The following is a 576,716-nucleotide window of genomic DNA, read 5'->3' on the forward strand; positions in this document are numbered from 1 at the left end:
CATGTCTTCTTGACTCGCACGCCAGTACCCCATTCATTGTGCCACCTAGCTTCCTTAATAGACTTTACCATTTCTTTTGGATTCCAGGTCTTCCTCCCCCTAGGTCCATTGCTCTCTCCATTGTATCCTGCCCCCTCTACCCCTCAGCTGTTTGATGCTTGAATAAGGGAGGAGTCTTGTCAAGCTTGGGAAGTCATTGGGTATTTCCTGAAGGGTATAAAGCCATACCTGACCAACTAGATAGAGCTATAATAATTATTGGTCCTGGCTACATATTTTGTCCCTGGAATGCTTAGTTAGAGCAAATTCAATGCCAAGAAGAAAGAGTTATATAACAAATATCACCTAGAGTGCCCTTTACCTACTTTAAGCACATATTCATTTGACCCTATTCACCATAAAGGTTTCCAAGACTTTTTTCAGTTATGCAGAGAACTCTGAAATATGCATAAAATTTGCATATACTTTCACACCTTTCTTCTTGAAATTATCTTTTGGCTTAATTTCTGAGATGCTGCCATTTCAAAGAGGTTTCCTTGCAGTTTTCCAATAATTTCTCCCTATCATTTGATTTAATTCCTTCCACAAAAGCTTCCCTAAAGTTGTATATAGCACATATAATAGGTACTCTCTCTCTCTCTCCCTCTCTCTCTCATGTGTGTGTATGTGTTTCTGTGTGTGTAATCTGCTGATTAATTAAAACTATGGTCAAGAGTACATTTCCAGAGATTAACTGGAATCATCAACAAAAGAAAGCAGTAATAACACTTTGCATTTTCAAGACCTCTTAAACTTTGTAAAGCATTTCTTATAACTACATAACTTATAACTGTAACTAATAACATAACCATTTCAAAAACTTTTACAAAACAGGAAACTAAGGCTCAAAAAGTGAAATGACTTGCCTAGAGCCCGTCAGTAAGACTCAAACACAAGTGCTTCCTGGCTTCAGATCTAGCAGTTTTTTCCATCACACCATTCTGTCTTTTTTTAGGAAATTTTGCCAGTCTTCATCTATTGCATTAAATATTCTGAGTAGAATCAGAAAAAAATTTGTTCATACTTTAAGCCTTGTTTGCATATTCATGAAGATTTTCTAATAGACTCATCCCCTTGCATGCTACTGGTAATGAAAGCCCCGCAGCATTTCATTATAAGGGTATTTATTTCCTCTTCCACAAATCTACAGCAAATTTAAAATACTCCCTAAGACTGAGATAATGATTAAAGAAAGCTTCTAATCTTTCCTGAGGCTAAGCCATCTGGGTCCTTTCTCTCCTTAGGATTTTCGGTTTAGGACTTTACAGCATGAGTTTTCTTCTTGATTAGAGGGACAGTCTTCCCAAATGTGAACTATCCATCCTGGCTCATACGAGCCTCCTGTTTACTTCATGTAAACAGCTGTGACAAACAACAAAAACATGTTGGCTGGTGAGACAAACCAGTGATTCCCTGCACTCAATTGGGATTTAGAGTTGGGAGGTACCTTAGAGACCATCCAGCTCAGTTTCCTCTGTTTACAAATGAGGTAAATGAAGACTAAAGAGGTTGGTGGCTCTCTTGCCATCTTACAGGTTTTCTAAGTGGCAGATCTAAGATTTCATCCCAGATCTTTTGGTTCCAAATTTATTCTCCAGTGACTTGAAGGGGATATCAGGTAATTGAATTCCACATTCAGAAATTACCTACAGTGTTAAAAGTATTCTGATAAGGTTATGTGGTTATAAGTTACATCATCCACAGTCTCTGAGGAATTAAAATTGCTAGTCATGAAAATATTATTTACTCACATTTTACAGAAAAGTGACTTTCTTATAATTAAGTGATTGGTACACATTAGCTAGGCAGCTAGGTGGTGCCGTAGATAGAGTGTTGGTCCTGAAGTTACAAAGACTTATCTTTCTGAGTTCAAATCTGGCCTCAGGCACTTAGTAGCCATGTGACCCTGGCAACTCACTTAACCCCATTCGTCTCACTTTGCTCATCTGTCAAATGAGCTGGAGAAGGAAATGGCAAACCACTCCAGTATCTTTGCCAAGAAAACCCCAAGTGGGGTCACAGAGTCAAATGTGACTGAACAACAGCTGAACCACATTAGGTTATGTTTCTTAAACAAATGAATACTGAAGAAATAATTTATTATAATCAATATTGAGCATCATTACAACCAATCAAACTTTTAAAAAACTGTTTATTCTATTACTTCAACATTGGAGTAGTTAGATACAAAGCAATTAGATGAAATAATGTTCAGTATTAAATGTAACTCAAGTATTTACTTTTAATTAATTTCACTACATTAAGTATCATAACTTCTCAGGAATTTCTTCTAAGTCTCCATCAGAATTTTTTGTTGATGTTAACTATATATGAGCTCTATCAATTAACTTCAAGTTATTTAACAATTTCTCTATTATCATACATTTAAGTTATACTCATTGTGAAAAATTATTTCTAGACTCAGAGTTCCACCCCTTCAGCCTTCTGTTCAAAGTTCTTCCAAAGGATATTACTGATAATGGGATTGCACTGAATCTTCTTATTCTGGTCAAACTCCAACCCAGGTCTGAACTGATCTAATCTGCTCAGGTTTGGGTGGAGACAGATTCCTGAGACTGGGGATGGTATTTCTTCTGCGCAGTGGTGGGTGATGCCAGCCCCTGTCAACCAATATGAAGTGATCTAAGTCACATGCTCAAGACCTCATTTTAATGTAGCCCACCTCCCAGTATGTTGACCTATCAGAGTTGATTGATTGGGAACACCTACTCTTTGAAGAGTATGTAATATGTACCCCCAAATCCCAAACAGAACCATTTCTGAACTGGCCCCCTTAGTGAGGTCCAGTTTTGGACTGAACTCCCATCTGAAGCCAGCTTGAGAGAAACTAAGCCATGGATACATGCACGCTAATTTCATTTGTCTTTTCCCAAGAGACTGTTTCAAATTGGGATTTGAACATATGCTTGCGATTTTGAATAATGTTGCTATCACAATCTATGAAAAAATGGATCTTTTTTTCTTTTTGATTATGCATTCAGGTATATACCCAACAATAGACCTGTTGGCTTAAAAAAGGTATGGTTCTTTCTCTAAGAGTCATATAACCTTACAAAGTATTCTGCAAGTTCTCAGTTTCTCCAGCAATTAATGAGTGTATCTTTTTCTCTACCACCCCACAAAGACTGAGTTTTATAGCCTTTGGTTCTTTCTATCAGTTTGATGTATTTTAGATAACTCATTACTCTTTCAATTTCCATTTTTCAATCAATAAATAATTTTTGTTTTGTCTTTTGCCATGCTTTGGCAATTTGTTGTTTACCAGGAGTTACCTTTGCAAATTTTTAACAGTTCCTTATATATTGTAGATCTTAAGATTTTTAGATTATATTGGTAAAGGTATTTTCCTAGTTTATTTTTATTTTGATTATAATTTTGTTGTGCAGTTGTTTACTTTTAATGTAGTTACACGGATTTCTCGTCTGAATTGTTCTTTCTATATATTGTATATTAAAAAAGTCATTTCTCCTCTATAATTAAGATAAATGAATGATTCCATTTCCTTCCTTTATATGGTTCTTTTTAATGAAATATTTCAACATTTGAAACTGATATGCTTTTATCAATGGAGATGACATTAAAGAGCAAGCATTACCATCTCCTTTGCTGCTGCACCTTCAGGGAACTAGGGGATCTTCTATCTGACTCCCAGCTGAAACCTTGTATATGTTTTGATTCCCCTACTAGGATGTGAGCTCCTTGAGAGCAGACTCTGTCTTACTTTTCTATTTGGATGTCCAGTGCTTAGCACAGTACTTTGTACATAGTAAGCACTTAATAAATGCTTTCTTCTACAAAACAGGCAGAATTCAAAGAAGTACATTATGTGTGACATGGGGTAAATCCATTTCCACCCAAAAGACCAATTTTCCTAAGTATATTTGGTAGAGCATCCTTTCCTCTGTTTTAGTTTTGTCAGACATTAGATTTTTTTATACAATTAATTTTTATGAATGCATTCTACTTCATTGTTTCATTGTCCCTCTCTCATCCCCTTCTCCTCCCCCACCCTCTCTCTTTCTTCCTCTCTCCTCCTCTCCCACTTTTCCTCCTCCTCCTCCTTCTCCTTCTCCTCCTTCCCCTCTTCGTGCTTCTCCTTCTTCTCCTTCTTCTCCTTCTCCTTCTTCTTCTTCTTCTTCTTCTTCTTCTCCTTCTCCTTCTTCTCCTTCTCCTTCTTCTTCTCCTTCTTCTTCTTCTCCTTCTTCTTCTCCTCCTCCTCCTTCTCCTCCTTCTTCTTCTCCTCCTCCTCCTTCTCCTCCTTCTTCTCCTTCTCCTCCTTCTTCTTCTTCTCCTTCTCCTTCTTCGTCTCTTTCTTCTTCTTCTTCTTCTTCTTCTCCTTCTTCTCCTCCTCTTTCCTCCTCCTCCTTCCCACTCTACCTTCACCCTTCCACCATTACCAGATTGCTTTGATGATAACTACTCTGTAATATATTCTAAGATCTGATAGTGTAAAATATATCCTTCACCAAATCTTTTTTTTTTTTTAGCATCACCTTTGGTATTTTCGCTCATTTGTTTTTACACATAAATATCATTATACTTTTATCTTGTATGATAAAGCAATTTTTTGCTACTACTAGTGTGTCAAATACATAAATTAATTTGAAAAGCCTTTAAAATTTTCGTGTATTAATTTGATTCATAGAAACTTGAAGTATTATTTTGATTACTTAAGTCTCTCTATATTTCAATCATTACTGTTTCATTTTTTCCCTTTTGTAGAGCTTGTATATTTTGGAGTATGTTAATTCCCATTTTGTGGTTGGTAGTATTGTGAATTATATTTCTTTTTCATCATGCTTTTCTAATATCTATTTCTAATAAATGTATATCAATTATTTTGTTGGTTAACCTTTTAAAAAAGATATTATTTTATTTTTTCATAATTACATATAAAAACCTTTTTTAACATTCTTTTTTAAAATTTTAAGTTTCAAATTTTCTGTTTTCCTCCCTCCTCCTTAAGACAGTAAGCAATTTGATATAGGTTATATATCTTCAATCATGTAAAATATATCTCCATCTTAGTCATGTCGTCAAAGAAGAAACAAATCAAAAGAAAAAAATGTGAGTTAATCATATATCCTGTGATCTTGCAGAACTCACTGTCTCCATTCATTTTATGATTAAGGTCATTGGATTTTCTTGATATACCATAGTATGTAACATGCAAATATTTTTGTCCCTTCACTTCATGTTCTCTAATATATTTCTATCTTATTGCAATTGTTAGAATTTTCCCTGAAAAATAGAAGTGGCAGAATTGGGTATCTTTTATTTTAGTAAGGATAATTCAAATATTTTTTATTGCATGTAATGTTAAATGTTGGCTCAAGATGGATAAATTTTTTTCTGTTAAGGAGAAAAATCCCTCTACATTTATTTTTTAGTTCTTAAAAAATTATTGAGTGTTGAATTTTATTAATTACTTTCCCAGTATCTTATGGACCCTGAAATAGTATATCTTGGTGTATAGATAGCTACCCTTAGAGTCAGAAACACCTGGGGTTCATCATGCTTCTGATACATTCTGGATCTCTGACCCTGGACAAGTCACTTAACTTCTCAAGTATTCTAGGAAATTCTTTAAAATTGTCCCTTGTAGAAATCTGTGTTGTTAGTGGAAGTTCCTTATGGGAGCTCTCTACTCTAATGAAATAACAGTTGCAGAGTCTTCCTATTCCTCCTCCCAAAAGTTTTATTATGTGAATAGCCTTTCTGATGCTGAACCACTCATTATTATATTGGTTGCCTGAGGAAAGATATACAGTGAGTCAGGGATATGGATAATTGCATCCAGTTATCAGGAGTGAGAAGTTTGTATGAATTGTTCATATTGGCCAACAATATAACTCAGGCTTTATGTATAAGCCTCCCCTCTGTGGTAAACTGGCTTCAGTTTCTAGAAGATAAGCATATTTATATAAATTTTATCATTTTTTTAATTAAAAAACAGCTCCAGTCCTGAAGGAACTTAGAAAGCTTTATGTAAGAAGAATATTATGTGAAGCTTTCCAAGCTCCTTCAAGACTAAGACTTTGTTTTAAAAAAAAATGTAATTAGCCACAGGGCAAGTAGATAGTGATTTAATTTCAGTATATTGATATAGGTTCCCTCTGGCCTTACCATCAAGTATAGCTTCTCAAGCTAAAGGCCAAGAAAAAGACAAAGCCAGTCTACACATGGGAAGAAATGAGAAATATCAAGCTGGTCCCACAGTCATGGATCAGGTATCAGACATGAAAGATGCTAAGCTGGTGGGCCAGAGGCAGGAGGTGGCCTTCAGATTTAAGCATGTAAGTACTAGAGGATCTATGTAGGTTTTTTTCTGATTTCTTGAACTAGGAAGGTTTATTTTTTGGTCTTGGCACAGGTATTCCATTGATTCTTAAATTATCTCTCCTTGCTCTATTTTCTGTATCATTTGTTTTTATGGGAAAGCTAACTTAGTTTTTCCTTAGTTTTTCCCCTATAATTCTAGTTTTGTGCTGAAGCTGCTTCTTTGAGGCTTTGTTTATTGATGTGGAGTCATTATCTTCTTCTGGGCTTGTGTCTTGGGTATCCATTATGGTAGGATTATCAGTTTGTTTGTTTACTCATTCTTCTAGCCTGTTTTTGTAATTTCAGATTTTCTGTTACAGCTAGGCTCGTCACACTTCTGCAGATGTCTGGATTCAGCTTGTGTCCAGCTTGTGTCCTCTAGGGTCCTGCTACAACTGAGGTCAGCTAAATGGCACAGTGGATAAAGTGCCAGGTCTCCTGGAGTCAGGAATACCTGAACTCAAATCTGGCCTCACACTGTTACTAGCTGTGTGACTCTGGGCAAGTCATTTTCCCCGTTTTCCTCAGTATCTTCATCTGTAAAATGAGCTAGAGAAGGAAACGTTAAACCACTTCAGTATCTTTGCCAAGAAAACCCTAAATAGGGTCATGAAGAGTTGGACATGATTGAAAAGCAACATGTCATGAGTACATTGCCCCCATCCAAAGAGTTGATAAACATTTACTAGCATACCTCTACCTTGTGCACAGTCTTTCCCTATGCTACAATGTTCCATATAGCAATTCCTAGCTAGATCCCATTTCCAGAGTCCTTAGTCTTCTCTGTCTATCTTTCTTTATAGACCTGGGCTGGAAAGAAATTTTTCTCTTCTCCGTTATAATAGTGCTAGAATGTCTTCTAAATTCTTGCATTTAAAAATTGTCTTTGTCATGCCAGATCTCAAACTATATTACAAAGAAGTAATTTTCTAAACATTCTGGTACTAAAAATGGTGGATCAGTGGGATAGTTTAGGTATATAATACACTGTAGTAATAGTATCTAGTGTTTGTAGTAATCTAGTGTTTGATAAATCCAAAGATCCAAGCTTTTGGATCAAAAATTCAGTATTTGTCAAAAATTGCTGGGAAAACTTGAGAACTGTATGGCAGAAACTAGGTAGAGACGTACATCTCACATTGTCTACCAAGATAAGACCAAATGGGTACTTAATTTAGACATAAATGATGATATCACAAGCAAATTGGGAAAGTATGGAATAGCTTACCTCAGATCTAGGAAGAAGGGAAGGATTTAGCACTGCAGGATATAAAATGGATCATTTTGGTTATATAAAATTTAAAAAGTTTTGTACAAACAAAATGAATCCAATCAAACTTAGAAGGAAAGCTGAAAACTGAGGAAAAGCTCTGATAAGGGCCCCCTTTCTCAAATATATAGAGAACTGAGTCAAATTTATGAGAATACAAGTCATCCCCCAATTGATAAATGGTCAAAGGATATGAACAGGCAGTTTTCAAAGATATCAAAACTGTGGTCATATAAAAAATTGCTATTGACTAGAAAAAAGCAAATTAAAAAATCGGAGGTACCAACTCATACCTATCATATTGACTAATATGACAAAAAAGGGAAGTGATAAATGTTGGAGGGGATGTGGGAAAACTGAGAAACTAAGGCACCATTTGTAGAGTTGTGAGCTGATGCAACTATTCTGGAGAACAATTTGAAACTATGCCCAAAAGGCTATAAAACTGCATGCCCTTTTGATCCAGCAATACCACTGCTAGGTCTGTATCCCAAAGAGACTTAAAAAAGGAGAAGAGAACCTACTTGTACAAAAATATTTATAGTAACTCTTTTTGTGGTGGCTAAGAATTGGCCATTGAGGAGATGCCCATCAATTGGGGAATGACTAAACAGGTTGTGATATATGATTGTAATAAAATATTATTGTGCCATAAGAAATTACAAGCAGAATTATTTCATAAAAACCTGGACAAAATGAAGTGAGCAGAATCAGTAGAACACTGTACACAGTAACAGCAATATTGTATGATGACCAAGATCAACTTAACTATTCTTAGCAATACAATGATCAAAGGCAATTCCAAAGGACTCAGGATGAATGTTGCTATCTGCCTTCAGAGAAAGAACTGATATTGTCTGAACACAGACTGAAGCATACTATTTCTCTTTCCTTCCTTCCTTCCTCCCTTCCTTCTTTTTTCCTTTATTTTTTGTTTTGAGTCTTCTTGCACAAAATGACTAATATGAAAATATCTTTTACATGATTGTAGATGTATAACCTTTATTAGCTTGCTTACCAACTCAAGAATGGGGGAGTGAGTGGAGAAAGGAATAGAATTTGGAACTCAAAATTTAAAAACAAAACAAATATTAAAATTGTTTTTACATATAATTGGGGAAAAATAAAATATTATTTTAAAAAATTTGCATGCCCATTGACCTGACAATACCACTACTAGGTCTGTATCCCAAAAAGATCAAAGAAAAAGGAAAAAGACCAATATGTACAAAATTATTTGTAGCAGTTCTTTTTGTTGTGGCAAAGAATTAGTAATTGAGGGGATGCTTATAAAGTGTGGAATGGCTGAACAAGTTATGACATACAATTGTGATAGAGTGCTATTGTGCTGTGGGAAATGATGACGGGGGTGATTTCAGAAAAAATACATGAAAAGATCTATAAGAACTGATACAAAATGAAGTGATAAGAACAAGGAGACTGTTATGCACAGTAACAGTAACATTGTAATGATGATTAACTATGAAAGACTTGGCTACTCTGATCAGTACAGTGATCCATGACAGCTTCAAAAGACTCATGAAAAAATGCTATCCACTTCCAGAGAGAGAACTTATGAGCTCTGAATGCAAATTGAAGTATACCTTTTCATTTTCTTCATTTTTCCTGCTTTTTAAGAAATATGGCTAATATGAAAATATGTTGTGGATGATTTCACATGTACAATTGATGTCCTATCACCTGCCTCCTCAGTGAGGGGGGAAGAGAGTGGAAAGGAAGGAGAGAATTTGAAACTCAAAATTTAAAAAGAAAAAATGTTGAAATAAGTGATACATTTTGAAAAAAAAGATTCAGTCTGTTGAGTTTTCTAGATATGTGTGGAAGAATTTTGAGGTAAAACTCAAATGTACTTTTGCCATCTTGGCTCAATCTCCTTTCCTTGCTAATGCTCTTTCCCTTTATACCATGCTGTCTGCTTGGGATCAAACAATCAATATATCAGCTGTGCACCTACTACGTGGAAAGCAACTTAATATAGTCCTCCTTTTTTTTCACTCTTTCTTTGGCTGACTCCAACACAAAGCTGACTACATTACGTTTCCTCTTCTTTCACTTCTCAACTCAAGCTGCTCTCTCCAAAATTACCAAAGATACCTTAATTGACAAATCTTATATTCTCATCCTTCTTGCCCTCTCTGAAGCCTTTTTGACACTGTCAACAACTCTCTCTTTCTGGATATTCTCTCCTCCCTAGGTTGTTAATGATGCTCCTCAATCTACCTTGAAGTCTTGTAATCTATACTATATCCTCTAATTCTGTATATTCCTCAAGGCACTCTATTGGACCCGATTTTCTTGCATCTCTATGCTGTCTCACTTGTTGACCTCATCAGTTTCTCATGGATTTAATTATCCTCTCTATGCAGATGACTTCCTGATCCATTTATCCAGACTAAATCTCTCCCCTTAATTCTAGTCCCACATCACTAGCTACCCAGTGGATATTACAAAATGAATTTGCCATAGACATCTCAATCTCAATATGGCCAAAACAGTATTCAATACATTTTCTTCTAACCCTCACTCTCTTCAGTGAAAAATCTCCTTTTCTGTCAAAGACTCCCCTACTTCTAGGCTTCTAGGCTCTTATCATTACTTTCAAGGGAAAGATGATGTTTGATTTTAGCATTTGAGTAATTGGCATACTTTTCAAATTGAAGCCATTTGGAAATGTGAGATTGGAGCAAAGGAAGGAGGTTTGGGTTTGGGATTCAGAACTGGAAGCTATTTACATAAAAGGGATAATTGAAAAGATGAGTGATCAAGTCTTACAACAGTGAGAGCTTTCAGAAAGGAGACAAGAGAGGTAGGTTCTGAATCTCCAAGAATGAAGAAGGAAGAGGAACCAGTAAAATGTATAAAGAAAAACAAAGGGAAATCTAATGTCATCGCCCCTAAACGAATGGACATTGATCATTACTGACTAAAGGATTAAACACATTTTCAAATGTGTGTTATACCTTAACATTTATATGAACAGGTTTGTAGTGTAAAGGTAGAAATATGTACTTTCAAAAAGGCCTAAGCTTTCTTAAATGGTTTTTGGACACAATCTGATTGCCTGACTAAAAAATCAAAGCTTTTAACATCAGTGGCTTTTAATAACTTCAAAAGCCTTTCCCCAAATCATACATCAAATGAATGGGGAATCTATATAAACCAAGGAATCTAGGAACTGAGTGTGGCATTTGACATTTCAATTGTGTGACCTTTTCTCAAAAGCAGTAAAAGTAATTTCCCATCTCATCTGTACAATTGATTCACATAAACCCAAGTCAACATAGCACAATGCAAGCACGTAACAATTTTATAAATGCTTTTGTAAAATATACTTTTATATGAATATTTAAATGGTCATCTGATTGCTATGCAGAAGGTTTTATATAGAGCACTTTAAGTCTGGCCTATAAAGTCATGTTAATGGTTCATCACAATGCAACCAGGAGATCGAGATATATTTGCTAATGCAAATCTGAAAAGACACTAGGGAGGTAATGAAGAGTAAAATTGTATCTTGAATTGGAGAGATAAAAACTTAAGAATAAAATAAAAAAGAAAGGGTTATCCCATCATGAGAAGCTATTTATACAGCACTAGGGCACAGGTTGTCTTGTCAAGTCATATCATTTTGGTGCTATTTAATTGGATTTCTGTTTTTGTATGTGTCCATATATTTAATCTCCCAAAACAGGTAGTCAGGTCCTTGAAAGCAGGAATCCTATGGTATGGTTCTTTGGGTCTCCTGTAGCTCTTCTCATGACACTTATAAGGTATACAATCAAAGTCTATTGAAGAAATGGGTTTCTTCCATGTAGCTTAGTTCTGAAGCTGTTACCAATTATCTTGTACTGGTAATGTTACATTTCCATCAAAGTTGTGGTGATTAAGAAAGCTCTCCAAAGATCAATCACCATCAATCCCAACCACCTGCAGATTCCTACTTCACCCTGAGGAGAAGGAACACATCTGCAAAAACTAGTTCATCAATAGAAACTTTGAAAAAAACCATGGTAGACAGTGGATAGTTCTTTGAAATCAAGAACTGGGAGAGATCTTAGAGGTCACTTAGTCTTAACTTGGTCCTTAACTTGGTGTCCATGAACTTGTTTAAAATACATGTATATATTTTATATGATCATGTATGTAATAAATGTGTCACATTTATATAAATTAATATATTTATAAAATACATATAATATTTATAATGAATATAAATATAAAATATATTTATAAAATAAATGTGTTTATATATGTACACACATATCAACATGCATACATTTTACACACACACACACACACACACACACACACACATTGCAATTCAACAGGTACCACATACTACCCTGGCCCTCATTTTCTGGAAGCCAGGTGTGTTATATATATCTCATCTATCCTGTAGTGTTTTCCAGGGCCCTTAATGGAGGTTGGGATATTTAGGCTCTCTGCCACGGACATAGCTCTCATTGATGATATTCCTATCAGTGTAGAGGAGTCTTCCTACCCTAGTTCCATTTAGCCACTAACAGTCAAATTAGCTTTTACAAGGAACTATTTACTCAAAGACATAATCACAAATATACAAACTTACTCTTCCAATATGTGGGAGGCAAATCTCCTCCCCCCAATCACCACCTTGTACCACCTCTGTCTTTGGGGTTGGAATTAGGTTCTTAATTTGATTCCTATAGGTCCTGTCTCAGTTTCAAGACCATTCTTCTTCCCCTTCAGTCTCAGGCACCATGGCTTCACAGGACTTCCCTGCCATTCTGGCTGAATGCACCATATCACCTATTGGTTCCATTGGCTTGAACTTCCAGGTTGGATGGAAGCTAGGGATCACCCCTAGTTCCTGCAACTGGGGAAAACAAACAAAACAGAAGAGAGACAAACACACCACTCATTTCTTGAAGTGGGGATAAAAGAGAAAGCAGGGGAAAGAAATTCTTTCTCTCTCAGTTGTTTATGCCTAACTGTAGTTATTTCAAGGCAAAGTCAACCTGCTGAGAAGTAGAATGGGATCATTCAGTGTTGATGTATTGGGCCTAGCCCCTGTTGCATCAGCTGGCCAATACTGCTGAAAGCATACACTCAACTGCTTCCTCCAATGTCCTGCTCTTTGTTGGAAATGTCCCTTCCTTTTTCTGGATTGTCTCACACCTGTCTTGCCAGGCCAAATCCCCTTTCTGGTCCATCCCCAGTATCTCCCTATCAGAGATGAGAAACCAGTCTTATGGAAAAGATAAAGATATGACTTAAACAATAGGATAATTAAATATATTTGAAACAGGCTATATGGCCTGACCTAAAGAGTAGTTATTAATGACCCCATGTCAAGTTGGATGAATATCTCCAGGAGAGTGCTCCAGGGATCAATGCTTGGGTCTGTGTTGAATATTTTTATTAATGATTTGAAAAAGGGGACAAATACTATCCCTCTCAAATTTGTAGGTGATGCAAAGCTAAGAGGGATTGCTAACACACTGCATGAGTAGATCCAAATAGAATCTGACAGGTAAGAAAAGTGGACTGACCTTAATATGATGATCTTTAATAGAATTAAAAAAATCTTAAATTTGAGTTCAAGAAATTTATATTACCCTACAAGGTGAGGGAGAGAGGAAGAATGACTGGTAAGCAGTTCATCGTTTTAAAAATATCTGGGAATTTTAGTCAGTGAGAAATTCAGTATGAGTCAATAATGTGATTTGTTGTTGTTTAGTCATTTCAGTTGTGTCTGACTCTTCATGACTCCATTTGGGTTTTTTCTTGGCAAAGATACTGGAGTGGTTTGCCACTTTCTTTTCCAGTTCCTTTCACAGATGAGAAAACTAAGGCAAATAGGGTTAAGAGACTTGCTCCGGGTCACACAGCTAGTAAGTGTCTGAGAACAGATTCAAACACAAATCTGAGCCTTCCTGCCTCTAGACCTGGAATACTTTGTCCACTGCACCACCTAGATTCCCTTCAATAATGTGAAAGAGCAGCCAAAAATAGCCAATACATTTTTGGGTTGCATTGAGAGGCATTGTTTCTGAGAATGAAGAGGTGATGGTCTTTCCCTTCCCTGTCCTGGCCAGACCACCTCTGGAATGTTGTGTTCAATTCTGGCCGCTACATTTTAGAAAGGATAGTGATAAATGGGAGGATAAGCAGAATGGTAAATGACTGGGAGCCCAGCCATATCACCGTTAGCTGGAGAAAGTGAGGGTATTTACTATGGAGAAAAGGCTTTTAGAAACAGAATAGCTGTCTTCAAACACTTGAAAGGCTATCAGAGGAAACAGAGATTTGATTTGCTTGTGTGCAATTCCACCTGATTTTCTAGTCTGTCAAAATCTTTATGCATTGCAAGTGGGTTAGTGATCCCTCTCAGCCGTCATCTGCAAATTGGATAAGGATGCCATTTATTTATTTCTTTTCTCTACTTCACAAACAAATGTTTGGCCCCAGAGGATAGAAACAGGATCAATGAATGGAAGTTTTCAAGAGGTAGATTTAAGTTTAATGTAAGGGGAAGCTTCCTAATGATTAGAGCTATCTCAAAGTAGAATGGGCTATCCATAGAGAAAGTAGATTCTCCTCTTCAAGCAAAGGCTAGATGACCACTTTTGAAGTGTCAGAGTAGTTATTCTTTTTTCAGGAGTGGGTCAGATTAGAGGTACCTGCAGACTCTGAAATTCTGTGATTCTATACATCTGGCTTAAACAAGAACTCACTATAAATCCCAATGTTGTAGCAATTCTTTTCTAGATCCAAAGATTGTTCTGTTTCAGTGAATTCAAAATTAAATCATAATAACTGGTGGCTCAGTTATGCAATGAAGACAAGAAAATTTACTTTCCTAACTGACTCATGTTCTGTAGAGCAAGCCATGGGTACTGTAAAATGAAGAACTTCTAGACAAAGTCAGGAGATCTATGTTCCAGACTAGATTTTGATATATATGCCACTAAAATGAACTTCATTCAAAATATGTTTATTACATAGCTACTATATGCCTTGAATTGTTCTAGGTGCTGGACATATAAAGACAAAACCACCCCTTGTAGTCCAGAAACTCAAATTCTGTTGGTGGGGGCAAGTGGGGAAAGACAACAGGAACACATAAGTGAATATAAAATAAATACAAATTAATTTATGGAAGATGGGACACTAATAAATAGTGGGAATCAAGCTCAGCCTTATATAAGACTTGGCCCTTGAGTCTTACAAGATAATAGGAATTCTGGAAGGCAGAGATGAAGACAGAATGTGTAACAAACATGGAAGAGAGCCTGGGCAAAGACACATGGACAGGAGACGGAATGTTGTGAACAAACAAGGAACAGCATGTTGGCTAGTTTGGCTAAAACACAGAGAGCATGGAGAGTGCTGTGTAATAAAACTGATTACGTTGACTAATGTGATGTTGTAAAGAGTTTTAAATACCAAATAGAAAAGTTTTATGAGATTGTGAAAAAAGCTAATGTGAGTCATCTTGGAATCAATGAACTCAAATTAAGATAAACACCTCTGAGAGGCAGAGGAAAAATTTAGGAAAGGAAGGATGAGAAAGGGATTTTACTGAGACTTAGAAGTCACAATAGATCTTCTATCTCCGCAAGCATCAACCAAATGAAGGGGTGTAGATTTGACTGGAGGGGGAAAAAGTGCGGCTTATGACACCATGTGTGACAACAAACAAGGGGGAGAAAGGGGATTTCCTTTTCTTTCCCAAAACTAAATTAAAAAAAACAAACAAAAAAAAAGGGTCATGCCAAGATTGGGACCAGAGGGAGAGCAGATTGACTCCTAATGCTATTTCACTCAAGGCTAGGAATTGTCATTGTCTTCTGAAATAAAATGCCAGTGCCTTCCAAAGTAAAAGTCCAGATGAAAATCCATCAAAATGAAGGTGAATTGATATTTGTAATCCCATTTTCAAATTCAAATTTCAAAGAAGAGTTTGGGAAGGACAGTTACAAACGAATTAATAATTTACTGTGAAAGATAGCTTGCACATAAGCACTCAATAATGTTTTGGGGATGAATGAGTGAGTAGATTATCTCAGATTAATAAATAGACCATATGCAGTTTTGTTTGAATGTATGCATCCAGAAAATAGCCCATGTATTCTGTCAGATCACCATGGAAACAAAATGCCAGTAGTTAATGTTACTGTGGGCAGAGAAGACAGCCATGTAGAAGGAAAAGGAAAGTAAACCTAAAATAGCCCTGTCCTCAAGCCCACTTGTCTTCCTTATTCGATGATTGAGGAATCCAAGTGTGAAAGACTGAATCCTGCCCTGAGGGATGGGGACAGAGGAAAGTTCATCAAGGCAAGCTTTGGGTACTTGTCTCAGGGAACACAAGTTAAAGTGGCAGGCATTTAAAAGAAACCTAATTTTTTGGAGCCTGTGAATCCTGTCAAATTCCTTTAACAATTTATCAAGCAAAGACTTATTTTTAGAAGGCAGCATTTTGTATCTTAAATGAAGCACATCCGCTTGTTAGGCCTGCCATGACAATTTTTGCCCATCTCTCATGAACTGTCAGAGTGGATAAACAAATCTGAGTTGTTTTCCTGGCCCCACTGCTCTAAAGGCTGAAAGAATTCCCAGAACCCTGTGGGAGATAAACACTTCTGTCATAGGGAGAATCATCTTCCTACTTCTTTATCCTTTTTGCTTATTGCTAGGGAAACAAGTCTAACTGCTTATAATTATGCATGATGGCTAAGAAGGAAAATTCAAAATAATGTTGAATTTTGTATCATTTCTTTATGGACAATATAGTGTACACTTGGGTATTTTTTTAAAAAGGCATTCAAGAAGAGGGGAAAAGGTAGGAATTGTAAATAAGATCTGTGGATTAGAACATCTAATCTACTGATTAAATGTGTAAGAGATGATTTCAGAAATCTGGCATTGAGGAAAAGGCTGCATGCATTTTTTGGTGCCATACTGAATCTATTAATTTTTAAAATTAAATTCTTACTTATAAATGCACTATAGCAGATAATGGAAAAAGCAAATGATTATTATCCATAATAATAGATAGCATTTATATAGTGCTTCAAGGTTTAAAAAATGCTTCACCAATTCCAGTTCATTTGATCCTTACAACCGTTAGAGCTGTTATTACGTCCATTTCCACAGATGAGGAAACAAGTTGAGAGAGGTTACGTAACCTATTCAGGGTCATATAAATACCTGGGGCAAGATTTGTACTCAAGTCTTCCTAACCCTAAACCCAGAACTTTATCTGCTGTGCCATCTAACTCCTACTCATTATTAAAATAGCACTAAGAGCTAAAAAGAAAACAAGCCAGAATTATTACACCTATAACATTTAAAAAAGTAATTATTTGCTTAAATTTTTTTTAACATGAGTGCTCCATTATAAAAATAAAGACAGGAAAAACTTATTCAATTTCAATTACCAAATTAAAATGTCAATTTGTAAAACAAACAAAACAACTTTATAAAAACTAAGATATAATGATTCTCCAGTGTGGGATCAAAATGATTCATCCCTCCACTCTCAGACTTCATATTTCTTTGACTTTTGTTTGGTCTCTGCTTTTATAAGTCCAGTGGATGGTTATGTGCTTCAATAGCCACAAAATGAATGAAATTTAAAGTAATAATCCAGATAGTTCAAGAAAAAGAAACTAAAAATATTTTGGTCTAAATCATTTAGTGTATCTGAGGGAATTAATTTCAAGGACCTAAATTTACCTCAATTCCCTATTTATCTTTTTATAGATACCCTTGAAAAGCTAAACTGAATTTATGAGATTCTGTGACAACAGGAGTTACATCTTTTTCTTCCTGTATCCTTACTTGCAAAATTGTTAATAGAGTTGTGTATACTGTGTACATTCAATAAAAATTACTATTAATTCAAGGATCTAATAGACCACAAGTTAGAACTTGTGGAACTGATAGTGATCAGAACCATAGAGCTTAGAAAGGACCTTAGCAATCTACTCAAACCTCATCATGTCAGAGATGAGAAACTGAGGCACATAGTAGTGAAGTGCCTTGTCTAGAATTATATTGTTAAAGGATGTATCTGTCCAGCAGCCATTATGAAGTGCATCTAGGATTACTAGAGGTGACAATACCTTACTCAATTATTCTGAGCCAGAAGTACTGGTACATGATTATAATTCCAGCTACCTGCGACGGTGAACTTAGCAGATTTCTTAAGCCTGGGAGTTCTGGACTAGAGTGGGCTAAGTTGTTTGGGTGTCTATATTAAATTCATCACTAATATGGTAAGCCACTGGGAAAGAGTGGTAGCCAAGTTGCCTAAGGAGTGGCAAACCAGCCCAAGTTGAAAATGGATCAGTCCCAGAGTAACTCCTGAACTTCTAACGCAAGCAAGATAGGGAGAACCAATTTCTCTCATATCTATATATCTCTGTCCATCTATCTATCTATCTATCTATCATCTATCTATCTATCTATCTATCTATCTATCTATCTATCTATCTATCTATCTATCTATCCATCTATCTATCTATCTGTCTGTCCATCCGTCTATCCATTCATCTTCCCTTCTTTCTTTCTTTCTTCCTTCCTTCCTTCCTTTTTTCTTTATGTATGCATATGTTCCAAGATGCCACACTGAACACTTTCTCATTTCTACTTAACTAAACTGTTTGTTTAATATTACAATGTTAATATCACCTTTATATTTGTTTAATTTTACCTTTACTATCACAAAAATAATGACCCATTATTCTATAAGGAATTTAAAGTTACTTGAGTTCAAATGGTAGATAAAATGGAAGCAAAAGAGATAGAAGCAAAAGCAAAATTAGCAAAAAGCCAAAGACAGTCTAGTCTCTGCAATAAACTAGAAAAAAGGGAAAAGGAGTCAAGAGAATAAGCATTTATATAGCATCTACTATGAGCTGGATATAAAGCTAAACACTTTTTACAAATTTCTCATTTGACACTGGTTAAGAAATTTGAGGCAGCATATTGCTGAGATTGAGAAAAGGCTATATACTATACATACTATATAGGGAAGGACATATTATTTCTTAGACCTTTAGAATGAGAAAGGACTTTAGAGATATGAAGGTCCAGAAAAGGAGAGGAGAGAATATATATTTACTATCTTCCAAATATTGTTGCTTAATGTTTTACAAATATTTCATTTGAAATTTTACTTTCATTCACAACCCTGGGAAGTAGGTGCTTTTATGATCCTCATTTTACAGTTGAGGAAACTGAAGCATGGGGAGGTTAAGTGAGTTGCCTGGGGGTCACACAACTAGTATCTCAGGCCAGATTTCAATGCAGGTCTTTCTAACTCTAAGCCCAGGACTCTGAGCCACTGGAGTAAGATAAAACCCTTAAGCTTTGAAAGAACCCATATTATTTCACAATATATACCAAGATCAAATCAAAATGGGTACGTAATTTAAACATAAATACCATAAGCAAATTTGGGAAGCATAGAATAGTTTGCCAGTCATATCTACGGAAAAAAGATGAATTTATGACCAAATAAGAGATAGAGAGCATTATAGAAAGTAAAATAGATAATTTTGATTACATTAAATTAAAAAGGTTTAGCATAAACAAAACCAATGCAGCTAAGATTAAAAAGAAAGCAGAAAACTGGGGGGAAATGTTATAGCAAATTTATTTGATGAAGTCCTCATATCTCAAATAAATAAAGAATTGAGTAAAATTTATAAGAATATAAGTGATTCTCCAGTTGACAAATGGTCCAAGGATATGAAGAGACAGTTTTCAGACAAAGAAATCAAATGTATCTTTAGTCATATGAAAAAATGCTCTAAATAACTATTGATTGGAGAAAAGCAAATTAAAACAACTCTGAGATACCATTTCACACTCAACAGATTGGGTAATAGAATGAAAAAGGAAAATGATAGATGTTGTAAGGAATGTGGGTATATCGAGAGACTAATGCATTATTGATGGAGTTGTAAACTCATCCAATCATTCTGGAGAGCAATTTTGGAATTGTGCCCATAGAGCTATAAAACCGTGCAAACCCTTTGGACCCAGAAGTACCACTCCTAGGTCTATAATTCCAATTTAAAAAAAAAAAAAGAAAGAAAAAGAGAAAAGGACCTACTTGTATAACAATACTTATAGCAATTATTTTTGTTGCAGCAAAGAATTGGAAATTGAGGTGATGCTCATCAATGGAAGAATGACTAAACAAGTTGTGGTATGTTATTATGATGGAATACTATTGTGCCATAATAAATGATAATCAGGATAATTTCATAAAAATCTGGGAAGACTTACATGAATTGATGCAAAGTGAAGTGAGCAGAACCAGGAGAACTGTAAACAGCAACAACAATATTGTATGGTGGTTAAGTGTGAATGACTTAGCTATTCTCAACAATACAAAGATACAAGACAATTCTGAAGGACTTATGATTAAAAATGTTGTCTACCTTCAGAGGAAGAAATGATGGAGTCTGAATGTAGATGAAAACATGGTATTTTTTACTTTATTTTTTCATGATTTTTGTGTTTTCTTTTACAATGTGGCTAATAAAGAAATATGTTTTGCATGACTGATTATGTATAACCTATATCAAATTGTCCACCTTTCCAAAAAAGGGAGAAAGAAGGGACAGAGTAAAGGAGAAAATTAGAACTCAAAATTATGGTTCTGGTCTCATCACTGAAGCTTTTCTCTGGATTTTATGGCATATACTCAGTGGTGATCTGGTAAATATTTAATAACCAGCTCTCCAGAATATTAAATATATATATTTAAACATATGTGCATATATTATGATATCCTTTTAAGTTTAATCAGTTGCTAATATTTCTCCATTACCTTCCTAAGACTAGAACCTCAACAAAACAAGCCCCAAATGTTAGTATTTGCTTATTTCCAAAATGTAAATGTTTACATCAAAAATTTAACACTATGAATTGGCTCTCCATACTTCCCCCAGAATCTTCTGTTCTAAGTTTCTCAATACTCACTCTAACTATATCCACTGAGTTTATTGCCTGTTGCAAGCTCTTTTCATATCTCTGCCTTTGTTATTTATCAACACAGCATTATGTATGGCTCAGGCATTGATATTGTTCCCTTTGCCTCCTAGTAGGCATCTCTCATCTTCTCACACTTTGTGACTTACTGAAATTATTTTCTGTTGAGAGATATTTACTGATTTTTTTTCACTTTTCCTCAAGAAGTGTGAGGTAATGGCAAGGGTGATACTTTTCAGTAATAGCTTGAAGGCTCTTTAAAGGCTCAAAAATACAAACACTGGTTAATCTCTGTAAACATTTCTCCCCAAGGTAAAAAATTTTGCATTCACTTGCAAAATCAGGTTCAGTACACTTGACATATTTAATTGCACAAAATAACATCAAATAAACACTTTGTCAACCCCCCCCAAAAAACTCAAAATTGTAAAAATAAAATGAATGTTAAAAATTATTTTACATATAATTGGAAAATAAAATATTTTTTAAAAGAAAGAAGATATGTTGGGGAAAATATTTGATTGAGTCTGGGCAATAGCTCAAAAGTAAATTCTAGGTCCTAGTTTAGCAATCTCTTTCAATTGAATGTTAAGGATTTGTGGTTTGATGAAAAGAGGGTTGGATTTGTAGTAAGAAGAGGACTGTAGCTACACAATTCCATTTTTTTCCAGTAGGACCTGCTAGTTCCTTAGTAATCAGGAATCTTTAGTTCAGGGTGATGCATTGCCATTTGAGTTCCTGTTTCACATTATATCAATACTGCTCTATTCCATATTTGCAAATGTCTTGTGTTGTCCCTTCCCACACATCTTAATTTAAACTAGAGCATCAATTGACTTGGCTATTTAGGTGCCTCTCTTTCAATATAGTCCAATATTTACAAAGTATTTTAGAAACACTTCATTTTTCTATTTACAACAACCCTGTGAGAAAGATAATAAAGGAGGGAGGAACCAAGATGGCGGAGAAGAAAGACACACATATGCTAGCTCCAAACCCACAGCCCATAAAATATCTGTGAAGAAGAACTCCCAACAAATTCAGGAGCAGCAGAAGCCACACAACAACGGAGCGGATGAGATTTCTGTTCCAGAGAGACTTGAAAACCTGATGCGAAAGGTCTATTGCGCCTGGACCCGGAGCAGAGCCCAGCCCTGCCTTGGCCATGCAGCACTGAGAGGAGCAGATCTGAGCAGGCTTCAGGGACAGAATCTCCAGCAGCCACACAGGTTCCTCCACCCACAGGTGACAAGGGTTGGTGAGAGGGTCTCTTTGGCTGGTCGAGAGGGGAGTGGGGTGTCCCCATAACTCAGGCCCCCTCATGGCAGCAGACAAGGGCTCCCTAAGCAAGCAGGAGCCCAGATCCACTGTTGAAGGTCTCTGCACAAACCCCCTGAGGGAAATGAGTCTCCTGTGGTGGCCCTGCCCCACCTGAGCACCTGAACTTAATCTCACACTAAATAGCAGCCCAACTCCTGCCCAAAGCCCTGAGGCTTGGAAGCAGCATTTGAATCTCAGACCCCAAGCGCTGGCTGGGCAGATCTGGAGGCGTGGTGGGGGTGGAAAGAAAACTCAGAAGTCAAGTCACTGGATGGGAAAATGCCCAGAAAAGGGGAAAAAAATAAGACTATAGAAGGTTACCTTCTCGGTGAACAGATATTTCCTCCCTTCCTTTCTGATGAGGAAGAGCAATGCTTACCATCAGGGAAAGCTACAGAAGTCAAGGCTTCTGTATCCCACACATCCAAAATAAATATACCATGGGCTCAGGCCATGGAAGAGCTCAAAAAGGATTTTGAAAATCAAGTAAGAGAGGTGGAGGAAAAACTGGGAAGAGAAATGAGAGAGATGCAAGAAAAGCATGAAAAGCAGGTCAACACCTTGCTAAAGGAGACCCAAAAAAATGCTGAAGAAAATAACACCTTGAAAAATAGGCTAACTCAATTGGCAAAAGAGGTTCAAAAAGCCAATGAGGAGAAGAATGCTTTAAAAAGCAGAATTAACCAAATGGAAAAAGAGGTTCAAAAGCTCACTGAAGAAAATAGTTCTTTCAAAATTAGAATGGAACAGATGGAGGCTAATGACTTCATGAGAAACCAAGAAATCACAAAACAAAACCAAAAGAATGAAAAAAATGGAAGATAATGTGAAATATCTCGTTGGAAAAACAACTGACCTGGAAAATAGATCCAGGAGAGACAATTTAAAAATTATGGGATTACCTGAAAGCCATGATCAAAAAAAGAGACTAGACATCATCTTCCATGAAATTATCAAGGAAAACTGCCCTGACATTGTAGAACCAGAGGGCAAAATAAGTATTCAAGGAATCCACCGATCACCTCCTGAAAGAGATACAAAAAGAGAAACTCCTAGGAACATTGTGGCCAAATTCCAGAGTTTCCTGGTCAAGGAGAAAATATTGCAAGCAGCTAGAAAGAAACAATTCAAGTATTGTGGAAATACAATCAGGATAACACAAGATCTAGCAGCTTCTACATTAAGGGATCGAAGGGCATGGAATATGATATTCCAGAAGTCAAAGGAAGTAGGACTAAAACCAAGAATCACTTACCCAGCAAAACTGAGTATAATACTTCAGGGGAAAAAATGGTCTTTCAATGAAATTGGAGACTTTCAAGCATTCTTGATGAAAAGACCAGAGCTGAAAAGAAAATTTGACTTTCAAACACAAGAATGAAGAGAAGCATGAAAAGGTAAACAGCAAAGAGAAGTCATAAGGGACTTACTAAAGTTGAACTATTTACATTCCTACATGGAAAGAAAACATTTCTAACTCTTGAAACTTTTCAGTATCTGGGTACTGGGTGGGATTACACACACACACACGCATACACACACAGAGACAGAGAGCACAGAGTGGATTGAATAGGATGGGATCATATCTTAACAAAATGAAATTAAGTGGTGAGAGAGAAATATATCGGGAGGAGAAAGGGAGAAATGGAATAGGGCAAATTATCTCTCATAAAAGAGGCAAGCAAAAGACTTTTTAGTGGAGGGAAAAAGAAGGGAGGTGAGAGAAAAACATGAAGTTTACTCTCATCACATACCACTAAAGGAAGGAATAAAATGCACACTCATTTTGGTATGAAAACCTATCTTACAATACAAGAGAAAGATAATAAAGGTATTATTATCTATATTTTATAGATGAGGAAAATAAGACCATAGAATGTTTAAAAGACTCCCCAAAGTCACAAAACTCACAAGTATCAACTGGATTTGACCCACGTCTTCTTATTGTAGTGTTCCTCCAGGATATTCCAATAGAAAAAGAAATTTACATTCACTTCCTGAACTTCCTCATAATATATTCATTCCTCAGTGGCCTGCAATCTACCTTCTGTCCCTAGTACCCTACTAAAACTGGCCTTCCAAGACTACCAATGACCTCTTAATTGACACCCATGATGACTATGGCTTCCTGTTTGCCTCCATTTTCCTTGACTTTTCCTTTCTAACATTTATTTTAAAATTTTAAGTTTCAAATTTCTCCCTCTTTCAGACCTTCCCCCATCCATTGAGAAAGCAATCGCTATGCATGTAAAGTCATGCAAAACACGTTTCCATACTAATCATGTTACCACCCCCCGCCATGCAAAAAAAATAAAGTGAAAAAAATATCCTTCAGTCTATATACAAGAGTTCATCAGTTATCTCTCTAGAGGCAGAGAACATTTTTCATGATGATTCCTTTGAAACTGTCATGGATCATTTTATTGATCACAGTAGCTAAGTCTTTCACAGTAGACAATTTCTTACAATGTTGTTGTTATTGTGCACAATGTTTTTCTGGTTCTTCTCTCTTTATTTTGTACCAGCTCATATAAATCTTCCAGGTTTTTCTGAAACCATGTCCCTCATCATTTCTTAAAGTATAATTGTATTGTATCACAATCATATGCCTTAAACTGTTTAGCTATTCCCCGATTGATGGGCATCCCTTCAATTTCTAATCCTTTGATGCTACAGAAAGAGCTGCTATCAACGCTTTTGTATACATGAACCCTTTTTCTTTTGCTTTGATAACTTTAAGGTACAGGCCTAATAGAAGTATTGTTGGGTCAAATGGTACGCATTGTTAAATAGCTCTTTGGGCATAATTCCAAATTGTTCTCCAGAATGGTTGGACCACTTTTCCCCCAACTCTAACAAAGGTGCATTATATTATTATAATTGCATTAATCAAATTCTTCCATATTCCTTCTAGCATTTGTAATTTTCATTTTCTGTCATGTTAGCCAATCTGATAAGTGTGAAGTAGTATATTAGAGTTGTTTTAATTTGCATTTCTTTAATTATTAGTGTTTTAGAGCTTTTTTCATATGAGTATTGATAGCTTTGAGTTCTGAAAACTGTTCATATCTTTTGACTATCAATTGGGAGATGTCTCTCATTTTTATGAATTTAAATTATATAAGAGAATTGAAACCTTTACTAAAGAAATTTGCTGTAAATTTTTTCTCCCAGTTTCCTACTTTCCTTCTAATTTTGGCTACATGGGTTTTGTTTGTGTAAAATTTTTAAATTTAATACAATCAAAATTATCTATTTTACATCCCATCATTTTTCTATCTCTTATTTGGTCATATTCTCTTCCCCTATCCATAGATCTGAGAAATAAAACTTTCCACACTCCCATAATTTGCTTATGATATAGATCTTTATTTCTAAATCATGTGCTGATTTTCATATTATCTTGGTATGAGATATTGGTCTATACCCTCTCTCTGCTAAACTGCTTCCCAGTTTTCCTAGCAGTTTTTTAAACTTGCCCCCCCAAACCTTAGATCTTTGGGTTTATCAAACTTTAGATTAGAATGGTCATTTGCTACTGTGCATTGCATACCTATTCTATTACATTGAGCCACCATTCTATTTCTTAGCCGTTACCAGATTATTTTGATGATTATCACTCTGTAGTATAGTTTGAGATCTGATACTACCAGGGCACCTTCCATCACTTTTCCCCTCACTGATTCCCTTAATACCCGACCTTTTCTTGTTCCAGAAGAATTTTCTTTTCTTTTCTAGCTCTACTAAACAATTCCTTGGTAATTTCATTGTAATGGCATTTAATGAGTAACATTTGCGGAATATAATCATTTTTATTATATTGGCTTGTCCTATCTATAAGCAGTCAATATTTTTCCAGTTATGTAGATATGCCTTTATTTGTGTGAATAATATTTTGCAATTGCATTCACATAGTTCTAGTGGGTGTTTTCACAGGCAGACTTGCAAGTATTTTATACTGTCTGCAATTATTTTAAAAGAAATTTCTCTTTCTATCTCTTCCTGCTGAATTTTGTATCCTTTACCTTTACAGAGATGGACAATGGAGGTATTCTTGAACTCCTGGATGATAATCTCCTTTTGCCACATAACCTGGAAAATTTCAGTCAGCTTCTGTATGAGCATTGGTCCCTCTACTTGGCAAATCTCAGCAGTAATAGAATCAGTACCAGGTACTGAAAGGAGTCTAACAGACCTCAAAACCTCTTCTTCAGTTGGAAGTTCAGATAAGGAGGGATTGACTTCAACCTGAGGTAAATGGTCAATGGCCTCATTGTTGGTTGATGATGGTCTGTTGAGAACACTATGGAAGTGTTTAGCCCATCTCTCTAGGATCATGTCCTTATCACTAATCAATGTGCTTCATCAGCACTGAGTAGCTGTGATGCACCATAGGTTTTTGGTCCATAAAAAGCTTTCAGAGAATCATAAAAATGCTTTGATTTGTTACTATCAGCATAAAGTTCAATTTCATCAGCTTTCTGCATCTCTCTAAGCTTTGCTTGTAGTTTACTTTTGAAACTAAATCACTTCCATTTGAACTGTCTGAGGAAGATTCTGAAGATCATCTGGCAGGATAAGGTACTAGATACTGCCATTCTTACTGGAATTAAACTGCCAAGCATTCAAACTATGTTTCAGAGATTACAACTCTGATACTGGCCACATTGTTCAAATGCAAAATGTATGCTTGCCAAAAAGACTATTTTATGGAGAACTCTCATGGTGGTCAGAAGAAGTGACAGAAGGTCACTCTCAAGGTCTCTCTCATGAGCTTTGGATTTGACCGTGCAACATGAAGACACTGGCACAGGACCACTCAGCATGGTCTCTGAGCAAAGCAGAATTGAGACAGCAAAAGGGAAACCTAGGATGTGCAAATTTGGAGTAGTCACCCCAAATGTTCACACAGACTATCTGTGCCCAACCTGTGGTAGAGCATTCCAAGCTCGTATTGGTCTGATCAGCCACAGTCAGATACATTGAAACTTGACTTTATCAGAGTGATGCAAGTGATGCAAGTGATCCTCTTAGAGAATGGACAACAACCAACACCGGCATTTCTAGTACAATGTTGAATAATAATGGTGATAATAGGCATCCTTGATTCCTACCTATTTTATTAGGAAGAATGCTAGTTTATCCTCACTACAGATAATGCTTGCTCTTGATTTTACATAGATACTACTTATTTTAAGAAAAGCTCCATATGTTGCTATGCTTTCTGATGATTTTAATATGGATGGGTACTGTATTTTTTTCCAAAAGCTTTTTCTATATCAATTGATATAATTATATGATTTTTGTTGTTTTTGTTATTTATCAAGGGTCAATTATCCTTAGTTTTCCTAATATTGATCTAGCCCTAGATAAATCTTACCTGGTTATTGTGATCTTTGTGATACACTGCTGTCATCTTACTAGCATTAATTTAAAATTTTGCATTAATATTCATTAGAGAAATTGGTTTATAGGTTTCTTTCTCTCATTTTGCTGTCTCTTGTCAAGGTACCAAACCAGATTTGTGTCATAGAAGAAATTTGGTAGAATTCTTTATATTTATTTTTTAAGTAGCTTAAATGGTATTTGGATTACTTGTTTTATAAGTGTTTAGTAGAATTCACTTATAAATTCATCTATACTTGGAAATTTTTCCCCTAAGGGAGTTGATTTATGCCTTATTTAATACCATTTTCTAAGATAAAATTAAGGCTTCTATTTTCCTTCCCGTTAATGTGGACAATTAATATTTTTCTAAAGATTCTTATACTTTCTTTAGATATGAGTTTTACTGGCATTTGAGTGAAATAAATTCTGATAACTGCATTATTTCATCTTCTTTAGTGGTGCATTCATCCTTTTTCAATTTTGATGCTTGTAATGTGGTATTCTTTCTTTTTAAAAAGATCAAATTAACCAGTAATTTATCTTTATTTTTTCATAAAATTTACTCCTTGCTTTGTTAATTTCAATGGGATTTTTTTTGCTTTCAATTCATTGCTCTCTCTTTTGATTATCAGGATTTCTATGTTGCTGTTTAATTGGTGATTTTTAATTTGTACTCATTTTACCTTTTTTGGATGCTCAGTTCAGGGACTTTTTCCTTCTTTCTTCTCTTTTATTTAGAATTACAGAATTTCCCTTAAGTACTTCTTTGTCTGCATCCCACAAATTGCTGTGATTAGTCCTTTGACCCACTCATTCTTTAGGATTAGATTACTTGGTTTCCAGTTAATTTTTCCTATGCTTCCCCTGCCCTTTATGGGATGTAAATTTGAATACATTATGGTCCAACAAGGGTGCATTTGATATCTCTGCATTTCTGCATTTTTGTGCCCTTCTACATGGTCATGTACTTTTCAATTCCGTTCAGTTATTTCCAGAGCTTTATAGTATTGATCTTTTTCAAAATTCTATTCATTTTAATTTCTTTCTTTTTTATTTTCTGATAAAATTTATGTAATTCTGACAGCAATACATTAAGGTCTCCTACTAGTATAGTTTACTTTCTATTTTCTCTATGATTCACTTAACTTTTCCAATAAGAATAGTGAATTCTATGCCAATTAGTCTATACAGTATATGTTTAGTATTGCTATTCCTTCATTGTTTATGGAACTTTTTAAGCAAAATGCAGTTTCTTTCATTACCACTTTTAATGAAGTGTATTTTTTTCTTTTGCTTTGTTTGAGATCATGATTGCTACCCCTGACATTTCTGCTTCAGAAAAAACATAATATATTCTCCTATAGTCTTTTATTTTAACTCTATGTATTTGTTTCAAGTGTTTTTGTTTGTTTTGTAGACAACACATTGTTGAACTCTGGTTTGAATCCATTTTGCTATCCAGTTCCATTTCATAGTTGAGTTCATCCCGCTCAAATTTATGATTTCTAACAACATCCCAGTTAGATGAAGTTTATTTCCTTCCATCCCAGTTTCTTGTGTTTATCCTTCTTTTTTAATGCTTTCCCCTCATTAAATGTCTGTTTTGCTACTGATTACTGTCTCCTGTAATCTGCTTTCCTTCTTATCACACCCACCTCCCTTCTCTTAACCCTTCCCCTCCTACTTTTCTATTGGTTAAGATAAATTTTTCAGCAATTATCAAAACCACTTGGTATTGGCTACGAAACAGAGAGGTAGACAAGTGGAATAGACTTGGCACTCAAGACACAGTAGGCACGGAATATAGCAACCTTCTGTTTGATAAACCCAAGGACCCCAGCTTCTGGGATAAGAATTCACTGTTTGACAAAAATTGCTGGGAAAACTGGATAACAGTGTGGCGGAAATTAGGCATAGACCCATACCTGACACCGTACACAAGAATAAAGTCCAAATGGGTACATGATTTAGGTATAAAGATTGATACCATGAATAAACTGGAGAAGCAAGGAATGGTGTATTTATCAGATTTATGGAGAAGGGAAGAATTTTTTACTAAAGAAGAGATAGAAAGCATTATGAAATGCAAAATGGATCATTTTGATTATATTAAACTGAGAAGTTTTTGCACAACCAAACCCAATGCAACCAAAATCCAAGGGATGTAGTAAATTGGGAAAGAATTTTTACAGCTAAGCTCGGGGATAAAGGTCTCATTTCTAGAATATACAGAGAACTGACTCAAATGTATAATCATACAAGTCATTCCCCAATTGATAAATGGTCAAAGGATATGAACAGGCAATTTTCAGAGGAAGAAATTAAAGATATCTATAATCATATGAAAAAATGCTCTAAATCACTGTTGATTAGAGAGATGCAAATCAAAACAACTCTGAGGTACCACGTCACACCTATAAGATTGGCAAACATGACAGAACAAGAAAATGATAAATGCTGGAGAGGATGTGGGAGAGTTGGAACACTAATTCATTGTTGGTGGAGCTGTGAGCGCATCCAACCATTCTGGAGAGCAATTTGGAACTATGCCCAAAGGGCTACAAAAATGTGCATACCCTTTGACCCAGCAATATCGCTACTAGGACTGTATCCCCAAGAGATCATAAAAATGGGAAAGGGTCCCACATGTACAAAAATATTTATAGCAGCACTCTATGTAGTTGCCAAAAACTGGAAGTCAAGGGGATTTCCATCAATTGGGGAATGGCTGAATAAATTATGGTATATGAATGTAATGGAGTACTATTGTGCCATAAGAAATGATGAACAAGAAGACTTCAGAGAGGCCTGGAAGAATTTATATGACCTGATGCTGAGTGAAAGGAGCAGAACCAGGAGAACCTTGTGCACAGCAACGACCACAGTGTGTGAGAGTTTTTTCTGGTAGACTTGGAATTTTGTAATAACGCAAGAACTTCTTAAAAAAAAAATCCCTATGGTGGTTCTCTAAGGCAAAATGCCTTCCACACTCAGAGAAAGAAATATGGAAGTCATTCGCAGAATGTAGCAGATCATGTTTGTGTATGTGTATGTTTTTGTGTATCATGTTTTGATTTGTTATATGATTTCTTCCATTTATTTTAGTCCGACTACATAGTATGACTATAGTGAAAATGTACTCAATAGGAAAGTATATGTGGAACCTATACAGAACTGTATGCAGTCATGGGGAGGGAGGGGGGTAGTGGGGAGTAGGTGGGGGGGGATAAAATCTCAATTGTATGGCAGTGATTGTTAAACATTAAAAAAAAAATTTAAAAAAAAGATAAATTTTTATCCTGAACTGAATTTGTCTGTGTATTCTTTCCTCTTTTAACCCATTCAGACAAGAATGAGGTTCATGTGTTGTCTGCTCCCCGCCCCCACACACATTTCCCCCCTGTAAAAACTCTTCCTTGTATGCCTCCTTTATGTGAACTAATTTTTCCCATTCTTCCTCTCCCTTTTCCTTCTCCTAGGGCATCCCTCTTTCTCACCTTTTCATTTTTCTTTTGAGATCAACCCAACATAATATGCTCATATCCATGCCCTCAAAGTAGACTCTTTCTAACTTTTGATGTTTATTTAAACCTAGGATACTAGTGGTTTTAATAAATAAGTAGTCATTTATGAGAAAAAAGTATCTCTACTTTATTAAATAAATACTGTTTAATGAAGGAGCATACATTTTTATTAATTAGTGAGAAAATATCTAGAATTACCCCCTGGATCTTCCTAGAGGCTGACAGATGAGGTTAAAGTAAATGTGACCAATCCCACAACCTTTAAACTTGCTATATTGATGCATATCAAATCTTCTGGATAGTTCTCCTTAAAGATAATATTGGTCTGACTTTTCTAGGCCTTGGGATGGTGGGGGATATTACAACACCTTCTCTATTAGATTGATGATTACGCAAAAGATTGATATAACAACCTATCCAGAAAAAAATTAAAGAATTAAAAATGTCTATTGTCTAGACTATGCCAAGAAATTAGATGGTCTAATTACATTAAGTTAATACTCTGGTACATACAAGGACAGGAACTACAGATGATGATTTGGGCCCAGAACTAAACAGGATGTGGAGAAAGGGTTGCATTGCATTTGGAAGATTGGGTTGTACTTTTGATGATGTACTTTCAAGATCCAAATCTTTTATACAAAATTCTTCTCATCTAAGCTGTATAGTTTTGAATCTCTGAACACCACAATCTTCCAAGAATCAAAACTGAAAAGGTGGATCAAAGTGGGCTAAAGCCTCTTTCCAATAGTGACCCACATGTAAGAAATAAAAATATATGATAAGAAAAGGAAGTGGGCCAGTCAAATAGCAAGAGGAAGGGATAATAGATTGATATCCCTAGTATTACATTATTATGTACCCTCCCCCCAATATAGAAAAGATCCAGAGGAATGTTTCCAGAATATTGCACAAATTCCCTGTGGAAGATCTATGGGAGAGTATGGACAAGAATTACACAGGAATAAAAGACCTGGATGGTTGTGATCTGTAGCAATGGAGAGAGAGAATACTCACATTCAGGAGATCACAGATACCTTGAAGTATTGTGACCAATGATGAAACTGTTCTAAGAAAACAATTTAATACATTGGTGCTTCTACAGAGAAAACCAGTCTGATGCCTTCTTATTGTATCTCCTCAAGTACTTTGCCATTTTTACATCTTTGTTTGAATTTCTGTTTCTTCTACTTGATTATCCTTTTTTTGGACAACTGTCTCAGGTGGCTTTCCATATTCCAAGTACTCAACAGCGCCATAGGTCACCATTGACAAAATCAGTACCCCAAGTACTATATATAGCTTGATGTTGACACACAAAAATGTGCTGTATCCAAAAGCAATGACAAATCCGAGAGACTCCCAAAGGCGATAATTGGCAAAAGCAGCTTCCTTGTTCTTCACAAATAAAACTCCATAGATGGCTGTAAGGAAAAAGGAAAGGAATGGTAAATATGTCCTGAAACCATGCTTTTTTATTATTATTTCTGAGACTATGGACCCATATATCACTGTTTCCCAAATATTCTCAACAATTTTTAAAAAGTAAATCTTCCAGTATGGTACTAGAGCTAAAACAAATTACTGTTATATGTTCAGCTATTTTTTCTATTTTTCTGGAAGTGAAAAATAATAGCATGCTCTTATTAACTCATTATTATATGGACCAAACATAATATTTCAAAAGCAGGGGTGAACAGAAAAAGCAATAATGGCGCTTAGCAGCATCCATTCATTCATTCACAGAAGTAAATTCAAGAATTACCTATTCCAATTCCATGTTAAGGAACTCGGAATTTCCTTTATCTAATCATAATCTTTATATCTTTCTCTATGTTTTATGACCCAGCATCCTTTGTGCCCAGTAACGGTTTTAATTGTCGTACTATACTATGCTACCCTTCTAAAAAAGTTATATTCTTAAAATAATGTCTCATTTCCCTTAGAAGATTGCTAGCAGTGCTAACTGCTACTCTAGGATAAAGGAGGCAAACATATGTTCTTACTTGTAAGAAATCAAGAAGAAAGTTTTCTCTGGGATGGTAAAGGGTATCTATTACAACTTAGAGCACTTACAGCTTTGTCAAATTGAGTCCTTGTTTTGAAAGTAAAAACTAAACCAACATCTAACTCAGACAGAAACAGGTTAGTTGATGCTAAAGACAAGTGTTAGTAGAATTAGGAGATCAGTTCCATGAAAAGAGAGGCTCTAAGAACATTATTTAGTGTCTTATATGTATCCTAAGACCACCAGAATTAAGACCTTTGTAATTCTTTTAAACTTTCCTCTTTAATTTATTGTGATGATTCCCACTTCATACCCACACCATGATTTATCCAGGAAAACCCTTAAAAGACCCAAAAGAAAGTTTTTATTATTTTTATGGAATAGGACAACAGATAAAAGAAAGAACTGTGTTCTCTCTGCAAGGTTACGGTGGTTTAAGGAGATCCAGGTTCAGAAGAATTAAATTGACCATGAAGAGCCAGAAGAGGACATCAAGTTCTTTTGTGAAAGTCATTTTAAGTTCTAAAACAGAAGAAAATGGCTGGGAGAGGTAGGTCTTCACCTTTTTAATAATAATAATAAGTTAGCATTTTAATGCTTTGAAATTTGCAAAGTGCTTATTTCATATAATTTCATTTGATCCTCACAATAACCCTATGAAGTAGTTGCTATTATCAGCCCCATCCTAATCATCCTCATTATCCTAACCCCAAACTATCTTTCTAGGTTCATTGGATATTATTACACACACACACACACACACACACACACACACACACACACACACACACACACACACACACACACACTGTGATCTAAGCAAAATGAGTTTCCCTCTGTTCCTCACACATGGCATTTTATCTCCCTTCTCACCTGCTCCTTATAGACTCATTCTCTTCCTCCTCACCACAGCTCAATCATCACACTCTACATGAAACCTTTCTTTGATCATCCCAGATTCTAGTGCCTTCCTTGTTTAATTACTTTGTTTTAACTGTCTTGTATTTTTTAGTATTTATTTTGCTTACATATTTTCTCTATGTACGTATATATGCAACTCTTGTTTCCAGTTACAACCTAAGCTAGGCTAGGGATCATTTCATTCTATATATTTGTGTCTCCAAGGTCTAGCACAGTGCCTGGCATGCAGTAAACATGTAATAAATGATCACTGATGGAGCCATTGCTGGGTTTCTTAGCTGTACCCTCCCTCTTGGAACGCTCCACAGACTTTATGGTCTGAAGGTGAAGAAGCTAGAGAATGATACTTACCATTGGTCTGTGTCTGCAAAATAGCATCTGCTATGCCCCAGAGGCCAGGAAATATGAAGAATACAGCCATCTGACTGGAGTGAGGTTTCCACAGCAAAAGGGAGATAATACAGGAAAGGTGTATTATTGCACCTATGAATTTGAAGAGGGAGGGAAAATATAAAAGGAAAACAAATGATTGCTGAGCATCAGTTAAAGAACAAGATGTGGAATTTAGATATGCAGAAGGAACTCATTTTTTGATCTTAAAATGTCTTTCCATGTTTTCTTTGTCCAATTTTCCTTCAATAAATGAGTAGGTTAGAGTGTACCCACTTCACTGAGTCTAAACTAGTACTTGGCCTTTTAGAAGTCTCCTTTTTGTACTAAGACAAAGCACAGGTGTTACTGGCATGCAGAATTTCAGCTCAATACAAACCTACTATAGAGTTTCCAGGTCAACTTTAACACTTGTAGATTTTTTTTGGTTTTTGTCTTTCATTTTTACCACTTAGAACAGGGACTAATACATGGAAATCGATTAGTAAGTGCTTGTTGACCAACTGGTTAATTGATTGCTTCACTGGCTTTGAAGACTAAACTTAAAATGTGAAAATAGAGAAACTTTGGAACTGAGACAGCCAATGGGTTAATAAGTATCTGACCCAATAAGAGAGCCCATCATCATCAGTAGTAGTCTGCAATTTTAGGACCTAGGACAGTTGCAAATATTCTAAGTAAAGGAAGAAAAGAAAGGTAAGTTAACTATCCTCTGGGACCCAGAAAAGCTTTCTAAATTAAGAATTCTTACTACTATATCATGCTGCCTCAAAATATTTCTGACAATTATGACTTCTGCATGATATCTATCATGACTTCCAGATCCTAAGGCACTTTCTGTATTTCTACAAAATGCTTATCTTTGGGATGGGAAAGTATCTATCTACAAGTCTTAATGCTGAATTCCTCCATCCTCCCATTCTTTCAGGCATCTGGGCATCTGTTTCCAACTTGATAGTTCAAAACCCTTGTTTATTCTCATTCATACTGAGCTCTGTTTTCTTCCCCCTTGCTAATTAAAATGATAAAATCTATGAAATTTAAAGCCTTATATGATCAGTAAAGGAAGCAGGCTAGAGCATAGCAAGTTGGGAAGGAAACCTACATTTCTAGGCACAGTGGCAGCAGTGAATGGACTTTGTTGTTGTTGTGTTCGTCCTTCATTGCCATAGAAGACCATGCCATCAGAGAAATAATGACATGGAATCAACTTATAATAATCTAACTAACAATGTCTCATTATTTCAATAAACGAGTCTTCTTCCATGTTAGTCTTCCGATTTCCATATTGACATGCAAGCCAGCAAGAAAGCAGGAAAAGGTCCTAGATTTAGAGCAAGAAAACTACCTTTGTTGAAATCCTAGCTCTACTACTTACTGTCTATGACTTCTGATGTCACTTCACCTCTCAGGCCTCAGTTTCTTTATCTCTAAAATAAGAGGATTTGACCAGGAAGTTTTTAAGGTCCTTCCTTGCTAAATGTTTCTTAACTTCACCTCTAGGTTTCTCCTGAGCTTTATTGGGGTCCTATACCATATCCCTATAATTATACATCATCAGCATTATTTGAATAATATTTCTTTTTTTTTCTCGGTGTTCTGAGATAATATTTGTAAAAAGCACTTAGTATGGTACCAGGGAAATAGTAAGTGCTATATAAATGACAATTGTCATTCTCTTCCCTTTCCTTTTCCCTTCCCTTCCTTCTTCCTTTCCTTTCCACTCTCTCTTCTCTTCCCTTTCTTTTCCCCTTCCTTCCTTCTTCCTTTCCTTTTGACTTTCTCTCTCCCCTTCCCTTTCTTTCCCCCTTCCTTCCCTTCTGTTTCCATAGGTTATTCTCCCAGCCCTCATCCACCATCTGATAAATGCATTCTATTGATCATAAAGTGAATCTGGTGAAAGAGCATGAGGAGATCTAAGTGCTTCTCTAAGAAACTAATGAGCTAATAATATATTTAAAGTATAACTTTATATACAACAACACAATACAAATTCTGATATGATAATCATAATATAATAAATCAAATATTCATGTGTATATGTTTATATACGTATATATAAATATGTATACATATTGTGCTTTCTAAACAACATTCCTATAAGATAGTCTCCAAGAATTTAGACTTGGATGGGACCTTGGAGGTCAGATAGTTTAGAGAGTCAAACACAAAAGTCATAAGCCATGTGGCCCATAAGTTGGAGGAATCAGATTAAAATGTAATTGGAAAGCATTTAGTGTGTGAATGTGTGTACATGTCTATATATATGCATATATACACACATACATCCTCACATACATATGTGCACATATGTATATACATGTGTATATACACACATATACATACATATATACATATTATAACAGCAAGCAAAGCAGGATCTTTGCCATTTTTTTGGATTGAGTTTTAACCAATCAGATAGATGCATATGGGTTCTAGCCAATCAGATGCCGAGTAGAACTGTATGTAAAGAGAGAGCCAGTGTTGAGAAAGGAGACATGAAGAGAGCCAGCATTGAAGGGTCGAGCCATTGCTGAGAAGAAGAGAGCTGAGAGGAGATCTGAAAGCGAGGAGGAGACCTCTGGTCTGAGAGAGGAGACCTCCAATGGCAGAGACTTTGTTGAAGGAGCTTCTGAACTTTGAAAACAAATAGAGCTGTAGGGCAGAAACACACCTAGGAGACTAAGCCCCTTTTGAGAGCTATTAAAGTGAACTGGGCTGTTTACACAGAACCTCTGGACTTCGGAGGTGAATTGAGATGAAGATGCTGGTGGTGTGTGTCTGTGTTGTTGCTGTCCTGTTGAGCTTTGTTTTCCCAGAGGAGGAAGCTATGGAGTGGAGCAGTCCCCCTGAGCTGAGACATGGAACAGGAGCGGAGAACTGTGTGAATCCAGGTGAAAGTCAGAAGTGGTCAGCCCACAGAGGAAGAGCCATGGAACTTGGAAGTCAACCTCGAGTTAAGATGAAAGAGGGCTTTACTTGGACACTTGGCATTGATTAAGACGATTGTTCTTACTGTGACCTAGGGGTGAATGGTGTGGACTTTACTTGAACACTTGGCATTGATGAAGGATGTTTCTATGAATATTATGCTTTACTTTATTGAACAATGTTTAGTTTATGGCTGAATAGAGAATTCATTATACTATGCTATTAGACCCTTGAAGTTGTTCACAGCAGCAGTCCTCAGGTGTGCTGCCATGACTGATGCTATACATATATACGCATATATACATACACACGTATATATGCACATATATGTCTAAATGTGTGTATATATACACATACATGTCTGTCTGAATGTGTATATATGTATACACACAAATATATATATACATACATAGACATACAGAGATAATATTAATGTGTGGTTTTCTAAATCAATATGCTGCTACTAGGATTCTCATGTAAAGTAAGGCCCACAGAAAAGAGAAGGGAAGTAACTTCTTGCCACTTGCATTAATAATAAAAGGTTCAGCAAGAAGTTAAATATAGGACTCCAAACTCCAAGACCATCTTTCTCCTACTATGGTGCTTCATGGGTTGAAGAATCATCTCCAGATATAACCATTTCTTATTACTTACAAAGAATAAAAATTATTACATACCTAGTACAAACAGAGCTATTCTGCCCGTGTACTGGGAGAGCTTTCCAAACAGCAAAGAACAAATGGAATTGATGGCCGAAAAGCAGATCATCACATAGCCAACATATTGTATGCCCAGGGCACAGGTGACATATGACTGAGGAGAGAAGAGCCAAACATTAAAATGATGTTAGCACTCGTGACTGTTCTTCCTCATGGACAGAGACTCAACCTGTGATTTCATGACTACAAGAAACTTCCAGATGCAAACTCAACCAATTGTAGCTTAGCCCTTTGTCCATAACTTCAGTCCTAGAGAGCTATGTAGGGCCATGTTGTTATCTGTCCTTTTTCTCAGAGAGGACCATGACATCAGGAAGGTGAGGCCATGACTTGGAAGGGATTTGGATTCAAGTGAGGGAGGCCTGTGCAAAGCCACCAGCCTTACTTTCTCCTCCAGAGCTATCTGGTTCCTGTGTCAAGATATAGATCAGGACAACTGGAGATGGATGACACCTAGAGCTCTGAGGGATTAAGTGATTTATCCAGGGTCACACAGTCAGGATGTGTTAGAGATAGGATCTGAATACTGAATACAGATCTTCTTGGTTACAAGGCCAGCTCAGACTATTTCATTGCTTCTTCATTGTCACAGTTTGGGGAATTAAGCTTTTTCAGGAGGGATTCTAATTCATGCTCTAACTCATTACACCATTTGATTGATGATGTGTTAATTTAGCCTGAAACCTTGTTTCACCATTTAGCTCCTTGTGTTCCAAGAACAATGCTAATTTTTACATATGAGATCTGGATGCAAAGAAAAGTGAACTGAATTTAGGGCTCACTGACAAAATTTAACCCAGTCCTCCTATGAATATATCCATGTTATTTTCTTCAGGAACTATGTTACAAGATTACCATCATTCTTAACCTTGTTTACTGGGGAAGGGAAGAAAGGGTGCCTCCTATGTTTCAGGCACTGTGACAAGCACGTTTAGAAATATTTTCTCATTTGATCCCCACATACAACCCTATGAGATAGGTGTTATAATTGTTTCCATTTTAGAGTTGAGGAAACTGAGGCAGGCAGAGGTTAAGTGACTTGCCCAAGAGCACACAGCTAAAGAAGTATCTAAGACAGAAATGAAATCAATTTTTCTGTCCCTGCACCTACCACTTTGTCCACTGTGCCACCTAGCTGCCTCCCATAGGGACAATGAAGGAAGATGATAAAATGATAAAAATCTCAATGGGAAATGAGAGGGAGAAAAATGTTTCCTGTTTGAATAGATTGTAAAACATCTTGAGAAACTATTCTTATGAATTGGTGGTTACCCACATTAATCATCAGCATTTCCATGTACTACCAACAAAATGCAGCACCAAGAGATAGAAAGAGAAATTCCATTTAAAATAACAGTAGACAATATAAAATACTTGGGAATCTACCTGATGAGACAACCAAAGAACTATATGAACACAATTATAAAACATTTTTCAGAGAAATTAAGTCACATCTAAATAGCTGGAGAAATATTAATTGCTCATGGATAGGCTGAGCCAATATAATAAAGATGTTTCCACTTAAAATAATTTATGTATTACAGTATGATACCAAAAAATTACTTTATAGTGCTAGAACAGGGGTGGGGAACCTGCAGCCTCGAGGCCACAGATTCTTCACCCCTAAGCTAGAATGACACAATAACAAAATTCATCTGGAAAAAAAGGACAAGAACAGTGAAAGAATGTGGCCTAGCCAGGCCAGATCTCAAAATGTATAACAGCAATAACCATCAAAACATTCTGGTCCTGATTACGAAATAGCATGGTGGATTAGTGGAATAGTTGAGGTACACAATACACAATATTACAGCAAATTTAGCATTTTACAAACTCAGAGATGCAAGATTTTGGTACAAGAAATCATTTATTTGACAAAAACTGCTAGGAAAACTGGAAAGCAGTTTGGCAGAAACTAGGTATAGAACAATATCTCACACAGTTTACTGATGTAGTGAAAATGGGTATATTATTTAGACATAAGGGATGATATGAGCAAATTAGAGGACCATGAAATATTTTGCCTGTCAAATTTATACAGAAGGGAAGAATTTATGACTAAGCAAGAAACAGAGAGCATTATAATAGAAAATGGATAATTTTGACTACATAAAATTAAAAAGGTTGTGTACAAAACAAAACCAAGGCAGCCAAGATTAGAAGGGAAAAAGGAAATTAGAGAAAATTTTTTTTTACAGCAAATCTCCCTGATAAAGGCCTTATTTCTCAAATACATGGAAAACTGAGTCAAATTTATACGAATACAAGTCATTCTGCAATTGACAAATGGTCAAAAGATATGAAGAGGCAGTTTTCAGACAGAGAAATCAAAGCTATTTATATAGACATACGAAAAAATGCTCCAAATCACTATTGATGAGAACAATGCAAATTAATACAACTGAGGTACCACCTCTTACCAATTATATTGGCTAAAATGATGGGGAAAACATGGCAAATATTGGAGGAGATATAGAAAAATAGGGACATTAATGCATTGTTGGTGGAGTTGTGAACTGATTCAACCATTTTGAAGAGCAATTTGGAACTATGGCCAAAGGGTTATAAAACTGTGCATGCTTTTTGACTTAGCAATATCACTACTAGTCCGATACTCCAAAGATATCAAAGAAAAAAGGAAAAGGACTTATATGTACAAAAATATTTACAGCAGCTCCTTTTGTGGTGGCAAAGAATTGGAAATTGAGGGGATGTCCATCAATTGGGGAATGGCTGAACATGTTATAGTACAAGATTGTGATAAAAATATGATTGTGATAATGTGTATAAGAAATGATAAGTAGGATGCTTTCAGAAAAACCTGCAAAAATTTGCATAAACTGATGCAAAATGAAATGATCAGAACCAGAAGAACATTGCACACAGTAAAAGCAATATCCTATGATGATCAACTGTGAATAACTTAGCTATTCTCAGCAATACGGTGATCCAAGACAATTTCAAAGGACCCATGATGGAAAATGCTATCCACCTCCAGTGAGAGAGAACTGATGAACTCTGAATGCTGATTGAAGCATATCTCCCCCCTCCCTTTTTTTGGTCTGTGTTTTCTTATGCAATATGACTAATGTAGAAATACTTTGCTTGACTGCACATATATAATCTGTACCAAACTGCTTGCCTTTTCAAGGAGAGGGAAAGGGAAGGAAAGAATTTGGAACTAAAAATTTTAAAAAACAGATGTTAAAAATCTTTGTTCACATGTAATTGGGAAAATAAAAATAAATAACAGAAAATAAAATAATTGGTGGTTGTTCCAATTCCTTGGTATATGTTCCAACCCACCTCATCCTCGGACTCTACTTTTCAGCCAAGGGAATAAAGTCATAGCAGTCTTTGAAGAGTGGATCTGAGGTAATGATAAACAGTGATAGCCCAACAGGCCATAGCTAAATTTAGGTTTGCTTGGTATGGACTACAATAGTCTAGTGTTCTAGGTAGTCTTGACTTGTCCTAGGTAGTCCTAGGATAGTTCCTGACTATGAACAGTAACCTAAAACAAGATGAAATTGGTGATCCTTCTCGTTTCCTCAAAACTGCCTTCTAAAATTTAATTGCAGGGTTAGTGTTTTTTGATGCTGATGTTTGCAAGTAGGCAGTAATATTTTATTATTGACCATAACTCTCAAACCTAACAGGGAGCTGACATGAGGAATGTAAGTTATTTTTAATGTGGATAAGGATTAAAATTCAAGATCTATATCAAAAATTGGCACACACACAAAACTTAGTTATCATTGATTTTAGGATTTGGATTTGGAATTAGGAGACCCTTGGGTTGATTTCCTGTTTTGTATATTTATTCACCGTCTAGATAAGTCACTTAAGCACTGTCAAACCTGATAATAGGATATATGGCAGGGACAGTAATACTACCAATAGAGTCTAAACTACATAGTTATGAGAATTAGATGGATTCCAAAATCACACAATTTGAGTTGGAAGAGTCCAAATCTTCCCCAAAAAATAATCCAAGACCTTCAAGCAGGGGACTCCTCATTTCCACTTTGAGATAGTGCTCTCAGGATCACAGGAAACATAAACTTAGCTCTTTGCAATTTTAATTTGCTAATCCTACTTCAGTCCTTTGAGGGCAAATAGAACAAAACTAATCCTGCTAATAGGCCTTTTGATACTTGAATACACTATCTTGCCCCTTTAAGTCTTTTCTAAGCGACTAGTCCTTCCATGATATGAACTTATTGATTCCCATAAACAATGAATTTAGGCCATAGCCTTTCTCCATCTTGGTGTTCCTCCTCTGAATATTCTCCTATCAATATTCTTCCCTAAATTTGTTTACGCAGAACTAAGTGTAATGCCCCAAATGTGGTCTTGTCATAAGAGCTTCATGATGATACATTTCCTCTTCCTTGACTGACTGTCTACTATATTCCCTGGGCAGCTAGGTGCTGCAGTGCATAGAGCACCAGTGCAGGAGCCAAGAGGACCTGAGTTCAAATCTCACCTCAGACACTTGACACTCACTGGCTGTGTGACCTTGGGCAAGTCACTTAACTCCAATTGTCTTATCTTGGGTTATCTCCAGTCATCCTGATGAATATCTGGTCACTGGATTCAGATGGTTCTGGAGGGGAAGTGAGACTGGTGACCTGCACAGCCCTCCCTCACTCAAAACAAAGTCAAGTGCAAGTCATGTCATTATTTCTCTGATGGCATGGTCTTCTTTAGCAACGAAGGATGAACACACACATGTACACACACACACACACACACACACACACACACACACACACACACACTATATTCCCCACTGAATCTCTTCCAAATCATTTTTCTTCTCAAACCACCTACTCCCTTCAGTCCTTTCTCCACAGGCTTGGCAGGGAATCTCACCTCATACTTTACTAAGAAAATGGTGGCCTTTCATCAGACATTCCCTGTTTTTCCTTTGCCCTTCAAATATCAACATTTTCTCCTAATCTATTCTTCTTTGGTCCAACATCAGGGGAAGAGGTGACCCACCTTCCTGAAGCCAATGTCTCCTGCCTATGTCTTGGATCTTTATCCCCTCCCATCTCCTCTGTGACTCTCCTGTTCATTCCTCCTTGTTCATTCTCCCTTTTTGTAATATAAAGATTTTATCTTTCCTTTTTATCCTTCCCTGTTTTCAAAAGTACATCGAGATCTCCCCATCCTCAAAACTAACTTCCATCTAACTCCTCCAGCTACTGCCCTATATCTCTCTCCTTTTACCACTAAACTCATAACAAAAAGCTATCTATACTCTTTTCTTCTACTTCCTTACTTCCTTCTCACTTTTATGCCTCTTTAGAGTCATTTTTAAAAGGCATTTGGAAGAGTTTGAGGGAGAGCTTAGGCAAGTCCCTGCCTTTACTCTGCCATCTTGGCTCTGCCTCTTTTTATTCCCTTTTAATATGATATCCCACTTTATTGATCAACTGAAACCTCTGTCTAAGGTTATTAATAATTTCCTAATGGCTAAATCTAGCAGATTTTTCTCAGTTCTCATTCTTCTTTTCTGCTTAATAAATGCTAATTGAATTGACCGGAGATGAGTAGAGTGGGGCTACTGAATCCCTGTTTCTCTCAATTTAGGTCAAGACTCAATTAGCTTCCTCGGCTAACACTTTTGACTTTGTTGAGCTTACAGTAACTTGAAACTCCTTTATTTCTTTTAGACTAACTGCCTTATAACCATACCTTCCTAATTTTGTGCTTGTAAAATTGATTTTAAAAGTAGAAATGTAAGAGTTTACATTTACAGTTTAATAATAATAATAGTGCATACACAAAAAAATAATAATTAATAATAAATATTAATATTTAATATTAATTTAATAATATTTAATATTATTTAATTAAATATTTAATACTGTGTAAATATTACCTCATTTCATCCTCACAGTAATCCTAGGAGGTAAGTGTTATTATTATCCTCATTTTACAGACAAGGAAACGGGCAAATAAGTTAAGTTACTCTCCTAGAGACACACAGCTAGTAAAGGTTTCAGGCTGGTGAACTTAGGTCTTCCTGACTATGTGCCCATCGCTATATCTCCTGTGCCACCTAACTGCCCAAGTAGATATTCATATTAAATTTCACCTCATTTAATTCAGTCCATTGTTTTAGTCTGTCAAGATCTTTTTGAATCCTCAGTCCATTAGTTATCCAGTGTGTCAAGTGTCCCTCTCAATTGTAGGTTATCTGCAATTTTATAAGCATGGCCTTTTTCTAAGTCATTGATAAAAATGCTGAACAACTTAAGACATGCATAGTTGAAGCTGCCTGGTAAAGAATGTCCTTTAAGTAAAGCCATTAAACCACTTCCAAGTTCACTCAGTTTTATTCTTTATAGCCCATATCCTTCCATCCTTTGCATTAGAGATGAGAGACTTTGTCAAATGTTTTTCTAAAATCTGGTTAAGTTATATCTAAAACATCCCTCTGGTCTCTCAATAATGTGTATAAAGTACTTTACAAACCTTAGTAAAACTCTCTAGGAATGTCGACTATTCTTTGTCAGTTCTTCTCTTGAGTGGGAAGGAGATGGGATATTGCTTTTATGTGAATAAGGGGAACATTGGATTAACCTCCATAGAGGGTCAGATAACAATCTCCAGAATCCATGCCTCACTCTTCATTTTTCCCAAACACATCTGTCTTATCCCTACTGGCTCAGGATCCCTGATGTTGGGAGAGGAGAGAAGTATAAACCAAACCCATCTTTCATGTAATGTTAGCTCTTTAATTTTATTTTTGTGAGAGCCATCTTGGTTTTTTAAAAGCTCTTAATTAAAAATTTTAAAAGCCTAAAAATTCTCATCTCTAACTCCTTATGAGTTAACTAACAGGAATGGGACACAAGATAGGTCTAGGGACAGGAGAGAGAAAAGACTTATTAAGAGGAAAGGTGAGAAGGGCCAAATTCCACATGTTTAGAAACAACTCATAGTTTTACTATGCCCTTTATTTACCTCACATTGGAAATTCTCCAATTCAAATAATCCTAATTTTACCTTTAGGAAGGCGGGCAGGCTATTAGGAACAAATGAGTCTAACCTGAAAGGATCAGACTAGCTCTTATCTTGAAGCAGATGCCCTGAGATCCTGGGTACATTCCAGGTTAGTTGCCAGCACCAAAAGCACACTGCCTATTTAAAGGACTCTGTGAGGTAAGCAGGCTTTTAGGCTTTACATCTGCTGTGGAAGGTCACTTCAGCCTGCATAATAGGTTAGGTATTGGCTGTTTTAGTCCAGCCTCTCCATAAACTGTGGTATTCCTCAAGAAAGGGAACCAGGTTGGCCAAATGCATCTGTGAGTATATGGCCTTCTTTGCTACAAATTGTGTGTGTGTGTGTGTATGTGTGTGTTGTTGCCATAACATCTGGTAATAACCTTCTGCTATGATTGGTTGTGGGATGAAAATCCAAGGATGAACCTCCCATTTAACTACCTGTGTCTAGGATATCTATCTTCTGAAATAAATAGACGCTCTATATCTGTGGCTTTGAGATATTGTGTTCAAACTTCATTCCATTTGTATACATTGATTGACTGATTCTTCCATGGTTATTGATGAGATTCAATAAAAGATGCAACAAAATCAGATCCCCTAAATTTTACGCTTCATCTCCAAAACACAAAGTGACCTCCATATTCCTCCACTTAGTGAAATATTTCTTCAAGCTCAGATAAACTGTCTCCTCTTTCATGAAGTGTAATCTCAACTCTCCCCAGATGAAAATATCTCCTTTCTGAAATTTTGTCACAGTACTTTGTCTAGATGGGGGAGTGAGAGGGTAGTGGTAAGATATGGCAAATTATGACCTGTTGCTTGTCTTTGTATAGCAGGTAAATAAAGAATGGTTTGTACATTTTAAAATAAAATTTTATTTTATATAAAAATGCAAAAACCAATCAGTTCATATCCATACAAAAACAAGGAGGAAGGCTGGATTTGGCCCTCTGGCTATAGTTTTCAGAATTCTGGTCTAGATCTCTCTTTTTCACTTAGTGTCTGAATTACTTATGTAAAAGGATAATCCCCCCTCCCCCACAGATTGTCAAATTTCATCTTTGTAACCCCCGTGCCTAACATACAGCAATCACTTCCTAAAATGTTTGCTTAATTTAAGTTGAATTTAATTCACTTTTCTCTAACTTAGTTGAGTGAGTCACTCTGATGGAAATAGTTATTCAAACTCAGATCTATGGTTGCAAATAAAAGAAATCCAAGAGATTTTATCTATGTTACTGAAGGTGTTAGGAAGCTAATCCAGCCAATGGAAGTAGGCCCTTCCCAATACTGTATTTATTAAAGCCATTATGACATTTTTATCAGTCTCAAATGATTGTACCCTGCTGATCATCAAATGCAAAAAAGAAAATTGAAGTTACAGGAGTAGTTATAGAAGGAATGGCAATGCCAGAGAGGCAAATTAGCATTTTCAAGGGTCAAAGCTCTGAATTTAAAACTAGACTGATTTACACTGATTCTACTGCTACATGTACAATAACTATTGTTATGCATAATTTAACAGAAGGCACAGGTTCTTTATACTTTTCTTTGCAACTTTAAGGCATATCACAGTAGCCCATAACAAACACAATAAATGCTTTTTGACTGAGAATAATGAAAAGGTCTTATACTCTTTAAATATTAAAATTTCCATTTTATCTAGTATTGTGCAATAGGGGTATGACCATTAATTGAGGGCAACCAATACAGAAGTAATCAGAGTACTAAATAAGTTGATGGCCTACTAATAATCTTTTTAATGTTTCTTAACACCTTTTTTTCTAAAGACAAATCATACATAAACTATTCCCTTTCAGTCAGAGTAGAAATCTATTTAATTCAAGTGAACAATTACAAAGTATCTACTCTTTTCAAGGCATCATATTATATCCTAAGGATCAAAAGATGAAAAAATGATATATTCATTATCCTAAAATAGCCTATAATTAAAGAAGTCCATGTTTGTTGGAAAGTAGTGATTTCTTAGTTTTTAAACCTAAGTCTCTCAAAATCACAAACTATATGAGCTAGAAGGGATCTTAGAGGCTTTTTAGTCTAACTTTTACTTCAGACAGAATTTTTTTCACAATGTTCCTCCAAAAATAATGATTTATACTTTGCTTAAAAACTTCTGGCAAGAGGGAATCTACAACCTGCCAAGTCAGTCCATTCTGCTTTTGTACAGCTTTATTTATTCAGAGACTTTTCCTTACATCTAGCCTAAATCTGTCTCTCTACAGGTTTCTCTCACTAGTCTTCAGTTTGATCACTTCACTGAAACAGAACAAGGCTAAAGCTTCTTCCTTCCAAATGTCATTTAAATACTTTGATGGATCATGGTCTTATGACTTTCATATACCCTCTAAATGTGGATTACAACCCATCTACTCCTTCTTATCTTGTACAACTTTTGTCCATGTCTTCCCATAAATGCATAAAATGGCAGTCAACCAAAATGCCAGAGGATGGGAGAGGAGGGAAGACAGGGAGGTATGTTTTTTTTAGACTCTTGATATCGCATGGATGCCAAAGGAACCTGTGGAATACTCATTTCTCATTTTCTTTTTTTTGTGATTAAGTAATTTATTTTTGGTTTTCACATTCAATTCCATAACATTTTGAGTTTTGATTTTTCTCCTCCACCCTTCCTTCACCCCTCCCCAAGATGACATGCATTATGAAATAGGTTTTACTTATACATTCACATTAAACTTATTTTCACATTAGTCATGATGTAAAGAAGAATTAGAACTAATGGGAGGAACCAGGAGAAAGAAGAACTAAAATAAAACCTCAAAAAAAAGGAGAGTAAATAGTATGCTTCCATCTGCATTCAGACTCTGAAGTTCTTTCTCTGGATGTGGATAGCATTTTCCATTGTGAGTCTTTTGGAGTTGTCTTAGATCCTTGCATTGCTGAGAGAAGCCAAGTCTATCTAGGTCATCATCACACAATGTGGTTTTTACTGTGTACAATGTTTTCCTGGTTCTGCTCACTTCACTCAGCATCAGTTCATATAAGTCTTCTCAGGCTTTTCTGAAGTCTGCCTGATCATCATTTCTTATAGCACAGTAGCATTATATTACATTCATATATCACAACTTGTTCAGCCATTCCCTAATTGATGGGCATCCACTCAATTTCCAATTCTTTGGAACCAAAAAGGAACTACTATAAATATTTTTGTACATGTGTATCCTTTTCCTGTTTTTATGATCTCTTCTGGATACAGACCTAGAAGTGGTATTGCTGGATCAAAGGGTATGCACAATTACATAGCCCTTTGGGCATAGTTCCAAACTGCCCTCCAGAATGGTTGAATCAGGTTGCAACTCCACCAACAATGAATTGGTGTTCCAGTTTTCCCACATCTTCTCTAACATTTATCATTTTCCTCTTTGATCATGTTAGCCAATCTGATAAGCATGATAACATGGTACCTCAGAGTTCATTTGATTTGCATTTCCCTAACCAGTAGTGATTAAGAACATTTTTTTCATATGATTAAAGAGAGCTTTAATTTCTTCCTCTGAAAACTGCCAGTTTATATCCTTTGACCATTTATCAGTTGAGAAATGACTTGTAGTCTTATAAATTCAACTCAGTTCTCTCTATATTTTAGAAAGGAGGTCTTTATCAGAAAAACTAGCAGTAAAAATTGTTTCCCAGCTTTCTACTTCCCTTCTAACTTTGGTTGCATTGGCTTTATTTGTACAAAAAACTTTTCAATTTAATGTAATCAAAATCATCCATTTTGCATTTTATAATGTTCTCTGACTCCTGCTTGATCATAAATTCTTCCCTTCTATATATATCTGACAGGTAAACTAATCCTTGCTCTCCTAGTTTGCTTATAGTGTCAGCCTTTATATTTAAATTATGAACCAATTTTGACTTTATCTTGGTAGATGATATAAGATATTGGTCTCTGCCTAGTTTCTGTCATACTGTTTTCCAGTTTTCCCAGTATTTTTTGTTTAATAGTGAGGTCTTATCCCAGAAGCTGGAGTCTTTGGATTTATCAAATAGTAGTCACTATAATCTATAGTCGCTATAGCCACCTATAGTCACTGACTACCTAATGTATTCCACTGATCCACCTATTTCTTAGCTAGTACCAAGTAGTTTTGATGATTGCTGCTTTATAGTACATGGTGCATATATGTTTAGTAATGATATTACTTCCTTGTCTATGGTACCTTTTAGCAGGATGTAGTTTCCTCCCTTATCTCTTTTAATTACATCTATTTTTGCTTTTGCTTTGTCTGAGATCAGGATTGTTATCCCTGCTTTTTTTGTTTCAGCTGAAGCATAATATATTCTTCTCCAACCTTTACTCTGTGTGTATCCCTCAGGTTCAAACATGTTTCTTGTAAACAACATATTGTAGGATTACAGTTCTTAATTCACTCTTCTATCTGCTTATGTTTCATGGGAGAATTCATCCCATTCACATTCAAGGTTATGATTTCTGTGTCTTTCTCTCCATCCTATTTCCCCCTGTTTATGCTTTTCTCTCTCCTTTCTCCCTTTTCCTCCTCACTAGAGTTTTGCTTTTGGCCACCACCATCCTCAGTCTCTCCTCCCTTCTATGAGCCCAATCTCTTTTCTTCCCTTTTACCCTTACTACTTCTTTCCTCCTTTCCATTGACCCCCTCCTTTTTTTCCCCCTTTCTGCTCCTACTTCCCATAGGGTAAGTTAGATTCTATAGCTAACTGATTATGTTATTCCCTCTTTGAGCCAAATCTGATGAGAGTAAGGTTCGAATAATGCTCATCTCACTCCCTTCTTTCCCTCTACTGTAGTATATTTTTGTGCCTTTTCATATGATTTACTCTTTTATGCCTCCTCCTTTTATCTTCTCCCATTACAATCCTTTCTCACCCTTTAATTAGTATTTTTTTATCATCACATCAAAGTCAACATATACCCATAAGCTTTATCTATGTATACCTCTTTCAAATGTTGTAATAATAATACAGTTCTCAAGAGTTATGTGTCATCTTCCCTTGTAGGGATGTAAACAGTTTTCCCTTATTAATAACATGTTTTTTTTTCTTTTCTGTTTACCTTTTTGTGCCTCTCTTGAGTCTTATATTTGAAGATCAAATTTTCTGTTGAGTTCTGGTCTTTTCATAAGGAAGGTTTGGAAGTCCCCTATTTAGTGGAATGTCCCTCTACTCCTATGAAAGATTATGCTCCATTTTGCTGGATAGTTGATGCTTGATTATAATCTAAGCTCCTTTGCCTTATGGAATATTATATTCCACACCTTCTGATCTTTTAATGTAGAAGCTACAAGGTCCTGTGTGATCCTGACTGTGGTTCCATGCTATTTAAATTGTTTCTTTCTGGCTGCTTGCAGTATTTTCTCTTTCACTTGGTAATTTTGGAATTTGGCTGCAATATTCCTTTGTGTTTTCAATTTGGGATCTCTTTCAAGAGATGATAGTGGATTCTTTCGATGACTATTTTGTCTTCTAGGACCGCAGGGCAGTTTTCCTTGATGATTTCCTGAAAGATGCTGTTCAGGTTCTTTTTTTTCATCCTGGTTTTCAGGTAGACCAATAATTTTTAAATTGTCTCTCCTGGATGTATTTTCCAGGTCAGCTGTTTTACCAATGAGATATTTTAAATTTTCTTCTATTTTTTCATTCTTGATATCACATAGTCATTAGCTTCCAGTTAAACCAATTCTAATTTTTAACAAATTGTTTTCTTCCATTAGATTTTGTACCTCCTTTTCCATCCGGCCCATTTTATTTTTTTAAGGACTTGTTTTCTACAGTTGATTTTTGTTCTTCCTTTTCCAAGCTATTGGCTCTCTCTTGCATTGCTCTCATTTCTTTTACCAATTTTTCTTCTACCTCTCTTGACTTTTAAAATACTTCCTGAGCTTTTCCAAGAAGGCTTTTTGGGCTTCAGACCAGTTCATATTTCCCTTTGATATTTTGGATATGGGTATATTGACAATGTTATCCTCTTTTGAATCTGTACCTTGACTTTCCCTGTTCCCATAATAAGAATCTGTGGTCATTATCCATTTCTGTTTTGTCCTCGTGGTGTTTACCTAATTTCTGCATACTGACCTAAGCTTCTTGTGGTAGGCACCAGGGACCTGGTGATTGGCTTTGTGTGCTGGGGCCTCAGGTGCTGGCAGCAGGAGGCTGTAAGGGCTTAGCAGCTTATCTGATGCTGAGCTGGGGTCGGCAACACTGAAGCTCTTGGGGTTAGAATGGGGAATCTGGCCCTTGGGGGATGCCTGCTCACCTGGGTCTTACACTTGAATGTTTAGCTCTTGCTCACCTGGGCTTTGCAGTTGAATGTTTGGCTGCTGGAGGATGTCTGTCATCCTGGAGCTGTGCCTTTTGGAGTTGTTTTCTGGAGTTGTGCTGAAGCACCAGGAGATCTGGCTTCTGGAGAATGCCAGCATACCTGGTGGCTTCTGAGCTGGTGTCTACTGACTCCCCTTTCTGTGGTGAGGCACTTGGGGTTCTTGGTTTTGGTGCTTGTCTGCTCCACCACCGTGGGCTTCGTATTTTCCTCTGGTTTGCTGAGGTGGAGTTTGCTGCTAGCTTTCTGGGACACCTCCCACCCTGCACTGCTCCCAGAGTGAGAGGGGTCTTTCTCATTAATCCTCCAAGCTTCCTGGGCTACTAGACTGCTGTATCCCACTTTTTGGCAGGCTCAGCTGTTCCACGGTTTCCTGGGGTGATGTTTTCTGGGCTTTCCATGGTCAATTATGGGAACTGAGGATGATTTACTTCTTATTCTACCATCTTGACTCCCAGAAGTGGAACTCCTCATCCTTCGTTTTCAGTAAATAAATAATAAAACACTCTTCCATGTGGAAATTGCATTGAATATTCTTCATGACCATGTCAAATTCCTTGGCAAACCTCTGTACCCCTATTTAATTCCTCATCTAATATTAATTATTAGAGGGAAATATGGCAAGGACTCACAGTTGCCCATGCATCTGCCCTGCCTCTCAGCAGAATCCACTTAAGTCATTGGTAGAAATAGTATACACCCATCATCATTAGTTATACAGATGGTTTTCATTTTCTCCCATACCTTTGTATAGTCACCAGAAAGGAATCCTTGCTCAAACCCACTATACATTGTCAGTGGAATGAGAAGACATTGCCGTTTATCTTTAAGATGCTGGAAAGTTGCCAGGAATTTGGACCCCAAAGATTCTTTTTTCTTTTCTTCTTCATTTTCCAGTTGATCATTTGGGATCTGTTCAAGAAATACAGCTGCCAGTAACACTGCCAAAACACCACTTCCTATGGAGACAAAAGAAACCTAAGATGACACCTGTGATCTAAGTGTGGCTTTTTGTCAAATGCTTTGGACATCACAGAATATTGAACTCATGCTTTTTGGAACAATGACTCTTTCTAGAGTCCAATAGCAATATGAGCAACCTGGAAGTATGGGAATTAGCTAATAATGCACAAAAAATATAATGCATAGTAACCTGAATAGCACTTTGCAAGGGAACTTCCAATAGGTTCTCTAATACCAGCGGTCTTTGAGTGAAGGCCTGGACGTGAACTCCTTGGGGAGACTATAGAGGCAGTTTATGCTTGAGGGAGAAATTGGGCTATGTAATCTCTAATAACTCTTCCATCTCTAACATTCTAGGAATTCATGGGATTATATTCTTTTACCTTATACTAACTCATATTGAAATGTATTTACTTTTTCTTTTTTGGTGTTACAATTTTAATATAATCTTCTTCCAATTTGCCCCAATATGTTTTACATTTCACTACTTGGAAAAGCCAGAGCATGAAAGTTTTCAGATAATTGAAATCTAGATTTTAACGATTATGGCCTTTTCTAGAACATTTACAAAGTTCAATATGCCCAGTCTCAGCACTGATCTCTGATGATCCACATTTTTAAGCACTGCTTCATTTAGAGCAGTTTCATTCATTCCTACTCTTTGTTTCTTATGAGTGCACCAGTCAGTGAGTTTTCTGTGACCAAAAATATCTTTACCACCTGCCCCTAACCCCATGTCTTTTCTAAAATCATGTTAATTCAATGGTGCTAATGAATTAGAATGGATTAGTAGGATTATGGAGGACTATTTGGAAGTTTTAAGAGGTTATATTCACCCTCACTTCAATGATCTCTCATCTTTATAATACAAAAGTGTTATATTTTACTAGTTGTGGTATCAAAAGTTGTCATTTAAGCCATATCCCTGAGTCATTCACACTGTTTTCTCTCATAGATTTCTAATTATTATAGTATATTTTTAAGTCAGCTATATATTAGCTGATTTCTCCTTATATAAACATTATTGAGATAAAGATATCTTCACCTATTGTTCCGTCATGTCATTAGGATCTTTAGTTTCAAAATTGCTTTATAGGATGTAGAAACATTCTCCTGGAAAGGAGAGGAAGTGAGAAAGAGATAAAGCTGCCAGTGATGTTACATATAAATATGTGGAGTCCCAGACCTATCTTACTTCTAGGAAAAGTTTAGTTTCCAGAGCAACTCAGGAGAGGTAACAATTAGAACATGGTCAAAAGAGAAAAAATTTATTGTATGCCTAAAAAAAAAAAAAAAAAAAAAAGAATGGCTCCTTCAAAGATACTCTCAAAGGAATACAAGGTTTTAGGAGCCTGAATTTTTTTTTTTCACATGATAGCATACTCTTTATTTTTCTCTTTCCAAGTACATTGTGTTATTCTTTAAGTATGACTTTTTATCATAAATACGTGTATCTTCAGGGAAGTTGATGGCTCAAATTAATATAATAATAGTTTCTTTATATTTATGTGTATTATTTTTATTTTCCATTTTTAGACTTGAAAAGTCAAATAGATCACTAGATTTTTCTAATCTAAGCCAATTGGTGGTCTAGGGTTGCCCAAGATTTTTTTGTTGCTTATAAAGTAAACCAGAAGAAGCCATCAGAAATGGTGTTAAAATTGACTTGGGGATATGCTCATCAAGCAAAAGTGAAGTCACAGTGATTCATTTATGTAAAGATAAAAAGGAAACATTTGGATGGCTATCTGTCAATAATTAGGAAGGCTAAAAATGAACTCATTGTAATGGAACAAAGGAGGAAAACATGAAAACACTAAAAACAAGTATGCACAAAGGGTTGGAAGAGACTTTAAAGATCACAGAATCATAGCCCTAGAAGTGGAAGATATTGTTGAGGTTATCAAACCTAGTCCACTCATTTTACAGATGAGAAACTGAAGTCTTAAAGAATTTGGGATTTCCCTAACTTCTACTAACTAGCTCAGAAAAGAAACAAGATTGAAATTGAATACTGCAATGCAGCCCCATCTCCTGTTTTCACTCTTGTCCAACATTACCTCTTGGATACTGAGAAGAATCTTTGGCAGAAAACATTTGAGAAGTACTGGTATGTAATCTCTTCTTTTATAATCTCTTATATGGTTGATAGAACTAGCCTAGAACACAAAGGGATGGTATAAAGGCTACAATCTTTAGGCAGAGAGATCAGGTAAATATGACCTTAGTTTTTTGTTCACATCATTTGTTCTTGACTGTGTATCTAGAGATTTTAGAGTTTATTGGAATTAGAACTGGATCATAGGATGAGTGGTGAATTATTGTCTTATATGTTTGAATTATGCAACCATAGAAATGAAACATGGCTACTGGTTCCTGATTGTGAGGGTAATTTATCATCTCTTGTTGCACCTTGTAATCTCAGACACAAGTGGGACCTCGGAAATACTGTCTCACAAAAGTCTATGTAAGTACTTCCTGCATCTTGACTTATCAGCAATTCCCAATCTCTCATCATTTGAATTGCTTAGAATAATTCTCTGCATCCTGTGAACACCAGTTGGCAAACAGGGATCTACAGAGTAATTTTCTGAAGACACAAAAGATAAAATACCTTCTAGGAACAAGAACCCAAGGTTCTGGCCTGAAAGGAAAGCTACTTCAGAACACAGAAGGGAATGGGCATAATCACCAAATGCTACAGGGCTGAGATTTCATGAAAGCTTGGCTTTGTACTTGAGCTCCTTCTGGGGCTACAGGGAGAATGCCATCAAATGTGACAATTTTGGTTCACTGAACCTTTCACCCCTATTTAGTTTACCAATAAATCATTAGGCATAGCTTTGACAGTGGGATAAGTGTTTACAATGGAGTAGGAGTAGGTCTGATATATCTAACTTCACATGAGAAAGACCTGCCAAAGCAAACCAACCCTTCACAAACTTATCAGACATCTTCCAAAAGAGAAATTCTTTCATTTTGAGAGGTGGCCTTTTTTGGGTAAACATAAGAAAAAGGAAGAGAATTTCAGTTGCCCATAGTTTCCTTATTATTATTAATAACTAATTGGTATTTACTCTAGACACATACCAGTATAGATGCCCAACAGGGTGTTGATCAACTCTTTTGTTGGGCCCTGAGTATTGTTTGCAGGTGTGCTGGCTGTAAAACAATCACTTGCTCCACAATGTATCAGTTGGTCTTCTGGGTTTTCTCCTGTAAAATAAGATTATAAATACATTAGATTACTAGGTACTCTCCCACTGATTTCAAATAACAAATTGGAGTAAATCTCTTGAGTCTAGCAATGATAGGTTATGACCCTGTGTGGCCCCTTGACACCAAGACTTTGAAAATCTTCTCACATCATTTATACTTAAAAACCAATTACCAGGTTGTCACTGGAGCTCTTATCATAGTTTGGAAATGACTCTGGGTCCTCAAAGGCTATGTCAGACAACTGTAAACTCTGGCACCTCCTCCAAACTGGAAATACGTTATATATGGAGCATCTGATAAACTACGTTATCTTTTTTCTGAGAACCAGCTTAGCTATGTTCGGAGAGCCTCATCACCATAAAACTCTCTAGAGTTTATCCCTAAAGCACAGCTTCTGTGCTGTGTCATGACTGAGAAGAAGGGCTCCATTGCTGTGATTAAAGAATGATTGGTAGAGATGGATGTGGACATGACCAGCATGTAAATAAACGGTTTGAAAATGGTACCATATAGCAGGACATCTCTGAATAATTGCTAATATGACTTCTGTTTTCTCCTTCATTTCTCCTGACTTTGAAAGTTTCTTGACATGTACCTAGTACGTCTACCGAGTAATCCAGCACTTGAAACAAAACATTGTAAGAAGTACTGGAATTGGAGTCAGAGCATCTGGATTTGAATCATGGCCCTGGTATTTGTTATGTTAAACCCTCAAGAAATTTATTTAACTTCTTCAAGACTCAGTGTACTTGTCTGTTTTTTAAGGGGGTGAGGGAACTTGTAAGGTCCCTTCTGATTTTCAATCTATAATTACTTTCAAAAATGTTGAGAAATTTATTTTGCTAAGTAATTCAAGCTATAATTTTCTCCATATGATTTTAAAAGACAGAATTTAAAAAATGTTTTGGGATGTTTTCTGGGCAGGTATGTGTCACAATGGATAAAGTACTGGGTCTGGAATCAGGAAGAGCTAGTTCAAATCTGGCCTTAAACATTAATAGCCATGTGACTTTAGGCAGGTCATTTAACCTCTTACTGTCTCAGTTTCCTCATCAATAAAAACAAGGGTAATAATAGCAACCTATCACCCAGGGTTGTCATAGTAATAAAATGAATAACATTTGCAAAGAACTTTAGAAGCCTTAAAGCAGTGTGTGTGTGTGTGTGTGTGTGTGTGTGTGTGTGTGTGTGTGTGTGTGTGTGTTCAAGAGAGGTTACTTGATGAGTAGAAGGTCTAGGGTAGAGTGTTAGGGGTTACACATGCTTATTAGTTGGGAAAAACATATAGTACAGGTAGTCAAGAGGATTTTCTCTCCATGGTAAGATTTCCTTCTATCTACTAAAGTGAACTCTTAATGCCTCTACTATTTTTTTAACCACTCAGTTCTCAACCATTTAGAATCTAGCTTGCAATGCCATAGCTCCACTGAACTACTCCCTCCGAAGTTAACAACAGTTCTTTAACTATTCCAATCTTTTAAATTTTTCAGTCCTCATCTATCCTCCACTTCTGCAACTTTGAGTAGTTGATTATCCCTTTCTCCTCGCTTTCTGTCTTAGGTCTTGTAGTACTGTTCTCTCCTGCTTATCCTTTATCTGACTGCTCTTTCTTAGTCTTCTTTGCTGATGTTGTACACTTTCCAACCCCCAAGCATGTGTGTCCCCTGACAGTCTGCCCTGGACTTTTTACTCTTTAAGTAACCTCTCTTGCTGCTCTTAATTCCTACTAGTTTAATTATCATCTTCATGGAAATAGCTCCCAAATAAATACATCTAAATTCCATCTCATTTCTGAACCCAAGTTCCTCATCATTCATTGTAGTGGATGGAATATCAGGCCTGGATTCAGGAAGATTCATCTTCCCGAGTTCAAATCTTACTTGCTAGCTATACTAACTAGCTTGTGACCTTGGCAAGTCACTTGACCTTAGTTGTCTCATCTGCAAATTGAGCTGTAGAAGGAAAAAGCAAACCACTTCTGTATCTTAACTAAGAAAACCCCAAATGGGATTATGAAGAGTTGGACATGACTGAAAAACCACTAAATAACAAAAACTTTATTCTCTCTTTTGAAACTGTGTCCCTCATTATTCATTGTCTAGTGGACATATTCACCTGAACATGTCTCATCAGCAGCTCAAATCCGACATTTTCAAAACTGAAATCATTCTTTTCCTTTAAACCTACCCTTCTTTCAAACTCCCTTATTTTTTTGTTGAGGGCACTATCATTCTTCCTATGAAAAATACATCATTACTTTATTTTGAACCATTAGCTTTCCTGAAGTTACTTAAATTTATGTTAACATAATTTGCTTAGGCTAGGATGAGTAATATAATAAAATATAAAGTAATATATTGGAGAAATGTGAAAGTGAAAAATAATGAGAATACAAGCATGATAATTTTTAGGGCTTCTAGAACCTTTTAACTGCATTGAGGCCTCTTAAAGTGACATTCTTTTTTAGCATACGATGCATCTTAGTCCATCATCAACTATGTTTTTATTGTCACCCCCATGGATGCATACCTGACTTTTGCCTCACTACCCATAACCAAGCCAAATCCACTTTTGCTAAGCCATAGCTATAACATCCCTACAATCGCTCCTCATCACCATGAATAATAATAATAGCAAATTCAACTGACAGAGACAGAAAGTAACTTGCAAGAGTTGTGCAGCTAGGAAGTGTCAGAGACAGATTCCAAAGTCAACCCTTCCTGACTCTAAGTCTACCACTCTATCCACCATATTGCTATAAGGCCTTACGCATTCTTCCCCTGAAATAATAGTCTAATGGCTTTCTGATTGGTCTCTATTTTGAGGTGCTCCTTTCCTCAATCAACTTGACAGAGTGGCTAAAATAATTTTCTCCAAGTACAGGTCTGATGTGGTCATTTTCTTGCTCAAAAAGAAATACAGAACTTCTCAGCCTTGAATGGTTAGTTCTTGCATAATCTGATTTCTACCTGTCTTACTACACATTGTTCACCTTTATGGGCTCTGTGTACCAACTAGACTAACAGTGATTCCCCTTACTTCCTCCTCCTGCTTCTCTATCTTTTCATCATTGTCCTGCAATACTAAAATGCTCTCCTTGGCTTCCTCTACACTTTTTGGAATCTTCTCTTTCCTTCAATATTCAGTGTAGGTTTGCAGTTCTCTGAGAAACCTTCATGGGCTAATATTCCCTCTTCAAAAGTATTTTATATGTACTCAGAGGCTTACATGTTGTGTCTCACCCCAACAGAATGTAAGCTTCTTGAGGACAGATTATGTTTTATTCATGTCTTTGTATTTCAGTGCCTAGCGTGGTATCTTACACATAAAAGGCACTTAATAAATGTGTGTTGCAAGTAGGTCTGTATTCCAAAATACATGATAACAAAAAGGAAAAGGACCTATTTATACAAAAAATATTTATAACAGCTCTTTTCTGGGGGCAATGAATTGGAAATTGAGGGGATGCCCATTAATTGGGGAATGGCTGAACAAGTTGTGGTATGTGATTGTGATGGAATACTCTTGTGCTATGGGAAACGATGAGTGGTTTTTCTCTCAGAAAAACCTGGAGAGACTTTCATGAGCTGATGCAAAGTGAAATGTACCATGTCCAAAGTAGCAACAATGTTGTAGGATGATCAGCTGTAAATGATTTATCTATTCTCAGGAATACAATGATCCAAGAGAACTTGGAAATACTTATGATGAAAAATGCTGTCCGTCCCCAGAGAAAGAATTGATGGTGTTTGAATGCAGTTTGACGCTTTTTTTTTTTACTTTATTTTTCTTGAGAGTTTTTTTGGTCTATGTTTTCTTTCACAACATGGCTATTATGGAAATGTTTTGTATGACTACACAGGTATAACCTATGCTGAATTGTTAGCTTTCTCAGTGAGTATGGGGTAGGGGGTGGGGAGGGAGAAAGGGAGAGAATTTGGAGTTCAAAGTTTTAAAAATTATTTCTACATGTAACTGGGGGAAAATAAAATACCAAATAAAAAATTAATGTGAGTTGAAGGAGGGAAATGGTCTTTTTTCCTGGTTTAGCATTTGTGTTTTTAAATGGAAAGGAATATAGACAAAAGTATCTTCCCCAAAAATATTCAACTGTAGTTGGAAGGGAAGGTTTGAGAGACTGCATATAGAAGGAGCCTAGACTGGGGATAAGAAGACTTGGATTGTATGACTTACTGCCAGTAACTAGCTATCTGACTTCAAGCAAGTCATCCTGCCTTTATGTGCTTCCGTTTTATAGACCTATAGAATTTAGATCTAGAAAGGATTTCTATGATCATCTAGTATGACACCTTAATTTGACAAATAAAGAAAGTGAGGCCTATACAGTTCAAGTAATTTTTCCAAGACTATATTAGTAGTCTCAGATTTTCTGATTCCAAATCCTATTTATAGAGTTAGTTGTTATCTAAGACTTCTTTACACTCTAAAATATTGTGGTGACTGGAAACCATTTGGTATTGGAAAGAAGGAAATAATTCAAAGCAATTAATATTTATTGGGCATCTACTGTGTGCAGAGTTGAAAAGATGAAAAATGACATAATCCCTGCTCTCAGGGACACTATAATCTAACAACAAATATTCAACATGTACAAAAAGGGATGATATAAGATAAAATGAGATAAAAGCAAGACAATAACCTAGAGATGTGTTCTAGAAAAACATGTATATTATATGATCACATTAAGCAGAGAATATTTAATGAAGGAAAGACTTCATAGCAATAATAATAGCTAACATTTCTACAGTGCTTCAAGGTTTGCAAAGTGCCTTGAAAGTGTTGTCTGTTTATCCTCACAACCCTAGGAAGATGGTAATATAATTATTCCCCTTTTATGGATGAGAAAACTGAGGCAGATAAAGGTTAAGTGACTTGTCCAGGGTCACATAGCTAGTAAGCATCAGTGACTAAATTTGAACTCAAGTAGGTCTTCCTGAGATTTGTAGAGCAGAGAGAAGGACAGGGTTTTGCAACAGGCACCACACATATATGTGCACACACACAACACATACACATGCACATGCACAGTTTGAGTGGAAGCAAAGGAATCACAAAATCATAGAACTTCAGAGTTGGGAAAGATTACAATTCCCGTCTAGTCTAACTCATAGTAGAAACCATTTATCATACAACATATCCCGGAACTGATCATCTAGCTCTACTTGAAGACCTCCAATGAAGTTAAACACATTACTTCACAGGCAGCCTATCAACATTTTGGATACCTCTAATTGTTAAGAAATTTTTCCTTATATTAAGCCTAAATTTGCCATTTGCCAACTTTTGTCCATTCCTCTCAATTCTTCCCTCTATTGCCAATCAAAAAAACCCCCCTAATCCTTCTTCTATGTGCCAACCCCTCAATAACTTGAAGAAGACAGCTACACTTCTCTTCCCTATGAAGAAATATGCCTAGTTCCTTCACCTTATACTCATATGACTTTAACTCAAAGTCCTTCTCCATTCTTCTTGCCCACTTGTGGATACATTCTCCAGCTAATAATATCCTTCCTAAAACATTGTACCCCAAAATAAACTCAGTGCCCTATATGTGATCTGACCAGAGTAGAAAATCCTTCACATCCTTAATCCTGAATGCTATGCCTTTCTCAGTCAATCAATCTATTAAACCTGGACAATATACCAAGCATTGGGTTGGTGATTAGAGATACAAACACCTTTGAAATGAATGAAATTATCTCGTCTCAAGGAACTTACACTCTGAAGAAAGAGACAAGAACATTGATAGGTATATAGACAATAAACACAAGGTAAATGAACAGATGATAGTTTGTGAAAGAGGGCCCTAGACATTGAAAAATTAGGAAAGGCTTCATTCTGAAAGTTTTCTTTTAACACACAATTCTGTGACACAGAGATAATGAGGGAAGGAATTCCCAGCATGGGATGTGCAAAGTCATGGAGACAGAAGTTATATATGAGATACAGGAAGAAAATCAATTAGGCTAGATTATAGAATGTGGAAGAGAAAATCAATATACATTTAGGCTGCAAGGTTGAGGCCAAGATGTAAAAGACTTTAAGAAGATAAACAAAAAAGTTATTTTTTTATTTTATAAGTTATTTATAAGTTTTTATTTTATATTTTTTTAATTTTTTAATATTTTTTTTATATTTTGTCATAGACTGCATAGGGAGCCAGTGTGAATAATGGACTGGAATCAATCTCTGCAACCATACCACTAATTTGTGTCAATTTTGAAATCCACTAAAATTCACTGATTTTCTTCTAACAACATTCTGTACAGCCATGCCTTGTACTTGTGAAGTTGATTATTTTAAACCTAAATATGAGGTTTCACATATATTCTTTACCGTATTTCATTTCTTTTTGGCCCAATTTTCCTACAGTCCAGATTTTCCTGAATCCAATTTATCCAGTGAATTAGTTATCCATACCAAATTTGTGCCAGCTGCACCAAGAAAATGATACTATTTAACCTTTTTCCTAAGTCATGGATAAAATATCAAATGTCATAATACTAAGTTCAGATCTCTGAGGTGACCTCAAGACCTTCATAATTAACATAGACCCACTAATGACTACTCTCTGGTTCTGACCATTCAACCATTGACCAGATACACATATTTGTACTGTCATCTGTATCACATCTATTCACTTTTCCCACAGACATATTATGACAAAGTTTGTCAAAGTTAGTGTTAAAATTTAAACCAACATTGTCTATAGTAATTTAATTAATCTAAATTAAAATTTGAAACAACATGGTCAAACACACAGTCAGTGGGTCACAGTGCAACCCTCCCAAGAGCAGCACAAACTGGATTAAAATGTAATTTGGAAATATTTTTAAAAATACAATAAACCTAGATAATCATTGTTGTTAATGCTTTATTTTTAAATTTGACCAATAATATCAGAAGAGTGATATCATGACTTGTACGTGAATTGAAGTGAGGCAGATATGTAATTTTCTAAGTCAATGTGCTGCCTGTAAGAATCTTCATATATATATATATATATATATATATATATATATATATATATATATATATATATATATATATATATATATATATATATATATATATATATATATATGTCAGTGGCCCTGTTTCTATTTGAGTTTGACAGCAATGATCTACAGTATTTCCCTGATCATACACTTTAGTATACATATTGGAAAAGGAAACAAGCAGAATATGGCATGATCACGTTCTTTATGAAGCCATGCTGGATCACTGTAAATTACTTTTCAACATGTACACTAATCATGCTTTTAATAATAACACAGAATTTTGCCAGGAATCAAACCGAAACTCACTAGCATATTGGTATACATTCTCTCTCTTTTGATAAAAATGGAGGCAAATTCTGTCCTCTAATCCCTTAAGCATTGCTCCCTTTTTTCCTTATCTTTCAAAGATCACCAGCAGTGGGTCATCTGCCATCACTTTTACCAACATTTTTGTTAACCTAGGATGGAGTTCAGCTGGTCCAGGGAACTTGAACTCCTCAAAGAAAGCTTACTCTCTTACCTTTCCAACAAAGCCAACCAAGAAAGACAAATTTGAAATCTTTTTCAAAATTATAGAATTTTCAAATTCATAGCAGAGAATGAGAGGAGCATAGCATGGCAGAAGTAAGGAGAATAGAGAGGATTAAGAATTAAGAAGTTGTAAAGTTAATGGGATTTATATTAATGAGAGTTAGGTGGATCTCATTAAGGGAAGCTTGATTAGTGGAGGCTTGTTTTGTAAGAAGGACCACACCATTTGTTAATTACTAATGAGGCACTGGGTCATGATGCCCTTGGGCTCTGAAAAGTGTGTATGTGTGTGTGTGTGTGTGTGTGTGTGTAATATATAAGTGTATATACATGTATTTATATGTGTGTATGCGTCTGTATGTGCACATATATATGTGTATGTGTGTTCATATGTGTGTGTATATATATATACACACATATGTACTCTGAGGTGAAGTTTTGCTTTGGGGCTTACTTTTTGCCAAATGAGACTCTGGGTAGCTGTTAAGAAGCCTCTCTGGCTTTGAAAACCCAGATGTTGGTGCTTCTCTCTCTGGTAACTATGTATGTACGTATGCAACAGTCAGACAGTTGTATCTGTCCATTGATCTGTGATATATAGATATAGATATAGATAGATAGATAGATGATAGATAGATAGATAGACAGACAGACAGACAGACAGACAGACAGACAGACAGACAGATAGATAGATAGATAGATAGATAGATAGATAGATAGATATGTTGCCTATGACCAGAGAGTTAGAAGCCCTGTCTGTTGGTCTTTATTTCTCTGCTTATATGTTCTCTGTTGGTGTATGTGATGAAAGAAGATTGTTGGCCCCTCAAAAGTTGCTTTCCATTTAGAAAAGCAGATCTAAGAACCTGTGCTAACAGATCATCCTGGATGTGTCAGGGTGCTCACTGCTACAGAGGTGCCAAATGCTATAGAAAAATCAGAGGATGAGACTCCTGAAAAAAAAGTAACTGGATTGTACAATGCTGAGTTCATGAGAAAGTTTGGAGAGAAGAGTTTTAGTACAGTGCAGGGTCCAGCAGTCAACCTAAAGAGTGTTGACAATGAGAACCAGGAGATTTGGATTCATCTTCTACCTATGTCATTTATAAGTTTGGTGGCTATGAGCAAGTCATTAAACTCTTTGAGATTCAGTCTCCTCATTTATCAAGTGGGAAAAGTAATACCTGGATGACCATTCTGGCAAATGCACTAGTCTACAATTCAGCTATACTGGTCTGCTTGCTCTTCCTCAAATATGACACTCCGTCTCCCAATTGTACACTTGCACTGGAATCCTGTAGCTTTGCAATGTTCCTCTTCCATGTCTTCCCCCTAATTTCCCTGGCTTCCTTCAAACCTCAACTTAAACCTCATCTTCTGCAGGAGGGTTTTACCATTCCTCCTTTCTCCCCAATTGTGGTTTTGGTCCTTCATTCTTGAAAAGGACCAATGACATCGGGAGGGTAATGTCTTGACTTGCAAGTGAACTGGATTTAAGTAAGGCAGGGCTATGAAAAGTCCTCAGCCTCACTCTGTCCTCCAGAGTCATTAGAGTCCAGCAGAAAGACATAGGTCAGGACTGCTGGCAATGTCTCCAGATGCAATGGGAGACCATGGTCTTTATAAGCTGAAATCTTTCCCATGTCTCAGTTTGTCTGAGGCAACACCCATTCAATAAGTAAAGGCTAGGTAAATATTGAAGCAGTGCCTATTACTTGGAGGTTCCCTTCCATTTACATGCTCTTTTACATGCATGTTTATTTGTATGTTGTCTCTGCCACTAGATGAGCTTCATTGAAAGAGGGACCATGTTTTTACTCTTATTGGTATTCAGTGTCTGACGCATAGTAAGCACTTCTTCATACTTGTTGGATTATTGATTTTGAAATTGGGATGAATGAGAATGAGGAATCAAAGGTGACACTGAAGTTTTGAGCCTGGTTGAGGGTGATAGTGTTATTGTCAATCATGAGGAATAGATGCTGGAACTGTTGAATTGAATAGTGAGGCATTTACTGTTAGATTATGAAAGGACATGTCCTTTAAATACTTTTTCCAACGGTAAGGGAAGGGTGGTTGTAGAAATGGGGAACAGAGCAAGGTGTCCTTCTGCCTTGCTTTAATGATTAATTCTACAAATGGTAAAGTTTTGTATAAATTTGAGCTATTATTAATCAAAGAACTTTCATTTGATCTTTGAATTTTCAGTGTATACTCTTTACTAAAAGTAAATGAGTATGAAAAACATCATGCAATCCAATTTTATAGCTACTTGTGCCCAAAGGCACTTATAAACAGATGGGTAGTAAAAGAATATGTTCAAGGAGAAACTTTGTTCCTGGATGACTCAGTGTGTTAGTCACCAAGGTAGTTGGTAGTTGCTGATTGCCAGAACATCTGATAAAATACGCAGCTGACTTGAAAGATTATGACTATGTGGCCCTTAAACCTAGCAGAGAACTAGCATGATTGAGTTTGGGGGAGGAGGGGGAAGAAAATCAAGCTAATTTTGTATTATGTAGAAAGTCTGAAAGGTCAAACAATAACTAAATAATCCTGCAAAGTCGATGACTTGTTTTATCGTGCTCTGTCAACATAGACTGTGAAAGGAATAAAGAAATGTCCTCAGGCTGAATCAGCAATTCTCCAATAGCTAAATGATCAAAGGATATGAATAAACACTTTTCGAAGAAGAAACCCAAGCTATCAACAACCATATGGAGATGCTCCCAAATCACTAGTAATCAGACAAATGAGAAGTAAAACACCTCTTACAGCCATCAGATGGGCAAAAGTAACACCAATGGAAATGACAAATGTTGGAGGGACCGAAGGAAAACAGATATACTAATCCACGGTTGACAGTGTTGAGAATTGGCCCAGGCATACTGAAAAGGTATTGGAACCATGCCCCCAAAGTCCATAAACTATAAATACTCTTGGACCCAGCAAGGACGCTACTATGTCTGTATGAAGACAAGATGAAGCATATTATACAGCTTCTGATAGAGAGCAAATGGATTCAAAATTGAGATTAAACAGCACATTTTTTGGACATGGCCAGTGATGGAATTTGCTTTGCTTGACTATGAATATTTATTATAAGGGTTTTAATATTTTTCTTGTTTTTTTTTAGCTGGGAGGGGGGAGTGGGAAAGGGAGAGAAAATGAGCATTTAATAATTAATAAATAACATTATTTTTAAAGTCCGAATCAACATATTTCTCTTGCTTACCACCACAGAAATTACATCCCTCTTTTAGCAGTGTTTCAGCCAGCTCCATTTACCTTGGGTAGACTCCTGCTGAAGCACCAGAGATGAAATCAAATTCCCCCAGACACCAGAGGACTGAAATATGAGAAAGAAGATGCCAAAATACTGGTTGATGATATCTTTCCCAAGTTTTCCTGTCTTCTGTGCATATATATTTCCACTAATTGTAAGGTAAGTGCATTGGGCTGACCACAGTGGGGCTCCTCCTAGACCCAGGATTATAGAGGTGGGGATCAAAGTGTACCTACAAAAAGAGAATCTCAGTTGGTCAGCATAAAATGACATGTTCTTCCTTTTTGATTGCTTTTTGGAGAAAAATGATGGAGAAAGACACACCATTCACCATCACACTTAAAGAAACAGGTGAGCATCATACTTTTTAGCTAACATACATAGGTAGAGAAGGCATTAAGTGCCAAGGAATTCTGGTGCTGAAAAGTTCAGTAGATGGTTGCCAGGTGTTTCTAATAGTTTCAAGGTGCTGAAATGATAAGAAAACCTGTACCTCCTCAGCTGGAATGTTGTGTGATACTTCTAGAGTACAAGGATACTATTGGCCAACTGATCTTTTCTGGCATCTTCCATTACTGACTTCTCTCTCTATACCTCTCCTTCTTTGTCCTATACTTAGTGTGTAATAGGATGTGGTTGGCTAGAGATTGGGGCTTTTACTAGAAGAGAGAAGAGGAAGTATACCAGCTGGCATAGAAGTTTCCCAGAGAGAAAGCGACATAGCAGCACATGGAGGCTGTAATGGTCCACTTGCAACCAAATTTCTTAATGATAATTGGAGGAAGGAACATGGAAGACAGGATCAGGGATCCATAGACAACACTGAGTGTAGCCACCCCTAGTCCATCCTGATAATTAAGGCTGCTCTGTGAAAACAAACAAATAAAAAAAAACAGTTAGTTACATGAATTCAAGAGAGGTACAAAGGAAAAGATCATTCAGTTATTCTGGGTTTTTTTTTCTGGAAAACTTTTGAGTACTCAAACACAAACCATCTCTTTTTTCTCTTTGTAGTCATAAAATTATTCATTTATTTTAAATTCATTTTGAATCCATTCTTCCCACAGCATCCACAAACATCATCTGAGCAAAAACAAAAGAAAGAAAGAAAAGAAAAAGAAAACCCTGAGCATAAACATAGTTCAACAAAACAAATTCCCACTTTGGTTGTGACCAAAAATAAATGTATATATCTCTCTGTATTTCAACTTCATCAGCTCTCTGACAGGAAGTGAGTGGTATGACAAGATTCTTTTAAATGTAGGACATGGAGGATACCAAGAGGAATATGACCTGGCCTCAAACCTTGAGAGTCAACCTTAATGTTTCATATGAAGTAACTCATCCTTGAGTGACATGAGGAAGAAATCTGTGAAGACAATGGCAGAATTGTTCAACAACACCACCCAGATCTCTTCCACCCTTAATTTGCTCCTAGTGAATATCATTTCGGAGAGCTGCAAAATTAATATAAACATCAGAATTTCAGCACCCACAAAAAATTAATGTGCCAAAGGGCAAAGGGAGAATTCTCTACTGTGCACTAACCATCAGCCAAGCTCTAGTGAAGATGCTGAATACATCCAAACAAAAGGTATTCTTTCTCCCCAATCCTGTTACCAGAATTTATCACTAACTCAACCTATACATTAAAAGGTCTTCCAAGTCCTTTAAAAAATTCACGGGGGCGGAGCCAAGATGGCGGAGTAGAAAGACACACATACACATAGCTCCGAACCCACAACCCATAGAACATCTGTATAAAGTAACTCATGGTGAATTCCGGAGCAGTGAGGCCACAGAACAGTGGAGCAAAGGAGATTTCTGTTCCAGAGGGACCTGCAAACCTCTCACAAAAGGTCCATCGTGCTACGGACGCGGAGCCCAGCCCAGTCCTGCCGCAGCCGCGGCACGGAGAGGAGCAGATCCAAGCGGGCTTCAGGGACGGGATCTCCAGCGGCCGCGCAGGTCCCTCCACCCACAGGTGACGGAGGTCAGTGAGAGGGTCTCTTTGGCGGGTCAAGAAGGGAGTGGGGTGCCCCCATAACTCAGGCCCCCTCGGGAGGCAGAAGCTGAGGCAGTGGCAGACCAGGGCTCCCCAAGCAGGCAGGAGCCTGGATCCATTGTTGAAGGTCTGTGCATAAACCCCCTGAGGGAACTGAGCCTGAGAGGCGGCCCTGCCTCGACCTGAGCACCTGAACTTAATCTCACACTGAATAGCAGCCCTGCCCCCGCCAAAGCCCCAAGGCTGGGGAGCAGCATTTGAATCTCAGACCCCAAGTGCTGGCTGGGAGGATCAGGAGGCGAGGTGGGGGTGGAGAGGACACTTAGAAGTCAAGTCACTGGCTGGGAAAATGCCCAGAAAAGGGAAAAGAAATAAGACTATAGAAGGTTACTTTCTTGGTGAACAGGCATTTCCTCCCTTCCTTTCTGATGAGGAAGAACAATGCTTACCATCAGGCAAAGACACAGAAGTCAAGGCTTCTGTGTCCCAGCCCACCCAATGGGCTCAGGCCATGGAAGAGCTCAAAAAGAATTTTGAAAATCAAGTTAGAGAGGTGGAGGAAAAGCTGGGAAGAGAAATGAGAGACATGAAGTCAAAGCATGAAGAGCAGGTCAGCACCTTGCTAAAAGAGACCCAAAAAAATGCTGAAGAAAATAACATCTTGAAAAATAGACTAACTCAATTGGCAAAAGAGGTTCAAAAAGCCAATGAGGAGAAGAATGCTTTCAAAAGCAGAATTAGCCAAATGGAAAAGGAGATTCAAAAGCTCACCGAAGAAAATAGTTCTTTCAAAATTAGAATGGAACAGATGGAGGCTAATGACTTTATGAGAAACCAAGAAATCACAAAACAAAACCGAAAAAATGGAAGATAATGTGAAATATCTCACTGGAAAAACAACTGACCTGGAAAATAGATCCAGGAGAGACAATTTAAAAATTATGGGACTACCTGAAAGCCATGATCAAAAAAAGAGCCTAGACATCATCTTTCATGAAATTATCAAGGAAAACTGCCCTGAGATTCTAGAACCAGAGGGCAAAATAAATATTCAAGGAATCCACAGAACACCGCCTGAAAGAGATCCAAAAAGAGAAACTCCTAGGAACATTGTGGCCAAATTCCAGAGTTCCCAGGTCAAGGAGAAAATATTGCAAGCAGCTAGAAAGAAACAATTCAAGTATTGTGGAAATACAATCAGGATAACACAAGATCTAGCAGCTTCTACATTAAGGGATCGAAGGGCATGGAATAGGATATTCCAGAAGTCAAAGGAACTAGGACTAAAACCAAGAATCACCCACCCAGCAAAACTGAGTATAATACTTCAGGGGAAAAATTGGTCTTTCAATGAAATAGAGGACTTTCAAGCATTCTTGATGAAAAGACCAGAGCTGAAAAGAAAATTTGACTTTCAAACACAAGAATGAAGAGAAGCATGAAAAGGTGAACAGCAAAGAGAAGTCACAAGGGACTTACTAAAGTTGAACTGTTTACATTCCTACATGGAAAGACAATATTTGTAACTCTTGAAACTTTTCAGTATCTGGGTACTGGGTGGGATTACACACACACACATTCACACACACATGCACACACACATAGAGACAGAGTGCACAGAGAGAATTGAATAGGATGGGATCATATCTTAAAAAAATGAAATCAAGCAGTGAGAGAGAAATATATTGGGAGGAGAAAGGGAGAAATGGAATGGGGCAAATTATCTCTCATAAAAGAGGCAAGCAAAAGACTTATTAGAGGAGGGATAAAGAGGGGAGGTGAGAGAAAAACATGAAGTTTACTCTCATCACATTCCACTAAAGGAAAGAATAAAATGCACACTCATTTTGGTATGAAAACCTATCTTACAATACAGGAAAGTGGGGGATAAGGGGATAAGCAGGGTGGGGGGGATGATGGAAGGGAGGGCATGGGGAGGAGGGAGCAATTTGAGGTCGACACTCATGGGGAGGGACAGGATCAAAAGAGAATAGAAGTAATGGGGGACAGGATAGGATGGAGGGAAATATAGTTAGTCTTATACAACACAACTATTATGGAAGTCATTTGCAAAACTACACAGATTTGGCCTATATTGAATTGCTTGCCTTCCAAAGGGAAGGGGTGGGGAGGGAGGGAAGTAAAGAAGTTGAAACTCAAAGTGTTACGATCAACTGTCGAGTAATGTTCTTGCCAGTAGGAAATAAGAAATACAGGTAAAGGGGTATAGAAAGTTATCTGGCCCTACAGGACAAAAGAGAAAACGGAGACAAGGGCAGAGAGGGATGATAGAAGAGAGAGCAGATCGGTGATAGGGGCAATCAGAATGCTTGGTGTTTGGGGGGGGAGGGGAGAAAAGGGGAGAAAATTTGTAACCCAAAATTTTGTTAAAATGAACGTTAAAAGTTAAATAAATAAATTAAAACAGAAAAAAAATAAAATAAAATGAAAAAAAATTCATGTAAAATTACTACAGATGTATATCTTATGTCAAACTGCTTGCTTTTTCAATGATGGGGGGTGAGAAGAGAATTTGGAACTCATATTTGGGAAAAAATATTAAAATTATTCATTCATTTAGTTGGGGAATATATATTAAAATTTTTTAAAAATTTAAAAAATTCATACAAGAATATATGACTTGTACTGAATTTGCATAGAATATTCTCTCTCTCTTTTTTTAATCTGCCCCTGGCTTCTTGAAACTCTCTCCTAGTTTAGTTTCTGAGACACCACAATCTCTTAAGTTTTCCTTGTGCCTTTGCAAATTTTCCTTTTTCATTTATCCTTCCTTCTCTTTATTTGGACTACTTACTCCACCTGCCCCTTTTATAGCCAACCTTCTCTATGATGCTGCCCTTGACCTTCAGTTCTTCTCCCTTTATCCACAATTCTTCTGAGACCTCAAGCACACGTATGACTTGCTTCTACTCTATGTGGCTCATAACTCCACAAGGACACTTCTGTATTTCTTCTTCCTATATCACTTCAGTTTATGCCCTTTCCTCAAATGTTCAAGACTGATGTCATCCCTTCCCCACTTTCACTTTTCCATCATTATCCCAATCAGTCATCTGTGTCTCCTTCCTTTTGCTCTCCCTCAACACTCAGTCACTAAGTTCTGTCAATTATCCCTTCATGTTATCTCTAATCTGGGTCAGCTAGGTGGTGCAATGGATAGACCACAAGGCCTAGAGGGAAGAAGACCTGAATTTAAATTTGGCCTCAGTCACTTTTTAGCTATGAGACCCTGGGTAAGTCATTTTATCCTTTTTGTCCCAGTTTTTTCATCTATAAAATGAACTGGAGAAGGAAATAGCAAACCACTCTAGTATCCTTGCCAAGAAAACCCCAGATGGAATCATGAAGAGTCAGTCATGACTGAAACAAATGAATAACATAATCTCTCTCTTCCTTTTCAATACCACTGCCTTCATTCTGAATTAAGCCTTTATAAACTCAAAACAAAGCTATTACAAAAGAATTCTTTTATTCTTGTCACCAGCCTCTCCCCACTCCAATTTTCCTGGAAAACCATTGTCTCATTAATCATTGTAAACATGGAGAAGCAGTTTTTGGTATAGAAGAAAGCATATGGAACTTGGAGTCCAAAGACTTCAGGTGGAATCTCAACTCTACTGCTTATTACCTGTGTGACCTTAACCTATTCAGGTCTTTGTTTTGTCACCTATGAAATGATGGGATTAGACTAAATGATTTACAAGGTCCCTTTCTACTCTAAAGCCACCAATCTCTTTTCTATCTATTCTCCATTTGGTAATCTTAAATGGTTTCCTATTGAATGAGTGATAAAATTCAATCTCTATAAACTGTTGTTTAGTGCCGTTTGCAACCTGGTTCTAACCTATGTTCTGTGTTCTTATTAAACTATAAAATTTTGCGAATAGAATTTATCTTTTAGGTTAGTGCTGCCCTTGGCTTCCATGTATCTGTGTTTAGGGTGAATATAAAGTGTCTGCTGGTCAAGGCAGGTTCTGGGCTCTTTTAGCTGCTTGCTTATAAGAAAGCTACTTAGCTTGGCTAAACCTACTTTTGTAGAAAATGGTCCATTCCAGATTGGGCTGTTACATTTACCGTGTCTGTTATCATTAGGGATTTTTCATGCATATATATGTCTTCTCTCTCCAACTAGGTTGTAAACTCTTTGAAGGCTATTACATCTGTATTTTCCACAGTGTCTCATGCATAGTAGGTACTTAGTGAACATCGTTGTTTTATGGATTGGTTAAAATCCTGGGCAAGAGAGAACAATTTCTCAGAATATCAGGGAGAAAGAGAAAAGGTCAAGAATAACTCATGTTGGCATAACACTTCAAGTCTTCTCAGAGCAATACAAAAGAAATAAATGGAGGGAAACAAGGCTCACAATCATATTTAGACTAGTCACAGCCTAAAACTGTGGACAGAAAGGAACATTTCCATAGGATATCAGAAACAGAAAAAAGAAATCAGGGATAAATCATGTTGACCGGAGTGCTCTAAATTTTACTAAGTATCTGCTCATAACTCACTGAAGTCGGTAACATAGATAGAATTATCTCCATTTTACCAATGAGGAAATAAATTAAAGCTCATAGTGAAGGAATTTGCTTAGGGTCAAACAAATCTCAACGTCTTGATTTGAACACAGGCCTTACTAGCTCCATTTCCCAAACTCTTCTCATTCTGCCATACTGCTTCTTCTGGGGAGGAAATATGTGAAATTTCATTTGTTATAGCACCTACGAGGCAGAGTGGATAGAGTCCCAGGTCTAGTGTCAAGAAGACCTGAGTTCAAATCCAGCCTTAGACACTTATTAGCTATGTGACTCTAGGCAAATCACTTAACCATATTTGCCTCTATTTACTCCTCTATAAAATGAGCTGGAGAAGGAAATGGCAAACCATCCCAGTATTTTTAACCCCAAAAGGGGTGACAGGCAGATGCCACTGAACAACAGCAAAATTTTATTATAGAAGGAGTTGGGAGCAGAGCCAGACCTGAAACTGTTTTCTTATTCTTGAGCATTAGCTTTTGAGCTTATCCGACTGTATGCTACTAAAAACCCTGCAGCTTTTCATTAAATTCGTATTTCTTTACCACTCACAGATTTACTACAAATCAAAAAGGTGTGCTTTGGTCATTTGAACCTTACTACAAGTGAGTAAGAAGAGAGATTTAAGTTAATAAAAGCAAAACTTAAAATGCCAAGTCTGTTTTCTGTGTGAAGGAGTCCACTGACACTGAAAAATATTAATATATGTAAGTGGAGTTTCCCCTCTATGCATATATCCAATCTGCTAAGACTTGAAAATACAATTGTAGAACCTTCTTTCCAGATTGTGTTGTATAAACGGACCTAGGACCCTGAGCATGTAGAACTCCATCTTCTTTCTTTTGGGCTCTTCCTCTTGTCTTTTTTTTTTTCATATTCCATTGATAGTTTCAGTTAGTGTTGTAGGCTGTTCAATCAACACGCATTTATTAAGTGCTTGCAATGTGCCATGTACTGTGCTGAGCCCTGGCAAAACAGGTAAAGGAAAAACAGACCTTGTCCTCAACAAGCTCACATTCCAAAGAAAGAGTCAACATGTAAAGAAATAGGTACACAGAAGATACGTAGAAATTATGTATGGTAACTTACATGGGATGTATGCTAACCTCTAGCAGCTGTTGATTTAAAACACCTACTATTTAATTAAAACTTCCTGTCGTTACAAAAATCCTTTCTCTACTTTGTACTTTATGTTTGGGACATCACACCATTAACTTCTGTTTATTTAGTGGTGATAAGGCTTTCTGAACTTAGGTATTCATGCTGGCCCATCCAAGGTTCCTGTTCACTGCATACAATGCCAAGAAGGAAGGAAGGAGGATGGAAAGAAAGAAAGAAAGGAAGGAAGGAAGGAGGTAGGAAGGAAGGAAGGAAGGAAAGAAGGAAGGAAGGAAGGAAGGAAGGAAGGAAGGAAGGAAGGAAGGAAGGAAGGAAGGAAGGAAGGAAGGAAGAAGGGAAGAAATAAAGAAGGAAGGAAGGAAGATGGAAAGAAAGGAAGGAAGAGAAGGGAGAAAGAAAGGAAGAAATGAAGGAAGGAAGGAAGGAGGAAGGAAGGAAGGAAGAAGAAGGTAGGAAGGAAGATGAAAGAAAGAAAGAAATAAAGAAAAACAAACAAATAAACAAAGAAAAAGGAAGGAAGGAAGGAAGAAAGAAAGAGAAAAAGCTGACTGCTGATTAGTGCAGCCTAGTGATTGTTGACCCTAAATTGGGTCTTTGAGCTGGAAGGGCCCTTGGAGATCATCTAGTGACATCCAACCCTCTCATTTCACAGAGTAGAAAAATGAAGCCAAGATAAATGAGTCAGGCAGGGGTTCATTTTCAGAGCAAAGATACAAACATGTCTCCCAAACCCGTTGACTTTGTTGGTCTGAAAGTGTTGGTGGTTTCAGCGAAAACATATTAGCTGCCTAATACATTTAGAGCCTTAAAATTCCTTTGGTTGAACCGCATGACTAGGGATTTCTGAATAATTAAAGTCATGGGCTACTTAGAAGGCAACAAATAGAGAGACACTTGACTACACTCCAAAAAGTTCATAAAAACTGTCATCTAAGAGCTGTGAAACTTGAGAAGCCCTTAGGCTCCTTACATAGCAAGAAAAAAGAGATTAAAGAGAAGTAGCCCTCATGCAGCTAGGTGTCACATTGGATAGAGTGCCGGGCCTGTAGTCAGGAAGATCTGAGTTCAAACATGATACTAACTTGCTGCATGATCTTGGGTAAGACATATGTCCTCAGTTTGGCTCAATTTTCACAACTGTAAAATGGGAATAATAATAGGACATACCTTACAGTGTTGCTGTGAGGATCATGAGATGATATTTGTAAAGTGCTTAGCACCAGGTATGGCACATAGTATGTGCTAGGTAAATGTTAGCTATTATTAACACATATAATGTCAAGAGATCTCAATGGAGGTCCCCCTTCAAATGAACCTCCTGTGGAAGATTTAAATTAGATTTTACTGAGAGTCCCACAGGATGAGTGATGGAGAGTGATGGGGGGATAAAATCTGCATCAAAGTATAGGCAAGGGATTTTTCTAGGCCTGGGCTGCAAAGATAAAAAGGATATAATCCTTGATTCAAGGAGTTTCCAGTCTAGTAGAAGACATGATGCTGCATATAATAATTTATAAGATTTGGTTGCTATATGTGTAGCAGAGGTCAAAGAGAGTGAATCCCTCTAAAATTCATGGAGAGAATACCACCTCTAGCTGGGGAAATGGGAAAGGCAGACTCTGTGGGGTACAGAGGGGCCCTATACCTTAAGTCAGAGCAGCTCCATAAAGGCCCAGATGTCACAGTATGTGCAGTGAAAAGCTCAAGGCTGGTTGTAGTTAAGACAGTCTTCTCTTTTGGAATCTCTATCCAAGAGTCAATTTGCAAATCTTCCTCTTGGCAACTCCTAACTCCAGAAGCCTATTGTCTCTGGAAGCTCAACATTTAGGGGAGCTAAATTTTCAGCATCATTGAACTAATAATGCCCAGGCCTGAACCACAGTCTCAATGCCAGTCATCATCCCCTACTTGGGAAAAAGCTTTGTTATTTGAATAGTGAAAAGGGAATCCAAAATCTCCCATATTCCATCAGTTCCTCCATAAGCATTGCTTCCTATTGAGCACAGGCTCCTGCAACATTAGATTGAGTATAAAAAAGAATATGAAACACTTTAGACATGGTTATTAAAAAGAAATATCAATAAACCAGTTTTATGTTGTTAAGTCTTAAATAGGACAGTAACTTCAAAAACTGAAACAGAAAGGCATTTCAAGGAAACAGGAGCATGATTTTTTTTATAACTCAACATTATCTGTAGTTTTAATCCTTAAATTTAAATGAGCCACAGCCCTAGAACCAAAGTAGAAAATGTGTGATGACAAATTCAAAACTGGATGTGAGCTTTTTGACAAATTGATTTCCTTTGTGTGGGGGAAGTAGTGGTGGTGGCTTGTTTGTTTTGTTTTACATAATAGGAGAGACAGCAGCCAGTTTTTTGCCTCCCCAGTTTTTTGTCACTGAATTCCAGATTCTGAACAAGGTCCTTGGCTCAGTGATTGTGTCTTCTAAATAGTTGTTTAGATTTCCCTTCAGAGCCCAATAAAGTGCTTACATGTTGTGGTCTAAGATGGGGGATGTACATCCCTTGTGGGGGCAAATGATGATCTAATAGAGTGTGTGAAGAAAATATTAGAATAGCAGAAAGCAATGTAGTTGTTCTAGCTTCTAATAGCTACCACCTGCCTCTGCCATTCTCATTCTTCTACATGTATCTAGGGAGCGTTGCAATCAGCTGTCAGCTATGTGAGCTCCTCCACAGGCCCACCTGGTCCCATGAATAGAATGGAATGGGATAGATTTCAATGGAATATATGATCACTTTTCCCCAAGATCTCCTAAAATGAGATTTATTTTTTGCTTATGAAACTATTTTCTCCTAATTACATTCTTGCTGGGTCTTGCCAACAAAATAAATCATATTGTACTCTTGGACAGGATTTACCAAGGTCTGGGATTAAATATTTGGAATGTGATTTTCTGTCTTCTTGAGTGTAGTTAAGACAGGTAGAACAAATCATTATGTCATCCTGTTTTGAACTACTTGACTTCAAGGTTAGATTCTACTATGGAATCCATAAAAATCTCATAAAATCTGGATACTTTGCCTTTGGGATAGGCCCCAGGCAAGCTTCTAGAAAGTAAACAAAGTTCTGCTTTTATGGGAAGTGCTAGGATCATAGTTTTAGAGCAGAAAGAAAACTTAGAGACAGGTCATTGAGACCAACATTCTTCTTTTACATATGGGGGAACTGAGGTACAGAAAGTTTAAAAGACTTGCTCAGCCTCATTTAGCTAGTAAGTATCTGAGCCATGGGTGGACTCTGGTCTTCCCAACTCCAAGTCTGGTCTCCTATCCACTATACCTTGTTGCCTCCCAAAGTATGAACTTTAGTCCTCTCACTAGGAAAATGGCAATGATTCTTGTAGTTCCTGCTTCAAAAATTTGTGAAGCACAAATGAAATGATGTATGCTTTAAAGCACCATGTAAATGTTGGTTATTGTACTACCCACTTGTTTATGATGTTAGAAAGCTCAAAAACGTCACCAGAAATGCCAATGAATGGTGCACATAACAGTGCTAACCATTGAAAAGCACAGATGGCACCATATTGTCAATGGATACACCCAGGGTCAGCTAAAATGATAGCTGGATCACAAATGGATTTTGATTTCAGGGAAACCACAAAGAGTTGGTACTCAAAGTAACACCTTTTCCGATCTCTTTTCTTTTTCTTTTTTTCCAATCTCTTTTCAATGAAAGAATTTGAAATGCCCTTAACATTAAAAGCATACAAATACTTTTATTTAGAAGCCCTTTAAAAATTTTCCAAGAAAGGCAAACCTCATCTCCCCACCCGTCATAAGTGCTTTTTATTTTACATTAAGATATAGACGACTCATAGATCTTTTTGTCCCAGGAGCTCTTGCTAGGAAAGGGCACTGGGGCTGGAAGAAGAGGGAATAATGTGGAAGGGGAGGGGTAAACAAAATGTCATGGAAGCAGAATTTCCTGGACTTCACAAGTCTGCCTAGGACCTAATCTGAAGTCAGCATACAGCTTTTATGAGATTTTTATGGATTCATATAAGAGAATTTGACCTCAAAGTCATGGTTCAAAGCAGAGGATGATTCATAATGATTTGTTCTACCTGTCTTAGCTACCCTTAAGAAGAGAGAAAAGCACACTCCAAATAATTAATCCCAAGTCTTGACAAACACTATCCAAGAGTACAACAATGATTTATTTTGTTGGCAAGACTCAATGAGAATGTACTTGAGAAAAATCATCTTATAAGCAAAAAAGATCTTGAAAAAATGAATGCAGATTTCATTGAAATCTATCCCATTTCATTCCATTTGTGGAATTCTCTTCTCATGTTGAGATGAGTCCTAGTTCCATCTAATGCTATCTCTACAACCATGGGGGCGCCACTTTGTCTGGCTGGTTCTCAGTGTCTACTCACCTGTAAAATGGGAATAGTATTATTACTATACCTACCTTGGGCAGTGGTAGTAAAGAAAGGTTTTTCTAGACCTGTTGATTCCATGGAACCCCAGGTTATATTTATTATAATTATATGTCTCATCATCATGCAACTTTGGGAGCTGAGGGAGACCAAAAAAAAGGAAATAACATACCCTTTGAAAACCTGAAGATTCCCAGGTGAAATACACACACCTACCTGTAGATTCTGAAGACCTCCATATGCTGTAAATAGAAGCAGAAATCCAAAGGAAACCACAAGAACATTCTTCAAGTTTCTTTCCATTTTGTTTATTGCAAACCTTCAGTCATCAGCTGAGGGTGTAAAATCTGTAGTTCTTAAGTAACTAAGGAGAACTTCAGGGGGAAAAAGAAGTCTGGGCTTTGAAGTGACAGCCTTCCTTCTTCATCTAAAGAGAAAGAACTCATATTAGCCATTAGAGCTAGTTAATGAACTTTGTTATCACTGATAGGTAACACTCCCACGAAGTATTGTTAATTATTCACTTTCTTTACAATATCAACCACAATTTCCCCAACAGGACAAAAGATTAGGACTTTTGACAAATGGAGTGTGTTTTTCTTTTCTTTCCAAGTAGACAAGACCCCACAATCAAATGATGATTCTCTACTATGATTATGGTGGTCTGACATCTATGTAGTGTGCAGAAATTGGTGTGGTGATACAAAAAAAAAGAGACTATTTCATTCCCAAATAACTAACAGAAAACTGCTCCTGAGAAAGGTCAGCATGATTATAAGACACTGTTGATAATCAAAGACTTCTTTATTACAACACACAAGATTATGTAACATAGCCAACACAAGAACAATTTTTCCCACATGGAAACTTCAAATCTGACCTCAGAAGGTTAATTTTTAAAAGCCTGTGATTTATGCCATTTAAAAATAGATTTGAATTTGCGTGATGATCCTTATGAGCTGTGGAAAATGTAACCAATGTGTATTAACGATGGAAATCTATTTAAGATAGTGTAGACTTTATGCCTTTGGGGGGGTTAACCATCTCCCTGTGTTCCTCTTCCCTTCACAGCCCCATACCAGTTTAGAAGGTGAGAAGGGAATCATCCAGCTTGGGACAAAAGACTTAAGTACCATTCTTCATTCTAAAGACCCAAGATCCTAATCAATAAGTAATCCTAGGGGTAAAAAGTTGTAGGTTCCCAAGGGTAATAGATCCAGAAGACATAGCAAAATACAGAATTGTAGATTTTGGAGCTGGGAAGGACCTCAGAGATCTAGCCCACTCCTCTCATCTTATTGATTGGAAATCTGGGGCTCAGCAAGGTGACATGAACCAACAAAAGACACACAGGTACTAAATGGCAGTCATCATTTGATCTGAGATCTTTTGACTCAAGAGCTAAGCCCTCTTTATACTGATTTCATCTAATCTAAGTTTGGTAGCAATAGATCAAAAGCCAGGGAGATTTTGTAAAGAAAAAGGTCAGGAAAACACTACAGAGAGAAAAGTAAAGCCAAGGTAACATTGTTCTAAAGTTGTGAGATGCTATCTATAAACTCTCCCCAGTACACAGAAGGTAATGAAATTGTTGACTTGGCATACTTTCTCCTTTCAAGAGGTCAATAAACCTAAAACTTTGTATCTGCTCTATCGTAGGATAACTAGTTGGTGCGGTGGATAGACCACAGAGTCTAGAGTCAAGAAGTGTTGAGTTCAAATCTGACCTCAGACACATACTAACTGTGTGACCCTGGGTGAGTCATCTATCCCTGTTTGCCTCAGTTTCCTCATCTATAAAATGAGCTGGAGAAGGAAATAGCAAACCAGTCCAGTATCTATGCCAAGAGTAGGCTATTATTGAACAACAAGTATCTTTTCTGGAAATCTTGACATAATGTTTTGTGCACAGTAAAGGCTTATTAAATACTGTTGCTTATAGGATCAATCAATAAGAATCTATCAACCACTGACTATATGACAGGCACTGTGCTAGACACTGGCCATACAAATATAAAGCCCCTGCCCTCAAGGAACTTATATTCTAAGATCATATAATTAGACCTAGAAGGGACCTAAAAGATCATTTTGTCCAAGCCCCTCATTTCATAGATGAGGAAAATGAGACTCACAGAAGTTAAATGACTTGTTTCTGTTTATACCATTTGTAAATGGCAGATTCAAGCATCGCTAGGTCATTTGATTCCAAACATACTATGTTTTGTTGTTTTAGAATGCGTCAAGAGGCCATGGTTTGTTGGCTTATCATTGGTGGAATGTTTTAATCTATCCTGAGGCATGGACATTATACATGAATTCCTTTTTTATTATTATTCTTTGGTTTTTGAGGCAAAGAGGATTAAATGACTTACATAAGGCTGGTTCCCCCTCTACCGCATCACGTAGCTTCCCCTCCTCCCTTTTTAATACTGTAAAACATTTCAATTTATGTTTTCGTGGAAATAATCAACAGCATACCATTTGACTAATATTCACTTATTCATTAGTTGCAGAACTCAATGTGAGCAGGAAATGATTATGTATTTCCCAGAGATCTATTCATTTAAACTGTCTTGGGAATATTGCTTATTCTGTTGAAGCCCAAAATAAATAAAGTAAAAGACCTTATAGCAACAAAAAACCTTAACCTTTGTTGAACTGACTTCTGAGATTAGATGCAGGCCAATGGCCCTTACCTATCTTTTAACCACTCAATTCTTGGAAGCAAAATTACCAACACTGTCATCAAAATAATCTGTTTGTATGATACTTAAGAAGAGTATAACCATTACACAGATTAAAGGAGAAGAAATCAGATCTTTTCTGTCTGTGGATCCCAGTCTGTACCTCTTACTAATCCCTCTTTTAATAAAATAAACAGATGAATCCAAGATTAAAATCCTCCTTTGGCAAGTAGCTCCTTATTGGATACTGTCTTTCCTTGAAGGTGCTTAACCATAATTTGATTTCTGGATAATGGACCAAGAGTTCATTAATGTGATTGCTCTTCAGAAAATCCCTGCTCAAGTTTTCTTAGACAGCAGAGCCCCAATTCCTGATGTCACTGGCACATTGTACAACAAAGAGTTGGCAGGCCAGTCACTTTCACTTGCAGTAGGAGAACACAGGAGTCTTCTTTTTGTCTTCAGTCACATGATTTGTTAAGTAGCCTCATTCTCCCTATATGGAAATAACTGTTGCTGAAAGAACTGACATTCTCAAATTTTGCCACACTTTTTATAAACCAGGGGTTCTTAACCTGGCCTACATGAACGTATTTTTAAAATATATTTTGATGACTGTGTTTTAATTTAAATGGTTTCCTTAATAATCCTAGGAATTTTATTTTGTGCACTTAAAAATATTATTCTGAAAAAGGATTCTGAGAAAGAACTTCCTTCACAGTGAAGTCTGGATTCAGTCAAAGGGTTGCCCTTGAGAACCTAGAGGGCCACATATGGCCTTGAGGCTGCAGGTTCCCCACCCCTGGATAGGTATCACCAGACTGCCAAAGGTGTACGTAACACCAAAAAGGTTAAGGAATCTATACTGAAGACCTCATTCAGACTATTTGCTTTGAATAGGCTGCTTCTTTGGAACACTGATTGTTATCACATCTCTCTGTTCATATTAACTTACTTTGCCAACTTTTTTCTAGCTTCTGCCTATTCAGGAGACCCTAATATTGATATTTAGTATTTATTTGCTGTTGAGAAAATTTAAAGAGAAAAGAAAATTTGGCCCCCAACAACTGTCTGGAAGATTTCTAATAGCATGATGATCTTCCAGGTTTCCACAAAATGTAAGCTCCTTGAAGGCAGGCACTATTTTTTGTTTGTTTGTTTTCTATTTCCAGCACAGTGCCTGGAAATTAGCAGGTGCTATTGATTAGAGAGATACACATCAAAACAACTCTGAGATACCACATCATACCTATCAGGTTGACTAACATGACAAAACAGGAAGATGAAAAATGTTGGAGAAAATGTGGGAGAGTTGAAACACTAGTTCATTGTAGGTGGGGCTGTGAGTTGATCCAATCATTCTGGAGAACAATTTGGAACTATGCCCAAAGGGCTACAGGAATGTGCATACGCTTTGACTCAGCAATATCACTTCTGGGACTGTATCCCCAAGAGATCATAAAAATGGGAAAGGGTCCCACATGTACAAAAATGTTTATAGCAGCTCTCTTTGTGGTGGTCAAAAACTAGAAATCGAGGGGATGCCCATCAATTGGGGAATGGCTGAACAAGTTGTGGTATATGAATGTAATGGAATACTATTGTGCTATAAGAAATGATGAACAGGAAGACTTCAGAGAGGCCTGGAAAGACTTATATGAACTGATGCTGAGGGAAAGGAGCAGAACCAGGAGAACTCTGTACAAAGCAACAGCCACAGTGTGCAAGGAATTTTTCTGGTAGACTTGGTACTTCATTGCAATGCAAGGACTTAAGTAATTCCCAATGGTCTCTTAAGGCAAAATGCCTTCCACATCCAGGGAAAGAACTATGGAATTCAATCACAGAATGAAGCAGATCATTATCTTTTGTATTAGATTTTGGTCTGTTTTATGATTTTTCCCATTCATTTTAATTCTTCTATACAACAATGACTAAGGTGAAAATGTATTTAATAGGACTGTATGTGTAAAACCTATATAAAACTGTATGCCTTCTCAGGGAGGAAGTGGGGAGGTAAAGTGGAAGGAGGGAAGGGAGGGGAAAAATCTAAGATATATGGAGGTGATTGTAGAACACTGAAAACAGGTAAAATAATAATAATTTAAAAAAAAGAAAAAGAAATTAGCAGGTGCTTAATGAATATTCTTAGGATCATAGATTTAGAGAGTAATCTTAAAAGTCATCTTTCTCTTCCAATTTCCTCATTTTGTAGATGCCAAAGGTCAGAGAAGTGTTTGAACTAATATTCAAACCAAAGGTCTCTGTTTTCCAATCCAATGCTCTTTCCATTGTACTAGACTTTTTCCTGTTGAACTGGATTGATGTTTCAAAATTCATAAGTCACTCATAACTATTAATTGTAGTTATTTAAGGTTTTCCTCTTATTCTAACCACACTGAAGAATCAGGCTGGGAGTGATCTAGATACAAGTTTGCAGAGTACTCTCTGCCAGTTGGGGTGGGCTGTAGCCCGGCATGTTCCCTCCTTCCTCCAGTCACATACAAGAAAGATGAAGCTAATACTCTATATGCCATGGTCCTTGCTCAGAAATAATACTCCTTTGAACCTGTAATGTTATTATTTATCTGTACCCCATGGCTAATAATCTCCCTCCACCAAGTGTTCATCTCCCTGTATTACTTAAATTTTGGTCGCATGTGGGCAAACTGTTCCTACCCTTCCCACTCTTTTTCCCTGCCTCACCCATGTTTTACTCCAAACCTCTCCACCCTTTCTATTGTACCATGGAATCGCTCTTCCATGTGAACAAAGATCCATCAGTCTAGACCTCCTTCTTTCACCATCAAGTCTCAATGACTAGCTTCCCCCTGATAACACTGTATCTCTTTTATCATCCTCTCTAGAGCTGGATGGAGAAGATTTCCTTCCCACTCCTCCCCACCCAACCCACACCCCACACACATACAAACTATCCTGTTTCTTCTGTTTCTAGGAGGACATTGGGATACTCTTGGCTTTCCACTGCCCTTTCAAGACTCACATTCCTATCCCTACTCAGCAATCTCTCTTCCTGTGAGGTTTACTCCAACAAAAAATTCCACCTAATTCACCTAATAAAAGATCTAATAAAAAATGGGTGACTTTTTCTTTCCATTTCCACTACTTAATTCACACCTAGCATATAGTAAGTACTTAATAAATCCCTGTTGACTGACATGACCACTTTCCAGGTCATTCTCTCTCCTTTCTCAAGTTCATCAAATGATTCACAATCTTTCTTTCCTGCCCTACTTTATACTAGGGAGCTTCAACATCCATAGTGACTCCCTCAGATTCCCTTGCTTCCTAATTTCTCAGGTTCCTGGAGTCTTATAACCTGTTCCATTATTCCATCCACCTGAACAAAGAGAAGATTGCTACACCATTACCTACACTTCTTTAATTAACATTTCATGATATGATCATAACTTGTTATTCCATCTTGTCCAACCACTCCTAGACCAGTTCTTTGTTCTCATTATGTTCTCCAGTTCTTCCACCCCTCAGGATTTTCTCAGGCCTTTACTCCTGCTCTAACTTCATTTTTCTCCCTTACCAATCTAGATTCTATGGTTGGTCAATTAACTCCATACTGTCCCGCTCTCTTCATTCTCTTGGTTCCTCATCTTATTGCTGCCCCTCCCTTGTCAAATCTCAGTACAGAATTACTCTACCATCTGTCTCTTTCTTTCCTACTCATGGACCATTGAACAGAGCTAGAAGACATGCAACTCTGTTGACTGGGAACACTTGAAATTTATTTCTCACCTCACCTGAGCCTTCATTTCATAAAGGAAGACTTTTCATGTCTCTCTCTGATTGCCTTTTTCCTCATGGATGCTATTTGATGCCTTATCAAGTCTCCTATATCCCCCTTTATTTTTTCCCTCTCAGCTGAGGATGCTGCTTCTCATTTTACTGAGGAAACTGAGACCATTTAATGGAAACTCCCTTTTCTCCCCTTCTTTCCATCTTACAAATCCTTAAGCTGCTTTCTTGTCCTTCTCCCTAGTCTTTGACAATGGTGTGACCTTTTTTTGGTCAAGGTCAAACCTCTCTATATTTTATCTCACAATTTTTTTCCTGCAGATTATAACCTCAATAATATCTCATCTATCTAGTCTTCAACCTCTCTTTATCTAGTTGTTTCTTCTCTACTGCCTTCAAACATGCCCCTCTCCCCTATCCTTGAAAAACCTACTAGACTCGTATTTCCTTAAACTCTCATTCTATATCTCTCCTCTCTTTTTCAGCCAAACTCCTAGAAAAAGCTGTCTGAGATTTTTGTCCCTTATTTACCCTTTACCATATAGCGTCCCACTTGATCATTCACCTGAAACTGCTCACTCCAAAGTAATCGACAATTTTTAATGACCACATCTGATGGTCTTTCTTCAACCTTCATCATTCTCAACCTATCTTAGTCAACAGGGATTTATTAAGGGATTTACTTATTATATACTAAAATGGACTAAGTATTGTGGAAAGGAATCATAGGGGATATAAAAGCCTACATTTGGAAACAAAAAAAATTGAGTTAATGTCTTTCTCCTAGCATATACTATCTGTGTGACTACAGGTAAGTCATATAACCTCTCAGTGATCTAAGCAACTTTCCAAGACTCTAAGTGGAAAGTGAACTGTTAATCTTTGGTGAAGGGAACATTCAAACCAGAAGTTTCCTAAATTAATTAAATCACATTTCCCAATGCCTCAAAAAATGCAAAAAAAAATGTGCAGGGGTGTGCCAATTGGCTGATCGAGAAAGGAAGGTGATGCAGGTATAACATCCCATTCTAAAATATCATTTGGTTAGCAGTTCCCAGGCTACAAGTCAGAAATCCTTAGCAAAATTATGACTGAGGTGGCTTGACAAGAAGGATATGGACTACTCAGAGTAGAAATAAACTATTCAAATCCAGGGTACTTGGAGCACAAGGAGTAAGATTTTTAAAAAAAGCAGTATAAAAATTCCTTCTGCCTGCTACTGATGGATTTCCTCCCACCAAAGAATCATCCTTAGGTAATATGCTAGGCAATCTACACTCAGCTGAAATTAGCTATAGACTCAGACTATGTAATGAAATGTAATTATACTAATAAACAAGTCTTTAGCAGACCTTTTTCTATTATAAAAGAGGGAAAACACTTCCACAAAATCACATACACTTTGATTAAATGCTAATCACCTAGGTTTATATGTCAACTATAAGTACAAATATATACTACCTATAAGTACAAATACTATTTGAAGCAAAATTTGATTAGCTGTGATCATAGAATCCTAGTTTTAAAAAGATCTTAAAAGTCATATAGTTAAACAACTTACCCTGTTTAGGAATTTTCTCTACCATATCCCTGATAAGAGGTCATCTGGTGGTCATCACCACAAGATTTTCAGTGATAGGACCCTCACAAGTCAGGCAATTACATGCGACAGTTTTGTTTCAACTGTTTCCTTATATTTCCTTATAATATAGTTTTTAAATTATTCCTTGTTTTGACCTAGAACTGGTCCCCATTTCCCGTCAACTAAACTGCTTTTGAACATCTTTGGGCCTCTCCATCATACCTTCCTTCCTCAGGAAACACATTGGGAAATATGATTATCCTACAAGATTGAACTTCTTCAGTAAGCATATTTCATCAATGCTCCCCTAATTGTTTGATGGCAGAACCATGAGCTCCCAGGGCCTTTCTTTAAGTAAGGGGTTTGGCACAGTCTTCTCTCCATTTCACACCAGCAGCACTGCTTTTTGACTTCTTTGGTCTTCATCATGGTCTCAGAAGATATATACATACACACACACACACACACACACACACACATATACATATATATAGGATAACAGAGGGAACCATAGCTATATATAGATATAGAGATATCTTAAATTAGGACACAGATTTTCAGATTAAGAACTATTGAGGGGCTCATCTCATCCTTAGCTCCAGGAATTTAAATAAAAATTAATTACTCTGAATTGAGAGTGTGAGAAGAGGAGGAGAGAATATGATTAGGGAGGGAAGAATGGCCTGGTCAGTTTTAAATTCCTAGTGGATTTTAGAAGTAGCTTGTTTTGTTAAAACAAATACTTAATGGACCCAAGACCAGAGATAATATTGAAATGCTTAAGATCTTGACAAATGTGCTCTCAAAATATGTCAGCAATATTCTGGTTCCTTAAGATTAGTAGCTATGCAATATTATTACCTTGGGCAGAGTAAGGTTTTGGCTATATCTGTTCGAATTCTGATCATCGCTTTCAATAGTCTAGTACATGCCATGATCAGGAAATCCAGTTTGATTAACTAATCATTGTTCTGGCCACTAGATGGCACTGTTTTGCTGCTCGTCAATAGCTCCATGTTTGTCACAACCCCCAAAGATTTGACTGATATGAGTTCATTTAATCAGATTTTAAATAATTAAACTTCCTGCTAAAAAATCAGAGATTGCTCTTAATTTTAAGGGAAGTGCAATCAGTGCTTTGGTCTTTTTATAAAAAAGGTGTTCACGTAAGCAGATTAACATCATCCTTCTTGACATTTTAAAATGATGTTTCTGCTTTTTAAAAACAGCAACAAAGACATAATCCTTCCCGTTAACAAATATTGCAAGGTGTTTGGGTCAGCACAGACAATGGAAAAAATTAATTGCTTTTATTAAGGATTCCAAGTGTTGAAATATACAGCATGCGAGGGTGTGTGTGTGTGTGTGTGTGTGTGTGTGTGTGTGTGTGTGTGTGTGTGTGTGTGTGAGAGAGAGAGAGAGAGAGAGAGAGAGAGAGAGAGAGAGAGAGAGAGAGAGAGAGAGAGAGAGAGAGAGAGAGAGAGAGAGACTTGAATATAGCTTCCTTGTGTGCTTTGCTTGAGGATAGACTGCCTTTGGCTGATTGTGCCAAACCATCTAGCATTTTGAAAAGAGCATTCAAGTCCACCAGGCTTTCAACTGAAGCTATTGAACTAGGTGATTTCTCCGGTACCTACCAGCCCTAACACTCTGTGATCCTTTAAAGGAGATGAGCAGCTTTGGTCTTTGCCTCACAGAATTCTTCAGGCTGACTCTGGAGGGAACACCTCTAAGAATTAGACGTAGGTTCAATCAGCATTTGCCATTCTGTCCTTCACTGCTCAGCCAAGAAGAGACTAAGGGCCCAATTAGGGAAATGACTTTTGTGATAAGACTCCCGTTGGTTAGGTGCTCATCTGAGACATCCCGCCCCCCCATGTCCATTATCTCCAGGAGAGATTGACCTTCACTACCAGCTGTCTCAGTCAGAAGAGACCCTAAAGGAGAATTGGAATATTTTGCAGAGACTCAGCTGCCTATCCTTTTCATCTTAACAGTATATATATATAGAAAGAGAGAGATCCTGTGAGCCCTCCAGGTAATTCCTCTTTGAAAGTGCTTTTGACTGTCCTCTGAGGTATGTCTTTTTTTTAATCTCCTTTGCCAAGGTTAGCCTTAATTCATATCCCATATGGGAAATTTGTGCTGCCTGAAAACCTAGAAATAATGCCTAGAAGTCTGTCATTTCTGAGGAATTTGTGGAATCTTTGCCAATGACCTATGTGTGATAAGGCTAGGGCTTTCCTCATTTTGTACCACAGTGTGGAAGTCTCTGGTAGGTCTGTGGTACATCACATTTGACACTGCTTTCAGTCTTCCTGTCAGCTTAGCTAAGATTAAATGAATCATGAGTTCAGACAATGTTTCACTAGCTTCTGCATTTGCCCTAGATCCTGGGCACTTCTGACTTCATCAAAGAAAACCATTTCACCTTTTCCTTCTCACCTAGACTTACTTCGGGTCCCTTGGACAATGAATTGTATATGTAAATACATACACACTCACAACACATACATCAAACCTATTTTTTAAAGAAACATAGCAGAAGAGGTCCAAAGATTCAATTGTTCAGTTTAAACATGGCCCACAACATAGACCTGGAAATACCTGTCTTACTATTGGTGGGAACCTTTTGAGCAGACTCTGAAAAGTGGAAATGACATTTTTTAGCAATATCAAATTCAACCAAATGGGTATAATCATGGCTTTATTGAACTGTGAAATACAACCAGACATATCTCTCTGGAAAATTGAGACAAGTGAGGGACAAAGAGTATTCCTGCTTGAAGTAACCAAATAATAGTCTCAATGTCACACTGACATTAAACTGAGTTGGCAAATACTCTAAAGATAGCTCTGTGCTTGTTAAGGCAACCCACACATTTGCAAGTTTTATACTTAGTCCCCCAGAAAATATCTATATCATCTATATAAATCATACCTGATTAATGTTGCCCTCTTCTGTCCAGGATATGAGGAAGTTTGTAGTTGCTCCAGTCGTTTGCAAACTTCAGAACGAATTTCCCTGATCTTGTTTTAGTTTAAAAGATAATGCTGACTCATGGTCTTTTTGCAAGTATGTTGTGACACTATTGGGTAATATTTATTTTTACTATAGCAAGAAACAAAAGTCTTTGGAGAATAGTAGGTCACTCATAAACAGTTTGCCCCCAAATCTATTTACAGTTGCCTGACTCTTTGGGTACTCTCTGCTCAGTAATAGTGCTAAGATGTACCAGAAAAAGCTGTTTGACATAATTTAGAGGCAGAACATCTCAAATTTCAACTGAATATGCACTGTTCAGTAAAAACTCCAAAATTTTGTAAATTCTAAACATCTTCATTTATGTAGATGTCTGATTCTATTTCTAAAATGTTTATTTAAACCAAGGGATCTTAGCATGGGGTCCTTGAACTTGGTTTTTAAAATATATATATTTTAGAATTCCATCAGTAGTGGGAGCTACCAGGAAGTGGGAGTGGGAAGGTGATGAAGACAGACAACCAAGGAGATGAGACCTAGAGTCAACAGTCACCCCAATGTTGGTACTGCTGTATCTTCAATTACTGATGCAGATACCCAGGGAACCCTAAAACACAAGATGGCAGAGAGATAAAAGCAGCCAAACAACCAGGTGAGCATATGTTTGGTCTGGAGGCTGAGCAGGGTGGGGCTGAGTAAATGCCAGCTTACCATTTCTACCATCATCCGATTTAGTCATCGTACAAGAAGAAAGGACACGAAATTCCAGAAGGAATAAGAAATGAGCTAAAGATTTGCAACAGAAGACCTAAGTGCTTGTTTTTCCAACTACCCAGATAGCTAGAACTCTCTCCATTATCTACTCAGCATAGGGTTTTTATTATTTTTACCTAAAGAAGTCTCTTTTAGGGAATGACAAACTTTTTTTTTAAACCTGGTTTTCTCAATATACCTTCAAAGGTTTTTAAATTATTTCATATCTAGTCAAGCTGAGATTTTTAAGAAGCTCATTTTGAATTTGTATAAAAGTACACCTGATTTTTTCAAAAATTGACAAACTGCAAGCACCTGTTAATAGAGGTCTTTAAATTTAAAAATAAATATTTTAATATGTGCATTTCAATATAAATGGTTTTCTTTATAATCCCACATGTTTTATTTTATGCATTTAAAATATTTTTCTGATGAGAGATCCAAAGGCTTTAGACTGTAGCCCTTAGGACTATGTCTGGCACTTGGTAGGCACTTAATACATGTTTGTTGAATGAATGGAAGATTTCTGAAAATAGAATTACTTATTTATAACAAGTTGTGCCAAGTTCCACCCTTCCAGGAAGTGAATGCTTGGCCAGAACCACCCTTCCCCAACCTCTTCTATCTCTTTCCTTACTTACCTATGTTCTGAGCTCTTACTTTTTTGATTCACACAGTTCAGCGTGGAAATTGAGCAGAAGGCAGGGCTCCTGGACTAGAATCAACTGTGGATATATACTAGGAATCCTCTAAGGTAGTGCTCTTGATCTGCCGTTTTTCTTTGGCATTTTTGTATTGTAGATAAATGTAATCATTTATTTATGACTAGATTTGTGCTTGAACTTAGTTCTTGGGAGGAAGGAGAAGAATGGAGGAGATACCATTCCCTCACCTGAAGAGTTCAGCTGAGTATATATTTTTGAGGGAGCAGCTGGGTGACACAGTAGATAGAGTGTGGGCCCTGCAGTCAGGAGAACTTGAGTTCAGAACTGACCTTAGACACTTCCTACCTGTGTCACCCTGGGCAAATCACTTAATCCTGTTTGCCTCAGTCTCCTCATCTGTAAAATAAGCTGGAAAAGGAAATGGCAAACTACCCTAGCATTATGAGAGTCAGACATGAGTAATTGACTAAACAAAACACCCTGTGTTTTGAGAACTGGATAGTCCCTGTGATTCATAATGAGTGATTAAAAACTTACAGTCTTGGGTCCTAAATATTTAAGAAGACCATTTGATTTCATGGGGAAAATGGTACATTTTGCTGAAAGTTGCAAATGCAGCAATCACAAGGCTAATATTTTACATCAGGTCTAAACTAGGCCAGTCTAATGATTGAAGCTGATGGATTAAAACACATTTGTGGAACATTAAAAAATCTAGTAAAAGCCATTTTACTAATTAGAAAATAAAAGACTGATACTTCTCTCTCTAGTCACCAAGTTGTGTGGTATAAAAGAGGACCTGTTAGAGATGAGGAATAACTTCTAAAGAAATTCTTAACTATTTCTTGTAGTGGATTCTTTTGGCAGTCTGGAACCCTTCTCCAAATGTCTTTAAATGCATAATATAACATACATAAGATTACAAAAAAAATCAATTTTATTGAAATGTTGTTATCAAAATATTGTTTAAAACAAGTTCATAGACTCTAGATTAAGAACCTCTGCTCTAAACTAATTTCCTTCTGAGCTAAGCCACTTATACTTTATTTACCCAAACAGCAAAATGGCCTTTACCCTCTTGCTTTTCAAAGGACCACTCCAGTCTATGGAGTACTGGGAGGGCAGGGACTATCAAAGCAACAGGTGAAAAGATTCAAGAGGTAGAAAGAGGGAAAGTAGGAATCTCTGGTCAGCTGCGATAGGCCAGTGGGAAAGTATTCATGATCTGCACTCAACAGCAACAAAGCAGGCATAGCATCCCACTAGTCCTCTTTATCAACAGCCCCCACCACAAAACAAGGATAGTTGCTACCACAGCTGGCCCCCATTTCTTTCCGTGGAAAGAGAGAGCTACTATTGTGAACTGAAAGATCAACACAGCCATGTCTGCTAAGTACTCCCAAATATCGAGACTTTGGCCATGAGCGGAGATCTCTTGGCTGACTGAAATGGTCATCTGGACCTCAGATGCACTGTATTTAGTCCCTGAGTACCAGGCTGGCACTCTCTATAGAAAGTACATTCCAATGTCAACATTGCATGAAGAAACTGCTTTTTCTCTGCCAGCTCAAATATTCTCCCTCTCTTTTACCCCATACTAATGATTGAGAACATGGTAGGCAACTAATTACCTGTTTCCAAAAGCAGACAGAGGTTTGTTCTACTGTGATCACAAAATGAGTTCATGACAATAAGGGTCAGGAGTCGTAGGTATGAATTGTCAAGTCCCCCGCACATACACCCACACATACGCCATAATTCTTTCTTCCTCCTCCTCCTCCTCCTCCTCCTCCTCCTTCTTCTTCTTCTTCTTCTTCTTCTTCTTCTTCTTCTTCTTCTTCTTCTTCTTCCTCTTCCTCTTCCTCTTCTTCTTCTTCTTCTTCTTCTTCTTCCTTCTTCTTCTTTTCTCTCTCTCTCTCTCTCTCTTTCTCTCTCTGTCACACACACACACACACACACACACACACACACACACACACTAATAGAAGGTTAAAAAAAAATACACGCAAGACTTCAGTGCTGGTTGCCATGCATTAGAAGGAAAGCATGCTATTGGCCTCAGTCAGTAAATGTCCAGAGCAATATGACAATACAGTATTTTGCAAAGGGTCTAGGTTCCATTTTGCATGTTTGCCTGAGGCAAATCTTGAAGACAAAATAAAACTCAACCAACATCTGCAGAGCCTCATGCTAAGTAATATCAGTCATGGGCTACAACTACCTGAGAAGCTGATTGCTGGTACCAAAACTGGTCCTATCACCTCACAGTTTATGGACCCTGCCTCTTAGAGACCCAAAATGTACTTTGGAAAGTTTGCAATTTATTCCCTTTTAGGTCAATTATGATTTTCATTGCTACTCTTCTGTTTTTCCCTCTGTTTATTTTAAAAGTACTCTTCCATCAATTAGTCACGATTTCTGTTTCAAAGTTTTAAATGGTTCCCTAGTGGCCAATTTACTTCTCATCATACCATTCGAGCTTCACTTTTTAAAAAATGAAAACTCAGAATTTTTAAATTTTTCAAAATGTATTTGGCAAAGACTCTACTCACAGGAGAGAAACATTTGCATCTAAGCACACTGCTATATGGTTTGGGGCACCATTAATTTAGAGAGCCTTTCTCAGAATCGGGAAGACTTACCCCTGACATTTACTGATTGTTGTCACCTTGGGCAAATCACTTAATGTCTCCATCCATTAAGCAATTCTTTAAGACAAAGTTTCAGAGTAACTGTTGTTCAGTCATTTCAGTTGGGTTTCTGACTCTCTGTGACCTTAATTTTGAAGTTTTCTTTAAAAGGATGCTGGAGTGGTTTGCCATTTCCTTCTCCTTCCAATTCATTTCACAGATGAGGAAACTAAGGCAAATGGGCTAAGTGACTTACCCAGAGTCACACAGCTAGTGTTACTGGCCTCTGTCTGAGGCCAGATTTTTAACTCAGGAAGATGTCTTCCTGATGCCAGGTGTAATGCTTTGTTAACTGTGCCACTTAACAGCCTCTTTCAGAGAAAGTACCAACCTACTTTAGTGGAGGGGATTTCTTCTATGCCAAGAAATCACAGGTCCTATCCCTAATAGCTGCCTATATGATCTGATAAGTATTTGAATTAGAGTAAGTTCATATACTCCAGGTTAAAAACCTTTGTGCTAAAATAATTTCCTTCCAAGTGAAGCCATTTATACTTTATTTACCTAAACAGCAAAATGGCCTTTACCATCTTCCTTTTCAAAGGACCTGTCTAATCTATGGGGTACTGGGAGGGCAGGGATTATAGCTGTTCTTATAGGATTGCTGCCTCAATGTAGCATTTTCTGGTTTGCCTACTTTCTATGCTCTGTTTTTAATACACCATTTAATAAGACTCAACATAAATGAAGTGTCTATTATTTTTAACACAAATCAGCTAGGTGGTTCAGTGATTAGAGTGCCAGACCTGGAGTCAAGAAGACTCATCTTCCTGAGTTCAACTTTGACCTCAGACACTTAGTAGCTATGTGACCTTGGGCAAGTCACTTTACCCAGCTTGCCTCAGTTTCTTCATCTGTCAAATGAGCTGGAGAAAGAAATGGCAAACCACTCCAGTTTCTTTGTCAAGAAAACCTCAAACAGGGCCACAAAGAATTGGACATGACTGAAAACGATTTAACAAAATGTTCAACACAGTGAACTAGATGCTAAAGTGATATTGACAGAACCAAAAACTACTGGAATGATGCTAGCAAATCTATTTTGCAGTCTGTGCTGATGCAGGATTCTGGGACCATAATCACTAACTGAATTTGAAAAGAGGATTCTCAAGAGCCACAATTAATCTTTTTATGCCTTGATTCTCAAAAACTTCTGTGATCCTTCTAGTCAAAAATATCATAAGGAAAAATTCCATGACAGACACTACATGGAACCAGTGACCCTAGGCGTTGCCCTCACTCCCCTTTTTTTGCCACTCCTCCCTCCCTGTCATCTGTCTTTCTTCCTCCTTTCATATTCCCAATGTTCTTTTCCTCTCCTTACTAAACCTGGCCCCTCTCTCTCTGCCTCTGTCTCTCTCTGTGTCTGTCTCTCTGTGTCTGTGTGTGTCTCTCTTTCTTTGTGTTTCTGTCTCTTTTTCTGTATGTCTCTGTCTCTCTTTCCCTCTCTCTCTCTCTCACATATATGCACACACAAAAGGAAGAAAGGCTATGATACCAATAATTTATACTTTGAGGTCAATTTAAGCTAAATCTTACTTCTTTCTGCCTGGGCTATTCTCATCTCTAAGTATTAAATGGGAAGATTTTTCACTCTTAGGGAATTTTAAGCTGAGGGCATTTAAAGGGTATGTACTTTTTAGTGGTGGAAGGACTTTTCAAAATCCCTCACAGAATTTCACTGCATGGCCCTGCTTAAAAGTGAGAAATTTGGTCAAAAATCTGAAGATTCTGCATAATTACTCATAAGACTCCAGGCCCTCTTCACAATAAGCAACTACTGCTTAGGTAAAACTCACAAAAGAGTCATTTGCCAGTCATGACTCACACACAAATGGGGACAACCATCCTACTATCTCAGTTAGCCACTGGATAGAATCACAGGGTCATAGAATGTCAGCACTGGAGGGTTAGAGCTCATCCAGCAGAGAATACTGAAAAAAGTACTGTATTTGACTTCAGAGAACCTGAGTTTAAATCCTGATTTTCCTATTTCCTACCATGTGACCTTGGTGGGAGGAGGGTCACACATACATTTTCTCTAAGCCTTTGTTTTCTTATTTGTGAGGGGGATGAACCAGATGATATCTGAAGCCCCTTCTATTCTAAATCTCTGATCCTGTATTTTTGTCTGATCTCTTCATATTTTAGATGAAGAGAACAGAGCCTGGAATCTCAAGGTAACTCCTGGGTAGTATCCTGAGGCATTTAAGAATTTGAACCCAGATTTCCTGATTACAAATCCATTGTCATTTGCTCTACATTGCATTGCTTTCTCACTGGAAACCAATTGTTAATTACCAAAAATAAAGTTGTTCAGACTATATGTTTTGTGGATGTCATCCTTCACAAACTAGACTGATTTTTCTGTTGAGAAACTATAGTTTGCTAGTGACTGGCAATAGTCAGGGCATCCCAAAATGTTTTTCTTTTTCCACCTTCATAACATCTCTTTTTTCTGCTTTTGACACTGCTACCAACCTGGTTTAGATCCTCATTACCTGGTACCTAGATTATTACAGTAGATTTCTTGTTGGGCTCTCTGCCACAAGTCTCTTCTTCTTTTAATTCATTCTCCACTCAGATGCCAAGATGACCTTTTCTGATAAAAAGAAAAATGAACTGAGGTACAATTATTTCCTATTTGGCAAATAGATGTAACTGCTTTATATCTCAACTTATCATTGATGTTGTCATTTCTACCATGACCTCCTGGGCTTATAGAGGGCTCAGATTGACTATGAACATCTGCAAACATGCTAGCATATAGTCTCAATCCTGATGTTGTGAATGGTCAAGCTGATTATCATTGTTTCTAGGTTTTATAAATCCTTTCTGTTTCCTAGATGTTTCCATGGGTGAAATAAAAAACTTGAAAATTGTTACCCAGGGTCAGTTTTGCCCCCATGTCTGACTTAGGTTAACCTGGGGAAGAGTTATTTCACTACTCTAACCCTACTCATCTGAGTCAGTCATCTGAACTATCATCAGTCTTAAAGAAAATGGCAAGGGGACTCTTCATCTAGTACATGATTGCTGTTTTTCTTCTGTTCATCAAAGAGCTTGACAAACTTTCCAAGAGTCTGTAGGTTATTTTGATTCATTGTTTTTATGGGGCCTTGGCCATTCTCTATTGGCAAGTTGCCTAGTCTTTCATGCACTTGATTTGGAATTACTTTTCTTTGGTCTACTTTATTGTGTATTCCCTGCTTAGCAAGATTTCTGAGCATAGGGGGCAGAGCCAAGATAGTGGAGTAGAAAGATACACATGCTCTAGCTCTTCCCTGTAAAAAATTACTCTAAACAAATTCTGTAGCAGCAGAAGCCACAAAACAACTGAGTGAATGAGATTTCCAGCCCAAGGTAGCCTGGAAGGCCAATAGGAAAGGTCTATCGCACGGAGCTCAGATTAGAGTGTAGCCTACGGAGCCCAGACCAACCTTGGCTGCATGGCACAGCAGGGACAGGACTGCAACAGACCTCTGAGGTGGAATCCTCAGCAGTGGGGGTTCTCAGATCTCTCTACCCAAAAATGCCAAAGATACTTCAAAGGTCAGTGAAAAAGCTTTTCCTCTTAGGTGAGAAGAAGGCAGCATTCTCCCCTAGCCCAAGCCCCAAGCTGTGGTGGTGGCTGCAGCAGCCACAGCAGCAGCACCCATTTTTGGAGCCCTTGGTCTAAAGCCCCTGGGGGAATTGAGCCACGGATCTGCCTCTCAGTCCTGAGTGGTGGTCTGGGGGTGAGGAAGAGTGCTGGCTGGTATGATGGAGCTGGTGGAGGCTCTGGAAATGGAATTCTACTTGCAGATCCTAGGCAGAAAAGCTTTGGTAGCTCCCAGACCAGAGTGCAGGCCAGGAGAAGAGTAAACTTCCCTCCCTTGATTGAACCACCTTGGAGGAACTGAGAACTTACAGGTCCCTAGAGTATACCTCCCTCTTAATGAAGGACTCAAAAGTCAAGTAACTGGCTGGGAAAGTGCCCAAGAAAGGGAAAAAAATAAGACTATAGAAGGTCACTTTCTTGGTGAACAGGTATCTTCTCCCATCCTTTCAGATGAGGAAGAACAATACTTACCATCAGAGACCTCCAAAATAAATATGCAATGGTCTCAGGCCATGGAAGAGCTCAAAAAGGATTTTGAAAATCAAGTAAGAGAGGTGGAGGAAAAATTGGGAAGAGAAATGAGAGCAATGCAAGAAAATCATGAAAAGCAAGTCAGCTTGCTAAAGGAAACCCCCCAAAATAGGCTAGCTTATTTGGCAAAAGAGGTCCAAAAAGCCAATGAGGAGAAGAATGCTTTAAAAAGCAGAATTAGCCAAATGGAAAAAGAGGTTCAAAAGCTCACTGAAGAAAATAGTTCTTTAAAAATTAGAATGGAGCAGATGAAAGCTAATGGTTTTATGAGAAACCAAGAAATTACAAAACAAAACCAAAAGAATGAAAAAAATGGAAGATAATGTGAAATATTTCATTGACAAAACAACTGACCTGAAAAATAGATCCAGGAGAGACAATTTAAAAATTATGCGACTACCTGAAAACCATGATCAAAAAAAGAGCCTAGACATTATCTTTAATGATATCAAGGAAAACTTCCCTGATATTCTAGAACCAGAGGGCAAAATAAATATTGAAAGAATCCACCAATCACCTCCTGAAAGAGACCTGAAAAGAGAAACTCCTAGGAATATTGTAAGCAAATTTCAGACTTCCCAAGTCAAGGAGAAAATATTGCAAGCAGTCAGAAAGAAACAATTGGAGTATTGTGGAAATACAATCAGGATAACACAGGATCTGGAAGCTTATACATTAAGAGATCAAAGGGCTTGGAATATGATATTCCAGAAGTCAAAGGAACTGGGATTAAAACCAAGAATCACCTACCCAGCAAAACTGAATATAATACTTCAGGGGGAAAAATGGTCATTCAATGATATAGAGGACTTTCAAGTGTTCTTGATGAAAAGACCAGAACTGAACAGAAAATTTGACTTTCTAACACAAGAATCAAGAGAAGCATGAAAAGGTAAACAGGAAAGAGAAATCATAAAGGACTTTCTAAAGTTGAACTGTTTACATTCCTACCTGGAAAGATAATATTTGTAACTCGTGAGACTTCTCAGTATTTGGATAGTTGGAGAGATTACACACACACACATATGCATATATATATATATATATATATGTATATGTATATATATATATATATATATATATATAGAGAGAGAGAGAGAGAGAGAGAGAGACAGAGACAGAGACAGAGACAGAGAGATGGAGAGACAGAGGGCACAGGGTGAGTTGAATAAGAAGGGATGATATCTAAAAAATAAAATTAAATGGTGAGCGAGGAATATATTGGGAGGAGAAAGGGAGAAATGGAATGGAGCAAATTATTACTCACAAAAGAGGCAAGAAAAAGTTTTTTCAATGGAGGAGGAAGGGAAGGAGGTGAGAGGGAAAAGAAGCTTACTCTCTTCACATTTGGTTTAAGGAGGGAAGAATATGCTCACTCAATTTGGTATGAAAATCTATCTTACACTACTGGAAAGTACAGTAGAAGGAGACAAGTGGGGTGAGGGGGATGATAGAAGAGAGGGCAAATGGGAGAAGGGAGTAATTATAAGTAAACACTTTTGGGGAGGGACAAGGTCAAAAGATAGAACAGAATAAAGGGGGGACAGGATAGGATGGAGGGAAATATAGTTAGTCTTACACAACATGACTATTATGAAAGTCTTTTGCAAAACTACACATATATAGCCTACATTGAATTGCTTGCCTTCTCAGTGGGGATGGGTGGGGAGGAAGGAAGGGAGAGAAGTTGGGATTCAAAGTATTTGAAATGGATGTTGAGAATTGTTTTTACATACAGCTAGGAAATAAGAAATACAGGTAATAGGGTATAGAAATCTATCTTGCCCTACAGGAAAAGAGAGAAGATGGGGATAAGGGAAGGGAGGGTGTGACAGAAGGGAGAGCATATTGAGGGAAAGGGTAATCAGAATGCAAGGCATTATGGGCTGGGGGGAGAGAAGAGATGGGGAGAAAATTTGGAACTCAAAATTTTGTGGAAATGAATGTTGAAAACTAAAAATAAATAAATAAACAGATGCAAAAAAAAAAAAAAAGATTTCTGAGCATACCTCTATTACTCTGCATAGGACTTGATAGTAAACTTGGGTGTCATTCTATCATTTGTTGCTACCAGAAGTTTTCTGAACTTAGGTCATAGCTAGTCAGTATGGCTTCTCTGTTAACCTGATCTCTCAGCCAAAGGATATATTGGATTTACTTGACACAGAGAATTAAATACTCTTTTGATTCTTTCTGCCACCACCTGCTTCTAGTTCCTTGGATTCTTTCCCACAAAAGGTGTGGATGGTCATAGAATCCAGGTGCTGAATCCTATTTCAATGCCTTCATTATTCTTTCTTAAGTAGATTGGAGTTGGTTCTAATCAACTTTGTCACACCAGAAATTGTTCATTAGACTATTTCTTGGCATAGCCCAACCAAGGTACCATGCTCATATTCATGTAGGCCACATATGGGCAGCCTTTTTCACTCACTTCACAGGGTCCTAACTCCGTATAGGCTATAAGAGTATCTTTTGTAAATGCCTCTTCTGCAGTAAATAGAACATAATATTCATGAGATCCACTGTCCAGCTCAGCAAAATAATGCATCTTTAATCCACACCATTACTTCTGTATAAGGCACCATGGGTCCAGGTATATAGATAACATGCATGGTTAGTTTAGGTTTCTTTTATTACTTAAATTTTATTTTATTTTTATTTGAAAAGGATGATCCTTCCCACAGATTCCATTGAAAAGGAGAAAAAAAGAAGCTTTAAACAAATGTGATTACGTAAAGCAAAACAAATTCCTAGTTTGGGTGAATAGATAATAAGATCAGGCCTAGGGGATTCAGGGTTGGCAGTGACTTCTGTCTCTGATCCCATCACCCAGAATTGGGCTTCTGCACAGCAGCTTCTGCCAAAGGAAATATGTATGTCCCTCTCAAGGACATCCAGCATGCAATTGTCAATTTAGGACATGGCTATCACAGAAGATGACTTTTGCCTCTTGGGCTGTACTCTGATAGTGTTTTAGCATCAGCCTGATAAGTTCCAGAATCCTTTGTTCTTATGAGAGTAGAACTTCTGTCCATTGTTGTACTGGTTTTTCAGCAGATTTTCCTTGCGTTCTCACCTACAGGTCTAGACAACTAGAGGAAGTATTGAGCTCATACAAATGAAGATATTCTAGATTTCATTTTTTTGGGCTCTTTCTCTGAGAAACTAGCATTTTTGTTCAAATAATCATGCATTCAGTAGGCCATTGTCTCTAATCTGTTGTTTCACCAATCCAAATACATAGTACCTTCATAATAACATATAACTGCCTTCTACCTACCAAATCAGTGCTCACCTGGGGACAACTTCATATCGTCTTTCTTCTGGTTTCACAGTTCCCTTGACTATTATTAACTTCCAAAGCTTTCTCAGAGGGATAGAACTTCACCTTGATACTGATGTGTTTGGGGGATTTAGCATAAACTGGCAGTGAATTCTCTGTAGTGCTAATTCACTTCTCGAGCCTTTTCAAGCATTCTAATACTGTAGCATTGAGGGTCTACTTTTTTTTTCAGACCACATACCATATCCCAAACTGGACCTTTAAAACTGTTCAGTGGGCTCTTCTGTTTTTTCACTTTAATCACCTGAAACTGATGTAATAACCTCTTGAGGACTTGAATGGTTCCCCACCAGTGAGATGGAGCAAATTTTCCTGAAAAGGATCATTATTAGCCCAAGTGAAGTCCTTCCCCTAGCTTGTCCTGAGCTAGTAAACTTTCTTTTTTCTTCTTTGTACTTGTATTAGATGGCATATTCCATGAATCTTTCCCTCAGCAAGAGAGTCTTAGCTTTTATTTCTATTTTTTCTCTTTAGTGTGGGATTTAGCAACTGGTTTCTAAGTATTCTTCCCAACTTGTATTCCTGGTCATATCCGATCAGAAGTTCTGAAACTTATTTGGCCCACCTCCTCCTTTTAAAAGAAATTGCTCAATGTCCCCCTTGGAAATATACTTCTTTAACCCTTTAATTTTTAAAAAAATTTGTGTCATTTCAAAAAAAAATATTTATTTTTTAGATGCATCTTAAATTCAATAATTTATTGTAAATTTGTGGGTTTTTCCTGCATTGAAATTTTGATGCTGCAATATTATGTCATATAAGCATATAGTATCCTATTCTAAACGAGTTATCACACACAAATATTCCTGCTGATGCTTGCTGGATTTCCCAACAATGTGCGACCCGCTCACCTGCCAACACTTGCTTGTTAAGACCTGACAGAGGACTGGACCTCTGAACAGTTGAAACTTGCATTTTGTATGTTTATTTGGAAAATAACTTTAACTTTGTTACATAACAGATGAAATATGTATGAATGGTTTTTCAAAATTTTCTTCTCTTCTTCCTTATGCTTCCACTACACCCTTACTTTTATTTAATGCTCCCCAATTGTGCCTAAGGCTACTATTACCCCTCTAGGTCATTCTGGCACCCACTTATGGAGTAGTATTGCCTACTTTGGGAACCTCTGTAATAGACCATGCCACTGATTCAAAGAGCTTAAAGACTATAAAAGTGGATCTCTCTTTGTCTTTGTAATATTTAACAGGTATTTAACACCTCCCCAAATCATCCAATACTACTTTTAATGTTTCTATTATTAATTTGTCTCCAGTGCTTACAAACATCCCTAATATTAAAAGTCACTGGTAGGATTTCAATTTTCAAACTTCACACCAGTGTTGTAAAGTTTTAATATCCATACTATTAATTTTTTAAAGATCAAAATGATCAGTCACTTGCATTATATTTGTGGGATTGGTCACAAATTATCATTATCTTTAGGTATGGGTATTCCCTTTTAGAATACTTTACTATGATACATTTTAAATCAAACATAGTCAACTCATTTCTGAACTCGATTTTCTCCTTGGAAAACAAATGACCTCTGAGGTTGTAGAGGGGAAAGGAGTATCTTTCTGCCCTATTCATGGACTCTCTGAAGTATCTGTGTAGTCAGCATCACATAAAATGCCATTTAAACATTCTGCACCCTTACTTCCTGAGGAATTGTAGCTGGAAAGAGTTCTTACTCACTGCATATCTTCAGAGGGTTTGAAAGGCCAAATGTAGGGTATCAAATAAAAAGAAGCAGAAGGTGTAAATTCTGATACCAATGTAACTGTGTAATTATTAGCTTTGTGGTCTCTTAGAATCATAAGATTTAGATCTCGAAAGGACCTAAAAGATCATTTAGCCTGACACTTTTATTTTACTGATGAGAGAATAAAACCCAGAGATGTTACACAACTCACTCAAGATTACTTGGGTGTTAATGAGCAGAGCCAGGATTGAAACTAAATCCACTGATTTCAAATCCTGTATTTGTTTTTCTATACCATACAGTCTTCATCTTCCTTACCCAAGATGTGTGTGTGTGTGTGTGTGTGTGTGTGTGTGTGTGTGTGTGTGTGTGTGTACACACACACACACACTATATACGTATATAAAGATATAAATAGCGGTATCAGTTATTTATATCTTTCTGCAGGGGAAATGATGCTTCTTTTGGAAAGGTGTAGATAATAATGTCAGCATTTTCAACCCAAATGGATTTCCACATCCTTTATGAGTCCTCATGGTAGAAAGAATTTGGGTTCAATGGTCTTTGGATAGGTAGTTTTCCATGGTAGCTAAGGACGTGTATAGACTGTTCAACTCTTCCAATCAGTAAAATATTTACTAACAAACAAAGTTCCGTAGCATCTCTGAGCTATAAGATTAATCTGTAACTTAATAAAAATCTCCTCTACAACATACTTTTGCTTGAAGACCTCTTGTGATGAGGACTCCCTTACCTCCTATGGCAGACTTTTTCTCTTTGGGATAGCTCCAGGCAGACTCCATAACCTCCTTAGACTGTCTCCCTAAACACTATTTCAGGAATGCCTTAGCCATACTTTGGTATTTCTTCTCTGGCTACCTCTCCACCAACTGACCCACTTAATCAGGCACATCCTTCCATCTCCCTTCTCTTTATACCCACTCTAGTTCTGGAACCATGAACCATGTTCACATCAACACTGTGTTCCTGGATGAAGTATGTCATCTATTCCCCTATAGCCACACTCATCATCCCTGTAGTCTTCAAAATCAAAGTGCTCTTTCCTAAATGACACTCACTTATCTGAGTGGTTTTGCCCAATAAAATGCATGCTCTTTGAGAGGAGAAACTAAATTTGTTTTTTATTTATATTCCATGAACTTAAAGTAGTTCTTGGAATATAATAAATGCTTAATAAATTGCTGGGGGGTTTTTTTGGTCATTTATTCAATTGTTCATTAAAGAGTTTTTCTTTACACCAACCCTACCTTTGCTCATTGTTCTGACATCTAAGATGAAACGGCTCAAGTTGAATCCCTCTTCCATGTGAAAATAGTTTTTTTAGGTACTTGAAATTAGATGTCATAGTTCCCCTTATGTCCTTTCTTCTCCACGTTAATTGTACCCACTTTCTTCAAATGATTCTTACATGACATGGACTTAAGATCCCTCACCATCCTGATTGTTCCCCTCTAGATGTTCTCCAGATGTCAGTGACCATCAAAGACTGTCATATCCCTAGTGCTAGACACAGTGCTGCTTTTGTTTCAGACCAAGCTGACAGTTTTTTAATTTGCTATGTCACTTTTGACTCATATTTGAACTTGCAATCCCTAAGTTTATAAACTCCCTTGTAACCCCAAAGTTACTTTGATAGTCATGGGCAGAGTTACGATTCCAACATAAGCGCTTTGATTCTAAATCCAAAGCCCTATGCATAGTTCCAAGCTTTATAATCTATAGATCTTAATCAGATGAGTTGATGTCCAGCCACACCACCCCCATTTTGAACTTGAAAAATTAGAGTGGAGTTTGAACCTAAGTATATGAGTTTATCTTTATCCTACCAAATTTAATCTTATTTAATTCACTCCAGTGCTCTAGTCTGTCAGGCTCTCTCTTAATCCTGACTCTGTCATCTAGGGGGGTTAGCTCTCCCTTTTAGCTTTGTGTCTTCTGTAAATTTGATAAGGTTGTCAACTTTGCAATTATCCAAGTCACCTATAAAAATATTAAACAGGACAAGATCAAGCAGAAATCCCTGGGGCAGCCCATCGAAGACCTTACTAATTGACACCCAACCATTAATGACTGCTATGTGGCTCTGGTCATTTAACCAGTTCTTAATTATATCCATCTAGCCCTCATTTCTACATCTGAACCATAGTAATCTGTCATACGCTTTGCTGACATTTTAGTAAATTATATATACTACATTCCCCTGATAAATCAGTCTAGTAATCCTATCTGAAAAGGAAATATGGTTAGTCTGGAGTGATCAATTCTTGATGAAGCCATGCTGGCTCTTTCTCATCTCTACTTCATTTTCTGAATGTTCACTAAAATCTCATTCTAGAATTTTTCCAGGAATCAAAGTGAAGTTCACTGGACTATAATGTTTATATTTATTTTCTTCCTTTAAAAAAAATCAGAATACTGTTTGCCTTTCTCTAATTTTATGGAATCTTTCTTGTTGTTCCAAGTCTTTTAAAGATCGTTGAGTATGTTTCAGTAATCTTAAATTCCTGTTCTATCAGTTCTCTAAGGAGGAGTTCATCTGTCTTTATTGACTAAAATTCATCAAGAGCAGCTAGATTCTCTTATTCTCTTTCTATTTACCTTCCTTATTTTGAAAACTTCTATGTTTCACTTTCTCCTACTTATGTCTATCTCAGTTCCCTTACACGAAATTCTAGGTCTTTCATCCTAAACTGCCAAAAGTGGCTTCTCTGGGGCTATACATGGCAGAGAGATTATATGTGAATAATTAGATGTTTTATACATTATTCCCTTCCCTATAAGCTAATGTCCAGCTAAATTCACCCTTTCTTCATTCCTCAACCATGATATGTACGATCTCTGTGTCTCTGTTCTGGCTTTTTTCACCTCCATCTCTTAGAATCCCTCACTTCCTAAAGGATTGAGCTCAATCCCTTTTACAAAAATCTTTCCTGATCTTTCTAAATAGTAGTGTCCTTCCTCCCTACCTTACTTCTCTTTCCTTACCTACCTTACCTCCCTTTCCTTACCTTGTATTTATTTGATATTCATTCAATATATGGTATAGTATGCTGGGTGGTACAGTGGATAGATCATTGGACCTGGAGTCAAGATCTGAATTCAAACCCAGCCTTAAATACTTACTAGTTGTGTGACCCTGGGCAAATCATTTAATTTTTCTGCCTCATTTTCCTCATCTATAAAAATGGGACTTATAGTAGCACCTGCCTCTCAGGGTCACTGTGAGGATCAAATGAAATATTTGTAAAGTACTTTACAAACATTTAAGTATATTATTATTGTTGTTAAAATACATGTTTTCTACCTCAGTTGGATGTGTACTCCTTGAAAGCGGAAGTGGTGTTTTTTTTTTTTTATGTCTTTATATCCCTAGTCCCTAGTAGGGTGTTTTGCATATGGTTGGTGCTTAATAAATGGTTTTTGATTAGTTGATTGACTGATCAGTCCACTGTATAGGATGGACAGGGAAATGCTAGCCTAGAAAATATGTTTAGGAAATAACTTCATTTTTCCCTTAAGATTTCTCTCATATTGACTCTATGTAGGTCTTACAGAAAATGCAATCTTGAACATTTATTTGATTCAATCTCTTATGACCGTTATAGATGTTGGTACACACTACATTTCAATACGTTCTTTATAAGAGGTTAAAGACGATGCAGAATGTTAGAAACTGGTGAACAAAGCCACTGGATCGTTAAAGCTGCTGGAGCCTTATTCTTTGATTTTGCCCCCAGATGCTTTGCCATTGAGCAGGGAGAATCCAGGGAGTTTCTTGTTGGTAGACAGTTTTTCTAGGCATTCCCCCACACTTACATGGACTTGAACTTGACCTGGAATCAGAGTACCCAGAATGTCACTGGTATATCTAGAAAGGAGGAGAAGGAAGACATTGCAATCATGTAGAGCAAGGAAAACAAAAAATCCCTGTCCCAAGCAAGTGGCATGCATATAGAGTTAGTTCCTCTTAAAGTCTAGAAAGTGGGTCACTCATCCTGGTTCAAGAGGCAATCTTCTTAGTCATAGCCCCATCACAGGAGCATATAGGAATAAACCAGAAGCCTCTGATAGCAACTGTCCTGTAGCCAAGCTGGAGTCTAATTTACTCCCCATGCATTTCTATGGGATGACCCCAGTTCAATAGATTGGGTCTAGATGGACCTACACCATCAGGGGCTCCTGATTGGTCCCCATGTATCCTAGGATCTAAAGGCTTCATGAAAAAGAGAATTGACAGGGAGTGAAGTGAAGTTAGCAGAGAGGTGAGGTAGTAGGACAAAGTCATCACCATACAATTCTTTTAAACAGACCTAGATAATGCACCCTTTCTACCCTTGACCTATCTTTAATAACAATATATATTTCAGGAATAAGTTGGTGATGTGTATAAATGTCAGATGGCATGGTCCTTCCTACCTTTGGATATAATCATGGTGTATTTATAAGAGGGGTTCTTACCCTGAGGAGTATGAACTTTTATTTTTAAAAAATATTTTTAATTTTTGGATAACTGTAATTTGATATAATTGGTTTCCTTGGTAATCCTATGTAATTTACTTTATGCATCTAAAAACATGATTCTGATTGCAAAAGGGGTCCATGACACACACACACAAATAAAGAATACCTTATCCCAAAGAAAAATTCTTACATATTATCCCCTCCTCCCAATGTGCCTCCATTCCACCCAAGAGAATTTAAACCTCCTTAGACCCAGGTTTGTTCTATTTTTGTTATGGCTCACAGTGTTTTGAGAAGCAGCATAGTGTAGAGGGCTGGCCTCAGAGCCAGAGCAAGAAGGACTTACTTCAAATCCTACCTCTGACAAAGACCCATGATCCCAGACAAATCATGACTTCTCAGTGTTTTGGACTCCTCGCTATAACAGGTGCAGAGAAATTGTTAGTCTGCCTTGTTAGAGGGAGACTCCTCATCTGGGAGTTTTCTATTTCAATAAAATCACAGGTATAATTCCTATCCCTCTCCCTATGTCTCCCCCACCCTCCTCCCCTGCCCAATTATCCTGTGAGTTCCTTGAAACTAGGAACTGTTTGGGTTTTTGTGAGGGGGAAGGAAGGGGAGGTGGAGTGGGGTGGACCTTTCTTTGTATCCTTAGCACTTACTACAGTGCTTGGCATATAGTAGGTTCTTAGTAAATGCTAGTTGACTGGCTGTATTACTGTAGAACTTTTAATAGTAACAACATAATAACTAACATTTATGTACTACCTACTATGTGCCAAGAACTATGTTAAGTGCTTTATAATGATTATTTATTTGATCTTCACAAACCTGGAAGGTTATTATTATCTGCATTTTTTAGAAAAAAACTGAGAAAACAGAGGATAAGTGACTTACCTAAGGTTACACAACTAGTAGGTTTCTGAGGACAGATTTGAATTCAAGTCTTCCTGAATCCATGCCTGGCACTTTATATATACTCTGCACCACCTAACTGCCCCTGTAGAAACAATATTAGATTTAGAGTCACAGGACATGATTTGATGACTTTGTGGATAGAGCTCGGGGTCTTGAGTCAGGAATATCTGAGTTCAAATGTGGCCTCAGACACTTACTAGCTGTGTGACCCTAGGCAAGTCACTTAACCTCTGTTTGCTTTAATAAACTGGAGAAAGAAATGGCAAACCACTCTAGTATCTTTGCCAAGAAAACCCCATGGACAGTGTGGTCCACAGGGTCATGAGGAGTTGGACACACCTAAACAACAGCAATCTACTACTTTTGAATGATAACAGGAGTTGCCAGAGCCACTAGGATGTGGGGAATATCATCCATTGTTTCTCAGTGCCTTCTACCATGGAATCTGCTAAGAGAAAGTTTCTTTGATGACATCTGAGATCATTCTCTTCCTGTTTAAGCTGAGTGTTTATCTTGTTCCCTTGTTACTCTTGTATATTCTTTTGTGTACCCCAATCTTCATTGCATCTCCAATTTCTGTTTTGCAGCTTGCTTGGATAAAAGCCTACTTGCTATCTCTTTTGTGTAATAAACCTAGCACATAGTAGGCTCTAAATACATGTTGCAAACGTTGGGTGGGAGAGAAACAAGCTGACCAAGAATAAGTGGCTACTCTTCTGATCTGGGGGAAGGCTACACCATCATCATCATCATCATCATCATCATCATCATCATCATCATCATCATCATGTAATAATTATATATAATATCATACAACATATAGTTATATAATAGTTAATATTAATATAGCTACTATGTATACACTGCTTTGAAGTTTATAAAACATTTTATACCAATACCTGATCTTTGATCCTTTCTTTTCCATTAGCTCCTAGAATGATGATCTCTCTTGGTTTTCTTCCTTCTTCAATCCTTGATCTTTCTTAATTTACTTTACTAACTCATCTTCTTTCTCCTCCCTCACCCAAGTATTGCTGTCTCCCAGTGTTGTTACTGACCTTCCCTTTTACACATTCTTCTGTTAATATCATCCGCTTCCATGATTTTAATGATTATCTGTATTTAGATGGCCCCCAAATGTGTATCTCTAGAATTGACATTTCTTTTGAGCACCAGACTTAAATTTCTAGTTGTCTGATTGATATCATCTGGATGCCCCACTGATACTTCAATGTGTTCATTTTTTTCTCTAACATTTTCCCATCTTTGTTTCCATTTGAATTGTCTTAGAGAGATTCTTCAGATCACCTGGCAAGATAAGGTGCTGGTCACTAAGGTCCTTTTTCTAGCTAAACTGCCAATCATTCAAACTGCTAAAGAAAATGCAACTCCAGTGCTCAAATGCCAAATGTACATTTATCTAAATGACTTTTGCAAAGAACTCACACAAGGAAGGTGCTCACAGGGTGGTCAGAAGAAGTGATACGAGGATCTTTCAAGGTCTCTCTGAAGAACTTTGGAATTGATTGCATGACATGGGAGACATTGGCAAAGGACCACCTAAAATGGCATGCCCACATCAAAGAAGACCTTGTGCTTTGTGAGTGAAGCAGAACTGTAGTAGCTCAAAAGAAATGTGAAGTGTGCAAAGTTAGAGACATCTCCCCTCTAAATGCTCATATGGACTATTTGTATCCAACTTATTGTAGAGTTTCCTGAGCTTGTATTAGTCTGATCAGTCACAGTCAGAAACACTGTGCCTTGACTCCAACATAATGGTGTCATTTTGGTCCTCCTTGACAATGAAGGGAAACAACCAATCTTCCTCAACCAATTTATTTCCAAAGCCTGACATCTTGGAAAGAGACTGAAAAATTGAGTAAAACTTCTTCTGGCTCATTTGGAGTTCAGTGTTCAAGTGTTTCATCAGGTTTAGAACTAGGGAAAATTCTGATGGGACTCTAATTTTCAATGCAAGAGCTGTCAAAGGGAGAACACAGGCAAGCAGTGGGAGAATAGTGGCAACTAGGTGGTGCAGTAGATAAAATGCTACAGCCAGGAAGTCCTGGGTTCAAACAGCCTCAGACATTGGCTGACTATGTGACCCTGAGCAAGTCTCTTCACTTCTCAGTTTTCTCACCTGTAAAGTGGGGATAACAATAATACCTACTTCCCAGGGTGCTTGAGGGTAGAAAATGAGTCAACGTGTGAAAAGTGCATATAAATGCTAAATGTTATTAATATGTTTGATGAAAGAGTTTATGAATCTTTTTGCATGATGAAAGGGTAATTGTATAAGCCAAATGCCTTACCTCAATTATTATATAGGCCATACCAGTCTATAATACTATTCTCCACTAACTACCTTTCTACATCGAGATCATATCATATACCATCCATGTACCAATTTGGTAAATCTCACTACTTTAGTCTGATAGTCAAGTAGTTTGCATGTCAGGGGCAGCAATAACTGGTCTTAAATGATTATGGCTTCCAAAGCTCCAAATTATGACTAAATCTCCACTCCCTACTCTCTACTTTTCTTGTTTTGACTTTTTATATGTATAATGCAAGCAATATGGGGTAATATAATCATGGTAGGAAAAAAAAATCTGCTTTTAGGCTTCCTTAAGCCTTCTGAAAGACAACATGTAGATGCATTAATTATTCAGAAAGGGAGTGTGATAGCTGATTAAATAGTTAGAGCTAGGATTTATATGTGTCTATGTGCCAAGAAATGTGCTAAGGACCACATATGGATGATTTCATTTGAGCCTCACAACAACCCTGAAAAGTAGACACTATTATTATCCCCATTTTACAGATGAGAAAACTGAGGCAAACAGCAGTTAAATGTCACAGAGCTAATAAGTATCTGAGGTTGGATTTGAATTCCATCCACTGTGCCACCTCGCTACCTAGATTTGCCCACTTTGTATCACTCTCCTTGAGTAGCCACCAACCCAGTAACCATCTTAGTTCCTCTTTGGTACATGTGTGGTATCTCTTTAAAAAGAGCTGCTATATGCTGAATAACCCCTGGAAGACAGCTTATAAATTCTCAGCCTACTCTTTGACCTCCATGGTCAAAGCTTTAAGCAGCAATGCTGAACAGTTGAAACACAATACTGATTGGTTTTGATTTTTAGCTAGTGGATAGCCAGTCAGTCAATCAACATTTAAAAAACCTACTATGCGTCAGACACTATGCTAAGTACAAAGAAAGGTAAAATATAGTCCCTGCTTCCAAGGAGTTCAAAGTCTAATGGAAAAGAAAATAGGCAAACAACTATGTACAAACTAGGTACAGGACAAACTGGGATAATCAAGGGAGGGCAGGCACTAGAACAACAGGGGATAAAGAAAGGCTTGCCGTAGAATGTGAAATTTTAGCTGGGAGCTTGGAGCTAGGAAGGCCAGGAGGCATAGATATGGAGAGAGAGGATTCCATGCATGGGGAACAGCCAGTGACAAGGCCCAGGATTGGGAAACAATGTAACACATGTGAGAAACAGAAAGACTAGTAGTGTTACTAGATCCCAGAGTTGGTGGAGAAGGTGGCAGGAAAGCATGGTGGAATAAAGTGTAGTAAGCCTGGAAGGGTAGGGCGTAGCCAAGTTATGAATCCTGGAGGTGATAGAGAGCTTTAATAGACTGAAAGTTCTTAAGTAGTGTAATGACGTGGTCAGACCTGTGATCTAAGAAACTCCTTTTGGAAGCTGAGTAAAAGATGAACTGGAATGGGGAGAAATGAGATGGGGACATTAGTCAGCAGGCTATTACAGTAGTCCAAGAATGAGGTGATAAGGACCTGTACCAGAGCGGTGGTAGTGTTATAGAAGAGAAAGGGAAATTAGACAGGTAATATTACAAAGGTAAAACAGACTAGTTATGGGGTGAAGTGAGAAAGTGAGTGAGAAGTCAAAGTGGACCCTAGTTTAGAAGCCTGGATGACTGAGAGGATGGTGGTACCACCCCAGTTGAAATGGTACCTCAACAGTAATAGGAGAAAAAGGGGAAAGTTACAGGGAACTGTTAGTGAATTTAATTTTGTACATGTTGACATGTATAAAGGAGATCAAAAGGAAACTTATTGTGGATTGTTTTCTCAAGAAGTTTACACACAAAAGAGAGGGGAGATGTGAGATGATGGTGATGGATCAAGTCAGGGTTTTGGGTGGGGATGGGGATAGGAAAGACATGAGAAAGTTTGTCAGTAGTAAGGAAGCAGCCTAATAGACAAGGAGGGATTGAAGATAAGTGCTAATGTGAGGGTAATTGAAGAGGCATTCTGCTAGAGAAAAGGGATGTGGATGGCATCACTTGTGCATGTAGAGACCCTTGCCTTGGCAAAGAAAAGAACTACCTCATCATGTAAGACCAAGATAAAAGAGAAGATGATGGCAGAAGGCATCTGAGAGAAATTAGGTGAAGATGAGTAGGGATAAAAAGGAACAAACATCATATGCAGTATAGCTCAAAATTTTGTGAACCTAAAATCTGACTCTGGAATCCTTACCCCACATGTGGAAACTTCTCTATTCTTAATCTCCCACATTTATAGGACACGGGGACTCAAAATATTTGGGTCATAGAACTTATTGAACACTACAACAATGAAAGGAAAATGGTTGAGTGTCTCCATGTGGAGTAGTCTACCTCCAATCATCTCCCCAAATATGGTCCTGCTTTCCCTCCTACTTCCTTGTAGGGAGAATGTTCAGAACCACTGTGTATAGGTAGATGATTTTTTAAAAAGGAATAATAGAATGGGAGGAGATGAGTCTAGGACCCAAGTGTTGGATCTTGGATTATACCCAAGGCAAGCCCAGTAAGAGAGAAGCAGTCTTCAACTCACCAGACTTGCAGAAATCACAATAGTGGGCAGACTAGCTCATTCTGGTCTCATCTCTGCTATGGGATCTGACTAAACTCTGCAATGTCATTCTCTGGTGTCTCAATCCCTGACCCAGAAAGTCTGATCCCACAGCAGTTTGTAGCCACCAGAGCTCACAGTTCAGTTCCTGCTTATTTCACAAGAGTTTCACCACCTTATTCCAACTGCAATAGCAACAGCTGGCTCCTCATACCCGTATGGCAACCAGATGTTTACATCTTAAAACAAACAAAAGAGGAACAGAGGCAACTGGTTCTGGATGCCAGCTTCCTGATGCTTCACCACTGGTCCTTTCCAAAGTATTATTTCCCAGAGAAGTAAGTAGCATCAAAGGGTCTCTTTCTTCCCAATCATCATAACTCATGCCCAGAGATAAATAATAATTCTAAAGAGATAAGACCACATGGTATAGACACTGTAGCAAAATATTGGTACAGGTAGAGGGCCAGATAAATCCCCAGTGGTAATTCTCCAGATATAATTACACAGCCACAGTTGTAAGCTGAGTCAGCAAATAGACATATCCAGCCATGATTGGTACTCTGGGACAGAGCTGATGTCACAATGATAAGGCCAGGGTGGTGGTAACAACTTTGCCTTGACCTTTCTGAGTATATCTCTTAATTCTTGGTATTGAGAAAGGAGTTCCCCTAAAGATCTGGCAGTGTGCCTTGGTTGTGAAAAGAATAGGTCTGTTCCTAGTAACATTTCTGGCCTTACAGGGATCTGACCATGACTCCACTCTCAGTCTCATTTGACATCCATAATTTGTGAAACCACTTCTTTCCTTCTTTGTTCTTGTAGGATTTTGTTTTTCCTATTCCTTTTTCTCATAAAATAGAATACCATGGAGCGGAACCAAGATGGCAGAGTAGAAAGATGCATATGCTCTAGCACTTCCCCCACAGCCCACAATATAAAATGACTCTCAACAAATTCTAGAGCAGTAGAAGCCACAGAACAACAGAGTGTAAGAGGTGTCCAGACAAGGGTAACCTGGAAGGCCGACAAGAAAGGTCTATCTCACAGGCCGTTGAGCAGAGAGGAGCCCAGCCCTGACTGCATGGCACTGGGAGGGACAGAACTTGAATAGACCTCCAGGGCAGAATTTCCAGCAGGAAGAGTCCCAGATCCTTCAACCCACAAGCAACAAAGAAAGTTCCAAAGGTCAATGTGGGAAGGTTTTCCCAGCTGAGTGAGAGGGGAACACTGTTCCTCCAGCACTAGCCCCAGGTGGCTGCAGCGGGAGGCTGGCAGCTACTGTGGCTGAGGAAGTAACCCAGGTTTATTGTCCAGGCAGCTCAGCTTAAAGTCTCTGGCAGAAATGAGCAGTTGATCTGAATCTAAGCCCTCAGTGTTAGCCCTGCCCCCACTTAAAGCCTCGGGGGTAATTGAGCAGCTGATTTGAATCTCAGCCTTGTACTGGGGAGAGGAGAAGCAGTAGGACCCTCCCCTTGACAAAGGATTTAGAAGTCAAGTAACTGGCTGGGAAAATGCTCAAAAAAGGGAAAAAAAAATAAGACCATAGAAGGTTACTTTCTTGGTGAACAGGTGTCTCCTTCCATCCTGTCAGATGAGGAAAAACAAGGCATACTGTCAGAGGAAATCAAAGCCTCTGCATCCAGTACCCCCAAAATGAATATGAAAAGGGCTTAGACTATAGAAGAGCTTGAAAACTGTGTCAGCAGCCTGCTAAAAGAGAACCCAAAAAATGCTGAAGAAAATAACACCTTTAACAAGAGGCTAACTCAATTGGAAAAAGAGGTCAAAAAAATCAATGAGGAGAAGGAGGCTTCAAAAAGCAGAATTAGCCAAATGGAAAACAAGGTTCAAAAGCTCACTGAACAAAATAGTTCTTTAAAAGAGAGAATCGAGTTCAGGGAAGCTAATGACTATGAGATAAACCAAGCAGGTAGAAAACAAAACCAAAAGTTTGAAAAAATAGAAGATAATGTGAAACATCTCATAGGAAAAACAACTGACTTGGAAAATAGATCCAGAAGAGACAATTTTAAAATTATGGGACTACCTGAAAGCCATGATCAAAAAAAGAGCCTAAACATTATCTTCCATGAAATTATCAAGGAAAACTGCCCTGATGTTCTAGAACCAGAGGACAAAATAAATATTGAAAGAATCCACCAATCACCTCCTGAAAGAGACCTGAAAAGAGAAATTCCTAGGAATATTGTGGGCAAATTTCAGAGTTCTCAGGTCAAGGAGAAAATACTGCAAGCAGCTAGAAAGAAACAATTTGAGTATTTTGGAAATATATTCAAGATAACACAAGATCTAGCAGCTCCTACATAAAGGGATCAAAGGACTTGGAATAGGATATTCTGGAAGTCAAAGGTACTGGGATTAAAACCAAGAATCACCTACCCAGCAAAATTGAGTATAATACTTCAAGGGAATAAATGGTCATTCAATGATATAGAGGACTTTCAAGCATTCATGGTGAAAAGACCAGAACTGAATAGAAAATTTGACTTTCAAACACAGGAACCAAGAGAAACATGAAAAGGTAAACAGGAAAGAGAAATCATAAAGGACTTTCTAAAGCTGAACTGTTTATATTCCTACCTGGAAAGATAATATTTATAACTCTTGAGACTTTTCTCAGTATTTGGGTAGATGGAGGGATTATACACACACACACACACACACACACACACACACACACACACACACACACACACACACACATAGACACAGAGTATAGGTTGAGTTGAATCAGGAGGGATGATATCCATAAAAAATAATAAAATAAAAATTAAGGGGTGAAGAAGGAAAATACTGGGAGAAAGGGAGAAATGGAATGGGGTAGGCTATAACTCATAAAAGAGATAAGAAAAATCCTATTCAATGGAGGAGAAAAGGGAGGAGGTAAGGGGAAAAGTGAAGCTTACTCTCTTCCCATATGGCTTAAGGACGGAATAACATGCTCACTAAATTTGGTATGAAAATCTATCTTACGCTATAAGAATGTAGGGGAGGAGGGGACAAGTGGGGTGAGAGGAATGATAGAAGGGAAGGAAAATGGTAGAAGGGAGTAACTAGAAGTAAACACTTTTGGGAAGGAACAAGGTCAAATGAGAGAATAAAAAAAGGGGGGAACAGGGTAGGATAGAAGACAATATATGTAGTATTACACAACATGATTATTATGGAAGTCCTTTGCAAAACAACACATATATAGTCAGTATTGAATTGCTTACCTTCTCAGTGGGGATTGGTCGGGAGGGAGAGAAGTTGGAATTCAATGTATTAGAAGCAAATGTTGAGAATTATTATTGCATATAACTAGGAAATAAAAAAACATAGGTAATGGGGTATAGAAATTTATCTTGCCCCACAAGAAAAGAGAAAAAAATGGAGATAAGGGAAGGGTAGGGTGTGATAGAAGGGAGGGTACACTGAGGGAAGGCGCAATCAGAATGCAAGGTATTATGGAGAGGGGGGAGGGTAGAGATGGTGAGAAAAATTGGAACTCAAAATTTTGCAGAAATGAATGTCAGCATCTAAAAATGAATAAATAAATTTTAAAAAATAAAATAAAATAGAATGCTATATTTTATTATAGAATGAAATATTCTCTTTTAGAGTAAGATATTCTATTTTAGAGTTTTCTTGAGTATTTCTGAGGAAAGATGCAATGACTGCAAAGTTGAAGGAATAATCCTAAAACTTCCATCATGGTTGTGATAAACCAGAAGGAAAGCATCTACCTCATTTTTGAATTAAGAAAGTTCCCCAAGAACCTACGGAAAGTCCACATTTTGCAAAAAAAAAAAAAAAAAAAATATTGCAGATTAATTAAAATTCGGTAAACATTTATTGAGAACCTAATATGTGCAGAACATATATCATGAATCCATAGTGCCCATCTGATCAGTTGCCTCCTCATCTCAATGACTGGTCCTAGAGCATGTTTCAGTTTCAGTTTGTGAATTTATGAATGGAGCTTCCAGACTTTATATAGCTAGGTCCCAGTTAGTACAAATAATGACTCCACTGCAGTGGTTGCACGCATTTATATTCAGACTATTTGAAGTTATACTTATGTACACTATGGAAATCTTTTTCAGCCCAATGGAAATACGTGGTGCAAGTTTGAAGAATTGACCACTTCAGGGAATTCATTATTTGCACTAATTGAGAATGAGCTATACTTGCACAATTATAGTCCAATATTAAAAAATTGAGCTTGGTATGTGGAAGAAACTTGAACTTTAAAGTATACCAGATAAAATAAGTTATTTGGTGGTTTCTGGAGTCCTTAAGGAATTTATTTGAAAAATTTGCAATTTATTTGCTTTTAGGTCATGTGTGATTTCTGTTATTACTCTTCTGTTAAATTTCTTTGATTTAGAAGTATTCTCTTACCAATTAATCATGATTTCTATTTCAGAGTTTTAAATAGTTTCTACGTGGCCTATTTCCTTATCATCATCGCTGTTTGGATTTCACTTTTTAAAAGTCTTAGAGGTGAATTTGATTAAGACTTCATTTGCATGAAAGAATACTCATCTAAGCGTGCTTCTTCACAGTGTGGACCTATAACCATTTCTATGTTCCATATTACAAAATGTGCTTTGGAACTGGAATAAGAGATTGAACAGAAGATTTGCATGACTATACCTGTAATTCTGAGTTGTTTTCATTTTGGTCTGGTCCTTTGATTTTATTGGTGTAGATTATTCTCGTGAGGAAACACCCTTTGCAATTTATAATCTTAAAGTTCCCTAGGACACTAAGAAGTTAAATGACTTACCCAAGGTCAATCAATCAGCATGTGTCTGAGGTCAAACTTGAATTGAACCTAGATCTTCCTGACTCCCTTGTCCTCTTTCTACATACCACTATGCCTAAGATAATAGTCATGGACAGCTACATGGCACAGTGGATACTGTAATGGCCTGCAGTCAGGAAGACTTGTCTTTGTGAGTTCATATCTAGTCTGAGATATTTACTAGCTATGTTACCCTGGACAGGTCACTTAATCCTGTTTGTCTCAGTTTCCTCATTTGTAAAATGAACTGGAGGAGGAAATGACAAACTGCTCCAGTATTTTTGCCAAGAAAACCCAAAGTGGGGTCATTAGACACAACTGAAAAATGAATGATCAACAAAATAATAGTATTGCTGCCCAAATATAGCATTTCCTAACATGCTCACTACATACTCCTTAGTTCTTTCTGTAGTATTCAACTAAACAAGTTAAATAAGTTTTAACTATATGTGAAGCAGTGTATTAGGGGTTGGGGTTAAAAAGATAAGGGAGAAAAATCCTTGTCCTGTAGAAGTCTATATTCTGCTGGAAGGTAGCATTTATTAAGTGTACTTAGTCAATAAGATCATGGCGTCATTGCCATGGTACTAATTGCAGGACCTAGAAAACAATTTAAATATGAATTGAGAATTCTCAACAGTCCTACCTAGTCCTCCTTTGACATCATGTTTCTCAAAAAAAAAAAATGATTTATGAGGTTTTTAACCAAAACTAACCTAAAGAAAATTTTGAAGTAGATATTTGCCTTAGTGCTTCTTGTCATCCCTCTCCTCCCTCCTCTCCCCTCCTTTAAAAAACAGACAAAAAACTTCGCTATACTTTCCTTCTTCATTTCAGCTGCCTAGCATTCATGTTCTTTTACCTTTACCATCAAAATCACAAAAAAGGTGATAATTATTTATACTTTACCGTGATATCAATGACTTTTTCTTTGGTGTGAATTTAAGTCAGATCTTACCCTAAAGTATCTATATTTGTAATGTGAACCTAATCAATGGAAGCCACTTGCTCAGAGCATGTACAGGTATGGTTTCTGTTGATTTCCAGTCTCCTTACTCTGTGGTTAAGAGGCATCTTTTTTAACTTGGCTGCTGAAACTGGACTGGAAGGCAGATAAAAGATTCAATAACTTGACCTCTTTCCACCCTGGCTGTGATGAAGGGAAGCCTTTGGGTAGAAAAACACACCTAGGGCCTTAATATCTTCACTCAGGTCCACACATGACTGTGAATATGAACTTCCTTCTTTGAGTATGTTCTTACCACATCTTAAGTGAAGCAACATTGACTAAGCTGTGATTTTTATGAGCTTTGAAAGGTCAAGACAGTAAGCCACCTGGAGGTCAAGGAGCCAGAATCCGTGACAGATGTCCAAGTCTCGTGAAGAATGAAATTCTAAGTAACCTGCTTATCTTAGTATAGAAATAGATAGAAGACAGCCAAAAGAGAGTGACAGCAACTCATCCATCAACTATGTCACAATGAGAAAAGAACTCAGTAGGGAGGGTGAATGTTATGTAGAAACTGCTTTAATGTTGAGTTCATTCTTTCCACAGATTAAGATGGCACAAGAAAGATTATGTCTCTGGTTTGGGGGAATAGTTGTATTTCTGTTCCTGCTATATTTTCTCAGTCATCTGCCTTTGTAAAATTTTGATCTCCCCTTTGTAAAAATTAATGTTAATTGGTTAAAGATATTGAGGATGCTAGTCAATGGTATTGATCATGTTAGGAAGACACTAAATGTAACTGGCAATTGACAATGGGGGAAAATACACTGGAATAGGGGCTCAAGTCAATAGTATTAAAGAACAGCCTTATAACTCCTCATGGGTAACCTCAGATCTTTGATGTAGTCTTGCTCTGGGAACTCAACTTATTAGTCAAGTAGGTATTGGGATAAGGATTCTCAGAGCTTACGTGAACTAAATTTTAAAGCCTTATCACTGATATGGAATAGAATGTTTTGACACTTTTTCAGAAATTTGAAGCACAGAATACCTGTGGGGCAAATATTTTTTTTAATTGGACTTCCCAAAGCCTGGGATTTCAAAGCAGTCTATAGAATGACCCTGCTTCTAGATGAAGAATTTGTCCAGGCTTCTAAGAATTTCCCCTATTGCCTATAATAACTCTTAATACTCAAAGACCCTCTCCTCTGGCAGCTAATCATGAGGCAAGATCCACAGAGGAGTCATTTGCCACTTGTGAATCATATACAAAAATGGGGACAAGCAGCCTATGTATGACTGTTATCTCAACCACTGAACAGTTTCATGGGATCATAGAATATCAGAGGTGGATTATTAAAGATCATCTAACGTAGTGTGGTGGGAAGAACAATGAATTTCACATCAGAGGACTTCAATTCAATTTCTGACTATAGTGATGAGAGCTGGAGTGGAGGCAGCATGATATGGAAGTTGCCCAGAATCATTCTGATTACCCCTTTTATTACCCCTGCAGCTTATCAATTTCTTTCCTAAAATGTGTTGCCCAGAATGGAACTCATTAACCTAGGTATGCTCTGACCAGGACAGAGTATATTGAGGACTATCACATCACTAATCTTCCATACTGTGCTTCTCTTAATGAAACCTAAGAGGATCTTAGATTTCTTGACTCTCAGATTACACTGTTAACTTGTATTGACCTTTCAAACTGCTAAGACAAAGCTTAACAGACTAAATCCCAGGGCCAAATCCTGCATGATGATTGTTTTGTACAGCCTACAAGCTAAGAATGGTTTTCATTTTTTAAAATAAAGTTGTATTGTATTTTAAAAATGTAAAGGCCATTCTTAGCTCAAAGGTTTTAAAGGACAGTGCTGGATTTAGTTCTAATGCCATAGTGCACTAGCCCTTGTTCTAAAAGCAAAAGATTTTTTTCCCAATAAAATATTGTTTTGCCATACCTCCCCCAACTACATTTGCAAAGTTGATTCTCTTGAACTCATGGAAGATGTTATATTTATCTGTTAAAATCCACATTAATCATGTTTGATATTCCTTCCCTCTTTTTGCCATTTATAACTATGATAAATATACCATCACTGCCAAGTTAGTGCCAAGTTATTGATAAAAATACCAGCTTTCTGCTCTTTCCCCAAAAGTCCTAGTAGTTCAAGCCTATGTTTCTCAGAGAGGGATGTAACATCAAATCTGTATGCTCTCGTTCTCCCTAAATGATGACAAACCCATGCCCAGAGATAAATAATAATTCTAAAAAGATAAGAGGGAATGATGGGGACACAGAAGGGAAGGATCGGGAAGCTGACACTCAGAATTGGTTTCTTTAGTTTACCTTTCATTGCCTCTAAGATGTAAATATTCTAGCTATTACAATGGCAAAATACTGGTAAAGGTCAGAGAGCCAGATAAATCCCTCCTGACAATTCTCCCCAGCCCCAAGTACAGATTTTGGGGGCATTCCACCAAAGACTTTTTTTTTTACATTGATATTGACCCCTTGATGTCTAAGGACTACTCTTTGAATCTGGTTATTTAACTAATTCCCAAATCCCTCTGACTACTCTTTTGTCATCTGCATCTCTCCATCTTTATACAAATATAGTACGAGAGACTTCGTCAGATGTGGTGTAAAATATATGTCAATTGTATTTACAGCATTTGCCTGAGTAGCCAGTATAATAACCCTGTGCAAAAAAAAAAAAGGAGATCAGGTTAGTATGGCATAATCTATTCCTGATAAAACCATACTGGCTCTTTGTCATGCTTCCTTTTCTGGATCATTTATTCAACAGCATTTATGCAGCACATCCTCTGTGCCAAGAATGGTGCTAAGTGTAGGAAATACAAATAGAAAGAATGAAACTTGTAGGAACTTGTGTTCTATTAATATCTCTTTAAAAATACTGTTCATATATAACCAGGAATCCAAGTCCAGCATCGTAGGCCACAGTTGTAGACTCTGTTCTCTTCATATTTCTTGAAAATAAAGACAATGTTTGACCTTCCTTAATCCTGTAAAACCTCTTTCATTATCTTCAGTCTTTTCAATATCACCGCCAGTGGTTTAGCAACCACATCTGTCTGTTCTTTCAGTACTACAGAATATCATTCATTTGACCCCATTAACTAGAGTTCTTTGGGGCCAACTAAGTGTTCTCTTGAAAGTTTCTTATGTGTCTTCCTTACCCTTAACTCAGCCAACCAGGATGTATTGATTAAGCCTTTACTATGTGGCTGAGGATAGAAAAGCAAATGTGAAATAGTCCTCTTTATCCTCCAAGAGCACAAAGAAGGTTGAGGGTAGAGATAAAAAAAGAGCAATGTTAAGTACCCTTTGAATGGGTTGTCAATCTATCATGCAAATGAAAAATTTCTCCTAAATGTTTTTCCACGTTAGTATTCCATGACTTCCAACTCTTTATGACCCAATTTGGGGTTTTCTGTGCAAAAATACTAGAGTGGTTTGCCATTTCCTTCTCCAGGTCATTTTACAGATGAGGAAACTGAGGCAAACAATGTGAAGTGACTTGCATAGGGTTACCCAACTATTTAGTGTTTGAGGCTAGATTTGAACACAGGTCCTCCAGGTTCCAGGCCCAGTGCTCTATCCACTGTGCCATCTAGCTTCCCCTTTATCTATCTGTCTTTGTTATTTAAAACTGCAAGTAAGCAAGAGTTATTTTCTAGAAGATGGGTCCAAGTTCTTGAATGCAAAGTTTGAAAGAGTGGCACTTATCCTTTAGACTTTTTTCCCTTAAGCAAAAGGTTGGGATAGAGTCTAGAGCTGAGACTATAAAAATCAATTGTCCTCTTGAGTACAAATGAAGAATTTGTGTATACTGTTTTCCTGTCATTGCTAGAGAGAACATGGAGAAAACAAGAAGGAAATGATATCTTTCTTCTGAAGTTGTTATCACTTCCACTAGCAATTTAAGGCTTGGAAAATTTATATATGTGTGTGGGTGTACATACATGTATGTATATATGTACATGTGTATGTGTGTGTATGTGTATAAAATTTGATCCTCATACCAATCCTGAGAGGCTAAAATTATTCTGAGAAAACAATTTAATATTTTGGAGCTTCTATAGAGAAAACCATTCCAGATGAAGAAATTGGGGCAGACAAAGGTTAAGTGACTTCCCTAGGATCACACGATTAGGACCTGAGGTCATCTTTGAACTCAGGTCTTCCTGATGTTAAGTCCAGAGTTCTTTCCCACTGTTGTGTTCACCCTTCATTTTCAAAGAGGACATTGACATCAGAGAAATGATGACATGACTTGCAGTTGACTTTGTTTTGAGTGAGGGAGGGCTGTGCAAGGTCACCAGCCTCACTTTCTCCTCCTGAGCCATCGGATCCAGTGATCACATATTCAACAGGATGACTAGAGATGACCCAAGATGCAATGGGAGACCTTGGTGTTCTTAGGCTAGTCCTTTTCAAGGTACTGACTTAGAGGGAGATAACACTCATTGAATGAAAGGACATCTTGAAGAAGCAGTCAGGGAATGGCTTTTTTAATGAGCCAAAGGAAAAAATAGCTAAATCAAGCTGGGAGGGAAAGAGAAGCTGTTACTATTGATAATCACTCTAAGCAAGCCGTGAAGTGGAACTTGGGCAGGGACCTATTGTTGTCCAACCTATGGGCTTCAGAGTGCATTGTGTGTAAGGTTTTGGGAAGGAAGGAAAGAAGGAAGGAAGGTTTTAGTACACTTAATACAATATTTAATGAATACTTTTCAGATCTTACTTCTTTCCCTTCTTTTCCCTCTTCTACTCTTCTTTCCTCAAACCAAATGGCAAAGGAGAACCTTATGATACAGACCACAGAGTATTGGTTTCAGCATGGAGCTGTTTTCTCTTTGAGGAGCCCTAGGATTTTCTTCTCATGCAATTCCACAAATATTTAACTACCTCCCATGTAGGAGGTAAATTCTGTGTTGGATATAGGGATTATACAGAGACTTACCTTCAAAGTGCTTACCATCTAACAATCTAAAACTCTAGATTTATAGAGATTTCCCACTGTACCTAGAGGCCTCATGAAGTTGATTATTGGGAGAAGCTGAATGATGTGGGACTGTTTTCAGAGATTAAGAGAAGATAATTGTAGTTACAGCTATGGTCTAATATGACTTGGGGTGATATTTCTCACAGAAAAAAACTGTAAATGATTGTTGATGTCTTCATGTTATCATTGCTTACATTGTTATCTGTATGGCTAGTACTTTTAATATTTGAATACAGGTGATTAGTGATTTTTATATATACACAATCATTTAAGAGAAAAGAAATTTCTCCAGTGTATTAAATAAAAAATATTTAATAAATTATGGGGAGGTTCAAACTAATAAGTAACTAATTACTGACATAATTTATTAATTTTTAAGAAAATATTAAAAAAACACAGCTAGATCATTTTAGAGATCAGGCAAGACTCAAATACAAGAGTGAGAGGTGGGAGTGTGGCCAGTAACCTTAAACTTGCTACACACACACACACACACACACACACACACACACACACTCACACACACGTACATACACATTCTCTGGATATTTCTCTTTGCAGATGATATTGGTCTAATTTATTAAGCTTCCTCATTTAGATATGTGATTATGCAAAAGATTGGTATCACAAACCTATCCAGTAGAAAAAAATCAAAGGGATAAAAAAAATGACTATTTTACAGCCTGTAATAAGAAATTAGATAGTTATTCCATTAAGTTAATCCTCTGGTACATACCACTATAGTACTACATGTAGATCATGAGTTGGGCCCAGAAATGAACAGGAGAAAGAGAAAGTACTCTCTTGTATTTGGAAGCTTGTGCAGCACTTTCAGTGATGCCAAGTGATTCCCTGGCATCAAGACTCAACTCTTTTACACAAAATTTCTTTCAGAGAAGTTGTGTGGTTTTGAATTTCTAAATGCTATAATCTCTAAAAGAATCAAAACTGATGTGGGTTGTCCAAAGTGGGCTTAAGCATATTTTAACAATGACCCACCAGCAAGAAGTGGAATATAAAATACTACTGAAGAATTACATGATAAGAAAGGAAGTGGGTCAGTCAAAGAGCAAAGGGAAAGGATAATAGATGGATAGCGCTCGTACTACACCCGTCTTCCCCCTAGGATAAAAGGTCCAGAGGAATGTTTCCAGAATATTACACAGATTTCCTGTGGAAGATCTATAGTAAAGTACAGACAAGAATTACACAGGATGGAATGGTCTGAATGGTTTGTTTTCTATATCAATGGAGGGAGAGAATACTCACATCCATGAGATCACAGATACATTAAAGTATTGTGACCAATGCTAAAATTATTCTGAGAAAACAATTTAATACTTTGGCACTTCTATAGAGAAAACCATTCTGAGGCTTTCTTCTTGTGTGTCCTCAAGGACCTTATAATTTTTGCATCTCTAGCTGAGTATCTGTCTCTTCTGCTTGAATGTCCTTTTTTTCAGCATCTGAAATCTCAGGTGACTTCTTATATTCCAGGACCTCAACAATCCCATAGAACACCATTGATAAAATCAGTACCCCAATGACTATATATAACTTGATGCTGACACACAAAAGTGTGCTGTAACCAAAAGCAATGACAAATCCAAGGGACTCCCAAAGGCGGTAATTGGCAAAAGCAGCTTCCTTGTTCTTCACAAATAAAACTCCATAGATGGCTGTAAGGGAAAAGAAAGAAATGATCAATTTGTCTTGACCATGCTATTGTTTAAAAAATTTCTAAGACTAAGAACCTGTACATCACTATTCCCCAAATATTCCCCTCAAAATGTGCGTGTGTTTTTAAGTAAATCTTCCATTTTGGTTCTAGAGCAAAACATATTACTGTTATATGTTCAAGTTACTTTTTCTATGTTTCTCTAGAAGTGACAAATAATAGCATGCTTTTATTGATTCATTATTATCTGAGCCAGATATATTATTTCATAAACAAGGGCAAGCAAAAAAAGTGCAAACAATTGGCAGCATCCATCCATTCATTCACAGAAGTAAGTTCAAGAATCAATCACCCACACGTGTTCTAATTCCACATTTAAGAACTCTGAATTTCCTTTATCTGATTGTAATCTTTATCTTTGCATCTTTCCTTATGCTTTACATCCCAGAATCCTGGCCCTTTGTGCCTAGTTGCTGTTTTAATGGTTAGGCATATATATTATATTATTCTACCCTTCAAAAAAAGTCATATTCTAAAATAGTGTCTCATCTCCTTTAGAAGATTTTTAGCTGTACTAGCTGCTAATTTAGGATAAAGGGAGTAAATATATTTTCCTTGCTTGTGAAAAACCATGAAGAAGGTCTTCTCTGAGAGGGTATGGGGTGCTTATTAAGGCTTGGGATTCCTATTACTTTGCCAAAATGAGTCTTTGTTTTGAAAGCAAAAATTAATCCACCATTTAACCCAGACAGAAACAGGTTGGTTGACACTATAGACAAGAACTAGTAGAACTGAGAACTCACTTCCATGAAAAAGGAAGCACTAAGAACATGACATTTCTTCTATGAGACCTCCCTAAGACCACCAAAATAGGGTAAGAACAATTCTCTCAAGCTTTCCTCCTTGTTATAGTGATCTTTACTCCATCCTTACACCATGACTTACTCTAGGAAAACTCTTTAATACATCAGAAGTTCTTATATTATTTTTAAGGGATAGGATAAGGGATAAGAGAAAAAAAAATTATGTTCTCTCTGAAAGGTTACAGTGATTTAAGGGGAAACAGGTATAGAAGGAAAGAGGCTGATAGTTAGAAACCAGAAGGAAGCACCAGGTTCTCTTGTGAATCTTATTTTAAATTTCTATTCCAGTGAAAATGACAGAGAGGTAGGTAACATCTATAAACTGCTTATCTTGGGGCAACTAGGTGGTGTAGTGAGTAGAGCACTGGTCCTGGAGTCAGGAAGACCTAAATTCAAATCGAGCCTCAGACACTCAACACTCACTGACTGTGTGACCTTGGGCAAGTCACTTAACATTCATTGCCTTGCATTGTTCCCTCCAAAAATATAAAATGAAGTGCTTATCTTATAGGAATTTTCTTTTCATCCTCACAACAACCCTGTGAAGTAGGTGTTATTATTATCCCCACTATCCTAGCCCCAAACCATATTTCTTGCCTCATATGTTATTACTCTATATATGTATTACTCTGTATGCCACACTGTATGATAGAAGCAAACCCTCTTCCATCTCTGTGCTGCTGCTCTGGCCCCACTCCATTCCTGAAACACTGTCCCACTTCACCTACTCCTTATAGACTCACTCTTTTTATATGCCTTTGAGGTTTGCAAAGTGCTTATCTTCTATGTGATTTCACTTGATTTTCACAGCAACCCTGTTAAGGAGGTGCTATTATTATCCCCATTTGAGAGAGGAGGAAATGAAAATTGTGGAAGTTTAAAGCACTTGTCCAGGGTCACATAACTAGTAAGTATCTGAGGGAGGATTTGAACTCAGGTCCGAACTTGAAGGGGATGAAGAGGAAGACCTCATCTCATCAATTATTGACTAGCTTCTGTTTGAATGAACATACAGTAAGTGAACTTTTTCCCTTTTGCTTTCATCAATACTTCTGAAATAGTGGAAATGAGCCCTCTCTTTCACACCTCTCAGACGCACCTTCCTGAACAGAAGGTCGTTTTTCCTCTCCTTGCCCTAGGGCACCTGCCAACAGACTACTTAGCAGCTGTGAATCTGGCAGCTGGGCAGTCTCTTGTCTTAAATGCCAAAATCTTTTGAGAATTATCTAAAAATAATCAAATAGTGCAAAATACTTGGATTAGTATACTCCTGGGAACATTTTAAAACCCTCTCATTTCTTTTTTTTTTTTACAGAAGTCTTTAAAATTCTGTCCAAAAACAGAAGCAAAGAGAGGGAAATTTTAATTGAGTTGAAAGTCTTTGTTTAGTATTGTATTGGTAATGCTTTTTAATGCCACTTCCTTCTTCATAGTTTATAGGAGCTCAAACCAAATACAATAATTATTTGGTTTCTTACCCAATCTAATGTTGTGGGAAACTTCATTTTTCATCTAAGATGCTGCTACTTTTAAGTCCAATGACTGATGTCCTCCAGTGATTTCACAATTAAACCAAAATTAAAATTGTATGAACAAGTCATGCAATTAAGACAAGATAAGGCACTTCCTTGACTCTCCTGTTCTGGTCACCAAAGCAAAGATTCTATAAGTTGAAGAGATGGGTTATGAGTCTAGAGACCTGAATGATAGTCAAGACTCTACCATGCACAGTTACCGAAATCAGCCATATCAGTTAGTCAATAATAAATAACAACGAGCTCTTACTAGATATACCAAAAATTGGACTGAGTGCACCATATTTAATCTCTATGAAAGTTCATTTTCCTAATGTGTCAGATGGCTGTTAGACTTGACTTCTCAGATTCCTTATACCCTAAAATGCTGTGATTCTTTAATTCTAGAAATTAGTATTCTATAAAAAAAGACCTCAGGAAAGGGAAGAACAAAAATGTCCATTATTGTGGGATCTCTGAATTCAAATTCAGACAAATATTTCGGAAAGAGGGAAAAATTGGAAAGTAATAGTATTATTGTCCCATGTGTCCCATGACTTGGAGATAGTATACCCCTTGAATGGCAGTTAGTTAAAAGAATGGGGTATAGAGTTGATGAAATAGAATTGATTGGTGTGACTGGTTGGAAAATGTGTGACCAAAAAAAAAAGCAAAGAATAAGAAGACCCTTCTTCTCCTCCCTCCCACAAACTGAAAAGGCAAATCTGTTTGGCCATGGTTTTGACCAGAAAGAATCTTCTGATGAGATAGAGAAATTCTTCCATCTGAGGCAGGAAATTGCCATTGGTTTCTACGAAAATGTAGAAGAGGAAAGCTATGGAGATTATATTCACCCACTGCTAGGAAAGTATAGCTAGGAAAGTAGCAGATGTAGTATAAAAGACATTTGTGGGGCTGATAACAAGTGAAATAATTGAATATTATCTAGTAGAAATATCTCATACACAGTAGGCACTCAATTAGGTTTGTAGAATGAATAAGTAGATTTCCTCAGATTCATAAACCAGTCAATCTTGGTTCAATAAATACCGAGAAAGAAAAAAAAAAACATTTTGTCAAGTTGCTGTGGAAAGAAAATTCCACTGAGTTGTGTTATGGTCGCAAAAGAAATAGACAAATAGGAGAAGAAAAGGAAGCTTAAAATAACATAGCTCTACAGTCAATTTGTATTTCTCATTTTCCTGAATGGGCAAGGAATTGAAATGTGAAAGACATCAAATCCTGCCCTAAATAATGGGGACAACAAAAAATTGCATCATCAGGGAAACTTTGGAGATTTGTCCTGGAAATTCAGACACTCAAAAGAATTTGTGATCTCCTTGATTTGAATGTGTCCTGAAAAAAACACATGTTTAATATAGTAAACAGAGAGCCCAGATTTTTCAAATATAACATGGTAGATGTTGGAAAGAATAAAGTGAACAAAGTTTAATTGAGTTACTAAGACATTATGTAGAACTAAGACAAAATATAAGCTGAACTAATATTATAGCTAGAATCTTATTGATAATGATTCTTTTTTAAACATGTTATTACTGTTTCCCAAAACAGAATACTCTACTACTGTATTCAAATTAACATCGATTAAGTTTGCATTCATTAGGAGCCCTCAATTAATGCCCAATTGGTCAGCTAGTATTTATCAAGCACCTGCCATGTTCCAAGCATTGTGCTAAGCCTTAAGGATAAAAAAAGACAAATGTGAAGCAGTTCTTGTCCTCAAGAAGCTTATATCATGTTGGTGGAGATGAAATTCATGCATAAATATATACAAATACATACCCAATTAATGCCAGTTATTGGAGGTGGGGTATACTAGTAGCTGAGGGAATCAGGAAATCATGTTTGAGTTGAGTTTTGAAGCAAGTCATCTTCTAAGAGTTGGAGGTGAAGGGTACAGTGAAATAGAATGTTGGGTCTGGAGTCAAGAAGACCAAAGTTCAAATCCAGCCTCAGAAAATCAGTAACCATGTGACTTCAGAAAAGTCATTTAACTTCTGCTTGTCTCAGTTTCTCAACTATAAAATGGGGATGATGATATAGCACCTACCTATAAGGGTTGTTGGGAAGATCAAATGAGATAATATTTGTAAAGTGCTTAGCATAATGCTCAGCACATAGTAGGTACAATATAAGTGGTAGCTGTTATTATTATCATCATTATTATTCTGGGCAGAGGAAGATGGTAGTGGAGGCAGCTGCCCATTGGAGAAGGGAGATACCTGAGTCAAACAGACCAATTTGGATGCTACTGCAACCATCCAGGAGAAGGGTGAAGAGGTCCTCAGCAAGATCAATAACTATGTGAAAGGAGGTGACAAATACCAAGAGCTATCGTGGAGCTAGAATTGACAAGATTTAGCAACTATTTCTGTAGTTGGGGTGAGAGATAGTGAGGAATCAGAGATGATGCTTAGGTTGTGACGACACAGTGACTATCCCATGTCAAGTCAAAATGATTCTTCTCTTTGTAACCATGCTTTGACCTTTGATGTCTCTCTCTCTCTCTTTTTTTTTTTTTATAAATCTAATGTTGAAGACTTTGACACAAAATTAATACCATAACCCAGATAATTCAAGGAAAAGAAAATCAAAATACTCTAGTCTCATGCACTGAATGTGCATGTGAGTGAAATATTTTGGTCTAAACTATATGTGCATTTACTTTTACTTTTAATGTTCCTGAAAAGGAACAGCGACTTGACCTGTGATTTCATTGATATGGTGAAACCTACACAAGCACTGATGATAGGTTGTGTAGATTGCTCCCTCTTTGTTTCCTTTGCAAGTTTAATAAATTTTGAGCTGCTGGAGGGGAAGTGAGGTTGGTGACCTGCACAGCCCTCCCTCACTCAAAACGAAGTCAAGTGCAAGTCATGTCATCATTTCTCTGATGGCATGGTCTTCTTTGGCAATGAAGGACGAACACAATGGTGAAACCATAGATGAAGAAATTCCATTTACCAATGCAAGTCAGCACCTTCTCTGAAACTAACAGACTCAGAGAATTGCCTTAAGAGATTAGGTGACTTGTCCAAGATCACATAACAGTATGTGTCTGAAAAGGACCTTTAATCAAGACCTTCCTGGCTTCTAGACCAGCACTCCATCCACTAAATCACATTGCCCCTCTAGTCTTTGCTTAATGAAAGTAAGTTGAGAGGAGTCAGTGAAGACCAAAGCCATATCTATCCTTCTCCAACACACATATGACACCTACATACGTGCATACACACAGACACACGCACACAGACACACACACACAAAGAATCTAGTATAGACCTATATACCTTGTGAGTGTTCAATAGAAGCTAAGGCTACTCCAGAAAGTTAACAGGCTACTTAGGAAAGAGTGGAGTAAGTGGTGGCTAGAATGAAAAGAGCTGAAACAGACTTCAGAGATCATCCCTCATGTCACAGAAAAAGTGAGTTCTGCAATGGTTAAATGTCTTGCTCTGGGTCATATAGCTAGTTAGTGAAAAGAAAAAGGTCAGCCCAACAGCCTTTTTGAAATATATCTAGGATTACAATACATAAGACCCCTAGCATATAATCCTGGATGCCATGAATAGATAGCATTTTCACATCATTTTTCTTCTCAACTGAAGCAATACTTTTCCAGTACTGTGAAAACTCTTGCAAGAAGAGTTTTACTCTTGAGCCAGATGATGGCATCTAGCCATATCTGTATCTGACCTACTGTTCTGTGTAAGAAACTTGGTTTAAAAGTTCAGTCCAGATTTATGACTAAACCAAAAACACTGATATCTAAGGGTATATAATAAATTTATTGGCATCAATTGTGTTTAGTCTAGGGAAGTCAAAGGCTCTTTCTTATCTGATTTGTCACTAGTTAAAGAACAATGAAGATAGCATGTTCAAATCTTGAGAAAAGGGAAAAACCAGAGAGCAATAGATAATTCACGGAACTTTTGAGTTGGAAAAGATCGAAATAACCATTTGGTTTATCATTTAATCTAAATCCCTGCTCTATTAGACTGAGGAAACTGCAGCCCATGGAGATTAAGCACCCAGAATCACACAGTCAGTAAGTATTATAGCTAGTATTTAGGCTTCTGATTTTAAGTGTTATATTTTTCTCCGTGGAATACATTGCAGTTTTGCACCCTTTCAGGTGGTGTAAGAAAAGTAGCAGTTTATCCCCTCTAATGACAGCACTTTTTCAGCAACCCAAAAGGTGACTCTACATAAGGACATCACCAGATGGACAATATCAAAATCAGATTGATTATATATTTTGCATCTCAAGGTGGAGAAGCTCTATACAAAAAATTTAAAAAAAAAGCTGGAGCCAACTGTGGCTCACATCATGAGCTTCTTATTGCAAAATTCAGACTTAAATTGAAGAAAGTAGAGAAAATTATCAGATCATACAGATATAACCTAAATAACATCCCATATGAATATGAAGTGTAAGTGATAAATAGATTTAAGGGATAAGATCTGGTATATCAAATGCCTGAAGAACTATGGATAGAGAGATTTGTAACCCAGTACAGGAAGCAATAACAAAAACATTCCAAAGACAAAAAAAGAGCAGGAAAGAGAAATGCCTGTTGCATGAGGCTTTACAAATATCTAAGGAAAGGGAAAGAGAAAGGGAAAGATATATCCAACTGAATGCAGAATTCAAGAGAATGTAAGAAGGTTTTCTTTAATAAGCAATGTAAAGAAATAGAAGAAAATAGCAAAATGGGTAAAACAAGAGATCTCTTGAAAAAATTAGAGATGTCAAGGGAATATTTCATGCAAAAAAGGGCATGACAAAAGACAAAAATGGTACAGACTTAACAGAAGCTGAAGAAATGGCAAGAATACACAAAAGAACTATGCAAGAAAGAGCTTAATGTCACCAATAACCATCCTGGTGTGGTTACCAGTATGGAGCTAGACATCCAGGACAATGAAGTTAGGTAGGTCTTAGGAAGTATTACTAACAGTAAAGGAAGTGGAGATGGTGTATTCCACCTGAGCTATTTAAAATTCTAAAAGATGATGTTAAAGTGCTTCATTCAATGACCTTGCAAATTTGGAAAACTCAACAGTGGCCTCTGGATTGGAAAAGATCAATTTACGTCCCAGGCCTAAAGAAGAGTAATGCCAAGGAAAGTTCAAATTAATGGACAATTGGGCTCATTTCACATGCCATCAAGGTTATGCTGAAGATTCTGCAAGTTAGTCTTCAGCAACATGTGAATCAAGAATTATCAGAGGAGTAGGGTAGTTTTTTGAGAGGCAGAGGAACTAAATACCAAATTGTCAACATTCACTAGATTATGGAGAAAGCTAGAAAGTTCCAGAAAGAGAAAAAAAGAGTAGATTTACTGCTTCATTGACTACACTAAAGCCTTTGACTGTATAGGTCACAACGAAGTGTGGCAAGTCCACAAAGAGATGGGAGTATCAGATCATCTTACTTGTTTCCTGAGGAACCTGTATGTGGGCCAAGAAGCAACAGTTAGAACCAAACATGGAACAAGTGATTGGTAAAGGAGTATGGCAAAGTTGCGTATTGTCATGTTACTTATTTAACTTATATACAAAACACATCATGAGATATGCTAGACTTGATGAATCAAAAGCTGGAATTAAGATTTCCAGGGAAAATATCAACAATTGCTGATATGCAGATGATGCCACAGAATCTACTCTTTCAAACTGTAGTGATAGAGAAGACTTTTGAGAGTTCGTTGGATAACAAGGAGATCAAATCAGTCAAATACTGAAGGAAATTAATTTCAACTATTCAGTGGATGGTCAAATTCTGAAACTGAAGCTTAAAATATGTATGATGAGAAGATAGGGCTCATTAGAAAAGACCCTGATATTGGGAAAAATTGAAGGCAAAATGGAAAGGGGTGAGCAGAGAATGAGACAGAGAGATAGATAGATGGACAGACTTTGGGAGATAGTAGAGGAGAGAAGTACCTGGCATGGGGTCACAAAGAGTTGGACACAACTGAACAATAACAATGGACCCTAATAACTTTAAGCTGTTTTGCTAGATCTCTTTTTCTCTCAGTCCAACTGAAAAAAAAGCTGTATAAACTCATAGCCTCTCCTTTCTCTCCTCTCATTTACTACTGAACTTTTTGCAATGTGTCTTCTGATTGCATTACTTAACTGAAGCTTCTGAGTCTTTTCTGATTCTCATCCTTCTTGACTTAGTTACTGCATTTGACCCTGTTTGCTACCCTCTCCTACTGGATACTATCTCCTCTCTGGGATTTCACAACCTCAGTCTCTCTAGGATCTGCTCCAATCTGTTTGTTCCTTCTCAGTTTCCTTTGCTGGCTTACCATATCCTCTATGCTCTTTAATGATGGATATTCTTCAGACTCTATCCTGGGTCTTATTATCCTTTCTCTATACATATTCTCTTAGTGACCTTATCAATTTTCATGGATTTAATGTTCATTTCCATGAAAATAACTCCCTGATCTACATATCCAGCCTTTTTTCTCCCCTGAGCTTCAATCTGACATCACCAAATGCCTATTGAATATTTCAAACTAGATGCCCCAGGGACCTCTCAAATTCAACATGTTCAAGCTTACCTTCCCTCCCCCCAATTATTTTTCTTTCAAATGTCCCGGTTTCTATAGAAAAACCACCATTCTTCCCATCTCTCAGGTTTATATATTTGACATCATGATTGAATTCTTGCCTTTTCTCATGCCATATACCCAATCATTTGCCAAATCTTTCAGATCTGATCATATCATTCCCTTCCTTAATAAACCCCAATGGCTCCCTTGACTTTGAAAGTCTTTCTGATCCCAAGGTATTTTTCCAGCTTCATTGGATATCACTCTGCCTCCTACACTCTGTGATCCAAATAAACTGACTTTCTCTCTGTCCCTCACACCTGGCATTCCATCTCCATTCTTCTTCTAGAAGCACTCTTTTTCTTCTAGTCAACCACCACTCAACCGCCATTTTGCACATAAAGTCTTTCCTGATCATCCCAGCCGTTAGTGTCCTTTCTTTCTAAATAATTTGTTTTTAACCACTTTGTATTTATTTATATTTATTCTATAAATATTTATTCTGTATGTATTTAAATATGTATTTCTTGTGTCCCACTTAGAACCTAAGTTAGAAAAGGGATTCTTTGTATTTGTATCTTGAAGGCCTAGCAGAATACCTGGCACATAGTAGGCGCTTCATAAATGATCACTAATGGAGCCATTGTTTGATTACTCAGCTTTGTTTTCCCTCCTAGAAGCCTCCACAGTCTTCCTGGTCTGAAGGAGCACATATTGAAGGATGGTACTTACCATTGTTCTGTGTCTGAAAAATAGCATCTCCCATGCCCCAGAAGGCAGCAAATAAAAAGAAGAGAATCTTCTGAGAGGGATGAGGTTTCCATTGCAAAAGGAAAATCATGCAGGCCAAGTGTATCAATGAACCTACGAGTTTGAAAGGAGAAAGAAAAGGAAGCAAATGACTGCTCTAAAGGAAAGAATAGGAAGTAGAATCTAGATACACAGAAGGAACTCTTGCTGATCTTTTGGCTTCCTTGATTTGAATAGTTTCCTTAAAATACCCTGAAGTGTTTTATTTGTCCAGGTTTATTTGCATATTAGGGTGTACCCATTTCCCTGAGTCTAAACTGCTACTTGGACTTTTTTAAGTCTCCTTTTTGTGTAAACCACAGATGCTACTGAGATGAAGAATTTCTTATCAATACAAACCAACCCTAGAGTTTCTAGACCTTCAGAGATCAATGGATTTTTCTTTCTTTCTTTTATTTATGCTTTTCTTTGTACTTCAAGCACTTAACGGGTCTGGCACATAGTAATCGTAGTGATCGGTTGGCTAATTGATGGAGATCTTGGCTCTGAAGGCTAAACTGAAAATGTCCAAACAGTGGAACTTTGGGCCTGAAACAGCCAGTGGGTTGCTAGGGAACATACCCATCAGAAGCAGCATATTCTACAATTTTAGGACCTAGATCAGTTGCCAGTACGAGAAGTATGAAGGAAGAAAATAAAGGTAAGTTAACTATTAGGGACACAGAAAAACTTTCTAAATTGAGTGTTCTTTCCACTATTATCATGCTATCTCACAATGTTTCTGATAATTGTGAATTCCACACTATGTCAACATCATGGCTTCCTGTTCATAAAACACTTTCTGTTTCTCTTTAAAATGTAATAACCATATCTTTGGAACAGGAAAGTACCTGCCCACATGCCTTACTAATGAATTTCTCCATCCAATTCTTTCAGGCCTTGATTGGATATTTGTTTCCAACATCATAGTTTAAAATTCTCATTTTTTATCATTTATATTGAATCCTGATCTCTTCCCTCTTAATGCTCAAGACAAAAGACTATTAAAATAATGGATAGGATAAAATCTGGGAAGGAAGGCTACCAACAACTGCAGGCATGGTAGCAGCAGTAAATGGGCTGGTAATAATCCTAATAGTGATGTCTTAATAAATAAGCCTTTTCCCTTGTTGGTCTTCCAACTTCCACATGGATATGCAAAGAAAAGTCAGAAAATGGGAAAAGATTCTAAATTTAGAGCAAGAAGACTGCTTTTGGTGAAATCTTTGCTCTACTATTAACTCTGTGACTTTTAGATAAGTCAATATCACTTCACCTCTTGGGCCTCAGTTTCTTTATCTGTAAAATAAATGGATTCAGGTAGATAGTCTTTAAGGCTCCTCCCTGCTAGACATTCCCCAAATTCACTTCCAGGTTGCTCATCAATGTTATTGGGGTTTTATAGCATAATCCCATAGTCATATATCATCACTGTTATTTGAGTTAATTTTGATTTTTTTCTGTTCTTTGCTTACAGGCTGTTCCCTCAGCCCTGGTCCACCATCTGGCTATTGACCAGGAAGTAGGTCAGGTGAAAATGAATATGAATACCTCTTAGTGCTTCTGTAAGGATCAAATGAGCTGGTTGAGATATGTAAAGTGTTTTGAGTAATTTCATATAGAATAATGAAGTATATGTTCTGTTGATAGACTAATCATTATATAATAAGTGATATATACAGGTGAATAAGTATATATGTGTGTATATGTGTATGTCTATATCTATCTATCTTTATCTATATAAAGTCAACCACATCTCTGAATGATAGTCTGCTAAGATTTAGAGTTGTATGGGACCTTCTCTGTGATTTAGTCCAGAGATGTCAAACACAGGGCCCATGGGCCCTCAATACTCCCAAGTTCTGGGGAATCAGATTAAAATGTAATTGAGAAATTCTTATCAAAATATATAAAAATACAATAGAACACAGATGATGTTAATATGTGGTTTTCTAAGTCAATATGATACTACAGGAGTCCTTATATATGGTTTAATGATCCCCATTTGTATTTGAGTTTGACATTATTGGCCTTGTCTAAAGACCCCATTTTACAGCTGAGAAAATCAAGGCCCAGAGAAAAGAGAATAAACTTCTTCCCAGGTACATGAATAGTGAAGGACCTAACAAGAAGCTCGATCCAGGTCTTCTAACTTTTGGAACCTAAGTGCTTTCCCTACCATGCTGCCCAATGAATGAGAAACATCATCTCCAGATAGAAAGGAGGGCAACAAATAGAGAAGATATACAGACAGACAGATGGACAGACAGACAGATAGATAAATAGATAGATAGATGATAGATAAATAGATTATAGACAGATAGATAGATGATAGATAGATGATAGATAGACAGACAGACAGATAGATAGACAGATAGATAGATAGATATTACAAACCCATTATATACAAAACTTTTCTGCCCGTGTACTGGGAGAGCTTTCCAAACAGCAAAGAACAAATGGAATTGGTGGCCGAAAAGCAGATCATCACGATGCCCACGTGTTGCATGCCCATGGCACAAGTGACAAATGACTGAGGAGAAAAAAGCAAATGTTAAAACGATGTTTGCAGTAATGACTGCTCTTCCTCTTGGGTAGGGCCTGAACCTGTGGTTTTATGGCTACAAAGAAGATCCAGATGGAAACTTGGCCAATGCAGCTTAGCTCTTTCTCCATGACTGATGATCTGAGAGAATAACCTAGAGCCCTGAGAGCTTAAATGGTTTGCCCAGGGTCACATGGTCAGGATGTATCAGAAGTGAGATTTGAATCCAGACCTTCCTGGTTCCAAGGCCAGGTCCAGCCACTTTATTGCTTCTGAATTGTCACCGTTTGAAAAGTAAGCCTTTTCAAGAAAAATTCTAAATCATGCTCCAAATTATTTCACTGTTTGATGGATGACCTATTAATTTAGCATAAAATTTTGTTTCACCATTTAGATCCTTAAAAGAAAATGCTCATCTTTGCATGTGAAATCTTTTTGGATTCAAAGGAAATGAACTGAATTTGGGGTTTATTGACAAAATTCAACCCAATCATCCCTCTATGAATAAATCCACTTTATTTTCTTCAAGAATTATGCTACTAAAGATGAGTGATCAAGCTGATCTTTACTTACTCCTTGATTACGAAGGAAAGGAGGGAAGGCAGTAACTATTTAAGTACCTACTATGTGTCAGGCACTGTGATAAACATTTTACAAATATTACTTCATTTGATCTTCACAACAACCCTATTAGAAAGGTACTATAATTATCGCCATTTTTCAGTTGAGGACACCGAGGCAGGAAGAGGTTCCATGAGTTAAGAAGTACCTGAAGCTAGATTTGAACTCAGGTTTTTCTGTCTCCAGGCCTAGCCTTCTACTGTGTCACCTAGCTGCCTCCCATAGAGATGAAAAAGAAAGTTGATAAATGTGCAAAAAGGCTCAAAGAAAATGGGAGACAGAAAAATGTTTCTTATTTGAGTAAATGTAAAAGATTTTGCTCAAGTTTCTTGGTACATGTTCCAACTTGCCTCTTCCTCAGTCTCCAAACTACATCCTATAACCAAAGAAAGAAAATCAAGGAAGACACTGAAGAATGGATCTTGGGGAATGGGAAACAGTGTTAGTCTGTTAGTCCATCGCTAAGTTCATCCTTGCACAGTATGCACTCCCATAGCTTGATATGCTAGGATCATCCTGACCACAAACATGATAAAATTAATCTCGATGAGATTGGTTGTCCTAGTTTCCTCAATAATTCCTTTCTAAAATTTAATTCCAAAGTGGATTTCATTGGTGTTGTTTACAACTGGGCAATAACATTTTATTACTGACTATTATGCTCAAGTCTTACAAGGAGCCATATTGGGGAAAGAATATATCTTAAGAGGAGTAAGGACTCAACTGTAAGATCTAGCTCAGAGGTTGACATATACACAGAAGCTGGTTATCCTTGATTATAAGAAAAGCAGCATGCTTGGGCTGAGTGAAAAGAAGTTCAGATTTAGAGTCAGGAACCACCTTGGTTTATATCCTGTTTCATACGCCTATTCATTATCTGGGTCAATCATTTAGCCAATTCTGTCATACCTGAAAATAAGATGGGAGGGATAGTAATACCTGTAGTATCTAAACCACATAGTTGTTGTGAGAATTAGATGGTCTCAAAATCACATAACTTAAGTTGAAAGTTCTAACATTATCTGAAAGGCAATCCATGACCTTCAAGGAGGGGATTCCTGAGGCAGTCTAAACCATTTTGAGAAAGCTCTCAAATGCTCACACAAAGCATAGATTTGTCTCTTTGCAACTTTTATTCATTGATCCTAGTTTTGCCCTTTGAGGGCAAACAGAACAAAACTAATCCAAGAGACAGGCCTTCAGATACTTGAATAAACTCTCATGCTCCTCATTTGCCATTATTTATTAGAGAGAAACACATTGAGGACTCACAGTAGACCCTGTGTCTGCCCTGTCTCTCAGCAGAATCCACTCACATCATTGGTAGAAAGAGCACACACAACATCATTATTAGTTATACACACATATATCATATAATATATGATTTTCATCTTCTCCCATACCTTTGTATAATCACTAGAAAGGAATCCTTGCTCAAATCCATTATACATTGTCAGAGGAATGAGGAGACATTGCCGTTTATCCTTAAGATGCTGAAAAGTTGCCAGGAAACGGGTCCAAATAGGAATGTTCTTTTCTTCTTCAGTTTCTTCTGAATCATTTGGAACCGAATCAAGAAACAGAGCTACCAATAATATTGCCAAAATACCACTTCCTATGGAGACAAAAGGAACCTGACGTGACAAGTGTCATCCAAATGTGGCCTTTTTGTTAAACTGTTTGGCTGTCACAGAATATTGGACCCATGACTCTTGAAGCAAGTGGACTCTTTGTAGAGTCCCCTAGCAAACTGAGTAATCCCGAGGTATGTGAAGTACCTAATAATACACAGAATCATAATAAATTCAAACCCAAACAGCTCTTTGCCGGGGAATTTCCAATGAGTTCTCCACTACAAGAGGACTTCAAATTGGAGGCCAGATGTGAACTCTTGGGGGAGGTTATAGGAGTTTATGCTTGAGGGAGAAATTGGGCTCTTTCATCTCCAACATTCTAGTAATTCATAGGATTATTTTTCTTTACCTTATTACTCATATTGAAATATATTTACTCTTTTTCATTCTGTGTGTGTTTGTATAATATGTGTATATATACATACAGAGAGAATATATATACACATATAATATATACATATATACACATATATAACATGTACATATATAAGTATGCACATGTCTTCCCTCTAATTTGTCCCAATAGGTTTTACATTTCACTATTTGGAAAAGCTAGGGTATAAAAATTTTCAGATAATGGAAAACTAGATTTCGTTGATTATGGTCTCTTTGAGAATATTAACAAAGTTCAAAATGACCAGACTCACCACTGATCTCTGAGGATCCAGATTTGTAAGCACTGCTTCATTTAAAGCAGTTCTCATTCATTCCTACTTTTTGTTTCTTGTGGGTGAGCCAATCAGTGAGTTTTCCATGACCAAAAATATCTTTACCACCTTCCCCTAACTCTACATCCTTCCAAAAATTATGCTAATTCAATGGTGCTAATGAATTAGAATGGAATCTTACTGAAGACTATTTGGAAGTCTCAAGAGATTATGTTCACTCTCACTTGCCTAATCTTTCTCTTTATAATACAAAAGTATTATATTCTACTAGTTGTGGTATGAAAAGGTTTCTTTTAGTCCATATCCCTAAGATATTCACACTGTTTTCTCATAGATTTCCAATTGTTATAGTACTTTTCTAAGTCAATTACATTAGTTGATATCTCTTTATATAAACACAATTGAGATACATTTCTCTTTATATCCATCTATTACATAGAATTCTCTTCCCATGGTTCCATTATATTATTAGGATCTTTAGTTTCAAAATTGCTTAATAGGCTGTTGAAACGTTCTCCTGAAAGGGTAAATAGACAAAACTGCCAATGATGTTACATTTAAATATGTGGAATCCCAGACCTGTTTTGCTTCTAGGTAAATTTAGTTCCCAGAACAACTCAAAAGAGGTGAGAATTAGAACATGGCCAAAAAGAGAAAAAAATATATATCATATGCTTTGGGCTCCTTGAAAGAGATTCTAGTAGGAAGACAAGGTTTTAGGAACCTGAAATTATTTTTTCTCATGATGGGATACTCTTCATTTTTCCATTTTTCCGTGTCCTACTACATTGGGTTAGGTTTTCCTTAACACGACTTTTTTTTAATCATAAATATATGTATTTTTAGGGAAGTTGATGGCTCAAATTAACACAATAATAGTTTATATTTTATGTGTATTTTTTCTATTTTGTATATTTAGACTTTAAAAATCAATAAATATGTCACTGGGTTTTTCTAATCTAAGCCCAATTTGTGGCCTAAAGTCACCCAAGAGTTTTAGTTGTCTATAAAGCAGATCAAAAGAAGCCATCAGAGAAGGTGTTAAAATTGGGGGGGGGGGGGAATATTCTCTTCAAGCAAAAACAAAAATCATAGTGATTCTTTTACATGCAGCAAAGAAAGGAAAACAATAATTAGGAAGGTTAAAAATTAACTCACTGTAATAAAACAAAGGAAGAAAACACTAAAAACAAGTATGCACAGGAGCTGGAAAAGACTTTAGAGATCAAAGGATCATAGTTCTAGAACTGGAAAATATTGTCAAGCTTATCAATTCCAAATGCACTTACTTTACAGATGAGAAAACTGCAGTCTAGAGAATTTAGGATTTCCCTAGCTTTCACTAACTAACTAGGGGAAGAGGTGAGATTAAAACTAAATCCTGCAATGCAATCCCATTCTGTGTTTTTGCTCTTGTACCACATTGCCTAGTGGATACCACAAGTAAAACAAAACAAAAACCTTTTGTACAAAACATTTGGGAATCACAGGAATATCATCTCTTCCTTATTTGTCTCTCTTATGTGATTGGCAAATAAGGATTATATATCAAAGCTGCCACCTTTAGGCAGAGACATCAGTCAAGTGTGACTAGTTTTTTGTTCATATCATTTGTCCTTGGCTGTGTATCTAGAGATTTCAGAACTTACAGGAATTAGAACTGGATCTTAGGATGAATGGTGAATTATTGTCTCACCACTATACACTTGAATTATACAACCACAGAAATGAAACATGACTACTTGTCCCTTATTGTAAGTACAATGTATCACCTCTGTTTACACTTTGAAATCTCAGACACAAATGGAACCTCAGAAATACTCTATTACAAAAGTCTATGTAAGTCCTGACTCGAATCTTTGTAAGTCTGCATTTAAGTACTGACTGACTCTTACCAGCAATTCCCAACCCCTTATCATTTGAATTGCTTATCACAGTTCTCTGGATCCTGTGAACACCAGGTAGGCAAGGAGAGATTTGCAGAATAATTCTGTTCTTCTGGGGACATAAAAGATAAAATGCCTTCCATGAACAAGAGTCCAAGATGCTGGACGAAAGGAAGGAAAACTGTCTCAGAACCCAGTAGGGAATGGCACAAACACTAGATGCTACAGAGTTGAAATTCCATGAAAGATTGGCTCTAAATATGAGCTTTATCTGGGGCTACAGGAAGACCATCACCAACTGTGTGACAATTTTGCTTCACTGAACCTTTTACCCCTGTTATCCTATAAAATCTTTAGGCTTAGCTTTGCCATTACACTGGGATAGGGGTATCTCTAGTATTTCTAACTTCACTTGAAAAAGACCTACCAAAACAAACCAGCCTCTCACTGCATTCCAGATCTCTTCTAGGATAGAAATTGTATAAAGTTGGGGTGGGGTAGGGTGGTAACCTTTTCTGAGTAAACACAAAAAAGAGGAAGAGAATTTCAGTTGCCCACAGTGGTATTTACACTAGGCACATACCAGTATAGATACCCAGCAAGATATAGATGAACTCTTTTGCTGGGCTTTTAGTGCTATTTGTAGATGTGCTGGTTAAAGAACAATCATTTGCTCCACAATGCATCAAAACTTCTTTTGTGATGGCTCCTGTAAAATAAGAATATAAACACATTAGAGTACTGAGTACCAGTCCCACTGGTTTCAACTATTAAACAGAGGAGTAAATCTCTAGAATCTAGCAATGATAGGTTATGACCCTGTGTGGCCATTGACACCAAGATCTTCTCACATAGTTTGTACTTAAAAAACAGTCACTAGATGGACACTGGAGTTATCCGCTGATGCTTCATCATACTTTGAAGGTGACCCTCAACCGCTGTGCCAACCAACTGGAAACTCTGGCCCCTCCTCTCAACTACTGCCCAGAGGTGATCTCTTATCGGCCAATTCCCTCGTGGTTTGAAGTGTTTTATCTCCAAATATGGGCCAACTGATAGACTGTGTACTATCTGAAGACCATCCTAGTAATGTTTGGGGAGTTTTATTCCCACAAAATTCTCTATAGTTTATCCTTCATGTATGGCCTCTCTACTGTCTCAAGACCTAGAAGATAGGGATCCAAGGTTGTGGTAGAAGAGTAGTTTGTAGAGATGGATAGGAACATGACCAGCATGTAAACAAATGTTTTGAAAATGATACCATGTCTCAGGACCTCTCTGAGTAAAGAAGGCCAGTAGAATTTCTGCTTTCTGTTTCACTTGGTTTTCTAGGCACATATCTAGTACATCTGTTGAGTAATCTTGCACTGGAAATAGAACACAGTAAAAAGAACTGGATTTGGAGTCAGAGGACTTGGGTTTGAATCCTGCTTGCAGCATTTCCTACCTCTGTAACCTCAAGAAATTTATTTAAACTCTCCAGGGCCCAGTTGGTTCATCTGTTTTTTAAGGGGGAGAGGGAGCTTGTAGGGTCTCTTCTATGATCACCTTCAAAAGGTTCAGAAATTTATATTGCTAAGTGATTCAAACTATAATTTTCTCTGTAAGATTTCAAGAGCCAGAATTTAAAACAAATTTTGGAATTATTTCTGGATAATTAGATATCACAATAGAAAAATTGCTAAATTTGGAGTCAGAATGACTTGAGTTCACCTCTGGTCTCAGGTGCTTGCTAACTGTATCACCCTGGACAGGTTATTTAATCTCTATCTGCCTCAGTTTCCTCAACTGTAAAAATAGGCATTAAAAATAGCACCCATCTCCCAGGATAGTTGTGATGATAAAATGAGGTATTTGCAAAGAACTCTGCAAACCTTAAAGTACTATGCATGTTTGTGTGTGTATATGTATGTGAGTGTATATAGGTGGGAAAATGGTATAGTAGATATATTGAGGGAAGTAGATTCCCTCTTCTTACTCAAATTTCCTTCTATCTACTGTAGTGAACTCTCACTCTCTCTAATTCTTTTTAACTCATAAATCCAATGGCCTTTTCTCAATTTGCTAATTCCTAAGCAGTCGACCTTTTGAATACCTCTAATTGTTGGCCATTTGGCAACTTCTATCCATTCCTCTCAGTTCTTCCCTCTGTTCCTAATCAAAATAAATCTAATCCTTCTTCTATGTGCCATCTGCTCAAAAACCTGAAGAGAGTTATGCTTCTCTTCTCATTCTCCATTCTTCTCTCTTACTTCTGGACACATTCTCCAGCTGATTAATATCCTCCCTAAAATGTGTCACCCCAAACTGAACGCAGTGGCCCAGATGTAGTCTGATCAGAGTAGAATGTCTATTATAGTATTACTGAATACTATGCTTTTCTCAAACAATCAATTAAGCCTTTACCAGTCATTGTGCTTGTTCCTGGGGATACAAAAGCAAAGAATTAAATAATCCCAAGATTCAAGGAGAGTTTAGACCCTAACAGGGGAGACAAGTGCATCTATAATTATATACAAAAAATGTACAGATGAAAACACCTTCACATAATACGTGATAGTTTGGGAAAGAGGGTCCCAGTAGTTGGGGCAGTATAGGAAAGATTTCATGAGGAAAGTTGTTTTTCCTTGCTTGGAAGAAGAATGTGTTTCCATGAAATAGGGATGGAGAGTGAGGAGAGCAGCCACTGTAAAGATATGGAGAGAGAAATTGTAGGGTTGTACATGTTAGGCTGGAATGCAAAATGTAGAAAGGAAAGAAATGTACAGTGAGGTTGGGTGGTTGGAGCAACTTTTAAAAGACTCTTTCAAAGATGAACAAAGTTTATATTTTTCCCTCCAGGCAATAGGGAGCCCCTGGAATTTATTGAGTAGGAGAATGATATGACCAGATCTGGTGTGTGGGAAATTACTCAGACTGCAGTGTGGGTGATAGACTAGAATCCATCTCAGAGATAGCGTTAGCTTTCTTAACCATACCACTGATTCATTATTATTCATTATTAACTTTGAAGTTCACTAAAATTGGTTGATTTTTTTTCTAACAAAGTGCTGCTAAGTTGTGCCTTTCCTGTCTTGTCTTTGTGAGGTTGATTTTCTTTAGACTAAATGCGAAGCTTCACAGCTATTCTGTATTATATTTCATTTCTTTTTTGGCCCAATTTCTTTTTAGTCCAAATTTTTCTGAATCCTGACTATCCAATGAATTAGTTATCCATTCCAAAATGGCATCATCTGCACAAATGTAATGATACAATTTAATCCTTTTTCCAAATCATGGATAAAAATGTTAAATGTCACAATGCCATGGCTAAATCTTTGGGGTGCCCTGGAGATCTTCCCAATTAACATGGACCCATTAATGAGGATTCTCTGGTTCTGGCACTTCCGCCATTTAAAATATCCATATATTCATGCTATAATTTATCTCATATCTATTTACTTTTTTCATAAATACATTATGACAGACTTTAGCAAATTCTGGCTAAAATCTAAGCAGACATTATCTACAGCACAGGTGTCAAACATATAGCCTCTAGACCGTAATGCCATATTCCCAAATGCACTCAAACCAGGTTAAAATGTAATTGGGAAATCTGTAACAAAATAAAAAACACAGTAGGACATTTGTTCAATCATTTCAGACCCTTTGTGACACCTCATTTTGGGTTTTCTTGGTGAAGATTCTGGAGTGGGTTGCCATTTCATTCTCTAGTGGATCCATTTTGTCAGGCAATCAAGTTAAATAACTTGCCCAGGGTCACACAGCTAGGAAGTGTCTGAGGCTGGATTTGAATTCAAGTGGTCTTAAATCCAGGCCTGGTAGTCCAGCTGTCTCACAGCAGAACATAGACAATGTTAGTATGTGGTTTTCTAAGCAGCCTATAGAAATCCTTATATATGGTTTAGTGGTCCTGTTTCTATTTGGGTTTGACATTACTGGTCTACGGTATTTTCCTGATTTTCCCATTTAATAACCACATAGGAAAAGAAAACATGCAGCCTGGGGCATGACCATGTTCTTGATGAAGGTATAATGGATCATTTTGAGGGCCTTTTCTACATGTGTACTAATCATGCCTTTCATAATACATCAGAGAATTTTGCCAAGAATCAAATTAAGTTCACTAGCCTTTTAGAACACATTCTCTTACCTTTGGTAAAAATGAAGCCAAATCTGACCTTTTCTAATTCCAAAGGTACCTTTCCCATTCTTCATGATGTTTCAAAGGTAACAGTAGTGGATCAGCTGCTATCAATTTTATTGGCCCTTTTGGCACCCTAGGATATAGTTCAGCTGGTCCTGATAACTTGAACTCCTCAAAGGAAGCTTACTCTCTTACTCTCACCTTCCCAACAAAGCCAACCAAGAAGGATCAATTAGGAATCTGGAAGATAATGAGGAGAGTATGGTATGGAAGAAGTCATGAGAAGAGAGAGGATTAAGAATTAAGGGGTGCCAAATGCTACAGAAAGATCAATGACCAATGAGGCCACCAAAAAAGAAGCAACTGGACTGTGCAACTTGGAGAAAGCTTGGAGAGTTTCTGTACAGTGTAGGATCTACTAGGCAGCCTGAAGAATGTTGAGGAATAAGTACAACTAGGCATAGTGGAAAGATGAATGTTTATTAGAAATGAAAATTCCTTTCTACCTTTAGGAAGTAAAAATACAACAATAATGTGGTCAAGACTAAGAATTTTAATCTTAATTTGGTTTTTGTTATTGCAATAGTTAAAGACAAAATGATATAAAGTAGATTTTTTTATTACCTACATAAAAAGTACTATGATGTATCACTATGATGTGAAGCAGTCTTCTGCCTAGTTAATTAAGAAAGAGAAGAAAAGCCATTCTGGATAATCTCTCTTTTAACTATTGCTGCAAAGTGTCACCATCTTGGATGGCCCAGGATTATGAAGAGATATGTTTGAAAACTTCAGGTTGACTTCTAATTCTATGGCAATGTGTGGGTGGTGAGAAAAGGAAAGCAGTGGTGAGGGAATATATTTTGATCATATTTTCAAGTGTTTAAGACAAACTTATGCTTCCCCTTTTCCAATTCTACTTGGCAGATAACCAAGCATCCTTATTAAAGTGCAAAGAGAAAAAGGAAAAGAGTTATTATTCTAAAGCAGTTCCAACTTGGCAACCTTATATGTGGTCATAACAGTGTGAAGTGACAAATGTATCACTATTTCCTAAAACCCAGAAATTTTAAAATTCTTTCAGATCCTTCTGACAGCAGGCATTCTGCTATACTGGAAAAGAGCCCTGGTCACAGAGACAGAAGGTTTGGGTTCACTTGTCGGCTCTGTCACTTGCTAGCTGGGAGGCTATGAGCAAGTCACTTAAACTCTTTGTGTCTCAGTCTCCTTATTCATTGGGGGAGAAAGTAATAATTCTAGTCTTTTTACATATTACTCCTCTTTATGCACTCTACAATTTAGCTACACAGGTCCACCTGTTCCTCAAGTATGATACTCCGACTCCCACCTGTACATTTGCACTGAAAATTCCCCCACTCTACCCCAGAATGCTACCCCCTTCCATGCCTTTCTTTTTACTTCCCTGACTTCCTTCAAAAGTAAATTAAATCACATCTTCTGAAGGAGGGTTTTATCATTCCTCCTCTCTCCCCAGTGGAGGTTTCCTTCCATTTACACTATCTTTTACATGCATGGTTATTTGTATGTTGTTTCTACCTTTAGAAGGTGAGCTTCCTTGAAAGAGGGACCATATTCTTATCTTTCTTGGTATTCACAGGGTCTGACACATAGAAAGCACTTCCTCATACTTGCTGACTTACTGACTGACAAGATTTTAATACTGAGATGAATAAGAGAGAGGAATCAAGGATGACGCTGAAGTTATGAGCCTGGTTGAGGGCACTGGTGTTATTGACAATCACAAGGAGCAGCTATTGAAGTTGTTGAATGAAATATTAAGGCATTTACTGGTAGACTATGAGGAAACACTTCCATTAGATACTTAGTGGAGATAAACAGACCAAGGTACCCTGCTGTCTCTCTTTTAGGAGGTGTTATTTGAAAAGTGTTTTTAAATTGTAAAACATTACATAAATGAGCTATTATTACTAAATTTCTTTCCTTTTATCTTTTAATTTTTAGCATAAATACTGAAGATAACTGGGTATAAAAACCATTATACAACACAATTTTATATCTAGGTGTGCCCAAAGGCAGTTACAGATGGATGTAGTAATAGAACGAATGCACGTAGAAACTGATGCTGAATGACTCAACTGTACTAATCTTCAAGATAATTGGCAGTCCCTAGTCCTCATCCTACATCCTACAAAAATAAACAGTTGATCTGAAGATGATGACTATGTGTCCTTTAAACCTAGTAAAGAACTAGGGTGATTCTGTTCATGTATGGAGATAGGGAAAGAAAGTCGTTATTTTTATATTGCATAGAAAGTCGGAAAGGGCGGAGTGACTAAATAATCCTCCAAAGTTCATTATGTCTTACTGTGCTTCCTCAACATAGATGGAAAAGGGAATAAAGAAATATTCTCAGATTGAATCAACAATTCTGTAACAGATAGTCAAAGGATATAAACAAGTATTTTTCAAAGGAAGAAATCCAGCCTATCAATAACCATAATTAAAAAGTACTCTCAAATCACTAATAATCAGACAAATGAGAAGAAAGAACCTCAGAGGTTCTACTTTACACTTACCAGATTGGCATAGATTACAGTGGGAAATGACAAATTTTGGAGGGACTGAAGGAAAACACATACCACAGCATGTTTGGTGGTGTTTTTAATTGGTCCAGGCATTCTTAAAAGTCATTGGAAGCATACTCCCAAAGTCCATAAACTATTCATATTCTTTGATCCAGCAAGGCCATACTACGCCTATATAAAGACTAAGACAAAGCATGTTGCCCACCTCCTGATAGAGAGGGAATAGATTCAAAACTGAGATTGAGCCACACATTTTTGGACATGGTCAGTGAAGGAATATGCTTTGCTTAACCATTTAAATTTGTTACAAAACTTTTAATTTTCTTTTAGTTGTTATTTTTCAGTTGGAAGGGCAGAATAAGAATGAGAGAGATATATATTTGCTATTTTAAATTATAAAATTATATTAAATAATTGAATCAACACGGTTTTCTTGTTCATCTCTACAGAAGTTGTAGCCACTCTCGGAGCAGTATTTCAGCCAGCTCCATTTACCTTGGAGAGGTTCCTGCCGAAGCACCAGAGATGAAATCAAATTCCCCCAGACACCAGAGGACTGAAATATGAGATAGAAGACACCAAAATAGTGGTTGACAACATCTTTCCGAAGTTTTCCTGTCTTCTCTGCATAAATATTTCCACTCATTGTAAGGTAAGTAGACTCTGCAGACCACAGTGGGGCTGCTCCTAGACCTAGGATTATGGCAGTGGGGATCAAGGTGTACCTACAAAAAGAGAATCTGTTAGTCAACATAAAGGTTTACTGTTGAGAGAAATGAAGAGCTCAGCTCTGCCTTGTTTGAACTCCCAAGATGTCCCTCCATGAGTTGGTTATTGGAAATATCATCATACCAACTCAGACTTGGAGACTCAACACCTTTCCAATTTTCTCAGCTTCCTCTCCCCTCTGATTGGAGGTTTGAAGGGTGGAGGAATCGCTAAACTTCTCCCCAAGCCTCTCTTTCTAGTACAGTAGGCACAATATGGATTTTCTAGCTCACCTTGCACTTTTGATCTGCAGCTCAGCTTGGTTTGACCTCCATACAACAAGATGCGCCCATTCCAGGTATCCCCAGTATTCTTATCCTCCCCTTTCCAGCTTAACTTTTGTGTGTTGTATTCCACCGTTAGACTATAAGCTCCTCAAGGGCAGGAAATGCCTTTCATTTTCTTATTCGCATCCCCAGCGCTTAGCCCAGTATCTGGCACAGAGTAGGTGCTATTATACAGTTTCTATAATTTAACTGAATAGAAAGACAAACCATTCACCACTGTACTTAAAGAAAAGAGTGTGTTTTAGCTGAGGCACATGTGGAGAGAAGGTATTTAGTGCTAATGAACTCTGGTACTGAAAAGCTCAGTAGATGTTTGCCAGGTTTTTCAAACAACTTGAAGGTGCTGAAATAATAAGAAAGCCTGGGCCTCCTCAGCTGGAGTGTTGTGTGAAGGACACTATTAGATAACTGATCTTTTCTGTCATCCTCCGTTGTTCACCTCTCTATATCTCTGATCTATACCCAGTGAGCAGCAGAATCGAATTGGCTGAAGGTCAGGGCTTTTGAAAAGAGTTAGAAGAAGAGACATACCAACTGGCATAGAAGTTTCCCACAGAGAAAGTGATGTAGCAGCACATGGAGCCTGTAATGGTCCACTTGCAGCCAAATTTCTTAATAAGAACTGGAGGAAGGAACATGGAAGACACAATCACGGATGCATAGATAACACTAAGTGTAGTCACCCCTAGTCCAGCAGTCTTATGAAGGCTGCTCTGTGAAAACAAAGCAAACAAACAGAAACAGCTAGTTACACAGATTCAACAGAGGGGCAAAAGACAATACAGTTTTGTTATTTGGGGTTTTTCCTGAAAATTTTTGAAAAATCAAATACATCTTTTTCTTTTTTTTAATAAATAAGTTTATTCATTTTACATGCATTTAGAATCTATCCCTCCCATTGTCTCCACACCCCGACTGAGCAAAGAAAAATCTAATCATAAACATAGTTCAGCAAAACAAATTTCCACATTGGTCATGACCAAAAATTAGTGTGTCTCTTTCTGTATTTTAAACTCCTGAGTCCGCGGGCAGGAGGTAAGTGGTGTGACAAGAGCCACCTCTCCGTGTGGCTGTCCAAAAAAAATCCACCAAAATTTTATGTCATTTTTTGTAGTAGCAAATAATTTAAAACAAAGTATATGATTATATTAATTGTGGTACATAAATGAAATGGGATATTACTCCTCTGTAAAAAATAAAATAAAAATGAATAAGAAAACAAAGAATCATGAGAAGACATATGGACACGATGCAAAGTAAATTGAACAGAAATAAGACAACATATGCAAAATGTCTACAAAAATATAAATGTAAAGAACCAAAATCCGAACTGAGTGCTATAAAATTACCCTCGCTAGCTTCAGCTTAGAAAAAGAAGAGGTGCCAGAATACACCTCCTTCTCTTCCCTATGGAGCTGGGAGACCACACATGATGTCTCGCTTGATTGTCAGAGGAGAGAGATGTATTTGAAAATTAAGGTCATGTAGAATGAAATAAAACATTTTTTAAAAATCTGTTTAGGGAAGGGAGAGGAGAATGCCTATGAAAGATATGGAGGTAACATGATGGAGTTCCTTCACAAAAGGAGTGGATATTCTGGTTGCACACCAATGGAACCATCATTTGATGGTAGGACACAGTCACCAGACTACAGATAAGTTGATGTGCACCAGAAAAAAATGAAATCCAACATGGTTTTCTCTCCCTCTTTTTTCATTCAAATCTCAAAAATAAAAATTATGCCTGATGAGATGTTTTGAAATCCTACCCAGAGAATAGTCACATAGAGTTTTCTCTACACAGATTCTAAATTAGAAAATAGACGAGGCAAGGGGCAAATTACACTTTTCTCTTGAGCTCAAAGCAGAAAGAGAGGAGTTCTCATGCCTCTGAAGTGAAGCAAAAATACCCAGATTCAGATTTTAGTTTCCAAAGCAAAAATATCATCAGTGAGCAGGGTCAGGAATAGACAATGGCAAACAGAGAAAATGCTAAACAAATCCAAAGTAACAATCAATGATTTATTGAATATGGAAATATCACGTTGTACATCAAAATCTTGTTCTTTATAGCATTTCTACATTAATCTTCTCTCAGCTTAAAACTCAGGATTTCTTCTCTTGCCTTAACTTCCTCTCCTCTCATTGGCTTCTAACCCTGCTGCATAGTCTGACACTTGAGCTTATTCCTTACCTGAGGCTGCCCTCTCCAAAAATAGGTGTGATCTCACAATGACCAGACCTACTGCTCTTTTCTCAGTCCTCATCCTTCTTGTGTTCTCCGAAGCATTTGAAACTGTTGATTGCTTTCTCTTTTTGTGTTTTCCCCTCTCTGAATTGTTATGATGATTCTCTTTCTTGGTTTCTTTATCTTGACTATTGGACTGCTCCGACTTTATGTTCTTTGCTGGATCATCATCCACATCCTGCCCACTCACTTTAGGTATACACTTAGACTCTCTTCTTGGCCTTTTTCTCTTTTATTTCTCTATTATCTCATTTATCAACTCCCATCGGTTCAATTATGGTCTCTAAGCATTATTCTAATATCTAAGTATCTTTGTCTCCTGAGCTCCATTCACACCTTTCCAACTGCCTATTTGGTCATGTCAAAATTATTGTCCTGTAGGCATCTCAAACATATCCAAATCTGAAATAATTCTCCCCAAAAGTCCATTCTAAATTTTCCTATTTTTATCAATGACTCCAGTTATCCAGTATCATGACCTCAGTATCATCTTTGCACTCACTTGCACTCATCTCACACATCCAATCAGTTCTCAGATTATCTTGTTTCTACCTCCAAAATATCTCTCACTCACATCTACCCCCTTCTTTCTATTCTCACAATAACTACCCTAGGTCAGGGTCTTATCACTAATTGATTAAATAATTGTAATAGCCTCCTGATTATTTTCCTTGCTTCAAGTCTCTCCCTACTTCAATCCATCCTTCATTCAGATGCCAAAGTGATTTTCTAAACTTTAGGTCTGACCATTACCACCACCACCACCATCCCTTCCCATATACTCCCCTAATCATCTCTAGAATAAAGTATGAACTCCTGTTTGGCATTTAATGCTCTTCACAGTCTGGTCCCATCTGATCACTCCAGTCTTAGTACATATTTCTCCCATTCACATACTCTATAGACACTTCAATCACACTGGACTTATTATTTCTTACATATAACACCCTATCTCTTTGAGTTTGCAATGACTCTCCTCCATCCCAGAACGATCTCCCTCCTTACTCCCATCTCTTGGAATCCCAGTCTTCCTTCAAGACACTTCAGCCATCTCTAACTGCATGAGTTGACTCCCAGACCACATCCCTCAATTTGCTAGCACTTCCCCTACAGCGGTTACCTTGTATCTGCTTTCTGTATGTTGTGTATACACCTGCATATATGTATGTTGTTTTCTCTATTGGATGCAAGTTCTTTGAAGGCAGAAACTAGTTTATTTTTCTCTTTATATCTCAGGTGCCTGACACATGATTGGTACACTGTGCCTATTGACTGACTGATTGATTAAGTAAAGTAGTCAGCTTTTTCACACTATTATTTAATAAAGTATTATATTTTATAGAAAAGAATCAGTATTCACTGACTCATGTAATAAACACGCTGACATTTCAGCTAGACTTGCTTGAGGTAAAGCTTAACTATCAGGTTCATGATACCCTAACAAGCACCACCATCTCCATCCAATTTCAAACCAATCAAAATGTGAGAGCCTTCTAAATGGAGGACATTGAATATAGAAGAGGACTAAGACCTGACCTCAAATCTTAATAACCAGGCTTAGTGCCTTACCTGAACTAACTTATCCGTAAAGGGTGTATTCTAAACCTTTCACCTTATTAAGTTCAGACAAACATCACATCCAGCCATATACTGGCTTTGTGATGGATGGGAAAGTGATATGAGCAAGAAATTTGTGAGGATAATGATAGGAGTGTTTAATAATAACACCTTGTCAGATCTCTCACTCTTCATAATGAAGAAAATAAAGAGGTTCAAGAGTTGGGTGGCCCAGAAAGAATTCAAGAGGCAGATATTCTCCTAGTCAAGAGAGCTTATTGATGCAAAAGCAGAGGGGAGGGGGACAAGTACTAGCAGTTTGCCAATAGATAGGGGTTGTTTTTATACACAATTTTTGGGCATTTAGCCAAGAGCAGAATATACTCTTACGTGAGTAGTCAATCGCAGGGAAAGGGGGAGGCAGGAAAGGGAAGTGGGTGTGCCAAAAAGCAGTTCAAGGATGTGATCACAGAACAAGGAACTTAGCTTGTTCCAGAATGGGGTGCTAATCATGTACACAGAGTATGGACTAAGGAAGCAAGATTTTTGTTGTCTGACAGAGCTTCCTGTTATTGGACAGATTTAGATGAGGCCCTCATAGTTTCTGGGCAAAAGTCAGCTTATCAATATCCTCCCAGTCTATGCTTTTTTAAGGGGACTATGATATCAAAGTAACACCAGAACTTCAGAGCTTATGTAAAATTCATTGTTTGTTGTTTCATTCAATCCTTTCCTACTCTTCATGATCCCATGGACCATCGCATGCCAATACTGTCCATGGGGTTCTCTTGGCAAAGATTCTGGAGGTGTTTGCCATTTTCTTTTCCAGTGAATTAAGGAAAACAAAGATGAAATGACTTGCCCAGGGTCTCTCGGTTAGTAAATGTCTTAGGCCAGATTTGAACCCAGATCTTCCTGACTCCAGATCTAGTATTCTGTCCAATTAGTCACTTCGCTGCCTCCACAAATTAATTTGCCAAAGGCAAAGAGAGAATTGCCCACCACACCCTGACCACAGTGAAGTTGTTAAATACAATCAGATAATTATTAAAAACATCCTTTCTCCCCCATCCTCTTACCACAATTTATCACTAATTCATTCTATACATTAAAATGGCTTCCAAGAGCTAAAAAGAAAAAAAAATGCTGGGAACCTAAAACTTGCTGGTTGGTTGTTGTCTTTTGTCCTCAGAGAGGACCAAAATGACATCACTACGATTAAGTGAAATTTCAGTGTGTCCAACTGTGGCTGATCAGACCAATATGAGCACAGAATGCTCTACCACAGGTTGAGCACAGATAGTTTGTGTGAATATTTGGGGTGAATATCCCAAATTTGTGCATCCTGCATTTACTGTGTGCTATCTCAATTCTGCTTTGCTCAAAGAGCACAGCACCCTTTCTGACGTGGGCATGCCATGCTGAGTGGTCCTGTGCCAGTGTCTCCCACATTGCACAGTCAAATCCAAAGTTCTTGAGAGAGACCTTGAGAGTGTCCTTGTATTGCTTCTTCTGGCCACCATGTGATCACCTAGCCCATGCAAATTCTCCATAAAATAGTCTTTTTGGCAAGGTATATTTTGCATTCAAACAACGATAAATGAAGTTGACCAGAGCATGTTCAGTTTTACTAAGCACTCTCTCGAAACCTACTGGAATAGGTAGCACAAATAGGATTGTCTCCATTTTACCAATGAGAAAATAAATTAAGGTTCAAAGTGAAAGGATTTGCTCAGGGTCACACAGTCGGTCTCACAGCCTTGATTAGAACACAAGTGCTGTTAAGTCCATTTCCCAAACTCTTCTCCCTCTGCCATATTGCTTCTTTTGGGCATACATGTGCTAGTTCTTATTATATCAGGAGTTGGGCATAGAGCCAGAGTCATTCAGACTGTGTTCCTATTCTTGAGTATCAGCTATTGAGTTTATCCCATTGTATGCTGCTGAAAACCCTGCAGCAGTTCATTAATTTGGTTTTTTCTTCACCACCCACAGTTTTGCTACAAATCAAAAAGATGTGCTTTGGTCATTTGAACCTGATTACAAGTGGGTGAGAAGAGAGGTTTAAATCAGTAAAAGCAAAACTTAAAATGCCAAGTCTATTTTGTGTGTGAAGGAGTCCACTGACACTGAAAAATATTAATATATGTAAGTGGAGCTTCCCTTCTATGCATATATCCAATCTGGTAAGACTTGAAAATACAATTGTAGAACCTTCTTTCCAGATTGTGTTGTATAAACAGACCTAGGACCCTGAGCATGTAGAACTCCATCTTCTCTCTTTTGGGCTCTTCCTCTTGTTTTTTTTCTTATTGCCTTGATAATTTCAGTTAGTGTTGTAGGCTGTTCAATCAACACGCATTTATTAAGTGCTTGCAATGTGCCATGTACTGTGCTGGGCCCTGGCAAACCAGATAAAGGAAAAGCAGTCCTTGTCCTCAACAAGTTCGCATTCCAAAGAAAGAGCCAACGTGTAAATAAATAGGTACATAGAAGATACATACAAATGATGTATGGCAACCTTACATGGGAAGGCTCTAGCAGCTAGCTGTTCGTTTAAAACACCTACTATTTAGTTGAAGTTTCTGTTACATTACAAAAATCCTTTCTCTAGGGAAGGAAGGAAGGAAGGAAGGAAGGAAGGAAGGAAGGAAGGAAGGAAGGAAGGAAGGAAGGAAGGAAGGAAGGAAGGAAGGGAGAAAAGAAAAGAAAAGAAAGGGAAAAAAGGAAAGTTTAAAAAAAAGCTAGCTATGCTGATTAGTGCAGCCTAGTGACTATTAGTCCTAAATTAGGTCTTAGAGTCGGAAAGGCCCTTATAGATGATGTCCTATTATAGATCAGTCCTATTCTCTTATTTGACAGATGGAAAGTGAAACCAAGATAAATGAGTCAGGCAGGGATTCATTTGTATAGCAAGCGTACAAAGTTAAGTCTCCTGACTCCTTAGTCCTTACGGATCTGAAGGTGCTGGTGGTTTCAGCAAATAGTTATTAGCTTCCTAATATATTTAGAGCTTTAAGATCCGTTTGATTGGTCCACATGACTAAGGATTTCTGAATAATAAAAGTCATGGGTTACTCAGAAGCCAATGAGTAGAGAAGCAGAGTTGGCAACAGACTCCAGTACATTCCCAAGGAAGGATTAACCAAACTACAAAATCTTCATAAAAGATGTCACCCAAGAGTTGTAAAGCCTGACAAGCAGTTAGGCTCGTTACATAATGTCAGGATATTAGGAGATAACCCTATTTTGCAGAGTCAAGGCCCAGAAAGCAAGCTGTGTCCTGAGCTTGGCATAGCAACAGTCCTTTGTGCTCACCCTCTGGATGATCTCAGTCACAGAAAAATCCCAGAATTGTTTCATATACATTTGACTGCTTTCACCAGCAGCAGGTGTTCTCTGAGCTCAGACAAGCACCTGCTGTATCCATGTTCAGGTTATGAAGCCCTGCTAGGAATCAAACTTGTTACATTGTTGCTGTCAACCCTCATTGTCAGGACTAGAGCTCTCTAAGCTTCCATTGATGTAAGTATTGAGATCTGGCTACACTAAATAAAGGGGGATCTCTCCATCCTGGGGGCAGGGCCCAGGCACATGTATCCTTGCTTACAAGCCATTTACCTCACTTTGAAATTAACTTAGGTTTAATTCCTGAAGCTCCTGTCTCTAGCCTATTTTATTTGTCTCCAACCATCCATAGGCTAGAGACTGGTTCCGCTTGATTGACAAGAACAAGGCTCCATGAAGCGAGGTGACGTGTTTGATAGAATTGTTGAGTCTGTAGTCAGAAAGCCCTGAGTTCAACTATGGCCTCTGATACTAACTTGCTGTGTAGTCTTGGTCAAGTCACTTCATCTCCACTTGCCTCAGTTTCCTTAACTGTAAAGTGAGGATAATCATAGCTCCTACCTCTCAATGTTGTAAGGATGAAATGAGATATTTGTAAAGCATATAGCATGGTGCCTAGTACACAGTATGGGTTATATAAATGCTAGCAGGTTACTATTATTATTAATCTCTTGATACCCTTACAATGTCAAGAGAGTCAGAGGGAGGGCCCTATCAAGTGGACATCTCATGGAAGATTTATAAGATCTGGACAATAGCTCCACAGAATGAGTGACGGGCAGAAATGGGTGATATAATCTGCATCAAAGTATGTGGAAGGAATTGTTCTAGGCCTGGGACTGGAAAGAAAAAAAGATATATAGCTTCTTGTTTCAAGGATTTTCTAGTCTAGTAGAGAAGATGACGCCACAGATAATAATTCATAAAATGATAAAATCATTTTACGATATCATAAAATGATACACGGTTACATGTATAGCAGAGGTGAAAGAGGGTGCACCTCTTTAAGATTCATGAAAAGAAGGTAAGTTCTTGCTGGGGGATTGGGAAAGATGAACCATGTCGGGGACAGAGGGGCCCTATCCCTTAAGTCAGAGCAGCCAAGTAAAGGCCCAAATGTCAGAGCATATATAGTAAAAAAATCTCAAGGCTAGGGGTAGTAAAGGCAATCCTTTCCTCTGGATTTTAAATCTAAATTTGCAAACATTCCTTTTAGTAGCTCCCAACTCCTGAAACCCATTACCTCACTTAAACTCAGCTTCTGGGGGAGGTGCTGGATTTGCAGCACCATTGAGCTCATGCCCAGGCCTGACCCACAATCACAAAACCAGATATTGGCCACTATTTGGGGGGAAGCTTTGTTATTCAAATGGTGAAAAGGGACACCTATTTCTCCCCTATTCCATGACCACACCTCAGAAAACTTTGCATCATCCTGTGAGCACAGGCCAATACAACATTAGACTCAGTAGCATTAAAAAAAACAAACAGCTAATGCTCTTTAGATATGATTATTAAAAACAAATATCAATACGTAGTTTTATGTTGTCTTAAATAGGACAGTAATTTCAATAATTGAAATAGAAAGGCATTTCACAGAAATTGGAGCATGATTTTTTAAAACTACATTATCATCTGTAGTTTTATTCTTTAAATTTAAGTGAGGCAGCATCCCCAGAACCAAAGTAGAAAATGGGTAATGACAAAGTCAAAAGTGGATTTGAGCTTTTTGACAAATTGATTTCCAGGATTTTTTCTTTTTCTTTTTTTTTTTAACGTAATGGGAGGGCAAGCACCCAGTTTTTTGCCTCCCCAGGTCACCGTCACTGAATTCCAGATTCTGAACAAGCTCCTTGGCTCAGTGACTGTGATTTCTAAATAGTTCTTTGGATTTCTCTTCAGAGCCTAATAAAGTGCTTTCATGTTGTAGTCTAAAGCAATAGTCTCTAAGGTGAGGGATGTACATGCCTTGTGGGCTTGCAGAGGATGAACCAGCAGAGTGTGTGAAGAAAATATTGAATTGAGGAGAGCAGTGCAGTTGTTCTAGCTGCTAATAACTACCACCTGCCTCAACCATTCTCATTCCCCTATATGTACTTCAAGGAGATCCTCTGTAGATACACCTGGCCCCAGCCTCCAACTGGGTAACTGTGGTCAAGTGATAGAATTCTATCTTTAGAGCTATGAACCTTAGAAGCCATCACATCCAACCCCATCCTTTTACAGATGAGGGAGCTGAGGCACAATCAGGTTAAGAAAATTGTCTGGGCTCATGTCACTGGTAACTATCTAAGGCAGGGTTTGAACCCTGGTCTTTTGGATTCCAAATCCAGTCTCCTATTCACTACACTATATTGCCTTTCAAGGTTTGAAGCTCAGTTCTTCTCACCTGGAAAATGACAATAATTCTTGTAGTTCCTACTCAAAAATTTGTGAAGTTCAAATGGGACTATGTATTTAGTGCTTTAAAGCACCATGTAAAGGTTAATTATCATGTTGTTCACTAGCTCGTGATACTAGTGAGCCCAAAAATCATCAGAAATGCCAACAAATATCGCAAATTATAACAAAGTAATGTTGTTGTTCAGTCATGTCTGTCTTTGTGATCCCTTTTGTGGTTTTCTTGTCAAAGACAATGGAGTGATTTGCCATTTCCTTCTCCAGCTCATTTTACAGTTGAGGAAACTGACAGAAACTGAGTTAAGTGACTTGCACAGGGTCACACAGCTAGGAAGTTTCGAGGACCAGAGTTGAACTCAGAAAGATGAGTCTTCCTAACTCCAGGCCTTGCATCCTATCCATTTTATCCACAGTTTGCGTTGCAATGAGTACCCCAGGGTCAGCTAAAATAGCAATTAGAGCACACAGTAGCTAAAAAATGTTTATTTCAGGGATACCACAAAGAGGCACTGCTCAAATTGACGTCTTTTCATATCTCTTTCCTGCAGAAGTATCTGAAATACCTTTAACGTTAAACAAATAATCTTTTTTAAAAAAGTTTCAAGAAAAGCAAATGTCCCCAGAAGGGCATTTTATTTTAAACTAAGGTATAAATGACTGATAAAAGTGAGTAAGTAATGACTGATAAAAGTAAGTAGCTTTTGATAGAAGGCACCAGGCCTAGTAGAAAAAGGAAGAATATGAGAGGACACAGAAGGGACAAAAAGGAGCATGGAGACAGAACTTTATTTACTTAAGAAGTTTGCCTAGGGTCTAACCTGAAAGCACCATCTGATTTTGATCATATTTCAATGAATTCATATGATAGAATCTGACCTCAAAATTAAATGGTGCAAAACACAGGATGGTTCATGATATGTTTTTCTTGTCTTAACTACTCTAAAAGAAGGCAAAAAGAATCACATTCCAAATCATTAATTCCCAATCTTTGCAATCCCTATCCAAGGGTTCAATATCATTTATTTTGTAGACACAGTAAAGTACTTTTAGTGGAGTTATTAACTGGTCCAACCATTTTTGGGGAACAATTTGGAATTAAGCCCAAAAGACTATAAAACAATATATATCCTTTGATCTAGCAATACTGTTACTACTACAAAGGGAACAAATAAAAAAGGAAAAGGATGTCTATGTACAAAAACTTTATAGTGGTTCTTTTAGTGGTGGCAAAGAATTGGAATTCTTTGGAATTCCCCATCATCAATTGAGGAAATGGCTGAGCAAGTTTTGGTATGTGATTGGTTATGAAATACTATTGTGCTGTAAGAAATAGTGGAGATGGGCTTGGAAAAACATGGGAAGACTTCTATGAACTTGATGCAAAGTGAACAAAGCTCGGGGGAACATTGTACTCAACAACAGCAATAGGATAATAAAAACCAACTGTGAAATATTTAACTACTCCGATCATACAATTTGTTGTGATTTAGTCATTTCAGCTGTGTCCAAATCTTGTGACCCCTTTTGGGATTTTCTTGGCAAAGACAACAGAGTTGTTTGCCATTTCCTTCTCTAGCTCATTTTACAGATGAGGAAACTGAGGCAAACAGGATTAAGTGACTTGCTCAGGGTCACACAGATAAGCGGTATCTGAAGCCAGATTTGAACTCAGGTTTTCTTTACTCAAGGCCCAGTGATCAATGTACTGCACCACTTAGCTGCCACCTCACTACTCCTGATCAATACAATGGTTTGTGACAATTCCAAAGAACTCAGGAAAAATGCTGTCTACCTCCAGAGAAAAAAGTGATGGGCTCTGAGTGCAGATTGAATTACATTTTTTCACTTTTTTCTTTTTTTTTTTCATAATATGCCTAATGTGGAAATATATTTTGCATGACCTCATAAATACCATGGTTATTGTATTTTGTACTTTCTCATTAGGTGTAGGAGGGGCTTAGGAAGGGAGAGAATTTGGAACCAAAAATAAAAATTTAATTTAAAATGTGATTTATTGTGGTGGCAAGACCCAGTGAGAATGTAATTGGAAAAACAGTCTTCTAAATAAAAACATTTTATCTTAGAAGATCTTAGGAAAAGGAATACCAACTGAATTGAAATCTATACCATTTCTGCTGTGGAATAGACTTGAATATTGACATGAGAGGAAATCTAATGCCATCTGATATTATCTATGTAGCCATGAGCAAGCCACTTTGATCATTAGGTAGTACAGAGGTCAAGAAATGCATAGGTACAAATGCCCTTTGAAGAATTCAAGGTATCTAAGTTAAATACACACACACACCTACCTCTAGATTCTGAAGAGCCCCATAAGCTGTAAACAGAAACAGAAACCCAGTAGCTATGATAAGAACATTCTTTAAGCTGCTATCCATTTCGTTCATTGAAAACCATCAACCATCAGCTGAGGGTGTAAATCTGTAGTTCCTGAGGCTCGGTGGAAAAAAAGAGTCTGGACGTTGAAGTGACGGCCTCTCTTCTACATCTAAAAGAGAAAAAATCTCGTGTTAGCTACTGGGGCCAGTTAATAAACTTTCTTATGAAAAACACATAATATTTCCTTAAAATATTCTTAATTTTTCACTTTCTCTAGAACTCCAATAGGAATTTTCCCAACAAGACATGGCCTTTTGACAAACGGTGTGTTTTTCTTTCTTTCTGAGTAGACAAGGCTCCACAATCAAATAATGACATTTATATTGTGATCATAGTGAGATGGCATCCTTCTAATGGGCAGAAATTGGTGTGGTGACACAAAAAAGTGAAAACTCTTCTACCCCCAAATAACAAAGAGTAAATACTATTTTTGCTCCTGTAAAAAGTCAACATGATTACAAGGCAGTGAGGGTCAATGATTTCTCTTTATTAGGAAACACAAATGACTAATATGGAAATGTTTTACATGATTGCACATGTGTAACCTATATCTGATTTCTTGCTCTCTGAGGGAAGTGGGGGGAAGAGAAGGAGAGAAGGAAGAACAGATTTGGAACTCACAACTTTAAAAAAAAAGTTAAAAATTGTTTAATACGTAATGGGGAGGAGGAATAAAATAAATATGTCTTAAAAGATTATGCTACATAGTCACAGCAAGGACAACAATTTTCCCCATATAAAAACTTAGAATTTTACTTTTGAAAGTTAATTTCTAAAAGCCAATTTAAGCAATTTAAAAATAGGTTTGGGTTTGCATGGCAACACTTATGAGTTATGGCAAATGTAACCAATGTGTATAACAAAAAAGATAAACTGACTTTTGCCTTTGGGGAATTAACCATCTCCTGTGTCCCCCCTCTTCCCTTTACAACCCCTCAAAAGGTGAGAAGGTAGGAAGTGAATCATTCAGCTTGGGGAAAAGATTTAAGAACCATTCTTCATTCTAAAGACACGGGATACTAATCAATAAATAAGCCCTGAGGTTAAAAAATTATAGGTGCCCAAGGGTAATAGATCCAGAAGACATGGCAAAATACAGGATTGCAGATTTTGGAGCTGGGAAGGCTCACAGAGGTCTAGTCTACCACCCTCATCTTATTGATTGGAAACCTGGAGCCCAGAAGGGGACATGATTTAACAAATGCCCCACAGGTACTAAATGACAGGGTCACAGTTTGATCTGAGAACTTTTGACTCACGATCTAAGCCCTCTTTATACTTGTTTTCTAATCCGCATCTGGGAACATTGGGTCAGAAGCTAGGGAGATTTTATAAAGGAAAAGGCCAGAAAAACACTAAAAAGAGAAAACCAAAGGCAAGATAACATTCTCTTAAAAAGTGGTGAGATGCTAACTATAAGCCTTCCCCAATCAGCAGAAGGCATTGAATCTATGGACTTGGAACACCATTCTTTTTTCTTTCAAGATGTCATTAGACTTTGTTTTATATAAATGTATCTGCACTATCATTCAGCAGAGTGTTTTGCACACTATTAATGCTTCTTAAATGTTATTACTCAAAAGGATGAATCAATAAATTTCTATCAATCACCCACCATTTGGTCGGCACTGTACTAGGCACTGAGGATGCAAATGTAAAGGTGAACAGTCCCTGCCCTCAAGAAGCTTGAATTCTACCATCTTTTAGTTAGAGGTGTCCAACCCTTTCATTTCATAGACAAGGAGAATTACAGTACTGCACTATATGCTGCTCCAAATAGAATCCCTGCAGGTTCAATGGATCCTATATGCTGCTCCAAATAGAATCCCTGCAGGTTCAATGGATCAAGACCATTGTTTTTTGATTGAAAAGAGGGATTGATTTGACCTACAGTTTTGAACTGGTAGTGATTTGTCCATATTCTCCTATACCAAGCAACGTATCTACTTACATCTATGTTTTTTTAGCAGATGGAGACCACCACCACTGAGAGCCAACACCTTGGAAAAGGGCCAGGGAAGGTGAGTGCAGCATCCCCCAGCTCATTTAGAATTTCTCATTTCCTAATGCACTCATATTTCACCTAGACCTGGAAACAGGGAAGATTCTTATGGCTTATTTCTTTGTTTCTTTTCAGTGGCAGAGCTGGCTTCCTATTTACTTGGCCCTCGGTGAATTGGAAAACGGGCTTGATTAAATAATAGGAACTAAATACTTTGCAATCTTCCTTGTAAGTGACTTGGACTAAGGAACAATTACCCTATATGGAAATGCTGCAACTTTAAAACTTGGCATATCTAGATTAGTGGTTTGTCAAATTTTTTATAAACCTTCTGGTTCTTAATCATGGCTCTGTGGATTTTATGAAAATAGATTTCTAATTACCTTGTTTTAATATATAAAGTTTCCTTTGTAATCTGAGGTATTTTATTTTACACATTTAAAACCATTATTCAGAGAAGGGGTCTTTAGGCGTCACCAGAATATGAAAGTGGGTCCATTAAAAAAAAAGGCTAAGGAACCTCTATTCTAAACCAGGGGAGGGGAACAAATCCTTTTATTTTGTTTTGTGAAGTCTGGATTCAGTCAAAGGATGGAACTTGAGGACCTAGAGAACCACATGTGGCCTCGAGGCTGCAGGTGCCCCATGCCTATTCTAAACTATTATATGTGTGTTCATCCTTCGTTGCCAAAGAAGGCCATGCCATCAGAGAAATAATGACATGACTTGCACTTAACTTTGTTTTGAGTGAGGGAGGGCCGGGCAGGTCACCAGCCTCACTTCTTCTCCAGAGCCATCTGAATTCAGTGACCAGATATTCATCAGGATGACTGGAGGTGACTCAGGATGAGGCAGTTGGGGTTAAGTGACTAGCCCAAGGTCACATAGCTAGTGAGTGTCAAGTGTCTGAGGTGAGATTTGAACTCAGGTCCTCCTGCCTTCTGCACTGATGCTCTATCCACTGCACCACCTAGCTGCTCCATTCTAAACTATTACATATTTATTGAAGACCTCATTCAGATTTATTTGAACAAGCTGCTTCTTTGGAGTACTTGCCACTAATCCTTTCTCTCTGTTCATATTAACTTATTTTACTGTTTCTTTGGTTTCCAATACTTATCTAGGAGATCCTGATGTGGCATTTAATATTTATTTGCTGATGAGAAAAGTTAAAAATACAAGATAATTTGGCCCTCAACAATAGTCTGGAGGATTATTAATAGCAAGATTATCTTCTAGCTTTCCATAAAAGGTAAGCCCCTTGAGGGATGGGATTTTTTTTGTTTTGTTTTTGTCTTGTTTTTTATCTCCAGCATTGTACCTAGAAAATAGCAGACAATTAAATATTCATAGTCTCACAAATTTAGAACTGGAAGGAATCTTAGAAGCCATCCAGTCTATTCCATGCGTTTTATAGAGAGTCACAGTAGAGGCAAGGCTGCTATTCAAACTAAGGACCCTAGATGTTCAGTCCAATTCTCTTTACATTGTATCAAACTTTTCTTTGTTAAATGGAACTGATTTGTCATTTCATAGCTACAAATTGTCATTATTTAAAGATTTCCTCTTGTTCTAGCCACACCAGAAAAGGAGTCTGGGAGTGACCCAGATTTGGGTCTTGCCCAGCACTCTCAGCCAGTTGAAATAAGCTGACAGCACTGGCTATAGATCATGCATGAAGACTAATGTCCTACATACTATGGACTTTGCCTAGCAACAAGACCCCTTGTACAGTCTCAAGACTGTAAGCATTACAATTCATCTCCCAGCCACTATTACCCTATGTCTAACAATCTCCTACTACTAACTCTTCTTCTCCCTAAATCACTCAAATACCAACCACATGTGAGTGAACTATCCCCACCTCCTATTCCCCAACTATCAAACTCCTCCACCTTTTCCCATTCACATTTTACTTCAATCCTGCCTACCTTCTCTTCCACTGTACTTTTGGAATTGCTGCTCTAAAGTGAACAATGTTCCCCTTATTATGGACCTCTTTCTTTCATTTTCTGTTAGGTATCAATCACTGACTTCCACCAATGATTCTGTATCTTTTGTTATACTCTCTAGCAATGGCTAGAGAAAACTTCATTCCCACTCCTCCCCACCCACCCACCCCCCACAATGCATACAAACACTGTTTCTGGAAGGGAGTAGGGATACCTTTGCTTTCTTATTACCATTTCAAGACTCATTTTGCTGACATTATACAATCTTTCTTTCTTTGAAGTTCACTTCAATAAAATTTTTCCACCTAATGTAGATCATGGTGGCTGTTGTGTATGAGACTCTAGGTCATTATCCCTTCTTTCTCAAGGAGCTCAGCACCTGGCTCACCATATTCCCTCTTTTTCAGGGTAGGTAGGGTATGGTGACAGGTGTGGTGTTCAGAAATCCACCAAGTCAGATGGGGACCAATTCAATGTGAATTTAACTTCTTTGAGGCAGCTGGGTACACAGTAGATAGTGCTAGATCTAGAATCAATCATTTTACAGATGAAGAAACATGATTAAGTTACTTGCTCAGGGTCATACAACTATCCAAAGATTAAGAATGATAAATCAAAAGCAAAACTTTTATTTAGGATAGAATAGCAAAGTAAATAAACAGGAAAAATCCCTCTGAACTCCAAAATGTATGATTCTCCATGCCACCTGACAGAGAAGGAATTATCCCTGGACAATTCACAACCTGAGGATGTTCTCCTAGCTGTAAAAACCTTTTGGGCTTCATTCCCCAACAGCCAACTGTGCTTCACTCCAGCTGACACTATCAACAGCTGTTAGAGTTTCTTCCTTCATCAAAATGTGATTAAGGACTCTATGTGATATTGCTGTACCTACCACAACACACCTGGGGTAGGTAAAGCTAAGATGGCAGAGAAAAGGCAGAGACTCACCTAAGCTCTTCACCAAACCTCTTCAAATACCTTTAAATTATACCTCAAAACAAATTCTAGAATGGCAGAACATACAAAGGGACAGAGTGAAACAATTTTCCAGCCCAAGACAACTTAGAAGTTCAGCAAAAAAAGATCTTTCATACCAGGATGATAGTAAAGTACAGTCCAGCAAAGGCTGCAGTGGAGACCTGGCCTCAGCAAACCAGGAACATGCCTTGGGAGTAACTGAATCAGTGGTAGCAATGGCTGTTTTCAGAATTTTTAGCCCACAGATGGTAAGGGGATCAGACAACTGGTCAGAAGAAGATTACAGGAGTCCCTTTGCTGGCACCAGGGGCAGGATTCTGTTGCTTTGCTTACACTTGGATGTGAGTTGTGGTCCTTGGTCTGAGTCCCAGCACAAAGAGAAGCACTAGAACCCTAGAGCTTGTGGCCACAGGGTAGCAGGGACCCTGATAACAATTCTATGGTGGAAGAGATACCAATGAACAGTACAGGAGAGTAGGAAACACACCTCCTCCTAGATCCTACCACCTTGGAAAAAATGAAAACTTACAGGTCCCCAAAATCACCTCTGAAAGTAGCTGTACAGAAAACCTGAAGCTTGGGATGATGCCTCCTCCACTGTGGAAGCAGAGTCCTGTTTTAGCACAGAGTTAAAATTTAAGAAATAGGCTAGAAAATGAGAAAACAGCAGGGAAAAAAAAGATCCTTACCATATAGAAAGATGACAGAGAATATGAAAACACAAACTCAAAAGAAGATAACAAAGTCAAACCCTCTACATCCAAAGCCTTAAAGGAAAATATGCATTGGCTACAAGCAATAGAAAAGCTCAAAAAGGATTTTTAAAAGCAAGAGAAGTAGAAGAAAAATTAGGAAGAGAAATGAGAGTGATGTAATAAAATCATGTAAAAAAAAGTCAACAGTTTGGTAAAAGTGGCACACAAAAATACTAAAGAAAACACCTTAAAAAACCAAATAGGCCAAATGGTAAAAGAGGCACAAAAATCCAATTAAGAGAAGAATGCCTCAAAAAACAGAATTGGCCAACTGGAAAAAGATACACAAAAATTCACTGAAGAGAAGAACTCCTTAAAAAGCAGAATTTGCCAAATAGAAAAGGAAGTACAAAAGGTCACCAAACAAAATAATTCTAAAACTTAGAATTGGGCAAGTGGAAGCTAATAACTTTATGAGACATCAAGAAACAATAAAACAAAATCAAAAGAATGAAAAACATGTGAAATAGCTCATTGGAAAGACAACTGATCTGGAAAATAGATCCAGAAGAGCTAATCTAAGAATTAGTGAACTACCTGAAAGCCACAATTTAAAAAAAAAAAAAAAGCCCAGACATAATCTTTTGAGAAATTATCAAGGAAAACTGCCTTGATGTTCTAAAACCAGAGGGTAAAATAGAAATTGAAAGAATCCATTGATTACCCCTTGAAAGAGATCCAAAAATGAAATTTTATATTTGTCAGTATTATAGCCAAATTCCAGAATTTCCAGACCAAGGAGAAAATATTGTAAGCAACCAAAAAAGAAACAATTAAAATATCGTGGAGACACAGTCAGAATAATATGAGATTTAGCAGTTTCTGCATTAAAGGATCAAAAGGCTTGAAATATGATATTCTGGAAGGCAAAGAGCTAGAATTATAACCAAGAATCACCTATCCAGCAAAACAGTATAATCTTTCTGGGGAAAAGCAGACATTCAATGAAATGGAGGACTTTCAAGTGCTCCTGATGAAAAGGCCAGAGCTAAATAGAAATCTGACTTTCAAATGCAAGATTTAAAAGAAGCATAAAAAGGTAAGCAGGAAAGAGAAATCATAAGGCATTCAGTTGTGAAGCTGTTTACATTCCTATATGGAAAAAAATACTTGTAACTCCTAAAAACTTTCTCATTATTAGGGCAGTTAGAAGAAGTATACACAGACAGAAAAAAGAGGTCTGAGTTGAATATGGTGGAATGATTATCTAAAAAAAAAATTAAGGGGTGAGAAATAAGAATGCACTGGAAAAAGGGAAAGGGACAAATTATCTGACTTAAAACAAGGCTGAAAGAGTTTTTACAATGAAGGTGAAAATGGGGTGAGGGGGGAGCATGTGAACTGTGCTTTCATTGGAATTGGCTGAAAGAAAGAATTATAAACACACTCAGTTGGGTGTAGAAATCTATCTTACCATACAGGAAAGTAGGAGGAGAAGGGGACAAGGGGTGGAGCAGATGATAGAAGTGGGGGCACATTGAGGGAGGTAAAAGTCAGAAGCAAAACTCTTTGGAGAATGGACAGGGTGAAAGGATAGAGAAAGATAGGATAAACAGGGAAAACAGAATGGAGAGAAATACATAGTTACCATAACTATGAAGAAAATTACAGCAAGTTTCTCTGATAAAGACTTCATTTCTAAAATATATAGAAAATTGGGTCAAGTTTATGGAAATGAGAGCCATTTCTCAATTGAGAAATGGTCAAAGGATATTTATAGACAGTTTTCAGACAAAGTAATCAAAGCTATCTGTAGTCATATGAAAAAATGTTCTGAATCACTACTCTGATTAAAACAACTCTGACCTGCACACTTATCAAAATGGCTAATATAACAGAAAAGGGAAATGACAAATGTTGAACAAGATATAGGAAAATTTAAACACTACTGAATTGTTGAAATGGTATACTGATTCGACCAGTCTGGAGAGCAATTTGGAACTATGCCCAAAGGGCTATAAAATCATGCATACCCTTTGACCTAGCAATACCACTACTAGGTCCATATCCCAAAGGGATTTTTTAAAAAAAGAAAAAGGACCTATATGTACAAAAATATTTATAGCAGCTTTTAGTGGTGGCAAAGAATTGGAAATTGAGCAATATCTATCAATTGGGGAATGTCTGAACAAGAAAAACCTGGAAAGACTCACATGAACTGATGCAAAGTGGAATGAGCAGAACCAAGAGAAAATTGTGCACAGTAACAATATTGTATTATGATCTACTGTGAATAACTTTGCTATTCTCAGTAATACAATCATCCAAGACAATTCTGAAGGACTTATAACGAAAAATGCTGTCCACCTCCAGAGAAAGAATTGGTAGAGCCTGAATGCAGAAGGAACAGTAAGAACCCCAACATACAGAGAATGGCCTGCTGTCACAGGTTCTTAGATCTGCATTTATAAAGGGTAAGGCAACTTTTGAGGAGTCAACAATCACTTTAATCAAGCACATGAATTATTCAACAAATTCAGGGGAAAAAGTCAGCACCCTACACTTCAGAGAAAATACAGAGAAATCAAAATCAACAAACAGGCTTCCAAATGTCTGACCTAAGCAATACATACATCATAAATCAACAGACAGATAACTATCTGACCTTACATACATAGTTACCAGAGAGAGAAGTACCAACATCAGGGGTTTTCAAAGGGGGATGGGGGTGGGTGGACACCTTAGTGGCTGCTCAGAGTTTCCTTTGGCCAAATTAACACTTTCAAAGAGTAAGTCTCAAAGTAAAACTTCACCTCAGAGTATTTATATGTTTTGTAGAGCCAGAGGGCATTACAACCCTTGAGAACCAGTGTCATTAACAAAAGGCATGGCCTTTCCTACAAATCTTCTCTAATCAAACTAACCCAGGTACTAGGTGAACTTCGGAAAGTACTGGGATAGGTGGAGAGTTGTCAGTATGATACACTTATGGCAGTATACCAAGCTATCAAAACAGAACAAGGAGGACAGTGTACTTAGACATTTTTTAGAACCAGAGGACATCACAACCCTTGAGAACCAATGCCTCATAAACAAAAGGTGTAGGTCTTCCTACAAATCTCCCCAGGTACATTAATGGGTGGGGAAGATCTTCTTTAATCACATTATTCAATCAGAGGCACTTGATCATTAAACAAAAACAGCCAAAGATCCTACTTTGCTTGCCATCCCAGTAGATCAAGGATATTTTTCTTGTTTTTTCTTTCTGTGTTTTCTTTCACAGCGCGACTTACATGGAAATGTGTTTTGTGTGATTATAGATGTATAACCTATGTACAATCAAATCACTTGCCTTCTCATGGGAGGGTAAGAGAATTTGGAACTCAAAATTAAAAAAAATGTTATGTTAATTTTTTCCATATAATTGGAAAAACATTTAAAAATTTAAAAAAAAACAATTAAAAAACACTAGAGGCTCAAAGCTGCACCCAACAGGGTAAGAAAAGGAAATGCTTCTGATTGAGATCTATTTTTCCCCCTTATCACCCCTCAGCATTTTCTCTTTGAAACTAGAAAGTTCCATTAAATTCTTACCTTGCCTCTAGGACTAACAAAGACTCACTGGAGTTTCAGCAAGTGACAAAGAATTACTTAGCAATACTGATAAGGACAAAGTGTAACTGGTGACCCGGATTCTTACAGGTCAGATCTATATCCCTCTTATACATCTCTTATGTACTGATGCAAGTGCTGCCTCTGGACCTACAACTACAAAACTTGATAACTCCTTACACTTTATCATTTATCATCAATTGACAAGTACTTCTAGATTCCTTTAAGGAAAATTTTTAACCCAAACATCCTGAACTTTTTCCATCTCTGAAGGCTTAGATTTTGGCATTAACATTAAAATCTCCCCAAATCATTCACTACTGCACTAGATGTTTCTTTTACTAATTTGTCTCCAGTGCCCATAAGCATCCCTAGTTATAAAAGGCCATTGATGGTATTTTAAGGGTAAAACTTTGCACCAATGTCACAAAATTTTAATATCCATATCATTAATTTCCTTAAAAAAATAATTATCAGTGAATTGGGCCATACTTAAGGGATTGATCACATGTTAGCATTATCTTCAGGCATGGGAGTTCATTTTTAGAATACTTTGATGCATCTTAAATCAAGCATAGTCAATTCATCTCTGAACTCCCCTTGGAAAATAAATGATCTTTGAGGTTCTAGAGGGGTAAGGAGTGTCCCTCTACCTCATTCATGGATTCCCTGAAATTTGTGTGTCACCATCCTCATATACAATGTCATTTAGTTTACTCTATACCCTTTCTTCCTGGGGTAATTGTGACTGGAATATGTTATTCCCTTGTATATATCTTCAAAGAGCTGGAAAGACCAGGCATAGGGTATCACTAAAAAGAAATAGGAGATTCAAAGACTGATGTCACTGTAACTGAGCAATTATTAGCTCATTCAATGTCATTGAGGTGTTCAGTACCAGATTCAGGATTTAAAGTAAGATCCACTGATTTCAAATGCTGTTTTCTCTTTACTTCCCTGAACAATTTTCATCTTCCTTACCCCTAGACCATAATCTTTTCCTTACTCTCATGTTATAAATTGCTTATCTCTATCTACAGGAGAGATGTTTCTTGTAGAAAGGTGTAGAGAATCATTCTGTGGTTTCCAAAATTACATTCTTTCTTTCTGAGCCCTTGAATAAGAAGAATTTTAGTTCAATAGTGTCTGTGGTAGCTGTCCATGGTAGCTAAAGTTTAGTACAGTGTTCAATTCTTCCTAGGATGATTTTTAGCAGTCAGTAAAACATTTAATAACAAAGTTGCACAGAATCTCTGAGCTGTACCTAAACAAAAACCCCCTCTACAACATACTTTTGCTTGAAGATTTCCAGTGATGTGAATTCCTTTGTCTTCTAAGGCAAGCTTTTTTTCTTTGGGATAGCTCCAGCCAACCTCAGCAACCTCCTTAGATTGGTGACTCTCTCCCTAAATGCTATTTCAGGAATCCCCCAGCCATGTTTCGCTATCTCTTCTCTGGCTACCTCTCCACCAATTGCCTCACTTAATCAGGCATACCCTTCTATCTCTCTTCTCTCTTTATTTCCTCCAGTTCAGGAACCATGAACTATGATTGTATCAACACCATGTTCCTATATGAAGTGTGTCATCTACTCCCCTATGGCTACACTTTTCATTCCTGTAGCTTCCAGGATCAAAGTGTTCTTTCCGAGATACCACTCACTTATCTGTGTTGTTTCACCCAATAGAATGCAAGATCTTTGAGAACAGGAACTAAATTTACTTTTATATTTATATTCCAAGGACTTAGCATGGTTCTTGGGACCATATAGGTACTTAATAAGCATGGGGGGAGGGGTGTCTTGGTCATTAATTCATTTATTCATTAAGAAGTTTTTCCTTTCATCAAACTTGAATTTGCCCCTGCAACTTCCTATAACATTGCTCCTACTTCTGCCACAACTATACAGAACAATCTAAATCCTTCTCCCATATAATAATAGCTCTTTAGATACTAGAAAACAATTATATTATCATAATCCCTGTGTGTCCTCTCTTCTCCAGGTTAATTGTCCCCAACTCCTTCAATAGATTCTTATATGGAATGAACTCAAGACTTCTCACCATCATGATTCTTCTTTGCTAGATGCTCTCCAGATATGAGTCCACTGAAGACTGTAATGTCCCTAGAAAGGAACACAATAATGTTCTTAATTCAGCCCAAGTTGGCATTAATTTATTTTTTATCTGCTATATCATTTTTCACCCATGTTGAGCTTGCCATTCCCTGGGTTTATAAGCTAAGTTTATAAACTCCCTTATGACCCCCAAATTTATAAGCAAAAATGGATCTTAGAGGGTATCAAATCCAATTCTCTCTCCTTATACATAAGGAAAGTGAGGCCCAGACAGGTCAAGTTACTTGCCCAAAGCTGCTCTCATAATCATGGGTAGAGCTATGATTTTAATACACTCCCTTTGATTCTAAATCCAAAGCCTTATCTATTGTTCCAAGTTACCTTTATAACCCACAAATCTTACTCCAATCAATTAAGGTCCAGCTAAACCATCCCCATCTTGAACTTGAAAAGTTGAATTGAGTTTTTCTTTCTTTTTTTTTAGCCCAAGTATAAGATTTTATCTTTATCCCTATTAAATTTCATTTTATTTAATTCTGTCCACTGTACTAGATTGACAATATCTTTTTTGGTCTTGACTCTATCATCCAGTGTGTTAGCTATCCCTTTTAGCTTTGTGTCTTGTGCAAATTTGATGAGGTTTTATCTCTGCAATTATCCAAATCATTGATAGAAATATTCAACAGGACAAAGTAATCCCTGAGGCATCTGCACTGAATATCTTCTTCCAAATTGACATTTAAACATTAATGGCTATTATTTAGTTTGGGGCATTTAACCAGTTCATTTATTTAATTAACTCATATCATCTTGCCCTCATTTCTACATCTAAACCTTAATAATTTGCTATATGCTTTGTGACATTTTAGTTAATCATATTACTATATTCTCCTGATAAATCAGTCTAATAATCCTATCTTAAAAGGAAATATGCTTGATGTGGCATGATCAATTCTTGATAAAGCCATGATGTCTCTTTGTCATCTCTACTTCATTTTCTGGCTGTTCACTAACAATCTCTTTAAAAATATTTTCTAGAATTTCCCCAGGAATCAAAGTGAAGTTCTCTGGACTATAATGATCAGACTTCATCCTCTTCCACTAAAAATGTGAAGACACTGCCGTTTCCAAATCCTATGGAACTTTTTTCTCTTGCCCCAAGTCTTTCAAAGATCACTGAGAGTGACTTAGGAATTACACCATCAATACCCTAAGAAAGAATTCATCTGTCCTTACTGACTAAAATTCATCAAAAACAGCTAGGCATTCTCTTATTCTCTAACTTATTTATTTTGAAAAACCTATGTATTATAAAGGCTCCTTCACTTTCTTCTATTTACTTCCATCCTACCCCTCTTACATGAAACTTGGGATCTTTGACTCTAACTTGTCAAAAGTAACTACTCTGGCTCTTTGTGGTGGCAAAGAATTGGAAATTGAGGGGATGATCATAAATTGGGGAATGGCTGAACAAGTTGTGATTATATTATTGTAATGGAATGCTATTGTGCTATAAGAAATGATGAGTAGGCAGAGTTTAGAAAAACCTGGGAAGACTTACATGAACTGATACTGAGTGAAGTGAGCAGAAGCAGAAGAACATTGTATACAGTAAGAGCAGCATTGTTCAATGACTAACTTTGATAGACTTAGCAGTTCTCAGCAATGCAAGGATCTAAGACAACTCCAAAAGACTTATGATGGAAAATACCATCTACATGCAGAGAAAGAACTTTGGAGTCTGAATGCAGATGGAAGCATAATATTTGATCTCTTTTTTGTTGTTGTTTTGTTTTCTTTCTTCTTTCTCGTGGTTCCTCCCATTGGTTCTGATTCTTCTTTACAACATGACTAATGCAGAAATATGTTTAATGTGAATGTATATGTAGAGCCTATATCAGATTGCAAGCCATCTTGGAGAGGGAAGGGAGTGAGAGAAAATTTGAAACTCAAAATCTTATGGAAGTGAATGTTGGAAACTAAAAATAAATATTTTTTTTTTAAAAAAAGAGGAAAATAAAGTAGCCGCTCTGAGGATATGTATGGCAAAGAATTCCTAGGTGAATAACATAGATGTTTTATATGTTATTCCCCTCCAGCTAAATTTGTCTGTTCTTCATTTCTCACACATGAGATCTCCATTGTTGGGGGACAGCTCTGGACCGGGGTCCCCCGTGAGGACCGTCAGATGCCTGAGGGTCCGAACCTGCCCCCTTGTGGGGTACTGGGATGGCCCTGGTAACAAGCTGGCTCCACCCACGGGGAGGCACTTGGGAGGAGCTCGCCCGCCCATGGGAGGTACGGGGGAGGAGACAGGGGATAATAAAAGGGGATGACCACGAGAGCTGGAGGAGAGGAAACGCAATAAAGCTTGCTGACTGCAACTCCTTTCGGGTGCTCTGCCTGTTTATTGCCCTCCCCCAACCGGGAGAGGGACCGGAGACGTCCAAAGACCGGGGATAGGTAAGTAGAAGGCAAAGGCCCGGGAGTCGCCCCGGGCATCTGGCGCCCTGAACAGGGACCGCCGTAGGGAGAGGAGAATCCGCCTTGCCCCGCAGTAGTAGCCTTGCTCCGCTACTGCGGGAAGATTCAGGCAGCCTCAGTATTGAGAAGTGGCCTTGCCTTGCTACTGCGGGAAGATTCAGGCAGTCTTAATATTGGGAAGTGGCCAGGATGGGTCAGGGAAATAGTTTTCCCAGTTTAAAGCCCGAAGATAAAGGAGTACTTGCTTGTCAGCTGTATAAGCTTTGTAAGATCCATGGGCTTAAGCCCCACATTCGGGACTGTAGAGCATTTGTGGAAAAGATCTGGGATGTCTCCCCTTGGCTAGAGCATTGTGGGTTACGCCCAGCTAAATGGGACATAGTGGGACAACAGATGGTTGCCTATGAGAGGGTGAACCCGGGTGTATTAACAGAGGAGGACTTTACGTTCTTTCAAGTGGTCGCCGCACTTTTGTGCTCGGATCCCCGTCCCCCCTGGCGATCAAAAGGCGAGACCCAGACAGGGCAGTCCCTTCAAGGGACGACAGAAGAAGAAGAGGAATCCGATGAGGATAATCCCAACCCCAAGCCTTTATATCCATGGGGTATGTTAAGAGAATGTGCAGGCAGGGACTCTAGAGCCCCGAGGGGAAGAACAAAGGGAAAGTTTGATGAGGAGGGAACGCTCAAGAGGGAGTGGAAGGTCCCCTGGAAAGCCCCCGAGACAAAGGGAAAGTCTGATGAGGAGGGAACGCCCAAAAGGGAGTGGAAAGTTCCCAAGACAAAGGGAAAGTCCGATGAGGGAGGAACACTCAAGAAGGAATGGGAAGTCCCTGAAACAGCAAGAGAGGGCTGGGGAACTCGCAGGAAGAAGTTTCAACGGAATTTGGGAACTCCCAGTCCTCCCGAGGTCGGGCTGAATGCCCTCTCCTTCTCCCCAGCCGCCACATCCTTGTCACAATCATCACAAGGAGCGCGGTCATTTACCTACGGGCGGTCCGGGCCCTCGGAGCCTCTGAGTGTACTCACTCAGAGCCTATCCGCAGCTTTGGCGGAGGGACAGGAGATAGATTTAGAGGAGTGGGAGGGGGCCGGCGCTTACCTTGTCATTGTGGAGCGGGATCCGATGGGAAACGAGAACCGTTTCCATCAACCGGTGCCCTTCAAATTATTGAAAGAACTGAAGGAGGCCGTTTCCAAATATGGCCCTTCGTCACCTTATGTGAAGCATCTCTTTGCGAATACCACAGCCACTTGGCCGTGGGCCCCAGCTGATTGGAAGGAAGTGTCGGGGGCTATCCTTACACCAGGACAGTTAGTGGCTTATGGCGCCGCCGTTAGACAAGAGGCGCTCAGATATGTCAAGGAACACAATATTGCAGAGACAGAGGATGCTGTGAATATGATAACAGGGGCAGGGCCATACTCGCAGCTTATTGACCAGCTCCAATTCGATCCTCGGGTGATGGCTGCAGTTCAGTATTGTCATATTAGGGGCTTTGCCAAGATTGACGCCCCAGGGACTATGAGGGATAAGTTGGTAGGGCTAAAGCAGAGGGCTAGCGAGTCCCCCACTGATTTTGTGAGTCGGGTCCAGCTTGCGGTCCGGCGGTCTCTTGGCTCAGGACCAGGAACGGATTCCCTGATAACTCAGCTGGTCCGAGATGGCCTGTGTCCTGAATGCTCCCAAGCCCTAGCGGGCTTGGGGCCTCTCGCCTCCCTTGAGGAGATAGTAGAGAGGCTGTTAGACATTCCACCTAAAGACACCCACCAGGCCATGGTGACGGCGGTGGCCCAAGGGGTGACCCAGGCCCTTTAGGGTGCCAAGGACCAGAGGCAATGCTATCGCTGTGGTCAGATGGGGCACTTTAAGAGCCAGTGCCCTGTCGCTAAAATGGGAGCATTGCCCACCTGTTTTCGCTGTGGGAAACCGGGCCATATTGCCAAACATTGCCATCTAAAGCAGCAGCCTCAACCACCTCGGTCGGGAAATGGGAAAGGGGGCCTCCCTCGGGGGGGCCCCCGACCCCAGAAACAGATCTTCCCAGTGGAGGCTGTAGGCCCTGCCCCTGCCCCCCAGCCCAGGAATTCTGCACCCCTGTCGTATCTGCAGCAGTACCAACAAGCCCTCCAAAAATTGCAACCTTAGTATGCACATCTGCCATGGATCCCTCAGACACTGATTTAGTTATAAGGCCTTGGCATACTGAAGGGATTGATGTGCCCCCCGCTCCCTTTCCCCGCTTGGTGGTGGGACCCTCCGGCTATGTGCCATTCATAGTCCATACTCAATTGTTGTCCAGCGGGTCCTCCACGATTTATTTGACTAACCCGCATTGTTATCCTATAAATATTGCCCCAGGGACTCCCGTTGGGAGGGGTATCTCCCTGCCTTGGATTGAAGAGCCTGAGCAGAACACCCATCAAATTAATTGGTGCTCTCCCATTGTAGGCGATCACCCCATGATACAGATTCTGGTTGAAGGGCGTCCAATCATGGGTCTGCTCGATACTGGAGCAGATGTGTCAGTTATTAATGCATCCCAATGGGACCCCAGTTGGGCGGTGAACGATGGTGCTGCCCAGGTTGCTAGAGTAGGGGGTGCCAGTTTGGCACTACGGGCTGCTAAACATTTGAATTGGACCTTTGAGAATCATCAGGGGTATTTTAGGCCTTTGAAATTGACCGGCCTTGCCTACGCCCTTTGGGGGTTTGACCTTCTTCAGCAACTTGGGTTACACCTTACCACCCCAGAACACCTTCAATTAAACATTCCGGGGCCACTGTGACGGTGAGCAGCCCACCTATAACATGGAAAACCGAGACCCCTGTGTGGGTTGAGCAGTGGCCCCTAACCCCTCAAAAGCTCACCGCCTTACGATTTATAGTTGCTTCCCTTTTGGAGCAGGGCCGCATTGAGCCCACTACAAGCCCTTACAATTCTCCTGTTTTTGTTATAAAAAAGAAAAATGGATCTTGGCGCATGCTCATAGACCTTAGAGAGATTAATAAATGCATGCTGCCTATGGGGGCGCTACAACCTGGTCTCCCTAGCCCTGCTGCGATCCCCCGAGATTTTAGTATGACAATTATTGACATCAAAGATTGTTTCTATAGCATTCCCTTACATCCACAAGATAGAGTCAAATTTGCCTTTTCCATTCCCTCGGAAAATCGCCAGCAGCCATATGAAAGGTATCATTTTACCGTGCTCCCTCAAGGGATGGCAAACAGTCCTACTATGTGCCAAATGTATGTCCACGCCATCCTCTCCCCACTCAGACAGTGCTTCCCCAAGGCCATTATCATTCATTACATGGATGACATTCTTATTGCCACACCTAGTCAGGATTCCACGATGGCGCTTACTCAACTTATGGTCGATACCTTAGCTGCCCACGGGCTAACTGTGGCTCCAGACAAGGTACAGACTACACCCCCTTTTCAGTATCTTGGCCATGAATTGAAACAAGGACGGATTGCTCGCCGTCCTCCGAGCATTGATCTTTCTCAGCTCACCACTCTCAACGATTTTCAAAAGCTGATTGGCGCTATACAGTGGATGCGGGCAGTTACCCCTATCCCTGATGGTGAATTATACCTGTTGTATGATTTGCTGCAAGGGGATCCCGCTCTGCTTTCACCCAGACATTGGACATCCGAGGCCTTAATGGCAGCCAAGAGCATCCTCAACAGATACTCCACAGTTGTTGTGCGGCAGGAACCCAACCAACCCATTTATGCCACTATATTAAAAGCCAGTACTTTCATTGGCTGCCTCTATCAATCACATGGCATTTTGGAGTGGCTGTACCCCCCTCTCAACAAAAAGGCCCTTCCATATAAATGGCGAATGGTCACCCAATTTTTTCTTTTAGGTGCCGAGCGCTGCCTATTGGCTTTTGGCAGATTTCCCATTTTGAATTTAGAGGCATCAGAGGAAGTCTTAAGGTGCTTCTCCGATGAGATTCCAGAATGGGCCTCTCTTTTATGTATGTGTAATACCATAAAGCTTCCGCTCCCCCAAGCGCTTAGAGGATGGGAAGTCCTTCCTATCCATATGCCTTTTACTATTGTATCTCTACAGCCAGTTACGGGACCCACTGTTTTTACGGATGCTACTAAAAACCATAGGGCTGCGGTTTATATCCCTTCCAGGCAATTCCTTAAGGTGTACACCACCGAGCATTCCTCAGCCCAGAAAAATGAATTGCTGGCAATACAATATGCTCTCTCCATATTACCTAATGAGAGCTTTAATCTTGTTACTGATAGCTTGTATTGTGCAAATGCTATTGCTGCTTTACCTTTTGCCCTCATTAATCCCTGTGCTTCAACTATAGCTCAAATCCTATATGATATTCAAGAGTCCATGTTACAACGCTCTACTCCTCTTTATGTATTGCATATTCGCTCACATATGTCCACCATAGGACCCATTTATCAGGGTAATGATATTGTAGATAAAGCCCTTATATTCCCTCTGCATTTAGAAGCACAGGCAGCCCACGATAAGTATCACCTATCTGCCCGATCTTTGCGACGCCTTTATGGATTGTCCAGAGAAAACGCTCGCCAAATAGTCAAACAGTGTATCAATTGTGCCCCATTTCGCCCTCTTGCCCGAGACACCGCAATTAACCCCCGTGGTGATCTCCCTAACGATCTTTGGCAAATGGATGTAACACATTTTGGCAAAGTTCTTATACATGTTTGTATTGATACGGCCTCCAATTTTATTATGGCCTCTATACAGCCTAAGGAAACAGCCCGTGCAGTGATCGACCACCTCTATGGTTGCTTTGCCATGGTTGGGGTGCCTCGAGCCATAAAGACAGACAATGGGCCAGCTTATATTTCCTCTGCCTTTGCCCCCTTTTGTAGAGAATTTTCTATTATTCATATTACTGGCATCCCATATAATCCCACAGTTCAGGCCATTGTTGAGCGTGCTAACTGCACTATAAAAACTCTTCTGTTAAAACAAAAAGGGGGAGTAAGGGCGGCGGGGCGCCTCTCCCGAGGTGATCTGGCACAAGCCGTCTTCACTCACAATTTTTTGCAAATCCGAGACGATGGCACATGCCCCGCACAAAGATTTTATCTCCACGAGATGGGAGGCAGAAGGGAAAGGCCGTTAAAGGCCCCTACTGCCTGCCTCACCGGAGCTCGAATCCAGTGGAGGGACCAAGAAGGCAAATGGCATGGCCCTGGAGTAGTTATAGCGAGAGGTCAGGGGTATCTTTGTGTCCAACCAGATGGAGCCGACCCAGGGACGGAGATCTGGATCCCCACACGATGGGCAGTTGAGCTGCGAGAAGCCGAAAGCAAGGAGGAGACAAGGGCGGAGAGGAAGGCACCGTCCAAAGCGGGTGTGCAAACAGTGTGAGATAACCATGCTCACACTTCTGATGGCCTTACAACAGTTCCTTCCTGGGTCCGAGGCTGTCCAGTCCAAATGGTACAACGCCACCTCCCGCAGAGCAGCGAGCCGCGGATCAAAGGGGCGACACCTACTGGGCATTAGCACAGGGACTCCCCGCCTTATGAAGAGTTTCAGATTCAACAACTAATAGAGGAAGGACAATTATTAGCTTCCACTCTCCAATCTTTCATGAAATCAGAGGTAGCGGCGTGGCACCGTCAGGACCACATAGACCATCTCCTCCAAAGCCAAATCACCGCCCTGCAAGACACGGTGATTTGGCTAGGAGACCAAATGGTGTTACATCAACGCTATGAGATGTTACAATGCCATTATAAATATCGCCCGCTTTGCGTGCTTAACCTCCCAATTGATTCCTCAACCTTCCCCAATCAATGGCCAGCGGTCCGCAAAGCCCTCCAGGGGGCTATGCTGGCTTACAACGCCACAGATGACATCCATCAGTTGGACTTGCTTATTGATCAGCTGAATAACCTTTCCAGAACGTTTGAGGAAAAGCGTGAACAAGAAGAGCGTTCCATCTTCGATTGGTTACAACGAATCCTGGACTCGCATTGGCTGCCAGGCGTGCTCTCCTCTGTTGCAGTTCTTGTCCTTATGTGTCTCGTCCTGCCGTGCCTCCTGAAGTGCCTCCTGCAATTATTGACACGGGCACTGGAGAGTCTTAAAGGCGATGTCTTGTCTCTGAGACACGGCGAGGGCAGGTCCCCATGGGGGGAATCGCCCAACCTACCCGTGTAAAACAAAAAGGGGGAGATGTTGGGGGACAGCTCTGGACCGGGGTCCCCCGTGAGGACCGTCAGATGCCTGAGGGTCCGAACCTGCCCCCTTGTGGGGTACTGGGATGGCCCTGGTAACAGGCTGGCTCCACCCACGGGGAGGCACTTGGGAGGAGCTCGCCCGCCCATGGGAGGTACGGGGGAGGAGACAGGGGATAATAAAAGGGGATGACCACGAGAGCTGGAGGAGAGGAAACGCAATAAAGCTTGCTGACTGCAACTCCTTTTGGGTGCTCTGCCTGTTTATTGCCCTCCCCCAACCGGGAGAGGGACCGGAGACGTCCAAAGACCGGGGATAGGTAAGTAGAAGGCGAAGGCCCGGGAGTCGCCCCGGGCACTCCATCACCTATTTTTTTGTACTGGCCTTTTCACCTCAGTCTCTTAGAATCCCTCACTTCTTGAAGTTGGAGGTCATGCCCCATTTCTACAGAAAACCTTTTCTGATATCCCCAACTACTAGTGCCCTCTCTCTCTAACTACCTTGTATTTTTTTGGTATTTATTCTGTGTATGCTAAGCAATGCTGGGTGGTATAGTGAATTGAGTGCTAAATCTGGAATCAGGAAGAATTGAGTCCAAATTTAGCTTCAGATTCTTATTAGCTGTGTGACTCTGGGAAAATTACTTAATCTGTCTGCTTCGTTTTCCTCATCTATGAAAGGGGAATAATAATAGCACCTGTCTCCCAGGGTTGTTGTAAGGGTCAAATGAAATATTTGTAAAGTATTTTGAAAAATGTTAAGTGTATTATTGTTGTTACTGTTAATGTGCATATAGTCTACTTCAGTTGAATATAAACTTCTTGAGAATAAAAAGTGTTTAATTTTTTGTCTTTATGTTCTTAGGACCTAGCAGGAGGCCCAGAATATGGTAAGTACTTAATAAATGCTTTTTGATTAGTTAATTGACTGCTCAGTCCACAGTATAGGATGGGTTGGGAAACAATGTTCGAGAAAGTATGTTTAGGATATGCCTTCATTTCTTTCTATATTTCTATATTTCTCCTATATTGGCTTTATATGTAGGTCTTACAGAAAATACAATCTGAAAGAATCATTTGATTCAACTGCTCTTGTCAATATGGATGTTGGTACTTTCTTCATTCCAATATCTTTTTTTTGCAACATTAAAGAAGAAGCAAATGCTGGAAATTATTGGTGGACAAAATCATTGGATCATTGGAGCTAGGGTAGCCCTATCCTTTGAACTCTGCCCACAGAGTTTTGGTCATGGGGAGGGGGAAGGGTGTCCAAGGAGCTTCTTGCTAGTATGCAGCTTTTTTCTAGGCATTCTCTAGCCTCTGGTGACTGTGGGCATTAACTGCAGCCAGACTCCCCAGAATCCCACTGACTCTCATTTTTGAAGGTGCAAGGAAAAGGAAGACATTGCAATCATGTAGAACAAGGAAAGCTAGAACTCATCAACCCAAGAAAGATATATGAGTGTAACAACTCATTTTAAAGTCTAGCTTGTGGACCATTCTTCTTGATTCAGATGCCAGTCTTTGGCACAGGCCAAATCACAGAACATAGAGGGATAAAACAGGAGCTTCTGATAGCAAATGTCTTATAGCAAAGTGTCAGCAACCAAGCCCCTTCCCATGCAGTAGAAAGAGAAAAACCATATTCATAAAGACAACAGTATAGATGGAAAAAACAACAAAAACAAACATCAGATTTTGGAGAGTATGGGGGAAATACTATGACCAGCAGAAAATACTCTGACTTGTCATCTTCCCCCTACTCAGCTTTTGATGAGCTACCTTCATCAAGAAACCTCTTCAGAGAATTTAGATAAATTGTCAAGGGTTATGTTATAGCTCCGAATGTTTTGGAAAGGGCAGAAGAAAATATTCCAAATGATGACTTGCCATCTCCCACCCTTCCAATCCCTTTCCTCTGCATTCCTCTTTCACCCCTTTCCTTTCTCTTCCTTCTTTTTTTCTCCCCTTCCTCTTCTCTTCTCCTTTCCTTTCCTGATGATTTGAGAAATGAGAAGTCTATATGACCACATATTAAGTCCAAACTGGGTTCTTTGGGGAGGTATTGATTTATAATATAATCTCATCCTATTTGTAGGAATTCCTCTGAGTCTGTGTCATTGGAGTTTTTGCTAAGAACTATACTCTCAAATTATGGAAGTAATTTTTACAGATATACATATTGATACTGAGCTAAAAATTTCCCTTAGAGTCTGTCTCCTTGTAAGTCTTAAATATCTTTCTCCCTCTCCTACTTACTCTTGAATATCTCACTCTCTGAGTGCTTATCTGAAGTCAGAAAGCATGGAGCTTTCAACAGTTTCACAGGTCTTGCTTAAGTCCTACATCAAGTCATTGGCGGATATGTGTGAGAATCAAAGCATCTAGGAATGGATTATGATTGAGTATGTGACCTTTCTTCTAAGGCAGTTAAGGGAATAATTCCCCACCTCAACCCTACAACTAATTCCCCATGGATTCATGTCAGCCAAACACAAAACAGCAATTTCAAAATAAAAGTTTTACAAAGTGCAATTCTATATGTTGATTTGAATGGGCATTACAATTGATAATCCACTGGAGGATAGGCCTTTGTTATATGTACAGCATATTTAGCTCTAACTTATAAAGACAATCACTTCAATGATTCATTACCCTACAACTTACTTCCAGCTCTGCAAATGTCAATAGAAATTTACTAATATAAATCTGAGGAAGCACTGGAGAAATAATGAATAAAGGATTAATATGTCCTTAATTTAGGGTATAAAGCTCAAAGTAGAAGAAAGAGGAAAACAGAATCCCATCTCAATAAATCTTTGAAAATGGTCATTTGGCCCTGAATCACATATTGTCTGGTCAGGTCTTTCATTGCTTTCTTTCTCCTTAACTAGGGTAGATCAAGAGAGGTTCTAGATTAATTACTAGGAGGTAAGATTTTGGGATGTTTGCTGAAGGGAATTCCTTCATCAATTTGATGAACTTTAGCACTCCCCCTCACCTGAATAACCTTTATATTAATGTCTCCCTAGAGTAGTGTGGTAGGTAACTGGGAGGCCTTGGGAAATATTATAAAATGACAGCTCCAGGTTAAGGATGGTGAGAGTACAGGTGAGATAACTAAATAGAAATGTGAGTGTAAAGCAATTACTGTGAGATTGGTGGATCCTATGCATACCAAGCATCTGGAGAAAACCATAGTCAAGTTCTACTTATCCATACCTTGAGGGCCTATTTAGTGCCCCAAGAGCCATTAAGAGGAGGACACACCATAAGGGCAAGACAAGGAACATATTAATTTACAGAGGTACAGGCAAAGTCCATATCAGTATTGGAGGGCTTACCCAAAAGGCCACACAGTGGGCTGAGATGTTGGCTCTTAGAAGACGAGATACGTGATGGACTGAAAGTTGATTACAGTAGATCCAGAAGCAATAGTAAGCAACATCCGGTGTAGGGCATCTGGAAGGGGAATCAGGTGACAATGGTTCCAACAAATTCAAGGTATCTGGTAGCAAACTCAACAATTGCTGAGGTTGGCAGCCCAAGCAACTGAATTCAGCAAAACAGATATGAAGATCATATGAGATCTCATGTGACAGTGGCCACAGAAGGACTCGAGTTCAGCTAGATGAGGGCAGTGGAAGCAGACACTTCTAGGTGCTCTGATAGCTGGTGAATCCAGAATGCAGGGGAAAGTGGGAGTGGTGCAAAGGAGAATTCTCCCAAGGCTAGTAAAAAGTAAAATCTTTCTGCTACCAACAAGGAGGGGTCCTATGGTGACTGGAAGTAAACACAAGAATGAAAAGTTGTGGCCAAATAACTAAAGCCTCAGGCAACTTTCTAAGACCATGTGATCTGGACCAAGGTTAGAAGTTCCCACCTAGATGAAATCACAGATTTTAGGACTAATTAGTTTGAGGTATATATTCAGATACAGATAGAGATATGTAGATATATATAGATAAATATATGATAATTCCCCAAATAGTTAGCTCTTTGAGAACAACTCTATACAGCCACTACATTGGTTCAGGCTTTTGTAACCTACCTCCTGTTCAAAACAGCCTCCTTATTGGCCTCCCCACCTACAAACTATTTTTTATCCCATCTCTAATTCATTTTCCACACAGCTGCCAGAGTGATTTTCCAAAAGTATGGATCTGAGAATGTCATTCTTCTACTTGATAATCTCCAGTGATTCCCTGTTAACTCTGGGATCAAGTACAAACTCTCGTCATATAAAACCCATTACAATCTAACCCCACCCCATCTTTCCAGCCTTATTGCACATTGCTACCCTTTATGGTCCATACTGTCCCTCCCTCTGTTGTGTCTCACTGGTGACATTCTATCTCTGAGTCTTTGCCCTGGTCATCCTTTTTGCCTGGAATGCATTCCTACCTCACCTCTTCCTCTTGGATGCCTTTAAGGCTCCCCTTAAATGCCACCTTCAGTACAAGTCCTTTCCTGACACAAGTCCTTTCTTGGGCCACCTGCTCTGCCCCATTGCCCACTCCTGTCCCCAACCATTAGGATACTTTCCCCCTAAATATAGGATCGTTGATTTAGGGCTACAAAAGACTTTAAAAGCTGAGTCCAACCCCTTTATTTTTCAGATGAGGGAAATAAGACACAAAGGTTTGACACAAGTATTAAGTGTCTGAAAAGGGATTTGAATCCAAATCTATTCTTCTAATAGTCCCATACTATACAGTTCTCCTTGCCTCTCACTAATCACCTTGAATCTGTTTTGAACAAACATGCATGTATGTACATGCTGTTCACCCTTCTCTTTCACCACCAAATTCTTTCATCACTACTGTTATATTTCCAGCACTTAGCCTAGTGTCTGGAACATAGCAGGTTTTTAATCAATCTTATTGATTAGTTGATTGTTAGTACCTGAGACAGTACAGGTTATATAGAAAGTATTTAATAAATGCTTCCTTTCATGTATGCTAGATCTTATCCCCCACCCCAATTTTTTTCAGGTTGTTAATGTCATATTTTCATCAAAGCTGTTATGATTAGTCCATACTTAGATAGGTGACATAAAAGATAGAGCACTTGATTTGGAGTCAGGAAGATCTAAGCTCAAATCCTGCCTTAGACAATTGCTAGCTGTGTGACCCTGGGCAAGTACCTTAATCTCTCTGTCTCAGTTTTCCTGTATGCAAAATCAAAGATGACAACAGCACCTTTTTCTTAGAGTTTTTGCCACGATCCAGTGAGATACCATGTATAAAGTGTTTTATAAATCTTAAAGTTCTATATAAATGCTATTATTCCAACAACCCAGAGAGGGAAGAAGAATAATCCTGAATGTTCATTTATTCTTTAGAAAAGTAACTCTTCTGACCAAAACTTTAGAATTGTAAGAACTGTCCAAAGGCCTTCATCCTTTATCTATGTGGCAGTGATCCTCCACAATCATGAGCAGAGAAGAAGCATTCCTTACAGATTTTCATTCATCCATGCCAAGGAGGGCACTGAAAACCAGGATTTATTATATATTTTAAAAATAAAAGCACACTGTACAGTTTTTTGTACAATTTTCTTTTTCTGTTCTACTATGCATGGAGAAATGGTCGTTATATTTGGTAGTGGTTCTATTCAAGATAAAAATAAGAAAAATTTTAAAAGAAATATAATGGACAAGTAGATATTTCTTTTTCTTCATTCATTTGTAGTACTCCCCACATCAGGGAGCATTTTAAGATGCCCCAAAGTACAGGCCACTTCAAAGGCATCTGTTGAGCCTGGAAGTTGCTACCAAGGCTGGGTCAACTTTTACTACCCCAATTCAAAATAGTCTTTCTCATTCCCTGAATCTTTATAACTCTTATGTGTGTCACACACTTTTGACTTTCATTATAACAATAATCTTACATGTGCATACAGCATGACAGTTTTTTGTGAAATTGTATTTTGTGAACTGTGTTTTCATGAATATAGCACATAATCTCACTAGTGCCTTATCAAAACTCTGTTAGAGAGCAGAATGGGTACTTAGTTATCATCTCCAAAGAGAAGTCCAGGAGCTCTGTGAGCTCCTGCAGTGGCAGCTACATGTACTCAGTGTAAGGGTACATTTGACTACTGGCTTCCCTCTAGGTTTGAAAAGGGTGAAAATCTATTGGGAGCCCTTAACTCACTGGTTTCCACTGACTTTATGTAGAAATACCCCTTTCTTTCTTTTTTAACAACAACAACAAAAGTTGCTCCCCACAATCTCTTGTAAAACTATCTATGCCAATAAATAATTCTGTTAGTTTGGTTTTTGTTCAAATAAAATTAAGAATGTACTACAATTTTATAACAAACAAAAAAACCCTAAACATATGATAAGTATTACTAAAGTGCTGCATTTGTGGGCATAGGCTCACAGGGATGAGACCTTTGAAATCCAACCACCATTTTTTACAGTTGAGGAAAAAGAAGTAGGGTGGTGAATGACTTACCCAAAGTTGTAAACCCCCAAAACTTTCTTTTTTAAACCTCTGGCTACAGATCTATCACTTTTCCCACTTTTCCACTTATCCAGGGAGCAAACCTGAGAGGGTTTATGATCCCCTCCTCCTCCACACTTCAAACTTGCCCACAGGGATGTATTAGGCATCTGAAACCAGGGGCATGGGAAGAGTTTCAGTTTGCCACCCTGCCCCTCAGCAGGGCTATAACAGTCAGGATTCTTGACCCTCCCATCTGTTTGATAGACTGTAAGCCTTGGAGAAGGAGAGACAAGGGTATCAAAGATCTCTAGCTCCAGATACAACTTGGAAGGACTGGTGGAAGCTATCTGATTATCACTGGAATGCACTATCTCCTTAAGTGTGGTGGAGGCCACGGCCTCACAGGGAAGGAAAATTTGGAAAAGAAGGGAGGCAGAAAGGATAAACTACTTGTCTCCACACTTCAGTTTATAGCCTTGATGCTGGCCCGTCCTGGCTTGCTCCTTTCTACAACTCCCAATCAGCGCAACAAATTCTCACCATGTTGGTTTTGTTTTGTTGACTTTGTTTTCAATGGAAAAAATGAATGTATTTATATGGGAGTCTTGCTTTAAGATATCCAATAATATAGGACATAGTTTTTGCACATCTCTCTCCCTTCCAAGCTCTTGAAAGACTGTCCTATGGGATCAACACCAGTATTAGGAAAACTCTGCATTATGTTGTGTCAATTCCCTACCTCCTCCCACCCCCCCAAAAAAAGCCAATCCTGAATATTCTGTCTAGAGTGATGGTGTCATCCCTGTAACCTTGGCAAATATTGATAGATAGATAGATAGATGATAGATAGATAGATAGATGATAGATAGATAGATAGATAGATAGATAGATAGATAGATAGATAGATAGATAGATAGATATAGATATGTAAATCTGGTTTCCCGTTCACAAGGTAAGTCTCAACTAGCTTTTGTGGTTATTGTAGGTCAGGTTTTTTTACTTCTTTTGTATGTCATGGAAGTTTGGTGAAGTCCGTAATGTCTCTTTCAGAATAATGCTTTTAAACACATAAAATAAAATACACAATATTACAATTACATTGAAACCAATTACATTGAAATATATTATCAAGATATTAAATTCACAGATCCCAGGTTAAGATCCCCTCTTCTAGGGGGAAAACTCTCACTAAAATATAGGTACTACAGAAAGCTGAAAAATTGTAATAGGAGTAAGATTTTTAAATTTAATTTTTATTTTCAGTTCCTAATTCTCTCCCTCCCTTTACTCCTCCCCCATTCACTGAGGAGAGGAGCAATATATGTATTCTGTACAGTGTTTCACAATTGATCGTTACGGTATTGCTCCTACTGTATACAATATTCTCCTACCTCTGCTAACTTCACTTTGCACCAATTCATATGTCTTCCTAGGATTTTCTGAAATCATTCTTTTTATGATTTCTTATGGCATAATAGTATTCCATCACAGTCATATACTACAATTTATTCAGCCATTCCCCAACTGATGGGCATCCCCTCAGTTTCCAATTCTTTTCCACCACAAAAAAGAGTTGCTGTGAATATTTTTGTATATGTGAGTCCTTTTCCTTCTTATTTGATCTTCTTGGGGTTCAGACCTGGAATAGGTTTTACTGGGTCAAAGGGGATGCAGTTTTATAGCTTTATGGGCACAGTTCCAAATTGTTCTTCAGAACGGCTGAACTAGCTCACACCTCCACCAGCTGTGCACCAGTGCTGGTATTTTTCCACAGTCCCTCAAGTATAGTCATTTTCCTTTTCTGTCATCTTAGTCAATCTGATGGACTTGAGGAGGGACCTCAGAGTTGTTTAAATCTGCATTTCACTATTTTTGGTGATTTGGGGCTTTTTTTCATATACTTCTTGAGAGCTTTGGTTTCTTTTTCTGAAAACTACCTTTCATATCCTTTGACTGTTGGAGAATGGCACTTAATTTTTTTTTTTTTTTTATAAATTTGGCTCAGTTCTCTACATGTTTATAAAGTGAGACTTTTGTCAGAGGAATTTCCTGTAAAATCCCTCCTCCCTGCCACCCTTCAGTTTCTTTCTTCCTTTCTAATTTTGACAGCTTTTGATTTTGTTTCTGAAAAACCTTTTTGTTTTAATAAAGATTGTTCATTTTATCTCCCATGATACTTTTTGTCTGTTGTTTGATCATGAACTATTCCTCTATTAATAGATCTGATGGGTGATTTTTTTTCTCTATTCTCTTAATTTTCTTATGACATCACCCTTTATGGCTAAATCTGGTACCCAGAGTCACGTCCCTACCAACAGGTTCCAAGGCAGTGGCAAGCAAGCTCAGTGGCAGCTGCCGTGATTGGAGTCACGAGGGAGGGGGAGACTGGGGTCACTGGGGTGGGGGAAAAACAGCAACTGAGGAGACCTGATCACTCTCAGGCTGTACCTCCTCAGTGGCCTGGTTTGGAGAAATCTACTTCCACCCTCCGGGTAATACTTGACTCTCAGCCAAGGTTGATTCATTGCCATGTAAATGACCCAGAAGGATGAGGGGTGGGCTTTAACGGTGGTTGGATGAATGGATGGGCAAGAATCTTCCAGCCTTGAACCAGACGATGAAAAAATCTGTTCTGAAGAACTCTGAGAAGTAGCTAGGTGAGCTGAGGGAGCATCCTGAGTGGGGAGATCAACCACAGTCAGAAATGCAAGCATGAAGTCAACCATGTACAGAAAACCTACCTAGAACTGACTCCTACAATAGCACTAGAAAAGGAACACAAGGTGATTACCAAAGAGAAGTATGTGGACAAGACATTGGAAACTGTACTTCTTCCTATTACCAGAAATTTATGGGAAACAACCCAAACTTTGGCTGTATGAATACTTCCTGAAGTACATCAAGTTTGAGAAGAGCCACTATTTCCATTTGAGACAGTGCCAATGGAGACAGGAAATCTACTGAAAAAAAAAATCTTGGTGTAAGAAGTGGATGGCAAAGACTATAAGATTTATTTCCAAAACCTCTATCGATTGGCCAGACTCTTTTGGGAGTACAAGAGAAACGTCACTGAAAAATAGATTGATAAATAAATTAATGGATAGATGAAAAATAGGTAGATTAGAGATAGAAAGACAGAGACAGACAGACAGATAGATAGATCATGTACTCCTTTTGAGCTTGTGAGATATTTGTCTATTCCTAGTTTCTGTCAGACTACTTTCCTGTTTTCTCAGCAACTTTTGTCAAATAGTGAGTTCTTATCCCAGCAGTAGTGATCTTTGGGTTTATCAAACATCATTTTACTATGCTCATTTGCTTCTGTATATTATATACTTAATCTAGTCTATTGATTAGCCACTTCATTTCTTATTCAATATAAAATTGTTTTTATGATTACCACTTTGTAGTTTAGTTTAAAACCTGGTATCACTGGTCTTTCTCCATATTTTTTTCATTGATTCCCTTGATATTCTCAACCTTTTGTTCCTTCAGATGAATTTTATTATTTTTCCTACCTTTTATAAAGTATTAATTTGGTAGTTTGTCATGGATTATGCATTTGGCATGGCACTGAACGAGTAAATCAATTTAGGTGGTAGTGTCATTTTTATTACATTGGCTTGGCATGCCCACAAGCAATTAATATTTCCCCAATTGTATAGATTAGTTTTTGTGTGAAGAGTGTTTTGTAACTGTATTCCTATGGATCCTAAGTGTGTTAAAGGTAAGATTTTTTTTTCCTGAATAATAATCTTTCTTGATATCTTTTGATCCCAACTGTCAATGGACTTGTTCAAATGAAAACATGCCAAGAAACTGCCCTGTTCTTGGTTGACCAGGCTAATAGAAAAACTCAGATAAATGTGTATATTAAATGATCTTGTCCTGATTCCATATTCCTGTAAATAAATGGCAAGGCTGTTGTTAGATAAATTTGTTTATCTACACTTCTGCAACATCTTCAGAAAGAAAAGGAGGAATTACAAAGATAGTAAGTATGAAGATATCTTGTCAAAACAGAGTAGCAGGAGGAAAAAGCCTAAATACCTTTTCATGAGATATGATCTACTAATCCCTATCTTGAATTTGGTCTAAGCTTCCATTCTGATCTGTGCTCCCATTGAGAGAAAGAGTATGTAATTTTGAAAGCATCTGCTCCCTGGTCAAGAAGAAAATATTGCAAGCATCTAGAAAGAAACAATTCAAGTATTGTGGAAATACAATCAGGATAACACAAGATCTAGCAGCTTCTACATTAAGGGATCGAAGGGCATAGAATATCATATTCCAGAAGTCAAAGGAACTAGGACTAAAACCAAGAATCACCTACCCAGCAAAACTGAGTAATACTTCAGGGGGAAAAAATGGTCTTCCAATGAAATAGAGGACTTTCAAGCATTCTTGATGAAAAGACCAGAGCTGAAAAGAAAATTTGACCTTCAAACACAAGAATGAAGAGAAGCATGAAAAGGTAAACAGCAAAGAGAAGTCATAAGGGACTTACTAAAGTTGAACTGTTTACATTCCTACATGGAAAGACAATATTTGTAACTCTTGAAACTTTTCAGTATCTGGGTAGTTGGTGGGATTACACACACACACACACACACACACACATACACACAGAGAGACAAAGAGCACAGAGTGAATTGAATAGGATGGGATCATATCTTTAAAAAATGAAATTAAGGTGTGAGAGAGAAATATACTGGGAGGAGAAAGAGAGAAATGAAATGGGGCAAATTATCTCTCATAAAAGAGGCAAACAAAAAGACTTTTTAGTAGAGGGAAAAAGAGGGGAGGTGAGAGAAAAACATGAAGTTTAGTCTCATCACATTCGACTAAAGGAAGGAATAAAATGCACACTCATTTTGGTATGAAAACCTCTTACAATACAGGAAAGTGGGGGTGAAGGGGATAAGCAAGGTGGGGGGGATGATGAAAGGGAAGGCAACGGGAGGAGGGAGCAATTTGAAGTCAACACTCTTGGGAAGGGACAGGATCAAAAGAGAGAATAGAAGCAATGGGGGGCAGGATAGGGTGGAGGGAAATATAGTTAGTCTTATACAACACAACTATTATGGAAGTCATTTGCAAAACTACACAGATTTGGCCTATATTGAATTGCTTGCTTTCCCAAAGGGAATGGGTGGGGAGGGAGGGATGAAGAGAAGTTGGAACTCAAAGTTTTAGGAACAACTGTCGAGTTCTGTTCTTGCTACTAGGAAATAAGAAATATAGGTAAAGGGGTATAAAAAGTTATCTGGCCCTACAGGACAAAAGAGAAGATAGGGACAAGGGAAGGGAGGGATGATAGAAAAGAGGACAGATTGGTGATAGGGGCAATTAGAATGCTCGGTGTTTAGGGGTGGGGGGAGGGGACAAATGGGGAGAAAATTTGGAACCCAAAATTTTGTGAAAATTAATGTTAAAAGTTAAATAAATAAATTTAAAAAAAAAAAGAAAGCATCTGCTCAAGACAGAAAGGCTCTCCTTTTCCTTGATTCAACAATACTGAAAAATCACTAACACTCAGGGAGGCTAGTCCTTGTGCTTTGTCAAAGAGTAGAATGATTTTGAGGCCATTCAGGAGCCAGTGAGAAAGCCAGTGAGGCTAAAACTGCCAGTGTTGGGAAGAAGGGAGGAAAAAAGGTTTTAAAAGTTAGAATAGAGGCTCTCGCCTGTCATTCCTTCCTCCATCCCCAAACTATGACATTGATTCACATGAGAAGCTTGGAAGAAGGAAGAGCAGGAATAGGAGGAATTCTAAGTTGACTCAGAATATTGTTGTGGTGTAGGAAATGATGAGCTGGTAGATCTAGAAAAATATGGAAAAACTTGGACTGATGAATGAAGATGTTATTCATCATCAAAAAAGCAGATGACAAGTGGAATAAGCACAATATGGTTTTAAGCACATATGTTTGAGTGTATATGTATATGTATATATTTATGGTTATCTATGTATGTGTGTATATATGTTTATATACACACTTACTTATATGCATACATACACACACATATATATATTTCCACACTTAATTGTAGCAGGGGGTCAGGAAGAGGTAGGAAAGGAGAAATAAGTTAAAAGGCATAGCAGAGAACAAAAGAAAACAGGCAAGGAAGGAAAGAAAAGATGGCCAGCTTTGATATTAATGTGTAGTGTTCATTATATAGGTTTTCTTGAAATGGAAATTTATTGCTTTATATTCAATCCTCTTCCCATATTCTGCTGTGTACATGGCAATTTTTTTTCTTATTTTCTATTTAATTTTAAATAGATTTAAAAACTTTAAAAAGAAATAATGAAACTTATAGCCTAAAAATAGTGTTGAATCCAAGTTAAATTACTATTAGTAATACCATAACAAAAGTCTATAATAAATAACATCATACAATGTATTTTACTACATCCTGTAAAGGATAGACAAGATCTCCACTTTTCAGATGGGGAAAGTGAAGTTGAGAGATTAAAGGACTTGCTCAAATCAAGGTCACAAAACGAATAAGAAACGATCAGGACCTGAACCCAAGTCTTCTATCTCCAAGCAGAGTTTTCTTTCCAGTATAAAATACAACACATGTTTCAACCTAGACAATTCAGGAGACCACTTGAGTGAGGAGCGGAGACAAATGTAAGTGCTATTACTGCATTTTCCTAGGCATTTCATCTACTTCCCTGAATTTATCCACTAATAGGTTAATTTTCTTCACTACAACTAGCATGGAAAACACCCAAAGATTGATTTCCTTTGGTTTTTGAGATTTGAGCCTTTGATTAGTAGGTTAAGGTTTTTTTTTTTTTTTTAATCTGAAGCATTCCTATGAATTCTAAAAAAAAAAGTTTTGCTAGTCAATATCTTTCATTTAATGTGCAAGCCTGTGTAAATTACGGCCAGGACACTCAAGCATTCTTGTCCCAGATGTGAATGCTAAGTCCTCAGGTTGTATTTTAGAAAGGAAAAGCACAATCATCAGGCTGTCTGTTATCTCTGACATAGAATTTCTCATTTCACTAGGTCAGCACCTGCTGTATTTAAGAATAAACCCATACAGGGAGCCTGGGCTTTAAGGAGGCAGAGTCTTTTTCAGCATAATGTGAAATAAAAGGTTTGTAATGGCCAACCTGAAAGAAACTAGGTGGTATTATCTCTGGGCACTTATTTTGGCTGTCTAAGGATGCCCTTGTCATAGCTTACAGGTTCATTAGTGGAGTCAAACCCAGAACTTGTTTCTTATTGTAGGTGTGTTTAGCAGAGATGGATAATTACAAGCCATTAGAGCGCAATTTCAGTCTGGGACTGGAGAGAGACTTCATCAACCTTATAATTATGAAACTAAAACACTTCTATTATTAGAGTGAAGGGATGAGTGACACTTCTATCATGGTTTTCTGACCCTTGACCTATCTACAATAACAACATGCATTTCAGGAATAGGTTGCTAATGTGTATAATGGCAGAAAACATGGTCCTTTCCATCCTTATACGTAATCATGGTGCCTCTATAACAGGGGTTCTCAACCTGGAGGTCTGTGAACTTATTTAAAAAAAAAAATCTTTAGATAACTGTTACTTCTTTTCAAAGGAATTTTCAAAACAAAATAAAATGTGGTACTGCTCTGAATTTGCCTTATTTTTGAAGCTCACAATTATCCTTTTACTCTCTTTTTAGAATCAGTTATAAGCGTTTTTTTTCCTTCCAAAATGAGACTGGCAAGTTCAAGATTGTCTTTTAAATTTGAAGTTGTTTGACACTAAGTCTTTGAGATTTGTAAAAAACAAACAAATCAAAAGAATGGGAGGGGGGATATGAATAATTCAAGCAAGGTAAAATTCTTTTGTGATTATATTAACTTAGATAATTCAAATAAAAACAGGCAAACCAAGAATTTTGCCTGATTAACCTGGATAATTTTCTTCATCATCTACTTTGATTTGATAATTGGGGCAAGGACACCAAAACAGTCTCCTCAGTCTGAAAGTGTGACCCTTTGCCATGGCACTTGCAATCAGAAAATTAAATTTCATTACTATATAGATCACCACGAGAGCTATGATTTAGAAGTGGAAGGGACATTTGAAATCATCTAGTCTGAAGCATTCATTTCTACAGATAAGGAAAGAAAGCCCAAAGCAGTGAAATGGCTTTTCCAAGATCACCAGTATATCCTGGTATATTTTCCAAGGATATAAGATAATATAGGACATAGATTAGAGTTGCTTAAATTTTCTGGGATAAAGGAGGTTATGAAGTATTCATTCCATTAATGGGGCAGGGAATTGAATGTTTTACTGGATATCAGCCTTTGTAACTTTTTCTGAGTTTGATAAACAAATCTCACCAAGAGACTTGTGAACTTCATCAATATCTCTCATCTTTGCCTCATCTCTGCTTTGTATCACAATCACCCTAGTTCAAGTCCTCATCGTCCTCAGGGACAAGTCTGCTCTTCTAATAGTGTCTTGTAATTGGTCTCCCTGCCTCTAAATCTCCCTGTTCTACTTACTGTTTCTAAAGTTCAGCTCTGACTTTGCCATTCCCTTGCCAGTAATCTCGTGGCTTCCTACACCCTCTAGAACAGAAGCAGTAGAATTTTTTGTGGCATTTCAAACGTTTTACAGTATGGCTCCAGCCTGTTGTTTATCCTCATGTAGTCTATACTCCAAGCAAACTGAACATTCTATTTCCAACCTCTGTAACTTTTCAAAGGCTATCAACCATTCCCAGAGGGTTCTCCCTCCTCATCTCTACTTCTTACAACTCCTACTTCCTTTTATGGATCAGCTTAAGTGACTCCTCTTTCAAGAAGGCTTTCATGCTTTCCCATTGTTGCTATATATGTATATGTGTGTGTGTACATATATACATATATATTTATATATTCATTTAAATTATATGAACATTTTGCATCCTCCTTTGGAATATAAGCTTTTTAAGGACAAGAATTGTCTTGCTTTCAGTGTTTAGAATAATCCCTGGCACATATAAGGTACTTACTTAAACAAAAAGCTTTCATTATCTCTTAGGTCCAAATAGAATTAACTAAAGACATTATGAAGGAAGTAGGGTCCTTGGTTTAATAACTAAGAATTCACGCCATGTTTCTTTTCTTTGCTTATTTCAATGAAATGGGACAAAGTGAAGCTGGTGACTTTGCACAGCCCTCTCTCACTTAAATCCAAGTCACCAGCACGTCATGGCATCACCTCCCTAAATGACATGGTCCTCTTCCAAAATGAAGGACAAACAACTAACTTTCAATGTAAAAAAGAAATGCAGATAGACTTAAATATATTATGAACTTATTCATTTAAACTGGAATTAAAATTTTTAAAAATTATTATGGATTGTTTTGGAGTGTTTTGGTTTTGGGCCATCAATGTTAAATGACTTGCCCAAGGTCACATAGCTATTAAGTGTCTAAAGGCAGATTTGAATTCAGATCAGCTTGACTCCAGGGCCAGCATTCTATCCACTGCACCACTTAGTTGCCCCTAATTTTTTTTTTAATTATTGTTAAATTTCTAGTTAGGTATACTAGTCTACAAGTACTATATTTTCATTCATGTTAGATTTTCTTTCTATTTAGAAGAAAAGTGAGTGGGTTGGTGCCAGTTTTCCAGAACTATTATAACTTTGTCAGATCCTCTAACATGACATGAAGGCATGATTTCTCTCACTTCTCTGACTGTTTGCAGTTGTCAAGATAACCAGAAATTCTATTATCCCGTGCCAAGTGGAATATTGTCACCAGCTCTTATCAAGCACATGGTTCACAAGGCTCATGGAATCAACAGGTTTATTTACAGGTCAACAATAATAAACAGAACTCATATCAGGGCTCATGAGAAATAATTCCATGCACCAGTGAACAACTTTTCCCCAGATGCCTGTGTAACCTCAATCACTTATATTCATTTCCCTGATAAGGGCTCCCAGTGGCTATTGCTTCTAGTTTAACTCCTCAATACATGTCTCCTACTGAGGCTTCTGAGCCCATTGTTAGTCAGACTGTCACAGTGCCAGACCATAGCAGAGTTTTTAGTAATGTCAATCACACTTGAACAAATACAGTTAGAAACTTTGGGAATAATGTCTTACTATCATAAATTGCTTTCCCACTCTAATTAAATTTACCTTAATCCTTTATATATAGATATTTTTCTGTTTCCAGAGGAAAAAAAGAAATTGAAAATTGATACAGTTTCCAACCTACCATGCATAAAATGAGGAACTTAAATCAGGAATATGTGAACTGGTCAGACAAGAAAAAAGATCACATTGCTAAGTCACATGGTTGGAGTGAGCTGAAATGAAATACACCATTTGAATAGGTGAACACTTCCTAGGTTTTTGAAGACATACTTAAGGTATATTCCTCCTAGTAGGTTTTCAGACATGAAGCACGTCTATGATAAAGGGAACTTTCTGTCTAGTATAAAAGAACTTCATGATATGAATCCAATGAGAAAATACAGTTCTGCTTCATGAGTAATACCACTAATAAATGGAGGAGAGATAATAAAGAAGAACAATTTGGAAAAGTATAATTTATATTAGCTATAAGTCTAGAATTGCATTTGTCTTTGGGATATACATTTGGATCTAGTTGAATTCTCATAGTCCAAGGGCTGGGGCTTCAAAAATATGACATACTTCAAATATCCTTCTTGTTTTGCTTCACTCTTTAAAGCACTGTTTTTAGCTTCCTTTTTGAAGCAGAGATTTTACCCTGAGTGTGGATGAGTCAGATATTTTCCCTTATCCTGAATGTATTTACATGTATAACCAATTTAAGACTGTCTGTAATCAGCAATGCCCCTGAAAATACCCCTTAGAAGAATGTGGGATTCATCCTGAAGGCTCCTGACAATAACAAAACCAGGGTGGGGAAAGGGAGGGGAGAATGAAAGGATTTGATGGAGTTGTCTCAAATGATAATGTTCATGCAATCAAAGGCACTCTTTCCTTTAACTACCAGTGCAGTTAGAAGAATTCTAACTACATGTAAAATTAAAAGGCTGGAAGCATCAGCAATAAATAGATAGAAATATTTCTTTCATCTGGGATTTAGAGCAGCCTTTTCACCTGGCTGCCACTTATTGCTTATGTGACCCCTAGGTAAGTTATTTAACCCCTGTGGGCTTTAGCTCCTCATCTGTAAAATAAGAGAGTTGGATCAGATGACTTTTAAAGTCTATTCTGGTTCAAAATCTTATATGTATGATCCTATATGGGAGCATATGATTAGGAACCCTACATTTTAAGGACAATAAAGAGGTGATAATGAATTTCATGGAACTTTATCAAGATTGATAAGATCATAGATTGAGAGGAAGAACTTCAGTGGCTATACCACCTCATTTGATGGATGGGGATACTGAGGCTGAGAGAGGGTAAACAATGTTCTGTTTAGCTCCCTGATCTGGTATTTGCTTTTCACAGGGCTTAAACCACAGGACCACTAGCAATGCTTGCGTCTTTTAAGATTAAGCCCAGTAACCCAGATTATTCTTCTGGGTCCTGTAACTCTTTAGGGAAGGACTCAGTACATTGCTTAGTACGTTACAGCAGATCTGACTACATTGCCCACCATAGGTTCTTTATCGCTTCCAGAATCAAAGATAAAGTTCTTAGCTTAACATTTAAAGCTCTTTATAACCTTCTCATAACTCTTCATAACATTTTCAATCTTCTCTTACTTTACACCCTTCTATGAACTCTACTACCCAGTGAAACCAGTTCTTCTGTTGTTTCTTACACATGGCATTCCATCTTCTATCTCCATGTGTTTTACATTGGTTATTCCTGTGCCAAGAATGCTTACCCCACTTACCTTTGCTTCCTGACATCCCTGGCTTCTTGAAAACTCAGCTTGAATCCTCACCTTCTGTAGGAGACCTCTTAATCCCCTAGCCTCTTGAACTTTTTCTTCTAAGTTTACTCTCCTTCAACTTTGCATGTATCTTGTTTGTACCTATTTTTAAAATTTTTGTTTGTATATATTTATTCATTTTTTTATTTACAAACTATCTCTTCTATTATTAAGTAAGCTCCTTGAGGACAATTTTTGATTTTTGCCTCTCTTTGTAACACCATCATTTAGCACATTGCTTGGCACATAGAAAGCACTTAATATATGCTTAAATTATTAGTTGATTGGGGGGAAAACAGTAATGATGAAGGAATAACTTCCAGGCCTAAAATTATATCAGGAAATAGTAATCATCACAACTATTTAGTTCTGATTTAAAAAGAGAAAAAAGTAGGGAATACTAGATAAACAAGAATAAGAAAAGATCAAAGTCAATAGCTCACTATTTGATAAGTTCAAAAATAAACTACTTGGGAAGAACTTATTTGACAAAAAGCTGGGAAAACTGGAAAGAAGTTTGGCAGAAATTTTATAAAATATACCTGAATATGCCATAAAGGTCTATTAAAAAATGAGAAGATAAGCTTTCACAATTATGGCCAGTGGAAAAAATATTAACTAAACAAGGGAAAGGAGATCACAAAAGCTAAAACAACTAATTTTGATTACATCAAAAGCTTTTACACAAGCCAAATCAATGCAGCTCAGATAAGAAGGAAAGCTATCAGTTGGAAGAAAAAAAAATCTTGCATCAGAGATTTCTACTAAGAGAATAATGAATAAGATACATAGGGCATTAACAGAAATACATAAGATGTAGAATTATTTGCCACTGAGGAAGTATTAAAAGAGATGAGCAAATAGTTATCCAGAGAATTGAAAACTACCAACAACCCAGGCAAGCTTTGGCATTCGTTGAAATGGAAGTCCCTAAAATTATGCTTAAATAAATATATTCTGGAAGTTGTACATTAAGCGCATAGTCACAAGAACTCTTTAACTCCAAGTCAGACAGAGTCTTGGAACAGACACTGTCCTTTATGAGAAAAAAAATGAAAGTTAAAAAATAGATTCAAAGCCTGTGGGAACTACTTAGCTGCAGTTTCTAATAGAGCTACTTAGCTGGCTAGCTTCTCTGAGTTCCATAAACCTTTTGTTCCTACAGTTTAGGAAGCTCCTGTTAGAAGGGAAATGCCAATTAAATTAAGGCTTTAAGGACTAACAGATTCTCAGAGGAAAGCAGCTTGAGAATTTTCCCCTAGTCCTATAACTGAGAGAATGAGAGCCCTGCCTTTCTATGAGTTATAGCACAAGCCTCTGGATTTTAAGCTAAAAGAAAGATGGCAGAGCCTATTTTTCCTTTTATAGAGAAGAGTGACCCATCAGTAAAAAATTCTAGCTGAAGTCAGAAGTTGAAAGTAGAAAAAATTTTCACAACTTCTTGTTCAGTGGAGCCATGCCTAGACCAAAGAGACCAAGAGATCCCCACCCGACAGCAACCCCAGAAGACTAGCAAGGAACAGCCCCTGGCACAGACTACATGCTGTACTCAGACCCTTTAGCCTTCTCCATTAAAGACTACACGTCACGCAAGCCCACTGAGAAACAAGCCCAGCTGGAACAGTTTGATGTTACCACAAGACATCTATGCCCCTCCTTCATTGGAGGCAGGAGTTACCCTTCCCTTTATGTTACCTGACCACCTGTATTTCCTCTGTATGTGTTCCTCTGTGCATGCCCTTCCACTCACTTACCCAACGCTTCCTTTCTTCCTTCCAATGACGTGTATTTATGGGAGAGAGTGAACCAGGCTTATGGGAGGAATGTTTTATTGCTACATATATACATATACGTGTGTGTATAGTATATTTATATAGTGTATATATATATGCATATGTGGGTATGTGTGTGGATATGCTTGTAGGGGGGAAGGAGGGAGAGAAGGAGAGAGAAAGAGAAAGAGAGAGAGAGAAACCCATCTTTACAGTGAAAAAATGTACATTTTTCTCAACTTTGGGGTCCAGTCTCAGTCATTATGATTACAAGGTGTTCAGTTTCACTTGTTGATCATTTATAATTACATTGTTGAAGACTTGGTAGTGTGTTTGTGTGTGTGTATATCTATCTATCTATCTATCTATCTATCTATCTATCTATCTAGTTTTCTTGCTTTGACTGAATTCATTTCACATCAATTCATGTGAGCTTTCCCATGCATCTCTGAATTCTTATTTGTTGTTTCTTATGGCACTGAAATATTTCATTACATTCATATGCCACAGTTTATTCAGTTATTCCTCAGCTAATGGGTATCTACTTCATTTTTATTTCTTTGCTACAACAAAAAGTGCTGTATTTTGTGCATGTGTGTATATGGGACCTTTCTGTCTTTGACTTAATGTGCAGGTCCAAGCTAAGTCCAAGCCTAGCTCAACTACCTTTGTCTCTTATACCAGAGACCATGCCCTAAGGGGAAAAAAATTCAAACTGGAACCTCACTATCCTGATTGGTAAATGTCTCTCCTGGACCATGTTTTCAGGAAAGTCCCAGCCAATTTGGTCCACTCTACTCCCTACTCTGGGTATCACCAGCCACCTTGCCATACTCTAAGTCTTTGTGTTGCTCTATGATTAATATAAACATAGAACGAGTAGTTCGCGAGCTATGGTTTTGAGTAGATGTGTACCCTTAAATTACCTGGGACCAGAAGTAGCTTATCTTGGAGGAGCCATGTGTTAATCAGGGTACGCTCCAAGATGTTACACTGGAAGTCAGTGAAGGAATCAATCTACAAACTTTCAATTTCCTATATCTGCAAAATGATGAAAACCGCTGCCAAACTCCTTCACAGGGGTGTTAAAATGATTCATTCAGGCACATTTGTCAAGTACTGGGCTCTTCTCAGAGGAAGGCACTAAATGTACAATATTGTCACTTAATTTTTTAAAATAGATTTGCTATATGGTATGCTGATATGTGTGTGTGTGCAAAGAGGGAGAGAGAGAGAGGGAGGGAGGGAGAGAAAGAGGCGGGGGGAGAGAGAGAGAGACAGAGGCAGAGAGGGACAGAGACAGAGACAGAGAGGCAGAGACAGAGACAGGGGGTAGGGGAGGAGAGAGAAAGAATACCTTCATACCCACTCATCATGAAAACACATATCCTATTCTAAACAAAGCCAGACAGAAAAATAAATTCTCTGTGTCACCAAGGAGAAATTCTCTTCCTATTTCCTAGCCAGTGGTTGCAACCCAGGCTGTTGTTGGCCTAGCAACAGACTTAGACTGAGCTCTGACAGCCTTAGGCCAACATACTGCTAAGGGCAGAAGCTTGTTAAACATTAAAGTCTCTAAACACCTTGGGTGTCAGTTAAATGTTTTGTAGGAGAATAACTAGCCAAGATGTTGCCGCAGTTCTGCAATGCTTCTGGATTGTTGTTTTTTTTTTTCCTTATTATGGTCAAAAGTTTCCCTAAACTGCCAATGTTCCCTTGAGGCCAAATTGAGCCATCTGGATACTTTACATAAATCTTCCCTTACCCTTCTCAGGCAGTACCCAGTCAAATGACATTAGTACTGACTGCTTCCTGGTGGGAAAGACAGGAGCATAGTGTTAGAATTCCTCTTTGGCTGTTTTATAATATCCTGCAAACTTATTATTTTATCAGAATAGGTGAATAGAAACCTTTGGGAATCTTCCCCCGGCCTTTAGTAGAGAAAACCACTCCCCTGCCCTCACTGTGATCATTAAAAAAAAAAAAATACTGAGGGACAGATTGCATTTTGTAGTCCCCTCCCTCCCCACTGCTGTTGACAAGCAAACATGGGAACAACAAGAAATACAAATCTCCGGTTGTGCAGTGAAGGATCTGGGAAGATACAGTCATTTGGGAGCAAGTTGTCTTCATTCCAGTCGCAATGTGGCCACTGAATACCAGATGGTTTAGGATTGTTCTCCCAGTCTGTGAAATCTGGGTCACAGTCTGTTGCCATCAATAGCAGAAGTTAGAACTTTGCTTGCTAGCTTACCCACCCTTTGATTTTTTAACTCTGGAAAGCACCTTTTGTTGCAAGCCGAGCTGCCTTGTTGGCTTAGGAGTGTAGGGTTCATAACTTATGGGGCACATGTAAAAATCAAGTGTGTCCTCAGTGCATGGTGGCAATAAAAAGAGTTTGGTGTTCTAATGGGACCTTCTGCTCAAGGGTCCTTGAACAAAATAAACATTATTCTTTGCAAATGGAGAGAGCGTGACCCCGGGTTAAATGGCAGCCTCAGAATCAGGCATGAAGACAGTGGGCAGAACTGAGACAGCACAACAGACCTCCAGTTCCCTGGCTCACACTCTCTGTTGGACTGTCATTGCTTGTAATAAGTCCTTTCTTTTTTCAGAATGCTGCCCAGGGAAGGTCTGGGTTGGCCTTGCTTCCATAAATTGTGGAGGAGATGTCATGTCAATAACATATTCAGGTGGGATCTTTTAGGAGGTGGAGGAAATACCATTGGGATTTTCTTCCAGAGGAAAAAGTCAAGAAATCTTTTTGTTGCTGCAGTCAGTCTGTTCCTGAAACAGATTTACTTGGAAGTGATTTTTAGCAAATGGAGGATTTGCTCATACAGTAATTGCAATTGGCTCATTGTAGCAACCGTCATTATAATCAGTGCCTTATTGTACCGGAACTACCTCTAAGTAGCTTTTATCATTCAAGACTGGTTTTTTTTCTTTTTTTAATTTTAAAATACCTGAGAAAAAGGGTCTTATAGAACATAGCTTAGGTGATGTCTGCCCATCCCACAGAATAGAGGTTGTTAAGTAGCATAGCAGTCTCTCATCTTCAAAACACATTGAATGATTTTCCTGAGGCAAGAAATCTACATTCTTGTGTTTGGATATGTAGCAAAAGTCCAAAGCCACACAGTAGGGCCTATGAGTTGGTAGGGAACACAACCCATTAAATACAAAACCCAAATAGATAATGTTATATTCCATGAAGAAGTGCCTGTGGTAGATGGAGTATTTTAATGTTCCCAGTTCCCACAGGAGACAAGCAAGTCTTTGTTTGTCCTCAGTACTGTTTGGGGGTCAGGATCTGTCCTTTTCCTCTTCCTGCAGTTAGTCATAAAATCTCTACTTTGGAAAGACTGAATGACACATTGACCTGGACTGTTGATTTTCTTTGGCCTGGCAACTAAGTCTGAAACCTAAGAAGGCAGCCTGGCTTGGTAAACTGCGGATGTATATGAATTGAGAATCTGCCTCTGGCACCATCTTGTTCACCAATGTGGTCAGCTTCCCAGGGCCCCTTTAGAAAATGCAGAATAATACAACAGAGGGTGGTGAAGTCATGATTGATTGCTGCACGCTTTGACTGATGCTAAATACTACTCTTGCTTAATGGATGTCACAAGGTCCTGGGGGTAGGAATTAGGTCTGCTTTTTATTTTATAACTACCCCCAAATGCCTTAGCACAGTGTTCCCTAGGTAGTGGGTGCTCAGGAAGTGCTGATAATTACTGACAAGGAATCCGGTTTATCTTGAATTGGTGGTTTTAAATGTCAGGTTAGTCATTATCCAGCTGAGTTTTTTCTTCCCTCTATTCATTGCTTTTTAGAAATGCTAAGTAATTTTTTATTGTTAGCAGTGTTGTGATTAAAATGAACAAGCCATTTCTTTGTGTGACCTAGACCTCAGCTTTCTCTGATAGGAAATTGTGTTTATACAGAGTGAGGCTTTTGGATACGGTCCTCAAAACTATACAAGTGTTTCTGGGTATGTTTTATTACTTCAGCTAGATTGTAAGCACCATGCAATTGAAGACTGTCTTTTATGATCTGCCTCCCATCCCCATCCCACTACTCCTCGCACATTTCTAGGCCCATGGTACATGCTTAGTAAACAGTTGTGTAAAAAAAAAATAATAAAAGAACATAGTTATGTGTAGACTTGTGTTTGCTTTTTGTCTTCCATATAGGATGTACCCAGTATTTGTTGTATGAGTGAATGAATGGATACAAATTTAGCTTAGCACAGTAGTAATTTTTCTTTGTTAAGGGAAAGGTCAATTGGCCAGGGAAAGGGGTTGTATATTCCAAACACGACTGTGTTATAAGAATAAAAGGCATCAGTAAAGCATATTTAAAAAAAATTAACAGACATATATTATTTAGATCAAAAGTACTGGGTTTTGAACAGTAAAACAGATCAGGGAGTCCTCATTTGTCACACCATGACACAGTTTCATTTTCATTTGCTGTGAATTTACAATGAGATAAACCCACTATTACCTACCCCTCCCCAATAGTAAAAAAGGCTAATTTGTTCTTAGGACATTCTTAGAGGTATAGACTTGGACAAGTATAGCCTTCTCGATTCCTTATCTTCTGGCTCTAGACCTGTTCTAGATTTTTCATTCATGGGGAGAATATTCAAGGTAGGTCAAGGCCCTTGATCAGGCCCTCTTTTATCTTATGTTCTACAAATTTCTAAAATTGAGATAATACCCCTTGGGAAGATTCTGTATCCAAGAACAAAACTAACATTGATGTGGCATATTACACAGGATAGAAAATGGGCCTTTGAAGCAAATATTTTTTTAAAAGAGAGACAAGCACAGTGGCTGCTTTAAGGGAACCTCAGATGGCCCATACCCAAACCAGGCTCAAGCAACTCTCCAGTGAAAGAGAGAGGGAAATGAAAGGGTCATGGAAGCATGATAAGGAGCATAGGCCATTCAGATTTGAAGATCTTCATCAATAGTGGGAGAGAAGCTAGTACCATGGGTTCTTTTCAAGCTTTTCACTCTATAATATACCACTTAAATCCCTAACACTAAGGGAAAAAAAATTAGATAGAACTCTCTAGATCTGAACTTGAATAATTGAGTATTCCCATAGTAGCTCTAAAACCAACACCCCCTTCTACTATTCATCCAGAGTGGGTCTGATCTAAGACTAGACCTGACTTACAACTGTCATGAACTAAATTTGAAGGGCTTTACCAGAGGCAATATACATCACTTCACTATAAATGCCCCTTCATTTGCCCAGTGGCATTTGCTGCCTCTAAGAGCAGCTGTTAAATCTCACTCAAATCCCCTGTTCAAATTCCTACATCATCATGGGTCAGATATGGGTCTGAATCAATGAGTCGCACTAGTAAAGTCAAAGGATCTTTAGGGATAGCATCTAAGTCTGGAGTGATGATTCAATACATTCTTTCTCTACTGTGAAAGCTGCTTTCCTGCTTATCACATAAATGCTGTTGAAAACACATCATGGACATGGACCTTTCTGAGGGAACTAAGGCTCACATAGGGAAAGTGATTGGCCCTAGTGCTCACATGTCCTCTGACTCTAGATCCAGCATTCCTTTCATTAAACATCAGGCAAGTCACTTCCCTACTGTACATTCAGTTTCCTTCTCTGTACAATGCAGATATTGAATTAAATGACCTTGAAGGACCCTTTCAGTTCTAAATCTCTATGATTCTAATCTGATCCTCCCATCCCCCCAAATGATTACTGAACTAGAGGAACAGGATGGAAAAAGATTGGGAATGAAATGTCTGGTATTTGAATGTTGTCCAGGAAGACTTACATTAATTACCTTATTTTCTTTTGATAAGATTGGAAGCATGAACTGTAACTGCTGGCAGATTTATTGTGCTTATAAAATGTAACATGTTGAAACCTTTGGCTTTTCCTGTGATCTATCATGGACATCCAGCAACGTGGAACTCTACATACACCACATTTGAAGCATCCTCACTGCTCAGTGTAAGCCCACTTCAGAGATATGAGCAATCAATAGGTAGATGTAGGTAACTTTTCCTGAAGGTGTCACAGTACATAGAGTGCTGAACTTGGAAGCTACAAGATCTGAGTTCAAATTCTACCTCAGATACTTATTATGTGACTCGATATAAGACATTTAACCCTTTCAACCTCAGTTTCCTCATCTGTGAAATGGAGATTTTACCTCACAAGGTTATTATGTGGATCAAAAGAGATAACACATATAAAATACTTTGCAAATCTTAAAGCACTATATGAATTATGTTATAATAATATATAATAATGAAGTTATTAATAGACGTATTCTTATTAAAGACATATGCTGACAGAGTAACAACCTTCCCCTCACCACCACATCCTTACTTTTTAATCTATTTGCTGTTTTCATATTTCCTAAAGGATTCAGGATTCTTTAGCAACAAAATGTAAAAATATCTACTTTAGATGAAGAATTTTTTTTCTCAAAAAGACAAACTGTGGTTCAAAAAACCTGTAATCTGGCATGTGCAATTTCAGCTCCAAACAAACACAGACTGTAGTTGTTATCACTATTTAAAATCCATTCCCCGATATTAAATGTTGGTATGAGTGTGCATGAAAAAAAAAAAAAGAGCAGCAGACAGCAATTGCCTTCCAATGTGGCTAGCTAAGCTCAGAATGCGTTTGGAAAATTCCAATACTTACTGTTTTTCTTTTTCCTTTGCACCTTCTTATAAGCAAGCATCTTTTCTTGCAAAAAAAGATTGGCTCATAGTGAATCCAGACCCCTGATCTCTAGATACCTGTTATGCTGAACATGGATTAACCAGTTGGACTGTTTCCAGATTGTATCTGTTAGCTATTATCCTCATTAAAAAAAAATACTTTGCCCAATAAATATAGTTTATTAAATATGAAGCTTGTTATTTTATCACTCCTCTCTATTGTCTTCAAAGTTCCTAATACATAGTCAATCCTGCAATACACATATGCACATACACACATGCGCGCACACACACACACACACACACACACACACACACACACATACACACTCCACTGTGGACAAACTATTTTAGAAGGGATTCATATGTGAATGAAGCCTGGGTCCCAGTGAAATTCTGATCCCACAGTAACTCATGGAACTCCAAACTGAGTTATAGAGACTTTAAATGTACTCTTCCTAAGTCTTTCAGTCTGTTTACTTCTTGAAAACTCTTAAATAGGACACAGCTGAATGAAGTCAGGTGATCTAGATGGAAAATGAGACTGGGGGAAATCAGATGGATAACCCAGGGACAGCCCTGTTCAGATGTCTATGCTATAGATCAAGTTTGAATGGCGATATGGTATAAGGGAAGGCACACTCCTGGAATGGCCATTGGGAGATAAAGACTCTAGTCTTGGTTATGCTACTTGTTAGCTATATGACTTTGGGAAGGTCACTGAACCTCTCCACATGTCAGTTTCCTTGTTAATAAAACCATGGAGTGGAAGTTTCCTTCTATCTCTTTAGGACCTCTATGTTTTCCTTTCTATAGAAAGAAATCTCAGTGAGAGGGGACCTCGGAGGCCATCTAGTCCACCCTATACCTGAATGAGTATCCTCTCTACAACCCACTCTGAAAATGAATATCCAGACTTTGATAAAGGACTTCTAACCTCCCAAGGTAGCCTTTTCCACTTTTTGATAACTTCCATGGGTTAGACTACCATATCCAAATCTATATAACATCTTAATTTTTGTCTTTATCTATAGTTTCTCATCACCAACTCTCCACCTAGATGTTTCAAAGACAAACTCAACATGATCAAAACAGGACTCATTATCTTTTCTCTTACATCTACCACTCCTCTTGAGTTCCCTATTTCTATTGAAGGCACCACCATCCTTCTGGTTACTTGGATTTACAACCTTAAGAGATATCTTTGAATCTTCTCCCTCTTTCCTACATTTGTGACTTGCAATATCTTTTTTTAGCTGAATTTGTTTTCTATTTCTTATTTTATTCATCTATTTTACATTTTTTGTAAATGCTTATTCATTTCCTCTAAATTGCCAGTTTTGCTAGAATATAACTGGGCAAAAATTTCTGATAATTTCATTAATTAATAACTATTCAATCATCATTGTAAAGTCTCCTTTTTCACTTTTGATATTCAAAATTCAGTTTTCTTATCTCCTTTAAAAATATGATTAGCTTAGGAAAACCTATCTCACAATACAGGAGAGTGGGGGACAAGGGCACAAGCAGGGTGGGGGGGGATGATGGAGGGGAGGGCATGGGGAGGAGAATGCAATCCAAGGTTGACACTCATGCGGAGGGAAAGGATCATAAGAGAATAGAAGTAATGGGGGACAGGATAGGATGGAGGGAAATATAGTTAGTCCTTTACAACACAACTATTATGGAAATCATTTGCAAAACTACACCGATTTGGCCTATATTGAATTGCTTGCTTTCCAAAGGGAAGGGGTGGAGAGGGAGGGAGCTAAAGAAGTTGGAACTCAAAGTGTTAGGATCAACTGTAATGTTCTTACCACTAGGCAATAAGAAATACAGGCAAAGGGGTATAGAAAGCTATCTGGCCCTACAGGACAAAAGAGAAGACGGAGACAAGGGCAGAGAGGGATGATAGAAGAGAGAGCAGATTCATCACAGGGGCAACTAGAATGCTTGGGTCTGGGGGGGGAGGGGTTAAAAGGGGAGAAAATTTGTAACCCAAAATGTTGTGAAAATAAATGTTAAAAGTACAATAAAAAAAAATATGATTAGCTGCTTATTGAGTTTGTTAGTTTTCGTTAAAAAGTCTCCTGTATTTGTTAGTTCAATTTTTTTTTGTTTTTAATTTTATTAATGTATTCTTTAATTTTCAGATTTCCTACTTTGTAACTTAGTTGGAGATTTTAAAATTGTTGTTGAAGTATTTTTTGTTGTTGTGTGCTTGTTGTTGATTTATCCTTTTTTGTCTTATTTGTGAGACATTTAGGGATATAGATGTTCTCAGAAGTATATAAACATTATTATATACAGTATATAAACTGTATCATAAACTTTGATATGTCATCTCATTGTCATTTTCTTGGATGAAATTTTCTTTTGTTTCTATAATGTAGTTTTTGACCCAGCAATTCTTTAGAATTATGCTATTTACATCCCCTTTAAAATGTAATTCATTCTTCAAAAACTCTTCATTTAATATTTTTTTTTGCATTGTGGTTAGGAAACAATGTTTTAGTGTTTGTGTTTTTCTACATTTTTGACAAGGTCTTCATGCATGAAAACTTTTGGTAAGGGGCCCATGTACAGTTGTGCGTGATATAACTGTATTTTATTCCCATTCATTAATCACTAGAAATCAATTTTGAATTTTTCTAAAGTTTCTATTCATCATTAACTTTTTAAAATTATTTATCTGTTGGCTAATTTGTCTAAGCCTGAAAGGGTAAATTTTAGGTCCCCAACTAATAAAATTTTACTGTCTTTCTCTAATTCTATTAACTCTTCCTTCAGCTTTTTAGATTCTGTACTATTTGGCATATATGTGTGTGTGTGTGTGTGTGTATGCAGCTATGTGTGTATACATATATGCATGTATGTGTATATATACATGTATATGTAGGAATGTGTGTATAGATATATAATATTGATAATGAAACAAGTGGGCAGCTCAGTGGAAAGAGCTGGGACTTAGAATCAGCAAGTCCTACCTCATAGGATTGTTGTGAAGATCAAAATAAATTAATCTGATGCAAAGTGCTTCACAAACCATAAATATGTGTATATATATATATATATATATATACACACATACACACATATATACAACAACATATATACACATATATACAACACATATATACATATATTATTTATCACTTTAAAGTGACATATACCACTTTAAGGTATGTGTGTACATATGTATATGCATGTATGTGTATATATATATATGCACACAGAATACCCATATGTATGTATATAAAAGTAAATGGTAGCTATTATTATTCATCATCTAAGGTACTTTTAAACATAATACAATTTCCCTCTTTATATTTTTTTATGTGTTTATTTACTGTAGATTTATCTAAAATCATGACTGCTACCCTGTCTTTTTGAGTTCACCTAAAGCATAATAGATTTTGTTCCAGTCCCTTATTTTAACGTTATGTTCCAAGTTTGTTTCTTATAAGCTACATAGTGCTAGATTCTGTTTTGCAATACATTTTGCTATTCTTTTCTATTATATGGGCGAATTCATCCCACTCACATTCATAGTCATGATTGATAATTGTATTTTCCTTCATCCTGTCCTCATACTATTTCCTCTCTCAACTCTAGCACTCCTTTACAAAGAAGAAGAAAGGGCACAATAGAGTTTGCTTGACACGTGTGATCTATAAATAAAACGACCTATTTGTACTCTGCTGCAGCTTTTCTCTTTGCCTTGCACTCTTCCCCTTCCTCAATTTTCCATTTTTTCTTCCTCTCTTTTTAAATCCCTATTCACATTTTCATTTTGAGATTTGAGCATAACTTGCATGTGACTATATCTCTTTTCTATTCTGCCCTACTTTTTAAGTGTCTCTCTTCCCCTATTCTCTTCTATTTCCTTTTTGATTTTAATGTATTTGTGTACCAAGATCTGTATGCATGTGTGTGTGTGTGGTTAGATACTCTCCCTCTGTGATTCAATATTCTTTCATCTTGTGAACCTCTATTATGTAATAGTGGTTTCTTTCCCATTTCTCCTTTATTATTGAATATAGTCCCCAAACCCTCCCTTTTTTCCCCACCACCTAAGATCATCAAAACAGAACAAAGCATATTTACCTTTCTCTATTATCCTTAAGGAAACTAGAGTTTGAGAACACATTTTCTTTCTCCACTATTAGAATGAAAACAATTCACCCCTATATATTTCCTTCTCATTAAAGAAATGTGTACATTTTGCTATTTTTCTTGGCTCCTGCATTTCCCTCAATCCTATCTTCTTCTGTTTCATTTAAGGTCCATTTTTCCTCTTATAGAATTATACTTATCCATGATGTAACCCTAAGCAAGTTACTTAATCTCTCTGTGCCTCAATTATCTCATCTGCAAATGGGACTAATAATGCCTGTGTACAGAGTCGTAATGAGGAAAGTGCTGTGCACACTTTAAAGTGTTATATAAGACATGATGTATCTTTTTATTATCATGAATTCAGTAATTCTTGTTGTCAATGTGTCCTATTTAAGTAACTGGAAAAAATAAGGCACGACTATCTCAAGGGGTATGTGTGTATATGCATGTATTTACATATGTATAGATATTTGTGTACATACTTAAATATATATGTGTATGTATATGTGTAACAATAACAACTTCCAGGCTCAGGGGCACTCACTGGTATTACCCTCCACCAGATAGTAGATCCCATGAGTTGTGTTTGATACTATTTCTGATGCTTAAAGAAAATTATACTAGTATCACTTTCCCATCCCAAAAAATTGTCATTATTTATAAATTATATTATATTGTATCTAATTATGCATTTATTTTATTGCTATGTATTCTATATATATATCATGTTTATCATATTACTATATTTTATATATAGCATGTTATGTTATAGATCTTATTATATCTTCATTATATGTATATACTTATATAAGCATACACATGTACTTTGTATATACTTATCCCTATGTATGCTGTTTCCCCTGTCTGAACATTAACTTTTCTAGGGTTTCGTTGGTTTCGTTGTTGCCTTTGCAGCCCTAGAGCCTACTGTAGTACATAGAACACAGTAAGTGTTTAATAAATGCTTACTGATGGATTAATAGGCATGATAGCTGATTTCAAGTATTTTAAGGGCTAATATGTGAAAGAGGGTTAGACTTGTTCTTCTTGGCCCAAGAGGAAACATCAGAAATCGTAAAGAGGTAGATCTATATTCATTATACTAATAATAGCATTTATATAGTGCCTTAAGGATTGGAAAATGCTTTACAAATATTATCTCATTCTATTCTCTCAACTACCCTGCAAGGGAGATACTATTATTATCCTCATTTTTATGGATGAGGAAACCAAGGCAAACAGAGGTTAAGTGACTTGTCCAGAGTCTCTAGTTTTTAAGCTAGAAAGTATTTAGGATATCTACTAGTAAATACTATTAAGGTAAATAATGGTAAGCATTTATGGTCAAATTTGAAATTGTCTTCCTGACTCTCGGTCTAGCACTCCATTTTACCATCTAATTCCCTAACAAGTAGAGCCACAATGAAAATAGAATGGATTGCCTTGGAGTGAGTGAGTGTGTGTGTGTGTGTGTGTGTGTGTGTGTGGGAGAGAGAGAGAGAGAGAGAGAGAGAGAGAGAGAGAGAGAGAGAGTAGAGGAGAAAGATCTACACACACATAGAGAGATGAGCACAGTTGTTTTTTGTTGTTAAATCTTTTCAGTCATGGATGACTTTTCATGACCTCACTTGGGCTTTTCTTGGCAAAGATACTGGAGTGGCTTACCATTTCCTTCTCCAGCTCCTTTTACAGATGAGGAAAGTGAGGTAAACAGGATTAAGTGACTTGTGCAGGGTCCCACAGACAGTAAGAATCTGAAGCCAAATTTGAACTCAGGTCTCTTGACTCCAGGCCCAGCATTCTATCCACTGCACTATCTAGCTGTTTGGGACAAACTTGTAGGGTATTTTGTAAAAGAATATTCTTATGGGTAAAGGCTGCACTACCTTCTAATTCTGAGCCTCTGTGATTCTGTGTCTGTGGTGTCTATTTTCATGCCAGATTATTCAAATGTATGCCTAGTAGAGATCTCCTCTCTCTACTGTCACTCACTATAGACAGAAACCAACATACAGCACTATGTATGCAACCCTAAAGACAATAGCAGTTTCAGGGGCCTGGAAACGGCTGTTTCTAGAGGGGGAAAATGGATATTTTCTTTGGCTCAAACTCAAACTTGGATTTTGTTATCCAAGTGCTTTGCATCAACATTTCAGGCAGAGTGCGAATGGATCATCATACAAAGGTCACATGGAGTTGAATGGCTAACCCACCGTCTGTCCCATAACATAGCCATCCAAACAAGTTAAAGGCGTCTGCCCTGCTGCACCTTTTCTAAAGCAATACTACTAATGAATTGGCACCCACTGCCTGTCCAAGCCCTGCCCTTCTTTATCTTCATAACCCATAATTAAGAGTTGGAGACAACGAGGTCTCAGAGAAGAGGAAGGTTCACTGGTACAGGAAGCATGTTCAGGATTAGATCTGAAAGTGTTGCTTCCAGTCATTGAATATGGTGATTTAATTTATAGTGTCTCAGCCACTACTTTTCATAAATTAGACATATTATGACACCGATTAATTAGGGCTTTTGTCTGAAAATCTATCTATGACATCACTGTAATTTCTATGTCAAAATTAAATGACTGACCTCTTAGCCCAAGATTTTTGGTCAGTTCTAAGTTTTTATAACTAGGAGTTAGAGAAAAATAGTAATAGCTAACCTAGATGTAGTGCTCTAGGTTTGCAAAGCATTTTACAGATATTATCTTATTTGATTCTCACAATAACCCTGTATAGTAAGTGCTATTAAAGCTTACCAAAGGCAATACAGATATTAATCAGTGGAATTTAGGTATCTCCTAACTTCTAGTTCAGTGTTCTTTCTACTACACAATACTGCCTAATTACTAACTTTTTTTAATGATTTATTATAACAAATTTAAGTTACTTCAATTGCCAGAAATTCACAAAATGAGTCAGCGAAGGAATGGAAATGGAATTATGTTCAATGATTTATAGTTCATTGGACCTTGTTCCCTTTCAGAGTCTTACTTTCATCCATGAACTGAAATTCCACATGGGAAGTCAGTGCAATGGCTATGAAGAATGCAATATTTGAAGGTAAAAATGAAACAATTTGAAAAAGGAGAAAAGATTGAAGCTCTCTAATGAAACCAATGTATATGCCCAGAGAGACTCCAAAACCAATTTAGATTTTTAAGAATATGTACAGATGTTAGTAACAAGGACTTGTAGCAAAGAATGAATGAGAGTGTGACATGATGCTATAAAAATTCTTTCTGGAGTGTTCTAGGTCAAAATGACCTGAAGTTATTGAGAAATGCTAATACATTTGAAAAGGTATTTCCTTCCCCTACCTCCCCAAGTGAGAACCAAAGGATCAAAGACATGAAGTATAAGAAGATCAAAGAAGCAGAGAGAACGACTGCTTGGAGTAAATAACCTGAAACTGACTGACAACAGATGGAAGACGTAGCTCTTGATTTCTATCTTGCTTCTGTTTCAGCCTTCAAGGAAAATGACCTTTGGACTGGAAAGAACATAACAAAATTGATAAATAAGGAGATAGTAAAAGAATATGTCCTTGCCCTTGAATTCTAGTGATGTTTCCCAGATGAAATAAATCCTCAAGTACTGAAAGAACTCATAGATGTGATGGCTGAGTCTCTACATTAAAAATTTGTGAAAAATTTTTGAAAGAGGTACCCCAACATTGGAGAATTCATTGAAAATGTCCTTATTTTTTTAAAAAGGAAGAAAATAAAAACTAAAAATTCTAGGCCACTCAGTTTGACTCTTGGAAAAAATTATAGAATACAATATAGTACTAAACAGGAAGAAGGCTAAAGAATATCCAGAAAGAAAGCAATGATCACAAAAAACAGACATTATTTCCTTTTTATTTTTTTTTTACTGGACTACCAGACTGCCAAATCAAGAGAATTCTATAGACAAACTGGCCCCAAATTTTGACAAAGTGTTTGATAAACTATTTCATTCTACTGTTATAGAAAAAATGAAGAAATATGACTAGTATAATAGATAATATTACATAACAGTTGACAAAGTCAGATACAAGTGAAAAAAATAATAAAGCAACAACAGCTATTCTTTGATCTTCCTGATGGCATCAGGGAAAAGGGTCAATGCTGAGGAAGATTGGACACAGGGAAATGGGAAAAAAAAATTCTTTACAGCATGTTTTTTCTGATATAGGTCTTGTTTCCAAAATATATAAAGAACTAACATAAACCAATAAGACTAAGAGCCCTTCCTCTTTCAACAATCAATGGATATAAACAGGATGTTTTCAGAGGAAGAAATCCAAACTAACATCAGCCATAAGAAAAATGTTCCAAATCACAAATAATTAGATAAATGCCAATTAAAACAACTTTGAAGTTCCTCTCATACCTATTAGATTGGCAAATTTGACCAAAAAAGAAAAAATGACAAATGCTGGAGGAGCTGTGGGAAAACAGGTTCACTGGCGCGCTGTAGGAAGGGAGGTGAATTGGTACTGACATATCTGGAAAGCGAGTTGGATCTATACCCCCATAATTACTAAACTGTTCATACCATTTGACCCAGCAATACCACTACTAGGTTTCAACTCTCAAAAAATCAGAGGAAAAGTATTCATATGTACAAATATATTTATAGCAACTCTTTTTTTTATGTTGTCAAAGAACTGTAAGTTGGGGAATGACTAAACAAATTATGGTACATGAATCCAATTATATAATATTGAGCTGAAAAAAATAATGAGGAATATTGCTTTAAAGAAATAGTTTTTCATTTACCTGAGAAGACTTGCATAAACTGATGGGGATGAAGTAAGCAGAAACAGGAGAACAATTCATCCAACATGGATATTGTAAACACACAAAACTTTGAGAGACTTAAAAGTTCTCAACACAACGATCAACCACATTCCCAAGAGGATTCATAATGACGCATGCTACAAACCTTCTGACAGAGGTGATGGTCTCAGGGTATAGACTGAGATCACACATATGTGTAAATGTACATTTAAGATGGCCAATGCAGAAATTCCTTTTGCTTTACTATACATATTGGTCAAAAGAGTTTTGTCTTTCATTCTTCATTTCACTTCATGGAAGTGAAGAGGTGGGAAAGAGAGGTAAATTCTCATTCATGGAAAAAAACTGATGAAACAAAAAATAGGAGATTGGCTACTGAATCAAGAGGAGTTAATTTTGAAAGGTGAGACAACTTCTACTCTCCATCTGCCAAGTATGTGGGAACTCAGTAGAGGATCTTTTTTGTGCTTTCCATAAGAGAAAGGATGAGTCTCTCTGCCCCAACAGTCATGGTAGCTCCTTGTATGTGGTGGTAGATATATGTGCTGCCTAAGACTAACCTAAGACTAGATCTTACATCCCTAACCTAGGTCTTCTGCTTTATATTTCTTCTCCTGAGCCTAGGTAACCAAACAACAATCCTAAAACTGGGACTTCCAGCCTTAAAGTCAACCTTGTGAGTTTGAGAAATTAAACACCAGTCAACAAGCATTTATTAAGCACTTACTATGGATTAAGGACCTTAATCGAGTCCCCAGTTGGAGCTAACAAGCAACAGTGATTTTCTGTAGCTATATCCTCCTTAAAGAGGATAAAAATAGACAGAATGATGAGCCCCAGCCATGGTCTTGACACTTATGAGTGTTTTGTCTATTAAGCTTTTTTTTTTCCCAAGAAGGAAGTCAGTGTCTGTTCTATACCTGATCTACCTTCGATGTTGTGTATCTTTCTGTGCACTTTTGGATAGACCAAATAGACCAAATCTAAACTTTCTTTATTTTCCCTGTGTCTCTGGGGTTGAGGTATAAAGAGTCAGAAACAATGAGAAAAAGAAAAAAGGAACTTAAATTTTCTCTTTGGAGTTCATGCTCCCTGAAGACTGAACCCAGGCTGAATGTGAGGCCAGATCTAGGGATCCTTGATGGTCAAGGGTTCCCCAGTCCCCTTCAGATAATGCCAATATATTATTTTCATAGTTTGGTTGCCCCATCCATGAAGTTTCTGAATAAAGGCAAAAAACCACTTCTGTGCTCACACTTTTTAAGTATCATCTCCTCCAAGCAAAATGAGTGCAAAGCCTCCATAGGCCTCCTTTCCTCAGTGCTACCATTTCTTTCTCTGGCTCTTCTTTCCTTCCCTTCACCTTCTCCTAGCTATTACTTGTCACCTCACCCATGCTGCCCTTAAACTGAAACTATTCTCTTAAATTAGTTGAGAAAATAAAGATCTCAACACTAAATATAAATTTGTGGCCATCAGGAGCTAATTTTGGAGGTTGGGAAGGCAATCTGCATTGATTGATTTGTCAAAGGTCCCACAGCTAGTAAGTAGCTGAGGTCAAATTTGAACTAAGGTCCTCTTGACTCTAGGGTGTGCACCCCCCAGCAGCCCCAGCCAGCATTGTTTTGAAGGATCCAATTAATGACACTAGGTAGGGTTGTTCCTATACTGCAAGTCATGATTTATTTCATTTGGAAATTGAAAGAAAGACATTTTTTTTGGTCATCTATTTGGATTTTGAGCCATGATTTGAAAACATCTGGTCATTCTCGATAACTATTCACTAACCTATATAATAAGGGCTCTTCTATTCCTCTGTTCTATCCTGTCTCTAAGTTAAGGAACTTCCCTATTGAAATATTCATTAATCACTCATTCAAGTGTGTGTCATCTTATGATTACCATTTTCTCATCGAAGCATTTCCTACATTTATTCAGTGATAACAAACACCTCCTCCTACTGAGGAGGTTAAAGTAGAGATTAATAATATTGCAGCTGTGGAGGAGAAAGTGAGAAGGATTAGAGGGACCATATTGGGAAAGAAGTATGATAACTTACAATAAACATTAGTTTTAGTCCCAAAAGAAGGTCTCAAGACTTCAGTGGGGGATATTTAATCTATTTGCTGGTCAGACAGCCAAATCAGCAGCATCTGTCAGTACAATCTCAAGTACTTAGATGGAACTTAAATTCAAATAAATCTCTCTATATCACTCTATAAATCACCTATTTTTCTGTCTACAAAACAGGACCAATATAAAGTCTTCCCTTTGGATTTGGTTAATAAAAACTTATGCATCCCTTAGAAAGAAGCATGCAATTCATGTGGAATATATATGTGAATTAATTCCACATATGTACATGAAGAAAATTTTCAGCCATCCCCTCCCAGTAATTAGACTCCGATTTTGAGTTGTCTTCCAGGTACCTATTTATAGAATTAGCTACAATCTTATGGTATCTATATCTACATTACTTATATTCTTTTGAACAAGCAATTTGAAATTGCAAAACATCTTGTGCCCCATCACTCAGGCCATGTCATAAAGTGGTGGTACATGTAAGATTGCTCACATATTTTGTAATTCTAATATAGAAAAGAGAGTATTAGTAGTAATATCAGTGATGCATGATTTGTAACTAATCATTGTTGGACAAAAATCAAATGCTATCCCCAAGATTTATGAATAAAAGTTAGTATAAACCTGATTTAAGCCATGAAGTAGAATATCTGAATAATGAGTGACCTAAATGTCAGATGATTTTCTTATGTATGGAACAATCATAGATTCCTCCTAATTGGACGCTGAGAAGGCTCACCCTTGGAAAAATAAATGTACCTTTACCTTGAACTTCTCTCTGATTCAGTGCCATTAATCCTCCCTTTCTTCATTATGCTCATTATCTATAAGGAGAGTAGTTTGTGAGGTATGTGGAAAAGCTGATGATCTTCAGATTCAATGTGTTGCTCTCATGACAGCTTTCCAGTTTTTGTAAATCACAGTCTCAGTTCCCCCTGCTTTGGTTTCTTTGCACTGACTCCCTTCATCTTTCAAAGATGCAAGAAGTCGCTAGTGAAATAACACCCCAGAAAGTCTCTTTGTTTACCTATTCATGAAAATGAAGTGAAGACAGGCATTTAAAGCAATCTTCCTATCCAGGAAAAGAGAAAGAAAGGAGAGGAGTTTAATGACTATGTTTTTTGCAAATCAAATTGTGTGGGAGGTAAAATGAAAAGAAAACAATCTTCTCAAAACAAAAATTGATTGCCCTTTGTCTAAATGGTAATGTTGGAATTACATAATCTTAGAGATGGACAGGGACCTATCTGATACTATCTGATAGTTCAGCTTGTGCCTGAAGAACTCCCTTTGCAAAATAACCAGCAGGTGTTCATTTAGCCCAGGCTTAAAGAGAGCAATCATGTCTCTCGAGTCTACTCCATTACTTCTGTAAAACAAGAGAAGTAATCAGCTTCTGTCTTACTCATATCACATCTGGAGTGTTTCATTCAGTTCTGGAAGCTACATTTAGGAAGGACATAGTCAAGCTAGACATGGCACCCAAAGGCAGGCAAGCAGGATGGTGAAAAGTGTCCAGTGAGAATTGGTTGGAGAAGAGCAAACTGAGTGGGGATCTGAGATATACAAGTACATGAAGGCTGTTGAGTGGAAGAGTAATTAGACTTGGTCAGATTGACTCCAGTGGTCGACAACAAGATCTAAAGAATGTTTTCTGCATGACTAAAGATATGTAAAAGTCAAATAGGTTGTGGATTCTCTCTCCTGGGAGATCTTCTAGGGAAAAATAAATAACCACTAATTCAGGATATTGTGGATAGGTTTATTTGGGTTTATCTTCAGTTAGTCTGGCTTCGGAGGTCTTTTCCTACTGCAGGATCTTGGGCAAGTGACTTAACCTCTGTTTTCTGGATTGTAAAATGAGGATAAAAATAATACCTCCCCTCATGGTTGTTGTGAGGATTAAAGGAGATAATATTTGTAAAGTACTTAGCACAGAGCTTAGTCTGTTGATGTTCAGTCATGTCCAACTCTTCAGGATCCCCTGGACCATTGTCCATGAGGTTTTCTTGGCAAAGACTCTGGAGTGGTTTGCCATTTCCTTCTCTAGTGGATTAAGGCAAACAGAGGTTAAGTGACTCGAGTCTGAAGCTAGATTTGAACTCAGATCTCCCTGACTTCGGGCCCAGCACTAAGCTATCCACTAAGCCATGTTTGCTACCTCTGCCTAGCCTGTGGTGGGTGCTATATTTTTTTTTTTAAAAAAGGAGGAGGAAGAGGAAGAGGAATTGAAGAATACCCCAAAGGGTCAATCAAATTTTTGCAATGATTGGCAACCCTGCACTGGAAGCAGCAACAGGCATCATTCACTGCCAAAACCTCAAGAACAGCTAGGAGGCTTGATCCCAGTGACTGCTGGATTCAGTAGAAAGACCACCTAGGAGACATTGACCAATGAGCTGTATCAGAGGCAACATTTTCTGGGAGCTAGACAAGAACATGAATATTACTTACTAAAGTTATTCAGGACTGTGAGGGAAAATAGCACATAAGTTGGTATTGGGGATCATTATTTCCCAAGAGTTGATGGTAGTCCAAATTGTTTTATCTGACTTGTAAATAAGCCTTTTCATTAAGTCTAGAGACCCACATGCTTATGAGCCTTTAACAGCAAATTGGTGTTAGTGAATTTCTCAAGTTTCTCTAAGTGAGGACAAGGAACGCTTTGCTCCCTTTACACCCCAGGAGAGCCTCTGACACCAAGGTAACAATAGTAAATCCTATTTTAAGTACCTGGCAAGTTGGTGAGATAGTTAGGCAATATAGTGGACAGTTATTACACTAGGAGTCAAGACGACCCGAGTTCAAATCCTGCCCTAGGCAGTTAATAGCCATGTCATACTAGTGAAGTCACTTAAATCTCTCTCAGAGATGATCATAGCACCTACCCTCACAGTGCTCTTTTGAAGATCAAAAGAGAGAGCCTGTCAAGAATTTTGCAAACCTGAAAAGGAAGAATAAACTATCAGAGCAAAGAATGTTCTGGAATCTCTTCTCTTGGGGCCCTGGAAAGTTAATAGTAGAAATATGTAAAACCCAGTAGATGGTGCTAGCTGGCTGGGTCCAGGACTGACCTCCCAACTTAGACCTCTAGAAAGGAAATGGCAATGACCAGCTTTTGAACCCCAGACTGGGACAACACAGCTACCATGAGACACATATCATAGAGGTTGTCTTCCTTTGATCCCACCAGGTGTGAAGGTCCAGGCAGGGTTACAGAAACAAACAAGAGGAGACAACAGGTAGGTTTTGATGCTCAGAGAAGGGAAGCCAATAGAGAGAGTAAAACCAGCAGTGACTGGTCCTGGTGATGGTGATATAAAAATGAGAGTGGAAGGAACAAGAAACAAGATGGCATTTGTAGAGAATATCAGGTCAACAGCATTGTCACAGCCTATCTGCAGCAGTTGGCATCTGCCAGCCCAAGGCCTAAGACCTTCTTGAGTTTCTTGAGGCTGGGGGATCTCTTGTGCCACCTGGAACTCTAAGTCCTTTCTTCCATTTGTTACCTCCTCTAAATAAGGTTTTGGATTTGATTTCTCTTCTTGTCATCTCATAATTTTCCAACACTGTTATATAGGTTTTTTTTGAAAAAAAAATTATTTTAAATTTATGAAATAAAACAAGCATTTCCATAACACAGTACAATAAAAAAGATGATTAAATGTGAAACAGCAAATCTGGTAGGCACAAGTTGCTATTCTTTTCAAATATACACCAAAATTATTATGTAAATTTCTTTTTTTCCTTCTCTCCCTCATCTCCTATGCTAAAGATGGCTACCATTAGACGTAAATATATATACACATATACATACACATATAACATACATATATACACACATGCATACATATATACATATATGCACACACATACATATATAATTATTCTATGCATATTACTATTTGTCAGTTCTTTCCTTGGATGCAGTGTCTTCATGTCTTTATAGTTAATTTGGGTATTAATAATAATCCGAACAACTTATTTGCTCAAAGTTCCTTGTAAAACAATATTGTTACTGTATACAGTGTGGCTGTATAAGTTCTGTTAGGAGTTATTACCAAGGAGATAGAGAACGGATGATTGAATTATACTTGTACTTAACCATTTCTGAAGCCTATGAACTTTGCTGCAGTAGTAATGGTATGTGACTATTTGCATAAATTAGTTTGACTGTCCCAGGAAAGCTTTCGCTCCTTGATGGTTGGGGCTATAGGGTAGTGAGGGGCAGAGTTAGGATTGGGAGAATGTGAGACTGCAGTAGAACAGTTTTCAGCCATAATAGCATTCCACGCATGAATGTCAACAAGGACAAACAGACTCACACAAAGAAAAGCCTAAGAATGTCCTATAAGAAATATTTAATTATGGTTTTAATAAAAAAAAAAAAGTTGCCAAGCATTGTGCTAGGTCCTGGGAATGATACAAAGATAAAAAGACCCATAGTCTCAGGTGTGTGGAATTTACAGCCTAGTAATGATGATAAGGCATGCACAGATATAAATATAATACATATTAGAAGGCAAGCAGCATTCATTCATTCATCAACAAGCACTTATTAATGCCTACTATGTGGCAGGCAGGGTGCTTTGCATTGGAATAGAAGCTGTGAGATGCATTGTAGAGTTAAGTAAGAATCCTGGGTTCAAATCCTTCAAGCACTTAATAGCTGTGGGACCAGGAGCAAGTCATTTCCTATTCATAAAATGAAAATACTAATACTTACACTACCTAACTTACCAAGCAGTTTAGAGGAAAGTGCTATGCAAACCTTGAACTATTATATAAATATGGATTATTATTTTTAAAAGAAGATACTAGATGTAGATATAGAGGAATACAAGGGATTATGTGATAATAAGAAGAAAGGCACCACATGCTAGTATGATACATAGTCAGGCATCACTCCCTCAGAATGGAGGAAGGGGAGTGAATTCTACTAATGTAATCAGATAGGCATCTCCAGGCTGAATTTTAAAAAGGACATCATTAATCCTTCAGCCACCTGCATTCTAGACAATGCTATTGTATGTATGATCTGTGATAACCTGAAGATTCCTTCCATTAAAACCAGGTCATGAATGTTCCTGGACTTTGGGAATCAGGAACAGAAAGGTGATTGACTGACTAGCCTTGGTAGGCCATTAAGTTAGGTGACTGCCAGAGATCTGTGGTGAGTGGGAAAATGAATCAATACTTTTACAATACTACCCTCCTCTTATTGAAGAGAAAGAGATGGGAGAGCTGGTTCAAAATGTGAATGAATTCACTTAGACCTTCTCTGTAGCCGTTGGGAGCTTTATTGATGCAAAAGCAGCTGGCTTGAGATTTAGCAAGGAGATAAACAAAGGCAGTGATATAGGAAAAGGATTGGACTTATATAGTATGATTTTAGGGTTTCCTTATGGGGTGGGTTGGAGATCTAGGGTAAGTCTTGCAAGATAAAGACCCAGGGTGAGGACTATGAATGAGAGATGACAGATAAGGAAATCCCATTCCCCAGGATGAGGGGTGAGGACAAGGAATTTTATGGTCTAGGATAAGGGGAAGTTTTGTGGTAAGGGGAGACTTTAGAGCACCTTCAGGTTAGAAAATAAACCAAGGGCTTCAGAAAGTCAATCCTTAATATTGTATCCACATCACCCTCACACGACACTTAGTTATGTACTAACCAGAAGAAACTGGGATCAGATTTCCACATAGGCAAATTTCCACAGTGATTTTAATTGATGAAATTCTAACCTTATTCCCATGAATCCAATGACAAACAAAGTAAAGTCAATACTCTGTGGAGATCTTCACTCACTCAAAGAACTCAAAAAATGTAATGTGTTCCCCCAAAACACAATTTTGATCCTGAAAGCAGGAACCATGAAGGAACAACTAGGAATCTTCAAAGTAAGTAAAAAGAGGAGCAGATCCCAGGACTGATGGGGTACATTCTCTGGGAACCCCCCTGAACTGTCCTTGAATCTTCCCACTTAATCTGGTTTTTTATTCCCAAATCTGTTACCCTTAACCTAGGCTAGCCCTCCATTGTCTGTTACCTCTGGATTGCCTCCAGGTATTTCCCACCCTAGATCACATCGAAATCCCACTCTCTTGATTCTGACCTCTAGTCACCCCAGTGCCATCAAGATCCTCCTTAGACTTCTCCTTAAGACCCTCTCTAAACCCCTCTCCCCATTACCCCAGACTAATGGACCACCCCCCAGATGCCTCCCACAGTCTTTCTGTATATAAATTCCATCTTGCCTTCGTGAAAGCACTCAGATTCAGTCTAGTTCAGATTCTACCTGACCCACTTGTCAATACAAGCATCATAAATGCTTGGGCCCCTTCAGAGTCAACCCAATGTGGTGAATCTTAAATAAGCTTTGTTCTTCTTTGACTAAAAGAAGGCTTGAGTCAAATTCATTCCAGCAGAACCCAGAGGGTCGAGGGATAAGGGTTATTTGCTGCCTCTGCAGTCAGCCAAGGATCTCATCCAGTCAGGAGTTATGATTATTTAAATGCCTGACACAGGGTCAGACCAAGTCAATACAGTGGAAAAGTAGAAACGGTCATTGCTTCCATGTTGTGGGGTTTTTGTTCTGTTTTGCTTTTGTTTTGTTTTTTGCTTATATATCTGTGGCCACCGGACCACTTAGCCTAAGTGACTCCATGTTAGAGTCCCATTGTAACTAAAATATCAAACAATATATTTCAAAAATCACAATGATCACATTCTATTCTGTGGTCTTAATGACCATCTAACAGCTGGGTAATAATGGTTACATTTTAGCTATAGTGCCTGGTGGTATGGAGGAGTTGTAAGAGAAACAGTGGCAGTAAGAACATAATAATGAAAATAATCCCTAGTACAGTAGCCCAGCTTCCCCACCCCTCAGGCAGAGTCTAAGAAGTCCTTGATCTGGGAGGCCACTAGGGTCTGGAAGGAGACAGAGAAGAGATCTTTTGAATATTCTAAATCAGATTGTCAGCTTGTTCCATCCAGAAAAACATCCATTTGAACCTTGTGAGTATTGTCTACTTATATGCCATAGGCATACAGATCAAGTGAGTACAAATGGAAGCAATTAGCCAGGAGTTTTCCCTTCCACATTGTGATTTTCCCCATTGCAGCTTTGAAATATTACAGTTTGGCATACAAAATAAATGGGAATTTGAGGGGAGTTTTGTGGAAACCTCAGATGACATGCAAAGGTCAGCTAATGACAGAAAAAGTTTACTAACTCAAAAATGCATTTTGTGTATATATGTATATATACATTTATATGTGTGTGTATATATGCACATACATACACAATGTCTGTGTGTATATGTATTCATATGTGTATATGTGCATATGTGTGTGCATGTGTATACATATACATGTATGTGTGTACATATATGTATTATTATGTAATAGCAACATATTTTGTCTTTTAATACCATAATAATACTATAAAATTTTTTTTCCTATTAAATACATTTTCACCATAGTCATGTTGCATAGAAGAATTAGAAGGAATGGGAGAAATCATATAACAAATCAAAAAATAATACAAAAGAAAATGATCTGCTACATTCTGCGATTGAATTCCATAGCTTTTTCTCTGGATGTGGAAGGCATTTTGCCTTAAAAGACCATTGGGAATTTTTTTAAATCCTTGCATTGCAGTGAAATTCTAAGTCTACCAGAAAAAATCCTCACACATTGTGGTTGTTGCTGTGTACAAATTTCTCCTGGTTCTTCTCCTTTCACAAAGTATCAGATCATATAAGTCTTTCCAGGCCTCTTTGAAGTCTTCCTGTTCATCATTTCTTATAGCACAATAGTATTCCATTACATTCATATGCCACAACTTGTTATATACCCAATTGATGGGCATCCTCTTGATTTCCAGTTTTGTACATGTGGGACCCTTTCCCATTTTTATGATCTCTTGGGGATATAGTCCTGGAAGTGATATTGCTGGGTCAAAGGGTATGCACATTTTTGTAGTCCTTTGGGCATAGTTCCAAACTGCTCTCCAGAATGGCTGGATCAGCTCACAGATCCACCAACAATGAATTAGTGTTCCAACTCTCCCACATCTTCTCCAACATTTATCATCTTCCTGTTTTGTCATGTTAGCCAATCTGATAGGTGTGATGTCATAACTCAGAGTTAGGATTTGCATCACTGTAACCAATAGTGATTTAGAGCATTTTTTCATATGACTATAGATCTCTTTAATTCTTCCTCTGAAAACTGCCTGTTTGTATCCTTTGACCATTTATCATTTGGGGAGTGGATTTGACTCAGTTCTCTATATATTTTAGAAATGAGACCTTTATCAGATATACTAGCTGCAAAAATTCTTTCTCAGTTTTCTTCTTCCCTTCAAATCTTGGTTGCATTGGGTTTGGCTGTGCAAAAACTTTTAAGTTTAATGTAATCAAAATTATCCATTTTGTACTTCACAATGTTTTCTATCTCTTGTTTGTCAAAAATTCTTCCCTTCTCCATAAATCTGATGAATACACTATTTCTTCCTCCACTAATTTGTTTATAGTATCAAACTTTATACCTAGATCATGTACCCATTTGGACTTTATTCTTGTGTACAGTGTCAGGCGTTGCTCTATGCCTAGTTTCTGCCACACTGTTATCTAGTTTTCCCAGCAATTTTCGTCAAACAGTGAGTTCTTATCCCAGAAGCTGGAGTCCTTAAGTTTATCAAACAGTAGATTGCTGTATTCATTGACTACTATGTCTTGAGTACCTAGCATATCCCACTGGTCTACCCTTCTGTTTTTTTAGCTAGTACCAAGTGGTTTCGATAATTGCTGTTTTATAATACAATTTGAGATCTGGTAAAGCTAGGTTACCTTCCCTAGCATTTCTTTTCATTAGTTCTCTTGATATTCTGAACTTTTATACTTCCAGATGAATTTTGATATTATTTTTTCCAGCTCTAGAAAATAATACTACAAAATTTAATACCATAATTTAATACCACAATTCATACTTCTCTGGTACAAAGGAAAGAGCAAAAAAAAATTATTCAGATTTTTCAGATTGCAGGACACCATGTCCCTAACCACTGTGATGTGGAAGGAATAACTGGAGAGAGAGAGAGAGAGAGAGAGAGAGAGAGAGAGAGAGAGAGAGAGAGAGAGAGAGAGAGAGAGAGTAATAGGACTATCAAAAAGAAAGAAAAATAAAAGAATATCATTAATAACATTTTTTAATGCATAGAAGAGAATATAAAGGAAACTCAAAAGAAAGACAATCAGAACTGCTTTGAAAGACACTTGCAGTGCTCTGCCCAAAGGGAATGTAAACTTTATTTTAATCACTGAAACTTTTTTTAACCCCAATTCTCTCTGGCTCTCATTGATTGACCAATAGGTCCCAAGGCACTTGGTCATTGTTAGGCTCTGATTGGCTCAGAATGAATGTGAATAGCAATTGTTTCTGTTTTGGCCAGAAACTTTGAGGATCTTCTCCTCCCAGGTCAATTTTTTCAAATTAGGTAATTCTCTGTCTCATTTCTCATTAAGCCTTAATCACTGAATAGGTGTTGCTTCTGTCAAACTGAGACCAGTTAAAGACCTCAGCCTGAAAAGGTTAAGGTCCCCTACTGCATCCTGGACTATCTCTGATTGTCTTGATCTGTATCTGACCACTGGACCCAGATGGCTCTGGAGGAGAAAGTGAGGATGGTGATTTTGCACAGCCTTCCCTCTCTTAACTCAATACACTTGTATGTCATGGCCTCACCTCCCTGATGTCATGGTCTTCTTCAAGAATGAAGAAGTAACAAATATATTATATATTTAAAAGGAAAGGAAGATGTCCATAACAGAAATTTGTAGTTTCATGTATAATCTTATTTTTCTATACTACGTTGTATAAGGAAATAGTCATTTTGTTTGGTGTTTGTTAAGCTCAGTATGAATTAAAAAAACAACTGAGAAGTATGGGACAGCTAAGCAGCACTGTGGTTAAAGCATGAGCCCTACAATCAGGAGAATCTGAGTTCAAATGAGGCTTCAGATGCTTATCAGTTGTGTGACTCTGGGCAAGTCACTTAACTTTAACTGTATTCCTGCAAAAAAATGAAAAAGAAAAGAACTGAGAAATCTAAAACTTTTTTTTTTACCTTTCCCTGAACTCCCTTCCTGGTGCTTGTTTGCTAACAGGCATTTCCGTGTAATTTTTCTTGCTCCTTATGTAAGCTGTTTTCTAATTATGGTTCTGTTTCTAATAAAAAATGTATACTTGATCATGAATGTTTATATTGCATGTCTGTATAAGTATTGTCTTCTGTCATTACAGAAAATGGAGGAAGCCAGTAAGTAGATGAGAAACACCAAACTAAAAAACAGGTCAGGGGACTAAAATCTGGCCCAATAATCAGACTTCTGATTTAAGAGCCCAAGAGTTGTGTGTGATTTGCATCAATAATATATTTTAATGCTCTCTAATAGTGGGGCCATTTTGCCTGAAGATAGAAAATGAGTTGCTCTTTATAGCCCAGTGTGTGGTGGCCTAGTCCTTAAACCTTGGGGGCCTCCAGCAAAACTCCAGCCTCTGAAAGAAATAGGGGAGATAGTCAATAGAGAGATGACCAGAGGTGAGGTCACACTGTATAGCCATCCAGTGGGAGAGGGATTAAAGAAAGTGGGTGAGATCAGTTAACCTTGCGTCTCAGCAATGCCTAAGAGTTACACAGGATTAAATCTGGCCCTATTTGTCTTTGCACATCCGGTCGATAGACAGTGAAATGCTCCCCCCCCCCCCCCACTTCCCCCACCACCACTGCCTTTCCTCTCCTATTCAACTAGTTCAAAACCCAGTAACATAAGTTACATTCTCTTGAGAAATATCCCCAGGAAAACATGAGGATGGAAACAGATGATATGTCTGTATGCTAAAAAGAAGACAGAGGATTTTAGTTTGGGGATCACCTTCTCACATCCTAAGAATCCCAAAACATGATGTGTTATGCTATGCAGCTGGAATATATACAAGGGAATTATATTTGAGGACATCTGTGAGGACACCTTTTTTTCATTTGAAATCTTAATGAGGATTTAATAATTGCAGTGAACCATATGAATGTAATCTGAGCACTTTGCAAGCCGAAGGATAGATGATCTGTGTGGGCGAGGAAGTGAAAAATGTGCCAGCTCTGTTAGTGGGATCCATTATCAGCTCCAAACCCATTTCAACACATTATGACAGCTTTCTGACATATGACTGAAATTGTCTAAAAATGCAAGGCTAGAAGTCCACATTCCATAATGTGTGGTATTTGAATTTTCTTTCTTGAGAAGATGGCTGCTGGTAAGGCAAAATACCTTAGACTAATTCCTTATAACCCTAAATTAGGAGACTAAATTTGGCAAAAGAAATACTTCCTCCTCTTAAGTTTACAGCCCCATGTCTGAGAGAACTGATAATATTTAATAATTTTTTGGCAAAGATAAATATGTTTCCTTGTGAAAATTTCAATTCAATTGTGTCCTTTATTTTGAAAATTCTTTCATCACAAGGATATTATGAATGAGTCTAAATTTTTGGTTGTTTCTTTTTTTAAACCAATAAACATCAAGAATTCTATTTGGCCAACAGAATTTTGTCTTTTTCTGCTCTTTCTTGCTCTTTCTCTGAGTTGTCCACACCTCCTTTGGCAGATCACTAGCCTAAGAGAATTCAAGCATCTGCAACCAGGATCATTTCCTCCCTAACCCTCACTCCTCAACACAGATGCTCATAAAAACCCACCACAAAGGAAATAGGAAGCAGATGAAGAGCATGTCATTTATTATTTTTTTAAGCTCACTATTCAGCTCTCATTAGATCTGTTTTGAGTTCTTTTAGACTAGTGGGCCAATATTTAATTTCATGGTTGTTTGCATACTATTTAATTCCGTAGTATGGTGGCAAGGAAAATGAGCTTGAAATTGAGAGAGCTGGGTTTAAGTCTTGGCCCTAATACTTAGCAGTTCTCTTACCCTGAGTCAGTTTCCTATACTAAGTCTCTGCTTTCTCATTGGAAAAAAAAGTCCTTTGATTGCTTACCTCACAGAGTTATCACAAAAAAAGTGCCTTGCAAATCTCACAGCAATAAAAAAGGGCAGGTTGTTCTCGAATAAACTTTTTGTTTTACTCAGTCACCTGCAACATTGGACAAGCTAGACAAATGATCAAAGCAGTGAATTACTAATCTGAAATGCTTTGCATGCCTGATTCAAATTTCATTCTTGTGAAAGAAGGTACCTTTTTCAGATATGGATAATTGGATTGATGTAAAGGGGAAGAAACAGGGATGTTGCTAGAGAAACACTGATAAAAAAAAGCAGTCCTGCAGAGTAAAGGCATGTCTAAGTTAAAGATGACCAAAGTATTCTGTTCCCAGTAAGTAATTTGAATATGATTGAAGGCAAATATTTTGACAATAATAGTCAGGAAATACTGATTCCAAGAATTGTTTTGGAGACTATAGGACAAAACCCATATTGCCTCATTATGGTGTAGAGGACAGAAACATGAGTTCTGGTTTATTTCCATGAGATAGAAGTGAGTCCTCTCATAGAAGAGATCCTGCTTTGGACCATAAGGGATACATGAGCTGAACAGATCAAAGGGTTCTGAGATCACAGCTGAGTTGATCTAAGGAAAGATTTATTTTTGTCAGATCTGGGAAAAACCCTAAGAGATTGCACTGTAATATGCTGCTGAGAATAGCAAATTTTTAAAATAATGAAGCTTGCCCTCTGCTTTTTTTTGCTTTGTTGACTACTCTGTGAGAGGTGATGGATTTTTACAACACAGGCAAGGGAGCCAACCTTGGAAACTTCAAGAGATCCCACCATTAAGTTTCCTTCTTTTGCTGAAAGAATGTGACAGTGTCTTAGCAGCCCAGAAGAGGAACAGCCTGATGAGAAGCAATCTTGCCCATCAGTGAATTATTCACATATGCCCCTGGGCATCTGTGTTCCCTACACCTGTGCCTCTTACTATGATTCTGTAAATTTGTGACTACTATCCCTCCACAAAGACAGTGTATCAGTGAGAGAGGGGGCTTCTGGTTTATAGTTGGAATGTTATACTGTTATTACTCTTGTTTTGCCTTTGGTTAAATATGTTTCTGATTAAGAGTTAATGGAGTTCAACTGGCTGATTTGCTAAATGGGAAAGACAGTGGAGGAAGAGGGGGCAGGCCTCAAGTACAAGCATGTACAGAGAGGTATGTAGGTATTTCCTCCATTGGGGCTGCTCCTAGAACTCTTAGAGAATGAGGTAGAACAGTGGTCATCCTCCTGAGAGCCTTCTAACTTTCAGATTGGTTGAGTGAGCCCAACCCAGAGAGAAAAAAAAGAGAAAGAAGTAGGGATTATGTGCCATGCCTATTCCATTCTGGTCAGTTACATTTCTTCTTTGGAGAAACACTATGGCATAGTGGGAAGGCTTCCAGTCATGTCTGTGCCTTTAACTAGATGTATATACCCTTATCTAATTTGGAGATTTGGAGCAAATAACAACCTCTCTGACTACTTTTATCTCTAAAATATACTTATTGTTTGAGTAGGAGTCCAGAAAATTCTCCCTATCACAGATTGTGTTATAGAGAGACTTTTCTGAAGTCAAAACACCAAATGGCAAATAGTTACGAACTCTCCAGGGTGATTTCCCTAGGGCTTCCTAGCTCTATGGATGGGAAATCCTGGCAAAATATTCAGCATCTCAGAAGGCAGTGGCAATAGATATTGCCAAACCAATGGGCAACTCAGTCCCAATCCCACATCTTATGATCTGTATCATACTACATGCATAGGATTATAAATCATATATTACCACCCTATCATTTTATAGATAAAGAAATTTAAGGCCAGAAAGCTTGTGATTTACCCAATGCCACATAGTCACCAAGAAGCAGAATTCAGATTCAGATCCATATCTGCTGATGCCATATCTGAGGCTCTTTCTCCTAGAGCATGCTCTGTTTACTTATCTATGTACACATTGCATGTTCAAGTAAAATATAAACTCCTTGAGAGCAAGGACAACTGTTTACATTTTTGTCTTAGAATGCCTTTTGCTTAGCATAGCATTTGGCATGCTATGAGTTTTTAATAAGTGCTTGTTAAAAGTTCAGCTTATTTGAGAGAAGAAAATGAGCATTTCCATAATTACTACTTACTAATAGCCCTGGGGGTATATTCCATCCCTGAAGTTTCAATTCAATTCAGTTAAATTCATGTACTAGGTACAGTGTTAAGTGCTTGGGATTCAAAGACAAAAACAAAACACTCCCAGAATTCATTGAATTTAAAGGCTGCTGGTGGACCAGAGGATGGGACATATGCAAAGAAGCACATGTAAAATATCAAGAAAGTAAATTATAAAAAACAAAACTAAACTTCAGTGGAGGCTAGGGGTTATAGCCCTATGGCTGAGAGAGAATCCTGTCACTAGAAATCTTTAAGGGGAAGCCCCTTTAAGATAAGAACTAACATTTCTATAGTGTTGACTATATGCCAGGTTGTCAAGACCATCCCTGGGACCCCAGACTATTTGGTGATATTTGGATTCTTCCTTCAGTCTTTTCTGTATATAAGATCCATCTCACCTCCAAGAAGGTGCTCAGATTCAATCCAGCTCAGACTCGACCTAGCTGAGATTGTATCTGGCCCACTTGTTAATACAAGCATTACAAATGCTTAGGCTCCTTAAGAGTCAACCCAATATGGAAAATCTTTAATAAACTTTGTTTTTCTTTGGCTTTAAGAAGGCTTATGTCGAATTCATTCGAGCAGGACCTGGCAAGTCAGTATGTTGGGGGTCCCTGCCAACCTGATCCTCAACACTACAGCTAGTAAGTTTTTGAGGGCAAATTTGAACTCTAGTCTGTGTCTCCAAGTCAGATGATCTATTCACTGTGTTTGCATCCTGGCTGCATCCTGACCCACTACGGTACAGAATTTAGTATAACCCAGATCTGATATGGACTTCTTCTGAAGGAGCCAGTATATACGAAAAGGACTTTGCAAAGAGCAGCATCCAGTGTCATGCCCAAGGACCGTGTTAGAAAGTTTTTTGTATCTTGTACTTTGTGGCATAGGATCCATCTTGAGGCATCTTATCATTGTCTGAACTATGTTTTAAGGAGCAAAACTCTGCAGGGTGTGACACCCTCAGACACAGGCCTGTAGTTTAGTCATGACTTGGCATACCTTTAAATTGCAATTAGTTTTAATTATCCAGACAATAAGCTTGGTCCCCAGAGGACCAATCAGTTTGCTTGCCTTCTTATGAGGCACAATCCTAAGGGATTAAGGCAAGAACTCGGTCCCCTTCTTTGCTACATTCTTGGGAAAGAATTTGGAAGGAAGGAAAAATAATGGGCAATGGATAACATATTTCAATTGGTAAGACTAAAGTTAAATGCTGTATGTAGCTAACCACCAGAAACCAGGCATGTAGTCACAGGAGCTAGGCACTTGCAGATACCTTCAAGGCATCTTACTACCTTTCCCCTCATAGCTAAGAGAAGATTTTAATGCTCATGGTTCATTAATCAAAGTATTTATTATCTCAAGCCACGCTTCAGCCAAACCTGCAGTATGGTGGTGCCTGTTATGTTTTCTAAGGCAGAATAACATGTCCCCTCCTTTTACTGGCTTCATTTCTTCAGTGATAGGTGATTTCATGGGTATAGGCAGCTCCTGGGTGAGAAAATTCTCTCTATGAATGCAGATCAGAACCTACTCTGCAACTTTAAGGCTAGAGAATTTCTTGGGGACACTAACAGCTTAAATGACTTGCTCATAACCACACAACTGGTATGTGTCAGAGAGGTTGAGCTGAAGTCTTCTTGTCTTTGAAGCCGGCTCTCTCATCACTATGACAGGGTACCTCTCTCTCCTTCCCTTTATTCAAAAAAGAATGGATTTTGCAGCACTGTTTAACCATTTAAGCCATTGCTAGTTTCCAGAATTGGGAAAGAGTGCCTAAGGAATGGAGAGCAAGACTGTAAGCTAAGATTCTTATGCCCCATGTCAATCTTTGGCCAAAATCTAAAAGAATTTACTGAACTTAAATTGAAGAGCATCCCTCCTATAATTTATTTTATTATATAATAATATAATTTATTTATATATAATTTATTTTATACTACATATTATATACTATAATTTATTTTATTCTTTAATTCATCAAATATCCCATTAAAGACATGGGCTATTCTCTTCATATTATAGAAATTATTTATTAGCCCATATTGTGTATAGGACAAGTGTGAGATAAGAGGTGCATCTTCCTTAGCTCAATACTAGCCAGTCTACCTTTCTACTCTGCTTTGGGAAAGGATGTCAGCCAGGGAGAGAGCACTAAGTCTAGTCAGTGGCCCAACTCTGGTCACATCCTCATGCAAAACTGGAATAAGTAGAATCAATAACTTTTAACAAAATAGCTCCAAACTTTCTGTTTTAGTTCAAGAAGCTCCTTGAAAGCAGGGACTATCTTTTGGGTTATTTTTGTTTGTTTGTTTTAATTTTTTTTGTATCCCCAGTACTTAGCAAAGCACCTAGCATACAGTAGGCACTTATTGAAAGCTTGGTAAATTGTTGACTTGACATAAGACAAAGGAGTTTTCGCTTAAATTATCTCTTGCCATTAGGGGTTTACCAGGTGAACCTGCAGATGACTCAGAAGAATACTCAACTTGATGCTTTCTCAAATTAATTTTTCTAAAATGGAAGACTTTTATAAATCCTGAAGACATAGCAAAGCATATCTAAGAAAGCAGCTCAGGAAAAGAAACTGTGTGCTTGTGAATACAAATGAAGAAAGGAAAGAGGGGGAAATTCCTTGACCATCATGTTCTGCTTATCGTCTCTCACATAGGATTCGTCCCTCCTCCAGAGTCCCACATTCTTGTTTCACTATGGCTCTCCAGTGAGGAGCTGAGAGGAACAGGCTACTATGTCATGGGAGGAGGGTGGCAGCTGTTTGTGGTTGTTTCTCATTAGCAGTTCCATCAAGCCAATAAATGTTGTAACTGTGTTCACTATAATGAGCAGATGGTGGGTACGGTGTCTGGCTGGCCACAAGCAAAGTGTCATTTCATATCTGGAATGATGTCCTTTGTACACACACACACACACACACACACACACACACACACAAATAGAAACGGAACTGGGAGGAGTAGGGCTTGAAAGAGGAGAAAGAAAATAGGGAGAGGTTGTGTTGTGCCTTGGCAAAGGAGGTAAGAGTTATAGCCCCTATTAATCTTCAAACAATTTCAATTCTGTTGACTTACCCAAGTAGAATGCCTGGTATCCTGGCAAGTGCACTTGATTTAGAGTCAAAATTATTTAGACCCTAACCTCACATTATCAACTTCTTGACTGTGTAACCATGAAAAACTGACTCTACTTCCCTGACTCTATTTCCTTATCTGTAAAATTAGGATAATAAATGAAAGACTTGTTTCTTGGGTCATATGAAATCAGAGGTTTAGATCACAGAACCACCTTCCTAACCCCTCTTACCATTTTTCTCCATTCCTTGTACTTTGACCCTCCCTCATCTGTTTTCACACAAACACACCATTTTCCTAAATCATCAGGCATTATCTTTGCCCCACCCCCAAACTCATTCTTCTCCCTGTTTTCTCCATTTCTGGCAAGAACATCACCATTCTTCCAGGAATCAAAGGTTTGCAACCTTGAGGTCATCCTTGATCGACTCTTCCCTCTCCCTCTCCCTCTCCCCCCATATCCAGTTGCTAAGTCTAATTAATTTTATCTCTGCCATGTCTTTCACATGTGACCTCTCCATTCACAGGGTTACCACACTAATTCAAGTCCTTAAAACAGGTCACCATGGACAATCGCAGCAGCTTTCTAACTGGGTGCCCTGGTTTTACTTTCTTTGCACACTAATTCATACTTTATGTCATTGCAAATTGATATTCTTAAAGCACAGGCCTTATTGCATCGCTCCCCTGTTCAAAAATCTCTTGTGATTCTCTATTGCCTCAAGGACAAAATACAAATTCCTCTATATGGCATTTAACGTCTTTTACAAACTGTTTGTACCCTGTCTTTCCCACCTGTAGTTATTATTCACTTTTATGCACTCTATGTCCCAGCCAAATTGCCAGAACACAACAGTGTACCTCTTATCTCTGATCCTTTGCAAAATCTGTTCCCCATATCTGGAATGAACTCCTCTTGGCCTCTTAGACAACCTCTTACATAAGATCTTTTCTGATACCTTTTCTCATCCCCAGCTGTGTCACCCTTTGAAATTACTTTATATTTACTTTGTCTCAATTTTGATTTACTTCTATGAGTTTCTCTTTTCTTTCCTGATAGAATGTAATCTCTCTGAGGGTTTAGAATAGTTTTTGTTTCTTTGTTTGCTTTGTCATTGTATCCCTAGCACACTGCTAAATCCCTGAGTCTATAGCAAATATTTGTGCATCAATTGAATACTTCACACATCTAAGTTCAGGAGAAATGAAAACATTTATGGATTCAGTTATCACCTCTCTTCCTCCTCACATACCTCTTCACACAATCTACTTTCTCCTCATTTTATTTGATTTGTGCATTATATCTTGATACACTTAATTATAAACTTTTTTAAAAGAACATCCTGTCCATATTTCTTACATTGCAAAATTGTAATTTTTCAAATAGCTTAATATATAAAAACTAACATGATACTTTGATGTATTCTCAAAAACTCTGTCAGCAGAGAATAGCCTCTTGTTCATTTATTTTAATTGTGTCCAACTCTTTGCAATCCCATCTGGGGTTTTCTTGGCAAAGATACTAAAGTGGTTTGCCATTATCTTCTCCAACTCATTTTGCAGATGAAGAAACTGACACAAATAGGATCAACTGACATGCTTAGGGTCACACAATTATTAAATGTCTGAAGTCAGATTTGAAGTCAGGAAGATGAGTATTCTTGATTCCTAGTGTAGCACTCCTTGCAACCTCACCTCAAACTTAAGATGTTCAAGACTGATTTGAACTCAAGAAGATATAGATATATAGAAGATATATAGAGTGCCTGACATGGCACTCTATTCACTGTACCACCAAGCTGCCCCACCCAGTCCTACCAAGCTATAAAAAGGATGAGTATAGATTCAATGACAAATTCTATGTTTGTGTACTATGGATTAGTTTAGAAAAGTTTAGAGAACATTGTTCAACAGCTAAGGGAGAAATTTTTATCTATAAAAATTCATAAGACAAATGTAAACATAAAAAATGACCCTCATACTTAGGTGGTCAGCCAGCTTCCACTTCTGAGGTCATATTGATGGAATTGTGGAAAAGGTTGGCATTCTCAATAAGTGATATTTGTCCAATGACCAGTGATTCGGTACATTCTTTTAGGAATTGAGCCAAGAACGTATCAATAATATTTTCATCATAAAATAAAGACTTGCAACTAAATGGAAATGCAGCTCAAAAGCTCCCCTTAGAGAGGTGAATGAAGAAGTTAGCAAAGTTGATTTCTTCCTGGCCTCTAAGAAAACATGAAGTATCATTTTATTGGACTTAGTCACCTCACCTTTCAGTATGTGTGTTAACGAAAATGTAGCTCTTCATGACTCCCTCAAAAGTTAGTCCTCAGAAAGCTATGCTGGATCTGAGAGACATTGTGAGTCATCATCTACTCAGTCATATATCAACAAGCCCCAATAATCAGTTCCTTTTACCAAAGAGAATAAAATCATTCAAAGCAAAAGGCATCAAACTAGAAAGCACAGCAAAATAATTGATAAAGATTCCCCTCCCTATACATGAGGACTTATTATACTACAGTTTACTATACCACCAATGGGAGAAAAGGCATATTTGGAAAAGAGTTGTAACTAGGGAACATGCACAAAAAAATGACATAATCAAAAAATGGTGTATTAGGAGTATTTCATAGTCAGCATGGGCAGGAGGTAAGAGGACCAGTGAAAAGGTTACAAGTCAAGAAGATATGAGAGTCAGAACTACAATGGTTTCTGGAAGTGTAAAGGGGGCTTAAATGTCAGAGAACTGCAAAGACAGGATAGGCTATGGCAACTGAATGGATGTGGAAAATGAGATAGAAGAAAAAGTCAAATACAACACCAAGATTTTGTGTTTAGGTGACTGAGAGTATAGTGTTACCATCAATAGAAAGAGAGAACTAAGGCAAAGGACCACCTTTGAGCAAAATAAAGAGTCTAGTTTTGAACATCTTAAATTTGAGGTGGGGCAGCAAAGTGGCAGAGTGGATAGAGCACTAGGCTAGGAGTCAAGAAGACTCTTCTTCCCGAGTTCAAATCTGGGTTCAGACACTTAATAACTATGTGACCCAGGGCAAGTAATTTCACCCTGTTTGCCTCAGTTTCCTCATCTTTAAAATGAGCTGGAGAAGGAAAAATGGCAAACCACTCCAGTTTGTTTAAGAAAATCTCTAATAGGGTCAAAAAGAGTTGGAAATGACTAAAAAACAAGTTACTAATAGTACATATATATGCTTTATGTAACTTATGCGTTTATATATGCTTTAAGGTATGCAAAGCAGTTTACAAATATTTCATTTTATCCTCATAATGATATTGGGAGGTAGGTGCTAGTAATACAGATGAGGAAACTGAGGCAGATAGCAGTTAAGTGACTTGTTTGGGAATCACACAAGCAGTAAGTGTCTGAGTTCAGATTTGAACACAGATCTTTCTGACAAGTACAACACAGAGCTACAAGAATTACTACAAGGGTTGGTAGGAACCATCCAGTCCAACTCCTTTATTTTACAGGTGGGAAAAACTGAGGACTAGAACGGTGAAGAGATTTGCCTAGACTAACACAGTAAGTTTGTAGTAGGGTCAAGACTCACATTCAAATGCCTTGAATTTTAATCTACCATTTTTTCAACTATATCATACTCATTGTCTGTATCACTTAGTTAACATTTATGTATTAACAATATATGTAGTTTTCCCTGTATTTGAGTATATGTGTATATACATTTTAAAATCTTGATTACTAAGATTGTAGGTCCCTTGAAAGAAACAGTGGTTTATGTTTCTTTGTATTTCTCTTAGTGTCTTATTGGCATAGGCCTTAGTGCCTCTTGGGTGTGGTAAGTACTTAGAAAATATTCCACAGAATCACTGGAGTCTCCCAGTTGGCAGGGAACTCAGAGTTCATCTAATCCACCCATCAGCTGAAACAAAGATCCCTTGTACAACATCTCTGATAAGCTGTTGCCTGGCTTCCAGTTGAAAATCTTCAGATGTAGGGAATTTACTGCCTCCTTAGGGAGCCCAATGAATATTTGCATAGCTTAATTGTTATGATTTAGCTTCCCTTTTATTAAGCTGAAGTCTTGCTTGATTGTGGCAGGAAGGGTACAGACCCTAGCTTCTTGTAGATTACACCAGTAGAGTGGAAACTGAGGTAGGACCTAACAAACTAGAAAGAATTTGGGTATGTCCTGCTGATGTTTGTTTTCCAAGGACCAACTTAGCTAGGTCCAGAGAGGCCCATTACTAACTAGATTAACTGCTAGGCAATAATTTTATTTCATCCACAGTAACTTTTTTTAAAGTATTTTATTTTTCCCCAATTACATGTACAAACTATTTTTAACTTTCATTTTTAAAACTTTGAGTTCCAAATTCTCTTCCTTCCTCCCTGCTTACCCTCCTCAATGAGAAGGCAAGCAATTTGATATGGGTTATGCATGTGTAGTCATGCAAAACATAGCTCCATATTGGTCATGTCGTGAAAGAAAATATAGGCCAAAAAGAAAACCCTCAAGAAAAATTTAAAAACTAAAATAGCATGCTTCAATCTGTGTTCAGATACCATCCATTTTTTCTCTGGGGATGGATAGCATTTTTTGTTGTAAGTTCTTCAGAGTTATCTTAGATTATTATATTGCTGAGAATAGCTAAGTCATTCACTGCTAATGATCTTACGATATTGCTGTTTGCATACAGTATATTTCACTTTGTGGTAGCTCATGCAAGTCTTTCCAGGTTTTTCTGAGAGTATCCTGCTCATCATTTCTTATAGTACAGTAGTATTCCATCACACTCATATACCACAATTTGTTCAGCCATTCCCCAATTGATGGGCATCCCTTCAATTTCCAATTCTTTGCCACCAAAAAAAGAGCTGCTATAAATATGTTTGGAGGTCCTTTTCCTTTTTAAAAAAAATCTTTTTTTGATACAGACCTAGTAGTGGTATTGCTAGGTCAAAGGTTCTACATCATCTTGTAGTCATTTGGGCATAGTACCAAATTGCTCTACAGAGTGGTTGAATCAGTTCACAAATCCACTAATAGTGCATTAATGTCTCATTTTTCCCATATCCCCCCAACACTTGTCATTTATCTTTTCTATCCAATTAGCCATTCTAATAGGTAGTACCTCAGAATTCTTTTAATTTGAATTCCTCCAACTAATAGTAATTTAGAGCATTTTTTCACATGGCTTTGTTTACTTTATCTGAAAATTGTTCATGTCTTTTGATCATATATCAATTGGGGAATGGATCTTATTTTTATAAATTTGACTGAAGCCTTTTTCAGAGAAACTTGTTTCAAATTTTTTTAGTAGTCATCATTGGTAATTGTATTTCCCACCATCATATTCCCTGCCCCCTGTTTATTCTATTCTTTCTGTCCTTTCACCTGTCCCTACACAAAGGTATTTTACTTCTGACTACCCCATTCCCCAATCTGGCCTCCCTTCATCACCCTCCACTTCTTTTATCACTTTCCCCTCCTATTTACCTGTAGGGTAAAATAGATTTCTAAACCTAATTGCGTGTGTATGTTATTCCCTCTTTGAGCAAATTAGATAAGATTAAGTTTCCCTCACTCCTCCTCACGTCCCCCCTCTTCCAGCTTAAAAGCTTTTTCTTGCACCTTTAATATGAGATAATGTATCTCATTCTACCTCTCCCTTTCTCTTTATCCCAATACATTCCTCTTTCTCATCCCTTAATTTTATTTTTTTTGGATACCATGCCTTCATATTCAACTTACATCTGCACCCTCTGTCTATATGGACTCCTTCTAACTACCCTAATAAGGAGAAAGGTCTTATGTGTTACAAATATCATCTTCCATGTGGGAATGTAAACTGAATGTAACCTTATTTAGTCTCTTATGATTTCTCTTTCCTGTTAACCTTTTTATGCTTCTCTTGAGTCTTGTATTTGAAAGTCAGATTTTCTATTCATCTCTGCTCTTTTAATCAAGATTTCTTGAAAGTTCTCTATTTCATTGACTATCCATTTTTTCCTTTGCACAATTATACACAGCTTTGCTGAGCAGGTGATTCTTTGTTGTAATCCTAGTTCCTTTGCTCTCTGGAATATTATATTATAATCCCTTCAATCCTTTAATGAAGAAGCTGCTAAATCTTGTGTTATTCTAACTGTGACTGAATAATACTGGAATTATTTCTTTTTGACTCCTTGAAATATTTTCTCTTCGACCTGGGAACTCTGGAATTTAGCTACAATGTTCCTGGGAGTTTTCATTTTGGAATCTCTTTCAGAAGGTGATTGGTGGACTATTCTAAAATATCAGGGCAGTTTTCCTTGATAATTTCTTAAAAGATGATGTTTCTTTTTTTGATCATGGCTTTCAATAATAATGTCCAATAATTTTAAAATTACCTCTCCTGGATCTATTTTCCTGGTCAATTGTTTTTCCAGTAAGATATTTCGCATTGTCTTCTATTTTTTTGTTCTTTTAATTTTCTTTTATTGTTTCTTGATTTCTCATAAAGTCAACAGCTTTCATTTGATTAGTTCTAATTTTAAGGAATTATTTTCTTCAGTGAGCTTCTGTACCACCCTTTCCATTTGGCCAATTCTACCTTTTAAGAAGTTTTTCTTCTTCAGTAAATTTTTGTGCCTCTTTTTCCATTTGGCCACTTCTGCTTTTCAAGGCATTCTTCTCCTTATTGACATTTTGTACCTCTTTTGCCATTTGGCCAATTTTGTTTTTTAAGGTGTTCTTCAGTATTTTTTGCGTCTGCTTTACCAAGTTGTCAAGTCTTTCCGTTTTTCATGATTTTCTTGCATCACTCTCATTTCTCTTTCCAATTTTTCCTCTACTTCTCTTACTTGATTTTTAAAATCCTTTTTGAGCTCTTCCCTGATCTGGGAACAATTTGTATTTGGGGAGGAGGGGCTTTGGATGTAGGAGCTTTGACTTTGTTATCTTCTTCTCGGTATATGTTTTGATCTTCCCCATCACTATAGTAACTTTCTATGATCAGAATTTTTTTCTATTGTTTGCTCATTTTTCTAGTCTATTTCCTGACTTTTAATTCTTTATTAAAGTAGGGCTCTGCTCCCAGGGTGGAGGGTGAACTTTCCCAAACTTCAAGGGTTTTGTGCAGCTGTTTTCAGAGATACTTCTAAGGACCTGTGAGTTTTCAGTTCTTCCAAGGTGATATGATCTAGGGAGAAGTATGTTTTCTGATATTCTAGCCTATGCTCTGGTCTATGAGTGACCACAAGCACTCTTTTCTGCCCTGGAACTGTGACAAGGGTCCCTCACTCCATTGCAAGCTCTATTGTGCTAGTGCTCCTCCTTGCCCTGGGACTGCCTGCCATCCAGGACTGCAACCCATATCTATGTATGGGCAAAGCAACAAAGTCCTGCTCCTAGTGCCAGCAAAAAAACTCTGATCATCTCTTTCTGATAAGTTGTTTGACCCTCTTAGCATCTGTGGGCTGAAAACTTCAGAAGCAGCCACTGCCACTTCTGATTCAGTGGCTCCCAAGACCTGCTCCTGGTTTGCTGGCACAGCCTGAATTGGACTGTGTTCCACTCTAGCCATGTGACAGACCTTTCCTGTCCACCTTCTAAGTTGTCTTTGGCTCAAAAACTATTTCACCCCATCATTTTGTGGGTTCTGCTGCTCCAGAAATTATTTTATGTCATCATATAAAGGTATTAGGAGGACTTTTGGGGAGAGCTCAGGCAAGTTGCTACCTTTTCTCCACCATCTTGACTTTGCCCCCCTCCCCTTCACAGTAATTTTTGCAGACTCCTTACTGACATAGAGAGAGGGGAGCTTGTCATTTTACTCATTAGCAAGTTCCATACACTGATAAAATCTCAGGTCCTGGAAGTATTTGTAGTGGGCATGATCAAGGCCCAAACCAGCCTGCCTGGAACTTCAGTTCGCTGCTCCTGGCTCTGCCCTCTGGGAATGAAAGAAATAAGTGTAATTCCTCTTCTATGTGAACAGCCCTTCAAATACTTGAAGACTACCATCATGTATATGTAAATATGCTCTTATCTAGGTTAAATCCTACCATGTCTTTTGAATGAACAACACAGGACATAAATCACTTGTGTCATTTCTATCTATCTATATGTCTGTTTATCAGCCATCTATCTATCTATCTTGTATATAGATAGGTAAGTGTATATGTATATGTATGTATATATTTCTTATGACACAAGTGGTTCCTTTTTTATTCCATTATACTATTTCTTGAATATACATTGATATTGGTCACTTGTTGTAGCCCCTTTATACCCACCATGTCTCTTTTGATTTTCCTTTGGGTTATTTACAATCTCCATTCTTTGGGGATCATGCTATTTGAAGATATGAAACAAAGTATTATCCCTGACACATTACCTTAAAAAGGTGGGCTTTTTTATGAGTGAGAAATTTAGAGATCATTGGAAACACTACACTACACAATTCTCCAGAAACAAATGAGCCCTGTCTCTTCTTCCTACTCAGCACTGGGTTCAGCTCATTGTACATTTCACTTGTCTAAGTAAGATACACATAAGAGATGGCTTGCTTGACTAGTTATATGTCATAATCTAGGAAATATACATTCTTATGCACATTGCTTTTCACGTGTGAATGCTTAAATCAATTTCTTTCACAATATTGTAATTTTCACTGAGGGAGTTTTATAGAGTTCCAGAGTTTATCACAATGCAAAAATATGGGAAATCTTTCTTTATATTGACACTGTACAGATCATCTTTTATAACTTTTTGGTGAACATATGTCTATTGTTTTAACACTTCATGTGATATCAACATTCAGTGGCTCACTGAACAAAAGTTATTTTTGTCTTTCATACCTTGTATAATTTTTATACACATATGAGAGATACCTTAACAAAGGAGAACATACTGAATAATCTGTTTTATTAAAACCAATATTCAATAAGCAGAGCAGAATATTATATTCTACATAACTGTCAGTTTTATAACAATGAAGATGTGATCCTCTATGGAACAGGCACTTGTGAAACCTAACTACTGAGTTATTGTGTTTTCAGGTCAAATCAAGTGAGGTGTGCTAAGTTCTGGGGACACAAAAAAGGCAAAATCATTTCCTCAAGTTTTAGGGCTCAAATTTTCACTGAAGATATTCAAATCCAAAGATATTCAAAGATATCCAAGATATCCAAAATCCAATCCTCATTAAAAAAAAATTTTTTATAACAATGAGAAAACAATTATGTGGGGTGGTACATGCTTATACATATACATACATATAATCCTCTAAAATACCATTGCAATTCTTCTCCATCATTTTGGAATCTTTCCCCCTCTGAAGTATTTTGAGAATCCACTGAACTACCCTCTTTGACTGGTTTTAAGGTAGTGATAACTTTAGCATAGATTTCTTATACTTAGTTAAGTACTTAGTTAAGTCTAGCTGCTCTTCCAAACCATGTCAAGAAACCACCAAATATTTGTTAAATCCTTACTATATGCCAGGTACTATGCTAAGCCCTGGAGATCTGAGTGGAGAATGGACTGAAAGTTGGGAGAAATTAGAGTCAGAAAGACCATCCACTCCCTCACATATACACTAGATACAGAAATAGGCAGTTAGGTGGCACAAGTGGATAGAGTGCCAGGTCTGGAGTCAGGAAGAATCATCTTCCTACATTCAAATCTGGCCTCAGACCTTCACTAGCTGTATGATCCTGGGCAAATCACTTAACCCTGTTTGCTTCAGTTTCTTCATCTGTAAAATGAACTGGAGAAGGAAATTTCAGAACCTTCTAATATTTTTGCCAAGAAAACCCCAAAAGATGTCACAAAGAGTTGGACGTGATTGAAATGACTCAACAACAATGACAAGGTGAAACATAAACCTGCATTAGACCTACACCTATATGACCTATGTTTACAAAGGCATGAAGCAGCATTAAAGTTATTGGACAATCTTTCCTAGGAACAATTTCAGCTCTTTGGTCTCTATCACAGGTGGCTATCCTTAAATCAAAGTAATGCCATGATGAGGATAATGAGGAAGAGGATGATAATGATAATGGTGGTAATGGTGATGGTTAAGAACAAGCATAGCAGCATGTATAGGGTGCTTCAAGTTTTACAGCTCACTTTATAAATATTATCTCACTTGAACCTCATAACATATCTGCAAGCTAGGTATTATTTTATCCTTAGTATATAGATGAGATTGGGAAAGGTTAAGAGCTATCATCATCTCCATTTTACAGATGAGGCTGACAGATATTAACTTGCCCAAAGGCAAGGTTTGAATTAAGGTCTCCCTAACTCAAAGTCCAACTCTCTATAACTTAGTAATACCACCCAGTTGCTTATAAGAATATTGTTAGACTGAACTGGTTTTTGGTTTGTCCTGTAAGGGTTTTTATATGAATAAAAAAGAAATCCCCCATTCAAGTCCTTTCCCCATGCCTCATTGTATGACATCAACTTTGGTTCTCTAAAGTGCTCTCGTAGTTAATACCAAGTTGAAAAGTCTTTGCTAAATGAGAAGGGTACATGGTGGTCATGAACAGCTTGTAGTATATAATCAACAAAGAACTACAAAAGGAGTAAAAAGCATCATCAAGAAATTGTACAAAGGGAAAAGGTAGACAGGTAATAAAATGAGCCAAAGAAGTCCAAGGGTATCCTACCCATGTAAACACCAGGAAGGCCTCCAACACAATCAGATGGATCCCCTATGGGGAATTTCTGAGAGAATATTAACAAAGTTGGAGAGGAATGGATGTTTTGCAGTCTGCATCACTGAAGGTTACTTATGAACACATGAAACCATAGATACATTTGAGTATACTTAGGAAGATTTTTAAGCATTGTCTTAGTATTTATTTTGTTGTTCCAATATTTTCTTCACTCCATATCACTTCATATAAATCTTTCCAGATTTTTGGGTTTTTTTTCATTTCTTACGAAGTCTTAATATTTCATGACATCCATATTCCACAATTTGTTAAGCTGTTAATCAATTGTTGGTCATGTAGATTCTTTCAAGGCTTATTTTGTTATTGTTTGGAGTCAAGCTACTATGTATATTTTTGTGCAGATGGGTTTTTTTCCCTTTTAATAAATAACATTTTAGGGTGTCATCCTAGGTATGATTCTGTCAAAGGATGTAAACAAGTTTCAGATTTGCCATTTTTGTCATATATCACTATATTGGCTTTCCTAAAAGGTTGTGCCAATTCATGACTGTTCAGCAATGTGTGCATTCCATGCTTATCTGTGAGATCAGACATAAAGAAACAGAACTTAATGAAATGGAAGTGTGTGTCATGTGAATTTCCCTTAGCCTGGGAAGAAATGTCCAGTCCTGGTTTCATCATTTTTTTTAAATTTTTCACGACTGAAATGGAATGTGAGAAAAGATATTCAGACTTGTCCTGACCTACATCTTTATGGAGTTCATCAAACACACATATTATCTTAAAGTTAAAAAGATGTAGAGAGAAAAGGTTTTGGATTTCTTTCTAAAAGAGTACTTAAATTATTCATTTAAACAGGCTCTTCCAAGTAGCTTTGTGCAGGAAAATGTAAAACACATTTCCACTGCAGTCTATTTTATAACTGGCTCGTTATATGTGGTTTGGAAGAAAACTAGATAGCATCTAAGGAATCAGTCTATATTCAGGGAGGAAGGGGAAAGCTTTAAGAAATGTAAACTGCATTTACTTGTGCCTCTTGAGAAGCTTTTAGAACCAAAACTATCTCAGGAGGTAAGTAGGAGACAACTAGGACAAGAATCATCATTCTTCTTTTAAAGAGAGATTGAGACACAAGGTTAAGTGATAAACTTAAGTATTTGACTCTACCAGTCAAATAGTGTTTGACTATACACACAGGACAAGTCCCTTGAGTATCTTCTGCAACTGAATGGGGGGAATGGGAAAGAGTAAAGGGAAAGGGACACACACAAAAAAAACAATGCAGAAGGTAAGGAACCTAGGAGTCTTGGATAATGGCTGTAAGTGGCACTTTTTTTGCAATTAGAGGGAAGAGCCAGAATTTTGTTGTTGTTGTTCAGTCACATCCAACTCCAACCCGCTTTGAGATTTTCTTGGCAGAGATACTGGTTTGCCATTTCTTTCTCCAGCCCATTTTACATATGAGGAAACCAAGGCAAAGAAGGTTAAGTGATTTGCCCAGGGTCACATAGCTAGTAAATGTCTGAGGCTGGATTTGAACTCATAAAGATGAGTCTTCCTGACTCCGGGTCTGAAACTCTTTCCACTTAGACAAAGGATTGGAAACCTGACTTTACATTAAATTTCTTTGACAAATTCAATGGGAGTGGGGAGCGCGGGCGGGGTGGGGTGGAGGGAGGGAGGCACAGAGCCCAAGGGAAGGGACAATGTAAACCCTGGAAGGAGGGGGCACTTACCTGAGGTACCTGGGAAGGAAACATGCCATTTGGTAACTTCTTATTTTAATTATTCTTCCTAATTAGGGCTAAGCTCAGATCTGTCTATTTGTCAGTTCAAATGCTGTCAGCACTCTCCATATTTCAGAGCCCCAGCAGCAAAGCCCCAGACATCCAACCCTTTGTTTAATCATTTTTAGTTGTGTCTAACTCTTTGTGATACCTTTTGATGTTTTCTTAGCAAAGATACTGGAGTGGTTTGCCATTTCCTTCTCCAGCCCATTTTACAAATGAAGAAATTGAGGCAGAAAGGGTAAGTGACTTACCCAGGGTCACACAGCTAGTCTCTGGATTCAGATTTGAATTCATGTCTTTCTGGCTCCAAACTTGCCACTGCTCCACCTAGCCTAGCCCCATCCAACCCTAGTTATAGCTTCTACAGGACTGTACCACATGAGCTAGGTGACTCTGTGTCCTAGATTTCTTGTGAATATATATTTCCTTTTCCCTCTTTCTCTCTCTCTATCCTTCCTGTTGGGACAATAGAATGACGGCAGTCAGTTTAAATAACAAGTGAAGTTTATCTCTATTTCCCTATTGTCTTTCACAATGAACCTTTCAGGATAGATTTTTAAGGAGGGTTCCAGTGTCTGGGGAAATGTAAGTTGCCAGCACTTGGCTACAGAAACCAGCAAGGATACTGCTGTTGATTGCATAAGTGTGAAAGGATTTGTGGAAATGGATCTTTTCTCTGCCTTTTATGTTTGATGAAAAGGCTCTGTTCTCTATGAAATTAGTGAGAGGGAAGTTAAAAATAAACCTTTCAGAAACACCTCAAGTCACATTCAACTTGGACTTCGTACTTTTATGGGCAATAAAAAAAGATGTGGTCATACTAAAATCATGGTCATCAAGCCTTACTTGAGTAGGAAATGATCTCTTGGAGGTCACAGAAGAATTCCTTCTTCATATAGCATTACTTAAATTGGCCAGATGCCCTAATATTATTTTCTTAAACTTGACATTAAGGCATTAAAAAGCTCCAGTTCTTCATTGAAATGAAGGGAATGGGGGTGGAGTATCTATTCTCAGTCATCAACTGGCGAATATCAGGAGAAAGAATAGCAAATGAACCAATGATGTAGCTCTGATTTTTGAGTTAGGCACTGAAATGTACCATATGCAGAAAGTATCCAGTGGCAACATTTTATTCACTTTGGAGAGACTGGGGAGAGAGAGAGAGAGAGAGACAGAGACAGAGACAGAGAGACAGAGAGAGACAGAGAGACAGAGAGAGAGAGAGAGAGAGAGAAGGGAAAGGGAGAGAGAGAGAGAGAGAGAGAGAGAGAGAGAGAGAGAGAGAGAGAGAGAGAGAGAAGGGAAAGGGAGAGGGAGAGAGAGAGAGAGAGAGAGAGAGAGAGAGAGAGAGAGAGAGAGAGAGAGAAGGGAAAGGGAGAGGGAGAGAGAGAGAGAGAGAGGGAGGGAGAGAGAGGGAGAGAGAGGGAAAGAGAGAGAGGGAGAGAGACAAGGGAAAGGGAGAGGGAGAGGGAGAGAGAGGGGGGAGGGAGGGAGAGAGAGAGGGAGAGAGAGAGACAAAGGAAAGGGAGAGGGGGGGAGAGAGAGGGAGGGAGAGAGAGAGGGAGGGAGAGAAAAGCAGAAGGAGGAGGAGGAGGAGAAGGTAGAGGAGGAAGGAAGGAAGGAAGGAAAGAAGGAAGGAAAAAAGGCAACATAAAGTTGGTCCTGCTACCATATCCTGCTAGTATGAAATCTCTATGAGAATCACAGTATCTCAGAATTAGATGGAGCATCAGACATCCTCTGATCTGATCAGTATATGCTCAAGAAGTGGTTCTCCAGTCTTTGTTTGAAAAGGAGCCCATTACCTCCAGAGATAGACCATTCTATTTTTGTTCAATTAGTCAATCAATAGATAGTATCTACTTAAATAAAGTTGATTATCTGTCCCCTTCAACTTCCACCCATAGCTCTTTGTTCTATCCTTTGCGACCAAGAAAAACAATTCCTCTGATACTTGATAGACTTTTCAGTACTTAAGCTCACTGTAAAGTACTTTTCAAACCCTAAAATGTTATATACATAAATGCTAGTGATGATGATAATAGTGGGGTCTCCCGCTCAGTCTTTTCTTCTCTAAGCTACACATTTGTTATCATTTTATCGTATTCCTCTGGAATTCTCCAGTTTAATGACCTTCTTAAAGTGGAGCTAAGTATAGGAGCAATTTTTGTCATGATATCTGGATATCATATATATGATATCTTTGCTCCTATTGCCCAGCAGGTTTCAGGGGGACAATGGTCAGCACAAGTGTAGTGCAGCACTCCCAGCTCTAAAATATAAAAATTGAATCCCCAAACAGATCCACTGAGGTCAAAATTGATCTGTTGATTGCAACTTATTTTGTAGTTACACAGCTGAATGTGTGTGGGCTAATGGGGTCTCAAGCACAGTGGGCCATAGAATGGCCAAGTCTTAATCATGTGAAAAGGACACCCTTTGCAAGGTATTAACTCAAAGAGAGATTTAGTTTACTGCCCCTTCCTCAAAGGGAAGATTTGCCTAGGCCTTTCTAAATAGATGTTAACTAAATAACGAAGAATGGCAAATGTGCTTTCTGCACCAAGGGAATGAGGGATTGAAGACACAAACACAGAGAAGGCATGCCATGAAAGCTGATGAATGAATGTCACACCAAGAGATGGTGAAATTTTCTGAAGACAACACCTGTCTGGGGGGTAATGTGATATAATGGATGGAAAGTAGTCCTAAGTTAGGAAGATCTAAGCTCATGTACTGCTTCAGACACAGACTGACTATTTGACCTTGAACAAGTTACTAGATTATATGATCTCTAAGGCCCCTTCTAGTACTAATATTTTGAGTCTGGTACTTGTGGGATTAATTTTGACCTTTTAGTAACTGTCCCTGCAAGGCATGTATGTTGGCACATGGTGGCAGTAGAGAGTCACATTCAAGATGAGAAATTAGCAAAATTCTAAATTTTAATAATTAAATTTTAAATTAAATAAATAGTCCAAACTTGAGTAATCAAAACTTAAGTATGTATCGAGCCACAGGAGTCTCTGGTCAGTTCTTATTTGATTCTTTTTAACAAGAGAATTTTAATGGAATCTGAATTTGAATATTGGATTTTCCATTTATAAGTTCTACGGTCTTGGTTAAGTTACTTAATCTATCTAGGCCTCAGTCTTTTCAGCTATATAATGGGCATAATATAGTAACTTAACTACCTTGCAAGATTCAATTTAATTCGATTCAACATTTGGTACTGGGGATAAAAATACAAAAAATAGCCTCTGATTTGTTCAAACGTGCAGAGTCCTCTTGTTCTCTAACTGACAAGTCCTAAGAAGCTACCAGAAAACATTAATAGGCATCTTGAACAAGAAAAACATAAGTTAAAATAGAGTCTGTGTTAACATTGCAGAATTGTTGAGTAACCACATCTTCAACTCATTTCCTCAAGAATCACCTCTCACTCCAGAGTGAAACAAAGGGACAGTCTCCTTTTTTCCATTGATGTCAGTCCTTTCTCAATGGAGAAGAGAGTGCCAGATCCAATCACTTCCAGTGGGCAGTCTGACTAATTAAAGAAAGTTGTGTAGCATGCTTACTCCTTTTCTATAGGAAAAACCTTCTAGTTCTCTACCCACCTTTCTAAGGGGCTTTCCCAATTATTTTGGGAGGAAAATATTATTTCTTAATATTTTTAGTTTTACTAAAAAGAAGATTTTAAAAAATATGCTTCCCAAGAACTGACACTCTGCTAGGAAGTGGGATACAAAATGAACACATACAAGTATATTCAAAGTTCATGCAAAGTAAATAAAGAGTAATTTCAAGAACACCAAGGCGGATAGGGGGAATCTGAAATCAATCAAGTAATCAATATATATGTATTAAGTGCCTACTATATGCCAGGCAGGGTATAAAAAGAAGCAAAAGATGGTCCCTACCCTCAAGGAGCTCATAATGTAATGATGGGACAGACAACCTGCACACACAAAGCAAGCTACACATAGGATAAATAGGAAATAATTAACAGAGGGGTTGGGGAAGGCTTCCTGTAGAAGGTGGGATTTTAGCCAGAATAATAATCCAGAAAAGGGAAGCAAGTGCTCAGAGATGAGCAGAGAGAGTTCCGGGCATGGATGGCACCTAGAAAGACTGCCTGATGCATAGAAATATGTGTGTGGCATGTTACACTTATTAACAAAATCAAGGTATCCCAAAAGTCTATTGCAGTCTTATTCTTTTAATAACAGAGGCTTTGAGTATTAAGGCTTTTTTTTCACTAAGGATTTTAGGACACCCTGTATTTATGAAATGCCTACCTCATATAGCATATTATAGACCCTACTTGCCACTTTCCTGTATTACATTGCTTTCTCTGAAATCAAGCTACCCAATGTACTTTCTCTTTTTATTTCTGCAGGTTTTATTAAATGCCTGCATCCTTCCCCTTCCTTTGATCAGAAAGCAGGAGAAAATTTATTTCTTGATGTAAAAGGTAAATTTTTCACAGTGTGATGTGCTTTTGAGCTATTAATAAAACAAGATATAAATCGTCAGATGCATGCTATTTTTTTCATAACCAATTTCTAAGTGTTCCTGACATATAATCTTAATCAGAGCCTTGTGCTCAGGCTTCCCTAACTCTGCATCAGATATCTCCTCTGTCAGTCTAGACGTCCTTCTATAGAAGAGAGACCATCATGTCTGGCTTCCCTCAAGGAAAATGGCACCACTGGGCTGCTCAAGTATGTAAAACCAAACAGTTGACTTTTTGTTGGTTGGATGGTTTTATTTTTTTTCCCTTTCTAGAATTGATAGAATGGTTATCTTGACCTATGAGGACTAGCCTGGAAGTAAGGAAAATGTCACACATTAGCTGAGTAATACTCAACTCTCAGTACTCTGCTTAATTTTCTAAACCTAAAAGTTGAAACAGTATCTATATACAAACATACACATATACATATGTGTGCATATATGTATACAGTTATTCCTTCTACATCACCACTTTCCTCATCCTGGTTTCAGCATGAGAAATTAAATGGGAATTTTGGGGGGAGCTATGCAGAAGCTGTAGACAACACGTAAAGACCAGAAGATGACAGAAAAAGTATACAAACTCAGAAATGCATAAACTGTATGTATAGTATTGTATAATATCAGTATATTTTGTCTTTTAATATCATAATAATTCAGACTTCTCATGTATGAAGGGAGGGCCAAAAAATTTTATGCAGATTTTCCAGATTGTGGGAGGTGCTGTGCCCCTAACACCATCCCCTGCAATGTGGAAGGGATAACTGTACGTGCACATATACATATGTATACACTATGTGTGTACATATACTCATCTATAAATATATATTTGTGTTTATATACGTATGTATGAGTGTGTCTACGTCTGTGTGTGTGCACACGTACACGTGTGTCACCCCACACCTGAATTATTGTGGTAACTTTGTTTGGTCTCCCTTCTTCCATTCTCTTCTCACTCTGGTCTCTCATCCACTCAACTACCAAAATGATCTTAACTAAAGCACAGTTCTTACCATGTGACACCCCATCCCCTCCATCCCACCTCAGCTAACTCCAGTGTCTCTGGGATAAAATATAAAATCCTCTTTCTGGCTTTTAAATCCCTTTATAACTAGACCTCTCCTATCTTTCCAGTCCGCTAATACCCTATTCCCTTCCACGAACTACTTTCATACACCTGTTACCACATGTTTAGGAAGCTGGTTAATGTTGTCAATGTAAGGCCATGGAAAATCCCAGGTAAGGGATAAAGTAACTTAAGGGAGGAAACAGTCCTGCTGTGGGAATACCTTTGGTTAGCAGGATGTGGTCCCAGAGGCCTGAAGACACGTTCTTACATATTCCCAGGCATCTGGCAGGTGTTTTCTCCTCCCAGTCTCGGGGAAGGGAAGTAGCTCTCCCCATTTCATCATAAGTCCTCTTCTCCTCTCTGGCTCTCATTGATTGGCCAACAATAGGTCCCAGACCAAGCCCTACTTGGTCATTGTTTGGGCCCTGATTGGCTCATAGTGAACATAAATAGCCATTGTTTCTGTTTGGGCCAGAAATTCTGAGGACCTTCCCCTGCCAGATTGATTTTTTTTCTCTTTAATTAGGTTAAAAAAGGCCTTTCTCTGCCTCATTTCTTACCTAGCCTTAATCATTGAATGGGCAAAGCTTCCGTCAAAACTGAAACCTGTTAAATACCTTAGCTTAAAAAGACCATGGTCTCCAACTGCATCCAGGGTCATCCGCAATTATCCTGATCTATATCTGGTCATTGGACCCAGGTGGCTCTGGAGGAGAAAGTGAGGCTGGTACTTGGCACAGCCCTGCCTCACTTAAATCTAATTCACTTGCCTGTCACGGCATCACCTCCCTAATCAGCGTCCTCTTCAAGAATGAAGGACAAACGGCAATAACTACTGTAACATCAGGCTCCTTGCTCTTCCTTACTTAAGACACTCCATTTATAGACTCTAAATTTTCACTGGCCGTGTACTATGGCTGGAATTCTTTCCATTTTCATCTCGGCCTTCTGGCTTTCCTGGCTTCCTTCAGCTCCTAGCTAAAATTCCACCTTCTACGGGAAGCCGTCCCTGATCTCCCACATTGTTCATGCCTTCCTTCTAAGATTAGCTCCGATTATCTGGTCTACATCTTATCTGCACATAGCTATTTGCATGTTGTATCCCTCCCCTTTAGACTGTGAACTCCTTGAAGTAGGGACTGGTTTTTGACTTGGTATCCCCAACATTTAGCAAAGGGCCTGGCATATAATAAATGGTGCTTAATAAATGCTACTTCACTTGACAAGTTGACAGGCTCAAAACCATACCAGAAAAAAAAAAAGAGTTAAAAAAATCTTTAATAAATTGAACTGATTCTGTTCAATTCATATTATTCACAGATCTATTTAGATTCACATTTGGTTTATTCTAAGTCAGTCCTGACAAGAGCACTCTAAGTAAAGAGCAGGAAGATAGATGAAGGTGCAGGAATGGAAGGTTAGTACAGAATAGCAACCTCTCAAAGGTATTCTAACCAGTCTTCATTAATTTAACCCCCTTACAAAAAAGGAGAGTCAAAATTTGGGGGATGATGGGCACTCATAGGTCATTGCCCTTCTTCACAATGACCCAGGTACGGAAGGCCCAGGAAAACACAGTGAAAGGAGGAACCTCTTTCTTCTCTCTCACTCCCAGAAATCCTTAAAGGCCTCCCTTTTAAGGAGCAAAGTCAAGAAGAGTCACTTCAAGTGCTAAGTACAACATTTGGAACAGGAAAAAAATCTTTAAACTTATCTAATGCAATGTCCTCATTTTACAGGTGAAGAAACTGAGGTCCAGAGAGGTAATGAGATTTTTCCAAGGTCTTTTTTAAACTTTGGTGTCAAACTCAAATAGAAAGAGGAGAGATGGGGCACTCACCTGTACATATGATCTCTGCAGACCACATATTAACTAAGTTTTAAAATGTAATATTATCTATGTCTTATTATATTTTTATTTATTTTTCAAATATTTCTCAATTACATATTAATTTGGTTCTGGAGGTACTCAGAAGTATTGTGGGTGTTAGACACCTCTCCTATTAGGAATAATTAATACCACATCAGGATTTGAACTGACTCCAAAATCCAATGCTATTACCACTAGGCCACAGCTGCTTCTTTCCTCTAATAATCAGTTAACACCTTAGTCAGGGTTAATTGACAACCAGCTGTGAATGAGAATTGGCTCATCCAATAAATAATTACTAAGTTCCTACCATATGCAAAGGAAGTGTGATGAAATTAGAAAAGCAAAGATGAAGCCAGCCTCTAGACTCAAGGAACTTGTCATCTGCAATGGAGATTTTTCACTGTATAATTACCTGCAAAGCAGGTTAAGAGTGCAAAGGAGAAATCTATAAAAGTGCTATGAAAAATATAAGGAAAGATCTCCTATAGCTTAAGGAACAAGAGGGGACAGAGTATGAAGGGTCAAGGAGCGATTCCAGGAAGACTTAGACAAGAACACAAAAGGGGTCTGCCCCAATACGGAGGAGAGATGCTAGATGGGGAGGTGAGGAGAGCATCCTATGCATGGGGGACAACCAGAGCTAAGAGATAAGTTGTCTTACTTAGTGTCACTGGATTCAAGAATATGTGTTGGGAAAAAAGTGGAAGAAAACCAGAAAGATAGGAAGGGGCTAGGTTTTGAAGGGCTTTTAATAACAAACAGAGCATTTAGTATTTGCTCCTGGAGGCAATAGGATGCCATCTGATTTTGTTGAGGAGAGAGAGGGAGAGGGACAGAGAGGGAGAGGGAGAGGGAGAGGGAGAGGGAGAGGGATAGGGAGACACAGATAGACAGACAGACAGACAGTGAGAGAGACAGAGACAGAGAGACAGAAAGAGACAGAGAGAGAGACAGAGAAAGTGTGTGTGTGTGTGTGTGTGTGTGTGTGTGTGTGTGTGTGTGTGATGATCACACCTGCATTTTAGGAAAATCATGTTAGTGACTGTGAAAGGAGGATGGGTTGGAGTGGGGAGAGACTGGAAGCTGGCAGACCCACCTTCAGCCCATTGCAATAATCCAGGTTTGAGGTGATGTGGGTCTTGTAGTGGCGACAATATCAGAAAAGAGAAGGTGAAATCTACAGGTCTTGGCAATAGATTTGGTCTGGAGGATGAGTGAGCACAACTCTCCTGTTGGCAATCCCACCAGTTGACATTCAGAGCCATGACAGAAGAGCTCTAGCACCGCAGGTCCTAGCTGCGTCATCCTTAAGTGACCAGAAAGCTCAGTGGCCTAACCTTTAGTCCCTTTAGACTTCTGAATATATTGAAGCTGTCCTGGTGTTCTCTTATTCACAATCTCAAGGACCAGCTTTTATTCAGAATGGTAGATTATGCAACTTTATACAAAATTGCCTTTTTCCCTGTAATAAGTATCCATGAACCCTATTAGTTCTAACCTGAATAAATTCAAAATAAATACTAAATATAAATTAATTAATTTCTGAGGAAAATGCTAACAGTTGTGGGGAGAGGGAGGATTAAAAAGGGCTTCTTTCAGTAGATGGCACAAGCTGATCTATGAATATAGGCTGAGAAAAGTAAGGCTTAAAAACCGGGCAGCCAGGTGGCATAGTGATTTGAGTGTAGGTCCTACAGTCAGGAAGACTTGTCTTCCTGAATTCGAATCTGGCTTCAGGTACTTGTTAACTGTGTGATCCTGGGCAAGTCGCTTACTTCTATTTGCTTTTGTAAAATGAGCTGCAGAAGGAAAAGGCAAACCACTTCAGTATCTTTCCCAAGAAAACTCCAAATGGGGTCATGAAGAATCGGACACAACTCAAAAACAAGATGTAGAAGAGAGAAAGAAAAGCATTTCCTATATTGGGAGCATCCTATTTAAAGACAAGAAAAATATCTAACGGTAACAATAAATATAACAATTAGCTAAAACATAAAAAAAATTAAAACATAAAATGAAAAAATATAAAATAGTTAAAATATTAAAAATAAGCTAAAAAATAAAATAAAATAAAGTATAACAATTTAGCTAAAACAAAATATAAAAGTTAAAAAATAAAATAGCTAAAATAAAATGTAAAATATAAGTGTACAATGAGGTGGAATGATGAGGAAATCAGCCTGGAAAGATAAACCTAAGCTACATATTATTAAGGTGTTTAAATGACAAACAGAGAAGTCCTTAGTTTATCCTAAAGACAATAGGAGACTGGAGACTCTTGAGTAGCAGAGGCGACATGACACACTTGTGCTTTAGAAATATCAATTTATTAGTTGTGTACAGGCTAGATTAGTAAAGAGAGACGGAGTTATGATCTGCACTTGGCTGCCCTAAATCTAGGGTTCTCATTCTTCCATGGAACTCAGCTGCCAGCGTTTCAGGTGGGTGAGGACATTCTCCCCATGTGACCTCCTACATACTGGCATCTACTCAGGCCTGGGATTTCCTCATTCTTTCTCTCATTTTAATTTACACTTCTTCTTCCTTCTGAATTCTCATTCTGCTTGCTCCAAAGAGCTCATTATGGTTCCCTGGGAAGTGAATAAAGGATTTGCAGTGGGGCATTCTCCTCCTCCATCCTTTTGTCCGGCCTTCCCTCATACCAGTATCTGGGGTCCCTTTTCAAATCTCCCAGATATGAGATGAGCAACAGAGAAAAAGGCAAGGATCTGTGACAGTCCTCCCCTCCCCCTCCCCTCCAGAGAGAATATGGGAGCCTTGGTATAATCAAACTCCTTTAAGGAGGGTCCATTCTTGTAGGAGGCCCAGTTTTAGTAATGCTTTTCTTTTTAAAAGCCCATCTTTACCACCTCAATTTCAAAAGGAGTTTTACCTAGGTACCTACAGTTCCTCCTTAATCCACAACAGGAGATAATTATGATACTAGTTTATGTAAATATTAAAGGCCTAATTAGACCCACCTAGTATTTCTCCCCAGCCCCCACTCCTCCCCCCAGCCCCCACCCTTTCTTTAATCCGCAGCACAATTCACATAATCAGCTGCCCCAAATTATGCATGCACCAGCCTGTGAGATTCTGCTGGGCCTGGCTTCTCCTGGACAAAAGAATGGATGCAGCTCTTGAATCTCACTTCTGTTTTCCAGAGCTATCTTTTGTGATGTAGCATGGGAAAAATCCTAATGAGCCTATGGTGCGGCAGTGAAATTCCGGGCAGAGAAAGAGTCAGCCCCTCCCTCCTTCCACCTGGTAAGTGCTTTCAAAGACAACAAACCCAACCAATACAGGCAGGAATGTTACTGCTGGGTGCAGCCTCCCAGTTCTTATACCCCATGCCCTCTTACTCCCTACCACAATGCCCAATTTTGTTTCCTAGTTCATGGGAAATCTGAAGAGACTCAGAGCACACACTGGAGAGGTCTGGCTAGGATGACTTTAATGTACATGAAAAAAAAAAAAGCTTAAATGTATGCCCAGAGCCTTCTATTTCCCTGTTTGAAGCTATATTACTGCTGAGGTGAAGGCCAAAGTCCTCCACCCAGCAGAATAGCCAAGGAAAGGAACCCAATTAACTAGATCTCAAGCCCCTCAAGAGTAATGAGCATACCCCTGATTTCTTTTATCTCCTGTGTACTCAGCAAATGTTAGCTGACTGATTGACTGACTCAGACTTTTAAAATTAAGGCAAGGTATTCCTTGAGTTCCCAAGCCTCCACCATGATGAAAATCACATCCCAGGCCTTGTTGTGGTGGCGACTATTTTTTACGCTATTACTTTCCAGGGAACAAGAGAAGTTCACCCTGGATAGTGTGCCCAAAGGCACAGCTACTCTTGACAGACAAGGAGATACTTAAAAAGGAATCCTGTTTTGAATTAGTGTGACTTTGAGATAGTACAAGGCAAATGAATTATCTCCCACTTGGCCTAGGATGCTTTGCTGCTAGCATAGGAGTGAGGGAGTAGGGGAGTAAAGACAAAATAGTAATGGGGGGAAAAGGAGGAGAAAGGAATAAAAAACACACAGCAATTTAGTCACCTTGATATTTACTGTTTCCTTGCAATTTGTAAAGGATCTTCATATGATCTAAAAAGGCATACTAATTAAACACATATTTAAAAAAAAGGAATTTGTGGATGAAGAGTTTCCAAATAGATAAAGGCTATTTTAATCTTTTAAAAGGAGGTAGATGAGCCTTAGAGGGCCCACACAGGAAGAGAACAATGAACAAAGGATTTATCAGAAAGGAAAAACCACTATACTGGGTCAAAAGGTATAATGTTCTGACTTTGAAAGTAGTATATGAATAAATGGATGAATGAATGAAAAAGCATTGATTAAGTGCCTTCAGTGTCATAAGCCTGGTGTTAACTGCTGAAGATACAAATAAAAAAACAAAGATAGTCCCTGGTTCCTCTTCAAGGAGTTTGCATTCAAAAAGGTGAGAACACACATAAGGTAGTGATGGCCAGGAAGTCTTATTTCAGTCTGTAGAGTTACAGAGCCTTTGGGAGGCAGATAGACACACTCTTTCCAGAAGCAGCAACAAAGTTGGTTTCATTAGAAATGCAGAAATGAAAAGGACAAGAGGAAGGAGGGAAAGGAGTTGGATTTGGGAAGGGGGAGTTTTAGTCAGTTATAGTAGGAGATTGGGTCAATGCCAGTCACTTTCTAGGGTGAGAGTTCTAGGCATAAAAGGTTTAAGTCATATAAGATTTGGTTTCTGGACTGGGCAACAGAGCAACCATATATTTTATGTAATATCCTCTACTTATGCAATGTTTCTTTCACTAAGTTTCCCAGAGAAACTATAGATTCTTCTGTTGTTGTTATTGCCATTGTGTCTGACTTTTTTTGACCCCCATCAACCATTAGCACACCAGCACTGTATGTGGGGTTGTCTTGACAAAGATACTAGAATGGTTTGTCATTTCCTTCTCCAAGAGATTAAGGCAAGCAGAAGTTATGTGACTTGCCCAGGGTCTCATAGCTAGTAAGTGTTTGAGGTAAGATTTGAACTTAGCGCATCCAACCATTCTGGAGAGCAATTTGGAACTATGCCCAAAGGGCTACAAAAATGTGCATACCCTTTGACCCAGCAATATCGCTACTAGGACTATATCCCCAAGAGATCATAAAAATGGGAAAGGGTCCCACATGTACAAAAATATTTATAGCAGCATTCTATGTAGTTGCCAAAAACTGGAAGTCAAGGGGATGTCCATCAATTGGGGAATGGCTGAATAAATTGTGGTATATGAATGTAATGGAGTACTATTGTGCCATAAGAAATGATGAACAAGAAGACTTCAGAGAGGCCTGGAGGGACTTATATGACCTGATGCTGAGTGAAAGGAGCAGAACCAGGAGAACTTTATGCACAGCAACGACCACAGTGTGTGAGAGTTTTTTCTGGTAGACTTAGAATTTTGTAATAACACAAGAACTTCTTACAAAAAAAAAAAAAAAATCCCAATGGTGGTTCTCAAGGCAAAATGCCTTCCACACTCAGAGAGAGAAATATGGAAGTCACTCACATAATGTAGCAGATCATGTCTGTGTATGTGTATGTGTTTGTGTATCATGTTCTGATTTGTTATACGATTTCTTTCATTCATCTTAGTCTGACTACATAGCATGACTATAGTGAAAATATACTCAATAGGAAAGTATATGTAGAATCTATACAGAATTGTATGCAGTCGTGGGGAGGGAGGGGGGTAGTGGGGGGTAGGTGGGGGGAATAAAATCGCAATTGTATGGGAGTGATTGTTAAACATTAAAAAATAAAAAATAAATATCGATCAAAAACAAACAGAAAAAAAAAGACTTTCAGTTCTTAGACTGGAGAAATATGAGGCAACCTTAGAGAACAGAATAGGAAGTTGGTTTCTAAAACAAAGGAAAACATGAGTTATGGAGAAAAGTTATGTCATTTTAGCTGTTTATAGCCACAGAAGAACTGGGCAAATTTTGAGTAGTAGAAAAAAGAGAATTTTTTATTTTTAATCTTGACTTCCTTCTTCTTCCTGGGAGGGGGTTGGGTACAGAAGAAAAAAGTCAAGCTAGAAGATAAAAGGCAGAAATGAAGGAAGACTATGTATATAAAAGTCAGACAGCTTCCAGAAATGGACTAGATTAGGAGAAAAGAACATAGAAGTTAGCCCTTTCAGAAAGCTAGGTTCTTGGAGTAGAAGGAATTGGCTGGCTAAAAGAGGAAGAACTATGACAAAAAAAAACCAGTAAGGGATGGTCTCATAAACTATATTTTTTTAAATCTGCAAACCTAGTATTCTTATATTCCTTCAAAAGTTTTATGCTGCTAAGGAGATGCTACTTCAATCTTGACTATATCTTCAGCTTATTATACTAGAGACTTTGAGAAATTTCCCCTTGGGTAAGATTTGGGAAATTCTCTCTTGGTTGAGCTGAGATATCTCGCTCCCAGTGGGAGAGCTTATGTTCTCATCTGTAAATCTTTGATTCGTATTTACTCTTAGCTTGGATAAATGGGTTTATTTGCTGTTTTCTATGTATGATCTTTGTGTAACAGTCATTTGGCGGAAAGGAAATCAAGTCTTTTATATATCCTTTAGAGCATTCCTTCCCTATTATGGGACAGCAATAAAGGTTACAGCTTGATCCAAAAAAAAAAAAAAAGATTTGAACTTAGGTCTTCCATTCTCCAGGCCTACTACTCTGTCCATTGAATCATCTAGTTGTTCGTATATGTATATTATTACTCTATCTTTAAGAGTCAAATGGAATATTTCAGGAAAGGTGCTTTGTGCTCAAAGGTAGAAGGTTATGGTTGCAATTGTCATGTCTATGTGGTTCTTTTTCCTAGGGAATTAGAAAGAATATTCCATCTTGGATCTAAAACATGGAAAAGGCAGAGAAAGATGGTGAGAAGAAATTTTGTTCTTATGAGAACTGTCTTAAAACTATTCTATTATGAAGAAATATTATAAAAAGAATTTTATGAAGGGAAAGGAAGCTTCTCAAGTTTAATAAATAAAGTTTGATGGTAAATTGGAGTAAGAGTTTAAGACAAAGGATTAATGAGAAAGCAGTTACTATTTTATTAAGAAAATAATCAAATGTAGACTTGGATTTCTCTAGAGCAATGGTGTCAAATTCAAATAGAAACAGGTACATAAGGAACCCTGTGAGCCTCATATAGGCTTAGAAAGTCACATGTTAACATTATCTATGTTCTATTTTAATTTAATTTATTTTATTACATTTTAATCTGGTTCTATCAGCATTTGCTGGCAGCAATGAAACCAGAGGGCCCTGTTTGACACCTCTGTTCTAGAAAATAGGATGAAAAGATTAAACACAGGAACGAGTCATATAATAGGCTGAAGGGTAAACTATGAGTGAGTATGGCCTACTTCTTTAATCTTCTGTACTTATCTATTACTATGTTGTATCTTCCCTTCAACCTCATTGAATGTGGTTACATACACTAGATCACTGCTGATATAAGGGAAAACTGCCTAGCTAGAACCACCAGAAAGTGAAATGGGCTGACTAAGGAATCAGTGAGTTCCCACATACTGGAGGTCCCCAATCAGAAGCCAAAGGCAAGATAATCCCTTGTTTGGATTACTGAAGTAGCGGTTTTTGATCAGTTTTCAGGTCCCTCCCACTTCTCTGATTCTCTTTGAGAGTAAAGGAAGAATCTCAAAGGTTCTAATCCTCGATGACTTTGATAAAAGTTCTATCTTTCCAACTCTTACTTTGCTATTTGTATTGTCTTCTTATATTAGAATGTAAGGTCCTTGACAACAGGGACTTTTTTGTTTCTATGTTTTATATGCAGTATTGTGATGGAGTGTCCCCCAACATGTGGCATGGAGGTGTCATTGTGTGGCTAAAGGGAGGTAGAGTACACATCTCAAGCCTCTTCTTCCCCTACCCACTTCCCAGAAGACTTTAATCTGTGCCAAGAGAAGTCAAAATTTGGGGCTAGAGGGTACTCTGCTCTCCTCAGAGAGACAAGATATTGGGCTAGAATTACATTTTTCTATCCCCTTAAATATTATTAGTCTAGGGGATGTGATCAGGTTCAAGCTAATTTCTGATCACTGTTTCAATATTGGAGGGGAAGAAGGACCCTAAGCTCCGTATGGAAGATTTGATCCCTTTTCCACCAAATATCAGTTCTACAATGAATACACTTAGCCAAGAAAACTCATGTATCCAAATCAGTAGTAAAACAGAAATAAGAGAGTTGTATACAGAAGAAAATATATACCAGATGATGCAGAATAAAGGAGTTCTCCCATTGGAAGGGAGGTAGCTCAGCTCAACCAAGGGAGATAGTCCTTGGTCTCACCCAAAGGTAAGCTCCTCAAAGTCTCTAGTACAGCAAATTGAGAATAGGGTGATGGAGATTGCCAGTCTCTCTCATACGATCTACTTTCCAGAGTCTTTTCCTTCAGCAACCTAAAGTGGGGTTGACCTCTTTCCATCTTCCTACTCCAGAAAACCTGGCAGCAAAAAGTGCTGAAGCAACTGCAAGAATCTAAGTAACTCAAAGGGTATCTCAAAAAGGAATGAAGAAGGGTGGAGCTCTCCTGCCCTCATCAACTTAACTCCATTCCTCATACAGAGAGGGGCAGGTACTCATTTTCACCAATAAGAAGAGAGTCTCATATCAAGAGGCTATGGGGTTACAGTTGTATTTATACTTTGTCTTTTGCACAGTGGCAGACACATAGTGTTTAATACATCTTTTTTATTTTCAGTTTTCTCATTTCTTTTTTTCATTTTTCATTTTTTTCAAACAGGTTGAACAGAGGGACAAGTTTTTAAAAGGAAAGATGAGTTCAGTTTCAGAGAAATTGAAATATCAGAGTATATTCAAGCAGAGAGGCTTGGCAGTTTATGTAGATTGTACCTTCGGAGGTCAGCATTGGAGATATGGATTTGGTAGTCATCCATAATAGGTGTGATCATTCAAGTCGAGAAAGCTAATGAGAGTAACAAGGGAGAGAATATAGAACTTCAGTTGTTAACTAGAGGTCTGCATACACTGTAAGCAAGATGATCAACTTGGATGAGAAAAAAAAATTACATTTTTATCTTTATTCATCCCTAACTGAAATATAGCATTCCCTTCAATTATTTTTAAATACACTATTCTAGCATTATTCTAAAGAATCTTCCAGAAATTAAATAACAAATGGTAAATTCAGCAAATATATATATATATATACATATATATATATATATGTATATATATATATATATATACATATATATATATATATATATATATATATATATATATATATATATCCACTTAAATCAAAGCTTTCCTGTGAAAGAGACACTTCATTCAGAATAACTATAGAACCTATAAGGATGCACCTGGGAACTATATTTAATCCAACCATAAAACATTCTTCTTTGCAGAAATAAAGATTGATTTAAATAATTCAAGGAACATTAATTGTTCATGGGTAAGCTGAGCCAATAAAATAAAAATTACGATTCTACCTAAATTAATTAACTTATTCAGTGTTGTACCAATCAAAGCACCAAAGGAATGTGTTACTGAACTAGCAAAAGCTAATGCAATTCGTATGGAGAAGCAAAAGCTCAAGAACATGAAGGATAAAAATGAAAAAGTAAGAATGAAGTAGCTGTATCAGTACCAGATCTATGCTATAAGGCAGTAATTACTAATATTAATAATGATTTGGTACTTGTTTAAATTAAATTTTTAAAATTAGTCAAAATTTACCTTCTTCTCCTCCCAGCCCTGCCTACATTGGAAAAGAAAGGGAAAAAGAAAAAGACCTGTTATCAAATATTTCTAGTCAAGTAAAACAAAATTCCACATTGTCCATGTCCAAAAGGGTGTAAGTTTCAAGAAATGCATTATTCTAAGTTGTCCATGAACTTCATCAAACTGCCAAAGGCATCTATCACACACACACACATACACACACACACACACACACACACACACACACACACAGCTTAAGAACCCCTGATAGAGAAAGAGAAAGGGAAAGGATCAAGATTATGATTGGGGGCTGGGAGGTGGGATACCTAAATTTAAAGGCAAGAAAACAGAAAGGATCCAAGGAAGGAATTACATTGCTTAATCCATACCCTCTGTCCCAAATCCCTTTATAAAACAGTGAAGAAGATACTAAGAAGTACCCTAGGGACCTGAGTCCATTTTTGCATCCTTTAATTAGTCATATGGCTTTGTAGTCACATCTTGTGAACATGAGCAATTCAAGTACTCTTGAGATTCAGCTGGAATCTTTTCCTCCTACTGAATCAGGAGAGAGGAGGAGAATTCCATTGTCTTCTGGCATTTCTAAAAAATGGGGCAATGAGGGAGAGAGGACTCAGAGTATAGAATGAGAGTGGTTATTGATCAGTATTAGCCAGTCAGTGAAGGACTTGTTTGTCCTTAGTTCTCAAAGAGGACCACGACATCAGGAAATTGATGCCATGACTTGCAAGTGAATTGGATTTAAGTGAGAAAGAGCTATGCAAGGTCATCAACCCCCAGTTTATCCTCTGGAGCCATCTGGGTCAGTGACAAGATATAGATCAGGACCACTAGAGATGGCCCCCCAATAAAGGGCATAAGGCTCCATTAAACCTATCACAGAGCTGTATAATAATGATTGACAGCTCTACCAACCAGTGATATTAACTGATGAATAACTACTTTTAGTGTCTCAGTAGTATAAAGTAGCTTTATTAAAAAATTAGATCTGATATTTCTAATGATTTAGGGAGTAAGAATCACCTTTTTAAAAAAAGAGGAAACTTTAAATCTGTCAGCTCTGTCCTTTTCATTCCTCAGGATCAATTTGGTACCATGATCATCATTTCATTCCAATTGTTAATCTATTTCCCCAGTTTCTTTTGACTTAACCGTACTTCTTGACACATGTCATTGATTTCTCTTAGCTATGTGCTGGTAAATGTCTAATAGCCTTCTCTCTAGGGGGAAAAAGGTACCTTCTACAAAATTCAAAGTTTAATCTGCATTATTATCACTTTCTTAAGTCTAGACAATCAACAAAACAAGCCCTGATTTGTTGTATTTGCAGAATTTTGAGGTGCAAATTCTCACACTGAAAATTTACCAATCAATTCCCTAGTTTTTGGCAAGACTGCCTTCACTAGCACACCCCTAACCCTGTTGTCCTGTTCCCTGTTCTCCCCACTTAGCAGTCTTAGGGTTAAAACCATGGAGTGGTAGGTTTGGAGTGGAAAGAGACCTGGATACAATTTCCACCTTTGACTCTTGCTTATTGTGTAACTGCAGGCATTGCTTAACCTCTTGGAGCTTTGTTTTCTTATCTATATTATCATAGGATCATGAATGTAGAACAAGAAGGGTCATCAGAGACCCTCTATTACACCCCACTCCCACTCCAGTTGTGTAGATGAGGACACTTGAGTCCAGAGATGTTTAGTCACTTGCCCAGGGACATGCAAGTAGTAACTGGGGTTGGGGGTGGGGCGAATTTGACTCCAGGTCCTCTGATTACAAATCCATTGCTGTTTCCTTTACATCATTTTGACCCCCTACCTCATAAGCTTTTTATAGGAATCAGATGAGATAATATATGTCACTCTGGAAAACTGAAAGTACTATAAAAATGTCAGCTATTATTTTCTGAAGGTATCTTTTCCCCCCACAACTTCATTCTACTTCATCATTGAACTATAGAGGAATGTCACGTAGAAGCCTGTCCATCATTTAACTGTGGAGGAATATTATATAGAAGCCTGAACATCATAGTCCCTGAAAATGATTGTGCGTGGTATGTGTTTGGGCAGGGGAGGGGTTAGGGTGGAGGCTGAGGCAGAGGCAGTTAGCTAGGCAGGAAAAGTGTGGAAGACATGAAATACCACCTCAGCACATCATTTTTTTTAGACCTCATATATGTAAGTTCAACACAGCTCTGGAATCCCTTTCTTACCCCACATGTGATATATTTTGAGTTATACCTAATATGAAAAAAAAATCTATCCTCATATAGACTAAGCAGAATCAAATATCTAATAGTAAGTAGATAAAAAGGTAAAATAATCAGGCAACCAAATTATGCTTAACTTTCCTATTTGCAAATGGATATCGCTCCTTGTGGGCTCCAGACAAATAAAATCTATCCTTCATTTCCAGACTCCCCCTACATGTCAAAAGAAGGACACAATCACCTCTAAACTCAGATAACCAGTGGTTAAAAACAAAAAATAAACAAACAAAAATGCTTAGCTTTTAGTGATATCTGTTTAACAGAGAACTGTGATGGGCTCTTGGGGCAGACTGGAGATGTGCTAACCCTCTCCCTTTGACTCGGGGCTCATTAGAATCCTGCTCTGACTCATAGTGTCAGGCCATGGTGGTACCCCTCAAAGCCCTCCTGTTCCGTCTCTATAAATTTCCATAGTTGCTGGCCTTCTTCTCTCTGTCTCTATCAGTCCTGTGTGTAATAATAGCCTGCTGCCTTTTAAACCTCTGATCTCCCAGAAGGCATTCTCATCAATGACACCTTCCAACATGGCAGAACCATTTTATATCTACTCATAAAGCCTTCTAGAACACTGGGAGTTTTTCCAAGTGAAAACCACATTCCCTGGGCTTCAGACATTACGAGAGATATAGTTGGACATGCCATACAGTTTGATATGCCCTTACTATAACCTTAAGGAGGATAAACAAGGCTAGGTCTAGGTAAAATGATGAGTAGGTCAGGTATACAAAGTTATTCCCAGTCTTCTTTCCCTCTTCAGATAGCTATTAAACTGTTACTCGTTCTGAGGCATTATGGGAAGTATGATTTAGAAATCTCCCACTCAGAAGTTCACAATCTCAGATAATGGAAATACTTATTGAGATGAAGCATGGTAAACTGGAATCATTGGACTTTGAGTCAGAAGACCCAGGTTGAATTCTGGATCTATCACCACCTTCAGGTAAGTCACTTGAACAACTCCGAACCTCAGTTTCTTCATCTGAAAAGTGGGAATTACAATTCTTGCACCACTTACCTCACAGAGTTGTGAGATCCAATCAGATAACGTAAGTAAGTCCTTTGCAAACTTTAACGCACTATCTATGTCCACATACTTTGTCTCAAGGTTATTATAAGGGAAAAAGAATTGTAAGATTTGAAGTGCAACATAAATATGATTTGTTATTATTGAATAACTATGAAATGTTCAGCCCTAGATGAGGTGGATACAAAAGAAGTACAATATTCACACCCTGCCTTCGAGGATTTTATCAGTTTCTTAGGGCTAGAAAGACAATCACTTGTTAAATATTTAAAAAAAACAAACTAACATGTGATTATTTGGCAAATGAGCGGCAAATTAAGGGAGAGCTGAGGGAAAGGTGAACTTGCGCTGGCAAACTCAGGAAGGGCATCATGGAAGAAATGGGTCTTCCCAGGGGTGGGGAACCTGTGATCTTGAAGCCTCATGTGACCCTCTAGGTCCTCAAGTGCAGCCCTTTGACGGAATCCACACTTCACGGAATAAAGCCCCTTAATACAAGGATTTGTTCTGTAAAACTTGGACTGCAAAATAGATAAGATTTGAATATAGGTAAAGAAAAGGAGAGGTTACTCCTAGCCAGGAATACAGAGTAGCAACATTCTGAATTAGACTATTTGTGGAGTGTAGGGGGAAAATAATGAAAATATGAGCCTAGATAAAGCAAAAAAAAAAAAAGCATTACTGGGAAGTAGTTGGAGGCAAGGAAGAAAAGAGAAGGTAGGGCCAACTGCCATTTGTTAAACATGTTCCATTATACTCTATTAAAAGTAGCTAGCTAGATGGTGCAGTGAATAGAGTGTTCAACTTGAAGTCAGATCTGAGTTCAAATCTTGCTTCAGATAACTTGCTTCATTTTGTGATTCCTGGGTAAGTCACTTAACCTCTCTCTCTCTCTCTCTCTCTCTCTCTCTCTCTCTCTCTCTCTGCCTCTGTTTCCTCAGCCTTTTATAAAAGAGGGATTAAAAATAGCCCCTCCCTAATTGGGTTGTTGTGAGGATCAAAGGAGATAATATTTATAAAATGCTTTGTGAACTTTCAAGTGCTATGTAAAAGTTTGCTATTATTATTACTGTAGTACCAGTGATCTTGTGCATGTTGTGACTGTGAATTGGCATCGATTAAAACATGCACATGCACACATATACACACACAAACATGCACACACACAGTTCAGCTCCATTAATGTTATTTTTTTACTGGCCAACCAGAGGACATATTAGGTCAAAGCAAAAACCCAATTAAACAGTGTAGCAGCCTCAGTGACAAGTAACCTTTCCTTACACACATAAGGCAAACTTTCCTATAGTTTACCATACCACCAACAGACTTTGGAACATGCATGGTGGGAGACACAAGAATATGACACCTGTTGTCAGGGTTTACATATTCCTGGGACAACTTAATGATGCCAAGGTAGCTAAGTACTGGGGACATCATCAGATAAGCTTTTTCTCTCTGTTCTACTAGATTCCTTCATTGTGGGACTTCCTCTGCTGAGTTGTTTTCTGTTCCCTGCTAGCATGGTTGTCATTTATGTAGGCTCTTTGGGTCTCTGCTACCATCTGCTGGAATTCACCTGCCAATCAGTATCCCTTTTGGAAGGGGAGGCCTTAACTTTTTAGCCATATCTCAGGGTACTGTTCAACTATACCCAACCAGATAGAGGCAGAAAGGACAGGAGATCATGGGGGACTGAGTATTGCCTAATCTGTAAACATAACACTACTATGTTCACTGTTTTTACAACCTTTATTTTTCAAGGAAAGAACACTGATAAAATATATTTTGGTAAAAACCCCACAAAATCCCTTAGGCTAATATTGTCTGTCCTTTCAGTGGCTTTTTCCTTGCTCAGCTTAAGCTCCCTGATCCCCATCTTCCATCAGACTAGGATAGAAAGAAAATTTCTTTCAACCCATCATGGCCCTGTTGTTAGTCTCTATCACCACAAAAGATCACAGGCATTCCATTAAAAAAAAAACTATAAAGGAGCTCTAGAGAGTTTAGGTGACAGATATCTCTTGAACACTCAAAATGCCCCTCATTGCTTTGCAAATGAACTTTGGGGCAGCCACAAAGAATCATGTGGAGTAGACCTCCAACTTCACACTATTTCTCTGTTTTATACTCCTATGTTTCTTGTGCATTCCTCCTATCATCCCAGCAAAGATCATTATGTAGCACAATAACATAGTCAGAACAGTGCTCTGAAAGAGTAACATCATCGGTGTGTAGGATAGTTTGTCGTATGGAGTAAAGATGGTATAGGGGTGCAGGGAAGGGGAAGATGCCAGTTCAGATGCTATTGTAGTAATCTAAGTGTGAAGTGATTAGGGCCTGGACTAGGGGAACGGCAAGTCATATAAATGTTATTGCTAATAGTAGTAATAGTGGTGGTGGTGGTATTAGTAGTAGTAGTAATAGCAGCAGCAGCAGCAGTAGTAGTAGCAGTAGCACAGCAGACATTTACATGGCGCTTTAAGTTTTACAAACTGCCTTACATACACTTATTTGAGGCTCACAAAATGAGGGAACTGAAGTGAGGGAGATTAAATAACTTGGTTATGTTTATAATTTGGCAACTCGTAAGTGTGGAAAGTAAGATTTTGCACCCATGGCTTCCTATCACCAGACTCCCCTATGCTATCCACTGGGCCATATTGCTTCTGATATGCAGAGATAATCAACATTTCAAAGGACAAATCAACAGTATCTTCTGTCTAGTAGGAGGGAAGGGAGAAAGAATCAATAGTAACTCCAGAGTTTTATGCCTAAGTGATTGAGAAAATAGTAAGTTATTGACAAAAAAGGAAATTGATAAAAGGCATCAAGTGTTGCTGTTCAGTCATTCTTAGTTGTATCTAACTCTTTGTGACTCCATTTGGAGTTTTCTTGGCAAAGATACTGAAGTGGTTTACCATTTCCTTCTCCAGCTCATTTTATAGATGAGGAAACTGAGGCATATAGAGTTAAGTGACTTGCCTAGAATCACACAGTCATTAGTCTAGCAGTAAACATGTAAGTGTGGCATTCAGAGCCTCTCATCTGTGATTTTTTCCATGACCATTATCTCTTCCCATAATCTCTCTCAGTTTTGATCCATATATCTCATAAAATCTGCTAATTATGCACTCAGCAGGCAAGGCAGGGTGTGACTTGCATGATCTTTACAAAGCTGTCATTTCGATTTGTGATGAATCATTCTCTTCCTCAATTGTAAGTTTATCCTGTCTCTCTCATTTGGCTGCAGACAGGACCTATTTTGCATATAATCAGTCAAACAAATATTTTTGAACACTTACTCCCTGAAAGCCACTGTTTTAGGCACTTATTAAACAACCACATGTTCTGTGAGATAACAGAATTATGCTAATCCAAGGAGATAGAGACTGTGCTAAGGATAACTGTAAATTCTGCAAGAAAGAAAAAAACTTCTTGCTTTTTTAAAGTGCTCTATAAGCAGCCGGGATGTGGGACACAGAGGGCAGGCAGTGTGGTGGACAGGAAAAAGTCTTTGACTCTTGGTTCCTTGGCTACGCATCTAAGGAATTGGAGAACTTGGTGAAATTGACTTAATGACCATCATAATAACAACTAATATTTATAAACCACTATTGAAGGTTTGAAAACAGCTTTTATATGTTATCCCATAACCCTCTGAGCCAAGTGCTACCATTGTTCCCATATTACAGATGAGGAAACTGAGGCAGAGAAGTTGCCCACAATCAAATGGCTAGTAAATTTCACAAGGAGGACTCGACAATTTTAGATTTCTCTAGGGAACTGGACTAAATAAACTCAAAATTTCTAGATATAAAATACTTTTTTAAAAGGTATGTGTTTATGCATTTTTTTTCTCTTTAGAACACAGTTATAGAGGAGCAAGGCTCATGACTTCCTTTTTTTTGCTTCCTCCATATTGAATTGATATTAATGGGTAGCTATCCCATGTTACTGAAAATACTTGTAAATCATTGAATCATCACTAGTAATTGTGAAGAAGGTGTGGAGATGACTCATGTCAATCAATCAAATGCCTAGATTTTCACATATAACATGAAGGGCTTGATAAGACAATTCATGATGCCTCTTCCTGTTGAAAATCCTGTGATTTGGTTGTTAAATAGGGAGAAGCTTAATAACTAAATCTCCAGAATAGCCATGACCAAAACTTTAATACATTCTTTAGGTTACTGCTGGGGAATACTTATTTGTTAGTCTACTACAGAGGCCCCAGAAAAGGGTTGAGACTTCTCAAAGAAGTTCTTGATTTTATTTTCCAGCTGACTTAGCAGGAAACCCTGAAATGGCAAAAGGGTAGAGAGAGGCTCACATATTAAAGCCTGAAATGGCAAGAGAAAGGCTAACCAGGGGGGATACTGATTGGGGTGGTTTTATTTTTCTAGCTAAGATTACTAGAGGCAGCTGTCTCTAGCATGCAGAAAGAGGTGTGATCAGCCACTCCTAAAGATTACCCCTCTTTCTCCAGCTGTAAGTAATCATGAGGCTTTTCTACTAGCTGTCCTCTTTGAGGTTTCAATAAATATGGTCTTTTTCTTTCCATTGTGGTCACTGACCTACAGAGGGAGGACAGTTGGAACCATTTTATTGTTATATTCATCACTGTTAATAAACTGTTACCTTGCCTGGATTATTTGCCTCAGTTTACTTTTGTTGCATTTTTTTAACCACGTTATGGGACAGTCTTTTCTAACAAGTTGAATTATTGCTATTAGCCACCAGAATTCACTCAGCTAGCAGATGCTCAGATTGTTCCTTCACTTCCTGACCTTCAGCTTCAAGTATTTATGTAAGGCAGTTTCTGAATTTTACTGAGGGATGAAATGGAATATTGCAATGGAAAAATCTGGAATCTATAATCTATAGGGGTTTTCTCATACTTTGTGAAACTCCAGAATATGGGGACTGAGAAAATAAGATTCCCTCTTGCATCACTAACACTCCTTGACAAAGTTTATTTTACAGTAGCATATATGAGATAATTTCTGATTTGTGATTATTAGAATTATGGAGTTATAGCTGGAATGGTGTAAATTCAACCTAGTCTTAACTGACTCCAGTCTTAGGGACTTAATTAAGAGGTTAATATACAATACTTATTCAGTATTAATAACTGAGAGCAGTCCTAAGCTATGATTAGTGAAACTTTCTGTTTAAGGTTAAATCTCATGGGACTGTAATTGACATTTTTCTGAGTTTGATTCCAGGTATGAGCATTGGAAAATGTCATGCAGCCAACGATCCATAATGCCAACATCCCTTTGGGAGTAACATTTTTGTGAACTGCTACATGAGTGATTTCTGTCTCTGGGATAAGTTGGAAGAGTAACTTTTGGCATGGGCTGAGGTAAGACTCTCCTGACTTGATTTCCCCAGTGTAATATTTCCTCTTGAAGAGAAAAAATTTCCCACTTGGATAATTGTAAGCCTGGCTGTGACATCCTGTCAATGCAGTTGCCTGCCTAGGTGATGCTTGCCTGGAATTAACACAGCTAGCGGAGCACCTTCCCTTACTAATAGCTACAACCCTCTTTTTCCTTTAACAGCAAATTTTTATAATCATGGCAGGTGGTCAGTAGAAGATATGGACACAATATTAAATCTTTATCTAATAGACTAATATCGGAACACATTTAAGTTACTATAATGAGATTCAAATATGCAAGTAAGATCAACATTATTCAACCTGAAGTTATAGTCCTTTCCACATGCTAACGAAATAAGCTGAGGAGTATTTGGGTTTGTCATCCGCCTATCGGTTACTTATTCATGTGTAAGGTTAGGTCTTTGAAATAAACCTCTATATAGAGCATGTTCTGAAATGTAAGTAAATTACACAAGAGTTACCTTAAATATGTCCCCATGTTTCAAGAGTTTTTAAGAGCAGTGGGCTATGGGATTTAGTATCTATTTTTTTTTACATGGTTAATAACTGAACATGTTTTGCTATAGACAATTTATTGATACAATTTGGAGTTACCTTGTTTGTGTATGGGTAGCTAGGTGACACAGTAGATAGAGTACCAGACTTGGAGTCAGCAGAACCTGAATTCAAGTCTGTCCTCAGACACTTACTAGATGTATGACTCTGGGCAAGTCAATTAACTCTGTTTGCCTCAGTTCCTCATCTGTAAAATGAGCTGGAAAAGCAAATGGCAAACCACTCCAGTATCTTTGCCAAGAAAACTCCAAATGGGGTAATAAAGAGTTAGACACAACTGAAACTACTCAACAACAAAAATTTACACATACAATCCCAGGTCTTTTGTTACAAATGGAGCAAAATAAGCATCTCTTAGGCAAATCCATTTGGGTGGCCATTAAACTTTGGTAACAAAAACTCTCTGTAAGTAGGTGATTTTTATTCCTAATTTCATAGCATCTTATTCTTCTAAAAGAGGAACAGGTCACTGGAGTGTATGACTAGAGTGAAGATATTTTTTGAGAAAGCAACAAGATCAGATGATTACATATGTCAAATGTATATTATTCTAATGGGATACAAAGGCCTTGAGCATGTTTTAATAACAAGTTCTAAAAATTAGGTTAAGAATTTTTATATGCAACTATATCATTCACCCTCTGTATAAATCAGGCAGTTTAAGAGTGTTAGCTCTTCTCAGTTGTTATTTGAATTTCCTAAATATATCAACATAACAATTTGCTTATTTATTTCATAGTGTGGTTATAGGTAGTAGAACTAAAGTTCCTTCCCTTTGTGGGGCTTGAATCTGAGGAAAAGAAGGAATAAATGAATACCAATCTTAAGAAGTTAAATGATTGGGTGGGGGTTAGTTGGAGCCAAGATGGCAGCATAAAGGCAGGGACACATCTAATCTCTCCCAGATACTCCCCCAAACAACTTAAAAATAACACCTCAAAATAAATTCTGGAGCAACAGAATGCACAAAAGGATGAAGTGAAACAATTTTCCAGTCCAAGACAACTTAGAAGGTTGGCAGGAAAAGTGTGACACACCAGGGTGAAAATGGAGCACAGTCCATTTCTAGCAAAAGACCAATAAGACAGCAGCAGTCTTTGGGGACAACTGAATTGGCAGTAGTGGCTTCTGGACCTCTCAGCCCACAGATGGTAAGGGGGTAAAAAATTGGTCAAAAGAGATTACAGAAGTCTGTTTGCTGGCACTGGGTACAGGACCCTGTTGCCTTGCTCATATGTGGATCTGTGTTACTGTTCTGGTCTCAGGCCTAGGGTGAGGAGCACCACTAGCGCACCAGAGCTTGTGACCATAGGGATATGGGGATCCTGGTCACAGTTCAAGGGTGGAAAAGAGTACCTGTGGTCACACACCACAGTACAAGCCAGGAGAGCAGTGACTACACATCTGTTTAAATTGTAACACCTTGGAGGAACTAGAAACTTACAGACTCCCAGAACTAGCTCTGCAAAGAGTTGCACAAAAACCCTCTGAAGATTGGGACAGTACTACCTCACCCCCAGGAGCAGAGCCTAACTTTAATATGGAAAAAAGAGCAAACAACAAAAAAGGAACCTGACCATAGAAAATTACTATGGTGACAGGGAAGACCAAAACACAAACTCAGAAGAAGACAACAAACTCAAAATTGCTATATCTAAAGCCTCAAAGAAAGATGTGAATTGGTCTTAGTGTCTCCTCCCCAAATAATTTTTGCAAGCGTTTAAAAAGGATTTTAAAAAGTCAAATAAGAGAGGTAGAAGAGAAAATGGAAAAAGAAATAAGAATGACATAAGAAAATCGTGAAAAAAATCAACAGGTTAGTAAAGGAGGCACCAAAAAAAAAAAATACTGAAGAGAATAACATTTACAAAACAGAATGGGCCAAATATAAAAGAGGTACAAGAATCCACTAAAGAGAACTCCTTAAAAAAATAGAATTGGAGGGGGCAGAGCCAAGACAGCAGAGTAGAAAGACACATCTACTCTAGCTCTTGCTCCACAATGCATAAAATACCTGTAAAAAATGACTCTAAACAAATTCTGGAGCAGCAGAAGCCACAAAACGACAGAGTGGAAGAGATTTCCAGCTCAAGGTAGCATGGAGAGCCAACAGGGAAGGTCTATCACACAGGGCACAGAGCAAAGCCCACAGAGCCCACAGAGCCCAACCCAGCCTTAGCCGCTTGGCACTGGCAGGAACAGTACTGGAACAGGCCCCAGGGGTGGAACCTCTGGCAGCAGCTGTGATTCTCAGATCCTTCAAACCACAAACACTAAAGGTATCTTCAAAAGTCAGTGAGAAAACTTTCTCACCTGGGGGAGAAGAGAGCAGGATCCTCCTCTAACCCAGCCCCAGGCATCAGCCATGGCAGCAGCAGCAGCAGGAGCTCTCAACCTAAAGATGCTGAAGGAATTGAGCTGCTGATCTGAGTCTCAGCCCTGAGTGGCAGACCTGGGGTGAGGAAGAGTGCTGGCTGTAGAATTGGAGAAATAGAAAAAGATATCCAAAATTCACTGAAGAGAAGAACTTCTAAAAAATAGAATTGGCCAGATGAAAAAGGAGGCACAAAAAAGCTCAATGAAGAAAATAACTTCTTAAAAATTAAAAGTGGGCAAATGGAACCTAATGACTTTATGAAACATCATAAGAGAAAACTAAATGAATGAAAATAGATGAAAGTGTGAAATATCTCATTGGAAAAACAACTGACCTGGAAAATAGATCCAGGAGAGATCATTTAAGAATTATGGGACTACAAGACATGAAAAAAAAAGCCTAGACATCATCTTTCAAGGACTAACAAGGAAAACTGCCCTGATATTCTAGGACTAGACAGTAAAATAGAAATTGAAAAAATCCACCAATCACTTCCAGAAAAAGATCCCAAAATGAAAACTCCCAGGAATATTGTAGCCAAATTCCAGAGTTCTCAGGACAAGGAGAAAATATTGTAGGAAGTCAGAAAGAAACAATTCAATGTTATAGAGTTACTCTCAGGATAGCAAAAGATTTAGCAGCTTTGACATTTAATGACTGGAAGGCTTGGAATATGATATTCCAGATGGCAGAAGAACTAGGATTCGAATCAAAAATCACCTACTCAACAAAACTGAATATCCTCCAGGGAGGAAAATGTATATTCAATGAATAGAAAACTTTCAAGTATTCCTGATGAAAACAGAGCTGAACAGGAAATTTGAGTTTCAAAAAGACTCAAGAGAATCACAAAGTATAAACTTAAAAGACTCAGTAAGGCTAAGCTATTTACATTTCTACATGAGGAGATGATACTTGTAACTCCTAGGAATTTTATTATCATTAGGGCAGTTAGATAGACAGAGACAGAGACAGTTACATAGACAGAGAATATGGCTGTACATTGAATATGATGGGATGATATCTAAAAAGTACAACAAAATTAAGAGATTAGAAAGAAGAATATACTGGGACAAGGGGGAGAGGTAGAATGGAGTAAATTATCTCCAATAAAAGAGGTGCATGGTTTCAGAAATCCAGGTGCATAAGAAGTCTGAATCCAAAGATAAGATGAACTGATGAAACTGAAAATGGGAATATATTACTAATAAAAAGACTGAATGTTCACTCTTCACTCTCTTTTTCAATATGCTGATGTTTTTGTAAGGTCTGCTTACCAAAGGGGACTGCCATTCTGGTCAATGTGTAGGTGAATCCCTCTCCCTTTTCCCTTACATCATTCCCAAAATGGTAAAACACTTAAGATTAATAACCCTTGATGGAAGATGGCAGAGACAAAGCAAGAAGTTGCCTGAGCTCTCTCAGTTTCCCTTGGAAATAACATTAAATCAAACCTCTAGAAGAATTCTAGAGCAACAGAACCCACAAAAATGATGGAGTGAAACAATTTTCCAGCTCAAGATAATTTAGAAAGACTTCAGGAAAGGTTTGTCTCACTTGGGTAAAAGGTGAGCACAGCATAGCCCAGGTGTGTGCACACAAGTCAGCAGGAGGCTCTTAGCCACAGCACAGATCAGCAACTGAGGCCCCAAACTTCTGGATCTGCAGGCCAGCTGTGAGACCTCCAGTCCTAGAACAGCAGGCAAACTTCCAGCCTTGGAACCCAGGGTACAATATGCATGACTAGCCTGGGCCACCCTAGTGCAGTAGGCAAGCTGCCAGCCCCAGGGGTCCCAGAGCAAAAAGCCCATGTGCAGACCCCTGGCCCCTAGCGTAAGAAGCTTGGGACGGTGCTCCTATCACCCCACAAGAAGAGCTCAACTTTAAAAATGACCAAAAACCACAAAAAAGCCCTAACCAAAGAAAGCTACTATGGCATAGGAAAGATTAAGACACAAACTCAGAAAAGGACAATAATGCCAAAATGCCTACATACAAAGCCTCAAAGGGGAATATGAATTGGTCTCAAGCCCAAAAATTCCTCTTGGAAGATCTCAAAAAGAATTTTTAAAATCAAATACGAGAGGTAGAAGAAAAATTGGGAAAAGAAATCAGAGTTATGCAAGAAATTTGTGGGAAAAAAATGAAGCAACAACTTAGAAAAGGAAGCACAAAAAAGAAAATAATTCCTTTCTTTAAAAGCAGATTAGTCAAATGGAAAAGGCAGTACAAAAGCTAATGCAAGAAAATAATTCCTTAAAAATTAGAATTGGGCAAGTGAAAGTTAATGACTCAATGAGACACCAAGAATCAGTCAAACAAAATCAAAAGATGAAAAAAATAGAAGAAAATATAAAATACCTCAATGGAAAAACAACTGACCTGGAAAATAGATCCAGGAGAGATCATTTAAGAATTACTGTACTATCTGAAAGCCATGATCAGAAAACAGCCTGGACAGCATCTTTCAAGAAATTATCAAAGAAACTGACCCAATATCCTAGAACTAGAGGGTAAAATAGTCATTGAAAGAATCTAGCAATCACCTCCTGAAAGAAATCCCCAAATGAAAGGAATATTGTAGCCAAATTCCAGAGCTATCAGGTCAAGGAGAAAATACTGCAAGCTGCCAGAAAGAAACAATTGTAAGCTGAGATAATATATTGAAAATGACAGTTCTACCTAAATTAATTTACCTATTCAGTGCCATATCAATCAAATTCCCCAAAAAATTATTTTATAGAGCTAGAAAAAATAATAACAAAATTCATCTGGAAGAACAAAAGGTCAAGAATATTAAGGGAAAAAAATGAAAAAAAAAATGTAAAGAAAGGTAGCCTAGCTGTACCTGATCTAAAACTGTATTACAAAGTAGCAATCATCAAAACTATTTGGTACTGGCTAAGAAATAGAGTGGTGGATCAGTGGAAAAGATTAGTTACATAAGACACAGTAGGAAATGACTATAGTAATCTACTGTTCAATAAACCCAAAGACTCCAGCTTCTGTGATAAAAACTCACTCTTTGACAAAAACTTCCAGGAAAAGTGAAAATAGTATGATAGAAACTAGGCATAGACTAACATCTTATGTTGTATACCAAGGTATGGTCAAAATGGGTACATGATTTAGTCATAAAGGGTGATACCATAAGCAAATTAGGAGAACAAGGAATAGATTACCCATCAGAACTATGAAGAATGGAAAAATATTATGACCAAATAAGGGATAGAGAACATTATGAAATGCAAAATGGATAATTTTAATTTCATTAAATTAAAAAGGTTTTACACAAAGAAAATCAGCACAACCAAGATTAGAAGGAAAGCAGAAGGAAGGGAAACAATTTTTATAGTCAATGTTTCTGAAAAAGGACTCATTTCTCAAATAATTAGAGAACTGAGTCAAATTTATAAAAATATAAGTAATTCCACAATTGAGAAATGGTCAAAGGATATAAACTGGCAGTTTTCAGATGAAGAAATTAAAGTTATTCATATAGACATATGAAAAACTGTTCTAAATCAGTATTGATTAGAGAAATGCAAATTAAGACCAGATTAATAGAAGAGGTTAATTCTGAGGTACTACCTCATACCTATTAGATTGATGCAAAAGGAAAGTGATAAATGTTGGAGATGTGGGAAAATTGAGACACTGGTGCATTGTTGGTAGAGTTTGTGAACTGATCCAACCATTCTAACGAGCCACTTGGAACTATGCCCAAAGGGCAATCAAACTGTGCATATCCTTTGATCCAAAAATACCACTACTAGGTCTGTATCTCAAAGAGATCATAAATAAAGGAAAAAGACCTACAAGTACAAAAATATTCATAGCAGCTATTTTTGTGGTGGCTAAGAATTAGAAATTGAGATGATGCCCATCAATTGGGCAATGGCTGAATAAGCTATAGTATACAAATGGAATGGAATGCCCATAGGAAATGATGGGCATATGGATTTCAGAAAAACCTGGAAGGATTTATATGAACTGATGCTAAGTGAAGCGAGCAGAACAAGGAGAACATTAAATACAATAATAACAACATTGTGCAATGATTAACTGTGATTGATTTAACTCTTCTTAGTAATATAATTATCCAACACAATTCCAAAAGGCTCATGATTGAAAAATACTAAACACATCCAGAGAAAGAACTATGAAGTCTGAATACAGATTGAAGCATACTATTTTCATTGTTTTGTTTGTTTGTTGCGGCTTTTCCCTTTTGTTCTGTTTCTTTTTTCACAACATAACTAATGTGGAAATATGTGTATATGATTGCACATGTATAATATATCAGATTGCTTGCTGTCTTGGGAGGGAGAAAATATTCATAACTCAAAAATAAAAAATGAATGTCTTTACATGTAATTGGAAAAAATAAAATACTATTTACAAAAAAAATAATAACTGTTGTTGAAGTGTTTAGAACCTTCAGGTCTTTTTATATAATGATGAGTCAATCCTGAGAGCCAGATATATTGAATGCCATTTTATGATTGGTGTATTAGTTAATGATTCATTGAGAAAAGTGTGTTTTTAATGAATCAAATGAGAAAATGAGGAAAAATAATATTATGCTGTATTATTTAATAACAATATTACTCTGTAACTCATCTTATTCTCCATTTTATTGATCCCCATTTCTCAGTGTAGCTCAAAAGATCTTTCCCAGTCCAAACTAAAGTTATGATAGTTCAGGAATATGATAGCTCCCTAACCAATTTAAAGTAAGACCCTAGCTTCTATTTACCTATAAACAGAAGAACTAACTTAGGTTGGGGGGGGGGAGGGGGAAGGGGCCAGGGACAGCTTTCCTATCCTTGCTTTTCCTCATGACTTTTAGTAATGATTTGGTCTCCAAGGGGAAGGCTAACCAGGGGCGATGCTGATTGGGACAATTCTTTTTTTCTAGTCAAACTTGCTAAGGGCAGATGAGTCTCATGAAGCAATTAGCATTCCTTAATTGTCAGAAAGAAGTGTGATCACCCACACCTGAAAATCACCCCACTATCTCCAACTGTCCCAGATCTTAAGGTTTTTTTATTATCTGAGCCCTTCTCCCCTCCTTTGGGTCTCAATAAATATGATCTTTTCAGTCCCATTGTGGTCACTGATCCACTGAGATGGGACAGTTTGTCCCATTTTATTATGTGTCACTGTTAATTAACTTGACTGGAAAACTTGCCTCAATTTACCTTTGTTGCATTTTTACTCACCATAATATGAGATGGTCTTTCTAACAGGTTGAATTATTGCTACTGGTCACCAGAATTCACCCAGCTGGCAGACACCCAGATTGATCTTTCACCTATTGAGCCTTCAGTTTCAAGTGTTTGTGTAGGACGGTTTCAGAATTATACTAGGGGATGAAATGGAATATTACACACAATGGAAAGAGCTGGAATCTATTGTCTATTCATAACTCCAGAGTAAGAGTTCTTAATCTTTTCTTGTCATAGACCCCTTTGGCAGTCTTGTAAAACCTCTAAAGCCCTTCTTAGAATGATGGTGGGTTTTTTTTTTTTTTAGAAAAATAAAGGATGCCAATTATATTGAAATAAAGATGTATTTTTTTCCCCACCTATGTTCATGGTTCCCCTGAAATTTATATATGATGGCCTACAGACTGCCACTTAAAAACTCCTGCTTTGGAGCCCTCACCCAGTGGTTAGCCTCTTCTTTTTCTGGTCATAATTCCCACAGGATTCAGTCACTTACATAATTTAAGAAATAAGTCTATTAAACATAGTTTTTAAAAAGAAGTAGGGGGAAGTGGATCACACATTTCTGTATAGACTTATATACCTTGAGCAGTTTAATTAACCTCCTCCCATTTACCTTTTCAAACTCAGAGATGGAAAGAGAAAATTCTCCAAAGAGTCACATCCATCCATCCATAGAGAAAAGAAAGGAATGAGGCAGGGATGTGTGTATATGTGTGTGTGTGTGTGTGTATGTGCATGCATGTGTGTCCAGGATTCATATCAATGGATCCAGGACTTTAGCAGGAGAATAAACATTGAAAATTAGTCTCTCCTTACCACAGTAGCCCAAATAGTCACAATAATTGTCAATTTCAGCTTCCAGGTTTCTCTCTTACTACAGCTTTGTCTGTGGGTTGTCCTCAGCAGATTCATTTATTGGCCATTGGAGTCTTAGACCATAACAGAAGAAACCATAATCCTAGCTCTTCCAGTCCCATTCCAGTGACAACCTTCAATCCCCATGGATATCCACAAAGTGACTAGGAAGTCTGAATCTCAAGGCCAGGAGAAGGCCAGGCTCAGCTTGAGCCTGAATCCCAGAATCCAGACCTTCTATTCCTCTAGCCTATATATAATTTCCTGTCTATCATGAATATACACTCTCTGAGACCACAGGTGATGGGACAGAGGGAAAGGCAGTCATTCTCTCAAGTGTCGTGATCATCTGAATTTGCTTCTCCAGTCTCATTATCCCTGAGCCGGGTCTACACACAAAACGTCTTTGTGTGTATGAGAAGTCCATGGCTAGACTCCTCTGCTAAGTTGTTTTCTGCTCTCTGCTGCTATGTTTCTCAGTTCTGTAGTCTCCTTAGTTCTTCTAACTTGACGACTCTCCCTAGTTCAAACCCTAATCACTTCTTGTCTAGATTATTGTAATAACCTCTTTGATGTTTCCTTCTCTAGTCACTCCAGTTTCCCAGTCCGTCTTTCAGAAAACTATCAAAATTATCTTCCTAATGAACTGTCCTAATAACACCATTCTACTGTGTCATTCTTGTGCTCCAAAGTGCTCAGTGGCTGGCTCCCTACCATCTTTAGGATAAAATATCATCTTTTTAGCTAACATTTAAAAGCTTGCATCATCTGACTCCAGGCTTTTTTCCCATTACTTCTCTGTATGCATTCTACATTTCAATCTAATTGAGCTATTAGCTATATCTCAGTCTGGACTTACATTGACCCAGGTTATCTACTATAGCTAGATTATAGCCTTTCCCCATATCAATTTTCAGAAACTTTTCTCTCGGAATACTTTCAATCTACTCTGTATAAAGCTCATCTCTATTTCATAATTTACCTGCTGTCTCCCCCATCAGGATGTAAGCTCCTTGAGGACAAGGACTATCTTTTTGCTTTAATTTCTATCCCAGCTGCTTAGCACAGTGACTGGCACATAGTAAGTGCCTAATAAATGTTTGTTGACTTAAAAACTCAGCTTGATGCCACTTCTTTCTTGAGAGTTTCTCTAATTCTGCCCTCTAGATGATAGAAATCTTGCCTTTGTACTTGCCTGTGTACTTGCTGCATTCCCATTTCATCTCTTAGGACATGGTAAGATTTTAAGGACATGAATTACGCCATCTTAAAATTCTTTTTTTGTCTTCGAGATGAGAGTTTTCTTGCTGAGTGTCCCTAAACTAATAAAATTACAGGTCTGGCTCCCCTATCCCACTTCTCCACTTCTCCAACTTATGCCCCCCCCCCCGAAAAAACCCAAACTTCTAATACTTAGTACAATTATACAGGAAGGCACTTAGTAAAGTAATTAATGTATAAGGAAAGGAATTAAATTCAACAAACATTTATTAAGAACTTATTATGTGCAAAGCATCATGCAAGGCAATGGAGAAGGAAAAACAAAAATGAGAATTCCTGCCTTTAAGAAGCTTATATTCACTGGCAGGGACACAATATGTGCACAGATAAGTAAAGACCAAGTATACTAGAAAGTAATCGTGATTGAGAGAGAGAAAGAGAGACAGAGAGACACAGAAAGAGAGAGAGAGACAGAGACAGACAGAGAGACAGAGAGAGAGAGCATATGTTAGTAACTGAGAGGATCAGGAAAGGGCTTATACAGGAAATAAAGCCTACACTGTGTGCTGTGATGGAAGCTAGGAATTCCATAAGGCTGCTTATGAGCAGGGAGGGCATTCAAAACATGGGGGACCTCTTGCACAAAAGCAAAGAGATGGGAGATGGAAGGTTTTGTATGAGGAATAGTTAGTGGGCTCATTTGAGTCTTAACAGAATATATGAAGGATGTAATATAAAATAAATTGTGGAAGACAAATTAAGGAGGACTTTAAATGCCATGCTGAAAAGTTTGTATCTTATCTTAGAAGCAATAAGTAACTATTGACATTATATATATATATATGGGGGGAGGGCAATACAATCAGTTCCATGTTTTAGTGATGTGAACTCAACAGTTACGTGGAGGAGGTGTTAGAGAGGGGAAAAGACTAGAAGCAGGGAGACCAATATCAATTAAGAGGATATTATAATAGTCCAGACCAAAAGTTGGAAATGTTCTAATTGGAATAAAGTTTACGTGAGTAGAGGTTAGAGATACCTTCAAGAGATATTGGGGAGGCAGCATCAACAAGACTTGATAGGCATTTGGAAATGAGAGTGGAGAATATGGTTGGGATATATAAGTCAAGGAAGATGCCAAGGTTTTAGACCTGGGTTACCAGAAGGATAGAGGGTACCATCAACAGATATGGGGAAGCTTTGAGGTAGGTTGAGTAATGCTTTGGATATGTCAACTGTGAGATGCCTATGGGATATCCAGACAAAGATGTCCAGCAGGCAGCTAGTAATATGGAACCAGATTTCAGGAGACAGATTAGAAATGGACATAAAGATGTGGGAGTTGGTCATTGAAGCCCTGAGAACATAATTGGGGGGAAACAAAGTGCTATTTTAAAAAACCACAAGAGCTGATTCAAAGGAATAAGAAGGGTAAAAGTAGAAAGAGATGTAAATATTCAAAGGAGGAAGGAGTAAGAGGAGAGAGTTCAGAAGGTAGATGCTATTAGAACTTAATTTGGAATACCTTTTCTGAGTCCTAAATTTTGTTATTTGAAGTAAAAAATCCTGGTTGATTAGAAATAGAAGAGCATGTTCTGAAAGATGAATTAAAAACAGAGAGAGAACTTAGTAATTCAATTGTTTTATATTTTAATCCTGTTTTAGAAACATTTCAGTGTCTTGAGTAGTCTATACCTCTGACATTTTACAAACTAAACCACACCCTAATGAAATGACTGGTTCTAATTCTGTGCATAGTCAAACATGGGACATTTAAAGTAGATTATTTAACTAGTGCTCCTTATAGACTATAGCCAGACTAAAGGAAGCCTTCCTTAAAGAAAAGTAGAATCACATTAAGCTACATGTGCATATACATGCATATACCTGTATTAGAGAAGCATGGTGTGTGAATGTATGTGTCCACACACATGACTTAGTATATTACACATAGTATATATTATATATAGAGAAAAGAAGATTAACATAACACAGAGAAAGTCATTCATTTAACAGCATAAATTTGTTAACCAGAAATGACAAACTGTAGCCCAAGGATCAAATCTAACCCCCTTCTCTGTTTTCAACTATATTTATAAGTCCAATGGGCTGGCCATGTTGTTTGAATGCCAAACATATGCTTGCAAAAGGACTATTTTATGGAGAACTCACACAGGGCAAGCACTCTCATGGTGGTCAGAAGAAGCAACATAAGGACACTCTCAAGGTCTTTCTGAAGAACTTTGGAATTGATTGTGTGACTTGGGAGACACTGGCACAGGACTGCCCTGCATGGCATACCCATGTCAGAGAGGGTGTTATGCTCTATGAGCAAGGCAGAATTGAAGTAGCTCAAAAGAAACATGAGATGCACAAATTTAGAGAATCCACCCCAGTTCACATGGACTATTTGTGCCTGACCTATGATAGAGCATTCCGAGCTCATATTGCTCTTATCAGCCATAGTTGGATTCACTGAAACTTGACTCTAGCATAGTGATGTCATTTTGGTCTTCTAAGAATGAAGGACCACAACCAAACAAACAAACAACAAATGTAAAAAAATCATTCTTAACTCAAGAGCTGTATACAAAACCAGGTAGTAGGTAGCAGTTTGAAAATCCCTAGTATAAATGAAAGTTAATATTGTCAGTTTGTTGCATGAGAAACACAATGCTGTTTATGAGAATTAGTTTTATAACCAACATGGTAGAAGTGTCTGTGAGAAATACTATAGGTCAGGAGCAGCTAGGTGGCCCAGAAGAGTACCAGCCCTGGACTCAGGAGGACCTGCATTCAAATGTGGCCTCAGACACTTGACGCTTACTAGCTGTGTGACCTTGAGCAAGTCACTTAATCCCAAATGCCTTGCCTTACGCCCTCCAAAAAAAAAAAAAAGAAATAAAATAGACCAGGGGTAGGGAACCTTTGGCTTTGAGAACACATGTGGCCCTCTAGGTCCTCAAGTGTGGCCCTTTGACTGAATCCAAACTTCACAGAATAAATCACCTTAATAAAAGGATTTGTTCTGTAAAACTTGGACTAGGTCAAAAGACCACACCCAAGAACTCCATTTGTTCTCTAAGCCTCAGGTTCCCCACCCCTGCTATAGGCCATCTGTGTATTCTCCTCCTCACTGGAGATATGCAACACCTTCATAGTTTGAGGTAAATAGGCAGAAATTGGTAACAACTGGTCCATCCATCAAGAACCTTAAAGGTGGAGCTAGATTAAGAGTTCTGAGGCTGATGGAGGTAAAGGAAGAGTGATGCAGGGTATTGCTACAAGAAAAATTGAAGAAGCTAGAATGAGTAGAGGAGAGAGCTTGAAAACCCTAAGGGTTGTATTCAAACAACCAAACAGAAAGGACCCTACTCACTTGGTATTGAGGGGGCCTGAGACCTGATGGTCTTGATCTGTCTTGAAATCACTTAACCTCCCCCAGTTTCAGTTTCATCAGTTGTAAGATGGGAACAACACCTACCTTGAATGCCTCACAGGGATGCTGAGGGGAGGATTTCAGCACTAGACAAATGGAAAGTGGTTCATCCCTATTATAATGATTATGTGTCCAGTGGACCCAACAGGACACATCAGAGGATCCGGGTTCATATCTTGGCTTTGCTGCTTACTCTGGGCTTTAGTGTCCTACTCCATAAAAAGAGGAGGTTGACATGGAATTGCTAAGGTCCTTTCTATTTCTAAAACTTTTTGTAATTTTTGTTTTTTGATTTAGATTATAATTTGGTTTTGATTTTGTTATAATTACCTAGTTTGGGGTAGACTGGAGATAGAAAGAGGAAAAGGAAATAAGACTTCTTTGAGAAGCAAAACAGAAAAAGATTTAAACTGGGAAGGGGTTTGACTCTTTAGCTATGATCCACACCTACATTTTACCTACATATGAGAAACAGACAAATAGACAATAAATACCAAAAGCTCTCATGTATAGGAAATAGCTCTCACATATTTCCTATATTTCAAATGGCTGGTTGAGTTTTATGGTGAGATAACTCATTTCTGAGAGGATTAGGACCATGAGCCTTAAGAAGAAACCCTCAACAGAAGAGTTGCCTGTTGGAGAGATCTTGTTTACCAAACATGAATTTTACAATATTGTCAAGTATCCAAGATTCATCCTCCCAGTTTACCAAGTAAGGAAACTGAATTACAGCTGAATTTGTTTAACATAAAACCAGTAAAAATTATGAATTTTAATAGCACAGATGTTACAAGCAAGATGGAACATGGTATTTTATGTTAACAATAGTGATTCACATGTTTTTCCCCCTTTGATCTCTGATATTTACCATCTAACAGAGCTTGGGGAAGAGTTTTACAAGTATTTCAATATGAAGCTCCTTATTAACACCATTTCTGATTCCAAGATAATGTACTCAAGAAGCAGGTGTGCAGCTGATATTGATGCCTGCAGGACAAGACAAACCCTTAGTGAATCCTGATCCAAGGACTGCAGGAGCTGTGGTTTTGGCAGGGTGGAGGACTGGGGGTGGGGGTGAAAAGGGATCACTTGTTTTCTCTTCCTAAAACAGGAGTGAGCTGAAACCTCAGGCAAAGACTTTTTTTTATTCTGAACCCCTCATTTTATTTTATTTTCCCCCAATTACATGTAAAAACAATTTTTAACATTCTTTTTTTTAGTTTTGAGTGACAAGTTCTATCCCTCTCTTTCTCTTCTCCTCCTTCCCTGAGATGGTAAGTAATCCAATATAGATTATACATGTGCAGTCATGTAAAACATTATCATATTACTCAGTTTATACAAGAAGATGGAAGGAAGAAAGGAAGGAAGGAAAGGAGGGAGGGAGGAATGAATGAACAGATGGACAAGGGAAACTTAGTATGCTTCAGTCTCTCATTCAGAGAACATCTCTTCTTTCTGTGGAGGTAGGAGGTATTTTTCATCTTGAGTCTTCTGAAATTGTCTTGGATCCTTGTATTGCTGAGAGCAGTCAAGTCATTCATAGTTCTTTATGATACAATTTTGCTGTTACTGTGAAGAATATTCTCCTGTTTCTCCTCACTTCACTTTGTATCATCAGTTCATGTGAGTCTAGGCTTTTCTGAAAGCATCCTGCTTGTCATTTCTTATAGCACAATAGTATTCCATAACAGTCTTATTACAACTTATTCAGTCATTCCCCAATTGGTGAACATCCCCTCAGTTTTCAATTCTTAGCTTCCTCAAAAAAGAGTTGCTAAAAAGGACATTTTTATATAAATTTTTACACACAGGCCTAACAGTGGTATTGTGTGTGTGTTTGTCCTTCATTGCTGAAGAAGACCATGCCATCAGAGAAATAATGACATGACTTGCTCTTGACTTTGTTTTGAGTAAGGGAGAGCTGTGCAGGTCACATCTGAATCCAGTGACCAGATATTCATAAAGATGAGTGGAGATGACCCAGGATGAGGCAATTGGTGTTAAGTGACTTGCCCAAGGTCACACAGCTAGTGAATATCAAGTATCTGGGGTGAGATTTGAACTCAGGTTCTCCTGACTCCTGCACTGGTGTTCTATCCACTTTACCACCTAGCTGTCCCAAGAGTGGTATTGCTGGATCAAAGAATATACATGGTTTTATAGTCCTTTGGATATAGTTCCTCATTACTCTCCAAAATGATTGGATCAGTTTACAATTCCACCAACAATTTCATTAGTGTCCAAGTTTTCCCATATCCTTTCCACCATTTATCATTTTCCTTTTTTGTCATATTAGCTAATCTGATAGGATGTGAGGTGGTATTTCAAAGTTTTTAAAATGTTCATTTCTCTAATCAATACTGATTTAGAGTATTTTTCTAAGATTATAGGTAGCTTTGATTTCTTTGTCTGAAAACTACCTGTTCATATCCTTTGACCATTTGTCAATTGGGGAACGACTTGTATTCTTTTAAATTTGACTCAGTTTTCTATGTATTTGAAAAATGAGGCCTTTATCAAAGATAACTTGCTGTAAAACTTTTTCTCCAGTTTTTTGATTCCCTTCTAATTTTGGTTAGATTGTTGATTATGCAAAAACTTTTTAATTTTGTATGATCAAAATGATCCTGTGCAAGTCACTTAACCACTTTTCTGCCTCAGTTTTCTTATCTATAAAATGGGATAATAATTGCATTTACCTCACAAGTTTGTTGTAAGCACAAAATGAGATATTTGTAAAGTGCTTTGCAAGCCTTAAAATGCTATGTGAATGCTAATTCTTATCATTATTATTATTAATTAAAATAAGTGGGAAGATAAGGGATAATGATGGAGGGAAGATACTTTAATGTATTGGAAAGAGACCAGGACTAGGAATCTAAAGACATTGGTTTTAGTCTTAGTTTTGTCTTTAGCTCTGGGTATAATTCAGTCATTTTACCTTCTTAAGGCCTCAGTCTCTTCATTTATAAGGGAGGAGGGTTGAACTTGTTGGTCTCTAACTTCCCTTCTAATCAGACCATTCTATGATTATGTGTGGGCGAACATGGCTCCCCATACAAAATGGAGTAGAAAGTATTCGTGTCATGCTGAGTGAGCTATTGTAATTACTCATGACCAAAAATTATACTATTGAGGTGATAGCTCACAGATGAATAGTTTCTACAGCTCCTCAAGTGAAGGTGTTGCCCACACGTTCAATAATATCAACAAATACTAAATCTTTGGATACAAAGATGGAAAAAACACAACTGTGCAGATTCTGCCTTGAAGGAATGTAAATGTGGGGGTTACATATACCCAAATAAGTATAGTACTAGGCAGATTGTGATAAAGGCCAACGGTCAAATAAAGCATGATGAGAAGTTTGAATAAAAAGCAATCATTTTCAGCTGCTGTTAATTAGGTGGCCTGTAGGAGGTAGCCCCTAAGCTGGGGTTTGAAGGAAAGGATATTATGGACAGAAATAGAGTTCAAGGAAGACTTCAGAGAGGCCTGGAAGGACCTCTATGAACTGATGCTGAGCGAAAGGAGCAGAAGCAGAACTTTGTGCACAGCAACAACCATAGTGTGCGAGGAATTTTTCTAGTAGACTTAGCCCTTCACAACAATGCAAGGACCTAAAAAATTCCCAGTGGACTCTTGAGGCAAAGTACCTTCCACATCCAGAGAAAGAACTACGGAATTGGATTGCAGAATGAAGCAGACCATTTTCTCCTGTGTTATGTTTTATTTTGTTTTCATGGTTTCTCCCACTCATTTTAATTCTTCTGTGCAACATGAGTAAGGTGAAAATGTAATTAATAAGAATGTACGTGTAAAACCTATAGAAGATTGTTCACCATCTTGGGGAGGGAGAGGGGAGAGATGGGGGAAGGTGGAGGAGGGAAGGGGGAAAATCTGAGACATTTGGAAAGGATTGTAGAAAACTGAAAACTAATAAAATAATTAATTAAAAAAAATAAAGAGTTCATTCCAGGAATAGAAGGCAGAGAAAGTTCAATGATTTGGGAATCAGAGAACTTGGGTTCAAATTCCCTGCTGGACATTTGCTCCATATGTGACATTAGGCAAGTCTGAGCCTCCATGGGGCTCACTTTCCTTAACTACAAATTGAGGAGGTTGGATAAAATAGCCCCTATGTCCCCTTCCAACTCCATAGCTATGGTTCAGTGGAGGACCCAGTTATAATAAGTGATGAACTGTGATAAACTGAGTTACGACAAATAATAAAGAGGAATATGACATTTGGATTCAGCTTAGAGAAAATCTTGTTTCATATGCACACTTGTATATATATTATATTATATCATATGTCACATATGTATTATATTAATATATATGTTATTTATATTATTATATTATATATTATTTATATTAATATATTTATATTATATATAATATAATATATATAATATATTATATTATCTTTCACAACAGGAAAAGGAGGGCAATGAACAAGTCAATGTCAGTCATACAGCTGACTTATTAATGAATGAAATTGCAAGACCTAAAAATTCAGGAGAATGTAGTTAAATTCATGATTAATTGCCTGGCTCTTTTAAGACTTTTAAAGTAGCAACCTTATTGACAAAGGAGGTCAAGCAGAGAAAGTACTTTAAAAACAGAGTGGTGGGTGAGGTTAGCATTGCACCTGTTGGAATGAGAAATATAACTCTGTAACTCTAACTTAATAAAGGGGACCCAGGGAGCCAGTACTTAAGGGGGGAGGTCATGTTTCCAGAATTCAATACTAGATATCATGGCACATGGTGCCCTGACTCTAGTGAAGGCTTGGGCCTGGATTGGGGTGAGATCACTGGAATGAACTATGAGAGAGATGTTATGAGAAACAGGGTTTAATCAGAATTTTTAATTTGGGATTTCTAGATGTAGTTTCTTAAACTCTACCCAGAACAAGTTAATGGAATCAAGCAGAAAATCTATCTAGCACTACCTTAAAGAAAACTGTAAATTAGGGAAATTTTTTCTTTAGACACCATAGCTCCCTCCCCCTTTTATATGCCCTGTTTCCCTTCTTACTATTTCCCTTTTTTTGTACCAAGTACTATCCTGAGGAACAGGCCTGTTATAGTTTACCCACCTCCAGGTTTTCCTTGAAAGGGTTGGGGAGTCTCTTTTGCCATCAGCGGAAGTGCTCATTAACTGTGCACCCCTCATTTTAGGGGCCCGTTGACTAGCACCTGAGTACCATTTAACCATTTAATATCAGCTTTTACAAAAGGATATTTACTTCAAATATGTATGTATAGACACATATATGTATCCATATGTATATATGGATAGACATATATGTGTGTCCATATGTATAAACTCATATATGTATACCTATGTGTATATATGTACATTTATGCATAAACATTTCCCCTAATACCTCAGGGGTATAATCTTCCCTGTGGCACCTCAGGGCAGCTAGGTGACCACAGTGAACAGTGTGACAGGAGTTAGGAAGACCTGAGTTCAAACCTAGCCTCAGACACTTCCTAGCTGTGTGACTCTGGCCAAGTCACTTAACTGTCTCAGTTTCCTCATCTGTAAAACCAGCTGGAGAAGAAAATGGCAAACCACTCAAGTATCTTTGCCAAGAAAATTCCAAAAGGGGCATGGAGAGTCAGACATAACTGAAAAGACTCAATTATAGCAACAAATACCACCTCAGTCTCTAAGGGACTGGAGAAGGAAGAGAATGAGTTAGATTTACCACTTTGCTAGGGTTGGAGGTTGCACAGTGGATAATGCACCCGTCCTGGAGTCAAAAGGACCTAAGTTCCAATCCAGCCTCAGATGGTTACTACGGTGTGACTCTGGGCAAATCACTAAACTGAATTGCCACCCCCAAAAAAACCCCAAAACAAAAACTTTGTTTAGTTCTTCCATAATGTTAGTCTCACCAAGTTCATGGTCAAATGAGGTATCGGGCTAGAGTTCTCCCACACTCCTTTGTCAGGGCATCACTGCTAGGCTGGTTATGACTCCCTGCTCTCATTTCTGGACTCTTGTATCCCCCAACGTTAAAGTTCCAGGCTGGATACTTTAGATTGTGAGCTTTTCGAGGTCACAGGCTGCTTTTTGCCTTTCTTTGTGTTCCCAGCATTTAGCCTTGTACCTGGCACATAGTGCTTAATATATGCTTGTTGGTCGATTCTGCCTGGGAATATGTATATACCATCTGCAAAATTATAAATCTAATTCCTAATACCAGAATTAGACAGATGGTGAAGTCACCCCAGATGTTAATTTAAATGTCCACATTTAAACAAATATTTCTTTCTAGTGAGAATTTTCCTCAATGGAAAGTGTGATAGAAGTAATATTCTAATTGGTCCCACTGTTCCCCATGCAAGTTAGTCTAATTTTTTCCCTTAAACAATGTTGAGACCAACCTTGAGACTTGGTTGATTCAGGAGACTAAAAGTTCATGCTGTTGGCGTTGCTTCCTGGTCACCTGAGTAGAAAGCATCCATGAGGAGCCCCAGGAGAATCTGCAGCTTGGCTGGTGGACTGGTGGACCTTGGGCAGCTCAGGCAAGGGAGATTTGTTCAGTTAAACAAACTATAGGCATTCTCATTGCCTATTTTATATTGAATATTCTTCTCCTTTTATGGATAAGCAATTCCTTTTTTAATTGTTGAGGGACTTATGAGTGTCTCATGTTTTCCACTATTGAGACTAATTACCTACAAGGGCTAGGTCTGAGTCAGGATCAGCCAAGAACAGAAAGGAATGATTAGAGCTATATCAAAGTAGAGTAGTTTGTCTCAGGAAATAGTTGTTTCCTCCCACTAGTTTATGAGCAAAGACTGGAGGTGGGGGGTAGTTGGAGGGGGAGGAGAGAGAGAGAAAGAGACAGAGAAGGACAGACAGAGAGACACAGGGAGGGAGGAAGAAAAAATGAGAGTATATGGAGTACATAGATCTATACATACATATATATATATACATATATATATATATGCATGCATAAACCTATATGTGTATGTGTTCCAAGTTCTGGAGCAAAGGCTCATCTTTATAATGCCAATCCTCTACAAGAGTTGTATAACTGAGTCACAAACACTACAGTCTCTAATGAATTAAAAATGAATACAACACAGAGGGCAATGGAACAGTACATGTGTGACCAAGCTGCAGCATGTAACAAAGAATTTCCATAAAAAGAGGAGAGAAGGATGTCAGGGAAATATATTCAAGAAAAACAAATGGGCTAGCCATATGACAAGAAGAAGGACTGACATGCAGACAGAGCAGGTGCTCCATAGTCATCTTTCTAATGTCAGGAGGAAGCAAGGAAGGCTGCCAAGACGTTGGCTTGGACCCCCCTGTAACAAATTGGTGGAAAGACATGCCTGGGAGTCATACAGAATGGGCAGGAAAAGATGATCTGTATCATTGGAGAGAATATCTACATTCAGACAGATCTCCAATCTATCTGAATATTAGAGCATTCAATGTATAATAGGCTAGCTGTCTTTATATATGATTATTTACTATATGAATATAACCTATTATTATTATTCATCTTTATATCTCCCATAGTAATTGTTACTGTTCCTTGCACATGATAACTGTTCAATAAATATTCATTGATTAAGGAAAAAGAGGGAAAGAGCTTAGGACTCTACAACTAATATTTTCTGTGGGATGAAGCTTCCTCTTTAGACCAAAGATTAGCAAACTATGACCAGATTGCTGAATCCAGACTGCTGCCCATTTTTGTACATCCTGCAAACTAAAAATGCTTTTTATATTTTTAAAATACAGTAAGACTTTTAAGACATATGGAAGTGATTGTTGAAAATTGAAAACAAATTAATTAATTATTTTTTTTAAAAGAAATCAATAAAAAAAAAGTTCTCTCTTTGTATTTGTCACTTTCTCTGGATGGCAAAATAGATATATTTTAGTCTCTGTTCATAGATTCAATTCCCTAAGACAGCACTGGAAGTGAAGGTCTCATTGTAAAATGACTTATCCTTTGGAAAATCTCTATTAAGAGACATGAAACCTTTAAGTCCCAAACAATAAATTACACAAATGAGTTTTCATAGTTTCACTTTTAGCTTGGATCAGCTGAACTGGACAGCTGCCAAATGTAAACCCTTTACATTCACCATGGCAGCTTGGTATGGTTGAGAGACCACTAGAATTGGAGTCAGGAAATTGAGTTAGGATCAAAGTTCTGCCACCTAAATGACCATGTGACCAAGGGCAAATCATTTAACCTAACTAAGGGTAAATCTAGGAGGCAGCCAAGGAAAATTGTGGCCAGCAGGTAGGACTCAATGAGGAAGACGTGTTTAAAACCTGCCTCAGACACTCACTAATTGTGTGACTCTGGAAAAAAAAAAAAATCTTGTAAGCCCTCTCAGCCTCAGTTTCCTCATTTTGAAATGGGAATAGTAGTGACACCTGCTTGTCAGGGTTGTTTTTGAAATAATTGAGAGTCTCTTCATAAACAAGTAAGATGTTTTGCAAACTTTGAAGCACTACATTAATGTTTATTATAATTACTACTATCATCATCACTTATCTCACAGAATTCCATTATTGGGTCATTCACTTACAAAGCATTTATTAAGTTTATACTTAAGATTAGAAGCTGAGACTACAGAGAGCTTTGACAAAAGTCTTTCTTTTAAGGAACTTGCAATATAGTAGAATAGAAAGACAAGTACACAGATATAAAAGTATATGAAGGGGAAATTTATACAAATGAGGTGAAATACCTAGATACCTAGAAAGGAGAAGATCAGGTAAATTTCAGTCAGGAGAGACTATTTTTCACTTGCAGAGCAAAGAATATCAGCAAAGGACTGAGGGAGAAGCTAATACCTGAGTTGGGAATTGAAAGAAGGAAGAGATTTCAAAAAACTGAGAAAAAGGAATCCTTTCCAGAGAGAGCAAAGCTGAGTTTGAATAGAACACAGACTACAGGTTTATATCAGGCTAAAAATGAACATTGGATTAAGATTTTAGAATTCTCTGAATGCCAATATCAGGAACTGACTCTTCAAATAATGAAGAAACATTAAAGTATTTTGAGTTAGAGGAGTGAGATCATGGAAATGGGTTAGAAAGACAAGTCTAGGAGCTGTGTGTAGAAAGCATGAAGATGAGAATAGATGAGAAGCTGCAAGACTGTGTAGGAGGTCATTTCAATACTCTAGGTCAAAGAACATGAGTGTCTAAAGAAAGGTAATTACAATGGGAGTAGAGAAGGGGGACATGCAAGAGATACTGGAATCGAGATGGTAAACTTAACAGAATTCAGCAGCTGATTTGATGATGAAGTGAAGGAGTCAAGGAGTCAAGTATGGCTCCAAGATAAAGTCCATCATCAGTCAGTCAACAAACTTTTTTTTTTTTAGGTAATACATGTATAATCGTGTTAAACATATTTCCCCATTAGTCATGTTGTGAAAGAAGAAGCAGAACAAAAGAGGAAAATCATAGGAAAGAAAAAACAAAAAAAAAAGTGAAAATAGTATGTTTTGATCTGCATTCAGATTCTATAGTTCTTTCTCTGGATGTGGTTAGCATTTTCCATCACTCATCTTTTGGAATCATCTTCAACAAGCCTTTATGATGTTCTTATTGTGTACTAGGGACAGTGTTTGAAGAAGAACTTGAAATCAATTCACATTTCAAAATATTTATGTACAGAAGATGAAAACAAGGGTAGATAACTGAGAGTGGATACAAAAGAGTAGCTGGATCCTGTCAGAACAGTACCAGAATACCAAAATCTAGAATGACCTGATTGTAGCAATTAAATGGTAACAAACAACAACAACTAAAAAACACCTTTTTCAATTTTTATTTAAAGTTTTGCTGAGGGGCAAAAAGGATAATCAAAGAGCATACTGTTGCTCAGGAAAGATAGATAATGATAATAGTAAAAAGTTGGAACTATTCAATATCAATTTTTGCTCCAATTTTCTCTGCTAAGGAGAATTAACTTTGGTCTGGGAAGGATAGAACACAAAAAATGGTGAGAAATATTGAAGCTGATGATGTGTGAGGAGAGAGTGCCTCACTACTCTCAACTAAGGCAGGTCACCAGGCCTAGATCGATTATTGGCTAGGTAGTGAAGAATTAATAGGTGTGATTGCTGAGTTACTTTTGGTGATATCAGAGGACTGGGAGAAGTGTCAAATAATCTGGAGAATGGCAAATGTCTGATTTTAAAAAGATAAGAAAGTAGAAAGCCAACTATAGTCTGAGCTTAACTTCTTTATCAAAATTCTGACTACATCTCTCATTTTATCCTTGTGGAGGAATTGAAAATACAGACAACTCTCACTTAACGTAAATGGACCATTCCACAGATCTCTATGTAAAGTGATTTTTACATAAGCATGGGGGCAAAATAGACATAGACTGGAGAGGATGGACAATGAGGGTAGGGACCGGGGGCAAGAACAGACCCAAGGTAAGAGGTGAACAGATAGAAGACAGACACATGAGTGGGTAGGCAGAGCAGGTAAAGGTCTCTTCTCTGTCACCAGAGGTCTCAAGTCAAGCTTCTGTTCAGCAGCACTGGTATCAGTCTCTCTGTATCTGTTCTGCTTTCACTGGTAGGGTTGTTTTTGGTTTGGTTTTTTTTTTTTTAGTTTTTTTTATTTTGTTGGTGGAAGGCCATTGAGCATATCCAACGGGTAGTTTGGAGAAAGAGAGCACAGTGCTATACACTAAAGTCAACATAGGTGTTTTTTTTTTTTTCAGAATTCTTTACATAAAGTTGAATTTGCAGAATGAGAATTTACATAAAGTGAGAATTGTCTTGTATACAGAATATTCCCCAAAAGCCTTTATGCAGTTTTAAGTAATTAAAGCTTTAAACTGCACTAAAGCTTTTGGGACTGTTTATTTAAGATGGAAAAATATTTTTTCACTTAGGCAGCCTTGGAGGACTGATGTTCATGCCATGCATGTCAATCATACCATCTCCTGAATAAACTCAGGGTATTTAGCCTAAAGAAGCAAAGACTTGAGGGTCACACGATTGCTATCTTCATTCATTTGTAGCACTTTCTATTGGAGAGGGCTTAGATTTGTTTTGTTTGTTCCCCAGATCTCAGAATCAATGATTATGCCCAAAGAGTTCTAAAACTGTATATACCCTTTGATCCAGCAATACCACTGCTAGGTCTGTGTCTAAAAGACATAAAAAGTGGGGAGGAGGGGGTAATTAGTTACTTGCACAAAAACATTTATAGTAGTTCTTTTTGTGGTGACTAAGAATTGGAGATCGAAACGATACTCATCAACTGGGGAATGGCTGAACAAGCTAGGGTATATGTTTGTGATGGAATATTATTGTGCTATAAGAAATGACAAGCAGAATGATGTCAGAAAAACCTGGAAAGACTTACATGAACTGATACAAAGTGAAGTGAGCAGAACCAGGAGAGTGTTGTACACAGTAATAGCAAAATTTTGTGATGACGAGTGAATGACTTAGCTATTCTCAGCAATACAATAATCCCAGAAAATCTCAAAGGACTCCTGATAAAGCATGCTATCAGCCTCTAGAAAAGAAGTGATATTGTCAGAATATAGCCTGAAGCATGTTATTTTTTCTTTCATTTTTTAAAAATTTCTGTCTTCTTATACAAAATAACTAATATGGAAATGTTTTACATGATTGCATATGTATAACCTATATTGGCTTACTTACTGCCTCAGGAAGGGAGAGAAGAGAGAGGAAGATAGAATTTGGAAACTCAGAAAAAAATACAAAGCAAGTGTTTTTAAAAATTGCTCTAATGTGTAATTGGGAGAAAAATAAGATATTTCAGAAAATAAAAAGAAAACCAAGAGGTTCAGGAGTGCACAGATAAGATAGCATAGACAAATCTTTCTAGAAATTTATCTGTGAAGAAAAAGGAAGAAAGAAGTGATAAGGTAAGGGAGGGTATTTTAGAAGAGGAGAGATCTGAACAAGTTAGTAGATGAAGGAGAAGAAACCAGCACAACAGGGATGAAGTGAAGATGTATGTGAGATGATGGATGGAATGAAGTCATGAAGACAAGATGACATGACAAGAGGACATGCGATCAACAATATAGGTAAAGGGCAAGAAGAAGGGTACTTTCTTTCTCTGAGACTAGAGGAAAAAAGAAGAGAATGGGCAAGGACATTGAAAAGTTTAGCAGTGTAGAGTTATAATTCATGTTGGATGAAGAAATTTTGATCTTCATTAAAACCTCAAATCAACTCTGTAACTTAAAAGGTGGAAATAACAAGTGATGCAGTTACAATTGGGCAAGAAGGAATTTGTTATTATAGTTATTACTGCTTTTTCTTTGTATACCTAGTGCTTAGTTCAGTGCCTGGCACATAATAAGGGCTTACTATATGTTTGTTGATTGAATGAGAAGACAAGAAATTATAGTCATGAAGGAAATCATAAAATTCAGGATGTGGGAGTTTGAGTGATTTCAAAAAATGGTATGACCACACTAGTACATAGTTGAATTATATGTGGGATGAGGAAGTCATGTAATGGTGAGCAAAGTAGGATCTTTTGCTGTTTTTGTTTTACTGTAATCAAGTGCCTCTGATTGAATCTTGCCTTTATCAACCAAGAGTCTTAACTAGGAGTAAAGTACAGAAATAAGAATTTCTATAACTAGAAACAGTAGATGTATTTATATTGTGCATTATTTTAATGTGATTAAAGAAGATCCCCACCCATTAATGGGCCTGGGAAGATTTGTAGGAAGGCCCATACATTTTGTTAATGAGCCACTGGTTCTCAAGGTGCCCTTTGGCTCTAAAAAATGTATAAATACTCTGAGGGTGAGGTTTTACTTCGGGTCTTACTGACTGGAAGTGTTTCTTTGGCCAGATGAAACTCTGGGAAGTAGCTAAGGAGCCCCTTGGGCTTTGAAAACCAAGATATTGGTGCTTTCTTATGGTCAAACAGTTGGATCTGTCTGCTGATCTATGATGTATGCATTGCTTATGCCAGTCGTTTGGAAGTATGTCTGTTGATTTTGATTTCTCTGTATTTTCTCTGAAGTTCAGGGTGCTAGCTTTTTCTACTGAACTAAGTGAGTGATACATGTACTTGATTAAAGTCATTGTTGACTTCCTCAAAAGTTGCCTTTCCTTTTATAAATGAAGATCTAAGAACCTGTGATAGCAGGTCCCCTTGTGTATGTTAGGGTGCTTACTGATACAAGTCATTGTAGTTGAAGAGGTCAAGATCCTGAGATCAGTGCATCAGGTTTGTAATGAACGTAGATATTAAAGTCCCTGAGATTGATAGAAGAGGCAGGGGTAGAAAGCAAGACTGAGAACCAGGTTTCAAGTTATGAAGAAAGGTGGAAAATCATCAAAAAGTGAGTTCATGACAATCATAATGATGAGGGAATGGTTATAAAGTCTTGACTTGAACTTCAAAGAAGAGGTTGTTGATTGAATGGTGGTATAGCAATGGTTAAAGCAAGGGAGTGGGGAATAAGGAATTTTCTGTTTCCACATCTCAATTGTTTTTATAATTAATTATGAGCTAATCATTAATAGTGAGCTAATCATTATTATGGACTATAAAAACTGAGTAACTCTAGATGAAGGAAGACTTTACTAGAAAACTGCTTCTAAACCAACCATGCCCTAGTCGATGTCAACGAACTTTTCTTGGGGGTTTTACTTATCTATCTTTCTTCCTAATTCTCCCAATATAACACTTATTGTTATGCATCCTGGGAAAGATGGTGGTTTTATATAGGAGTTAAGGAAAAGAATGAATTGAAGAAATCTATGCACCATGTTTCAAGTTCTGAATCTATTTCACATTTGCTTCTGACTCAGCAAGTCATTGGACACCTTTCTGCCTCAGTTTCCCATTTATAAACTCTGACTTTGAAAGTGGTCAGTGTGCTAAGAGTTCCATAGCTCTTTTAGGCCTCATTAAGTTCTCTACAAATGCTGAACCTGTGCCAGGAAAAGCAATCTATTGTTTATTAGCTGTGGTCTACCGAATCAGTGTGCAAGATACATATATCATGACTGCAGAAGTGATGGATGTGATGGGACCGAAGAAAACACAAATGAAAAAGGGGAGTATGACAGAAAATTTATTGCTGGGTGGAGAAAATAAAAGTGATGGATTGGCAAAGTTTCATCATCAAAACACAATGTTTACTTACTGTTTGCAAATAAAAGTTTTATATCCTATTTCAGCAACTACAGGAAGGAAAGAATAACAACAATGGGCCAGAAACTGACACTGAAATGTGAATTTGTGATTTTGTACTTTGCTTATCTTTCTTGCCTATGAGAGCAAGAATTCATCAATAAATTCTGCTACTTTTTCAGAATGCTGGAGTTCCTTGAAAGCAACCTGGGAGAATGAAAGTTCAAAATGAATGGCATGATTTTTTTTTCTTAAGCCAATACAATCAGGCTTCATAAATACTATATTAGTAAAACAAAGTTCTAAACTCACTCTTTCAGACTTAGGATTGCTACATCATTCCCTCAGGGCTCTAGGGGTACCTTAAAGAGTTTGAAAGTGTTTTCTCCACTGTTATCAATTGGATCACTCATTCCAGTATGTTCCTCCACTACTACCCCACTGTAAGCTGCTGCTGTTACATTTAACCCTAATTAATGCCCTAGTTACATTTAGCCAATTAACATATATTAGCTTTTACAAATGAGTCTTTATAGATATAACAAGACCACATATACAAATGTTGCCCCCACCCCAAATACTTGCAGACTCCAAAGCAGAGCCATGTGGTGACTCAGTGAAAAGTTTTGGCATTATGGTAATCTATGACAAATCCTAGGTGGTCATTTAGTCCTTTCCCAACTCTGTGATGTGGTAGGAGGTAGCATCAGTTAAAAAGAACAGATGATGGCTTCCTACTCATTCTCTTGCTTTGACTTTCCCATGTGGCAAGTAGTGTTCTGTAGCACTAAGTTCCCCATGACAGGAAGGGGGCAGTATTATATTCTTTCCTCTCATTCTACCCCTACTCTCACAAGGAACATGAACTCATCTAGGTGAGCTTGCTCTTGTCTCCTAGATGCCTTTTCTGTTCCTTGTTTCCTGAGTCGATGACCAAATATTGTCCTTGACACACATATCTAGGCTTGAAGTTCAAGAGGTCTGGGAATCCTAGGTCCAGAGAATGGTACTAATTGGTATCAAGGGAAGCTTCTACATCAGAGGAGACCAGTCACTGAAAAAAAGTAAGAGCTTAAGCCTCTGAAATGACTTGCCAGAAGACAGTGCCCAGCAGAGGTGAAATATAAAATATTTAATTAGAGGTTCCTCAGGCTGTTTCATGTTCAGATGAGGGAATACAAATAAGAAAAAGAAAGATGTCTTAGTTTACAATCTAATGGAGGAAGATAATATACAATACATAGAAGGAAGCTGAAAAGATGGTGGGGGGAGATGGTTCCGGAAGGTACCTCTCAGCAGGAACATGATGTTAGAGAAGTCAAAACCAAGCAGAGGAGGGGTGGGTGGGAAATGAAAAGATGGCTGGAAATTCTCTGATCTTTCTGTAAAGGGAGACTTTGGGAGACATTTGTTTCCCTGCCTTCCAGACATCCAATCAAGGGAAAGAGGCAACTATGGGTAATGAGGAAGTATTGGATACCAAAGCCAAAGCAGTCTCCATGATGGTGAGATTTCTGATGGTGAAACTATCCTGGAGGAAACATAATATCTGAGGAATTGAAACCAAGCATGGAAAATGAAAAGAAGAGAGTAGATGCAGCAGCCCAGGACCCTTAGGTCCAACAGTGGTCCCTTAGTGTTAGCTTTTCATATTTATGCATAGTCTAGTGCCTTTTCTACTATCCTACAGTGCTTTTCTCTTTGCTTCACACACACACACACACACACACACACACACACACAGACACACACATACACACACATACACACATTAGTGTGGTGAATAAGTAAATTTTCCTGGTGTATTTAAGACTGTTCTATTCATGAACATTTGTTTTACACTAGCCTCTCAAGTACAGTCTGTAAGTCAAGATAATTCTGTCCTGAAGGATAAAATCCTCTGCCTTGGAAGGTCATTGGCCTTGAGTCTATCCTTAAGAAATTTTTGCATTGACATATGCCTAGTTAAAGATAGTCTTGGTCAATTGCACAGGTCTGAACAATCAGGGGAAATAATAGGTGGTTGGCATTATAAACGCAAGTTAAGGAAAGATAACCCAATTGGGAACTTTTCCCAAGGGAACATAAAAAGAATGTTTTCCTGATAGGGAATTATTCTGACCATTCATCTAACAGTTCTGAGAATTCATCCAATAATTTGTTAAGGACCTGCTTTTTGCAATGATGTACTAGAGACTCATCGATTGTATCATTATTATTACTTTAAAAAAAATCACTTTTTCCATTTTTAAGCCCAGAAAAAATAATATCTGAAAATAAAGTGTACATGTGTATCTTTGAGGTTTGACAGTACTCTCTAGGGCTTATGCCACTTTACCATTCAAGTTCACAAGATCTGTTTGCTTTCTCTTATTTAAAAATGGAGGAGGGGAAGGGAGCAAAGAGGAGATGGGGAAAATCTGGCTGTTTCATTACTCTCAGATAGATGTGCTCAAAATGCAGATGATCTTGGAGTTGGGGTTCTGATCTCCCTAGTGTATTTGTTAAAGAAACAACAACAAAAGAAGCGGGCATTTTTTAAAACCTGGAAAACAATTCATTCTCCAAAACTACGACTAGAGATTGCATAATGTATTAGATTTTTATTTGTTTAGGATTTCACTGCTCAGTCCTGCTAGTGACAATGAATAAAATAAGACTCTTAGGAATCTTATTTGTTGTGATAATGCAAATCCTTCAGAAAAGGAAATGAAATACATTTCCTGAGCTTTGAGTACTAATAACCTCTATTGCTTGCAGTCATTCCATTAAAGGAACAGATATATAGGAGGGATTTGAAGCTGAAATAAAAAACCTCCAGCAACCAAATGCAAATAAAGCCCAGCATGTCCTTTCCTTTAAGAAATCAGCATGATAAGGAGCCTGAAATATCATCCATGGAAATATTCATCTTCATCTAATTCTCACTTTTGACCAAAAAATGAAAGAGTTAGAGGTGAGAAGTAGCAAAGAAAGGAGGCAACAAGTCTTTAAATGTGTGCCTGGATGGGAATCGCAATTATAATTCAGAGGATGTGAAAATAAGAAGTGACAGCTTAAAGACAGTTCAGAGGCACCTTGGCTTTGGAATGGGATGCAGGAGTCCTGAGTTCTAGTCCTAAATCTTCCACTAAGCCCCTCTGCACTTTGGAGCAAGTCACTTTTTCTATCTCTTGGTTTCTCAGTTTTGTCTTCTGTAAAATGAAGCTGTTAGATGGAATTATCTCTAAGCTTCCTTAAAGTTTATCCTTAAAAAATTTTTGCTTTGACATGTGCCTATGTAAAGATAGCCATGGCCAACTGCACAGATCTGAACCATCAGGGGAAAGGCATTAATAAATTAAACTCTAGGCAGTCTTTCTTTTAAGAATTCCAGGGTTCTCTTAAATTTTCTAGTATTGAGTGGAGGACAAATGGCAGGTCTGATGACAAAGTAGTTGCTAAAGAAAACAAAAGGAGAGTCTGACCTGTGGTCTCCAGAGTTAAAGGTTAAGGTTGTAATTGCATTCCGTCTTTGAGTGCAGCTAAACAGTGTAGAAAGAGAAGGACTGCTGGGATCGCGGCTATAAAATCTGCTGGCAAATGTTGGGGTAATTTAAGGTTTTGTAGGATTTACCAATCAACAAGCATGTCTTTGTATTGTCTCCAGGAACATAGTAGGTACTTAATAAATGCTTATTAATAGATAGATCTTCCCTTTTGTTTACTAGCAGAAAACCTCATCAGAAGAATAGATCAACTTTTGACAGAAGCAATAGGTAATGGTAGAGAAGGGAATCAGGTGGACCATTCCCCACTATTCACAATAGCAATAGCTAAAATAATACCTAGCATTTATATAGCACATTAAAGTTGGCAAAGTGCTTTAAAAATATTTCAGATTTTTAAAATTACAAAAAATTAATTTGACTTTATACAATCCTAGTAAGTAAATACTATTATTCTCCTCCCTTTACAACTGAGAAAACTGAAGCAAACAAGTGATTTGCCCATGATCACCTAGGTAGTAAGTGTCTGAGGCAAGATTTGAACTCAGACCTTCCCAACTCTAAATCCAGCCCTCAGAGGAGACTCTTAATGGTTGTTAATGCGCCAATCTTCAGATCATTCTCCCTCCTTTCTCATGGAGTCCACCATTTGGTTTACCTTCTTTTCCTCTCCAACTCCTGCCCTTATTAGTATAAGGGACATCAACATTTAGGTTCATGCTTCCTCAAACCCCCAAACTTCCCAGTTCTTCTTACATCCCATTATCTGCACCTTCACTCTGACTCAGACATACATGGGTGGGTATACGCTCTCAGTTGTACTTTAATTGACAAATATTCAACTTTTCTTAAATAACACACATTCCCTATGACCTCCTATGAGTCCATCTCTCTTTCTGCCTTACTTCTCCTAAACCTACTCTTCATCTTTATAGGGACCTCTAATCTTACAGTGGCAAACCACTCCAGGATCTTTGCCAAGAAAACTCCAAATGGGATCACAAAGAATAAGACATATCTGAAAAAATGGCTGAACTATCCTGCAGTACTTTCCCAGATCTTTTCATACTCTGACTTCCCTTTTCTCCTGCCAATGTTATAGTTAACCAAATTAACTCTACACCACCATCTTTTCTCAAATCCCTTGATCTAGTCTTAAACCTTCCCCACCAAAAAAAAAAAAAAAAGGAATCTAGGTCTCCCCATCTTGCCAAGACTGGGGAAGTGCAGCTGTCACTCACAGGCCTGATTTCATATGATACCAAAATCACTGTAATGATCAAATAAGATTATATATGTATCATGCTTGCAACTAACTATGAAGTCCCTCAGTTTCCTTATCTGTAAAATGCAAACTATTATAGTATCTTTGTCAAGAAAACCCAAAATAGGATCATGAAGAGTCAGACACAAATGAAAACCACTGAACAATGAGAGCAGATCTGTATGTGAGTTATTATAAAAATTTGTGTTGGGACTTTAAGATATTAGATATATGAGCTATCTTTAGTTTATCTGCTTTCACTTCCTCCTTTTTTCCTCTGTTTTATATTTCTTGTAAGTATCTATTATTTACATACCCATCTCCCTCAGTAGAATTAAGCTCCCTTAGGGTAAGGAATAGTTTTTGCCTTTCTTTGTATCCTTAGTGCTTAGCACAGAGACTGACTTACAGAGTTTAAGAAATAGTTGTTGGTTCTGATTTTCAACTTCCAAAATCTAAAACTGAGTCTCTTTAGAGAGTATAAAAATAATCTGCTCCAATAGCAGATTAAAACTGATCATAGATTTAAAGCTAAATAAGATTTTAGAGGCCATCTAAACTAGTCCGATCCCCCATTTAACAGATAAGGAAACTCAAACCCACAGAGTTTAAATAATTTGTCCAGGGTCACATAGTTATCCAATGTCCAGTGCAAAATTCAAAAGCAAGTCTTCTTCAGTCCAAGCCTAGAGTTCTCTCCAAAACACACACGGCCTCTTTGCTGATTGCACATCAACACAACCAACTCAACTTTCTTGTTGTTCAGTCATTTCAGTTGTGTCTGACTCCTTGTGACTCCTTTTGAGGTTTTTCTTGGTAAAAATAATGGAGTGATTTGCCCTTTCTTTCTCCAGCTCATTTTACAGATGAGAAAACTGAGCCAAAGAGGGTTAAAGTGACTTGCCCAGGGTCACACAGCTAGTCAGTGTGTGAAGTCAAATTTAAACTCACACCTTCCTGACTCTAGGCCTGGCTCTCTATCCACTGTGCTTACACAGTGGTACTTTACTGTTTGAAAACTGAGGGTTGAATCTCTGTTCTATTTCTACTCTGAGACATAGGTAAACTAAGCATTTCCTTCACTTTACTAGAGAGAGGAGATTCCCATACCACTAGAGCCTCTATGGGAGTATGTAAAGAGCCCCCCAAAAAGGGTATGATGGGAGAGATACCTTGTTAGCCTAGAATATCAATTCTTTAGCTTTTTTTTTTTGTGATATGGGCCTCTTTGATAGTTTGCTGAAGCCTATGGACCCCTTCACAGGATCACGTTTTTAAATGCATAAAATGTACAGGATTATAAAGAAAATCCATTATATCAAAATACTATATATGTGTGCATACATAAATACATATATGTGTATATATGTATATATGTATACCTTGGGAGTATCCAAGTATGAAGGATACTAGTTTGGGATATACATACATATATATGTGTGTGTGTGTGTGTCTACACACATATATATTACACATGAATATATTACAAATATATTATATAATATTTATTTATAATATGTTATATATGTTTAAACTGTTGTGTTTTTCCTTTGTTGCCAAAGAAAACCATACCATTAGAGAAATGATGACATGACTTGCACTTGACTTTGTTTTGAGTGAAGGAGGGCTGTGCACGTCACCAGCCTCACTTCTCCTCCAGAGCCATCTGAATCCAGTGACCAGATATTCATCAGGATGACTAGAGATGACTCAGGATGCACTGAGAGAACTTGGATATTTAAAATATATCAATGTATTTTATATGTGTGTGTATTCAGATATATAGATATGTATCCCAAACTAGTATCTTTCATACTTGGGTACATTCATGGTGGAGATTTTCAAGGTATTAGGGACTTTGGAGGCAGGTGATACTTAAGAAGCCACAGAGTTCAATCAACCAATATTTGCTTGAAGTCCACATACAGGGCACAGTGCTAGTTGGAGGGGATAGAAAGGGGATGTGGTGGGGAGGGGGAATAAATAGAAGAAAAAATGATTCTTACTCCTATAGAGAGAACTAGCTAGTAGATATTTCTAGGATACACAAGCCAGAATAGGAAGTTATTGGGAATTCCTCCCATTTATAAATAGTAGAAAAGTCAAGCAGTAACATAGTGAGTGACCTCTTGATGGAAAGCAGTTTTGCCTTGTTTTAAGAAAATTGAATATGTGAAAATTTAAATTCAGAAAAACAGGAAAATTGCCTAGGGGGCAAAGCAGGAGAGGCTCTTCACTTTCCCAAAGGACTCCCCACAAGGTTCTTTAGTGAACTCTTCCATGCATTGAAACTATGATTCCATTTAGAAAAATTGGATTTACTCATTATCTTTCATTAATACATCTGTTGTATAAAGTGTGGTATACTTGGGCAAACCACTCAATTGTTTCCAAAGAAAATACTCTAGGGGGCTACAGAAGCTATAGTGAGGACACTTTGAGAAAGCAACGCCAAAGGATCACTGAATATTACCACTAGAAGAGAGAGACTTTGGGCATCAGCTCACCCTTCTCCTCCTTCCCTCCACCCCTATCTCTGACATGCTGATGAGAAAACTAAGGCGTAGAGGTGCTGGCAGATTTTCCAAAGTCACCCAGAAAGCTCTCAGTTCTGACTCTGAATCCTTCTTTGAGCTATTTTCCTGATCAAGAGTTTCTCTTTTCAGACAGCCTGCCAACTTTCATGTTATTCTGTCATTACAGATATCCTGATTAATCACTGTATCACAATAACCTCATGTATTCAGGCAGCACCTCTCTTCCAGACATTCTCACATATATTATCTCCTTCGTCCTCTTGACATCCCTGTGCCTTTGAAAAGGTAGGTATTCAAGGTGGCAGATAATTCCTCCATACAGATCACCCAGGGCATTCACAGTGTTGACACTAAAAATGAGTAAATTGGTTTTCCCCAGAGCTGAAGCAAAGAAACCATACAGGATTCAATTATCTGGCAAATAATTGGAATGTTTTTCTATAGTTAGTAATAATTGGTTAATGTGACAGATGAATAATTTCAGTTAATAGCTAAGGGTACGTTTATCTCCCTTCTATATGCCAGGCACAGGGCTAGTATCTATTCCATCATTTCTTTTAACCATTAATGGACCTCTTTTGAGGGCGTCTAGACCTGGTTACTCTATATATCATGTTCACCACAGAAGGTGTGGTTGTTTCGAAAATAACAAATGTGAAGCTAAAAGAGATCTTGGAAACCACCTAGTCCAAATCCTCATCTCTACAGGTGAAGAAATAGGAGGAGAGAGATAGAGTTACTTGTCTAAGATTGCTCAGCTACTGAGAGAGCTACAGCCCAATTCTCCTAACTTCCGGTTGGTGTTCTTTCTACTAAGTCATGGGCAGCTAGGTGGCACAGTGGATAGAGTGCCAGGCCTGGAGTCGGGAAGATGAGTCTTCTTGAGTTCAAATCTGGCCTCAGACATTTACTAGCTATATAACCCTGGGCATGTCACTTAATTCTGTTTGCCTTAGTTTCCCCATCTGTCAATGAGTTGGAGAAGGAAATGGCAGACCACTCTTGTATCTTTGCCAAGAAAACCTCAAATGGGGTCACAAAGAATTAGACATGACTGAAATGATGAAACAATAACCATTAAGTTGTGGTGTTTCTCTATATGGTGATAAGGACTAGAAAAGAACATTAAAAGAAGTATTATAGAGAATTTCTTTCTTTTCTTCTTTTTTCCTTCCTCCACCCTTTAATAAAATAAAAGTTACTCTTTTTAAAAATTCAGTGTAGCCCTGTAATCACTCATTGGAGTTTGGAATGTCCATACATATAGGAAAGAACACAAAGATGAAGAATGCCTATTGCCCAGATTTCAATATGCATTTAGATAGAGATCCAGTAAAATTAGTTTATCAGTATGCTGGGAAGGAAAACAAGCTCATTTGCTTTCAGAAAATTGAAAATCTTTTCTCACTCAAAGTTTCCCATAAAAGCAAAGTCTCATCGGTTTGATATTAATATTCTACCAGTTCTGCTTTATGTTAGTGATACATGGAATACAACTACATCTGAAGAAGTAAAAATGCATATCACATAAAGAACAAAGGATAGGTACAGGGCGGGTGTGAACAGACTTCAATATATATAGTCAGCCAATGAGGAATTTGGAAGCATAAGAGTAAAAGACATGATAATAATTATGAAAGTAATTCTTTCATCAGAGAATTATTTGATTTTGTTGTTTGTCCATTTTCAAAGAGGACCAATGACATCACAGGTGATATGTTGACTTGATCATGAATTGGATTTAACTGAGGCAGAGTTGCATGGTCATCAACCTCACTCTCTCTTCCAGAGTCACTGGAGTCCAGTGGCAGGACAAAAGTCAGATCGATTGGCAATGGCCAGGGATGCAGAGGATGATCTTGGCATCTTTAATGAATGACCAAGCTCTAAGCACTCCACAGCACCTGCTTCAGCCATCTTCATGGCTGTTGGGACAAGTTGTTCTCATCTGTGCTTTCCAGTGGGGAAGACTTCACATTCTTGGGGTAGACATCCCCCTAGTTCACTGATGGGTTTGAGGACTGTTGGTTACCCTCAACCTGGGTTAGCTCATCTGCTGAGATGGTTTTATTTGATAGGGGAGAAAAATAATCTGATAATGTGTCAAGAACGAAGGAAGACAGATGTCTAACCAAAAAGCTCCACAGGTACATTTGTAGTAGCAGGATATTGAGTGAACTCTAGCAGTAAACTTTTAGGAGGACATGAACAAGAATTGTTCCAAATGGAAAGACACATATGGGTTACAACCTGCATCCATGAAGGCATCCCATTGCATTTGAGTATTTAGGTATTGAGAGTACAGTTCTATTCTTTGACACCTTTTTTCTTCTCCCTTTTCTATGCTCACTAAAGGCAAAGGTAGACAAACACTCCCCCCATGGATTCCATTACTATTCCTCATGCAGATATCTGTAGGTTGGTGGGAATAGTGCTTTCTGCCTTAGATTTTAGTCAAACAACAACACCTTCATAGGATTACTTATCTAGAACTGGAAAGAACCTTAGAGGCATCTAATCCAGCTGTCTCACTTCCTAGATGTAACACCTAAAACTCAAGGAGACTAAATAATCTGTCCAAGATCACGCAGATGATAAGTGTCCAAAGTTAGATTTGAACCCAACACTTATGACTCTTGAACCAGGACTCTTTTCCACTGTAACACACTACCTGTGTTCCAGAGGATTTCCCCAGCTCTAACTCTGTTTTTTTTTTTTTTTCATTAAGTGCACAAATGCTATATTCTGAAAGGGATCCCTTTCTATTATGATTGTGTCTATCCCAGACCTGATGCTGCTCAGGATGCAATTTTTTAAAAGTCTTCTGAAAGAACTCTCAAGCATGTCACAAACATTCACTGGTCCTCTAATTGGGAGGACCTTAGAGCTGAGTCAGGGAATGGTTCTTTTAAGAGAGCAGAGATAAGAGAGCTTCATCAGATCATGGGAAATTGAGGAACACATTGCAATTCAATAAGTACCTGCTTAATGAGGCAATTCATGGAGTACATGGAGTGCTAGAAGTTTAGATCCTGTCTGTGACTCTCACTGAGTGACCATGGGCAATTCACGTAACTCCTCTGAGACTCTGTTTCCTCATCTGTAAAATGGGGAGAATAATACCCTACTTCACAAGATTGTTTACCTGAATTTTTCTAGGGAAAGTGCTTTGAAAACTTTATAGTGCTACATAAACATCACCCATTACTATAAGCAAGACATTCGTGACACATAATCCAGTGGTGTTCTGTTTTCTCCCCTGCCTTTACTTCTGTGGTCATGCTAAGAGAGGGAAGTACCCTCTATTCTCTTGGCTAAATTTTCTTTACAAAAAGCACCAAGCAAGGGGCTCGACTACCCATTTCAACTTGTAATCCTGGGTGACCTCAGCAGGGAAGTTAATTCACAGTTGTCATGTTTCATTAATTCTTCTTTGCACTGACCTGTTTGTTCTAAAAGTGTGATATAGACAGATAGAAATAGATATAACATATGAATACACACACTCACTGGAAAGGATACTCTTGGAATCTTGGGAAATTAAGGTGTGAGTGGGGTGAGAAGCAGTATCTTGGATAGTTCTTTAAGGTTTACAAAATACTCTCCTCACCAACCCTCCAAAGTAAGCCATGTTTTGCCATAGCCCATAATACAGAGCTTTGATAGCTTATTTTTTTGTTAAGAAAAAGCATGCCTGAGTTTCCCTGGGCAGAGCTTGATTGGTGCCTATTTCCTGTACCAGGAAAGAAGAGAATGTTTACACGTGGGAGGCAGAAGAGGTGCCATCAGAGTCTGGGGACTGTAGGAAGCAATGGTCCTTAGCTCCTGTAATTATTATGTCCTAAGAGAATTACTTCAAAGACCCAAGAGGGCTGTGTTTGATTTCTGGGTTATGGTAGAAGTCTCTTTCCCTTATGTGACTAGGGAGTGAATGTTTAAAAAGTCTAGTCTGTTAAAAACTTCTGGCAGGCTTTAGCCAAAACAGGCACTCCCTTTTTCTGAGATGAGAAACTCTATGCCTATTGCTCCAGCCGCCTTTTGTGTGATGAGGCTTGCTCTCTGCCCTGGTGCACATCTGTCTTCTTACTTCTTTTCCTGTAGGTAGTGTGTGAATACACTTCTCTAGCAGAGATCATTTCCTGTTTTAGGCACTGGAGAACAACTTTAAAAGACCAAAAAGAAAGTGTGGGGAGGCCCCAGCTGTTATATCTAAAGATTGCAATTTAGGTGCTTAGAGAAAACTTGAAAGGAAGAAATGGGGTACTGTTTCAAACTCTTCCAGTCTGTCACACAATACCCCACTTTGCACGGAGAGGCCACCAGACCAGTGAGTAGAGAACTGTTAAACAACTGGCCAGCCATTAGGAGCCCACTCCTTATCAATTGCACGTCACCTAAGGAAACTGTCAGGCATCGGTTTATCTCAAACCAGTTCCACTATAGTACTTGATCGGCTTTTTTTCAGGATAATTCCTACATGCCATGATAACTTAGTCTGCTACAGAAGGAAAGAGAAAAAAAAAAACCTCAGGGGTTTATGAGTGAATATTTCTGCTTTCTCTTTGAAAATACCTAAAGAAACTCTAGTGCCCTCAAGGCAGAAAAACTACAAAACAGTTAAAAGAATTCATTTTTTGAAAAATCAGTGCCCCAAAAAGGGTGAAAATAGCTTAAGAGCAACTCAAGAGGGACAGGTTAAGCAGCTGGACACTACTACTTTTGCAGAGAGATTTCTAACAATGACCCTGGGAGAGCTGGAGTATTTCAGCAGGAGGAGGCAAGGGAGAGTATGGTGGTTCCTGAGGTAGGGGATAGGGAAAGTTACAAGTAAGCACAGAGTACAAAAATGAAAGGGTCACTGAAAGCCAGATAATCTACTTTTGAAAAAATAATATTTTATTATTCCCAATTGCATCTAAAAACAATTTATTTTTAAAATTTTTATGATCCAAATTCTCTCCCTCCCTCCCTGTCCTCATCCTTCCCTGAGACAGTAATTTGATATAGATTATACATGTACAATCATGCAAAACATATTTCCATATTAGACATGTTATGAAACACAGGCCAAAAAAAACACAGACAAAAAAAGACATGAAAAAAATAAAGTAAAAAATAGTATGCTTCGATCTGCATCCAGACTCCTTAAGTTCTTTCTCTGGAGGTGGATAGCATTTTTCCTAAGTCTTTTGGAATTGTCTTGGGTCGTTGTATTGCTGAGAAGAGCTAAGTCAATCACAGCTGATCATCTTACATACAGTATTGCTGAGATAAGCTACTTCTTAACCTGGCCTCTATGCGCACATCACTCCCCTCCAAGCACACCACTCTCCATCAAAATGATGCTTTTGCTATTTTTTTCATAGATAGCACCCCATCTCCAGCCTCTGTGGCTGTATACTATCCCCCATGACTGGAATGTATTTCCTCCTCATTACCTTGTTCCTTAGGGTCATGGCCACTTATCACAGAGCCTGTACATAGGACTTGATAAATACTTACTGACTGACTGATTTTCAGCTATTTCTTAGGGTAACCTTTGTTCTATGCTTTCTGATTTGTTCTTTCTAGGGAAAGAAACAAAGAAAAAACGTCTTGGTTCCTGCAGACTGAATAGCACACTAGACAAGGATATGGTGGTCCAAATTTTGACAATATTGAACAGCCATGCAATGAAATTCCCTTCTCAGCTCTCAAATTCTGAGAGTGCCACAAGTCATCTAAGCACTAAAGGTGCTTCACATTCAGGAGTGGCCTAATGTCTTGACTAATGTAATTTAATAAACATTTATTAAGTATTTACAATGCATGAGATCTCTTTTGGGTTCTAGGAAACACGGAGACAAAGACCTGTTTTCTAGGAGCTTGTACTCTGTAACATCAATGGCCCAGGGCTTGGACCAGGGCCATAGTTGTGATGAAATGTGGCTTTCTTAAATCCTTAAAGGATAAGAAAAAAGATGTGTACTCAATTTTACTCCTCAGCATTATTCTAACAATGTCAACTATATACTCCATCCCCTTCTGTGTCTCTGCCATCCCAATCCTACTTCAGTGCCTAAAAGACTGTTGTTGTTCAGTCATGCCTGACTCTTTGTGACCCCATTGGGGGTTTTCTTGGCAATGATACTGGAGTGATTTGCCATTTCCTTTTCCAGCTCATTTGAGGATGAGGAAACTGAGACAAGCAGGGTGAAGTGACTTGCCTATGGTCACACAGTCAGTAAGTGTCTAAGACTAGATTTGAACTCATGAAGATGAGTATTCCTGACTCTAGGCCCATAGCTCTATCCACTACACCACCAGCTGCCCACTAGATATGTGTAAGTATTTTTTCCCTTCCCTTCCTTCATTCCCTTTCCCTCTCCCTAGTACCCTAGACAACTCCCTAAGAGTATAAGTTGGAGAGAAGGCATTTCTAGAATTTCTTGATCCTGGAGGCCCCTAAAAAAAAATTCCAAAAAAAGAAAATCTTATTTTCCAGGTTTTTCATGAAAGAACTAAGCTAATACACTTCCTATTAGTAAATCAAATCGACATGCTTAACTTATCACTGGTAGGTAAAAGACCCTAAATAGAGTCTGCCTCATTAGTGGTGAATGATAGTAGAAAAAAGAAAAATGCCATCCTCTGAGATAACTGTGAGTCCTTGAAAGCCTGTTTCCTGGGAATAAATTGAAGAGTTAGCTACCTGTAGTGAAAGAAACAATTCTTTACTAGAGTAATTTGGGAGCCTGTGAGTTTCTTCTTTGATATTTATGCCTCTTTCTCCTTCTACAAATATGTTATCTGGAGGCAGAGTTAAGCTAAGGGAAAAGACTCTTGTGCATTTTCTTTTTAAAGAAGGAATAAAAGGGGCACAATAAATTGGAAAAAAATAACTCATAGGCTCTGACTATCCTTTTACAACAAAGCATGGGAGATAGGGACTATAGTCAGTGCAGGGAAAACCCCAATGTTGCTCCTCACTTAAATGTCAATTTCAGAAAATCTGGATGCGGAGTATAGATTGAGGTACTTCAGGCTTTGCCTGACATTAAGAAGTCTTTGAGACTTTTATTGAACAGTTTGACCTTGTGATTTTCCTGTACGGGGATAAGCTAATTTTATGTTCTGCCCTTTTGCCCAGTGTGTGGTGAGTACTTAATGAATGTAAACCTGAGTCAGATTCCTGGAAAGGAAAACTCTAATTAGAACCCTCCTGTATGACTGCAATTACCCTCTTTGTCAAGGTAAAATATTCTTTAAAAAAAAAACAGTAACAATAGACAAAACATCATGTTATTTCTGAAGACACTGCAGTGGATCGAAAGATGTGAGAAGATGCTATTTCAGGCAGTCACATATGGTAAATTTTTCTGGCCACTCTTTATAAATTTGTAAATAATGGATCAAAGCTTATATTTCCTCCATGCTATGAATGGAGAAAAATATCTCCTGCAGACATCTCCTGAGGGCTATTGAATGATCCTACTAATCCAACAGTCCCACTCAGGACAAAAGGCTTCTTTTGAGCAGGGAAGCCTGTTGTGAGTACAGTTGACTCACCTCCAGCAGGGTGGATTGGATGGACCCTTCATAATGGTTTGCTGTCCCCACTCAAGAGCATATGGACTCCAGAGGATTATGCAAATAGCTCCCTCTCACTTCATAACCAATTGATGTCTGAGGCATTTGTTATACCTCATTTAGAATTTATCATCTTGCTATAGATTTCATATTGTGCGTGTGCATGTGTGTGTGTGCGTGTGCATGTGTGTGTGTGCGTGTGTGTGTGTGTGTGTGTGTTGTTGATGATGATGATTTCTGACCTCAGAATTGGAAGAATGAGGCAAAGCTATTGCTGGGCTATGTCATATCTTTTCCACAGGTTGTAAGTAATAGGTGTGACTCCGGTAAAGTCTTCATTTCTAGGCAGCCCTTGTCATACTGCATTCATGGACACCATGCCCTAAAACAAATCACTATGTACCAGATCAGATTTTCCAATCAGAACAATATTATAATTGGTGTTTTTGCTTTTAACTAGGTACATGACATCAAAATCATAGTTATGACCAATAATATATTAAAAATGCATGTCTTCCACACACATAGACCTCTATAACTACTTATTTTTTTTGGCAAGGCAATCAGAGTTAACTGACTTGCCCAGAGTCATACAGGTAGTAAGTGTCAATTGTCTACAGCTGAATTTAAACTCAGGTCCTACTGACTCCAGGGCCAGTTCTCTATCCATTGGACCACCTAGCTGCCCTAAAATTACTTTCTAATAATAACATTGTGTTCCCATATAATAATACCTCTGGAGTTAACTAGCTATCTGACTATAGGTCACGTTTCTTCTCTTAGCCTTAGTTTTTCCATCTCTAAAATGTGAGAAAACAGAAGTCCAAGAAGTTAAGTGATCTGCATATAAGCAGTAAGTATCAGGACAGAATTTGAACTCAAAATCCCATGATTCCAAGTTGGGCACCAATACTTTGTTCCAATACTTTGTTCAATCATTTCACTCATGTCTGACTCTTCATGACCTTATTTGGGGTTTTCTTGGCAGAGATACTGGAGTAGTTTTCTACTTCTTCTCTAGCTCATATAGAGATGAGGAAACTGTAGCAAATAGGGTCAAGTGGTTTGCTCAGGATCACACAACTAGTGTAACTGAGGTCACATTTGAACTCAGATCTTCCTGACTCCAGGTCCAGCACTCTGTCCATTGTATCACCTAGCTGCACTACCCCATACTAAAGGAATGGCTAGTAGGTACAAATAAGGGAGCTGAGTGATTTCCAAGCACACTCCCATTCATGACTTTTAGAGGGGGAAATGAAGAAAAAAAATGTATTCATTTTCCCCCTGAAAGTTTCATCTACAAATGTTCTTAGCATGGTATGGCTTACTTGGGTCTCTTACTAAGGCCTTTTTTCTCCTTCTGCTTCTTTTCACTATTTTATAATATATATATATATAATATATATGTATATATATAATTTATCTTCTACCATTCTCCCTCATTCTTTAAAAATAAGCTGACAATCCAAATTGGATTCCACCCTTGGCTGACATGTCAGCTCATTTAGCAAGTATTCATTGGCTATAATGGGTCCTGGTTTTGACCTAGTAGTGACCATTTGAATCAGTTAACATTTTGAAGGAAATGGTGATTATCGTGACTAAATCTTTGCCTTTATCCATCTCTCTCTCTCTCTCTCTCTGTCTCTCTCTCTCTGTCTCTCTCTCTCTGTCTTTCTCACTCTCTCTCTATTTTGGAGGTTCATTTGAATTGGTAAGGTGGAAATTGTTTCAACTATATTATGTTACCTTCTCATTTTCCTTTTTTTCTAATTTAGTATTGATTTTTGTTAATAGTGTGACTACATATAGATAGTTGATTCCAATATGACTTTCACATAAGTATCTAATCATTTTCCTGTCAAGATGTAGCTAATTTCATTTTTCATCATACTGTTCAGCTCTTTCCATGTTTGGTGTCATCCAGCTGGAGAATGTATTCCTAATATGGAAGAACAATTTATACAGTAACAACAGCATTATAAGGTCAAACAACTTGGAAAATATTGTGAATCAATAGAATAACCAACTACAGTTATAAGGGTTGGTTATAAAGCATGTTACCAACACCTTGATAGAAAGGGTGAATGGATGAATCAGGGTGAAGACTGAGACATTTTTTTTGGCAGAATGGCTAATGTGGGAATTTATTTTGCTTGAATATGTACATTTATGACAAACACTTTATGTTGTTTTATATTTTTAATAGGAGGGGATAGAGTTGGGAGGGAGAAAAAATAGATTTTTATTAATTGAAAGAAATTAGATTAGAAATATTCCTAATATTTGAGGCATTGGGCTTCTGGGTCATCTTTTAGTGTTTGATGTTTTAATCCTTGGCCATATTTCTTTACATATTCTTTACTATCCTATCCTTTGCCCACCATCAGACACATTGAAGTCACCAAAGATCAAAACATATGTTGACTTTGTTTTGGAGGATCCTGTGAAGTTCTGCATAGAATTTCTATATATCTTCACTGAGATGTTTGGGTACAAGTTACAATTATCTTCACAAACCCCCTTATGTTTATGACCAGCATGAGCCCTGAAAGACAAAGATGACCAAGTATCCCATGAAATGTTGTCTCTCATTGTTTTGGGATATATAATGAAACTCTCTTTCCTCATTTATTTTCCTCTCTGGGGAGAGATAGCACAGATATGTTTGCTGCACATCAGTGTGAATCATATAGAAGAGGATGCAGAAACCCTGGGACTAGAGATGTCTACCCATCATAATCTAAAAGCCAAAAGGCCCCTAAAGATGGTGCTACCTCCTTAGCCTTGAATTTCTACAGTATGTCTTTTCATCATCACTTAAATCCCTGTGGGAACCTCAGATCTTTCTCCAGGATCTCATACCCAGAGTTTCCTGACTTTTCTCCACCTGTACTTCCAGGGACTCCAATGACTTCTACAACCATGAGCATTACGGTTGCTCCCTGATCTGTTTCAGTAACTACTGTATCCATGATTGGCATAATTGAGCCAGAAAATATCTTTCAGACCTAAAGAACAAAGAAAATATTGAAAATAATGGTTCTGTTACTGCAGCTTTGGTGGGCAACATTTCTAAGCAACCCTCGGTAGCTTATGAGGTCATTCCTACCTAACTGTCATTTAGTTTTGAGATGAAAAAGAATTTTAAAAGTATCTGGAAAACTTTAAGACTTTTGATTCTGTGAATAAAGAGAGCTGGAATCTACTTCCCTAGGCTCTTTCCCCTTGTATGAGTTTCAGACTGGATAGAAGCAATTGCCTTGTATAAAGTGAATCAAACCTTGATTTCAAGCAAAGCCAAGTTTATCTTGCCTGGCACATCCCATTTGGAGACCCCCTTGTTTATTTTTTGCTTGTTTTGTTTTTTCAGTCATATCCTGTTCTTTGTGACCCCATTTGTGATTTTATTGGCAAAGATAATGGAGTGTTTTACCATTTCCTTCTCTAGCTTATTTGACAGATGAGGAAACTGAGGTAAACAGGGTTAAGTGACTTGTCCAGGGTCACACAGCTACTAATTGAGGCCAAATTTGAACTCAGGAAAATGAGTCTTCCTGACTGCAGGGCCAGCGCTCTATTTATTTTACCACCTTGCTGTCCCTTGTTTTATTGCAGAACCTCAAAAATAAAATGATCTTGGCCCCTAGTCTAAAGAGTTGCAAAGATTAGGGTCATCCATCTGATCTCAGATTCAAAACATTAGAAATTTTTCCACTTTAACAAGAAATCTGTCCTTTCGTTATTACTGTTGAGTATACTGGAGAATTTTTTTAAGAATCCTCATCTTATCTCTTGACTATGTTCACCAAAGCAATACAAGGCAATTATATCTTAGTGAAAGAAAAAACTTTAAAATGATTAATACTTCTATAGTGCTCCAAGGTTGGCAAAAAGTGGCATGCATGCTTTATCTCATTTGATACTACCAACAACCTTGTGAGGTCTCAGGTAGTACTGCCTCCATTTTGCAGGAAATTAAGCAATTTGTCTGTGTTCACACAGTGAGGAAATGTCAAAGGTGAGATTAAATAGCAGGGCTCTCCTAACTCAAGTTAAGCACTCCTTCTACTACTCTACAAATCCTCCCATACGATTCTTTTAATATCAGAAATAGCATACATAGTAGGAAGAGCATTAGTTTTGCAGTCAGAGGACCTGCATTGGATTCCCAATTCTGTTATTTACCAGTATAACTTTGGGCAAGTCATTAAGCTCTCTAAACCTCAGTTCACCCTCAATAGACTACAAGCACTTTGAAGGCAGGGACTGTTATATTTTTGTCTTTGTACTCATAGTACCTAGTATAGTACCTAACATAGAACAGGTACTTAATAAATGTCTGTCAAATGAATTGAATTATAATTCTGAACCATACTAATTAGGTTGTAATTTTTGTCTTCTTGTGTTTTCTGATTGCTTTGCATTTGTTAATCCCATTTCTCAAACTAGATTGGTTGCTCCTTGAAGGCAGGGACCCCTTTTTATACATCTCATATCTCTCATAGTAGGTGCTGAATAAATACCAGAGAAAAAGAGTATTGACCTTAGAGTGAAAAGACATCTACTAACTGTATGACCTTGAGTAAGTCACTTTACCTCTCTAGTCTCAGTTTCCTCATCTGTCAAATGGAAATAATATTTTCATTACTTACCTCACCAGGTAGCTGTGAAGAAAGTCCTTTATAAACCTGGAAGCCCTAAAGAAATATCAACTATTATTTTTGTAATCATCAACTTCTGAACAGGTAAATTATTCAATAGAGGGCAGTATTGCACACAGTGGGACATCGCTGGCATTGGGTCCTAATCAAAAATCATACTAACTCAGTTTTCACTCTCAAATGAGAGATTTTTTAAAAAAATCTGTCAGAATAGGGGAAAATGCTAAGAATGAGGAGAAACTACAGGAATTTGAGCATAAACCTGATTTTTAATTTTATTTCTTCTCTATTAAATGATAGCACTTCTCATTCCATACTAATACATTGAGACAAAGCTCCCATATTCTATGTTGGAAATTCTGAGATGTTACTGAACATTTCATTTGATCTTCTCAGAAATGTTTTTTATTCCTTTCTCCATTCAAAAGATGGAAAGTCTCGCAAGTTGTCCCATGGAACTTAACACCAGAGCATCAGCGTAATAAGAAGGAAAGTTATTACCAACCAAATGTAAAGTAGGACAGAAGTGGGTGGACCCCTGACATGATGGCGATCCTTGACTTGTTCAAAATATACATGCTGCATTACCAGGGATGGGGATTATATAGGGAAGGAGTGGTCTTGGGATGTCCATTAGCATTATAGTTATTTTGGCTTCCAAGGCACTATGCCACTAAAAGCCAGAACTAGCAAAGAACAAAGGTAGGGGCATGGGGGAAGGAGAAGCGAGAGGAGGATGGTGTACTTCCTCCCTAGGATGATGTACTTTTATCCCCCAGCTGAGTTGGTGGTGGGACCAACCCCAGGTCCCAAAACCATGGTGTCCTTAGATCTCTGCTTGCTTTACCTCCAAAACATCTTCTCAAGGGTTACTCTCCTATCTCTTCATTAGATGACCTGAATTAGTAGTTGGACTATTTCCTGCATAATACTTTGCCTCCTCTAACCCAACTGGTTTTGGCCTAGGTGAAAAAAATCCTTAGTTGTGCTTCTGATTTGAATTCTAAGGAAGAAAGGCATGTACTGTTCTGTGGACCATGCATTTTTCCTTCTCTTCCTACTCCTCCATCTATTTTTTTTAGCTCTTATTTCCTATGCTTTGCAATGCAACGGAATGCAAATCAATACATAGTCATTAGGTAAGTACCTACTCTGTGCCTAGCACATGTATAAAGTCTATTGGTCTGACCACATCACCCCCTCCCTACTCAAAAAACTATCTGTTGTATGCATGTTGGAAATAGGAAAAATAGCTTAAGAAACCAAAACCAACCCCATCCTCCCCCACAATCCTAAAGAACCCAAGCCTATGACTTGCACAGAAATCATGTGATTTTAGGACTGTTGCTGTTCCGACTTTTGCAAGATACTTGATATTTATTTTCAGTGTATGTTTGCAAGATCATTTATAAACTTTGTATAATCCTAAACTTTTTACAAACATAGTCATTGTGTAGCTGTTCAGACTTCAAAGGGAAAAATTAAAGCTCTACTAATTGTTTGCCTGATTCAAAAACCAAAAACTACAGGGGTTCCCTATTACTTCTAGGATCAAACTTCAAACCCTCTGTTTGACTTTTAAAGCTTTTTAAAAGACTTTTAATCTGGCCCCTTCCTACCTTGCTAGTCTGTATCCTACATCCCTTCACCCACAGTCCAGTGACACCAGACTCTTTTTCTTTCCCCCCATGTGACGCACTCCTGACTGTGCATTTTGACTGACTGCCTCTTCTGCCTAGACTGCTCTCTCTCCCTACTTCTTTTTCCTGGTTATCTGATTTCCAACAATTATCAACTAAAAATCCCATCTCCTACAAGTAGCCTTTCCTCAAACTTATCATTTTCCTTTTGAGATTATTTCTAATTTATCCATATATGACATAAGTATATGAAAACATGTGTGTGTGGTTTTTTTCATTCCTTGGTGTAGTCTATTTGGGAGCCAATCTGGAAAAAGAGGAAACAAGAGTGCAAGTATTTTGATATTGAAAATGGATAAAATGTCTTTTGAAATAAAGAACCAGTCCCTCTACCCATCCTACCCCCCCAAAAAAGTTAGAATTCAAAGGAGTTTTATTTTTCAGTTGTTTTAGTCATGTCTGACTCTTCATGACTTCATTTGTTCTTGGCAAAGATACTGGAGGGGTAGAGTACTTTGCCATTTCCTTCTCCAGAAATATATGTTGAGAATATACATATACATACATATATATATATGGAGAGAGAATATATGTAAATAAACATGTATAACATATGTAAACACATATACACATACCCTAGTTGTTTGTATGTGGTATCTCATTAAGTTGTGAACTCCTTGAAAGCAGGGTCTGTTTTTTGCCTCTCTTTGTATCTCCAGTGCTTAGCATAGTGCCAGGAACATAGTAGATGCTTAATAAATGTTTATCAACTTGTTATAGATGAAACCTCTCATAGAGAGAACAGAACCCTGTTAGGAATGCAGGATTTAAACACACAGAATCATTATAGAACAGAACAGGGTTGACCATTGTTAACAGCTTAAATTCATGTTCTCTACATTAATTACTGCGAGGAACCAAAAAGGAGACAGATTGTTGAGAGTCAAGAAAGGCTTCATGGAAAAAGGCAATATTTGTGCTGGGTCTTAAAGAATGGGGAAGGTTTGGTTAATTGGAATGAAGTCTCAATTGCTACTTTTTGGGGATGTTTTAGAAGAGATTCCTGTTCAGATGCGTGTTGAACTAGGTAGTCCTTTCCCTATTCTGAGATTCTGTGATTCTTTCCCACCTCAATTTTCTATGAAAGCTTTTCTTGGATAATTTAAGAAGAGCAAGATTTCTTTTATGAGAGGTAGGCCTACTTTAGAGGATAGAGCACTGAACCTTGGCATCTGAATTCCAATGGCCCCTCCACACTTACCAGCTACGTGACCAAAATCAAGCCATTTAATTTCTCAAAGCCATACTTTTCTCATCTGGAAAATGGGAATGATAATACTTGTCATCGCCAATCTCCTGAGGTCATTGTGATGAGAATATTTAGCAAACATTAGAATTATACATAAATATAAAACATTAAAACTAATTTACTTGCTTAATTCACTTCTCTGTATATTATCTTGTATGGTACTTGTTTGTATGTGTGTTAGATCTCTCTTTTAGAGTATTAGTTCCATGAAGACAAGAGTTGGTGTCTTACCTAATTTGGTATCTTCTCCATCACCTCCCACCATTTTCTACACGGTAAGCTATTAATAAATGTTTGATGACTATATTGTTGAAGATAGATTCTCCGCAACTGATATGAAGGGAAAAGAAACATGAATATTTTCACTCTTCTAATTACCATTTAGCTTCAAGTATGATGCTTTAAGCCATCTTTCCAACAGCTTCTTCTATGACAATGCATTTTCTGTCTAGAAGAGTTCTGAGAGCACAGGAAAAGATATATAACCTAACAAGCTAAATGACAGAGAACAGATGTCTACAAGTATATATTTCCCTTACCAACATCTAATATCTCCTTGAAAAATGACTTGTACTTTTTTCTTATCATATGATTGGTAAATATTGGATCCATTTCTTTTTTTTGACAGAGGAGAAGAGGAGGCAATCAGGGTAAAGTGACTTACCCAGGGTCATACAGCTAGTGAGTATCTGAGGATGGAATTGAACTCAGGTCTTCCTGACTCCAGACTGGTACTCTATCCACCTTACCACCTGGCTCTCCCTTCTTCATTTAAAAAGCAGAATGACAAAGTTGAATGGATCACTCTGGAGTTGGACCTAAGAGAATCTTGGTTTTTTTCTATTCCTGGCTCTATATTTAATAGTTGTGGGACTTTGAACATTTGAATATTCTCTGATTTTGAGGTCCTTCATCCGTCAAATGGAGATACATGTACTGTACTACCTATTTCACTGAGTCCTTGTGAGAAAAACACTGTGAATCTGAAAGGATTATTGAAACATAACTTATTTTCCCTTGAGTAGAATATAAGCTCTTTAAGAGAAGGAACTGTTTTATTTTTGTCTTTGAACTTCTAGTGTCTATGGGTAGCTATGTAATGTAGTAGATAGACTGCCTGGCCTAGAATCAGGAAGACTTAAGTTCAGATCTGTCCTCAGACACTTACTAGCTGTGTGATCCTGGGCAAGTCATTTAACCTTGATACCTACACCGTACCGCCCTCCCCGCCCCCCGCCACCCCCCACCAAAATGGATGTCAAATGTTAAGCACAAAGCTTTGTACCTAAAACTCTTCATCAAATGCTTGCTGAATTTGGGTTCCACTCTTGGTTCTACCATTTACTAGTTCTGTAACTTTGGGCAGATGATTTAACCTTTCTGAGTTTTCCCTTCTATATAATGGGGCTAATAATTCTCACACAGTCTATATAATAGGGTAGAGATGTAAGAATCAAATGTTATGAGACTGCTTAAAACAATATTTCTGGCTATAAAATACTAAATAAATGTAAGGTGCTGTTATATTTCAGTCTGGTAAATTTTTAGGAGAACACATTTTTCTGTTGAGAGGGGAAGCTTTCCTTTCCTTAAGGCTTTTGCCTTAAAGGTTGACTTGTCAATAGGAGTATGATTACATGGAATTATTCATTAGTTTTCTCTTGGATGTAGCACCTACAAATGTATTTATGGTAAGGATCATTAAGTTTCCTACTACAGGCCCATACTTTATAAATCCAAGGCCTTTGTCTGAAAAGTTTAAAGGAGTGATGAAGTATAATAAATGATTTTATCCTTTGTTAAATAATGCCTACATTCTATCAGCTAATGGGCCTTCAAAGCCTTCTTCTATGCTAAGCCATTTTGTCACTGAAATAAGACCCCATATTTTTAGAGTATAACTTTTTTTTTTACATACTCAAAGTACTTAAGAGGCTCTCCTAATTTTTCACACCATTGCTCAGAGCTGTTGATGGGGTAAGAATTTTGGTAGAAAAACTAAGGTGGAATCTTACACAGACTTGGGTCAACAACAGGGCAGAACTGGTACAGTACTGGGGCTGGAGTCCTAGGGCTCAATTTGAGCCCCAGATCTGTTCCTTTACAATCTAGATGACCTTGATTGACTCAGTTAATCAGTCTGTGCCTCACTTCCCTTATCTAGAAATGAAGGGTGTGGGCAAAAATTAAAATGAAACAATTCTTGCCTTTATGGATCTTTGCTGTTATTGAATAGTTTTCTTTCTCCAGCTCATTTTAGAGATGAGGAAACTGAGACAAGTGGGGGTTAAGTAACTTGCCCAAGGTCATACAGCAATTAAGGCTGGATTTGAACTCAGGTCTTTCTAACTCCAGGCCTGGCGTTCTATCCACTGCTCTACCTAACTGCCCTCTTAATATTACCAATTAAAATAACCAATGGGCAGTCTAAGAACTACATTTACAAAACAGAGTATAAGAATTTAAGGAACATCATTCATATGCTAGCTCCACTAAGAAAAAAAAAGAAGACATGAATAGAAATTTCACAAAATGAGAGGGTGTAGATAAACACCCATGTCAGATCTTTATAGGAAATGTCCACCCAACAAGATTATGGATGGGGTAGAATCATAACAAGGTGTCCCAAAAGTCTTAGTGCAGTTTTGAGACCCCCCCCCCCCCCATATACAATATCTGTGTAGGTCTATCTAAATATGGGTAGATATGATCTCAGATCTGATTTGGCCTCACCAGTCTTCAAGAGGATTGCCTTTCTTCCTTTCTGGGGAGTAGGAAATGGACCTAAGCCAACAGTCTAGTTGGGAGAAGGACAAGTAAGGTCCAGGACTACCAGAACCAGGGAGATCTCTTCAGTCGCTAAAAGGTGTTAGAATTATATCTATTTGCCACCCTTCAAATATCTCTAGTCTAGAGGTACAAGTTTGGCTTCATAAGGAGAACCACTTCCCTGATGGCTCTTAAGAAGGGGAGGTAGACTTTATTTTACTCTAAATCAGCTTTTAACCCCTTCCAACCAAACAGGTACAAAAGACACAAATAGCAAATAGAGAGTAAATTTACTTTTCTAAAAAAACAGCAAACACAAGTTAGAAACATTCTATAGATTAGAATATTTTTAAAATTCACAAAAGTAAATGAGCTATTTAAGATGAAAGCAAGGTGAGATCTCAGCTCAAACCCTTCCCACCCTTGGGAAGTCTACTCTCAGCAGAGTCTAGATTTGCAGACCTTGGCAGTCAAGGAACATGACGGGGTTAGCCCATATCTTCATCTACAGCCCCATATCTTTAAGGTTTTCAATCCACCATTCAGAAGTCTCTCTTTCTTGACTGACTCTTTGGAGGCTTTTCTTTCCATAGTAATGCAACAAACTGAACTAAGTCTCTTATGGTAGGTATGTAGCATCACGCTCAGCATTCTCTCAGACACTCAGGAGTCACCTCTCCGTCCTTATATACAACACAGAACAGAGCCATGCCTCCACAAAATTACCCCAGGCATAGTGGAGGCAGCATTACACATAGATTTGGAGCTAAAAGAAAACTCACAAGTAACCTTGTCTAACTCAAGTCATTTTACAATTGAAAAAAGTAATACTCACAGAGGTTAAATGATTTGTCAAGGCTCAAACAAGCAGCAAGTGGCAGATGTCCTCCTATGTCAAACTCAACCTATCCAAAGCAGGGTTTCCCACCCAAATCCCCTCTTTTTTGTAACTTACCTAAATTTGTGTTGTCCAGTTACCTAGGTTTGCAGCCTTGAAGTCTTCTCAGCCTTCTCTCTCCTTTGCCCATCCACAGCAATTAGTTGTCTAGTCTTCTTGGTTCTACCTTCACAACTCCCCTGTCTATCTCTGTCTCTCCCTTCTTACCATGCACAGAGCCACCACCCTAGTTCAGACACTCATTACCACTTGCCTGAATTATAAAAATAGTGATGACTTGCATAGATATAGTGGGCAGTAGATAGAGTGCTAAAGTCAAGAAAACTCTTCCTCAATTCAAATCCAGCCTCAAACGCTTATCAGCTGTGTGATCCTGAATAAGTCACCTACCCCTGTTTGCTCCGTTTCCTCAGTTTCCTCATCCCTCAAATGAACTAGAGAAGTAAATGGCAAACTACTCCAGTATCTTTGCCAAGAAAACCTCAAATGGGATCATGAAGAGTCAGACACAACTGAACAACATTTATAGAATGCTTTAAGGTTTGCTAAGCACTTTATATTCACTTCACCTAGGGAAGTAGGTGTTTTTATGATCCATTGTTTACAGATTATAGAAAGTGACATTCATGAGAACTGAAATAACTTGCCTATGGCCACATAGTTTGTTAAGTGTCTGAAGTATGATTTGAATCTAGACTTTTCTGACTTGAAGTCAATATCCACCCACTACACCATACTGCAATCAGCTCTTAATGTTTCCCCAACACAAGGCTCTCCCTTTTCCTTTCCACTCTCTGCACATTTGTCAAAGTGATAGACTAAGTCACATATCTGACCAAGCATTTCCCTGCTCATTGGTGACTTCATCAGCTTCCATGGTTTCAATGATCACCTCCAGAAAGATGACTCTCAGATCTACTTCCTGTTCCTGGTATACAACACTCCATTTCCCATCTCATTGACTATACAGGATGTCACTTATGCCTAGAATGAATGCTCTATCTCTTTGCTGTGAGAATAGGTTTTAAGGACTTTATTAAAGTAGTAGGAATAAGTTCATCAACTTAGTATAATGGATTCCATTTTGCTTTAAGCATCCATTTTGTGATTGAGCTATTTTGGGCAAGTCGTTTTTCTATAAGTTGTTTTTTAATAATAAGATATGCACTTTTGTGGCATGATACAGTAAACAATGTGTGTGTTCTCAAACAACTGATAAGCATGTGGACCCTCTGGTAAGAAAATCACCAATAGAAAAATCTCATAAACAACTTTATCAGTAATTCATGTAATAAGCTACCAATCAAATTATGCGGTAAACAACTTAGGAACACTCATTACTGAAAGTATAAAAAACCCAGCAGGGGCCCTAGCTGTCAGCCTGCTCCAAGGAATGACTAAGACTGGAGCCTCCATTCCCCACTCTTGAGATTCAAGCATCCTGTGGTCACTTGATAAATAACTTTTATTTATAACTTTTTATTTCCTTATCCACGTATCTATAGTCTCACTCTTCCCCCTCAGTAGAATGTAAATTTTCTGAGCTCACAGCCTATTTCTGATTTTGTTTTTGCATAGTTATCTCCTGAGTGTTATGGGATAAATTACCTGAACTCTGGTGTCTAATAAATGCTTGCTGAATGAATAAAAGGGCAGACTCAAATTCACACCTTTGGTCTTTATCCTGGGCCTCCCTTTCACTGTACCACCCTACCTTAGTAGAGTTGAAAGATTGGCTCTCCTCTACAAATGAATGCAGAGCTTAGTCTTAGCCAATATTTTCTTTCTTCCTCTACCTTCTCTCACATTGAGGCACTGGCTGAACCGGCTGCTCAGTATCTGTATGATGACAACTGAGTTTCTCAGTACATCAAGCTTAAATGAGAGAGAACCACCTCTCATTCGTTCCTCTTCCCCCTTTCTCTCCCCTTTATTAAACAATGGCTTTAAAAGGGGGAGGAGCAGAATGTGAGTCTGGAGGGACCTGAAACTGAATCTGGTTTTGTTGCATTTCCAAGAGATTAGAGCCTGTGGGTGGTTGAGTGGAGGAATGATTTGCTCAAGGATTTCATTGCAGCTGGGACAGATCCCTGCTACTCTGTGGTAGGATCACTCAGTGTTTTCCCCTAAGGGAGCAGTGGCTGCCTTAGTGTAGGCTCCTGAGAAATTGGAGACCTGGGAAACATCCCCTGAGCTTTTGTTGACTTTTTGGTGACTTTACCTGCTACAAGCACCACCTAACTAATATTATCTTTGTGACTGAAAAAAATAACCTTGCATAATATACATGCTATGTGCTGATAAAAAGCAATAAAGTGGGAACTTACTGCTTGGGTTCAGGTAAAATTCAGAACTTTTTCCCTTGCCTATCCACCTAAAATGGGAATACTTTCCATGGCCACTATCTAGTATGAGCAGGTATTATATATGTCAATACACATCATTCCTCTATCAGGGGGTCTTAAAACTGATCTAGGAACCCTGTTGGGTCCACCAGATGCTTTGCAAGTGAGTCTAAAATGTAAGTCAAACAATAACATTGGTTTATTTCTATTGGGGGAAAATTGTATAGTGGGGTGTTGGCAGAGCATAGATAGGACAGGAATATGAATGGGACAGAACCTGGGATTTCATTGGCTTGGAGAACTACCCTCATTTTTTATGGCCTTTACCAATGTAGACTAACACCTGATGAGCAATTTAAAGTCTTTAAGGGCTTCCCAGTTCACTGAGAAGTTAAGTGGATGCACACACACACACGCAGCCACTATATGTCAGAGGCAACATTCCACCTTAGGTCTTCCTGCTTTACGGCCAACTCTATTCATTATTCTGTGCTTCCTCTTAAAAGTATATTTTTCTACTATTGATTTGAGTTTATATTTTTGTATAGTTTAAAAAATACCAACACTAAAAAAAAAAAAAACCCCAAACCTCAAATATATAAAATCAATAGCCAGGTTAGCCCATCAGCCTGTATGCATTTTAAAAAAAATACTGTGTAGTGTGCAAGAGACAGCTAGGCAGCCCAGTGGATAGAGCTCTAGGCCTGAAGTCCAGAAGACCTGACTTCAAATCAGGCCTCAGAAACTTACTAGCTATGACCCTGGACAAGTAACTTCATCCCAATTGCCAAAAAATAAAATAAAGCTCATGGTAGAGGTGCTTTTTATTTTTATTGTTTCAGGCAGTCTGACTTGAATAAGACGTGAAGTGAGGAGATCTGGTTGCAAATCCTACCTCAGACAATCACTAGCTGTGTGACACTGTGGTCACTTAATTTCTCTGTGCCTCAGTTTTCTTCTCTGTAAAGTGAGGGCTTTGGACTTGATAGACTTCAAAGTTCCATCTAGCCCTTAATCTATGGCCCTTCCTGGTATGTAGTCATGCTTCATGACTGTTCCAGCTTCTAGGTATATGTTTAGGGACTCCAGGCACTTAGGTTCAGTTTCAGAAAATCATTAACATTTGTATCTAAAGGTCTAGTAACTCAAGCCTACGTTTGCTTTTTTATATGCTGTAAAAAACAGGAGATCCCTGTGGAAAATGCCCTAATAGTCCTATCTGGAAGGCTCTCAAGAACTTTCCAGAAAAACAGAGCTCTCCTCAGATTCTTTCCAGTTGGCCACATTCCCTTTGTCCTCTCCCTCTGCCAACCTTGGAGTCAGGGGGTGAGACAGAGTTCACAGAGTGTTCCTTGCCCACCTGCAAACCACCCTGCAACTCCTGGAAACACTCACCTTTCATAAGATCAAGAGCTCCGGTCCTTGACTCCTATTTCAACTCACTGTCCCAACCTCTCCATTTCCTGGCCAACAGCTTTGCCCTTTCAGATACCCCTGCCCTTGGGCCTGCCCCTATAATTGTCTCAAACCTAGCCCAGACCTCCATTTCATGAGGGGTTCCAACCAAGCTCAATTCATTCCCAGCTCTCCTCATTCTCCAGACCTATTCATTTCTTCATTGTCATCCTTGCCCCTTAGGGATGGTCTCCTCCCAAATCCTCTGGATGCTTGTCTTCCCTCATTAGAATGTAAGGTCCTTGAAGGCAGAGACTGTCTTCATTGCTTTTATTTCTCTCCCTACTGTTAATTATAGTGTCAGGCTTAATAAATACTTTATCCATTCATCTAGAGCACCCTCCTAATTTCATCCATGAGGAAACTAAGGACCAGAAAATTAAGCAATTTACTTGAGGTTACACAGCTAGTATGTAATAGAGGTGGGACCTGAATCCAGGTTCTCTGACTTTAAAACTCACAATCATACTCTGCTACCAGTCTGAGTCTTTTCTCTACTACTGTCATTTCTTTCTGTTCCTAACACTTCAAACCTGGGGCAGCTAGCTGGTGCAGTGGATAGAGCACCAACACAGGAGTCAGGAGGACCTGAGTTCAAATCTCACCTCAGATACTTGACACTCACTAGCTGTGTGACCTTGGGCAAGTCACTTAACCCCAATTGCCTCATCCTGGGTCATCTCCAGTCATTCTGATGAATGTCTGTATTCAGATGGCTCTGGAAGAGAAGTGAGGCTGGTGACCTACACAGCCCTCCCTCACTCAAAACAAAGTCAAGTGCAAGTCATGTCATCATTTCTCCGATGGCATGGTGTTCAGCAACAAAGGACGAACACACTATACCTCAAACCTTCTCAGGACGATCAGAAACAGGGACAGCTAGGCCAACTTTCAATGGCATGATGAACTTCAATAAGGCAATTTCCTCCAACACTTCACACTAACGCCTCCCCTGCAATGCATCAATTGCCTGGGGGTACACAGCTAATGCATAATAGAGAAAAATCTAGAACGTAGGTCTTCCTGGCTTCCAGAAATAACTGAATTCATCAGAAGTAATTTGAACATGGAGGGCAGACCAATTGTTTATAACAGTAAAATATCCTCAAAACATTCTCATTTACTCTCTTCCTAAATTTAACAGTAGTCATCTTACCTTCCCATCCTTGGGGCTTGTCCAAGTGAATTGCTGAATGTCTGAACATGACTTCAGATAGTATGACCAGGGCCAAGAATCATATCACTTTTGCCCTGCTTCTGCTTACAAGGAACAGAAAGCCAACTCCACCATGGGCCATGACTCATGAGAGGTTTTGATTTACTCATTAGAAGCACAATATTAATTCCTAAGTTTCTTTTTTCATTCAGAAACCCACAGTCAGGTGAATAACTAGGGATAAAGATTGGACTTCTCATTGCTATAGGATGCTCTCTTTACTGATGCAGGTTGGCATCTTCTCTGTGATATATTCTAAAAACTTTCTAGAGACCAAAGACATTGAATAATTTGATCAGGGTCACACAACCAGCATATGTCAGAGGAAGAATTTGAACTCAGGTCTTCCAGAACAGCCTTCTCATCCACTATACCCCATCACCTCTCAATGGGTTTAAAAAAAAAAAGACTTCCTTGAATCTGACCCTGATTTTGCTTAGAAGTGAGTGTCATAGCCATGTGGACACAAACCTGTTCTATAAGTAAGGGAGGAGACCACGCAAACCATTTCTTTGAGTTAACTGTCACTATGATGGAATGATGACAACCATGTGACTTCCTAATGTCATTGAACCATTCTCTGTCCGTTTTCAACATCCTTAAAGATTGTCACAGCCTGCGAAACCCATTCATTCCTCTTTTTGTTGTTACAAGATAGTATCAGAACTAGTTCCTGGTTAAGGAGAGAAGCAGGGAAAGGGTAGGGAAGGAAGTTAATTGCCCTCCTGGGACATTCTGCTGTTTTATTAGATGCTCTGAGTATCATTAAATGTTTAAGAATCCACAACCGAGCTTAATTTTTTTCCCCTACTCTAGTGCATTTTGAATGTCTCTACTCCAAAGTTAATTCTTTTTAGAAAGATTGCTTTAAGGAGCTTCATAGGATATTATTGGTGGAAAGAACCTGAGAGATCATCTAGTTCCACCTAACTTTTCCTGAGAGGAAATTGAGACTTAAACTTAAGTGGTTTATTCAAGGTCCTCTTCCAGAACAAAAGATACGCAACAACAGGGAGTCAGTGGCTAAGACTCAAACCAAGGTCTTCCATTTCTTCATCCAGTGTTCTGTCCACTATAGTTTATAAATATTGCCTTGGGACTCCCCTGGCAATTGTACTTTGGGGCCTCTAAAATTGTTTATAACCCAACATTTTCCTTCCCTTGCCAGTCTTCTTACATTTTTTCTTCTCCACCATACAATATAGTCCCGTAACATGGACCTCTGATGTTTCTCCTACACAGCTCTCCATCTCCTGACTCATGCATTTTCACTGGCTGTCTCCCCATGTCTGGAATTCTCTTCCTTTCTCTCTCAATTTCCTGACTTCCCTGATTTCTTTCAAGTCTCAGATAAAACCTTACCTTTTGCTAGAAGCCTTTCTAGATCCCCCCTCAATGCTAGTGCCTTCCTTCTGAGGTTATCTCTAATTCATCCTTTATATATCTTGTTTGCATGATATTTCCCCCAGTAGACTGTGAGCTCCTGGAGAGCAGAGATCATTTTTGCCTTTCTTTGTATCATCAGTGCTTTGAACAGTGTCTGGCTGCATTTAATAGATTCTTGTTGACTTCACTGCCATTGCTTGGTGCTTCGAAAGAATAGCAATGGTCAGGCTTTCTTGAGAATGTGAGTTATCTCACCCTTTTAACAACCCCATTGAAGACAATTATAGTTTCTCCTTCCTTGGAGAAAGTACAGGCCATATAACTTTTACCAACTTGTTGTATACAGCCAACCCTGCCAGGAAATGGTTGATGTTTCCATTTACAATCCCAAACATTCCTAAATTAATGAACAGATCCAGTTTTCTAGTGAGAACCTCATCAGGGTATCAGTTTGTTGATCTAAGTTTTGATAGAGCCTAAGAGAAAGAGAAACACTGGGGAGGAGTACAATAAATGTTTTTTTTTTCATTCATCATTCCTTCATTCATTCATGCCCACACAAGAAAAAGGTAGTACCTTACTCAGGGGATGAGGAAAAGGAAGAAATCAAAGGTAATGCCAAGGTTTCAAATAGGTTTGGCTGGAAGGATGATGGTACCACTGATAGGAATCAGAAAGTCAAGAGAAGAACTAGATCTTGAGAGCAAAGATGAATTTAGTTTAGGATATGATGAGTTTAAAGTCTTATTGGAATATCCAGGTAGAACATCTAGGATACAATTGCAGATGATGGACTGAAACTTGAGGAAATTTGGGGAGCTAGAAATGCAAATTTAGCCTGAGGACAAAACCCCAGGAAATGGACATCTGACAAATTGGAGGACAAAGATGACCCAGAAAAGGAGATGGAGAAAAGATAGGAAGAAAACAAGGAGAGTATAACACCATGGAAGGGGCAGGTCATTAGAAAGCTTTAGGGGCCTAACAACCCACCTGAACAGACTCCAAAGTAGCTCATTGTCTTGATCAGAGGTGCATCAGAAAGCTGAATTAGTACAGGAGTGGTTGAAATAATACTAACCCACCAATTTGGACTGAAATCTAAACAAGGCACCTAATTAGTATAAGTGGTTTGTTTTTACAGTTATAATCTGTAGGCTACAAAAGTTGTTCAATTTTACCAAATGGCAAAAGTATGAGGAGGGAAAGCCTATGCAAATAAAGAGCTACTGTGATCCTGGAATTTATAAAGCGAAATGGTCCCAATTGGTTTTTCCCTTACTTGGAGCCAGAATGAAGCCAATTATAAAATTCAACAGCAGCAATGATAATAATAGTGATCTTTCTAAATATTCAGGAGGACACTCTCTGAAGCATTTTCTAGGAGATCACACCCTGCTAATTATAGGGAAGTAGAAGCACCATTTTTCAAATATATATATGTATATTTGAAATAAATATATATTTGAAATATATATATATTTGAAATATATATATATATATACATATATATGTATGTATGTGTGTATATATGTATGTGTATGTAGGGACTGGAGGATGAAAAAGTAAGTGTTTACCCAAGACAAAAACCACAGCTCTTTCAATAGCTTTGCCAGATGGCATTGATTAATGTAACCAGATTTCAGAAACCTGATAATAAGACATTAAAGACAGAATTCCATTAAATGGAACAGAGCAATCTTGTATCTGTGGACATGCGTACATTTGCAGTTGCTTTGTGACTCAAATGAGAATTGTGCCGAACATCTGCAAATGAATTACAGAAATTGTTGATGATAATTCCTTGAATTTCTCCAATCACTAATGCTCTGGGATAAGAAAATCACAGAATCCTAGACTTGAGCTGGAAAGATGCCTGGGTGTTTGAATGATAAAGAAATTTTAAAATTGAGTAGTCCTTGACTATGTAGCCTACATAGGCCATACCACCACTCATGTACCCCTGAAAAGCTATCTGAGGTTCTAGATATCTTTTGGGTACTGAAGTCTCTTCAACCCCATAGCTCATGAGTCCCTACCGGTGTGTTGACTTATACTAGTCAGGCAGAGTCCTCACTCAGTTTAAAGTAAAGGCATTTAATGAAATAGCATGAAAACACAAGTAACAATAGCCAAATAAACTTGGACCTTACAATGCACACATTCTCAGTGAGAAGCGAGAATAAGCAGGTGGATCAAACATGGGTTATACAAACGGAGAAAATTCGAAGTCAGAGCTCCCACTATGGAGGAACTGGAATTTGTTTCTTTTCATTCACTTTCATTTTTTTCTTTTCATTCGTTTTCCTTGTCATTCACTTTCCTTTCATTGTCCTTTGCAACTTTGGCTTCTGATTTTATCATTCAATTGAAACTTCTCACTCTAAAAATTACCAGTGATCTCTGAATTTCCACATACAATAGCCTCTCTTAATATTTATCCTCTTATTTGGTTCTGTTGACTGTCCTCTCTTCTCAGATGCTTTGTATTCTTTAGATTTTTGTGACACTGGTCTCTCTTGGATCTTATCCAACCAGTTTGATCATTCCATCTCTATATCCTTTTCTGCATCATCACACATATCTTGTATCCTAACAATGAATGTACCCCTCAACTCTCATCTAAGCTGTCTTTCCTTCTATTACTATGGTCACTTAATGACCCTAGTGAGAGTGTGGCCTTACACTTTCTACTCCTCTCTGTCTCTCTCTCTCTCTTTCCTGCAACTTTCTTTCAGAACAATACATTAACACACTGTTGAGGAGGCTGTAAATTGTTTCAACTATACTGGAAAATAATTTGACATGATTCAGGGAAGGTGATTAAACTGTTCATATTATCTGTTCCATCGCTGGGCATGTACTCCAGGGCAATCAAAGATAGAGAGAAAGGTCTCATAGATATTTTAATAATCATAGTCATCCTGTTTGTGGTAACAAAAAATTAGGAATAAAGTAAGTGCCCATTATCTCTGGTGGAGCAAATTGTGGCAAATAGATACAATGAAATGTTATTGTTTGTCTTTCTTTTTTGAAGAGGACCAACGGCATCATGAAGAAGATGTCTTGACTTGCATATGAATTAGATTTAAGTGAGGCAGAATTATGCAAAGTCATCAGCCTCACTCTCTCTTCCAGAGTCTTTAAAGTCCAGGGTGAAGACAAAAACAGGACAACTGGCAATGGGCTGGGTTGGGATGCAGTGAATGACGTTGGCATTTTTAATGTCTGACCAAGTTTTGAGCTCTCAGTAGCACTTGCCTAGTCACTTTTATGGCTATTGGAACAAATGGTTCTCATCTTCCCATCCTGCCAGGGAAAGTCTTCACATGCTTGGGATAGACATCACCTAACACACTGATGGGTGTGAGAACTGATACACTCAACTTGGTTTAGCCCGTCTGCCAAGATGGTTTTATTGGCATGTGGCTGCTGCACATGCTACAGCTCCTTGGCACCACAGATGAAGTGGAGCCATTGGGTGACAGGTAGACATCAAACATGGATGAGAAGCCTAGAAAAGGGCTTGGCAAGCCCTCCCACCACAGGGGCCAGTCCATCCTGAATACCCCATACATCAGACAATGAAATATTATTGTGCCATTCGAGCAAAATATATGAAGAATTGAGAGCATAATGCGAAAGTATATAGACTGATACAGAGAAAAGCAAAAGCAGCAAAAGTACAATAATGTTTGAGAAATTACTCTCTTCCAATCAGTATTAATCAGCTTGCTATTTTACATAAATCATATAGGGATAATTAGATAAGATAGGTTCTTAGAGTAGGCCTCAAACTTTAACATTCACTATTTGTTTACCAGTCATGCAGCTCACTTGCTCAACCACAAGAATGCTGCTGTTGATATCTCCCTCCTGTTTTGCTCAAATTCCAAGTCCCAACCCAGCATGGGTGGGATGCATTGATTCTTTGGAAAGTCCCCCATTTATCTTTGTACCTCTGGATCACTCCCTCTTGTGCAGCATGAGCAGGTGATCATCTTATGACTGCTTAGTCACTGAGGGTGACAATTGCCTTGTCTACCTTATGACCACTTAGCGAAGATGACACTTGCCTATCTTGTGAACTTTGGAAAATCATGGTGAAAACAGGGGACAAAGATTCTACTCCCTCACAACTTTTCTTTTTCCTCTAGCCTAACATATCTTCATAGGAAGGGAGAGACACCAAAATATTTGGCATTTAGTGAGACTAAAAATAAGACTTTCAAATGAGACGCTTCATAAAAACAGGTTGTGTAACATCCTGGCATTGACTCCATGGTGCCAAATGTCCTGGAATAAGGTTGGAACAAAATTTTTCCAGAACACATATTGCATAAAGTGAAATATAGCAGTGAATAGGAACTGGGCAAACTGAAGATAACAGTCCTCATGGTTATAGTATACACTTCTATTGATACATACAACTCTTGGGACACTCCAGGACCACCACCCAACCTAGGGGTGAGCTTCTGGAAAATCCTGGAGATGTGGCCCAAGTTGAGGCAGGCCCAGGGGACTCATTGTGAAGTGAAGCCAGCCCCAGTTATTTGCTCTAGGTCAAACTCAGGAATCTCATGTCAGCAAGTGCTACCATCTGTTTTCTAAATTTTTCTTAGATTCATCCCCATTCTACACGTTCTCATTACCCTTACCATGGTCCAGACCTTCATCACCTCATGCCTGAATTAACATAACACCATCCAAGCTGGTTCCCCACAATCATTGTTCAAACCTTTGAGATCTCTCCTGCACACCAATACTATCCTAATCAAAACGTAAAGGAACACTGTATTGCCTAATATATCAAGTCGTCTGTATAGCTTTCAAATTTTTTCTTAATCAGGACTCACCTATCTTTCCAAACTGATTTCCCACTATTATATAACACATGTATATATATATATATATGTGTGTGTGTGTGTGTGTGTGTGTGTGTGTGTGTGTGTGTGTGTGTGTAACTTTTATTTATATATGTATATCTATGTATTTATCTATATGCATTCATTCTTATGGTTACCAAACCAATCAGTCCAAGAAACATCTATAAAATTCCTACTATGTGCTCATCATAGAGGATACAAAAAAAAATGAAAAGGTCCTTGCCCTCAAGGGGTTACAGTCTATTATTGGGATACAACATGAAAATGGAAACGTTTATGCATATTACCTCTACTGATGCAGTTCCCAACCCCTCCACACCTTAGCACATAGTTTCATCTAATAAAATTCCTTACCCAATGGCCAACCTTACCCTGCTAAGCCTCTCCAAACTTAGGCTAATTATCAGAGGATGGTCCATTCACCTTAATTCTAGTGCCTTCCCTCCATTGATTATCTTCATCATATTCTGTATCTAGGTTGCTTGTTCATAGATGTTTGGATGTTATCTCCCCTTGAGCTCCTTTAAGGTAGAGGCTTGTTTTTACCTTTCTTTGTATCTCCAGCACTTAGCACAATACCTGGTACGTTGTAGACAATAAATATCCATTGATTGACTGATAAGCTTTTTTTAATTTGGCAAGACCTTCCAGAATTTGAGGTCCAGTAATATTGTAAACCAGGACTGATTCAAGCTGGTCTAATAGTTCAGGTTCTGGATTAAGATGAAATGAGACAAGCTAAAACATTTAAGAGTTAAAAAAGGATGTTTATTTAGCCATTAGGGAAGGAGGCAGCTAGAAAGACTAGTGAAATGACTGACTTTGATAGACTTAGCTCCTCTCAGCAATGCAAGGACCTAAAACAACTCCAAAAGACTCATGATGGAGAGAAAGAAATATGGAACCTGAATGCAAATCGAAGCAGACTATTTTCTTTTTTGGTTTTGTTTTGGTTTTTTTTTTCCTTTCTCATAGTTCCTCCCATTCATTCTAATTCTTCTACACAACATGACTAAAGTGAAATATGTTTAATAGAAATGTATATGTAGAGCCTATATTAGATTGTGTTCTCTCTTGGGGAGGGGGGAGAGAAGGGAGGGAGAGAAAATTTAAAACGTAGAAGTGAATGCTGAAAACTAAAAATAAATTAACTTATTATTTTAAAAAGGAAAGACTAAAATTCAAATTTGACCCCAATTACTTACTAGCTGTGTGGCCCTGGGTAAGTTATTTAACTTCCATCTGCCTCAGTTTCATCATCTGTAAAATAAGGATAATAATAGCACTTATATCCCAGGGTTGTTACAAGGATAAGCTGAGATACTTATAAAATACTTTACAGTTCCTAATGCCCTGTTCAGAGTTTGACAAGGGCAAAATCCTACAAACTCTCTTTTGAATTGAGCTAAGGATGGTTTTTACAATATTAAATACAATAAAACATTATTAAAAATTTTTTAAAAACATCCTTAGCTCCTTGGCTGTATAAGAACAGTGGTCTGCTTACCCCTATATTATAAATGGTAGCTATTATTAAGGGATATTTCTCTGTCTCTCTCCCCCCTCAACACACACATACACACACACGTGTGCACGTGCATACAAGCACACACACACAAGCACACACACACACACACACACACACACACACACACACACAGCATTGATTCAGCTGTGCGTAGTTTCTCTGCCTCTTCATTGGCCATGATAGTTTGCCATTCAGGAGCCTAAAGGAGGAAATGGTGCCTCCTTACTGTTGATTCTTTAGATTTGGGCCACCAGGAAATTACATAAATGACTTGAGCCTTAGGCCCCTAAGTCACTCAAAAATGGTTTCAATACCTATTAAAGAAAAATTAGTGTAGCCCACATGGCAGATATTATTTATACCACCCCTAGCATAACCTCTGAGAACCCAACATTGGCTCCATGCCTAAAAAAGGAAAGTGACTTTATTGGAAACTACAGTTAAAAGGCTTTATTATAAAAGATTCTCAATACATTTTTGTTAGTTGATTAATCTACAAAATCTCTTTAAATGCTTCAGCCACAGGTTCTCCAGGTGTTTTGATGCCTTCAAGTGTCTAAACCAAACCAGACCTCTCAGAGTTTCTGTCCCAAGGATTAGTACCCCAGTGAGCCCCAAAACTCACTCCTCTGGCAGACAAGGCCATCTTGACCCCAGTGATAATAACCTAGGTTTAAGCTAAGCCATTCCAAGGGAGAAGTATTGGAGTTTTAAAACTTCAGAAGTGACTTTAGTCTTCTTAGGAGAGGCTCCTTAGTACATCAGGGACTTTGGAATTAATACTAGACTAACTAGAAAGGAGCTGGTCCACCATCTGTTGATTTGGGCTGCAATTAATAACACATGGAAAAGTACCCAAACCTGCAGACTAGCTCTGTGTGGGCTCATTTTGGATCCACTAATTTAATAAATTTGTGTGCAATGGATTTTCAAAGTAGCGATAAAGTTACAAAGAGGCTTATTTATCCAGGGCGTTTGAGCAAAGCTTTATTCCTGTCAATATTGATGAACCAGCCAATTTAAGTTCTTTAAATGGAAGAACTCATTTCCATTCAGTCCAATAATTATTTATTGAAGACCAGTGATATGCCCTGTAACTACCAGGTGCTAACATGCGTTCAAATTGACATTGTGATCCTGCATTATTACAAAGAGAACTGAAAACTGTTCATAAGAGGGCTGTTTCACAGGGAGAAAACTGCAACTGTAATGTCTCCTTTTCCAGTTACAGGACAGAAGAGCCTTTGGCAAATCTATTAAAATATGAAAGTGAAGCATGTTTACTCTCACAGAAATAAGCATAAAGCTACCTTATATTTTTATAGTCTTTAAAGTGATTTCACTTGTTTTGAAAAGGAAGGAAATGGGAATGTGAATACCAGGTTGGACTCAAACTAATTGTGTGACGACAGGCCAATCGTCATCATCATCATCATCATCGTCGTCATCAAACATTTATGTAGAATTCTAAGGTTTATACATCACTTTACATACATTATGTCATTTAATTGTATAACTCTTCAGTGCCTTATAAACCATGAAAGGTTATGTAATTAGCTATCACACTATCTCTCCACAATCTCACTTGGTTTTCACAACACTTTTGTGAGATATGCAAGGAAAACTTCCCTCATCACCCCATTTCATGGATGTCATAGAAGATGAAATTCCAAAAAGCGATTTGCCTGTGTCTGTACAGCTAGCTGAGTCATTTCATTCTTATTCAGTTATTTCAGTCACATTCAACTCTTTGTGACCCCATTTGGGTTTTTCTTGGCAGAGATACTGGAGTGGTTTCCCATTTCCTTCTCCAGCTCATTTTACAAATGAGGAAACTAAGGAAACCAGGGTTAAATGACTTGCCCAAAATTACACAGTTAATAACGTCTGAGGCTAGATTTGAACTTCTGATTTCCTGACTCCAGTTTCAGCACTCTATATCCAATGCACCACTTTGCTGTCCCAAAGTCTATTCATGGTCATCGTATAATGAAAAGAGTATAAAAATGACAATCAAAGGCCCTATGTTTCAATCCGGTCACTATCATTTATGATAGGCATGACCCTAAGCCACCCTCCCTGAACCAAAGATCAGATATTACCAATCCTAAATATTTCTCATTTGCTCTGAAGATTCAATGAAATTAATATGATCATTGGCATTTATACATCAGCTATTCATTATCTCAGTTAAATCACATGGCAACCCTAAGAGATAGATCCTGTCAGTTTTATTATCCCAGTTTCACAGATCAGAAACTAAGTTTTCTAAAGAAACTTTCCTGCTCATCATAACACAGCTAGTCTGGGTCAGTGGAGGGACCTGAACCCACGTGTTCTTCACCTGAAGTCCAACACGTTATCCACCATGCCATACTGCCTCTCTAAATATGGGAAACTACTTTGAAAGCTGAAGTCCTGTACATATATAAGGTAGTGTAACCTATGTTCTAGCACCCTACACTCTGGGATTACATGGACCAGATTTTATTTTAGAGACAAATCCCTTTGGCTCATTTCCCCCCACATGAAGTTTCCCCTCTGGAAATCTCAGAATACCGTTTTGTCCAGGTCTCCACAGAGGTCAGTAAAAGAACCACCCAGCTCCTGTGTAATAGCAATATATGTTGGGTTCTGGAAAACATACACACACGCACACACACACACACACACACACACACACACACACACCAATAACAACAGATAGGACTCACAGTAACTCAGCAATAATCAATACAATTTTCTTCTATCTCTGATGAGTCCCATCTTCCTCTCCCCTTGAGACCTATATAGCTCTTCTAATTCTTCAGAATCATATCATAGTATCAATGTGAATGCATGTTAGCATCCAGTAGCTACAAGGCATATAGTTGGTCCTCAATAAATAATTAGTGAATTAAACAGAAATTTTTTTTTCCATTTGAAGAATTTGAATGGGCCAGTTCTTTCCTATTGACAGGAATAAAACTGTTTGCAGAAAGGTGATGAAGTCTGGATAACTCTCAGGAGGGAAATGAAATTGGTGTCCCTTCTTCACCCTATAGATGCATAAAGTCCTCCAGCCTCATGGTACTGCCCTAATGCCTCTTAGAAGGAAACAAGCTTAGGGTTGCTAGAGAAGTAACTCCCTCCCAACAGACCTATACCTTCTTCGTAACTTGTGGTAATAATAACAGACTGTCAAGAGCCTTGAGCCATGTCCTGTCTTAGTACCTTACTATTCCTCCATAGATATGAAATTATGTGCATAATTCTCTTATCTCCAGGAGACTTATTAAATTTCCCTCCTCTTTTTAGATGGGTAAGACCCCATACTCTCTAGAAATTTGACATTTTCCAGAAATCCCCCTCCCTCTGTATCCAGGAATGTGGGGTTCAGGAACTCCCACCACTTGCTCATGTGGTTTCCATCTCCTGAGATCCTTGACTAGGGCCAGAAACTCTTGATCGCCCAGCACTGCTATGCCTTGAGGCTGTCTCTTGGGCAGAAAAACTCTATTACCTTTTGCTGGCTAGCAGTGGTGGGGTTAAGAGTGGTTGTTTGTAAATTGGTAAGTCACCCAGACAGGAACCTTCCCCCCCCCAAAAAAAAAACCCCTCTTCTCTTAGGTATCTACTCTCTGATCCAAACTCAGCTCTCACTTAATCTGCATAAGAAAGGATAACAGCAGGTCTACTGTTTTTCTTTTAAAGGCATAACACAAAGGGATAGCTTTGACTCATAATAGTTTGAGTCAATCAGTTCATCCTTCATTTCTGAAATTTAAGGAATTGTCTGGGAGGTGGATGTATTCACACCCAATGGATGCTTTCACACCCAACACAGAAGGACAGTAGTACCTTGCTGTAACTTCATCAAGTTGATCAGGCAACTCCCCTGATCCACCCTCCCAAATAATGTTTGTAATAATCTGAAAAAGGGATAAGCTCCCTGGCCTTCTTTGCTTCATAGTATACACACCTCCCAATACAAACACAGTGCATAAAACTGATATCATTCCTTACCTTTGACCTCATTTTACACTTTTCCTCTATTGGTGGGAAGAGAAGGATTATTACTCTGTGGAAATCTGCTTACACTTTGTGTCTCTTTTATGAACTTAACGTTCCTTTTGTAAATGTATTTATATTACATAATTTATTATCCTACATTGTAAGATTCTAAAGAGCAAAGACATAGAGCTGGATAAAACCGTAGAGGCTCTCAGTGCCTCCCCCTTCATCTTATAATTGAGGAGATTGATATTCAGAGATACCCAAAGTCACTTAGCTTTCTAGATATACTGACAGAGCTGAGATTCAAACTCAGGACTTGAAACTCCAAGTTCAGTACTCCTTACTCTGCACCAGGCAGTTAAATGATAAAGTAGATAGAATACTGGATCTGGAATTAAGAAGACCTGAATCCAAATCCAACCTCAGACATTTACTAGCTGTGTCACCCTGGACAAGTCACATAACCTTTATCTGCCTCAGTTTATACATCTGTAAAGTGGGGTTAATAATAACTCTTACCTTCAGTACTTATAATTCTTGGCATACAGTAGCAATTTAATCCATGTTTATTGTTTATTGACTACATCCCAGGGTTACTGGGAGGAATAATATTTGTGATGAAATAAATTTTGCAAACCACTTTGCACACTGTAAAGCAACACGCACACACACGCACACACACACACACACACACACAATCATACCACACTGGGTCAGTAAGATTAAAAACTATGTTATTGTCTCTGTTTACTACTCCATTTTTGTATCCCCTACCAGGACAGAGCCTCAGAATCATAGAGTCCTACATTTAGAGGCAGAAGAGACCTTGAAGGATATGCAGCCTATTATTCAGGAATTTGCCTGTTCTCGATCCAAAAGCCTAAGGTTCAAGAAGTCCAATCCCATCACTTTGTAGATGGGGAAACTGAAGCCCAGAAGGGCTGAGTAACTTTCCTAGTCCAAGTTACATGGGTAGTGGTCGAGATAGGATTTGAATTCAGGTCCAAATTCAACCCTCATTACACGGCACCATTCTGCTCAATAAGATGGTTCCTTATTTCTTTTTTGTATCCACCACCAGAACAAATCTGTTCCTTTTTCTCCTGAGCCTGGGTCTCCCAAATATACCTGTTGGTTTTCCGGATTTAAATGTTTCTCTCACTTTTGTCTGTGATAGGTAGGAGATAAATAAATATCTGTTGAACTCTGGAAGAATGGGTAAATAAATGGCCTAAAAACCTGATAGTCTTTCAAGTCAAAGTCACCCCTCTTTCACATTTACTTCTCTGACCCATTTTTTCCTCCCTTTTTCTTCATAATTAAACTCCAGCCCTGCCTCACCCCAGCCCACATATACATGGAGACTCAGTTCTCTCTCTCCCTCCATGTGAAAGCACCATGGACCAGCCTCAGGACTCAGGGTAACAAAACATAATCATTCTTGTAGCAGAGTTCTCTGGGTCTTGGGAAAGCCCATCCTCAGATGCCATAGAATCCCATGGAAGATGGGAAGGAAGAAGCTGGGACAGCTGCATTGCTCTCTCCAGCCCACACACCCCAGCTCTCTGTAGCTCTGGGTTTCCCAAATGGAAACAGATAAATTGGAAAGGGTGCAATTCCCAAAGCTAGGGTGGTAGAAAAAGAAACAAAAACCACCATGTTGTGAGAGAAATAGCTGTGTTGCCATGAGATTTCTCCCCAGTGGCCTAGGGCACCAATACCACCTGGTGACAAATCTCAGATTCCACTAAGGTGGTATCTGTTATCATGGGAAACCAAGGATGCCCTTACTTGAGTAAGACTGAGACTGACATCATCATTTAAGCTGTTTCCATGGGCTAGAGTGTGTGAGGTCTTTCTTCCAAGCTCAGCTTGTAATTATAGGACTGTGAGCCAAAGTACTCATATGCTCAGTTCAGGCTCTAGCCCCCACTTTCTTTGGGTATTAAAAGTATTATTTTCCCAGACAGTGCTATGCTATTTGAGGAAGCCTGAAGATTACATGGAATTCATTTTTTTTTGCACTTACTCAGCAAGAAAATAATTCACATTTTCAGACCTGATTGAATTCCAAAAATGTTTCTCCCAACTATTCCTATCAGTCTATATTGAGGGATTAAGTAGAGTATGGTGGGAGTCTAATGATCTGCTAGGAAAATTTCTGATATTTGGTCAGGCCTGAGTCATCTCCCTCCAGTCAGATCCTTTCTTCCCTTTGAGGGATAGTACTCCTACTTTTCCTCTCCCACCTATAAAATCACGCGAGATCAGCAACCAATACATTTAAATGACTTCATATGGATGGATAAAGGACCTCAGGTACAGTGTGGATAAGAATTCTGATGGGCAAATGTTTAAGCAAATAAACCTCTGGAGACAGCAGGTGGAAGTCAAACCCAGGATCCAAGATTTGACTTTCCAGTCACACGCAGAAGCATCAGAGAGATTTCATGACATTTAGCTTCAATTCAACACTGATTGAACTCCTATGATGCACTACACTAGGTACTGGAGTGGGGTAAGGGTGGACAAGCACTGTAATTTGAGAAAGAAGCAAACAAGTGCCTACTGTGTGCCAGGCACCATCTTCAGCATTTTATAAATATTTTTACAAACATTTTTTGTTTGATCCTCCCAACAATCCTGAGGTAGGGACTTTTATTATCCCCATTTTACAGTAAGGGAAACTGAGGCAGACAGCAATTAAGTAACTTTCCTAGGGTCACAAAATTAGTGTCTGTGACTAGATTTGAATTAAATTCTTTCTGACTCCAAGCCCAGTGCTCTATCTACTAGACCACCAGCTGCATTTAATTAAGGAGCTGACAACCTATCAAGACAGGGGTTTCTCAACAAGATGATGTAGTTTAAGCTGGAAGGAACATTAGAGTCATATCGTCTAATTTCCTCATTTTAAAGAGGAAACTGAGGTCCCCAAAGGCTAAATGAATTACATACGGTCTCACAACCATTAAGGAAGAGAACTGGGGTTTGAATCTGGAATTCTCTGAATTCAAATCCATCACTGTTTCCAGTTGTCTACCCAGTAGGTATTTGCACACGTTATTCTTGTATACAGGTTAGAGGAAGGATGCAGAGGACTTTGGATAAAAGTGTGTTTTAGTTTAGATAGCAGTATATGAATTGTGCAAGGGAATAGTACAGGAAAGAAATGGTTGGAAGGAAAGGAATCTTAGAACCTTGTTGGATTCATGATTTTGTCTGACATGTTCCTTTAGATTTTCTAAAACTTGATGTGACCAAAATTCCATCACTCCTTCCTTCTAAGGAATATCCTTGCTCTTTCCTCTTCAACCTCCTTCACTCCCATTGTCCAGTAGCATCCAACTGGATTTGTTGGGTTCCGTTGCCCAGTAGCATCTAAGTGAATTTATTGGGATCCATGGTCCAGTAGCATCCAACTGGATTTATTGGGTTCTAACCTTCAATGAACATTAGATCACGTTTGTATCTCAGGGACTGCCTGGTGAGAAGATGGAGAAGTTTTGTAGAGAAAAGGAAAATTCACCTCAGAGGCTTGAATGTAAGTTGACAAAATAAGGTTTAAAAAAAAGAGGTCAATCCTCCAAATAAACTGAGTTTGCTGCTTCTATTCAAAGAGTTTCAAGATCCAAAATGGACCATATTAACGAATGTGTCTATGAACATGCATCCACACGTGTCTATGCAACGCAAGTTGACATGTATCTATGCATGTACTTTCACATGTGTCTATGCACACATGTTCACATGTGTCCATGAACATGCATTCACATTTGTCTGGGGAGGGGAAGTCATCAGAGCTTTTAAAAAGTATAAAGAAAGGCTGTGTAAAAGGCTGTTGGTGGGGAAAGTTAAAGCTTCTCTTTGTCTACACATGCAGACTGCATGTGTAAAAAGATGTCCAAATATACATGTGTATACAGTATGCTCACAACTGTGTAAAGAGTGCATTCACACCTGTTTATACATTCATGCTTACAGCTGTGTATGTAATGTGTTCATATCTGTGTATACACCTGTGTTCGCACCTGCGTATATAACGCGTTCCCAACTGTGTACACAATGTATTCACAACCATGTATACAGTGTGTTTGCACCTGTGTATACAGTGTACTCATACTTGTGTATACACATGTGTTTGCACCTATGTATATACACACACTTGCGTACTTGTATGTACGTTTGTTCATACATGCACAGGGTAGGTCAGGATATTAAAGTCTATCAGACTTAAGGACGAACTAAGACAACCAGATATAAGGAAAATTGTCAGAGGCAACAGGTGCGTGTGCTTGGCTAGAACAAAGCATCACGCCCTGTGGGCATAGTACTTTCTATTTAGGTTATCATCTATACATGCACATTCACACATGTTTGTTCACATACTTCACACATGTCTATACACACACATTCACAGGTGTCATGGGGGTGGCCATCAGAGCTTTTAAAAAATTTACAGAAATGTTTAAAAGGATGTTGGCGAGGCAGTTAAAGCTCTCTCTGTCTATACATGTGTGTTCACATGTTTCTATACACGCACATTCACATCTGTCTATACATGTGCATTCACACACATCTGGGGGGAGGTCATCAAAACCTTTAAAAAGTATGAAGAAATGTTTCAAAGATTGTTGATAGGGGCAGTTAAAGCTCTCCCCTTGTCTATACATGCTCATTCACACTTGTCTATATGCATACATTCACATATGTCTATACAGGGATATTTACACATGTCTATACATGCGCATTCACACTTGTCTGGGGTGGGGAGATTATCAGAGCTCTTAAAAAGTATAAAGAAATGTTTAAAACAAGTGTCAAGGACTTAAGACTTGGACAACTTTCCTTCCCATTCATAAAGACTTTATTATTTTTATCACTGTTTCTATGATGAATTCCTGGCTTTGTGTTTTAAAATACCACAGGCCCTGAAGGATAACTTGCTACTTAAAAACTAATGGAATTTGAGCTGAGAAAGGAATGAATGATTGCCTGAAATGCAGCTATCAATGCTATGCAAAAAATAAAGGTGGGGGAGACCCATTCAGCTGTACCAACTGCCCAGGCACCAACAGGCTGAAAGTGAGGAGAAAAGAAAGATTAGAATAGTAATGGGCAGTGTAGGGAGATTTTAGGAATATTAGGACGTATGGAATCCCTCTTTCAATCTAGTACAGAAGGTGTCCAGCTTCCATCCATCCCCAGTCCCTAACCCCATTTCTTCACTTCACCCAATAGAATGTAAACTGCTTGAGATTAGGGATTCTTTCTTTTTCTTTTTTTAAATTTATACCCTCCGCCCAGGACTAGCATTGTGCCTGGCACATCATAGGAGCTTAATAAATTCTTATTGGTTGATTGACTGATTTAATGCTAACAAGAAAGTTAGAGAAAGAGTATTCTACCAGACCTATTCCTATCCCAATTGACAGTTATTGAGTCAGAATACACCTTTGGAAAAAATGTGGAATTCTTAATGCAGAATTGGAGCTACTTTAAGCCTTGGTTTTTCATAGACCTCTTTGTCTTTACATCTCTTTTGTCCCATAACAACCTACCTTGTACCATGCTCTGTTTTTATTCATCCCCATCTGTCTGCTAGATAGCTAGGTGGCACAGTAGATAGAGTGCCCAAGAACCAGGACAACTCAACTTCATGAGTTCAAATCTGGCCTGACACTAGTTCCTAGAAGTCATTTAACCCCATTTCCCTCAGTTTTCTCATCTGTAAATGAGCTAGAGAAGAAAATGGCAAACCACTCTAGTATTTTTGCCAAGAAAACCCCAAATGGGGTCATGAAGAGTCTGAAGCAACTCAACAATAATAAATCTCTGTGTTACTTAAAAGTAAGTTCCTTAAGGGCAAATACGGTGGCTGCATTTTGTCATTTCATATCCTCCAATAGCTACTCCCATGTCTTGGTTATAATGTATGCTTAACAAATGCTTATGGAATTGACTGAAATGAAACTGAGGGGAAGTTAAGCCAAACCCTGTCCTTCCCCTTGAGATAGGCCTTTGATAAGGCAGCTTGGCACAGCTCAGGACTCCAAACCAGAAGGCCTAGGCTGAAGTACTGTTCCCAACATCTCTAGGAAGAAGATCCCTTATGATTTTAGTGACTGTGCATTAGAGGGATCTAACATAAAAAACCCCACCTTATATTTGTTGGAGCATATGTGGTTTTTGCCTTTGTTTGGCTTAGTGGTACTGACTCTCTAAGCCTTTCATGCTACGTGAGGCAATGTGGTAGAAGAGGATAGACTCCAGATCTTCAACTTGGAAAGACTTGGGTTTGAATCCTGATCCTAACCATAAGATCATAGATTTGGAGCTAAAAAAGACCTTAGAGGCCATCAAGTACAATACCTTCATTAGGAAATTGAGATACAGAGTTGGTGAAAAACTGGGGGCTTGGTAAAGCAAGAGGGAGGAGTCAAAGATGGTTTTAAGCCTCAATTTTTCATACAACAATTTGTCTCCATTTCTTTGTCCCAATAACAGGATTCTTTGTTTTTGTGGAGACCTTCCTGGAGGGTCAAGAGTAAGATCTGTGAACCAATGAGATTCTGTATTTTTGATTTGCTTCACCTGTATTTTCTGGGTATCAAACTAAGACCCTGGATGAAAAGGGCATTTCAGATCATGAAGAAGATCTGAGTTCCACTTTATCAGAGGGCAGTATGGACCCTTTAATAAAGTGTCCCTGGTTCAGAGCTCTATCTCAGTTTCTTTTATGGTAGGTTGGACAAGTTTTAACCCTAAAATAGAAGCCATTCCTACAAAGGTTTGGCTATCCTTCCTGCCCCTTATTTGATCAGTGGTGCAGATAGCATCAGTTTTGAAGGCTAAACTCAGGTCACTGTCTGAGATCCATCATTAGCCTTCGGGAATCATGGTGGCAGCTAATGATGGCTCCAATCTGGCATCTTCTTTCCACTATTTTCTTGTGTTGGTCTTTTTCTTGCCTCTCTTCCTCCCCTTCAGGGTTGAGATCAGCAGCCATCTGGGTAGTCTGTCCCCTAGGTCAAGTCCAAAGGTTCCCCAGAGCTTGGGGAATGCAGAGCCAGCAGGAAGTTCCCTGGCTTCTTCCCCTAACCACAAGCCTCTGTGGGTAGACCCAAAAGATAGAACTTCATTCATAAAGTACTTTGAAAAATTAAAGCATTTCTATAAATGTCAGCCATTGTTATTATTGCTGTTAGCCTTGGGCAGTCAAGTCACACATTTACATTTCTTTGTCACTTCCAATTCAAACTAGGTTGTTATAAAAAGTGTCCTACTACAAGGAAAATGTAGGCCTGCAGTAACAGATGCTGAGAAACAAAAGCCGTGTGAATTCTCACTTGCCATATGCTCCAAGCCTCAGGGTTCTAGATATTCCCTAAGATGGGCCCCTTCATGAAGTAGAAAGCTGATGACCTTCAGAGGAAATAATCAAACCTGAAAGTGGTAGTGGCCGCTAGTGTGCAGTAAGGCAAGAGTTTATATGACTTAGATCCTATAGAAGGGACCTAAAAAGCTATCCAGTCTGGTATTCTCATCCTAGTCCCAGTCAGGTTGAATGGATGGATGAAAAAATCACTGATAAAAAAGCACTGAAAAAGCAAAACTTAGTGTGTGCCAAGCACTGTACTGTTTTTCTAGCTTCACATTCCTAATTGGGAGCATAGCTGGGATTCAAACTCAGGTCCTCTGAGACTCCATATCCCATGGTCAACATGTTTCCCTGACCATCCTTCTCATTTTAGAGTTAGGAATCTCTGAATCAAGTAGTAAAACTAGCACATAATCCCAGGTCTTTAGATGCCTAGTTTAGTACTCTTTCTAATACACTACAATGTTTTCTAGATGAAGACAGACAAAAGAAAGACCTTTCCTGCTCCATAAAGCTTCAGGAGGAGAGCTGGGTCATATCTAATTTATGTTTTCTGCAGTTAGTAGCTGACTAACAAGCCTGAGGACAGTCAGGTAGTATAATGGATAGAAAGAGCACTGAACTTTGGAATCAGGAAGACTCATTCTCATGAGTTCAAATCCAGCCTCAAACACTTATTTGCTGTGTGACCCTGGGAAAATAATTTAACCCTATTTGCCTCAGTTTCCTCATCTATAAAATGTTGAACTCAGGTCTGGATCCTCTATTCATTGTTCTGCCTAACTGTCCTGTGTTGAATTTAGGAAAAATCACTTTAGCAGCTGTGTAGAAAAATGAATGAAGTAGAGAAAGATGAGGTAGAGAGACCAGTTAAGAGGCTGTTAGGAGTAGTCTAGTTGAGAAATGACGAGGTGTTGAATTAAGATAGTACCTGTGCATGGAGGGAGAAAAGAATGAACGTAAAAAATGCTGCAGAGTTAGATCTGACCTCTGATGGTATATTTGGGCTGAGAGGAGCAAAAGAAATCAAGAACTCCAGGGTTAGGAACACAGGAGACTGGGAGAATGGTTATGCCTTTGGTAGAAATAGAGACATTTGGAAGAAGGGTAGGTTTGAGGGGGAAGATAATGAATTTAGTTTTGACCATGTTGAGTTTGAGAAATCTCCAGGGTAGCCAGTTTGAAATTTCCAATAGGCGGTTAGTTATTTGGTCCTGAAATTCCAGAAGAGACTGGAGCTGATTATATAGAATAGGAGTGAGAGCAAGACTGGAAATGAGTTGGAGGGTGTTTGTCTGTTTGGGTTCAAAACAGCCCCATCATTTGGCCCCAGAACCCAAACAATTTCCTGCCTTTGATGGAACCAGCAGCTGAGTTCAGGGATGGTCTCAGAATCCATCTGACACTCCTTCCACCACCTCCTCCCTATATTGGCAGATCCTTCTGTACTTTCTCCAGAGGTGAATTGTACTTGCACTTGTCCAGGAGGAGTAGCTGCCAGAAAACTCAATCTTTGTTTTCTTTATTAGTAACCCTTGTAATCGCAATAGAAAACATGTGTGTTTCTTTAAAAAGCCATTTCTGGCAATTCTCTGGATATATATCTATACCTCCCTGAACTTTTATGTGAGACAGATAAGGGAGTTTCCAAGCAAAGCTTTCCCTTTATTTTTGCTCAGAAATAGCCATGGATTTCTTTCAGCAGGTCCCCCAAACAGGCAGCTGGAAGAAGCTGCAGTCTGTTCAGCAGCAGGGGCATCCTGGCACCTGGCATCATGGCCCCAACCTTACCTCATTAAGGCACAAAGCAGTGACAGGCTGTTTAAGGAAGATAGCATACTGAGTATCTTCTAATGCAAAGACATGCAGGGGGTGCATTTAATAAGCCATTAAGGCAACACCCTGTTAACTCTAAGTGCTAGAGAACATCTGGTCTGTTTTCCCTGTAGACCGTGGGCTGGCTTGTTTTCATTTCTTGGTGTTATAACCTTAAAACTATCCCTTTGCCAAGCATTTGGAGAAGCCCTGCAGTGAATTAAAGAACAATGCATAAATAAATTGAATTAGCTTACACTTAATTCAGCTAGTGTCTGTAAAATACAATTTGGTCTCTGCCGTCAGTCTGTGGTGAATGGGTGCTTACACTTGGCTCTAGGCAGTGGTCTTGAATTTAGTCGCAAATACTGATGGGTGTGGTGGGGAAAAGGGGGAGGATGTATACATGATGGAGATGGAAGTGCTCTGTCACAGTATTTGTGCCACTAATGGAAGCAATGTGCAACCTTTCTCAGAGAGAACTTCATAGTTCGATTCATCAAAAGAAAAAATTGTCTATATATTCCCAGTGTCTGGCATATAGTAGGTAATGAATAAATTGCTTGCTGATTAACTATTTATTATAGTTTATTTATTCTTTAGTAATTTTCCATAAATATGGACTTCAATTCCTTCCTATCAGTGAAAAATACTTATTGAATGAGGTCATTCATTCATTCAATATTACTGAGGATGCACTATAGGCACGGTATAGGGGAAAATACAAGGTGGAGGTAAGATATGTTCTTTGCCTTCATGGAACCTACAAGTCTAATAGGCCAATTAGACACTGACATAAATAACCTTTGAAATATACTACTCCTTTTGTATTTTGGTTGCTGAAGGGGATGAAAAATGGTATTTGTATAAGGACATTGATAAAATCAGCTTGAGAAAGAACATAACTCAGAGAGAAAAAGTGAGTGGCTATATCCAAAAAGGATAATACCAAATTTCAAACCTGAGAAGTGACTAAGACTGTACAGAAATACTGAAGAAAGAAGAAATAAATTTATAAAGAAATATAATAAGCTCTTGGGGATAAGCTAAATATGAAATGTTGATGGAGAGTCAAGTGGAAATATCATATATTTAGGATGGAGAAGTAGATTTTGAAGTCAGTTGCAAAGAGATGACAGATGAAAGAGAGGGTCACCAGGGCACAGTAGATAGTACACTGGACTTTGAAGCTCTGTAAATTTGGGTTCAGTTTTCACCTTGCACTTACTATTTAGTCATGATCAATTACTGGGAAGGCTAGATAGTTACAGATAACTTTGCTGATGGTTTTCTATAAATACTACTTATCATTTTAAGGAAAGTTCCATTTATTCCTGTACTCTCTAGTGTTTTTTAATAGGAATGAGTGCTGCATTTTGTCAAAACTTTTTCATGCTTCTGTTGAAATATGATTTCTGTTGGTTTTGTTATTGATATAGTCCATTATGCTAAAAGTTTCCTAATATTGAACCAGCCTTGCAGTACTGGTATAAATCCCTCTTGATTATGGTGTATTATCCTGGTGATAAATTGCTATAATCTCTTTGTTAATATTTTGTTGAAAATTTTTTGCACCAATATTCATTAGGGAAATTGATCTATAATTTTCTTTCTATGCTTTGGTTCCTCCTAGCTTAGGTATCAGCACCTTATTTGTGTCATAAAAATAATTTGGTAGGACTCCTCCTTTGCCTATTTGGCCAAATAGTTTATATAGTATTGGGATGAACTGTTCTTTAAATGTTTGGTAGAATTCACGTGTAAATTCGTCTGGCCTTGGATATTTTTTCTTAGGGAGTTCTTTGATGGCTTATTTAATTTCTTTTTCTACAAAGGGGTTAAGTATTTTATTTCCTCTTCTGTTAAACTGAGCAATTTAGATTTTTGTAAATATTCATCCATTTCACTTAGATTGCCAGATGTATTGGCATACAGTTCAGCAAAATAGCTCCTAATTATCGCTTTAATTTCCTCCTTGTTGTAATGGATCCACCCTTTTCGTGTTTGATACTGGTAATTTGGTTTTCTTCTTTTTTTAAAGCAAATTAAACAAAGGTGTATTTTTTTTATTTTTTTCTTCATAAAACCAGCTCTTCTATTTATTATTTCAATAGTTTTCCTGTTTTCAATTTTATTAATCTCTCCTTTGATTTTCAGAATTTCTAATTTGGTGTTTAATTAGGAATTTTTAATTTATTCTTTTTCTAGCTTTTTAAATTGCATGCCCAATTCATTAATCTGCTCTTTCTCTTTTTCCTCATGTAAGCATTTAGAGGAATAAATTTTCCCTAAGTACTGATTTGACTATATCTCATAAATTTTGGCATGTTGTCCCATTTTTGTCATTCTCTTTGATGACATTATTGATTTTTTTTTCAGTGATTTGTTGCTTGACTCACTCATTCTTGAGGATTTGATTATTTAGTTTCCAATTAATTTTTAATCTATCTTTCTATATCCCTTTATTACATGTAATTTTTATTGCATCATGATCTGAAAAGGATGTACTTACTATTTCTGCCTTTCTGTATTTGATTGTGAGGTTTTTATGCCCTAATACATAGTCAGTTTTTGTTTAGGTGCCATGAACAAAAAGATATATTCTTTTCTATCCCAAATCAATTTTCTCCAGAGGTCTATCATATCTAACTTTTCTAAATTCTACTCACCTCCTTAACTTCTTTCTTGTTTATTTGGTGGTTAGATTTATCTAATTATGAGAGGAGGAGGTTGAGGTCCCCCACTAGTATAGTTTTGCTGTCTATTTCTTCCTGTAACTCACTTAATTTTTCCTCTGAGAATATGGAGGCTACACCACTTAGTGCATACATGTTTAGTATTGATATTATTACTTCATTATCTATGGTACCTTTTAGCAAAATGTAGTTTTCCCCTTTTCTCTTTCAATTAGATCTATTTTTGCTTTTACTTTATCTGAGATCAGAATTGTGACCTCTGCTTTTTTTTAACTTCAGCTGAAGCATAATATATCCTTCTCCAACTTTTTACCTTTACTCTATATGTCTCCCCTTCAAACATATTTCTTGTAAACAACATATTGTAGGGTTCTGGTTTTTAATCCACTCTGCTATTTGCTTCTGTTTCTGTTTTATATTCATCCCATTCCCCTCCACAGTAATGATTACTATTTTTCCTCCATTCTATTTTCCCCCTGTCTATACTTCTCTCTCTCTCTCTCTCTGTCTCTGTCTGTCTCTGTCTGTCTGTCTCTCTCTCTCTCTCTCTCTCCAACTCTGTTTTTCGTCACCTGTGTTTGCTTCTGACCACCACCTCTCTCAATCTGCCCTTCCTTCTATCTGCTTCCCCACTTTTTCCTTTGCCCTTTCCCTTCTACTTCCCTACAGGGTAAAATAGATTTCTTTATCCAACTGAGTGTTTATGTTATTCTTTCTTTGTGCCAAATCCAATGAGAGTAAGGTTCAAACAATGCTCACCCCCTCCCTTCTTTCATCTACTGTCTTTCATGCCTTTTCATGTGATATGATTTGCCCCATTCTGCCTCCCCCTTTCCTCTACCTCAGTACAATCCTTTTTTCACCCCTTTTGTCATCACATCAAAGTCAATTTAAGTATACTCCTAACTTCCCTAATAGAGATACAGTTCTTAAGAGTTACAAATAGAATCTTCCCATATAGGGTTGTAAATGGTTTAACTTTATTGAATGCCATGTTTTATTTTGTTTTTCTTTCCTGTTTAGCTTTTCATGCTTCTCTTGAGTCTTATATTTGAAGATCATTTGTTTGTCTGTTTGTTTTTTGCTGTTCAGTTCTGGTCTTTCCATCAGGAAAGTTTGAAAGTCCCCTATTTCATTGAATGTCCATTTCTTTTCCTCTGAAAGATTCTGCTCAGTTTTGCTGGGTAGTTGATTGTTGGTTGCAATCCAAGCTCTTTTGCCTTCCAGAACACCATATTCCAATCCCTCCAATTCTTTAATGAAGAAGCTGCTAAGTTATGTATAATCCTGACTGTGGCTCCTTGATATTTGAATTGTTTCTTTCTGGCTGCTTGCAGTATTTTCTCCTTCACCTTATAGTTCTGGAATTTGGACCTGATCGGCAGATTCTTTCAATGACTACTTTACCCTTTTGTTCTAAGATGTCAGGCAGCTATCCTTGATAATTTTTTGAAGCATGTTGTCCAGGCTCTTTTTTTGACCATGGCTTTCAGGTTGTCCAATCATTTTTAAATTGTCTCTCCTGGATCTACTTTCCAGGTCAGTTGTTTTTCCAAGGAGGTATATTACATTTTCTTCTATTGTTTTCACTTTTTAAAATTTTGTTTGACTGATTCTTGATGTCTCAGAGCATTAGCTTCCAATTGCCCGATTCTAAGCTTTAAGGAATTATTTTCTTCAGTTAGCTTTTGTGCCTCCTTTTTCATTTGGCCAATTCTACTTTTAAAGGAATTGTTTTCTTCAGTCAATTTTTTGCTCACTTTTTGAAACTGTTGAGTCCTTTTCCATAATTATCTTGCATAACTCTCATTTCTTATCCTGATTTTTCTTCTGCCTCTCCTACTTGATTTTTAAAATTTTTTTTGAGCTCTTCCAAAATGACCTTTTTGGGCTTGAGAGCAATTCATCATCCCCTTTGAGACTTCACATGTAGGCATTTTGACATTGTTGTCCACTTCTGAGTTTGTGTTTTGATCTTCCCTGTCACCATAGTAGCTTTGTATGGTCAGGGCTCTTTTATGCTTTTGGTCATTTTTTAAAGTTGAGTTCTGTTTGTGGAGTAAAAGGGCTACTGTCCCAAGCTTCTTGTACTGGGGACCAGGGCTCTGGTCATGGACTTTCTGCACTGGGACCTCTGGGGCTGGCAGCTTGACCACTGCACTGAGGTGGCCCAGGCTAGTTGTATGTATTGTGCCCTGGGTTCCAGGGCTGGCAGTTTGCCTGTTTCACTGGGGCTGGAGGCCTCACAGCTGGCCTGTTTTTGCACTGTCCTGCTGAACCAGGACTGTAGGGCTTTGGTTGCTAATCTGTGCTGTGGCTAAGAGCCTCCCTTGAGCTTTGTCTGGATACCACTTGCACTGGGCTGTGTTCTCCTTTTACCCAAATGAGACAGACCTTTCTTAAAGCCCTTCTACATTATCTTGGGCTGGAAAATTATTTCACTCCATCTTTTTGTGGATTCTGTTGCTCCAGAATTCTTCTAGAGACTTGATTTAACATTTCCCAGGAGAACTGGAGAGTGCTCAGGCAACTTTCTGGCCTCTTATTCATGTCCTTTGTTTTTTGAAAAGGCCTAATGACAACAGGATGTCCTGACTTGTGCATGAATTGCATTGAAGTGAGTCAGAGTTGCACAAAGTCATCAGCCTCATTCTCTCTTCCAGAGTCATCAAAGTTCAGTGGCAAGATAAAAGTCATGAAAATTGGTGATGGTCCAGGTTTCACACAAATACATCACAGAATCGTAGAACTTTAGAAATCAATTAATTCAAACTCCTCATTTATAGATGGGAGACTAAGACTCAGAAAGGTAAAGGGCCCTTCCTGAGGTCATTCTGACAGTAACTAGCAGAGTTGGGACTCCAACATAGTGCTTCTGACTCCAAATCCTATGCTTAGGGAGAAAGTTTAAAGGGAAAAAATAGGGCCAAAAAAGAACCTTAGAGAAAACTACTTTATGGAGTTGAAAAGACAGGAAAAGAGACAATGACCTTCACTTTCTATTAAAGTAGAACTCATAATAGTCTTTCCAGAACTTAAAATGTATGTGTGTGTGTCTTTCTTTTTTCTTTCCCAAGAACTTCAAATCTCTGCTTCATCTTCCTCATACCCTAGCAGCATCACTGGAAGTTGCCACCCCAGTAGAACTTAATGGAAAAAGAGTACCACTGGTGTGAAAAATATTCTCCATTTTAACAGCAAGTTGGTGATTGAGCTTGGAGTTCTATGTCCATATGCCCTTTTCCATTATTTTTTGCTATTCCTATGACTTTCTTTTGCTAGTAGAAAACTCATTGTGGGCTTTCATCTTAGAATTAGCTTAAATAGGTATAATCTGTGCCAAAGAGTTTCTCCTCCACTTAGTCTCCAGTTCTTTGGGTTCCTTAATAGAGAAAAAGATGAAATGCCAAAATAATTGACATTAACAGTCAATATGTTTATGGTTAATTGACATTAACCAGTCTTTTCCAACAAAAAACTATTACTAAAAATGGTGGCAATAGCCATATTATCAGTAAAAATCCTAATAAAATGATTAAAAATTTTTTAAAAGTTGCCATCTTTGCCCAGAAGATTTCTGAATAATGTACTCTCTGGCAATCTCTTAAGAATAATAAGAGGAGAAAAAAGAATAATAAAGATAGAAAGTGGCAAGATCTACTAGATAAGAAGCAAGTAAAGAAGACAAAATGTGACCTTACTGGAAAGCCCATAAAGAATGACAGTGGGAATGGAGGACCAGAGTTACCAAATAAACATTACAACAGAATAAGAAGGGCAGGAGATTGAAGGAGTGTACTGGTTTCTTAGTACCTTTTAACCAATCACTCTAGAAAATAGTAAAAAAAATAAAAAAGCAAAGAAGCACCATGATCTCACCTGGTCTCTAACTGGATTCTACCCAGTTTCTTTTCAGTGCTCTAGTGCTCAGGGCTAAGTGAGCTTCATCTTTAAGCTTAAGAAATATTTCTTTGCTAAAATCACATGGGCATTCATCTAAGCCTATGTTTTCTAAAGGGGGAAGTGAGGAACAATGAATGCAGTCTGGGAAAGTTTATACTCGGCTCCTCCAGGCCAGACTGGTAGGAGAACAGGAGAAGCAGGATGTACTAAGAGTATGCCTTGGGAGTTCCTTGTCCTTTACATTTAGAGTCTGAAAGAACTATGGAGACGTCTGATTTAACCTCTAGTCCAGACTCCTCATATGATACACATAAAAACCTCAAGAAGGGGACAAGCTAGGTGGCACAGTAGATAGAGTGAGTGTTGGGCTTGGGGTCAGGAAGACTCATCTTCATGAGTTCAAGTCTAGTCTCAGACACTTTCTAACTGTGTGATTCTGGGCAAGTCATTTAACTCTGTTGGTTTGTTTCCTTATCTGTAAAATGAGCTAGAGAAGGAAACGGCAAATCACTCCAGGAGCTTTGCCAAGAATACCCCAAATGGGGTCACAAAGAATGGGACATGATTGAAAATGACTGAACAAAACCTAGAGAAATTGTAACTTTCTCAAGGTCTAATTGGTCAAAAGACAAAGGAAGGATTCAAATCTGAATCTTCTCGTTCTTATTCTAGTGCTCTTTAAAGTACTTGTAAATATTAACTCAGTTGTTATTATTCTAAATGTTAGATGCTTGCCCAAGGACCCACATATAGACATACAACAAGAGGTTCTGAGTCAGCTCAATCGTGAAATTCTTGTAAATGAAACAAGGGGACAGACAGAAATTGCTGTTGAATGCAAGGATGGTTAGAGGTTCTCCTTGAAGAAGCAAATGAAAGAATTCCAGAACTGACTTTATGACGTAATAACAATGAAATAAGAAACATCATTTCATGGGATATTTAATCACTTCATATTTTGATGCTTATCATAATTATTTTCAAAAAACCATCATGACTAATTACAGTTTATGATATCAACATCTGTTGCAGAAGATGAAGAGACAGAAAAAATTCAGGAATAACTAGATAAGATTCTCCGAATGAAATGAACATATACTTTGGTCCTTGGTGACTTCAGTGCAAAGGTATAACTAGGTAAGGATAATCAAATATATATAAATATATGTGTTTGTGTATATTACCTAAACATATACATATATAAATAATTTCCTCCAACATATGTGTGTATCTATACATGTATACATACAATTCTTGTATATGCATTGTATATATATATTTGCATATGTGCCCACATATACACATATATGCATAATTGGAAGATATTGTTTTGAAGTAAATAGAAAGGCCAAAGTCTTATAAGAGTATATGAAACTTCCTGTCTCTGCCTCATAAATGAGAAAATAATCAGAAGTTGCTAGACATAGTGAGTACTAAATAACTTCCCAAAAATGAAATAGATTATACAGCATTTTAACAGACAGAGAAATCTGATTGCTGATGTAGAATTTATTCCTAAATTGACGGTCTGTGTACAGACACATCAAATCTGGTCTTAGACACTTGACACTTACTAGCTGTGTGACTTGTGTAAGCAAATCACTTAACCCTGATTGCCTGGTCAAAATAATAATAACAATAAAAGACTAGCAGAAAGAATTAATAAATGAGATAAAATGTCATTCAGTTGAAATAACTCCTACCTGATCTATTGAGACAAGTTATTTAATGTTACCAAATAATGAGAAATTGAAGGAGGAAAGGTTGTGAACTGTAATAATTTTATATAGAAGCTTACGATGTACCTAACACAGTACTCCAATGTTTATTAGTGCCTGGCACATAGTGGGCCTGTAATAAATATTGATTGATTAGTTAATGTAAACCAGTTGCCATAATTAAAAAAATAAAAATGAAGAGCTCAAAACACTCTAGAAGTCATCTTAATCAACAAAACCTGACTGTCTCAGTAGGTGGAAAAACACAGTGGTGAAGGGTAACACTGGCTTATAATATAAAGCTGGTTACAAAATTTTACAGAGAAGGATGGTGGAAGACTATGAACCATATTGCCTTAAAAACAAGGATAAGCATTAGATATTAAAACCAGTTTTTAAAAAGTTCAACAAGAGACTCAACAAAGCAAAAAGCATCCCAAGGCCATTTAAGGATAAAACTGCGGAGGACAACAAACAGATGACAGGTGGGAAAGATCTGCAGTGTTTTTCTTCTTAATAACAAACTTTTTTCACCCCAATGGACAATGAAAACCCCCCTCCATTTAGATTCTAAATCACAATTTGGATTTGCTTATAGAGGAGACAGCACTAAAAAGAACAAAAAAGGGGAAAAACAGCTGAAGTAACTCAAGTGTACACAGGGAGGGCTGTGCTGATGGTGACACCATTTTGCAGCATTGAAGGAATCATTTCTCAAAGTATTTTAACAGAGAAAGACACCAAAGACACCAAAAAAATCTTCCACCATTACCAAAAAAAGCAAGTGAAAGGACATCAGTTACTAGTGAACAACATGTTCACTTGCCAATCTATGAACAATTTTTAATTAGAATAGTTTACACAGATAAGCATGGAAGACATCCCATTGGACAGGAACAGAACAATTTTCACAAGTGAGATTTCATAATTGATCACATCACATAATTGATTGAAAGATGTGGGATATAAAAAATCCAAATGTTTGTTGATTAATTTTTAAAATTGAATCAATAGAGCAAAACTTCACCTTAGAAGCTCTCCTCCTAAAAAGTTTTTCTGATGTATTTTTCAAAATTATACAAGATTACTTTAAAGCAATTTAAAAATAACTTTGTCAGTCCTGTGATTATTGAGACATGAAAGAGGGAGACATGTTCGTCAGTGTTCACTACTGTCAATGGAGAAGATCCAGTACGGTCCAAGTTGAAGAGATATTCCTTGTAAATGATGAGGACCTTTAGTACTCTTGTTGCAAATGAGATTTTTTTTAATGAAATCAAGTCCACAAACATTTCAGAACTTTCTGCATAAGATAGAAATGCTTTTTTAAAAAAAAGTTCTAACTATAAAATAGGAAAAACCAATTAAAGAATATCTATTGCCAGACTATGACATACAGTTGGATTGACAGCTTATAGCACTTGTTTATATAGCTCTAGGATAAATGGACAATGAGTTGAGCCTAGAATTTAATGGGACAAGGACTGGTGAACTAATTGCCTTTGGGAAATTTCAAAGTTCTTTTAATGACTTCAACCTTCTCCCTGAAACAGACCCATTTTTCTAATACCAATGTTCATTAGGTGATGAGTCATGTAACACTAAGGTCTCTGAAAGATTGAAGTTGGGGATTACCCAATAGGTAATGGAGAGACACTCAGCAGGTGCCAGCAGGCGCCAGCAGGCCTCGCTGCAACATATTGCAAATGAAGAAAAATGAAAGAACTGGGTAACTATGAGGGAAATGTCTGAGCAAAAAAGAAGATGGTCTTCTTGCATGACCCAGAAGCAGTAGCTATAGAGCATATGAGAAAAGGAGTTACTAGCATAAAAATGGGATAAAAGGTTTACAACTCTGTCCACACCCCCTGAGCATCTAACCAATTCACTTACAGAAAAGTAGCAACCCTGGCTGCTTGGCCTTGTCAACCAAACAACAAACTGATTGAGGCAATTTTTCAATTGGCTGTTTTCAATCCTTATAGATTGGCTGAGTCGGTCAAGGATATTTAAGAAGCACATTTCTTTAAACCCTTACAGCTCCAACATGTGTTGTTGAGAAAAAGTAGTTTTAAAAGTTACCCTACTTTTCCATCCTCTGTGGGCCATATTGCTTTTCTCAGAACCTTTCCTGACTTCTACTTCAAAGAAAAGTAATGGGACTGAGATGATTTCTCCATTTCTTTCTCTATCTCTATCCATTCCAAGGGGCTGGGTGATTTCCTTCCTACTCGGGGGGAGAACAAGCAGTAAGTTCCTGTGATGAGTTATCTGAGGGCTCTGGACAAAGTTTTGGGGGAGTGTTTCTTTGGTACATTTTTCTTGACATTAATTCTACGGGCAGTTAAAAAAATCACACATAAACACTCTGTCTTTGTTGTCAGTTAATTGTATTGGTATTTATAACTATAGTTGACATTCATGAAAGATTTGGGGTTTTACAGACATGATCTCCTGTTATCCCTATAACAGCCTTGTGAGGTAGGTGCGACAGTTATTATTATCCCCATTTTACAGAGGAAGAGACTGATGTTCAAAGGTCTGTCTCTGCCCAGGGACTATACAGTCAGCAAGCAATGTAGAGGGGATCCAAACCCGCTTCTTCTTCACCAGTTTCCTAGGATTGTGACATTGAGCAAACAAGAACTGTACAGAAATTTGACATTCCTGCCTAGTTAGGGAATGAGATCACCATGCCATAGGATAATGGTTTGGGGAGGGGGAGAGGTGGGATATCTCTGTGGGAATAATTTATCCTGGGACGAAGAGGGATTCTCCACTTCATGATTCTAATGAGTTCCCATGTGGAAAGCTGTTGAGATTTGGCCACTTAGCCTCCCCTCCCCACCTCCCCCCACAACATAGATTGATGCAGTAGAATTCCAGAGAGGTAGAATCCAAACACAAGAGTCAGGGAGAAGGGAGACACTGATTTATGGAGAGGAGGTTAAAAAAAAAGAGAGATTCATAGTGGTAGCAACAGCCCACGCAGAAACAAGGCAGCCTAACTGTACAGAAAGGGGGAAGGGGAGTGTCCTGATATTTGAAAGAAAGGAAGAAAATGGATTCTCTCAGGAAATGTTTGAATATGAAATTAATAGTAGTACACCCTCCAGTGAAAAACTCCTTGCTTCTGCATGTGCTTTACCTGACTTTTCCTACCTACCTTAAGATGGCATAGGAAATAAGGTGCTGGACTTTGAGTCAGGATACCACTCTTAGAATCCTGCTTCAGACACTTCCTAGCTGTCAGACCTTGGGCAAGTCACTTAACCTCTTTCACACTGTCTTCTCATTTGTAAAACAGGAGTAATTAATAACACCAATTTCATAGGGTTGTTGTAAAGATTAAACGAGACTATATATACCAAGCTATTTGCAAACCTTAAGGCCCTATATAAATGACTATTATTAATTATTATTGCTTCTACCTTTTAGTGCCATTGTAAAGCAAATACTCTCTCTGTGTGTCTTTCTCTATCTCTCTGTCTTTGTCTCTCTCTGTCTCTCACAAATACACACACACACACACACACACACACACACATTTTCTAACCTAATATAAAGAATTTGGAACTGGAAAGCAATTGTCCAAGTCCCATAGTGAAAACTTAGGGACAGCAATGGACTGCAGTAAAGTATGGGAGCTTTATTATTAGGGTGGGAGAAGGGGGAGGAATTATAGCTAAGGTGTTCTATAAAGTCTCATAGTCTCTTCCCCATTTGGGTTTCATTATCAATGAGGCCTACAAATATCGAAAACTATGGCTGGGGAGAGCCCAGCCATTAACAGCTTATTTTAATAGGCTTGAGAATGGGGAAAATTACAAATTGCATTTTGGAAATATAATAGAAACCCTTGGGGAATGTGTCTGCATTGATTCACCTTCTATTAGCCTTTCTATGTTTTGTTTCAATAAAGGGGCATGATTTATGGTCAGTTCAGTTTTACCATTGAGAGGGGTGGGAGGGACCTGGAGAGGAGCCCAATGTTTCTCGAGTCTTGCCACCCAGAGTGCCAGTTCCATAGAGGAGTGGCTGTATTTAGCTGTGGGTACAGGCCAGGGAGGAATCTTGCCAGTTCAGGCCACCTGGGTAGACTTGGCTGCTTCATGAGAAAACTCATGATGAAGCTCTTGCCTGCCCCACCTTCTGAAGTCCCATTCCCTAGGCCAAATTCTCCAGAGGAATACACCCTCCTTCCCATCCCAACATTTTTCCTGGAATAGCAAGAACACCATTCTGTACTCTGAAGATACCACCAAAGGGAAAGAGTCAGAAACTGGGTTATTTTTTGAAGGGAGTTGTCTAGGGATTGATAGTGGATCATAGAATCACAGGGTCATAGCTGGAAAGGACCTCAGCATCTCTCTAGTTTAAACCCCTTCACCTTACAGATGAGAAAACTGAGGCCCAAGGAGGTGAGGTAATTTGTCCAAAGTCATATCATTAGTCAGTCCGTAAATAAGCATTTATTAAGTACTTGCTGTGTGCCAGGCACTGGGCTAAGGGCTAGAAATAGAAATACAAGCCACATTTTCTGACACATAAAAGAAAGCTGAAAGAGAGAGGTGGGAGGAGAATGAAGATACTTGGGTGGAGGCATGGTAGAGAAAGTCCCAGAGCACAACCTGGAGAGGAATGAGATGTGGCCGACCTGGACACCCTCCTTAAATGGAGGTTCTGGAAGAACAACTCAAAGAGAGAGAAAGGCCATGCGAGTGGAGGCATCAGAGGTGCAGTCTGAACCCAGATTATTTGAGTCCAGAGCCCTTACCTTCCCCATCCCCTGCATAGAGAGGAACTGGAGCTGGGATGGGGTGTGGGAATGAGACGATCAGGTAAGGTATTTGCATGCCCTGAATCTGGTAAAAATAATAATAATATTGCCCCCCTTTTCCCTTCCTTTGACCTGCAGTGGAATCCTTAATCTGTGGCAGTGGGGCACCTCCCATCTCAGTAAGGCTCGTGTTGCTCAACAAAGAACCAGAGTGCCTGTCCAGTCCAGCAGACAGGGGGTTCACAAATAGAAAACCATTAACTTCTTTTTTCACATTTAATTTTTTCCTCAGTTGCATGTAAACAGAAATATTTAACACTTTTAAATTTTAATTTAATTCTCTCCCTCCCTGCCTCCCCTCCCCACTCCTTAAGAAAGCAAGCAATTTTATGTAGATTCTACATATGCAGTCATGCAAAGCATTTCCATATTAGCCATGTTGCAAAAGAAAACACAGGCTAAAAAAATAAGAATATTAAAGTTTAAAAAGTGTACTTCCATCTACATTCAGCCCCCATTCTTTCTCTGGAGGTGGATAGCATTTTTCTTCATGAGTCCTTTAGAATTGTTTTGACTTACTTTTTAATACAATGCTCTTGAATTGCTGACCTTCATACTTCTTCACTTTCCCACTCAAAATGTTTGTTCTTTTGTTTTAACCTACCCCAAGTAATCTAGGTTTCTTTAAACAGCTCAATATTTGCAGCACCATGAATTCTTATTTCCTTTCTCAGGCTAGCTGCACACCACTGAAACATCACAGACTTCTATTTCCTCCCCATAGCCCTTCTAGAACACAGGAATCATTCACATCCTGCTAGCCAGGTCAGTAGGTCCTGAACCTTACAGACAAGGTCCTCAGGAAGACAAGACTACATGGATTTGATGTTGTGTTTTGTCTTAGTCAAAGTTACAAGTTTGTGGAGTGGTCACCCTGAGCAAAGTTTAGCATAAAGTCAAGGATTATGCACAATTACTCCTTTCTGATCTACTACAATGTCTACTACTTCTCCACACAGTCCCAGGAACCATGCTTTGACCTGTAGCCAGCTCATTTCTGTCTCAGCTCAGCTTCTTTAAGTTCCCACATGTTTGCCTGACTCAAAACTCCTTTAGATCAGGGGTAGGCTAACATCTCCTCTCTAAGGCATCTTCCATAGGTAACATCATGTTCCAAAGATTAGTCAATATGTGGAAATCCTAGCATTGGTATTATCAATAGTCACCTCTGTCTTTACTCTATCATGAATATATCATTCACTGTAGCTCTAACTAGGCCTAAAGATACTTTATGGACTGTATCGAAGAGAAAAATACTGGGTAAAAAAAAAAAATCTTACCCATCCAAAAGATTATCCTCTAAGTGAAAACATTTAAATGGAGGATTAATAGATCCTGTTTATAGCCATTTGCTTACTCATCTCATGGGCAATAATGGCACATATTAGTTGACTGACTTTTGCATTTGATGTTTCATTCCTGGCAACTATGACAAGCATTATAACATGAGTTCATAGGCTCTATGATAGAACAAAAACATCAAGGCTGAGTGTAGGGTAACAGATGGGACAATGAACTTGGAGACAAGAAGACCTTGAATGAAACCCCTTCTTGTTACTATCTAAATGACCCTGGCTAAGTCATTTGATCTTTCTTTGCCTCAGTTTTTCCATATGTAAAAGGAAAGGACTCAGTGACCTCTGAAGTCCTTTCCAACTCTAAATCTATGATCCTACAGCCCTGGTTTCTCTCTCAGTAATTGATAACAGATAAACAAGCGTTGTCCTCATGGCGAGCTAAGGATTCAGCTACCACTATACCCAATGAAGTATGATTGAGAGAGATACCAGGAACTAACTGCTCCTGCTTTCATAGATAGGTTCAGTGTCCAATCCAGTACTGAGCCAGTCTTAAGATAATGCTCATGATTGAAATGCTCATGATTGAACAAGGCTGCTACCTCCATTAACCTGTTTTGCCAACACTGGCAAGCTTCTGTGAGGAAGTTTTCTCCCATGACTATGATCTTTTCTCTTATTTTTTTCCAGTATTCTTTCTAAATCGTTGCTGCTACTTTCCCAAGAGTTATAGGAGGGGAAATTAACACTGGGGCTCTATCTTCAGCTGCCATGTTACTTAAATATGCTCCTGGAAAAGACTGGTGAACTGGATTATATGGCCAAGCTGCTTGAGATCTCAGAGACAAGAAACCTTTTATTAAGCAATGATTTAGCAGAGAGTGTTGTGCATCACAAGGTGAGCAACAGCTTTGTCCTTGATGCTGCCATCCGAGACCTTTTCTCTTTTCTTGGTCTTGCCTTTATCAAAGGTTGTGGTACCCTGATGTTGGATGTCTGTGATACCCAGTACAAAGAGCTATGTTGTATGTGTCATTGTTTAGTCATTTTTTTCAGTCTTATCTGACTTTTTCTGACCCCATTTGGAGTTTTCTTAGCAGAGGTACTGGAGTGGTTTGCCATTTCCTTCTCCAGCTCGTTTGACAGATGAGGAACTGAGGCAAAGAGGGTTAAGTGACTTGCTCTGGCATACAGCTTAGTAAGTGTCTAAAGCCAGATATGAACTCAGATCCTCCTGACTCCAGGACCAGTGCTCTATTCATTGTACCACCTAACTGTTTTGCTATGTTATATGTACCATATGACTATTTAACATGTGGTAGGAGCCATATGTATTGCAGGCCTGCATACCTTGCTGCCTTCCTGTGGCTTATGACCCTTGGACTGCTTGCTGTGCCCAAGGATTATCTCTACATACAAAAGATGTTTTCCTCTACATTTTTCAAGCCAACCCCACTCCCACCAAATCTTTTGGTGAGCTGCAAGTTGTGTAGGCCTGATCTATTGCTCTTCTGATTGGGAACCATCACAACAAACCTATTGTTATCTAAAAATCTACCATGGTGATCCAGAACATTTGATTAGTCCAAAGAACTTAGGCTTAAACTATTTAACTCCCTGGTCACCTAAGACATAATGTCCAAGAGCTTAAGTAATTGAGTTCCTCAGGTTTCTGATAATAATAATCATAAGGGTTATTGAAGCCTTATTGAAATTTTAGCTGAGGTAGAGCCAGACTCTTCCCTAGTGGAAAAGATCCACCATTTTACCTCTTAAGTTAATTTGGTTTCTATCTTGTCAGCAAGCAAAGCTACTGAAGACCTAGAAAGATAGTTGTTACAGAAACGGATGTAATGTTATCGATGGAAATGCCATTCATGAAGATGCATTATCATCTCCTTTGCTTCTGTGACCTAAGGACCTCTGGATCTTTCTATCTGGCCAGCAGCTGAAATGTCAGGGTTGTGAGCTCCCTGAGAGCAGGGACTGCCTTGCCTTAGTTTGTATTCCCAATGCTTAGCATGGTGTTTTGAACAAAGTAAGTGCTTAAAAGTCTTTTCATTCATTCACTCATTTGTTCATTCATTTCCCTAATCTATCAGTTTAGTAGCCCTGTCAAAAAAGGCAGTAAGTTTCATCTGGCCTGACATGTTCTTGATAAAGCCAAGCTTTCTTTTCTACAGGTTCACCAGTTATCTTTTTAGTTAAACACTCTAGAATTTATTCAGGAGTCAATCAAACCCAATGGGATCTTGGCAGCAGATTTTATTTTGTTCTTTTTTTTAAAGATTGGGACATATGATGATGATGATGATGATGATGATGATGATGATGATGATGATGATGATGAAGAGCTAACATTTATATAGTGCACAGGCACTGTGCTAAGTGCTTTACAGTTATTATCTCATTTGATTCTCACAACAACCCTGTGAACTAGTTGCTATTATTATCCCCACTATACAGATGAGGAAACTGAGGAAAACAAAGTTTAAGTGACTCACCCAGGGCCATACAGCTAGTAAGTGTTCAAAACCAAATTTGAATTCAGTTTTTTTTTATGACTCCAAATCCCTCCAAAGTTCTATTCACTGTGCACCTAACTGTTGTTTGCTTTTCTCTATTTTTTATGGTACCTTTCTAACTGGCCTAATTGCTGTGGGCTTCCTCGGGTCCTCTTACCTATCTCAGGTCTTCAGTGGCCAGCTGGATAAACGAATAGGAGAAGAGACCTCCAGAGTCAAACAGAGGTGTAGGTTTTATTCCCGATACACGCTACATGTCAGCATGCAGGGCTAGTGCTACCTGCGGGAGCCCCCTTCTTCCTCCCGAGGAGCAAGGAAGAACAACAACCTCTCAGGCTTTCTTGTCCCCATTTAAGCTCTCCCCCTGCTAGTTCGCTCGTGGACCACATGCTCTCAGCCCCTTAGCCAATTAACGACAGGTGTGCTCAGACCACGGACCAATCTCAAGGGTGGGATGCTCTCCCTGGCAAGTTGCCACCGAGAAGAGGTGGAAAACGAGATAAATCGTGTCTCACTCCTCAATTCCCAGCTGTTCTCTGGGAGGCCTTGTGAGAGTGCCACGGTTTCAAGAGCCCTCACCTTTACGTGACCCAAGGCCATTCACGTGAGAACTGAGCTGACCTTAACACCTTTCCCATTGTTCATGACTTTTTAAAGATTACTGACTGTGTCAATAATTATATAAGCCAGTTTTCTCAGTATACCATATTATAGTTCATCTGAGCCTACTGTCTTGAAATCATGAAGAATGACTTTAAGGTCAATGATTCTCACCTGGCTTATCTTGGTATCTGTTAAGGCACAACTCCTGTTGTTCTGTCCTTCCTTACTCTCCTTGGCAGAGAAAACAGAAGTAAAATAAGAGCTTAGCAACTTTGCCTCCTCCATGTATTCATTATCATTTCCCATCCTCTCTCCAACATTGTTAATCCCCACTGTCCTTTTTGTCCAGAGTTTGCTTTCAATGTCCCAGGAGTAATAAGCTCACTATCATACTGGAGGAATAATGGTTAATTCTTATGTCATTGACAGTGTGGATAAATAGTACAGGGACACATAGCAACATATGTGTATGTATGAGGCTGTGTCTCCTCACAGTGGCTTGCATTTCCTTTATCTTTTTTTTTTTTTTAAACATGGGACAATGGAACAAAGTGCCTCCAATACATTAGTTTTGGCTCAGGTTCCAATTTCATGTTTTTCCATAGCAAACACAAAATACATCAAACAATACAGAGTTCTCAAATAACCAGTCAGTTCCCTTCCTTGGGCCCCTATGTCCTCTACTTGGCTTTCTTTCAGACATTTTTACAAATATATTAAGCCAAATTTAAATGAAGATAAATGATGATAAATATACCATACAGCAACAATGCATAGTCTTTGACAAATTATTTTGGTGGGTTTTTTTATTTTGTTTTGTTTTTTATCTTGAGCCCAGATCCAAAACATCTGGCTACTGCTCTCGTTGCCCTGAACTCTTTGCTCTTTGGTCTTTTTTGAATTTTTAAAAGATGAGACTAACCTTACATTGCAAAATGCACATGATTAAGCATTCTAATCCAGAGGTTTAGACTTATAGGAAACAAGATGATTCTGAGTGATACTCACATCGGTTGAACTACTAGTCCAATACTAGGTAAGGCTATAAAGATGAATACTTTGCCATTTATCTATGCATGTTAATTGACAAATATATACAGCACTTAAATAGCTAATGCTTGTGTTTTGCTCATTTGGGGCATATTTAGAACTTAATTTTCTGCTTCTGTCATGTGGAAAGAATCTTCAATGGTTCCTTCTTGGCTACTGAATTAAGTCCAGACTCCCCAGCCTGGTATTCAAGACTTTTAACAGATCAATTTACATTCCATCTTTATCTTACATTACTCTTCCTCTTGTACCATATGATTTAGCCGATATGGAATACTCACTGTTCCACACATAGGCCTTACACTTTTGTACTATCCCAACTCCAAACCTATTCATGTCATTCCCTATACTTGTTAAATGCCCTCTCCCCTTACCCCATTCCAATACCCCAGTGCTCCTGCTGGATGTGATCTTTCCCCCTTTGGAACTCACATACTGCTTCCTACTTCTCTTCTTCGCCTACCATTTTCTTTTCAACATTTTGGTTACTTATATTATCTCTGCTGCTAGATTGTTAGCTCACTGATGTCAGGGGCCATCTCTTGTATCATATCTTCTCTGTCTTTGGATCCTCCATTGCACCTTGCATAATTTCTTCATAAGAGCTAATAACCTTTCTGATGCCTGTCAGAGCTTGGATCCTCATTCCCAGGATCATCCTGTCTGCCTGGCTAGACACTCCTGAGTGACCAATATTTTTCAGCAATTTTTCCTCCTAGCTCATCTTATTTCCTTTCCACAGGCTGTGACTTCAAATGGTTAGATTGTGGCAAGGGCAGCAGCTAATATAACTGAACACATTTATTGAAAACTAAAAAAGATAATAGTTCAAATCCATGTTTCCCTGATCCTATTCCCAGCACTACCCTGTGACTCTAAAAAAACTATCTTATGGCATAACTAGGAACTAATCAAAAAATATTTTCTCTATTGAGGATATACTTATCCCCTCTTACTCTTCCCTACAGTTGACTGTAAGGTATTTGTAGTAGCAGAGGAAGCAGACAGTTCATATTCAGCAATGTTGCATTGGTAATGGAATGAAACACTCCACCAAAAACAGGAGTAAAGAGAGACCTGAACCCTGATCAGACAATAAATATTTATTGAAGACCTACTATGCACTAGTTGGGTACTACTCTAGGTACTAGGGAAGATTTGAAGCAGTAAAAGTCATAGGTCTCGCACTCTAGGAGTTAATAGCTTAATCAGGGAGGAATCACCATTATGCAATCAAAGAATATTATAAAATTAATAGCAATAGTATAGTATAAAATCAGAAGGGCAACAGAAGTTCAAAGATCAAAGTTCAAAATCCAAAGCAAGGAAAGATGAAGATTACTGTGCTACTCTACAAACAGTTCTGAGATGGGAGTGGAATATAGACACAGTCCATATCTGAATTATTTTTCTTTCTGGGTCTGTTTAATTTTAAAATCAAATTGTTTTATCTTTTTTAAAAAATAGATTCATCTGTTGTTGCTTTTTGCTTTATGCCACAATCATATACTCTTAAGATTTTCCCTTCATTGAACATCTCCATCCTCATGTAACCATCCTTCCCCATCCAAAAAAAAATAAAAACCTTAAGCAAAACATCGTACCATCATCTGACTGTGCATATAATGCATTCCACATCAATGGTCCTAACTTCTTTGAGAGACAAAAGATACGTTTACTTATCACTTCTCCAAGATTGAGATTGTTCACTACCATTCATCACAATTTGACAGCTCTTAATTGTTTTCATCATTTAAATTGTTGTAGTCATCACTTAGATTTTTCTCTTGATTCAGTTTTCTTTCTTTACTCAACATCACACAAGTCCTCTCTATGTTTCTCTGAATTTTTCATATTAATCATTTCTTATGATACAATAAACTATCCCTCCCCCAATCCAGTCATGTTTGTAGAGTCATTTCAAAACAACAATTCTTCTGGCCCCATGTATATTTTGTACTGAGTTAAAACTAAAATCAACACGATACAATTCCTAAAATATTAGAGAAAGATGAATAGGGATTGGTGCTGTCTTGGTCAAATATGTAGATATAAATTTGCCTAGCTTGCTCCTGTAACACAATCCTGTGTAAATCATCTTCTTTTTCTGCCATCTGAGTTTTATCAGGGAAATGCTTTTACCGTAATTCATCCTGAACACATCAGGATCTACCTTCACAAGAGTAATTAACCACCGCCCAGGAAAAGAAGATAAAAATTTAGAATGAAGTACACAAAGAGATTAGAATGTAAACACAGAAATCTCAATTAACCTTCGAATCTATAGGTCAGGAGGAGGAGGAGGTCTTCCAGTTACAAGAAAAATAAAATGTAGATTTACTAGTGGCACAAGGAAGCTGGTTAGCAGGATTTGGATCACAGTTATGAATTGTGTTAATAGAGGGCAAAGAGTTCTGAGGTTCAATTTGAAAAGAAAACCCACTGAGTCCAGGTGCACAGCCAAAGCTTACCCCAAATGTGAGCGTGTTTCAAATACAGGAGTTCTGGCTACAGCTGACCTAGAGCAAGCACAGACTATGCATTTCAGGATTCTCATTTCCTGCACTAGGTGAAAAGAAAGATTGATCTGAGAGAGTCTATATTAATGCAAACAAGCAACAACACCTTCTGAAGTCCATAAAATAAGTTGGTGTTTAGTTTGTTTCAGATTTAGGTAAAGGTGCATACTGGTCCTCATTGCATGTAACCCGGGGCACACAGCCCACCTCGGCACAATGCCCATGGGAGTCAAGCAAGGACAATTGGAGTATTGTCCTGTAGGTTTTATGGTTCATGTATCCTTGGCAGTGACAGACCCATAAGAAATTCTTGAGTAGGTGGGTGTGGGCGGTTAATTATTTATATCCACAAATATTAACCCAAAGTCTGAGAGAAATTTTCCTGAGATGTGCTCTAGTCTTTCACCAGTCAGTGGCCAGGAAGTAAAGAATGGCTAGAAGAAGATTGCATTTTCTTACCATCCCTCTTCCCTCTTAACTGAATCTGCAACTTTGCCTATTCCTATACCAGTCAACCAGATGCAAACAGAAATTTTCAAGAAAATGTATTTAGTCAGTATATTGGAGACAAGACATCTGGATGATAGACAGAAGTTGTGAGATGTTTTTATAGAGATTCAGAGGATCCATTATGTTCCATTATATTGGGGCTGCAGGACTTAAGAACTCTCAAACAGAAACCTTCCTTAATTTTCACTAATCTGATGACCTTCAAACAAGAGGTTATAGAGATTCCCTTCCCAACACCATGACTTTGGGACCAGAGCTTGACCCTTTAATTGTTTTTTATGGCCCTTCCTCTGCCTTCCATGCTGTGGCATCAGTATATTTCACTCTCAGTCAGATCTGTTTTACAATAGTATCAGATATTCCAGAATATAAACTTTATTTTCCCGTCAGGACTGCTTTGGCTGCATCCTGGAAAATTTGACTTCTCCAAAACTGAAAGAGGGACATTAAAATCTCCCAAACTTCTCATATTGGAAGTACCTTTCACTTCTGGGATCTCTCCTCTCTTCTCTGTCTCCTTCTTCCTCTTCATCTCTGTCTCCATCTCCTTTCCTCTTTCTACAATGCCTCTAGTTCAAGTACCTTCATTTCTTCATAGTCAACCATACCCCATTTTCAGCTTTCTTTTATGTGTTGTCTTCTGTACTGGGAAAAAGAGAAGGAAGGCATCCTCTCTAGATGGAATTTCAAGAAAATCCCCAAGTCCTTATTACAATTATCATCTCCATAAACAATCTGCCTCTTTGCAACTTTCAGCTGTCCCATATTTTGCCTTCTGAGACCAAGCAGAACAAATCTAACCCATTTCATGTGACAGCCCTTCATCCATTCAAGAAAACTATCATATCCCACACCTGAATCTTCTCTTTTTCAAGTTAAATATCCACAAGTTCTTTTCACTAATCCTTACAGAGACAGCCAGACAGTGCAATGGATAAAAGGTAGAGCAGGGAGTCAGGAAGACCTGAGTTCTAATCCAGACTCAACCAAATCCTACTTGTGTGACCCTCAGCAAGTCGCTTAACCTCTGTCTGCTTCAGTTTCATCATCTGTAAAGTGGAGATAGCAGCACCTATTCCATGTTTATTGTCAGGACCAAGCGGGATAATAATTATAAAGTACTTAGCACAGTACCTGGCTGTTATGTTGTTGTTACTATTATTATTATCATGTGGCTTGATCTCAGGCCCTTCACCAGTCTAGTCACCCTACTCTGGACCTGATGTGCCTCATCAATGTCTTCCCCAAAATATGGCATCCAAAGCTGAGCAAAGTACTCCAGAGGTGACCTGCTTCATTCTGGACCTGATGCCTTCTCAAAGCAGCCTAACACCACTCCAATGTTCCATATTCTATTATTACCTTATCTTGAACTAGATTATTGAAGTAGACTATTAAATTTTTTCATAGGGACTGTTCTCTAGACCAAACTCCCTAAATACCTCTAGAATTGATTTTTTAAAAAATCAAATGAAAGGTTTTATATTTTTCCATATTAAATTTCACTTATAATAATAAGTAGAAGTGATTCTGCTTATTGTTGCGGCTTATCATGAAGCTTCTTTTGGATCCTGACCCCATCATCTAATGTGTCAAAAATCCCTATTATTTTTAACTCTTCTGCAAATTTGATAAGAATCTATACCCATACCTAATAATATGCTAATAAAAATTTTGATTAACCAAGGGTCAATGAGAGGTTCATGGATTACTCCATTAGAGACCTCCATCCATGTTGAAATCAAAACATTGATGACTAGTCTTAGGGTTCGGTCATTCAATCGCTTGGAAATCTCCTGAACTATAATATTATCTCACTCACATGTCTCAATATTGCCCACAAGAATAGCATGAGGGATACTGTCAAATATTTTTATGAAATCTAGGTTAAAATAAATACTCCCCTATAAATATTCCCCTCATCTACCATGCTAGTAAGTCTGGCACAACAAAAGAGGGGCAAAAGATAAAAATAAGTTTGGCAATGACTACTCCTGATAAAGTGATGTTGGCTTCTAGTTAATGCTGTTTTCTAAATGTTTATAAACAATCCCTTTAATAATAAATTCTATAATTTATCCAGGAACCAGAACCAAGCTCACCAGTGTAAAGTTTGAAGATACTATCCTCTTCTCTTTTTTGAAAAATCTGCCCAACATTTGCATGTCTTCAGTCTTAGGATATCTCTCTTATTCTCCATGATTTCTGAAAGATGCCTGACAGTAGTTCAACAGGAACATTTACCATTTTTGAATTTGGATTTGTTTCTTTGTTTGTTTTCCCTTAGTACTCTGGGGTGGTTCATCTGGACCTGAGGACTTGAACTCATTTAGGACAGTTGAATTCATTCTCACTGTCTTCTCACTTATCTTGTATTTTAACTTCTTGTTGACCTTTCTTTTTTTGTCCTAGCCTTCCGAGTTTGAAGATCTAGGAACACTCCTTAGCAGACAAAGGATAAACAAAGATACATGGAGTGTATCTGCCCTTTTTTCCCATCAATTTCTCATCCACTTGAAATACAACTTCTCTCTTTGCTTTGATCGTCACATCCCAAATATTACTTCAAAAACAAAGATTTTGGGGGGATGCAGATGGGAAGGGGTTCTTAACATTGCCCCCCAGTTTCATTTCATCCTGAGTTTTATCATATTATTGTTGTATTCATCCTTTACTGCTTGTCTTTTCTTCACTCTTCCAGTTATTAGCCTAAGATTCCATTTCCTGTCTCCCAGCCAAGCGCAATTTCCTGAGAGAATGAGATAAAAGTCAAGTAGTTTTGAGGGAATCAAAGAATTAGGAAGAGCTCCTAGGAAGGATATTCATCAGGATCTTTGGGAGCAGTTGAAGGGAGAGGCCCTAGCAGCCAGGGGGCAGCCATAGGACCCCAGGTGCCTCTTGATTATGGATGGACAGGTTAAAGGAAGTTTCATTCTACTGAACAGACTTACCTTGGATCAGTTATTCACACCAAGTCATCTATCTCTATCTGTGCCAATATGGTTGACTGATTCCACTTCCACCACAGTTAATACTCCTCCCTTCCCCCACCTTTATAAAAATATTTACTGATCAATATACATGACACAGGGCTATGCTTGAAGAATACCAAGATGCAGAACCATATGACCTTTTTTCCACCAGCCTAGAACATATTGTCTTCATTCCGACCCGCAATTTAGCGTCCTGTTATTATCAATAGCCCCTCTTTGACCATTCCAATGAAATTTATTTGCCATGAGTAAGGGATGCTGAATCAAAGTAGGATTACTCAGTGGAAAAGGTCAGGTACAATAATTGTGAGAATATTTCAACCACTCTGATGTTTTAATTTTGCTAAGGACTGTAATTATATGCTTTTAAAAAATCCTTCTAAAATCTTTGCTGTGTCTCTGCAAGATATACTGCCCCAACGGTACCTTCAAGGTTGTCAGACACATTCCACAGGCTTTAATCAAGTTACAGAAAAAGCAAATCAAGACTTTGAAGTACATTTATTACTCTCTTCATGAGCCCACTTTGCAAATACCATCACCGTCACAGGGTCTATTCTAGGGTAACTGAGCTCCTATCTCTCCTGCTGAGCTTTTTGTCCCTGGAGAGTAAAAGATAGACAGAGACAGGCTGAAGTGATGCCTGAAAGTTCTCAGAAGACAAAATGCAGAGTAAGACCTACTCCAAAATTGACAAAGAGATAAGCACTATCTGGGTCAATATACATATCAGTATCCATCCAACTCACATGCCTAGGAGAAACTTTTACTTGACCATCTCACCATCATCTTAAACCTGAAATGCCTAAAATCTAACATGTTTATTTTTTTAAAAATCAGTTTCCCTTAAAATCCACTCCATTTTCCATTAATGGTACCATTTTCTCCGTCTTTAAGCCTTGAAACCTGGAATTAATTCCTTCTCCTTCCTTATTCCCTATATCCTGAAATGACTGTCAGTTATCCTTTCATGATGGCTCTCTTCCCTGCCACCTTGTTAGTTCCATGCCTATTAAAATAACTTCTTCACTGGTTTCCCTGCCTCTAGTTTCCCTGTCTCCAAGTCTCCATGTTATACCTATATAAAATGACCACTCTAACTAAAATCCCTTTATTACCATACTTCCCTTCCAAAGCTTTTAAAGACTTCTCATTATATACAGAATAAGTTAGAATTTTTACACCTTAGCATTCATAATCTGACTCAATCTTCCTACCTCTCGCTACTAACCATACTCTCCAAAATGAGCTGTATGTTCTCTTACTTGTCTCTTGAACACTTCATGCTAATTCTGTTTTCCAAATCTTTGCTCTTCTCATTTCCCCATCAATAAATCAAGTATTTATTAAGCTCCTAAAATATTCCAGGCACTGTGCTAGGTACTAATGATAAAAGTACAAAGAATGAAACAATTCCTGCTCACTCCTCTTTCCCCCTTTCTCAATATCAAAGTCCTCCTCCTGTATAAAACCTTCTCCAGTCATTCTAATTTGATTATCTCCCTTTTCTTCAGATTCCTAGCCTATCAATTTACTTTTCAGATCACCCACTTAGGTATTTAATCATTAATGTTTTATGTGGTTATCTAATTGTGTCAAATGTGCTTGTCTTATATGCTCAGCTAGACTATAAGCTTTTAGAGGGAAGGAATTCTGATTAAGTTCCCTTTTTTGTCTTTCTCAAATGCCCAGCTCAGTTCTCTAATATGCCAATGCTCTGATGGCTCTATGATCCCATCAGCGCGAGTCTAGCAATGTGATTCACAGCTCACTCATGCCTGACCATGTTGAATGGTTGATATGTAGTCCACCATAAATGCACAATAGCAGATCCACTCAACTTTCTGGGTGACTTTTTCTCATTCTTCTGACATCACATGAATACCAATGGATTGTGTGACCTGTCTTTTTGCTATGTGACTTGACTGTCATTTTTTCACTCGTTTTTTTCCATTTTTTAAAAAATATTTTGATGACATCATTTGCCACCCATGCTCTTTTCTTTGCCAACTTGGCTCCTGAATCTTTGGGTTTTTCTTCATCCATCCCAACTGCTTTCTCACCCTAAAGATATGCCAGGCCCTGTGCTATCTCTCCTGATTGATGAGTTCTTGCCTGGAGCCATCATTTGAAAAAGTACTCAGGCCAGTCATGCTCACTTCCCTCCCCACTCTGCTCCTGAATCTTCAGACCTTGACCTTGACACCTTGCTATGTGAGTAACTCCCACCTCCCACCCTGGCCCCCACTCTTTTCAGAACCCTTTTATATGTTGTCTCCATTAAAATTAACCTTGAAGGGAGCTGGTTTCTTTCTTTTTTCCTATATGTGTTATCCTAATGTTTAGTGCAGTGCCAGGTATGTAGTGGGTGCTTAATAGATGCTTCCATTATTTATAATCCATCTATCTATTACCTATCATCTAGCTAGCTATGTGCCATGCTTCTCTTACATAGTCTCATTTATTTATAATGTATTACAGCCTGCTCATTCCTACCACACATCTTTCAGTGGCCTTTTGAGTGATTCTTAACTCCAATTATATATTATGTTCCTTAAATTTTAGCCATTCAACATCACTGGAAGAGAACAGTTATTAAAAAGATGGGCTTTTGTTTTAGAGAAAGAAGCTTGTGATCATTAAAAAAATCTTTTCAGTTTACCAAAGGCAATTCAGCCTCTTCTTCTCTCCCTCTTTATTTCTGGGCTCAGATCATCGTTCATTTGCAGTATCAATTCAAGAGATAGATCTATTGATGGAGATGTGCTATGGATTGCACATCCAACTTCATGGGTCAACAGTGTCAAACTCAAACATAAATGGGGGCCATTAATCTGTATATAAGGATCCCTGTAGCCACATATTGACTTAGATTTAAAATATACTATTATTTGTGTTTTATTATCTTTTTATTTTGCTAAATATTTTCCAGTCACCTTTTAATCTGGTTCAGTCTCACTCAGGAATGAGTGGCTCACAGGCTGTGTGCTTGATCCCACTGATCTGGGCAACAGAGATTCTTTATTCACTTGGTTTTTTATCTGTGAATAATTAACCCAAAATCTTATGAGTGATCATGAAAATTCTTTAGGAAATTCTATAATGTTTCAGCATTTGGTGCAGTCAGCACATTGTCTTTCACAAATAGAAGCATCTGGTGGCTACAACCATCTATAGAGAATCCCTCTTCCCCTTGAACTTTGTGCTCAACCTACCCCGTGACAGTAACAAAGACCTTTGGCAAGCATCTTCTGGTTTTATTTTTTATATGGTATTAATAATCAGAGTCACTGAACAAAGATTTCAAAGAATTTTATAAGATTTTGACATATATATGAGAGATGCCTTATTTGGGAAAAGCCTTTAATAAGGGCAAAGTTTTGCTCTGCTGAATTAAATGGGTTTTTTTAAGTAGTCAACAAAGATAAGCAAAGTAGGATGTTGCATTCTCTATGCCATATAATCAATTGTCTCAATAAAAATTTACTGAGCACCTACACGTGCTGGGGATACCAAGAAAGGTATAAGACAGTCATTGCTTCCAGGGGCTCACTGTTTAAAGGGGGAGACAACATAAAATAACTATGTATAAACAAGGTATGTACTAGGTAACCTGGAAGTAATCAACAGAAGGAAAACATTAGAATTAAGGGAGATCATAAAAGATTTCCTGGAGAAGCTGGAAGGAAAGTAGGGAAGCCAGGACATGCAAAGGAAGAGGAAGAGCATTCTAAGCATGGCAGTGATCAGTGAAAATACATAGTCTGGACATGTAGTGCATTGATCAAGAAACAACACAGAGGCCAGTGTCACTGAATCTCAGAGTATAAAAAAGGGTGTATGCTAAAAGATTGGAAATGTAAGGATGAGACAGGTTATAAAGGTCTCTGAATATCAAACAGAAGATTTTGTGGCTAGAAATGTAGTCTACTATGGAATACCATTTGTGAAAGTCTGCCTGTCCCCCCTCATATATTCATCATGGATGCTTTCAATGAATATATAGATTATTCTCATAATGAGATGGTATAAGTGGAAAATTAAATGCACAGATCAATAGTTATTGGTATTCTTTTAGTTAACTTTTTTTTTTTTGGTAGTAATAAAGTCTGACATTTTTTTTCCCAAGCTTTTACTATCTTGCCTTCTGTGCCTCTAAATACCTGCTGAATGAAGAATGGTAATACGGAATGATTTCTGTTAGAAGCATGCAAGAATGATAGCTCTTCTTTCCCATACAATTCCCATGAGATTTCACTTTGACTCATATTATAGCAAGACATAAATTGATTCTATGGGCCATCAGAATACCAGCAAAACAAATATACTATAATAATGACCAGAATAGTCTCCATCAGATCTTTCACCACTGAATTCTCATACTATCATTATGGATTGGAAACATAATACAGAAAGATTCAGATGTCTGCCAAAAATAATTGATTGGAGGATGAATTATGTTGGGGATACACACATGTATGCACACACAAGTATGTACATATGTACACATGTGTGTTATGTATATATACATCATGGCTGTCCATTCTCAGACAACCAAAATGACATCACTATGTTAGATTCAAGTTACAGTGTGTCCACCTGTGACTGATCGATCAATACAAGCTTGGAATGCTCTATCACAAGTTGGGCACAAGTAGTTCATGTGAATATGTGAGGTGGATTCTCTAAATTTGTGTATCTTGCATATCCTTCGAGCTATTTCAATTCTGCTTTGCTTATTGAGCACATCACCTTCTCTGCTGAGGGTATGCCATGCTGAAAGTTCCTGTGCCAGTGTCTCCCATGTCATACAATCAATTCCAAAGTCCTTAACAGAGAGACCTTCCAAGTGTCTTGTATCACTTTTTCTGACCACCATGTAAGCACTTGCCCTGTGTGAATTCTCCATAAAATAGTCTTTTGGGTAGGCATTTGAACAACATGGTGTATATATACACATATATATGTATGTATGTCCATACACATGAAGAATACAGTATGTATCTCCAAATAGAGCTAAAACTCAGAATTTTCAGGTAGCTTGGTGAACATCTGGTAGATGGATGTGAATTTTTACTGGAAGAGGAGGTTATAAATACTAGGCTATGTTAGGTGTTGAGGACATCAAGGCTCTCATAAATTATAACATTGGTTTAGGGTTGTGATTCTTTACCCATAAAAGGCAATCAGTCTGTTGATTGATTGGACTTTTAGGAATGCTTTGAGATATATGCTTTTGGCATACATCACAATATTATTTGATGGTTTGCTGAGTGCTTCCTTTCCAACAAAACCAATGAAAGTAAAGCTAGTATTATTATCCCCATTTCATAGAATGTAAACTCTCAGTCTCAAGAGAGAGGAAGTGACTTGCTCAAAATGGTTCAGTTGATTGAGTGATCGTGAAATAATTGAAACCAACAACGTTTTTGGATTCTTAAGGCCAGTTCCATGTCTATTACCACTTACTGCTTTTCCCCAGGATTATCATTCTAGAATATGTTATGTTCTCTTTAGTATTCCTTGAAGGAAGTCTGACATTCTGTATCTTAATCTAACATGACACTGCATAATGTTGTCTGGTAGAGAAAAGTATTGCGTGAAATGCCAGAAAAGGGAAATACTCTGAATTGCCAGGAGACAGAGGCATACTATTACAATGATGCATTTTCTATGTTTCAAAGACAAGTCAACATACTATACCCTGAGTCCTTTGGTTTTGACAAGCAAAGTTGGCGAAAGGACATTGTAAAAGGGAGAAGCCTAAAAGGGTACCAAGGGCCAATCCATGAAGCGTACAGAAATGATTCACTGGAGATCAGAGGGCTGAGGGTTGGTCTGAGGATTGGGGATGTGAACACAAAATTACAGTGGATAAGGCCTGGTATATTTCTCATTCCAGGTCTATGAATATTAAATGAAACCCAATATGAAAGTTTTTACTCCTCTATCCAGATTTTTATCAAGAACCTATGTAATATTTATTTGTAAGACAGACAATGAAAGAGGCTTGAATTCTACCAAATTATTTGGAGGGTGGAATTGGTCATTCTCCCACAGCAGATTATAGGATTTGGACATAGGTAATATAGTAGAAAGAGTGCCAGACCTAGAATGAGAAAGACTTGAGTTCAAATCTGACCTCAAATACTTACTAGCTGTATGACCCTGGGCAAGTCATTTAACCTTGTTTGCCTCAGTTTCCTCATCTGTAAATGAGCTGGAGAAGGAAATAGTGAACCACTCCTGTATCTTTGTTGCGAAAACCCCAAATGAGATCATGAAGAGTCAGATGCAATTGAAATGACTTGAACAACAACGGCAAAAAGGGATTTTAGAGATAGATACAGATCCAGAAACAATGACATTAAATTAACCAAGCCTCTCTCTTTCTATTTCCTTTAAGTCTTCACTGGATTGAAGTATCCCCCAAATCATTTTAACATTCTATTAGTGGAAGCTTTGTGTGAGAGTCTCTCACATGACACAAAGGGTACTTTGGAGGACAGTCACTTCCCTGACTTGTCCCCACACAGAAAATCTAGGAAATTCAGCACATGACACCACCCAGTGTGTTGCCACCATCTCACAGTTGTCAAACAAAACTTAAAGAAGAAAAAACTTGTTTATAGGTCAAAGAAAAGAAACAGATTCTTTTCATAGCTCCTAGAAAAATGTGACTGTCAATGAATGAGTCTTGACCTGATACCTATATAACCTCAGTCCCCTTATGACCATCCTAGGCAAGGGTCTTGGTACACGTCACACTTCCTACATATTTCACTTTTTTCACAAATCCCAGAAGATGGCGCTTGTCATTCCTCTGATTTCCTGTAGATCCCAGTCTAGGGGTTCACTAATTCTCCTCTTTTGGGATGAGGTAGGCCCTCCCAATTGCTCATGGCCATGGCTCATGGGCAATCTCAGTAGAGAAGAGGGGGCTATTTCAGAGTTCCCCAGCCTGAAGTCATTACAGCACAAATGCCAGGGGTGGACCAGCACACCTCCCCTCACATACCCTTCTTTTGTAAGAATGCTTGCCTACCTCTAGCCTTACATAAAAAGTCAGGAATGTAGACTTACCATTTCAATCCGGCATTGGTATTCTCCAGAGAGAGAAAAATGTTATAGTCTCTACTTATATTACTTTGATCCAAATGTTGTCGCAACCTCTGCCTCTGTTAGCATTGAGCTTTCCTAGGGGATAGCATAGCAACCCCAAACCTCCCATTGTTTGTTTTTGGAGAACCACCTAACTTTGCCTTGGAGATATGACCGTTTTGAGGACCTACAGGTATTGCCATATGGATTGTGTATACCTGTTGAGTGACAGGCTAGTTAGACAAGTTCCAGACTCTTTACCCTTTGAACTGTCTTTGAGAGGCAAAGTCAAATTTCTGTTTTATTGTACCTATATGTATGCTCTTTAATTATCCTGGCTAAAAAAGAGTGAACAGTTCCAATAAAAATTCTTTGAACATCTAAGATGCTTTTTGAAAAAGCTACCATGATACAGTATTCCCTTATGACTCCTATTTTGATAATACTAACTCTCCTAGAGTTTCAGTGGTGATTTTTTAAAAAATAGTAACTAATTCACTATAGTATACTATATATGTGTGCATGTATGTGTATAGATACACATACACATCTATGTATATATACAAAATTATATAAGCTATGTGGCTCAGTGAATAGAGTGCTGAGCCTAGAGTCAGGAAGATCTGAGTTCAAATCTAGCCTCAGACACTAGCTGTGTGACCTTGAGAGTCACCTAACTTCTATTTGCCTTAATCCACTGGAAAAGGAAATATCAAACTACTCCAGTAGCTTTGCCAAGAAAACTCCATGAACAGTGTTGGTATGCTATGACCCATGGGGTTATGAAGCATCAGTAACAACATATGATTATCTGTGTATGTATGTATACATGTATTTTTTTTGTTCAGCCATTACCAATTCTTTTTGAATGCAGGAGGGGAGACAGGAGGGGAGGAGAGGGAAGAGGGGAGGGGTTCAAATCCTCAAAGTATTTGAAGGGCTATCATTTGGAACATGAGTTAAATGTTCTGTGCTTATTAGAAACACAGTAGATAGATAGACTCGGCCAATTCTTTGCTTAAGGTAACTAGAAGGTACGGAACTACCCTTTGAGCACATCTCAGCCATGGCATCCAAATGGTCCCCTGCCTCAGGCTAACTCGTGCACATTTTTGAGTACCCAGGAAGGAAAACAGAGACAGTCTCAGCTCAGAGAGTCTAGGCAAAGATTCTGATGTGGTTTGCCATTTCTTTCTGCAGCTCATTTTACAGTTAAGGAAACTGAGTTAAACAGGATTAAGTAACTTGACCAGGGTCATACAGCTAGTAAATATCTAAGGCCATATTTGAATTCAAAGTCTTCTTGACTCCAGGCCCAGCACCAAGTCCCCTAGCTTCCCTATATTTGTATGTATGTATGTATACACACACACACACACACACACACACACACGCATTTATCTTTGGAGTACCCTGAAGAAAACACTATTCTCAGCGCCATGAGGAATTATTGAAAAGCAGAAGATATAGTTATTCATTTGAAGGTATTTACAAGTCATGGAGGAAACAGCAATACCACATGTTAAGATTGTACTCATAAATAATTTCTGGAAGTTTCTGGATACCCTGTGGTCAGCCACAGGAAAGTTGACTACAGACTTCTGGTCCTAATATTTAGACTTCTGAGTACTCTGGCCCAGATCCCTTAAAATGTTCAGCGTTTTTATTGATGATTGGAATAAAGACACAGATTGTAAACTTATCAGATCTGCAGAAAACACAAAACTGGAAAAGCTAATATGCTCAATGAAAAAAGCCCTCCACAAAAAAACCTCAGCAGGGTAGGTCAATGAGTCAAATCTAAAAGTATGATATTTAATAGGGATAAATGTGAAACCCTATATACTAAGGTTTAAAAAATATTAATGTTATAAATACAAGAGGAGGAAAACATGATATACAACAATTAATGTGAAAAGACCATGAGTGTTTCAGTAAACTACGAGTGTCATAAGAGCTAAGTGAACATTGGCTGCCCAAAAAGCTGGAAGTGGCGACTGTTGGTTTTTTTGTTTTTAAACCAGCCTTGTGTTCTCATCTGTCTAGGGAGCTCAAGGTAAGGAATTTCTATCAATGAGGATCAGCATCTCTTTTGCAATGCTCATTCTTAGAAAAATGGGGTATGAGAAGGTTGGGACCTGCCCCGGGTCACAGAGCCAATTCACATCAGAGACAAGGACTTTATCCTAAGGTTTCTGGTTACCTCTCTTGAGAGCCTAGACCTAATTAATAGAAACCCTGATTAGACTACCTCTGGAGTGTTGTGCCCAATTCTAGGTGTTACATTTTAGGATGAACATATATATAGACGGGTTGAAGGAAATGTCGTGTTTAACATGAAGAAAAGGATTAAGGAGACATGATGGCGACCTTCCAGTATTTAAAGGACTACTTATAAATATTTTTCCACCATATATATGTACAAAGAGACAGACAGACTAACAAAGGCAGAGAGAAACTATCCAAGGTGAACTAAACAACCTCTATAGACACCTTCATGATAGCTGGAGGCTTTTAGCAGTGCCCCAAGGGTTCGGGCAAAAAAAAATTGAGTATTTGGAAGAGGAAAAAACTCCTATCTCTAAGACTCCAAGGAAATTGCTCCAAGTTGGAAGAGCTGGGACTGGTGTGTGAGACGAGATACCAGGCCTGCAACCCGTGTTAAGGCTACTTCTGGCTGCTGGGCTCCCCTCATTAGCACTTTACTGCATGATCAAAACCCTGTGATTTTTAATAAAATATATAAAGGCACTGTGAATTTCTGGAAGTTTTAAAAAAAGCAAGCTTGATTTTTATGGTGGTTCCCATTTAGTAGTCCATAAACCCTTATGGGGCTTGTGATGGTAACTCCAAGGGTTGATTCTAAAAATTCTTTATCCATAACTTAAGCCAATAATTATTCAATAATAAATGATTACCCAATTGTGTTATGAAAATATTCTTCTGTGACAATAAGCATGTGTTTGAAACATGGTAAGTTTATTTCTGCAACAATTCAAAACTGTCCAGATCTAAGGGCATAATGATCTAGTAGAGGCCAAAATCATTTGTGACCTTCTTGTTCACCTTTCTACCACTCATGGACCAATCCTGGACACAATGGAGAAATAGATGAAGTTTCTTATTCAACTTTCTAGGCCCCCTACGCTCCAACATCACCACTCTAGGCTCCTTTTCCTCACTTCCCTTCATACTACCATATACCTACTGCCCTTAAAAACTAAGTACCACCTATTCAGTACTAAATAGTTTGAAATTTTCTATATCATTCTCAACCCATCTCCCAGAAGACTCACTTCTCCTATGCCCCATTCCCTTTTTAGGTGATAATAAATAGTAACAGAGATTATCCAGAAACATTATAATTAATTACTTTATCATTCCTTATAGATAATAGAGAAATCTAGCAAATGGTTTGCTAGAACCAGCTCAGACTGGCTCTCAAGAGCAGATTGTTAAATTTTCATTGTAAACATTTATACCTTGGAAAATGGCAAATGCTACAAATTAGGGTTTGATTTCTTTATTTTTTTATTGATTGTCTTAACTTAAGAAAGGGATGGAGAAAATGTTAACACTGTAGATTAGACCTAAAAGAATGTCTTGTGTAATTTTTTTTCTTCAGAGAGATGGTTATTAAACGTTTATTTACCAGCATAATCGCTGACTTTAACACAGTTACAGAAATGGCAGTTTGTTTGAGAGAAACTATTGTTAGTCAAGTGTAACCTCAAAGCCTTTAAACTCAAGTTGCTTAAATGTACAATATTTTATGTATTTAAAAAGGAAACAGAATAATTAACATAACATGTATAGAGATTTTGAAGGGAAAGCATTATCCTGTAGTGAATAGAGAACTGGCCTCAAAGTCGGGAAGATATAGGATCTAGTTCTAATTAAATTCCAGCTGTGTGACTCGGGGCAATTCACTTAATTTTGAATGTTTCAACCACTCTGACTAAAGATTGTAGAATAACTGCCAATTACATCACTGGAAGGAAGTTTCCTCACCTGGAGTTTTTGGATGGGGGTGAAGTGGAATTGATAAAATAAAATGATTTGAGATCCTTGAAACTGGAAAATACACACACACGCACACACGCACACACACACGCACAATTTAACAAGGCAACAACGGAAAGTGTCTTGAATTTGAAGTCCAAGAATGTGGATTCAAACTTTAACTCTGCTTCTTATTACCTGTGTGATTTTTAGCAAGTCATTTACCTTCTCTTGGTCTTGGTTTCTTCATCTGCAAAATGGGAGCTTGACCTGGATGAACCCTAAGGTTCCTTTCTGCTATAGTCCAGGTTCAAGTAACAATGAGTTATTGGCACAAATGGATTAGAGTAGTGGTATAGTCATCTACAACTAGTAATTAAAAATCATATACTGGGTATTATTTTCATAATTCTTGCTATTCTTGTTTATTATTTTCTACCGTTTATTGTTATTATTTTTCAGGCTGGTTTATCTCTTATTCTCTTTTTTATTTTATTTTTTAAAATTTTACTCATTTTACTCCAAACTTAAGAAGTAAAACAAGGATTTCCATAACACTATTAATAAAATCAGTTTTCATTCCTTGAAACACCTAACAAAAGGGAAAGTTAGCTCTGCCTTTTTTTGTTTGGAAAGTGAGTCTTGTTATTAACAATTTATCTTAGACAAGCAACAAAAAGCAGAATCTCTGCCTTGATAATCACAGGGTGACTGCAATACTATCAAAACCATTTAATTTAATCTTTGTTGTCCTACTTACCCTGTGCAACTACACTCAGAAAAGCTTCTTCTTCATAATGATCCCCAACCATTAGATGAGAATTTACTGAGCCATCTTTAAGGCCAACATAGCAGATATCCAACCTGGAGGCAGTATCTATGGCCCATAGTCTGTAGTTTTTTAAAATTTCCAGGAGGAAGGGCCTGGAAGCTGTGTGACCTCTCTTACTCTACTCAAAGACTTCAGTATCCTTTCCCACTCAGGAATCTGATGATGATGGTACATGAGGATGATGAAGACTGACACTTTGCCACTGATACTAGCTGAAGTAATGTCATAGGATCCCCAAAGTATCTCAAACTTTGGAGAAAGGAGAAGTAGCTCCTTATAGTATTTGGGACTGAAAGGTATCATAAGGGTCCTCCAATACAGTTCCATCCTCTCACAGATAAAGAAACTGAGACACAAAAGTGAAATGATTTATCCTAACTCACACAAACAATATGTAGCAATACGCAAGATCTGAATCCAAGTCTCCTGACCCCAAATCCAGAGCTCTTTCTACGATACCAAAGTGGATCTTCTCTCTGTCTCTCTGTCTCTGTCTCTGTCTCTCTCTCTCTCACACACACACACACACACACACACACACACACACACATACACACTGTGGAAAGGGGCTACTCTAGAAGTCCTCCTCTTTAAACAAGACTGGTCCCACATAGATGCAAAAGAAAAGGGCTTGGGTGTTATAGGATTATAGACTTTAAACTAGAAGAAACCTCAGAGGTCATCTTGTCCATTCCCCTTATTTTACAACTGAGGAAGCTGAGACCCACGGAAGTTAAGTGATTTGTACAATGTAACATGGATAACATGTTATCAAAGATGGGATTGGAACCAGGTCCTCTGACTCTTGAGCTCTTGAGCTCTTCTCGTTGTATCAAGTCATCTAGTTCAATCCCCTCATTTTATGGATGTAAACACATAAGATTTTGTGGCTTCCATTCTATCTGGGCCAACTGTTTAACTAAATTATACAAACTTTATGATATTATCCCAAGCTGCTAGACTTGTCAGTCAGCTGAGTAACATGCCATGACTCATGAACTTTTTTCTTCTCTCATCTTAATACCTAGCTAGGCACTTCAACAAATGTGTTAGAGTTACATTAATCAAGCAAAAAGAGAATCTGGATCTGAGGCACAGTGTATCTGGGAGGTCCCACACTATTCTGAGTTTGGTATTTATTTAATCCTTTTGGAATTCTGCTCTCGTTTCTCTGACTTTCATTACCTCCCAATCTCCTTCTACTCTTATCTCTCCCTCTCTTTCTCTCAATTGGACCATTTTCTTCTTTCCCCCTTCTTCTTCTATCAATGAATATTTATTAAATTCTTACTATGTGCCAGGCACTGTGCTCACTTCTCTCCTTCTGTATTATTATGTATATTTTGATAAATACACAATTTAAGATGAATTGGGCATGGGCCTTTCTTTTAAGGAGTCTTAATAGGTATGAACACAGAGCTGAGAAGACCCTTCGTTAGAGAGAAAGTGAGTAGCATCCAGTTATAAACCAACTCTGGGTCTTATAGTTAATATATTTGTATATTCAACATTATTTATGGGAAACATAATTTTCAATCCTTCCTTGGTATGGAGCCTCCTCTATTTAACAAAGCTTAGCCCATCTGAATTCCTTAATGTGACCCTGAGTCAAAATTAACCTAATTTACCAAAATTAACCAAAATTTACATGGGACAGAAAAAATTAGAACATTCCCCTTTCTTTCCACATAGCCCACCATTTTTTCTCTCTTTTAATATGGTGGAAATTGTGGCATAGGACAGTTGTCAATCAGTACCTTTACTAAGAGTCACTGTGTGCAAAGCACTGTAAGTACAATGAGGGAATATGGAGTCATGTAGAAGGTGGTCCATACCTTCAGGAAGTCTATAAACTATGTGGGGAGGGAGAAGAAGGAAGAGGAAACATCCATGCAGCAGCAGCACCAATGAGTCAAGATTGCTTCTCCAGAACCTTCCTAATGCATAGGGTATGGTACATTTCAAATATCAGACATAAACTGTTGATGGACTGGAATGTTAATTGAACATACTAAGGATTCAACAATATCCAAACCAAAATCATGCTACTTGAGTAAGCTCCAAGCAGAGCTGTGAGGTAGGGAAGGCATGGGAAGAATTCCTCAGAACAGTACAATCCTAAGCAGAATTTGGAAAGAGGGGAAGTACGTTTAAGGATTGATAAAGGGTTTAGCAGAAAAAAAGGACACATCCAATGGCATAGCAGTGGAAAGAGTAGTAAGGCCTTTTAAAAATGTATTAAATACTATTAGCTTAACTGCCTATAAAGTCAGATGAGGTGAATAACAAATAAAGGACTGATGAGCAGGTTGGGGAGAGACAATAGCTTTGAATGTAAGGCTGAATCTAGATTTGATCAGGACAGGGAAAGGACCCTGAACTAAAAAATCATAGATCATTATTAGAAGTGGGAAGAATTTTAGCAAACACTCAATCTAAACTCTTTATTTTAAATATTAGGAAACTGAGGACTAAGTGTTAAGCGACTTGTCCACAGTCACACAGATAGTAAATGGCAGAACTGAGCCACAAGCCCTGGCCCTCTGACCCAGATGGGCAGTGAAATTTTCCAGAGACTAATATACAATGCTTCCTAAAACCCCTGATTTGGGTAAAAGGTTTGTATTTGAGTCAAGGCTTCACCACTGCTATGTGACCATGGACAAATCACAGAACCTCTTAGAGTCCAATTACCTTATCTGTAAAATGGAAGTAGTACAGCTCAAATTTGACAATAAGGTCATTGGTGACTTTGGAGAGAGAAATGTCCATAGTTATATGGATGGATGACTATTTTTTCTGTTTCTTCCTATACACCCAGTTTCTAAACACCATAGACTTTTAGGTTCAAGTTTCACTTCCTTGATGCAAATAATCTTTTTCATTGTCCTGCTCAATGTTCACCTCTTCATAATCAGCTTCATAATCATCCATGAGGGCAAGGACTACTTTTCATTTTGTCTTTGCATCCCTAGTCCCTACTACACTGGTACATGTTTGGTGCTTAAGAAATGTTTCTTGGGTTGGGCAGAAGTTCTGATTTCAAAGTCATGATGGGGCTAACACTTGGGAGAGAGATGGGCTAGAGAACTGTATTTGTAAGCCTAAAGGAAGCCTCAGCACTGGTAAAAAACAAACAAACAAACAAAACCCATCCTACTGCGTATTTCCCCAGTAAGCCTCAGGTCTAGGAGGCCTTTTAGGAGGAGGGATGATTCTAGGTCTCCATCTCTGTGTGCTGACTTTTAAATGATATGCTTGGGCTCCGTATTTCATGAATTGAGGGGAATTATCAACATATTCTCAAGCAAAGTTACTAATAGTACAGCATCACTTCAACTAATTGGGGCTTCTTCCACATTTTGCCTTTCTTGTATTGGACTTGACCTTACTTTTACCAGTTTTCTTGGATCATTATTTTAGTGGCATCCTCATATTTTAGATTTCTTAGCATTTCAAAGAAATTTGGCTTACTGTCTCTACTTATGGTTTTCCCAGTTAACCCTCAGGCACCCATTAAATCATTCTCAAGTGTCTCAACCCCCTTTCTCTCCAGCTAACTCCCCAAGTGTTCTCCAAATACCTGGCTCTTGGCCTCTCTCACACCCACTTGATATCAAATCTCCTCCTCTGGAGAGGAGTCCTAAGAATCCCTGCCTGCCCCACCTCTGCTACTTTCCTTCAGTATAGCTTCCTCAGGGATTAGCTGAAAGCAATCTGATTCAGCAAAACACATTTGGTGTAATGACTAACATGGTCTTAACCCTTCCACTGACATTTGCTTTAAAAGAAAATAGTCCATCAATAAACATTTAATAAGTACCTACTATGTGTCAGGCACTGTCATAAGTGCTGGAACTACAAAGGAAAATAAATGACAGTCTCTGTCCTCAGGAGGCTCCCATTGCAATGCAGAAGATAGCATACATACAACTATGTACAAGCAAATTATATTAAACTAGAAGAGAAGACACTAGAATTAAGAGGGAATGGGAAAGACTTCCTGGAGAAGGTGGGATTTTAGCAGGCACTTGAAGGAATCTAGGAAAGTTAGGTGTGGGAAATGAGGAAGGAAAGCATTCCAAACATGGGGGTCAACTGGTGAAAATGTCTGGAGATGGAATGTGTTTGGAAGAAAGCAAGGCAATCAGTGTCATGGATTCACAGAGGATGTGGGAATGGGAGAAGGAGGGGAGAAAGGTAGAGGTTGGGGGAAGCAGGTTATGAAGGGTTCTGAGCGCCAAACAGAGGATTTTATATTTGATCCTGGAGATGATAGGGATCCACAAGAGTTTATTTAGTGGACATGTAGGGGAGGGGGGGAGAATAGGAGGAAAAGGGATATGACATGGTGAGATCTGTGCTTTAGGGAGAGCACCTTGGTAGCTGAATGGAGGATAGATTGGAGAAGGGACAGACTGGAGGCAGGCAGGCAAAGAGCAAGGATATTGCAATAGTCCAAGCATGAGTTGATGAGAGCTTGCACCAGGTTGGTGGCCTTCTCAGAGGAGAGAATATTCAAGAGATGTTCTAAAGGTAAAATTGACAGGTCTTGGCAACAAATTAACCCAAATGAGTCTCTCAGGAACCAGAATTTCTTGCAGTATGCCAAAGCTGTTAATAACACCAATGTTGTATTTTTTAAATGCTCTAAATCACGATTAGAGAAATATAAATTTAAAGAACTCTAGGGTACCATTTCACACCTATCAGATTGGCTAATATGACAGGAAAGAAAGTGATAAACGTTGGAGAAAATATGGGAAAACTGAGACATTGATGCAGTGTTGGAGGAGTTGTGAACTGATCCAGCAATTCTGCAGAGCAACTTTGGAACTTTGCTGAAAGCACCATAAAACTATGCACACCCTTTGACTCAGCAATACCACCTCTAGATCTGTATCCCAAAGAGATTTTTTTAAAATCAATAAATAAAGGAAAAGGACCTAAATGTACAAAAATTTTTATAAAAGCTCTTTTTGTGATAGCAAAAAACTGGAAATTGAGGGGATGACCATCAACTGGGGAATGGCTGAACAAGCTGTGGTATATGATTGTGATGGAATATTACTATGCTATAAGAGATAACAAACAGGATGATTTCAGCAAAACCTGGATTTATCTGAACTGATGCAAAGTGAATTGAGGAGAACCAAGAGAACATTGTACAAAGTAACAATATTGTATAATGATCAACTGTGAATGACTTAGCTATCTTTCAGCAATACAATGAGGCAAGACATTCCATATAACTTATGATGAAAAATTGTTATCCAGCCCCAGAGATAGATAGTCTGAATGCAGATCAAAGTATATATACTTTTTTTTTTTTGCTTTCTTTATTTTTCCTGTTAGGTTGTTGTTTTTTCAAAATATTTTGCATCACTACACATTTATAATCTATAGCAAATTGCTTGCCTTATCAAAAAGGGGAAGGTAGACAGAGGAGAGAATCTGGAACTCAAAATATTAAAAAAAAAATAAATGTTAAAAATCATTTTAGATGCAATTGGGAAAAATATAATACTTTTTTTTAAAAGGCAATGCTGAAGAGACATTTTGAACACCCATCTAGGTCTCTTAAATAATCTAATACAGGAAATTATTGTTATATCTACTTCTAAGACCAGCCTCAGTTTTAGTACCTGAAATAGTTTTACAAGTTCTCATTGACTCAGTACAGTAGTCTCAAATATAACTGTTATTTAGCTGACAGGGATAGGATAGCCAACCTGAAGCAAAAATTTTCATGGATTTTCCCCCATTTCAAAGGGAACCATTTATCATGGGATCACAAGATAATAGCTGAAATGGAACTCAGAGGTCATCTAGTCCAAACCCCTCATTTTACAGATGAGGAAATTAAGACCCAGGAAAGTTAAGAAACTTGCTCAGTTTGTATATTTTCTATTAATAACAAATATTTTCTTTCCTGTAACATATTAATATTCTTCTTTAAAATGGAACTAATAATTTTTTCAGATCATAATATAGGAAAAAACTCGAAACCAGACAGAAAGATATAATGTTTGGATGAAAACAATTTCCCAAAATGGCATAGTGGACATTGATCCCTTTTGGGAAGACAATAGTTTAAGAAAGCAAGGTCTGATTAAGCTATGTGTGAATTATTAACACCAATTTACTCTGCTAGCCTAGGAATTCCATTTCTCTTTTCATGGGGTCATCTAGAAATAAGGGATTAGGGAAAGATCGAATTTAGGACAGCTCAGGAATTGATTAAAAAGATTTCTTTGAGAAGACCTGTTGGGAACAAACATCATCTGCCTAGTTGGATATTAGTAATCCCATAATGAGACTCATAAAACTATCTACTTAGAAATCCACTCAAGACTGTTGTCATCAAATTCATTAGTCCATACTTTCCAGACTCTGCTTATTCCTCCTTTTCAAAAGTTAAGATATTTGCTGACTTCCAGGACTTCTGTTTCTTCTCCTACCCACTGTGACTCAATGACAACATGGAGAAAATAGCAAAAGAAAGACAAGATGGCACCAGAGATAACACAGCACTGGGCTCTTGGGTTAGCTCTTGGGAGGTACCGTGCTTCGATGGAAAGAATGCTGAATCCATAATCAAAGGATCTGGTTTTGAGTCCTGAGTCTGCTTCTTATTACCTCGGTGATCTTGGGCAAGTTATTTTACCTGGAAGGACCTCAGTTTCTTGTCTGTAAAATCAGAGGATGCTAATTTACCTAGCTTGATACTTGGAGTTGCTAGTGATGACCTACATTTAGTTATCTTGAGTCTAAAGGAAAGACATAGCTCATGTGGCCTGATATTAGGAAATCAACGACTGCCTGTCATCTTAGGCAATTCCTTTTGCTTCCTCCCATCCATTAACATGACAGCTCCATCTCTAGGACCTACCAATTTAAAAGAAAAATATTAGAGAATAAACTTGAAAAAATAAATGTTTTTTGTCTTTTTCAAATCATTCACTTTAAAATCAGACATGAAAACCCAACCTAAGTGCTGAGAGAGAGAGAGAGAGAGAGAGAGAGAGAGAGAGAGAGAGAGAGAGAGGATATTTAAATGCTACCAGTTTCTAGTCTCCTGGGAAAATGGAGACCTGAAAAAGACCCTGGGGAATGCCAGTTCTGGCATCTTTCTGATTTGAGGGTGAAAAATGGCCTTTTATAGAATTTCAAACAGACTTGGAAAGTAACACAAAGCAAAAAAATTCATTGTTTATTTATTATTTGTAAATTAATTTAGCTTTCTTCATTACTCTCATTTTTTTATTACCTTACTTGGAGCTAAGAGGTTTTCTAAGTAAAATTAAATTTCTTGTTTTTAATGTGTGTTTGTTTGCTTTTGTACTTTTGTTAAGTAAAAAAAATTTTTTTTAAGATATCCCAATGAGCTAATGCAAGAAAGCATTTACTCCCATCTTAAAATATATACTATGATTTAATAAGTTGACTATTAAAATGAGAGGTTTGTTCTACACTCCCTCAGTTACCCTGCAAATTAAAGACCTTACATATGACCAAGGGCATGTGCTGGTAAATATTGAACTATTGGCTCTCTAATTGTGTGGTTCACACATTTTAATTTTAATCTGTATTATTAACATTTTCTCCATCAGTTCCTTGTATATGGAATAGATAATCAACAAAATAATTAATCAAGCCCTAGTTTGTAGCTTATTAATTTCTGAGGTATAAATACACTGAAAAATTATCAATTGGCTCAGTAAGTTGGAGCTGGTCCCAACACAGCCCTGCGTATGACCTGTCCTTCCTCACCCAGTGGGTTCTAAACCCCTTCTTATAGAATCCATCAGGTCTACAATTGGCTTAGCTAAATGTCCCTTTTCCGTTTTCCTAGTTTGCTAGAAATTATCTCCAGTCACACAAATTTCTACAAAGATCTCCTGGAGTCAGCTTGTACTAGCTCAAAGATTATTGTTAAATCTTCACCATGTTACAACTTGGAAAATAGCAAATGCTGCAAATCAGGGCTTGACTCATTGTGAGGTGGTTTTTTTTTTTAATTTGTTTGTTTTTTATCTAGACTTAAGAAAGCAATAGAGGAAATGTTAACAGTATGGGTTAAACTTTGAAATCTGTCCTGCTTTTGGAGAGCCAGTTGTTAAATATTTATCAGAAAAATGCTGGTTGGACAGAATAGATTTCAACTTTACCCTTTGCCCTCAGTGGACCAGAGACAGAGGATGCCCAAATCAATCCCTCCCTGTAACATATATGTTTAATATTCATTCAAGCTAATTTCTTAAATGAATAAATAAGTGAATGAATAAATAAAATGCCTATAATTAGACATTGTTTTACTAAACAGCATCTCAGTTCCTTTTAGGTGCACTGAACACAGCTAACTTCAATAAGAGTTTTTTAGCAAGAAGATGTCTTAATTGGAAAGGAGTTTTTCCCCAAGATGATGAGTGGCTGCCAAGGGGATTTTTCCATGCTTTCCTAAGCAGGAGAGATGGTAGCCATTAGTACTGATGATGGACCCAAAGTCTGACCTTCCAGACCATCTTTCAAGGACATTCCAAAGGACAACATGGAACAATGAAGCAGGGTTAAGGACAGCTAGGAAATAGTGGCAGGAGACAGATGGATCGTCTGCACAGCAATCAGTGATCGTCCAGGACCTCCACTCAAACAAAAGCTTTGGAATGATCCCAAGACAAAAGGTGGCAGAAGTACCAAACTTGGCCAGCTGCACAAAGTAGAGGTAGGCTAACTCTAAAGCCAGATGCCTCAGCATGTGATGTTCCGTGCAGCCTTAAAGTGTAATCAGCAGGACAGTCTTGTGAGACAATGGCATATGGCATCTTTTGAAGATGAATGAACTATATTTCAATCACAGCTAAACCACATTCAAGGTGTCCCAAAAGTTTTAGAGCAATTTTAAGCTATAAAGCTTAAATGTAGCTTTAAAATTCCGTTAAGTATAATCTATAAAAGCTAAAAACTGCCCTAATATTTTTGGGACACTATCTAGAGCTCAGATTTTCACAAAACACTGTATGTACCTTATCTTCTGTGAGCTCCACAATACCCCTTTGAGATAGATAAGTACTACAGATATTATTGTCCCCATTTTATGGGGCAGTCAAGTGAAACTCAGAAGTTAAGGAACTTGCATAATGTCACATAGGCAGCAAGTCACAGAGACAGAATTTAAACTCAGGTTCCCTGACTCCAGGTCTAGTGTTCTACTGACACAGTGTTTTCAACTATGGCTTTGAGCCAGTTCATATAGAGAGAATACATGAGATGCTTTTGGAGTAAGGGCATTCATTTGGATTCTCAGGGACCTGAGACAGCTAATTTATCAAATGGACCTTAGTGGTCCAAAGAAATTAATGTCCTTAAAAAACAGATTATTATACATGGCCTATGGCACATGTACAACCTCTCCAGTCAGGAAATAAAAGACAGATTCCGCTGTCAGTCCCAACTCTCTGGTTCACAATAAATGGTGCCTGCCCCAACTAGGAGCAGAGAGGTGAGGGAAGGGGCCAAAATCTGAATATTGGAATTTCTTACAGTGCTTTTCTAACTTCAGCAGCTGGCAATGAAGAGAACTTCTTTGCATCTCAGAGCTAACAACCCTAGGTCACTTCATGTGTATCACCAAAAGTCCACTGGAACAATTTTTAGAATTAACTATGGTTCCCCTTCGGTCATCTATCTTAAAAAGAAAGATTCTTGCTTTCATTACCAATACCCCAAACCAGACAGCTTCCCAGCATTTCCCTTAAGATCCAATTTAAATTGTAAGCCTAATTGTAAAAGGAGAGAAGCAAGGGGAAAAAGACAATTCTCTCAAATTGCTAACTGAAATGAGAAGAAAGTTTGGGATCAGGGAGGTTAATCCTTCAACATCAAATTATTGCAGTTTTGAAAAACAAAATCACACATAGCAAAGGAAAGCTGATTCAAATTATTGTGTATCTTACAAAATCTGTACCTGGCATTTAAAAGATGTACCAAGAAACAGCATCTGATAATGTGTGTGTGTGTGTGTGTGTGTGTGTATGTGTGGGTGTGTGTGTGTTCATCCTTCATTGACAAAGAAAACCATGCCATCAGAGAAATGATGAAATGACTTGCACTTGACTTTGTTTTGAGTGAGAGAGGGCTGTGCAGGTCACCACTTTCACTTCTCCTCCAGAGCCATCTGAATCCAGTGACCAGATATTCATCAGGATGACTGGTGATGATCTAGGATGAGGCAGTTGGGGTTAAGTGACTTGCCCAAGGTCATACAGCTAGTGAGTGTCACCTGTCTGAGGTGAGATTTGAACTCAGGTCCTCCTGACTCCTGTGCTGGTGCTCTATCTATTGCACCACCTAGCTGCCCACTGCTTGGGGAAGTAGTCCTTTAGTAAAGAAGTAGTCTTTGACTATCCCAGAGACTTTATCATGCACATGGAAAGAACACCAATAAGCTTTGGAAAGATGGATTTAAATATGAACTTTCTTCCTTTTCTTTTTAGCTCCATATGATCAATCCTGGATCCCCAAATCTTCATTCCTCTGCCTCAACTGTTATTTTTATACTTTTCTTTTTTTAATTGAAAATATGTTTATTATTATTATTATTATTATTATTGTCATAGCTTTTTTGTGATAGAATTGAAATTAAATGCAGGCACCTTCTTTAATAAATCTGGATGCTCCACAGACAATATCAAGCCACAAAAATTCCTCCCACCTATGAGAAAAGAGAACAAAAATAAATCTTCTAGAACTGGGTGATGAGGTTTTTTTCTCCTCCCAAAAAAACTATGTTTTTTTCTCTTTTGCAGAGAAGAAAGCATAGATCTCAAATAATCCTGTTTATAATTAATCTCTTTTTTATATTCGTATCACATTGTCTCAATCCTTATATTATTCCCTGTAACTGGGAATTAAAACACTTTTTGGATTGCAACTGTATTTCATCTTCTAAATTATCCATTATTATTCAATCATTAAATGCCAGTAATGTGATTGGAGTTAGAAAATCAGTGCTTTAAGCCCTGGCATGCTCATAGTAAGGAGAATTCTCGGAATCAAAGAACATAAGACTTGGCTTTCTGGATCAAACGAACAGTCCACCAAAGCCCACGATTATGTTTTATGGGAAGGCACATGTACTTCCTTCCTGTGTCATCAATCTCAAAAGGTTAAACATGGACCCCAAATATCAATCATTTCCCTTCAAAACAATAATAGCTCCATCTTTCATTCATTTATCCAAAGATTTTCTGCAACCATTTACATTTTCAGCCTAGACTATCATCCTAGGGTTAATGAATCCCTATTTTCCAGAATCACAGTATTTTAGAATTAGAGGGGACTTAGTAGCCATACCCAACCCTATAACCAAAGTCTATACCCAAACAATAATTTCCTCTACGGCTTATCCAACAGTTAGTCATTCAGCCTTTTCTTAATAACCTCTAAAGGAGGTCTTTAAGACTAAGGGTCATTCTACTTTGGGATTAAATATATGGAAACCTCAGAGCACTATGTAAATCTGAGCTATCATCATCATGTCATCATCATCACCATCCTTGTTATCACCATGTTGTCATCCAACATCATCTCTCTAATTGTTAAAAATAAAAGTTGTTTCCTGACATTAAACTTAAATTTGCCTGTGCAACTCTCACTCATTGCTCCTGATTGTGTCCTCAGAGGCCAGGTAAAACAAGTCTAATTCCTCTTTCACATGCTAGGCCCTTAGTGAGTTAGCCAATAAACATTTAAGTGCCTTCTATGTGCCAGGGACTGTGCTAAGCGAAAGGGATACAAAGAAAGGCAAAAGACAGATTTAAAGGAGCTCAATCTAACAGGAAGTCAACATGTAATCAACTATGTACAAGCAAGATATAGACAGGATAAATTAGGGAATAACCTCAGAGGGAAGGAACTAATTGCAGAGGGCTGAAAAAAAGACTTCCTGTAGAAAGTGAGACTTCAGCTGGGACTAGAAGGAAGCTAGGAAGAGATGAGGGGAGAGTTGCAGGCATACAGGATAGCCAGTGAAAAGGCCAAGAATTGGAGAAAGGGTATCTTGAGTGAAGAATAGTAAGAAGACACTGAATTGCAAAGTTGGGGGAGGGACACAGGGAAGGTGTGGGATAAGGGGGAGGAGGGGGGGAGGGGAGGGAGATGTAAGGTGTAAAAAGCCTAGAGGTGGGGAAGGAGACAGATTACAAAGGGCTTTTAATTTAAGAGTCCTTAAATATTTTATGAGCTAGAGAAGGAAATGGCAAACCATTATCTTTTCCACAAAAACCCCCAATGGGGTCACAAAGAGTTGGACATGACTGAAAAATGCATTATGACAATTGTGATGTTCCTCTAAGTCTCCTCTTCTTCAGATCAAACCTCCCTAGTTCCTTCAACCAATATGCTATGAATTACAAAAGCTCCACCTTCCTGATTGTCCATCTCTGACTGTTATCCAGATGTATCAGTGACCTTCCTAAAACGTAGCACCCAGAATGAGACTAATGGACCATTATTTGAAATAAACTTTGAAGAACCCAAGCAATGCCTGACAATTGACTGACAGATGATATGCCACCCTGTTCTTTACTATACTAATAATAATAGCTAGAATTTTATAGAACTTTAAGGTTTACAAAGCACTTTACATATGTCACCTTTTTTGAGCCTTATAACTCTGGAAGATAGGTGCTATTATTATCCCCATTTTACAGATGAGGAAGCTGAAATAGACAGGTTTAAGTGACTTGCCCAAGGTCACAGAGCACTGACCTCCTGGTCATTCTGCTGAGGGCTAGAAAGCTGTATGGGATGGATGAAATTCTGAAATCCCCCAAAGACTGGAGTACCAGGGGCAGGTCACCTGGAATGAATTCACAGACCCAAGCATTCTTGAAGTCAAGGTAAAGATTTATTACGCTTTACAGCAGGCAAGAGTTCTTAGGGAACCTGCAACCTTAGAGGGGTACAGGTAAAGTTTATATAGGGCATTCTATGGTAAAACATGTGCCAAATATACTAACTAGGAGATTCAGGGCAAAATTAGGGAGTGGTTAAGGAGGGGTTAGTTCTTAAAGGAACGTGCACTTTTAGTATCTACTGTGCAGGGATTTTACTCATAGTTCATCAGGAAATAACCAGGTGGGATACATGGAGTTGTGAAAATTTAGGTCTGAAATATCACTAAGTCAGCTAACAGACCTAGCAGCTCTCATCAATGTCTTGTTAGACAAGATAAATGTAAGGGAACCATATGTACGTCTCAGTCTAGGATACATATGATTGGTCAGTGAGTACTAAATGTTGTTATGACCCAGTGCACAGCCAGTTCAGCCAGTACACAGCTGGTTCAGACTAATAAGTCCTATAGGTGCAGTTGGTTACTGTAGCAGGAAGGAAGATAATGGTTGCTTCTGGGGCAGGCTGTGTCCTTGGACTGAGTAGAAACTACCTGGGATTGTGTTTTGAGGTCAGGGAAAAATGTGATTTTAGAATTGAGGTCCAAGCACAGGCACCCAAGCACCCCATAAGTTCCATGAACAAGACAAGCCATTTCTCTGCTCTGGATATTTTCTCTAATTTTTCCCCGCTGCCGGGAATGTTCTTCCTCTTCAACTCTACCTACTGACCCCCCTGGCTTCCTCTAAGTCCCAACTAACATCCCACCTTTTACAGGAAGCCTTGTCCTACACATCTTAATCCTAGTCCTTTCACTCTCTTAATTATTTCTTATGGAATCTTTCATATAGCTTGTTTGTATATATTTGTTTGCATGTCCTCTCTCCCATTACATTATGAGGTTCTTGAGGCAGTGACTGTCTTTTGCCTCTTTTTTTTATCACCAGGATTTAGCACAGGACCTGGCACATGGTAGGCACTTAATAGAGGTTTATTGATTGATGATGTGTCTTGGATCAAATCTGAATTGTTTTCCTGGCTAAAGGTTGAGCATTCTATCCACTGGGCTGCCTATAAAAGCAAATTTTTCAAGCTCAGAAGCCTCTTGAAGACTCACTAGTTACCTTTCCCTTCCTCCTTCTTACAGAGCACAGTGGAGAAAGGAGGAAATGCATTTGTCTCCACTCCCATACTCTGCAATCAGGAAGAATAGTCATGAAGTACAATCAAAACACATGGCTCTGGGAGACATGTGCTTGTGGGTAGCCTAAGAGAACAATGCCAGGGCATTATTTCCCAGTTTATTTTCTGTGTTGCAGCAGAGGTATTTTGAATGCCTGAGGCAGTTAACCCAGAGTCAAGTCTTCTAGAACAAGAAAGATTTTTCTGAGCAGCACTAGATTTCAAAATTGTCTTACGGATACCCCCATGTTCAAGAATTTCTGATTCAGGAGAGATCTCCTGACTCAACATATTTCTTAGATTAAAAAAAAAAAAAAAAAAAAAAGGACAGTCCACTTGGTAACTGTGGAGAACAAACTCAAGTGCAAAGATAGTGCAAATCTGATGAAGAAGTGTTTGCATGACCCCAAAGCGCCAAAGCATAGGAACTTGCTAGTAAATCTAAATCACAGAGTTTTTATATATATGTGTGTATACATATATACGTCTATGTATGTATGATTGTATGTGTGTATATACACACATACAAACATACATATACATACATGCATGCATATGTATATACACAAGCATATGTGTGTATATACCTATATTTATATGTGTATTGTATATACATATGTACACATACATACATGTAAATATATATATATGTCTTCTAATGTAGACTTTGTAGGAACTCTGTAGAAGTTTCTATGTAGAACTTTGCAGAAAAACAGGACTTCCCAGCAGCAGAGGATTGTTTTCCTAGCAGCTACAGATTCAGTTGTCTTCTGGAGAGGAGCTGATGTATTATTCGAGTGTCTTACATTTCCATATTTGTTCATTGGCTCCTGAGTACTTAGCCTTACTTGGTTAGTACTTGTTCGTTTTCAGTGGCGTAAAATAAAGGCTGGCCCATAGCCAGTACTCATATTGTACATTGAATGCCTATGTAGGATTTAAGGACCCTGCCACCCACTTTTAGGAGACCTAAGAAACAAGAAACTGGAGCTTTATTTTGGAAATTTTCCTGTACGAATTCAGGATGGATCAATGGCCCAGAGGAAGAAAAATTAACCCTCAGGGATCAATCCTCAAAAATCAGATTGGTTTATGTGATTCCAGAGTTCTTGGGTGTGGGGTATAGAGAGGGGAGGGTCTTAAGAGTTATGCTATTTTGTTGAATTTCCATAGGGTCGTTATTTTCAGTCCTAACTTTTTCAATAGAGAGGCATCATAATAGAGAACTGGGTTTTTAACCAGGAAGAACTGAGTTTAAGTCCCTTATCTGACACATCCTCAAGATATGAACATAGATAAATCACTTCACCATCTCTCCAGTGCTCTAGATAATTCTCAAAGACTAAAATTTGCAGAGAAGTTCCCTTAGGAGAAGCAATGTAGGCCCAAACTCTAAGATCATTGATTCCCTTGGAAATAGACCACAATGCAATTACTTGGACCATAGAAACATATGTTATTAAGGCTCAAAGGGATCTTAGAGGTTGTTTTAAAGGTGAGGAAACTGAGGCCCCCAAAAGTTCAATGGTTTATTTAAGGTCACACAGCTAATTAGTGATAGAAACTAGAGATCTCTAGAGCCTTGGTCTCTTGATTCCTCCTCTTTTAGTACCCTCTACACATTTTTATTCTAAACTCAATGAATGAATGAATGAGTGAATGAATGAATGAATGAATGAATGAATGAAAGAAAAAGTATTTATTAAGTCCCTATCATATACTACTAATAATCCCTTGTCTTCGTGCACTCCGCACCTTAATGTGACATCTTCACACTTCACTTGTGGACGTGTACTTATTCAATGACAATGCCTAGCTGAGGAACGATGAATCATTACTAGATCTTAACAAGTCAAGTCTCTTGGCTCACAGCCTCGTGTTCTAACTTCCAAACCCCATTGCCTGCCCAATGAGTGATGCAGACTAAGCCCCATAGGAAGCATCCCCAAGTGGTTTTACTCCATGAATGGGCATTGCCCATCATGAGTCACCATGGATGGGAAGAGGCGAATTAAGGGCTAGAGACACTCTGAGGCTGAGGAGTTTTGCCCTGAAGAGCCTGCGAGAACACGTACTGCACCTATTTGCGTACTTTAAGTAACAACTAGCATTTAGATAACATTTTAAAGTTTGCAAAACATTTTACATGTTAACTCATTTGATCCTAACAACAGCCTTGGGAAGTGGCTGCTATTATTTTTCCTCATTTTATAGAGAAGGAAACTGAAGCACACAGAGTAAATAACTCACTCTGAGTAACGTAGCCAGTAGAGTCTAATGCAAGATTTAAACTCAAGACTTCCTGACTCCAAGTTTGGTCCTCTACACATTGCACCACCCTCATCAATTTCCTTTAGTTCTAAGGATGGGAAAAAAAACAATGATGTCCAGACTATTAGCCTGGTCTAAATGTTCATTAAGCTCCTGAAGACAATAAAGCTATTTATTTTACACCTCCCCTTCAGCTCCTTCAGAGTTCTATGCACATAACATCAACAGATGTTTGAAGAATGGATGAATACTTCTTTCACCTTTCTATGCCTCAGTTTCTTCATCTTTATTATCTCAAGTGAGACAATATCAAGGAAACACTTAGCACAGTGCCTGTCACATAGTAGGTATTTAATAAATGTTAATCCACCACAACCACCACTTTATCTACAAAATAAATTGTTTGGATCAACTGATCCTTTTCAGAGAAGCTGTGTATTGTAATTAAAAGAAAGTCAACCTCAGAACCCAGTGAGCTGTACTCTGCTCCCAGCTCTACCACTAAGAGATGCTGCCATTTAGCCTTAAGGATATTCTAGCCCATAACAGAAGTTTGGGGACTTAAAGGAAATTTCACAAAACAGTCCAACAGGTCAGTAATGTAAAAAGCAACAGACTTTCATTCTGGCATGCTTTCTTTTACACTAGTAAAGGCCCAAGGCCTAACTTAAGATACCTAGGAGTAGAAGTAGAGGGAAGAGGCAACCAAAAAACCAGTGAGGAAGACTGACAGTATCTCGGGCCCCAGGGTCTTTGGATCACAGTAGAAGAAAGAATGGGACCCACATGTACAAAAATATTTATAGCAGCTCTTTTTTGTGGTGGCCAAGAATTGGAAATTGATGTCCATCAATTGGGAAATAACTGATCAAGTTATGGTATACGAATATAATAAAATACTATTGTACTATAAGAAATGATGATCAAGCAGACTCCAGAAAAACCTGAAAAGACTTATATGAACTGATGCTGAGTGAAGTGAATAGAACAGGAGACCATGATAAGCAGTAACAGTATCATTGTGAAATGACTAACTTTCATAGACTTGGCTCTTCTCAACAAGGCAAGATCTAAGACAACTTCAAAAGACTCATGATGGAAAATGTTATCCACCTCTAGAGAAAGAACTATGGATTCTGAAAGCAAATTGAAGCATACTATTTGATGTCATTTTCTTTTGTTCTATTTTGTTTCTTCTTTCTCATGTTTCCTCATGTTGGTTCTAATACTTGTTTACATCACAACTAATGTGAAAATGTTTAATATGAATTGTCAGATTGCATGTTGTCTTGAGGGAGGGGGAGGACAAGGAGGAGGAGAAAACTGAAAACTTAAAAGTTTATGGAAGTGAATGTTGAAACCTAAAAATAAATTAATTAAATTTTTAAAAAGAAAGAAATAGAGAAAGAAAGGGCATCAGCAATGCATCTAAGACCAATAGCCCTTGGGCTTGGCATACTAAAGTAATGTCCAGCCCTCATCACTCCTCCTAAGTAATGGGAGGCCTAGGTGAAATCTTTGGTGCATGAGTACAACCAATTTACCATCACAGTGATGGAAACACTAATTAGATTTATACTTCTGAATGCATGCAATCAAACTTTATTAATCAAAGGGTACAAACAATATCCTCTAAAAACAAAACACCATTCTGACATTTTAGAGGTTTCAATAGGCTTCTTTCTAACTAGATTCCACTAGGTTCCCTCTCTGCCTTGGCTATGGGTCTCCCTCAGGAAGTTGTCAGCCAAGTCTCAAAAATCTCTGTCAACCAATCCTTACTACTCTGGAGGCAACGGCCAACTTGCTCAGAAGTACAGAGAACCCAAGAGCCAGACCTAGTAGACTGATCTGACTAAGAAACAGGCTGATGGCTGGTGTCTCAGTGGGTTTGTAAGTTTATAGCTCAAGTTGTTTACCACAAAATTTGATAGGCAGTTTACTTCAACATTATTGATAATGATGTTGATAATATATTTTCATTGGTTATCTGTCTTATCAAAGGGTCTACAAAGGTTTATTAGTTGCTTAAGAATGTACACATGTTCCATCCCCCAATAAATCAAAAGACATAAACAAATAGCTCTCAAAAGAATTACAAAATATTTATAACCACATGAAAGAATACTCTAAATAACTACTAAAAAGAGAAATCAAAGCAACCCTGAGGTTTCATCCTGCAAATTGACAAAGACAACAAAAACGACAATCACCAATGCTGGAGGGATTGTGGGGTAAAGGTACATTAATACACAGGTGGTGGGACTGTGAAATAGTACAACCATTTTGGAAACTAATTTGAAATTATGTGAATAAATTGATTAAGATGTCCATACTCGTGGAACCAGAGATTTTATTACTGGTCTTATACTCCAAGGAAATAATTGATAAAAAGAAAATCCTCATACACAGTAAAATATTTATAGCAACACTTTTTATAATAGTAAAAAATTGAAAACAAAGTCGATACCCATTGATAGGGAATGTAAACAAATTGTAGCATGTGGAAGAAATGTACTATTTCTGTACTATAAGCAAAGGGCAGCTAGGCGGCACAGTGAATAGAGTGTTAGGCCTGGAGTCAGGAAGACCCATCTGAGTTCCAAATCTGGCTTCAGACACTTATTAGCTGTGTGACCCTGGGCAAGTCATTTAACCCTGTTTGCCTCAGTTTTCTCATCTGGAAAATGAGCTGTAGGAGGAAATGGCAAAACACTCCAGTATCTCTGCCTAGGAAACCCCCCAAAAAGGTCATGAAAAGTCAGACACTACTGAAACAACTAAACCACAAGAGCAGAAAGTGATATGTGATAAATGTGAAAGATATATGTGCTAAATACAAAGAACCATGGAAAGATCTATAGGAATTGATGCAGAGTGAAGTAAACAAAACTAAGAAAACAATATACACCATCACTACAACAATGTAAATTGAAAGAACAACTAAATAAAAAGTCAGAAGTTGTAACAAAGTTATATAGACCAAATATGACTTGAATGGAGTATTAGAGGATATCCCAACCCACTCCTTCATTGAGATGGGAGATCCCCAGATTTTACGCATTGTATATACTTTTGGATTTGGATTTGTTTTTCAATATATTGATTGGTTGTGCTGATTTTTATTTTTCATTTCTTTTTTTAATCTTTAAAAATACTATTCATGTATGGCCTATATCATATTGGCTGCCATCTTGGGGAGGGCGAGAGGAAGAAGAGGGAGAAAATTTAAAACTCAAAATCTTATAAAAGTGAATGTTGAAAACTAAATGTAAATAAATAAATAAAATTTTTCTAAAAAAAGAAAGATACTATTTGTCATATAACATGGCTCCCTGAGAAAGGGAAAAGGAGGGATACTAGAAAAAGCTATGATGATGTAAAAAAACAAAAGATATCAATAAAAATTATTTTTTAGAAAATCATATACATACGTTGCTTACTACATCATACCACACAGATGTTTGTTTTATCATTGAAAAGCATTATAGAAAAACAACTTTTTCAAAATAGCTCCATCACCAAAAAGAGACTTAAAACAAAATGGAATCAATTTTGTTTAATTAAGGAACTATCTTATAAAGGTGCCGCTAGGTGGCGCAGTAGATAGAGTACAGGGTCTAGAGTCAAAGAAGACTCATGTTCCTGCGTTCAGATTTGGCCTCAAATATTTACTGGCTGTGTGACCTTGGGCAAATCTATTAACCCTATTTGCCTACATTTCCTCATCTATAAAATGAGCTGGAGAAGGAAATGGCAAGTCACTCCAGGATCTTTGCCAAGAAAATCCCTAGTGGGGTCACAAGGAGTCAGACACGACTGAAAAATGACTGAAGAAAAATCTTATAAAAGTAATTGTACTTATTGCATTATCAGTTATACTAAATTAACAAATTATCTTATTAAGCTAATAGGACTTAATTGTGCAAATTATGCCCAAACTTCTGGGCCCAGGTAAAACTGGATGACTCATACCTAGGAGGGATCCTCTGTGATAGCTGTAGACCAAGGTAGATCCCTCATATTTGGGACAGGTCTGGTTGACCGGGACTCTGCAATGGATGAGATTCAAAGACTCATAGAATGTAGAGCTTCCTAAGTATAGCAATCATATGGCCAAGGGCTGGGCAAAGTACTGTGGGAGGCCCAAAATGGGCCTGTTGCCTTTTTTTGTAGGGTCTATGAGCTAAGAATGTGTTTTATATTTTTTTAGATGCAATAAAACTATTAAGAAATGTAAAAAACCATTCTTAGCTAGGCCTATACAAAACAGGCCACAGGCCAGACTTGGCCCTCCCACAGTCATCCCTCCACACCCTCCACAGAAGACTTCTAAGATTCCCCTGAGCTCAACATTTTATGAGCCTATGAATCTCATCAGTTCCTGAGGCCCAGGCTGACTTGCCCAAGCATGAGGGACCTACCTTGACCTAGAACTGTCACAGAAGATAGAACTTATTTCACTGCCCAGGGCCTTCTGTTTCTTCCATACTAGATGACTTTGAAGTCACATAGGAAGTCTATGGCTTTATAGGAAACTAGTCCAATCTCCTCAGTTCTTTCTCATGTTTCATGTTTCTTTCCAAAAGAAATTGAGACTCAGAGAAATGTGGCTTACCCAAAGCTGCAGAGGCAGAATCTGAACCTACGTCTTCTGACTTCAGACCCAGGGCTCATCCTAATGCTAGTTAAGATTCCATTTAGCCAGACATTTATCCTAGTGTTTGGTTCTTTCTCAAGACTGTTGTGGTGAGGTAGAGTCAGAGGTCCTGGATTCAAATCCCACTTGATGTTTACCATTTAAATGACATTGGGCAAGTCACTTAATTGCCTTGAGCCTCAGTTTCATCAATTGTAAAATAAAAGGATTAGGTTATAAGACCTCTGAGATCCCTTCTAGCTCTAAACCACTGAGACTATGAGACAGCTAAAGAAGTGACATAGCCCAATGAGCTAAGCCGAGAACCAAGATGCAAAGCTGTATACTTCAAAAATTTACACTGTGATTCTGTACCCTTCTTTCAACCAGTCAGTGCAGCAATTTCCCCAAATCCTCCATGCAAGACTCTACAGAGTTCAGTTCTCATTTCTGAAGCTGGGAAGAAAAAAGTTCTAGAAAATGCAACCTGAGCCAAAACAGGAATGAAAAGAATTTTTAATTATTTTTATTTTTTCATGAATAAATTCCCATCACATCCCTGTACTTAACCCAATACCTTGCCCACAATATTGGGCAAATGCTTGATATTTATTGATAACCATAAGGATACTGCTGGTCTTGCTTGTAAAGACCCAACAAAACACTGTGGAACTGTTTTAAAAGTATCAAGTGTCCAGTAAACCAAACCAAACATTTTGGAAATAGATCCTATAACAAAATAGCGAGGGGAGGCAGCATGTCCTTTAAAAATAAATTTTTAAAATTAAATCCATCAGCTTCTCACAGAAACCTCTTTTCCCTCTGGAAGAGAGGGCCGCAATTTTTCAAGTACTTGTGGTCAGGCAGTACTCCTGGGCTAGAGAGCCCAGAGAGGCCAATCTGGCCAGCCATTGTTACAGCCTCCACCATCCCCCACTCTATGAGTCTGTTTTTGACAGGACTCAGGGCTAGCTGCGCAGGGCCTTTGTGTCCCTACCGCCGGTACTAATGCCCCTGCATTCCTTTTCTTCGCAAGATCCCAAGCACCAGGTTCCCCAGTGAAGACAGGAGCCTGCCAGTATCTATTTTAACAGAAGGAAAGAATGAATTGGCTCAAGCTAAAACCAACCAACCAAAGCTATGCTTCACATTATCCTGATGGGTCAAATATGGTGGTTTGGTTTGTTGTTTTTTTTAATTTGTTTCCAAATTCTGAGAAGGGAAAATCATTCTAGAGAGAACCTCAGGTCTTAAGTTTACTTTCATAATCAGTACCACCATATGTAGTGGCTTAAATGTCCATTCCATTCTTTACAGTTGCTCATAGGCAACGCTGAATCTTTCTGGGAGTTACCTAAAGGGGATTTTCTTCCCAGTCCCCCACCCCCAGCATCTGTGTTCCTGGGATCTGCTGTTTCAGGTTTGCCTTGGTATCAACAGCACCAAGCGCAGTGCAATAGACATAATGCATGGGGTCTCCTACGTTTGACTGTCAGCTCCTTGGGGACAGGGACTGTTTTTGCCTCTTTCTTTATCCCTGGAGCTTTGCACAGTGCCTGGAACATAAAAAGTGCTCAAGAAATGCTTGTTGACTGACTTAGTAAGGACTTAATAAATATTTGTTGATTGATTGATCTGGTTTGATCACAGAAGGGAAACAGTAGACCCTGTCAGCCATAGCAATATTTCCTATAGTTCAGATAAAAACCCCTTGTCATGAATGTGACAGGAAGTATTTTTTTTCCCTTTCCATAGGAATGGACACGAAAAAACTCTCATCATGACATCATTTTTCTCCTGAAATAAAGCTGAAGTCGGAATGAAAAAAAAGTGCTTCAATTCTTTGAGACGGTTGTCAGATTTTTAAAAGGAAAGAGCAGGGTTATAGGGATCCCAGGACAAACCGGAATCCAAAGCAAAGGTTTATCTTTTCTCCCTGGTGTTTTAATGGATGACTCTGATTTCTAAGTGGAGACATGGTACAGATTAAGCCAAGGGGCTTACCCTCCTGGCTCCTTCCTCAGTGTTTTAATTGTGATGGCGTCAGGAATTAAAACATTCATTCAAGTGGCATTTAAACAAAAGTCATTGCATTGAGTGAAAGAATTTTTCTACTAACTTTATTCAGGTAGAATGGCCCTCTGGAGCCCAGTCATTTCAGATTGTCCATTAGGGACAGAAACAAGCATTTAAATGTAGGAATTGTTTTCTCACTGGGTTCCATTGTTTTCCTATGAGTCATACTCTGAATGGGAAAGGCAGTACAGCCTCCCTTTTTGTGGATTTACTTGAGCTGAGCTGCCAGCTCTCTGTCTCACCATGGCACTCACTGACTCACCAATCTGGTCCTGCAGGAGCATTTTTCTATCCCTTTAAAAGACACTGGGATTCACTCCCAACTCCTAAAAATAAAGCTGTGATAAGGATAGGCTGATTCTTCCTGCTTGAGCTCATTAATGTGCTAATGGTTATTTTCAATCAGGGCATTTATTTAACAAGGCACGTTGTCATCTAAGTCACTATTATGTTGAAGTGAAATTATTGTTGTCCAGATGCTACTGATGAAGGAAATAAATGGTGCCATTTTCTCACGGAAACTCAGAAGAGAACCAGGAAAACATCACAGACTTGAAAGAAACCTCCTTAATACTACCAAATTAAAGTGAACTCACCTGCTTCTGAACTTCCTCACGTACAGAGTCAGAGATTTAGATTTAGTCCTTAGAAATCCTATGATTTACAGATGAGGAAACTGAGGCCCAAATGTAGTAAATGGCAGCGTTCAGATTTGAATTCAGGAAAATTGCTTTTTAAAAAGAGTCTTTAGATCATGATAGAAAGAGAAAGGGCTGTCCATTTTCAGGTCCTTCCATTATACTCCATGACTCAGTATACAACTCCAAGAATCTTTGATACAAGTAAGTAACATAGGTAATCTGAGGGTCTCTGAGGCTTTTTCTATAGAAAACTTGCCCTGTTGACCATAATCAATGTCTGAAATTCCACAGTTAAATACTCATTCCTTTGAGTCCCAAAGACTTTCTGTCTTCAAGAATCATCTACTAAAATGCAAATATTCCTGGGAAGATAGACTAATTTCTTCTTTTTGGGATAATGAATACCTTGAGAGAATCAATCTGGCAGATATTCCTTAAGTAGATACAAATCTTTGTTCAGTTATACATATGCTAAATGAAAGGGTGTAGGAGAACCGAAGAGCCAAGGAGGAGATCGGGTCTGGGGAAAAGAGAGGTTGTAAGTCTGACCACGATGAACTTCCCCTTCCCCTACAATTTTGCCTAAGGTTGGGCTGGTTCCTCTGATGGCATACTTTGCTATTTGTAGGAGGTCACAGAATACCTTGGTGAGTTAGGCTTTAGAAATCCAATCTTTCTCCCCTTCTGTCTGGGTTTGCTCAGATTTTCACTGTTCAATCATGCTTCAGTAACCCCTCATTAAATGATCATGGGATAAACAGGGATCAGTTTGTAGGCCTCAAAAATTTAGCAGTTGCTTAATAATAATTCCCTGTACTTTTGGCAGGATATCTTTCCTCAAAGAAACTCCCAATTCTTTAACAACCTCATCTAGGTTGTTTTCAAAACACTATTATGAGGAGAAATTCTTGGTCATTTTTTTGTCCTCAAGCAGCAACCCACAAAAAGTATAAATCACCTTTTCTTCCCTCAAAGAGCAAATTCTACTCATATAAAGTTATAAGTATGCTGGGGCAACCAAAGTTTTACCCTAGTGGTTAGCATGCTGTGCACAGGCATGCTTCCTCTCCCCTCCTCCTTCCCCTCTCCCCCACAATTAATCCTCTGCTAACTTAGGCTATGTAATATGACTGGCACTGGATCATCGTCCTCAGCGTCTCATGGTCATGAGGTGCAGCTTCCTAGCATCTTCCTATCTGCTATCTCTTCCCTTGAGTCTCTTCACAAAATTTGGGGGTAGGAAACCATTGACTGTACTTTGGTGGCACAGGCTGGCTTCTCTAAGGGAATGAGTTGCCCCAGCACCTAGTAGGACTATATCCTCTACTCAACCCCTGCTCAACTGAATTTACCTCCAAAACAAGAATTCCTAGCTTTGACTCTGGTTTTACAAGCCTACCTTGGAACCAGCTTTTTGCTGAGTTTACACAAAGCAGTTGCATGTTTTTCTCTTACCTGGCTGGCATTACCCAAGTATGGTAAACCCATCTGACTGCATCTGTACAGAAAATTGAGTACTGTGGGGAAGAGGAAAGAGTTTCCAAAATTATCTACTAGGGATATGCCTGAACTGAAATTCAGAACACATTTTCTGTAAACACTGCCATCAAATCACCCATGAGGGTTCCAGAAAAATTGGAAAGCCACAAGAAAGGTCAGTGTTCTGAAATATCCCCCAAAGTATCTACCCATCCCACCTGGCTTCAAAACAATTGTTGGTCCTGTTTCCTTGGGGAAAAAAATGCTTCGTGAGGATAGTGCTTGTCTGCAAGATAAAGGTGACCTTTAGAAATTCCTGTATGTTCTACTTTAAGAGGCTATCAAATCTAATATTTTCCTTCCCATTGAAAGCTATCCCTGTTGACATGCCTGTCCATGTATGGAAATAGGCCTGAAAAGCTCCAGACACCCCCTGACAAGAGTTTGAACTGAAGATGGCCTCTGCCACCCATCATCTGCTCATGCGTCTTATCTCACAAAGCGTTGCCCTGTCTCTAACTGCTCCATCTGGGTGATCTGGCCCCTGCTGGCAGTCCCCAGCATTCCACAGCTATCACACAACCCTGGCCCTGCTCCAGTGTCCACAGGATGGGATGTCATCCATCCTGACATAACCAACCTTCCACTTCTAGAGTGACCTTAGGACACTGTTAGATTTCTCTAAGATGCCATGCCTGCTTCAGAGCTCCCAGACCCAATTGGGTCAAATACTTTATCAAGAATGATGAATACAATATAGGAAAGTCTTTAATGATTCTCTAAAAAATGCTCTTAAACAATTCTCACCATATGATTTGCCTTTCTGCAGGCATATAGTTAATCCTCTTACCTTATAATTGTCCCATCATCATCAGACTCTCCTCAGGAAGCAGAGAGCTGCTCAGCATTAGCATAATTAGCTTTCTTACCTTCCCTTTAAACATAATAATAGACAATAAAGTATCCCATGCCTTCCTGCAGGGAAAGTTCAGTTCTCTTATAAAGAAACCCAAAACACTGTACAAAATTATAGGATCCCAGAGCCATACCATCTCCACAATCTGACTAAACTGTCCAGACTTAGGTCATACTATTCCACCTTCTAACCACATTGGACTGCTCAGCAAACCTTCTCATTCTCTACCCTCCTATTTCTGAGTCTTTATGTCTACAACCCCTGTGCTTAGAACAGACTCCTTACCCTTCCCTTCTTCAGGGCCTTATTTGAATGTCACCTCCTTCATGAAATCACCCCAAAATCTTTCTCCTTAGATAAAAGTGATCATTACCTTCTCAGATTGTTCTGACCCTTTGCTTACACTCAACTCCTTCTCGTTTGGATGGTACTATAGTTATATGTATAGTCTTTTCACTAGTACTCACCATATGAACAACCCATCTCATTTTTCAATCACCTATTTCCAGAATGGCATCCCTTCTCTCATTTCTCATGCATAGGTTATCACTGGAAGAATGTTGTGGCCTACCTATGTCTGCCCTATACCTCCTTGTTGATGTAATGGAGGAACTTTGAATTTTTTAAGACTTTGTGTTCCAGGATTCATAACCATGCACATCACCAGGAGTACTGTTATGTTTAAAAGTTAGTTGAGGTTTTGTTGTTGTTATATAGTTTTCTGTATGTGTGCCAGGGAATGTATTAGGATTAAAAAAAACCCCAACAACCCACTCTTCAAATTCCAGTGTAATCCAGCCCACCCCATTTGGAGCACAATCCACTGTGCATCTGCAATAATTATCCCAGGTTTACTTGTTGGTTTACAATGCCCTGCACATCATAGTCTAAACAACAGGCATTTTTATAATGTGATACAATTTTGTGCTATGATAATGACTGCCCATGTAGGCATATTTATCAAGGAATATTTTATAATATTAACATGTGCATGAGAGATTCCTTGTTGGAGAAGAGACTCGAAGGCTGCATTTTTCTTTATGGAGTCAAATCATATTTTATAATCCAGAAACAATAAACACAATGTGATCTTGTATTCTTTGCACCTTTTAGTCAATTGCGAGACTGGAAAGATAAGGTTGCTGTAGAAAATGGTTTACAAAAGACTATCTGTTCCATAGCCAATGCATTGATGTATTTTGTGTGACTGTATTTATTGGTTACAAGGGAGGGTTTCTATTTGTTGGGAGTAGGAATCAGTGGCTAATGAGAATGAGGCAAAAAAAAAAAAAGAAGAAAAGAAAGAAAACATACATAAAAATATTTGAAAATACAAGAGAGAAGAAGAAAATTTAGAAGGAGATACAGAGAAGTAGGACAGTATTGCTTTTCTTGTTTTAAACATAGCATGCACATTAAAAATGCATATAATAGAAGTTCATAGTTTCATATATAATCTTTTCATTCTTTATTTATTAAGATATTCATATTTCATTGATATTTGATAAGATTTTAATAAAAAAATTAGAAAGTTTAGCTATTCCATTCATGTATTTTTATCAGATATGGGTGTAGATCATTCCTATAAAGACATTATAAAGACAAAAAAAAAAAAGGAGTAATATGCATTGGTAGTAGCTATTCATGCCCTCTTGATTTGTTGTTCAGTCATTTAAGCTGTGTCTGACTCTCTGTGACTCCATTTGAGACATTCTTAACAAAGATGCTAGAGTGGTTTGTTATTTCCTTCTCCAGCTCATTTGGCAGATGAGGAAACTGAGGCAAATAGGGTTAAGTGACGTCCAAGGTTATACAGCTAATTAGTGTCTGAAATCAAATTTGAACTTAGGTAATACTGACTCCATGATGACTTTGATGACTAATAATATTGTCTCTGATCGTTTCTACTCTAGTAGTTTCCCACCTCTGCGATACCTTGTGAAACGATTCCTTAATGCTTTCAAGACTGAGCTGCTACCAATAAGGACTTTCTTGAGGTGTACTTGTCCTGATCTACCTGCTCTTCATAAGGTCATAGAATCATAGATTTAGAGTTGGAAATGACCTTTAATGTCATCAAGTCCAGCCCTCTCATATCGCAGAGTAGGAAAGCTGAGGCATAGAGAGATCAAGTAACTAAATGCAAGATTTTACATTTGTCCTTCTTAAAACCTCATTATTTTAGCTTTGGTCCATTGTTTGAGCCAGTTTAGATCTCTTTAGAGTAGAATTCTAAATTCAAAATCCTTCCCAGTTTTGTCATCTACAAACATGTTAAATTGTGTTTATGTTTTCATCCAAGTCATTAAAAAATGCTGAACAGAACATAACTCTGTGGCATGCCATAAGTGACCTGTTTTCACCAAAGGATTAAGCAAGAAACTTTGGCTGTAGTTATTCTACAAGTCATGAATACACTTAGTGATAACTTCCATCCAGCACACATCTCTCTATCTTGTACACAAGAATGTCAAGACAAAATGTCAAAAGGATACTCCACAATTTGTCAGTTCAGAACAATTTTATTTAATGACATTCAACAAACATTTGTTAAGTACCATCCTAGTATGTGCCAGGTACTATATTGTGTAGTATCAAATGCCTTGCTAACATCCCTACATGTTATATCTACAGTATTTCCTCTGTTGAGTAAATGAGATTAGTTTCCCATGACTTATTCTTAGTGAATCCTTGGTGGTTTCTAGTGATACTGTTTCTCTTTCTAAGTCACAGCAATCATTTGTTTAATAATACATTCTGGAATTCTGCCTTGTGTTGATTGATGGATTAGCAAATTCACTGGTCTATTGTTGTCTTTCCCCAGAATCTGCCTTTTCCCTCATTTTGAAAATTAACACATTTGTCTGCTCCCAGTTCTGAAAAAGTTCTCCCACTCTCCCATGCTCTTCAAATATCCCTGATCAATAATCACATGTACACAATGTCTTGGGATAGGGGGAGGGGAGAGATGGGGAGAAAATTTGGAACTCAAAATCTTGTGGAAATGAATGTTGAAAATTAAAAATTAATTAATTAATTAAAAAATTAATCACTTGTGCAAGTTCTTAATCTGGGATTTAATTTCTCTATGTCGGTGACTTGAACCCATTTAAACCATATTCTTTTACTTTCTCCTCTCTTATTTCAGTTCCCTCTTAACTATTTTTGTCCTGCCTATCAGTCTGAAAATCATTTTGCCTGATAGAGAAGACAGAAGTGAAATAGTCCTAGAACATTGTGGTATAGGTTGTTACTTTGAATGCATTGGCTAAGGATTGAAATTCCATTGCACAGAATTTGGAGTTCTTATGAGATTTAACCTGATTGCCATAGGGCTCCATATATACTGAATATATAGACATTTAAGTAGCTCTTGCCCTTTCCTTTCCCTGCTAGACAGGTTTTCATTTCAAGATCTTAACAAATCTTCCCTCTTCTTTAAATATCTTATTGTATTTTCCTTTGTAATTTTCTTACACACTTATTATATTTTAGATACATCTATTTGTAAATCTGTCCTATCTTTCCAGCTAAACTACAAATTTGTTGAATACTGTGGTTTAATCAACTTTGAATGGTGCTCCATCTAATACAAGGTCTTACACATAGTCAGGGCTTAACAAATGTTTAATGAACGGATGAACAAATGAAATACAACTGGCTCTATGCACTATAAAAGAGAAGATGAAATCAAGCCGTGGTTCTGTATCCTCCGTGGAATTCAATAACCATGTCCCTTAATGTCAGACTGTCCTCACTCACTTGAGCCTGGCCAGAAAATTCCACTTAGTAGTATCTGGCAAGATTAGACAGCTTCACAGAGTTTAAATATGGCTTGCTTCAGTCCTAGGAGTGGTAAACCAGAACACTTCCTGAAAAACCTGTTATTTGTATCAATCAGAAACTTCACAGATGACTTTTTTTTCCAGGTCAAATTAGAGTTAAAACCTTACTCTCAGCTAAAATGACAAGAAAATGAATCAGTGTGGCAGGCTATTGGCATGTGTAAAGAAATCCCTCAAGGCCTTTGAAAGTAAATATTTACCAAGCACAAGAAAAATAATAAATACCTTCATGTAAAAGGATTATTTTGAGAGAGAAAAAAAAAAAAGCTGAAATCATTTGAAAAGATGGCAAATTGACTCATCCTGACCCGTGCTTCAGAACAGATGGGCATGGAGGCAGCGAGGATAGTCACAGTATAATAAAGGGGACACAGGAACTGCATGTTCTGGTCCCAGTTAGGTGAGCAAGTTTCAGAATCTGTCTTTGCTCCAATCTATTCTTCTGTAAAACAGTGTCACATCTTTTTCCTTCCTGCCCCACTGGCCTTTGCTGAAGCTCTATCTATGAAATCATCTCCCTAAAGTTTTCTAAGGCTCAGAATGGTTAGAATGGAAAGAGTGATAAGTGTGGAGTCTGAGGCTTTGGATTCAAATTCTTTATCTGCCACTTAATAGCTGTATGTTGTTGTTCAGCCTCTTTAGTCATGTCTGACTCTTTATGACTGTTTGGGGTTTTTTGGTCAAGGTACTGTCATTTCCTTCTCCAGTTCATTTTACAGATGAGGAAACTGAGGCCAACAACTAAATCTCTTAGGGCTGTAGTTCTATAAAATGAGGGAATTGGACTAGATGACCTGTAAGGACCCTTCCAGATTGAAATTGATAAGATCAGGACAACTAGGTGGCGCAGTGCATTGAATACCCAGCCTGGAGTCAGAAGACTCATTTTCCTGATTTCATCTCTGTCCTCAGACACTTACTAGCTGTGTGACCTTTGGTAAGTCACTTAACCTTGTTTGTCTCAATTTCCTCATATGTCAAATGAGCTGGAGAAGGAAATGGCAAACCATTCCAGTATCTGTGCCAAGAAAACCCCAAAAGGAGTTTCTAAGAAGTTGGACATGACTGAAAAACAACTAAATTACAATATAAGATCAGAACTGCTCTCCACATGATATACTAAGCCAGAGGTGGGGAATCTGCAGCCCACACTACAGGATGTAGAGGGTCACATGTGGCCTCAAGGCTAGAGATTCCCCACCCAAACATTTCTATGTCTTCATTCATTGTTATTATTAGCTCACATTTAGATAGAAAACAAGAGATAGTCCTCCACAAAGTCCTTCTCCTTTGCCTCATCATGGCATAGAAGGGACCCTGGTTTCTCAAAGGTGATTCCAGCACGGCACAATCTCTAGAAGGCTCTACCATGTTGGAAAGGTCTTGACTATTATTCTAGAAACAAAGTAAGTCTGTTTTCAGAGAAGCAGCTTCCCTTAAAAAAAGCGAATCAGGAGCGGTGAACCAGAAGAAGCCCATCACTTGTAAGCTGAACACTTTTTAAAGAATTCCTTCACCATAACAACTCATCAGACAAAAATAATATGATTGTTCTCAGCTCTGCATATTCCTTTTGCAGCTATGCACCCCACACCTCTCTCCTGGGCTCTCTTCCCTTCTCCTTCTACTAATTTTCACTTGCTATCAGCTCCCATTTGTTCAATTTAATACTCTACACAGATGATTCCCAGCCCGTCTCTCACTTTAGCCCTAGTCCCACATAACAAACAATCAATTGTTCCTTTCCAACTGGACATAGTTTAGGCATTTCAAACTCAACATGTCCAAAACAAAACTCATTATCTTTTCCCCAAACTCAGCCTTCTTCTGAACTTGGTTATTATTTACTTTATCCTTCCCATAATTCATCTTTCTAAACTCCAGTATGATCCTTGACTTCTCAGTCTCACTCACCCTATATATTCAATCAGTTGCCAGATCTTAGTTTCAACCACCACAATATTTTTATGTGTGTGTGTGTATATGTGTGTGTGTTCGTCCTTCATTGACAAAGAAGACCATGCCACCAGAGAAGTAATGACATGACTTGCACTTGACTTTGTTTTGAGCGAGGGAAGGCTGTGCAGATCACCAGCCTCACTTCTCCTCCAGAGCCATCTGAATCCAGTGACCAGATATTCATCAGGATGACTGGAGATGACCCAAGATGAGGCAGTTGGGGTTAAGTGACTTGCCCAAGGTCACACAGCTAGTGAGTGTCAAGTGTCTGAGGTGAGATTTGAACTCAGGTCCTCCTGACTCCTGCACTGGTGCTCTATCCACTGGACCACTTAGCTGCCCATATTTTTATGTACATATACTTAACACTCCAATTTAAAGCCTCATGACCTCTCTCTGGGCCACTGAAATACCCTCTTGTTTGGTCTTTCTGCCTCAAGTTCCTCTTAGGAACAAATGTTAACTCCTTTATTTGGAAGTTAAAGATCTTTGCAACCTGGGTCCTTCTACCTTTCTATTTTTCTTACATGTTATTACTCCTTCCCCACTCTAAAACCAGGCAATTTGGCCATCATTCAATTTCTCTTATGGAACACCCCACCTCCTATCTTCTTGCCTTTGTATTGGTTGCTCCCCATCCTTGGAATGCTGCTCCTCCTGACCTCCACCTTTTGGAATCCCTGGTTCCCTTTAAGACTCAGCTCAGGCACCACCTTCTGCAGGATGCCTTTCCTCATCCCCCAAACTGAGATGCCTCACCCTAGATGGTCATCTTGTGTCTACTCTGTACGTATCTTGGGCATGCCTATATATTTACAGGTTGCCTCTCCTTTTCAAATATAAGATCCTTGAAGACAAGGACTATTTTGGTTTTATATTTGTATTAATTTTATAATGTATTTATATTGTATGCCTGGTGCTGAACATATGCCTAGCATGTAATACAGACTTTTTGATTAACTGAAGAAAATGCAAAATTCCTTTAATAACACTTAACTTCTCCCAGTTAACTAAGGCCCAGATATTTTAAAATCAATGTCAGACTGATGTTGTTATATGGCTTTTGGACCTAGAATACAACAGTATTTAAAGAATTAAAAATGAATATATCAGGCTATGACATTTAACAAATGAGATAAGATGTACAGGAGAAAAAGACAAACACAAAAATACATGATTTTTAAAAAAAGAAAGATATATTGGCCATATAACAAAGATGAGTATTTCACTATTAGATTCACAGTATCAGGAGAAAGTAAGGAAAGTCTCCAACACATTGAGTGGATCCTTTATGTCAACTACATGGGAAGACCTAGGCAAGAGTTTCATAGAAGGGCCTGGCATGTAGGGCTGCCTGAGATGAACTGGGATATGTATTGCTGGATTGAACATTCAGATTGATGAGCTCAAAGATTCATTTGAATGTAAAGAAATAATCCTAGGATCATAGATTCAGAGAGAAGTAAAGAGAATCTTAAAGATCTTCTCGTCCAACCCCTATATTGTACAGATGAAGAAAGTGAGACCTGGCTCTGCACAGAGTGATTTAACTTTAGCTTAGAGTTAATTCTAAAGTCGATTTCCCATCAGTACTCTATAATGAATGAAGGAGATAGCCTCCCCAGCAGAGAAAGTTTTCTAAAATAATGAATACCTAGCATAAAATGGCTTAAACTAGTGGCTTACGCTCAATAAATATTGAATGAAGGAATGATCTATTCCTTAGCAAACTACACACGATGAAAAAATTGACCTTTTTGGGAAATGAGCTCAAGACATGTCCATGCTGATATGTTACTGAAAGAGAAAGGCATGAGAGACAGAGTAGAGCTACCATTATCTAAAGGAAGCTTAATTTCTATAGGACAGTTTATCTTTTTTAGTCCAGAAAATTTCAACTTCGGTTCAGTTGTTCCTAATTTTTTTTTCCTTTGGACCAGAATCAGTGAAAAAGATTGAGTCTGACAAACAACGGAAAGACTTGAAGAAAAGACAAGGGAGATTTTTTTTTTGTTCATTTTTATGTTCTCACAACATTTAAGAATCGTAAGAAATAGTCTGTGTTGGAAGGTTAGGCACATTCATGTACTGTTGATAGAACTGTAAATTGATCCAACCGTTCTAAAAACTAGAATTATGCCAAAAAAATTAATCAACTGTTCATACTCTCTGACCTCACAATCCCACTATTGGGCATATGTTTGGAGTATACACACATACACACACACACACACACACGTGTGTGTGTGTGTATGTGTGTATACATATTCCCCAAAGAGGTAAAAAATTCAAAGTTCCCACCATAAATAGCAAAATACCCAGAGGTATTTCTAGTGATAGAGAAGAAAAAAATCAAAACAAAAAAAAGGGGGATTTTTATTGATTGTGGAACTATGCACTGTAAATAATTATGGATATGAGAAATTCAGAGAAATTTGGAAAGACATATAAACTGGCATAAAGTAAGCTGAATCCAAATTACAGTATATACAATGACTATTGTAATACAAACTAAAACAACCCTAAAAAATCGCTAAATTCCAATTAATTACAATAACCAATCTTGCCCCCACAGAACATATGATGAAATATACTTCCCTCCCCTTGGTAGAAAGGTGGGAGACTATGGGTGTGGATTGCTACATATATTGTCAGACATATTCCATATATGTATAACCATTCTATGTAGATTCAAACCAGTAGAAACTGTTCCTGCTGATGACGAAGGGAAAGAAGGTGGCTTAGTTACTACCAGCCTGAAGGCTACCAACCATGACCAAATGGGAAATGTCAATGGAATCATGGCCAAGTTCATGGAAAATCAGTGCCTGGATATCTTTTAGGAGTGTAGTCTGTCCCTCCTATGAAGGTGAATACCAAGCATCTTGTCCTGTAGGTCCTTTTGCCAGGGCCAAGTCTGTTCCTTCAGGCCATCAGCAATGACTCTGGGCCCAAAAGCAACACTAGTTAAAAAACTACCGCCCATCTAAGATATTGAAGTTGGAGCCAGGGCTCAGGTGAATTGTTCCTGTGACTATGGAACTAGTATCTTCCTGTTTCTGGGCTTTCACTGGCCTTGAGGAGCCCTATGAGTTCTAAATCCTAGTGATAGTGTGGAAGGAGGAAGACCCCTGGACTAGAGTCAGGGGACCAGAGTTTAAACTCCACCTCTGCCATATTCTAAGTGCAACTAGGTGGCTCAATGGATAGAATGCTGGAGTCAGGAAAGAGCATCCCCCTGAATTCAAATTTAGCCTCAGACATTTGCTAACTGTGTAACCCTGGGCAAGTCACTTAACCCTAGTTGCCTCAGTTTCCTCATCTGTCAAATGGGCTGGAGAAGGAAATGACAAACCACTTCAGTATCTTTGCCAAGAAAACCCCAAATGGGATCACAGAGAATGAGACAAGATTGGAAACAACTGAGCAACAGCAACCTGTGGGATCTTGGGAGAATACTTAATCTCTGAGTCTCAATTTCCTTATCTGTAAAGTTAGACTAAATAATATCTAAGTTCCTTTTAAATTTAATCTCTTTTTCTGTAATCTTGATTAAGCATATAAACTGAGTAGCCTTCAAATAATATTGTATAGCTCTAACCCAACCCACCCCCCAGCCAGGCTAGACCCAAGAAGTACAATGAATATAGTCAGCATTCCTTCCTCTTTCATAATTACAAAGGGTTACTTGTGGAAAACTGGATAACTGTTAGGCTTCTATAAAGAGCCAGTGTTATTTTCTCTGTGTACAGAAAAAGAAGCCTTTTTTTATTCTATTTAATAACTTTAAAAACTAGTCAAAACATAGCCACTGCAATGAAAACTAAGACATCTTCATGAAAGAACATAAATTCCTAGAATGTGTTGGTGTGAGGAGAATGAAAGAGAATGAAATGTTTTGCTCCTACAGTGTTTTCACTAGTACACAGGGACCAGAGTTAGGACAAGATTTATATAGCTCTTTCCTATCCCTCTGCTCACGAGAAGTTGCATTATTTTCATAGCCTAATGCCTATGGTGTGAGAAGGGGTCATCCTGTCCTTTTCCTTTCCTCTTTTACTGTATTGACTGATTTGAAACAAGGACACTTTAACTATCCCCTCTCTGGACTTCTTAAGGTAGGCTGCTGACATCTTTTTTTTCTCTCCAGGCCATAGATATATAGAAAATACACATCCAGACTCAGAAGAAAAGCTAGAGTGGATGTGCTGGTGAGGCAGAGGATTCTACTGCTATTTTCCACCGTTTGAAGTCAAGGCCTAGCCCCACTGCTAATAGTAAACAATGTGCAAAGATACTTGAGTCTTTGCCAGTTAATTAAAAACGAATTTATATTCTAAAGTTATTTTCTTTTATTCTTCAATGAGCAAGTAATCCTGGGTGATTTGCCAAGCTTTATACATTGATATATTCCCCTAGCTGTGAATTTTTTTTTCCTAAAAGCAAAACTTCACACACTTTTACTACTGGTGCTAAACTTTTATATAAGAATATGATAAAAATCACTGCAAATTTTAAAAATGAAGCTTCATTAGAAAGGGGTTTGGTTACATAAGTTATGTTTGTTTGGGTAGCCCGCCCTACATTACTGCTATTTCTCAGACCTCTTTTTTAAGCTTTTTTAAAGACTGAACTCAAATTCAATTCAAAAATAAGCATTTATGTACCAGACATTGTGCCAAGTGCCGTGAATACAAAGACAAAAAGGAAAACAATCCTTACCCTCAAGGAGCTTATATTCTACTTGTCAGTCAGCAGCTGTATTACCTACACATATAAGGAAATATAAAATACACACCAAGTAAATGCCCCCCCAAAATATGTTAGGGTGGAGGGGAAGAAGGGTGGAGAGAAGCAATAAAGCTTTCAAATTGTGACAAAGAGGAGTCAGGAAAGGCTCCATCTGAAGATAAATCTTAAAGATTGAATCTTAAATGAAACAAGGAATTGCCAGAGACTGAAGTGAAGAGGGAAAGCATTCCAATAATAAGAGACAGTCACAAAAGTGGGAGGTGGAATATTTCGCATACAAGAAAAAGTACATAGGTCAGTTTGTTTAGAAAGGAGAACATATAAGGAGAAGAAATATTTGATTACCACAGAAAGATAGGTTGGAACCAGAGTAGCAGGGCTTTAAGTTCCCATTGGAGAAGTCTGTTGCTTATTCTAAATTTACATCTTTAGTCCAAAGTACTTGTGCAGGGTGATTCTCTAACAAATTAGTCCCATAAAGAAACTGGAATTAAGGTACTCTAAAAGATTTTTTCCAAGTTCATACAACCAATCATTAAACCTAAAGAAAAACATAGGTTGATTGATTCCTAAGTCACTGTAAGACACGTTATAATAACTTATAATTGCTTTTTGTGAAGGCAGCCTGGAAACCATTTGGGAAAATGTCCACAAACTTCTCCCAGGGTGTGCTTACAAAGTAAAACAAATGAAAGCATTATTTCTTTTTTAACTTACCATTATCAGTTTTTACTACCTCTGACTATGTGAGAAAGAAACCATTTTGCCATCTGACATAAAGTTATATTAGAGTTGACTAATTTAAATAGTCAGTTCAAACAATGTACCCTTGGAGTATGTAGGTCATTTATCATTTCTGACTCATCTCTATAGATTTCAGCTAGATGCACCAAGTTTTCACACTAGTAAAGAATGAAATACAACCAAGGCCACCCAACTAGAGACACAAATGAACCAAAGGCCTGAATAAGCATTTTGAAGAACCCTGAGAAAACTACGAGAGAGAAATGGGTTGCCTGATCATGGTAGACCTTACTGGAGATTTTCAAGTAGGGAATGATGACCACCTTCCTGCAGTGTTACAGGGAGGGTCACCTGCCAGTTGGATTAGCTAATCTTTGAGCTTCGTTCCAACACCTAGTAGCTGTGATTCTGTGAAGAGTTACATAAATCCCAAATTCCACCTCCTAAATCCCAGTCCCAATCGAATATCAGTTTTGTGTTATTGCATCTTTAAGTTTCATTAATGTCCTCTGTTTTTATACTACCTTTCCAAATGTATCCCTTTCACTCCTGTTGCCAGAAGCATTTTTTCCTTATCACAAAGAATAAATAAGAAAAGGGGAAAAAAGCAACTCAGCAAAGTTCATCCACACAACAACTGAGTATATCCAATATTCCATTCATAGTCCTCCATCTCTGCAAAGACAGGAGGGAGGTACATACTCTTCCCTTTTCTTAGAAGCTAAGCCTGATTATGAGAATTACAAAGCATTCCATCTCATTTTGTAGTCATTATATATCATTTTCCTGGCTCTGTTTACTCTCCATCAGCTCATCTAGGTCTTCCTAAGGTACTCTATACTTTTCATAGTTATCATTTCTTATAGTTTAATAATACTCTAGTCCATTCATTTACCACAGTTTGTTTAGTTAATCCCCCAGTGGATAGTACCCATTCAACACTACCTACTGGTAGTATTGTCTTTTAAGATAAGGGAAGAGAGAGTATCTAGGAAGAGGATGGTCACCACTGTTAAAAACTGCAGAGAATCTAGGAGGAAGAGGGGAAAGAAAGAAAGAAAGAAAGAAAGAAAGAAAGAAAGAAAGAAAGAAAGAAAGAAAGAAAGAAAGAAAGAAAGAAAGAAAGAAAGAAAGAAAGGAAGGAAGGAAGGAAGGAAGGAAGGAAGGAAGGAAGAAAGAAAGAAAGAAAGAAAGAAAGAAAGAAAGAAAGAAAGAAAGAAAGAAAGAAAGAAAGAAAGAAAGAAAGAAAGAAAGAAAGAAAGAAAGAAAGAAAGAAAGAAAGGAAGGAAGGAAGAAAGAAAGAAAGAAAGCAAAAGCTTTTGGAAATAATGTCAATGAAAAGTACAAAACAAAGTCAGAGGTTATATGATCATAATATCCAGTCTTGGCACTCAAAGGAAATGGGGGCCTTGGTTAGAGAACTCTGGGCACAGAGTGCTATGCACCCTTTTTCCAAATGCATCACATACAAGTCACATATACTTCTCCAAGAGTCATTATTTTCTTGGTTAGCTTTTTCTTGAGTAGTTTTTCTTCATGAAAAGGAAAGAGGGAAGGAGCATATTCAGAAATGACTGCTCTGTAAAAACATAAGATGCAATAAAGCTTATTCATGAAATACTCTTAGATTTGTTGAGGTCATGAGTGGCCTTCAAAATCACCAGTAATTTCAGACAAAAACCTAATTTGCAAAGAGTGGTTATACCATTTAAAATCTAATGATAGGGCTTCTGCCCAAACTGCTGCCTCTTCCACTCCCTCTACTCGGACCCCTGGAACCCAACTAGAAGGCACCTGGAAGACAACATCACAGAAAAGGAAACTAATGCCCAAAGAGGAGAGGAGACTTACCGAAGATCACAAAACAAGTACACCCCTCCCAAGAAGCCAAGATGTCGAGCAAATGGGCCAAGGCTAAGACCACAAAGAAATGTCCCCAGAGGGCTACATCCAATGTTTTTGCCATGTTTGACCAGTCTCAGATTCAGGAATTCAAGAAGGCCTTCAACATGATTGACCGGAATTGAGATGGATTCATTGACAAAGAGGATCTCCACAATATGATGGCCTCCTTAGGGAAGAACCCCACAGATGAATACCTGGAAGGGATGATGAGTGAGGCCCCTGGGCCTATCAATTTTACCATGTTCCTGACCATGTTTGGAGAGAAGCTGAATGGGACAGACCCTGAGGATGTTATCTGAAATGCCTTCACCTGCTTTGAGGAGGAGGCCTCAGGAGTCATCCACGAGGACCACCTTCGGGAGCTGCTCACTACCATGGGTGACCGATTCACAGATGATGAGGTGGATGAGATGTACCTAGAGGCCCCCATAGACAAGAAGGGCAATTTCAACTATGTGGAGTTCACCCAGATCTTGAAGCATGGGGCCAAGGACAAGGATGACTAATTACCACACTCTCCCAGTCCTTATGCCCACCACACCCTTCCCACCCCACTCCCACCTTCCATACCCCTTGCATTCCACACAGCTGCCATGTACTAGGAAGGTTGATAAGCTCTTGCCTGGCCCTAAATCTGACACATCTGAAGACCAAGAAGGCTGAGCCGCTGGGCTTTGGGATTGGGTGTCCCTTGACTCTTGTCAAAGGCAATGGGACTTCAGGCCTCTAGCTTGCCTGAAGGGATATTCAGGGAAAGGTGGATCTCTTCCTTGGCAAGTACCAACTCTGGGCTCCAAGAGACACTTGCTTCACAGCTTATCCACCACATACTACAGTACAAGGCCCCAAACAAGGAAAGGACCAATCCAAGTCATCTGGCCAAAGCTGACCACCTGCCCCCTTTTCCACTGGTCTGCAGGGACCAACTTTCCCTCAACCCCAGTTCTTTTGCCACTGCCTCATCTGGTCATTGTGGCCTCTTTCATGGTGACACATTCCTTGTTCTTGCAGGAGACACTAAATAAAACATTCTTCCTTCTCTTTGTGTCCCCTGCACACACCCTGATCCTTCAACATCACTCATCTGCCTCACAAAGGCACACAAAGGAGAGCAGCATGGCACAAACACCCTGTTCAACTCCCAGACAGGGGTTTGAGTGGGTGTTCAAGGAAGTGTATCTTATTGGGTATGCACTCATGCATGTTAAAGCCAGGGTGTAGCTTGTGTGAATTCATGTGTATGTGTGATTATATGTTTATGTATGTAAAAAAAAATAATCTAATGATGGCTAGACAGTAAGATATATCCTAGAGTCACCAAGTAATGAAGTAAAGAGCATGGATACCTGAAGCCCAGAAAGACCTGTATTCAAATTTCACTTCAGACACTTATTAGCTTTCTGACCATGGTCAAGGCATCTAATCTGTTTGGGCTTCAGTTTCTTCAACTGTAAAATGGAAGGGTAGTACAAGATGGTACCCTATGGTCCCTTCCAGCTCTAAATCTAAGATCCTTGCTTTCATTCAAATGAGCTTTCAGGAGGTGTAATTTGCTTTTGCATTCATTCAGCAAATGCTTATTAAATATAACCTTTTAATGCATATGCACTGGAAGGTGCAAAGATGAATTAGAAAGAATCCCCATTTTCACCTTTGAGTCATTTTCCCATGTTTTTAGTCTGTCCTTAAGAATTTCTGCAATTACACATTTGGGTGAGGGGAGAGGAGAGATGAGGAGAAAATTTGGAACTCAAAATCTTGTGGAAGTGAATGTTGAAAACTAAAAATAAATTAATAGGAATAATAAAGATGAAAAAAAGAAAAAAAGGAATTTCTGCAATTTCCAACAACCACAGAAAACTCCAATGTCTGCAGGAGGAAAAAGCTTTGCGTTTACTCGGTCCCCACCATCAGTGATGGCTTTGTCGGAACTCTCCATTGTTCCTGAAAGTCTCTTAATGACAGTCTCTATAGATGTCCCCAACTGCCTACACCTTACAAGCATCTCAAGCCTTTCTGCCTCCTCTTGCCTTTGGCCTTCCCTCTCAAGTATTCCACTCCCCTACTCTTCTTTCTACTCTTTCTAGTCTGAGCCTGTTGCTTTTTCTTCTTTCTGATCCACCCCCCACTCTGCCCTGCAGTTCAGAGCTCTAGTCTCCTCCAGTTTCAATCCTTATTCTCCAATCACTTCAAGAGTCAGTTGTCTGTGCACCTCATCTTTATGCCAGATCAGTGGATTATGAAACACTAAGAAAACTCAGAAGTAACTGTAGATAGTGACCCTGAGGGACAATGGGTAGCCCTAGGCTGCAATGCAGTTCCCTGTCAAAAGATCAGCAAGGGAAGTGGGAAACAGCAAAGCTCCCTTTGCAGTACATGTTCCTCTTCAAGGCCCAGAAAACTGCAAGTGTTTCTGAATAATATACAAATATAGCATTATGCCCATAAATGGACTAGTTTTGATTCTTGGGAAATATATTATGGATGTAACCCATGTAAGTTCTGAGGCATTCTCTTCCTACCTCCTACTCTCACAGATGACTCAAGTTCTCAGAAGTAGGCTGGCTACATCTTGCCTTCAGGGATCTAGGGGTACCTCTGAAAGGTCAGGGGTGATTCTCCAATGCCTTTGGATGAAGTCCTCACTAGTGTGCTTCCCTCCCAAGATTATAAGTTGAGAAGCAATTTAGTAAGCCTGCTTTACGCAGCTTTTAGAAAGGAATCTTTACTAACATGGGATAATAAGAACAATTAGTACAAAGGATCTCCCAAACATTTATGACACATTATCCTGACAGTACAAAAAGAGCCCAGACCAAACTTAGAGAACACATGTGACAAAGGTATAATTTACAACTCCTAGTTCCTGGAAGACTTTTCTCCCCATTCTTGGGGTAATCAAGAAGTTCTCCACTTGAGTGATGAATCTGTGTCCATCTATCTTAGTTCCCAATGTTTCTGATGTTAATTCTCCAATGAGAAGATAGGAATGCCAAAATCTTCTAGATCCTTCAAAATTCAAAAAGATCTCCTCTGGCCAAAGTGAGCAAAGTTGGTGAGGGGGAAACTTGACTGATCAGGTCGAATTTGTCCCCTATGTACAGAAATGAAAGGTGGAATCAGATCAAAGTTGCAAAGATGGAAGCTGATTAGGGGGCAACCTGACCAATCAAGTCAAAGTGGTCCCACCATGCACAGAGATGAAAAGTGGCTCTACCTTCATGGCACTTTTAGTCTCAGAGAAGGAAAAAAACTAAGAGAATTATAATATACAATATCATATGACAAATTCATTAAAAGTGGTAGGTGAAGTCTAAGGAAGAAAGGTTGTTATCAACTAGGGTATCAGGGAAGTGTCCTTTCAGAGACAGCATTTGACTTAAGCTTCAAAGAATGGTTAGGAATCCAAGAAGGAAAGGGGAAAAGGACGTGCTTGTCAAAGGAATAACATGAAGCAAGGCTGAAAATGTGAGGTGATTCCAGTTTATGGGGGTTGAAGGATAGACTGAGTAAAAACTATACTTAAAACATAATTGGTGGTCATTAATAATTTTTGAGTGGAGTGTTGACCAGGTATAGGAACAAGAAAAATTAGGCTAGGCTTTCAGGAAGAGAGTAAAATGACAGCTTGCAAGATAGACACTTATTAGTATCACCTTTAAAACATGAATCGATCGATATACTATGACTACTGAGATGCTTCTGCTAAGCATGTACACTGAGGAGGTCAAAGAGAGAAAAAGAGGTCCCATTACCCCAAAATATCTAGAGCAGTATTTTTGAAGTTAGCAGGAAACTGGAAATAAAGCAATTGGAAAATGACAACAAATTGAGATATGTGAGTCTAATAGAATATTACACATGTTATTTTCAGAGAAACATGGGCAGACATGTCATCTGAGCCAGAGTAAAGAAAGTAGAACCAGGAAAACAATATACCTCATGACTAGAACAGTGTAAATGGAAAAAAAACAACAACAATAAAATGCAAATGAACATGGTGAAATTATAATGACCACACCTGGCCTCCAAAGAAATGAGAAAATGAACTTCCCTTTTTTTACTGGAAAGATGGGATACTCTGAGTGTGGAAAAATGCATACGCTGTGAGATGTGGTTCATGTGTCAGTTGGATTTTCTGTTTTTTGGATGGATCTGTGGGAAATGTAAACAAATAATGCATTCCATCAAAATTTCACTGGAGGATGGAATGACAGATTCAATGAAAGAATGAGAAAAAATGCCTAGAAAAGTATAGAGTTAGGGAAAAAACAGTAGGAATCTTAGCAGGTGAAAATCATACAAACTTTGAAGAAGAACATAGTTTGAAAATATAAAATTATGGAGTAATAAGAATCTAAAATTTCTGACAATTGTAAATTAACACAAATTTTTGAGAAAGTAACATGGTATTATACGTAAGAGCTAGGAAATTTTTCAAACTCCTTGATCCAATAATCTCATTGCTGGGACTATACCCTAATTTTATTACTGGAAGGAAAAATGGAGCTATCTACTAAAATATTCATAGGTGCATTTTTTCAGGATGGTTTCAGCCAAAAAAAAACCAAATCACAAACAATAGGGGGAAAAATAATGTGTCAGTGACAGGGATAACTGAACAAAATATGGTATATGAATTCAATAGAATATTTTTGTTACATGAGACATGACAAACATGAAATTTACGAGGGAATATGGAAAGATTTCTCAAACCCTTTCCATCTGGCTTTAGATTTAGTCCCCCAAATGAAACTGCTCTCTCTGAGGTACAAATTATTTATTTTCTCAGTCTAATATTTTCAGGCCTCAGTGGACTTTCTTCAGGTCTGACATTCTTGACCAAACAAACCTTCTTGTAGACATACCTCTAAACCCCAATCTTCCCATTTCTTGGAACAAATTCATTTTCTAACATATGATATTTGACGATGTTGTTTTCTCAGGCAAAATGATGATGATGGTTTCCAAGGAAATCACTATCTCTTGGTTATCCTACTACCTATCTAGTTGCCTCTTGTCAGTCTCCTTTGCTGGATCATTATCCATGTCTCATCCTCTAGGTATGGGTGAACCTCAAGGCTCTGTGGTAGATCCTCTTCTCTTTTCTCTCCCTTAGGGCTCTTATCAGCTCTGGTGGGTTTAATTTACCTCAATACTGATGATTCCCTGGTCACTAAGCTGTGTTCTGAATTCTAGTGCTACATCACCAACTACCTATTGGACATTGACATTTCCTGTTGGAAGCCCTGTAGGTCCCACGGTGGCCCAGGTAGGGAGAGTAGGCTGCAGGGACCACCTGTCTTCCTGGCTAAAGGTTTACAACAGTTCTTGCCTTGATCATCACTGGGGAAGAGAGTCATTTGACTGGTTAGTGTTTTTTGTTTGCAAACTCAGTTGTGATGTAGCAGCCAATTAAAAGGTTTTTCTTTACCATTCAGTAAGTAGACACAGAACAATCACAAAAAAACCTGAGCATGCTCTGAACTAGAGGCAGGTCCCCTCTATTACATGTCACTATGAATTTTCAGAAGAAAGCTCTTCAAACATCCATGTGGGTTGTCAATAAGCAGAACACACTGAGCATGCTTTGAGGACAGAGCTCTCATTGGCCATTTCCCCAGTTACTTTTAATTGATCCATTCTTCATTCAGTATTTGAGTTTAGTCATTGTATTCAGGCCTTAGCTAGACAATTCCAAATTCTATTTTTAAAAAACCCCACAAAAAACACTATTAGGTATATTAAGGGGATAACAACATATCCCAGCTCAGGCACCTCTGGGGAAATGTTAGAAGGCAGACTCTTCCAGTAGCGATAGGTTCTCCAAATCTTTCACAAGTCTACAGAAGTGATGACCCATACATGCAGACTAATTTTGTTTGTGATTTAATATTTAAAGAAATATGCAAAAACCCCAGTGAATCTGCAGTGATATCATTTTGTTTGCATATCTTTTTCTTTCACATTGTTAATTACAATGAAATAAAACCCTCCCTATGTGACTAGATGTATGAAAACTTTTTTGAGTTGAGTTACCTATATTATGAGATGCCTAAATCTTAGCGTAGACATACCTCTAAACCCCAATCTTCCCATTTCTTGGAACAAATTCATTTTCTAACATATGATATTTGACGATGTTGTTTTCTCAGGCAAAGTGGTGATGATGGTTTCCAAGTCATTCCAAACCCTATTAAGGAACTATCTACTTGAAGAAACAATCCTGGGTTACAATTGCCCATTGCTCCTTGATCCAACCTTTCTCACAAAAGTTGCAGAGAAAAAAATAACCAGACACACCCTAACAGCCCAATAAAACCACATTGCCTAATGAACGGAGGTTGTTAGTGTGGGAGCTCAGAGAATCTATTTTTCATACTGTTTATTTTGAAGTTAACTTTGCGCAGTAATAAAGATACCATTGTGAGGTACAGGACCTAAATATTTTACAAAAACCAAGCTAGTGCCCTCCAGGATGATGAGGCACAGAAATGCAACTCCACATTCTCTTGCTAACTCAGTTCACTGATAACATGCAAAGGGACAGAAGAAGGGGGAGGGGACGCTGTGCACAAGCAAAAAGCAAACAAAGATACTCATCCTCATCAAAAACATACAAGGTTCTATGGGTTAATAAGTTTCACAGGCCACCCAGGTCTCTGCAGTCTAGTGCCTGAAAGCAGCTCCCTTGTACCCAGGTTCTATTAGAGCATCTCAGTTTAATTTAGCCAATAACGAGGAGCTAGAGGTAGATCCCAGTGCCCCCAGAGGTTAGAGTTGCCTCTGTTTCAACCCCAAGAGAACAAAGGGTGTTGGAACCTTTTCCAAATGCAGCAGACTAAGGTAAACAGACCTTGGAGACTTTTTGAATACCCCGATCCAGAGTAAATAAGCTAGATAAGGAGGCACCAGAGATTGATAGAATTCCTTTGTTATCTGGGGCTGAATTTAGGGACTCATCAATCCCTCCAGCTATTTCTCTCCACCCTGTTTCCCTTCCCCTCGGGGGAAAGGATCTGGTCTAATCAGACTGTATCAAAGACCTCTAATTTTCTTAGTTTACTACTTGGCTACCCAGTGTTTTTCAGTTCTGCTTTGCACCCACCAAATGCAAAAGGCAGAAGTGGTTCTAGCCAGGATTATAAAACAGCTGTTAAAATTTGGAATATGTACCCATGGAGGTAAATGATTTACATCAATGAGCAAAAGAATTTAGTTCTAGGCAACATAGTCTCCTCTTGGAATACTTAGGTATTTATTAGCTCCATATTTTCCTGGCACTAATTTAAAGGAGTCAGGATATGGATTTTATGACAATGGTAACAAACGTTATTTAAAGAGAGGCATAAATAAGAGTTATTATGTTCTCCTCTCAAGAGGTGTCAGGCATAGTAATACAAGAGATACGTGAACAAGACAGAACCAAATTATACACAGGAACAAATGACGCATGCCAAGTTGGCAAAAAGATGAATAATAAAAAGTTAGCAAAAAGGCATTCGATTATTGGCTTTATTTAATCATTTTAATTTCTGCTTTTCCTAGTGAAGGGTTGAAATTTGTTGATTTAATTTTAATTTCGCTCATAGATAACATGAATGATGTATTCAGGTTCCAAAAAAGCTAGAAATATGACCCAGAAAAAGGAGATTAGCTTAGAAAACTGCAGTCTAATAACTTGATAGAGAAATTCCAAATAGAATATTTGATGGGTATGAGATATTTGGGAAAATATCAGGGCTTGTAAAGACATGAGAAAAGTAGCAGAAAAATTATTTAATTTTCTGAGGACTGAGGATGTACCAATGATTCTACAAATCATAAATAAAGACTGCATGAATTAATCATATAAAAATTTAATTATCAAAGCTTGGTTCTAGAAAGAGTTGAGAAAAATGTATCTGAACCTGGTCTTCAAAGAGGCAGGGGACTAGGGATGTGAAATGTTGCATATATGGTCAGACGTGACTGAGACAATGTTTGGTTTTGTTCTACTGTTTTTCATCTTTGTTACAGAAGTGGGTAATTTTTAAAAACTAAAGAAAGTGATATAAAGTAAGAAAAAAGCACAAAAATAGGCACTTTAAAATTTGATAGATCAATTGTTCATTTTTATCTTTGTGCCTTTTCTCAGGCTGACCTGCCCCCAGTGTCTTCTCCCTGTACTAAATCTGCCCCATTCCTCAAGGGCCACCTCCAATCCCTTGGACTCTATTAAGTCTCCTTTGACTGTTCCACTGTACTTCCTAAACTCCTCTAGGTTTTATAAGGTGCACCACACAGTTTAGCAATTAATCACTTTTTGCTGTCTTCATTTCTCTTAGTCTTGCCTGCTCATCTCAGTTCTAAGATGCTCGAGGGTGAAGAATAGGTTTCATATTTCTGTTTATGTCCTGCAGTGCCTAGTAGAGTGCTAGTACCTAGGGGTCTCTCAAATTCATCAATTCTACATCCTTCCTACCGCCTTCACTTGAATAAGGCACTCATTATCTCTTGTTTAGAGGATCAAAATAACTTCCCAACTAATCTCCCCTCTAATCCACCCCAACCCACCCTCCTATATGCTGATTAATCTCCCTCAAGCATGTCTTTGATCATATCACTCCTATAATCAAAACTCTTCAATAACTTCCCAGTGTCTTCCAGATCATTGCTGTAACAGTAATGCTACTCATAAATCATATAGCACTTTCAGGTTTACAAAGCATTGGAAGAATGCTATTATCAGCCTCAATTTACAAATGAAGAAACTGAGAGACTAAGGGTCACATGGCCGGCCAATAAATCCAAAGTAAAAACTAAAAGAAAGTTCAAACTGTTTATCCTGACATTGAAAGCCTTCTGTCATCTGGTACCATACTTTTCGATGTTTTCTCATGCTTCTGCCCTGCTTGTGCACTGTGCCCCACCAAAGTACTAGCCACGGCTCCTTGAGCACACCCCATGCTTTTCCACCATCAAGTTTTTACTCATCTTATTTCCTCCATATAGAAAGCCCTTTGCTCCCACCTTCACCTACGAAAATCTCTCTAGTTAAACAATGATTATATGAATAGAGTGTGGGTCCCCCAAATAGAGTGCCCCACCAAGGAGCAATTTCTATCTCAATTCATAGCTCACAAACCCTCATTTCTGATGACTAGCCTCAACCGAGGCAGATAAATATGCATGACATCATGGAGACAGAACAAAATTTGCTTGGAACAGAATTCAAGGGAGATAACAAGGAACTGAATTGAGCAATAAGCACTTTTCACCACCCATTTCCAAAATCTATCACCTCCCAAGCTCTCAGGAATTGGAAAGTGAAAGTCTTGTTAAGGAGGTTAACATCCATAGGCTACTGTGCCGAATCATGCCCTCCCTCTCTCTCTCTCTCTCTCTCTCTCTCTCTCTCTCTCTCTCTCTCTCTCTCTCTCTCTCTCTCTCTCTCTCTCTCTCTCTCTCTCTCCCTCCCTCTCTGTCCCCCTCCCTTCCTCTCTCCTTTCCTATTTATCCCTACCCTTCTCTATCTCTCTCTCTCTTCTCTATGTATCTCTCTGGCTTACTGTCTCTGTCTTTGTCTCTCTTTCCCTCCCTCCTACCTTTCTATTCCTATCTCTCTCTGTCTTTCTCCCTGTCTCTGTGTCTTTCTGGCTGATTGTCTATCTCTGTCTCTATGTCTGTCTCTGTCTCTCTCTTTTTCTCTCTCCTCCCCTCTCTGTCTCTATTTGTCTCTCTGTGTGTCTGTCTGTCTCTATGCCTCCCACCACCTACCATCTCTCCACCTGGACTTCTTCAGTCTCTACTCACTCTAAGGGACAAAGAGCATGTTACGTACTTGGCAACCAGACTAATGATGGAGCATCTACATGATGCTTACTAACGATATCTTCCTCTTTGAACTGACTTTCCATGTCCCTTTTATATCTTGTATGTACCTGGTTCTTTACATATTGTCTCTCCCATGTAAGCTCCTTGCGGACAGGGACTGTTTTCATCTTTCTTTTGTATCCCCAATGCTTAGCACAGTACCTAGCCCATAGCAACTGCTTGATAAATTATTGTTGACTGTTCCATGTTTGGAAAGTACGGACTCCTGGCATGGTGGCATGGTGTCTCCCTCGGCTATGTATAGACTGTACAAACCCTGGTACAACTGAAGAGAAATCTTCCTCTAAATTACTTCTTCCTCTGTCTCCACCTGCCTCTGCTGACCCAAGCTTCTATCTTATGTTTTGTACAACTACAAGATTTCTATTCTTCTACCAAACTGAGGCCATGGAAAGATGTTGAAATAGTCCACAAGTTTCTAGGACACATAGTTCTCAAAGAGAACATGGGGCAGACACACCCTATTTACACCTGCACTGCTCAGACCTGGCAACAAATGTTTATTAAAATGAATTCAACTGAATTACAGTGGGTCAGGCCGATGATAATGACAGGCTTTACTATAATAATGGGACTAGAAAGGAAGGAACAGATGTGAAAGTTATTATAGCAGCAAAATTGGCAGTATTTGGCAACTGATAAAATGTGGGTTATAAAGAAGAGGAAAAAGCAAAAATAACACCACATTTTCAAATACGGGCAACTGGAAAGCGATTGCATCGTAGAAATTGACAATTGAAAGAAACAAGGTGGAAGGAAAGGAGAGATAAGAAGCTCAATTTGGGGCTTAGTGACTTAAAGGAATTTTAGATATACAGAGTGAACATTCCCACTAGGACAAATCACATGAACAAAAACACAGAAGTAAGATTGCATAATTATTGCCTTGTCAGTAATAAATCTATCTATCAGACTGAAGTAGAGGCCTTGTGTTGGGAAGTAGTTTAGATAAGGTCAAAATGAGATGCTGTGACCAGATAATAAAAGGCATTGAATGTCAAGTTAAAGGAGAGCTATTAATGGTTTTTGGGCAAGGGGATCAACACGATGTAAAGAGTATTTTAGAAAAACTAAGCTTGTAGCAGCGTGCAAAGATGAGTTGAAGAGAAGGAGAGTGAAATTTGGAAGGCCAACAATACTCCAGGCATGAGGACCTGCACTATGATAGTGTCTATGAGAGCAGAAAGGTGTTGCAAAGGAACAATCTGGTGATAGCTGGGGATGGGAGGGTGAAAGAGAGAAGCTGAGAGACAGCCCATTTGAGATGGATTATTGTTAAATTGAAGGTGATGGGAGTCATGTAAGGAGAAGTGTCTGGGATTCAATTGCCAATAAAAGATTAGAGAATGGAGACCAAAAGGAGATTTGTGAACTGTCACACAGAAGTTTGCTTCTTCTTGTGTCCCTAGTGCTTAGCACAGTGCCTGGAACGTAGAGGGCACTTACTTAAAAATTGACTAAGAATGAATAGATAATTCAAGGGAAACAGCATAAAGAAAGAAATTAAAGAACTAACTTTGAGGAATGGCCAAGTCTGAGAGAAAAAGAAAGAAGATGAACCAGAAAGGGAGACAGAAATGGAAGAATGAGAGAGGAAGGAGAACCCAAATAGTATACCATCATGCAGTCCAAAATAAAAAGAGAGTTCCAAAGAAGAATTCCATCAAATACAGCAGATAGATCAAGAACTCTAAATCGACTTCTAAAACATATCCAGCTTCTCAGCTAAGAAAGCATGTGACCTTGAAAAAATGGTTTTTGGAAGGGATAGAGTGATTTAACAGCGATTTTTATTATGGAACAACAACGAAAAAAATCTATTTTCACCAAGATTGAATCTTGCTGAGAATTCATCTATGTAGGTCTTCCTCCCAACTGTGCTTTCACTTTAGTCCAGAGGAATGATATCCACCAAAGAATGGTCTGAAACATGGACAAGACTTAAAATATAAGAATCATTCAATATGTAAGAATCATTCCCCAATAAATAGGTGGTCAAAAGATATGAATAGGCATTTCTCAAATGAAGAAATTCAGCGTATCAACAAACCATATGGAAAAAGTAAGAAATGCAGTGAAGCTGGCTCTGAGGTTCTACTTTACACCTACCATTGGCAAAAATGACAAAAGAGAAAAATAGTGATGGTTGAATGGGTTGTGGAAGGCTAGGCACACCACTTCGTATACTTTTCATTGATGGAGATGTGAATGGGTCCTACTATTCTGGAAAACAACTTGAAATTATCCAAAATTTCATTAAACTGTTCATACCCTTTGACCTAGAGATTGGACATGGATTCCAAGGTGACTAGCAACAGTGGAGAAGGACTCATATGTTGAAAATATATTGACTCTATGGAAATTCTTTTGTACTTCTTATCTTTTCCTTTTCTTATTCTCTTACTCTTCTTTTCCTGTTCTTCTCTTTTAGCACAGTTCCAGGCATATTATCAGTGCTTGATAAATGCTTATTGCGTTGAATTGAATTGTAGTAAAGAACCGGAAACAAAATAGGTTTTGATTAACTAGGGAATGTTGAACAAACTGTGGTATATGGATGAAATGAAATTTTATTGTACTATAAGAAATGACAAATATGACAGATTCAGAAATATATGGAAAGACTGAACTGATGCAGAGGGAAGGGAGCTATGATGGGCAGAATCTGAAGTAACTGAGGAAACAAAGGTTTGAACTTCTAAGCCAGAAATGGGGAACCTGAGACCTCAAACCTTCTAGATTCTCAAGTGAAGCCTTTTACCTGAGTCAAGTTTTACAGAACAAATTGTTTTATTAACGGGATTTGTTCTGTGAAGGCTTAGAATCTAAGCATATTGATTTAAGCAATACATACCAATTACATAACAAATTAGGACCAGGACTCCTCAGCTTGGCACTGTATCCCAAATACAGACAGATTTTAATGTATGAAAAGAAAACAATGAACAGGATATAAACCAGGATACAAGATTAGGTAATCTAATTTCTAACCGAAGGAAAGATTAGGAGCTAAATTGGGAGGAAGAGGGTGAACAGGTGTGATTCCCAGAAATCAGAAAAAGAAGTGCCCCCCCTACCCCCAAGTGGCTATATTCAATCAAAAGAACAAGGAAACAGTAACTGTTTAACTAGTATAGAGTCAGTTTTCACATAAGACATATGGGTTTTTTGAGATGTATAATCATGAGAAAACTCCTTGCATCAGTTTTCAGATCTGACTGAGTTTCTGGTCAGCATAACCCTAGTTAAGGGTCTCTAAGCAACAAGTAGAAGCAGTTCAGCCTCCTAGTCACACAGGGCTGGATACAAACAATGCAGTAAAGCATTCTCATAATTCCCATAGTTGAATAAAGTTTTCTCACAAGGCATAAATTAAACTAGACTGACAATTGAATAGAAAGAAATTGAGCTAGATACAAAATTTAGTCATAAGACAGAACCAGTGGGGTTCACTCAATTCCCACAATTCCCTCACAGCAGAACCAAAGGAATAATCTACATGGTACTCATAATAATGAGAAGGGAAAAAAACTTTGAAGGACTTTAGACTTCTGATCAAAACAGTAAATAACCATGATTTCAATGAACTAATGTTGAAATATACCTCCCACCTCTAGGCAGATAGGTGATGGGCTAAAAGTGCAAACTGAGACATGCATGGTCCATATGTTGAATTGAATTGCTTGACTATATACATACATACTGCATCCAGATAGCTCAGGAGGAGAAAGTGAGGCTGGTAACCTTGCACAGCCCTTGCTCACTCAAAACAAAGTCAAGTGCAAGTCACGTCACCATTTCTCTGATGACATGGTCTTCAAAAATGAAGGATGAATGCAGCAACAACATACATACATATCTAAATCTATATATATATTACAAACAAGGGCCTCTATTCAGAGCAGGAACGGGGAAAGGAGGGTTGGCTAGTGTGTAAGAACACACTCAGAAGAAAAAAAGCATCAATAAAACATTTTTTAAATGCAAAGAAGAAAAAAGTGCTGAGGGGTACAAAAGTAGAGAAATTTTCTTTCTGTCTTATTAGATTTAATATACCTGTATTTCTTTTTAAAAATTATATAACATTGCATTTTTCTTGTACAATTTTCTTTGTTGTTCTTTTTATCTTGAAATGTTTATATTTGTTTTTATTATTAAATTCACAATAAAAAGTAAGACTTATTTAGCAATACAAACACCTATATCCCTATAAACAGGACCTTCTACTAAGCCCTTAATAAATATTTATTGAATTGAATGCATTCTATGATCCTTACATTAAAGCCCTTGTAGTAGGAGAGAAGGGCCAATTATTTTCTGAGTGATTATTATAGCTCTGTGGATGTCAACCCCTGTCATTTAGAATGCATAATGTCAGCAGGGCCTTCTAATGCCCTCAGTGACTCCATGTCTCATTGGAAACAAATGTTCCAAATCTTTCCTTTCCTTTTTTTAGAAAAAAACTCACTTCCCTCTCCTTCCACAATCTCTTTCACTCCACTCTCACATAAGTCTATTAACTTGGACTACTTCACTAGGAAGACTGAGGACGTCTAACATTTGCTCTTTGGGTCCCACTTCTCCATTCTTCAGACTTTCTCAACATTACTCTTCTCTTGCCCTTTCATTACAAAAGAAGGGATATTCCTGTTCCACAGAAAGGCTAATCATTTTACCTGTACTTTTCACATAATTTCCTCAAAGGAGAGTGCAGTTAAAAGAATTCTGAATTTGGCGTTAACACCTGGGTCTAAGTTCAATCTCTGCTACTTACTAGCTGTGCCTCCCTGGGCAAGTAACTTGATTTCTCTGTGCCTCAGTTTCCTCATCTGTAAAATGAGGGAGTTGAAGTTGATGACTCCAAAGTACCTCCAGTCCTCAACCTATAATACTATGCCTTCCTACAGGATCTTGCGTTAAGTAAAAATATCTCCTCTCTTTCATGAATCTTTAATCTCCCCCTCTTAAACCAGCTCCTTTCTTTCTACTTACCAATATGTTCAGTTTTCCCAATACTGAAAGTGAAAGCCTTACCTTAGCTCTTCTATCATCATCCAGTTCCCTTCCTATTGTTTTCTTCCTCTTTATGATTAAACTTTTTTAAAAAATTTGTCCCTGCTGTATTTCTCCATTTTTTTTCATTACTGACTCTTTTTGACCCCTTGTGATCTGTCTTCTGATGCAGTTGGGACTGCCCGAGTTCTCTATTGGCTTTTCTTCCCTTCTTCTATATTATTTTGCTTAGTTACCTCATCAGTTCCCGCAGATTAAATTATCATCTCCATGTTGATAAGTCTCAAATCTATTTTTCTTGCCTTCAAGTCTCTCCTAACCTCTTGACTCATGTCTCCAACTTCCTATTGAACATCTCAAGCTGGATGTTCTGTAGAAATCTTAAATTTGTTGTGTCCAAAACTAAATTCAGTATCTTTCCCCCAAATCCTCCTGCCCTACTAACTTCCCTATGGAGGACACCATCATCATCTATCATCCAAGCGAACAACCCAGGTGTCCACCTTGACACTCCCTAGATCCGATCTGTTGCCAAGTCCTACTGATTTTACCTTTGAACTATTTCTCTTTACTCCAACACTGCAGCCAACAAGTAGAAAGCCCTCATCACTTCATGCCCAGACTACTGCAGCCTACTGATTTGTTTCCCTGACTGAAGTCCCTCCTCACTCCAATCAATACTCCTCTCACTTGTCAAATTGATCTTCCTAAAGCTCAGGTCTGACCATGTCATCCCCTGCTCCCTGCCCCAATCAGTAAACTCCATAATATCTTCTATTTGACATTCATAACCTTGCCCTGTCTTACCCTTCCAGTCTTCTTATGCTCTATTACCAACTTTAGCTCTGCCACTGACTACCTGTATGACCTTTGTTAGTCACTTCACCTCAGTTTGCTTTGGTTTATTCATCTTGAAATCATCATGATCAGGAAGTAAAGACAAAATGATTCAGTGACACTGTTTTCCTTGCCGTTCCTCAAAGAAGATGCTCCATCTTTAGGTATTTTCATGGACTATTCCCCATGCCTGGAATTCTCTCCCTTTTCTCTAAGCCTTCTCAATTCCCAGGTAAAATCTCACTTTCCAAAAGAAGACTTTTCCATTTCCCCCTTAAAGATAGTACCTTCCCTCTATTAAGTGATTCTCTGGCTGTCCCCCATGCCTAGAATACTCTTCCTCCTCATCTCCACTTACTGACATTTCTAGGTTCCTTTAAATCCTAACTAAATTCCTTTCTACCAAAGAAAGCCTTTCTCAATCACTCTTACTTCAGTGTTTTCTCTCCCTTTTTCCCCCCATTTATCTCGTTACTGTTGTGGTGGTTCATCTTTCATTCTAGAAGAAGTCCATGATATCAGGAAGGGGATGCCATGATTTGCAAGTGAATTGGATTTAAGAGAAGGAGGGCTGTGCAAAGTCACCAGCCTCACTTTCTCCTCTGGACCCTTCTGGGTCCAGGGGCTAGATATGGATAGGGATGCCTGGAGATGTCCCTGCTATTTATCCTCTATATAGCTTGTGTGTGCATGTTTGCATGCTTGTTGTCTCTCTCATTAGATTGTGAGTTCCTTGAGGGAAGGTACTGTCTTTTGCCTCTTTTTGTATCCCCCATGCTTAGGACGGTGCCTGAAACATAGCAGGTAAGCACTTAACAAATATTTATTGCTTATCAACAATTCATCCTGCATATATCTTGTTTGTATTTAGTTGCTACATATTGGCTCCTCCATAAGACTGTGAATTCCTAGAGAACAAAGGCTATTTTTTGTTCTTGTTTTTGTTTTGTTTTTTGCCTTCCTTTGTATCCCTAGTGCCTGCTACACAGAAGGTAGTTAATAAATGCTTGTTTGTTGACTGACTAATTTACTGACCCCCACCCTACAAAACCTTCTTTCTCAAAGATCACCAATGAATTTCAGCACAATTTTTTTTTTTGCTCTTATTCTCTCCATAGCTTTTGACACTAGTCGACACCCTTTATACTGGATATTTGCTGCTACCTTGGCCTCAGGTACTTTCCTGGTTTTCTCTTTCTCCTACTTGCTTGTCGTATCTACTATGATACCCCTTAATTTAGGTGTTCCACAGGAATCTTTTCTTGGACTTTTTTTTCTTTGTAGTACCTAGGTGCACTCACAACTACCAGGATGGCTCCCCAAGAGAAGGGCATCCCATATTTAAGATACCCATCCTCTCCAACACAAGCACAAACAGATAAAAGTGAGACAATGGGTACAGAGCACTAGGGCCAATGACTGAGCATAGAATGGAGAAACGGTGCATAGCTGAGCAATGTTCCAAAAACTAAATTTACTTCTGCAGATACAGACTGTGCAGCCTCATCCTCATGTCAGGGCAGCCACACTGATCTTATTAGAGTCAGTGAAGTATGTGATGCCTGGGGATGTGCCAGGATGCTTGAAATGAACTTAGCCAATGAAGCAAGCCTCTCCTTCCTTCATAGCTCCTGCAAACCATTCACCATTTACCAAAGATGCCTTGCTGAAAACAGATGAGTTGGTCTCCCCATTACTGATGGATACAAACACAGAGCAGTTCTCCAACTTGCTGTTCTAGTATTGCAGTCTCTCATAATTCATTTTCAGCAGAAGCCAAAACCTGGATCAGGTTTTTTCTCTGGTTTCTGTAGGAGTTGGCACAAAGCTGACACTGGATAAAAACTCATTGGGTGGATGACTGCTTGGCTTGCCTGACTCAGCAAGGCAATGCTGTAGTGGCAAGGACTCTAGATAAGATGTCCAAAGATCTGTTTCCTCTTTCCAACTTGCACGGGATCTGTGTGGGGGTTTCAGTTCTACCACCTACTATCTGTGTGATCTTAGGCAAATCATTTACTTCTCTGGGACTCAGTTTACTCATCTGTTAAGAAAAATCACTGAATCTATTCTAGGTCTGATTGCTAAATTCTGCTGTGGTATGTGAAAAAAAAAATCCTCCAAGGCATAATCTCTAGTCAAATGATTTATTTACTGAAGATGCAAGAGATTTATCTCTGAGTGCAAACTTAACTTGATTTCCTTAAAAGGTTTCTATACGTCACTTGGCAGCTGGCAGTACAGCAGTTAGAGACATTTACTAGTTGTGTGACCTTGAGCAAGTCACTTAACCTCAATTTCTTTTACTGTAAAATGGGAGTAACAATAATCCCTACTGACAGTGCCTGGCACATAGTAGGTGAGATATAGATAGATACACATATGTATATATGTATGTGTATATGTATATATACATATATCTATGTGTATATATGTATATATGTGTATGTATATATGTATGTATATGTATGTGTGTGTATATATACATACACATAAATATGTATATATTTGTTCCATTTCGCTTCACCACCACTCCTTTTATTTGTTGTGTCATTTCAGTTGTGTCTGACTCTCCATGACCCCAATTGGGGTTTTCTTGGCAAAGATACTAGAGCAATTTGCCATGTCCTTCTCCAGTTCATTTTGCAGATGAGGAAACTGAGAGTTTGACTTCCCCAGGGTCACACAGGTAGTAAGTGTCTGAAGACAGATTTGAGCTCAGGAAAATGTGTCTTCCAGTTTCAAATCCTAATGCTCTATCCATTTTACCATTTAGCTGCCCTCCCCCTTCTTTTATACCCAAAACCAAAGGAAATCCTTACTCTATTCTGATTATCTCCACTGACAAGATACATAAACATATGAGAATACAGAAAAACAAACTCTCAGTTAAGAAACATCTGCTTTAACAACAAGATATAAGTGATATATAGTATAGACAATTAGAAAAGGCTATCAATGATGTATAGCACAGGCAATTAACTATAGAAAGAAACATCTGTTCCAAAAGGATACAGGGTATAGAGAGTTTTTCACAAAGCAACATTATTGTACATTTTGCTTATTCAGAGATCTACAAGGAGGAGTTACCTCAGCAACGAAGTAACTAAATTTTAGGTAAACTCCATTTTAGATCCTATGATCAAATAATGCTGACCAGGGTCACCATCTACCTCTACAAAATCAGACTTGCCTGAGGTTCCAGGAAGGAGGTCAGTGGTAATTCAATCAAGCAACAAAGACTTTTTAAACACTAACTAGTCAGGCACTATGCCAAGATACTGGGGCTACAAAGAGAAAAGTGAACCGGTTCTTGCCCTCAAGAAACATCACACACAACTTGTTAGGTGGGGATAAAGCAAACAATACACTGTATGTAGTGAACTATCTGAGGCACTGTAAACGTGCACCTGAAAATTGGGAGCCTGTTCTCTGTCTCTGAGAAGCATTCTCTCTGCTCTCTCCACTGTCTCGCCTCCAACCCAGCTAACTTCCAGTTTTCCTAATCTCCCAACATCCTCTGAGGCCCAGGGAACTCAACACTGCCAAATCATCAGGAAACAAAACAATCCAAAATTCAGCAAAAGAAACTGTTATCTGTGCTTATGCCTGATTAGTTAAGCAAATCCAGATTGCTTCAGTCTCCCATGGCTAAAGAAGAAATAAACAAGCAAATAAAAACCCAGTCTCCCTCCCCCCATACACCAAAAAAAAAAAAACAAAAAAAAAACCCATTCTGTTGTCATGAACTGCCTTTTTTGTACCTCAGAATTGCCTAGAGACCTAGTCTCTGGCTCCATTTCTTGGACAGTATTACACAAGGACTTAGGTGGGAAGGAAGAGACCGTTTCTTACTCATCCTGTTAAAATTGGATCTTACCAACTAAAAGTCCTACATGTCACATCAGTTTTGCGTCTGAAGGCTGAATAGTGAGAGGACACCTTCAGGAACCCACCTATGATAGAATCATCTACTCAGTCGGAAGAGACAGCTTCGACTCATTGGGCAAGAAAAGAGGATAAAAGAACTGTTCCCCTGGGCAGATAATAACACGGTAGGGTACTTGCCCCTCCAGAAAGACCTTAGTATCCTGTCATCTTCCTTTAAAATTCCCAAAGCACTTTATTACAGGAAATGTTATTTCCTTTTAAGGATTCTAGATTTAGAGCTGGAAAAGACCTTAGAAAGAATCAAATCCAACCCCTACATCGTAATAAATGAGAAAATCAAGACAGAGAGATTAAGTCATTTGCTCAGAGCCAGACAGTTGGTCAGAATCCTGGTTTACCTGACTCCAGCTGTAGTGAGTACTCCCCATGTCCCATGGACTCTCAAAACAGCCGACTGAGGCAAGGGCCACAGGTATTGTCCTTTCCATTTCTACAGTTGAAATATGCTCAGAAAGGTTGTATGATTGACTCTCAGTTCTGCAGCTCTCAATCAGTCAACATTATTAAAGCATCCACTATATTCTGGGCTCTGGTAGATTCTGATGACATAAAGACAAAAGTCTAACATTACTAGGCATCATTTACACAGCACTTTAAGGTTCTCAAAGCACTTTACAAACACCCTCTTGTTTGATCCTCACGTCCAAGCTGAGATCCGGCTACTATTGTCATCCCCACTTTGCAGATGATGAAACTGAGACTAACAGAAGTTAAGTGATTTGCCCAGGCTCAAACAGCTGATAAATGTCTGAGGCTGGATTTTGAACTCAAGTCTTCCTTACTGCAAGGTCGATTGCAACACCTAGCTGCCTCTATCTCAATTAGCCTCTGCCTTTCAGGAATTTAATATATTCTATCAGGAAAAAAAAATGTGGACATTTATAAGCCTATACAGAATAAATGCATATGGGTTAAATGCATTGATAGCAGCATTGATTGCAATCAAACAAGGATTTATTAAGCATTGTCTATATTCCTGGCACTATACTAGGAAGTGAAGAGACAAAGAAAAAACCATATTGTTCCTGGCCTCAATGAACTTCCTTTCTAGGGGGGAAGAAGAGACAATATGTACACATATAGGCATACACACAATGCCCACAGTGCAATTTAAGGAGCTGGGCATTAGCAGCTGGGAGGATCAGGAAAGATTTCCCATAAAGCTCAGTTTTGAAGGAAATGAGGTTTTCCAGGACAAGGAGATGAAAAGGAAAGGTACTGGAGATATGAGGTACAGTTAGTATTATGGGGGGGGGGGGGGGGAGCATGAACTCCCTTACTCAAATTGACTGCTCAGAGGCATCTCAAGGTAAAAAGAGAAAATCTCCTTTATTCCATTCTCCCGAGAAACTGGGCGGTCCCTTCACCTTTAAAGCCGGAGTAGGGAGGCACCTTTCAGAAGCAGAATGGCAATTTATATAGACCCTGACGCGAAAATCCCCCTCCCACCACTGACCATTATTCTCATTGGCTGAGAAGCAAGGTCTTACATTCTAGGCAGGAAATTTAACCAATCCCCTTTGAAACCTGGTTCAAAATTTCCCGCGAAAATACACGTCATTATGTTGAGGAGTTAGTGAGTCATATCCAGTCACTGATCCTAAAACAATACATAGCCTTATATGGCAATCACCCGGCTCTAGAGGAAGGGGAACCTGGGCCCAAGCGCTCCTCCACTCCAGGGAGAAGGCTCCACATTGCTGAGAAGTCTTCACTAAATCTGTTCCCATTCACTACTTTGCAAACACTAAAGAACTGCATGTGTTAATCACTATTATTACTGTGGCTAATATCTGAAAATGCTATACCACTTTATTCAAACATGTCTGACGGACTGAGAACAGGTAGACTTCAAGGTGCACAAGTTAAAAACTAAGCCTAACGCTGAGATCCAGGCTGTACTGAGGCCCAGCTCAGAAGTACCTAGAAGTCTCCCCAGAGCATACTTTTCACATCATCCAGTCTATTCACATAGTCAAACTGCATGCACATTTAAATTCCTTCCTTCGGCCTCCATAGAAATAAACCACATACCCAAGTTCTGTTCGGATGCCCTGCTTTTCATTCTAATAAAGGACAAATCCTGGAGCAAGCCAATTTCTCCTTCACTCTCTCCCTCCCTCCCCCCACAAGAATTTCAGCTCCAATCAATACAAGACTGCTCTATTAATTCACAAGTAGCCAAAGCATTGTATTTTAATGAAATGCCTCACTTGCGGGAGGGTGGGTATTCAGTGAGGACTGCATTTAAATAGAGGCCTCCTCGGGAAGGAGCCCAGACAAAAGCAGCCCTACCCTGAGAGGTCCACACCAGTCCTACTTCGGGTTTGGGGAGACTGCTAACTCTCTTTTCTTCATTATCTTTTCCTAATGTGCAAAAAAAAAAAAAAAAGGCCAGAGGCGTCAGCATAGTCTCTCCCCCTCTCTCTCTCTTTCTCTCTCTGCATATATATATATATATATATGTATATGTGTATATGCTACATAAATTTAATATGTTCAAAACACAGAAGAGAGGAATGGTGTTGGAGCAAAACTGTTTATAACTAGTTTTCTGGTAGAGCCTCCCCCAACTCTGGACAGAGACCAGAGCGGACTCTCCATATATTAAATTCCACACTATGGCCAGACATGTTACAGATAGACTCTAGTGTACTGTGAATAGTTATTTCATCTGAAAAGATAGATGGGGGGTGTGGAGAGGGGCCTGGCCAGGGGGGAAGAGAGGAGGGCTCAATTTAAATAGATCTGGTGCCTAGAATTCCCATGCTTGTGAAGAGACAATGGAATACACATGGGCTTGCCCTGAAATGACCTAAACTATGGTTCTGTGAACCCGGGCTTTACCATCGACACAGAAGGAAATAACAGCCAATATTTGTAAAGGACTTTAGGGTAGCTAGGAGACACACTGGATAGAATGTTGAGGGGGCCTGGAGTCAAGAAGACCTGAGTTCAGATCCCTGCCTCAGACACTAGCTGCATGACCCTGGATAAGTCACTAAACTCCATTTACCTCAATTTCCTCCTCTGTAAAATGAGCTGGAGAAGGAAATGGCAAACTGTTCCAGTTCTCTGCCAAGAAAAACCCCATATAGGGTCACAAAGAGTCGGACGTGACTGAAAAAACAACTCACCAACAAAATTAGTCCCATTAAATTTAATGTCCTGCTATATCCCCAAGAGATCATAAAAATGGGAAAGGGTCCCACATGTACAAAAATATTTATAGCAGCACTCTATGTAGTTGCCAAAAACTGGAAGTCAAGGGGATGTCCATCAATTGGGGAATGGCTGAATAAATTATGGTATATGAATGTAATGGAGTACTATTGTGCCATAAGAAATGATGAACAAGAAGACTTCAGAGAGGCCTGGAAGGACTTATATGACCTGATGCTGAGTGAAAGGAGCAGAACCAGGAGAACTTTATGCACAGCAACAACCACAGTGTGTGAGAGTTTTTTCTGGTAGACTTAGATTTTTGTAATAACACAAGAACTTCTGAAAAAAAAAAAAATCCCAATGGTGGACCTCAAGGCAATATGCCTTCCACACTCAGAGAGAGAAATATGGAAGTCACTCACATAATGTAGCAGATCATGTTTGTGTATGTGTATCTGTTTGTGTATCATGTTCTGATTTGTTATACGGATTCTTTCATTTATCTTAGTCTGACTACATAGCATGACTATAGTGAAAATATACTCAATAGGAAAGTATATGTAGAATCTATACAGAATTGTATGCAGTCGTGGGGAGGGAGGGAGGTAGTGGGGGGTGGGTGGGGAGGGATAAAATCGCAATTGTATGGCAGTGATTGTTAAACATTAAAAAAATAAAAAAAATAAAAATAAAAATTTAATGTCCTGGAACTGCCCCCACATGAGAGATAGTTTCTTATCATTGTGTCTTTCAATAGATTCAGGATTACAGTGTCACCTGAAGATGATCAGCCTGGAAAGAAGCATTTATTAGGTATTTACAATGCCAAGCACCTTGCTAAATACTAGCGATATGAAAGCATACAAAAATAGTTCTTGGCCTCAAGTTTTTCACACTCTAAAGGAGGAGGTAAAACATACATGTGTGTGCATATGTATGTGTGTCTATATGTATGCACACATAAAGATACAGACCAGATTAACTACAGATAAACAAATAAGTACAAACACAGTATACAGAGAGTATGTAGAAGGTAATCTCAAGGGAAAGGACTGGCCTCTAGGGAGCTGGCAGAGGCCCTTTCAGAAGGTGCAGTTTCAGCTGAGTCTTAAAGACCACCAGGAATTCTAAGAGGCAGAGAGGAGTAGGAAAGAGCATTTCAAGCTCTCCCTTGAGAGGGAGAGGGTGGGGCAAGAAATGAAGGATCTAGTAGGCCAGTACATCTGGGTCTTAGAAACTGGGACTGGGATTACAGTGTTAGAAGACTAGAAAGGGAATATAATAATAATAGTAGCCAGTATTTTTACAGTACTTGAAGATTCTCAAATAGCTTTACATGTTATCTCATCTGATCCTTAGAATACTCCTAATTATTATACCCATTTTACAATTAAGGAATTGAAGCTGAGAGAGGCACTTGCTTGCCTAGTGACTTAACAAATAGCTAATAAGCATCTGAGGTTGGATTTGAACTCTGATCTTTCTGATTTGGACACTATTCACTGTACTACCTGACTGCCTAGGTAGGCAGAGGGGCAGGTGGTTTTGTCATCCAGAAAGCAATGGGTAAATCCAATTCTCTAGTTAAGTGCTATTGTTCACATTCTGGTACACAATTTCTAAATGCAGTACGTAACCACAGGAGAAGATTACACAGGAGGTGTGTCGGTGGTAAAATCTGAAGGACTCCAGGTATCCATTTCCTTTTCCCCAATATCTGTCTCTCAGGTCTTTTTTTTAAGTAACAGGGCCTAGAAGTCAGGTAACTTACTCTTTTAGACTAGGGAATTAAAGATCTCTTTAAAATGGGATGAGGAGCAGAGAAGGATGTTGCATCAAGTCATTATCAACCATCTTCAATCAGTTAATCTGAACAGCCAGCTAGACACTTGTCAGAATCCTGAGAGAATACAAAGGTTGTCAGTTGTGACAGGAAAAGATAGAAAAAGACTGCTAAGAAGAGAAGCCATGATGGTGACCTGGATACAATGATTATCTTGGACAACCAGAAACTTAAGAATATTGAGTATCTGGAATTGAGAGGTACTGCAAGAAACAAGGAAGTTTTGAATGCAGCCTTCACCGACTTCATAATTTTACCAAGAAACTGTAGAAATACCTTGTTAAATTTGATATACCTTAAGGAAAACTGTACGTATACAGAAGTTCTTAGATTCACATGTAGCAGCCCTATTGAATTATTTGTGTAAATTCATAATAAAAACAAAATTTTTAAAAAATTAAAGTTTCTCCCAGAGCTAACCTTGGTATTGTGAGGAAAGAGTGGGAAATATGAGGTGGGTCAAGAGCAAAATAGCATGCTCCACATTTTGTAAACACTAATAAGGGACATTGAGAGTGAGGTAAAAGGAAGAAAGAGGAATGGGTTTGGAGAGAGGCCTCAAGATCATTCCCTTTGTATGTGTATTACTGAAGTCCTTGTGACAAAAACCCTACCCAATCTTCAAAATGCAGATCTGATTCCATTTCCTTTCTGACACCTTTCTTGATCCCCAACTAAAATCCCATCTTCTACGGGAAGACCCTTTACCCTGACCTTTCTTAAATATGATGCCTTCCTTCTCTTATTTACTTGCTGTTTATCTTGTATGTAGCTTGCTTATACTGATTTGTTTGTTTCTCGTTTCCCCCACTGAATTGTGAACTCTTTGAGGGCAGGGACTGTCTTTGGCCTCTTTTCGTATTCCCATTGCTTAGCACAGTGCCTAGCACATAGTCGTTGCTCAATAAATGTTTATTGATTGACTTGCCCCTAGTCAGAAATCATCTCTCTTTCACTTTATTGACTAAGTTTTGTAATGTGCCTAGAACTGGAAATTAGAAGACTTGAATTTCAATGTTCCTTCAGACACTTCCTAGCTTTGTGACTAGGCAAGTCATTTAACCTGTCTCAGTTTCTTCACCTGTAAAATAGGACTAATAATAGTCCATCACATATACATATATATATATATACATACATACACAAATATAACATATGATATATGCTTGTGTTAGAAGACTAGGCTGGACTCCCAGTTAAATTTTTATAGTCATAAGACCACTACAGGTGGTACCTTAGATCACCTTCTTCCCTCCTACTCCACATTCTTTCCGCTGACCCCCCCCCTTTCCCCTACACTTTTCCTACACATACTTAAAGCTCATAAAAGGAATGTGATCTAACTCATGGCCAACATAAACTTAACACAAAAAGCTTAAGGTTAGAGACATAGATTAAAGACAGCAAGAAGTGGGGTCAGTCACAGAAAGTCTTTCTCCATGTCTGCCCTGACCTTGCCTACTGATTCACAAGCCATGAGCAATCTTAGCTTCATGGAGTAGCAACTGGAGATATTTGCCAGCAACAAGACTCCTAAAGGAAAATATTGACCATAGGGTCTTTCTGTTTTCTCCCCAAATGGAACTAAAATCTAGATCCTTACAGCCTTCATTTGGTGATTAACCCTACTGCATTTACAAACTGAACATCACAGACAGAACCACAGAGATTATCTCATACATCTCCCTTATTTTACACATAGAGGAAAGCAAGGTCAGAGATACTAAATGACCTATCCTCAGTCAAACAACAAGTTGGGATGGGGAAGGGAAAATAGGGGAAGGGAAAAGAAAATTTGACCCAAGGTCTTTCTAACTCCCTCTCTAGCATTCTAATATAGAATACTCCCTCTCTATCATTTGAAAACTGTATTGTATTTCCTTCCCTCCTTTGGCTGATTGCAGAAGGAATAACTGTAGGGGAATAAATAAACTGAACTATGCCTTTCAATCAAACAAACAAGCAAATTGGTATGGCACCTTCTTTATGCCAGGCACCATGCTAGAACTGATGACAAAAAGCCAAAAATGAACATCCCTGCCCTTACATTTTAGATACAAATAAACATAAAATATATGTAAATCAAAGGTGAATACAAGTGATAAGCAACTGGGAGATTAGAAAAGGTAAGCAGAGACAGTACGGAGCTGAACCTCAAAGGAAGCTAGCAATTCTAGGAGACAGAAGTGAGGAAGCAATGAATTTTAGGTACAGGGAAAGGGTGCAGATACCTGAAGACAGGAAATAAAATGTTATGTATTAGCAAGTAGACCTGTCTGGCTATAAGGTAACATGCATGAACAATAGGAATTTGTAACAGGTCTGGGAAGATAGGATAGAGTCAAATTGTGAAGGGGAGGATGGATTGGAAAAGGGAGAAACCTGAGGAAGGGAGGCAATTTAATAAACTATTGTAATAATCTAGGTGAGGGGTGATAATGCCCTGAATGAGTGGCAACTATATGAATGGAGAAAAGTGGGCAGATGCAAGAGATATGGGTAGGTAGAATCAACAAGACTTGTCATTTGATTTGGATATTGGAGATGTGAAAGAGGTAAGAATTAAGCAAAGATGGATAACAGAAAGGATTGTGTGTGGCTACTCTCAACTTCCTTATAGTTCCTCATACTTATCTCCTGACTTCTCCCATTTTCACTGGTTTTTCCCCAAGCCTAGAATACTTTCTCTCCTCATTACTGCCTCCTGGCTTCTCTGGTTTCTTTCAAGTCTTAGCTAAAATTCCATCTTCTACAAGAAGATTTTTCTGGATATCTCTTAATATTAGTGTCTTTCCTCTGTTGATTATCTCCAGTTGGTCCTTATATATCTTGTTTGTACATAGTTTTTCATCAGTTGTCTCTTTCATTAGACTGAGCTCCTTGAGAGCAGGGACTTTTTACCTTTCTTTATATCCTCATTGCTTGGCACAGTGCCTAGCATATAGGAAGCACTTAATAAATTCTTATTGACTGACTCAACAGAAATAGCTAAATTAGGGAGACAGATGTGTTTGAGGAGAGAAATTATGAGTTATCTTCTGACTATGCTGAGTTTGAGATGTCTACAGGACATTTTGTTGGAACTATCCAATGCTTATTTCTGAGGAGGGACTAAAACTCAGGAGAGAGAGTAAAGCTGGATATGTACTTCTAGGAGTCATCTATGTAGAGAAAACAGTTGATACTGCTGATGTCACCAAGAGTATAAAAGGAAAAGAGAAGACCCAGCATAAACACTTTGTAATTCAGCCACCATTAGGGAGCAGGATATAGATAATGATGATCCAGCAAAGGAGCAATCAGACAGGTAGAGAGGTAGGTCTAAGAGAGAACAATGTTATGAAGAGAGGAAAGCATACCCAGAAGTGGATAATGGCCGATAGTGTTTATGCCAAGAAGAATTCAAGAAGAAGGAGGAAAACTCCACTACACTTGACCTACTATGTAGGTTACTTTGGAAAGAGCAATGTTGAAAGTAGATGCCAGGTTGCAAGGGGCTGAGGAATGAAAGAAAAGGAAGTGGAAACAATAAGTACATAAGCTTTTTCAAAGAGTTTCACTATGAAAGGGAGAAACAATAGAGGACAACAGGGTTGAGATGACCAAGTCAAATGAAGGTTTTTTTTTAAGGATTGCAGTGACATGGGCATGTTTGTAAGTAGCAGGTATTGAACCATAACATAAAGACTGAAGATTAGATTGTAATGAGATAATTGTGGGAACAATCTGCTGAAGAAGATGGGAAACAGCAAGATCAAGTATACAAGTAGAGAGGTTGACTTTGAATTGCTGAGTTTGGAGCCTACTCAGAGAATGTCCAAGGACAGAGATGTGGCAGACATATTTATTGCTCATTCCTTCACTGATTCCATTGTTCAAGGGGGTGAGGGAGGGGAGACAGAGACAGAGACAGAGACAGAGATAGACAGAGAGAGAGACAGAGAGAGTTGTTGACTCCCAAGATCATGTGACTAGGGCTCAATAAAATACAATAAGATTGTGGAAAAGAATGAGTTGTACATTTTTGTTTTCAGTAGGCGGGGACTCAGAACTACTTCTCCTTGGGTAACTCCACAATCTTCATACCCCCTCCAGGGTGACATGGTGAAAAGGACAACACCATGAAGAGACATAAAGATGGAGGACCTACTCTCTGAGAACTATAGAGAGCTTGGTTCCTCTCTAGTACTCCCCTTCAATGGGCTGGAGTACCTAATCCTCAGCTTAATTATGGAATTTACCAAGAGTCTGATGCTTCTTTTCTAATAGGAACAGAATGGTGGCTAGGAATACCACCTGGTGGTAAGATATAAAATTAGTTCTACTATAACGACATTCATTCAGTCCCCAAAGTTTCTGCTAAGCAAAATTGTGCAATAAAAACCACAGAGCCTTCAGAGGATATGAAGTTAGGGGCAGAATGCTCAAAAACTTTGTCATTGATACACAGATACACACATACACATACATACACACATACACATGCATACACATGCACACAAAAGTTAAGGAAACTAAGATAAATGGTAGTACAATTTTACACGTTATGTGGTTAACTACTACAATAGTGGCCAGCCTGTGTCCTGGGCTTCAAGAGCAAGTTGGGCAAGAGACCACTGGGAAAGAAGGTAGAGATTAGAGCAGACTAGCCCTTCGTCAATGCTACTGCTGCATCAGAAGATTTACCATAAATTTTACACTTTTCCCTCCCAAAGTTAGCTTGTGGAAGCAGGCTTTGAAAAGGATTCAATTTGTGAGTTATTACAAAGCAGTAGAGTTTTCTGTGTTTTCGCAGTTTCTTTGGAAGAAATCACATAGAAGCAAACTTGAAGTTCTAGTTATGCTCAAAATGTTCCATAAGATAGCAATCCTATTTGAATAAATTCCCACTTTTAAAACACAAGTTATAGCAGACCTGACTCTACCTACCTTGCCACAAGGTTCTCATGAGCACTAAATAAATTATTGCATATGAAATATTTTGCAAACCTTAAATGTCAGTTATTATTATCACCTAAGTTTTCTGGTGTGTGGATATAATAGGCTGGGAAACTGGCTTGGTGTCCTTCAGCTCTGACCTTGGGGGAGTTCTGAAATATGGTCCAAGGCCAGTTCATGTTTGTAAAGGTTTGGGGGCCCTAAACATACATACTGAAACATCATTCCAAATTTCACTTTCATATATCCAAGATGAATGAAATTTAAAAAAAAAAAAGTTCCTTAAACAGGTTAAGCATGTCTTTAGACAGGTCTGGTGCTTGCCAGGCAGGAATTTGGGAAAACGTAAGGCCCCTTCTGTCTATGTATAGCAGCAAGTCAAGCAAAGATATTTGGAATAAGTCTCTTTTGGAGGCAGTGAAGTGCCTTAGAGGCACTATGGCATTCTGTCTGGGATTAGGGAAATTTAGGAGAGAAGATTTTATGGGAACATGAAGGCAAAACATAAAATGTAGATTCACAACTCTATAAATTTCACAGCCCCTTTCCATAATCACATATACTCATGGACCAAATAAATTTATTTTTGTTGTTTTTTTTTTTCTCTCTAGATTGGCAGCATCCAGGACTCCTGAGCAGCCCAAAATCTCTCCCATATGGAACACTAAAAGGTATATGCATAAAATGATGCAAGGCTTGAGAAATGTGAGCTGATGATATAGCCAGACCTAGCATCCCCTAGAAAAATATCTCATACATTGTAAGCTCTTGATAAGTATGTGCTCAATTAAATTGAATTGAATTGGAAACAGCCATGAGATCTAGGAGAAACAGACAGACGGACGAAACATATAAAGATGGACAGGTGGAAGTAGATAGATAGATAGATAGATAGATAGATAGATAGATAGATAGATAGATAGATAATTCATTAAACATTTACTGTGTGCTAAGAATTATGCTAAGCACTGGAGATACAATAGCAAAACAGTCTCTATTGTCAAGGAACTTACATCCTAATATGGAAGAATAAACATAAAATAGGACTGGAAAAGGGAGGACTAGGGACAGGGAGATAGTTAGAAGAAGGTAAGGAAGGTACCTGTAGGATTGGGGAAGAAGGTGGGCAGGTAACTAGTGTGGAAATGGAGTAGACCAGAGGGTGAGCCAGAAAAGAAAAGTAAGAGCAAAGTGGCTAGGCCTCCTCACTATTCAGAGTTTCCACATAGAGACTCACCAATCCTTGAGTTGGCCTGAAGGTAGATTATTTTCCCAAGGAGAAAGAGGTACTTAATTATTTTTCCCCTGTCCATTAGAAATCCTGGATTTGAAACTGTTTCCCAATAGGGGAGTGTCCAAACATTTGGGTTATTGGTGTTTAGTTTCTAGAAGGGGATGGGAAGGAGAAACAAGGGAAAATTCTGCCTCAGGAGAGGGACCAGTTGGAACATTTCATTTGTATCCATCTCTCCACAGCTGCCATCCTCTTGGATCACAAACAAAGAGGATCAGGTTCTCACCTTTCTCCCCAGCACCACAGAACTGTGCCGAACACAGAGCTCCCTTTGATTTCCAAGACTTCTCTGTGTGCAGCCAAGCAGAATGCTGAATTTGGTGCACATTGGAAATGGATTTGAACTTACACTGGAATCTGCCAGGAACACAGCCAGAAAAAACATATCCTCCCTACCATGTTATGTGCACAGGTCTATTATAAGGCCAAGGCATGCTGTGTTATAAACCAGAAAGTGAATATGAAAATTGGCAACTGTGTACTGGTGGATGAAATACTAGGGACTGCTGACCTGGAAATAATTTCAACCCACAGTGCTTCCAATGCTGTAGGCATGCATTGGTAATGGGCCCTTTCCAATAGAATTACTACCTTGGGACATGACGCTTACCCATACAGCTAGGATAATGTGACAGCAATTCCTCTTAGGAAGGAACAACTTTCCTAGAGAGAAAAGATGGAACTTGTTAATGGAGGGAGATATATTGGGAAGGTGTTTAAGAGGAGAAAAACCCCTGAGAATCCCTTCAAAGATCACTGAGAATCTTTTTTAATGTATTAGGTGAAAAGGAAAGTAAAATGGAGCTTTGAATGTGGAAAGTGAAAGCCCCTTTCTGACCTCAAGGTGTGGGAGAGACCAATAGAAACCCATTGTGATCATATGATAAATACAAGAGTGCTTTAGGGAAATGTCCCTGAGATAGTCACAGAGGGAGAATCACATCAGACATAGCATTGGTTCAGTGTGTGGTCGCTTCGTAGTCACTGAGATATTACTCTTAGAAAAGAATGATATATGAAACCTTGGTGTCACAAATATTTTAAAACAAAAATCACCTTTGATTCATTTAAGTGACAGTGTTCTGAAGATGAAAAGTTTATGAATGTGCCTGAAGCCTGGGCATGATATGGTATCCACACCACCCTTCTTTCTCTCTCTGGACTAACTTCAATCTTCCCACATGCTGGAAGCTCTGGAGAAAACAGGCCCAGTCCTCAAGGAACTTGCAATCCTCTGGAACAATATTAATATAAGAAACTTTGAACACATCTCTCCCAATACTTAGCACATAATATGTATATAACTATTTCTTATACTTTTTGTAAATAGTATTTTACTTCATATTTCTTAAAGCATATAACGTTCCATCACATTCACACTAGATTTATCCAGCTATTCCTCAACTAATGGTCACTCACTTTCCTTCCAATTTTGCTGTTACTATTTTTAAGTAAATTTCAAAGGAGGTTATGGTGCAAGTTTACTAGGTTGAGTTACATCATCTATACCTTGAAAAATAGTCATAAATCGGAGGCAGTGTATCTGCTATGCAAAGGCAAAAAAAAAAAGCTTTCAGGTGGATTCATAAGATTGTATTAAAACATTTTTTAAACAAATCAAATTGTGTTTTTTCCATTGAATCACATGGTTTCAGAAGCCTCTTCAGCCTCAGTTTAATCTCTGATTGACAATGGTTTGCAACCTTTAACTTTTAGAATCTCTACATCTATTCCCTCACCCCTTCCCCATAGCCTCTGAGTCAAGTAATCAATGAGCTGTTAATCAATTTTGCAATGCCTAGAGGATTTTTCATAATTTTATGAAATTAAAAAAATTTAGGGGGATTGCAAGTAACTGTCCTTCTCTCCCCAATCAATGTGCCTAGCCAATTCAATTTTTTTTTCTCATTTACTGAATTTTCTTAAATGAAGCCCACCTACATACTTCAAGACTTATCAATCTAATATCAGGTTATTCTGGCATCAAACTAACTTCTGATACACTATCATGGTCCAGTAAAGTCCAAGGGCCATTGAAAGTAACGAAATTTAAATGATTGTCATATAAATGATACTCTGCAAGAAATGCTGAGAAAAACACTATCATTCTCCAGGCAGAAGAGAAGCCAGGTTGCATCAGCATAAATAAAGCTTCTCTCCTTTTGATAATAGGTGAAATTTTATGAAAGGTTTCCAAGATTCACTTGTGGTTGACTATGAGTCCAAGTGATACAGTTCCACACAATTCCACTTAATTTGACATTGTGCCTTTGGGCAGGCTCCACCCACAAGTGACTTGTGGACACTCAATAGATCAAAGTAATCAGAATGGGTCAAAGGACTTACAAGACACCAAGTGTTTAAAAAAATCAAATTTCTCAATCAAGATAAGAAGGAGAAGGATTTAAAAACCTTTTTTTTTTTTTTAAATCTAAGTTAACCTGAAGGCTAAAAAAAATTAACTGGGAAAGTAATTGCAGATAGATAGACGAGGTCACTGCACCAGCTGGTTGAAACTATAGAAAAGCTGAAAGCAGTTATGGAAATGTCAAAGGAGAGGGACCTTAGCAAAGAGAGAAAAAAAATCAGAGTAAGGCTAGGCTCATAAACAGATATTATTCTTTTTAATAACTCTCCCCCAAAGGATCACTTTGTTGACAGAGACAGCTGATGAAGAAGGCAGGTGGAAATTAAGTGGCTATGAAGTCTGAAAACAAGAGTTCAAATCTCATTTCTCCAAAACCTACTGGTGTGACTTTGGGCAAGTGACTTAACCTTACAGCGCTGGTTTTCTTATCTGTAGAAGAGGGGATTAGATTAGATGATTTATCTGTAAAGCAGATTTCTACCCATAGATTAAGAGAATTTGCCCTGGTTACTCAATCTAATAGCGGGCCCCTAGGTGGTTCAGTGGATAGAATGCTAGGCCAGGAGTCAGGAAGACTGATCTTCCTGAGTTCAAATTTGCCCTCAGAGATTTACTAGCTGTATGATCCTGAGCCAGTCCCGTAACCCTGTTTGCCTCACTATCCTTATCTGTCAAATAAGCTGAAAAAGGAAATGACAAACCACTATACTATCTTTGCAAGAAAACCCCAAATGGGGGTCACAAAGAGTTGGGGACAGATGAAAAATGACCAACTTAGTCTAATGATCCAGAGGTACATACTACAGTTGAGAGACTTCTATATATGGGGTTAAGAAGACCTGAGTTCAAATTTGACCTCAGACATTTGCTAGTTGTATAATCCCAGACAAGTCACTTAAACCTCTGTCTGCCTCAGTTTCCTCATCTGTAAAATGAAGATAATAATAGCACCTACCACCCAAGATTGTTGTGAGAAGTTTAATTTGTTGTTATTCAGCCATTTTTTTAGCTTTTTTTCTGACTTTTCTTGACCCCATATTGGGTTTTCTTGGCAAGAAACTGGATTGACCTGCCATTTCCTTCTCCAGCTCATTTGACAGATGAGGAACTGAGGCCAACAGGATTAAGCAACTTGCCCAGGGTCACACAGTGTCTGAAGTCAGAATTGAACTCAGGAAGATGAATCTTCCTGATTCCAGGTCACACTTACACTCACCCCCTGCAGTTCAACCTCTCTACCCCACATTCTACTTAAAGCAAGGTAAAAATGCTAGTTATTCTTCTCCAAAGCAGGCTGAACAAATTTACATATATTGATTGACTGGGGAAGACTTTAAGTGCTTCAGGCTAACTCACATTCCCTTTCCATTTTTCAGTCCCCACAAAAGGTTACTATCACAAAGCAGCTGCTCCCTTTCCTCAGTCTGGAATTCTGATCAAGAAAAGTTCACATGCTCGATTGCTACGTACCTGAAAAGACAATGAAGAAGAAACTCATACACTAGTCAAAATCATACACTGGCAAAATAGATTAGGTTAGGGCATTGAGGAATTAACTGACAAATACAATCTGGAAGGAGTGAGTAGCAGCCAAACTTTTTTACTTTTATGTTGTTAAATTATGAACTTAAAGAACATGAAATACATCAATAAAGGAACAACTGATAAATAGGATGATAAACAAAACTGCGAACTTCTATTATGTCGTCTTTTAAAACATGATGATAACATGATGACAACAAAATTGCCCTGCTTGTATACGTCCCCTTCTGAATTTCTCCTCTCTCCTATTATTTTTTTTCATTTTTATTTATTTAGTTTTTAATTTATGGATAAAACAACCATTTTCATAACATAGTATAATAAAAAAAGATTGCACATGGAACTGCAACTCTATTATATACAAATTGCTGTTCCTTTTAAATATATTAATGTGTTAAAATATAACATGTATATAAGTTTATATATATATAAACATATTAAATATATCTTCTGTTGTTTTTGAAATGTTTCATTGACATTCTTTCTTTTCCTGCCACAACATGATCTCCTTCTTCGCTCCATACTTTAGGAAGCCTTTCCTTGAAACAAAAAAATATAGTCAAGCAAAAGCAAAAACTCCCACATTAGTTGTAGCAAAAACATGTCTCATTCGCCATCTCCAGCACAGTACTCTCTGCGAAGTGGGCAAGCAAGCTTCCTCATTCTCCTACAGTCAAAATTCGCCATTGTAGTGATAAGAATTCGTAAGTCTTTCAACGTTGTTTCCTTTTACATTATAATCATATAAATTTTTTTCTTAACTCTGATTACTTTTTCCTGCATCCATCGGTAGAAGTCTTCCCAGGTTGTTCTGAATCCATTATTTTCAGTATTTCCTGTTATTATCCCATTACTTCTCTCTATCATAATTTGTTCATCCATTCGCCAAATGATCGGTACCCACTTTGTTTTCCAGTCTTTGGGTAGCACCACATCTTCACCCATCACTTACCAAGTCTTTCATACAATAACTGAATATTGAAAGACAAGAAACCTATAGAAGGTATATAACTGTTCTGAACAGTGTAAAAGAGCAAAGAACTTTTGTTTCAACATAGAACTGAACAGAGAAGAAACACTGCCTGATCCCAGATCTTGTGGCCACCAAGTCTTTGATGGATTTACCACCACAAATAACTCACTTCAGCGTTAAGTCCCTCCAGCAACACTCCAAGATGATAAATCCCACAGTTCTCAATCAGTACCTGTGGAGGAAGTTTCCATACCAAGAATTTATCAAAGTGATCAAATCAGAGTTCCGAATTCCCTTTCCCCTCCCCTCAATATGTAAGGCAGTTTAAGTCTGGGAGGTTAGTCAAGGGTCACATATACATCATAAAGACAGAAGCTTGAAGGAATGAAGTGCTTGGAAAAGCTTCTGTCTGGACTCATTTCTTGCCTGCTGCCTCTACCTAATGTTTGCATGAAAAGAATATTAGGGAGTTAATAAAAATTACAGGGTGAGAAAAAATCATTTGGACTGATACCTAGACCATTTTTGGTAATTTGTTGAAAGTCAATTCCCCAAAATTATTTTAAATAGGTAAAGGTTGATGATTCAAAACTGAGAGGATTTATAAGGGACTTTCTAACCCTGTCAGTTAAAACTTTGGGGATATATAATGTTCCTGATGAGGAGGAAATGTAGTTCAAAAACACATTAAATGCCTGGAAGATCTACTTAGCAAGTTGGTTACTCCCCTTTGCTCCAGAGGAGCTTGACCTCTCCTTCAGAAGGAAAAGCCACCAATAGATAAGATGAGAGAAATGACAAGTATCCCTCTCATTAAAGTGAGAGAATAGGTGAAGGTTTTCTGTTTTGTTTTGTTTTCCCTCCTCTGAAACTGGGCATATGATAGACCTGACTCCCTAAAAGAACTAAAGCTTAAGGCTCTGGACTTAAAAGAGAGAGATAGAGCCAGTTCTTCTTATGGGAAAGGGGTGATATCTTAGCTGATTTCTCTGCCTGAAACTGGAAATCAAGAACCACATGCCAGGGGAGCAGCCATCAGACCAGCAAAGTAAGGCCTAGCATTGACAATGAGCTGAAGACCAACCAGCAAAGATTGTCATGCAATGCAATGACATCAGCAGAAGACATGAGCAGCCTTGCAGCATCCAAGGTGCGAATTGCACCTCCATGCAAGTGTTCTAGTCCCGTGGATTTCTTATATAGATTCCCCTTCCTCTGTGTTCCCTAGATGTTCTCATTATTCTCACTGACTGGTATGTGAATTTATGAAAGAGCCTGCCCCAGGTTTATGGGAGAAATGTTCTATTACCACCCATGTGCCGTATATGTGAACTCTTCAAAGGCAGGGACAATTTTTTGCTTTTCTTTGTATCCTCAGTATTTAGCATAGGGCCTGGCATATAGTAAGTACTTAATAAAGATCACTTTGACTTGAGTTCCCTGGTCCAGATCTCCAATCCCTTCACCTAGAACTTGGAAGGACAAATGAAATACAACCAAAGCCTCAATCCCATTCCCCAAAACCACAAGGCCTAAAGGGAGAGGAAGATGGCTCTTCCCCTACCCCTGTCCTCCAGCTTAGTACATGGTGTCCTTGCTGTAGGTGAATGAATCCTGGATGCCACAGGAAAGAAAGAACAGAAACTCTCCCAGTCTGGTCATATTAAAGATAGCCAGTTTCAGTTAGATAGCCAACAGAAAGAGGCTGTGCCTATCTATGTGCTAGGCCAATGCAGGATGTCTTCTTCTAGAAACAGGACCTTGACATTTCCCACATGAGTTCTTCCATCTTAGGCAATCTGAGCATGCACAAAAACCCTATTACACCAAGGGATTGGGATAGGGATTGAACTTATGATTTTACTGGTTTGGGAAACTCTCAAGTAAAACGCCCCCTCTACCAATTTATAGCTCTATAGAATTGCCTAGAGTCTTTAGAGGTTAAATGATTTGCCCAGGGTCACATAGTCAATAACTGCCAGAGATAGGACTCAAACCCAGGGCTTCCCAGTTCCAAGTCCAAGTCTCTATCCACTATAGCATGACGCAAAGGAAATACAAAATAAAATCAAGAGAGGTGGAGCACTAAAATGAATCACTTATAAAGCAGGCCTCAGTTTCCTCATTTGAAAAATAGAGGGGTTAGCACAAGTGACTTCTGAGGTCCCTTGCAGTGATGAAAAGTATATGAAGTGTGGTCAGAGAACTAAGATCTGCTGTGTATTGAACCCTCCCTGGGGAGTTCTGTAATGGGATATGTTCTCAAAGGGTCAGGGCAACGAAGAGTCATTCCTGACACTGATAACAAATGTCAGTTTCTACCTTAAAAAGCTGATTCCTCTAGGGTCTTTCTAGGCCTTTCAATTGCCTCCCAGGGAAGTGTTCTTAATGCTTATGGGGCTGGGGGACAGCTTTAAAGTGCTCCTTCCCCAGATAATATAGAAGTGAGTGCTCAATTGAAATTGCAGTGATTAGCTGCTTCCTTTTAGCATTCCATCACTTAGACATTTGAAAAGATTATTATAATAGGAGACATTTCCTTTAGTAATTCCTCACGATGTAGTTTGAGGATTCTTTCTTTTACCCCAGGTACAAGATAATCAAGCCTGAGCTTGAAAAAAAATTGACTCCTTGGGCCAACCCAGAGATAAAATATGGCCTTCAGAATTTCCCTGAGGCATCCTTAAGGTCCCTAAAAAGCAGCAGAACACTGGCCAGCCCTTGCTAGGTAGGACCTGGACCACTGTAGTAGTTCCTTCTCTATTAATGATAATATGATTATTATATGATAATACTTTATCTTAAACACATTAGAATTTCTAAAACTCTACTACTTAGAAAACGCTTTTCCAGCTAAGCCTTATTTGTTGGGATCTCATAGTAATCCCCTGAAGTAGTTGGTCTTATAATCATCATTTTACAAACAGTAGAATTTAAATGACTTGATATAGGTCACATAACTAGTTAGCTAGCCAAATAAGTTAGAAGAATCCAGGTCTTCTGACGCCAGATTTCAATATTCTGGTAGATTGTTGCTTCTCATAACAAAGCAATGAAGTAGGTCTGTTCATACCCCTGTTTTATAGAGGAAGATAATGGGATTCACCGAAGGTTCTGGTACACAATCAATTGCCCTAGACCTACCCCCAAAGCTCACTTTTCTTTCTCTTCGGGGTCTCAGATACTCAAATTCATCCCCAGGTCACAGCAGGGCAGGCTTCTCTGAGGTCTCTTCCAAGAGAATTCATTCCACTACCTTCTAGCTGTACTCTGATGGAGACTGTAACTGGTTTTTGTTATTGTTGAGGGGGGGCAGGCAGAGAGGGAAACACACCTATGATTTATTGATACAAGGAGCTCCCAGTGTGAAGAAATTCCTTGCACTAGTGCAGAACAGCACCATCTCTACAACTTAGAGTCTTCCTAAGGCACTCAGGAGCACATAACCCATATGGGTCAGAGAGTGGACTTGAACTCAAGTCTTATGTATTCGGAGGCATCCCTTCTATCTCTGCCTACATTGCTGCCTCTGGGCCTTCAGAGAATTCCTCTCTGTCCCACCTCTTAGAATTCCTGGTTTCCTCATTTGTGGCACCTTCTACCTGGAGCCTGGCCAGATCCCTCCAGCTGTTGGCACTCCTTTCCCATTATCTGCCTACATATGCATGTATAAATTGAAAGTTTCTCAATGTAAAGGGTTAGTTCATTTCTTTCTTTGTATCCCCAAGACCTAGCACAGTGTCTGGTCCATAGCAAGCACCTAACAAATGCTTAATTGATTAATATATTATATTTGTACATCATGTCACAAAATGGCAACGTGATTACTTTTGCTCCTCAGGAAAGTATTTGGATTGGTAATCTTGATGACCGGCCGAGCTTCTCTCTCAAAAATCACTTGTATTTCTTAGGGGAGACCCGGTAAGCAATCTTTCTGCCCAGACCCATGGCTCCTCTTACTTCAGTCTGCATCAGTTCATATAGATCTCTCTATGCTTCATTTTATCCTTTCATACTGCACAGCAATATTCCATTGCATTCACATAAAATTTATTTACCCTTTTCCCAATTAAAGGGCATCTACTTTGTTTCCAATTCTTTACAATTATAAAAAGTGTCACTATAAATATTATACAATTTATGAGGATTTCTATCTTACAGATGGCTTCTTTGGAGTGCAAGCCCAGTAATAAAATCTCTGTTTCATAGGGTATGAACAATTTAGGCACTTTATTTGCATAATTCTAAATTGCTTTCCAAAATGGTTGCACCATCTAACAATTCCACCAACAGTATGTATTAACTGCCTATCTTGTCACACAGCCTCCGACAATGATTGCCACTATTTTTTTTATCACCTTTACCAATTTACAAGGTAGGAGGTGAAAACTCAGGGTTGTTTGGATTTGCATTTCTCTTATTATTAGTGATTTGAAGTGTTTCTTCATGTGGTTATAAATATTTTGAAGTTCTTCCTTTGAGAACTGTTTGTTCAAATCCCTTAACCATTTATCCAAATTGGGGAATGGCTATTATTTTATATGTGTGTATACTCATATACATATGTATATTTGCATACATATATATATATATACACAGACACACATATATGTATATACACATATATACATATATACACACACTCAGACACAGACACAACCACATTTATAAACACAAAGTCATAGACACAGACACAGACATGTACATATGTGTATATATAGAAAGAGATACAGATAAAGCTATAGACTTAGAGATAGATTTCATTTAATTAAACTAATTTTGGGGGTATAGCTTAATAATCATTTAAAGGACTATACACAAACCCTTATCAGAGAAATTTAAAACATTTTTTCCCATTCAATCACTTCCATTCTTATCCTAGATTCATTAATCACGTTTGTGTAGTAACTTTTCAGTAACAATCAGTTACCTATTTTGTCTTTTGCATTTCCTCTATCTCTTATTTGGTTAAGAATACATCTCTTACCCATAGCTGTGAGAGGTACAGGTTCTATAAGAAGTTATACTCTTATGAGGAAATCCATGAACCAAACACATCACCCAATCAAATTTGCAGTTATATGTACTAGGCACTGAGGATAAAAAGAAGAAAAAATGAAACAATTCTAGTTTTTAGGAGCTTATATTCTGTGAAATATAGTGGAAAGTATTTGGTTGGGGATTGGAGACTGAAACGGCATAGTGGTGGAAGTATGCTACATGACACTTGGCCAAAAGTAGTAAATTTAATGTCAGCTTTGGAGATCTCAGTAGAGCACCTCAGAGTTCTGTGCTTGCACCTGTGGTTTTTAACATTTAGAATCAAATACTTAGGTAAAGGCACAGAAGGTATCCTTATAAAATTTTTAGGTGACGTGAAATTGAGAGACAGCTAACATTCTGGATAGCTGTCAAAATCTAAAACAATCTTAAAAGTTTAGGATGCTAATAAGATGATACATCAATTCTTATACCTGGGTTCAGAAAATCAAGTTCATAGGTACAACATGTAAAAGACATGACTAGACAGTAATTTTTCTTGAAAAAACAAAAAAGCCTGAGAGTTGTAGTGATATAGTCAAAATATAATTAAATATTAAGATAAGGCCTAAGTTAAAATTCTAGCTCTCCCAATTTATGGTTTGTACCCTTGGGCAAAAACATTTTTGTGCCTCAGTTTCCTTATTTGTAAAAAAAATGAGGTTGAACTTTGATAACCTTTAAGATTTCTTCCAGATTTGAATAGACTGTAAGTTTTTCCTAACAATTAGAATTGTCCATAAGTGCAATGACCTATAATAGGGAGTAACAGATTCCTTCCTATTCTAAATCTTAAAACAAAAGCCAGATAACAACTTCTCAGTAAGTTTAAATCACCAGATATATAATGTCCCAGAATACTGAAAGAACTAGTAGATGTGATTAGTGAATGGTTACTAATAAATTTTAATAATTGTGAGTAAGTAATAGTAGAGGGGTGGCAGCTGAGTAGCACAGTGGATAGAGTATCAGACCTGGAGTCAGGAAGACCTGAATTCTAATCCAGCCTTGGACATGTACTAGCTGTGTGACCCTGGGCAAGTCACTTAACCCTGTTTGCCTCAGTTTCTTCATCTATAAACTGAACTGGAGAAGGAAATGGCAAACTGCTCTAGTATCTTTGCCAAAGAAACTCCAAATGGGATCCCAAAGAGTTGAACATGACTAAACAATAACAGTAAGTAATAGCCCATGGGGACTCCAACCCTTGAGTGTGAATGAAAATTGAAGGAAGTTAAAGCCCTAGAAATGATGCTTCATATTAAACCAAAAATTATAGATAAATGTCCTTTCATCCTCAATTACATAATATCCAAAATTTCAGGGCATATCTAGTAAAATTTATACACTAGTGTACCATGACATACTCTTTGAAAACCACTACTATGGCCTGTTAAGCTCTTTTTTGGATATTAGCTTTATCATCCAGTGTGTTATCTATCCTTCTAATATTTGTATCATATTTGATGAACATGCCTTTATCCAAGTCTTTGACAAAATTGTTAAAGGGTACAGGTACAAGTAGATCCTCCTGGGGTATTCCACTGAAGACCCCCTTTTAAGTGGATATTAAAATGCTAGTAGCCATACGTTGAGTATGGTCATCCAAGTACTTTGTAATTCATTAAATTGCAGTATGATCTACATTCTTCTGTGTTCTCTGGAAGAACAGAATGAAATACTTTATTAAAAGATTTGCTAAGACCTAGGTAAACTATATCTAGACCATTTCCCTTACCTGTCACTTTAGGCCAGTATTAATCCTATGATCTGTACATGTTTTATGTCTGTCAATGTCATATATTGAAGTTTGGAAGCTTCTTGAAGGCAAAGTCCAAGACTGTATACACTATCTTCTAGGGCACTATTCAGAGATAGGTACTACATGATGAAGATTTTCATTGGAAACTTCAAAATGGCACTGCTTGCTATCAGTTCAGGACTTTCTTTGCCCACATGATCAAGATCTCCATGAAGAGGGGGACAATCAGAACCAAAAAGCATGAGTATCTTGTAACACTTGCTTAATTTTAATCTAGACTTTAGACTTCTTTGCAGAATTTATAAATTGGATAGAAATCCTTCCTCATACTTTTCTAGTCAAATAAGTGGGTAAGTTAAAAATAATTAATTTCAATACTCAAGTCCTTGCTTTGACATTTTTCAACCACTACATAAGTTACCCAAGTGGGAGAGTAGCTCTGAGATTAAAAGGAGTTACTTTTAATTGGACTAATGACAAGTAGATGCATCCTGGGAGGTTAATAAAGTGCCACAAGAATCGATGGAGTACAGGAAACCAGGCTTTGAATAGCTTAATATAGATAAGCAGGAAAAGTTCATTTCCCCCCTTAGCATGAAAGTAATTTATAGTCTAACAGACCTGAATGCTAATCCAAATAAGATCCCACCATGGTCTCCTATTACAGGGCTAACTATGCATCATAGTAGTCTGATAGGTTGTTTTACAAGTTCATTAATCATACTGTTGGCAAGAAACAAATTAGAAACTCTGTTCCATGGACTAGTTCCTTATTTCACTGACTTACATGTAAAGTATTTCTTAGTGGCATCACTGATTTCAAAAGTGGGTGTTTTCCTGGAAGGTGAGGTGCTTAATAATATTCTACCTTTGAGTGAAACCACGGCCCGCCCTACCCCAGGCTATCAGCCTTCAATTAAATAGAGTCAATCCCAACTAGGCAGTATCATGTAACTCTTCAAATTGCCTATAGAAACAGTTTCCAAATGATGTAACACTGCCATAAATCTCACAGCAGGTGCCCTGAAACAGTTTTCATTTCAGATTACCAGAGCTCCGATTTTCCAGCCCCTCCAGCATATACCACTCCATCCCAAATCCCTCTCTCTCATGATCACAGCAAGCTCATCAGGATTTCTCCTCACTGTGTCAACACCATCCATGCTTCTCACATTTCTCCTCCCTTGAAGGCTGGGTGATCTCTGAGTCATTATCTCCAAGCCTGGCGGGATTGACAAGCACTGTGATTCTAGGAAATTCTAGGATTCTACAGTGATATCTGCAAAGGGCATTATGGGTTATATAGTCCAACTCCCTCATTGAACAGATAAAGAAGCTGAGGCCCAGGTAGGTTAGATGATTGATTAACTCAAAGCCGCATTGTTCATACGTGGCAGAGCCAGAATTCAAACCCATGTCCTCTGACTGGAAATACAGCATTCTTTCCATTGTATCACTCAGTTTTTTGGTGGTAGAGGCAGTTAACTTCATTGGCTATTAGGTGGCACAGTGGATAGAGGATCAGACATGGCATCAGGAAAACTAATTCAAATTAGACCTCAGACACTTACTAGTTGTATGACCCTGGGCAAGTCACTTAACCCTGCTCGCCTCAGTTTCCTTATCTGTAAGATGAGATGGAAAAGGAAATTGCAAACCACTCCAGTATCTTTGTCAAGAAAACCCCAAATAGGGTCAAAAAGAATCAGACACTACTGAATAACAACCACAACAGAAGAGAAGATGTTGAGCCAATTTCTTCTACTTCCTAGGCCTTTGACCTGGCTACATACCCCTTCCTTCTTCAGTTTCTTCCTTCTCTAAACTTCCTTCTTTCCAGCTTTTGTTCACTGTGATGCTAAGAAAGGACCAGAGCAGCCAAAATAAAACCATTTCCTTTTTTTAAAAGTACCATATGAAATAGGTTTAACGGGGCAGATTTTAAGGGTCTCAAATATTTAGAGCTGGAAAGAATCAAAAAATTCATCTGGTCCAGCATTCTGATTTTACAGATGAAGAACCTGTAGCTCACAGGACTTGTCTAAGGTCACATATTTAATAATTGGCAAACAGAAGATTTGAGCCCAGGTCCTCTAAATCCAAACCCCACATGCTTTTGACTTTAACACAATTTTAATAAACTTTAAAAATCAAAATAACATAGATGTTACAGGATATGGTATATGAGTGCCAGATTGGACTTAGAAAGATGAGATTTGAAATCTGGCTGTGTGACCATGGGCAAGTCACTTAACCTCTCTAGCCTCAGTTTCCTCATTAGTAAAATGGGGATAACAATAGAACCTCCCTTGAAGAGTTGTTGTGAGAATCAAATGAGATAACACTTGCAACGTGCTTTGTGAATCTTAAAGCCCTGTGTTAATGATAGCTATCATCATCATTAATTTTTAAAGGGAGGTATTTTCTTAGCCATATTTTAATGGTTTACCTTTCCTGTTTCTGATATTTTCTCAAGTCAGCAGGTAACATATTCTCTCTGGGCTTCTCATCAAAATTCATGAAAGAGAAACAACAATGGATAATCAAGAAGGAGTTCAAAATGGACGATATAAACAAAGAGGTTTCTCCAACCAAAGGGATGATTTCTTATTTTAATTAAAGAGTGTCTTTTAAATACTGGAAACAATAGCACACCATGATGCAGTTGTAGGCTCATAAGCTCAGCTTCCTGGCTATAGTAATTTACAATAAAATGGCGTCAGAAAAACTCTCAAGGCACCACACCCAAGGCAAAACTCTCTTGACTTGTTCTTCAAGAAAGATAATATGGCTATTTGTCTTTCTTTCTCTGTTAAGAGTCTTGCCCAGGGTCATTCAGCTAGTAAGAATTTCAGGCAGGATTAGAAATAAGGTTTTCCATAGTTCAAGTCCAATGTTCGGTCCACTAAACTTGATTCATTTGTCCTTTTGCAACTCAAATGATACAGAGAAGGCTAGTTACATAAACGTAACATAAATAATATAATATAATGTAATGTAACATAATATAATGTATAATATGATATGATTAATATAATACAATACAGTATAATATAGTACAGTACAAAACAATATAGTACAGTACAATATAATATAGTATAGCATAGCACAGCACAGTAAAAACACAACACAACATAACATAACATGACATGACGACATGATATAACAAAACATAACATAATATAATGTAATATAACGTATTTCAGAGGCCCTTGTCATAGATCCTACTGGTTTTTCCTGAGGAGAAGCACCCTTTCAGTAGGCGTAGAGAAGGATAGTGTGATAAGAACAATAACCTCAAGGATATCTGCTATCTAGGATAATTGTTTTTTCCTAAAAAGCAAGGAAGTGTCCTAGGGACTTCTTTGGTCCAGGGGACTAGGGCTCTAACCATTGATACAGCTTTCTAGATGCTTAAAGTTTTGCCACATAAGTCAGCTAATTTTTCTCTTAAAGGCAGAGATGTTGTCTCAAAGACTTGACTGGTCCATGGGTCTAGAGCTTAAAATCTGGGAGGACTTATTGCCCCTTAGTTTTGATGGTTGCTATGAGAAAAAACACAGCCTTCTAATCTAATACTTTCTGACCAGATATATCTTTATATAGAAGATGGGGGGAAGGGTCATTATATCTATCTGAACCAGTATATATTTTTGTGGAATATCTTTTTCATGCTATTATAGTACCTTTCTCTGGGCTATTTCCCCAATTCTCATTCACACTGGAGATCCAGGTCCCCTCAGAAAATGGAATGCTACAACTGTTGGACTTTGAAGGGTAACCCTGAGGGTGGAGTTTCTAGTAATACTGCTCATGAGCCTTCAACAATATTCCATTGTCCATGAGTCAGACTTAATTAGCTTTTAGAAAGAGTATTTACCAAACAGGTAGTAAAAATGGTTGGTATCAAAAAAATCTCCTCTAAACCTGGGGTCAGAGTTCAAATCCAGTCTCAGATACTTGCTAGTTATGTGACCCTGGCAAGTCACTTAAACCCGTTTATTTTAGTTTCCTCATCTGTAAAATAAGCTAGCGAAGAAAATGGTAGATTGCTCTAGTATCTTTGCCAAGAAAACCTCAAATGGGTTCACAGAATCAGACATGACTGAAACAACTGAACAACAAACCTAGGCCACCCTCTTGTACAACTATATACAATCAAGGAAGGTTGGACTTATGGCACTAGTGAAGCACCTGTATAGATAATACCTTTGGCCAAATGGTAAACTCACTACTCCTGGTTATTAGAAAACATTTCTTCAGTTCTTAAGCAGCATTCTTCTCTGGTATAAGGTATCATATGTTCCTTGGAGCTACTTCCTTGTTAGACACTTTGTCTACTTACCGATCTTTTCTCTTCTGTGACATGGTGGGTCCAACAAAGATTGGAGGAGTATAACACTCTATCTGGGTTCACTCTCTGGTGTAAGGGCCTGCCTCATCAAGTTGCACCTGAGCCTGTAGTCCTCCACCACTTGGCTGGCCTCTTGCTGAACTGAGTTCATTACTGGAAAAACTGCTATTTCTGTATAAGTATGACTTCATTTTCTTAACCAGTAACAAGAGATTCCTGTATGGTATCATCTGCCTTTCATCCAATAGCCAAAAGTATTATTTTCCTTTAAAAATGTTTAGGGGCCTGTCCAAACATTGCAGTACCATTATTGGAAAATCCCTCCGTGCATAGCTTTCTCTGTTGATTTATTGATTCATTGGGGTGAACCACCAGACAATACTGAATTCTATCTGACCTGAAACACAAGGCTATAGACACTAACTTCAGGGGGCTCCAATATTTGTCTTTCTTTATTCCTGCTATATCCCTTAAAGATAGTATAATTCAGAAGAATCTTTTTGGTTCCTATTACAATATAAATACTTGATAAAAATTTAGCCCCAATTGTATTTACCCCTTTCTAGATTTCTCTTTTCTCCTGGGTCTAAATTTCAGTAGTTCAACTCAGTTATAGCCTTTTCATCAGAATATTTCCAAATCATCTATTCTATAAAATATCCATTAAATGATAATAACAATGAATGGAGGGGAATCCCAAAAGGTCTCCTCTTTTTCAACTTCCCTTTCCAGTGTTTGTCTCAACAAGTATTGCTGTACCATCACAGATACTGTTAATATTCTCACTTCTTTTATCTAAACACCTTCTGCTTTTTGCTTTTGCTTCATATATAAAGAAACTCTAGATCTTTCATAAAGGCTTATATTGTATGAGACAGGGGGGATGGAGGAAGCCAGAGGTTAGTTGGAAATACACAAAATTTAAATTTGAGCAGAGTTAAACCTCTGTCCAAATGTTAGGAATTTTTTTTAACTGAGAACACTGACTTAGTATAATGATATTGACAACTACAAAATAGTAGAGAAAGAGATTATATGAGACTGAGGCTCCAATATTAAATGTGATAGAATGACTGTAAAGAGGAATGGCTAATTAAATCGTCAGAGAAGAGGGAAATGGGAAGGAAAGGGAAGTAAGGAACTAAATATCACACCCTAAACCACCCCCCAGGGAGGAGACTGACAAGGCCTGAAAAGGATTCTGCTCTGACACTTTTCAAAAAAGAGGAAGGAGAATAAATGATTGAATACTGGCTAGGCAACTCCTCCCTCCACAGCAACACTACCAGCGTTACGTATGCATGTATGTGTGTGTATTATTTATGCCCTCAACAGCAAATTTACTTACAGTCAGTAAAATTCAAACTAACTAAATTAAATCAGTCTAACTCAATGGAAACAGCTCATACCTTTTAGATGGCAAAATTACCTGGTTTATTCTGGAATTCATTATATAGTTTATAAGCAAAGTGGAATAGGGACACAGAAAAAAATATTATGTTTAATGAAAAAAATTAGCATGAAATGAAGGGATATAATTAACTACTCTCACACTACTCCTGTTCAGCTGAGTGGAAAGCACATATGCCCAAGTGATACTTTTCAGAATGTACATTATTTCTGAAACAAGCTGTTTCAGAAGTGAAATAATCCATGAAAATAATTCGCTAGCACTTCCTGCTTTGTTAAGGTAACTTCACCATCTAAGAAATCAGAAGTAGTCATAAAATCATAGATATAAAGTTGGAAAAGGCCTGAGAGGTCATGAACTTTAGTCCATCTTACAGGTGAAGGAAAATGAGGCCCCTCCCAAAAAAGTGACTTGCCCACATTCACAGTCAATAAAAGAAGACCGGAAGGTCAAGGTTAGAGTCTGCATTCTGTTGTTTACAAGCTATGTGACTTTTGAGCATCTCACATAATCTTTTTTTAAAACTCATTTATTTATCTGTAAAATCCTACTTATACTCCCTGACTCACAGTTGTTGTGAATAAAGCTCTTTGCAAAGTAATAATTACTGATATAACAACACAATGTACTGCTCAACCCAGGGAGACTGGAGTGCTCATCATCATCCTCTTCATTAAAGGATTCCTCTCAGCTCTGCACTCCTGCATGCATGGGTGGATGGAATTCAGACCTAAGAGAGTTCAACTCCTCAAGAGAATTGGCAAGTTCTTCCCTCAAATCTCAGACTCTTTACATCCCTACCCTATATCCCCAGGGAAAAATCACTTTGGGTTTAGCTTTGCTTTGGGTGAAGTGTCTATCCAAAGTAGAAAACAGAAAAATACTCAACATACAGGGTAAGTTAGGTATGGAGAAAAGCTATTTATTTCCTCTACTGTAAAGAAATGCCAACCACAAGTGTATATTGACAAAAAAAAATAAAAACAAACAAATGACAGCAACACAGTTATTCTTATACTTTCCTGGGAAATAGAGTCTCCAGCATCAGAACATGAAGCAATTAGTGAGAATGCTGGATAAGCATTTTATGTTTCACCTTAGTTCTGCACTATATAAACAATTCTTTCCAGATCCACGTCTTCTGGTAAGCCAAGACAGAAGCTGGGTACATCCCCCTGCCAGTTGATATTTCTCCAAGAGTTGCAGGATACTCTTCCTTCTGCCAGTCAGATTGAAGAAACTAGATAACCTCTCAAGGTCACAAAATTGTCTTGAAGACTAGGAGTGTCCATCTCAGAACTGCTGTTTAGTCATCTTTACTCAGGAAAGAAACAAAACAGAAAAAGCAATCAAAGAAATATCTAAGCTCAGGCTTGTCTAGACAGAATATAAATGTTATATACCAGGTGTTTGTGATAGCCATGCTGTTGGCATTGAGGAAAGGCATGAGTCTCCTCCCCTACCTATCCAGGACAAATTTAGGAGATTCTTGATATACATGGAAGATGGGGAGAGAAACAGAGATCACAGTCATTCCTTTTAAGGTTCACTGAATCGGTTGCTGTTCAGTCATTTCAGTCATGCCTCACCCTTTATGACTCTATTTGGGGTTTTCTTAGTAGAGATACTGGATGGGTTTACCATTTCCTTCTTCAGTTCATTTTACAGATGAGGAAACTGAATCAAACAGGGTTAAGTGACTTGCCCAAGTTCACGCAGGTAGGAAGTAGCTGGGGCTATATTTGAACTCATGTCTACCTAACTCCAGGCCCAACACTCTATCCAATTGCATGACTTAACTTCCCACTGAATTAGTAGCTCTTCCCAATTAGTGTCCAGTCAGAGGATTTCTCCATCATCAAAGAATTTTTCAGTATTGAGCTACACTGTCCCCAGAAGTTACCCAAGAAATTTAGGGCTTGCTCCATGGGTAGACACCTTTGATGCCATATCCATGCATGATCTGTGATTGAGATTTGGAAAATGCTTGTAACATATTGTTGCATTTGCGATCTCATGACAATCCTGTGATTAGTAGATAATGTCACTCTTAACAGAGAAGGAAGCCAAGGGTGAGAGTGGTTAAGTGATTTACCAAAGGCAATATCACAGTAATAATAGTAAATATTGATTGGGCACTTTAAGGTTTGCAAAGTATTTTACTTGCTATCTCATTTACTATTCACAACATCCTGTGAAGTAGATACTGACATTATCCTCATTGTATAAATGAGGAAACAGACTGAAAGAAATTAAATGACTTGCCCAGGGTCACAAAGCTAATGTCTGAGATGGGATTCAAACTCAGATCTTCCTGATACCAAGGTCATGGATCTATATGATACAACTTAGCTGCTTCAAGATCACACAGTTGTAATGATCAGGGCTCAGACTTGAATTCAGGCTCAGGTTTATTGATAAATGTTTAACAATCAGCTCACTGGATTGGGGAAAAAAGGAGAAAGGCTGTACCTATGTCATAATTTTAAGGTTATTTGCATTATTAACTTTTTTCCCAACACTTTATTAAGTCTAGACAATCAACAACAACAACAAAAATAAATCAAACCCTAATTTGCAGCATTTGCCTATTTCTGAGGTGAAAATGTTCACACTGAAAATTAAACAATCAATTCTCTCAAACCAGTTCAAGCTAGTTCCAACATACTCCTGAAATCAAGTCTTTGAACTGCAAGTCTGTTATTCCTTTCACTATATGACATCACCAAGTCATACTAAGAATTGCAAACGCCACAATTCATCTCAGCTTCCACCATCTTCATCAAAGTCTTTCCACCAAACCACTGACCTAACAACACAGGAAATGTTCACTCTTCAAATGATCCCTTTCCTCTGCTCCACATACTCCATCTCTGCATCTGACACTTTTCCATGCATGACATGCCCTAGATCTATCTTTGTCCTTTAGCCAATGTCTTATTGTCATCTTTTGTTTGTATCATCACAACCTGCTCCTTTCTATGTCCCGGTATTCAACAGGATGCTAGCTGGGCTAACTCTCAGGCCAAAGATATTAGTTCCTATTCCAAAGATAATCTCTCCAAAACATCAGGAAAAAAATGTTAACAATTTCCCAAAATAAAAATGCCAGGAAGAACAACATACACACACACACACACACACGACTAAAAAACTGAGTCACAAAGGGCTGCCTTTCTCAAAGTTGAGAAGGAACCTATAGAGTGACTTGAGACACTCCTTACTGGAACATTATGATCAGCACAGATGATGAATTACAGAGACCTAATTGCAGTAAATGGTGTTTACACTGTGCCTTTATTTTTGTTAAATTAGTCTTATTTTCCTTTGGCAGTCTACTTGCAATCAACTGTTTATGGCTTTTAACAAATAGTTGCTGAAAAAAGACAGATTATGCCAGGCACCCACATTATGGGGAAAATGCTCATTGGATCCAAGCTTTTAATCTTCAAGCAATTATACCTGTGAGGATCTTTCCAATATGATTTTCATGTTGGTAGCGGCTACTGTTGTTCTTTTCCTTTAGATTTTGGTAGAAATTGTGGCAACCAGTAGGTTACATCAATCAACCAATCAACAAGCATTTATTCAATACCTCTTCTGTGTAGGTACTAAGATAGGAACTGGGATACAGAGATAGAAATAACACCTGCTCCCTGGGAGTTGACATTCTAACATTACAGAAACATTCCCAATATTCAAGTGCAGTTGAGATTTGTATACATTTGAAGCATATGAAGAGGCAGGAGCTTTTGATTTGTCAAATGGCAAAAGAATAAAAGTGGGGGGCAGCTAGGTAGTACAACAGTTAGAGCCAGGAAGACCTGAATTCAGATCTGGCCACTCTGTGACCCTGGGCAAGTCACTTAACCCCATTTGCCTCAATTTCCTCATCTGTCAAATGAGCTGAAGAAGGGAAATGGCAAACCATCTTTGCTGAGAAAACCCCAGATTGGGTCATGAAGAATTGGACATGATTGAAATGACTGAACAACAGGGAAAAAAATGAGTTATAATCACAAAATCATACATTTTGGAATTGGAAGGGACCACAGAAGCCATCTTGTCTAGCACAAGCTGGAAAAGACTCCTAACCACAACATTCCAGATAAGTAGTCATAGAAGTCTGAGATGCAGAGACTTGGAGATGGGCAGTCTATCCCGCTATCACTTGAGGCAATTCATCACATTTTGGAATGGCTCTAATTGGTAGGAAACTTTTTCTTACATCAGGACTAAATTTTCCCTTGCAGCTTTTGCCTTTTTTACCCTGATTCTTCCCTCTGGGAACAAAAAGAATAAATCTAATCTTTTCTTCTACTTGATGACTTCTCAAATATTTGACTATAGTTGTATTTCTACTTCTTTACTTCATATTCCCTTCCCCAAGAATAATATCCCTAGTTCTTTCAACCAATTCTCATAATGGGGTGTGGACAAGACCCTGCACTATCTTGGTTACTCTCCACCTGGACACTTTCCAGGTTATCAGTCGGTCATTAAATATTTATTAAGCACCAGCTATGTACCAGGCGTTCTCGCTGAGTGTAATGTCATTCTTAAATCATGACACTCAGTAGTGAACACAATACTTCAAATGTATTCTAATCAGGGCAGAGTATAGTAGGACTAATGAAATAGACTAGGAGAAAAACTGCCAACGAAATTAAATCAATTGAGCTATATAAATACCTATATGGGGCCCTAGATAGAGCCGCCCAAGACCTGGAGTCAGAAGAACTGAGTTCAAATTCAGCCTTAAATACCAGCTGTGTGTCCCTAGGCAAATCATTTAATTCTGTTTGCCTCAGTTTCCTCATCTGTAAAATGAGCTGGAGAAGGAAATGGCAAACCACTCCAGTATCTTTGCCAAGAAAACCCCAAATGGGGTCATGAAGGGTCAGTCACAACTGAAACTACTGAATAGCAAAACAAGTAAATCTATGTTTACCCACTGGAATGTGAGTTCCTTAAGGTTTTGTGCCCTAGCACATAGTCAATTTTCATAAAGTTGCCATGCATAGCTGAGAAAGGTATTAATTCCTTTCTAGTGCCATTTAGTAATGACTAGAACTTATCATATTTAACTTTTCTAAAATACTATTCAAATTCTTAACTTCTTTCTTATTCTTATTAGTTTTTATCTAGTTCTGAAAGGGGCACATGGAGGTCCTCAGCTATTATAGTTTTGTATTCTATATCTCTCTCCATTTCAATTGGCCTTTCCTTTAATAACATATACTATGCCACTTGGTTTATTATTAGCTATTGATATTATTTCACCCTGTGAAATGAAACATAATGTAGTTTTCTTGTTTATTTCTTTCAACTAATTGCTTTTTTTTTTTTTCACTGCTTTTGTCTCATCAGAGATGAGACACAGCAGTTTCTGCTTAAATTTCATTTTGCTTTCTTTTGGGGGAGGTTGGGAGGGGAGGAGGCAATCAGGGCTAAATGACCTTCCCAGGGTCATACAGCTAGCAAGTGTCTAAGGCTGGATTTTAATTCAGATCCTCCTGACTCCAAGGTTGTTGCTCTACCCACCTTGCCACCTACTTTCCCCTTAAACCCCAAGTTCAACTCTGTGTGAAAGCTAATGTTTCAAGGTAGTTTCTTATGAAAACATCAATACTGAAGTGTTTTGGGGTGAAGGGGGACCCCAAAATACCGACGGTCCAGGTCATGCTCGAATGAATTCGACTCAAGCCTTCTTAAAGCCAAAGAAAACCAAGTTTATTAAGGATTCACCTAATTGGGTTGCCTCTTAAGGAGCCTAAGCATTTGTAATGCTTGTATTCACAAGCGGGCCAGATAGAATCCCAGGTAGACAGAGTCTGAGCTGGATTGGATCTGAGCGCCTTCATGGAGGCAAGATGGAACTTAAATACAGAAAACAGTATAGGACGGATCTGGGGGGGAGGAGCCGGTAGTCCAGGGTGATGAGAGGAGGGGTTTAGGAAGCGTCTTGAGGAGAAGTCCAAGTAGGGTCAAAGGCTGGAAACAGCTGGAGGCTATAAGGAGATATCAGACCGTGGAACGTTTGGATGTGAAGCAGGTGGGGCAATCCAGAGACCCAGATAGGGGCAGTGTGTAGATGGATACAGATCTTGATGGGAGTGGTCGGCAGCCTGGGGAATGGGGTTTTGATGAGATCAAGGGTGGAGGGTACAACAGAGACCTGAAATGATAATGAAAAACCCATGGGCTTCCTGAGACTGCCGGAACAAATGGGAAGATTAGATTTGAGTAAGAAAGGCCAGATTAAGTGGGAAGATTCAAGGGGAGCTCAAGGAGGCTCCCAGAGTCTGAACCCCATCAAATACCATACCTCAAATTTACTAAACAACGATAATCATCAAAAAGGTGGTACTCATGCCCTCTTAATTCCCAAATCCATTAACCTTGAGTTAGAGCATTCCTTGTGTGTTGTACAGAATTTGGCAGCACCTTTCCGGATATTAACACCTCCTTTGGCTCCTAAGAGGTACTTTACAGATTATGTTCCCACCTCTCTAGACATTCCTTTTGTCTCATTGAGTGGCTCTCTACACCTTTTGCCAAGAAAATCCCAAATGGGGTCAAGAAGAGTCAGGCACTACTGAAAAAGGACTGAACAACAACCAAAAAATGCAGATGACTTCCAGTCCTAATATAATATATTTCCTGAGCTACAATTGTCACCCACTGCCTATTGAATATTTCCATCTGAATGGACTCTAGGCATCTCACATCTGACACATGAGAAAAAGATTTTATCTTTTCCCCAAGGCTAAACTCTCTAGTCAGCTTTGCTACTGCTATCAAAGAGCCACCATCTTTCCAGTCACAAAGGTTCAGAGTCAGTCCTAGATTCCTCGGTCTCCCCCACCTTACTTCTCCAGTCACATGTCAAATCTTGCCATTTCTACCTCCCCAACATCTCTGACATCTCTTTCTTTTCTCCATTCACATAACCACCACCTTATTTCAGGCCCTAACCATCTTGTGGCTGGGACTTTGCAATAGATTTTTAATTGGTTTGTCTCCGATCTCTCCCCTGCTCAATTTATCCTCCACACAGCTTCAAAAATAATATTCCCAAAGCATAAATCAGAGAATGCCACTCCCTTGCTCAACAGTGGCCCCCTGTTACCTCTTGGACCAAATATAAACCTCTTTGTTTACCTTTTAAAGCATTTCATAATCTAACTACAATCTACTTGTGATAAATCAAGAAATAAGTATTTATCAAGCTACTACATGCCAATGACTATGCTAGATGCCAGATACACAAAGAAAAAAATAAGAAATCCCCTCTCACAAAAAAAATGTATCTTATCAAGAGATACAACATGTACTTTCATAAGTATATTCAAAATAAATACAAGGTAATTTTTGTGAGGGAGGAGTTAGCAGCTGAGGAAAGAGATCAAGGAAGTTCTCATAGCAATTTAGAACCCTGCCCAAAGGGCTATAAAGCCATGCATACCCTTTAACTAAGCAATACCACTACTAGATGCATATCCCAAAGAGATTTAAAAAAGAAAAAGGACCTATATATACAAAAATATTGATGGCAGCTCTTTTAACGGTGGCAAAGAATTGGAAATTGAGGGGATGTCCATCAGTTAGGAAATGGCTGAACAAATGGCTCTGTATGATTGTAATAGAATACTACTGTGCTATAAGGAAGGATGAGTAGGATGGTTTCAGAAAAGTGTGGGAAGACTCATATGAACTGATACAAAGTGCCATGAACAGAATCAGGAGAACATTGTACATTGTGAATGACTTAGTTATTATCAACATTACAATGATACAAGATAGTTCTGAAGAATTTATGATGAAAAATGCCATCCATCTCCAGAGAAAGAACTGGAGTCTGAATGTAGATTGAAGCATATTTTTTTCTTTTTTTCTTGTCTAATTTTTTGTCTGTGTTTTTTTTCACAACATGACTAACATGGAAATAAGCTTTGCATGACTGCATATGACCTATATCAAATTGCTGGCTTTCTCAACGAGAGCAGTAGGAAGGGAGAAAAAGAATTTGGAAGTCAAAATGAATGCTAAATGTTAAAATTGTTTTTATACGTAATTAGGGAAAAAATATTAAAATTTTTAAAAAGTCCTCATAGCTTTCAAGTTCAGGTTGGAAGGAAATTCAAGATTCTAAGAGGCAGAGGTACAAAGGAGAGAGTATTTCAGGTATACTCTAAAAACAAAGGCATGGAAGTGGGAAATATGCAAGGAACAAGAAGGACAGTTTACCTGGACTATAAAACACATGAAGGGGAGTAATATATATAAACCAACAAAGGTAAGTTGTTAAGGGCTTTAAATGACCAAATTAGGATTTTGTGCTTAAGCCTAGAAGTAGTAAGGAGCAAATGGTATTTATTTGAACAAGAACAGAAAGATCTCTACATATTAAAGGTTTAGAGGGAAAGCCCTGTAATATCATGAGTATAGTGAATTCCTTGGATGAAAACTCCATTTACCAATCCAAGCCAGTAATTCATCTGTTACTTATATTTTTAGTGATTTCTTTGAGGACGTTTAAAAGTTAAGTGACTTCACAAAAGAATACCAGAGGCAAGATATGAATTCATCTCTTTCTGACTCTAAGACCATACACTATACCATGACCTCCTATAAATTCTCTAGAAAGAATGCCACCAAAATGCTGGAAGCCTTCTTCCAGGTGGGTGAGTGTCCGTGTAACTCTTTACCCTGAGTCTTTTCTATATGACCAGCCTGCCTCCTTTTCTGACTGAACATTTATTTCCTTGATTATACCTACTCCATACAAGGTGACGGTTGGTAATATACAATAGCCTGCTGACGCCCGCAATGAATCTGCTTTTCTTTGGATCACCCATAATTTTGATTCTTCAGATGAATTCACATCACTGGTAGAACAACAGATGATGCTGATGTTTCTTTGTTAGTGAGCACCTTAGAATCAATGAAAATCAAGCACAATCTCCCAAAAGCAATACAGTTCGCCCTTCTCCTAGTCAATTCTAGACGTACTGTAATGTTTGTCCAAGCAATCAATCAATCAAGCAGACATGTGTGCTATGTTTCATGTGGCTTCATCTGTTTGCCAAACTTTGGAAGACAGCTTAATCACAATTCATTTGAGCCCTCATTTGAGTATCAGACTCCCAGTAAAGTCTAACAGGAGTCCTAGGTTCCTGCATCATGTTTTAAGTAATTGTCAAGGATGCGTGTCAGTCCTTTGTGTTCTAAGTATTTCTTTCATGATAGAAGAAATAAACAGCTATATTTAATTTGTTCATTAAGTCTCATTCTTGAAGGGATGATGTTAATCCTTTTGTGGCTGACCCTACATATGAGTCATTCCTAAGGTTTATTTAAGAAATTTTCCCTCATTCAAATAATGACACTATTTGTATTTGTGATACACCTTAATCAGAGGGTCAGATGTGAACAGGAAGGATGATGGTTCAGTGAGTTAATTAGCCAAGGAGCTAGTCATACCTTCTGGTTTTGTGTAGCTATCATATGCTAAAGATAAACCTTTAAAATCTTTTTGTTCAGGCTTGCCTTGCTCTTTGAAACAGCAGCTGAGAATTTCTGATCTAGAACATATCTGAAAATGTGTACTGTCCTTCAAATGATTACTAAGCTAAACCCCAAAAATAATTGTTTAGTTAAAAAGGAACAACACAAGAAGAGCAGAAAAGAAAAAGAATATTAAAAGATGTGGATGTTAGTGAATGTAATCTGTGAAAATTCATGATGTTGGGAAGAAGAAACATCAGTAGTATAATAAGAGATATAATAAATTGGTTTTGTGTCATTGCAAAAAAGATATTTTAAACTACTTCTTTCCCCTACAACTTTGTTATTGCTCCAGAAAATAGTTTACATGAAAAAGGCTATATGGACCTGTAAATTGCATGTGGAAATACTTTAGATAAATCAAAATTAATGGATTGCTATTACTTGTATTGTTCACGTAAAATTTTTGAGCTCACAGCATGCAGTCCTCTTTAGCATCAAGGCCCCCTGCTGAAGGGTTTCTACGGACTGAATTCAATCCTAGGGAAGTTTTGTCTCAAATAGGAAAATCAGGCTTTTATCAAACCCTCTTGCTCACTACTCCCTGCACCCAGAGTAGAGCTTTAGGGAAAATCTTTCTTTTTTTTAAATGTTAACAGTTTCATTTGAAGTTTTGAATTCCAACGTCTTTCCTTCCTTCCTCTTCCCTCCCTCTCCCTGAGACAGTAAGCAATCAGATATAGGTTGTACAAGTGCAATTATGTAAAGCTTTTCCCTATTAATTATTTTCTACAGGAAACTTGAACAAAAGGAAAAAATTAAAGTAAGTGAAAAAAGAGCATACTTCAGTCTGTACTCAGTCAATATCAGTTCTTTCTCTGGAGTCGGATAGCTTGCTTCATCACTAGTCCTTCAGGACTGTCTTGGATCATTGTATTTTTGAGAATAGCTATGTCATTCATAGCCTTTCATCAAACAATATTGCTGTTATTGTCTAAAAAGTTTCCCTGGTTCTGTTCACTTCATTAAGCATCAGTTCATGTAAGTCTTTCCAGGTTTTTGGGAAATCATCCTGCTTGTCATTTCTTATAGCACAATAATATTGCATTACAATCATATACCATAGCTTATTTAGCCATTCCCCAATTGATGGGCATCCCTTTGATTTCCAGTTCTTAGTGCTCAGAAAAAGAACTGCTATAAATATTTTTGTACAAATAGGTCCTTTTCTCTTTTTTAGATGTCTGTGGGATACTGACCTAGTAGTGGCATTAATGCATCAAAGGGTATATACAGTTTTATAGCCCTTTGGGTATAGGGGAAAATCTTTTAAACAAAGCTTAGGAATGGCTTATATATAGAATCTCCTTCAGAGGGATTGACAGGATCCCTTTGAGGATAATACTCAAGAAACAAAGTAAATGTGGCTGTTTTTTCTACCACAAAAGAAATACTTAGAATACAAAAGATTCACATGACAGAGTGATCCAGGGTTCCTATTATACTTTCTAGGGAGACTGGTACTTAAAACAAAACATGAAATACTTTGTTGGACTGCTAAACAGACATTTCCCCTATTACCTCAGTTCTCTATCCCTGGAAGAGCTACTCCATAAAGGTTAATATCCTGGGTAAAGCAAGGAATGGATCAGGTTCATTCTCTGGCAGTTGTCATCAAATTGTTATCAAGATTACCTCCTATTGGGCAATGAGCAGTCAGAGCTAGTAGTGCTCAATCTCTCTCAAATTTCTGAAGTTGCCAACTTCCATTGGCAAGGGTAATAAGTAATTTTTTCTTGGTGCATAATAATTATTATGTAAAAGACCTGAGGATCCCTTAACTAAACAGGGCAACAGATAAGCTGGGTATTAGTAGTAAGTGTACTGGACCTGGTGTCAGAAGACCTAGGTTCACCTCCCATCTCTGACACTTATTAGCTGTGTGAACTTGGACAAATCACTTCATCTTCCAATGCCTAAAATCGTAGGCTTGGACTAGATATTCTCTAAGGTCCCTTTCAACTTCAGATCCCATCATATACATTCGCTACTTGCCTTACTAATGCTAAACTGTTCAACCTCATAGAGTAGTATGACTAATCGGGAGTCTTACTGTTTAACCCACTTCATCTATGAGACAAAAGTACTGAGATGTCAAATCCATATGCTCATTAGCTATGAAGCTAACTGTGGTTTCAGAACTTCATGAAAAAAGGTATAAAGGTATATTGGGAAAAGGAAGACTTCCCAAGTTATAATAACTAGTTGGCTAATTGTGGATCAGACAGTGTTCTTAAAAAAAAAAAAATGTACAAGCTTAAAATAGTTCTATGTGGGTTCAATGTTCATTCTAAACTATTAAATGACACATACATCAGAAGGGTTTTGGCTGGGGGGGGTGGATTGAACTATTTTTTCCTCTGTTGACAGGTATAGTATTTTTTTCTGAAGAGCTCTTTCATTATCCAGATGGATTACAAGGATGAAAATAGGAACTAGCTCTAAAACAGATGTTTCCTTGGCTGAAAGAATTTACCACCACCCCTAACTTTAAGTGGTGCAGGACCTTATTAAAGAGTAGGTCCTCAGATGATTTAGGTGACTTAGATGAAAGCATAATTAGCAGGTTTCTGAATTAAAAAGAAAAAAACAACATAAAAGTAGGAGGGAGAGGCAGCTAAAAGATTTGTTATTTGTATAGCACTTTAAGGGTCACAAAGTACTTGACATATATTGTCTCTCTTAATCTGTGAGAAAAGTGCTGTAGGTATTACTATACCCATTTTATACAAGAACAAACTAAGACTTAAAGAGATTGGATAACTTGCCTATGATCACACAGGTAATTAAGCCCAGAAGAAGAATTCATGTACAGAACTCAATTAATCCTAGTTCCAGCAGCAGAGAGGGTGGACCCAGGAAGAATTAGAAAAGCCTGAAGTGAGACTAAAGCTATGTGAGCGATCTCTGATCATTAACTATCTACTGGGAATTTCAGGGGTAGTTAGGTGAAGCAGAGGATAGAGAACTGGGCTTTGAAATAGGAAGAGCCATCTTCCTGAATTCAAATCCAGCTACTAGCTGTGTGATCCTGGGCAAGTCACTTAACCCTGTTTGCCTCAGTTTCCACATCTGTAAAATGAACTGGAGAAGGGAATGACAAAACATTCCAATATCTTTGCCAAGAAAATCCCAGATGGTGTGATGAAGAGTCAGACATGACTGAAATGACTCAATAGCAACAAAAATTAGAAATTTCCTAATAGATATTCTGGTAAGTATCTCCAACTCAACTTGTCCAATATAGAACTCATCTTTTCCAAAAAACCCACCTTTCTTTCTAACCTCTCTATCTTTGTCAAGGGCAGCACCATCATTTTAGTCATACAGGTCCACAGCCTCAAATTATCCATTAGTCTTCACTCTCCCTCATCCCTCACATCCCATTAGTTGCTGAGTCTTATCAACTCTACCTCAGCAACATCTATGCTATCTATCCTTTTTCTCTTCTTTCACATGACTATTACTCTAGTTCAGGTCCCCATAACCATGTACATGGCTTACTGTGATAGCCTTCCAATTGATCTCCCTACCAAAAAATGCCAAAGTGATATTCCTGAAACATAGATCTGTTTACAGCATGACCCTGCTCAAGGCACCCTATTGCTCCTAAGATAAATTATAAATTGATACATTTGTCATTATTTGCCATTTAAAGTATTTCACAATATTTCTGCCATCCTTTTAGACTTATTATATGTTACTCCTCATCACACACCACTCTATGGTCCAACCAAACTGGCTTTCTTGCTGCCCTTCCCACAAGGCATTCTGTTTCCCATCTCTGTGACTTTAACACTTGCTGTGCCCCATCTTAAACACAGCCTCCTATATGAAGATTTTCCTAAGCTTCTCCCCCCACTGTAGCTAGAGCCTCCTCTCCTGAAATTATGTTTATTGACTTTACCTATATTTTGTATTTACTCATATGTATCCACATTCTACCCTCTCCCCACCCAATAGAATATAAGCTCCTTGAAGACAGGCACTATTTCTTTTTTTTCTTTGTCTCCCTAGCACCCAGCATATTCCCTTGCTCATAGTAATCACTCAATAAATGCTTGTTCATTGACTGATTTAGAAGAGTATGGGTGTGATGTTGTGGAGGGAGGATGGGCAACACTTGACAAGTGTATCTAAATACAGGGGTTGAAGGCAAGAGAGGATTCACATTTTCTACTCCAAGATTGAAATTATGGGAACTGGAAAGATAATTCATCAATGGAAATTCAGGAATTTAGAGGAGGGGTGTGTTTGGGGGGAAATGAGTTCCATTTGTGAGGTATATTGAATTTAAGATACCAAAGGGATATTCAGATTAGGATATCTCAGAAGAAGCTGGTAATACAGTACTGGAATATAAGAGAGATTTGGCAGAGGGAGAGAAACAGATATAGATATAGATATAGATATAGATATAGATATAGATATAGATATAGATATGTATGTATGTATACACATAGATAGGTACATACATAAACACACAGGTAAACACACATGTGTATGCATATATACACACATGCATACATGTGTGGTCACACACATATATGTGTGTATATGTGTATGCATATATATATATATATATAATCTGCATGGAGATGATCATTGAAGCTATGGGAGCTGACAAAATTGTCAAAGCAGATGAAAAGGAAAGGAAGAGCAAGGAAAGGTAGAAGGGAAGGGAAACCTGAAAGAATGTGGCATGCGAGTGCTGATTCGCTCACAAGTCAGAGATAGCACATGGATATTGGCAGTGAGCAAACTAGTTGTAAGTCGGGGATATGGAGTGGAAAAACATAGTTTTCACCTAAACCTTTCTGATTCTTATTTTCTCCTTATTTCAAGCACGATAGGCAGTAAGTCAGATTATAGGAAGTGAAGGTGAGGAGGAATTGTTCTGTTTCATGGGATATTATCTCCATTTCTACATTAAGGGAATAAGTAGACTAGTCTTCGGATGAATTCAGACTCTACTCTAAACATAGAACCTTAAAATGTAAAACTAACGGACTCATATTTGTTAGAGGAATACACCATATAGTTTTTATCCCCTACTCCACATAACACAAGTTCACAGACATTTCATGATATACATATCTCTACATTAGAGTAAAAATTATATGCATGGTTCTATATCATGCACTGCCTGTACATATCTGACACTTTGGTACAGTGGAAGGAGAACTGAATTTGGAGTCTGAAGAACTGGATTGAATACCAGCTTTGCTTCTCAATACTTCTCACTCACTACTCACTCACTTCTCATTACCTGTGTAACTTTGGGCAAGTCACTTAACCTCTCAAGGACCTTATAGTCTCATCTGTCAAATTAAGGGGTTTGAACTCAATGGAGTCTAGGGTGCCTTTCAGCTCAGTCTAATTCATGATCCATAATAAGATTTCTTAAATTCAAAAGGCAAGTGATCATCAGATCTAATATTCATGATCTCTCAGGTCCAAGCAGACCATAAAAAGACCCGTTGACTTGCAACTGGAAATCTCTCATAACCAAAAAAAAGTTGTTAATTTCTCCCAAGATGAAATTGTTCAGGGAGAAGGAGGATTAGCATGAAGGAAGCACTGGAAAAATACAAGGATCCGTCCTTGAAAGATCTAGTTTCTTATTACCTACTCCCTTACAAGGACATATGTTTCTTCTCTGTGAAGCAGGGGGAAAAAGGAATTAAAATTAAGTGATACTTCTGCTTGCAAGGCCTTTTCACTCCCAGAAGACACTTCAAAAATTGCCCCGAGCCATTGGCTTCATTCCTTTAACTTTCTGAAAGTGAAAGCTGAATGAACGCAAATGGGATGCTTTTCTCACCCTCTGGAGGCCATGGTGCCTCCAGCTCAGAGAAGTGGGTGGAGGTGGATCAAGAGGAAAGGAAAAGGGGTACATTTTAAAAGCAGTATGCTATGTAATTCAGTGGGAAAGGCATTACTTTGAAAATCATTTGCTGCCTGGCAACAAATGTTATTAAAATATCGGAGAATAAGGTCATTTAGACATCGGCTAAGTTATGTATTATACAAATCCTATGACTATGAGATAGGTCAAGTCAACAAGAATTTATTAAGAGCCCAATATGTGCCAGGTATTATTCTGATTACTAGGCACTATACACAGTAAGAACATTTTCAGCCATAGCCACTCATCAAGACAATCTAATGAGTGGTTGCAATCTGTATCAGTGGAGGGAGGGAAAGCATGGAGCTCTTAGAATACTGAAGGTATATATAAAACAGGGGAAATAATATCCTCATTTACTCTTTACTCAGAACTAGGAATTCCCTTATGATGTAAACTCCTAATGAGAATGTAAGTCCCTTTTGAGCAGGGATTTCTTCATTCATTGTATTTTATCCCCAGTACCCAACAAAGAGCCTGGCACATTCTTGTGGTTCACTTGTTTTTCTGTTGTATCCAATGCTTTGTGACCCAATTTGAAGTTTTCTTGCAAAAATATTGGAGTGGTTTGCCATTTCCTTTTCCAGCTCATTTTACAGATGAGGAAACTGAGGGAAAAAAGGGTTAAGGAGCTTGCCTAGGGTCACACAGATAATAAGTGTTTGATTCCAGATTTAATAGAGGAAGATTAGTCTGCCTGACTTCTGGTCCAGTACTCTATCCATTTCTCCATCTAGCTGCACAACCCCACACACACTTTCCCACCTCAAACCGCCCCCCACCTCTCCCCACTACATAGTAGGTGCCTGGCAATGGTTGTTGATTGATTGATTGATTCCAGGCTACCTCCATCACCCAACATCTTTTCTCCCTCTGAGGTTCATTCCATCAGTTTTCACAGTGTCCAGATAAGTGTAGCTGACTTTTATACGGTTCTTTAGGGTTTGCAAAGCACATTACATACATCTTATTTGATACCTACAACATTCCTTCAAAGTAAGTACTACAAGTAGTAGTTGCCTCATTTTATAAATGAGGAGACTTCAGAGGTTGTGACTTATTCATGATCACACAATAGCAATAAGTATCTGAGTTGGAATCTAAATCTCAATTTTCTTCACTCCAAGATTCCTCCTTTGTCCCTAAAAAAAAAAAAAAAAAAAAATTGGCACAAGTTCATCAGTGGACCAAAGAGAAATATTATAGTTGTGTGTTTTGGTTATTGTTGTTGTTAGGGAGAGTTTTTCCTTCCCTAAGCAAGTGTCAACCTAGAAATGTAATCTTGGTCAATTGAGGTATGAATTTATGAAATGACTAATTAACTTTTCCACTAATGTGTTATTTATATCCAAAACCAATAAAGAACATTATGTTAAATAGGCCACCAGCACATCCCAATTTTTTTATTACTTACTTAATTACTTAATATAAGATCATAGGGATCACATATCCAGAGCTAGAAGAGACCTCAGAGGCCCTCTAGTCCAACCTTCTCATTGTACAGATGAGGAAACTGAGACCCACGGAAGTTAAGTGACTTGCCTAAGGTCATGCATATAATAAGCATCAGAGATGAGATTTCATTCCTGGTGCTCTGAATCCACTATACCACATTGCCTCATAAGAAAATGTCTGCCTACAGAGATAAAGTGACTTGGCAGGTAATAAACATCTCTTGCTTCCCTGTCTCCTTTTTCCTTTTTGCCTGGATATCAGAGGCTAATTTTAATTGTGTCTCTGTCCCTTTAAAATGGGGCAAGCCAGTGAAGTTTACCTTCCTCCACCCCTCCATGAAAGGAATTGTTGGATTATCACAGTCCTTCCAAGGCCACTGGAAGGAGTAAAGGCGCTGATTTCCAAAGTTAAATGCCAATCTTCTCTCCAATTCAAGATAAATCCATCTCCCTCACCCCCACCCCCACCCTAATCTTTTCTATCATACACGTGGTCACAGGCTATTGTTCGGCTATATTTGTCTCTGGAACTCTGAATGGTCAAGCTATGGGTGGCACGCTTAGAACATTGCAAGCAAAGCAGATCAGTACAGCAACATACAGCAGTGCCAACCTCTCATCTACCACCTCTTTCCTGAGAGGGGAGAACTACGTCTTATCACCAATTCTCTGGAACCAAAATTAAAAATTGTATATAATATGAATTCTGATGTCTTATAGGATTGTTTCCATTTGCATTTCTGTGATCACTGTTTTGCTTATTTCCAAATCACGTTATATGTTTTCCCATATTTATCTGACTTTCTCATTTTTATCATTTCTTAAGGCACAATGATATTATGTTGTATTTATGAACCATAACTTATTCAGGCATTCTTTAACCAATGGGCACCCACTTTGCTTCCAGTATTTTCCTACTACAAGGAGGGCTCCTCTGATTTATAGGAGACATTTCTTCTTCTTCTTGATGGCTTAGGCTTGATTCCCCCAGCAGGGGAATCACTGAATCAAAGGGCATGGATTCCTTAGTAATAGTTCTCTCTAAATTTCAAATCAGTTTTCAGAATGGGTTGGACCAAGTTACAGTTTCATCAACATTGTATTAGTATGACTGTCTTCCCCAAGCCCCTGTAGCATTAACTTCACTATCTATGTCTTTTATTATCTTTGCAAATTTGCAGAGTGTAGAATGAAACCTCAGAGTTGTTTTAATTTGCATTTTCTTAGTATCAGTGATTTGGAGAATCTTGGTGTTTCTTTTGACTATATTTCATTTTTATAGAAACATTGTGGGAATATTATTATGCCATAAGAAATGATGAAATAGACAGTCTCAGAGGAAATTGGGAAAATTTCTATGAATTAATGCAGAGCAAAGTGAGCAGATCTAAGAGAAAAATTTATACAATAATAATAAGATAGAGAAAAACAAATTTGACAGACTTTAGAGCTCTGATCAATATAAAGAATGAGTTTGAAAGAACAAAAATGAAATATGCAACTCACCTGACAAAGAAGTAATGAATTTAAAAAACAGAAAGAAAAGTACGTTTTCAGAAATGGCCAGTGTGGAAATTTGTTTTGCAGGAAGGACTATGAAACTATGTGTTGGGGGGGTGGGGAGGTGGAGTGGTTTACTTACCAGGATTATATATTTGTTCAGCAAAGGTAAGAGGATTGTGGGAGGAACAGATCAATTTTTTTTAAGGAAAAAAATGTTTGTTTTCCCCTGAGTGAACTTACACCTCCTCTAAATAGTTTCTAACTAGAGCTGTGCAATAGTGGAATGAACTACCTTGGGAGGTAATGAATACCTCATCATTAAAAGGTATACAGACAGAGCCTGAACAATCACTTGCCATGATGTTGCAGAAGGTACTTATGCTCAGGCACCAGGTGGGCCACATGATCTCTGACATCATTTCCAACTCTGAGATTCTATGATTCTGTAGCCTTGGAAGCAAGTACCTGAAGCTGATCAGGTACAAAAGAGCAAAAGTGTTTTTATCATCTCAGAGTGCAGGCCGAGGCAGAGCCAGGTTGAGATGGAGAGTGAGTTGTGATCCCAAGCATCCTTCCCATTTCTAGGGCCATACCCTCACAACTGTATATGGGAAAGGCATTTCCTAATAAAATAATAATAATAAATAAAATGGCAAGTAAATAATAAATGAATGAATAAAATCGATCATAATAAAAGCCAGAATTCAGCCATTCTAATAGTAATGAGCAAGAACCTCTTTTCCATCCAAATTAAAATGTTTGGATAAGACAATGTGGGGAATTTATTCTTCCCCAAAGGGGAGATCAGTTCCAAATCAACCAGGTCAAAAACTCAAGTCTATTTTCACTTTCCATCTGCCTATGCACAAATCCCTAATTCATACCCATGAATCCCCTATCAAACATAGATTCTGTTTCATTTTAAATACTGCTTTGAGGTTTTCTTTTTCTATTAAAATTTCCATTGAATTCTTAGCTAATTTACCTGCTGTCTGCTTCTTCCAAACATAAATTGTATTCACACAATTTAACTTCTTGTTCAAATTATTGGGATTTCTTAAAAGATGTTCTCATGAGGATAAAACACTCCATGAATGATGAGGTTGGGATATATGAAAAAAATAATCATTTTGACATTCACACAAAAAGATAGGGCTACTTTGAAGTTATACCAAAGCCAAGAAAAAAATTATTCCAGTTGAGTCTGAAATTAATGGAAATATAATAAACTTGAATCTTGTTGTTCATCCTTCATTCTGAAAGAGGTTCAATGAGCCAGGGAGGCAGCCCTGCCCCTGACCACCTGATCTTAATTCTCACACTGAATAGCAGACCTGCCCCTGCCAAAAACCCTAAGGCAGGAAGCAGCATTTGAATTTCAGTCACCAAACGCTGGCTGGGAGGACCAGGAGGCGAGGTGGGTGTGAGGAGAACATTCAGAGGTCAGGTCACTGGTTGACGAGAATGCCAAGAAAAGGGAAAAGAAGTAAAACTATTGAAGGGTATTTTCTCGGAGAAAAAACACTTCCTCCCTTCCTTTCTGATGGGGAGGAACAATGCTTGCCATCAGGCAAAGACACAGAAATCGAGGATTCTGTGTCCCAGCCCACCCAATGGGCTCGGGCCATGGAAGAGCTCAAGAGGAATTTTGAAAATCAAGTTAGAGAGGTGGAGGAAAGACTGGGAAGGGAAATGAGAGGGATGAGGGAGAAGCATGAAAAGCAGATCAGCTCCCTGCTAAAGGAGAACCAAAAAAATCTTTGGTCCTTTCTATCTTACTTGCTGCTACATAAAACCTCTTATATGTATTGTTTTTACATTGTCTCTCCTGATTCTATTTTCCAGGTCAGTTGTTTTTCTAATAAGATATTTCACATTATCTTCCATTTTTCGAATCTGCGCGGTATGTTCTGAGATATCTGTCTTTCTCATAAAGTCCTTAGCGTCCATCTGTACCATTCCAGTTTTGAAAGATCTATTTTCTTCAGTGAGCTTTTGAATCTCCTTTTCCATTTGGTTGATTCTGCTTTTGAAAGCATTCTTCTCCTCATTGGCCCCTTGCACCTCCCTTGCCAACTGAGTTAGGCTAGTTCTTAAGGTGCCAATTTCTTCAAGATTTTTTTGGGAAGGGAATTTATTTGTCTTTGTTAATCCCAAGGCCAATCACAATGACTTGCATATATTTTATAATCAGTGTTGTTTGTCTTTCTCAAAGAGGAAAGGATCAAGACATCAGGGAGGTGATGCCATGATATGCAAATAAATTGGATTTAAGTGAGGGAGGGCTGTTCAAAGTCAGCAGCCTCATTTTCTCCTCCAGAGACATCTGAGTCCCCTGGGAAGATAAAGATCAGGATGACTAGAGAAGGTCTTAATTCAGTGAGAGAGCTTGGCCTTTTTAAGCTAAGGTCTTTGACTGGTCTCAGTTTGACTGAGGCTACACCCATTCAGAGATTAAGGCTAGGTTGGTTGGTTGCTGTCCTTCATCTTCGAAGAGGACCAAAATGACATCATCAAGATAAAGTGAAATTTCAGTGTGTCTGACTGTCGCTGATCAGACCAATATGAGCTCAGAATGCTCCACCACAGGTGGGCACAGATAGTCCATATGAATATTTGGGATGGATATCCCAAATTTGTGCATCCTACATTTACTTTGTGCTGTTTCAATTCTGCCTTGCTCATAGAGCACAGCACCCTTTCTGATGTGGGCATGTCATGCTGAGTGGTCCTGTGCCAATGTCTCCCATGTTGTATAGTCAAATCCAAAGTTCTTGAGAGTGTCCTTGTATTATTTCTTCTGACTATCATGTGATCGCCTGCCCCATGTGAGTTCTGCATAAAATTACCTTTTTGGCAAGTGTACATTTTGTGTTCGAACAATGTGGCCAGTCCATTGGAGTTGCGCTCTCTGAAGTATAGTTTGAATGCTTGGCAGTTCAGCTCAAGCAAGAACTTCAGTGTCTGGTACCTTATCCTGCCAGGTGATCCTCAGAATCTTTGTAAGACAGTTCAAGTGGAAGCGATTCAGTTTCCTGGCATAGTGCTAGTAGACTGTCCCTGTTTCGCAGGCATACAACAATGAGGTCAGCACAATGGCTCTGTAGACCTTCAGTCTGGTAGTCAGTCTAATACTTCTTCTCTCCCAAACTTTTCTTTGGAGCCTCCCAAACACTGAGCTAGCTCTGGCAATGCCTGCATCAACCTCATTGTCAACGTGTACATCCCTGGAAAGTACACTACCAAGGTAAATGAACTTATCCACAGCATTCAAAACTTCTCCATTTGTTGTAACTGATGGTTCCACGTATAGATGGTGTGGTGGTGGCTGATGGAGCACCTGTGTTTTCTTGGTTTTGATTATTAGGCCAAAATTAGCACAGGCAGCAGAGAACTGATCCATACTTTGTTGTATCTCAGCGTCAGAGGCTGCATTGAGTGCACAATCATTTGCAAACAGAAAGTCATGCACCAATACTCCCTCCACTTTGGTCTTGGCTTGTAACCTTTTCAAATTGAAGAACTTACCATCAGTATGGTAGTTGACCTTGATGCTGTGTTTATCCTCATTGAAAGCATTTGTCAACATGGCTGAAAACATGATTCTGAAAAGCATGGGAGCAAGCCCTGTTTCACTCCTTTGGTGACTGGAAAGACACAAGAGCATTAAGAAATGAACCAAAAAATGGTCTCTTTTATCTAGTCAAAAAAAATTTATGTATCAACCTGGGAGGGGAAGACCCTCAGGATTTCTGGCCAAAATAGAAACAATTGCAGTCTATATTTACTCGGAATAATCTGACCCAGTGGCCTTGAGCTGGGGCCTATTGTTGACTAATTTAATGAGACAGAGTAATTTGGGTTTAAGGCATGGTCCTTAAGAGAGAAATACAGTCCAAAAACCCCAAGATATCTTGCTAAGTTTCAGCGATTAAAATTTACATTCTTTTGGGAGGAGCACCCACAGGGAAGGGTAGGATTGCCTATGTGGTCAAAGGGAGGGGAGAGGAGAGAGAGAAGAGAGAGAGGGAGAGGAAAGGAGAGGAGAGGACAGGAGAGGACAGGAGAGGAGAGGAGAGGACAGGAGAGGACAGGAGAGGAGAGGAAAAAGGAAAGAAGGAAGGAAGGAAGGAAGGAAGGAAGGAAGGAAGGAAGGAAGGAAGGAAGGAAGGAAGGAAGGAAGGAAGGAAGGAAGGAAGGAAGGAAGGAGCTATGTTACCCAATACATATAACTGGTGAATTAGCCAGCTGGGTCTCCAGTGGGGCAGCTTGTGCTACTCAAAGGTAGTTGTTTGTGCTTCATTCTCGAAGAGGACTATGACATCAGGGAGGTGATGCCATGACTTGCAAATGAATTGGATTTAAGTGAGTCAGGGCTGTGCAAGGTCACCAGCCTCACTTTCTCCTTCCTGAACCATCTGGATCCAGAGGCCAGATATGAAACAGGACAACTGGAGATGGGCTGGGTTACAGTGGGAGACACTGGCCTTTTTAAACTAACATTTTTTTCTGAGATCCAAAAGCTGACCATCATTATGTACTGAATGAACGAAGGAAAGAGGTAGGGAATTTAATTCCCTGGGCCTCATTTTCCTCCTCTGTCAAATGGGAATAATAATGCCTTCCCTGCTGACCTCACAGGCTCCTAAGAGGATAAAAAAATGAATTAATGTACGTGAGGCCACTCACAGACAAAGTAAAAAGCGCATTTCAAACGCACAGTGCTGCGATGATTGCTGTTTGGTTGAAAAAAAGCAAATTGTTTGAGACTGAAGAGCTCATTGCTATGATTTTCATTATTATTGCCATCCCATTATATAATTTATGCAAAGTCCTTAGAGCTGCTTTGGGAAAAGGGACCATATTAATCCGAAGTCTTATTATGTCCTCCTTTCTCTCATCTTTCCCTACTGCTTGTTTACTAGGTTGTAAAACTCTAACGGCAAGAACATATTTCCTATATGTGTTTCTGCTGAAATATCAAGCACATTTGCATGCCCGATAGAAATGACAGGTGATAGTTATTAATTCCCTTAACCTGGTTCTTGCTTTCTTCTCCTCAATCATTTTTCCTTCAGAGAATGAATGGCCTCCCACACAAAGACCAATGACTGGTGAACCTCCAAGGGCTGTTCAGTCTCAGCCCACTTTTTTACTGGAAGTTTCTCTAAGGACAGTTGAAAAATCAACGTGGAAATGAGGGGAGACAGAAATTACTTTCAGTCTTCTGGTTGCCTTTCTTTTCTTGTGTAGCCCTGGTCTTAGACCGTTAGAAATGCAATAAGAACCCTATGAGTATTATGGAAGTGGGTACAGATCTTCTACTCTTTTATTCCCTCCTTTATTTCTAGTCTCCTGGTTCTGGACAATAGGAAATACAATAAGGATGAGGATTATTATTGTTTATTGACTGACTAGCGCTGATTACATATTGTATCTGGCTGTGATCTGTAATGGTCCTGTTGAAACCTGGGACTAAAATGGTGGCAGGCGTTGTTTTTACATGAAGCATTAAAGTGTTCTTTAGATATGGTCATTTGGCTTCTCCCTACCCTCACCCACCATATACAGAAAACTCTCTTATAAGTGTGACTCTAGGGTTAATTACATCGGGTCTGTGGTCTGTTGAGGCAGATTTAAAAGACCCCAATTTCATAATAATTCTACCCTTGGAAATGTAAGCATGAAACATCAATGGTGTGGGATTGCACATGCAGAGAGAGAGAGAGAGAGAGAGACAGAAAGAGAGAGAGAGAGAGAGAGAGAGAGAGAGAGAGAGAGAGAGAGAGAGAACAACTCTTTGATGATGGGCTGAGTAGGTTGCAATCTAAGCTTTACACTAGAAAAGATCACTTCCTCTCATGTGACTCCTAGACCTGTCTTCTGTCCTGATGTCATGAGCAAAGGGACACAGGAAAATAAAAAGAACCACAATTGTTAATAAGAAATACAATTAAGTCGGCGTACTCTTAACAGGCTAAAAAGAAGATGATTAGTAACAGGTATCAGTCATCAATTCATCTGAAGTAAGGCAGGGGCAAGGGTAAGAACTACCCATTCCTCCATGTCTTTTTTTTCCAAGTGGTCTAGTCACCTGAGTAAGCACCAGCCATAAAACAGCAATAGTCTTATAACCTACTGCTGATTCCTTTGGCTTTTATTTACTTCTTAAATCTCCTTGGAGGCTTGGGTTTGATAGGTCACTGACACTAATCACTGCTACTGTGTTACTGCTCTATGTGTTGTGGGAAAGTCCTGCCACCTTCTTCCTCTCCATGTATCCCCTCTCTTCCCCCTCAAAAGACCTTTCTTTTTTAAAAAATTATTTATTGATTTTTAGTTCTCAACATTCACTTCCATAAGATTTTGAGTTTTAAATTTTCTCCCCTTCCTCTCCATATCAGCAAGCAATCTGATATAGGTTCTACATAGACATTCATATCAAACATATTTTCACATTAGTGATGCTGTACAGAAGAATTATAACCAATGGAATGAACCACAAGAAAGAAGAAAGAAAACAAAACAAAAAAGAGAGAAAATAGTATGCTCCTATCTGCCTTCAGACTCCATAGTTCTTTCTCTGGATGTGGACAGCATTTTCCATCATGGGTCTTTTGGAATTGTCTTAGATCCTTATATCTATGAGAAGAGCTAAGATTATCAAAGTTAGTTGTTGCTGTTAATGTGTACAGTGTTCTGATTCTGTTCACTCCGCACCAGTTCATATAAATTTTTCCAGGTTTTTCTGAAGTCTGCCAGCTCATCATTTCTTAAGGAACAATAGTATTCCATTACATTCATATACCACAACTTGTTCAGCCATTCCCCAATAAATGGATATTCCCTCAATGTCTAGTTCTTGGCCACCACAAAAAGAACTGCTATAAATATTTTGTACATGTGTGTCACTTTCCTATTTTTATGATCTCTTTGGGACACAGACATAAAAGTGGCATTGCTGGGTCAAAGGATATGCACATTTTTATAGCCCTTTGGGTAGAGTTCCAAATTGCTCTCCAGAATGGTTGAATCAGTTCACAAATCCACCAACAATGCATTAGCGTCCCAATTTTCCCATGTCTTCTCCAACATTTGTCATATTTTCTGTTTTGTCATGCTAGCCAATCTAACAGGTGTGATGTGGTACCTCAGAGTTGTTTTGATTTGCATTTCTTCAATCAATATTGATTTAGAGCATTTTTTCACATGACCATAGATACCTTTAATTTTGTCATCTGACAACTGCCTATTCATACCCTTTGACAATTTATCAATTGGGGAATGACTTGTATTCTTATAAATTTGACTCAGTTTTCTATATTTTTTTTAAAATGAGGCCTTTATCAGAGACACTAGCTGTAAAAATTGTTTCTCAGCTTTCTGCTTTCCCTCTAATCTTGGTTGTATTGGTTTTCTTTATGCAAAAACTTTTCAATGTAATGAAATCAAAAATCATCCATTCTGCATTTTGTAATGTGCTCTATCTCTTGTTTGACCATAAATTCTTTCTTTCTCAAGAGATCTTTCAAAACCCCCATTAAATAGGGAAAATTCTGGCCTCTGGTCCTAATCTCACTTTAACTTCCTGACTTCCCATGGTGGAAAGAAATATAGCTCCTAAGGTCTTTAGACTCCCCTTTCAGGAAAACCAGACCAAGCCTCACCAGAAAAACTGTTACATTCTTCCTCAGGGTTCCTAATTTTGCAGCCCTCTGCAAAATCAGTTGCAATGGGTCTGATAACTATATTTATAAACATTGCATCAAATACTCATTAGTACATGAAAGAGCATAGGTTGATAACCAGTATCTCTAAAAGTCTCTTTAGAGTGCTAAGCTCAGCAAATATACAAAAACTTTACATACAATAGACATAGCACAATGTAGAACTTTATTTAATGGCAGTTTCAGTAATTGTGTCTAATTTCATGTAGGATATATCATATGAACATTTCACAGGGCTACATGCTTGTCCATAAACAAAAAGAAATAAGTATAGCAATGCTAATGGGGGATGGGGTACCAAACAGAAAGATAAGCCAGATTTCAAAACTAATAGAGTCACAAAATGGGAAAAATAGAAAGCAAAGATCATACCATTAAAATATAAACAGATGGTGGAGTTGTGAACTGATCCAACCATTCTGGAGAGCAATTTGGAATTATACCCAAAGGGCTATAAAAATGTGCATATCCTTTGACCCAGCACTACCACTTCTAGGACTATACACCAAAGAGAGCAAAAAAAAAAAAAATCAGAAAAGGACCCACATGTACAAAAATATTTATAGCAGCTTTTTTTGTGGTGACAAAAATTGGAAATTGAGGGGACGCCCATCAATTGGGGAATGGTTCAGCAAATTGTGGCATATGAATGTAATTGAATACTATTGTGCTATAAGAAATGATGAGCAGGGAAACTTCAGAAAAACCTGGAAAGATTTATATGAACTGATGCTGACTGAAGTGAGCAGAACCAGGAGAACATTGTGCACAGTAACAGCCACAGTGTGTGATGACTAACTTTGATAGACTTGGCTCTTCTCAGCAATACAGGGTTCTAAGAAACTCTAAAAGGCTCATGATGGAAAATGCTCTCCATGTCCAGAGAGAATTACAGAATCTAGATGGAGATTGAAGCATACTATTTGGTCTTTCTCTCTTTTTTTGCTTTGTTTTGTTTCTTTTTCTTGTGGTTCATTTCATCAGTTATAATTCTTTTTTGTAACCTGACTAATGTGAAAATAACGTTAATATGAATGTATTTGTAGAACCTGTATCATATTGCACATTATCTTGGGGAGGGGGGGAGGAGAGCGAAGGGGAGAGAACCAAACTCACAATCTTGTAGAACTTAATGTTGTAAACTAAAAATTAATAAATAAAATTTTAAAAAATAAAGTATAAACAACAAACTTGAAAAAGATTTAAGAACGTAAGTAATTACATTCAAGGCACACATTACAGAGGTGACATTGTCATTACCCTTACACAATGTTACATATACAACCTTTCCCTAGTTTTACTGGGGTCATCAGAAATTAGTTCAGTCACTGGAAAGAGTACAAGGAGATTGTCCATGAGAGTAATAGGATGGAGGGGAATGAAAGAGAAGAAAAGAAGTGAGTTTCTTTGCAAAATTTGACTTTGAAACTCAAGATTTAAATTTAATCCTTAGATTAAATCAATCCTGCCTGGAACCTAAACACCTGCAGATTCAGTACATTCACCCACAGGTGGATCAACACATTTATCCAGCATGATTAAGGCATAGAAACAGAAAGGTACTGGGGAAAAATGAACCCTAGAGTTGGAAAGCACCCTAGAGATATTCTAATTCAATGTCCTCCTTTTTTTCAAAATATGGAGAAACAAGCACAGATAAGTGAGTGACAGAGCTACTGGAGTTGAGAAACACCCTGTGTACAGTATGACCAACTCTAGTATCCCTAGTCCCTTCAAGACTCAGTTCAAGCACCACCAACTATATGAGGACTTCCCTGACCCTACCTACTGTGAGTGCTCTCCTCTCCAAAATCATCTTGTATCTTTTACATCTCTTTTGTATAGACCTATATAGGTACATGTTGTCTCCCCACATAGAATGCAAGTTGCTCAAAGGGAGAGATGATTTCATTCCTGTCTTTGCATTCCCAGAGTCTAGCATAGTACCCAACACCTAGCAGGTTCCTTTTTTAAAAATTAATTTCTTTTTTAGTTTTCAACAATCATTTCCACAAGTTTTAAATTTCCTCCCCCTCCCTCTTCCTTCCTTCCCCAAGATGGTAGACAATCTTATATGGGTTCTACACATACATTCTTATTAAACACATTTTCACATAAGTCATGTTGCATAGAAGAATTAAAATGAATGGGAGAAACCATGAGAAAAACCAAACCAAAACATAATACAAGAGAAAATAGTCTGCTTCATTCTGTGTTCCAGTTCCATAATACTTTCTCTGGATGTGGATGGCATTTTGCATCGAGTCCTTTAGGAATGTTTTAGGTCCTTGTACTTCTGGGAAGGGCTAAGTCTATCAGAAACAGTCCTCGCACATTGTGGCTGTTACTGTGAATAATGTTCACTTGGTTCTATTCATTTCACTCATCATCAGGTCATATAGGTCTTACCAGGCCTCTCTGAAGTCTTCCTGTTCATCATTTCTTATAGCACAATAGAATTCCATTACATTCATATACCTCAACTTGTTCAGCCATTCCCCAGTTGATGGGCATTCCCTCCATGTCCAGTTCTTGGCCACCACAAAAAGAACTGCTATAAATATTTTTGTACATGTGGGATTTTTTTCCCATTTTTATGATCTCTTTGGGATACAGTCCTAGAAGCAATATTGCTGGGTCAAAAGGTATGCACATTTTTATAGCCCTTTGAGCATAGTTCCAAATTGCTCTCCAGAACCGTTGAATCAACTCAGCTCCACCAACAATGAATTAGTATTCCAACTCTCTCACCTAGCAGGTTCTTAATAAATGTTCATTAATTGATTGCTGGCCAATTCTCCCTTCAAGTCTAACAGAATGATGGCTAGGAGAGAGAACACCAAGGCCAAATAGCTATAAAGATGACCTGATTTCCTTCCAGACTAAGAAGGCTCATCCTGGCATCCTTGAATGTAACAACAAAAATAAATGAGAAAAGGATATTCTGAACATTTTAGGGGAAAAGGAACAAAATGAAGGAAGTGTGGGCTGTATTATCTAGTATTGGTCTATATAGTCCTCGGAATTAAAAAGGAAGAGAAACCTGATGATTTAGGTATCACTTCAGTGGAAGAAATAAGGAAAAAAAATGTTCTATCCATAGGCCTAGTCTTTCTAGGCCAGACAATCTGGTTAAAGGTAATTAGATGGCCCCAGCACAATCAGAAAATAACTAGAAGAGTGTCCCCTGTGTTCTATTCTCTCTCTTCCAACTCAGGAATAGAATATTGTAATTTTCATGGTATACTTTTCCTTTCAGCTGTTACCTAAACCAGCAAAAACAAACCAAGAAACAAACAAATAAACCCCAAATTTTTGTAAATATTCAAACAGGTTAATAAATGTCTCAAGAACTCTCACACTGGGTTAGACCTATTAACCCTACAGATGTGAACTGGGCATCTCTGGCTGTCACATGAAGAAATATTATATTTGAAGGCAAAGGTTTTCTCAAAGAGAGTAATCTCACCAAGTTAAACAAAATCAATCAAATATATTCTTCAATTTAGTGGAAAGAACACCAGACTTAGAGTTATAAAACTTGGATTCTATCCCAAATTCTGATTCTAGATGGATGTCTTTTGTTTACCTTCTCTAAGACTCAATTTCCTCATCTGTAAAAGGGAGATAGTAGTATCTGCCCCACTAACCTCTAAGGCTGTTGTGTGGATCAAAGGAGAGAAAGCACTTTGTAACCACGAAATACTATTTAAATATATTTTTGTGAATCAATGATCTATGAAATTATTTAAACTCTGGTTGAACTTTAACAGCATTTTCAGTCCATACCACCTCTTGGCATGACAAATTTCATGGGTTGCAACATGTATAAAGCTGTGCTTCCTTTATTTGTCTTAAATTTACCTCTATCAAGTTTCAAGAGGTGCCCTGATACTCTCTTAGTAGAATTCATGAACATGTCCCTACTCACTCTCCGTGGTCCATTGACTTTCCATTTAGAGACTAGTGAGGGCTCAGAATTCAGATATCCCCACTGTCATTCAAAGATTAACTCTGTTAGAGATATCTTATTGTCTCCTGCAATGCCCTCAGAGCTTCAGAAAGATACAGGATGAAGCCATTGACATTTGGTTTCCTTCAGAGTTTCTTCCTGGCGTTTTCCATTAAGTCTGACAGGGAGACTAGGGAGGAGGTTTGGTCTCAATGTTATTCAACTGTATTAAAACTTTGACATCTGTTCAGTAGAATCCCAGTCTTCAATTTCTTTTCTCTAAAGGGAGGTCTGACTGTCTTGTGTTTTGAGAGTGGGATGCCTATTTGTTTTGAAAGTAAATGTTGAATATTTGTCTTTGTCATCCTGATGCTAGCTAAACATCAGCTTTCCTGCTCCTCCCTTAGCATTGACTAGGCTGGGGCTATGCACTCTTGTCCTTGGGGACTGAACTGAAGCATTATATGACATTGCACTTTATAGTATTTTTAGGTCATGTTGGTTTGATAGCTTTCCTGAAGAGTAAGTGGAAGGCTACATGACATGGCTTTTTGGAGAAGATGGATATTATTTTAGAAACCTTACATGTCATTTCCATGGGTACTTAGCCCTCCTTTCTTTTTTGGGCTACTTAGAAATATTTCTGGGGGGCGGAGCCAAGATGGCTGAGTAGAAAGACAGACATACACATAGCTCCGAACCCACAACCCACAGATCGGCTACAGAGGAGCAACTCACGGTGAATTCTGCACCCAGAGGCCATGGAATATTGGAGCGAGGGAGATTTCTGTTCCGGAGAGACCTGCAAACCTCTCGCGGGGGGTCCTTCACGCTGCGGACTGGGCGCTGGGACTGGGAGCAGAGGGCAGCCCTGCAGCGGCCGTGGCACTGAGAGGAAAAGATCCGAGCGAGCTTCGGGGATGGGATCTCCAGCGGCCACGCGGGTCCCTCCACCCACAGAGGGACCTGCAAACCTCTCGCAAAAGGTTTGTCGCGCTGCAGACGTGGAGCCCAGCCCAGCCCAGACCTGCTGCGGCCGCAGAACCAAGAGAAACAGACCCGAGCAGGCTTCAGGGACGGGATCTCCAGCAGCTGCACAAGTCCCTCCGCCCACAGGTGACGGGGGCCCGTGAGAGAGTCTCTTTGGCAGGTCCAGAGGGGAGTGGGGTGCCCCCATGATTCAGGCCCCCCCAGGAGGTAGAAGCTGAGAGGCGGCTGCAACCAGGGGCTCCCCAAACAGGCGGGAGCCTGGATCCATTGTGGAAGGTTTGTGCATAAACCCCCTGAGGAAACTGAGCCTGAGAGGCTGCCCTGCCCCGACCTGACCACCTGAACTTAATTCTCACACTGAATAGCAGCCCTGCCCCCGCCAAAAGCCCTAAGGCAGGAAGCAGCATTTGAATCTCAGTCCCCAAACGCTGGCTGGGAGGACCAGGAGGCGAGGTGGGTGTGAGGAGAATATTCAGAGGTCAAGTCACTGGCTGGGGAAAATGCCCAGAAAAGGAAAAAGAAATAAGACTATTTAAGGCTACTTTCTTGGAGAACAGACATTTCCTCCCTTCCTTTCTGATGAGGAAGAACAATGCTTACCATCAGGCAAAGACACAGAAATCAAGGCTTCTGTGTCCCAGCCCACCCAATGGGCTCAGGCCATGGAAGAGCTCAAAAAGAATTTTGAAAATCAAGTTAGAGAGGTGGAGGAAAAACTGGGAAGAGAAATGAGAGAGATGAAAGAAAAGCATGAAAAGCAGATCAGCTCCCTGCTAAAAGAGAACCAAAAAAATGTTGAAGAAATTAACACCTTGAAAACTAGCCTAACTCAACTGGCAAAAGAGGTTCAAAAAGCCAATGAGGAGAAGAATGCTTTCAAAGGCAGAATTAGCCAAATGGAAAAGGAGACTCAAAAGCTCACTGAAGAAAATAGTTCTTTCAAAACTAGAATGGCATAGATGGATGCTAAGGACTTTGTGAGAAAGCAAGATATCACAGAACATAGCGAGAAGATTGGAAAAATAGAAGATAATGTGAAATATCTCATTGGAAAAACAACTGACCTGAAAAACAGATTCAGGAGAGACAATGTAAAAATTTTGGGACTACCTGAAAACCATGATCAAAAGAAGAGCCTAGACATCATCTTCCATGAAATTATCAAGGAAAACTGCCCTGAGATTCTAGAACCAGAGGGCAAAATAAATATTCAAGGAATCCACAGAACACCGCATGAAAGAGATCCAAAAAGAGAAACTCCTAGGAACATTGTGGCCAAATTCCAGAGTTACCTGCTCAAGGAGAAAATTGCAAGCAGCTAGAAAGAAACAATTCAAGTATTGTGGAAATACAATCAGGATAACACAAGATCTAGCAGCCTCTACATTAAGGGATCGAAGGGCATGGAATATGATATTCCAGAAGTCAAAGGAACTAGGACTAAAACCAAGAATCACCTACCCAGAAAAACTGAGTATAATACTTCAGGAGAAAAAATGGTCTTTCAACGAAATGGAGGATTTTCAAATTTTCTTGATGAAAAAAGACCAGAGCTGAAAAGAAAATTTGACTTTCAAACACAACAATGAAGAGAACATGAAAAGGTGAACAGCAAAGAGAAGTCATAAGGGACTTACTAAAGTTGAACTGTTTACATTCCTACATGGAAAGACAATATTTGTAACTCTTGAAACATTTCAGTATCTGGGTACTGGGTGGGAGTACACACACACACATGCACACACGCACACATACATAGAGACAGAGTGCACAGAGTGAATTGAAGAGAATGGGATCATATCTTAAAAAAAAAAATGAAATCAAGCAGTGAGAGAGAAATATATTGGGAGGAGAAAGGGAGAAATTGAATGGGGCAAATTATCTCTCATAAAAGAGGCAAGCAAAAGACTCATTAGTGGAGGGATAAAGAGGGGAGGCGAGAGAAAAACATGAGGTCTACTCTCATCACATTCCACTAAAGCAAAGAATAAAATGCATACTCATTTTGATAGGAAAACTTATCTCATAATACAGGAGAGTGGGGGACAAGGGCACAAGCAGGGTGGGGGGAGGATAGAGGGGAGGGCATGGGGAGGAGAATGCAATCCGAGGTCAACACTCATGGGGAGGGAAAGGATCATAAGAGAATAGAAGTAATGGGGGACAAGATAGGATGGAGGGAAATATAGTTAGTCCTATACAACACAACTATTATGGAAATCATTTGCAAAACTACACAGATTTGGCCTATATTGAATTGCTTGCTTTCCAAAGGGAAGGGGTGGAGAGGGAGGGAGCTAAAGAAGTTGGAACTCAAAGTGTTAGGATCAACTGTAATGTTCTTTCCACTAGGAAATAAGAAATACAGGTTAAGGGGTAAAGAAAGCTATCTGGCCCTACAGGACAAAAGAGAAGACGGAGACAAGGGCAGAGAGGGAGGATAGAAGAGAGAGCAGATTGATCACAGGGGCAATTAGAATGCTTGGGTTTGGGGGGGAGGGGATAAAAGGGGAGAAAATTTGTAACCCAAAATGTTGTGAAAATAAATGTTAAAAGTTAAATTAAAAAAAAAAAGAAAAAAAAGAAATATTTCTATTGCATTTACTGTCTTCTCTATAAAACCTCTCCCTTCTCTCCTATACCCCTCAACACACACATGGGGGATGGGGGAAGTTACTTAAAATTTAATATCTGAGTTCTCTGCTTTTCAGGCATTTTATTTCTCCAGGAAGGTTCATGCACATGGTGATATTGGACATTTCCTGAATTACAGATACACTGTCGTTAATATACAAAGGTCACCCACTATCATACTTTGAGTTTTATTTTCAGAATTTATGATAGCATGGATTCATCCACATTCTCTTGCTATGTTCACCTTACACTTGCAATAGGCTAGCCAAGAGTAGGGCTAAAACCTGTAGCTAAATAGAAATTAAATCCATTGCATGACTTGCCTTCAATACTAGAAGCTTAAAAAAGAAAGCAAGAAAGGAAGGAAGAAAAAAGGAAGAAAAGAAGGAAGATATTGATAGACAGACAGACCAACAGACAGATAGTAGAAAAAAAGGCACAGCTGGAAAGGATGGGACAAAGGACAATGGGTTGTCTGGAGTTGAGTCTGAACCTTTTCTCCTTTGGAGGATGTGAGGGAACTAGAGTGAAACTGGGAAGGGTAAAATAGTGCAATTCAATGGGATAATGGAATTATCATTCAGTGGATGTGATGAAAACATTTACCTTCCACACTATGCCAAGAAAACAGACTTTTAATATTCTGTTTTCTTCTGGTTCACATCTAGAAAAGATCAGGGATAGGATTTGCAATAGCTAAGAGGGTTTTGTGTTGCTAATGCGAACCCATACACAATCTTAGCAATTCACCAAGTTCCAGTTTCTCTTGTACCCAATCCAACCCTTCTCTGTCCAATCAGATGCTCTCTTTTTTCCATCCAGAAACTCAGGACTCAGAATTATGGTATTTCAAATATGACATCTGTCAAGCAAGGCTCTGTCATCACTGTCCCCAAATGTGGATATTACTTTGTGAGAGAGCACCAGAATCCAGTGCTACACATGGTCTCAAATGGAAGCACTAGAAAAGAATACCCATAGTACCTCCCCATTCTTTCCATACTGCCTCCTTATGTTTTGACACATAGTATTAATTAATCATGCTTTCTGCCTCCACACAGTTCTTCAAATGAAACATCATCCACTTTACCCTCTATACCCTCAAACCCCTCTCTACATTTTGTCACATCTGCCCATGAACTGGCACATTCACACTTGCTTCACTGATTACCAGTATCAGGACAACACCCTAATGAATGCTCTCTTATAGCTTGGGGATTAATTCACAGATTCAGGCAGCTATAAGTTCGCTTAGCTTCAGGGCATAGCTTCCACCTTTTCAAAGTCTGCCAGATGCAGGATGAAATGCTCCCCAGATGGAGAGGAAGAAAGGCCCTTCCTGTACAGAAAGGGCCTAGCATTATATGATAAACAGGAATTGGTTATTGGTTTAACCCGTGTTTACAAGGGTGGTCATTTCCTCTGAATTCTCTTGTTTCCTTCTAGAATTACACATGCTGCAAAATAGAATCAGAGAGTAGAGTACCCAAACCTACAAGTAAATAAAATGCAATAAAATATAATGAATTGTGACAATGAAGAAGGTACTTTAAAGATAGACTAAACTGCTTATAGAAAGAGCCACAAGACTCTTAAGAGATAACCATGTCTCATCACCATCACGAGAGGTCATTGCCTTATGTAATAGCAGCATGCCTACCTCTCTGGAGCATCCAGGATACAGACTATGGCTGCTTAGGATAATAAACAGAGACTTGCCAGAGCTCACCCAGAAGAGAAGTAGAGACAGCAGCTTAGGATTGTTGGGCATAAGTCAATACCAGTTGTTGCTTAAATAAGAAAACATGCATGACTCATGAGCTCATTGATTCCAGGTCTCAGAGATTGGTGTGGATGTTGGTGTGATGATTCCATACTGTTTCCCTGTGAGATTCTGATTTTGAGGTGGGGGAAATGAAGTTGTACATGCCATGAATGGGATCAAAAAGGAAAAGTTGTCTGGAAGACAGCTGACTCTATCAATCTACAAGCAGTCATTTAAGGAATCTCAATTCTTTATTTTATTATCTATTTTTTCTTATGGCAAATATTATTAAATGAAAGTATGAATGTGCTTGAAACAAAATCAGGAACTAAGTAGGAGTCAAGGCCTTCTGAATGAGTGTAGGGGAAGCTTTCTATAAATGGCAGCATCAGCTAAGTTCTCTTTATATGTGAGATATCTTTTGGGGTACCCCTTTTCATCATATGTGGGGTATTCTATAGCCTAAGTATATTTATACCTAAATATCAAAACTTTGGATTCACTGGCAGGTAAGCACCACAGTGAATAGAATGATGAATTTCCTCAGATACTTACTAGCTGTATTACCCTGGGCAAGTCATTTGACCTCTATCTCCCTTATTTTCTTCAACTATAAAATGGAATAATAATAATAGCATCCACTTTCCAGGGTTGTTGTGGAGATCAAGTGAGCTAACACATGTAAAGTATTCAGCAAACCTCAAAATATTATGTAAATAACAGCTATTATTTTTTAATTTTTATTTATTTTTAGTTTACAACATTCAGTTGTGCAAGCTTTTGAGTTTTAAATTTTTTCCCCTTCCCCAAGATGGAGTGCAATCTGATATAGGCTCTACATATACCTACACATTAAACATACTTTGACATTAGTCATGTTGCAAAGAAGAATTCTAACCAATGGAAGGAAATACGAAAAAGAAGAAAAAAAATAAAACAAAAAAGAGAGAGAGCAAACAGTACGCTTTGATCTGCATTGAGACTCTGGAGTTCTTTCTCTGGATGTGGATGGCATTTTCTATCATGAGCCTTTTGGAGTTGTCTTAGATCCTAGCATTGCTGAGAAGAGCCAAGTCTATCAAAGACTGTCAAAATGATAGCTATGATGATGATGATTCCTGAGGCACAAAAAAGAGCTCAAGAGTCAGAGGAGGAAGATAATATCAAGATTTAGATATTAGATAATTAGGTACTGATAATAGAGTCAGTATCAGGATCCAGAAGGGAGTCTGAAGGAAAAGGTTGAAGAGACATGACCTGGGGTCAAGTTTTGGAGCTTCTATAGCAAGGCAAGAAGAGTCTCAATAGAGACTCCTCATTTTTGCTGCTCTCATTTTTCCTGTTTTTAGGATAAGCCACATGACACCAATCCTACTTTCCACTTCTCTCTACATTTTCCACATCTAGACAGCTCTGCTGTTCAGGTCCCATTACTCTTCATGTCAATGGTTGCCTCTAAACAGCAGCCAATACTTCAAGATAAACAACATGGGAGAGGTGGGCCAAGTTTGTTCATTGCCACAAAATCCTTCACTCAAGTTCTATTCTGATGTCTCATTGTGACATGGAAATGGTCCAGGGTTCTCTAAAGCTAAATCAGCAGAGAGAAAGTAACAGGTCTAATAGCTACCCAGTGCAGAAGTTTTAGGTATGAGCCCAGGGGCAGACAGTATAGCCATCACCTAGGGACCAGCATAGGCAAGTACAGAGAAATTGATCACCAGATCACCTTGATCAAGATCAAGAGTTGTCAGCAGGTGATGAATGTTTTGGCCACTAATGTATGAAGATTGTCTACTAGGACATGGAGAGATCACATTCCTTGTCAGTGAAGGAAGGACCCATGCTATGAAATCACAGAGTTTCAGGAATATTGAACAAGAATCACACAATAAAGTGTACAGTGAAAGAGCAGAGCTTCAAAGATATTTAAAATGGACTGGAAACTCAGTTGCTGTTTGCTTGTTTTCAGTTATGTCCAACTCTTCATTACCCCATTTGGGGTACTCATGACAGAGACACTGGAATGGTTTGGCATTTTCTTCTCCACCTCACTTTACAGATGAGGAAACTGAGGCAAACAGGGTTTGTTAAGTGACTTGCCCAGGGTCACATGGCTAGTAAGTGTCTAAGGCCAGATTTGAACTCAGGAAGATGAGTCTTCCTGACTCCAGGCCACGCACTCCATCTATTTCATCACCTGGCTGAAAACTCTAGTTATGCTTAAAATTTTAATTTCTGTATATATTTTTTCCTCTTGGAAAACCATTGCTTGGGGGGAAGGGGGGTAGTGTGTGTGGAGCCAAGATGGTGGAATAGAAAGATGCATATACTCTAGCTCTTTCCCCACAGCCCATAAAATACCTGTAAAGAATGACTCTCAACAAATTCTAGAGCAGCAGAAGCCACAGAAAGATGGAGTGAAGATTTCCAGGCCAGGGTGACCTGGAAGGCCATTGGGAAAGGTCTATCACACCAGAGGCAGAACAGAGCACAGCACAGCCTTGACCATGCAGCACTGGGAAGAACAGGACCGGAACAGGTCTCAGAGGAGAAATCCCCAGCAGCAGTGGAGGTTCTCAGATCCCTCAATCCACAGGCACCAAAGGCAGCTTCAAAGGTCAGTGAGAAGGCTTTTTCAGCTGGGCAAGAAGGAAGCAGTGTCCCCCCCTAGCTCTGGCCCCAGGTGACAGTGACTGTGACAGGCAGCAGCCATCATCCATTGTTGGAGCCCTCCTCCTAAAGCCCCTGGAGGAATTGAGCAGCTGATCTGAATCTCAGCCCTGAGTCAGCACTCAGTGTGGCAGAACTGGAGGCGGTTGTGGAGAGGGAATTCTACTACTCGCAGATTCTGGGCAGAAAGTTTCTGGTTGCTCCCAGACCAGTGTACAGGCTTGATTGTGCCATTTTGGAGGAACTGAGATCTTATATGTCCCCAAAGTATACTCTACTCTTGACAAAGGACCCAAAAGTCAAGTAACTGGTTGGGAAAATACCCAAAAAAGAGGGAAAAAAGTAAGGCTATAGAAGGTTACTTTCTTGATGAAGAGGTGTTTTCTCCCATCCTTTCAGATGAGGAAGAACAATGTTTAAAATCAGGGGAAGACATAAAATTCAAGGCTTCTGCATCCCAAACATCCAAAATAAATATGCAGTGGTCTCAGGCCATGGAAGAGCTCAAAAAGGATTTTGGAAATCAAGTAAGAGACGTGGAGGAAAATTTGGGAAGAGAAATGAGAGTGATGCAAGAAAATCATGAAAAGTGAGTCACCAGCTTGTTAAAGGAGACCCAAAACAATGCTGAAGAAAATAACACCTTGAAAAATAGGCTAACTCAATTGGCAAAAGAGGTTCAAAAAGCCAACGAGGGAAGAACGCTTTAAAAAGTAGAATTAGCCAAATGGAAAAGGATGTTCAAAAGCTCACTGAAGAAAGTAGTTCTTTAAAAATCTGAATGGAATAGAGGGAAGCTAATGACTTTATGAGAAACCAAGAAATTACAAAAAAAACCCAAAAGAATGAAAAAATGGAAGATAATGTGATATATCTCATTGGAAAAACAACCAATCTGGACAATAGATCCAGGAGAGACAATTTAAAAAATATGGGCCTACCTGGAAGCCATGATCAAAAAAAGAGCCTAGACATCATCTTGCATGAAATTATCAAGGAAAACTGCCCTGATATTCTAGAACCAGAGGGCAAAATAAATATTGAAAGAAGCCACCAATCATCTCCTGCAAGAGATACAAAAAGAAAAACTGCTAGGAACATTGTAGCCAAATTCCAGAGTTCCTAGGTCAAGGAGAAAATATTGCAAACTGCTAGAAAGAAACAATTCAAGTATTATGGAAATACAATCAGGATAACACAAGATCTAGCAGCTTCTACATTAAGGGATCTAAGGGCTTGGAATAGGATATTCCAGAAGTCAAAGGAACTAGGATTAAAACCAAGAATCATCTACCCAGCAAAACTGAGTATAATACTTCAAGGGAAAAAATGGCTTTTCAATGAAATAGAGGACTTTCAAGCATTCTTGATGAAGAGACCAGAGCTGAAAAGAAAATCTGACTTGCAAACACAAGAATCAAGAGAAGTATGAAAAGGTAAACAGGAAAGAGAAATCATAAAGGACTTATTAAAGGTGAACTGTTTACATTCCTACACAGAAAGATAATATTTGTAACTCTTGAAACTTTTCTCAGTATCTGGGTAGTTGGTGGGATTACACACACAGAGCACAGGGTGAGTTGAATAGGAAGGGATCATATCTAAAAAATAAAATTAAGGGGTGAGAGAGGAATATATTGGGAGGAGAAAGGGAGAAATAGATTTGGGAAAATTATTTCATAAAAGAGGCAAGAAAAAACTTTTTCAATGGAGGGGAAGAGGGGGAGGTGAGAGGGAAAAAGTGAAGCTTACTCTCATCACATTTGGCTCAAGGAAAGAATAACACGCACCCTCAAATTGGTATGAAAACCTATCTTACACTACAGGAAAGTAGGGGAGAAGGGGATAAACAGGGTGGGGGGGATGATGGAAGGGAGAGCAAATGGGAGGAGGGAGCAATGAGAAGTAAACACTCTTGGGGAGGGACAAGGTCAAAAGAGAGAATAGACGAAATGGGGGACAGGATAGGATGGAGGGAAATATAGTTAGTCTTACACAACATGACTATTATGGAAGTCATTTGCAAAACTACACATATATAGCCTAAATTGAATTGCTTGCCTTCTCAGTGGGGATAGGGAGGGAGGGAGGAAGGAAGAGAAGTTGGAACTCAAAGTTTTAGGAACAAATGTTGAGAATTGCTTTTGCATACAACTGGGAAATAAGAAATACAGGTAATGGGATATAGAAATTTATCTTGCCCTACAGGACAAAAGAGAAGATGGGGATAAGGGAATGGAGGCATGTGATAGAAGGGAGGGCTGATTGGGGGAAGGGGTAATCAGAATGTCCAGCGTTTTGGAGTTGGAAGAGGGGAGAGATGGGGAGAAAATTTGGAACTCAAAACTTTGTGGAAATGAATGTTGAAAACTTAAAATAAATAAGTAAAATTTTTTAAAAAAGAAAATCATTGCTCACATTTGCAAAATGCTTTACATACATTATATCTTTTAGGTCTCACACAACAAAACTATGAGGTAGGTTTTATAATCCTCATTTTAAAGATTTAGACTTAGAGGAGATCTTAGAGACTATTTAGTTCAACTCCATTTTACAAACGAAGAAACAGAGACCCAGAGGGTAGGTAACTTATTCAAGATCATATAAGTTGTAAGTGGCAGGGTCAGGATTCAAATTCAGGTCTCTAACTCCAAATTCAGGTCCCTAAGGACCTTGTCACTTAATCCTGTGTGCCTTGGTTTCCTCATCTGTCAAATGAAATGAAGAAAGAAATAGCAAACCACTCCAGTATCTTTACCAAGAAAACTTCAAATCAGGTCATGAAGAGTTGAACACAATGGAAACAACTGAATAATGAATGGGAAAAATACTCCATACAGAACCATGCATACGCTTTTAGCGGTTTGAAGCCTAGAACCCCATAAAATAGATCTTTCCCTTTATCCTTTCTATGGCAAAGAAGATCAACCAAAACATTTCTGTTGATGGCCTCCAGATTCAAACTACAGGAGACTGGAGACAGGGCACTTTCCAAGAAAGACTCCTGACAGAGGAATTTCTCCTTCTTCCAGTCTTCAACAGTACACCTCTTCCTTTCCTCCCAAGCTTATTGATTTTCAGAGAGGACATTCTTGTTCGGTTTCCTCTATGCAGACAAGCAAGAATTGAATGCATGTCCCTTAGCTTGAAAGATTTTTTTCCCTGCAAATACCCAATCTTATAAAAAAATGTGGGTGCGATATTAGAAAAATTACTATATGGAGTACATTTAATAATAATTATAGCCTACAATTCTTAGGACTATAAAATGACGGATTAACCACCCTCTAGTTCAATGCTACTTTTTTTTCATATAAAGAAATAGATTAAGAAAGATAAATTTAACTTACTCCTGATTACAGAAAGGTAAAGTCAGATTTCAGATTTAGGTCTTCTGGTCCCAGAAATTTCCCAAGCCATTAAATTCAAATATGGAATCTGTGTCCTTATTCATATGCTCGGCATCTTGATTTTCGAGGTTCTGGATTAGAATATGTGCTCTGTCACTTAATACTGCCTACCTAGCTTTGGGCAACTTACTTAACCTTTTTGCTTTCTAGGTTTTAGCTTTTTCATCTGTAAAATAAGAGTGTAGAACTAGATGACCACTAAATCTAGCTCTTCTAGCTCTAAATCTAAGACTCTATGATCCTATGTATAAGCAACTCAGTGGCTCCTTGGATAAAGTGCTGGAGTTAGGAGGACCTGAGTTAAAATCCAACTGCAGATACTTACTAGCTATGTGACCCTGGGCAAGTCACTTCACCCTCTTTGCCTCAGTTTCCTCATCTGTAAAATGAGCTGGAGAAGGAAAGAGCAAGCCACTCCAATATCTTTGCCAGGAAACCCTCAAATGGGGTCATGGAGAGTCAGACATGACTGAAATGATCCTACATAGCAATACATGCATTGACACATGAATATGGCTTTTTTCTTGATAACTGTATTAATGAACAAAATACCACATATTGCTTAAAAGATTCAAACTAAGTGATTTACGTGTGTGTAAGGACCTCAGTGGTCTCCCAGAACGCTCAAGACAGGGAACCCCAAATCTCCTGAGTTACCTGACCAAAGTAAAGACTACAGTCCAAAAGCCCCTTTGTCCCCTGTGGGGGAGGGAGATGGTCTGATTAACAACTAGCGTTCAGTTGCACCATTGTCCCTGCAGCATGAATCAGTGTCATCCCCACATACTTCTCCAATATCTGGTCCTACATGGCCCAGAGAAGAAACTTATCCAAATCCACTGGGCTTTAGTGTTTTGGGGTGTCCCCTTCCAGTAGGTATCCCTGTGGACCTGACCTATTTCCATCCTCCATGACTGTGCCGCACCCCAATATTATAAATATATCCCCTCAATAAAGATGGCTTGTTTTATTTTCTTTCTGCTAGATTCTAATTTTGTGTGTGTTCTGTTTCTTCTGGAGGTACTTCACCTCCAACATGTGCCAGTCTTCTCCTTTTGAAGTTATCTGCCATTGACCAGGGTTGGGCCTAATGGTCTTAGCACCTGCCTCTCCTTCCCAAGTCATGGTTTAGATAACTATAACACAGAGTCTAACACTATAGCCATGCCCCAAAGTAGCACCTCCCTGCTTCTTCCAGATGCCAGGACCATGACTAGGGGCCTGCCCTCAACCATACACCCCTCAAGACCTCTTCCCCCTAACCACATTAGTGGTACATGTAGGAAATTGCTTGCAATTCATTCTGGAATCCCAAACTTTACTCAAACTTCATTAATACAGTATTAGAAAAATTCACATATAAGCTCTGGCCCATGGTCTTATTTCTGTATCCGTATGGAAACCAAACTCTATAGACAGATCTAATCTTGATAATCTAACCCCAAAAGTGCCAATAGCTCTGTTTGACTTTCCTAGAGTATTTTGGGAAAACCACTAGGTAACTCATGGTATAGGTCTTATCTAGGTTTCCCCAAATGTGAGTCCCCAATTTCCACAGACACTCAGCGTACCAAACGCGTATCAGATTTTAGACAGCCTTTGTCTCATCCCATAGTAATGCAGAAATTACAAAAGACTCACAGAAGTCCATAAACAAATACCAAAGCACCCCAGGACCCAGAAGAGAACTGAATTTGGGAGGTGCTACTGGGGTAATATCCTAATATTCTTCCTCATTATAATGTGAGACCCTTGAGGAAGGACACAGTAAGTACTGAATAAATGCTTATTGACAGATGGTCATTCTGGTGAAATCCCTCTGAGACACTTGAATAGATTAAAGCTTATTTTACTTTTGTTGTATCAGAAGGTCAACTAATAACTCATGAGGACCATCTTACTAAGATATAGAGAATATCTATCTATATAAGCGAAGGGAGGACCTATGGCAACAAAATCAATCAATAAACATTGGTTATATACATACTGTATGCCAGGCCCTGGGTATACAAAAAAAGAGAATTGATGATCCCTGCCCTCAAAGGGCTTACGTATAGTCTAAAAAAATCACAGATATTTTGTAGCATTGATATATACCTTTGATGGGACACATTCTGAGAGGGTTTTAAGAGATGCTCCAGTCTTGGCAATAACTTATTTATATCATTTCTTAGAGTGATTTTTTTGAAAGCAAGTTAAACTCATCCATTTTACACAGGGGGTCCTAAAAAACCTAGCGTAGCTTTACTCATTAACAGCTTAACACTGCATTAGGACTTTTGGGACATCTTGTGTTCTCATTTTTTTCAGATGGTGACTTAATTTTTTTGATCCTAGGAGCCCAACCCTTCAGATGGCTTACAATGTGCCACTAAAGTAACTACAGAGGTATTTAGGGCTGTTTGAACTTACATTAAATAACCCAAGACAGCTTTAATGTTTAGCTCTTTGGTCTAAGGTGCTAAACCTTTAGTTTTTCTGTCATCCTTTGATGCTACCTGTAATTCTCTCTTCAGTTAGCATGTCACTTCTTAGTAAACTTAATGTCTAGTTTTAACAGTCTTCCTGGCTTGTTCCCTGCTTTAGTGCTGCTGTGTGCTTGGGAAACAAATGGCAAAGCCTGCTCAAAAAGATGAACTCCTTTAAAAGCCTTTTTTCAGTTTCAGTCATTTTTTCAATTGTATTTAACTCTTCCTGACCTTATTTGGGATTTTCTTGACAAAGACACTGGAGTGGTTTGCCATTTCCTTCTCCAGTTTATTTTACAAATGAGGAAACTGAGGTATACAGGGTTAAGTGACTTGCCCAGGATCACACAGGTAGGAAGTGTCTGAGACCAGATCTAAACTCAGGAAGATAAGTTTTCCTGATTCCAGCCATGGCATTCTAATCACTGGGCCACCTATAAATGAGTGATCAGTAAGAGTTTTAGCATCACAACTCTTTTGGCTTCTCAGAAGCTTCACTCCTTCCCGCACCCTCTTACTTCCTAGTTATATACAGTATTTGGTTTATTGATTTGTTGTAATAGAAGGAGCACCCAATTGGAATAAAAAAAGAAAAAAACAACTGGGTTAGGGTTTCCTACACTGTGACCTTGAGTTCTTTATCTATGAAATAGGGGTAATTAAAGCTAAAGCTACTTATCTTTTAGGGTTTTCCTGAGTGTAGTGTTTTATAAACTGAAATATCACTTAAGGGCAAACTGTTATTATTATGACTACTATTGACAGGAATTGAACAAAGTCCCTTTTCCTAGGACCCATTATTGCAATCAATCCTTCAAATCTCGTTGTCAATAACTTATGCCTACAAACTGGTGTCAAAGTCACTTCTCACCTGGACTGCAATAATAACACACTAAGCAGTTTCCTGGCTTCTACTCTCTCTTCTCCACCCATTCTCTACAGATCTACAGGATGCTCCTAAAGCATTGTTCTGACCATGCCATTCCTTCTTTAATCTCTAGTGGGTCCCTCTTCTTGCCTCCAGGATAAAGTCTTTTACAGTCTGGCTTCTGACTATATTTCCAGACTTTTTGTCTGTTGCTCTCCTTCTGGGAGTCTTTGGTTAAACCAAACTTGGCTCCTTGCTATTTCCCATATACCATCTTTCAATCTCCCATCTCCATGCCCTTGGGACAGGGGGTGGCCAGATGCTTGGAATACACTCCATCCTCACCTTTCTGTTCAAGTAACTATCACCTTCTACAAGAAACTGGTCCTGATCCTACAATTGGTTAGTTCTCTCTATACTTCCTACCAGAAATTCCTCTGTATTTACTTTTCTGTGTAAATGTTTCCTCCCAGGAGAATATTAGCATCTCTAGAGGAATTGTTTTTGTCTTTTTATCTCTCCTGGCACATAGTAAACAATATTTCTTGAATAAATTGAAAGTCCCTTCCAAACTCATAGTGCCACCATGTGATTTAGACTCCCCTCCCCCCCAGTAAACAGTCTTTGGGGGTTATTGAGCAAGCAGCCCTTGCCTCACAGGTACACTCTACAGTGATTTTGCTTTCCAAATAAATGCCGAACAGAAAGTAAATGTATAATCTACTTCTTTCTCCAAGGAGAACACTACATCAGGAAGTCTCCCTTTGGAGAGATCTGGTGAACTCTGAGTGCAGGTTCATTTTATGTGTCTTGCTTTTTATTGTTTTGTTTCTTTACAAAATGGCTAACATGGAAATATGTATTACATGACTTCATATATATAACTGATATATGACTTGCCTTCTCGTTGAGGGGGAAGGGGCAAGAGAGAGAGAGAGAATTTGGAATTCACTTGTTTTTAATGAATGCTAAGAATAAAGAAAAAATTAAATATATCTCTTTAGAAGCCCTAGCTCTTGAATTCTTGAAGTCAAGAACTCTTAAACACAGTGTTGTTACAAGGCATCTTCCCAAATTGGGATTCTCACTTTGGACTGAGAGAGCATACCCATGTCTGCTTTTGCCATGTGCTTCTACAAAAATCTCTTCATTGCTTCAGCTGTTATGTTAATTGTAAAAAGCCCACTTGCAGAATCTCTCATTACCAACCTTGTGGAGATCATGTAGTAGTTATCATTTGCTCCTTGGGGAAGAAAGAAATCTCCTACTGCCATCTTTAGCACTCTGGAAGAAGGAAGAAAGGGAAAGCTGAAAGAGACACATTGTCTTGATTTTATAGGCCACTGGAAGGGGCAGGTGATTTTCAATCAGCCAATCAGTAGAATTAATAGAAGTCATAAGATCATAGATTTAAAGTTGGAAGGAAATTAAGTAGTATACAGTCCAGTCTTCTTGTTTTACAGACAAGGAAATTGATGTCCAAAGAAGATTAAGTAACTTGCCAAAGGTCACAAGCAGTAAGCATCAGACTTAGAATCCAGTTTCTGAAACTTAATCTGTATAGCTACAACAGTGGTCTCGAAACAAAAAAATCATTCCCTTGATGATGGAACTAAAGTTGATCAATAACTCCCTTAATCACTTTTCTTACACATACATACACTATTCTTACACTTGTCAAATGTTGAATATGAGCTCAAGTTCTATACTCTTTTACTCAAGGTTATTTTAGAATAAATCAAAACTTCTGCATGTCTACAGATGACAAAAATCCAAGATAAAGCAGATATTGCCATGTTAGGTGTTTCTAGACATCTAGATAATAAAAGCTGCAGATTATATATATGTGTGTGTGTGTGCATGTGTGTGTGTGTGTATGTGTGTGAAAGTGTCTCTGCTTACATAAGGTAACTGAACAGGTCAAAAATCATTTTTGCTTGCCACTTCTACCCTTTAGCCCCATGTAGACACAGCCATGTTCAGATTCTCCTTCACAAGGACAGATTTAAGTATATTGTCCTTTCTTTGGAAAAAGGGAGAGATGATATAATCTCTCAAGGTCCCTTCCTGTCCTGTGATTTTTACATTTCAAATTTTTCTTCTTTATCCTGTCTCCCTCCTGATTTAACACTGTTCTTTACATCTTGCCTCCAACTCAAAGAACAGAAAAAAAGAATCAAGATAAGTAACCTACATGTTTTGTTAGACAACGCCCTCGTAAGGTTTTCTTTTTGGGTCTCAGGAGAGTGAGCAGTCTTATGATTTTATTAGCATTGGAAATTCATGGGGAGGAAGCAGCCTCTACCAACACAGATGAGCAATGTATAGTTTTAGTAATTTATAGTCTTAGAGAATTGCCCTCAGAGCTGAGAGCTTACTCTGGGTCCCAAAGCCATTATGTGTCAGGGACAGAATTTCAATCTAGGTCTTCCTAACTGGAAGATCAATTCTCTATCCACTATGTCACAATGCATTTCCACACTTAATCTTATCTAAAAAAAAGAAATAATATATGCATATATCTATATAGATTAATAGTTATACATATATATGTTTCAGTTAATTTTTAACTTTGAATTACTAAGTTGAACATTAACTTGTTATAGGTTAATGTTCGTTCTTAAAAAAAAGATCAAGAGATAATGCCATATTGAATGTTACATGTCATGCATGCCCTCAGTGACATCTTTCGTGCCACTGCTCACAAGCAGGTCATTGTGGGAAATTTGCTACAGCCTTCTTACATCTACCATGCTTCTTTCCATTTTCCTTTAAATTACCTGCAATTTTGATTCTTATGAGATCGCAATATTTTTCTCTCTCTCATCTCTTCTTCACACAATACATTGGTTACAGAACCAGCAGAGTTCTAATGTTGTTATTTTACTATTACTGTCAAGGAGAATAGAACACTGTGAAAATGCCAGCAGATGTAACATTTCACATTTCACATGTTTATTATCCTTCTAGTTTCAGCTACAAATATTCTTGGGATGATCTAGTTTACCTGAATCTGATGCCAAGATATTTAAAGGCTCATTTTCTGCTCAGCCTCTTTTTGCTCTTTTGTGAGGTGATGATGATCATAATGTTTGGTTATCCTCCACAATGTTTTGGAGGTAAGCTTGACTTCTAAATCACTTTTGTCATTGGCTTCCATATTTCTCCATCTGGCCAAGGGCTCAAGTATCTGTGAGATAAAGTTGTAACCAGACGCCTTTGACCTTCTAGTTGAAGAGACTTCTTTGTATCCATTAAATTTCCCTAAGAAAAGGTTATGTAATCAAATCTTTAATTTGTCCATTCCCTATCAATAATTTGTTGAAATAGATTGAGTTGAAGCTATTATAATTTGATGCAATGTCTTCTTGTATTCATCATTTCTTCTAAATTTCGTATAGATTTTTGCTTCTACTCTTGTCAATGATCTGACTACACACAACTGATTCTACAGTTATTGCTATGGTGGTAAACCATCACTTCTTGTCTAGAAAGACACATTCAATTTGATTTCTTGTGATTTTTTTTCTTACAATAATACTGATGACTCACATGAATATAAGGCATGAAAGTTTGCAAAATGCTTTATATGTGTGATCTCATTTGGTCCCCAGTGTCTTCCAATGGGACTGGAGGTGACCCTGTTTTCTCAAAGACTATGCCAGCAAAGGACAAGCCCTGGTATTTTTTTACTATGATGGAAAGATGTCAAGTGTAAATCCAACAATTAACTGTGCTCACTGCACAAAAAGCCGCCTAGTTAAAAACACTGAGAGGCTCACCGCCAAAAGGTTGGTCATTGGATGATGAATTCTTTGGCCAGCAAAATTATGAAGCAAATAAAAAATATAACATGACACTCAGTCCTGTGCCACCTCTGTCCATCTCCACAACAAAAGTGATAGTGGTCCAAAGGGTGCCAAGGATCATACCATTTTTAGAGCATCTACAAATATTAATAGAACTGCCCTTACTCATAATCTAGGACTTTTTTTCAACAACCAGCAAGTCAATATACTGCTGCAGGAATTAAAACACAATAACATTGAGTTCTTGCTATAAATGAAACAAAAAAATGTAAGAAGTTTTAGTTAAAAGAAGGACAGCTCACAGCTTCTTATTCAAAGAGGTAAATAAAGGAGTTGGCAAAGTCATTTTTGTTGTATGTTCAAAATCTACAAAAGGCATCATTTCATGGAAGCTTGGTCATCTCATTTTGCAGTGCTCACAATGAGTATAAACAGACCACAATGAGGATAATTGCAGCTTTTGTGCCAATATCTATTGCAAAGGATCAAGAAGTCCAGAAATTCTAGGAAGAACTTGGCAAGATTCTCTGAATTAAGTCAATGTATAACTCATGACTCAGTGATTATGATGCGAAGGTGGGCACAGAGGAGGACAGCAAAAAACAAACAAACCTATTGTGGAAAATACTGTTCAGGATCAAGAAATGAAAGAGGCAAAAAAATTTGAAGGCTGCTCAAAGTATTCATTATGCACATCATAAACTGAACTTTAGCCACAGTATTTAAGACATGTCCTTGGAGTCTATGTTGTGAAACCACTTCATGATAAGTTCAGTTGCTCCTTCAACAATTAAATTTCTCCAAATGAGGTCCAAGGAAGCTCTTCCTAATACAGAATTCTTCTTTCATGAGTTTTTGATGAATTTTATGCAATGAATTGAGCTTTATCTGCTGCATTGGATGTGATTGATTGACTTCTTCTGGATCTCTTTCATCTCTGAGTTTTCATATTTTTCTCACCTCCTCCTACTACTTGTATAACCACTTCTTTTTCAGGCTCCTTTGTTTGCTCACCATTCACATCACAAGGTCCTCTTTTCTCTGTATAGTTTCTCAGTGGCTTCAACAGTTCCTATGTGTTTAGGTATCATCTTTAAGCTGATAACTCACAGATCTGTATAACCAGTTCTAGGCTCTCTCCCCTGACTTTCAGTCCTACATCACCAATTGCCTATTGAATATTTCAAAAAAGAGGTACCAGAGAAGTGTCAGACTCAACGTGTCCAAAACCTTTTCCCACTCCTCTTCCAAACTTACCTATTTCTTTTGACATCATCACCATTCTTAGAGTCTCCCAGGTTTGTAACCTCAACCTTATCCCTCAGTCCACACTGCACTCATTTGCAAAATCTTCCCATTCCTACTTCAACAATCTTCTATATCTCTCTAATCATACAGTCACCATCCAAGTTTATTGCCATACCATCTCTCACCTAGATTTTAATAGTGGTCTCCTAATTGGTCTCCTTGCCTCAAGTCTCTCCCCGCTGCACTCGATCTTACACAAACCTGCCAAAGTTATTTTCTTTAAGAGTAAATTTAACCATGTCTCTCTACTATTTAACCAATTACAATAACTCCCTGTTGCCTCTAGAATAAAACATAAATACCTATGTTTGACTTTTAAAGACCTTCACAACCTGGCATCAACCTCTTCTCAGATTAATGGTATATCACTCTACCTCCCACACTTCGCAACGGAACCAAACTTGACTTCTTTCTGTTCTGCACTCTTGACATTCCATTCCTGTTTCTGTGCTTTTACATTGACCATTGTCCATTCCTAGAATTCACTTCCTCCTTGCCTCCACTCTATAGAGTCGTTCTCTCCATCATGATGCAGTTCAAATATCACCTTCTACATGAAGTCTTTCCTGATGCCCTCAGTTGCTAGGGTAATTGATAAAGCTAAGTTTATCTTCCATATTCTCCTCCAAATGGTAGGTAAGAATATTGAACAAAATAGAAACAAACACAGAGGCCTGTTGCATGCTACTGGAGACCATCATCCAGTGAGATATTCATCAACTTTCTTTGGGCATTTTACGTTTGTATAAAGTTTTTTGGTCAATGCATAGTGAGGTTCAGGAAACCTATACCGCCCTGGTACATAGTAACTGATATATAAACACTAGTTATTATTACTGTTATTAATAATGCCTTCTAATTTGTGCCAATATTGGATGCTATCCTAGAAACAATATTTTCAGTTTCACTGCAGCTTCTCAGCTATTTTGGTTCACCTAAATCATTAGTGGGAAAGCAAAATGCAGCATGTTAGAAAGAGTACTAGACTGCTGTGTTCAGGAAACTAGGCTCTAAACCCACATCTGCCCCTCACCATATGACCATAGGTAAATCATGTAAGCACCTCTCTTTGTTTCAATTTACTTATCTATAAAGTGAGGATGTTGGCTTACATGATCTTTTAGGTCCCTTCCAGCTGTAATAGTCAAGCCTTTTCTAATTGTAAAATAATTGAGTCACCATCACTTATTGATCTAGTACATTTTGGGGATGCATGCATTTCTTGTCTACTCTGGAAATGTCTAATTAACGTGCATGTTTGTTTGTTTTTTTTAAATATTTACAATGGAGGCTTCTGAGATGGGGCACTAGACTGAGACCATGAATTCACTTTTCAAAACTCAGTCAATGGCCAGTCTGTAAAGCCAGCTGGTCAAGCTAATCCTTCCTTGTAGACATGAACTTGTTTACAAATGAGAGGCAAGCAAAGCTTTCCTCACTACTACATCTTCCCCCAAGCTAGTCCTAGCCCAGGAAATCTTAGTTGCCAAGTTGGTACCCTCTGTCTTTGCAATTTGTACTGCATTCATCCACCCACACTCCTCCTTACTCACAGTGACTGAATCCTTTCCTACATGACTGAGCACAGCTGTGTGAGCAGAGATGATCACAAAGACAAGGCATGCTTACTGAGGCAGAAACATCTAAGTCCCAGACCTTGGATTGCATCAATTATTCTATCATCATAGGATGGTGAACCATGCCACAAGGAGGTATGCAAATTATTTCAGCATGTTATCAACTCCTAGGCTAAACCCCGAAGTATGTGTCCAGAAAGATGCCCTGCTAAAATAAAGAGAATATATTAGACTTCATTGGTAGTGCTGCATAAAACTTTGACTTCAGAAAAAATAAAATGCAGAGGATGAGTATTTTAACAAGGCTTTCATAGGTACTTTGACCTGTTTCAGTCATAACTCCCCTCCCTGGGGAAGGTTCTACTTTCAATTCAACCTTTGAATGTTGACATCTAAAAGAGTGTTTGAGGGTATGGAACATCTTTGACCATGTCCATCAGGGGCAGCCAAGGGTGAGTGTACTTTATTAAAGATTTCAAAACCTGGCTAGTGTTCTAATGAGAAACTGAAGCTTCTCTCCCTCTGGGCCACTCTCCATGGACCCCATCTCACTGAAACTAAGAAGATAATGACACTTAATCTCCACCCCATCCCCCCACCTCTCCTCTTAGCAGAGACCTGGGATTTATAGCCAGAGGGAATTTAGTTTTTCCCAAATACAGTATCTGAGCTACAGACATGCAAAACAACCAGGCTTCAACCTGGCCCTAGAACAAATTCATCTCCTAGTAATCTGTGGGATAAAAGTATCGAATCTTGTTCAATGACATCCTTCCAAATTACCAGGTGGAAGGAAACATTAATCATATCCTTTAATATAATAGACTTATTATAGAAATCAACAAATTACTTTCATGTTACATAATTTATAAACATTCTCCTATCCACTATCCCCCAATCCTTAAGGGAAAAGTTATAGTGAAATTCTAACTGAATTCAGAAATTTACTTCAGTGCTCACAGGATCAGTGATCTCATTGAAATGGATATCCTCTCCAAAAAGAGAGATTGCAGCCTACGTATACCTGTCCATTCTGCACAATTATTTTCTATTTTTTCCCTCAGAGGTCCACCCAACATTATGAGGGGCTTCCTGCTTTTGTTTTACTTTTCTTCCCTTGACATTGCAAGGATACCAGTGGAGCATACAAACTGTCCATCAGTTATCTCTTCCTTTGCCACACGAACAGATCATCTTCTTAATTATTCACATATTTTAAAAACAATAATAATTAAATTATCAAGCACTTACTTTTTTCTTCCTCCTACCTCTATCATCTTAAAAAAGGGGGAGGTTATTATTATTATATTATCTAAAATTATTAAAAATAAAATTATTAAAATAAAAAATTATTTTAAAAGTAACCTTATAGTAATGAACAATTAAACAAAGTAAATTGCCACATTGACAATACATCTGAGAATGTATTTCTTATTCTTCCTGTTAAACAGTCCCATGTCTGTCATGAGATACCATCAGTCTTCTAGAATCGTGGCTGATCGTTGTGTCTATCAGAGTTCTTAAATCTTTCAGAATTATATTTTATAATATTTATGTTATAGCATTAATCATTCTCCTGGTTCTGCTCACTTCCTTCTGTATCAGTCCATGTAAGTCATGTAAGTCAAGTAAGAAGACTCTGAAATTGCCTCTCCATTTCTTTTAATACACTAGTATTCCATTTCATTCATAACCCATAATTTGTTTTTTTACTGAATTCAGTTTATCCATTTTTTTGGATTGAATTCCATTCCTTTATTTCTTTGCTGATATCATTTGTGCTTTCTTTTTTGTGTTTCATGTACTGCAGCCTGGTCACAAAATGCTTCCTCAGTGCCCTTGGGGTAATATCAAATATTTGCTAAGGCAATTTTTAGGTTCCTTTGGTTTCTTTCTTTTAGCATTTTGCTTACTTTGGAAAAACTTCTGAATTAAATAATTTATTCTGTGTCAATGTCCTTTTATCTATTCCTTTTCTATTTTTCAACAATAATATGTTTTAGTTGGTCAAGTTTAGTATTGGTTTAATTTCATACTGTCTTTTTCATATATTTATTATTTCTTTTAACTTTGTATTAACATTAATCATTATTCTAACAAGTCAGCAGTGTAACTAACTATACAACAACGGGTATGATTCTACATCAACAATAAGTTTTTTTCCTATCAGCACATAATCACTTTCACTTTTGTGATAGTTTTTTGTACTCACCATCTCCAGGGCCTAATGAGCCTTTTCTCAAAGAAAGTATTCCTGATACATATTTGTAGGATTTCTGCATAGTCTACTGGTTTGGGGCTCCTCTAATTTCCTTCTTCTTTCTTATTTCCAGTGACATTTTTTACTCTCCTCATCTACTGCCACATTTGGATCATTGTCATCAATTATCAAAGTATAAGTTGATATAATTTGGAGGCCCTTCTCAAGTTCTTCATATTTCCCTGATTTCTCATATGTACGTTCAGCAATAGATGTTGATGAATATGTAATCATAATAACCAACTTTTATATAGTTCTCCAAAGTTTGCAAAATGTTTTGCTTATATTCTTTCATTTTATTCTCACAAAACCCTGTGAAGTAGATGCTATTATTAACTTCACTTTACAGAGAAAAGTAAGACTAGAAGAGGCTACGTGACTTGGCTAGGGTCACAAAGCTACTTCCTGATGTGAGATTTGAACTCAATTTTCTTGACTCCAAGTCCAGCACACTATCTGCCACACTAGATGATAATAGATTGTGATCCAACAAAGGCACTTTGGAATTCGTGAACATGGAATTGGAGAATTTCTGGATGACAGCAACATCCAGGGTATGATGGTCTTTGAGAGTGTCTGAGATGGGGTACAGGAATAGATCATGTGAAATTATAAGCTGAGGAACTGTGAGGTCAGGTTGTTTGAGGAAATAGCGATATTGATATGTATGTTGAAGTTTCCTCATATGAGGGCAGGAATTTGGGAGGAAAGACTATGACCAGGGGCTGAAACTCATTGAGAAAAGAAGGGGTATGTCCTGGAAGTCAGTAGATAATAGCTAGAGTTTTCACTGGATGGTAGGTGTGGAATGAATTAACCTTCAAGGAAGAGAGGTGCCTGAGTAATGGTAGAACCAGAGGACCTGGAAATGGTAACAGGGAACAGGAGTATTCCAACTCCCCCACCTCAACCAGTGAATGAGGGGGAAGGGATTAAAGTGTAGTCAATGCTGGAAAGGAAGACCAGGGAAGTTGTGGCATCAGGAGGGAACCGGGTCTCAGTGAGAGTCAGAAGGTAGAAGGAGTGGGAAAGGGTAAGATTTCAGAGAAAAGCACATTTGTTGCATATGGAGCAAACATTCCAGAGAGCACAGAAGGAGTGGGTAGCTTTAAAATGGGACATTGTAGGGGAACAGAGGTGAGGAGAATGGGAAGAGGAGGACAGGGGATGAGTTTTGAATAATTCCCAAAGGGTTCTGAATCACTGGGATTTTAACCAGAGCATCTCTGGTGCCTACAATGGTGCCTTGCACATGGTAGGTACTCAGTAAATGCTTGCTTGCTTGGTTTGTTGACTAGATATTTCTCCTGCCTTCCTTCTTTCTGGGCTAAGTTCAGAAATTAAATAATTTAACATTTTCCCCACTTTCATCAATTAACTGCTCTGACTGCCAGTTGCCACCTGGCCTCCTCTTCAACAATTTTCCAATAACTGGAACCCTGAGTTAGTATAGCACTTTCCCTGCAGGGAGTATTTTTAAACAGCTATTCATTCTCAAGCATCCCATGGTGCTGAACCTGGGGCAGCTGCACAGCTCCTCCCTCTGCCAAAGCAGCAGAGATGGCACATTGCACATCAATTAAAGAAAGAGCTGGATGCTTCTTAGCATATGAATCAAGGCTCCCTAGAGGAATATTTACTTCCACTGTCTGCCTCTTCCAGAGTAAATCCTGCCCAGACTCCCACCTCTCTCCCAGGAGCCACTGTTAAGACATCCACATGCTGTTCCTGTCAGCTGCTCCTGGCAACTGTCCCTTCCAAGTCCATGTCCTTCTTATAGAACCAAGGGGACAGTAACGGAGGCGTTAGACCCAACACGTCACCAAGTTAGCACTATCCTACGATCAATGGGAATTTGAGATCAATATTAGTAAAGAACGAAGGATTCTGAAAGGATCCATGGATCACCCATCATTCTGAAGAGTTATCTTGATAAAGGGAGAGTGAATATTTTTAAAACCTAGGGATTAACCTTCTACTTAGATTCCAAACTAAAGGTGGGGAAGGGGAGTATAAAAAAGAATTTTGTGATTTGTGGAGAACATATCTCTTTAATAATTGCTTCACTGACCTCAAAACCGAATGGCTTTTCCTTGGGCCTACTAGAAATCCACAACTTTTCTAATAAATCACTTTGGAAGGTTAAGTCAAGCATATCTTATAAGGCTTCTCTATAAATGTCAATGTTGTTTTTCTTTCTTGTACTTCCTTTTTTTTCTTCCTTCTTCCCTTTTTTTTATTGATTTGTTTTAAACTTAAATACACTTCTCTTTCCAAAGGTACTATTGATTTCTCAGTTGCCAAATGCATTGATCTTTTATTGACCCGTATCTTTCTTGCCCTCTCTGTGACATTTGACATGACTAGACATCCTCTTCTTTCCTATTCTTTTCTCTGGATTTTCATAATGCTGCAGCTCGGTGGTACAGTGGATAGATTGCTGGGCCTAGAGTCAGGAAGACCTGAGTTCAAACTCAGCCTCAGGTACTTACTGTGTGACCCTGGGTGAATCACTTAACCTCAGTCTCAGTTTCCTCAACTGTGAAATGGTAATAATAAGCATAGCATCTACCTCACAGAATTGTTGTGAGGATCAAATGAGTTACTATTTGTAAAGAACTTAGCATAGAACTTGACTCACAGAGGAAGCTTGATAATTACGTGCTCCCATTCCTTCCTTCTCCTACCTGTCTTACTATTCCATCTCAATCTCATTCATATCATGCTCCCTAACTACAAGGCTGCCCCAAGAATTTACCTTGGGTCCTCTTTTCTCTTCCTCTGTTCTCTCTTGGTGACCTCAGCTCCAATGGGCCTCAAAGACTAACTCAAACTTGAAATTTGATTAAGCCCCAAAGGGATCTAGGAAGATAACTCACAGATCTTTATCTAGCCCCATCCTTCACCTGAATTCCAGGTCTACATTATCCAATGCCTCTTGGAAAGTTCCAGTTGGATATCTTGTAGGTATTCCAAACTCAACATATTCAAAACAGAATTTCTTATTTTCTTCCTTCCCCCAAAACCCACTCACATCTTCTAATCTCTATTTTTGTTGAGGACACCTCAGTCACCCTGGCTCATCACATTGGGGTCATCCCTGACTCCTCAATCTAAAACATCTGCTGTATTAATCAGATTTATAAGTCTTACTGATTTCTGTTGCTAAGTCATTCAGTTGTGTCTGACTCTTCAAGACCCTGTAGATCGTAGCATGCCAACATCCACTGGATTTTCTTGGCAAAGATACTAGAGGGTTTTGCCTTTTCCTTCTCCAGTGGATTAAGGCAAACAGAGGTTAAGTGATTTGCCCAGGGTCACACAGCTAAGTGTCTGAGACCAGTGACCTGGGGTCTGAGGTCTTCCTGACTGGAGGCCCAGCACTCTATCCCCTGAGCCCCCAACTACCTCCTTATTGATTCTACCTCTATGATACATTTCAATCAATCAATAAACATTTATTAAGCGCCTGCTGTGTACCAGGTGTTGTACTAAGCACTGAGGATACAAAAAGAAATAAAAGAAATCCCTTGTCCTCAAAGAAGACACATATAAACAAATATAGACAAAGCATACTATATACAGGATAAATGGGAGGTAATTAACAGAGGGAAGGCACTGGAATTAAGAAGAATTGGGGAACACTTCTTCCAGAAGCTGGGATTTTATTTGGGACTTAAAGGGACTTGGGAGGTCAGTAGCTGGGGTGGAAGAAGGAGAGTGTTCCAGGCATGGAGGTAGAATACTAGGAGCTAAAATATGTGTTTCTTGTTCATGAAACCGCCAGGAGGCCATTGTCACTGGATCAGAGTATGTGTCATGGAGTAAGGTGTAAGAAGACTGGAAAGGTAGAAGAGAGAGGGAAGGTAGTTAGGAAGGGTTTTGAATGCCAGAGCATTTTGTATTTGCTGCTTGAGGCGACAAGAAAGCCACAGGAATTTATTGAATAGGGGAGTCACATGATTGTACTTGCATTTTAGGAAAATCACTTTAGTGGCTCCCATCTGTCTCCTTCTTTCCATTTACACTGCTACCACTCTATTTCCATCTCTCATCACCCCTCCTCTAGATTATTATAATAGCCTCCTAATTGATCTCCTTGCCAATGGCCTCCCCCCATTCCAAGCTATCTTCCATAAACTGCCAAAGTGACATTCTTAAAGCTCAACTCTGACCATGTCACTCCCTTTCTCAGAAAAAGCTCCAACGGCTTCCTGGTATCTCTAGGAACAAACAGAATTTTTCATTAGACATTTAAAACCCTTCATAGTCTTGTTCCAACTTTCATATCCAGATTTAGAACACATAACTCTCCTTCATGTACTCTACAGTCTAGGCAAACTGACCAACATGCTGTTCTTCACACATCATTCCATATTCCATTTTTGTGCCTTTGTATTGACTATCCATTGTACTGTCTCCAATGGCAACTTATTATCTTTTGCTTTCAAAATCCTTCAAATCCCGTCCCCTCCACTTTTCCAGTCTTCTAATACCCTACACCCACCCGCCTTGTGCTCTGAAACCCAATGACACTGGTCTCTCCTTTCCTCACACCAGACACTCCACCTCTAGATTCCAGGCATTTTCTCTATTGTCCATGCCTAAAATGGTCTCCCCTCTTTATCTCTGCCTTCTGGCTTCCCTAACTTGCTTCAAGTCTCTGCTACAAATCTTCCATTTTGCAAGAAGTTCTTCTGATCCACCTTTATTCATAATGCCTTCCTTCTGTGATTTTATTTATTTTAGATTTATTTTAGATATTTTATAGATTTTTATTATTTATCATAAATGTATGGATCTATCTGTATCTATATCTGTCTGCATGTTGCTGTCCCCATGAGACCGTGATGTCTTTAGAATAGAAGCTGTCTTTCCCCTTTCTTTGTCTCCCCAACACTTAGCACAGGACCCGGAAGGCAGCAGATGCTTAATAAAGATTTGTTGATTGCTATCCCTCATGCTTGGAATGTCCTCCTTCCTCACCACTACTTCTTAGATTCCCAAGTCTCCTCCAAGTTCAACCCAAGCATCACCATTTACCAAAGATCTTTCTGAACCATTCTGCACACAATAGCTGCTAGAGTCCTCCACATCCTAAAATTGCCTTATAATTTTATTTTATATATATATTTTTAAATCTACTTAAATGTCTGCACATTGTTTTCCCTGACTTCATGGAGTAGGCTTCACGAGGAGTTCTGTTGTTTTTGTCTTTGTAACCCCAGTAACTGGCACATGGTGGCATCTAATAAAATGTTGGTTGTTTGATTTCATCTTCTCTGGGTGAATTTTTCTTTGTGGCCATTGTTCATCTGAGTAGCAAAATGAAAAAAATAACTGTACAGCCTCCAGTCCCTGACTTGATCATCTTCCTACGGTACTTTCAAATCATTATTGGCATCTCTATACTATAATGTCACCTTTTATTCATGGAGCTCAAACCACTTTATAAACATGAACTCAAAAGTATATTATCATGATCATTATACAGATGGGAAAACTGAGGGGATGGAAAGTTAAGCAACTGAAGGTCATGCACATAGGAAACAGAACCAATGTAGCCCGTTCAGGTTTCTCCAAGAAGAAGGCAGAATTCTTGTAAATCTGTTCCTGGGATAGAACCCCTTCAAAAAGTAAATGTAAGATACTCTGGATTTGAAATTCCCAGGTACATCTCACTCCCCACCCCTCCATACACACATACACATTCCTCCTATTTTCACATTCTTTCTGGTTGCCCCACCTTCTTTTCCAACCCCTCTTCATTCTATTACCTTCCCTCTGTCAATTATATCCTATTTATCCTATATATACACCTTGTTGGGTATATTTGTTTGTATGTTGTCTCCTTCAATGGATTGTAAATTCCATGAAGGCAGGGACGGTTTTTTTGTCTCTTTTTGTAAATCCAGTACTTAGCACAGGGCCTGGCACAGAACAGAAACTTAAATGTTTTTTGATTGATTGATTATTCCACAGTTCAACAGTAAGCACCAGAATTAAAGTTTTTAAATGTACCTAACAGAAAGTCAGCCATGCCACCACACTCTCAGGTCCCTGTGGTTAGAACTTAGGTCTGCCAGTCAGAAGGAGCTTCTACTGAATACTCTTTCCCACTAATTGTACTCATTCTTCTTAAGTGTGTTTTCTGTGGGAGGTTTGGGGGAAACAGCGAGTCTCCATGACAAGAAACAGTAGCCTCTGGACAGGGACACAAGAAATTAAGAAAATGGAGTAAAATTGTTGGATGAAATTAACCCAGGCTAGGAAAGTTGTTATGGAAAATTTAGCTGGGGGAGGGCTTGAGATGAAGTGGGGGGGAAGTGAGGGGGATGGTGGAAAGGGGTGAAGCTTCCAGCACAGGTGAAGGTCCTGGAGGTTAAGGACTTCCAAAGAAAAAAGAACACCCTCATTCAAATCTCCCTTACCCTTGGTGTTAGAAAGAACCCACATTGCTTTCTCTGTGTCTTGATTCTTCTGGTTCCCATCCTTATCCCTGGGTCTTCCTTATCAGACCAACTTTCTTGGATCATAGAGTCAAATGGAGGCAAATACTGTTATTATCCCCATTTTACAGATGAGGAAACTAAGGCAGAGAGAAGTTAAGTCTGAGGTGGTCTTCCTGACTCCAGGCCCAGGGCTCTTACATACTGCCCAACTTAGATGCCTAAATGACTTACCCAAAGTCACAATCTGACCACTTCTCTTCTTTACCCACTTCTAACACAGATATTCAGATAGGACCCAATTTCCAGAACATCCCTTCTCTCTGAGCAAACCTCTGGCTTGGCCATGTCTCCTTTCCTGCCAGTCCACAGCAGACTGAAGTTATAAAAGAAAAAGTTTAATATTCCTGGGGAAAGAAATAGAGTAAAAATCAGGTTAAATATATGAACCTGGTGATGATGCCAATTTCTCTGACTAGTCACATCTTTATTAACAGCCCAGGTTAGCAACTGAATCACACTATCTTAGAAGGTAAAGTGGTCAGTTATTCAGCAGCCTGAGGGGTAATTTGCCCTTCTTATTTATATTCATCTGGGTCATGGGAAAGAAGAGCAGTGACCATGCACCTTAGTAAGCTCTGACATCATATTAGTTAGATATCATAAGAATTTACCCTTTAACCAGGACAGGGTGGCTGAGACTTTGCCTAAGGGCACTGACAGGCACAAGAAATACTTCAGCCCTGTAGAAATAAGTCAGCAAGTCTTTATTAAGCTCCTACTATGTGGTAGGAACTACTAAATACTGGACAAAAGATTTTAACACTTACTTAGCAAGGATAATCCATTAAAATAGGAAGCTAACATGAGATGAATGGGGTAAACTTCCTTTCCTGGCCCACTCCTCCAACCCCACTAAAATGTGGGAACTTCCTGCCACTTTCTTCAAATGGCCACTCCATGCTAACTTTACGCAAGTTTGTGTGATATTTGTGTAAGGCACAAGCATTTCTAGCTATGGCTCTGTTTTTGTGGGAATCTAACTCCCAGTGGAAGAACAACCAGGTGGTGTATTAGATAGAGCACTGGACCTGGGATCAGGAAGACTCATCTTCATGAGTTCAAATCTGGCCTCAGACACTTACTATTTGTGTGACCCTGGGCAAGTCACTTAACCCTGTTTGACTCAGTTTCCTCATCTGCAAAATAAGAAGGAGATGGCAAATCACTCCTAAGAAAACCTCAAATGAGATCATGAAAAGTCATACATGACTGAAATGACTCAACAACAAATCCCTTGTGGAATAAGTTACAAGCATCTCTCAAATCTGTCCCTACATTTCCTGTCTTAACAGGTCATATTATCTATGAGTTTTCAGAGTGACAACATCACAACTAACCCTTCTATCTTTGCTATTTCCATTATGAAGGTAGATTTTTTTTAACCATATGTTCTAATTAGGTTTAAAAATATTCTATGATGCTATGCCCAAATACAAAGCAGACTAGTACCATTTTCAATACTGCAGAACAAAACTTAAAAAACTAATGTTTTTTTGGTAGCAGCACTGAAAAACGCTAACTAGGTAGTAGAGATACCATACTATTTCCTAAGGGTTTTTGCTTCCAAAATAACTTCTGTTAATGGAAATGAAGCCATAAACTCAATGGTTCTGCAAAGTATAGACTTCAATGCAGTCATAAAAGAAATATTTGAAAATGCATTGACTGTCACTTCATGGCATCATAGATTTAGGGATGAGAAGAACTTTTAGAGGTTATCTAGAAGAATTTCCTCATTTTACAGATGGGAAAACTGAGGCCCAGAGAGCTTGAGTGACATATGGATAACAAATTACATAGCAAAGATTTAAACCAAAATCTCCTGACTCCAGAGCCAGCCTTCTTCCCACTACATGACACTTCCTACCTGAAAAAGCATCTATCCAATCACTCACCATGCAATGGTAATCCTTTTCCTAGCTTGCTTACCCTTGTTGACCTACATCCCATCTGGCTTCCTACTCTATACCTCTTCTTCCCCTCTACCCTACCTCCCATTCCAAAGTTCTGGAGAAGAAACTCTAGGGGGTGGGAGTTGGAGGGAGGTAGTCACTCATGGTTAAATACAACTATTTCCAAAGTAGCAGCTACTCTGAGTGTTTACCCCAAGAGATAAAATTTTAACAAAATAAAAATTTAATAGATGCTTAGATTTTAATGAAATGGAACTTTGAAAAGCTATTCACATAGTTGAAGATCTCTCTGTCTCTATCTTGTGACTATGATCATTTTGTGATTTGTTTTCAAGAAACATTAATCATATCCTCCATCAGATCCCGGAGTCTATGGTATACTCCCAGACACAAACTAAACATGATGCATTCTAGTGGCATCAAGAAATGTTCACTAAGGAGTTCAGTGAGCAAATATTTATGAAGAGCTTCCTTATCTAGCTTGGTGAATACAGAGCTGGACTCCACCTGAAGACCTGTGTTCAAATCCTACTCCAGATACTTATTACATGTGTAACCCTGGGCGAATCACTTAATCTCAGTTTCCTTACCCGTGAAATAGGGAGAGTAATAGCATCTACATCCCAAGGTTGCTGTGAGGATAAAATTAGATAATGTTTGTAAAGCATTTTGCAAACCTTATATTAATATCTAAATGCTGGTTATTTATCATAATAATACCATAATTTTATTATCATTGTTATTACAATAGTGCTAGACATTAAGGGAAATAAAAGTTCAAATAAGATTAAATTTGTCTCTATTAAAAATCAGTTAACTTCTCCAAAATTAGCATGGAGCATGTTGCCTTATTCATATAATAATAATATTGCATATATATGTTATTAGCATATAATATAAGTATATATTGCATAATATATTAGCATATGGTATAAGCATATAGTATATGTAATAAATACTCAATAAGTGTTTATTGAAAGAATAAATGAAATGTGCAAAGGTTAAACTCTAACAGGAGCCTCACTTTTTTGACTATATGGCATATAACCACTGATAGTTACAATAAATTTAGGTGTGTTCATGGAATTGAAAAATAGATTGTTGTGGGAGGAAGATAGTAAGGATAGGAAGCTTACTGTAGCTATTAGGTACATCTTCAGATTCCTCTACTTAAAGAACATCAGCATGTTTCTTTGATGCTGGTGATCAAGCATCTTTGTCATGGTGGCAGAGAATTGCACTATGAATATGTTTGTGATCAAACATGGAGTAATTTACTGAAAAAATAAAGGTGAATTTGGAGGCAGTGGAATGCAAAGTGAAGGAGGAAGGAGAAGACAGAACAGAATCAGAAAGAGTTGATCGATTTCAGCACATGGAGGATAAGAGTGACGGGTGTGGGCAGTGTGGATTCAGACATTGTCAGAGGCTCTAATATAAGGGGTTTGGTCATGGATGTCTAGGAGTGTGGAAATCGGGCTGAGGCTAATTTTGGAGGCTGATACTCTCTGCTGGTGCTTCAAGCTCTGGAGCTTTGGATTCCAGCACCTTCCCATGGAGCAGCAGCAACATTTGCTGGGAAAAATAAAATAACCCACTCAGAAAGAAGCCAAGGAACCCAGAGGCTAGATGTAAGAGTCTGTTGTCTTCGAGTTCATGTCACAGTTTCTATTTGGGAACTGCTACCACATCAATGTTATTTTGTCCTTTAGAACTATAGTATTTACTTAACTAATGTTTACCTCATGCTGAAGGCTTCCTGTTTGCTTTAACTCAAACCTAAAAATGGAAGCAACTTGTGCTAATCAACAGTGAACTTCCAATCAGATACATTCACACAGCTACTTTGTTCAGCAGAGCAAACAAATGAGCTTTGTCTGCAGTCATGGTAAGAGAGCAAGGTCAGTCATGAGTTTTCTCTATACTGGTTTTCCCATTCATGGCAAAATTCTGGCAGCAGGCTTCTGCAGTGAACAAAATGGCATTCTCTCTTAAAGTTATGACCTGACCTCACCACATACCCGTTTAGAAATGTCTGCTACTCACTTCCCTCATTTACATATGGTAGGGGAAGCTTTCCTGGTGCTGTTACACAGCCGTCATACCACACAGCTGATATGTCAACCTGCTCTTCACCAATTAATTCTCTGTCTCTCTATGAAACATGCTTTATCTGATAAATCTTTCTGTTAAGCTTGAGACTCAGCATGCTAATTAAGAGTTCCTGAAAACTCAGAACCCAGCATCTTGTTTCTGAATTAGGAAAAAGGAGTGCTACATACACATTACCCTGAAAAGAGTGTCACAGCTAAACATAATTCTTCAAAATGAAATATAAAATAGCATACATTAATCTTTCCCTGCCTTTAAAATATGCTCACTGTGCTGAGAGCTATTTGATTTGAATATATTAATAATGCCTCTCCCTTTGTCCCCTTCCTCAGAATTTGCAGTTAGTTTACGTAAAATAATTCCCATACATCACATATGAAATTAGAAGGACCAGAAATATCATTGTCATATTAGAAGCAGAGAGAGGCTAGAGGGACAAAAGCAGAGGTTCCTTGTCCTGACACTTACGGCTAGCTCCTGCTTCCTTCCCCAAAGACTGAACTCTAGCTGTGAGGGAAGTAAATGCCTCAGAAGATGCTCTGAGGGATGCACCAATCAGCTAAGCCTTGTGTCCAATATCATCTTAAGCAGTTTCCATAGTGATCTTAACTAATTCATTTTGTGTTCCTAGCTCACTCCCATAATTCATAGCCATACAAAACCAGTGGAATTTCCCCTAGAGATCTCAACTCTCTAAGAATACAAAGATGAACCCAAAAGAGAGAACTCATGGGGAACCCTAAAAGTCTTAGAAGAAGCAGGTAAGGGACTGGACTCAAGTACCTCAATGACTGCAGAAGCTATACCGTTTGCTCACTTCCTAAACTGACCACTTTACCATGCCCAGAATAATTTAGTTCTTCCCCATTTGTTTATGCCTTTTCTGATGTTCTGAATGCCCCCACCACCACATCTGAATTTCACCCTTCTTCAAAATCCAGCTCAAATCATTTCAACACAATAAAGCCTTTTCTAGAAACTCCTCTATGTAGTACTTTCTCACTCCTCTTAATTCCCGCAGTATCATCAGCACCCTAATTGTGTTCTGTTTAGTGATTTGAGCTTTATAAAAAAATCTTTTGTCATATTTATATATTGTCATTCCCCCACTCCCATTGTAAGCCCTTATCTTTATACCCTCATAGCCTCACCCATAGCAGCTCAACAAATATTTGCAGATTGACTAATTGATGACTTTCTGCTCTTCATTATTTTAATGTACCAACTTTGACAACAATTCAAATTATTTGCCGTGTATGCTATTTTATGTTTCAAATGGAAGGAAAAAAAGGAAAAAAAGTTACATGTGACCCTTTTGGATGATTCTGTGATTCAGGACAAAGCATATTGAATCTGGAGTCAGAGAAGTTAGTCCACATCTGGATAGACTTCATTTACATGTCACCATCAGTAAAACAAAGGAGTTGGACTAGCTGATCACTAAGATCCTTTGCTGTTCTAAATCCACTACGGTAAGATGTACATATGAACAAGAAAAGTCCAAAAAGTAGCATCTTCTACATTCTCCTTGAAGATCAGTTAGGTGACCCAGCAGATAGATTGCTAGGCCTAGAGTTAGGAAAATGAGTCTTCCTGACTTCAAATCCAGCCTCAGATGCTTACCAGCTGTGTGACTCTGGGCAAACCACTTAACCTTATTTGCTTCAGTTTCCTCATCTTGTAAAATGAGCAGGAGAAGGAAATGGCAAACCATTCCAGTATCTTTGCCAGGAAAACACCAATGAGATCACAAAGAGTTGGATGTGACTAAAAACTGAATTAACAACAACATTCTCCTTATTTTCTATCACCAAGCATCAGACAATCACCACCTTCCTAATTCTTACTATTGGCTTGGCTAGGTGTGTAGTGGATAGAGTACTGACCTTGTAGTCGACATAGACCTGAGTTCAAATCTTACCTTAAACTCTAGCTTTATGATCCTCAATAAGTCATTTAACCTCTTTCAGCCTTCTCATCTGCAAAATAAGGAAGATAATCCCTACCTTCAGCATTCTTGTGAAGAACAAATGAGCTAACTTGTAAAGTGATTTGGAAACCTTAAGACACTGTGTAAAGGCTAATTTTTATTAGTATCATGACTAGAGGAGTATTGCTTTGTATGCACATGCTGAGTTTACCAAACCTATGTACCACAGAACCTTGTCTCCAATCATCCCAAGAACAAACTCTAAAATCAGCTTTGCAAGACTTTCCATCATCTAATTCAATCCTGTCCACCGAAACTTTTCTCCCACTATTCATCAGTATGAACCCCATATTTCAGCCACTTTCAATACCACCATATTTCAAGTTCAACTCATCCTTCAAGATCAGTCTCAGTTTCTTTAAGAAATCTTCCCCAGCTACTTCAGCACATGCAAAACTCTCTCTTTTCTAAACTCCCACTGAACATAGAGTCTGGAGCACAAAATTCAGCACAGATTGTGAGTTGTTCTATGTTGATTTCATGAGTATAAATCTTGTCTATCCCCAACAAAATTGTAAATTCTTTGAGAGTAAAGTTCATGTGTTATGCTTCTCTTACATCCCTGAAATATGTGGTCAGATGTGCAACATTTTACATTTATATATCATAGGATCAAACTCTTAGAGCTGGAAGGAACCTTAAAGAACCTTAAGTCCCAACATGTCATCTTATATTGGAGGAAAATAAAGACCAGAATGGTTAGATGACTTTGCTAAGCTGACACAGATAATACTTATATAAGGCAAGAGTTGAACCTGGGTCTTCCTCAACTCTAGGTCCAGGGCTTTAACCACTAAATCACAATAATTATTTAATAATTAAGAATGATAATTTGATAGTTAATAATAATAAAAGAACTGATAAAAAGATGTATGTATAGAATGACTTTACATGTATATACATATTTGTGTCTAATAGTATCCATCTGGGGGAAGAGGGAAAGGACTGGGAGAAGAAAAAAAGGAAAAAAGTTACATGATAAAGTTACTGTTATGGAAATGCTTGTTTTATTTCTTAAGTTCAGAATAAAATTAATAAAATTTTTAAAAATGGTAATATTGTTTAAGGTTTAAAAATGACATTTCTCATCCTATAAAATAGATAATATTCATATCATTTTAAAAATATTTTATTTTTTCCCAATTGTATGTAAAAAGAATTTTTAACATTCATTTTTTAAATTTTGAGTTCCAAATTCTCTCTTTCCTTCCTTCCTCACCCCCCTCCTTGAGATGGTAAGCAATTTGATATAGGTTATACATGTTAATGCTAGTATTATTAACCTATATCTAAATATAAGGAAACTGAGTCTAAAAGAAGTAAGGTAGGCTACTTCTAGTCATATCAGAATAATAGAAGCTCACATTCATATAGCACTTTAAGGCTTGCTAAATGCTTGATATATATTTTTCATTTGACACAACCAGCCCTTGAGCTGTTATTATTCCGATTTTACAGATGAAGGAGCTGAGGTTGAAAGAGGTTATGCAACTTACCTAGTGTGTCACACAATGAGAAAGCATCTGAGGTAGGATGCCTTGTTTTCCTGATTCTAAGTCCAATGCTCTAACCTCTACACATGCTGCCTCCTACCAACACCATCATCATTTCATTCATTGTCATGGTTATAGAGTGCTCAAAGGTTTTCAAACCATCTCACATACATGAACTGATTTGATTCTAAAAATGACTAATAATTCTTGGAGCTGAGACCTACAGTCAGGTCTCCTGATCTCAAATCCAATTCACTTTCCACTATATCTTACAGTATGTACTCAAAATAGCTTCCCAGCAGTAGAGGATTGATATTGAAAATCAAACCAAAATTAGATTAGGGATCGAAGAGGGGAGAAGAGGGTGGTGGTTAGAGGACATCAGAAACAGCAAATAAGCAAATAAGGAGAGGGCAATACCCAATGGTTTCTTTAAGGGAGAACTAGATGTCTTGACAGTTTTATACAACTCATGTGATGTTCTAGCTGACTTGCCTCTGGTCAGTTCAAGTACTACTAGATGCCCCAATAATCTCCCCATGTGATGGTCATGTGCTTGTATCAGGACTTCCATCTTCAGTTTCAAGCATCCATTGACCACATGTGGCCAAATGCTCACAGTGGTGGCAAACCAGGCATGTGACAGATTCTTTGTACTTTTTAACTGAATAAAAGTTTAAAGACATGGAAAATGGGTTCATTTATTCATCTGAGTAGCCATTAGTCTAGCTGCAAGTGAAGGGTGAAGCACATTATTCTTTTATATAAAAATAGGAACAAGCAGGAAGGCTGTGCAGTTTCCTTAATTAATGAATCTCTATGTTCACCCCTCTCCCTTTCTGGCTCTGAGAGAAAGGAAGATAAAAAAGATACAGCAGATGTCCTCTCTTGGCATAAGCTTTTTGCTCCAGTTTGCCTGGATTTTTATTGAAATCACCTTTTTTTTTTTTTAATGGCTTGAGATACGGATTTCATGATTAAGTGCAAAGCAGATTTCTCTCCTCGATGGGTGAGAACGATGCCAATATGTTACAGAATTAACTTGGATACACCACTCCATGGATGGTCAGAATTCCTGCAGCGTGGAGGTGGTAGCCAAACCTGTCTTGGGCTTTTCAACCCCTCTAGGTAGCTGCCTGTAAAACTTGCCTGCCCAGCACAATGAGATTTACTTAAGAAGGAAACAGAAGACATGGCTGGCAGGTTGGAGGTTTGCCTGGTACTTTGAACTTTCACAGACACTGTAGTAAGTCAAAATCTCTGTTGAAAGCATAGATTCCAGAAGTTTATAGATTTATAGAATTTTTAGAATTGGAAAGATAATCTGATCTAATCTCATTCAGCAGCTGAGAAAACAAGGAGATGAGTACTGGTCCTAGAGTTTAGAAGCCCTGAGTTCAAATCCTCCTTCTGATACTGAATATGTGTGTGACCTTGGGCAAGTCCCTTCAACTCCCCTCAGCCTTGGTTTTCTCCTATGTAAAATGAGGAGGATAGACTAGGAGAACCTCTGCGAATCTTTCTAGCTCAACATCTGTGATCCCATGATCCTATAAAGCTCAGAGTCAAAGAGGTTGATTGGTTTGTCATTGCAGAAATTGTTTTGATTTGATGAGGGAAAAAATGCAACAAAATTAATTTACTGTCATATCTCATTTATGCTTGTTAGGAAAAGTGGAGCATCCTATTCATGTACTGTTCTATGGAAGTCTCTTACAGAATGGAGAGTAAAATCACTTCCCTTGAGGAAAAGATCACTAAAGATTTTTCATCATTCCTCTGCTCCCATATCTGATTCACTTTGTTTTTCCTTTTCTTTTAAAGACTGAGTCTACATCTCATCCAGGCTGGAAATGGGAGCCATCCATGGGTTCAATCACACCAATGATTAGCACGAATGCCTGGACTGCTCTGTTCCCTGACCAGGGAGGTTCACACCTCCTTAAGCAACCTGGCTCCCCTCATTCTAAGGAGTCACTATATTAATACTGAATTTAGTGCAGGTACCCACTTTGAGCTGCAATAGCACTTCAATACTCCAAAGCTCAAGAAGATCTGTTAGCCTCAGCCTCCAGGTAGAAGGTATTTCACATTTGTACTCCCACACTGGACTGTCCAATTCATTCCTAAACTACTACAGAATACATCTAGCTGAAAAGTCCTTTCTAAAGCCCTTCCTAGGCAGCTTGATGGTACAGTAGATTGAGTGCCAGGCTCTGGAGTCAGAAAGACCTAAGTTCAAATCTGGTCTCTGACACTTACAAGCTGTATAAACCCTGGGCAAGTCATTTAACCCTGTATACCTCAGTTGCCTCATTTGTAAAATGAGTTGGAGAAGGAAATGGCAAACCACTCTAGTATGTCGGCCAAGGAAATCCCAAAATAAGGTCACAAAGAGTCTTAAATGACTGAATAACAATACCCTTCCTCATCATAAGAACAATAAAAGTGATAAAAATGGCAACAAATAGTATTAGAATATGAATGAAGAATTCTTCTCAGCTCCCTCCATAGGAGTCACACTGTAATCTCCCACCCATGTCCTCACAATGAAGAACCACCAATCATTTCCCTTTAGGTTCTAAGATTCAGAGGAGCTGCAACCTGTTTCCTAGAAGCTTTTCAAGCAGTGTTGAATCAGCAAAACATAGAGCTTGGTGTATGACCCTGGGTTACCATTCTTTCCTTCCACCAAGGTTGGAGGAAGATGGAGAGAGAGACAACAGCAAGGAATCTTAGAAAAAATTAATTAAAAATCTGAAAGCAAAACGAATGCCAACAAAAATGTCTAACCTCCAGCACCAAAAACCTGATGTGGATAAGAAAGTGTCAAATAGAAGAAAATCTTGTGGTTTTTGTTCTTTAAAAAAAGGAAAATGGGAAAAAGTCATGCAAAATTAAAAAAAACTATAAATAACCATTCAGGTATTAAGCAACAGTCTGTTGAAAAGAGAAAAAAAAAGGAGGGCTGACTGAGAGCAGGCTGTAGCAGATGGATCCATGAAGTAGTTGCTTTCTAGCACTCCAAGAATCAGGAACAGTTGCAGGAAAATCAACTCAGCAATCTGGGATGAGGGATCAGAGAAAGGAATAATGTTGGAAAAGGTCTCGGTGACAATATGTCATCCTAAATTGTATTACCAGCTTCTAAAAATATTCTTCTTGAGACTAAGGTCTTGCTTGCTTAATATTTTCTTATCCATGCTGATTCCCCATCAAACCACCACCACCACTACCGCACATATGCAGGTACACACTCACCCACATGTACACACCCTAGGATGTCTTTCAACGGAAAGCTCCATAAGACAAGTTCCCAAGCAGTAGTCTGCCTAGGGCCCTTGTCAATTTCTAAAAGAGAGGGATGGACAACCTTGCTTAAAAAAGATTATCGGGCATGGTGTTATGTCTTCTCAGTATGATTTATGTCATAAGCTATAAATCAAAAGTACATTTTTTTCCCATTGAATGAAACAATCCCTCTTTTTTGCTTTCACTCTTTGGGAAACAAGTGTGCATCTGTCTCTTGACTATGCCGTCAGGGTATCTCTGTGGGAATGTCTTTGTGTTTCTTCTGTAAAGGCATATGTGTTGTTACGTGAGTCACATTCACGTGGACACATATTCATTGCACATATGGATTATCACTTGAGCTGGGCTTCATCCTTATTAATAATGCCAGTTGACAAGAGTACCTATTGGAGGGCTAATGTTGATGCACAAGGTCAGGCACCTTCCCCATTTTCAGTGGGCAGATTGATGAGAGATAGTGCTTCATGGGATAGAATCATCACAGCCTCCTCCCTGGCTGAGCAGATGGCAGCCACATCTAGGGCCTGAAGGGAGTGTCATCCTCCTCGTTTTGTGTCTGACCTAGATAGTCCGTGAATGAAGTGTTCTTTGGCATGGGTGACATTTGATGTCTGTGGTTCCCCCTTTACAATATACAGAGGTGGTTTATCTTGTAGTATCAATTGCATCCCATACATTCATTCTTGAATGCTAATACTATGCTGCAGCATAGTATTAACTGGCTCACATGAGAGGAAAGGGCTTCTTTCTTGGTTGTGATGTAATCAGGCAGCAATTAGGTCACAGGTGTGAAATGAGGCTCTCTCTCTCTCTTTTTTTTTTAAACACAAAAGAAAAAACACAGCGCAGCTCCAACTTTGGATGGCAGGAAGCCATCTGAAAGGCCAGGTTCCTGTGTCTGCCTCTGACTCTCATTCAGGTGGCTGGACCAATCTCAACTTTTTGTTTCATTTCTGGTAAAGTTTTTGCCACCGCTGTATCTGACAGGAATGTTGTGAAGATAAATGAGCTTTATAAAGAAAAAAATGATGAGTGTTCACTTTTCTAATCTGCAGAAATAATAACTATTAGTAATAAATCACCCATCTGACCTTGTTTCCTAGAGAAGTGGGTAGTGGAGTGGAAGTAACACTAGATTCAGAATCAAAAGACCTGCTTTGTTTGAATTCCTGCTCTTCCACATTCGATCCGTATGACCTTGGGCAAAGCTCTCAATCATTGTGGGCCTCAGTTTCCACATCCACAAACTGGGAATAATAATCCAGGGTTTCCCCAAAGTCTCAGCACCAGTTGAAACCTAAATACTTTTAAGGGACCTGTTGGACCAAGGGCAAATTTTTGGACCCCAATTTCTTACCTATAAAATAAGGGTGTTCGACTAGGTCTTAATTTAGGACTCAGTGATTTTATGAATTAAAAGTTTACATAAATACAATGCTTTAGGACTTACAACAATGCTTTATGTGCATTATTTCAATGGACTCTTCTAATAACTCTGTGAGACATGCTATAAATACAGGGTGTCCCAGAAGTCTCAGTGTTGGTTTAAATCTTAATAGCTTAATTAATTTAAGCTTTAATAGCATAAGCTAGGGTACAAAGGGGCTAAATGATTCGCCCACTGTCTCATAGGTAGTCCGTGGAGAAGCTAGATTCAAAACAAGGCCCTCTAGTTCCAAATCCAAGGCTTTCCTCTCTATATTGCTCTAAATCATCTTTATACTTGCTATCTATAAAATGGGGACAAGTTTACATGCAATACTTCCCTTCTCAGGTTGTCCTTGGGGAAAATGAGCTTTATGTCAGATTCCTCATAACCATCTAAGACTATATAGATGTGAATGAGGCATTAATGTCAATCAGTCAATGAGCATTTATCAAGTGCCCACTATATTCAGTCTTAGATACTTACTGGCTGTGTGACTCTGGGCAAGTCACTCAACCCTGTTTGCCTCAGTTCTTCAACTGTAACATGAGCCAGAGAAGGAAAGGGCAAACCACTCCAGTTTCTCTGCCAAAAAAACCCCAAATGGGGTCATGAAGAATCAGACATGACTGAAACGACTGAACTACAACATAGAAATCTAAGAGGACCAAATGACTTCCAGATACAAGATCAAATTACTAAACTAGGTCAGAATCTCTTTATCAAGTTTTTCTATTCTTGATTTTGCTTTCTACTGAAACATCACCCTTCATGACTGCTCCCCAGTTTTAAGGGTTTCCTAGTTGATATGCTTCTGGTTAGTTAAGGTGATCACTCCTAGGTGCCATTTCAGAACTCCAGTCTGTGTCAAACCATCCTACATGACCTATGTCCTCTGAAAGCCTCTTTTTATGCTCTCAATCTCCTACCTCCTATTTTGGGGTCACTAATCTATAGATAGATAGATAGATAGATAGATAGATAGATAGATAGATAGATAGATAGAGAGTTGGAATGATAGATGGATAGATAGATACAGACAGACAGATAGGTAGATCGATCGATCAACATTAAACACTTACTATGCACCAAGCACTGAGCGCTAGAGACTGAGGATATGAATATAAGTAAGAAATACAATGCATACCCTCCAGGAGGTTACATTCTCCTCATTTCTCCCCTAGTTCCATACCCTGCCCTGAAGCTCATTATTAGGACAACCTCTCATCCACTGAGATCTTCTCAGCCTTGATACCCCACCTCATCTTGCCCCTCTGTTTCTCTAATTGTTGGGCAGGGCTATGAATTCCAGACCTTCTTTTAAGAACGGAGCTCAGCTCAGACTTTTCTTTTCTGACCTGGTTGTACTACTTTGGGACTTCTCTGATTGATTTCTCTATCACTCCACTTCCCTCTTACTCCCCTTGCTTTGTGTGTTTTCTTCTCCCATTAGATTATAAACTCCTTGAGGGTAAGAACCATCTTTCTTTTTCTGCTCTTAGAACAGGGCCTGGCACTTAGTAAGCACATAATACATGTTTATTCACTATTAAGTATATTCTAATGAAGAAAGACTATGAAAAGGGGATCTAGAAAGCATAGAGATGGTTAGAAAGTGGGATGAAAGTCTTCTTCCACATAAAATAAGAGGAAAGCTCACCTAACAGAGCCCAGGTCTTCCAGGTTCCAAGTACAAGGTTAAAGTGAAGTTGAGGATAAAGACCTACACACCCTTAGAAAATTAGGAAATAGGTTTCCTTTTCATTGTTCTAAACTCATTATTTTCTTGGTCATCAATAAGCTGAAGTCCAAATTCACATGGATACCACCTCTCTCAGCTTCTTCTCCCCTCCTTATTGAAGGGGACAGGGTAGAGTACCAACCTCCTCCCAATGCCTTCCTTTAGAGAGGGTAGAAACTGGACTTTGTGGGGTTTACTCCACTTTGCATCTGCTGCTCTGCTTGGTTTCAACTTCATGGAAAAAAATGCCCCATACACTAGATACCTCCAGATGTCATTCCCTCCCCTATTTGTTCCCCATTTTCCTACCTCCTTTTGTGTGTTGCCTTCCTCTATTAGACTGTAAGCTTTTTGAGACCAAAGACTGTCTTTCTTTTTATTAATTGTATCCCCAGCACTTAGCACAGTGCCTGGCACATAACAGGTAGTGTGAGGAATGATTCATTTGGACCTCTATTCTAATCAGTATTAATCAGTTTGATATCTTACATATATTACATAGGGATAATTAGATAAAAAGGATTCTTCTAGTAGGCCTGTACAGTGAGTCTTAAACTTTAATGTAATGTAAACTACTTGTTTACCAGTTATCAAGCTCACTTGTTCAGCCACAACGATGCTGACAAAGATATCTCCATCCTGTTTTGCTAAAATTCCAAGTCCAAGTCTAGCATGGTTGGGATGCCTTAACTCTTTGGAAAGTCCCCCAAAGTATTTTTATACCCTTAGATGTCTCTCTCTTGTCCAACATACGCAAGTCACCATCTTCTAACCATTTAATCAGCAGGGAGGTCCCATGCTTTGCCCAACCCATGATTCCCCTGCTGACAGGTCATTTTTGACCCTCAAGAGCAAGGTCTAACAACCAATGAGATTCTGTATTTTACCATGCTTTTTTTTTGCATATTTGGGTATCAAACACATAAAAACAAGGTCCTGGGGACCAGAGACATCTCAGATTGTGAGGAAGATCGAAGGTCCACTTTATTATAGAGGTCCATGGACCCTTTAATAAAGTGTTATTGACTTGGAGCTCTGCCTTGGTGATTTTTCTTGCATATTAGACCATTTTGGACCTCACAGTACTTAATAAATGTTTATCACATTCGTTATCAAATCAGTTTTCTGTTCTGCAGAAATACATAGATAAGATACAATCTACAAAAATTGAAATGTATTGTATTTCTTCAAATGTTTTTACTTAGTACTCAGGTAGATAGACCTGTGAACACATCAATGTGGATATTCCTTTAAAAGATGAAGATTGATATTCATCTGCCCATCTTATATGATTCTTATCATTGTCTTCCCATTTGTTTGTCACAGGGGTCCACCAAACATGCAAGGATAAAAAGTTGGACACTATGAAATTCTACCTGTTATCCTTTGACCTCCCACATGACCTGCCCCGCTCTTCTTACTCTCATACAATTTCCTGATGGTTCCCTTTCTGGAACATCCAGAATGCCTCCTTGCTATCCATACAGAATTCCTCTTCAATTTGGACTCTGTGAAAAGGCTCTTCCATCACAGTGGCAAATACCTTTGGAAAGCATGCTTTATGTCTTGCCTGATGTTTATAACCAAAAAGCTGATGAATAGGCTTGTTTCTCTCATTATATCTTTCAAATAATAAATTATTCTGATGTACATGTAAGGGGAGTGCACTCCCTACCCCAATTATTACAGAGGGCCTAGATACCTCTATTGAATCAATCTAAGTGTCCTCACTTAAGAGAGTAGTGCTTTAAGCGAACTTCATGAGAATTCCATAAAGGAAGAAATGGATATCTAGCAGCCAGGAGTTGTGAGTTACCTCTTTCCTACATGTGCTCATTAAATATGAGCCTACTTTACTCATGAACCTTATATATAATTAAGGAAGTGCATGTCACAGAATTTGGAGGAAATTATTTTTGTACCAACTATCCCTGCTACAACATCTTAGTAAATACCCTCTTTCTAAAACCTAATTAAGTCTGGTTCATAACCCATAGGAAGTACAATGGATGGCAGCTCTTGAGTGATAGCGATGGAGTACCTGTAAAACTCTGAAGGGAGAAGTGATCATTGCCCCCTGTGGACTTATCCTGTAGTGAAGACTGTTATGGATACATAGAAGAGACCTTGTTATAGCAAAGACAGTGCTTTGCTATATTGAATGAAAATGATTTTTCACAAATGATTTTTCATAAATACCAAATAACAAGTAAGTTAGATCTTATATTCTACACATCTTTCAATCAACTGAGAAATTGTAAAGATGTGGTACATCATAAAACATCACTTTGGAAAGCCTTCTTGGTCCCTTCTAATACGCTTATCAAGGATACTCTTGGTTTATGTGTAGATGAATCTCATAAAGAATTTACATGGATGGGAAATAATTATACTATTTGAGGCTCTCCATGTTTGATGCTTAACAATTATTTTCTCAAAGAAACTGTCATAAATACATGAAAGAAAAGCATTTACTAAGGGCTTACTATGGGCCATGGGACAACTAGGTGGTGTAGTGGAGAGAGTGCTGGACCTGGAGTCAGAAAGACTTGAGTTCAAATCCATACTCAGGCACTTACTAGCTGTTTGACAATGAACAAGTCACTTTACCCTGTTTGCCTCAGTTTTCTCATCTATAAAATGAGCTAGGAAAGGTAATGGCAAACTAGTCCAGTATCTTTGCCAAGAAAATCTCAAGTGGGATTACAAAAAAGTCAGTCACAACTGAAAGACCTGAACAGTACATGTGCCAAACATTGTGCCAAGCTAGGGGCTGAGATGAAAAAGCAAAGACCCTTTCCTTAAGGACCTAATGTTCTAATTGGGAGAAATAGCCAGGGAGGGGCACTTTAGTTCAGAAAATTACAATGAATGAAAAGAATGAAAAAAATGTTACTAAGGGCTTCCACTATGCTAATCCAGGGGAACAAATTTTTAAAAAGATAGTCCCAGCTCTCAAAGATGCTTACTGAGGCCTCGGGAATAGTCTCCATTCAGGAACAATGGACGAGTTGATTTGCTCTAGGTTTCTCTTCGGTGCCAGAACTGGGTGAAGGTGGCAAGTAAACTCTGTGTGTGTGTGTGTGTGTGTGTATGTGTATGTGTGTGTGTGTGTGTGTACATATATATATGTATGTATGTATGTGTGTATATATATATGTATATATATATATATATACTGGAAATAAAGCAACATGGATAATCTCTGGGTGTCATCAGACATTGGATCAGTGATCTACAAAAAAACCCAGAATTTTTATGGGAATGAACTACCTCTATTAACTATTTCTAGCTCTAAAATGAAATTATCTAAGACTTATCCTCAAACTTTATTTTAATTTTCACTATTCGGGACCCAAATTGGCCTTTTTTTTAAGATCTATTTCATTCACTTAACTACTATCAGACACTTATCTTGGTAGCCTAAGACTTTCTCATAGACAGAAGACTTATTCTATTATTGTTGAAAAATGATTTTTCTTCAACCCATTATTTTGACGTTTTTCTTCACAGTGATTTTGCTTGCCTATTTGGATATCTTTTTTTCTGTTCCCCTGCCACCACCCCATCCTCCCACTTTCCAGTTTTGAGTTGCCTGTTACACCATGGCTTATAAATGCTATACCAGGATTGGCTTCCCAACAACCCCAAAGTTCTTTCATTGAATTCAAACATGCATTTGAGGAGTTGAACAATAGTGCCAGAACCTTCCAAGTATGTGTAGTGTTCCTTAATAATAGCACGCCATCTGCACAATCTAGAGGAGTATTTTTAAATACCAAAAATAGCACATGAGTGGTTCACAATGCCATGAAGTGTTGTTTAAAATTGCTGTATGTACTAAACAGAGTTCTCAGTTTAAACGAAGCTCCAGATTGGAGAGTTTTTAGTCTCTTCAATTGAATTTAATGCCAATATTTTAAGGGGCTTTCAAGCCTAAAATACTACACAATCTGATAGCTCTGGGAATGAATCATGGTAGATGACCTCAATTTTTATAACAAAAATAAAATGGAATTTCTACGTGATATGCAGTTAGATGAATAGACTATATAGATCTTCTATTAAGAATATATACATTTAAGAGATGGGGAATCTGAGACCTTGAGGCCACATGTGGCCCTCTAGGTCCTTAAGTGTGGCCCTTTGACTGAATCCAATCTTCATAGAACAAATCCACTTAACAAAAAGATTTGTTCTATAAAACTTTGACTTGAGCAAAAGGCTACGCTTGAGGAGTTAGAAGGGCACATGTGACCTCGAGACCTCAGGTTCTCCACCCCTGATTTAGATGGACACTATAAAGAGATAAAGATGGGCAGTGGGGTGGGGTGAATTAACCGGAAGGAGGAGAACAGGCTGGAAGGCCTTTAGGAAACTGCAAAGTTCTTATCGTGACTCTAAGCAACTCCTTGAAACAAAGACCTGTCTTTTTAACACCAATATTCTTCTAGCAGCTTTGGATGGCTTTGAGTTACATGAACACAAAAGTCTTCAAAAAACAATTAAGTTAAATATCATCCAAAGGTCAGTGGAGAGATACATGTGGGTGTGTGCAGGCTGCAACTCATCACCAAGAAAAAATTACAAAGGAAATTCTGGAAAGGATATCATCCAAGAAATATATTGCCAGAGAGGGATGGGGTGGGGGTTGGGGGGAAGGACCAGTCATGTAGCAATAGCGAGCCCCCATGCTTCATTTATTCCTCATAATATCAAAGTTGGAGGAATCTCTGGGACAAACTTATAGGATATCATGAAGAAGAATAACCCATGACAGGATGACTTTGATGGTCTATGATTAACATCCCTACGTGGATGAGATCACAGATCTAATGGAGTTTTAGAGTACAAACAACATCTTGGTGAAGAGATCATTCTCCTTGATCCCATTGCTCCACCCTCCAGACACATTTTCAGTTCTGAGCTTTTCCCCAAGTTGAATCTATTCCTAGAACAACTTTCTTATTTCCATCTTCAAGTCCTCTCACAATATTCCGGAACATCTTGCTGTGGCATCTAGAAATACTACCCCCCAAATCACAAAGTAGGTACCCTAGATAAGGCTACCACAGGTTATTATCATCTCAAAAGTGGAACTCAGGAAGATCTGTCAATAAGATAACTTTTACTAGTTAGCCAGAGGCAGACTAATTCCAAACAAAAATGAAATGTCATAGTAAGAAAAGCACCAATAAAACATTTCTTCCATAAATCTGGGGCATATTCTCTCACAAATACATAAACTATTAGTAGGAAATGTAAATACAAATAGGAACCATTCATGGAGAACCACAAATGTGGGGAAGAGTACGTCCAGGGCAAACATACAGAGGTTGGAAACTCACACCTCCCCTACTACAAAGTCTCTGATGTCTCCTGGTGATATTACTACACTACTTCTATCTGGTCAACTTTTTGCATAGTTCTACTGAGCATATTATCTTTGCTGGATTCTGATTCATTGAATGCATTATCTCTGCTGACCACCATTAAGCATGGCTCCAATGGATGAGTGTTTGTGAAGTTTTTCTATCTTTTGTTAGAGCTCTTGGCTGTGGTGGTATGTCTTCCTCATGTGAAAAGTGGGCCAGTGTCCTTTTCTTTTCAGCTTTCCATAACTTTTTGAAAAACATCATCCCTTACATTCACGCATAGGTTCAACAAAAGTTATCTCTAAAGAGGAATAAGCCTTCTCCATTTTTTCTTTGCACAGGGAGTTGTCTGTCTTATTCCCTTCAGAGTTATGTCTGGAAAATCTTTCATATCCCACAGATCCTTTGCCCCATGTGGCAAACTCTTAAGTAGCAAAGATATTCCCAGGTAGCTGGGAGTGTCCTCTGGCTTAATCTACTCTTTAACTAAACTTAGTGGTCAATGAGCTTGGATCTCTCTGCCTCACAACAGTTTAATGTAGGCATTTCCCCTGCTTCCATTTTTTTTTCTGATGCCTAAAATACATCTAGTTAGCATTCATTCTAGAGGCTGTTCTTCTAACATGCTGCCAAGGCCACTGGGATTCAGGATTTCCCAGTTTCTCAATTCTAAACCCCTACTTTCTTTTTTTTTTTTTGATCATTTGCATCACGTACAATTCTTTGTGACCCCATTTGGGGTTTTCATCGCAAAGATGCTGGAGTGATTTGCCATTTCCTTCTCCAGCTCATTGGACAGATGAGGAAACTGAGGCAAATAGGGTTAAGTGATATGTCCAGGGTCACAAAGCTATTAAGTGTCCGAGGCCAGATTTGAATTCACATGTCCAGCCCTCTATCCACTGTGCCACCTAGCTGCTCCTCTAAAATTCCTTCCTCCCTCTAATACTGATAAGTAGACAGAAAGTGGGAGATGGGTCACAGAGACAAAGCCAAGCCCAGGAAGCAAGGTTTTTATTCTTCCATCTCACAGTCACATTCCAGAATTCATTAAGTAATTGTGATCAGAAATTGTTTAATGCCTTTTCAGACTTTCAGCTCCCTTATATAAAAATCTCATTTCCTGTTTCCACTAGTAACCAGAGGGTAGGTAATGGTTCCCCCACCAAAATCACATTCTTATAACTACATATGAGGGGATTAGACAGGAAAGGCAACAGGGTGTAATGGAAAGTATATTGAATTCAGAGTCAGAATACTTGGTTCCTCAGAGATCACACTGCTAAGAATATATTTCAAGGAGGTCAAAGACAAAAGAAATGTCCCATATACACCAAAATACTCATAGCAGCACATTTTGCAGGAGCAAAGACCTAGAAACAGAGCAGATGTCCATCATGTGGGGAAGAACTAAACAATTTGGAGTACAAGAATGTAATGGCATACACCGCATTGTTAGAAATTACAGATATGATGAAATCAGAGAGGCAGGACAAGCCTAATATGGCCTAATGACTAGGAAAGTAGGCAAAACCAGGAAAACAAGATACAGTGGGTACAACAATGTAAATGGAAAGAATTGTTTAAAAAACGAAACCAAACACTATGAAATGACCAATCTTGGCCTTGGAGACAAGTTCAGAACCTGCTTCTCTTTACAGAGGTAGAGGACTATGAGTGCGAAATACTGTAGTCAGATATGGTAAAAGTATGGTAAACTTTTTTCACCCTTCTTTTAAAATCTTTGTCACAGGGGATGACTCACTTGTAGGGGTGGGTGGGGGTCACTGAGTTGAAGGTGATATAAAAAGAAAGCTATTGATAAGAAATACAAACATAAAAAATAAAAGAGGAGTCCTACCGCTTCCTAGTTTTTTGACTTGGGGCAATTATCATTTTACTTTTCTAAGCCCCAAGTTCCTTATATGCACTGGTGCCAGTTCAAGACTTGAAAGATCCAGCTCTCACAGTTTCAATATAGGCTTTCATATCTCATAAATTGACAAAATTCATAAATCAAGGCTTTTTTTTTTTCAAATCCAATCCAATAAATATTTACTAAGCACCTAGTATATGTCAGGCAGGGCAACTTAACTGGTACAGTGGATAGAATGCTGGCCCTAGAGTTAAAAAGTTTCATCTTCCTGTGTTCAAATCTGGTCTCAGTCACTTACTAGCTGTGTGACTTTGGGCAAGACTCTTACCCCTGACTGCCTCTCTGTCCTCCTCTGCACTTCCCAATACTACATGAAAAAAAGACAGTATAGTATTCATGGGTTTCCTCCAAGATATTGAAAGAACTAGAGTAAAGAAAGGTTGAGTACGTTCTCTAGATCTATACAAGCTCTATAGAAAAACGTAGACAAGAATAACAGAAAGATGTGAAGAAGTGAGAACTACCCTGGTAGAGGGAGTACCCACAGCACTAAGACCATAGGTCCAACTGAGTTTGGGAGTATCTTCATTCATTGATGGGTCTGGTAATGTTATTGAGGTAGGGAAGTCCTAATAAAGAAACTTCCAAGTCCAATTCTAATAAACAGCTTCTCTGCAACCTACAGTCATAAAGAATTCCCTGGGGAACTGAGAGATTGTTACTTGGATAGACTCACACAGCCAACATGTTTTAGTAAAAGGGAATTGAATCTGGGTCTTGCTAATTTCTAGGCCAATTCTCTATCCACTATGTCATACTGCTTCTTATCTTTATTTATCATTCCACCATAGTAGCTAAGTAGCACAGTGGATAGAGTACAGGGTCTTCTGAAGTCAGGAAGACTCATTTTCATGAGTTCAAATCCAGCCTCGGATACTTACTAGCTGTGTGACCCTGGACAAGTCACTTAACCCTGTTTGCCTCAATTTACTCATTGGTAAAATGAGCTGGAGAAGGAAACGGCAAACCACTTTAGTATCTTTGCCAAGAAAACCCCAAATGAGGTCCCAAAGAGTTGGACAAGAGTGAAAAATGTCTTAACAACAAATACACCCTTCAGTTTGAAACCCCCTTCATTACCAATCCCACTTCTCTTTTCTCAATGTAAACAGGTGGCTTTTCTCATGCCCCACACTCTTCTCCCTTTACTTACTCATTCCACTCAATCTCTGGTTACACTAAATTGAAAGAACCTTCCTAGATAATAAGCTAAAGAAAAAGCTGTTAATCTCTTTGGTCTATTCAGTTATGGATGCCATGTTTTGAGGAAGGACATTGACAAGCTAACATGTGCCCCCAGAAGAGGGCAATGAAGATTATGAAGGGATTTGAGACTTGATGTATTAAGACCAGTTGAAGGAACTGAGAATGTTTAGACTAGAGAGGAATTATGAGAACATTATAGCTGAGTTAAAATATTTGAAGGACTTTCCTGTAGAGAAGCATTTAGATTTATTCTCATTAGCCCTAGGAGACAGAACCAGGAAATGAGAATGGATGGTACAGAGAGGCAGGTTTTTCTGGGTGGAAGGAGATAGTTCCTAACAATAAGAATTGTCCAAAAGCAGAATGGTATCTCTCAAAAAGTAGTGGGTGTCTTCTCATAAGATAGCTGCAGGTGAACTTGAAGTGATCAGTCTTTGAATATTGTAGAGGGGAGTCTATAGACAGGCAGGGGTTGGATTAAGGATGGCCTCTAAGATTCAGAGATTCTGACACTTGACTCAGGTTAAGTCCTGATTTAACTCTGACATCTTCAGAGGCAGAACCTTGTACCTTTAAGCTGCTTAAATCTTTGAGTGATTAACTGAGCAGCTGGAGGTGACAGATTCAACAGCTCTGAAGGCTGTTTGTGGCCTTTATCATTTTGTTGGCTATTTAAAAATACATACTATTTATAAGGCCATATTTAAATATTGTCCTAATAACATTTTCCCAATATGTATTTTTAAATTAGCTTTATTGACACCTTCTGTTTTTTTCTCACAGTCATTTCCAGATATAGTTCCTCCACCATCACCACCACACTCATACAATTAACCCTTTCCTTTAATCAAGAGAAAACAGTTAAGCAAAACCAAGTCACAGTACAGTCCAACAATATATACAACATGACCCCTACCTCCTTATTAAAAGATAACCTCTCCTAATATAACTGTGAAGGAATATTTTTATGTACATTCATTAATCAAACAGAAAAATTCTAATGTAATGTTTTGTTGATTTGGGGCCCCAGAGAACAAAGTAATACATTTGCACATAATAACATTTTCTTGTATTTTAAAAAAAAATAATATTCATGACTGTCATTAGTTCATGCTATAGCATACAATCTCCCATAGTATAAGCACTGTGTTAAATTTGTTTTGTGATGAGCCTAACACTGTATAGATCAGCAACTGAAATAACATTTAGGAGTTCAAGTTGGCGTTTTGTGGATTTTTAAGGATCTCCATGCCAATTTTCAAGAAGTTTACTCTGAGAACTTGTCGTTTTGTCTATAAACTCTGAAACCTGATGACTAGTATCCATATAAGCAACTATAAAATCTTGGATTTTCTCAAAGTCAATCAACCAACCAATATTTATTATATACTTATTATATTTCAGGTACCATGCTAAGGGCTGAGAATACACAGAAAGGCACATGCATGGTCCCTGCTCTCAAGGAGCACATGTTCTAATGGGAGAGAGAACATGCAGTCAACTATGTCCATGCAAGATTATTTGTGTGTGTGTGTGTGTGTGTGTGTAGGAATGTATAAATATTTGTTCATATATATGTGGTAAATAGGAGGTGGGACATAATCTGAGTGCAGCAGAAAGATTTGAGCCCAGTTTTGAAGGAAGCCAAGAAAGCCAATGGTAAAAGGGGCAAGCATTATAGACGTTGAGGGCAGCTGGTGAAAAAGCCCAGAATTGGGAGATGAAAGATTATTCTGTTCCAGGAACAAGAAAGACAAAAGCATCTCTGGATCACAGAGTAGATCAAGGGGAGGAAAATGTAAGAAGATTGGAAGGTAGGAAGGGGTCAAGTTGTGAAGGCTTAAAGGTCAAACAGAGGATTTTATATTTAATCCAAGAGGCAAGAAGAAGCCACTGGGGCTTAAAGAATAGAGGGGTGATGTGGTCAGACCTGTACTTTAGGGAAATCATTTGGACAACGAAGTAAAGGAAGGAGTAGAGTGAGGATAGACCTGAGGATCACAATTCATCTCTATGACTACACAGATTGTCTTAAAGAGCAACTGTGACCAAAAAGTCCATCACTCTCCGAGCAGTCAATGAGTCCCTCTGAACATAGCCAGACTAGTGCCCAGAAAACAGACATATACATATAAATATACATACATACACATATGCATACATACATACATGTGTGTGTGTGTATGTGTGTGTGTGTGTATATCTATATATCTATAGATATATATATATATATCCCAACACTGGGTCTATACCCAAAGCCCTTCCAATTTGATAGGGCTTTCCAGAGCATATACTTCACCAACAAAGCCTTTAAAAACCAAGGTCATGTTCACTCTTCAATGAGATATGACATTTGCCAAATAAAAGATTTGTTGACTGATATTTGGTTTTGTTTAGTTGTGTGAACCTGGTTAAGTGCCTTACCTCTCTGAGCCTCAGTTTTCTCATCTGTAAAATGGAAGTTTCTAAGGTTCCTTCTAGCTATGGATCTATGATCATATGATATTATAAAAGAGGCCTCTGGTTGACAGGAAATACAAATGCAATTGTGATGTATGAAAAGTTTGAGGCACATAATTTCTGCGTAATTAATCATTTTATTAATTATTGCTAGCAGATAACTAATAAAAGGGGTCAGTAGCACTTTTGAATGTCAAAGACCCCTCATAAAACCCACTCAACACTTATATGCCCTTGGAAGAGTGGGTGTTCCTGAGGGTGGCAATAAACTCTGATTGGTTTACAATTAATGAGAGGTGGGCCTATTCTAATGAGGGGCTAGGGGACATGACTTTGATCATTCTTGCTGCTAGGTCACCCCCAGTTTTGGGCAATCTAGATAAAGGATCTACCCCCACCACCCAAGTCTTGGTAGAATGCAATGGGCTTCCCTACCTGGGTGGGATCTGAACAAGACTGAGGAGAAAGTTAATTCAATCTCATTATCAGCAATGTCTTTCAGAGGCTAACTTGATCTAGTGAAAAATGAGGACATAAGAAGGGGAAAAAATCCTGGATCTGCCTAATAATTTGTTATTTAATAATAATTTCTCCCACAGTCTAGTCTCCTCATATTACATGTATATTACTCTCATCTATCCTACTGAATGGTAAGCTCACAGAAGGCTCTCTTGTCGATCCTCACAGCACCTAGCACAGTGTTTTGCCCAGAATAGGCTCTCAATAAATCTGCAACGAATAAACAACAAAAACACTCATTCTCAGTTATCATCAAGCAAATAATAGAGGTTTGGGCCCTTTATGGAACTGATTCTCTGTATCTCTTTGGGCAGACATCCATTCTGAAGTTGCTGGCAGCTCTCCTCTCTTCAACAATGTCCATCTGGCTCAAGTGGGAGCATCTGTTCTAGCTGAAGGCCAAACATTTCATTAAAATATAAATGGTCCTACAGTTGCTATAATGATTCTCCATCTTTTCTTGAAGAACTATGGTGAGAGTAGCTTTATGTTTTTGCCTGAAGATGTTGGTGAAAATTGTTCTTCTGCTTACCCAAGAAATGGCTGATTAAAACTGAAAGAGAAGTTCATAAGAGAGAATGCACAAGATAACTAATAATAAGATGTAACAATATGGTCCAAAGAGATCTGTATTCTTCTTATTACTTTTTCCTGAAAAATCAAGTTTTTTTGGTTTTTTTTAACTTTATCTCATAGACTCTTAGAACTGGTCTAGAAGTGAAATGTGATTATTTTTACATGTGTTTGTCATCTGTCCCTCCCGCTGACCCCCCAAACTGAACAGCGACAAAAACAAAACAAAATAAATCTCTCATCATAAACATTCAGAAAGAAGCAAAACAATCTCCCACATTGACCATGTCTAAAAATATATTTCTCTCTGCATTTTAAAATCATCACCATTAGGTAATTCGAAGTAGGTAAGTGTCTGTGTTTCATCTTCCATCTTCTGGTTTATTATTGCATTGATTAGAGTTCTGAAGTCTTTCGACATTTTTTTCTTTCTAATGTTGTTATCTCTGTAAAATTGTCTCCTAGATCTGTTCACTTTGCTCTGCATCAGTTCATAGAGATCTTCCCAGTTTCTTCCCCAAAATGTCCATTTTGTTATTTCTAATGGAACAATAATATTCTACTACATTTGTATGATATAATTTGTTTAACCATTCCCTAAGATGACACCTCCCTGAATTTCAATTTTCTGGCTACTACCAAAAGAACTGTTATATATTTTTGTATGTATGTATATATATATATATATATATATGTCCTTTTCTTCTTTGCTCTCTTTAGAGTGTAGGAAGTAGGACTTTCTCCTCTAGTCTCTCTCTAGTCTCTCCTATAGCTCCCTTCTCTCTGGGTAGAAAGGGAAAAGTTTAACCTCCAGAAATAGCACATGTCCTCAGTAGTACTATGACTCTAACCAGTTCATTCTTCCAGAGGAAATCTAAGTGAGCCCCTAGGTCAAGTTTTGAGGTTCTTCATAGGATCATTCATAAAACCAAGCTAAGGATTCAATAACTCTCAGAGAAGTCCATTAACTTCTCAAGCCAGAATTGAAAGTTCTTAGATAACAAAGAGAGTGCAGTACAAGGAAACCCTTTCAGAGGCCCATACTTTGATCATATTTAAGATGATAATCAGCAAGAAAATGGAGAAGTGAATCAAGCTTAACAAAAAACAAAAAGAAAATTAAAACAGTAAAATGATTGGCCCAAATAAATGGGAGGAAGAAGTGGAGAGAAAGAAGATACCTCCTGAGATTATTGGGTCAAGGAGAGACACCCATATCCACAAAGGCTTTTTCTTCCAACCTGGAGCTGCCATCTCATGTAGCTTCAGTGCACAATGATACTGGCAGTGCCAGCCACCTGATGTGTCACTTTAGGGAAGCTCAGTAGTCCTGGACCCCATTTTAAGAGCCTCTGACCTTCTCTTCCTATCCCCACTGACATGCCCTGTCCCCAGCTTCACACCGACTCTATAACTTTTCTGCCCCACTCTTTTATCTCCTACATTATGCAATATTCCTTGGCAAGTCTGCAAAGTCAAAGATCATCTATTCTTTCAGTTCCTGACTGGGATGAAAAAGTCCAGCCAATATAGGAAATGGCACACAGCCCTGGGTTCAGGGGAATCATTTTAGATGCTACAGAAAGGAACTCAACCTCTCCCACTCTTTCCCCAGAATTTAGCAACAATTGCTTTCTAAATGGATGGAAATGGAGTAAGCATTGCCACCACATTATGAAGCAGAGCCCAACATACAACTTACGTAATGATTCCATTAGGGTTTAATGAAGGACATAACAATAACCAGGTCAAAGGATAATAAAGAAGGGGGTTGAAATGTGATGGCCTTCTATATTTCTCCTGGACCTGTGAGGAGCCTTCATGTTTCTTCCACTCCTACATCCATGGGAGGCAGGCAACAGTATTCTTTGAATGTTCTGTACCATCAACGCTGGTACCTATTCAGAAGAGTACAATTTAAGATCAAGTTGCTCTTATGGATATAGAGAAAAGTCTTGCTTTTTATGCCATATTAACAAATTCTCACTTCCATTCTAGCCTTGAAGTTCTGGGGAACTAAGATATATATATATATATATATATAACTGAGCCTGCGGACAGTCTTTCTGTCCACAGAAAGTCTTCAGTCTTTCTGAACTTGTGGTTTGTCTCTGAGGCAGTTGAATTTGCACAAATTCAACATATTCAGTGACTTTAGACACAGGTGGCAGTTATCTGAGTGAGAGGCCTATATACTGGAGAGTTTCTCATAATTAACCTATATGCAGTAACCATGGGAGATGGCAGTTATATCAAGGTGGATGGCCTCTTCAATGCAGGTATTAACAATTACACTGACAAAAACCCTGAAAGGAGCTACCGTTATCTTAGATTAAGGAAGCAAAGTCTAATAAAGCAAAAAGTTACTAAGGGAAAGAAAACTATCAACTCTCAATCTGCAAACAGAAATGGTTACTATACTCTATATTTAATACATCTCTTCCGTTCAGGAAGGTTAATGTCTCCAAACTGGAGCTGCTCCAACAGTTTTAGGATATAAGCAATGAATGAATTCAAATCTGACCCAGGGGCCTGGTCTGTCACTTAGCCCCATTTCAACAGGCAGAAATTCATGCATCAGCAGCACCTCACATCATGAGGTGGGTCATGCCTCTCAATAAGGCACTAGCTAATTTTTTTAAGGCCATTAATTCTATTTTTATTTTTAGTGAATCAACAAGAATAAAAACAGTTTTAACTGTACAAATAGGATTTGAGATGCAGAATATTCAAAGTGAAAAGTCAAGATTCATCATTGAAAAATAATACTCAATACACAGAGAAAATACAACAAAAGCAGAGAGTAAAATTAAAAGAACTGGAATCCAGTTAAGATGCTTACTGAAGACAGCAAATCTAAGAAGCATATGATTCCTAATTATACTCTGTGTGTGTGTGTGTGTGTGTGTGTGTGTGTGTGTGTGTGTGTGTGTGCATGGAAGGGGAACATTGGAGGAGGGGATGGAGGAGAAAAGGGACAAAGGAGAGAACTTTCCCTTGCTCTTTAAATGGTCTTCTGCAAGCTTCCATAATCAAGAAGACATATACAATGCTCCTACTATGTGGCATAGATGTATTCACACACACAAGCTAAATTCAAGTTCCATTTGTCTCCTGCCCAATGCCAAACTAGTCGCTCTCTTCTTAGATGAAAGTTACAAGGATCAGAACTATGCCAGTCAGATAAAACATCTTCCAAGGCTTGTCAGTATTGGCCTCTTATATCTGAGTCACTCCACAGGGATCACCATGAGAACTCAGCACCCACCTAATTTCAAAGGCTGGATGTGGTCTGGAAGAATATGCTTCCACATGCTGCCTTAATTCTCAGTCTCCCCATGTTCTTCCCCATGTTCTAAATGTAGGTTTACCTAAACAGCAACCTGATCCTTCTTCAGATGTGTGCCCCAGGGTCCAAAATGCCACGTCAAGATCTTCAGAAGTACAAAGCCAAACAAACACATGGACTGACTCACAACTAACACTACCCCCTCCCCCCATTGCCACACAGTCACACTAAGCAATCACTGTCTGATTCCATCCAAAACTACTAACACTAACCCCCTTCCTCCATATTCCTCGTCACAACCAGTCAAGGGACAACTCTCTAATACACCATTTCCACAAATAGCCGTCATCAGAAGAGGGTCCTGACATTCTCTTGCCATTCAAGGGTTTGTTCACAACTACAGGCAACTGTGAACCTGCTGTCACCATTTCAAAGTCTATCATTCTAATACTCATTTTCAACCCCCAGAGGGTTCAGGGTTGACTCCTTGGGCCATCAAGAGAGCAAACTAAAACAACCTACCACCACCCACAATGTCCAACCAAATCATTTTTATTTGGATCTGTAACCTTGACTTTCTCTCTCAAGCCCTCTCCTACCAGACCTAATACCACCACAAGCTTTAAGCCTGCAGATTCTTTTTCTCAGGTCCACTGTTCCCTTCTTTTGCGGCTGCCCCTTTCCAATTCTGAGTTTTTTTCCTCTATTCTTTCCTTACTCCAGCCCTATCCCATATTCTTCTCTGATTATTTATATGGCCATTTCCTAGCTATTACTTCTGCAAGAGGTTGAATATGGCCTACCAGCACTTCTACACCTGCCCTGATGATCCCTGTCTAGTTCAGGACTAGAGTATTTAAAATTATTTTCTCCCTCTCCAAATTACATACTATATACTTATCTGTTTACATGTTGTATCTGTGGGCAGCTAGGTGATGCAGTGGATAGAGCACAAGTGCAAGAGTCAGGAGGACCTGAGTTCAAATCTCACCTCAGACACTTGACACTCACTAGCTGTGTGACCTTGAATTGTGAACCCCAATTGCTTCATCCTGGGTCATCTCCAGTCATTCTGATGAACGATAGGCCACTGGATTCAGATGGGTGTGGAGGAGAAATGAGACTGGTGACCTGCACAACCCTCCCCTACTCAAAACAGAGACAAGTCATGTCATTATTTCACCAATGGCATGGTTTTCTTTGGCAATGAAGGATGAACACACACACACATACCCCTCAATAGAATATGAGCTGCAAGAAAACAAGGGCAATGTATTGCAGTTTTGTCTTTGTATACCTTTGTATACCATGCTTAGTAACTTACCTTGCACATAGTAGGCATTTAATAAATGGTTGTTGAATGCAAATGAATTCACTATCACGTTGTTCTAGTCAGACTGACTAGAGTTTGACTGAGTTCCAAGGGCCACACTTGAGGACCTAATGGGCCATATGTGGCCTTGAGGTTGTAGGTTTTCCACCCCTCTTCTAGATATTACTTCTACTAAACCTGATGAATTTAGAATTTGGGGCCATCATGCTTCATCAACAATTTGCACCAAGATTGCAGCCCACTAAAATGCACTAAAGGACTTTTTCTCATGAACAACTCCGATTCTTCTGAGTGCTCTGGCTTTGTCTCTTCTAGCCACTGCTGGTACAATTGATTTTTTTTATCCCAAGTATGGTAATTTACATGTATTCCTATTAATTTTCATCTAGATTGATTTAGATCATCATTCGCTCTCACTCCTCCCACTCCCAAAATATCCAAAATTCAATCAGTTGCCAAGTCCTGTAGATTCTACCTTTGTAGCATCTCTCACATATACCCCTTTCCTCTGACACTTCTCCCATCCTGGTAGAAACCCTCATCCTCTCACTCCTAGGCTATCACAAAAGATCTGCTAGTAGGTCTCCTTACCTAATGTCTCTCCTTACTCCAGTTCATGCTCCACTCAGCTATCAAACTTATCTTCTTAAAGCCCATGTCTGATCATGACACTCCACTACTTAATCAATTGTAATAACTCCCTATTGCCTCCAGGATCAAATATAAAATCATCTCTCTGATTTTTAAAACCCTCCATAACCTTGGACCTTCCTACCTTTCTAGTCTTCTTACACCATAATCTTTTCTCCTATGTACTCTGTGATTCAATCATACTGGCTTTCTTGATGTTCCACCAACATGATATTCCATCTCCCAACTCCAGGCATTTTCACAATCCATCCTGCCATATCTGGAACTACCTCCCACTTCTCTTCCTTCTAGCTTCCTTGGCCTCCTTCAAGTCTCAGCTAAATTCCCACCTTCTACAAGAAGTCATCTTTAATCTTAGTGCCATCCTCTGAGATCATCTCTAGTGGAAAGAAGGAAAGAAGGATGGAAGGAAGGAAGGAAGGAAGGAAGGAAGGAAGGAAGGAACAGTTTTAAAAATTTTCCTAGAATGACTTGTTCTTGAATCAACACCAGCTTGTGGAGATGAACACTTCCCTGCCTGCAAATGGTAAATGTCAAATTAGGTCATAGAATGTTAGAACTTTAAGGTTATGTAGAGGTGGTCTAGTTTAACTCTCGTTGCATAGAGAAGGAAAATGAGGTTCAGAAAGTAAAGTGACTTGACCAAGCTTATGATTGGTGGGAAAACCAGGACTGGAAACTAGGTTTCCTGGCTCTATATCTACTTTTCTCTCTTTTTTTAATGCAGTGAACATAACTAACATTTTTTACTGACTTTCTAGAAGTCAAGAATAAGTCTCGAGTCTTCCCCAAACAAATGCTCTCAAAGATAAATGGAGAACCTTTGGGGATGTTTTAGCTTGTCCTTGGAAGGCCTGTGATCACACTTTTTAGCCGTGACTCCATGACTCATAGCATGACTGATGGGCTCTCAGCCATTCAAAATCCTTCAACTTGAATGTATTTCTACAGTGCAATAATGTATTCAGAAATAGCTTTTCACATTAATGGAGTAATTATCTGCCTTCTGATTATGTCTATCCTTGTTTTCACCCATTTAATTCCCCAAGTAATTATTTACTTCAATTTACTGGATGTGTGTTTGCTTTGCTCAAAAGAGAGAGAGAGAGACTTGAGGGAATTTTTTGACTGGCATCCAACAAAAGGTGTCTTAGAGCCCATAAAAAAGGTTGGGCCTAGAAGGATGAACCAATCCATACTCCATTTTCTACCAGTGGAAGAATGAAGAAGATTGACATATCTATACAATGTCCCCATAGGTCAGATATCTATAAACTTTGGGCATTCAGAGAATATCACTGTGCATTCAGAAGAATACCTGGTATTCAAAAATTTTGCCCACCTGTCAAATAACATCTGGCAAGGGAGCCCCAAAAGGTATAGGCAGCTATTGCTGTCTAGTCAAAGCTGTCTCTGTTCACATATGGATGTCCACTCTCAACAGCAGGTAGCAGTATATGAGCTCTCTCCTTACTCTTACATCATTTGACTCGATTTAATTCAATTTACTAAATGTAGATTAGATACCTACTATGTGGTAGCCTGAGGAGGGAGAATCATGCGGCAACAGCAGCATGGAGTAGATCAGGCAGGCAAAGTAAGAAAAGACCACTTAAGACTTTCTTTCTTTCAACATTGACTTCAAGGGCCACTGATTTAGATAGTTGTGGGATAACAGATCTAAAACTGGAAGGCACTTTGGTAGCTTTCTACTTCAACTTTCTTATTTTACAAGGAAGAAAGTAGAAGTCCTGAGAAACTATGACTTATCAAGGTTAGATTTGAACTCAAGGCTTCTGATTTTAAATCCAGCTTTCTTTATGTTAGACCAATCTAGGCATTCCTGACACAAACCACAACCCCTCTACAATTTAGTAGATGTTTTTAATAGTTGCTCTGGCCAGACAGTCAAACTCTTTGCTTAGACAAATAGATTTACTCAATTTTTGCTATTTGTGATGATTTTTTGTGTAATCAGTGTTTGTTAAGAAGGATCTAAATTATTGACTGTAAGTCTTTCCCTTTGGAGCAATCCAGCACAGGGCTTTAGTTCTGAACCTATTATCCCTTCAGGGCTCTTTAAACGTTTTTCATTTGTGACCCCTTCGGCAAGCAGATCTAATATTTGAGGGGGATAGATGGATATAATTCATAGGTATTGACCCATGGCTTAGGCTGCACTCCTGAGAACTGCTTACCCCTCATTCCCTAGAACTAGCATTGATGTAGATGGCCCTTGGCTGTCTTCCTCTCTGTAAAGGTAAGACAGGTCTCAGATCCATTATATCCATGCCACCCATGAGTCTCATCTCTATATTTAGACCACTCTTGTGAGCATAGACACACACACATAAAAAGTTGAGTAATATACCTGCAGAAGTACAATGCATTATGTAAATGCCAAATTCAATTTAACATTTATTATATACCTACTATGTGCAGGACACTGAGAGGCATAGACAATAAAGCCTAAAAGAAGGGAGTTACAGGTAAGCAGAGAAAGATTTATGGAGGGGCTGAGACTTGAGCTGGGACTTTAAGGATGGGAAGGACTTGGACCTACTGAGGATGAGGGAAGGACATTCTCAGCTAGAAGAATAACATGAGTGAAGTCACACTGATGAGGATGTGGTAAGTATGTTCAGGGGGCAGTGAAATGCAGTGATACACCCTCCAACTTCACACACTACTAGTATATATAAAACTCCTTCACTTTTCTTGTATTCTGAAGTTTAAAAAATTTTGTTGTTTATTGTTGTAGAGTTGTTTCAGTCATGTCCAACTCTTTGCGACCCCATTTGAGGTTTTTGTGGCAAAAATACTGGAGTGGTTTGCCATTTCCTTCTCCAGTTAATTTTATAGACTAGGAAACTGAGGCAAACGAGGTTAAATGACTTTCCCAGGATCACACAGCTGGTAAATGCCTGAGGTAAAATTTGAACTCAGGTCCAACTGACTTGAGGTCAGTGCACTATACATTTTACCACATATCTGCCCTATATGATGATTAAATTGTTGCTGCTTTATTTCTAATAGGATTAATTATAGCTAGGAGCTAATATTATTTTCAATAAAATATTGCTTTCTCAATTTCTCCCTGCCCTTCAGAGTACTGCTTAAATGTTCTTCCTCTCTTCAAATAATACTTCTGTGACTTGAATGTCAAATACAGAGCATTGTTTTAATCTTTGCCTGCTAACACTAATGGCAAACCTTTTCAAATCAGGCATAAGATTCATTTAATTCAAAGTGACAAACATTTATTAGGGGTCCATTATGTGCCTAGCTAAGCACTGTGCTTGTTGCTAAGAATAATGGATAGAGGATAGAGACTGCACCACTGACTTCAGTGATATAGGCAACTGCCAGATGAGCAAAATCCCTCTACCAAGACTTCATTGCAATTTATAATCTTAAGGGACTTGCCTAAAACACTGAGAAACGCGTACGTCTGACAGTCTACCAAGTCAGTTATCCATCCATTACCCCATAGCGAACTCGTGGTTCTGAGAATAGATGCAAACAAAACAATCAATTTTACATTCTACTGAGGGAGAGAAAGGAGAGGAATATCTATAAACAGAACACTTAATACAAAATACATTCAAAGTTATACTGAGTCATTTCAGGAAGGAAAGACTTACTAATGGGGAGATCAGCAAAATCTTTAGGAAGTAGTACTTGAGTCTTGCTTTGAAGGATGACAGAGATTCTAGGAGGCAGAGGTGAGGAAGAGGTGCATTCTAGGTGTGGTAGACCACCGGGGCAATAGCAAATGTCAGGTAAGGAGAACAGCTAGTGAATGAATATTACCGAAAGAGAGAATGTGTGAAGGGGAGGAATATGAAATAAGGTTTCTAGAAAGGTAGATGAGATCCATGTTGTAGATGGCTTTAAATGACAAATGACCAACAAAACAAAACAAAACAAAAAATTGATAAAAACAATGAATTCTGGGGATAGCTTGCATTAAAACCTAAAAGAAACATAGCGTAGAAACACAAACTAAGGGAAAGTTATTGCCATATGTAGAGATACAACTAAATGGATGCCCAAGCTCATCTCTTCTTGAGAGCATCATCCTTGGGGTTCCCCAGACCCAAGTTAAACCCAGTGTGCCCATCCTCACCCCCAAAGAGATCAGGGATATTCCTAGATCTCATCTCTGCCATCTCTGAGTAGGAGACTCTAAAGATTAGCAGTATGTAAGCTTTTGTACCCAGCAAACACAAGATTCCCCAGTTCTGATATTCTCATTAGCTGGACATGCTTCTTAGTAGGTGGATGTCCTGACAGAGTTCAATGAGTCATGACATGACAAATTCAAGCTCTTCAGATGTGTTAGACATCAGTTAGCTCTCCACTAACATCAGGCACCTCTGATGCCTGATTCCAGGGGGGAATTAAAGCAGATTCAAAAAGGCTATGAGAGCAGAGCAGAAAATCTGTCAGAGCCTAGCAAAGTCTGGAAGGTCTTCCAGCATGGGACCGATAACAGACTCTCCTCTGCAGATCAGCCTAAGGAAGTTCAGACAGGCTCACTGCAAGAAATGGGTCACCAGGTGATAGACACATAGATAGAATATCTTGTAAAATCTTGGAATATGATAGAAAAGCATTTATTAAGTGCTTAATATGTGCCAGACTGTGTATTAAGTTCTAGAAATACAAGAGAAAAATAAGACAGTACCTATTTTCAAAGAGCTTATATTCTAATGAATGGAAACTATATACATATATATGTGTATCTGCAGAGACATACCTATATACATATATATAAACTATAGTTTATAGTATATGATAGAGCTATATAGTATATACTACATAGAAACCTATATATAGTATGTGTTATATATAGTATATAAACATATATACTGTATATATGATATACACTATATGTAAACCTCTGTGTGTGTGTGTGTGTGTGTGCATACACAGACATTTCCTCTTGATTAGAATGTAAGCTCTTTGAAAATAGGCACTATC

The 576,716-nt window shown here is 38.2% G+C and overlaps 2 protein-coding genes, 2 long non-coding RNA genes and 1 pseudogene across 9 annotated transcripts; 2 read left to right on the forward strand and 3 right to left on the reverse strand.

The window, feature by feature from the left end:
- Window positions 1–31,959: 31,959 nt before the first annotated feature.
- Window positions 31,960–89,705, reverse strand: LOC140527166 (protein unc-93 homolog A-like). Its single transcript, XM_072643883.1, has 9 exons — window positions 89,311–89,705; window positions 78,549–78,759; window positions 66,929–67,110; window positions 66,247–66,476; window positions 55,277–55,402; window positions 51,968–52,182; window positions 37,822–37,957; window positions 34,175–34,306; window positions 31,960–32,318 (listed from the first exon to the last, which is right to left on the reverse strand). Exons 2-9 carry the CDS (start codon window positions 78,633–78,635, stop codon window positions 32,053–32,055), a joined length of 1,374 nt encoding a protein of 457 aa, XP_072499984.1. The 5' UTR covers window positions 78,636–78,759; window positions 89,311–89,705; the 3' UTR covers window positions 31,960–32,052.
- Window positions 89,706–105,890: 16,185 nt separating this feature from the next.
- LOC140527167 (uncharacterized) lies at window positions 105,891–109,340 on the reverse strand. Its single transcript, XR_011974706.1, has 3 exons — window positions 108,943–109,340; window positions 108,023–108,125; window positions 105,891–106,532 (listed from the first exon to the last, which is right to left on the reverse strand). It is a non-coding gene; the product is annotated as an uncharacterized lncRNA (long non-coding RNA).
- Window positions 109,341–125,033: 15,693 nt separating this feature from the next.
- On the reverse strand, window positions 125,034–387,566 carry LOC140527168 (protein unc-93 homolog A-like). Of its 6 annotated transcripts, none has more exons than XM_072643888.1 (11): window positions 387,489–387,561; window positions 342,236–342,290; window positions 173,533–173,594; window positions 162,140–162,336; window positions 150,806–150,987; window positions 149,715–149,944; window positions 143,089–143,214; window positions 139,721–139,932; window positions 137,549–137,684; window positions 135,095–135,226; window positions 125,034–125,396 (listed from the first exon to the last, which is right to left on the reverse strand). In XM_072643888.1, exons 4-11 carry the CDS (start codon window positions 162,233–162,235, stop codon window positions 125,119–125,121), a joined length of 1,392 nt encoding a protein of 463 aa, XP_072499989.1. In that variant the 5' UTR covers window positions 162,236–162,336; window positions 173,533–173,594; window positions 342,236–342,290; window positions 387,489–387,561; the 3' UTR covers window positions 125,034–125,118. The 6 variants fall into 6 exon arrangements, with proteins under 6 accessions (XP_072499989.1, XP_072499985.1, XP_072499986.1 ...); XM_072643884.1 differs by lacking the exons at window positions 342,236–342,290; window positions 387,489–387,561 and adding exons at window positions 185,579–185,696; window positions 283,903–284,042; XM_072643885.1 differs by lacking the exons at window positions 342,236–342,290; window positions 387,489–387,561 and adding exons at window positions 185,579–185,696; window positions 255,616–255,747.
- Window positions 135,222–164,571, forward strand: LOC140527170 (uncharacterized). The gene is made up of 6 exons (XR_011974707.1): window positions 135,222–135,812; window positions 136,629–136,716; window positions 139,864–140,082; window positions 149,669–149,871; window positions 164,195–164,248; window positions 164,365–164,571. It is a non-coding gene; the product is annotated as an uncharacterized lncRNA (long non-coding RNA).
- A 43,894-nt stretch (window positions 387,567–431,460) lies between the features above and the next one.
- Window positions 431,461–432,213, forward strand: LOC140527171 (myosin regulatory light polypeptide 9 pseudogene; annotated as a pseudogene).
- Window positions 432,214–576,716: the final 144,503 nt, after the last annotated feature.

Source organism: Notamacropus eugenii, chromosome 2, assembly GCF_028372415.1.
Source record: "Notamacropus eugenii isolate mMacEug1 chromosome 2, mMacEug1.pri_v2, whole genome shotgun sequence".
Taxonomy (NCBI): domain Eukaryota; kingdom Metazoa; phylum Chordata; class Mammalia; order Diprotodontia; family Macropodidae; genus Notamacropus; species Notamacropus eugenii.

Coding starts and splice junctions, on each gene's coding strand:
- LOC140527166 (XM_072643883.1), bottom strand. CDS start 78,635: ATGGAAAGAAACTTGAAGAATGTTCTTGTGGTTTCCTTTGGATTTCTG. Junction 55,403..66,246: donor TCAGCAGGAGTCTACCCAAG/GTAAATGGAGCT, acceptor CTTATTTTACAG/GAGAAAACCCAGAAGACCAA. Junction 34,307..37,821: donor AATAGCTCTGTTTGTACTAG/GTATGTAATAAT, acceptor TCAAATTCATAG/GTGCAATAATACACCTTTCC.
- LOC140527168 (XM_072643889.1), bottom strand. CDS start 162,235: ATGAACGAAATGGATAGCAGCTTAAAGAATGTTCTTATCATAGCTACT. Junction 135,227..137,548: donor AAAAGTTTTGTATATAATGG/GTTTGTAATATC, acceptor TCAAACTCGTAG/GTTCATTGATACACTTGGCC. Junction 125,397..135,094: donor TTTTCAGACACAGAACAATG/GTAAGTACCATC, acceptor TTTCCCTTACAG/CCATCTATGGAGTTTTATTT.